We start from the raw sequence: 576,716 nt of genomic DNA, 5'->3' as shown, positions 1-576,716 counted from the left end.
AAAATGTATGCACTATACATATATATTTTTTTTAAAGCTCATGGCCAAATAATAAGTAATAATTGCAATTCCTTAAATTAAGACAAAGCCTGTTTCTGCAAATAAATCACAGCCTAGACAAAGTTACATGAAACAACACACATTCCAAATATCTTTGGAAATTATGCATTTATGATACCATCTGCAAGAGAAAGTCTAAACTGAATTAAATAAAACAAAAATGTGGGTAACTAGTTGCTGGGCAGGAAAACTAGGTAGAGCTTCAGGAAAAGCTTTATCCAGCATCCAGAACAATGCTCAGAACCTGGTTTCTCTGTTTCTATTTCCAGGTCAAGTTTTAGGTGTTGTCTTCAATCTCTGAGGCATTTCCCCTCACCCCTCTCATCACAAAACAGCTGCCATGTATACCCTGATTTATCTGCAATAAATCCATTTTCTAAATGAACAAGGTAGCTTTTTAAAATCTTCTCTTCTTCAACTGCAATGTGCAAGCAAAAGCAAGGAAAGGAAAGCAAACACCAAGAAGTTATGTGAAGACAGTTGGGATGTGAACCTACTCAAATGCCAGGGACGGAGGCAGAGAATAATTAGTGCTTGATATCTGAGACAGTTGCCTCCTATTAGAAATGGTACATGGCCTGAGTACAATGATAGAGGTAACAACCAAAGCATCATCAGGAATAGAAATGCCTGAGGGTGAATATGTGCTTTGCTGGAGAAGCTCTTTCCATTTCAACTAGATAAATGCTACCCTTCTTTCCAAGATCCACTGCAACATCACAACTTTGAGGTCGTGTTTTTAATAATGCATGTATTATGTGTCATGTTCTGATTATCTTCAAAACCTGACTCTCCCCCCACAGTGTTTCTCATTTTTACAATTATAGCATTATCTGTATAATTATTTAGGGTGTACCTTCCCATCTTGACTGAAAATTATTTCGAAGCAAAAAGCTAATTCTGCCTCATTCACATTTTTATTTCCAGTCTCCAGTGCTGGAGAAGGATAAATTAATTCTAGTGAGTGACTGACCTGATATCCAAGAAACATTTTAGGAGGATCAAGTGTCTGAGAACATTTGGCCTTATATTTTCCTTAACAATTTTGAAAAGATTGAAAGCTAAAACCCATGAAACCTTGGTCCCTAAATCATCTAAGAATTTATGTTTCCTAAAATACGCGGGAAAGCTGTGGATATTTTCTTCACATTCTTTTTCTTGAGAATGAATATTATCACGTCACTTCATAGGAAGTGTTACACAAGAGCAATTAAACTGATATTGGCTAGCTTTGAACTCTTGCACAGGACTCCAATGATTTTCATTCCGGGGCAGAAAATGAATCAGCCCATGAACTTCATTCTCTATTCAGTCATTTAATATTTTGTTTCCTAACACATAATGCTTTCATACTTTCTATGAAGTTATCTCAACTTTCTCATCTGTGCAAAGGGCTGAATGTAAAACTCCAAACATAGCGAAAATGCAGTATCATAATATGGATAAAAAGGTTTGCTCCAGCTCTGTGACACAGTAGCCATATTTCCTTACTATTTCTTTCTTTCATGACCTCCCTCTCATAATGCCCTCACCCCCATTCTCCAATCTTCCTATTGTCTCTTGCCTTTACTGTCATTTGCTACCTTATCTAAATCCATGTTCAGCTTTCTTTCAAAGTAGAAGGATCATAATCTAACCCAAAGGTCTCAAGTAAACAGGGTTCTGTTTTGGTGGGGAGGGGGTAACATTTATTTGCACATACTTTGGATCAGTTCATTAGATGCTCATGATAATTATTTAAAATATGTTCTATTTATTAGTCCCACATCTCTGATAAGAAATCTAAGATTTACAGAGTTAATTTTTTTTTCAATATTCATGGTTTATAAATGGTGAGCTTGGATTTCCAAGTCAGTGACACCTGACTTTGTCTGTGGCGACACTGCCTTTCCACTTGCTTCTCTTAAATCATGCTGCATTCAAATAGTGAAAGCTTTTCATTGAGCTGTTGCATGGTTAGATGCCGACTCTAGACAAACATTCTGCTATCACATGTGGCCAATGTGAAGCATTCAATTCACAAGGCTGCAGGATGTTATCTTCTGCCAAGGTGTTGTGACAGACACTGTAGCAGGTGGCTTTGACCTCTGATACTGTGGTTGAGAAACATTTGTGGTGACAACCAGGGAAAAATGGCATAAAGAAGGCTGTTTGAATAACAAACAGCCTGCAGGCATCAATCAACTTAGAAAAATATTCCTTATACTCAACTTCAACCACAGCCTCTTCAGAAAGTATGAAAAAGGTTTAAGAAAGCTAAAGACATTCCAGGTCACTTAAAGGCATTAGAATGTGTTACTATTTCTGTGCTTTTTAGATTCACTTGTGTGAAGATAATTAGATATAAAAATAGAAATGGTCATTGAAATATAGTTGGTATTGTCAGTTTAATAAAATCTGAAAATCCAGCGGAATTTACAAGAAAGCCTTACTGCCCAAGTGGCTAAGGCAAGTCCACCAGGAAAATACTGTTTCAGCAATAAAATGGATCCCAGACTAGAAGACTGACCTGAGACTCTGGAGGAAGCCAGGTGAGTTAGTGATCCAAAAGTAAGGGCTCCAAAGGCAAGAAGACTCAGTAAAACCAAAAGAGCTGCTGATCTCCTCAAAGGAATTCAATACAATGCAATGCAAGAGTTTGGTAATTAGAAGCCAAACCCCAACAGCCTTATAAAACGATAGGTGTGTGTGTGTGTGTGCATGTGTGTGTGTGTGATGGATCATCCTTTCAAAAATTGTCGAATGTAGCTGCACCAGACCTAAGGCACTCACTTTCCTTGGAATTAATGGTGTTCATACCAGTGGTTCAAGCCACCTGTCTTCTTAGAAACTGCTGTCTGAGTAGAACCTGGTGAAGTGTGAATGAACGAAAGCTCCTTCGTTATGAGAGAGCCTCCCAGCAGCCTAATCATCCCTCATTCTCAAGCAAGAACCTTTGTCAAGGGCTTATCCTAATTCAACCCTGTTTTGGGCCCTGGGCATATCTGCCTTCAAGGAGCTCATAAATTTAAAATAACAGACATAAATGCCAAAAAAAAAAAAAAACGTAAAATGGCATTTTAAAATCTTTGGATTAAAAGTTGTGTAGGATACACAGATGTCAACAAGGAGGAAGTGTTTAATTTTATGCAGAGGGTAATGGCTCTGGAAATTTTTTTGTAAAGGCAGTAAAAACATGAATCAAATCTAGAAGTAGGTATTGTATCTTTATTCCTAGGGGACAGGGAGAGATATTGAGCTTTGCTGTACAACCATGAACACTAAGTTCCATATTAGGGATGGTGACCCATCATCACAATTTTGGGGCCCTCATAAAACGCTCTATGGTAAGCAACCTTCCTGCAGACGCATCAGGGCCTTTCTCTCTAGTTAGCATAATCTAAACACATGTTATCGATAAGAAATTTTCAATCATTAATTATTTTTCTTTTTTCTCCTTTTTATTATTATACAATTATCATTTTATGAAACAGTTCCATAGACCTTGGACTTTCCCCTAACTCCTTCTCTAATATCCCCACTCCAAGTTCTCTTACATTGTTACAACAAAATATTTCCTCATAAAACAAAACTGATAACAAGCAAAAAACAAAACAAAAAAAAACAGAAATGCTATGAGGTTAAACAACATGTCACTGGATATGATAGTCTCCATTACACAGTTACAACATATCCCCTTAAATGAAAAACCACAAAACTAGATCGACAACAGGAGGAAAAAATAAAGTCAAAATGCCATGAAATTAAATAACATGTTACTGATTGACTAATGTGTTGCTGAAAAAATGAAAAAAGAAATTAAGAACCTTCTTGAAAATAATGCTACTCTATAATCTATGAGTCAGTGAAGAATTTAATGAGAGAAAAAGTGTTTTGAAGAAATGAAACTAAAAATAAAAACATCAAAATCCATGAGATATAGTTTCTGCTGACCTTTTTACTGGTGATATGTATCTACTGTAGGCAACGAATAGATGGGTTTTGTGTTTTTAATCCAGTCTACTAATCTATGACATTTACTTTCAGAGTTAATATAAATAGGTAGTAATTTGGTCCTGTCGTTTAGAAATGGGTTGTTCATTGATTTAGTCTTCCGTTGTTATTTTACTGGAATGTTCTTTACATTTGCTTTTGCTTTTGATGGGTGGTGTTCCTTTTTTTTATCAAGAGAACATCTTTAAGTATCATTTGTAAGGCAGGTTTGGAAGAGGTATATTATTTTAACTTTTCTTTATTGTAGAAGAATTTTATTTCATTATCAAAGACAAAGGAAAGCTTTGCTAGGTACATTACCCTAGGCTGACAATTTTTTACTTTTACAATCTGGAATATGATGTTCCATTCTCGTCTGGCCTGTAGAGTTTCCTGTGAGAAATTGGCTGCGATTGTAATTGCCATTCCTCTAAATGTCAACTGATTTTTTTTTTCACGTGTACATTTAAGGATCTTTTCCTTATGCTTGATTGATGTGAGCTTGATTATTATATGCTGTGCTGAAGATCACTTTTGGTCAACTCTGTTGGGAGTTCTGTGCCCCTCCTGAATGTCATCCATTAATTATTTTTAAAGGAATTACTACATAAAATCCTTGCAAAAAGTAAACTGGAACTTTTAATTAAATTCAGCACTAGACATTGTTTGTTGTGCATTTAATAATTTAATACTTTAAAAAGAATAGGTTATAATGGAAGCGAAAAGCATGAAGCAATGAGAAAAAAAAAACCAATATGGTAGATAACAGTAAATTTGGCAATGAAGAGGAGCAGTCTTATAAGTTTGGCAAAGTATCATTAGGAAAAGAAAGTTCTAGTAGCTAAAGTTGATTAAAAACGAACAGGCCAAGGCAGGGAGACATTAACCTCTTGCCTAGTATCACAAATCTAACATAGAGTTTATCTAGACAGGTGTCACTTCCAGGTATTCTCATTGCGAAGCTCATGCTGAAAATCTTCTGTTCTCAAAAACAACATCATCCAATCTGCTTGACAGAAGCCATAATTCAGTACTTTTAGTTAACTCGAATCCTGAAACACAGATCTCTAATTCTAAGTGTGTCTATGCTTCTGTGGAGCTGCATGTGGGGAACTGCAGCTGAGGCAAAGGCAGAGATGGTGACGTATCACCTACAGTCAGATGTGCTTCCACTGGAACCTGCGCTCAGGGATGAAGAAGAAGATTCCCAAAAATCAACACAACAAATCCTTCTACATAGCCAATGTTTAAAAAAGAAACTTAATAGAAATTACTAGAAATACCTCCCTCCCAACATCACCTCTACAACTCACAGAGCCTAGAATTTTCCATTTTACTTGTATCTCTACTGTATATTTAAACTTGCACTCTTCATATTAATTCTTCCAAAATGACATTTTATCACAGAGAGTACCTCTGCTTAGCTTCCCTGTTTCAATATTCACGATGGCATTTGCATGTTTATTAGGTTAAAAATTAGGTCCTGACAATCACACAGTCAATTCCAGGACCCACAAACTCATTCATCAGGGCTCCTCAATTGCTTTTTTAATTTCTTCTGTTGACATTCACCTTATGTGAGGTTATTTATAAAAATCTTTATAATACAATTTAAGACTTAATTTTAACAAGTATTAGATAGATGTTCTCAGTGAGTCCATGACCTGAGGTAATGAAGATTCCTATCAGATAGCATCAAGATTCATTAAAATTTCTTATTTTGTGGTTCCTGGTCTATTTTCCCAGCAACACAAGAGGTTAAATATAAATGAAATAAAAAGTGTCTTTCACATTTAACATTCTTTATTGATTCCTAGGAGCTGAAATGTAGATCTTTCTCTAGCAATCAGAGTGCTGCGAAAAAAAACCACCTTAAGGAAAACAAAGACCATGTTTATGGGTACCTACAACAATCAAACCATAATAAACATTTTTTCAGTGTATCCAACAAATATGTCCCACATGACAGCATTCAAGCCTATGTTTATACTTTGAAATTAAAAACAGAAATACACATTTTTTTTAAATGGAGAGATCTTTTGTTTGTTGAAGACTCTCAAATTTACCACCCACAATTAAGTACTGTTGGACATGTTTTAAATTCTTAAACAAGAGACTGTTGCAAAAAAAACATACATTTCAACTCTTTTCAAAAAGAGTTGGAAGATCTGGTGTCAGTGCAATTGCCTAGTAGCTAATGTCCTTGCCTTGCATGCTCCGGGATCCCATATGGGTGTTGGTTCTAATCCTGGTGGCCCCACTTCCCATCCAGCTCCCTGCTTGTAGCCTGGGAAAGCAGTCAAGGATGGCTGAAACCCTTAGGATTCTGCACCCATATGAGAGATCTGGAAGAGGCTCCAGGCTTCTGGCTTCAGATCAGCTCAGCTCCCGGCATTGTGGCTCCTTAGGCTGTGAATCAACAGAAGGAAGATCTCTGTCTCTCCTCCTCTCTATATATTTGACTTTGCAATAAAAATAAAATAGAGCTTTAAAACTAAATAAATAAATAAGTTGGAAGACCTGGCAACAATATACCATCTCTCCATGATGAAAATAGGAAGTTGTCTGCTGCAGGTGATCTGAATATTCTCCAAGAGTCTTAATCTTATCACCCAGTCTTGACTTACACCTGATCTCTTCTTCCTTCTCTCATGTTGCTTGCCTACAGGCTTTTGAGTAGGTAACCTGTTATCTAATCACCTCATCTTATAGATAAGAAAACAGAGATTTCAAGAAATTAAATAACATATTCACAGTTAGGACAAGTAGCAGGTTCCAAGCCATGCCACTTATTTCCCTAGCACAAAATCACTACCAACAACACTTCATGAACAATAAAACACATTTATTTAACACTTCATCGAATGTAATGAATAGGTAAATATTATTGAGCTTCTGTGCTTGCCAAAGAGAATTGAACAGTAATTATCTAATTTTTTGGATCCAAATAGAATGATTTACCACCTATAAATGTCACCAGAAATACTAGAATGAAGATTCTCCAGGCTGATAAGATACTATACCATGCTGCATTGGTTTCCATCATATGCCTACAGTAATGATTCTGCAATATTCCAAATACAAGTATTCTTTAGCCCAGGAAACTAAACATGATCTTATCAAAGATTGATACTAAAATGACTAACAAACCTCTTTGGTCCCAATGACCCATTTGTGAAATCCCTGGTGGATATTCATGTGCTTGAGTCATATGCTGCCCTTGACAACTCGTATCTAATAAAATAAGGCATAAATGATGGTAAGTCTTTTTCAACAATCTGATTATGAGAGATTGGTGGCTTCTATTCTGGCGATGTTCTCCCATGCTCTGAATGCTCACCAGTAACAAACTAATTGCCATTTTATCAAACAAGCTTGTGGAAAAACGCCATTTACTGAAAGATCAAAGTTTACAAATAACCACAAATAAGAGCTGGAAGTCGAAACCTTCCAAGCTCATACTCAGTGATGACATCACAACCTCAGCTCAACAGTCTGACTGCAATTCATGAGAAATCTTAAGTCAATCAAATCCACATAAGCTATTCTCAGATTCCTGACCCAGAAAAACTATGAAATAATAATTAGTTGTTGTTTTAAGTGATAAAGTTGCAGTTTGCTATACAGAAATAGTCAAATAATATTTGGACAATATTCACATAATACCCTTAAACATAGGCAGAGGTCAAGGTGCTTGTTCTCCACATATGGTGGAGCCACTTAAATTTTTATCATATCCTGCAAATTAATGTACACACATGAGATCTTTGAATATTTATGGAAATATGTTTTACGAAAAAACACCACATAGATTCTGAAGCATTTTATGCATCAAAATAAACATGTTTTAATTCTGTTCTCCATGAAGTTTTTAAAGTATCCTCACATATATCTGCATGCATACAAAGACATAGAAATATTACTATATATTTAGGTATATGTGGGCTTACATACTGATGAAAGATACAGACTTGTCAATAAATTTCTATTCAAATTCTGGCTCTGCCATTTATTAGCAGGATTACTTTGAGGAATACTCGATTTTCTTATCTGCAACTTGAGGTTATTTTTCTCACTGCACTTTACAAATTACTCCATTTGTATTATACTTAACCGTACTTCACCATAGGCACTAGTTGCAGCTGGTTCAAACCAGATCACTTCCACTAGGTTCAAAACAATACCAGCCAGCAAGTAACCCAATGCATTTGAAGATGCCTAAGTTCCCAGAGCCCACTGTCGACTACCTGTACCTTCTCCAAGATTAGCCAAAGCCACAACCACAACAGGCATTGGGTCATGGCTAGAGATGCTCAGGGTCTAGCAGCTAAGGGTGCAAATATTCTAACACTCTTTCCTCATGATCTCCATTTTCTTAGCTTCCACCATTTCCCAGCCTTCTTCAGAGAGTGCACTTTACTTTTACTGCCAGGTTAGCTAATTCAGTAGGTGTATAGCCTTCATTTGTAATGATTTTCTTCAAAACTATGAGCTTTCCTTCAATGTGCAAAGCATCATATTGACCCAGTATGTTGTCAATGTTCATAGACAACTCTTTTTTCTCTTTACTAGGTCTTTGATTACAGGATCTTAATACTCTACAAGATGAACAGAGCAGAATTGCTCTGATATTTTTTAGCCATTATGCAAGACTTGCAAACTGTCAACCAAAAATGACCGTTTTCCTCTGAATCTTCACAACATCTTTGTCTTATTCTCTCAAGAAGAAAGTTTTATACCACAGCTTGCTCAGGATTAGTTACGGATATAAAAGTATACCATCAAGGATCTTGAAAGCTTTTATGGAAGACTGTGCTTGTTTTTCTGCATTATAAGTTCCAATAGTACAACTAAGAAATTATTCACAATTTCATCAAAATTATTTAAAGCCTACCCAAGCTCATCCTGTTTATTAACATATCTTTATAGGACATACTTCTGAATGAGGTACCACTTTAAATACAAATGTGAATGACTCAACATACCTTCTGACATTATCATCCAGTGGGAGTGGCACACATTTAAACAAAATATGTTATTAGGGAAAAAAAGTTAAATATTTATTTTTAGTGCAAAGTCAGATTTACAGACAGGAGAGACAGAGAGAAAGGTCTCGGGTCTACTGATTGGTCACTCCCAAAGTGGCCGCAACAGCCAGAGCTGAGTTGATCCAAAGCAAGGAGCCTGGAGCTTCTTCCAGGTTTCCCATGCTGATACAGGGGCCCAAGACCTTGAGCCATCCTCCAGTGCTTTTCTAGGCCACAACCAATAAGCTGGAATGAAGGTGGGCCAGCCAGGACATGGAGAGGTGCCCCTTTGGGATCCCAGGGCATGCAGGGTGAGAGTTTGAAAAACTAGGCTACCATGCTGAGCCCAGAAAAATATTTTACAACCTAATATATCCTAAGAACAATGGTATTAAAGCCATGAAATAGATTCCTCCCAGAGAAACATAAAAAAAAAAAACTATTTTTGAAAAATATTTATTCATCTATAATTTGAAAGGCAGATTTACAGAGGAGAGAGAGAGAGATCTTCTGGCAGCTGGTTCACTCCTCAGATGGCCGCAATGGACAGAGCTAGGTCAGTGCAAAGCCAGGAGCCTGGAGCTTCCGGGATTCCCATCTGAGTGCAGAGGCCCTGCAACCTGAGCCATCTTTCACTGCTTTCTGAGGCACACTGTCAGGGAGTTAGATGGGAAGTAAAACAGCCTATACACAAACTGGTTTTCATATGCAATGGCAGCACCACAGCCAGTAGCCCAGCCAACTAATCCACAGCATTGGCCTCTTGGAAACAATTCGGAGAATTCCAGCTAAAGCCTTAAAAGACTGGCAGGAAGACAGTAATGGATGAAATAATGAAAATGCTGATAAACCTACAGATATAATGATAGAACAAAGGTAAGGAGATGCAGAAGGCAAGGTGTTTGAAAAGCAATGAATAAGCTCAAGGAGTAGAATTTAAGGGAATGAGGATTACACAGGGAGATGTGAATAAAATGGAAGATAAATCCAGATGAAGAAAAACATCAGGATGTGAAATAAGAACTGTCCAAACTATGGTAACAAAGTCAAAGGATTAAAAGTGGATTAGGGAACCCAAGCATTTCTTTCATAAGTCTATTAGCCATCTGGATTTGTTATTTTTTAAACATATCTGTTCATTTCCTTTGCCCATTTTTTTCACAGGGTTGTTTCTTTTGCTGTCGCTGGGTTTCTGAAGTTCTTTGTAAATCCTGGATATTATTCTCCTCTCAGTTATATGCAAAGATTTTCTCCCATTCTGTTGGTTGTTTCTTTACTGTTGATCATTTTCTTTGCTGCACAAAAGCTTCTTAGTTGGATGTAGTCCCATTTGTTCATTTTGGCTCTGACTGTATTTTGGGTGATTTTTCTAAGAATTCTTAACCAATTCCTATATGTTGCAAAGTGCTTCCAATATTTTCCTCTAATAGTTTGATGGTTTCTGGGTGCATATTTAGGTCCTTGAACCATTCATAGCTGATTTTTGTATAGTGAAAGCTGCATGTCTTGTTTTTTGTTTTTTGAAGGCTGCTATCCAATTGTCTCAAAAACATTTTTTGAAGTGACCAGGCTATTTTCCTGGATTTTTTTCAGGGTTTTTTTTTTTTGTCACCAATTAGTTGATCATACATGTGTGTGCTTCCTTCTGGGATTTCTATTCTGTTCCATTGATCTTCCTCTTTGTTTCTATACCAGTACCAGACTGTGTTGATGACCACTGCAATGGTCATCAAAAATTGCTCATCAAAAAGTGCTCAGGCTCCCTAGCTATCAGAGAAATGCAAATAAAAACCACATTGAGGTTTCATCTAACTCCAGTGAGATTGGTCTACATTCAGAACTCTACTTAATAACACCTGCTGCCATTGATGTGGGAAGAAAGGTACCTCCTTCACTGCTGGTGGGAGTGTAGTCCAGTACCAACACTATGGAAGTTAGAATAGAGAGTGCTAAGAGAACTGAAAATTATTTTGTCATATGCTCCAGCTATTCCAATTCTGGTAATACATCCAAAGGAAATGAAATCCACATATGATAAAGTGATTTGTATTGCTAAATTTACAACCACACAATCTCCAATAGTTAAGACATGGAAAGAAAACCCATATGCCCACTTAAAAGGAGTGGATAAAGAAACTGTGGTACATCTACTCCATGGAATACTACACAGCCATTAAAAATAGTGAAATTCTACCATTTGCAACAAAATGGTACCAACTAGAGACTCGGTGAAACAAGCAAATCCTAAAAGAACAACTATCACATTTTTTCTGTGATATAAGGCAACCTTCATCCAAAATATAATATTGATACATATATAGGTATGCATGTATATGCATATATTTATCTATAGGATGTGTATAATGCAGACAGGTATATAATGAAATGGAGATACACTGAATTATGCATCTCTGCTTTTGAATAGAAGGATTACTCCTGATGAAACTGTGAAATATGTCTTTAAGATGCTGGACTTTATACCATTCTATATACCTACAATGTCAGGATACATGTTAGTAGCAGAATGATAGATTTGTGATTATTGTTGAAGAACTAAACTATAGTTATAATATAAGGGAGAACAGTTTTGGGGGAGGGAATGAAGGACGCTGGAAGGGGAAAACCCTGTGCCTCAGGCATTGTATCACAAAAAACAATTTTTTTAAAAAATATATAGTTTTGCCATACCAAAAAATGAAAAACATTTATGGAAAAAAAAGAAAGATGTATTCCAAAATGTTTTTAAATGGATGAAAAAGATTGTTATGATTGAGGCAATGATTGGACATGCATGAGCTATTTCATTGGAAGACTTTTGTCTTTGAAGCAGAAAATAAAAGAATAAAACATGAAAATATAAAATCTACAGCTTTCCCAGGCTGCAAGCAGGGAACTGGAGGGGAAGTGGAGCAGCCAAGACACAAACCAGCACCCACATGGGATCCCAGCACATGCAAGGCAGGGCTTTAGCCACTAGGCTATTGCATCAGGTCCCCCTTTGCCTCCTAAACAAACACATTTGTTCATGCATGCATACATATATATAATTAAAGATGAGTCCTGAAAAAATCTACACTAACCCAGTCAATTAACCTAATTAATCTAAGGCAACTGCAACTTCCATATTTCCCTTACATCCACAACAATTCCTTTGGATGCTCTAATAACAACACTCTACTGTAGAAAAACAAATAGTCAAAGTTACTGGCTAAGTGATCAATAGTCGGAGATCCCAAAAATTAGAAAAAAAAAATAGGACCGAATCTGTAGGAGAAGCGGAGAAGCTGTTTTCCAAATATGCTGCATTGTTCCTGTGATAACTTGATTGTGGTGACAGGTCAGTCAGGCTATAATTGGTTCTAATTAGCCTTGTTACAGCTGTAACATTTTTTTTTTTTTTACCTACACGCACTCTGTCAGAGAGGCAGGAAGAATGCAAGAAGCAACTAAAAGGGACATGGATTCACTTTCCACCATTCTTGAAATGCCAAAGAAATTGTTTTCAACCTCTCTTTACAAGCAAATGACCCACTTTTCAGTATAAATGAGGGGAAATGTGTCACCATGACAGCTGTTACAAAGAAACAGCTGGCCCCTTCAGCAGTGGACAATAAATTCATTTCTGTCTTTTGTACAATGTACAGTTTTTGGAACCTCAAGGAAGAGAAAATCTCCTACCATTCTCCTCCAGGATGAAACATTAATGAAGCTGGGGGGAGGGTTCTCAGACAGCAACAAAGTTCATAGAAATCAACAAAATATATTAAATATGAAAACGTTTTGTACTGTTAGATGGATAGGCGCTGTCTACACGTCTATTAAATATTCCACAAAGCAAGGTTAGTAGGACAATTTCCAATTGGCTTTAAAATGACCAAAATGCATACTTTTTAATTTAATCTGAAACTTTTTTTATAATACAAGATTCTCCAGTAATATTGAGTCATTTTAAAAACTAGAGTGTCCAGGAAGACATTATTACTCATATCTGAGCCTAACTCAGAAGTTGCCTTGGAAGCCAAACACAATGAGCTATCTATCACTAAAATTTCTGCGTTTTGTGTTTTGTTTTGTTTTGTTTTGTTTTGTCTTATGATGAGGGCTCAATCAAGATCACCCCTGGCCCAGCAAATGACTTAGTGGCTAAATCCTTACTTTGCATGTGCCGGGATTCCATAAGTACGTCGGTTCGTGCCCCAGCTGCTCCCCTTCCACCCAGCTCCCTGCTTGTGACCTGGGAAAGAAGTAGAAGATGGTCCAATGCCTTGGGACCCTGTCCCTGCAAGGGAAACTTGTAAGAAGCTCCTGGCTCCTGTCTTCAGAGTGGCTGATTTCTGGCCGTTGTGGCCACTTGGGGAGTGAACCAAAATTTTAGAATCTTAGTAGCAACTGCTGGAATTAACATGAAAGCTCATGAAGATATTTGCCTCAATCACATACTACCATTCCACCATGACTAATACGTCACCCTTTGTCAAAGCAAACATGGGCTTGAATTATTACAAGCCAGGTAAGTGCATTACAATTTTTAAGTGATTTATAACTCTCACAGATTATTTTGATCCAGGGAACCTTGAAATTAATAAACTATGAAAAGTGTACTTTCAGTCCCTGTCAGATGAAATGAACATTAATATCCTGCTGATGAATCATTAACACATCTCCACAGTAAGAAATAAAACAATACTGTTGTCTTCACTAGGACAAACCCAATTAGCTTGATTGTGAAGGTCAGATTTGGGTTTGTAAGTACCTGCATACCTGAGAATCCTATTAAATAATATTTATATTGGTTATGGGAGACATTTTAAAAAGAAAAATCAAAATATAAAGTGGGAATGTGTAGGGTAGAGGGAGGAAAAATGGTCTCGAGAGTGACCTCAGACATGTCTGCCTTTTCTGAGCACACTGAAAGGTCCCAGCTCACTCAGGAGGCAGAGGAAGAAATGGAGAGAAATGTTAATTATACATTAGCTCATTTAGCTAAATCTGATGGGGTAAGATCACACAGACTGATGGAATAAACCATAAAATTTCACATTCCAGGCAACTCCTACAACTGGCTCTTAAGGAAGCAAGCCAGTTGCCAGTTTCCAAAAGTCATGCGCTGTAAGATGGGAATTACATCTCTGAACAGACAGGCAAAATGCACTCAGAAAGAGCTCAGATTCTGTTAGTGGGATCTGCAGACACGAGGGGCAAAGGTTAGCTCCAAAAGCAATGTCTAGGGCTGTTCTTTTTATAATACATAATTAGTACTGGAATAAAATGACTTAGATTACATCAAAACTTGTAATTCAATATTAGGAGACCAAAACATTAACCATAGAATTCATAGGCATTAAAACAATCATAGCCCTTTGTTATCAGCATAGCCCAATTTATTCATTCTATTGTTGATAGATATGTGGGTAATTTCCATTTAGAGATATTACAAGCAGTGCTGCAGTAATCTATCTTTTATATATCTCCTGGTGCACACAAAGAAGAGTTATTTTAAGATGTATTATGATTCTCACTACAATCACCTTGGGAATTTTTACCAGACACTGGTGTCCTAATCCCATCCCAGACCAACTGACACACTAGACAAATGTGGAGATAGAGGTGGAAAAAATGGGGGGAATGTGTTTCAAATATGAAATAGGAGTGGAATATCAAGGTTTTAATTTTTTTTTGCTTACAACATTTGATTTTAAATATTCAAATTAATCAATTATGACTACTGTATTTTATGAGGTTTTTTTTACAATTTTAAAAATTTAATTACTTATAAGGCAGAGTTACTCAGAAAGATCATGCATCCACTGATATTCACATCCCCAGTGTCCACAATGATGAGAGCAGGGTCAAGCCTGAGCCAGGATTCAGGAACTTTTTCCCAGGCCCCACATGGGAGGAGAATCCCAAGGATTTGAACCATCTCGCAGTGCTTTTCCAAGCACATTAGCAGGGAGCTGGATTTGAAGTGGAGCAAGTAGGACTCAAACTGGACTGCAGGCAGCAGTTTAACTTGCATCAGCCCCTTGAACTTTTGTTTGGTTAGTGTGTTGATTCTTTATTTTCTTTTTTTTTTTTTTTTTATTGTTCCTTACATTGTATTATGTAGTACAGTTTTATAGGCGCTGGGGATTCCCCCCACAACTCATACCCCCTCCCCCATGGTGGATTCTCCACCTGTTGCATAACCATAGTTCAAGTTCAGTTGAGATTCATTGCTTTCAAACACCTGCCTCAGCATAAAGTTCAGCGTCTTATTGTCCAGATAAGTTCTGTGGCCTCTTGGGGAGACCATCTATGGTCCTGAAGATAGGTCTAACAGAGTAAAGATCGGTCAGTTAAAAAGCCCCAACAAGGCCCTCAGTCTCAATATACACCATTCATGGATTAATTGACATTGTACATGGGTAGACAATATGTTAAAAATAATGCAAGTTCCATTCTTCGAAACATCTGGGTTGAGACGTATCAATTGACAGGTTCAAAAAATAACCAACAACCAAACAAAACATTACAGTGTTAAAATCAAGGCAAACATGTGGTATCTAATCTTTTGGGATTCACTCTTTCCCTTAGCATTATAGTATACCGTTGTGCCATTTAGCCACAAAGAAATGCATTAGGTTTTTTTTAATAGCTGAGTAGTATACCCATAGAGTAGATGAACCAAGCTTTCTTATCCAATCTTCTGCTGATGGGCATTTCGGTTGTTCCAAGTTTAGCAATTACTGATGTGCTGCAATGCACATAGGGATGCTGTTGGTTTGTCGTAAATCAGGTGTTTTGGATATATTCCTAGAGTGCGATTGCTGGGTCATATGGCAGCAGATTTTGAGTTGTTTGAGTGTTCTCCACGGACTGATTTCCATAAAGGTGTACAAATTTGCAGTCCACAGCAGTGGAGAGGGTTCCCTTTTCCCCGCATCCTCGCCAGCAAGCGTCGTTGGTGTTCTTGTTTATGTGGGCCAATCTTACTGGGTGTTAGGTGGTCCTCATCGATGATTTTAATTGGATTCCCTTATTGATAGGGAGCTGCAACATTTTTCATATGTTTGTTTGCAATTGGACTTCGTTCTTTGTGATATGTTTGCCATTTCTTGCCATTTCTTGAGTGGTTTGTTGTTTTGGTTTTTGTTGTTTTGAAGTTCTTAGTTATATCCTGGAAATTAGCCCCCTATCGCCTATATCGTGTGCAAAGATCTTCTCCCACTCTGTGGGTTGCTTTTTTACTTTGTTGATTGGTTTCCCATTGCTGTACAGAAGCTTCTTAGTATGATGAGGTCCCATTTGTTTATTCTGTTCTCAACTGCTCTTTGCTTTTGGTGTCCTTCTTAGAAAGTCGGACCTACTCCTAGGTCTTGCAGGGTATTTCTACATTTTCCTGCAAGAGTTTGAAGGAGTTCTGGATGTAGGTTTAGGTGTCTTTTATCCATGTAGAATGATCTTAGTGTATGGTGATAGATGAGGGTCTTTTTTTGTTTCTACAGGCTATCAGCCAGTTGTCCAAAAACATTTACTAACTAGAGGCCTTCCCACTTGCTGAGTTGTCATTCGTCTTTTTGACAAAGATTAATTTGGCTGTATTTTATGGGCTTCCCTTTTGGTGCCTTCTATTTTCTATACATTGATCTTCTTTCTTTCTTGTGCAGTACCACCGGACTGTTTTGATAAACCATGCCTCTAAAGTATGTCCAGAGTCCGGGATTGTGATTTCCCCTGCTAACTTCTTATTTTCAGGATGGTTCTAGCTATTCGTGTTTTTTTGTGTTCAGATGAATCTTGAATCATAGTATCCAGTTCGTGAAAGCAAAGTTATGGGCAATTTGATTGGAATTGCAGTTGAAAAAGTATATTGCTTGTGGTAGTATAGGACATTTTAATATATTGATTTTGCCTATCCAGGAGAAGGGATGTTATTCCATCTTATGAGTTTTGTTCAAATAATTTAAACCAAAAGAGTAGGGACTATTCGAGAAAACTACAAACTATTTAAAAAGGAATTGATTCTTTATTTTTACATGATGGACCCTGTTACAGACTATATGTTGCTTCTTCGTGTCATGTCTTCATCTAGAGGAGAAAGGCATCTTTTCTTTACGTCTTTTAAAAGATATGTTTTCTTTACTCGGAATTTTGACTTCTTACACCCCAGATCAGTTGTCTAATGGGTAGGCACATATTCAGCAATGTTTAATTTGAATGTTATTCATATGAATCATTTGTCCTCTGTACTCTTTATACACCAGGAGTTAAGTATGGAGGTTTGATCAAATTGAAACGAAACCTTTTAATAAAAAACATTTTTTAGATTTTCTATGAACTGTTGAGCGGGCAAATTTGTAGTACTTGGAGTTATTAAGAAAATAGAAGAATACACAATAAAACTGGATATTTTCCTTAATCATTCATTAAAAAAATGTATGCAGGTTGATTGCAGTGTGCTTTAAGCAATTACTCTGTTTTGGATCCATTATACCTCATTTTATTGAATCTGTATTGTAACTCGTGAGGTTGTTATTAATCTTAGAAGCTCAAATAAAGGAATCAAGTCTTGTAGAGGCTATGTCTTCAGTTAGGTACAAGTGAAATGCCAAAAGCTAAACTCCAATTCATGTGATTCCAAAGTTTCTTTTTGCTGGCTACAGAATCATTACACACTGAATGGTCAAATCAATCAGAGGGATATCACCTTGAATACAATGATGCTTTGAGAAACAGGCCCAAAACACAAAAATAACTGTGATTAAAACTGGCCAATTCTGTACCAAGAAGTCATCAAATTATTTCTAACATTCTCTTCGACAATCTTAGGAGTTAAGTACTAAAGTACCATTTTATAGATAGAAAAATCAAAAGTCAGAGAACTAAGAAACTAGCTAACTTACAATATAAACAATTATCTCATTCTAGATCCACTCACCTAGTCATTTTTAAACAACTTCCTATCCAAATACAAGTGGCAGTGAAGGACCCATTGCAATGGCTTAGTGGCTAAATCCTTATCTTGCATGTGCTGGGATCCCATATGGATGCTGGTTCTCATCCAGGCAACTCAAGTTCCTATCACCCTCCCAGATTGTGGGCTGGAGGGCACGTGGAGGATGGCCCAGGGCTTTTGGACGCTGTGTTGGAGACCAGGGGGAGGCTCCTGGCTCCCAGTTTTGGATAGGTTCAGCTGCCGCCACTGTAGCCACTTGGGGAGTAAACCGGTGGACAGATCTTTCTCTCTGTCCCTCCTTCTCTTTGTAAAATATGCCTTCCCAATAAAAAAATGAATTGATCTTTAGAAAAAGAAGCAACAGTAAAGTCAGAAAGCCCGAGCTAATAAAACCTTCTTCTTTAGCACTGAAAGTCAGTGTTACATTAGTGAAATAGAAGCTTGGGATCCAATCTAGCTAAATTCAGATTTCATCCACTCAGGCAGATTAAGGATAGGCAAAGTTTCTAACTTCTCAGGCCACCTCTCAGGCTCTCATGACACTTTTGTGACTTTGTACCTCACACGGAGCTGTCTGACCTTATCCAAGGGTACTTCAAAATGCTTGCAGGAAAAATGAAATTTAAAAGGGACTTTGTGGGGCCCAGCGCGGTGGCGCAGTGGTTAAGGTCCTCGCCTTGAACGCCTGGGATCCCATATGGGCGCCGGTTCTATCCCAGCAGCTCCACTTCCCTTCCAGCTCCCTGCCTGTGGCCCGGGAAAGCAGTCCAGGACAGCCCAAGGCTTTGGGCCCCTGCACCCGCGTGGGAGACCCGGAAGAGGCTCCTGGCTTTGGATCGGCATAGTATCGACCCGTTGCGCTCACTTGGGGAGTGAGTCATCAGATAGAAGATCTTCCTCTCTGTCTCTCCTCTCTGTATATCCGCCTTTCCAATAAAAATAAAATAAATCTTTAAAAAAATAAAATAAAAAAATAAAAGGCACTTTGTGGTACAGAAAAAAATACTGAAATCCACATGCAGATTTTTTTAACATAACATGCATTTTTCCTTGAACATTTCAAACAACTTTCATACGTATTCTTTAAGAACAGGAACGAGATTCGACATCTGTGGTATTGCCAGTTCATGGCACACTGGACTTAGCAGGCATTATACCAGCAGTCTCTGTGGGTTTGCTCTATTGTACTCAATTCTGAAGGCAGAGTTGTAATGTAAACATCTCAGTTTTCTGTTTTAACCCTAAAATCCTAATAGTTTTAATTTATTAAATTCTCACTGTATGCCAGGCACCTTAAAAGGTGCATCAAGTGGGAATTATGTCTCACTTTATAGTAAGAAAAAGTGCCATTTTACAGAACCTAAAGCTGCACATGTGACTAAATCAAGAATTTTGAGATGAGCAGTTATCCTGGATTAATTGGGCGGTGCCATATAATCATAAATTTTCTGTTAAAGGGGGAATCAGGGTGAGATTTGACTACAAAGAGATGGACCAAAGTGAGAAAAGTTGCAGCCAGCCATTGCTGGTCCCAGAAGATGGAGGCAGAGGCCACGGCTCAGGGAGCACAGGCAACCGAGAAAGGCACGGACACAGGGTCTTTTGTGGAGACTTCAAGGAAAGAAGACAGGCCTGCCTTCAACTTGACCCAGTAGGATTTCATCTTGACTTCTTACTCCCAGAATTTTACCATACACTTACATTATTTTAATCCACCGAATTTGCCGTGAATTGTCATGATAAAAAAATAATACATTGATAGTTTTAAATAATACATCACAGATACCAATCAAGTACTAAGTTTTCCTCTCTCCAGAGTTTTCTACCAGAAGCCTACTGACAAGTTTGTTATTAACCATAATAATACTTAATGCCTTCTTCCTTGGGGACATTGAAGCCTCTCCTTTGACAAGGTATTCTGTTGCTTTCAGACTTTTATATTTGCTGCCAAGAAATAGCTCTTGCACTAGTTTTGCATAGTAACGAATCTTATCTTAGTCCCTAGTAATGTTTCCGACCATCTTCCCTCTGGTTTCCTTCTGGTAATCTACAATTTCATTATGGACTATTTTACCTCATATAATCTGATTTGGATTTGTATATATTCCCTGAAGCTAAGAATTCATGTAATCCAAGTGACAAATCCACATCCACTATTTCTTCTTTTTTTAATTATCTCTTCCTCAAATTCCTATTAGATAGCTGTTGCATTTTCTTGTTTTCTTCCTTTTAGTAGTAGTTTCAGGAAAATGGAACCAAAGCAAGAAAAGCCCCCAAAATTCCAAAATACACTAAATTCCCAAACCTAGTCTCCAGGCTAGACGATAACAATAATCAGATATGACAGATAAGAATTCATGAATTTTAAAGATTTATTTTTATTATTTTTTATTGGAAAGGCGGATATACAGAGAGGAGAGACAGAGAGGAAGATCTTCCATCCGATGATTCACTCCCCAAGTGAGCCGCAACGGGCCGATACTATGCCGATCCGAAGCCAGGAGCCTCTTCCGGGTCTCCCACGCGGGTGCAGGGTCCCAAAGCCTCGGGCCGTCCTCAACTGCTTTCCCAGGCCACAGGCAGGGAGCTGGAAGGGAAGCGGGGCTGCCGGGATTAGAACCGGCGCCCATATGGGATCCCGGGCGTGCAAGGCGAGGACTTAACCACTTGCGCCACCGCGCCGGGCCCAAGAATTCATGAATTTTAATTAATCTATATTTGCCTGTAAGTCAAAAATATAATTTTCAAGACTTTTTAGTGATAGGGAATTATTTGAATCAACTTTATTGTGCAAAAATTAACATAGACAATATGTAAAATATATGTTGAACAATAAAAACATTTTTGAGCTAAGGTGTCCATAAGGTTTAAGAACACCTCGACTAGCTTTTACTGTGTTGCCTTGTCTAATATAATTCCTACAGAAATTCTAATTCATGGGCCCAGCACAGTAGCCTACAGCTAAAGTTCTTGCCTTGCACGCACCAAGACCCCATATAGACACAGGTTCTAATCCCCATAGCCCTGCTTCTCTTCCAGCTCCCTACTTGTGACCTAGAAAAGCAGTTGATGATGGCCCAAAGCCTTTGGCCCCTGTACCCGCATGGGAGACAGGAGAGAGCTCCTGGCTCCTGGATTCAGATCAGAGCAGCTCCGGTCATTGTGGCCACTTGGGTAGTAAGCAACAAATGGAAGATCTTCTCTGACTCTCTTCCTCTCTGTTTATATGAGTTTCCAATAAAAATAAAATAAATCTTAAAAAAAACAGAAATCTTAGCTCATATAACAGCAACATCAATTTTATGTTTATAATCTTTCACAAAGCATACATTTCCAACCTGTTTGTGCAATAAAATGAAACCATTCTGTTTCTTTCACAACTTGCTCACTGCATTTGCATTTGAGTTTCAGCCAGGTTCACGTGGTTGTAGTTCATTTATTATTCTGCTTTTACTGTTTGGTACTCAATGCACAAGTGTAGTACAACTTATTTATCCATGAAACAATTTATGAACTTTTAATAAATGTTTTTGTTTCACTTTTAGATTCTGAATAAGTGCAGAAGTTTCTTGAGACTTCATAATTGACTGTAATTGTTCATAAGAGTATAATTGTTAAAATACAGAATATTTGTAAAAAAAAAAATTAGTTCTTTATTTCTGCGTGACAATGTTACCATCGCTCAGCAACATTAAAAACTGCACATTTATTTTTTCACAATTTCTGACATTGCTGCTCAAATGGATCTCAGCTTCAGAATCCTTCTCAGGCCGCAGGCAAGGTGTTGGCCAAGGTTGGAGTCTCATGGAATTACTGAATTGCAAAAGCTGCTGCCAAGCTCATATGTGTTCTGATGGGATTCAGACTCTAACAGACCGCTGGATAGTCTCATTTCCTTGTTAATGTGTAGGGGCTTCTGTATAAGGTAGCCTACAATGTGGCAGCTTGCATGCTCTAAGCCAGCCAGGGAGGGTGTACTAAGCAACTGTCAAGTCAGAATTTCATGTAATCTGTTCACAGAAATCAGGTCCCATCAGTTTCACATATTCTGTTGGTTAAAAACTCATCATGGGTCTTGTCTACACTCAAAGGGAGGGAACTTTCAGAAGGGCGTGAATACCAGGAGGGAATTACTGGAAATCACCTCGTGAATGTTTCACATTCGTTGTAAACCACACAGTGGCCTCTAAAAGTGTGCTTTCCAAGTGATTGTTTTAATTTGCATCCATGCCTACAATAACTAAAAGCCCTTTGTCATTTACATCCTCTTCAATAAGTTTTATTTTAACACAATATATTGTTAACTGTAAGGTATGAAGTTTGTCTTCTAGCAGTGGATTTAGCTTACATTTCTCAGATTTCTCATCTAGCATCTTCTCACATGTTTAAGAGTTCCTGTTTGCCTTTCTGCAACTTTATACTTCCATTCCCCCATATTTCCTTTATTGTGTTATCTTTATATATTCATTTTTCATGTGGTTTTATTCCTTTTACTAATCTGTACTTTAATCCTTTGCCTTATTTTGAGTATTGAAATATTTCTCTCCATTTATGGCCTCTAGTTCAAATATGTTTTCAAAAGATTTTTAAATATTAATTTATATTCAAATTATCAATGTTTGTCTGAATACACTCTTGAATATTGCACATGACAATTTTCCTTATTTTGAACTATTAGCACATTATCCTATAATTTCTTGTAAAAAGCTCTGAAATGTTTCCACTTGTAACTTACCCTTAGTGTTGTAAAGAAACGTTGATTTTTTTTTTCCATATGAGAATCATTCATCCAAAGAACATCTATGGCATAATCTGTCCTTTCTATATAGTTTTCAATGCAACCTCTATCACACATAAAATCCCACCTAGGTACACATCTACCCATGTTTTAGAATATGTTCTAATATTTCATTGTTCTGTAGCTCTAAATTTATATTCATCAATAATAATACATACAAAGATGTATAAACAATTAACATCCATAGAAGAGAGAAACAGGAAATACAACCATGTAAAAGAATGAGTTAATTTGCAATGCAAGATACTATAGGAAACTGTAGCCCATATAGATTGATCCATCAAAATTGCCCTACCTTCCAGCAGGATAGCTGCACTGTATTCCCCCGTGTCAAACAGCCATTGCACGTAAGCTATCTGGGGGAAAATATGTGACCCGAGTTGTCTTTAGGTAACTGAGCCAGTCTCTGAAGTTGATGTTAGCTAAAGTTGTCCACTGACTGAACATGCACTGGCTATCCACTCACTAAGCCCTCGGCAGCCAGGGTTTCAAGGGCCCCCTAAAGGAAGGCTCTAGATGGTGCATGTTCATCAGAGTTGGTTTTGTGAAATACCTAATAAAACTTATAATTTCCACTGAACAACATTTATCCATAAGCAATAAAAATAAATAAAATCAAAAGTTACAGGAAAGAAAGCAGGCCAAAAGTACTAATAAAAAGGTGTCAAAGAGACTATCATGAACAAATTTATGCCTATGTATTTGAAAACTATCACCAAACCAAAAAGGACTTAAGAAGAAATAAAAATACTAATTAAAACATCTTCCCAGGCCTGGCATGGTAGAATAGCAACTAAAATCCTTGCTTGCAAGTACCAGGATCCCATATGGGCACTGGTTCTAAACCCAACACTCCCACTTCCCATCCAGTTCCTACTTGTGGTCTGAGAAAGTCAAGGACAGCCCAAAGCCTTGGGACTCTGGACCCACGTGGGAGCTCCTGGCTTCAGATCAGCTTGGCTGTATATCTGACTTTTGAATAAAAAAATGAATATATTTGCCCTCACAACAATCTTTATATCTAAAGTGAGTTTTATCAAGTAGTGAAATAATTATAAAGACAAAGAAACTTTAAGGACGAGAAAGAACATTATCCCTCAACACATTATACCCAATTATCACATTATATATTACATATAATAGTATATTGATATATATTTCCATAAGCAGTTTATATATTATGTATAATATATAATTATGTTCTATACTCAGACATATACTCATGCACAATGATATCAAAACATAGAATCCAAAAGTACATAAGTTGCCAATAATTGTCTAACAATGATGAAATGGATTGCCTTTACCATGCTTTCATTTCATACCATGCTATTTATTCCAAATTTCTAAAATGTATATGTACCATTTTAATCAAGGAAACTTATTGTTTTAAGGAAAACTGAAATACATGTGAATATCCCTCTCCAATTTTTTACTAGCAGATTAACTTAAAAACACATTAAAAAAATGTTGCTACCATTCTTGTTTTTTGAGGGAGATAATATAGCAGACACATAAAATATCCACTCACTTAGATTTTCCAAATTGTATTCCAAAGCGTTTGGGGCACGTAAACTCTGCCGTGTGAGAGGCAAGCAAGTGGGAGCGAGATCAAGGTTCCAGTCGCAGTTCTGGCACTAACCAGCTGTGTGATTTATACAAACCACTTACACTCCTTAATTTTCCATTTCCTCATCTATAAATGGGAGAAATTGGGTTACATAGCTTCGATGTTCTTTCCAGCTCCCAAATCCTGATATTTTCTAAATGTCTTCAGTCACTGGTCTTATAGCAAACCTGAATGCAATCCTTCTACCGGAACCGAGGCGCTGCATTCCTATAAACCAGGGTTGACGTGTATATACAATTAACCACTCAATGCCATGAGGTAATTTCAGGAAAAACAATTTCCCTGAATAAGAAATATAAAACCCAAACATGGGCAAGCTAACTATAAGTGATAAAAAATTTATTACCCACTAAATGCAAGATGACGGCATAAGAATAGTGAGAAAAATAATAAAGACAATATATTGCCTGCTCTTAAAAAATCATTTCAGTTTAGTAAATCTGGATAGAAATACAAATGTCCACAAATCAAGTTGCAAATCATAGAACAAAAAACATAGCATGCCCTTGACATTTGAGGATCTGCAGTTCAGTTTTTAGCTATATGCAAGCAAATCTGAAAGCCTGCATGGCATAGTTTGCCAAGATGTTTTTGACGGAGAATAATCCAGAACAGATATTGAACCTCTCTCACAGAACTACCTAAGCCAAACAAGCATTCTGGAAGCTTGTTTTTAACAAATGTCAGTTGCCAGTATAATACTGCACATGTTAGATCTTTAATAAGATGTAACTATCTGTAAATAAATCCATTTTATAAATGCATTATTTACATATTTTTAAATTATTCTGTGTGTAATAAAAGATTATATTTCAAATTTTTTTTATACCAGTATTAATTTCCTCTCACTTTTCGGGGACTCTCACATTAAGCTGTCTGTTTCACAGTTGACATCTTTGAGAGAATAAAAGAATTTACAGTGTATTTATAGCATCACAGAGCTAATAATAATTATGACTGACATTGATTGAATGATCATTATGATCCAGGCAATGTCAAACCAGAGGTTCAAGAGCCAGACTGACTTGGAATCAATCCTTTTCCACTTTTTGTAATTTTATTTCTCCCTAACCTTAACCAAGCATTAATAAATGAGTATTAAAGTAATGCCCACTTTGGATGAGCATTAAATATTAGATACAGGTATAGAGTCTGAAACAGTGCTTGCTTCATAGTAACATCTCAATAATGGTACACATCGTTGTTATTGTCACAGTTAATGCCCACAACCATCATGTGATGCAGTCTCTTTTATATTGCTCTGGAAGTAAAGAAGTCAACATTGCCACTAGGCTCTAGCGATAGTCAGTAGTGGATCAGAGTTTCACTATAGATAAATTAACTCTGCATCATTCTTATCCTACAACTGATAATTATTTGTTAAATGTAGAGCAGACTACAGACTTTGGTCTAAAGCTAAGTATTCAATAGAAATGGAATCATCCAGGTCTCTGCTCTACCAGCAGACAGAGCAGAAGGAGACAGAGGGCTGGCAAACAAGTAAATATATTGACAAGATAATTTTGGATATTTCGATTTCATCTAAAAAACTAATACTAAAATAGCGTACCATGAGAGTGACTGAACTGATGGGGGTTGTGAGCAGGAGAGGATTCAGGGAGAGTAATCAGGAAAGATTTCTTTTAAGAAGTGGCATTTCAGATCTGAGAGGTGAGAAGGATCTATATCATAAGACAATCCACAGGAAGAGCCCTCCTGGCAAATGCAAAAGCAAACACAGAGGCTTTGGGGAAGGAGCTAAAAGAAAGGCCAAGTTGGTGAACAGAGAAGAAGGGAGGGAGTAGTTGGAGAAGAAAGTTGACAAGAGGATAGAGAGATGAAAGATGGCTTTAAAAATTATTTCTGAAACACTTCCCAAAGGTCCACTTCCTGCCTGGCAATCTTATTAGAAATTAGAGTTAAGGGAGTTAAAGAATAAAGACAGGAATAGACAAAGTCCCTGCCGCTAACAGATCTTGCCTAATAGAGAAAACAATCAACAATCTTCCACAAAGCATCTGTAGGGCTAGAAAATAAACTGAAGTGTAAGCTTGACGTCATCGCCCATAGAACCTGGGTTGCCTGTGATGTGGGTGATCACTGGTACTCTAACAGCATAGTCCTTGGAGGATTTGGAGTGAGAAGCTGGACCTGAGGTGTTTGTGGCCATTGAGATCCCCTGGGTAGTACTGTGTTTCATGTGAACACCATGGAGAGCAACACCCCAGGCAAGAGCAGCATCCTCTGGAAGGTCCAATTCCACCCACATCTGAGTGTCCCATTTGTCTGTATCTTCCAGGCTCTGGTACACAGTCCCCTCTCTTGCCTCAGACCACAGAACTTTTCACCAATCTGCAACTCACTAAATCTGGTTACTGCTCAAACCTCCATCTTTCAGATGATGAACAAAGCAGCATTCCCACATTGATTCTTAGTACTAAGCCTGCACACCTTCTCAGATCCTACACACACACACACACACACACACACACACACACACACACACACACACACTGCCCAGTCTTCAGCCAGATGCAATGGTAGCAAAAATCTTCTAACTTTCAAGCAGTTAATCTGAAACTACATTTTAGAACAAAGCTGGAATATCAACTCACAGCTGACTGAACAATAAGTAGAGTTCTCAAGGTGATAACTCCTACTTCTGTCTTCCTGTTTTCTCCCCTTCTCCCATGTTGCCTGGAAGCACAGCAAAGGCTCACCATGGCAGCCTGCCCACATGCTTGATAGAATTGGCTGAAATGGAAAATAAATCCTCTGCTCCTGTAGTTGACAAGTTGGATGACTAATTGCAAAGAAGATCAGTAATTTATTGGAATAGAAATTGAGGTCATTTCAGCAGGATTTAAATACCTTTGTCCTTGCCAATTTTTCAAATTGACTTTAAGCAATGTTGCTCCGTGACAAGTTGAAGTGTATCAATATCTTGATCTGACTCCAACCATTCAGGTAGTCATGCTCTGCTCTGCCACTTCTTTATAATTTAATTGAATGTTTAGCATTTATTCTATACTTTACATAGTAATTTTGTTCTTATATTGATTTTGTGACATCCTGTTTAATAAAAAATCAACTTGATCAGAAGAACAGGACTCAAAGTCAAAAGTGATAAATTCTATCTTATCACATATTTGTTATTTAGGGAGGAAAATAGGGTGACATCTGCTCTATTCATCTCCCAAGAGTGTTATAAAGGTTACTTAAGATAGGATCATCATAGTCATGTGAGATATAGAGATTAAAAATGCTTCATTAGAATAAAAATTGTAGCATTAATGTTTTCTCTCCAAGAACTACAAATGAAGAATAAGCGGATACAATCAACAAGACGCTGGAAGACTTTCTTACTTCATCCGGGGTATGTACTCCACTCACTCACTTTCTGAGTGAGTGTACTCTGCTCACTTTCTTTTCCTTCTACTGAGGAAGCGGGCCCCTCTCTGAGTCTCAAAACTGGCAGAACATGGTAAACAACTAATTCCACCCCTGATGTCAGCTCTGAGATTCCAAGAACAAGGGAAGGAAGACATTGTTCAGTGGCATTTTCCACAGATGTGACATTCACCTTAGTTGTTAAAGAAGAGATGTTAGCAGGATGTGATAGAAGTGGGACATGGGAGAAGAGGCTACACCAACAATAAGGAGCACTACGGCAGAAAGGAGATTTGGGATATGGCAAAGGTGGCAGGCCAAGTGAAAGACTTGGAACTTTAACCTGACATCACTGAAAAGACCGTGTGCACAACCAGCAGAACCTTCTGGAGGTGTGATTAACCCTGCATCGACAGTACTGGCAATTCTGTTGCCTCACCACATTTCAAAGTCCTTAACCAGGTGCTGAGGTTTCTTCAAGATCAAGGACAACCTCAACGTTGGGATATTCCTCCCATTCCTCCCCTGCGTGCAATACTACACACAGCTCAGTGTAAATCACAGCGTAGTATCTGCCAGTCATGCCCTTGCAACTTGTTCTGATTCTGTCCCAGATAAAATTCAACCCACATTTTGTGACTTAGTTGCCAGGCCACCACCTCTAACATATTCTCCCAAGCACAGTGGTCCTCTCACAGCTCTGAACCTGCCTACAACCATGTACTCCAGCATGGCCAACCACACTCTGGTTATTTAGATATTTTCTGTCTCTGCCCTACATGATTCAACAGCTCTTTGAGCTCTTGTGTCATGTCTCACTCATCTTTGTGTCTCCTGTGCTTTGTCTACAATACAGGTGATCAAATACTAAAGAGCAAAACAAGAAAGAGAATTAACCTCCTCACTAAAGCCAGAATATTGCATTTTAGCCATTAACATGTAGACATTGATAGCATTTCTATAAACATAAAATGGTATCTGAAAAATCATGTTTTATTGCAGTTAGTTTTCAAAATATAATAGACCTAATAAGACTTTCACAGAGTTTTTTTGTAGAAGAGAGTTTTGGGTGAGTTATTATAGGAAACCTAATTATACAAATTACATAAAACCTATGCTTAAACAGTTGCTTGCCACCCTGCTACTGAAATTTTGAATGTTACTGTTTATTTTGGATTTTCACAAAAGTTAATCTTTCAAGTTATTGTGCATACTTATCAGAATTACACTTAAGATTTTTTAAAAGTCCCATTCATGGTTGCATATATTAGGAATGGCCATGTTTCAAATAATTGACAAACTTGAAACGCATTCCACAAACAAAACTCCAGTTTTAGACAGATACGTGAGCATCCAGAGCGTGCTGAAATAGACACTGAAGGGAAATAAACGCTTCAGACTTCTTGTGAAAGTCCTGTTTTTAATAAGATGGAAGATACTTTAAGATGTTTTAAGATAAGCAATTCAACTTGAAGTAAAAAAATACAAAGACTATATTATTACACATAGCTACGTTTTCAGAGGCATGTTCAGAAACAGCAAAACATAACAGCAAAGAGTACTTCAAGCTTATAAAATAATATTATCCTGGCACAGGAAATTCCAATAAGTATGAAGTGAGAAGCCTCTTTTCCATCCATGAATCCCTTCCAATTAGACCAAGACAGATAAGTTACTAGGAAATTAAGGACCAAAAAGGAGGATTATATGGCAGAACATGCTGTGGTGGAGAGGGAGAAGGGTGCATGACAGGATGGGCAGAAAAAAACAAACCCGTGTGTTCTAGTCGTGTGCAGTGAGAAGCTAGCCTCCTCATGGTTTAAATCATAAGTCCAGCCAACCCCTGTACAGCAGCAAACTTGTGTCAGGAAACCGGCTGCTTAGCACCACAATGATGACAGTTGGACATTCGATAATATGAACTGTCTCTTTTACTCCCCCCTCTGTTCTCACAGTGATGTTCATTCAGTGGCTAGCTTGTTTGTTCACTAACTTAACTTGAATGTGTAAATGCCAGACACTGCTCTTGGTTGGGAGATAATCAGATAAATAAGATGATGTTGCTGCCTTCATGGTGTTAAAAATATAGTGCAGTGGGCCCGGCACAGTAGGCTAGCAGCTAAAGTCCTCACCTTGCATGTGCTGGGATCCCAGCTGGATGCCGGTTTGTATCCCAGCTGTTCCACTCCCCATCCAGCTTCCTACTTGTAGCCTGGGAACGCAGTCAAGGATGGCTCAAAGCCTTGGTACCCGGCACCCATGAGGGAGACCCAGAAAAGTCTCCTGGCTTCGGGTTAACTCAGCTCTGGCCATTGTAGCCACTTGGGGAGTGAATCAGTGGACAAAAGATCTTCCTTTCTGTCTCTCCCTCTCTCTTTGTATATCTGGCTTTCCAATAAAAATAAATACATCGGAGAGGGAAGAGAAGATGGCCGACGTAGGAGGAAGGCTGTGAGGGAGTCTCCAGTGAAAGAGGGATAGAAAGTCACAGAAGCAGCAAAGAGGAACAGCGGATTCGGCAGGTGAGAGGTCCGTGAGGTCCCTGGGACAGTGTGGAGCCAAAAAGATCCACACACTCGGAAGACAGCGAGAACGGAGCAGGGCAAAGGTTAGAGAACGGACATTCCACTCAGAACGCTGAGTCACTTTTGAAAAACGGCATGACGGGAGACGCGGACAGCCACGGAGTGCGGGGGAAAGGGCGGATCGTCGCCGGCGGGAGGCCTTCGGAGCGGTGGAGGCAGACTGATGCGGCACGGGACGTTTTGGTGGCCGGGGGGGTTGAAGTGGGGCAGCCTCCGCTTTCCTAGACCCCTGCGAGGTTTTAGCCTATTGGAGAACGGGGGTGGCCAGACGGACTGAAACTGTTGGGTTTGTGCATTGGAACTGCGTGCAGTGGTGTTGGTGGATGAGGGAGGACACGGGGGTGCGCCTCGGGTGTTCCTCCACTGGGAGTGGCAGTCGGTTCTCGGTGCGCAGAGCGATGCTTGGCGAGGATCTGGTGTCCTCCAATCCTGCCTGGGGAAGGAGGATAAAACATCAGGAAGGACCCTGGTCGCAGCGCCGAGCGGATGCGCCGAGCGGACTAGGCGCCCGCCTGCTGGCTGAGCCCTCACAGAGCAGGTGTCAGGTGTCAGATGATGCACTGCCCAGCTATGGGAGTGTAGTGAGTGTGTTGTCCCGACACGCAGGTTACACTCCATTAGGGTGAATGTCACCTCTCGCTCCCACCTGCAGTCTGAGCGGGGTGACCACCAGGAAGAGCACTGAAAACTCCTGCTCCACATGAAACAGGTGCGAACTGCAGTTGAAAATTATAACAGGGCGCCTGGACCATCCTCGGCTAAGGGCCGGATGTGAGAGAGCACACAGATCAAGGGGGATCTGAACGCTGATATCCCCAACCACCACGAGAGGTGGATTCACTGCACAAGAGACACGCCTGGAAAGTGCCTCACCCACAGTCCGTGGGTGGGAGACGCAACAGGTGGGCTAGAAAAACTTGCAGTCCCAGACACGGAGAACGCAAGGAGAAAGCACATAAAACCTTCTAAGGCTGCGGATTCACGTGCAGAGTGAACCCCCCCCCCCAACCCCCAAGAGTGCCCTCCATCCCTCCACCGCCTGGGGTGTCACACCTGTTGTTAGAAGAGGTGCCCAGAGTGTGCCTGGGAATCAATGGGCCCCCAAGGTGGTGCTCTACAGCCCCGGGCCCTGAGAAAGCACAACGGTGACTTGAAAATTACCACGCTTCGACAACAACACGTTGCAGGCTCCAATTTAAGAGAAAGCAATCTGACGCACCTCAACACACGGGACATTTTTCCCCACCAGAATTCACCAAACGCATTGGGAAAAACCACAGAAAGAGCTGTGCTCCAGATGAAAGAGCCAGACCCACATACATGGGCCAAAGCCATTTTCAATATCGCAATGCGAGTGAGACATGGAAGTGGTTACAAGGCAAAGGAATTGATGAAATATGCTTAAAAATTCTCAGTGAAGTGGACACAAGCCGGAGACTACCAGAAACCCGCATAATACCGATCATTACAACAAATCAAAACCAAAACTGGATGCCAAGAGAATAAAAATGAAAGCCTCATCAACAGAATAAATGCGGCAGAGAAAGGATCTATGAAAACAGAAGGACACACAAAATGAAAGTGCACAGCGAATTAAACAGCTGGAGGACAAACCTCAGCAAAATATAAAATGATGCAAGAGATGAAAGATTACCTTAGAAAATGGACTTATTCGGATCATCGCTCTGAGGGAGTAGAAAGAGAATCTGGGGATGAAGCAGTGTTTGATGGAAATTATACAGGGACCTATCCAAAACACTTGGAACACGAAATCCACCCCGATACAGGTTGGACAGAGAACTCCCAAAAGACATGACCCAAAGAGGCTCTTCACCCAGACAACGGTGACTCAGGTTTCTAACTCCCAATGAAGACAAAGAAGGAAATCCTGAGCAAGTACGAAGTAGAGAAAAAGATCAATACAGGGGAAACCATTCAGAATCATGCTGACTTTCGAAGAGAACCTTACAACAAGGAGAGATGGACAGATCTTCCAAGTCCTGAACAAAACAACTGTCAACCAAAAAATAATCTACCAGCAAAGATCTCATTTGTATATGAGAACGAAATCAGATACTTCACAATAGCATAAGATAAACTAGAAGAAAATGTCTACACAAAAACAGCTCTGTAAAAGTCTCCTTAGAAAATGCGCTAGTCCCGGACAAAAAAAGGAGGCAAATCACAAACAAAGATGGCAAATAAGACGGTCTCAAACTAAAGCTGCACAAAAAGGACATCTCATAGGCACAACACACACACAAACACAATCAAATGGCAAGGCAAAATTGCAAATCTCAATTTAACTCTCAACACAATGTGTCTAAATAAACTCACCAACAAACGACAGAGATTAATAGCATGGATCATCAAACAAGACCCAACCATTGTTGCCTACAAAGAACGCATCTAACCAGAAGGATGCAAAGGAAACTGAAAGTGAAAGGGATTGAAAAAGATATTTCACGCTAATGGACAAGGAAAAAAAGATTTTTTGGGGTAGCTATACTAATTTTCAGACGAGATAGGATTTCATTCTAACTAACAACAAAAGAGACAGAGGAAGCCATTTTATATGTATGAAGGGAATGATCTCAAGAAGCAATCACCATCATTATTGTTTATGCACGAATCTTAATGCAACTAGTTTACGTAAAGCAATTACTTACAGACTTAAGGGAAGACATAGAATAGACACCCGGACAATTCCTTGTGGGCCGATCTCAAACAACCTCTAACAAACAATGGACCCGGTCTACGAAAACAAAAAACTCAACAAAGAAACAACAGATATACACAAAACAATAGAACAAAGGACTTAGTAGGACAATATAGATCTTTATATCCTAAGGCCACGACTATACATTCTTACTCAGCGGTAAATGGCACCTTCTCAGTAATCGACCAACCATGATAGGACATAAAGCGAATCTAAAAAACTTCAAAACTTTAGTATAATTCCATGTACCTCTCAGACCACCATGGGATTGAAACTGGAAAATCAACAACTCAAAACTCCAGGAAGTATAGGCACTCTTGGAAACTGCACAATTTGTACTATTAAACGAACATTGGGTAAGAGAAGAAATCAAAGATGAGAATCAACAACTTTATGGAGGAAACCAATGTAAACTCTGATTACAACACTCCAAAACTTGTGGGGACACGCCAAAGCAGTGCTACGAGGGTAGATTCATCGCAATCGGTAGCCCATGAGAAGGCCAAGAAGACGCCAAATACCAGGGAATAACCTCACACCTCCAGGATCTGGAAAAACAGCTGCAGAAGAGTACCCGCACAATAGGAAAAAGAATATCAAAAAAATGGAGGAGATAAAACACAATAGAAATCAAAAAAACTATACATATATTCTACAATCAAAACAGTTGGTTTTTTGAGAAATTAAACAACAATAGACACTCCACTGGCCCGATTTGACCAAAAAAAAAACAAGAGAAAGTGAGAATCATAGCATTAAAGATGAAAAAGGAAACCATAACAACAGAAACGCAATCATTAAGAAAATAATTAGAAAATTATACAAAGAACTGTACTCACAAAATTGAGGACCACCAAGAAATAGAAAAGTTCTTGGACTCCACCACTTACAAACTCAGTCAGAGGCAATGAGAATTTAAAAACATAAACGAGGTAGAGTAATTGTAACAGTCATAAAGGATCTCCCAAGAAAAAAAGCCCAGGCCAGACGGCTTCATACAGAATTCTACAAAAATTCGAACAGAACTAACCCCAATCTCTACAAGCTATTCAAAAAAATAGGTAGGAAGCAATCCCTCCAAACTCATTCTATGAGCCAAATCACTTAATCCCAAAAACGGACAGAGAACCATCAGAGAAGGAAAATACAGGACCTATCTCTCTGATGAACATTGATGCTACAAATTCTCACAAAATCCTAGCAATGAATTAAAAAATTCATAGACAGATAATTCATCCGGATCAAGTAGGACTTAATACTGGAATGCTGGGATGGTTCAAAATTCGGAAATCCATAAATGTTATAAACATATCCAAAAACTGCAAAACAAGAACACATAATGTTTCAATCGAGCAGACACAAAAAAAGCTCTTCGCAAAAAAACCAACACCTCTTCATGTACTAAAAACTCTAGCCAAAGTAGCATAGATGGGAAAAATCACAACATAATTAAAGCAATTTTTGAAAAACCCAACGCCAGTATCATACTGATTGGAGGAAAAGCTTAGAACCCTTACCACTGAGATCTGGGAACAGACAAAGGGTGCCCGCTATCACAACTGATATTCAACATAGTACTAGAGGTACTTGCAGAGGTCCATACGACAAGAAAGAAATCAAAGGCTTACGTATAGGAAACGAAGAAGGTCAAGCTTTAACTATATGCAGATGACACTAATATATACATAGAATACCAGGGAAGAATCAATTACAGAACACTGATCAGAAAACTTTATACGAGAGTTAGGCAGAGTGGCAGGGTACAAAATTTTAACGAACGAAAATCAACAGCCATGTTACGCAAATAACCCAAAGATTGAAGAGTTCTAACCAACAGGATACCATTCAAAAAACAACAGAGAGAAGTATGAAAGTATTTGGGAAAATCTAACCAAACGCGTAGGAGACCTCTTCGATGAAAAAACTACAAACTATTTAAAAAGGAAATGAACAAAACCTCAAAAGTTGGAATATAACATCCCCGTGCCCTGGATAGGCAAAATCAATATCATTTAAAAGTCTATACTACCACAAGCAATATACATTTTCAACGCAAATCCCATCAAATTGCCAAAAACATTCTTCACGGAACTGGATACATGATTCAAATAGTTCATCTGGAAACAAAAAAACCACGAATAGCTAGGAAAATCCTGAAAAGGAAAGAGGTTAAGCAGGGGATCACAATCCCAGACCTCTGGAATTATTTAGAGCAAGTGGCTATCAAAAACGCATGGTACTGGCACAAAGACAGAAAGGAAGATCAAATTGGAAATAGATAGAAGCACCAAAGGGAACCAACAAAAATACAGCCAATTAATATTTGACAAAAGACAATGATAGCTCAAGCAAGTAGGGGGAAAGGGGCCTCTTAGTAAAAGTTGTTGGGGATAACTGGCTGATAGACTGTAAAAACAAATGGATAGACCCAATTTCACCATACACTAAGATCAAATCATACATGCGATAAAAGACCTAAAACCTACATCCAGAATCCTTCAAACTATTACAAGAAAATGTAGGAAAAATAATCACTGCAAGACCTAGGAGTAGGTTACGACTTTCTTAAAGAGGACACAAAAATCAATAGCAGTTGAGAACTTCGAATAAACAAATGGTGACCTCATCAAACTAGAAGCTTCTGTACAGCAAGGGAGGTAACAATCAACAAAGTAAAAAAGTAACCACAGAGTGGTGAGATCTTTTGCCACACGATATAGCGATAGGGGGCTAATTTCCAGGATATAACAATGAACTTCAAAAAACCAAAACAAAACCAACAAGCACTCAAGATATGGGAAGGGAAATGGCAAACATTTCACAAAGGAACAAGTATCCAAATGGCAACAAAAACATATGAAAAAATGATTCCAGCTCCCTAGCAATAAGGGAAATAATTAAAAACATCGATGAGGTCCACCTAACACCAGTAAGATTGGCCACACTTAAACAAGAACACCAACGACGCTTGCTGGCGAGGATGAGGGGAAAGGGAACCCTACTCAACTGCTGGTGGAGTGCAAATTGTCAGCCTTTAGGAAATTCAGTCTGGAGAAACTCAAACACTCGGAAACTCTGCATGCCTTATGACCAGCAATAGCACTCTAGGGAATATATCCAAAAAACTTTTTTCACGACAAACCAACATGCAATCCCTATGTTCATTGCTGCCATCAGTAATTGCAAAACATGGAAGCAACGAAATGACATTCAGCTGAAGATTGGATAAGAAAGCTTTGTTCATCTACTCAGGTATATTACTCAGCTATTAAAAAAAAACAATTGCGTTCTTTGTGGCTAATGGGCACATCTGGAAAAAATATAATGCTAAGGGAAATGAGTTGACTCCCAAAAGATTAGATACAAATGGTTTGCCTTGATTGAACTGTAATTTTAGTTTGGTAAGTTTGTTATTTTTTGAACTGTCTTTGATACTGTCTAAAAACCAGATGTTTCGAAGAATGGAACTCGCATTATACTTAACTATTGTTTACCCATTACTATGCATAATTCCATAATGTTGTATATTGATACTGGGCCCTTGTTGGGGCTTTTAACTGACGGAATTTAATCTGTTAGACTATCTTCAGACCCATAGCACGGTATCACCTTGAGCGAAACTGAACATTTTGGACAATAAGTAGCTGAACTTTTATTGAGGATGTGTTTTCAAGCATGATCTCAACTGACTTGAACTATGTTATGCAACAAGGTGGAGGAATCCACCATGGGGGGAGGGGTATGGGGAGGGGTGGGGGGAATCCCCAGCGCCTATAAAACTGTACTACATAATACAGTGTAAGCAACAATAAAAAAAATAAATAAATAAATAAAAAAAATAAAAAATAAATAAATACATCATTTTAAAAAAAGAATATAGACTAGGGCAAGAATTTGATGCAATTATTTAAGACATCACCTGGGACAGTTGCAGCCTTTATCAGAGTGTCTAGGTTACAATTACAGCCCAACGTCCAATTACAGCTTTCTGGGAAGCAGTGAACAATGGTGAGGACATTGGGGCCTTGCCATCCATACGGGAAATCTGGATTGAGTTATGAGTTCATGGATTCAATCTGGCTAACTAGGAGCATCAGTGGAGTGAATCTATAAATGGACAAGTGATTCTCCCCCCCTCTCTGCTTTTCAATAATAAATAAGTATTCTAAAAAAAAAATACAAAGGTCCCCTTTATCCACCATTTATCATAATTTTGTTATCTTTAGTCAGCTGTGGTCCAAAATTATTTAATGGAAAATTCCAGAAATAAACAATTCAGTAGTTTCAAATAATTTAGCATATATTTCGATCATTTTATTTTTTGTTAACTGTTGTTAATCTCTCACTGAAACTGACTTACAAATTTAACTGTCATAAGTATGAACGCATAGGAAAAATAGTATACATAGAATCCCATTCTATTCATGGAGTCTGGCGTTCACAGACCATCTTGGTACACATTTCCTGTAAATAAGAGGAGACCAGCATGTTAGAAAATGCAAAGAAATAAGCACTTCATGCGTAATTGGCAACTACTATGATGCATAAATGATGGGGCACATTGAAAGACCAGAGAAGGGGGTTCTACTCCTGCTCTAGGTTTGGTTCAGCATTAAATCACTGAAAGAGACATCTCATCCAAAGCAGATGAGGCTAGTGTTATTCAGAAAAAGATGGAAGGAAAGGAGGAGTGATTCTGACTTTAGGAGATTCCACCTGTGCAAGGACATGAATACGAAATGCTCATGTAACTAGAAGTTCTGCATAATGAGGGCATGGGCAATAGGGCAGTAGAAGTTATATGCTGTAATTACAGGTGTTACCATAAGTTATTCTTTTCACAGGTTCTCACTGGCATGGCTCCCATTGTGCTCTGCATCATCTCACAGCATTGACTGCTGAACTGAATCCCTGGCAGTCACTCTTGTACTTTTTACTGACTTTCTTCTTTCTCCCTCCCTTGTCCCCATTTTCCTACCAGCTCTCCCTACATCACCTCCCACATGAACCGGAAGCACTCAAATTCTTCTCAGAGTCTGTTACTTCCTTACTAAAAGATGTGAGCTATGTCATGAGCACAGGTGCATCAGGCTATTTGACTACAAACTAAAGAAGGATGCTCCAGCTATATAAGCCAAAAAAATCAATCAACTTTGGAAAAGCACAGGGAAATTCATAAGAGTAAAGGACACAGTGGTATTCCGCCCTCATTGAAAATAGGAATGGGATAGGATCGGGACTCTCAGAAAACTTTTAGGGAACTGCCCACAGAACTGGGTTCTGATCACTCTCATTCTCCTTGAGATATTCACTTTCAGAGAAGAATCACTACTGCCCCACCTCCCTGGGTTCTGTCCATCATTTTGTTGATGTACACAGTGCAACAAGAGGAGGAGTTCATGAAGATCACATACAGTGCTGAAAGAAATCTTCCACATGAAAATGGACATTGCAAACAAAATAAGGAAACTCAAGATGCTGGCCAGACAGAAACAAATGAATGCAATGGGATAAAATTACATTTTACAAATATTATGCAGGCATAAGAAATGTCACACTAAAATCTAATATCTGTATATACATTTATTTGGAACCTAATGAAATATAAAAAGGTGGGAGTTAGGACAATTTTCATATAGCAGATAAGGTTCCTTGGCAGATATTTTATATGTATATTCTTTTAAGGGACACAATATATAAAAATAATAAAAATACATAAATCCATTTATGTTTGGATCTGTCAGCTTTGACAAATTATAATTATTAGTCCAGGAAAATTATAAGGATTGTTCCCTTCAGCTATTTTCCCTTGTTAATCAATAATAGTCCCCACAACTACTGTCTGAATTCTAACACAATACCTTTTACTTTGCCTGTTCTAAAATTTTATATGAATTAAACCAAAGAGAAGATCCTCTTCTGTGACTGATATCATTCACTCAGCATAATAATTCTGACATTAATCTATAAGTAACTGTTTCCTTTTATTAGTGGCAAGTCGTCTATCATATTAAAATATTCATTTATTTATGAAGTCTACCTGTTGATGCTTACTTGGGCAGTTTCAAGCTTAGAACTATTATGAATAAAGCTTCTATAAGCATCCTTTAAGTATTTTTGTACACATAGTCATTTCTCGTTGAGTAACCATGTGGAGAAGAACTATTGTCATACACTGAGTCATTTTTGAGAATCAATTGAGGACATACGATACAGGTTTACACATTAATTCAAGCACGTCTAAAGCTAAAATAGTTGTGCCAATCATCCCAGGCAACCATAACAAAACACTGTAGACCACATGGCTTAACAACAGAAGGTTTGTTTTCCCATGGTTCTGGAGGCTGGCAGTCTACAATTAGGGTGCCAACAGAATTAAGTTCTGTTGAGGACTTTTTTCTGGCCACCTTTTTACTATGCTCTCATGGAAAGGGATCTCTGGTATCCCATCTTCTTTCTACAAAAATAGCAACCCTACCAGATGAGGTCTGTGCCCTATGGCTTCATTTAACCTTAATTATCTCCTTAAAGATTTGATGTTCAATAGAGTAAGAGACTAAGTTTTCCAAACATGAACTGGAGGAGGTGTGAGGGTTTGGCTAAGTTCAGTCTCTAGTACTAGGAGATAATAAAGAGATGCAGGGAAAAGAAAGGAGAAATTCATGAATAGAGTTCATACATTTTAGATACACAAGGTCAGTGGCTGGTTGCTAAGTGCCAACTTCCCAGGGGAAAATGATAAGAGGCTATCAAACCCTGCCACTGGTGGCTTTGACTGGGGAATTATTCCTTGCGCCTCACTGGTTTTGGGTCTAGCCTGGGGAGCTACCAAGAAGCTGAGTGACTGTTTTGCTGCACAAATGAGAGGTACATTGCTTCCCTGCATTCCCCCCGACCCTCACCCTGCACCCTCACTGCCCAAACAAAGTGACAGACTCAATCTACTGAGGTGGAGCTGCTGCAGATTTCTGCCCTGACTCATAAAAGTGAGTAGCTTGGGCATAGCATTGAGGGCAGCATGCAGGGTAAAGAAAAAGCCCACCCTACACCCTGGGACTGTGAAAGTTCTGGGCATAGGCTGTGGAGATGGGTGCAGGTTATGGCTGAGTTCCTGTGTACCCACGTGTGCTCACTAAGCAAACTCCAGCTTTCTGCCTGCTAGGGATGGATTTCACAGAGGGCTCACGGGACACATCATGAAGTGCTTGTGAAGTCTAACTGTTGATGCTTACTTGGGCAGTTTCAAGCTTAGAACTGTTATGAATAAAGCTTCTATAAACATCCTTTAAGTATTTTTGTATACATAGTCATTTCTCATTGAGTAACCATGTGGAGAAGAACTGTAAGGTTTGCATGCCTAGGTGGGTGGGGTGTGCAGGCACCGTGAGCTCTACCTAGGTCAGAAGTCAATGGTTCACCTTGGCACAGAGAAGGGCCGGGACTGTGACCACACTAGCTGTTTCCAGCATCCCCTCCCTTCCTGATCATAGCCAGACATGCTACACCACACCCAACTTGGGTGTCAGGCTGGACTCTTGCCCCAGTGACAAAAGGCCAGATCTTCTGGCCTCACCCAGCACACGCCCTTGGAACTTCAGCATCTGTCTCAGACACTCCATTGAGCCACAGAGGCACATTACTAAGAATAAAGCCTTCAATTAAAAAAGAAAAATACTCTCATCCCCCAGAGGAGATAAAACATGATCCCTCACTTGTATAAAACACAACATAGAAACACAAGAAACATGAACAAGGAACAAAACATGGCTCACAAAAAGTAACACAATAATCAATTAATATTGGACCTGTGAAAAGGAGGAACTGATAAACTGCCTAAAAAGAATTCAAAATATTTATTGCAAGTTTACTCAAAAAAAATGAGAACCATTAAATTCAGAAATCTGTAAGCGGCATAGACAAGAAATTGTGCACAGCGAAACACTAAAGGAAAAAAACATAAATATTACAAATGAGATGTTCAACAAATGAGATGAAAAATACACAGGAAAGTCTTAATCACAGATTTGGCAAAGGCAGGAAGAGGAATACATGACCCAGAAGACAGTTGCTTTGAAATATCTCAAAAAAATAAAAATAAGAAATTAGAAAAGCTAAAAGTAGTGATCAGGACCATAGAATACCATCAAACAGTCAAGTACATGAGTAGGGAGTTTCTGAACATATGGGAAAAAATAATGGCTTAGAAAATTTACTCAGTGAAGTAACAGTAGAAATTTTCTCCAATTTATACAAAGGCATGGACATCTAAATACAAGAAGCACATAGAACTCCGAATGGTCATGATCAGAATCCCCATGACACATTACAGTCACACTTGCAGAAGTAAAATACAAGTCCTACACAGGGGCTGAGGGGACTAGTCCTCGACCCGGTGGTGTGGGCTTCCCTGTGGCTGCCAGTTTGTATCTCACTGCTCCACCTCCAATTCAGCTTTCTGCCTATGGCCTGGGAAATCAGTGAAGGCTCACTCAAGTCCTTAGAATCCTGCATCCACAGAGGAGACTCCGAGGAGTCTCCTGGCTCTTGGCTCCCAGCTACTGATCAGATGAGCTCTGGCCTTTGCAGCCATTTGGGGAGGGAACCAACAGATAGAAGACGTTTTCTCTCTGTCTCTCTGTATATCTCTGTAAAATCTTCCTTTCCAATAAAAATAAATAAATCTTTTTAAAAATAAGTAAAATATAAAGAGAAATGGCAGGTAACCTTTAAAGGGACTCCCATCAAATTAACAGCAAATTTTTCAATATAAAAGCAAAGCAGGACAACAGAGAATGAAAAAAGACAGTCAAAGTCTGAAATGTAAAAATTTTCCGGGCCTGGTGCAATAGCATAGTGGTTAAAGTCCTCGCCTTGAACACACCTGTATCCTAAATGGGCACTGGTTCTAACCCTGGCAACTCCACTTTCCATCCAGCTCCCTGCCTGTGGCCTGGGAAAGCAGTCGAGGACGGCCCAGATCCTTGGGACCCTGCACCCGTGTGGGAGACTTGGAAGAGATTCCTGGCTCCCGGCTTTGGATCAGGATAGCACCGGCCGTTGTGATCACTTGGGGAGTGAATCATCGGATGGAAGATCTTCCTCTCTGTCTCTCCTGCTTTCTGTATATCTGCCTTTCCAATAAAAATAAATGAATCTTTAAAAAAATTTTTCAACTCAGAAATGCTTTGAAGCTTTCATTCAGAAATGAATGTGAAATAAAGCTCTTATAAGCAAAAAATTAAAGAATGTGTGAGCACCTGGCCAGCAGCATAAATGATACTTCAGGATATACCACACTCAGAAACAGAGACAGATAAGCAGAATGATGAAAGAATGTGAACACAGAGAATCTCCTAGGAAAAGAACACAGAAGAAAATTAGAAATAATTACCGGCAAACGGAAGGGCCAAGTCATCACATATCAATAAAAACCTTGGGCTTAAATGTTAAAATAAAATTGACTGAATGAATTTAAAAAAATCCATCTATTTGCTGCCTAAAAGAAAAATATTTCATCAATAAAGGCACACACAGAGTGAAGAGAAAGAATGAGATAAGATATGTCATGCAAACAGAAATTTTAAAATGACAAACCAAATCTGTTAAAGGAAACAAAGGCTTTCATTAATGCGTAAAGGATCCATTCCACAAGAATTTATAACCATAGTAAAGGTGTATGTACCGAATGCTGTGCTGGCAGTTTCACACAGCAAATGTTACTGTATCTACAGAGAGAGGTAGAGGCCAATACAATAGTAATGCCAGAATTCAACACCTTACTTTCCTCAATGGAAAACACAACCAGAAAAAAGCAACAAAAAATAGAAGTAATCGAAACTATACAGCAAGTTTTCATGATAGAAATCCACCACGATAATTCATTCAAAGCCACAGAATACACATTCTTTTGATCAAAGCAAAGAACATTCTCAAGAACAGACTGTATTTGAGGCCATAAAACAAGTTTCCACAAATTCAAAAACTTGAAAGCATACCATGTATCATTTATGCGTACAATGAAATAAAGCTGGAAATTAACAAAAAAGAATCTCCAGAAACAAACTCATGCACTTGAACAAGAAGCTACTAAATGAATAGTGTAACATACAAAAAATCAAAGAGGATATCAAAAATTGCTTGAAACTAATGAACATAAAAACCTAACATACCAAAATGTCTGAGATACATCAAAAGCAATGCTAACAGCAAAATTCATAGCAATTAATGCCTGTATCTCAGGAATCTATAAAAGCAAACTGAACCCCTAATTAGTAGAAGAAATTAAAAATAAAACCTATGCAAGACATCAGTGAGATAGAAAAAAAATGATAAACCACTGGTTTAACTAAAACTAGAGATGGAAAAGGAAATACTACAACTGATACCACAGAAATAGAAAGAATCACCAGGAATTATTACAAACAGATATATGCCAACAACCTGGAAAATCTGGAGAAACAGATAGGACACATATAACTTACCAAAACTGAGGCATGAAGATAGAGAAAACCTGCCTAGGCCACTGAACAAGAGCCTCCCAACAAGGAAAGAAAGGAAACAACCTCCACCGGCAAATTTCATTGCTGAATGCTCTGAGATATTTGACTTAAAATCAATTCTGCTTCTTAAACTATTCAAAAACATTGTGAAGTATGGTATCCTTACAAATTCATTCTACAAGGTCAGCATTACCTTAATTCTAAAACCAGACAAACACAATAAAAAAAAATAAAACTATAGACCAATATTCCTGATGGAAACAACACGAAGATCTCCAACAAAATACTAGCAAATCAAATCCAATAAGATGTCAAAAATGTTATCCACCCAGAGCAAGTGGGATTTATCTCAAGGAGGCAGAGATGGTTTGACACGTACAAACCAATAAATATGAGAGATTACACCAACAAAGTGAAGGATAAATAATATTATCTGAATAGATGCAGAGAAAGCATTTAATAAAAAAGATAATTCATGATTTAAATTTATATTCCTTTAATTGCTGGATATAGAAGAAGGAACATACCTCCATGCAATCTAGGCAGCACAGTACAAATCAAAGCCAGCATCACTCTGAATGTGGAAAAATTGTAAGCATTTCCACTAAGACCCAGCACCAGACAAGGATGTCCATTTCCACTGCTATTTTTAAGTTATAGTTCTCAAAGTTTTAGCCAGTTATTTAGCAAGGAAAATAAATAAAATTGATACAAATTGGAAAAGAGGAAGTTAAATTACTCCCTTTTGCTGATACCACTATCCTTTATAAATCAAATAACTAAGAGACTATTAGAATTCATAGGATAATTCAGCAAAGTTTTAGGATATAAAAGCAATGCACACAAAAGAACGAAGCTTATCCTATACGCAGACAATGCTTGGATGAGAAAGAACTTACAGTAGATTTCCATTCACAGTAGCTACAGAAATATGTAAAGACCTTAGGATAAATGTGTGCCAGAATGTGAAATATCTCTACAATGAAGAGTGTAACACCCTAATGAAGAGACAGAAGACACACATGAAGATGGGGAAGTCCTCCATGAAAAATCCATGAATTAGAAGAATTGATATCATCAAAATGCCAATTCTATGCAAAAACAACTGTAGTTTCTACAAAACTACAAAATACCAAGAACACTCATCACATATCTAGAAAAATCAATCCTAAAAATCAAATGAAAACATAAAAGATTCTGAATAGCCAAAGTAATCTTAAGAAAAACAAAGCTGTAGATGGTAAAATAACAGATTTCAAGACATACTACAAGGCTGTTATAGACAAAACAGGCTGGAATTGGCAGAAAAAAAAGATATGTGGAACATTAGAACAAAACAGAAACTCCAGAAATTAATCTACACAACTATAACCAACTAATCTTTGACAAAAATAGCTAAAATCATTCCCTAGAGGAAACTGACAGTCTCTTCACAAATAGTTTTGGTAATTGAGTTATCACAGTTTGAAAGACCCCTACCTGATACCTTACAGAAAATCAGCTCCCAGTTGATTTAAGATCTAAACCTAACACATGAAACTATCAAACTGCAGGCCCAACATAATGGTTCAATTGGCTAATTCTACCCTTGCAAGCACTGGGATCCTATATGGGCACCAGTTTGTGTCCCAGTTATTCCACTTCCCATCCTTCCAGCTCCCTGTTTATACTCTGGAAAAGTAGAAAGGATAGCTCAAACCTTGGGACCCCACACCTGTGTTGGAGACCCAGAGGACACTCCTGACTTCAGATCGCCTCAGCTCCAGCCATTGTGGACACTTGGGGGGTGAATCAGCAGGTAAAGATCAATCTGTCTCTTCTCTCTATAAATCTGCCTTTCCAATAAAAATAATCTTAAAAAAAGAAAAAAAAATTATCTAATTACTAGAGGAAAACATGGAAGAAATATTTCTGAGCAATGACTTAGGCAAACACTTCTTGGATAAAACCCCAAAAGCACAAAAAATAAAGCAAAAATAGACATACGGAATTATACCCAGCTAAGAAGCTTCTACACAGCAAAGGAAGTAACCAACAAATAGGCAATCAATAGAACAAGAGAAAATGTTTGCAAACTGCATCCAACAAAAGCTTAACATCCGGAATGTATAAGAGTTAAAAAAAAAAAACACCTCAATAACAACAAATAATTCAGTTAATAAATGGGCAAGAGATATCCATAGGCATTTTTCAGAGAATAAAATGCAAACGGCCAAGAAAAAATGCTCAAAATCACTAGCCATCAAAGAAATGCGAATAAAAGTCACAATGACATTTCATCTCAACCCATTTAGAATTAATATACTGCTAAGAACATTGAGCAAAAGAGAACCAACTACACTGCAGTTGGGGATGTAAATTGGTGCAATTTACGCAGAGATTAAAAAGAAGGATGAAATGCTTAAGATTCCATATGAATTTTAGGATTTCTTTTCCATGTCTGCAAATATATCATTGAGATGTTGGTAAAGATTATATGAAATATATAGAAAACTGTAGGTAGTATGCACAGCCCAACTGCAATGTCTCCCAGTCCATGAGCACAGGTTATCTTTAGACTTATCTGCACCTTTCTTAATTTCTTTCAGTAACATTTTATACTTTTTAGTGTGTAAGTCTTTCACTTCTATCTAGCAATATCAAAGAATGTGACATAAGAAAATTTACTTGAAACAAAAATGAAAACATGGTTAACAATAACATAAGAAGAAAGTTGATATAAGAAAGGATATAACTCAAAGAAGATCAATATTTTACACAAATAGTGATATTTTAGTGATTTATTTTTGATATTTTGTTTTAGCACTTTTACACAAGACTGGGGATGCCAAGATGGACAAGACATGAAGTTCATTTTCTGAAGAGGAAAATTTGGAAAGGAACAGTTACAACGGACTTATAGTAGCAAAGCCTTTGAGGATGTAGGTTCGGAGTGCTAGGAAATATGGATTAAAGGTTGCATTTGGAGGCACTGGGGTTTGAAGAGCTTCCAGGAAGAGGAAACATCTGGGTAGAGACTTGATGCATGAATACAGCAAGCAGGAAAGTGCACTTCATGGGGAACACTCATCAACTTTACTATGTATTACAAGGTGAAAAGAAAGTAAAATATTTTCATGAATTTCATGTGAAAATTACCACTCATGATGTCTTTGTCCAATGAAGAGTTACAGAGGCACTAAAATGATGGTAATAATTACAATATTTGTTGAATTCTTTTATGGATTAAGCACCACACAGAATGCCTCACATGCTTTATTTCATTTAGTGATCATACAAATACTAGCAGGTAATATTATTCTCAGTTTGTGAATGAGAAAGTAAAGGCTCAGAGAGGTTAAGTAACCTAAGATTCGGTGGTTAATTTCTGGTAGAGCCAAGATTTAAGCCATCTTTTGACAGCAAATTGCACCTTTCCCCATGAGCAAGTCTACACACAAAAATGTACAGAGATGCCATGAATTTTTAATTGACTCCATTGTAGTCAAAGAACTGCTTCTGAAAATCAAAAGCTTACATGCAGAAAAAAAAACACATTCTACAAATTGAGCTTATTTATCAGGAATATTTGAATACTGACAATATTATTGATTTTAGTTCAAGTGGTTACTATTGAGAATCCTCCCTACTATTATTCCAATCTTTTCCACAAATAACCCACACTGTAATACTGCTGGCTCTACATCCTATGCAAATCTGCATACTTACACATAAACTAAAATCTAAGAACAGCAACTTACTTCCTTAATTACTGAACAAAGTACAACCGGTCACCAGGGGAAAATAAAATGCCTGCTTTTATTAACTAGACAACTACAACAGAAAAATTATGGCTTGTAAGTAATGTTTATCTTGCAGCTAACTCCTGAACAAATTTATTTCTACTAGACAGGAATGGATAATTATACTTGAGGTAAGATGAAAATATTAGAAAAGGATAAATTAAAAATACCAAGGATTAAACATTGCCTATAAAATGGAGCTCAGGCTAATTAGACACGGTAAACAATAAAAGAAATTCATATTAAATTGTCAGACTAGAGCTGTGATTTCTTTATGTAAGTTATACAATGTATTGTTTTCATTTAAGAAGTTTAGTCTATATGATTAACATTATCATAAATCTGCTTCTTTCTATTCTCCCTACAGTAGTAGACAGAACCTTAAAAACAAAACAAACAAAAAACCCTTCTTTTAACGTTATTTATGCTCCAGTAATTGCTGTTTGATGATTTCGGCAAATTAGAGTGTGTTATCGTGGGTAGAAGAGGGGAAACCAGGATTTCTTCAGATTGTACCAATTTCTAAATTCATCCACACACCCCATCCTCACATATACATGTCCGCAGTGTTTCAGAAACTGCGAAAAACTGGAGAAAATTAATTTAGAGCCTCAAATTGGAATAATGTCAGTTCAAAAGCAGTTTCTGCTTTCTCCTTCAAGTCTCATGGCCATTTATATTCCATACTGAAACTTAGAGACGGACACACGTGACATCACAAAGGCAGTCTGGTTTTTGTTCTCTCTGAAGCACGCTTCTTTCAGTTCCAAGCACGCAGGTAGAGGAGGCAATCAAAAATTAACCCACTGGGGCCCACAGACGCCTGCCCTGCAGAGGTTAACCATAGTTCAAATGCTTACATTAGCAGAGTTTGGCCGTATAAAAGCCACATTTTAAATGCTTGCATTAAACATAATTTTTTAATATAGGAAATGAAACACTTCCGTAGGCCTTGGATCCACATGCCTAATGAGATTTTGGAGAGCATCCATAATGATGGTGTTGAGAAAGAAGGAAAAAGAAATTTCATTGTGGATATGTGATTATAAGCATAAGCTCACAGGCACACTCAGATACTTGGGGAAAATGCTGTTTCTGATAAGATTGTATCTGTATTCCACCTTTTATTTGTCAAAAATAGCACAGAATTGTTCATACTTTCTTTAAAGGGATGGACATTATTTAAACATCCTGCTAATCAGAATTTCATGGTAAAGGACACAGCTATGTTAGAGAATCAAGCAAAATGTTAATATAGCATGCAGTGTTTCAGTGTATTTTGCCCCTAGATGGACTAAATAGTGGTGTCAGCAAGTGAAGGGAAAAGAAGGCAGAGACTAGGAATACATCATGTGGAAAAAATTGCATTAAGCCAAGGGAACAGTATTTCCCAAATCCTGCTGAGGCTGGAGTATTAAGAAACAAAATTTGAACAAGGAGAGAGAGAAAATGAACCTAGCTTCTACAGAAATCCTGTCCAGGAACTGTCAAATTTAGACATGTATCTAACACATCAAATATGAAAATACATACTGACTTGTATGTGTGATTATACATATTCAGTATGTACCTACATAGCAATATATATTTATGATTCATATATATATATATATATATATATATATATATATATATATATACAGAGAGCAAGACACATGGGAGTTAGTTTTCCCCAAGAAAGATGAAAATTTGCCCTTTCACAAAAGAAAATAACCATATCCTCAGTCCAATACCAGGTTAAATTATATTCATGCCATGTCCTTTGTGCAAAATAGCAGTGGTACATTAAAGTAGAATTGCTGGAATTAACCTTTCATTGCAGCTTTGGTTTGTAAGAGGGCAAGATCAAAGACTAGGTCCCATAAAATCCATTAAAATAAAACAGAAATTGCTAGGGGCCAGCAAGGAACTCCAAGGAAAATTACCTCCACCTTTTTAATACAAAGCACTGTCAGAAAGAATTTCCCTTATTTAGATTCTTTTTAATTCACTATCTTTAATTTAGTGAGAAAATAGGTTGATTAGATTTGTGGAGGGAAGAGTACATGAAGAAAATAAAAAGGAAAGACCCAGAGTTTTTAAATAGGCCTTCTGAGTTGACAGATAAACCTGTTCCGTGTATATGTGATATTTCCAAATCCTAGACCAACCCGGAGACCTGGCTTTCTTTGCTGAGATCCGTTGCGCTTATTTATTCTTGTGCATTATCCAGTAATGGCCCCTCAGAGATGATCGTCTTTCAGCACCATCTGCTACTAGGAAAAACAAGAACATGCACTACACCTGTTACAAGCTTCCTCGCATTCTAAGCCTTTTCTGGAGGCAGAATGGTGAAGAATGCAAGCAATAAACACAAATCCCCTGGAAGAGATGGATCCTGATTCCGGCACATTCTCCTCAAGCTCCTTACCAGTGTGTAAACTCAATGATTGTGCACCTCATGCAATCTATAGGATGCTCACTACCCAACACCAAAGCACGGCCATCTGGTATGCAAGCATCACCCTGGGCTTTGTATTCTGATGATGCAATTCATTCCAGATAGGTTAACAGTACTGGTTAAGTATACCCATCTTAATTCAACAACGCTTGACTCCTCCCTCCCCGACCCCCGGAGTTGCGCACCTCCAAGGCACTAAGGTCTATGGGCTTCTGTTCACAGAGGGCAGAGGGAATCACATCCTCCTCTCCACACTCAGCTTCCCAGCCTTTGCATCATCCGCCCCTTTTCTTTCATCAGTCTCTCCCTGCTGTGGACAGCTCAGAGGCAATGCTAATTTAAGCGAATTTTCTAAAAGCTTCTCAGATACAGATTCTTTGTTTTCTAAACACCTAAACACCCCAAAGGCTACTGCTGTACATGCATGCTTCATGCAAACTACACTGATGAGAAGTTTCCTCACTGGGGAAAGGTTGGTGGGGAAGTGGAACTCATCTTGCACAAACATAGTCTGCATTCTTTACAGAAAAGGCCTGTTGTTCTATCACACGCTATTGTATTATTTAACAGAGAACTGTGTATGTACATCAATGATAGTCCCAGCCTTGCATGAGAAGCTTTTGAAGAACTTTAAAGGTTTTAATATTTGATATCAGAAGCACCTGAAACTTTCAGAAATCTGTTATTTTCTAGGCCCTGTCAGATATGCCTCATCAGAGTTTGTCCTAGGTCCCTACTCTTTTCTGGAGCAGCAAAATTCACCTGACGCAGTCATAATTATAATCGCGAGTGATAATGTCAATGATCATGAATCCTAGTTGAACAAGGGAGGAGGGGGGTGGACTGGTCTAATTGAGCAGGGTTTGTGAAGCAGGTGGGACTTGTTCTGGCTTCAGAGGGCTAAAGGACTTCTAAAGCAAAAACAAGTCAGATATGCCACAAAGAAGTGATTTCAGCTGCTAAGAACAATGATGCAGGAACATCATTAAAAATCTACCATAAATCCCAGGAAAAAATCATCTACCCTTTTAAATTTGGATCAATAACATAGTGCAAGTGCATGTGTGGATGTGTAGGCATATAACACACATGCATATTATGACTTGGAATATATACCTGCATTTAAATACGTGTGAGTAGTAGAAATAGCACACAGACTATTGGATCCATTAATAATGCATTTTTATGTCTTTGTGGAGCAATATCATCCTAAATTGCCAAAAGTAATGCTTATACACATTATAAATATGAGCAAAATTCTCAGTCCACAATGAGAATTATGTAAAATGTGTTTCTCCCTTTTGCATAGACATCCTTAGAAACAGATGAATATCTTGTCTATTAATTAAATGTGTTAATCTTTCACATTCCTGCTTCAATAAAACTTTAGAGAGGAGACTGCAGAATTCTCTCATATGCTGATAAATCTAAATTAACAGTTACCTCACAGGAAACAGATGTAGGCATTGTTCGGTGCATTCCAATAAAGATATTTGCTGAATGCATGGCAGAGGCTAAAAAGTGAATAAATTACACTATATTAAGGAGTGAATAGCTAAATGAAAAAGGCCGTAAAGCTGCAACATAAGACAATGGGACATTCTCACTTATGTATAATACATTCAGCTCATGTTCCTTTTCCTCCAAAGATATATGCCTCTGGATGTAATAGGAAATGCTCCAATAGGAAAGTTCCAATGAAGGGCAATGGGATCACTGGAGGCCTGTCTGTGCAGCAAAATGAGGAAGGAGACCTCACAATGTGAGACCAAAGTAAGTGTTCCCATTTCCTCCAGGGAACAGAGAAGTCCAGAACTAGACTTCCCAGGTCTTTTGAGTTTGCCCCAACGCTTGCGGAACTACAATCACAAAGACATGAAATTATCCCTAAAAGAAAAACCAGGTAGAAACACCAGCAAAATGCACTTTCATTTCAGCCAATCAGGTGTCCCTTATTTAGTCAACCTATATTCAAGAACCCTGGAACCTCTCAGTGGGTACCTTAACAGGTCAGCTTAGCGGGAAAGGGGAAAAGGTCGCAGGGAGGCCACAACTTAAAGTGCCAAGGACATACTCAATTGTTTTCTCTCTGCTATGCTTCCTGATTGAAAAGGAAATGGAGCAAATAATCCAAAGCCTGTCTTAGCTTAACTGAAGCTCTGTATCTCACTAACACAGAACAATGGAAGGGAAACAACTCCGGACCCACATGGCCCAGGTTGAACACATGTCAGCTGTGTGGTTCAAAGTAAGTCATCTCACCTTCCTGTCTGAAAGTCTTCATCATTAAAATAAATCAGGTAGAAATGGACCCAGTCTATAAGATTGAGACTTAAATGCACATAAGCTGTGTATAGCCATGTTTGAAAGTATTGGCCATTGGTCATATAATTATTGCTCATGGTTGAAATGACACACTCTAGAGGTCTTGAGCATGGCTACCACTCTAAATTCCCCCCAAAAAAACAACACCATATTGCAGATGAAGAACCCAAGGCACAGTGGGATAAAATAATTGCTCCCAAGTCATTTAGCTAGTGACAGATCCTGGATATAAACTCAGGTTTTCTGGCTCCAGGATCGAAGCATACTCCATCACCACTTAAATTACTAGGTTCTCTTCCCACACCGTTTTTTAAAATGGTTGAAGGGGACAAGTGTTTATTCTAAAATAAAGATGTTTCTCATCAGAATATCTGGTTTGATGCCTGGTTCTACTGACTCCAAGTTCATGCTAGTATAGATCCTGGAGACAGCAGTGTTGGCTCAGGTAATGGGGTTCCCGCCCATCCAAGGGAGATCTTGTCTGAGGTCCTGAGGTCCTGGCCTCTGGCTTCCAACAAGCCCAGTCCTGTTTTTCACGGGTTCTTGAGAAGTGAACTAGCATAATCTCTCTCTCTTATTTTCTCTCACAACACAAGCAAATATTATTTGAAGGCTGAAGTTCCATTTGCTTTCCCTCTTTATCTTTTTGTTTCATTTGTTTTGTTTTGCTTTACTTTGTTGCTGAGTGGAGGAGGATATAGCTAATACCTGGAAATGGAAGCTCCTTAAAGGGCAAGACCCTTAGCTGCTTGATTGGCTACCATACGCCCCTATGCTTCACACAGAGCCAAGCACTTATCACCAGTTCTCTAAATGCATTGTTAAATGTAACTAGTGAATCCATGTAAACACACACATGTGTATAATACATGCAAACACTAACTTCTATGCAGGACAAAAAGGTGTTCCTGCTGGGAAAGTTGAAAATTTGAAAAGAGCTATTTTTGGAAGGTCTGAAAATTACTTTGGGTTATCAAGAACAGTCTTATCCAGAGAGAAGTTAGACAACAGAGAGATGAACTTCAAAGCCAACTATATGAATCGTGATAAATGTAGTTTTCTGGAAGCTCGCAGGAAGAAATGTAAATGAAAGTGATCTGCTCTGTATCAGATATTCAGTGTAAGTTACTTCAGAAATTGTTGAATTTAAACTAGGAATCCCAGAGGCTTTCCTGGCAGGCACAAGTGTAAGGCTTGGGAGGAACAGAAAGGAGCTGCACAGAGCCTCTGACAAAACTGTCAGGTGCAGCACATCTCCACAACGCTAGGAAACAGGAGAGGTTTGGGTAAGAGAGCCAGTTTACTCTCAAGCTGCGTGTCAACTTAGAATGAGATTGCAGACAGATTATAAACGAAGAGTCCTACAGATGTTTCTCCTTATCCCAAATATCCATTGTCTCTACTCTGGAAAAGCAAAGTTTTATCATAGGAAATAAATCTATGGGACAGACATAGCAGGTGGAGGGACATCTTGACAGCAATCAGTGGCCTCGGCCCCCAAGCAAAAGCTGAATGAAGAGCTTATGCTCCAAGCAGATAGGGAATCCTCCAGTCAAAAACAGTGTGTCACTGACATAAAGAAATATGCACCCCTCTCAGCAGCCTGCTGGGAAAACACAGAAAAATCATGACAGGTCTACTGAGGGAGTTTTTTAGGGATTGGTCTAACTCAACGGTTTACCCTATTGCCTGTTCTCCTAATCTCACTTGGACTTTCTTCCTTCTACGAAAGAGCATTTGGAAAAACAGGGAGAACCCAGAATTTACTGCAACTTTGCTACATATATTTCAACCCTATAAACAGATATGATTAAACTATTTTTGTAACTGAGAATGAAGAATTTAAAACTTGTCCACACGTTCAAACTCAGATATCACAAAACTGGATTCAAACACTGTTCATTGGCCCTCAAGTTTCTCTCCACTCTGTGATCTCCAAAGACAGAGTGGCAAGCTTAGATTGCCAACAAGTCTCACATCTGTAGCAGTCAGAGCTCCAAAGAGATAGGGCACTTATCATAGGATGACTTCAACTGGATCATTCACACAAAGAGGCTTTTGACAAAAGTGTAGACATGTGCGAACCAAGGCATAGTGCAATAACCTGGAACAATCTACAGCACGTGAGCTGTTTCTACTCCTGCGTCCAGCAGTAAGGAAGGGAGGAGGTAGCCACACTGCTCTTCAGAAGGAGGCGGTCAGCCATAGGGTTCACTCCTTCTGGAGAGACTGGGACCTTCAGTCTGAAGAGACCTTACAAAGGAGATAAAAAATAATCCAATCGTGCTGTCTTCCGTCCTTCCCACCTTGTCAGACCCATCCAGGGATGCAGATTGTGAAGTCCATAAACTGTGATAAGGCCCACAAATCATTTGCTCTGCCAAGGTAACTACCTACTAAACCCAATAAATCTAACAGAGGTTCATTTTTAATTTGATAATTTTGTACAGCCGTGAATGTTATAAATTTCCAAAAGGCCTTTGGCAGAAAAGAGATTCCCTACCCCTGCTAAACTATACAACTTGAAGCTAACAGGCCACAGAATTCAGTCTCCTGGCACACACAATGGGAAGCGGGGGATGGAAAATGAGTCAGGAGAAGCCAACAAAAATTATGAAATATATCCCCTACTGTCTTCCCTCTCTCCAGATTAACCCAATTCCTCAAGATCACTGGCTACAATCAACTGGTTTCCAATCAACCTGGAAATTCAGAGATACCTGAGGCACACAGGAGCTATGCAATGTAGTGAATGTCCTTGTGGCAAACAAGAGGAGACATTTAGGGCCAACTCCATAGTCTTCCATGTGATTACCAGTCACAATAACACAATCCAAGCACTGAAAAGGGGAACAATGCAGGGACATTTTGGTCACACTGGTAGTACAGGCTCACTGAGCCAGTCCTCTGGGTTGTGATCCAGTCCAGGAAACAGTCTTAAACACATGAGAAAAATGATGATCCTAGGCCAGGAAGAAGACAGCCCTGGGTCTGACACTAGGAAATATCAAAATAAACTCAAAATTATTGAACTTTTTACTCCTGCACTTTAAAGGAAATGTTTTTGTGAAGCTATTTAAATGCTGTTGACCTGCCTTCCTGAAGACACATTCTAAAACTTTACAATATCTGTACACAACAGCTGTTGCTGTTGTGATCTCAAATTGGAGGTCCTTCCCCAAGTGTCTCTTGTTCTTTCCTCCTGCACATGATGAAAGAAAGAAGACTGTATAACTCACAATTTGGCTCTTTTCAAACCTTTGTTATTCTTCTGTTCATCTCCTCATCCCCCAAGAACTGCATTTCTTCTTGCATTTCTTCCAGTATTTACCATTATCTGCTGGCATCCAGTGCTTTCCTGAGTGCCTTGCTGATTATTTCTCTGCTCCTCTAGCATGCCAGCTCCACAAGAGCAAGACTCAGCTCCTCTCGCTAGCTCTCTCCTGTATTGCATGGTTTAAAGCAAAAGTGGTCAAATTTGCTAACTGCATATTTACATAATTAAAAGTAAAACCTATCTAGCCTCTCTCCTTTAAGATCCTTCGATCATGAAACCATGTCAGTTTTGTTTACATCTATGCAATATAGACTATTCATGGAAGGAAGAAAAGTAGAAAAGAAGGGAGTACCTCATTTTATCTAGCCCTTAAATGAGAGCCTTGATAAGTCTTTTAGATAATTATCTCATTTGGATCTCAGTTGCCCGCAAATAGATAGGTTGTTCATAGTTTTACAAACAAGAAAATTTTGGCAGAAAGAGTATTAAAGCCTGAGTGCATCTCTCAGTGAGCAAATATGAAACAATGACTCCATAACCCAGGCCATACAACCTCCACACATATCATACTGCAGCAGGTCTCACTCAGACCTCATACTCCCAGGGAGGAAGGCCAGGAGATGAAATTACAGGAGGCTTTCATTTAATAGAAGAATTGAATTTCTTTTGCTAAGACTGTTTCAGGCTAGAGGGAGCCTGAAGGTAGGAAGGTAAACTGGAAGGTGAAGTTAGCACTCATAAAGTAGGTGGCCAGATGAGAAGATAAGAGGATCAGAAAAGTGGTGACACATGTGGGGAACAATATATATTCATAAGGAGGGCAATGGAAGAGACTTTTCATCAACAGAGAAGAAAAGTTTAAATATGAAAAGAGGCGAAATTTAGAATGAGTCCTGTGGCCTTCAGCATACCTCTGTGTGATTTTTAATTTCTAAACACCATTTTCTGCTTAAATGAAGCAGAGTTCTTAATACTACTGAGATATTTCTGTGCCTATGAAAGTGTTTCTCAATAAAGAGTAAAAAAAATTTTTTTAATTTCATTCTCTGTAAATACGCACAGGCCAGGTTGGTGCTTCTCAGGCTTGCAAGTGCATACAAATCTCACCTGGGGATCTTGTTAAACTACACAAATTCCATCAGTAGACCTAGGGCCAACTGAAGATTCCACGTTCCTCACCAGCTTCTAGATGAAGTGGATGCTGCTGGCCTACAGACCACATTCTGACCAACAAGGAATGAAACAGGCACACAGTTATTAATAAAAATCCAACTGCCATTCAGAGAGCATCAAATGTTGCCAGACACAGTACTAGGTGTATAACACACATAGTCTTCGGTCATCATCTGTGTTTGATGAGTGTAGTACACAAGGCACTAGGGATGACAGTCACTTTCCTGTGTGGCATAACAGGTAAAGCCACTGCCTGAGGCACTGGCATCCCATATAGGTACCAGTGTGTGCCCCAGCTGCTCCAAATCCCATCCAGTTTGAGCATATCCTGGGAAAAGCAGCAAACAGCCCAAGTACTTAGACTCTTGCCAACCACATGAGAGACAAGTAAGATCTGGCTCTCCCTAGCTTCTGCCTGGACCAATCCCTCAACCACCGCAACCATTTGGGGAGTGAAACAGCGGATGAAAAATATCTGTCTCTCCCCCTCTATGTGTAGCCCAGACTGTCAAAAATTAAATAAATTTTCATGAAGAAAGCAACTTTACAAAAAATCAAAGCACAGAGCATGGAGATTCGGATAGATTTCAGTTTTAGCTACTCTATGCAACATCGGCGAATTTCATACTACTGTGCTTTTCTTCTGCTAGATTACTATGAGAAATAAATGCAAGAGTGACTATAAATTACTTACTGAAGGACCTGTAGCATATACCAACTGTTACTGATGGGAGTCTATGTACCTGTCTCATCTTCTGGGTCATGAATGCTATATTCCATCAGATCTTCTTTAAGACACCTCCCTCTTAACAAGAGCTCATCTCATCCCAGAAGCAGATGTTTTATTGGATAGGTATCCAGATGATGTGTCTCCAGAGGGGGAAAAATTGCACATAGATTGACTGAGAGGAATAAAAGGGATCTTTCACTCTGTCCAGACCAGACAGATAGGTGATACTAGTGGTGAGAAAACTAGCCTGTTGAGGGCAAAGTGGTCCTGTTGCCAACAGAAACCAGCAGAGTACATTGCAAGGATGGACTTGGGATAGCCACTCACAAGAGTACCTCAAGGCAGAGCCTGAGGAGGTTAGCCTGTTTTTTTCTATAGGTGGCCCAGACAGACGTGTTGCAAGACAAATCTCTGCTTATTGAACAAATCCTCTTAAACTGTCTGAACATCAACAGACTGCAGCTTTTAAATCCAGATAACAAATCCTAACATTCAGCAGGAATATCCTGGATAACTGACTGAATGGGTTCATCAGCATGATTTTCTCCCATGAACAATTTGCTGTGTGACTAACATAGGGACAAGTCATCAAAAAGGAAAAGGCTACTTATCAAACACACGTGGCCAAGTTAAACTTCTCAACTTCTAGTGTCTTCAACTTCATTTGTTTCATTACCATCCTGTACATTTCACAATGGAAACCGTTTTCTTTCCAGGGCATCCACAGTGTCAGAGTAAAGCGATTCATGACCTACAGGAATGGATGTGTGGGAACCTTATTTATTGTTCTTTGCTGAAAACACTCACCATCCTGCTCATATTTCTTCAGGATTATTTAATTTCTGCTTTCATTCTCTTCACATTAAAAAATCTTACCATCACTTACTTAGATTTAAATTTTTATGTCAACAGTCATTTACGCATTGCATCTCTGCACCTGCTCTCCTTGGATGTAAATTGGCTGAACATTGATAGAAATATCATTCTTTGTTGCTCTAGTTCATTCTTCAGTGAACATACCCCCAAGAACACTTGCTCCTAAACTATTTCTGTTTGCCAACCATCAGCCAGCCAGCAACCCACCCACCCACCTGATGGTTGGGGAAAGATGACAGAAGGGAGAAGAAAAGAAACTAGAGAGGGAAGAGAGAGAATCCAATGACCAATATGCTGGCCCTGCTCCAACCTGGGTAATTAGAGTCTGCTTCTATTTCAAACATTGTTCCCATGTGCAGCATGTGTATGTGTGTGTATGTGTGTTATATAGGGGGAAGGGAACTCCATGAGAAAGGATTTTTTTCTTTTTCCTCTCGGTCACTTCTGCTTAGAAATAACATAAATAGTATAAATGTAGTCAGGAGGAGGCAAATATGTTTAGATTCCACCTCAAAAGTGTTCCAAGACAGAAAACCCCTCAATTTCTAAAGGGTTCTGACAGTTTTTCTAACCTCAGAAGGCATCCTTTAAAAGCACAGAAAAGGAAAGTTCAACAAAACATCCCCAGTGCTGGAAAACAATGCTAGAGGACAAGGAATAGACTCTTTCACCTGTTGGTGACGTTTGCCTGACTAACCCATGTTTTGTAGCAGGCTTTGTCCTCCAAACGCTGGCTCTCCTGATAACATCCAGGGCACAGATGGGTCTTGGGAGGATGGAAACACGAATTCTTGCAGCACAGCCAGCTCCCTCTCTTAGACAAATTGGGCTTCAGCCATTTAATAAAGATTGAGGATTTCATTCCAGTGGGAGGGAAGAATTAAATCTTAACACACAGACAAGCAGTTGGGAGAAATCCCTTTACCCAGTGCTTCTAGAAGGCATCTACACCTACAGGCAGAAAAGCACCAATGGCTGCCATCAAGATCTTTGGGGAGAACCCAAAATCATTTTCTACAAACTTTCTCTTTTAATCATAAAGGCTACAACAAAAATTATGTGGATTCCACATATGCACAAACATGCAAATCATTTAGTTGTAGAATGTAAAATTTTAAAGCACAAACTGAAAATAAATTGTCTACTTGTTGGCCTTTAGCCTTTCCTTTCCACAATTTGTGCTGTATTTTGTAAATGTTGTAGAGCCCAGATAGTTACAACGTCCTTCTTGGCAAAAGTCATCCCTTACCCAAGTCAGATGAACTCAATGTCCCTCACATTTCTCACATGCAAAGAGACAGAATGCAGGAGAATGAATGAACTTTCTCTCCACCTTCCTCATGCCTGCATACTCAAAAGTTTTGCAGGGAATCCAAGTACAGCTCAGAGCCAGAAATGAGCCTCTGAATGAATTATTTTTTAATTCAGAGCCAATGAAATAGTATTGAGAGCCAGAATTGTGGGAAAACAAAAAAGGGAAGAATTCTAGAAAGATAATGGCTTGAAAGACTCAGGAAATGGTTTGTAACATCAACTACAGAATAGAGAATCAATTATATTGTATCATCCTTTTTTCTTTCTTAGCAAAAGCCATTAAATTTCAGAAGTGATCTGTAAGTCTTCCAAATGGAGGCCTCTTTTTGATCCCACACGTACTCCAGTGTCAAATAGCCATACTAAAGTTGAAAAGCCAGTGTTCTGGCAAAGAAATAGTGAGGAGCTTCAGGTCTTTCCACATCGAACATTCCAAGACCCCAAAATAGGACAGGGCAGAGATGTCACAACAACACAGACAGACATCTTCCATATTCACCACAGTGTCTTGTTATGTAGCAGCAATGCTGCTGTGAGATTACAGAATTTTCTCACAGGAACTGATGAGACCCAGGGAAAGGAAAGGGAGCAGAAGAATTACATACTGAGGAACTATCACAGCTTTGGATAATCTGGTGACATTTTAACAAGCAAACTAAGGTTTAAGTAAATCAAGGATCCAATTAAGTGAGTAAGTGAGTGATATCACACTTTTACACTGTGGCACATTTTTAAAAGATTTGTTTATTTTTGTTGGAAAGTCAGATATACAGAGAGGAGGAGAGACAGAGAGGAAGATCTTCCGTCCGATGATTCACTCCCCAAGTGACTGCAACGGTTGGTGCTGCACCAATCCAAAGCCAGGAGCCAGGAACTTGCTCCAGGTCTCCCAAATGGGTGCAGGGTCCTTGACTGCTTTTCCAGGCCACAAGCAGGGAGCTGAATGGGAAGTGGAGCTGTCAGCATTAGAACCAGAGCCCATATGGGATCCCCGCACATTCAAGGCAAGGACTTAAGACGCAAGGCCACCACGCTGGGCCCCACTGTGGCACATTTTACCATGCCTAAAGTTTGACATCTTTTTAACACCAGATGCATGTTAACTGTGCTAAATGTACATCTTTATTGCTCTGTTATGATACCAGAGGATGTTTTCACTCTGCTTTTGGAAAGATTAAAATACAATAAGGAAAGTATTCTGGAATATTTCTACTCATATTCATGAATGTGAATGACTGATTGTTACTTTGGACATATTTAACCAAATATCTGCATTTCTTCCTAGGAAAGTTTTTTTTTTTTTCACAAATATCCATTAACTTAATAAACTTTCATTAATTATCTAGTATAACCTAAGCAAATGTTAGATTTAAGAACACTAAGCATATTGCTTATTATATTTGATACTCAATAATATTTATTAATTTCATAAAATATGGATAAAATATAGGATTGAGAAACTTGATAGTTTCTAGCATATATCAATGATCTTCATTGGTCACTCAGTGAACAAAATGTTCAAAATTTGGCGCTGGTGTCGTGTTATAGTAGATTAAACCTCCTGTGACACCAGCATCCCATACAGATGCTGGTTAGGATCCCAGCTGCTCCACTTTCAATCCAAATCCCTGCTAAGGTGCCTGAGAAAACAGAAGCAGGCCCAAGTCCTTGAGCCCCTGCATCCATGTGAGAGTCCTGGAAGAAACTCCTGGCAACTGGCTTCACACCAGCCCCACTCTGATCTTTGCAGCCATCTTTGCAGCCATTTGGGGAGTGAACCATAATGCTACACACAGCATCTCGATTAGGGTCTTCTTGGCACACACACCTGATGAGTAATAGGGTATGTCTATGTGGCCCAGGTTGACCATTCTTTCCATTGTACCCTGTTGCCTCCATGATAAAGACTTGATCTCAGCTTGCCAAAGAACCTTTTCCAATGTGTTACATCAAATGTTCCAATCTTAAAAAAACAAAAAGAATCAACATACAGTAATCTTTAGAGGATATGAAAGGCTTCAATTAGCTCAGGGATGCACATCTCACAAAGATTGTGATCACCTACTCTGTGCAATAGATGCCTTAAACATCATCAGGTTCCTGATGCCTGAAATTGTAGTCTGCAAACCGTTAGCAGCAGCAGCCCTGGGATCTTGCTGCAAGTACAGATTCAAAGTTCATACTTACCTCACCAGTATTGACATTTTTGCAAGATTTCCTATTGATTTGTGTGCACATTAAGATTTAAGGATTACAGCAAGCATTTGCAGGGCAGTTAATGACTATTTTGAATGTACTAAAATAATGTATCTAGGGCCCTGCAGCGTGGCCTAGTGGTTAAAGTCCTTGCCTTGAATGTGCCAGGATCCCATATGGGCGCCGGATCTAATCCCATCCAGCTCCCTGCTTGTGGCCTGGAAAAGCAGTCCAGGACGAACCAAAGCTTTGGGACTCTGCACCCCTGTGGGAGACCCGGAAGAGGTTCCTGGATCCTGGCTTTGGATCAGCATAGCATCGGCCATTGCACTCACTTGGGGAGTGAATCATCGGACGGAAGATCTTCCTCTCTGTCTCTCCTCTCTGTATATCTGACTTTCCAATAAATAATAAATAAATCTTTTTTTAAAAAAACTCATGAACAATTGAAATTGACAGTCTATTTTGATGTGAGAAACTACTGAAATCTAGGCTTATATATTGCTCATTTCCCATGAAATTGTTTGAAGGTTCCTTTCGTAATTTGAAGTACATGAGCATTATCCAAGTTCAGATTAAGACCAAAAGACAGGAAAGCAAACTATAATAAGATAAAATTAAAGGATGAGTACTCAAAGTTTGTTAAGTGTTTTTTCTATACTTCATAATACTGTTGACAGAAAGGAATAATGAACTGAGGTACATGCTGATACTGAAAATGTAATGGACACCAAGGATGCGAGTTTTCTTTAGCCAGTGACACTAGAGAATAAATCTGTTTTTTCCCGACAAGCATTCCTCAGGTTGCAAATGTGTTTATTAAACTAATGGCTGAGCAAGTTCTTTCATTATCACACTCCAGGCCAATATACACTATTGCTGTTCTTCCAATACAATTAATTTTTCTCATTTTTACATCATTGCAATTTGGTGTTCTTGATATCTGCAATTATATCCCTCTTGATCTTCCTTTGGCTCTCCTAATTTACAGGTCAGTTTCATGCAGAGATTCTCTTTGTCCACTCTTCAACTTCAACTTCAAAGCAGTTGAGCCCAAAAGCATGCACACATACTAGACATTAACTTTGTCCCACATTAGTTTTCACACAGCATTTGTCCCTGGCTAACATTTCTAACCATTTCCTATCTATATCAGGTCTGATTCCACCATTAGGTCATAAGTCCCATAAAGCCATGAACTTTATTTTTACTTGTTTTCTATTTCTTGCAATAGCAAAAATCCTCGGAATTTAGTATTACCAAATGTTTTGTCTAGTGAAAAAAATGAACGAAACATAATATATGAAATCATAATAATGGAAGACTGGTTACCACGCTTGTTAAACTTTATGTACCTGTAAAATGCAATGTAGAATGTGGTAGACAGGTGGTAAAACTGACACAAAAATGAGAATATGTCTGGGAAGATGAACAACTAGCGATGATAATCCCCAGGAAAACAAAAACAGTCATGAAGCCCCCCGAAGTGGCCTATACCTGCTAAGTTGGAACCCTACTGCTGGTCTCTGAAGCATCTCTGTTTTAGTATGCTGTTTCATTGTAAAAATTTTTTAATGATTTACTTATTAAGGAAAGGAAGATTTATACAGAAAAGGACAGAAAGAAAGATCTTCTATCCAGTGGTTCACCCCCCAACTGGCAACAATAGCCAGAGCTGAGCTGATCTGAAACCAGGAAGCAGAATCCTCCTGGTTTCCCACGTGGGTGCAGGGACCCAAGTCTTTGGGCCATCCTCTACTGCTTTCGCAGGCTATAAGCTTGGAGTTGGATGGGAAGTAGAGCAGCCGAGACACAAAACAGCCCCCATATAGTGGTTGCCAGGCAAGGATTTATCCACTGAGCCATTGCACCAGGACCTTCACTTATAAAATTTTAGTTCAAATAAGGAAATTACCTCATGATGAATCTCCATAAACATGTACAGATACCAGACACAAACAAGAAATTTTACTCAAACCAAGAAAAATACTGTTAACAATCTAAAATAAAGATCTATGCTCACCTCTTCGTAAAACTGAGTCAGATACTTCAAAGTTGTCAACAGGAGGAGCACTGCACATTTAGAAAACCCAAATGCCTGCTCTTTACTACCCTTCAGGCGGATATGCCAACTACCCTGCCTCAATTTCTTCAGCCTCATATGGACTCACTTGATCAATACCTGACCTTTCCTAAATTTTGTCCCTGCTTCCAATTTATGACCAAAAAATAAGATAGTACTCCCTAACCATGCCCTGTGTTTGAGTTCTCCTGAGTATGGGCAACAGTGGAGGATCCACTGCCATAGCAGGCTCTGATAAATAGACTTTGTTTACTCTCCTGTGGGCATGTTGTTTATGTAAGTGGGAAATTAAGCTCCAAGCAGCTAGAAGAATGACAGGCAACAACCGGTGTTCAATAAATGTTCTATGGACATGAGCAAGATGAAAGCTACAACAATATGAAAATAACTACCTCACAATATTGCTACAAGAATTAAATTAGATTGTCAATGTGAAAAAATTTTTGAAAACTATAATGCACTATGTAGTTATAAGGTATTATTAAGTTAAAACAAAGTATAATCAGAACCACACAGAACAGTAGTAGCAAAATGCTGTTTGTTTTGTGGGTTCTTAATAATGGGAGGTGCTCAGCATTATTCCCACAGTTTTGATTACATGAATTAAGTAGCCAAGCAAGAAAAAACTCCAAGTTACCTCAAAACACAGTTTTAACTATTAAGCTCACAGAGTAGAAATTCTGGAATTCTCAACTGTCACCAGATTTTGACTATACTTCCTAATTCTGCCTCTTCTTCTGGCTAAAATCATTTATTCCTTAATGTATCTGACTATAATGAAAGAGAAAACACAAAAGCTTGCAAAGAGCAAGTCAGGAGACAACAGGAGGGCAGGCATTTTTCCTAAGGGACTTCCTACACCCTGAATGGTCCTCAGCTAGATTTTTCTATACTTTCCTCATTTCCTGACTCATTTGAACTTGAATAGCCCCCTGCTACGGTGTGCGTGGCCTTGCTGCTCATTCCATTCCTAATAATTCGTGCTCACCACGGACAACCTACCATTGCCCGCTACAGCAATGTGTCTCAGCTAGTTTTCCAACTCAGGCTTCCATGAATAAGACTTTGTTGTTAGTGTGGACTAGATCCTTATGCAAAGATGTTTCAGGCTAAATTTTAGGGTTTCTGCAAACTTATATGTAGCATTTTCTGTTTGACATAACTACAAACTATAGTCTAGTTCTACATTCTGCAAGTTGAAAACTCAACATAATTCTCAGTTTAGGAAATAGAAGGAAGATTCCTTAACAATATGAGGGCCACTTGTGAAAAATCTACACTTAATAACACAATTTACATCTCAAAAATTAAAGTTTTCTTTCCAATGGATGGAAAAAGACAAGAATGCCCAATTATACCACTTTTATTCAAGATACTATCAGAACTAGTATCAAGAACAATCAGATAATAAGAGAAATTTAAATAAGAAAGGAAATATATAACTATCTCTAATTTCTGACTACATGATCCTAAATTTAGTTAGAAACCTACAAAGATTTTATAAAAATTCTATAAGAATAAGCAAGTTCAGTAAAGTTTCAACATGCAAAATTATCTACCATATGACCCACCTTTGCCACTCCTAGGGAATGCATCCAAAGGAAGTGAAATCTGCACATGAGAAATTACACACAAGAAAGTATGTGTAAAATGACCTGTAATCATGTATTTATGGCAGCACAATTTACAACACTGAAGACATGGAAATAACCCAGATGCCCATCAAAAGAGGAATGGATAAAGAATCCATGATACATCTACTCCATGGATTACTATTCAGCCATTAAAAAGAATGAAATCTACAATTTGCAACAAAATGGACCCAATTTGAGACCTTTATACTCAGTGAAATATGCCAATTCCCAAAGGACAGAATATTATCTGTTCTCTCTGAGATAAGGCAACTTTCATGCAAAGTACAAAACAAATATATACATATTTATATACATATATAAGAAATATATTTTATATACTTATATATAAACAAATATATATAAATATAAACATGAATATATGAATATCCTCATAGATGAATTGTATAATGGAGACTAGCATACCAGGAAGTAAAGATACATTGCTATATGCATATCTATGCCCAAATAAAAGGAGAACTCCCAATGGTAGTGTTAAAGTACCCTGACAATATGATACTACATTCTCTACCATTTTATATATCATCTACAATGCTATAACACACTTAACTAGTAGAATGTTGAACTTGTGACTCTTGCTGAAGGGACTATACTATCGTAATAACATGAGGAGAAATGTTGGGGAGATGGAAAATGGCAAGGAAAAAAGGGATGTGGGGGCGAATCCTTATACCTACAAAACTGTATCATGCAAAATAATAACAAAAAATGAAAAAAAAGCAACACTGGAAAATGTATAACATTTAGATATATAAAGAATGACCAAGGTTAAAAAGAAATCAAGAAACCAATTATATTTATTATAGCATTAAAAGACGGGATGAATCAACCTCTCCGTCACAACGCAGTCCCTGCAGGTGAGTGCAAGAACCAAAGCTGGGAGCAGCCCACAACCTTCCAATATATATGTGGCTCAAGTCTGGGGGAAGGCCAGGCTGGACCAGTTCATAGCACCCACTGGCAGACATGAGAACCAGGATAGGGTGCAAGACAGGCCAGGTTGTGTGACATCACAAGCCAGTTCATATTAGGGCCAGGACTGAGGGCTGTCCTGGAAGGCTTAGATGAAAGCATCCCAGAGCATGAGATGGAACTACAGGCAGACCAGGTGAAGCCAGGCTGCAATACTCACCAGTGAATGCTGAAGTGAGCTGGGCCATGCCAGACTGACTGCAGCACCCACCAACACACATAAGACCCAAGGTAGGAGGGAGGCAAGCCCAGTAAGTGGGCTGCAGGGGCTTCCCTGATCGGTGTGTGTGAGATCTGGGACTGGGGGCAGGTCAGGTTGGGCAGAGCTACCTAGTCCCTTGGCCTGCATTTGAACTGGGTTTGGAGGAGCCAGGCTGGGCCAAGCAACCAAATCCATTGGTACATGCTTAATCCAGAGTAAGTGCAGGCTGGCTGAGCTTTGCTGCAGCATCAGCTATCAGGTGCTGGAAGTGGGAGCAAGTCCTGTCAGGTTAAACCATAAAACCATCTGGAAAGTGGAAGATACAAGGCTGGAAGTGACCTGGTAAGGAAACTGTGGACACCCCTCTGATATGCTTCAGCGCCCACTGGTGAGCATGAGAACCAGTGCTGTGGGTAGACCTGGCTAGACAAGTGATGGCACCCTCTGGCTAGAGTGTGGGCTAGGCTGTACCACCCATTCATGTGTACAAGAGCCAAATTGTATGCAGGACAGACTGGACCAGTTTGTTTGTACATTCTAGGCATGCATAGGAACTGGGGCTGAGGGTGGGCCTGGTGGGGGGGTAACGGAATCAGTCCAACTAGGCTGTAGTTCCTGCTGGTGTGCGTGAGGGCTGAGTATGTGCTGGGCAGAACTAGGCTGGGCCACAGCATCCACCGGTTTGCATACGAGATGGCATAGGAACAGAACTAACTGGGCAACTGCAACCACCTCTGAGTGAATAGGCTGATATGTGTGATGGACTGAGCCAGACCCCCCACTGGCTGGCACACACAGGTGTCACCTCTGGTGAGGTTTCTTTGGAGACCTCCTCAACTGGACCACTAGATCCAGAACTCCAACCATAGTGAAAATCACAGGATCTGGGTTCTGACCATGGAATGCATACATAAGAACTGGATCTGCTTGGCTGCAGAAGCATGCCTAGATCCTCATGGAGCACATGACAACCAGTTCATTGAGGCCTGCAGAGGATATCTAGTACCAGGGAGGGCAGAACAAATTGGACAGCTCTCCTGGACAAACTGACAGTGAGTATCTGGATGAACTGACTCTGAGAGGTACTATGTCAGCCAATGGACCTTGGAAGGATTTCCTCAACCTTGGAGCAATGAGTTCAACAGTATCTTAAAAGTATCAGAACCACTTCAGCAGTACCCTCGGAACATGCTGAATATCAGTGACCCTTTGATGACTGTGGTTGTCCCCCATTCCTGAGTGTTGATGCAGTTGGGCTGCTGGGAGCGACCCTCTTCCCTTCCCTCCCCCTTTTCCCCAGATACAGGAGGAAGAAAAGGAGATTGGAGGCACTTGTCTCATCCACAAATATCATGTTTTCTCTGATATAAGACAGACTTGATTTTAAGTACAAAATAAATGGATATATAGGTAATCATGCACATATATTCTCATAGATAAACTGTATTATGGAAACTAGCATACTGGGAAGTGAAGGTACATTTCAGTACATGTGTCTACTCCTAAAGAAAAGAAGGACTGCCAATGACACAGTTAAACATACCTTGGCAGTATAGTGCTAAATTTCTACCATTGCCTATATCTACAGTGCCATAAAATTCGTAAGTAGCAGAAAATCATCTCATGCACATTTACATATAGATATGAGCAGAAATAAGTGATAACAAGTGCTGGAGAAGGTACAGAGAGTATCCTGTTGTTCGGAGTGTAGATTGATGCCACCATTAGGGAAAACAAGATGCAGACTTCTAAAGAAATTGAAAAAAAAAAAGAACTGTTGTGTGGCCCAGCAATCTGTGTTTTGGTTATATACCCAAAAGAAGCAGTTATCACCTAACTAACCTGTGACTTGTATATTGACTGCAGCACAATAACCTAAACATAGAAACAACCTTGATGTGGAAATTGCATGTGTCTGCCAAAAGACAAATGCATGAAAAAATATTTTGGAAGTAGATGACATAAAGACAGATTGATTAATACAACAACACAGTATTGAAACTAAAAGGTGAATTTTTGATATTTGTCGCAACATGGATGAATCAGAGGACATTATGTTAAGTAAGAAGATATAAATAGGAAAATACTGCATGAATTCAGTTATAAAGAGAATCTCAAAACTCAAATGTTCACGGGGAGAAAAAATAAAACAATGGATACCATAGGTATGGTGAGCAGAAAGAAATAGGGAAATTGCAATTCAGAGGATCTAAAAAACAGATTTAGATGATTTAGATGATGATTAAGTCTACAGATCCAGCACAGAAAATAAGGTTTGCAGTTAATAATAGTTATTTTTAGGATTTTTGGCCAATGAGCAGATTCTAGTTGTGTTTGCCAAAGTGGCAAAGAAAATGAAATTATAGATATGTTAATTTATTTGATTACAGTAGCCATTTTACTCTGAACACATCTTGTGCAAATCACCTTGTATTTTGAAGATGCTCAACAAATTTCTTTTTAAAAAATCAGAAGAAAAAAAATCAACTCAACAATCAGTCCAGTTCAAAATTACCTACCATTTATGAATAGCTTGCAACAAAAACACTCAAAAGAAAGTCATGTAGAATTTGCAATCTCAGCTGTTTATTTATTGAAGTAGATGCTGTGCTAAGATTTATGTAAACATGAATTCCTTCAATCTTCACAGAAACCACAAGAAAATGCAGTGATGCGTTATCCTCACATGTGGTGCAAAGAGATTACAGAACTTGCCCACAGCTACAAGCCTGGTGATTTCAGTTTGGGTGCTCATCTGCCTAAGTTCAAAATTCTTATTTTTTGGCCTTCATTTTCACTAAAAATATTTTTACGCAACTAAGCTTTCAACTTGTTTGAACAGCACATTTTATTCCTAAGAGAAAGCTACATGGGAAGCCAAATTTACAATTTAGAGTTCATTTACTAAGCTTTAAAATGGAACAGGAACAAAAAATGTCTAAATAACAGTGAGCTACTTGAAAGCAAAGACTGGGATTTTTAAAGCACCATATCTGTACATTGTTGTTCAATACTGACCAAATAAATGATGACATTTTTATCCAATGAATATGTCTGGTGTTGCAGACAAGGAAAACCCCTTTATCAAAGTTGTATTAGAAATTTGTTGGCAATATGTACATTAGGATGCCTTTCAAAGGCCTGATAAGGGTACTATTTTTAAAAACTGTGGTCAGAATTCAAGGAAAGTACGTGATTGGGGGACTGTGAACCATCAACCTTAAGAAACATGGGACGGAATGACCACTATAGCCACAAAGAAGAGGTGTAGAGAAAAGGGCATATTTCATCAAGGGCACAGGAATGTCAAGGAGAGAGCTAAGAAAGAAATATTCTCTAATCTCCTTTCCCTTCAGTCTTCGGCCAGGGTTCCACCCTGGAAGCCAAAATTCCAGTAGTTCAATAATGCAATCATACAATTCTGCTTCAAGGCGTAGAGGGGATTGGTATGGGAAGAGTAGATCAAACAGGAAATAACCCATACAGCTACTCATTCAATATCTATTTTCTGTGCTGCTTCTGCTTTTCAATAACTCCTGGTGACACAGTTTTGATCAATAACATCTAAGCAGAAGTCTGGTTAAAATTTTGGGGATATTTTTCCTATTCAAATTTAGGTACCTATCCTCTTATGAGTGAGCTTTCTCCCTTTTCTTTCCTGAATGTAGACAAGAGGTCAGAGGAAGAATAACAATGATATGAAAGGTTAACTGAGGTTGACATCCAAGCATGCCACAGCAGAAACATGAAACATTAAGATACTTTAATCACTGGTGGTTGAGCTCTAGAAAGTCCAACATCAAATACCTTCATATGAGGGGAAAAAAAAAGAGCTCTCCTCTGGGTTAACCCATTTGAGTTGGACTGTTGTTTTATAATGCTTTAATTAATCCTTAATTGATAAACCCTCTAAGCATCTGATAAGAGTAAGCCAGGTCAAGCTGTCCTCTTCCTTGGGTTGGCTCCATACATCAACAGTGCCTCTATAAACGTGTGTGTGTGTTCAACACTATGCATCACTCCTGTATCCCCACATTCTATGACATTTAGTCAGCTAGGCTATGAGCAGGTTTTGATAGCTTGGCAGTCATTTCCTTAGAGTGAATTATATGATTTTTCTCATGTGCCGTGCTTTCATTTCATTAATCAAACTCCCAAAGTTCCAGGAATGACTTCCTGTCACTGTCTATCATTAAGTCACTTACAGATCGACAATAACTACTGTCAAAATCATGACTAATATTTGTTGAACACTTACTATGTGGCAGGCACTATGACATAATTCATTCTTTTATTTCTGGCTTTGTTTTTAATGTCACTTTGTGAATCAGAAAACTGAGGCTTTGAAGAGATTATGTTTCTTGACCAACGCCACTCAGCAACAGTGATAGCCAGTATTCCAGACTTAGTGGTGGCTCTGGGTTGGATGATGCTTGATCCCCGGGGTTTCTGTTTTGGGAGATGGTGTGGAATCTGTAGTGGGAAATCCTTAAATCAGCTGGAGACATTCTCAATAAGGGATTAAATTGTTTTTGTTGGGTGCTGCCTAGTTCTTGTAAGAGCAAATTGTTCACCAAATGCTGAATCGAACCCTGCCTTTCCCTCGCTTTCCTGCTTAAACAAGTGATTGGTTCATCCAGCATTGTTCTCCTCCATTTAATCACAGGATCCATGCAAGAATCAAGAACATACATTTCGGGCCCGGCACGGTGGCGCAAGTGGTTAAAGTCCTCACCTTGCACGCTTGGGATCCCATATGGGCGCCGGTTCTAATCCCGGCAGCCCCGCTTCCCTTCCAGCTCCCTGCCTGTGGCCTGGGAAAGCAGTTGAGGACGGCCCAAAGCTTTGGGACCCTGCACCCACGTGGGAGACCCGGAAGAGGCTCCTGGCTTTGGATCGGCATAGTATCGGCCCGTTGCGCTCACTTGGGGAGGGAATCATGGGATGGAAGATCTTCCTTTCTGTCTCTCCTCTCTGTATATCCGCCTTTCCAATGAAAAAATAATAAAAATAAATCTTTAAAAAAAAAAGAACATACATTTCAATTTTTTAGCTTCAAAAACTGTGTTTGGAGTTGGCACCATAGAGTTGTAGGTGAAGCTCTGTCTTCAGCACCAGCATCTCATATGGGCATGAGTTCAAGTCCCAGTGGCTCCACTTTTAATCCACCTCTCTGCTGATGACCCCTTTACCCACCTAGGAAACCAGGAAGAAGCCCCTGGCTCCTAGCTTTGGACCAGCCCAGCTCTGGCCATTGCAGTCATTTGGGGAGTGAACCAGCATGGAAGATTCTCTTTCTCTTTTCTCTCTCTGTATGTGTGTGTGTGTGTGTGTGTGTGTGTGTGTGTGTGTGTGTGTGTTCCCGCTCCCTCTGTAACTCAAATAAATGAATTAAATAATCTATAATCCTAAAAAGAAGCTAGTTGCACTGTACTAATATCCTAAATGCCCTAGCACATTGTGGAAGACCTACCTTAAAAATAACGGGCTCATTTATTGGGTGGAGATTTAAAAAGAGCCAAACATTCAAGCTAACATGTGGATACTACTGACTACTTTTAGTCAAATTTATAGTGACACTCTGAAGTAAAAGGAAGTACAGCAAACTTCTTCAGAAAACTCACAGCCTGGCTCCAGATGAGTAAAAGAAAAAAGCATAGGCAGGTGTCAGACTGTGCTGGAGAGGTTAGCAGGGATAAAAAGCAGCCAAATGCTTTGCGTCAAGACAGTCTGAAAGACCTCAAGAGCACGTCTGAAATCTTCAAGGACATTCCTCCCACAGGCACAGAAATGTAAATTTTCTCCAAGGTCTCTGGCCAGGATGGCCTTGGGATTCTAAGTTGCTGGTAAAGGGCTCTAAGGATGCTGCATTAATGGTTTCAGCATGCCTACACATTCCCAGTGTTAGGAACAGACCTCAGCATTCACATTGTACTGAGCTTGTAGGTGCACAATGCAAGACTTACAAGGTCATAGTCACTTCAGAGAATATCCATGCAGAAGTCTGCCACAGGGTTAGGGATCCTGCAGAGATAACCCAATCAGACAATGCCCAGTGGCATCATGGGAGTGGCGCTGAGCAGAGGCCCGCCGAAGGAAGACCAAAAAGGGTCAAGCTGCCCAAGGCCTTGGGAATCCAGTCATTACCACAGTGTGTACAAGATGCCAGATGTGGTTGGGAGACTCTCCAGAGGCAACATGATGGATTTGGGAAAATTGATGAGAGACACCCATTGTGAGACTGGGAGGGAGAAGTGAGAGGAGCAGAGGGAGGTTGCTGGAGGGAAAAGAGAGACCCCAGTGCCAACTAAACCATATCAAAAATTATTTTTTAAGATGCCAGATTTGGATCTTCAAAAATGTAATGTCTGTTATATTAAATTTCATCTTAGTTTGGGCTGTTTGCCCACTTTGGAATAAAAATGTTTATTGCTTCTGTCCACCCTACGCCCTACTATTGTCGCTTGAAACTTTTTATTTTATAGGCTCGAACTGCATGAATTTTGTTCTCTGAATTTCAGATGATTCTCTGGACTCAGAACTGTTGAGTTAGTGCTGGAACAAGGTAAGAACTCTAGGAATGTTAGCAATACAGTTACTACAGTTTACATTGTGACAAAGATAAGGATCTAAGAGACCAGGGGCAGAACACCATGGAACATAATTTGAATGTCTTCCAAGGTTTCCTGTGTTGAAAAGTAGTCCTAACGGTGTGGTATTGAGAGCAGAAACTGTATCTAACTATACTGTCTAGAGGAGGAGTCATTGGAAAATAGTTATCACCAGATAAGGTCATCAGGCTGAAGCACCCATAATTGGGTCCAGGTGGCTTTATAAGAGAAAAAGAGGTCAAATACACACAGACATGCACAGTCCCTCTTCCTTGCCATGTGAAACACTCTGCCACCTCAGAACGCCACCAGCAAGACTATCACTAGATGCAAGTCCTTGAACCTCCACATTGGAAACTGTACAAACCTGCTCGTAAGTCTAGCTTGCCCCAGGCATTTCTTTGCAGTAATGCAAATAAACTGAAACAGTGGTCTGGTTTCAGAACCTGCATTCACACTTTCACAAAGTGCATTTTTTGAAGATAGGTGGCCTCATTAAAATGCAGCATGGCTTCTTAGAAGCAATGTATTGACAGGCAATGTGATTCACTACCCTATGCCTTGGTTTCCCCATCTGTGAAGTAGGAGAAATAATGCATTTTCTAAACATTAGATAAACCCATACACAAAAATAGAGCTGAGTCCAGCATCTGGCACAAAAGGTCCACTTGATCAATGCCAGCTCTTATTATTCCACTGTAAGAGCTACATTCTGGCTCTGCTCAGAGATGGTGCCAACACGCAATGATGACTGCACTGAGCTCCCTGACCTGAGCTATTCACTCACCATCCCTGGTCCTCACTTTTCACTTCTTCAAAATGAGAGTCCAAATCTGTAACTACTTCACAATGTTTTATGAGTATCAAGTTAAATAGCCTACGGAATAGATTCATAAACTGTAAAGCACTATATAAATCTGTCATTTGACTTCTTTCACACCTACCACCCCCATGAGTTCTGGGCAATGGCCAGAAGTAATGTCCCCTTGCATATAGTATGTGAGAATCACTTTTAATTGTCTATTGGAGCAACTGTTCAACATTACAAAGGGTTTTTTAGGCTACCATGCTCTCTCAGTTCCTGGGCTCAAAACATCTCTGATAAAAATATCAAGATCTTAACATTTCATTGATCTTTCACTTTGCTGTAGGTTCCTAACACAGATGTTACAAGGTGTGACCAATGTATTTATTGGACATTGTTTGTAGTCCAGACATTTACTCGTCACTGGAGACACAACAGCAATTGCTGCTTACAGATATACCATCAAGCCCTGGGGATAGCATGAAAACATAGCGTTGATCGAGTGTCTTGCCCTGGAGTTCTGCCTACATCTTCAAGCAGAGGTGACAGGAGCTCAGTTGTGAAGGACCTGCTGACGAGATATGGGAAAGGATGCCGGCAGCTACTAAAATCTACCTGCACTGACATGGCTCAAGTTCAGTCTATTTTAGGAAGTATAAGTCCCTTCTGTAGACTCCTAACTCATTAGTCTGGTCTGATGTAGGCAAATGAGGAGCTAGAGTGGGAAAAGGAAAAGAGAAACATGTTACTTAGACCAGGTTCTCTGCTCCTAACCTTGAAGAACTGTTTGCACATGCGTATGTGAGTGTATGTATGTGTGTGTGTGTGTGTAAGAGATAGAGACAACAAAAAAGAAGAAAACGGACTTGTCTTTAATAGTTAGGAAACATCTGCATTTTACTTAAAATTTTAAAGGGGAGAATATTCTATTTATTAAAAATATTTTTAACATGTTTGCCATGTTCATTTGTATACAAATATTATATCCAGGCATGCATGTCATTTTTCTTGAAAGCAAGGCTATTAGTATCTTGTAATATGGGATTCACAAGCAAAGATCATAAAATGAGAAAAGAGGATTGTAAGAGATATAAACAGGAGACAACATTTCTAAATGCCAATTTACCAAATAGTACAGGAACCACACATTTTTATATTATGTATAAAAAACTCTGCATATATAAATGTTATAAAATCCCCACCTTTTCTCTCATATAAATGTACACTTTCTTTTTCACATTTATGTATGTATCTATTTTCTCTTACATGAATATGTACATATATATTCATATATATGGGAGAAAACATGTGGGATTTGTCTTTCTCTGGCTTATTTCACTTAATATAATAAATCTCCAACTCCATTCAATTTGTTGTCAATGTCAAGGTTCTATTCTTTTTTTAGTTGAATAATATTCTATCAGGCATATATACTACATTTTCTTTATCCAGATTCCAATTGATGGATATCTAAGTTAATTTCCTATCTTCACTATAGTGAATTGGGCAGGCACCTCTCTCAAATACTGGTTTTATTTCCTCTGGATATATATTCCCAGAACGGCAATGGCCAGGTCACATGGGACATTTCATTTTTAGTTTTCTGAAGAATCTCCCTGCCATCTTCTATAATGGCTCTACTATTTTGCAGTCTCACCAACATTTTACTAGAATTTCCCTTTCTGCACAATCTTGTCAGCATTTTAATTTCATATTATTTTTACTTTTGGATCATAGGCATTCTACTTGGAGAGAGCTCAGACCTCATTGTAAATTTTGTCTGCATTTCTCTGATGACTCACGACACTGGACATTTTTTTTTTCTGCTTCTGATCTTTTGTTCCTTTCTTTCTTAAATGGATTGTTTGCTTTATGGCCTGTGAGCTTCTTGGGCTCCTTGTATATTTTAGATATTATTCCTTCATGAGATGCTTAGTTTTCAAAAAAAATTTTTAAGTATTTTAGTGTCATTTTGGAGGACTGTGAAAAATACTCACTCTTCCAGATGTTTTCCTTCCGTCCTACTCCAAGCTTGCATGTCAGTATTTGGTCTGAATTCTTCTGAATGTTTCTGTCTCCACCAAGTTTGTCACTGGGGAGGAATCTTTAGGAAGTAATCAGGCCCTAGGTAGAGCAGTCAGGAATGAAAATGCTCTTAAAGAACAGGACCAGAAAGCTGCCTTGTTTCTTTCACTCCATGAGGACACAGCTAGAAGGTTCTACTGATTAGAGGATAGCCCCCACCAAATCCTAAGTCTTCAGGCTCCCTGACTTAGAACTTCCAGTCACTAAAACTATGTGAAAGCTGCCCAGGTTACAATACCAGAATAACAGGTACGAAAGGAGGCTTATATGATCCAATCTAAGTTTCCCCAACTTTTCTCAAAAGCTTTTTTTTTAATATCTTTTAGGACTTGAAACAAACTTGTCCATGTATAATTGACAAGAAGATACTGTATTTTTTAGAGTAAAAGGAAAGCCCTCAAAATTTGTCACCAAATGCAATGAACATCAATAATCATGTATTTATTATTAGAATTGTAAATGTGAAATTCTAACATGAAAATATCTCTGCATAAATGCGTCTTTGGTCCAGCTTTGGGGAGCACTCACTCAGGTGAGGGAGTGGGTTTTATCTAAAGAGCAAGAAGGAAAAAAGAAATTCACAGTTTTTCAAAAATATTCACTGACTCATGAGCTGGGACTGGGCTAGAACCCACAATGCTGGACATGGACCCTGTGCTGGAATAGAACACTAACTAGCATCATGAGCAATCTGAGATTTCTGATCTATCCCTCCATCTGAAAACAATCTTGAATTCCTCACCCCTGCTGAAGTCCAAAGCCAGGGTTCCCAGCCACTCTCTCTAGATCAAAATTTAAAGTGCTGAATCTGAGAGATCACAGCAGATTCACTTTCATCATGTCACCCCATCTTACACCAAAGTCACAAGTCTGGGCAGCTCAGAAAAGACTCTTTCTTCCCCCAAGGGCCTTTTCCCAAAGTGTGGCTCTTGTGCAAAGTGTCTCTGAGCTTCCCTGATCCTCAGAGAACTAGCTTTCCTTGTCTGCCTCCCCACTTCTCTGGGCTGGTAAAATCAATCCTCTTCCACAAAACAGAGTCTGTCACCTACGTGTTATTTTTGCCTTTAAAATCTCCCTCCCTTTCAAACTTTAAAATTTATACTGCCCATTTCTAGCTATGTCGGCCCAACACAAAATAAAGTAAGTATCTGGAACTCCATTTATTTAAACTTTCTGAATGGCAAAACCAGATCCTATGAGGCAGAAAACCTACTCTGCAGCATCAGCTATCCCATTTGACCTTGTGATTGAAATTTATTAAATAACTCCAAAATGTTCACTGTATGAGATATAATGGAACTGATTATATGAGTGAGTGATTTCACTTGAGGCAAAGAGGAATTTTATTACAAATCATTTACATTTTTTAAATTCAGCACTTTGAGAACTATCATTTAGTTTTGGAAAATTATTTGCTTATCACATGATCAATGCTCCACATGTATCGGTGAAATAATGAGCAAATGAACGCTTAAGTGGAAGTTTGTGTCCTTAAATGCTAATGTCAAAATCACTATGGAAGTGGACATGTAGTTCCATAAAACTTGAGGCAGGAGAATGACATGATCAGGTTGGCATTTTAAAAGACTATGTTCATTTTATCCAACATGTAATACCTTCACAGATCTAATATAAAACAATAATCTACAGATCTATAATTTATGAAATAAGTCAAACAAGGAGCCATTCAGAGGAGGGCATGCGGCACAGGGATTAAGGCATCATTTGAGATGCCCACATTCTATATCATGAGTGCCTCAGTAAGAATCTTGATCTATTTTCTTTGTTTTTTTAAAAGATGTATTTATTTATCTATTTATTATTGGAAAGTCAGAAGTACAGAGAGAAGGAAAGATCCTCTCTCCACTGACTCACTGAGTCACTGTGGGAAGAGTCCTGGTTTGGGGCTGGCCCAGCCCTACCTGCTGCAGACATTTGGGGATTGAACAAAAAATAGAACATTCTTTCCCAATCTGTCTCAGACACTTTCTCCCTTTCCCCTCCCCTCCCCTGCATCCTCATTTTTGCTTTTCAAATAAAATGAAAATAAACAAATATGTTTTTTAAAAGGAGCCAAACAGCCTTTCAGAAAATTCCTTCTGTGGACTTCTGACTACTCGATATATACTTTTATCTTTTTCCAGGTAGAACAGATAACCCTATCTGCCTGATTCTTTTTTTTTTTAATCTTGCAGAAGGCTGAGTGCTAATTCAGGGCCCCGTAGCTAGTTGTTGATCGCACTAACCCATATAATACAAACAACTCTTGCCATATCCAGGCCTCCTCTGTCAATGTTCCTCATTCACTAGAGAAGAACAGTGGCCCTGCTCTGAGCAAGCGTCTTCTGCCTTGAAAATGCTTGATTCCTAACACAGTGATTCTCAGTGAGCCACTGTGTCTTGACATTGAAAGAACCTGGCAACGCATAGGAGCAAAGCAAGCCTCCACCTCCATATAACTGCCATGAAGGTCTCACGGATCCTCCCTTCCAGCAGTATTACAGGTAACCTCACGGGAGATGGAGTAGAACTTCTGAATCAGAACTTCAAAAACAGTCTTTCAGTTGGTTGCTTCTCTATTCATTCATGAATGATTTAACAACATTTCTGAATACTTCTTCCCTATTTGATGCAACTAAAAGTTAAGCATTTTTATGAAAGTATTTCACTTCAACATCTCTATATGAATATTTCCATGTTTTAATAAGATCTAATATATTCAGTTAATTAATAATGATTCAAAAATGTCTCAGCGCCTTCTCCTTGTAAATAATACAAACAATATAGGCAGTAAGAAGCCTTACTGAGCCCAAACTTCTCACTCACCCCCATGACAGGAAGAATTTCTGTCAGTTTGGTGGGTCCATTTTTAGATTTTTTTTTTCCTATCCAATTTCGCCTTGTACATATAATTTTTTTATTGTTCGTGAAAGATTTACCATTCTATCATTGACTTCTGTTCCCTAATATGTTAGAGTTCCCTCCAAAGTCCTTTTAACAAAGGTGTACTTCACTATTTCTAATGCCAGCATTCAGCAGTTGTCTTCACTACTCCCCATTTCATAGGCATCGGGTCACCTGGCTTATTCTTACTACCAAAAATAATACTGATCACATGAGCATGAGCATCCCTAGGCCTGCTGCTTTTGAAAAGACCCAAGGATGAAATCTCTGGATAGGAGAGTAAGTACATTTCAAACGCAGTGATAAAATGGTATTTGACAGCATTTGCAAAGGGCTGTCCCGAATGTGGACCCCTGAAAGCCACATGTGCATTCATCCATTTCCCCACAATTTCCAAGTTTTGCACTGTGGCAGTTGCAACTCTTCAACAACACAAAAATTTTGCTCATCAATTCCAAAGCCTCTAAATTTGTTTTCTATTAAAATCCTACCCACTACCTCTCTACCTTTCAAATACATAAAAAAATATTTTTAAAGCAGGGCCGGCGCAATAGCGTAGTGGTTAAAGTCCTCATCTTCCACGCACTGGGATCCCATATGGGCACAGGTTCTAACCCCTGCAGCCCCACTTTCAATCCAGCTCCCTGCTTGTAGACTGGGAAAGCAGTCAAGGATGGCCCAAAGATATGGATCCCTGCACTCACGTGGGAGACCGGAAGAGCTCCTGGCTCCAGGCTCCTGGCTTCGGATTGGCTCAACTCCAGCCGTTGCGGCCACTTGGGGAGTCAACCATCGGATGGAAGATCTTCCACTCTGTCTCTCCTCCTCTCTGTATATCTGCCTTTCCAATAAAAATAAATAAATCTTTTAAAATATATATTGTTAAAGCAAAAGAGATGCAAGCTCCAAAGTAATGTCGTCAAAATCACTGATGACTGCTTCCTGGTGGGAGGCGATTTTGTTTGCTTATTTGTTATACATGTTAACTTTCCCACGATTTCTCTAACAGGTAATATTTGTAGAGTGCTGTTTCCCAGGCACTGTTCTAAACACTTCTCAAGATTTATTTCATTTTATTCTCAAAACAAGCAAAAGCCGGAGGGCCTGCCATTATGCTTGTTATGCAGGTCACATACAGAGAGATGAAAAACCTTTCCCAAAACCTCACAGCTCTGCAGAATTTGAGCACCGGCAAGGTGATTCCAGAACGTAACTGTTGGCCTGCCTAAAATCATGGAGTGTTCTTAAAAGGTGCTTAAATGAATTAATATTTACTAATCACTGAAAGCCATATGCTAGCCAGAGAGCAACAGCATTGTGTGCTGTGAGCTCACGTATCCTCCTGTATTCTTAGGTATTACAACAGCAAGCTTGCCTTCCTAACCCTACCAAGCCTCGTGGGCCTCACATCTGCTCAATGATTCAGATATATACTCTAACAAACTCAAGGTTTCCTGGTCTCTCCATATTCCTAGAATTCATTTTTGCCAGCTTTTCTTTGCTTCCTGCGATGACATTGTGTTCTGTAAAATCACACGCTGAGTTTCATGACAGGTTTCCCTGTGTGATGAGTTTAGCCCACTCTGCTTATTTGGGGAAGCTCCTGAACTCCTATGCTTGAGCTGACAGTTTGGATTCTCTCACAGCAATTGGAATGATGGTACACCCAACACTGACACACAGAGCAAAGCCTCTGCGGGGAGGCTCCCAGCTCCTTAGCTGCAGTGGCGATGACCGAGAATCATCATCAGAGAGCATCAACAGATTGCATTACAATCTGTCAATCGTTCTCTAGAGAGAGGAATTGGCAATTTGTTATATTAAGGAACTGCAATCAAGCATCTGGAACATGGCAGCGCATGTTGATTTTAGCAGGGCTGATGAGCTTCAGCAATTTATTATCCTGCAATCTCACATCATCACAACCACGGCATCTCTGATACAATTTTGTGTCACAATTGTATCTCACAATTTTCATTTGTGCAGCACCTTGGTAAATACTCTCTATTCCAGGGATTTAGCTTTGCAGAACTACTTACTCTAAAGACGACATTACATACGTCTAATATATTACTTAAAATAATAACTGCCCTCTTTATTTGCCTCATGCATGAAAGTTAAGAATTCCTTCTTAATAAACTTTTTTTGTCAATTTCTACCCCATTAAGTAATAACCCACTCATTGCTTTCCTACACAGGAGAAGTTAGCAATTAGAACAGACAGGCTAAAAAAGCATGAAATTGTCAGCACACCATAATAGCAATAATACATTGAGTCTGCATCGTTTGCTCAGCATTGGGACAGTCTTATTTCACTGAATCTTCAGAGATGCCCTTAGCTATCAGCATTATCACCATTACATGTCACCAAAAAACCAGGTGGGGGATGAAGTAACCCTCAGAAGTTCCATGATTTTTACAGTGTTTTATAGCTTAGACTTAGAGGAGCTAGGGCTCTCTACCATTTGACTTTGTTGTATAACAAGATTCAAAACTTGGTGGTTAAGAACAACATTCACATATAAACTTCACAAACCTCCGGGTCAGAAACTTGAGCTGGAACTCTAAGGATCTCCTCTGGATCTCACTCAGATGTCTGTAGATGACTGCTGGGTCAGCTATAATGCAAGGGGTCAGGTACCTTGGTTCTCATCCACAAGGCTTCTCCCATCTAGAAAGCTAACTCAGGCTCATTTACCTCAAGACCCCACACACAGGGATAAACAGGAAGTCCCAATATGCAAATACTTTCTTTGATCCTCTGCTTGTACTGCATTTGCAAGTCTCCAGTTTGTGAAACCCATCCCCCAAACCAGACCAGATCCCAGCCCAACACAGCCAGAGATCATCTCTTGAGTGGCTAAGTAGTAGCCTACCAGAAATTTTACATTCATTTTGTCCATGCCAAAAGTGCACTACCCTGTGCTAATCCTGGATTTCTTGGCCTTTATTTCTCACACTCAATTTGTCCTTCTATTTATTACAGGGGCACTAATTCATGAGGCTGAGTTTCCCACACATCTATGTATAAAAAAATTTCTGGGACTGACAGTTTCAGAAATTCCAAAAACAGCCCATTTGCGTTAGCGATAAAGGAAACCCACCCTTCATGAGGCCCTTTTGATGTCCTATCTAGACAGCCCTCTTCTCAAAGAGCATAATTTTTTTTAGGAAGAGAAAAACAGAAAATACATCACCAATAAACAAACAAGATTATTGCAGAAGGTAACTGAATTTTTTTTAGCAAATAAAACAGTACTTCTTAAGGTTTAGCACCACCAGCAGTTGATATTCAAGCTCAAAAGGTGAGACCTGAGCAAGTACCTTTGTGCGTCTCCTCACACAAGGCGCAGAATAGCCAGGACACAGTCCAAGCACCACCCTCGCATGGCCTTGTGAGAACACAAGAGCACCCAGACAGACAGCCCAGGTATTATTAGACAGAAACGGAGAAACTAACCCCAATAAAACAAGTGGCTGAGGACTTGAACATCTTATTGCCATATTCACACAGAAACAAAGACCAACAATAATACTTTAAATTGAACCATACTATTTAGAAAATAGACATAATAGATATTTCCAGAAAATACTCATACAATAGTTACAGAATACTCATTTCTCTCAAAAGGACATGAAAATTTTTCACAAAGCAAATGTCAGTAAATTCTGAAACACTGAAATGATGCCATTTATCTTCTCAGACTGCAAAGAAATACAACTAGAAATCAACATGAAGAATAGAATTTTAGGAATTCATGAAAATCAAGCTACCTGATCCTCAATGTTCAATAAATATTTGAAAAAGGAACTCAAAACCTTCCTGAAATATAAAAATGGAAATATAATATATAAAATCTGTGTGCTATAGTAAAACTATGTCAAGAGAATAGCTTGTAACAGTAAGTAGAAACATTTAAAAATCGAAAAGACCTCAAATATACAATTTACAGCTGGATTCTTCAAAGCATTTAAAGAAGAACCAACACCAATATATCTCAAACTATTCCAAAACATTAAGAAGAGTGGAACTCTGCTAACTTCTTATGCAGTCAGCATTACTTTGATACCAAGTCCAAACAAAGACACAACACAAAAAGAAAACTATAGATCAATATTATTGATGAGTATAGATGTAAAAATCCGCTCTGTAATCTTGGCAAACTGAATTCAAAACCAGACCAAAATGATCCTACATGATAGCCTGGTATCTATTGCATGAACAAATGGAGAGCTGATGCTCACACCTCCAAAGCATAGCATAATGTCACAGAAGATGAAGTGTGGGTTACCCTGTTTGGATTAGCACAAATTCTCTATGTGTATCAAAAGCATATACCATAGCACATAAACATTTATAATCACTGCTGACAAATATTTTTTTAAATCTGATATCTCAAATTATCTAACTGATATTTGTAGAGTATTCCACACAACAGCACAATAAATGTTTCTCCCCCCAAAAATAGAGACCATTTACCGGACTATATCACATCTCAAGTCGTTTTTAAAAATTTAAGAATTTATAAATGCATCCTCTGATGACAATGGGATTTTCTTTAGAACTCAGTAAGATAACTATCTGTGAAAAATCCCTAAATATTTCAAATAAAAATAACATATTTATAGTAACTCATGGGAAAAGGTAGCAATAAAAAGGGAACTGAGACTATTATTTTATTACCTGTATCTACACAAGTGGGTTCTTTACTTACTGTTTAAATTCTTCATTTGGTAGAGAGTTAAGCAAGCTTGTGATTATACATAAAATTGAGAGTATGTCTTTGTGAAAATCAAAAAGAAAATTAAGGAAAAGGAGAGAAGAGAGGGAAAGAGGATTGAGTGGGAAGTATCATTGTGCTTTGAAAACTGTATATATGAGGAGCCTGACGTGGTAGCCTAGTGGCTAAGTCCTCATTTTGCATGCACCACAAGCCCGTGTCAGAAAATCTCAAATAGCATTGAAACACATGAAAATTAATGGAAAGAAATGGAAGGAAAACTTCCCATTCCTTCTTAAACCCTTACAAATCCATTCCAAAAAAGCAAGAAAACTATTTGGGATCGGAGAACAAATATGTTCACAGGATTGTCAACTGGAGTAAATATGAGTATGCCTACATAATCAGCTTTCAACGTTTTCGTCCAAGAAAGACATTTCTGAAGGAAGAACACTGCTTTCCATAATCTTTCCTGTATTTTTAAAACTATGATAATGCTTTCATATTCTCACTCTAAGTAACTGGTTGTAGAATGTAAGTTCACTAAAAAAGAAGCCACTTCACTCCCCGGCTCATGTATCCAGATTCATGTATCTTTAAATCCAAATAGCAAGATCTCTGCATCATTTTCCCATAGAATGGGAATGGAATCTTGACAAAGGCTTGTTCCTTGGCTCCACTAAGGAATTCTGCCATCATATAAAAGTACTCTGCAATTAATGGGTGTGATCCTAAGGAAATTAAGAGGAGCTCCTCCTGGTGGTTTCTGCTGATTGGACCGCAGTGTCCAGTCTCCCCTTCTGCTTCTTTGTGTAGCAGCTCCCCAACAAGACTCTGTGTGGGGTACAGTGCACCAACTGGCTAGTGCATTCTCTGGACTCATTTGCATTAAATATGGTGACTGAAAAAATGTAAACATAGACTTGGGCTGCTTTTACATCATTGCTTTAATGGGAATTAATTGCCTTTGCCTTTTACTTTTTTTGTGTATTCCCAGAGACTGGAGCACAGTTGTTATCATTAAATACCAGCACCAAAAATGCAAATGAGAGAGCTCCATGGTGCAGCAAATTAAGCTGCAGCCCATGGTGTCAGCATCCCACCTGGCATGAGTTCTAACTTTGGCTGCTCCATGTCTGATCTAGTTCTGGGAAACAACCAACTAGTTCAAGGCCCTGGGCTCCTGCTACACACACAGAAGACCCAGAAGATGCTGCTAGCTCTCAGCTTTGACCTGGCCAGTCCAATCACTATAGCCATTTGGGGGGTGAAGAAACAAATGGAAGGTTTATTTATCTCCCAGAAACTTCTCTCTTCATAACTCTGCCTTTCAAATAAATAAATCTTATAAAAGTGCAGCTGAAAACAACACCCTGGTCAATCGCAGGTAATCTGATAAAATGAATTGCATTCCTGAATAATATTCTATGAGAGAATCATCTCTTTTCTTTGACTACTCCTGCTATTTGGAATACTAAGTGAAAAAACTTCTGTTTCTCATTGAGGTTTCATGGCTTCAGACTGTTAACTTTGCCTCTTCTTCACAGCTGAAAACCCTTGCCCTCACCTACCTAAATTTGGTACAGGTCTTAAAATAAATAGAATATGAGATAACTACACATTGCACAGGGCATGGGGATGAGATAATAATAAAATTGAAGAGTCTTTATGATAAAACAAATTTCTAGCCAGAGATAAAGAAATGAAAGTAAGAGATGTGTGATAATCAAGGCAGAAGGCTTGGCTGAAGAAGAACTGGAAAAGAATGAATTTTGCATAACACTAAGTCTCATGATTTAAATTAAGAAGAATTATTAAAAAAAAAAGTCCCAGCCAAAAGCTCTTCATTTTCCTGCCATAATTTAAAGTCAATATGTGTTTCTGGCAATGCTGAGCTCTCTAATCATACGAACAAATGTGTTCATGAAACAAAGTGGCATCTTCAGCCATAAAGCAATGTCCTTGAGTGTACAAATATTACAAATAAATGTGAGTTCTCCAGCTTCTCGTGAAATAAGTTTCCCTCTAATTTTTCAATTCTACAACTATAAAGCAAATGTTGAGAGTCTGATACACATTTATCTTATGTACTATTTGTCCCTATTCAGTCTTCGCTGCATGGTTCAGGAAATGTGCTGTTTGATGACTTTTTGGCCTCTGTAAAATGAAAATAATTTAATTATTCCTACAATAAAATTATTCCTTATAAAACTGAAATGTGTTCCATGAGAACATCACTAGAAATCTAACATGAAAATATGGCATTTCCCTGACTTTAACAAATGACTACAGTGAAATTCTCAATTATTACAATTTCATTTCAAGAAAGCTTTGACAGGGCCTAGAGATAAGCAGTCATTTACAATACAAGCATCTCAAATTGTCTATTGAGTCTTGATTGTTCCACTTCTGATCCAGCTCCCTGATAATACACCAGGGGAAAGCAGAAGATAATGGACCAAGTACCTGGGGCCCTTCTGCCCACATAAAAGACACAAATGCAGCTCCAGGCTTCTAGCTCCAATCTGGCCCAGCCCAGATCATTGCAGCCATTTGGGGGGATGAACCAACATATAGAAGATGGATATCTCTCTCTCTCTCTCACTCAACCCCCTTATTTGTGTGTGTATGTGTGTGTGTGTATGTGTGTGTGAGAGAGAGAGAGAGAGAGAGAGAGACTCAGCCTTCCTAAGAAATGAATCCATAAAACAAACAAAAACAACTTCGCTACCATACCCTTTGTTCCCGGCTAATAACCCTTATAAGTTAATTAGTATTAGAATAGTGCTATATAACAATCATAGCAGGAGGCTACGTAGATTTACAGAGATCTCAGCTGAGTAATTTGCTTTCTACACTGGGCTCACCCACTTGTCTAAAAGTTTTCAGGGAGTCAAAATTTTCTGTAGCAAAGAATCATGCTCCAGTTATCCATTATCCTTCTTGTAAAAGCAGGTAACTGTGTACTTTCTGATGGCATCAGAGACAAAATAATGCATGCTCAATTACAGGCTGTGGTCAAGGCTTCAGTTATATCATGTTTGTTAACACGCCATGGACAAAAGTAACTCATGTGACTACACTCAAAACAAATTAACAAAAACATATCCTCTGCCCCTTGAGGATGGTAAAGTAATGTGGCAATGGGCACTGACACATGGAGAGTATGAATGCATTCTATGAAAAATTCACTATACAGACAGACACACAAGCTCATGAGTAGATACATCCGATATTCCCCATTGTCTCCTGCCGAGTTCAGTTGTAGCATCAGTGATGAAGTAAAAACAGAGACTAGGGATCATCCAACATATTTCAATTCTGGGTATGTCACTTGCCAACTACATAACCAATAAGAGCTTTAGAAATAATCCCATTTTCATAATCCTCAGTTCTGTGTTGAATCTTTCTTCCCATAATTCTCTCCAGCTTGCGAGAGTCATCAGATACTACATCCATCCACCTGCACAACAAGCATTAACTGGGTGTACTTTGTACATTAAGTCCCATATGCAGGGACTGGTTTTTATGCTCACCAGTGGGAGTGGCAACCCAAGAGGGAGGTGCCCCCTATTTCCCTCCTGGGCCCACGCCCACTCCCACTCCCGGATCTTGCACTCTCCAGGGTGTTCTGCAGTTTAACTTGACAGAATTATCCCCCAGTGCCAGCATCTGCCAGCCAGCTGATGTTGCAGCAAAGCCCAACCAACCCTCACCCACTCTGATTTATGCTTGCACCAGTAGGAACAGTCAGCCCAGCCTGGTTTTTCCCTGATGTAGTTTACATGAGGCTCACAGGTGTTGTAGCCCTGCCCAGTCTACTCTGCCCCCATCCTGACTCACGCTCTCCAGTGGGACTGGTAGTCCAGCAGGGAAGCCCTTTACACTCCCTCTATCGGCTTTGCCTCCTCCCTCCCAGGTTCTCACGTGTGCTGGCTGGGCACTGTGGCCCAGTCTGGCATGCCCCCTTGCCTCCACTTTTTCCAGTGGGTGCTATAGCATGGCCCAGCCCAGCCCATCCCCAATTCCAGCTGACGCTGGTGAGGGTTACAGCCTAGCTCAACCCAGTAAGCACCCAATCCCAGCCATAATGTGTACTGGAATGTATTGCAATCGAACCGGGCCCAACCCACACTCTGTCCTGGTACTTGGATTCACCAGCGAGTGATCTAATCTTCACCTCCTTAAACATGTCCTTTTCAAATAAATGCATCTATATGAGAAAGTTTCGTACAAACATTTAGAAAATGGTGCAAACATGATTATCTCAATAAATACGAGGAAAGCATTTCATAAAATACAACATCCATAGCAAACTGGGTATAGAAACAACATTCCTCAACACAATAAAGGAAGCATTTGGAAGTTGGAGGAGCTAAGACCTGGAACCAGGAAAGGGTTCTCACTCTCTCCACGCTGTTTAATGTCGTCCTGGAACTTTTAGCCAAAGCCATTCGGCAAGAAAAAGAAATAAACGGAACAGCAGTTAGAAGGAAGAAACTCAGGGTATCACTGCTTGTACACGGTCCTCTAGAGGGAAACCTAAAGACTCTACAAGAGAACACTGGAACTCACAAGAGAACCGGGCAAAGTTGCAGGCTATAAATTCAGCACACAAATATCACCAGCCTTTGTATGATCAAACAATTCTATAGTTGAGAAAGAATGTGTAATATCAATCCCATTCATAGCAACTACAAAAAATACATATATTGGAATAAATTTAACTAAGAATGTGCCCGATACTAATGACAAATATTACAAAACATTGAACAAAGAAATAAAAGAACACACCAAAAAGTGGGAAAAAATCGTCCATTTTCATGGCTTGGTGGAACTAACATCATCAAAATGCCTGAACTGCCAACAGCAATTTATAATTCAAAATGATCCAAAAATGCCTTCAGATTAAAAAAAGGTGCTAAATTTATATGGAACTATGAAAAGCCAAAGCAATCTTAATAAACAAATATCTTGGGTCTGGCGCAGTAGCCTAGTGGCTCAAGTCCTCATCTTACATGCGCCAGAATTCCATACGGGCACAGGTTCTAGTCCAGACTGCTCCACTTCCCTTCCAGCTCCGTGCTTGTGGCCTAAGAAAGCAGTCAAAGTTGGCTCAAAGCCTTGGGACCCTGCACCCATGTGGGAGACTTAGAAGAAACTCCTGTCTCCTTGCTTCTATTCAGCTCAGGTCCCTCCAGTCGCTGCAGACATTTGGAATTGAAGATGTGGATTGAAGATCTTTCTCACTCTCCCTTTCTCTGTAAATTTGACTTTCCAATAAAAAATAAATGAAATTTTTAAAACTTTCTTAAAAATAAAAAAATAAATAATAACAAATCTATAGACATCATAATATCATACTTCAAGATGTACTACAGGGCAGTTGTAATCAAAACAGCATGGTTCTGGCACAAAAACAGACATAAAGCTGAGTGGTACTGAATAGATATCCCAGAAATGGACCCAAACATCTGCAGCTAACTGATTTTTTCCAAGAGAACTGGAATCAATCCAGGGAGAGAGAACAGTCTCCTTAGCAAATGGTGCTGCTAAAATTGGATCAATGTATGAAGTACGAAACTTCTCCAAACAATGTATGGAGAAGTATGTACTTTACACATTTAAAAAATCAGCTCAAAATGGATCCACAGGGTCATATCTATGATCAGATACCATCAATAAATAAAAACCACCATGAAGTTTTTCACCTGACCCCGGTGAAAACAGCAATTGTCCAAGAGTTGAAGAACATTGAATGCTGGCAAGGATTTGGAGGGAAATGCACTCTATTCCACTGATCAGAGAATGTAAACTAGTACAACTATTATGAAAAACAGAATGGAGATTCCTTAGAGCTCTAAAAACAGATTTACCACGTGATCCAACCATCCGGCTCCTGGGAAGTTAACCAAATGAAATGCAATCAGTATAGAGAGAGCTGTTTGTACACCCATGCTTACTGCAGCTCAATTCACAATAGCCAAGATACTGAATCAACTGGGATGTCCATCAATGGATGACAGAATAAAAAAAACATAGTGTATGTGTACTATGGAATACTAGTCAACCATAAAAAGAATGAAATTCTGCCTATTGCAACAAAACTGATGCAACTGAAAACCATTATACTTAGTGAAATAAGCAAGTCACAAAAAGATGAGTATAATGCTTTCTTTGACCTGTGCTCTGTAATAGTATGCAAGTACAAAAAACACATAGTAACTTACATGAGCACAATTGATATTTTGAGATTTGAACTATTGTTTAAAGCCTTTGCTAATATCCTTGAGGAACAGTGTTTTTTTTTTCTAGTTGATATTTATTTAATTCCTTATCTCTGCAGTGTTAAGCCTGTGACTATAACTTAACTGAAGGTGTGTCATTTTATTAGTTTTTTTAAGAGAAAAGACAAAGGGAAGGAGGAAGGTGAGTGGAAAATGCAAGTAAAAGGAAGAGGAAAATATCACTGCGCTCCTGAATCACATGTATTCTGAATTTCATGTGTCCTGGGTACATGAAATGTGTTCACTTTATACAAATAAAATAATTTAAAATATTTTCAAAGAAAAAATACATGAATTTCAAAAATAAATTGTTTTAAATACAGTACATTCTAATTTTACTTTATAACATATTAGCCTGTGGTTGATTGTAAATACTAGCCCTTCATCACACACGGCTTAAGAAGTGCTGCCCAACAGGAACTGAGCTTTCTGTTTTCTCTTTGCATCCACATAAAACAATTCCTGCCCAGGACAGGGCGAGTCAAAGAGGAAGTGCCCTGGCTGAGCCAACGTGGATGTGGGACACTGTGCCTTCTCCTTTTCCCCTCAGTACAAATTGCTGGTACAAATGGTGTCAGTGTCAAAAGGAAAAACAGAACCACACAGTTATAGAAGTCTTGTTTTTAAATCATTATAGGAAAGTTGCCCAATGACCAAAAACATCTAAATTCTCTGCTTCAAGGGTTGAACTGTGCAACCTAAAGAAGATATTTTGAAGTATACAGTTCCTAGTACCTCAACAAATGAACAGCTTAATCAGGTAGAGCAGCTGCCATTCCCAAGAGGATCGATGTCCTTGTATAAAGAGGAAATTTGAACAGAGAGATACACACCTACGCAGAGGAAGATGTGGAGACACAGAGACAGCATGGCCACGTGCCTACAGTGATGTGTCTGCAGGCCAAGGGATGACAAGGTGAATACCAGATGCTAGAAAGGTCAATAAGGGTTGGACTCAAGGGCTATGAGAGGACACAGCCTTTCTGTTGCCTTGATCTCAGACTTCTAGCCCCCCAAAATATGAGTCCATAATTCAACAACTTTTGTTCTTGTTTTAGGCTAGAAGCTTTTCATTATCTGTTGCACAAATTTAAGGAAATTACTGATGTAAGAAATAAACTTTGTAGAATGCATGTTTAGTGTATCAGTGAAATTGGCACTTTGGAAGCTCATATGCCATGTTGATGTTCCTGGTTCAAGTCCCAGCTCCTCCCTATACCAGCTTCCTGTTAACACACATCCTGGGAGGCAGGGGATGATGACTCAAGTTCTTAGAACCCTGCCACACACATGGGGACTCCAACTCTGCCCCCAGCTCTTGAATTCCATTGGACCCAACTCTGATGTTGCAGGCATCTGGGGAGTGAGCCATAGGACAGAAGAACTCCTTTCTATCTCTTTTTAGGCAGAGGGAACAACATGTAAGACAGTCTGAAGACAAAAGATTCAACAGTGTACCTAGGAACAAGGAAAAGACCAGTACTCCCAGAGCACAGAAGCAGATGGGTAGACCGAGGTGAGAGGTTAGGCGTGAGTGAAAAGAGCCCAGGCCTATGGGACACACTAGGACTGTCAGAGAAGGCATCTGTCAGTAGCACTGCAGACAGTCCAGAAAAGGGATATCTATGGGATGATTCTTTTGCACATATAAAATCAGGATTGATTAAATCTTCCTGTATTAGTCATCTTTATATCACTATAATGAAATACAAACAGCACTGCATAGGCTTTGGCTCTGGCAAGGAGCCCTTGGGAGATGGCAGACTCCATGCATAGGAGGGATCATATGGTAAGTCAAGAAGAGTCAGCTCAAACTCAGGCTTTTACAGAAACCTTCTCCAGTGACATTGGTCTTTGGTGGCTATACAACATGCAAAACAATATGCAAACCAAGGCACTTTCCAGTCCTCAAGTCTGACGTGGCCCATGAGAGAGAAGAGAAGAGAGATGTTGCTGGGAATACAAAGCTACATCAGAGCAGCCCTCAGCAGTTAATGTTCTGAAGAGAACATTAAAGAGCAGCAAAGCCTATAGCTACAGACTGCATATCAAACAACTGCAGGAATTAAAACTGAGGACTCTCCAAATCAGTAGTAAAGGCTGTAGCACATTTCCATCACTGCCTGGTGTGCAGTGTGCACCAACAGAAACCAAAGACATGGATACCCCAGCCCAGGCCAGAGCAGAGCCCTGTCCTTTATGACACAATGATAAAGACTGTGTTAGTTCCTAATAAAAAAAGACAGAAAGCCAGTAGCTATCTTTTGGGGTTTTTTTTAATGTTTTAGTTATTTATTTATTTTTATAATCATACTTAGTTGATTAGAGTACAAAGGGTTAGGGGCTACAGGAAAGTGGCTAAGACCATTGTTTCCACACTAATATCATCATTTTTTTCCTTGTATCTAGGGGTGAGGGGAGAAACAAAGGGAGAAGACCCCAACCAGCCTCCCACCCATCCCAGGTTCCCGAAGTGAGGCATGCTCCAAGGGTCCTGCTCAAGCAGCCTTGGTAGTTCAACAATTCTGAATCAGCGCCAGTCTCACCATTCCAATTGCGATGAAATCTATTCAGAAAACACTGGCTGACATAATCTCGCCATGGTGTCTATCTTTTGTAATGAAATAAATATAATTATGCATAAGCTTTATTGCTTTATAAACTGAACCTATTTCCCATCTGCTGGTGTGTATTCAGTTATTCTCAGTTAACCCGTTAATTATCTTCATAAAATGTGTAAAGAAGCTCCTCATGTAGTAATAATTAAAGCAATAATAATAATAATAATAATATCTAGGTTGTGTTGACTCCACTGAGAGTTGCATTTTGTAACTTAAGGGGACTAAAACATAAATGCGATTATTCTTCACAAACCACTTCTTATAATGTTATAAAATGCTCTAAACTCTATTCCCACCTGTATATGCTGCATGTTATAGCAAATCTTCATACACATTCTCAGCAACTCTACTTTGTATCTTTTATTAATGTAATTGCATGTCTGTTTTTCCTGCATGAATGAGTTAAGTTTTTAAAAACAACATCCCAAAGGCCATCCATGATCTAAAAAATTAGTCATTATTTTCGTGCACAGAGTGCAAAGTTTGGTTTCCCCATCATTGTTGGCATAACACTTTCCCACACACACCCACCTCATAACATGCATGCCAAAAATGCTGATCTCTCAAGTGAGAGACATTTGCTATTATAAGTGAAACAAACTGAAGAGGTTATTGTGTTTTGAAATTTGGGAATCTGGACTTTTTAAATTCTGCCTTGAAAAACCAGCCAAGGATAAGGCAAGCTGTGTGTTTTAACTTTTTGAAAGAGGACCACCTGTTCCTTGCTGAACTCCAGCTAATTAATCTATTCCCCGGAAACTTCCTTAATTATGACTTCATGACATAGATAGACCTGGGGTACTTCACAAACGTTTGTGGAAGAAATGGAGTAAGAACAAAGGAAGGAGAGAAGGGAATAGAGGAGAAGGTGGGGAGAAGAGGCAAGAAGGGCAAGAAGGAGGCGGCAAATGAAAAAAAAAAGTACTAATACAAACAAAAGCCTGCTGAGCTTGAATCCTGCTACTGAATTGTGTTTCTGTTGACAGCAGATCATTTAAAGCATTAAAGCTGTGGCTTCAGAGAGGGTAGTCCACCAAAAAAAAGCAACAACTTTCTCTCCTTTTAACAGTATACTCTAAATATCCATGCACACAGTAGTCTTATTAAAGCAATTCATAATTCTTGGAATTATGATACCTAGACTGCTAGCCTTTTCTCTTCCTCCCCCTGGAAACATTTTCACTAAACCCTGACCCACCAATCTCCTTGGTACTTGGGATTCATATTGCTGTCCCTAACTGTGTCTCCCAAGGTCGTGTGCTGGGAGCCTAATCCCCAACACACTGCTGAGAGAGATAGGGACAGACGGGCATACTGATTGCTTCCTGAAGGCTCTGCCTCCTTGGATGCATTAGTGACCTTATCCAGAAGGTGGGCTCATAAAAGTTGCCACCTCAAGTTCCCTCAGCCTCTTTCAGACTCATTACCCCTCCTGATTTCCACGTGGGATGACACAGCAAGAAGTTACTTGGCACCACTCCCTTGGACTTTCCAACCTCCAGAATCATGAGGCAATTAAACTTCTATTGTTTATCAATTACGCAGTCTCAGTATTTGGCTACAGCAGCACAAAATGTAAGTGCAGATCAAACATAAACTTGATGAGAGCCCTCTTCAGTGCTAGGAAAACCAATAGTGCCCCTGCTTGAGTCTCATCAGACTTTTTATCGTCAATTATATTTCTATTTGCTTATTATTTCCACACTAGCAGAACGAAATTGTTGTAAGAATAGGGATTTTTCTCTTTTATTTTCTGTTGTACCCATAGTATCTAGAAATCTAAAAATACAGAATAGAATAAATGCTCATTTCACAAATGCAAATTCACTTTGCCTTTGAATAGGCATATAACCATGTCTGTAGCCTAGAACGTTGATTCTAAATTGGTTTCAGATGCACATTAGCACCAAAATGCTATATTCGATACCAAATCATGTCTCTTCCTTTCCACAGATCACTTACTCCTGTTCTATTCCAAAGGCTCAGCAGTACATTTACACATTAATTTAAACTGTTGATACAACTTTGTTTACTCTTTAAGTAAAGAATGTGTGTATATGTGCACCACTACTTTTGAAAAAACACATATGGGGGGAGCAGGAATTTGCCTAGTGGTTAACACATCTCTTAAGATGTTCACATAAATATGTACTTTGGAGTACCTGAGTGAAATGCCTGGTCCAGCTCCTGAAGTCATTGTCCTGACAATGCAGATCCTAGAAGGCAGTGGTAACAGCTCAAGTCACAGGATTCCTCCCACGAAGTCCTAGATGGAGTTCCCAACTCCCCACTATGACCTCGCCTAGGCCCAGTCAAGGCAGGCATTGAGAGGGCACACCGACCAAGGTGGCCCCCTGTCTATTTCCCTTTGTCTGTCTCTATGTGCACTCTCTCTCTCTATATATATATACATATATAGATAGATAGATAGATAGATAGATAGATAGATAGATAGATACTATCTATATATATATATAGTATCTTTTCTCTTGTGTCTCAGACTCCAAAATAAAAAAAAAAAAACTGGTTTTAAAAAAATACAAATAGGTTAACAATTTTAAGCCTTTAAACAGAATTTTTTGATATTTCAGACAGATTTTTCAGAATAATTTGGGCAACAGAAGTACTTTTGGCATATACAAACCAAAAAAATATGTTTACCAAATAGATAAATGCCGCATTGGGTAACAAGTTCCATGTATTATAAATTAGAACTGAAAATTCTCAGAAATCATGAATTACACAAATTTATGCGACTGTTTTTCCTATCATTCAATAGTTTCCATGGCAACATAGGCATTAGCTTGTGTATATGCTACCTTGAAGACACAAAGCCTCCTTCTCTAGAATCTATTTAAAAGTGAAGCACATGTTATTTCCTTTCATGATGCTCTATCTGTTTAGGACAAAAAAAATATATAATATATTGCCATCCTACTTGATGCCGTCAGTTTCATATTGCTCAAGTTTATGCAGATTCAAATCTTTTCTCTTGTTGAGAATTTTCCAGTTGTTAAAATTAGGTGAAACAATGATTAATTTAAGGCATTTTGATTTCTGGTAGCAAGAAAATTAACAAGAATGGGAAAAGTAATTAAAGAGAATGAGACACGTTAAGCTGTATTTTAAACATTGTAATGGAGATGCATTTGCACAAACAAAAGCCAAGTCAATCAGAGAAGAAGGTATTTTTTCTGAGACCAGGTTATATATGGTTTCTTTGTCTGATGCTGCTGATGCAGTTGGAAAATGATGTGTGCACATTTCCGAGTGTGTGTGATATTTTAATTCAAATAATAAAATGTAAGCCAATCTATTCCAAAAGTCATTGTATTTACAGCTAAAGGGCAGTCAAACCTTTCCTGTAAAGAACTCGAGGAAGCATTTTAGGTTTTATGAGATGCACAAAGTCTCCATCTCTACTTGTTTTTTTATTTATTATTTGGTCACGGTTAAAATGCCAAAGAATAATTCTAAATTTGAAGCTATGCAAGAACAGGCCTTGGATAGCATTTGAAATCAAGTGAACTTGGAATTATCAAAAGAATGAATATAGGTATATAGAAGGGAGAAGAGTAGCAACTCCTGCCAGCTTCAGAGACTCCTATAGTAAATTACACCTGTTCAACTTACTAAGAGTTTCGCTAGAACATTCCCTAGTATTGAGCCATTTAAAAATTTCTGTATTGTTTATGATGTTTCATTCCTTAAGGTGTTGCCAAGTTTTCTTTGCATTTAAAAATGTATTTAGGATTTTTCATCTTTGTTTGCATTTAAAAACTAGTAGTCTCCAAAATACTACACTTCCATTGTGAATTCAACATCCTTTGCCTCATTTAAAGACTTCAAATCTAAATATTTAATGTTGTAATTTCCCATTGTGATTACATTACTGTTTTTCCTTTTAATGGGAGAGTTAAGGCCATTTACAATGACTGATTAGCAAAAATGTATGGTTTCAGTTCTGTTGCCTTTGGGTACAGGATTGGGTAGACAGGCAGACAAAAGCTCTCACTATGCGGTCTCTTCTATTCATGGTTGTTTTCAGAGTTAGGAGGGCTTACACTTCGTTTCAATGCATATTCTTAGTGTTGGAACCCCAATACTACCTCCAGTTTTAATATTCATGAAAAAATACAGCACACAACACAGAACTGGACTCACAGCTACAACTTATTGCAGTGATTGATACAGAGTTAGTAAGAGGAGAAGGAACCTGGAGTAAACTGAATCCCTCGTTCTCAAGATTCCTCTTCCAGCATAATCACACAGGACATACCAATGCCTCCAGCAGCAAGTTGTAATAAGGTATGTGAAAATCTATCTACCAGGAAGCTCCCTTGCGACACTAGACCAAAGATTTTACTGGGGGTTTATCACACAAGGACCTTAGGCCTGGTAGGAAACAAAATTCCAGATTCCCAGAAAGAAAGCAGGTGTTCAGCACAAACCACAATGTTTTCACTGTCAGCTTAGACAAAATAGTATGTTTTTATTACTGAATGGTGGGAAGCCTTCTGAAATTCAAGTTCCCAGATGTCAGCAGGACTTTAAAAAGATAGTTGTCACAGATGTCTTCTCAACGGTCTCTGTACCCATGTTTATACACTGTCAGAGCATGTGGCACACTGACACCTTTATCTCAATGATTTTTGTCTTGAGAACCTGTGTAGAACAGTACACACATTCAGTTAACTGAGCTTAATGTTCACAATGCGCCTTGCTCAAGATTCAGTAGAGCCATCTTCCACTAGTGTAAGAAGCGCTCATGTGAGAAATATTCCCCAGTTTTTGCATATTTGAAGTATACACTTGAAAGACAACTTGGCTGGATACAAAATGTGTGAGTCAGACATTTTCCTGGAGCAATCCCCAGGTGTTCCCCCACTGTCGGTTGAAATTCCACATTGCTATGGGAAAGTCTGGTGATCTCCCACCTTTCTTTTCTGTACAGCAGATGCTCTGTCTGTTGGTAGATTATCTCTTTATCTTTACAACCTACTCTGCTACACCTTGGCAATGACCATTCTGAGTCATGTTTTCCATGGAAGATCTGCACTTCTTAAATGTATAACTTGAGATTTTTCTTTTTAGGAAGGTCTTTAGAACATGTTTTATGTAATTTTTATATTTCTTCAGGAATTTTCCTTTGGAAATGTCAATTGAACCTGTGACCAATCTGCCTTTTAGTTCTGCCCCTATGTTTTCTCACTAAGCAATGTAATGACTTATGTTTCATTTGCTAGTTTTCTCCTTCCAGATACAGATTTGTATGTATAAGGATTCCCCCTCCACTTTCTCTTTCACCATTCTCCTCTTCAACTATCTCCCCATATAATTCCAACGGTTAGTCCTTTAGCAACAGTCACAAGTCCAACATTCTTTTATTTAGCATATCATGGTATTGTAGGAATAGGTAATGGTAGAAGCTCCAGTATCCTATTCTTAAGGCATATTTAACACTTCCATTGCTGCAAAGGTAGAGTTTCATTCTGTTTAATGGCTGAGTAGTATTCCATGGAATAGATGTACCACAGATTCTTTGTTTCCTCTTTCAATGGGCATCTGGCTTGCTTCCGTGTCTTCATTATTGTGGATTTTGCTGTGAGAACCACATCTGGTTAAGAAGAGTTCTACCCTCATCTCCAAGTCTCCTTGAATTCTTCACTTTCCAGTCATACCAGAATGTACACTTCTTGCCTTCCAAAGCATTTGGTTAGAACATGGAGTTTCTAAGTCAATCACCTTTTTTATTTCTCCCAGTTGTGTTCTGCAACATCTTTACTCCTTCTCTAATGAATACACCTTTTTCTCAGTCCAGTTTGCAGAACTTTCCATTCAGAGAAGGCTTGCTCCTTCTCAAAGTCAATCTTTGCTTCTGATTTAAAGACATGATGTTGCTTCATACTTCATCCACCCCCATCATCTAAAGCCCCAACATTCCCATGCAACTAATGGCAATTTCTCATCTTGAACTACAGGAATATGCAACTTAAAGTTTGTGAATTCTATTTCCTAGCTTTGCCAAGACTAATTTGAGGATAGTTCTTTAAATCTTCCTCATGTATAACTTTCTACAACAAAAGTGGGGACATTTAAAATTAACCTGCCACCATACTCCTATCACATCCATTTTAATAATGAATTTATTTCTGCTGAAATTGTGGGTGCAGGAAAAATTGTCAGTCTTTCTGACAGTAAAACTTTTAGTCAGAAAGGAAGTTCCCCACTCTGTTATCTAATCTCACATTTCCAAAGTTTTTTAATGGTTTCTATGGGATGCCTTCTATACCGAGTATTTCTTAGTGACCTCTGATCTGAAGTGTTGGCTCTGTAAATGTTTTTATCTGAGCAATGTACAATGGAATTATACTATCATCTTTCATAAGAAGAATAATATATGGTACTAAATCCCAGCTAATAGTGTAATTCCCCCATTTAATTATCTCTTCTGACATAACCACCTACTTTCAATTATGACATACTCATCATAATTAAGTCATAGAGACACTGTCTCTGATTTTATGAATAGTAGAGTTTGAACAAAGGACATAGAGTCAGACTAAAACTTGGAATGACTTTCTCTCATACACACAGTGTGTATAAAGGCTTTCTACTTTATACATATTATTTTTCTTACAATGGCAAAGGGAAATTCCAAGGAAAGCTTCCCAGACCACGGTCTACAGGGGCTTAGAAAAGTTGTCCTATGAAGTAGTACCAGCCTGAGTTTCAATTTAATACCTTTGCTTATCATCCTCATGACTTCTCTAAGTTTCACTTTCTTCAAGAGTATCCAACTCTTAGGGCCAACTATATTACTCTGATTTACAAAGGATGCCACTCTGTTAGTATCCAACTTAGTACATGCCAAATCTTATCTTAGGAGAAACCCCTGTTCATAGCCTTCCTCTGCATTCCCTGTTTTTCTGTCCATAGCAAATGTCCTCTTGCCTGTTGCCAGAGAATATCATTAGACCATGAAAAGCACCTCCTCCCTGAAGGTGCTTGTCATGTGCACACACTGCATCCAGGCATTTGATTAAAATTTCCAAAACTATCTTTACTCTTGCCTCCTATGGGTATAAAATAAAGAGGAATTCCAGCACCAGTGATATAGTCAGTCCAATTGAGCTAACACATTTTGGTCAGTTCAACTATGGGAAAGCTTTCCCCTTTACTCATAAGCTTGCTGTTGTTGCTATTATTGCAATTATTGTTACTTCATAGTAAGGATTGAATAAGCATTTATGCAGATAAATGGGTGCATGAACAAAAGAGCAACTTTTTCCTAAAGCTGTGAAAACTGAAGAAACACAATGGAAATGGCTGGCACAAAGTATTAGGTTACCCAACAGCAGCTGTTTCCTGTCATGTCTGATATCAAATATTAAGTCCAATGACATCGCTAATACATGTTTCAAAACATGATTTTGGAAGCAACAAATCACTTTTTTCACTTTTGAAATAAAAGTTAATCTCTCAGTGTCAGTACCCACCGAGGTAAATGAAGGAATCAATTAAATTTTCTTTCACTGCAAGCATCCTTGAAACTGTAGCTTCCAAGTTCACAAAGCATTACTTAAACAATGAATCCACAGACCTTGCTTCATCAGTGTGAAATAATAAAACTGAGCATTCTTAGATCTTCTGATAAAAGGCTTGTTTGCATACTAGAGCATAAGGAAAAGAAGGCAAGAAGCAACATTTTGCCACAGCCAAGGACAAAGCAAAAAGCAAAAATTCTTTGAAATTTTATTTTGTCCCCTTTAATTGTATAGGCAACAAAGTGGAAATTCTTTGTCATGCTGTTTTTCATAGATTTTGGGATAATTATGAATTGCATCCATGTATCCTTAGAAAAATATTATACTCCTTTGCAAAAGGCTTCTTGAATAGTTTGTTTCATATTATTTTGTTGCAATTCTTTACCATAAATGGATGTGAATAAGTTTCTAATGACTTTAGCACCAGGTTTTCAAATGCAAAGTTTTCTTTATTATAGTCTTCAGGTCCCTAAACATCACTGGTTAGGATGACAACTCATAGACATGAACTAACTATGCATGGAATTAACGAATGCAATAACGCATTACTTGCATACCATTTTGATTAACAATGCTGCATAACTATAGCTAAATAATTCACAAGCCTACGTAAAAGTTATAGTAACTACCATTAAATAAGCATGATCTAGTACATGTGCTACTGAAACAAGCAGAAATAAGCATGATCTAGAATTGGGAATTAGTATGGAGGCACAAAAATTGGGAAAAACTGAAAGTTTTTAGAGTGCTGATTACAGGGAGAAAGAGAAAAATATAGCATGTCTCCACGTCCTTCTCCATAAGGCTCAGGTAAATATCAGTTTTGCAAATCCCCCCAGGAGGCTAGCCACACATCTCAGTTAATAGCAACTGACCACATAACCCTGAACCTCACGTTAGCAATTCCTACTTGTCTTGTAGGCACCACTGAAGTGCACAACACTCTCTCTAAGTAGACGAGGATTTCTCGGCAGAGAATGCATCTTTCCTCTCATTCAGCCCCTGAAAAGGTTCATCCTGAAGATGGGAAGGTGGCCAGCTGTTTTCCTGCCCCCCCCAAGTTGAACCACCTGGACAAGGCTCTGGACTGCAGAAGGCCTGAGACACTCAAGTGCCACATAAACCACTCCAAGACCAAGCAGTTCTGTGAAACCTTGGGGTTTCAGGATAATCACAGCAAGAGCCACAGTTCAAGGGCTGACTTTCTAGAATCACTACATCCTCTGAAACAATGAGTTAGGTGGCAGGAAGGCCAGGGAATTATGGAGCACATCAGTAGAAAGGCAGGATACTCTGCCAACACAGGGCCCTGAGAATTCAGAACTGCTGCACTGTGAAATACTAAGCGTTTTTGCCCTAATCAGTTATGTTTGAAAAGGAGTACTAAAAAGAACTTCAGACCTTATGCCGGGATTCTCACAAGACAGGAATTGAGTCATGGAAATGTTCACAGCATTGATAAGAACATTGACAGGTATGAGAAACAGGAAGCCAAATTATTTCACTTTTTAATAGCTGGAACATGCGAGAAGAGACAGAGGGAGAGTTTTTTTGTTTGCCAGCCCACTACACAGTCACAATAGCTGAGCTGTACCAGGCCAAGGCCAGAAGCCCAGAGTCCCTTTCCAGATGTGCCACATAGGTGCAGGGACCAGGCACACAGGTCATCTTCCTCCAGTGCATTAGGAGGGAGTTGGGTCTGAAGTTGAACAGCCAGGACTTGAATTAGTGCCCATATGGGATGCCAGATACTGCAGGTGGAAGCTTAACGTACTACACTACAGCACTGGCCCTAATTATTTTAACATAAACATTTAAATATTCTAGATCTTCAAATGCTCTTATGTGCATTTACATAATAACTCTACATTCTCTTTTTAAGAGTAATTTTTTAATTGGAAAAGCAGATTTACAGGGAGCATGAGAGAGATTTTCCACCCACTGGTTCACTTCCCAAATGGCTGCCAATGGCTGGAGCTGAGCTGATTCAAAGCCAGGAGCTACTTGCAGGTCTCCATGTGGGAGGAGACCATGATCCTCCATGCAGGGTCCCAAAGCTTGGGCCATCCCCACTGCTTTCCCAGGTCATAAGCAGGAAACTGGGTGGGAAGTGGAGCAACTGGGACATAAACCAGCACCCATATCAGATCTCGGCACTTGGATTTAGACAACTGAGCCATTGCACCAGATCCAATAATCCTGTATTATTTCACTGACTCTTGAAATACAACTTTCTAAAAATAAAACTCACAAAATCAAATATAAGTTGGAAGGAACTTCTGAAAGTCTGAGGGCCAACTTTTCCCCTACCCCAACCCAGACTCCCATATCTAACAGCCTAAACCACAAGAACACAGCAAGAAAATGTGCTCTTGAGTGGCAATGACAATCTGTGAGGAATTCTCCCATCTTCTAAGATTGCCTTTTAAGCACATGTGTTCTTTGAAGTAAATCAGGCTATTACAATGGGATCAAAAGGAATACAATCAAGTTGTGATTCAAACCTGTTACACAAACAAATCATCTGCTTTACCAGCTACTTTTGAGCAAAGCAAATGTGTGAACTGTGTGCTTCCAAATCTACTTCATAAAAGAAAAAGAGAAGTAAACCTTATATTCTTGTATTGACAAAGGGGAAGCTATGCAAGTCAGGTGGAAGGCTTATGAGATAGGTCTTCCTCTTAGTTTTACTGTGAACCCAAAATGCCCTAAAAATAAGCTATTCTAAAATCAGCATTTCCAAGATAACAGAACGTTTGAATCAGAAGGCCTACCAGCTAGCATTTCAGTCAAATACAGCCTCTATTAAAATTCAGGATTCAAGAATGAGCCATTTACTGTAACCCTGTTGTAATACAGAGTTTTTCCTTAGCTCCTACAACTTAATTTTTTCCATGAACTATAGCATAGTTTTAAGTCTACAATAAACATTTCTAGTGTGGTGGGCGATATGGTATTATGTAAATTTGGTTGTAAATCACTCATACATCTCAACAGAAAGTAAGAAGTGGGAGGGGTTGGTCATGAATACTTTGGCTTGTCTTCTGCTTTGCACTGGAGGGTAACATCTCAGTCAGGACTTGAAATTTTTGAAAGGACCTTTTAAGGACTCACATAGTGCTGGCCCTATTTCACACACAGAAAGGGGCACACAAGACATGCAGATGGCTTTTAATTATGCACTGCTCCTGATTACACCATTTCGGAATGGTGATTGGCCTTTTCTCTTCTTTCAGAAATGCCCAGCTCAGTGCAGATAGACCTTCAATGGTTTACATTTAAGGCAGTGCAAGTTTCAGGCAGCTAAGAATGTACTGTTAGGACAATATTGAAAAACTGAAGACTTTTCTGTTGCACAGAGCCTTTTAGCAGGTGTTCTCAGTAATGTCTAGATTGATTCTGTAACATTGTATTGGATTCTCTCATTTGGAAACTCAACTGGTTTTCCTCAAGACTATTCTCAATGGTCTTCCAAAACGTAAGCTTTTGTGCATGGCTTACAAAGAAGCACAAATGTTTCTTAAGGGGCAGGGACTTTGAGAATTTCATAACAAATGAGCACACATCTCAAGGTTTTGACAGGACTTTCGTAGGTTATTAGAACTCTGTTCAACACATAAAATAGTTTTCTCGCAGAATAAAAGTACAATTCTAAGTACATTTGGAAAAATATGCTCAATGATTTAAAGAACATTACGCCAATGTTCTCCTGTGACACTTCCCTTGTATTAACCTTTTATTTTTAACTCACCAGATAGAAAACAATAAATGAAGATGTAATGAGCTACAAAGTACAAACAAATTAATAGGATATATATTAAAAGTACTTTGAAATAATTCAATAATACCCTTTAGCATTTGTCAAAATGGTGGGAGAATGGAAGAAAAAAAACCAGAATTCTAAGTCTAAACAACTCTTCACCCATAGAGGTTATAGGAAGAAGTTAACTGACAGAAGAATATCAGAGAAAAGAAAAGATTTGAGATCATTTATAATGTGTATAGAGCATACGCAAACCAAATAGCTTGGAAGTATATGGAAAGGATTTATGTGGCATAAAGAATTACATGAATCATATTATTGGAAAAATGTAAATGTGCTCTCTATTGGAATTGCTATAGTTGCTTAGCTAGTCATTTTTCTCACACATTAACCCTCCAAAATGAATGTCAAATTTTCACTCTCCTTAGATCGCTTTCCCATGTATATCTAATGTAATCCCTGGAAAAGTCAAGTGAGCTGAGACTAACCTTTTCTGAAGAAGACTCAACATCAGGTGAGTGGTGTCTTATTTGGAACCATTAGATGCCACAGGAATCTAAAGGTAAAATCACTAAAGTAATTTGGTTTAATTTTTCAATAAATGTTACCTTCCTGAAACATAATCCTCCATTCTCCTTTATATTTTATACTAAATATATTAAAGATTTTACTCTCCTAACAAGCATAGCTTATGCCTTGCCAATCTGACAATTATTTGCTAGTCTAAATATTTGTTATAATTTATCTCAGATTTAAACCACTTACACCAATATTAGCACCATGCAAAAGCTACGATGTTAATGCTTATTTTTTGAAGAAAAAAATTTGTCTATCTACTCATTCGGAAGGTAGAATGACAGAGTGGCCAAGAGAAAAACAGAGCAAGAGACAGCTTCCATCTACTGTGTCACTTCCTAAATGGCCTCAAAAGCCAGGAATGGATGAAGGGGAAGTCAAGAACCATCAACCACCAAGGTCACATGGATGGCAAACACCAAAAGTACCTGAGCCATAACCCACTGATTCCTAGGACCAGAAATAGCACAGTCAAAACTTCAGCTAGCCCTCTAATGTGGAATACAGGCACCCCAAACCACACTAGAATCTGCCTGGCCACAGCACCCATCCCTCTTCACACTTAAGTCAATTTAAATACAAATTTTAAATAGACCAATAGCTGTCAGTAATTGTCTGAGTAATTTCTAACCTTGATTGGCCTAAATGACTCTAAGTCAGTCATGGTAAGATGGCTTCACATCTCTCAAATATAAAAAGGTATTCTTAAATGAAGTTAAGAAAGTTAGTTCTTCATGTTAGGCCATTAGAAAATCTCTAACTTAAGACTCTCTGTCTTAAACTAAGAAAATATTCAAAGAGTACATCAGAGCATAAAAAATTCTCATTTATACTTGTCATTCTGTCAAAATGAACTAAAAGATATTTTCTTTGATTCAGAACTATACTAGATGTGATTAAAAGAAAGCTTTTAAGTTAGCTTGTATTTAACTGCTCTGTGTGATGGATTTACATCCTGACGTTACGTGTGAATCTTTTCACTGTTTCTGTGCCTCCTAACTGATTTAGGTTAACAAGTTTATGCAAGTCAGAAAAATCCCATGTGTTCTGTTGCCTTTATTGACTTTAATTGCTTCAAAAATTTGAGCCTTAAAGAAGTCAATTTAAGTTGATTAAATCTAGTCCATAGTGTTACCTATGACTCCCAGGTCTCTCTTTTACATTGGCAAAGGTTTAAGCCTGATAACTTTTTCACATATAAGTTTTCGACACAGAGATTTCCAGCTTGGCCCTTGAAACTCCAGACTAGGAAATTATAACTGCCTTTTTTAAATTTTTTTTAAAGATTTATTTTATTTTTATTTCAAAATCATATATACAGAGAGGAGAAGAGACAGAGAGAAAGATCTTCCATCTGATGACTCGCTCCCCAAGTGATCACAACAGCTGGTGCTGAGCCAATCTGAAGCCAGGAGCCAGGAACCTTCTCTAGGTCTCCCACATGGGTGCAGGGTCCCAAGGCTGTGGGCCATCCTCGAATGCCCTCGCAGGCCAGAAGCAGAGAGCTGGATGGGAAGCAGGGCTGCCAGGACAAGAACCTCTGTTGCCTCTTGACACCCCTTTTCATCATGAAGCAGTGAGAGCAATATTCACCCCCTTATCCCTAACAACAGTTAGGGTCCACTCTTCTGGGGGGCATAATATGAGGAGTCAGATGGGCTAATAAGTACTTAGGGCCTGTGGTCCCAGTGAAAATATAAAATCTTGTTTCTCCCTCCCACCCCCCAATTTTCCCCTCCTTTGGAAAGAGGAATCCCTTCAGGTTCCAGGCTTTGCCATAAGAATAGCAACTGGGCTGTTAGGTAGAACCCCTCTAAGAATGTGAACTCTACCTCACTGAGTCCCAGTTTTACCATGAAACTTTAAAAGGGTCAAGAAGTCCCACTGATCTTCGATTTGATTAAACTGTCAACTTCCATCTCTTTGAATTTTTATCATAAGGAAGCAAAGAGGTGAGGCCCAGCTATTGAATTCTTTGCCTAATGGAGTGTTAAGCCTGAGTTGTGAACTCAACAGAAAATATAACATTGTAAGAAATGTTTAAAAAGAGAGAAACAGGGCCCGGCGTGGTGGCGCAAGTGGTTAAAGGTCCTCGCCTTGCACACCCGGGATCCCATATGGGCGCCGGTTCTAATCCCGGCAGCCCCGCTTCCCTTCCAGCTCCCTGCCTGTGGCCTGGGAAAGCAGTCGAGGACAGCCCAAAGCTTTGGGAACCTGCACCCGCGTGGGAGACCCGGAAGAGGCTCCTGGCTTCGGATCGGCATAGTATTGGCCCGTTGCGCTCATTTGGGGAGTGAATCATCGGACGGAAGATCTTCCTCTCTGTCTCTCCTCTTTGTATATCTGCCTTTCCAATGAAAAAATGATAAAAATAATCTTTAAAAAAAATAAAAATAAAAAAGAGAAACAGAGAGAGAGAAAGAGAGCGAGAGAGAATGAAAAGAAAAGGAAAGGAAAGAAAAGAAAGAAAAAGAGAGATGGTGAGGGGGAAGAAGGAAGAGAAGAAAGAAGGAAGGAAGAGAGGGAGGGAGGAACAGAGGGAAGGGAAGGGGAAGAAAAGGAAAAGGAAAAGGAAAAGGAAAAGGAAAAGGAAAGGAAAGGAAAGGAAAGGAAAGGAAAGGAAAGGAAAGGAAAGGAAAGGAAAGGAAAGGAAAGGAAAGGAAAGGAGGATGAGTGGGGAATACAGACAAGAGGGAGGGTAGGGTGGGAAATGTCACTAAGCTCCTAAATCTGCACTGTGAAATAAATGAGATTGATTCACTTATATTGACAAAATTTTTAAAAAATAAAAATAAGAAAACAACTACTGCAAATCAGTAATGTAAAGAGAACTCAGCTTGTAAGAAACAAAAACAGGACCCGGCACAGTGGCCTAACAGCTAAAGTCCTCAACTTGAACGTGCCAGGATCCCATATGGACACTGGTTCTAATCCCGGCTGCCCCACTTCCCATCCAGCTCCCTGCTTGTGGCTGGGAAAGCAGTTGAGGATGGCCCAAGACCTTGAGACTCTGCACCTACATGGGAGACCAGGTAGAGCTCCTGGCTTCGGATCGGCTCAGCTTCAGTCATCGAGGGCACTTGGGAGTCGATCATCAGACAAAAGATCTTATTCTCTCTCCTCTTCCTCTCTCTATATATCTGACTTTGTAATAAAAAAAAAAATAAATAAATCTTTAAAAAAAAGAATAAAAGTGGTATGATTTCCTCTATACGAAGTCCCAAACAGGCAAAATCAGAGTCATGGTTTCCTGTTCATGACAACTTCCCAGGTGAAAGAAATGCTCCATGCCTTCCTTTCTTTTCTGAGTGGCAGTTACATGAGTGCTTACCATTATAAAACTGATGGAGCTGAACATTTAGGATTTATGCACTTACTACATTTAAATTATATCTATAAAACATTTTTACTAATTCACTAGTCCTCTATAACAATCCTACACACATTTTTGCTCACAGAACATACAAAAATAGTGAGCGTCAACTTGGCAATTAGTTTCAAAATTCTCAAGAATGTCAAGAACCTTTAAACAAGTAGATAATTTATGCTTGCCAAATAATAAGCTATAATTCAATATGTAGAATTTATAATAATAAATTCTATTATTTGGAATTTATTTTAAGGAAACTATGAACATCTACATAAGCACATACATGAGGGAGTATTTCAAAAAGTTTTGGAAAATGAAAGTAAAAATAAATTTTTCATGTAGAAAATGTAGCAACATTCATAGTTGTTTCATAATTTTTGATGAAGACCCATATTTATAAAAAGGAGAGTGTCCTTATAAGGTCTAAGATCATATTCGGTGGAAGTCTGTATCAAAGTAAGTCTGAAAACATCTTCCAATGAGGATAAGCTTTTCAACAGAAAAGTTTAATTGCTAATGCTTTTACTTGGTGATAAAATAGTATAAATTATACCAAAGATATCTTAGATTTGATAAATCACAATAAATTATTGATAAGTATTTAGAAGAGAGTCTTACTTTATTCAAAAGGCAAAGATTGAGACAGAGATGGAGACAGGGGCAGACAGATGTTTGTTTACTCCCCAAATCCCTCCACAGCTAGGGCTGGGCTAGGCCATAGCTGGGAACCAGGAATTTAATCCAAATTTCCCACATGGGCGGTGCAGTTTCAGCTAATCAAGCCACCACCTGTTGTCCCCAAGGTTTGCATTAGCACGAAGGTGAAATCAGCAACAGAGCTGAGCCTTGAACCCAGGCACCCCAATCCAAGCTGTGGGCATCCCAGACACTGGCCTCACCACTATGGCAAACACTCACTTCAGTAATTATTTAATGCTTGTTTTATCTTGAATGGTTGGGATTATAAGCAGTACTTCCTTCACTCTTTTCTATTACCAACAAAATTAGATGAAGAATATAGATTTTTCAATGTTTCAGTGAGGTAGCTCCATATGCTAGGAAATCAAAGTAAAATAACAGAAATTTGCCCTATGTACATTTGTCCAAGTAGTAGAGAGCCAGGCACAACAAGAGTGTGGCTTGTTTCAGTCATAAAGATGGGAATGGGGGATTACAGAAAGGGACTAGGCTTTTATATGTCTTGGTTGTATAACGAATACAGCACCTCCATCTAAAAGCACAGCATTAAGATGACTAAAGAATATGAATGTATCGCCCTAATTAGCTATGTCTGAGTGAAGAACAGTCAAGCAAATCAATTCTTTTGCATGATAACTGTGAAGCTTAAACCAAAGCAGTCCCTTTTCCTGAATTTTAGTTTATATCAAAATTATTCATGCAATTTGACTAAAATTCCTATAATTATAACCTTTGGCTTTATGAGCTTCTTGTCCCCAGTGGTTGTCTTAGACTGGATAACTGATCTGAAACTCGGTTCATTTAACATACACTTTTAAAATCCTAAATTTCACTTGAATACCCAATTGCATCATTTTTACTTCTCTGTTATTACAACACCTCTCAACTTTATCTATCTTGATCTCCTCTCTAGTTAGTGGTAATCACACTAGGACATTCTTAATGCAACTGATTACAGATTAACACATTATTCTTCTACAACAAAGAAAAAAAACGCTTCAAGAAACAGAGTTAGCTACCAGATTCGCAAAATAAAATAATAGGGGCTTACAGAATAATTTAATATGCTTGATTATGCAGCAATAATACCCAATTCCTACTAAGAAATGAGTAGGTGATCATATGTTTTGTTTTGTTTTGCTTTGCTTTGTTTTGTATAAATCAAGAATGCCTTAGCACTGATATACATGAATGAGAGCAGCCATTCTGGGCAATGCTTTAAGGACTAATATAAACAATGAGAACAGAAGTTTGAATTATTTTATTTGCTCTCCCTCACAGTCAAGGGGCAGCCCAGAGATTGCACTCAAGTAGAACAATCACAGGGACAAAGCCTATTTTCTCAGACCCTCCAGTGCATTAGGCCAAATTGTACAATCTGAAAGTCAGGGTTAAAAATAGAAGCTGAAAGCAAACAATGCTAGCAGGTTTTCAATCCAAACGGACTATGTTAGTCAGCAGAAACAAACAACAACTGGAAAATAAGAAACCAAGAAGAGAGTGACCACGTCTAAAGTGGAAAGGGTCAGAACATAAGTTTCCGGAGATGCAGAAGCAAAATTTTGACTGCTTTGTATAGTAAACTGCTATACTTCTACAATAACTGAGAAGGTAGTATTAAGGTTCGATTTTCACATCCTCTCTTCCACTGAACTGCTCCTTGCCCATGATGCTTTTCTCCCTTTTAGTTGTAGACATGAACAAATGGTACATTTGACACTAGGTTCTTCATCCCTCGGTTTAGATTGATGGATCTATGCTCTGGCCAGCAAACCAGTAACGTGGACAGCACTAATTAACTCCTTAGCCCACAACAGATCTACAGCATGAGCACTTAACTGAAATATCAGAATTCCTCTGTCAAATTTGAAAAATAGAGTCCCTCATAACTGAGATACCCCTGAAATCCTGGAGCTGCCAATGGCATGGCAGAAGCTGTCTGACAAGGAAACCTACAAGAGCGAAGTAGAAACAGTCTTGCCAAAAGATAATACAACTCTCAGTTTTCCAGTTAAATGAACCAATACATTATATATACACATACAAATATATAGCATACATATGTTTATATCCTTGTTTTTTAAATAAGTGAGAGTATACCCTATGCACTGTTCTCCATACTGTTTTTGCATAATATATCTTGGAAATGCAGATTTTAGCACTTCCATATTCATTTTATTTTTAACAGCTTACAAATATGATTGTGTAAATGTGGCCCGGCATATTACAATAGTTTTTTGCTGAATATCATGTTAGTTATTTATGACCAGTTATTATTTTTTTTAAAGATTTATTTTTATTATTTTTTTATTGGAAAGGCAGATATACAGAGAGGAGAGACAGAGAGGAAGATCTTCCGTCCGATGATTCACTCCCCAAGTGAGCGCAACGGGCCAATACTATGCCGATCCGAAGCCAGGAGCCTCTTCCGGGTCTCCCACGCGGGTGCAGGTTCCCAAAGCTTTGGGCCGTCCTCGACTGCTTTCCCAGGCCACAGGCAGGGAGCTGGAAGGGAAGCGGGGCTGCCGGGATTAGAACCGGCGCCCATATGGGATCCCGGGCGTGCAAGGTGAGGACTTAACCACTTGCGCCACCACGCCAGGCCCCTATGACCAGTTATTATATCAGGTTAAATAATAATCAGTATCTTTCTGTGTATGTCTTTGCATTAATGTGCAATACATCTGTAAGCCTTTTGGGAAGCAATTAACTCTACAGCAAACATGGAAGTCAAAAGATCCAAAACAGTCAAACAACTTTAAAGAATGGTAGTGAGCACTCACATTATCTGATGTTAGGATTTACTCTTACGTTTCCAAAACTAAGACTCTGTAATTTTTGTATAAGCATTAAAAAAATAACCATAGAAAAAATAGATGAGAATAAATAGAAAGATCAGAAATAAGCCTGTACATTTGAAGTTAACTGATTTTTGCAAAGATATCAACTTATCAATGAGGAAAGAAAAGTATTCAATAATCATTTAGAAATAAGCTGTGGAAAGTAAGACACTCAACTTCTGCCTGATATTCATTTACGAAAATTAGTTTTCAATGATTTGTAAGCCTAGTTAATTTTTTCCATCAAAAAAACTTTAAAGAGTTTTGCAACTTCAGACAGATATTGTGACTAGGTACTTTATTGAAAAAGGTGTAAGAGTAAGAGCACGAAAATGTGAGCAGCAAAGAAAAAAAGGCAAATTTTACCTACAATTAAATATTACTTCACATTTAGCAAACTGGCTTAAATTTGAAAATCTGATGTGCAAAGGAATGGATCAACATATATTCAATTGATAGAAGTAAAAAATGTTAAAATCCCTTTGAAACACTGTTCACCACTTGATTGCAATATTAAACATATACCTAACCCATGACCCAATAATTATGCTCTTAAACAATCACCCATGAGAAATTAGACATACGACAACAAAAAGTCTCATACAAGAATTTTCCTGACAGGTCCATTCATGACAGTAAAAAATAAGAACAACAGAAGCAATAAGAAAATAAACAAATTTTGATATCCTCAAAAATTGAACTACTCCACAAGAAAGAAATAAAAGGGTAAAAATTATAGAGTGCTGATAAAGAAACCAGAATTGTTCTCATTAATATATTTGAATGACAGGATCCTGACACAAAAGGTCCCACACCACATTATTGTATGTATATGGAGCCCAAGATGAAGCTAAATGAACCTACATATAACTTACTCAGAGGATGACTGGACCAGCCAGGAAAGAACTTTCTAGGGAGGTAGAAATATTCCAGATTAGGAACTTGATATTTGGGCGCACACACTTCTCAAAACTTGTCAATTATATTCTAAGTACTTTTCTGCATACCAATGTTGTCTCAAAGAATAATCTTTGTTATTGTGATCATAATGAAATTTAGAGTAAATGAGATTAAATATAAATATTCAAACTTCCTCTTTACATGGAACTTGACTTGTTCCTAATATTTTTACCATGGTAACACTGCTATGAACAATCCTTTGAACAAATAATCAATAGATCGTTGATTGTTTCCAAAGAGGAGAAGCTTATTTATTTATAGATTTTGCTTAAAACTTTTGAGATACTAACATGAGATGCAGGCATCACAAACAACACAATATCTATGCTGCTTACCACCATTTGGCTTTTGTCAAATAAGTTGGCTCTATAAATGAGGGAAAGAAATATTTTAAAGTATTAATTAACAAAATGCTTACAGCAGTAAAAGAACTTTTAAGATATATATGTGGGCCTGGCACAGTAGTCTAGTGGCTAAAATCCTCGTTTTGAATGTGCCAGGATCCCATATGGGAGACAGCCCCTCTTCCCATCCAGCTCCCTGCTTGTGGCCTGAGAAACAGTTGAGGATGGCCCAAAGCCTTGGCACCCTGAGCAGTGTGGGAGATCTGGAAGAAGCTCCTGGCTCCCAGCTTTGGATCGGTGCAGCTCTGACTGTTGCAGCCACTTGGGGAGTGAATCATAGGATGGAAGATCTTTGTCTCTGTGTCTCCTCCTCTCTATATATTTGACTTTCCAATAAAAATAAATAATTCTTTAAAATAAATAAAGAAATCGTAAATAAAAATAAAAACTTAGATATGTAAAACAATCTTTTAATAATAATGATCTGATTTAAACTCTGATCTGTAAGGTATGGAAGCACTCATTTCCTCCACCTAACCAATATTAAATATTAGCAGCTAATAAACACTTGATGATAATATATATATTAATTAATCATAATAATTCCTAAGACTTGAACAGCATACCATATCTATTGTAATTGGCCCATACTGAAAGCTATTCAGCATGTAATATAACGTGCAAGTTAAGGATTACTGTGACTCTCATTTTGCAGATGAAGAAACAGAGGTAAAGCAAGATCATCACTTTCTGAAGTTTAGCCATTATTAAGTTTTAAAGTTTGGTCTTTAAACTCGGGAATCTTAGCCCTTAATTTCTTGCTCCTATTCACCCTAAGCTTATTTCTCATAGCTGTCTTGGCTGTTGAATAATCACATTACTGGAGTGACCGACCCGTTTGCCTACTCAGATCCCTCACTCCTTTTTCTAAGGGGGTATCTTTCATTTTTTTTTTCAAATATTGATTTATATGAATCAGTTTTGCCTACTGGAATGTTTTGCCAAGATTTTTTACCACCTAATTATTTATAGTTTTTTACTTTTATTCCAAATATTAACTATTACCTACAATGTCTTAACAGAACAAGAAAATATTGATGCATGCTATGAATACCTTGTCTTTAAAAGTTCTAAATTAAAATATTTCAAAAAATAAACTTGATATAGGAATATACAGATGAGGTACAGCAAGAACAGAGTTGATTCCATAATGGTGAGCATCTCTTTTTCAATTTTCCTTAATCTGAAGTTCAAATCCATTTCTGGACCATGATACTTATGTTGCTTTGTATTTATTTTGAAAGGCAGACGGACAGAGATCTTCCATCCACCAGTTCACTTTCCAAATACCCACAACATTTGGGACTAGCCTAGGCAAAAGTCAAGAGCCAGGTTCTCCATCCAGGTCTCCCACACGAGTCACAAAAATCCAAATGCTTAACGCATTGCCAGCTACTTTCCAGGGTGTGAGTTTTAACAGGAGCCAAGTCAGAGATTTCACCCAAGCACTCTGATACCAGATGTGGAAATTAAAACAACATCTTAGCTACTGAATCAAATGCCCAAACTGACTGATAATATTTTGATACAATGAAGAAATGAAAATGTACATTATGCTTCTCAAACAGAAGCAGTACCCATTGTGCAAACCCAAAGTGTATCTCATCCATGACTCCCTCTTTCCTCATCTTCAACATCGAAACCCCCAAGACCCTTCTCCATAATATCCATTTCTCTAAATCACCACCAATTCAACATAAGCCCTAGTCTCCCCACCACTTGCTCCCTAGTATCATTCCTCTCGCCTTCCTAACACTGATTTTGCATTCAATAGCCAGAGTGACTGGTTTGTGCCACACACAGTAAAGCTTTAGTCCCATGTTTTATATGCCATATTGCTTTCCAATGAAAGCTAACTCCTTTTGCATCTCACAATCACCAAGGTGATCTATCCCTTGCTTTGTTTTTCATTCTCACCTTTGTCTACTTTCTTCCTCACACAGTCATTGGGTAATGTACAGAAGTTTATTTAACTTGCAGTTTTAGCAGCTCAAAATGTAAGGTCAGGCAGCCCCATTTGTACATCCTCTGGTTAGGGATTCAAGGTGGATGTCATGATGACTGAAGAATGTGCAAGAGGAGACATCACACAGTAAGACCAGAAACCAGAGACAAGAGGGGCTAGTCCTGCTCTTGCATGATTCTCTTTCTCTATTTCTCTCACATCAGCATTAATTCCTTTTGAGAACAGTGCTTGCTTGAAATAAAAACCTCCCACTGGGCCCAATATTTTTAAGGTTTCACCACTCCTCACATGGCCACACCAGGAGCCAAGCTCAACACATGAACCCTTGAGATACAAATCATATCTGATAGCAAATACTAATTTCTAACCTGATTCAGAGGCCTCATTTACGTTCCTCTGTGGCAATGAATTTCATGAGGCCCTTAGGTATTTTATGTGGCTATTCCAATGGGTCATTGGTTCTTAATTTTTTTTTTTTTTTGCCAAGTCAGATATACAGAGAGGAGGAGAGACAGAGAGGAAGATCTTCCATCCTATGAGTCACTCCCCAAGTGACCACAACAGCCAATGCTGCACCTATCCAAAGCCAGGAGACAGGAGCCCCCTCCAGGTCTCCACACCACTCAGCATCCCAAGGCTTTGGGCCATCCTCAATTGCTTTCCCAGACCACAATTAGGGAGCTGGATGGGAAGAGGAGCTGCCAGGATTAGAACTGGTGCCCTTATGGGATCCTGGCATTATTCAAGGTGAGGACTTTAGCTGCTAGGCCCCCACGCCAGGCCCAGTTCCTAAATTTTCTAACAGTTCACAAGTTATCTTCTCAGGGAAGCCATCTCTTAGACATCCAGTCACTCTACATCGTGTCATTTTATTTAATTGTCTGTATGTTTTTTGTTTAGGAATTTCTGTTTATTACCATTAATTTACTTGCATGTTTTGGTGTATTCTCACTAAGTGTCAGTTTAATACTTACTCTAGTACTAATAACAGTGCCTATACAAAAAAACGTCCTTGCTAAATATTGATGAAGAGGAGGAATTTTGAGTAACGGGAAATTATTTGGCATTGCTGGATAAAAAGAAAAATTAGGATTTCCATTCGAGATACAAAAGATAACTTTTGGGAAATTGGAGCTACCCCAAAATAGAATTTCTCATCTCCAAGGATGGCATTCAAAAAGAGATTAGACAACCATCTGTATAAAAAGCTCAAGATCTGGGGCAGATGCAGTGGCTCAACTGACTAATTCTCCATCTGCAAGCACCAGCATCCCTAATGTGCAATCCCAGCTGTTCCATTTCTGATCCAGCTCCCACCTAATGCCCTGGTAAAGCAACAGAGGATGTCCCAAATCCTTGGGCCCCTGCACTCATGTGGGAGACTTAAAAGAAACTCCTAGCTCCCAGCTTCAGATCAGCTCAGCTCTGACTATTGAGGTCATTTGGGGCATGAACCAACACATGGAAGATTCTCTTTTTCTGCCTCTCTTTCTCTCTCTATTTCTCTATCTCTCTCTGTAAATCTCTTTCAAATTAAATAAACACTTAATAAAAAAGAAGAGGAAAGTTGAATATCTGAGGTAGGCATTTGACTTGTTATGGGGTGCAGCCAATGATAGCCAGCACCCATTGACAGTGGGCTAAGAAGTTGATTAGTGCTCGTTGAGCTGGGCAGGAACAGGAACTGGGTTTCTGGCTGAAAACACCTACACTAATTGGACTCATCTGTACCCAATATCCTGGCTAAATTAGGACATGGGGAGGAAGAGTATATAAGGAGAGGTGAAGAAGCAATAAAGCGAGACTTTGCAGAGACTTCTACTATCAATGGTCTCCTGTCGGTGCTTCATTCCCAGACCCTCTCCCTGTCCACATTACTGGCTCTAAGGGTCGGAGAAATCGTGATACCGCTACACTGCTTAGATGGGACAATGGATATAGAAATGTTGTTTCTGGTTTGTGTACTATCAGGAGTTCCAGGAGAGGTCAGGCCTAGCAGTGATGGAATGTGGGCAGAGAAGCCAGGGAGCGGTGAATGTCTGCAGCTTTGTCAGTGTGTCTAAGTTATTCGTTGCATGTCTCTTAGCATAACTTACATTGTTGGGGAAGCTGGGACATTGGTCTTCAGCTTAATGGATAGACTTAAGGGTAATGACCATTTGTTCCTTTTGGGATTACGTTTGGTTGGATTATGATTGGTTGGATTGCCGTATGGATTTGTGATTTACTATTTCTAGTATGCTATATTATCACCAAGCTTGGTTAATAAAGACTCCTTAATAAACCTTAAACATGTCTGGTGTGATCTTGCTCACACCCCGTAACAGGTTCAGTGAGTAAGACACTGGTTAAGATGCAAACACTCCACACCAGCATACCTGGGTTTAATACCCAGCTCTGCTTCTTCTGACTCCAGCTCCCTGCTAAGGCAGACACTGGGATGCATCTGTGATAGTGCAAGCTATTAGGTTCCTGCCAATCCTATGGGAGACCTGGGTTGAAATCCTGGTTACTGGCTCTGGTCCTGGCCCTGGCCCAGTCCTGGCCACTGCATTTGGAGGGAGCCCCATCTCCCACATGGATAACAGGTATCCCAGCAGCTGTAACTATGTTCCTCAAGCACCTCAGCAGAAAGCTGGGAGCATCCAGGACTCCAATGGGTGCTCCATGGTGGGAGGTGGTTGTGGCAAGTAGTGGCTTAGTCCACAGTATCACAAGTCTAACCCTGAAGGCAACAGAGCATAGCATTATACATTTGGACACTGAGCCAGCAAACAAGATCTCTTTCACATGGGATCAATCTCTCCATTTCCCCCATCTCTCTCTTATCATTGTCAATATTAACAATTCCCTCTAAGGGTAGCACCTGCTTGAACTAATTACCTCACAATAGGCCCAGCCTCAAAGGTTTCTCCACCTCTCACATGGACACACTCACATGACCAAACCCCATGCACAAGAACCCTTGAGAGGCATCAAATTCAAGTTCAACATATAGCATTCTCTCTCGCGTGCACACTCTCTCTCACTCTCTTTCTCTGTCAAATAAATAAAAGAAAATGAACAAATAAACTTTTTTTTAAAGTTCAATAACTTAGTTCTAGATAATATGATCAACTTCCAATCTCCCTCTTCAAGTTCGTCGAATTTATTACAGCAGTTGATCATTCTTCAAATCATGTCCTACTTAACTCCTCTTTTTAAAATTGTTTAGTTGTCAAATGAAGACTGCATATATCCAAAGTTCCAATGTGATGGTCTGATATAGATATACAGTGTGTGATGATTGCCAAAATTAAACTAATTAACACATCCTTCACCGCCCCACTCATCAGCATCCTTCATGCTCCTATTTTTGGCTCCCAACTCGTCTCAGTCCTTGCCTTGCTCTTTGAAATTGACCCTTTATAGATTAAGTTGGGGCTTTTCTGCCTTCTTGGAATCATTTTTGTATCCAAGAATCAACAAAATTTTCAGTCAGTAAAAACTACACACAACAAATCACATAAATTCTTTATTATCACCACTGACCACAACCTGTGTGTTCATTATCTGTCTCTGTCCCAGTCTCAGAATTCCTATTACTCACGAAAACATGGCTTTAATACTTTTATTCACACAAGAGAGAGCCTCAGTATTTAGCAAGACTGTTACAATATGTAGAACACACAATTTCTCCTGGAAAAATGGGGCCTTCTATAACAGCATAATTTCAGCTGATCCCCATTCTCAGAATTCCTATTACTCATAAAAACATGGTTTAGTACCTTTATCCATACAATTCAGAGCTTTGGTATTTATAAAAACTGTTCACAAGTGTCACTACAACATGTAGAACATATATTTCTCTTAGAAAAATGGGGTCTTTTATAAAAGCAAAATTTCAGTTGATCCACTCCAGCATAAAAAGATTCTATAGGACAGACACAAACATTTGTATCACTTGTAAGCAGTCAAAATATAAATATGAATGCCAATAGTTCAAAGGCTTTCTCTCCTTTTCACCTTATTCAAGGTCCCTTTATAAACTTGCATGCCATGCTTTTTAGACAACCAAAATAGTGCCATGTGTAACTATAGCAAACGTACAGTCCATTTACTTGATGACTGCATATCTGCTCTTTCAATCTAATAATTCGGCATTTCAAGCTCATGTGCAATGTACTATGTCACTCAGGAAGAGTTCTGAAGTGGGCTGTCCTCCAGCAGAGCACTAGATTTTGTACCTATTATGAGGGAAAATTATTGAGGTTTTTATGCTCCTCCCCATAACAGTTAATAAAGTCTGAAAAGGCTGAAGCCAATGTTTTTGAAAAATGACATCAATGAATACCTTAGTTTGATTTTTCAAATGTGAAGAATTCAGAGTTCTGTGTAAACACTTTAGTCTATTTCTGTTTGTTTCTGAACAAATATACACCAGCCAGTATATATGAAGTGATTTATTTGGATAAATTATTCACTAAACTTATATCTTTCTGCACTTGGAAAACAAGTTTCTTACTTGATTTGTTTGAAAGGCAGACACACACAGAAAAATAGCCAGAAAGAACTTCCACCCAGTGGTTCCCTCCCCAGATGCCCAGAACTGCCAGACATGGGTGTCTCAATCAGCAGGATCAATGTTTGCTCCCAAATGAGCAGGCACCTTGTTTACATTTAGCTGTAGTCCAATACATTAAAGATCCTATATACCAAATACATGAAGATACCCAAAACTCCTCAAATCTCATCAGGAAAATAAGGAAATAGATAAGTTCAAATCAGGGAAGACTGTCCAATCTTTCACTAAACCAGGAGCAGTGACTGGTAAAATCCACTCAAATCTAAATATTTCACTAGTGCTTGATATTAATGGTCTCCACTAAAGCTAATGGGCTTTGATTTAAAAAAAAAACTTAATGAGAATAATGCATCAGTGAATTATTTCACTGAACTACTAAATAAGATACTGGTTGTTTTTATGGGCCAACTCCATTTTAATCACCTTGTTCTCCCTGCACCAAGGGCTGCTCAGTTTGATCCGTCTGAACGTGACGACATCTAACTGCTGCCAGCTGTAGCCTGCTTCCTGCTTCAGCCCTCCTGTGTGCCATGCAGCTCACGCATACTCTGCTGCACTTACCCTGAAACACTTCAGCTGCGTTACTCAGACCTGCCCTCACTGAGGAATACTTCTTCCAAGCTCACTTTCCTCTCCTGTAGTCACTGGTCCCTATATACTTTTTCCTTCTTTACTTTCTCAGCCTCTGCATCATGTTCACCTGTCACTGCCTTTCTGTGAACTTCCTCTAAGAAGACCATCATATTTTCTATCTGAATATGTTTATACAACAACCACTGTCCACTTTGGTTTGGTATTTTACCAGCAATCAAAAGTAGCATTAACATGAGCAAGAGAGAGATTTCAGAAACATCTTAGTGGCAACCATCCTAATTCATGGAATTATAAAATCTAGATTTATTTATTATCTTGGTATTTGCTAAGCCATGGACTCAACTGAAAGGTTCCAAAAGTAACTAGAAATGTAATTCTTAAATAGCAATAATGTTGGTATCACAAGCTGAGGAAAAGGAGTTAAACAGATGCATGAAACATTCTAACCACTCCCACCGTATGGCTCAAAGCCCTCTTCCCCAGATAATCTCTTTTATATCATCCCATCAGATCCTACCTATTTTCAGATTCTAGTCATACAAATGACCTCAGTGCCTTTAAGAACCTTTAATCTTGGGTAAGTGAAATGGTGAAAAGGTTTAAGCCACCACCCACAATGCTGGTATCCCATACGTGTGTCCCAGCTGCGCTACTTCCAGTCAAGCTCCCTGTTGATGGCCTGGGAACAAGCGAAAGATATTACAAGTGTTTGGGTCCCAGTTTCCCATATGGAAGATCTTGATGAAGCTACTGGCTCCTAAATGATCCAGCCATGTGGGGAATGAATCAGCCGACGGAAGCACCCCTTTCTCTCCATCACTCCTTTCTCTCTGTAACTACATACTCTGTAACTCTAACTTACAAATAAATAAATAAATCTTTAAAAAGAACTTACCTTCCATATTAACAGGCCAGGGCTCAGGCATTTTAGGAAATGTTTTTGTGGCCACACCCAGCACCTGCAGGAACACCTGCCTTATATTCCCATTCTACTTCCTCCCATCCAGATCCACTAAATTAACAACTCAGTAGTTACACATTTGGCTCTCCACCTCAACCTTTGCCCCAGACCAACTCACAAACCTCCGTTGGCTCCCCACTGTCAGACTGGGCTTTTAGGAAACCCATCTGAAGACAATATCTCTAGGCCAAACTTAATTCTAGTTATCACAGATAACAAGACAAAAGGAAAACTTAGAATGCATGTTCTATGAGTATGAATTTGTGTCTATGACATAGGTTGACTAATTCCAGTCTCAGTCACTGCCACCATAAAAATGAAGCTCAAACACCACCCAGTTTTCCCCATGTTCAATGGCAATTCAGACTCATCCCTGTTTAGCCTTTTTCCACCTGGCCCCAGACTCTTCATTCTTAATCTTCAGATTTACAATCCTCCAACCCCTCAAGTTGGCACGCAAGGACACCCCTTAGGAGAGGAGACCTTTGGATTCTCTGACAAGTATTGCTTTTGCCCCATCCTTTATTCCCAAAATCCTGTGTCATCTCATTTGGCTCTTTCTGCTTTGGTCTTACTACTTGGAATATCTAAGGCAGAGAAAATTATTCTGAGTGATTTTTATTTCCTTGTTTTCTTTCTCTTTTTTTTCAAAATAATTATTGCATTGTGAGAGATCTGAACCACCTAGTGAATTTCAGCCTTCCTTGAAAGAAAGAATAATGGTAGGCAGAGATAAAATTTCACATATTTTGTATAGCACAACTTCAGAGAAGAACTTAAACCCAATAATATACACATATGAGTACCTTCTACAACATGGCACACAAAACTTATTCCCATTTAAAAATATATAAAACTTGTCCCAAAGCACTAAGAATTGTGTGCCAATTACACTCTGAGATAAAGATATTGATTACCTAGCTTCCAACTACAGTCATATCTACAATTTAAAGATTGTTATTTTTCACTGACTCTCAACCCCTTTCATTTTCTCCCATCATTTATTTTTGTATAGCAAGTAAAATTATGTTAACTTTCAAGTCAATGCAGAGGTCACCACTTGAAATCCAGCCAACAATTCTAACTTTGAACTTACATCTCATTAAAAAATATATATACCAATGTTGTTTGCTAGTTCCCTAGGTAACCAAAGTTCCACTTCAAAAATGGACTGGAAAGTCAGAAGAAAGCATAACATAGATACACTGAACAAACAAAAAGCAATTTTACTTCATCTACTAAAATAGATTTGACCAAGTGTTTTTCTATGGTGGCAGATGGTAAGTACATTAATATTTATGCTGGACATGGTAAAAGATGTTTGAAAGAAAAGGACTTACGATTAGAAATTCATCTTTGGAAATAGATAAAAATCAACTTTTGAGTATAGAATGACCACCATTGCCAAACCTGAGTCTGAACCCATTCTCTGAAAATGCACGGTTATCTTGTCTTGGTGTCTTAAAGCCTCTGCTTTCAGTTTCCTGAGTTAAGGCTAAATAGTAAGACTGTTATGGGATAAAATGAGATAATGCTGGCAGGTCATAATAGTGGCTCTAATGGGTCACGCATGTACAACATGATGAGCTAAGTATCAACATGCTCATTTTATAGACGGAGAAGATAATATTCTGAGATATTAAGTAACTTGTCAATGGCCTCATGGCCTCAGATATGAATTTCATGAGAAATCAGCACCCAGGAATATCGGAACCTGAGTCTCAGTGCTACAATGCAGGGACAAGATCACAGCAGGCATTCAACCATACATTTCTCTTATCAATTATTATCATAAATGAAAAAGATTACTCTGAGGGTTTCTAAACTGTAAAACTATAGTGAAGTCATCTACATCAAAGTCTACATGAATGGCAGGCACATCCTGGGAAGTTGTGTCACACATAGACAGTGCTTTCATAAGTCTGTAATCAAAATAGAAGAAATGAAAGTAGATTCAAAAGAAGATTTCTACTTGTAGCAAATCTAGGATATTTTGCTCTCCACCTCACCCCTATGTCTTCTCCCCTAAATAGTTTCTCACTTTTCTGAGGTAGAACTCAAAGAGAGGAAATTTGGCCATAATCATATGATTTTCAGTAATTTAACCAAACTATATTTAAACAATGTATCAAATATATATGACCCATATTTCATTTCAGAAAGAGAAATGTGGAACACTATACTGACCCTATCACTGTTATCTCATTCCTACGATTTTCACTTTCATTTCTGCCATTCCTTTAAAACACTTATATTTCAAACCATTTCTCCTAGCCTTATTTCTTACCCAAAGTAGCCTGACAATGTTTCCTGAAATAATGCTTGTTCCAGCTTTCAACATAGCAGTGTTTTTGGTCTATACTCACATGAGGAATTTGCTATAACAATGACACACAGAACATGCTAAATGAGGGCTAATTTTCAGTTGTTTTCTCTCCATACACTATTTTCTCTAATATAAATTACTGAGTAATGGGTACTGCCTTATGCCTCTGAGGGTATTCAGTAATGAATGCGGTGTTACACATCATCAAGCCTCACGTTTCTTGATTCTGAGGATGACACCATAGTGGTGGCAATGGCAAAGACAAGACACAGATAAAAGAGGTATCCATAGCCAACCAGGCCTGACGGTTGCATTTCCGTTGCAACTGCTCTGATAGAAGCTAAGCAACTGTCATCATTCTACTTTGCCCTTTTGCAGTATTTTTGTCTTCAGTGTCATCCTTCAGCTATCAGAATATTCTTTGTAACTTGAATTAGTTTTCTTCATTCAACTATCTCATTTTTTGTTTCATCAAAATTCTCAACTGGTACTTCCCAAGGGCTTTCAGTAATGTAAATTAATTCCTTGGGGTTCTGCATAACCAGGCAGTAATGGCAATAGTGAGAATAAGACCTGCCATGGGTATCAGGAGTCTCCCAGGTCAACCTAGTTGTAACCACTGTTTATACAGACACATCCTGCAGCAGAGTCTTAACTCCTACTCCACTAAAGGTCTTACTACCACCATAATTCTTAAGTCATTTAACATTAGAAAAATAGATTATCCATATTTTAGACGCATTTAAACTCTCCAAATAAATAAGTTGTCCTCCACGAGAACTACCAACTCCAGCTGATCGTTCCTGTCTGGCCTGAGCCTTGACCCTGGAGAATCCATGCATCCACCCACCACCCCTTTCATTCGAATGGCAGTGAAACTCCCCTTCTCACTCCTCTATGGTTCAGGCTCTTGCTCATAAAATGAAATTAGCTAATGACTAATCCTTGAGGAACATTAATCTCTTTATCTGCAATATGTAATATGAGGGCCACAGAACCTATTTCAGAGCTGTTCTCGGGGTAACTGAGATAAGGTATATAAAGCACCTGGCCTGATGCCTGGCCCAAACAAAGCTCAATGGAGAGTTCCTTTCACTTCTCTTCTTCCCCTTCCCTTTCTCCTGCAGTTCCTATGAGTCTCACCTTTCCCTGAACTCCTCCAATGCATAATTCCATTTCTTCTTCCACTCTTGATAAATTCTTTTATTTAATTTGATCATGTGATTATTTAATAAACATTGAATTTGTGAGAAAGTGTTCTGTGAAGTTGGGATACATGTAAAATATATACTTAAGGCTTCTCCCTAACAAATGCATAGTACAGTGAGAAGTGTATATAATTGAAATTCAACATAACAGCAATACAATACACTCTCTGCTATAAACAAGTAAAGTATAAAGGTCAGAGCGACAGATTCTGTCAGAGAGTATCAGTGAAAGATGTTTAAGTTGGCTTTTTGGCTAAGACTTTAAAAGTAACAATAATCAACAATAATGGAAACTTTCACAGTATATTTTAAGAAAAATGTAAAATTGAAGATTCTGATAACGAGCTGTAAAGAAAGATTTAAAGGAATATGCATAATAAAATGGCTGGAGATATATATATATATATATCCATTTTAACAGCAGTATGAGCTATTTATACCCAGGAAATGCTTTCATGCTTTAAAACATTTTAATTGTGTTTCAACTGAATTGATAAAAATCTATTTTTTATTTCCACTAAAAGCCACAAATCAGAACCACGATGCGGTTAAGCGTTAATTTCTACTGGGTCCTATGGACCCCCAACCTCTTCCCCCTCACCTTAAAAACTCAAGTTGGTCCCATCTGGAATGGCTGAAGGATTTTTGCCCTCAGAATATGGCATATTTAACATTCTCAGCACAGAACACTTAATTACTTAGAGTGTAAGAATTTTCAGTGGGAGTCGCCTCATTAAGAATTCATTTGTCTCCAATTTTGGCTTTTTTCAAGAAAATAAGATAAGCCAGGAAGATCTTAATGGAACATATGCTGTCTAAACGTGAGTGTGGTTGTCAGCATAACATGGCATCTGAAGGAAGAGTAAAGGAAAACCAAAGGTTAAGAAAAAGGGGGACAATGCTGACAGCAATTAATTAGATAATCCAAAATGCCTAGTGGAGAAGATTGTGCACGTCTCCATCACAAAGAAAGGATAAGTGTGTGAGATGATGGATGCACTAATTGCCTTAATCAGATCATTACACATCATATAAACGTACTAAAATATCAGCCTGTGCTCCCTAAGTACATACAATTATTATGTGACATCTAAAATATGAAAGCAAAATTAATATCCTAATATTTTCTTATTCTATTTCTTCTAAATATTTAAAATCAGGAATGCTATAACATTTTGTTAATATGATCAAGTTCTGAGTTTCATGTTAACAGGTTATTTCTGAATTTTACTTGTCCAACTCTTAAGAACAATACACATATTTTTACGAAAATATCAAAATAGCCAGACAAGATGGGAATATCACACACTCAATTGTAAGAAAACCAAATGAACTGATTTTATATTGTCTTTATCATCTTTAAAGTATAATAGTTATGCATATGTTATTCATTAAATTTCTAATAAATGTGTCAAGCTGTACTACCAATAATAAAATAAATGTCTCCTTTGCTATTCAGAATTTTACAAAATTGTGTTGAATACCATAGTTTCTCTTCCAGTGGAATTACTAGTTTTGAAAGGTCAAGCTATAAATATCCTTTCCGAATATCTCTAAGGCTGGGTAAATCTGAACCAGTGCCTAATGAGCACAGAGCTTGTCAGCTTCGCTTTGCTTTCTGTAGCTATAGGTGATCGGCGACGCAACATACATTTCCTAGAGGTTCTAGGAGGTTCTAGCCAGGATGAGGAACTAGCCAGGGAGGCAAAGAGGGCAGACAGAGAATTGTCTGAAACCATCCAAGGGCCTGGTGGATTAGCTAAGGGACAAGCCTCTGACATATCCATAAAGAAATTACGTTCAAGCAGCATACCACTGTTTATATGAGGTACTTTGCATGCCTCCCCTCCTCCTTATAGTGAATGCAGTAACCTCAGAGAGTCCAGGAGTATGGTAGGGCCATTCAGCTGCTATAGGCACCAGTAATAGCCTTTTTCCAGCACAAATCACAAGCTCTCCCAAGCACAGCATCATTTGTTCATCAGGCTCAAGATCAAGTGAAACTGTATTTGAGTTCCGTTTCTGGCACTTTCCAATCTTGAGCAATCTACTTAAGACCTGGTAACTCAGCTTGCTTTTCTGTAAAACAGGAGTCACAGGCCTCAGATTTCATTAGGTTGGTGTGAGGGTAAAATCATGTGTAAGAACCCTCATCCTCCTTGCAGCCTCGGGAACTGCCGATCAAGGACTCCAGGGGCAGCTATTCCTGTTCCTGAAGAAGGCAGCATGCTGACGTGGTGAGGGGTGTCTAGAGCTAAACAATATTTAAGTTCTAATATTAGTGCTAATCAAGTGGTTAACCTGCTCCTTGAGATAGTAACATCATTTACATCTTGGTTTGAGTCTCAGCTCTGCTTCACATCTACTTTCTTGTAAAATACATGCCTAGAATTGTCTAAATATTCAAGTCCCACAGGGTCAGGGGGAAGCCATGGGTTAGCCCTTGGGTGCCTCAGACCCCTTTCTCTGCAAAGCAAACACAGTGATCCTGACAGCTCCCCTTTTGCTATTGAAAGAACTGTGTCACATGCAAGAAATATTTAAATAGTATATAGTGTATGTAAAGCACCTAATCAATAGTAATGTTAAACTGTCGTCATTACCTCACCAACATTCAGCACCTGCCCCGCATCTTCTGATGCCAAATCACTATTAAAACAATTCAGCATCTCCTATGTATAAATTCTGACACTGCACAGGGGTGGTGGTGCCTTGCTTTGAGCAGGGGTACTACAGTCTACCTTACTATCTAGGGCATACACCTACAACTATTGACACAGTCATTGCATTGCTAACTGCCAACGAAGGCTCAAAACAAAAGGTGAGCCCAGGGTCCAGAGCAGGAAAACATTTTGAAAACATTTGTCTTCCTCCACATTTGTTCTTTTTATGGCTGGTCAAGAAAACACAGAAAAAAAAAAAAGCAAGTGAGATATGGTTCCAGGGCTCTGGAATGTTGTGGGTCATTATATGCAATGTTCAAAATGCTCTCTGAGACAATTTTATTCTGCCAGACTGAGACACTAAGAAAATTATCTGCTCTCCATTTTCACTGTAAGTAAAGATAGTGACATGTTAATGCTTAAACAAAAGTAAAAGGATAGGAACTCAGAACACGATCCACTACCAAAACAACAAATCTGTGATTGCATGTGTTTGTGGTATGTGTCTATGGGCGCGGCGTGTATGCATGGGTGTGTTTTGTATGGCTATGGAGTGTTTGTATATGTGCTCACTCTGCATGTCAAATACATAAGTAACATTGTTCCTTTGTTTCTGCTTTTCCTTCAGACTTAGGAAAACCTTATCAAAACCTTGACAGAGCAAATGCTGAGACCAACACTTGGCAATTAGCGGGGTAAAGTGCACTGCCGAGTGTAACAGGTGGCGACCAGATCTGCGCTGACAGAATCAAGCATAAAGTGTAATTAATCAGATCATTTTCATTAAAAAAAAAAAAGTTTGCTGGGCCTTAATTACTCCAATCGCTTCTTTCTTAACAAGTCTTTTCAAAACTATTCTTGTTTGTTGTGAGCGAAAACTTTTCTTTAAGTCTCAGCATGAGAATAACCCCAGCCCAGGGAAACATGAGCCATCATGGGTTAAAAATGAAAATTGTAAGCTGGACCAGTAAATGGAGATGAATTGTTACTGTTCCTAGAAAGAACAGCTCAGTTTTCCAGATTTCCTGAGGAAGGAGCTGCACAAAATGGCTTATTTGATTTTGCAGACGGAAGCAGGTAGCACGAATCAAGCAGGAAACAGAGCCCTTGAGGGAATGTTCGGGGAATGTTGCAGAGGAAGCATTTTAGAAATTTTTAAAAATAACTCCAACTCAACTAAGTTGGAGATACGACGTGCAGGAAGGTGCACAGACTTTGGATTCCTGCACCACCACTTAGTAACAGTCTCTTGAACAATGTCTGATGCCTCTGCAGGCCTTAGCTTTTCTTATCTATAAAACAGGGAGGGGAAATACACACTTCACAAGTTTGAAAATTTAGATAGAATCGCCAATTATGTATATAAACCAGCTGGCCAATATTCATTGTTCAAAATGGCCAGTCATTATAATTGGACTTAAAGGGGCTTATTTAAAGGATGAGACACTACAGTTATTTATTCATTCAGCAAACATGACCGCGTACTTGTACAGTCAGGTCCTCAAAGAACAGTGGCAGAATCAGGGAGCTCAGAACTGCTATGATATAGCTTAACTGAACACACAGCAAGCAGTGTGGCACAGTGGTGGGACCACGGACAGAGCAATGCCTACATGACAATTACACGCCTCCAGGAGGGTCCCAGGTAAAGCAGAGTGTTTGCATTGTGTAAGGTGCATAAGGCTACAGTCAGAGGGCTTAGGAATAGAACAGAACCCAGGCCAAAGGAATTAAGAATGCAGAAACACAGAAATACGAAACAAGGTTACAGCTGTTTGTATGATTACAGTTTCTAGAAACTACCAAGTTTTGAATTTATCATGAGGATGTAAAGAGGTCAGGCCATTTTATTCAATTAAGTAAAGCTCACAGCACAATACAGATAGCTTAAAAGCCACTGGCGATTTTCCCCCAACCACTGCTCAGCATTCCTGCTTGACAGAATTGAGAGGTTGGCCACAAGGTAGAATTTAAAGAGATTCCTCCTTCATCATTCTGATCTTTTCCAGCTCAGAGATGATGCATGTTTCATTGCATTAATCAGTCTATTTCCTATACATCTGATTTTGACTTTTTTTCTTTTTTCTCAACACTAACTAGCGTGATAACTTTTTACATTGTCTTTGCTTAACTCTGTGACAACAAATCTCAATTTTACAGCTAAATATCTGAGTCTCATTCATCATTTCATGAAGGGATTCATTGTGCTTGTACACTAGAATATAAATTGTCTCCTGCCACAAGAATGCACATATTTAGTGCATAGATTTCTGTCTGGCTGAAAGAGATGTAATCTGCTTTCCCCGATTCCCAATGCTGACTTCTCACTCAGTTCTTTGAAACTGTTACTGATATTTTGAAGAATTAAACCCCATTTTTAATTAGGGAAGCCTTCCTTTCTAAATCAAACTCTTGATTACAGTACTTCTCTTCAGATAGCAACCTTTGCTAATGAAAAAAAGAACACCAACCAAAGATAAATCCACTTGCCAAGTGCCCAAAAGCCCTCCGCACCTCTCACCAGGCTGCGGAGTTCACCTGAGGAGGATCAAGATAGAATCCCAGCTTAAGGACTGTGAAACTCTACAAAAGCACATTCCTCTCCTGGCTTGGGAAACTGCGGGCCTTGAAAGCTACCGCCGCGTCTCACTCACCCATGCAGTTATATCACGATTTAAAGCCAAACAGGCTTGAGTACAAAACTTTTTCACGGGACTGCAAAAGTCCAAAGGTTAGGCAGACTCCGAGGTGTGGCTACAAGAAGGAACTCAGGCAGTGTGAGCAGCCACTGCTAACTTTTTTTTTTCCTTATCTGACACCGTCTTCTGCTTTCATCCAAGACTCCACAAGAAGGTAAGCAGCTGCGGACTCACCTGCTGCCAACACTACACTCAAAGGAAAAGAAAACACACTTCCTAACCTCTCACCCCACCTCTGGGATACTTCCGCATGATACCTGTTAATCTTTGCCTCATCTGAAGTTATCACTGGGGGCAAACAATGGAAAAGTAATTGCCTTAAAACTGAGAGACAAGTGGCACGCCCGAAACTACAGGTGTAGTCCCATCTGGATCACACACGCAAAGGATGGAGAAAGTGTAGCTTCCTAGATGAAATGTAGGGATTATTGCTGGCAGAATGGAAGGAGATGCTGGAGAAGCAGAAATCTACTTTGCACTACTTTGCACCTACATCTGAGGCAAGCCACTGATTTAAGTTTCCGTTTCCTGATCTGTAACCAGGTAGTCACTTCACATGTTCCAGTTACAGCATGGGCAGATTTCAAGATTAGAAGAGAACCAAAGTTCTCTAAATAGGATTATAAAAAATGCTTGTTCAAGAGAAAATGTTTTTGAATATGCACACACACATACACATTTACATCCCTGGGGTATAAATGTGAGAACTTTTCAAAAATACTTGAAACTGTAAATGAACTAAATGAATCACTGAGACTTCCTAAGTCAAACAGCAAAATAAGTCACATAGCAAAATAAGAATAAGAGTTTATTCAGGCATACCCAGCATAGAGAATACATGAGACTTTAAATGGGAAAATTCTGAAGAACACGGCACTTCTTCACAAGAAAGCGGGTCTAATTCCAGGTGTTGCTCAGTTTAAAGTACTTGGGGAGACAGTAAATAGTCGTAAAAGACTGGAAAGTGATAACGAGCAACAGCCTAGCAAGGTCCTGTGCTGTGTGTCTTCTCTTTTGCTTCAAATCAGAACCTCCTCCCACTTCAGCAAAGCAAAAAGTGTTCACGAGCAACCACGGACCAAGGTCTCTTTCCAAAGATCCTTCTCACTTGCTCATTTTCTGCATTGCTTAGAATTGCTCAGTGCTGCGTGGGACTGGAAATAGCTAACACAACGCATAGATAACAGAGGAATTCTAACTGGTGCTGAAAGATTGCATTCTAACCCACTGAAGCTGCTCTACCCTGAGGGAAAGTCTTTCCTACCGAGAAGCAACTGGTCTGGTGCTGGATGTGTTTCCGCTTGAACTAGAAGGACAGTTTAAAAAGAAAACAGGGCCCGGCGCGGTGACGCAGTGGTTAAGGTCCTCGCCTTGCACGCCCGGGATCCCATATGGGCGCCGGTTCTAATCCCGGCAGCCCCGCTTCCCTTCCAGCTCCCTGCCTGTGGCCCAGGAAAGCAGTCGAGGACGGCCCAAAGCTTTGGGATCCTGCACCCGCGTGGGAGACCCGGAAGAGGCTCCTGGCTTTGGATTGGCTAAGCTCTGGCCCGTTGCGCTCACTTGGGGAGTGACTCATCGGATGGAAGATCTTCCTCTCTGTCTCTCCTCTCTGTATGTCTGCCTTTCCAATAAAAAAAAAATAATAAAAATAGATCTTAGGGCCCGGCGCGGTGGCGCAAGTGGTTAAAGGTCCTCGCCTTGCACGCCCGGGATCCCATATGGGCGCCGGTTCTAATCCCGGCAGCCCCGCTTCCCTTCCAGCTTCCTGCCTGTGGCCTAGGAAAGCAGTCGAGGACGGCCCAAAGCTTTGGGACCCTGCACCCGCGTGGGGGACCCGGAAGAGGCTCCTGGCTTCGGATCAGCATAGTATCGGCCCATTGCGCTCACTTGGGGAGTGAATCATCGGACGGAAGATCTTCCTCTCTGTCTCTCCTCTCTGTATATCTGCCTTTCCAATAAGAAAATAATAAAAATAAATCTTTACAAAAAAAATAGATCTTAAAAAATAATAATAATAAAAATAAATCTTTAAAAGAAAACAAATCTCAGACAAATCCCTATGGAGTTTAGCTCCCAGGCCCCCAGCCCCAGCTCCTACACTCAGCAGCAGGAGCTGTGGCCTAGCATGCGGGTTCCCAAAGTTCCTCTACCGCGTCAGCTCCCATCCCAGGATCTCACGCGTGCCAATGGATGCTACAGCCTTGCCTGGCGTGGTCCACCTCCAGTCCCAGTCCTCACCAGCCAGCCAGCGGGTGCTAGGCCAAGCCTAGCCCAGCCTAGCCCAGCCCAGCTGGGCTTGCCTCCGGACTCGGTCTCACAAGCCGGCTGCTTCCACAACTCGACCCAGCTGGGCTTTCTCCCAGTCCAGCACCTGTGGATGGAGCAATTCCGTGGCCTCACCTGGCCTTTAGTCCAGCAGGGGTGAGTCCACAAATTCCCTGCTGAATCTCCCCGAGCGCAGTCCTCCGTGGGCACTGCAGCCTAGCGGTCCAGCCCTGGCTCTACTTCGGAAGGTCAATGTGACGTAGCCCAGACCAGCTCCGCCCTGCGGGCAGGTGCTGCGCCTGACCCGGAGCTGACCTCCAGATTCCCGCCTCTCCAGCCGCTCGCCCGTCTCAGCTCCCCTGTTACCTGAGAGTGTAGCGGCCTGGTCCAAGGAAGTCCCTCGAAGTCATTCCACACCGCCAAACACGCTCTCAGGGGTCCCCACTGACAGGCGACAGACCCCCAGAAACCCCTCCCGAGGCCTTCTGCGCCGCCCCGCCCACCAGGTGGAGTGCGCCTGCGCAGTGGCCCGGCCCGCCCCAGCGGTCACTTTTTCTAGTTCTCTGTAGTGTCTCCCCATAATACCTAAGGCCGCTTCCCAGAATTCCATCTGCCTCTCGTGAGACCGCTGCTTGCAGTGTGAAGGGTCTCCCGTGTAAACAGAAGACACTACACTTCCCAAGGGTATGTTCGCGCAATTTTTGCACTTAGAGGCTAAAAGCCTGAATATAAAATCAGCTTCATAGCTTCCCACCCATTGCCCTAACCTCTGTGACAATGGAATAAAGCCAGTATAGGCCAGATCAGTATTCCAGCAGGTCAGCACCGTAGCTGGTAAGTGTAGTGGGCAGGACAGAGTCCTTCTGAAGGCATCAACTCATGCAGCAGCAGGGAACGGCTGCTGTCCTCAGGGGAGCAGCTCCCATCACCATGCAAGCCTGCTTCACTCCCAGCCGCACAGCATCCATCTCTAGTTTGTAGCCTGGCCATCCGCTCCATCACACAGCATCTGGGTTCTAGTCCCGTCCTTGCCCGCTTGCAGGGAAAACCACTTTGTATTTTCTGTATTACATTTCCCTCCCTTGCTAAATAAAGGTGTTTTCACCTGAAACTTTACCTTCAGTCTCGTAAATATCAAGTTAATATGAAAGTTGAAAGTTATTTATTTTAAAACAAGGAAACTTTATGAAATGACGTTAAACATTTTCACAATAACTCATTCATCAGATGTTTACTGTACATACGGCATTGTTTAAAACACTTTGTTTTTTTTACTTGTAAGTTAAAATTACAGAGAGGAAGGACAGAGGAGGGTCTTCCATCTGCTGGTTCACTTCCCAAATGGCTGCTACAGCCGGAGCTGGGCCAGTCTAAAGCTGCAAGACAAGAGCTTCTTCTGGGTCTCCCGCGTGGGTGCAGGGGCCCAAGGCTTTGGGCCATCTTCCCGCTGCTTTCCCGGGTCATTAGTAGGGAGCTGGATCCGAAGTGAAGCAGCCAGGACATGAACCAGAGCCCAAATGGGATGCCGGTGCCACAGGGGAGAATTAGCCTTAACGCCTCAGTATTAATGTTAAGCTCTCAATTTAATCATTATATTGCCCTAAGCAATTTCTAGTTTTATATATTTCATTTTCAGAAATCATATGAGATAAATAGCACTGTTTTCCCATTTCACAGTTCCAGAAAATGAGGCACAGAAATGTTAACTAACTTGCCCATGGCTGATGGGCATGAGATCTGAAAACCAGGAATCTGACTTCAGAGCCAGACACTACACTTACGATACTGAATTTTAAGCTTACACGTGTGTTAATACTATTAAGCCTGGAAGAGCCAATCTCCTATATTAATGCACAGTAAGAAATACTCACTAAATAATCCAGGAATTGTGCCTGGAAGTTACAATGAAAAGAATGGCTTACTTCCCTCAAAAACTTATCTCCGGTAGTAGTCACAGATGAGAAACACGGACATGCTCAAGGGTCCCATACTGGATAGACATTATAATTTTATTCTTACGATATCTTACTGAGAGATGGTCAATTATAGATCGTTATTATAATATGCTATACCATGAGAGTCATTATAGAAAGCTAAGTGATCTTGACAGGGTCTCATGGAGGACAAACTTGGGCCTGACATAGGGCAGCATTGGAGAAAACCCCCGAGCATGGCAGAGACAAGGTGCTGGGAGACACAGAGGCAGCACTGGAGAGAGTGGGGAAGCAAGGGGTGGCTGTTGGTGTGCAGGAGTTAGCAGAGATCCCTTCCCAAGCAGCTGTGTGCAGAAATGTATTCAAAGGCAGCTCTGAACCTCACTTCCAGGTCTCTTCTTCCAGGGCACCTTTCCAAGGCCCTGGAGGGGCCCTCGTGGGGCATTCACATTACCCCCACCATTTTTAAAATTTTAGAAAACAAAAGTACTGTTAAATAGCACTTTCCTTCAAACTTCCTCCAGAGTCAGTGGGAAAAGGACTGGGTATGAATTGTGAGGGGATCCAGCTTAAGGAAGTCATATTGGCTATACATTTAGTTTCAGTTCAGAGACTCTTTCCTTTTGCTCTTTTTAATAGAATGGCAGGTTTGATAAAAGTTGAGCTAAATGAGTTCCGTTGCCCTTTATGAAGACATTTCCTAAATCAGGTGGGAATTACAGACTCCTAATTCAGATTTATATGTATAGTGCCATCTTTATCACTTTTAAATTATCTTTAAATAGCTGGTAAATTATAGATTAAAATAATTAAATATGAAATGAAAGCAATAATGATAAGAAATGAAATCAACAAGAAATTATTCTGACATTGAAAAGCAAATTATAATAAAAAGCTTTCAGGTCATACCTTGTGAAATGATTAATTAAGAGGAAGAAAGAAATAAATTTTGAATAGAAGTAAGAGTAGACTCTTGGATATTTTATTAATCCAACTAATAAAGAGGAGTAAATGATGTGAACACTTTGGGAGAAGTCTAAAATCTCCTGAGAATTTGACATGAAATCCTGATATCAACAAAGATGACAGTTAACTCTTACTACCCTGCTAACAAAGGGAACATCAATGAAAAATTGCTTAATGCATGAAATTAATTCTCCAAGTGCTGAATTTTAAATCAATGAACAAAGAAATTTGACATACCCTGAAATCTTAGAGCTCATATATGGAATAAATTCAAAGAACTTTCCCCAAATTGACAACAGTCTCAAGTAGCATGGAACTATAAATCAATGAGTTGTGAAGCTAAAAATTTCTAAGAAAAGCTCAACCACCATAAAAATCAAAATTTGGCTACCGTGCAAAAGTATGAAAATATTGGATTATCAACTTAGATAATGTATTTTTTTTATTGGAAAGGTATATGAGAGAAAGATCTTCCATCACCGTATTCACTCCCCAAATGGCCACATTGATGGGAGCTGAGCCAGGAGCCAGGTCTCCAATGCAGGCTCATAGTTCCAAGGCTTTGGGTGGTCCCTCACTGCCCTCCCAGGCTGCAAGCAGGGAGCTGGATGGGAAGTAGAGCAGCCCGGACATGAACTGGAGCCCATAAGGGTTCCCTGCAATGCAAGGTGAAGATGTTAGCCACTAGTTTATCACACCAGGCCCTGGATTTAAAATATTTTTAAGCAGCTGTTCTCCACTAGCCATCATTTTGGATGCTCTATGACATTGTATCACTTAATCATATGCATTTCTAGAAGGCACAAAAACTTTCCCAAAATTCAAAAATAAATACTAGCTACAGTAATTCTTGCTTTCTACAAATGCTAGAGTTACTAGGTATCTTAGCAAGTCCTTCTTAAGTGTTTTGGCTAAAGATAGCATTTACTTCTGTAAGCGACACATTTGAAATCTGGACATAATACCCCAAAATGAAGCCACAGGTTGAAAATACCACTTTTTGGGTTCTTTGTACATAAACATAATTCCAGTTGCACTAGCAAATTGGTCACTTCACCCTAGATAATCACATGCTTGTAACTGCTTCTAACCCTCAGGGAATTTGGTTCATTCTGTATTCTGTACCTTACCCCGTCTAAATATATTCAGTCCCTTCTAGCTGATCTAGTGAGTTCTTAACATCCCCACCAAGAAAGACACTCTAATCTCCAGGGATTACGCAAGCACTGCCTTGGTCTTCAGCATTACATTGTTAATCCGTGAGGATTTACAAAAGTACATTTTGAAAAACAAGCATATAATTCCACTGCCTTAATTTAAGATGGTAAAATCATATCAATTAAGGCTGCCAACCTAAGATATAATTAACACAGCCATTGTGTGGAGGGTACTGCAGCACATATGGTATGATATGTAAAACCAAACAATGTTTTTTATAATGTGTGAATATAGATATTGCGAAGTTAAAGATCAAGTGGAAACCTCTTTACATTTTTCCCTGGGTTGTGTATTTAGCATGACCCTGAGTACCAAGTGTCAATTTCATATAAGATGATGAAATTGTCTGTTGAAATAGAAAGTTATAACTAGCGATTTTTACTATATATGTCAGGTTCTTAATAGTTTCCTAAATAACAAGAACACTCTTAGTCAGTTGGCATTTTCCAGTGTTTTAATTGCCTGCTGTGATATAATTATTGTGACATTTTGGGATGTTTTTAACATCCTGAATTAAATATTCTGACATCCCACAGAGCACTTCATGAAAACAGTCAAACTGTATTCAAGTCATTAGCAGTCTACAGCTGTCCTTTAATATTAAAATTATTTTCCAACACAAAACACAGATGAAAATTAAAGTATTTAACAACTTTGAGCTCTGATTAGATTTGAGTTCTACATTACCTTAATTTGTCAGGTAAGGAGATCACAGTGACTTTGAGATACTTCCATTAAACTTTATCTAAAGCACCAACTCAATTAGGGCCACCTCATGATAAAAGATAATGAACAAAATGGACTGGTTTCAGAAGTGCAATTAGCCCTGTACCACACAGCCACAATCTACACGAGGTATGATCATCAGATCACCACAGCTCTTTCTTATGCTGAAAATTATCTTGTTGAATTCCATTTGCTTACTTATTTATCTACCTGTTATTATCATTTGTTTTGTATGATGCATTCAAACACAATCTGGCATAATTTAAGTAATTGATGTATTTTTTTTTAAGATTTATTTTTATTATTTTTTTATTGGAAAGGCGGATATACGGAGAGGAGAGAGACAGAGAGGAAGATCTTCCGTCTGATGAGTCACTCCCCAAGTGAGCGCAACGGGCCGATACTATGCCAGTCCGAAGCCAGGAGCCTCCTCCGGGTCTCCCACGCGGGTGCAGGGTCCCAAAGCTTTGGGCCGTCCTCGACTGCTTTCCCAGGCCACAAGCAGGGAGCTGGAAGAGAAGCGGGGCTGCCGGGATTAGAACCGGCGTCCAAATGGGATCCCGGGCGTACAAGGTGAGAACCTTAACCACTTGCGCCACTGCGCCACTGTGTCACCGCGCAGGGCCCAGTAATTGATGTATTTTAAACAACAGAGCCTGTGCTGTACTCTGTGTGGTGAGATCCTAGTTAGCTTCCAAAGAAAAGGGTTAACTGACGAACTCTGTGATCTCAATGTGGACAACTCCCTATCACCACCTGGACGGGGTATCTCACATGTGACACACCTAAAACCAAACCTCCTCTTGGATTCTCTTTTCCTCCCAGAGTTTGCAGAGCCACCCTATTCTGCCAGTTGCTCAGGTTCACAAATTTGTCATTATTACTGATTCTTCTTCTTGCTCTCATATGCAGATCTAAGTCATCAGAAAATCTCATTGGCTCAACCTTCAAAATGTCTCCAAGAATCCAATCTCCTCTTCAATTCTAGCCATAATTTTAATTTTCAAAGTTGTGATAAACACACATAACATTTACCATTTATAACCATTTAATTTTATTGTTGTTGTTGTTACTCAAGAGGCAGAGGGACAAACAGATCATCTCCTATCCACTGGCTCATTCCCCAGATACTTGGGCCAGAGCAAACATGGGAACCACAAAGTGAGTCCTGGTGTCTCGCACAGGGGACAGGGACTTAGCCACTACAGTCATCACTACAGGATCTGAGTTCACAGGAAGGACTGAAGAGCTGGGTCAGGACTTGAACCCGGAACTTTGCTACAAGACACAGGCATCTCATCTGGTATTTTAACCAGCAGGCCAATATCTCCTTCTATCTTAAATGTGTTAAGGTGTACAACCCAGCAGTATTAAGAACATCCTCAATACCATCTGTTGGCAGAACTTTGTTATCATCCCAGCAAGAAACACGTCCTCCCACCTCCAACTACCAACCCCAGGTGATCACCACACCCCGCTAACTTCTATGTTTTCTCCTTAATGAATCTGGCTTTTCTGTTTGTTTGGTTTTTTTTAGCTGTTTTTTTTTTGTTTGTTTTTTTGGTTTTTTTTTTATTGTTGCTTACATTGTATTATGTAGTACAGTTTTATAGGCGCTGGGGATTCCCCCCACCCCTCCTATACCCCTCCCCCCATGGTGGATTCCTCCAGCTTGTTGCATAACCATAGTTCAAGTTCAGTTGAGATTCATTGCTTGCAAACACATGCCTAGCATAAAGTTCAGCGTCTGGAATCAGAATATTTTGTGTCTCATTTGTTTCACTTAGTATATTTTCAAAATCCATCTGTGCTGGATTTGGGGTCACAATTTCCTTTCTTTCTACTGTTCAATGATATTCTATTTTATCATTCTTATGTATCCATTCATCTGTGGACTTTATTTTTAGTTTATTTATTTTTATTCGAAACACAGATCTATAGAGAGAAGGAGAGACAGAAAGATCTCTATCTTCTCGTTCACTCCCCAAATGGCTGTAATGGTCAGAGCTGAGGAGATCCAAAGCCTGGAGCCAGGAATTTCTTCCAAGTTTCCCATGCATGTGCAAAGTCCCAATGCTTTGAGCCATCCTCTGCTGCTTTCCCGGCCCGTTAACAGGGAGCTGGACGGGAAGTGGAGCAGCCAAGACACGATCCGGTACCTGGAGATGGAGGATTAGCTAATTGAGCCATCACGCCAGGTCCCCATTCATCTATTGATGAGCACTTGGATTGTTTCCACCCATTGCCTCTTGCCAATAATCAGCTATAAGCATCGATGTACAAGGTCCTGAGTCCCTGCTTTCAATTATTTTGGTTATATGAGACTACTTCAAAAAGTTGAGAGAAAGTAGAATTAAAAGATTAATTTATTGGGGTGGAAAAATTTTTAAACCTGTTTCTATTTTTTCCTAATATGCATTTTCCCATAAATTTTATGTATCCTCCTTATAGCAGTAGTTTTCAGACATCTTTAGTTCCAGAATAAACTTATATTTTAATTTCACTTTCCACAAACATTCTGAATGTTTACCTAGAAGTGACATTACTGTTTATTTTTCCTCATAACAAAAGTAATACATGTTTCTTCCAGAATATGTAAGAAATCTAGATAAACGCAAGGAAGAAACTATAAATCACCCATAATACCTCACCCAAAGCTCATGATTTTTAGTGCCGTCATGTCTATCCTTCCGCCTTTGTTCTAATCAATAATTGTTTAATTGTGGGTTTAAATATCTATCTGGGTTTTTTTTTAAAGATTTATTTAATTTTTATTGGAAAGGCAGATATATAGAGAGGAGGAGAGACAGAGAGGAAGATCTTCCGACCGATGATTCACTCCCCAAGTGAGCGCAACGGGCCAATACTATGCCGGTCTGAAGCCAGGAGCCTCTTCCGGGTCTCCCACGCGGGTGCAGGGTCCCAAAACTTGGCCGTCCTCGACTGCTTTCCCAGGCCAGCGACCATAGGGGATCCAGGGCGTGTTCAAGGCGAGGACCTTAACCCCTGCGCCACCACGCCGGGCCCTTAAAGATCTATCTTTAAAGCCCATTCTTTTTTCCACCAAATATTACATATCACAAGCAGCTTGTTCATTAAATCTTCCTATAATAATTCCTGATACTCATGATGATTAAGTTAAAAAAGAAAACATTATGTTGAAGTACCATAATTTTACCCAGGATATTGGATACTTTAATGTCCAATTTTTCTGTCTTGTCAGTAAAGTGATAATCATTAAGTTAAACCTTGCTTGCTAAGAAACTATTCTAGTGTCATACCCCTAAAAGTGAAACTTGGGGACCAGCAGTTATGCAGAATTCCAAAGATTTTCCCCAGAATATGTCAACTTTGTTCTCTCAAGGAGGACAGGAAAGCACGTGTTTTAGTAATGGTGCCTAAGAATTGTTTTTGTCAACTATCAGGATCATTCAGGACAACCAGCCGTGCTCCCAGGAGAGAGCTACTACAGGATAGATGAGAAGGAGCATGGCTAAAGGAGCTTAGGTTAGAGGGAAAGGGCACACACATGGCACCTGGAGGATAAGAAGGGCACTAATAACAGACTTAACCTTTGCATTTTGGGGCCCTGAATTCGTGAACAGCGGCATTATAGGGAGAGAATATATATATCTCTTCTAAAAAAAAATTGCTTACAATATTGTTTTGCACTTAACAAGAGAATACTAATTTCAGTATGAGCAGTTTCAAAAATCTCGCTCAACACTTTATAACAAAAACTCAAAGATTTGCTACTGAGTTCAGTTTCTTTCAATGCATGGTTTGATGGATCTGTAGGTTTTTATAGCTAGAAAACCTAGTTCACGGAGACACAATATACACAATAGAAAATAAGTGAAGAAAATTCTGGAAACAATACTGGCAACAACAGTGGGTGAGATTTGTATTTTAAATTGCTGTAAATGTTTCAAGGGTTTGGCCAGTTCTGATATTGTCATGTGACTGCCACAGAACTTGTGTTAGAGGGAAGAGGGCTTCATTGTTTTTCTTTGTAGTTAAATTCCTAACATGCTCTTTGATGATGCAGTTTATTTACAGGAACATTTAAAAGAAGTCTGTCCATTTTTTAAAGGCTGATTTAGTAGAACTTGTGAAATTTTTTATTCACGCAAGTACTTCAAAATACTACATTTTACTAAAACAGTATGTTTTCCAGGACAGTAGCCCTTCTTACCCCCTACTGTGTGAAACTCCCATACTTTCTGCCACGGCACCACCAATGCTGCACATGAAAATTTGTTGCAGCAGGCCTAGCACAATAGCCTACTGGCTAAATCTTCACCTTGCACCCACCAGAGATGGGTGCCAGTTTGGATCCCAGCTGCTCCACTTGCCATCTAGCTCCCCGTTTGTGACCTGGGAAAGCAATAGACGATGACCCGAAGCCTAGGGACTCTGCGTGCATATAAAAAATCTTAGAAGAAACTCCTACTTCCTGGCTTTGGATCAGCCCAGCCCAGGCTGTTGCAGCCATTTGCGAAGTGAACCAGTGGACAGATCTTTCTCTCTGTCTCTCCTCTCTGTAATTCTTTCCAATGAAAATAAATAAATCTTTTAAAAAAAATTGCTGGACTAAGGAAGAGTGCCACTCTCAATTCATATATCCAAATTTTTTTTTTAAACTTTTCTTATTGATGGACTAAAAAAACATCTTTGGATTCTAATATTCCATCCAATAATCCATTTCTAAAGAAATAACTGATTATGCTTTCAAAAACTGAAATAATAACGTGGCATAGTGTGATGAATGGTTTTCACAGCGTTTTTAGTGTCTGCCAAGAGCTTCCAGTGCTCGCTGTCTTCACTTCTCCCATCTGCCAGTTTGCACCTCCTTCCAAACTCCTTTCCACCATACTAGTGAAGTTCTCCATTGATGAAAAAAGACATTGCTTAATCGACATTTGTCTCAAAGTCTCACTAGTTATCAGCATGATTACTATGCCTTCTTTGTTTTGCTTTTTACAGCTTACTGAGATATTACTTAATTACCACGAAATTTATTCCCTTTAAGTTTAAAACTGTTAGTAAATCCACAGAGCCATTCAATCACCACCAGAATCAAATTACAAAACATTTCCACCGTTTCCAAAATATCTTTGGGTTATTTTCTCCATTTCAAAATATCCATTTCAGAGATCTCATGCCTAAATTCATAAAAATTTCTTTTGTTTCGGTCCTGTGACTCCACATTCTTAATTTTCTTCTTTGTTATTTCCCATCCTCCTTGGTCTATTTTTCCTGGTCTATTTAATCTTTACATATTAGCACTCTATGCAGTGTGGTTCTAGGTTCTTTGTTCTTGCTGGCAGCTCTGCTTCTAAACCACCTTATCCATTTCATGATTTTAACAACCATCTCTTCTACTTTAATGTCTATTTTCCTTCTGACCTTTTTTCTGAACTTTTTTCCTTATGTAGTCACTTGTGGATCTTTTGACCTCATTTGAACATCTCACAGACACCTCGAAAAACTTATTTAAAACTGAACTTCATGCTGCCCATCATGCCTAAACCTTTTCTCCCTCAGTGTTTCTCAATAAAAATGTCACTAACTTATTCCAGTCAGTAGCTCATAGCAGAGAGCCTGGGCATCACCCTGTCCCATCCCTCTCCCTAACCTGCCACAGGCATCCCATCGCTTCTCTCCGTCTGAGACACTGTCCACATCCAAGGAAACAGCCCCTCTAATCTGGACAACCTAACTGATTTTCTTACATTTCTTCTGAACTCTTTCTAAATCAGTCTCTGTACAGCTATCAGGGTCAAATAAAATGGTACTTTAATTCAAATCTACTTGTAATGTTTCAATGGTTTCCATCACTTTGACAGTTTATGGGCCCTGCACAATCAAATCCCTAACGATCTCCCTTAGCATGTCAGCATCCTGCTCACTCTAACACACTGAAATACACACCAAACTGTTTCTCAACACAGGTTATTTCCTTTACGTGAAATGCTCCTGCCTGAGTTTCCTCCTCTCCTTCCCTGTCTCTGCAGTTTTTATCAATTCTCTCATAGTACTATCCCATAACAAAACAAACCAGAGCTGAAGAGTATTAAAGAAATAAAAACAGGGGCTGGCACTACAGCTCAACTGGCTAATCCTTGTAAGCACCAGCATCCCTTTTGGGTGCCAGATCATGTCACAGCTGCTCCACATACCATCCAGCTCCCTACTTATTGCCTGAGAAAGCAATGGGGGATGGCCCAAAGCCTTAGGACCCTGTGTTCACATGGGAGATCTGGAAGAGGCTCTTGGCTCCTGGCCCAGGTTAGCTCATCTCCAGCTGTTGCAGCCATTTGGGGAGTGAACCAAAGGATCAGAATGTCTCTCTCTGTCTCTTCTTTCTGCAAATTGGCCTTTACAGTAAAAGTTAAATGCATTTTTTAAAAAGGATAAAACAAAGAAAAGTTTCTTCAGGACAGTTGCAGTAAGGGAAAACAGACCTCGGTATAAAACTGGGTTTAATCCAAATATAGCACAGGCAAATGAAAATTTATAGCTTAGGAACAGGATTGGGGTTAATGGATGGAAAATCACTTGAGGAAATATCAATAGTTGGTTGAGGGGATTGTGAATAAACCAAAGAATCTCTTTTAATGGGATGCTTGCTTTAAGACTTGCCCGGGTGATGAGACATTACCTAAAGGCAAAAAAGGATGAGGAACCCAATTAGATATTAACAGTAATCGGATTTGGAGGAGTATTTTCACTAAATGGACTCAGAAGAGTTCTGACTGAAATCTAATTTTTAAACGAAGGTCTTAAGTGGGCATAGGAGAAGTTTCAGGAGAAGTTTTGCCAAGCAGAGACCTGGTCAACATTGCTGATGGCAATGCTGATAATAATTGTACATAAAGAGTAATCTGTGTTATTGAATGTATATATCCTTCCCTAGGCTCTAACCTCCGAGATAACAGGGACAGTGACAGTTTGTTCCACAGCTGTGCCCTTAAGCACTGGCTCAGTGCCTGATACCTAGAAGGTACTCAATCGGTATTTGTCCAGAAAATGCACTTGTTCCATTTGGCCCTTATACTACTCCTGCAGGATGAGCAAGATCACTTACATTGACTAAATAAAGAAACTAGGATTTAGAAAAAGTAGGTGACTTTCCCAAGACCAATCACAGAGGATTTTGACGGTATAAATAGAATAATGCATTTAGTAATTTGGAATGCCTATTTAATCAAAGCTGAGTAATGATTAATGATGCTCATTGTCATTAAATTTTTCAGCTTTTAAATAAGTCTTTCAGCCATGAAACAAGAGGAGCTAGTCACCTTAAAGAAACAGAGTTCCAAATAGCATTTAAACTCTCAAAAACAATGCTTGTGACATAGAAAACAACATACATTAAATTATTGCATTTCAGGAAGTCCTAACCCATGTACATGCCATATAAGAATGACTCATAGAAGAAATCCAAGCTTCTGCCATTCCTGTTTTTCATCGCTATATAAACTCCAGATAATCAAGGGGTCACTGCATGCTGGAAATTATGGTTGTTGTGGTTGTACCACACTTAATAATCATGTTCTAAATATCTGCTGATTGTGTAGAAATGTAAGCCAGGATTTGAACTACCAGCTCTCCAATTCAGATTCTACATATAATCTCTTACTCTTCACTGGATATGGTGCTTTGATGACGTTTCTATTTAATGGAAACATCCACCACACCAATCTGCCCCCATGATCATTAAAGGAAAGTCAACTAGTTCATTATTGGAGCACATGGGCCTGCTTTGCAAAAGCTAGATGCAAAGGGAAAGTTTGAATCTGCATAATAAGTTCTGCATACAGTAACCCTGAGTGAAAATGGAAACAACTGAATGCTCTTGAAAGAAACAGAATTTGCCTTGCTGAAAAAGTTTATTCCATGCCCCAACAAGAAAAATTACAATGGACACAATAGTACTAACCTAATTATATTCCTCAAACAAAAATTTCTCCATAGTCACGTCTACTCCCAGCTCCCCTCTGTCAACTTTCTAGCCAAAGCCAGGGATGAAAAGCATCTACACATTAAGGCATTGAATATATGAATAATAAGCATTTGTTTTGAACTCTATTTTAAATTAGAATAAGACTTTTACATTGAGAGTTCCAAGGCAGCCTGTGTGTATGAATAATGTTGATTAATCATTCAAGTACCCTGTGAATTTCTCAGACACCATATAGAATAAACATAGGACCACATTTTGCCCTTTGTATCTCTGTGTTATGTAGCTGTTAGCATTGCTTTGAGAGGACATTCTAAGGTAAAACATACAAAACAATAAAAAGATAAGCCAAAAATTTCAACAGATGGAGATATAAAAGGTTAAGGTTGACATTCATTCTTTGGCATCACCGTGATGGGGTGAGGGTAAAGAAATGTCAAACAGAAGGGAAAGAAAACAAATTAAATTCACCACCACAGCCGGTTTGTGTCAAAATTTCAGAGGTGATAAGAAAGACCTTTCAAGTCTAAATAAAGATGGGGAAAAATACCAATAACTATGCCTTCTATTTATCATCTTTCAGAAACTGGAGACATTTTACAAACTTTAGCTCATTAACCCTCACAACATGACTGTGAGTCCAGTGGATGACAACTGGCCTACCTTGTTTCATTGAAAAGTGATAAGACCCAAGAGATGAGCTGAGTGTCACAGTTACTCTACCAGCCCTATGGGGTAGCCAGGGAGGAAATTCAAGAGCGTCTAGCAATCCCCAAATCTGGACACTAAAGTCACAGAAACTCTGGTCCCCCAAACAAATCTGCTATTATAACACAATCTAAAAGTCTAACATTGTGAAGTCATTCTCTTCTAATGAGTTTCTAGAATCACATTTCTCTGGTCTATGCCATCTCAGTTGTAATGAAAATTTTTCATTTCCTGGGAAATTCTTTTTTTATTGATTACATTGTATTATGTGACACAGTTTTATAGGCACTGGGATTCCTCCCACCCCTCCCCAAACCCTCCCCTCATGGTGGATTCCTCCACCTTGTTGCATTACCACAGTTCAGATCCAGTTGAGACTCTTTCGCTGCAAGCATTTATCAAGCATAAAGTCCAGCATCTTATTGTCCAGATAAGTTCAACAGAATGAACATGTATCCCCAAATTACAAATGCTGAAATTCTTTTTGATTTGGAGGTAGGGCATTTGAGAGATGATTGTGGTTAGTTGAGATCATGATAGTTGGGCCCCATAAATGGATTAGTAACCTAAACTGTATCCAGCAGAAATTGAGGCAAAACCAAGTTACCGGACCCTCACTAGGGTCAACTAAACCATAAATAACCCCCTAACTAGAATCAGCTACAATATTATTAGGACTTTCACACAGGCAGACTCTCTGGCATCTAACTCTAACCTTAGCCACACACACACACACACACACACACACACACACACACACACACACACTTCCACAAGGCTTCTCTGATGGACAGTCATTTCAGAACACCAAATAGCTTCAAGAGTTTCCTGTCTTTGAATCTTTGTTTCACCAGGATTTGAAGTCCCAGGAGAAGCATCACAATTACAAAAGCTTAGGTTTCTGCCTAGCCCCTAGCAAAAGGAAAACATGTCACTGCTCTGTCTGCAAAGAAAAGAGCAAAAGGAAATCTGAAGAAAATCTTGATGCCCTGCCCAAAGCAATGCAGGTGGACCTTGTTCAGCAAATAACACGTCTGGACCACACCATGTCATCTAATTTTCTCATGAAGCTTTCTAAAATTTCCAAGCTCCTTGCCACTGAATGATGTGTCTGTGGTTTTTTTCAGACATTCTCTTAAAAGTCAGACAAGAGGGGTCAGTGTGGTGGCATAGCCAGCTAATCCTTCAACTGCAAGAACCAGCATCCCATATGGATACCAGTTCATTTCCTCAGCTGATCCACTTTCAATCCAGCTACCTGATTATGGCCTGAGAAAGCAGTGGAGGATGGCCCAGACCCCTGGAATTTACTCCCATGTGGAAGACACAGAAGAAGCTCCTGGCTGCAGCCACATGGCCATTTTGAGAGTGAACCATGTCTCTATCTCTCCCTCTGTTTACAAAATCTGCCTTTAAAGTAAAGAAAATATCTTTAAAACCAAGACAATAAAAATCAGCTAAGAACACTAATTTGCTTTACTGGGGTGGGAGGACAGACTTAAGGATGATTTCCTGACCTTTTAATCTGTACCAGAATTCTGTGCTAACAGTCATACATATAATCTCATTTCACTATCTCAGTATTTCGATATCCCACATGAGGACACTGAGGCTTAGAAAGACCCACTAATTTACCTAAGGTCACACAGCCAGTCGAGCTGAGTCTTAAACTCTGTTTTGTCAGATTAGAATTTTAATTTTCTTAATTTACAAGACATTATGATATGCTTGACTATATAAGGGTTGGAGTGGCTTATTTGATAATGGAAAAACATCTCTCAACATATGCAAAATAAATAATATGCAATCCATTTTATAATAAAAACTGAAAAATCAATTAAATCATAAATATGAAAATATCTTTAAAAGCACTACACAGATATAACATATTATGCCATAATTGGTACAAGGATATAAAAATAACATCAATTATCAAATATATTGAACCAGTAAATAACAAAAAAAGAATCACTGTTATAATAAAAGCATCCGAACCTTGAACTTTCTTTAGAATCACACATTTTAGGTGTTGACAGCTCTGTGATCTCCAGCTCAGGGAAGTAAAATGAGGGAAGCAATCTATAAAAGCCTTGAACGTTGATGATGCCTCCCAGCCTTCCTCAAGTCAACTGTGGTGGCTGTTCAATTTAACCCTCTATCTCCCCTGCACAGCAAAACATCAGTTCACTCAGAGTTTTTGCAGGCACTAACAGGTTTGTTACTTCCAATCATTTTTTCAAGAAGGGGAAGAGAATGCTAGAAAATGTGTTTTCTTCTTAAAATACAAGTGGAAAATAAAGAGACATAAATACATAAGTATGTAATTAGCCTCACAAAATCCACACACATCAGTCTATTTGTATTTGGAGGAAGTGAGTGCTGTGTCTCCATACATATAATCTATGCAACATGCAGGATAGATACACACAAGCCAGGACTTTTCACCACCAATAGAAACCACAGGCAATCCAGGATAAGCTATGAACTAATTCCATGACTCTGGGCAAGCCACTCGATTTCCCTTTGCCCTTTGGTCTACCTCCACAGCTGGGCACTACACAGAAATTCCTTAAAAAACAGATGTTACATCAAAGTCAATATTTCCTGGAGACCAGCCCTGTTAACTTCTTTGAAAAGCACTAAATTTAGAACTAGCGTGCAAATGACATTGCTGAGATTAAACGCGCTTATTAGTGGTCCAGATGATAATCAAAGGCAAACAGATGGTTGCCTAATGAATGGTATTGGAAGGAAGGCATCTTTAAATATAGGATTTGTGTGAAAAGTTTGCTTTTTCTTACAAGTTATTTTGATGATCGCATTAGAATGTTGTCATCTCTTTTCAGAATGAAGCTGCGGAACCTCCCTTTGGCATGTTAAAAAAGATCAAAGCTTTGGGGAGCCAATGAAAGGTTCCTCCAAGTCCAATCATCAAAACTATGCAGTTAAAATTGAGATCAAAAACCTTCACAGAAAGCATGTAGTTGTCAAGAGAGCAAGGGTGTATACCTTGAGCAATCAGAGATATCAAATATAGCTTCATTTTTTGGAAGCCTGGCGTGTTAGACTAAATCTACATCAGAGCTAAAATAGGGAATAGTCGTATGTATTATACATTTTTTAAAAAAAATCATAACTCTTCATGACACAAAGCACCCTAAGATGTTCGACAAGATTTTTAAAAAGGCATCCTTTCTGATTAGCAAAGATGCATCATTCCTTCCTATAGAGAGGACAGAATTACAAGCTATACTCTAAAATAGCCAGTGTAGTTTTCTACATTTCTACTCAAGATTCTGCCAACATTCTCTCATCTTACTGTTGTTAACTAATGTTATAATAATACCAGTAATATTAATGGACTATTTTAAAAATTCTAGGTACCAGTAAATTTTTACAAAAGACACTTGTCTAAAAACATTACAAATACATACCAAGTTTTTTTTTCTGGAACACAACTGAAGTTGGTAGATAACAACTCTGCAAGGTGATGGCCTCATTCAAGATCATAGAGCCCATACTATATTAGAAAAGGAATATAAGAATATAAATATTAGAAAAGGAATACAAAGATATTCTTGATGAGGTATAAAGTTGCTAATCAGGTAACTGAAGAATTGCAAAATAGAGTTCTAAGTAGTGATGGGCTGCTCAGAGTGTATCCCTGGCCATCTGGTTGGGTGGGCTGTAGCATTTGCCAATTTCCATGGTATTTATCCCCCCACTGCAGCTGATTCTAGTTGTCAATGTTCAATAGCTACTTGCAAAATGCCTGAAAATTTCACTGGAAAATTTAACACCTTTAGCACTAAGGAACAAAAGGAAGAATATAAAATTATTCAATTCTGGAAACCTGGGGAGTGGTCTAACAAGGGGAGGACTTAAAGCTCTGAGCAGGTTCTGTTCAGCTGGTGAGGAAATTTAACTGAAAGCAGTGCATGTCTCAGAAAAAAAAAAACACCTCGAAACTGGAAATGAGGGGCTGAGCAGTGACATATCACGCTAATCCTCCACCTGCAGTGCCAGATTCCCATATGGGTTCTGGTTCATTTACCGTCTGCTCCACTTTCTATCCAGTTCCCTGTTAATGATCTGGGAAAGCAGAGAAGGTTGACCCAAAGCCCTAGGACACTGCACCCATGTAGGAAACCTGATAGAAGTCCCTGGCTCCTGGCTTTGGATAGGCTCAGCTACAGCTGATGCAACCATTTGGGGAGTGAGCCAGCAAATGGAAGCTCTTTCTCTCTGTCTATCCTTCTTGTCATAAATCTGGGTGGCTAGGTCCTTGTACCCATGTGGGATACCAATAAAATCTTTTGGTTCCCAATTTTGGATCAACTCAATTCTGGCAGTCTGACCATTTGGGGAGTGAATCAGTGGATGGAAGAACCAACAGATGGAAGAGTTTTTCTCGCTTTCTATTCTTCTCTCTGTAAAATTTGCCTTTCAAATAAAAACAATTTTTTGTAATGAAACTTGATTGGTGCCAGTGAATCTGCAGTGAAGCACAATATTTGAAAGTGTGAGAGGATATGCAAACTGAATTAAATTCCTGCTTTCAGAAGAAACTGTCAATGGTGGGATGGAAAAGCACTGTTGAGGTGCAGCTTAGAGGCACAGGGAGGTCGGCAGCCAACAGGAAGCCGACAGGAGGGAGTGTCCCCCTTTCCTACACCACCGTTCTAGATCCTCTTGAGTACCCCCTCATGGGAGAGCAACAGGAAATTTCTGGAAAAGAGAAGTTCATTTCCCAAACTCTCAATACCAAGATTGTACAGTCAGATCTAGAAACAAGGATTTGGTAGTTGAAAGAGTATTTTAATAACTGGCACAGTTGTTAGAAGAATAATCCCTTACACTGTATAAGTCTTTAAAATTTGCCAAATTTTTGAAATTTCTTTTTGAAATAATAAGCGTCACTTACTAATGAGTATCTATAGTGTGCCAGAAATCGTGGCACATGCTGGACCTAACGAGCTAAATGTTAAACATAACAGAACTCATTCAATTTTGACAACAACCCTAGAAGAGGTATGACTGACCTAATTTTATGTTTGAAGAAGCACATACAAAACAATTAAGAGTCAGCAGAGATCACACAGGCAGATGGTGACTAAACAGGTTCTCAAAATGCTTTCCGAATTTATTTTACTATGCCTTTTCACCATAAAATATCATTCTTAGTTAAAACCAAACCAAAATATCAGCAACGCCTTCAATTAATGTCTACTTAGAAATGATTTCTGTGTATAACATAAACAGGGCATTGCAGAAAATCTTATTCTTTCTGACAATTCTTGCTCTTGGCTGATTTCTGGAAATTATGGTATTATTCGATAAATGCTCTAATTATTGGTTAAAGTCTGGATCTTTGGGAAATAATTACAAACCATAAAATAAAGTGAGCTAAATAATTCAGAAATAAGTGAGATATTCTCATGTAAAACAAGTCTACCATTTGCCATTGCAAGAACAATGTGCCAACTGTAATGCCCTCCAGGATCTTCTGCTCCATCAGTCATCCTTTGCAGGTGCATCCTGCTTCCTTGCCACTACATCGTAACAGGAGAGCTCCTTCAAATCAAATGTGGTAGCCATTGGCTGGTTCAGGTGGGAAACAGCAGCTAAGAGTGTTGTTAAAGTTTCCTCAGGAGGGCCCAGCACAGTAACCTAGCAGCTACACACTCTGGGATCCCACATGGGCCCCGGAACGAATCCTTCTTCCCATCGAGCTCCCCCCCGCTTGTTGCCTGAGGAAGCAGTCGAGGATGGCCCAAAGCCTTGGGATCCTGAACCTGCCTGGAGAGGCTCTGGGCTCCTGGCTTCAGATCAGCTTAGCTCGGGCCTTTGCAGCCGCTTGGGGAGTGGATCAATGGACTGAAGATCTCTGTCTCTCCTGCTCTTTGTATATCCAACTTTCCAATAAAAATAAAATATTTTTTTTTAAGAAAAGCGTTTCCTCAGGAAGTCCTCTCAAAAATTTCTGCTTACATCTCAGTGTTCAAAATTTTGTCACATGGTTATGGAGAGCGAGGCTGAGTGAGAAATGCCTTTTTTAGCTGAGCATGTTGCCACACAATAGAACAACAGTTCTATTAATTTTTTAAAAATAAGTACAGATACTGGCTGAGTAATTGTGCATGTCAATCCCAAATGATAAATAGGACTGATAGGCCAACAGCCTGCTTCCTCCCGTCCACTTGCTCGTCTATCCTTGCCTTTTCTGAATTCCTTTCTTTTCATTGTCCCTATGGCCCAGATTTCTCATAGCAATCCAGTTCACAGAGTTCTGTCCTTCTGGCCCTATAAACTCCTTCATTCTTGATAGTCCATATATCATGACTTGGGTTTGTAAATTACATTAGTGTCAATTGCTTGTTTGGTTTCTGGTATGTTCTTCAACAATTCTTCAGTTCCACTTAATTTTTTCTTTCTTTGTTTTTTTTTTTTTTTTTGGTCTTTTGTCACACTCTTGTCCTTATCAGTAATTAAATTTAATAGTTTGGAGAGCTTATAATCATTGTTGGACTATACTGAGTAGGATACATCAACTATGCATATATAACCTTGTGCAGCGTAAGCTTCCCCCTCACCAAAACAGCTACTCTCTTTTTCATCCAAGGCAATTGTGAATTTGAAGAATGAGGATTAGAAGCTCCTGAAAGTTTGATCTGACTGTCACTCTCCCCTTAACACTTGATCCACACACATAAATACCACCTTGGGCATTGAGTCAGTTTCAATAAGATGGAAACTACCTCAAATAGCTCCTCTTCTCTAATCTGCACTGGCTATGAGAAACACTAATCAAACCTTAGCTAACAAAACCTTACCCATAACATACCGGTGGCAAGAGGCAGGAACACGTCAGAGTTACTGTGGAAATCAGTACAATGGCTCACTTTGATAATCCTTCACCTGAAAATACTGGCATCTCATTTGGGTGCTGGTCCATAACCTAGTTATTCCACTTCCCATCCAGCTCCATGCTCTGACGTCTGGGAAAGCACAGGAGTATGTGCCAAGGCTTTGGGACCCTTCACCTGTGTGGGAAATGTGTTGGAGGCTCTTGGCTTCTTGCTTTGGATCAGCTTAATTCCAGTCATTGCAGGAACTTGGAGAATGAACAAACCCATAGGAAAGCTTTTTCTCTGTTTCTCCTTCTCTCTGCCAATGTCTTTCCAATAAAAAAAATTTTGAAATATTTAAAAGAAGGAATTACTATTCAATACCTTACCTCTCATTTCATGAGACTGTCAGAGGTATTAATCTGTGTGTGTATGTCTTTGTACACTTAATTCTACATACCTACACAACCCTAACAAGCCCTTATCTGTTTTTTCCAATTTTCTCCTATTTTTAGCATATTTTAAAGAAATGGCACATGGTCTCCCTTATATGTAGGAGCTAAAATTTAAAAAAGAAACAATTGTATCAAATTTGCTGTAAATAGTTAACTTTGTTTTACATTTTTATCAAATCAATAGTTAAACATGCTCTATCACTATCTAAAAAATAGTTTAAGCTTGAGGAAAACTTGAGCAAATAGTATAGACAACTACCACATGTGTGCCCCGCTACATATCTCCCCATATTATTTTTAACGATTTAAGGAATGAAGGGTCATGCTTCTCCTTTAAGGTCGACTGCCTTATTTGGGATTCTTTTGCATAAGAGATTTGTCTATCTTCTCTCATTTGTTTATCAAATAATTTCTCTATCAGTATGGGCTCATGTTTACCTGTTTTATATTCGGGGTTGCTATCCATACAATTTTACTTATCTTGTTTGTCAAATTGCACCAGAGGAGACTAGTGGCAGTTCTTTCTGCTGGCTCCTGTGCCCCTTTGACACAAGCATGTCCATGTAGGCTTGCATTTTGTTTTACAAGCTTTCTTACTCTTTGGTATCTCAAGATGCTGTGGGCTCGTTGTGTATTATTGCCTGCTCGAGTCAGTCATTTTTCCAATTATATTTTAATTCTTACTATCAATTGTAGTTCTTTCAACAATTCCTTATTCAAAAACAAGCATGGGGCCCAGTGCAGTAGCAGCTAAATTCCTCGCCTTGCACATGCTGGGATCCCATATGGGCGCCAGTTCTAATCCCGGCAGCTCTGCTCCCATCCAGCTCCCTGATTATGACCAAGAAAATGAACACAGGACAGCCCAAAGCCTTGGAACCCTGTGCTCATGTGGGAGACCTAGAAGAAGCTCCTGGCTCCTGGCTTCAGATCAGCTCAGCTCTGAACTACTTGGGGAATGAATCCACTTGGGGAATGAATCAACCACTTGGGGAATGAATCAACGAACGGAAGATTTTCTGCTCTGTCTCTCCTCCTCTCTGTATATCTGACTTTCCAATAAAAATAAAATAAATCTTTTAAAAAAGCATGAACTTCTAGTCTTTTGCTTCCAGCAATGAAGAGATAAAAGGCAGACACAATAGAAATAGCTGAAGAAATGGAGATTCCTAAAGGAGGAGGAAGGGGCTTCTCAAGTTGCTTTCTGTGCTGCTTCCCAGAAGGTGAGTCATACTTTCCAGCTTTCAGGGAAAAGTCCTTCTGCAAGAGGAAATCATGACCCAGCTTGCCTCTGAGAAGCCCTAGAGTGGGTCCTCTCCCTTCACAAGAACTGCTTCTTTCTCCTCTCTCCAGGGAAGGGACCTTGCATCTCATTTTGCAAACAAAAGATCACGGTCCAGCACATCTGCGTGCTGCAGAAATTATGCAAACTCTGGTGCCAACAAAGAGAAAGACAAAATGGGACCCGGGTGGTCTTTGATGAAGATTGAATTATTCCACTAAAGTCAGATGCTCTATAAGAGCTACCAATGTAGCCATTACAAATAGAAAGCTTTTTACTGCCATTTCCTAGGAGCACTGGACCTGGTGGACTCACCTTGCAGGGAAGGGGCTGAACAGTGTGGATGGAGGAAATAAGAGCCAGCAACACAGAAATAAACTCCGCTGCTGATAGTACTCAAATATTGCTTCTTTCAGAGGCCCTCCCTAGTCCATGGGTTAACCAGGATTATTATCTCCTGAGTACCTAAGGCTGTGAAAACACGCATGCACTTATCAGTAAATGCTTATCCATCTCCCATTATGAGTCAAACTTGAGTTATATGCAAGGGATAAAGAAATGAAGTATACTCTGAAGTCTCAATTTCACATGCCAGGGAACAAGGAAGGCAAGCGGGGACTCACAAACATGAACATTCAGTTATAATACCTGTGCCACACTGAGTGACAACAGGCAGGAGAGAAGAAGAAAAGACACACAGAGTACCACAGTGTGCCTGGAGGACAGCAAGCAGCCCAGTGAGCATGGAACACAGCAGTTGTTTGGGTGAGGGAAGGAGAAAGGGGGATGGAGAAGTAAGAAGACTGTAAGGAAGAAAGTCATCTGCATGCTGATGAAGCTTGCTAGAGAGTTTGGCCTTTATCCTGGAGGCAGTGAGAGGCAGACTTCCAACTCTGCTTTTGGCCATAGAGCAACTGTACTGTAAATTGATAAAGCACCATTGTATTTACTTGTCCATGAGCCAGACAAGGCAAACGTACATATCCCAATGGAGAGGTTCCTCGCCAGAATCATCAGTAATCGGGGCAGATGAGGGATGAGGTTTACACATCCCAAAATCAAGGAACCATGGCGCTCAACCCCACCCTCACCTTACATCACAACATGGCTGCACTTACAGTAGATTCTTAGCTAAAACAAAGAAATATATCCCAAAACATCCCCCCGCCCCCGGCCTGCTGCACATGCCAGTTCTGCACCATTTACATTGTTTTTAGAATCTCACATTTCAATATTTGGATATTCTGTCCCCATCTTCACTGATTCCCTTCATGATTTCATCCAAACGTATAACTTTAGAGGTCAGTTATGTATAGACAATTCCCAAATTTATATCTTTAACCCAATCCACCCCTACCCTTGAATTCCAGATTCTATGTTCCTTTGCCCTCTCGGTATTTCTACTCAAGAAGTCAGGCACTGGAAATTTATAAAGGGGTGAACCCAAACTTTAAGTCTCCTGAGCTAAACCTTCCCAGTAAATGCAAATTACATGCATGTTTTTTAAAGCATAAATCATGTCATCTTGTTTCTCGGCTCAGGTCAAAGGGCTCTTCATTTCATTCACAGTAAGGGCTAAGGTCCTTACGGTCTTCTGCAACCAATCGCTTTCCCTTTTATAACCCTGAAAGGTATTTCCTAACTTCATCTCCCTTGGTCACTGTATTCAGCCACACTGACTCGCTTGCTTCTCCTCTAACTTCAAGCACCCATTAGCCTCACACCTGGACCCTCATTGTTCCCTTGCTAACGCTGCTCTCTCCACAGGCAAACTCAACTCACATATCACATTCCCATGAAATTCTTCCCTCGCTTCTTTATTAAAAACATTAAACACCAGCAGCAATGCCCCTACTAGAACATGTCAGCTTTTCCCTGCTTCATTATACCCATGGCGCTAAACACTACCCAACATGCTGTATCTTTCACTGACTTTTTGCATTTCTGTCTACCCTGCAACTAGTATTAGAAGTCAATAGGGCATAAGGATGGTTTTCCTGAATTGTTCCCCATCGTATCCTTAGCACATAAAATATTTCTTAATGATGAATGAGTAAACCTGACAGGAAAGCTCTGGACAAAGGATTTTGAAGACCTAGCTTTGGGTCTAGCCTTCAGGATCTATTTCCTTTGCAACATTGGGCAAATAGTCTGCCTTCTTCTGCCTCAGCTTCCTCACTGGGAAACTGAAGATTATGATCTCTGTCTCACAGTATGCAGCAAAGACTAATTAGGGTTAGATATAAAGACACAATACACCGACCACTCAGCAAATACATATTCATTTACTTTATAAGTCTCTCTAGCAAAGCCAAGTATTCTGTTTTTCATGGAATGACTGCTTTATTCATTGTTAATAGTTTTAATAAAATATGAAATATAAAAACTGAGTTCGAAATATATAGCTACAGTTTACAAGATTATTATTTCCATATTCCAGATTAAATTCCAAAATTTTCAATAAGATAAGAGTCCACAAGTACAATTTTTAAGTAAAATGATAAGCTAAATTTACAGGTGGCTGTTTTTGCGTAAGATATTCATTCAAAAAATTATTTGTTTCAAAAACATTTTAAAGTGTCTATTATGTGCCAGGCATCGTCTAGACTCTGAATGGAGCAATGAATATGACATAATTCAGCTTTTGCAGTATACATATGACATAATAGGGGGAACATACTGAGAAATCTGTAAATCTGTTATGAAGAAAAAATACTGTATGAAAACAAAGAGTAACAATGAAAAGTAGAAGCCTGAGTGAAATCAGAGACTATATATAAGGCTTACCTAGGGAAATGGTATCCCAGCATCAGTTGGGAAAAGCCTCCGTGGCAGAAGCAAGTTTAATGTTTTCAATTAACACAAAAAGGAGTTCATCATGTCTCTTACCAAGGGAAGTAAAATACGTGAAATGAAATTAACTAAGGATCAAAGCATGTAAATGGCTATGGGTGCTAGTTTGACTTCTCACTATTTACTAAACCTCAAGAGATATCACGCATATATCAAGATACAAACAACATCTCAAGAGATCCAACTACACTGTTGCAATTTGATTAACATTTTGTTATAGTCCATCCAATTTTTTCCTATAATTCAATCCTGTTTTCTTTCATTCATTATTGTGAACATACTACAGATACAATTGTACAGTTATAGGTAATACATCATGCACATTTTGCATGGACTCAAGCATTCTGTGAATACATTTATATTCAAAAACCCTTTTAAATGCTCATGGAAAACTAATGTTACGGAAAAACTGTGCATGAATTTCAAAATTTGTGCTGAAATAATCTTTTATTGTTTTGTTTTATATTTAAAAGCAGAGAGAATAAAAAACAGAAAAGCAGAAACATACATTCACTTTCCAAATGCCCTACTCAGCCAGGATTGAGCCAGGTTAATGCCAGGAACCGGGATCTTAATTTGGATCTCTCACATGAATGGAGAGATGACTCAACAACTTGTGCCATCACCACAGCCTTCCAGGGTACACATCAGCATGAAGCTAGACTTGGAAGCAGAGCCAAGACTGAAACATAGGCACTTCAATATAATTTTTTAAGTATCTGAAACAGCTTCTGTACTAGGGCTCCTAACTCCAAAATAATCTGGTAGTTCAATTCTCCATGAGCTTCTTCAAGATCTGTCACATCTAATGGTATGATGTATCATTCTGTGGACATGCTACAATTTAACTAGTCATTTGTTTTTTTCTATCTTACTATTACAGACTCAGCTTAAGACAATTGACAAGGCTAACTGTTTTTATGTGACTTAACTCTCTTATTTGAAATTAGAGATGCACACTGCATTGTATCTTCATATCTGCATGTGACAGTCCCTACCAGTCTGACTCGGCATATTGAATTATTCCCACAAGGAAATTAGTACCAAGTTGGCATCCTATGGATTCAAACCAAAATACATCCAGGTGACCCTCAGATCTAAAGGCCAGCAAGTTCTAGCAAGACCAGCACCCAGTGATTTAGGACAGCTGGCATCTCCCTAATCCCAGGCATTGCTGAAGCTGGCAGTGGGAGAAAGGCTGTGCAGGCAAGGGTGGAGCCACAGCACAGAATCACAGGGGTTAGAGAGTAGTGAGCCTGAAGCTGGTGCCACAGAGACCATGACATAAGTCTGACATGAGAGCCAAGACCTGAAACTCACTGGAGGGAGAGGCACAAGTGTTTTCAAACAAATAACCGGGTACCAAACACAATCAATAAAATAGACCTGTAGACCAGTGGGCAACACGACTTAGAAACAAGCCCTAAGGAGACAAATCTGCTAACGAGAATAGCAATGACCAAGAGCAAAAGAAGAGACGGAGGCACAATGCATAGGACTGATACCTCCCACACAAAAGTGCAAAAACCTTTGTTAATCTCAGAAATAACTGATGAAGATATCAAGAAAATGGGGGATACAAATTTTAAAAACTTGTTGTAAAGATTCTTATCAGTAATGAGAAACACATACAGGAGTTTTAAGAATTTAAGGAATATATTATACAGGAAATACCAACAATGAAGCAAATGAAAGCTGATATGTTAAAATCAAGAATGCAATGGAGCAAAATAAAAATTCAGCGGAAAGCCTCAAAAATAGAAGTAGTGAGGCAAAAGAATGAACATCAGAATTGGAAGATATTTCTTGCCACAATGGAAAGACAACTAAAAAGCTGAAAATTGATCTAACTCAAGCCACAAAGAAAGTAGACAAGAATTAAGAGACACTATTAAAAGATCAACTATGAGTCATGGGAGTTCCAGAAGTTACAGAAAGAGAAGCTTATTTTAAAGATGTATTCAATGAAATACTAAATGAAAATTTCTCTAATATGAAGAAAGAATTAGGATTCAACGTAGAGAAGGGACACAGAACTGCCAAAAGCATTGGCCAAAAACAATCTTCACCATGACATGTTAGTCAAGCTCTCTTGAGTCAAACATAAGGAAAAAATTTCTTAAATGTGCACATGAAAAAATCAATTAACATTTGTAGGAGCACCAATTAGATCCATAGCTGACCTCTCACAGGAACTCTATAGGCCAGAAGAAAATGGAGTGACATATTTCGGATTTTAAAGGCAAAAAGTTGTCAGCCCAGAATAAAATACCCAGTTAGGCTTTCCTTTGTCTTTGAAAATGGAATAAAATTCTTCAACAGTAAATAAAAGCTCAAGTAATACATCTCTTCCAAACTGGTTCTACAAATGAGGCTTAGAGATGCTCTCTTGACAGAGAAAAGGAAAAATACCCACCGAAACCAAAGGCAAATTTGGGGAGCATCCTAGTAAAAGGAAAACAGATGACCAAATCAAACAATGAACAACCCATTGCTATAATTACAGGACCACATTACTACTTATCCATATTAACCCTGAATGTAAATGACTTAAGCTCATCAATCAAGCATCAGAAATTTGTACACTGGATCCAAAACCAAAACTCATCTATCTGTTGCTTACAGAAGACACATTTAACCAATAAAGATCAGCAGAAACTGAAATTGAAAGGATGGAAAAAAATAATCCAGGCTAATGGAAAGGAAAAACGAGTTGGCATAGCTATTCTTACATCATATAACAGACCTTGACATGAAAACATTAAGAGATTAAGAAGGATACCACATATGATCAGATGATTCATTCAGCAAGAAGAGATCACCATAGTAAATGTATACACAACAAATGCTAGGGCACCTAGTTATGTGAAAAAATGTTAATAGATTTAAGGAGAGAAATAGACTCCAATTCAATAATATTGGAGTACCTTACGACCCCTTTAATATCAATGGACAATTAACAGGACAGAAACTCAGCAAGAAAACAACAGAACTCACACAGACACTAGAGAAAATGAACTTAGTTGATATCTACCAAACCTTTTATCCTATAGACCAAGAATACACTTTTTTTCCATCAGTACAGGGAACATTTTGCAGGATTGACCGTGTTATAGGCCACAAAACAAGCTTCAGCAATTTTTTAAATGAAATTATACCATGTGTATTCTCAGATCATCATAGAGTGAAACTGGACACGAATGGTCAAAATATCCCCCAGGAAGACATGCAAATACTCGGAGACTGAATAATATGCTACTAAATGAACAATGGGTTACAGGGAAAATCAAAGGGAAAATAAAAAATTGTTCGCCACATCAACACATTGAAACTAAAACCATATGATCATCTCAATGGATGCAGAGAAGGCAAAAACCAACATCACTTCTGCTAAAAAGCTTAAGCAAGAAAGACAGGCATAGAAGGAACATCCTATACAAAACAAGCAATATACGAAAAACCTGATGCCAATCATTTTCTTAAAGAAAAGAAAAACCACCATCGAAAATTCTTTAGGCTGAAATAGTAAAAAATAATCTGAATCCACACAGAAATTAAAGCTCATTTGTAACACAAGAAGCAAATACTGACATTTTTGAAGATAGATACTGATGAGTCGTGGAAATTACTGCATAGCTTAATATTTTACTTTGAAACATAGAACCAGATACAAGATCAAGAGGAAAATGTAATACTTGATTCACAAATGCTATATGCTTTCCAGACCAAATAGAAATCTAAATACCACTGCACCAACACACCAGAGCATAGATACACATAGAACTCTTCAAGGCAAAACAAAATGAGTATCTCTTAAGTTTATCCTACTGAGACTCACAAAAATTCTTGGATGAATAAGTTACTGTGTTTTTTGATAATTTCAGGAAATTCTTAGCTATTATTCCTTTACTATAAGGTATAAAACAAGTTTCAATAAATTAAAAATTATTAAATCATAGGAAATATGTTTTATAACTATAATTAAATGAAACTAGAAATCAATAAATAAAGAAAAAGGGACATTTTAAATATATGGAAATTAAGCAACATATCCCTTAATATGTAACATCAAAGAAGAAACCACTAAGGATGTTGGAAAACTCCTTGAGACTGATGAAAATAAAAAGGCAAGCTCCAAGGAGAAGTTGATACATGTAAGTGGCTATATTTAATAAAAAAAAAAATCTCAAATTGATTTTCCACCTTTTAAACTTAAGAAGCTGGTAAGTCAACTAAACCAAAGCAGAGACTACGAAAAATTAATAAAGAGTACAACATGATAATAAATGATACAGAGAATAGAAAGACAATAGACAAATCTACAAAAGCAAAAAATAAACTTTTTAGGTAGGCATTATTAAGTCTCAACTTGAGATACCCACGTCCCATTTTAGAACATCTGGTCTTGATTCCCATTTGCCCTTATTGTCTATTTCCTGCTGAAGTGCCTGGGAATCAAACAGAAAATGGCTCACGTACCTGGGTTCTCGACACACTCGTAGAATTCCTGACTCCTAGCCCAGCCCTGATCACTGCAAACATCAAAGAAGTGACCACAGATGGAGATCTGTCCCCTGACCACCTCCCTCTGCTTGTGTGTGACTCTGGTTTCAAATAAATAAATAAAATTCTTTAAAATGATAATCTAAAACTTAGATTCTTTGAAAATTAACAAACCTTGAGCTAGACTGAACAAGAAAACACAAGTTAAAATGCTAAAATTAGAAATAAAGGAAGAAAACACTGTACCCACCTTAAGGAAACAAAAATGTGGGCCAGAATTGTAGCAAAGTGGGTAAAGACACCACCTATGATACCAGCATCCCATATGTGCACCTGTTCAGGTTTCTACTGCTCCACTTCCCATCTAACTCCCTTCTAATGATCTGGAGAAAGCAGCAAAAAGTAGACCCAAGTGTTTGGATCCCTGTCACCCATGTGGGAGATCTGATAAAGCTCCAAGTACCTGACCCAGCCTGATCCAGCCTGGTTTCACCCTGGTCCAGCCGCAGTCATTGAGGCCATCTGCAGAGTAAACCAGCAGGTGAAAGATATCACTCTCTCTGTGTATATATATATATGTGTGTATATATATCTCTGTGTATATATGTTATATATATAACATAAATAACATATAAAATATATGTGTGTGTAAATTATGTATATCATATATAATTTTTATGTTTTAACTTTTATAAATATATAGGATCTTTATTTTTATCTATATAGATATATGTATTGTATATGTATATACATATGTATCTCTTTCAAGCAAATACATACTTTTTTAAAGTAAATAAAAAGGGTTACAGAAGAATACTAAGATTTTTTTTCAGAGCAATTAGATAACCAAGACAAAATTAACAAATGCCTAATGCACAAACTCTTAAAAATAATTCAAAGAGAAGCAAAAAAATCCAAATAGACCCACAAGTAAATATTTAATCTACTAATCTAATAAACAGTAAATTTAGTAATCAAAAATCTTTCTTCTAAGAAAACCAATGCTCATGTGGCTTCACTAATGATTTCCACCAAATGTTTAAGAAACAATTAGCACAAATCCTTTACAAACTTTTCAAAATGTAGAAAAGAAGAAAAACCCAGCTGAATTGATAATTGCTAATTATCAAAGCAGACGACAGCAGAAGAAAACAGACTACAGACAGATATTCTCTTATGGTGGCATAATAGGAATTTTTTATTAAATTAAGTAGATTTTATCAGCTGTAGCCATATAAATGGATGTGAAATGTTAAATGTGTTAATGTGCTTCATTGTAGTAGCTGTTTTACCATCTACATGCACTCCATAATATGATGTGGTAAACCTGAAATATATGCAACGAAATCAAGCTTAAAAATCCTTGTAAAAGTAAGTGAGAAAATGTTCAACAAATCCCAGGCACATTAAAAAGAATTCTAGGCCATGACTAAGTAGATTTTATCCCAGAGACACATGTTTGTTTTAACACTGGAGCCACCAATCTACACAACATATTTATAGAGTAATGGACAAAAGCCACTTGATCCTGACAATTGAAAAACAACCTTGGAAAAAATCTAACAATCCAATACAAAACTCAACTAACTTCCTCAGTGAAAGATCTCTAGAAAAAAAAAAAGTCAACTTCAACACCATTTCTGGTGCTTTTCTCCAGGATATTTTTCTCATAAATCAAAATGTACCAAAGAAACCTCTGCTTCCCACTCGTGTCTAACATGTACATGAATTCTATCCAGGAAAACCAGGCAAGAAAAACAAGTAAAATTCATCTAGTTTAGAAAACAAGAAGTAAAACTGTCTCTGTCCACAGATATTACCTCGTATATACAAAGTCTCAGCACACACACACACACACACACACACACACACACAAACACACAAGAACTCATAAGTTCGGTCTGGTAGCAGAACACAAGAGCAGCACACAAAACCACTTACATCTCTATACATTTGCAATGAACAATCCAAAATGGAAAATAAGAAAATAATGTAATTTATGATAGCATCCAAACAAATAAGCCGTTAAGAATAAATTTAACAATTTTTTAAGGTTTATAGACTGAAAACTACAAAAATACTGTTTAAACCAATCAAAGAATATCCAAAGCAATTTAAAGACTTTCCATATTCATAGATTTCGAATTCTTATTATTGTTAATGTGACATCACTGCCCAAGTTGTTCTACAACTTCAGAGTAATCCCAAGCAAACTTCCAGATGGCTTTTTTATTTTTCAGAAATTAACAAGCGGATTCTGAAATTTATATACAAACACAAGGCGTTCAGAATAGCCAAATAAATCTTGAAGAACAAACTTGGGGGATTCAGAATTCAAAACAAAGCTGCAATAACCGAGACACTGGAGTACTGACATAAAGGTAGACATACAGATAAGTGAAATAGAATTCAGAGTCCAGAAATAAACTACATGCTTATGACAGTCATTTCAACAAAAGGTGTTGTGACAACTATATGTACATATGTCAAAGAAAATGAAGTTGTTTCCTTTACATCATATATAGAATTAAATACAAAATGGACAGATATAATTTAACTTCAATACATGGAATGAATAGCATAATGAACATGACTGAAAATAAACATAAGAGTAGGAAATTTAAGCCAAATAGTGCTTCTGAATATAGCAGAAAGGTGTAAAGAAGGAACATATAAAGAAACCTCAAGCAATATGTCAATGAGAATAAGAAATTCAAAGCATATTTAACAAAATTCCATTAATATGTATACAGAAGAAATAGTAAGTAAAAGAAGACCATTCTCAATATAAAGTAGGATGTGGATATTCCGATTTTTAAAGTATATGAGGCAACACAGTGCCACAAGCAGTTAAACCTCTACCTGAAATGCCAGCATCTCATATGTACAACAGTTCAAGCCACAGCCACTCCACTTCTGATCCAACTCCATAGGACCCACATTGGAGATACAGAGAGAATTCCAGGTTTTGAGCTTCAGCCCTGCTCAGCTTCAAGTTTTGCAGCCATTTATAGAGTGAGCCAGCGAAGAGAAAATCTCTCTCTCTGAGTGTGTGTATGCAACTGTCTCTCAAATGCATTAAATCTTTTTTTAAGGATTCCAGATACATGCAGTGAATTTTCAGAATTCCAAGAAATAAATTCTAGATGTTTCCAAAAGGGGGTTAAAAAATATTATACTGAGATTCTATTTTGCATAAGAATTTCGTCAAGATTTGTATTTTTATTTATTTTTCATTTTATTTGGAAGGCAAAGACAACAAGAAATGTAAAGAGCTAGTTCACCTATTTGGCTTACTCTCCAAATGCCTGCAACAGAAGGCTCCAGGCCAGGCAGAAGCTAAAAGCATGGAACTCCATCCAAGTCTCCTGCTTCGGTGCCAGGAACCCGAGCCCTCGAATCATCACCAGTGCCACAACAGCGCACGTTAGCAGTAAGATGAATCAGAAAAGGAGCAGGTTGGACTTGAGGGAGACAGCCTAAGGTGGCATGTGGGCACACCAAGGAGCATCTTGACCACTATTCTAAAGTTCTCAATTTTAGATGCCAGCACAAAGGAGCACTATTTTCAAGGGAAATCAACACAAATCTAACCCAACAAGCATCTGTATTATTCTAAAATATTCACATCTGCAAATTAACTGGATATTTATAGAATATCACAAATTTCTTAAAAGTATTAAACAGAATAAGACAATACAATGGGTTTTGTTTAAAAATTAAGGGATAGCTTTTCCATTTATTCAACATTTTTTTTAGCTCCTACTTATTCCAAGAAACATGAGCATCACCCATGGAACAAAAATGAACAAAATACTGTCAATCTCTATTATTATTAATTACAAATTCAACTGTTTTCTAAATTTAATTTGTAGCCCCCAAATCGATACTCATAGCATTTTTGCAGTAATTTGCAGGCATGCACAGATCTGGGAAAACCTTTAATTACATGTTCCTAGTTGCAGTTATAAAAGATGACAATCTGCCTACTTATTTCAGCTCCCATACTATAACCAACTGTCTTTTTCATAGTCTATTGAGTATCATATTTTTCTCATTTTTGTGCATGTTTTGATGACGATTTTGCTATTAAAATGGCTTGCAAACAGTGTGCAAGTGCGGTGCAGCATTTCTACATATAAGAAGGCAATCGTGAGTCTTATACAGAAGATGCACCTGTTGGATAGGCTTCATTCAGAGACAAGTGGCAAGACTGTTGGTTATGAGTTCAATGCTAAGTAGTAATATAAAAATGAAGTGACTTTGAACAGAAACACGTATTTCTAAAAGGATATGTTTTGATCAATTATTGAACATATCGTAAGCAGAGGCTCAGTGGAACCTAAGGTGATGTTCTTTCTTCAGTAACTCAATGTTGTCACTTACAATAAGAATCAACAGCCACAAAATACAATAATTGACTTTATTATTTGCCCACAGGTAGAGCACATTGTTTTGAAACAATACACAGTTTTGTATAAATAAAATATAATTTAAAACACCTAAAGGCCTGAAAACATAGTTTCAAATACGTTTTTTTAAACTCACCATCTGCTTTTCCCATTTTTTCAGTATCTAAAACATCCTACATATGAATAACCAATGCTAGCCAGCTTACATTCCTCAAAAGAAGAGATGGAATATTGACATTTTACATCAGCTGGGGTTTCTGAATATTAAACTGTACTTTTTTTTTCCTTTCCCTAAGAATCACTTGGAATTACTTTCTTGAACGTCTTTGGAGTCTTCTGTAGGAATCTCAGTACAACATCCCCTTCACAAGCAAAAATCTGTTTTCTAGCCTACAGGACAATCAACTCTAATCTTCCTTAGAATAAATTTCATTCTACAAATTTTCACCTTTTTAAGACTTATCTTTGCTTATAAATTTGCCAATAATTAATTGGTAAGAAAAATGATTGCACAAGCAAATTAAATTATGGAAAAGTACAAGAAAATGAAACAGTGAGTTTGATTTAAAAAAAAAAACCTGGGGAAGGACATGAAATACTAATTATACTCATTAATTCTTACAACACTCTCTGTATGAAATAAATATTTTTACTTTCCCTAAGTAAAAGGACACATTCTTTTTATAAAAATAACCTATTTTAGAGTTATCCTCCTTTATTTGCAGTTTTGTTAAACTTACTTCTGCCAGCCCTTTATCTACAAGTTCTGAGACATCTGAAAGAGCTAAAACACAGGGTTAAAGGAAACGTCACTCTAACAAACTGTCTTTGAACAAAAAAAGACCAGGATTGGAAGCCATTTTTGCTGAAACAGGGAGTTGAAGTTCAAGTGTTAGAGAATAGGAAGAAAATTCTAAAACTCTCTAAAAATTCTACAATTCTACAATTCTAAAACTGCTCTAAAATGTACATTTCTGAACCAGTTGTCTCCTAGTTGTCTCTGCTCTATTCAACAGAAAGACCAGGAATCCAAAATGCTGTAGCCGAACTGTCCAGGATTCCCCCAGCAAAACTGTTTTGATTAGTTTTGTAAGACTCATTGTGATTTTTAAATACAATTCTAAGAATATGTTATTTACTCTTTTGTGCTTTTTTTAAAAAAGCTTTTTTTAAAAAAGCTTTTGAGATAACATATTTTAAATTTACATCACGGCACAAAGGCCTAATACTTCACTAAATAAGAAGGCTAACAAGTCAAAAAAAAAAAGTCTTAGTTTAGGGGAAATATAGACAACAGCTATGAATAATATTTGAATGAAAAAATGACCATTTCACCCATACACAGTAAATTTTAAAGTAACTACAGATCATTAAAACTATAATAGTACAAACATTCTCAACCATTGGTTTGACAAAGGTATAAAACAAAGTTTTTTAAAAACTATTCACAGCAATAATGATAGACACATTTCTTCCTCTTTTTTTCTTTCTTTTTGTTTGTTTTTAAATGCTAGTTTCCACATAGAAGAGAGAAAATGCAGTATTTGTCTTTCTGGATCTGGTTTATTTCACTTAACATAATGTCCTCCAGTTGTAGCTATTGTGATGCAAATGGTACAACTTTATTCTTTTTTTATAGCTGAAGAACATTATACTTTGTGTGTGTATATCCTACATTTTCTTTATTCATTCATCTGATGATGAACATGTTGGTTGATTCCAAATTTTGGTTATTATGAACAGTGTTGCTATAAATACAGTGTTGCATATATCTTTCTGATTGATTACATTCAAGTCTTTTGAGTATATACCTAATAGTTGGATTGCTGGATGAGATGGCAAGCCCATTTCTAGTTTCAAGTTTTTAAAGAAATCCCCACACCATTTTCAACAGTGGATGCACAAATCGGTATTTACAAAGCATTCCCCTTTGACTACATCCTTTCCAGCGTTTGGATTTAAGCCATTCTGACAGGGAGGAGGTGAAATCCTATTGTGGTTTTGATTTACATTTCCCTGATGGCTACAGATGTTGAGCATTTTTTCATAAATTTCTCGGTCATTTCCAGTTCTTCTTTTGAGAACTATCTATGAAAGTCCAGATTGGCTGGGTTTTTGTTGTTGTTGCTGCGTTATCTAAGCGGTTGATAAATTTGGGATTTTAATTCCTTGTCAATAACAAAATGTTTCTCATTTCTGTTTGTATGGATCCTCATTCTCTCAGTCAATTCCTTTGTTGTGAAAAAAAAAAAAAATTCCCGAGTTTGATATAGTCCCACTTACTTAGTTTTGTTTCTGTTGCCTGTGCTTTGGGGGCCTTATCCAAGATGTCAGGTCCTACTCCAACGTCCTTAACTATTTCTCCTATATTTTCTTACAGTAATTTCCTAGTCACAGATCTTCAATTTAGGTTTTTGATCTTTTTCAGTTATTTTTTATATGATGAGATATGATTCTAATTTCATTCTTATATATAATATATGTTCTTATATGTATATGTGTGTTTGCGTGTATATAACACTGGATGTATACATTTGTATAGATTTTTGCTTATGAAAGGGCTTCTTTGTTGCGCCTCTTTGGAGCGACACTAAAATGAGCAGGGATCTGGAGGGCCTGGAAAAACAGGAACCACCACCACAACCGGCACACACACACACCAAACAAACACATGAACACACACACAAATGAACAAACGAACCAGCGAACGAAAAGCCAAACAAAAGGAGAGCAAACAAAAAAGGGGGGAAAGCCAACGAAAAGATTTATTGCCGAAAGCGGGCTGCTTATATACAGTTCTCCACCAATCACTTCTCCCCATGGGTCCACTGGGTGCTACCTGGTAGGCCAGTAGCAATGACATAATCCCAACGAGGGCATCAGCCTATCCCCATGACTTCCTGTTTGCCTACTGGCAGGACCAACCCCGCCTCCTGGCCCTCAGCCAGCTGCCATCTTGCGACTGCCTATCATACACGTGGGATCAGCCACACTTCTTTCTCGATTCTCTTTCTCCGAGATCATCATTGGCATACCAAAAAAAGGGCTATATGTTTATTTTGTAACCTACAAATTTACTAAATTGGTTTATCAATTCTAACAGCTGTCTGGTAGAATATTTACATTTTTCCATGTGTAGCATCATGTCCTCTATAAGCATGGACAGTCTGACCTCCTCTTTTCCAGTTTTGATACCCTTTATTTCTTTCTACTTCCTAATCACTCTTTCTAAGATTTCCAATATTATAATGAGTAAGAGTGGCGAGAGCCAACAGCATTCCTCATGGCACTTCCTTTCACAATCATAATGTCCTTGGGATCAGAGAATTGTGGAAAGGCAGATAGCAGAAAGGGGGCATCATAGTAATTTTTTCTATCCTAGTTTTCTCTCATGTAATCATCTTCTCCAGGATATGCCATTACTTTCTTCAGTCCCAAGATAACACAAATGTTTTTATACTCTAACTCAAAAGCTGCTTTAAAAAAAAATACAAAGGATTTTATCATTCCCATTCACCACTAGCAGAATAATTCTTCAGTTTACTCTGATGTAAAATTATAAGATAATGTGGGTTGTTTTATTTTCTAAATCATCTAACATTAAATATTCTAATGTTTCATACAATTTTTAAAGACAATTGCAAAACTAAAACTAAAAAAAAAAAAAAAAAACAGAACTTTTGCCTCCTGTCTCATCAACAGCTTGATCAAAAGGAAACTTTGGCCATCACTGTCAATGTGAGAATTGTAGCCTTTTGGATTTAAACTAAAAATAGGACTTTAGACCACAAAGAAACCACGAGTTTCCAAAGCAGTGACCAGCAGGAAGTTGTTGGCGGGGGAAAAAAGGGAAAGAGAGCTCTCTCTACATTATTTTTAATTGATTGACAACCACTTTAGTTAAAGTAGTTGGCAATTTTCCTTCCAGAGGATCAGAAAGTAAGGATTTCCTTTCCATGTTAATAATAACAGCAATAATAATACTCTACAAAGTGAGAAAAACACATTTTGTGTAATCACAAAAATGTGCATTTATTAGACTCTCAAATGAAATTACACTGTATTTGTCACAACTGCATTTCAACTGAACAGAGGAAAAATACTGAATACACATGTAAGAATGTATCTTTCAGTCTACGGTTCATTTTTATACACAGAACTTGGATTCATTAGCCTCTTACAAAATATAACCATTTTACAACTGTGAAGGCCAAAAATCTAGGAGAGCATGGCTTATAAAACAGGATACAGAAACTGCAAGCAATGAACTCTGCTTTTATTTCTAACTGTGCTTAGTTTTCTGAACTCAGCCCAAAGAACTTCTCCCTCAGTTTTCTTATCTGTCAAGTGGAAAAACTAGTACCTATCTCACCATATCTAACTGCTGTAAGAAACAAATGAGAAAATGGATATAAAAACAGTTGAAATTTAGAAAAGATTATACAAATTACTTGTTGCTGTATTTTTATGTTTGGCAACAAAATGGTTTTTAAGGAATTAGTTCTGCTGTGAGAGAGTCCTCAAAGAATAATGCGAAACCTTCACTATTTCAAATGAAAAAATTTTAACCTGAAAGCATGGTTAAACAGTACATCATAACACTCTCTTGGTACTTAGTAATATGCTACCTAAATTATGGATGAAAGTACATGACTTGTTTCCCACTCAGATCCCTAGGTCAGCAAGGACAAGCTTCTGTTTACCTCATCTTCACAGCCTTTCTAGAGTAGTGCACAGAGCTGAGAACACAGTCATTCTAAGACACAGACACAAAACAGAGAGCAGAGTGTCTTGGTTTCATATCTAGATTTGTCGACATCAAAGATTTTTCCATTCCCGAAGTTATCCCCAAACCATAAAACAGCCACTTACTTTGTGGAAGTGATCAAAACGCACTTAGCAGCAGTTTCTCCATTCGAATGGCCAGAGCTGAGCTGATCCAAAGCCAGGAGCCTGGAGCCCCCCTAGGGTCTCCGCACGTAGGTGCAGGGTCCCAAGACTTTGGGCCATCTTTGAGTGCTTTCCCAGGCCACAAGTGGACAGCTACATAGGAAACAGGGCTGCTGAACTATGAACCGGCACCCATATGGGATCCTAGCGCATCCAAGGCAAGGACTTTAGCTACCAGGCTACTGCACCAAGCCCAGAAAACAAGTGTTCTTGCTTAATATGTAGAAAGGTACAAATAAAAAACAAAGGGAATGGAAGACTAGGGTGGTATATTAAATGCCCAGCAGAACTGAATAATGCAGGTTTAAGGTGTGTGTATAATGCAGCCATCTTACCATGATTATTAATTGTAGTTGACTGGTAAAAATGATGGCCTCTGGAATCTTACACACATCAAATTTCTTTATATATACATATAAGACAAATAATACTATCTTTATATGATGGTGCACAGAATGCATCGAGTTATAGGCATCCAAATGAATGTTGACTGATATCACTGCATAACTTGTATTTTGCTTATCTATGTTTTTAAATTTACCAATGACAAGAGCTAAATTGTAGTTAGCTCTTCTTTTTGAAACCTCACAATCGTTTCTGCTCTTCCTTAAGCTAATCTCTTTTCTTACTGACTGTATCATAGAATTCCATTATCTTTCTACCTACTGCTGTCAATGCTATGTGGCTATTTTTCTTTTATTATCTCATTGTGAAGTAATCCAAAGATTAACCCCTGACTTTCTTTTTTCTCTCCATCCTGTCTCTCCCCAGAAAACTCATTTACTGTCACAACTGCCTTCATCACATCTAGGTAGATAACAACCAGATCTACCTTCCCTCCCTGCTGTTCGCATGTAGTCCTTGTGCTTATCTGCTGACACTGGACATTTCGTGTGACTCTCATATTATTTACTTTCATTCATCATGACAAAATGCCAGTCATTATTTACCCCACCACAGCTTCTTTATATTATCACCCACCTTTTCAAACAAAGGCAACAAACTTAAATTAGAAAAATAAACTAAATTGATTAGACAGCTGTGCAAACCAGCTTGCAGTATACACGTGAGGGTTGGAAAATTAACACGAAGAACAGGGAGACACCAAGGGAAACCACAATACAGCCACGGCTCCATTACAGACCCAAGCTCTTGAGCGGGCTGCCCTGTTATCACCACCACAGGCCCAAGCCCAAGCTATTGGACACTCGTCTGCACCACAAACAATAGGGTCTGGCCACCAACTGCCTCTTTCATCACTCTCTCAACAACAGTTCTAGAAAAACGCATCTAACGTCTGCAGTGGAGGTCACACTCCTTTACCTGAGCCACTGTGTTTGAGACCCTGCAGCGATAACCTTGCTATTGAATGCACATTTTGGCTCCCCTGACATGTGTAAGCCACAGTTCTCTTGCAAAACAGAGCCAAAAGGAGACATCAAACACACACACACACACACACACACACACACACACACACACACACACACACAATGAGTGGGGATTTTCACAATCTGCTATCTATAAGCTGGAAATTTACAAAACCAGTGGAATAGATTCTAGATTCCAGTTGAGTCTGAAGGCCTGAAGATTGGGAGCAGTGAAGATGTAAGCCGCAGAGAGAAAACGGGAAAAAGACTGACATCCCAGCTCATACCGCAAAGCAAAGAGCAAATTCTCCTTACATTGACCTTTTTTTCTATTAAGCCCTCCAAGGACTGAATAATACCCAATCACACTGGAAAGAACCATGGTCTTCTCAGCCCACTAATTCAAATATTAATGTCACCCAGAAATATCCGCACAGAGATACACAGAAATAATGCACAACCAAATATCTGGATATCTTTTTGACCCAGTGAGTCTAGGGCATAAAATTAACAACCATTGCAATAAGATCTGTCTTCCTATATTGGGATCCTTCTAACATGTGAAGAACGTTTCTGTGATGGGTAGCCAAAATTAAGAAATGTGTCCACAGTGTGTGAGAAAAAGTAGCTCCTCCTCCCCGTCACCTCACTTTTGCCGTCAGCCTCCAATCATAACTTCATTATCATCAATCAGCTTTAGGGGATTATCAAAAGCGCTTAGCATCCTTCACACTAATCTAATCTCTCATCACCTCATATGGAACTTTTTGAAATTATCTTCTCCCTGGCGGTCAGCCTCTAGAATTTTCCCCCTCATCCATCTGTTGTGGATGTCTGCTCATTTAGCAACAGTGCTCCAATTTTCTTTCAGATGTTTGTCACTTCTCCATTGTATCTGAGATTAACTAAAGTAATTTTCAACCCAAAGATGTAGATCCATGATCTAAAATAGGACATCACATGCTTCCTCATGAAATGCAAATATTGAGCAGATACACTGCAAAGAATGAAAATGATTTTATCTAATTTGTTTAGAGTGAGTATCATGACACCCTGTAGAGTACTCCCTTCAGTATAAACCCCTGGGGTGGACATGGTCCACTGAGAAGTTAAGCCTGACTCTCTCAGCTTCCCAAATCTGACTTCTCCCATATTCTCTCAGCCAGAACTACTTTTGACTGTCAGTTTTCAATCATAACTCTTTGATTGATAAAAGCACTATTCTAAAATTAATTTTCCTGAAATATCTCTTCAATCATATCACTGTCCTGTTCAAAACTTTTAAGGCATCCCATAGAACAAATAGGAAACCTTTCAAATCATTTTCTTTGTGACCCTAAGCTGTCTTCTCGATGGTGAATTGTAAGCCTTCAATGTGTAATTATTCACATGTTGAAGTCTATCCTTCAGTACTTAAGATTGTAAACTTTTCTGAAAACAGTTGCTACAAATGTAATCAATTAAAATGAAGTTTTCCAGAAGGGTGAGCCCTCAATTCAATGACACTCATCCTTATAAGAAGGACAAAAATGTAGACAAAAATGTAGACAAAAATATGCACAGGGATGGTGTTGGAAAGACACAGTCAGAATGCCACCTATGAACATGTGGTCCAACAGCTGGCTAGTGTGTAAATTGGTAATGGAACAAGGTGGACCTGGCAGGACTGAGCAAACCTTAGCCTACACACAAAACTAGAGACCAGGATGGAGCACAGGTCATGCCAAGCTAGGCTCTTCCACCTACTGGTCTGAGTGAGCCAAGAACACTATGCCACAGTGTCTAAGGCAGAGGTCGGGACAGGTGAGGGGCTGAACCAAGCTGAGTCAGAGCAACCACTGGCAAGCACGTGCTCTATGGCTGGGAATAGGCCCAGTTGGGGAGCTAAGGGCACAACCCTAGTTGGGTTGAGGTTCCCGCCAAGGGGCGCGTGGGCTGAAATGGGGGCTGTATCAGATCAGGAAACTGTTGTAGACTCCCTGGGCACAAGTGTGGACTGGGATTGGATGCACCAAGCCGGGCCAGACTCCAACACCCTCTGGTGTCCTGGAGGACCAGGGTAGATGTGGGATGGACTAGGCAAGGTCTCAACCCCTACTGAACCATGTGTGAGCCATATATTGGTATGGACAAGCGATGGCTGGGCTGAAACATCCAACAGAAAGAACCAGTTTGGGTTGAAGGCCAGTCAGGAAAAGCCACTGTTCCTGCTAAGACAGGAGGTGAACTGAGTAGGGCTGGCTCATGGACCCACTGGTATGCTCAAAATCTGGCACTGGGAGGGGTTCTGATGGAGAAGCCTAGGCAACTCCTCTGGCAAGACACAGACCCGGCAGGTAAGAGCAAGAAATGTGATAGGAAACAGCCCAGAACAGGCCATGGAAAGTTTGACACGAGTATACATTTGGCATGGTGCGGGGGCAGACCAGGCTGAATCTGTTCACGTCATCCACTGGCAAATTCGAGCACTAGAACAGCGTGGGTCGAGCCAGGTTCAGTCATAACAAAAAGAGTGCACAATACAGAATGCAAAGGTGAGGTTGCCTGTACCGGATGTGACCATAGTGCCCAACCAACATGCATGAGAACCAGGAACTGAGGGGGCAGAACCAGCAGGGGGAATATGAGCTGTCCCTTGCTGAACAGCTACTCCCACTGGAGAGTGTGAGCTGGGATGGGGGCAGACCAGACTAAGCAGGGCTACAACACCTGTGTGCCTCATGTAAATTAGATCAAGGAAAAGCCAGGCTGTGCTGATTCCTATCGGTGCAAACAAAATTAGAGTGGGCGAGGGTGGTTTGGGATTAGCCACAGCATTAGCTGGCAGAAGCTGGCACTGGGGTCTAATTCTGTCAAGTCAAACCACAGAACTACCTGAAGAGTGCATAATTTGGGAGACTTGGGAGGGAAGTAGTGGGCTCCTCCCTCTTGGGTTACCACTTCCACGGGAGAGCACGAAAACTAGGACAGCGGCTGAGGTGGCTAGACAGACATCCAGCAGCATCTGTGTGGGCTGCATAGTAGAGCTGGTTAGATGGAACAAAGCTTTAATACCCATTGGCATGAATAAGAGCCATATGGGGTGTGGGACAGACTGGACTACTGCTACACATACTGGCAAACCAGGGTAGAGGGTAGGCCTGGTGGGGGTTATTGTGGGTCGCTCCAACTAGGCTGCAGCTCCCACTGGTTTATGCGAGGGCCAAGTATGTGCTGGGCAGCACCAGGCTGGACTGCAACACCCATTGTTTCCAGTGGAAATCAGGGCTGAAAACAATGGAACCAACCCAGCGATTGCAACCACCAGCTGATCAGGGCGATGGACTGTGCCTGGCCATGTACTTGCTAGTATACAAGAATCTGGTCTGGGAACACCTCAGACAAAGTGTCTTTGAGATCTCCCCAATCGAAATGCTAGATTCAGAACCCTAACCAAGAAAAGAGAGAAGACAGAACAGGTCAATCAACCATCTCAGCTGTATGTTGGCTTTGAAATACGGGGCAAACAGAGACTCTGTGATGGACTATGTCAATCTGTGCATTCTTCAAAGACCTCATCATGCTTGGACTGACAAGATTGGCAGAGATTCATAACTGGTGAACTTTCAAAACCACTTGAGCAAGAACCTCCGAGCATGCCCTACATCCAGGACCTGGGGCGGGTGGGAAATTGGATGGACCTTCTCCCTTAATACCACCCTTTAAACATGAAGGAAACAATATGGAAATAAATGGAAATAATAGTCTTACCCACTTTCCTATAGCCCTTGAACCTTTTTACCCAAATTAACTATGTAAAGATTGTCAAAATAGATAATAAAAAATAGAATAAAAAAAAAGAATACCGGGCCCGGCGCGGTGGCGCAAGTGGTTAAAGGTCCTCGCCTTGCACGCCCGGGATCCCATATGGGCGCCGGTTCTAATCCCGGCAGCCCTGCTTCCCTTCCAGCTCCCTGCCTGTGGCCTGGGAAAGCAGTCGAGGACGGCCCAAAGCTTTGGGAACCTGCACCCGCGTGGGAGACCCAGAAGAGGCTCCTGGCTTCGGATCGGCATAGTATCATCCGTTGCGCTCACTTGGGGAGTGAATCATCGGACGGAAGATCTTCCTCTCTGTCTCTCCTCTCTGTATATCCGCCTTTCCAATAAAAAAAATAATAAAATCTTAAAAAAAAAAAAGAATACCACCTACAAGGAGTGACAGATTTCCAGGAAACCAGAAATTAGACAAAAAGCAAGGAATAGATTTTTCGTATAGCCCTCACAAGTGACCTGCCCTAACAACATCTTAATCTCAGACTTCTAGTCTCAAAACTATGCTTATGTTTCACTAGTATGTGCTATTTGGTTTTGGCAACTCTAGCAAATAAACAGAGTTATGTTTCTGTATTTAACCCACATCACTCTCTTAAAAAAATAATTTTCTCCACTAAACTTCTAAAGATAGCTTTGATACCCACCTCGTACCTGATATTGTAACATCTTGTTCCATCAGAGAACATTTGCCCCATTATTTCTTCACACTAAATCTTAACCAGTCTTCAAATTCAACTACTGTCCTATTCCCACTATTTTTGGCCTATATCTCTTTCCTGCCTCAACAAAGTTTCTTGAAGAACCTTTGTTTCTATACATTTCTGTATTTATACCTACAATGGTTTTTCACTTGTTAGCTTGCAGAGGCATGTTTTTTTGCATGACTATTCTACTGAAACTAACTTTTATTATGTGCTAAACATCTTGTAGCCAACTTTAATTTTTCTGAAACTCTTCACTGTATTTGAAAAATCTCACTAGGCCTTCCGTGAGGGTACTTCAAAAGTTCAGGGAGGATGGTATTAAAATATAAAGTTTTGGCACAAAAAGTTGAAATCTAAGAATTTTTTTTCATGATAAACATCTTCCATGAAGAATCCTCGTATGATAAACTAAATAAAATTTCCTTTCCAAATTCGCACGTTGAAACTTTAAGCCCCAGTGTGACCGAATTTGGAACCAGAGTCTCTCTACCTCTGTTCCTTCAACTCCACTCACTTTGTATTCTCTGAGAAAAGGCCATGTGAGGACACAGCCAAAGCCCTCCATCTGCAGGCCAGGGAGAGAGCCCTCACTAGAACACAGCTCTGCTAGAACCTTGATCTTGGCCTTCCAGACAATGAGAAAATAAACATCTATTGCCAAGGTCACCCAGCCTGTGGTGTTGTTTTGCAGTAGCCAGCGAAGACTGACACACCGTTGTTAAAATTTTCTTACTTCTTACCTTTCACGTGAATTACTCGCTTCTACTGTAACTACAACTCAGTTAATTATGCAGTCACCCCTACTTGCCTCACAGGTCTGTATCCAGCTACTATAGTCATTCCATTTCTAAACATAGTACTTCTTTTCATTACATCTCAACAGAATTTCTTAGTTTTATTGCTAATTACACCTTCCTGTTAACATTATTCTCACATTCATGTTTTCTTAGTTATTATTGCTGGGAATAAGGAAAATTATTGAATAATTTGTATATTTCTCTTGGCAGCTTTTTCTGAACTCTCTTATTTGGAATGTCACAATAAACATATTTTCAGTTTCAAGACTATTAATAAATGAATCTTCACCTACTACTGCAGTGATTTTGTTAGACTTTTTGTCATACACTTAATTTATTCTGCTTAGTCTGTGAGCTATCTGCACACTCTTTCAAAACTCCATACATTTTAAACCACAGATGAGTATAGTAAATTAAACACAGAACTTATTTGTTTGTTCATTTTTATTTATTTTAAATAATGGCAAACAGCTAGAGATCTTGCATCTGCTGGTTTACTCTTCAAATGCCTGTAAATGTCAGGACTGGGTCAGACCATAGTCAAGTGCTAGGAATTACATCCTGGGTCTTTTATGTAGGTGGAAGAGATCCATGTACCTGGGTCTTCATCCATGCATCAGCAAGGAGTTGGATCAAAAGTAGAGTAGTTGGGAGTAGATCCGAGCTTCCACTATAGGATGCTGGTATTGCAAGGAGTCCCCACAGTACAACACCACCCTTCTAGAACTTGTACTTTTAAATGAATAGGTATCTCATTCAAAATTGCCATCTTTAAAACCATGGTTAAATCAGCCAGGGGGAATGTGACATTTCCTCCAGTCTTTTTCTGAGTTGTTCTCTCAAACACATACTTGAAGGATTGGCCCTTTGTACTGGGTCAGCCCTGTTGACAAACCACAAGGAATATATCATGGAGAACCTGAGACAAGTATGTGCATTATTTGTAGATGCTGATCTGGTTTGCTGAGGGCTAGGATTCCACTTCTTGTCATTCATTTCCTCATCACATCCCCTTTGCCATGTGCAGAGAAAAGTAGGAAAAATTAATCAGGAAGAAGGTACACATGTACCCCATCCTGTTCTGTGCAGCATTTAAATTTGTGCTAGAATATCTAGTATAAGAAGATACTCAAAAAATTTGGGTTAAGGGGTCCACACAGTGGCTCAAAAGGTTAATCCTTCACTTTGTACTGCCAGCAGTTTAGTTCCTGCTACTCCATTTCCAATTCAGCTTCCCGTTTATGGCCTGGGAAGGCAATAGAGGATGGCTCAAATCCTTAGGCCCCCATACTTACGTAGAAGACATAGGCTCTTGATTGGCTCAGCTGTGGCTGTTGTAGCTATTTAGTGAGTGAGCCATTAGATGGACAATCTCTCTCTGTGTGTCTCATTCTCTCTGTAAATCTGCCTCTCCAATAAAAATGAATAAATCTTGAAAAACATTTATTGGCTAAGTGAGTGCATAAGTGCCATTTTCACTTCCAACAATACTACATTTTCATTCTTTACTACCCAAGCTGGCCACCATCACCTACTTCTAGACTCCAGGCCACTGTTAGAACTGCACAAAGATCCTAGGCCAAGGACGTGAGGGAGTTGACATGCCCACTTTGTCCTCTGCTGTGCTGTGATCCCTGGTATGTGTCCACCCAGAGGGAGAATCTTTCCAAACTCACCAAGCTTCTGTTCAGACCAGCATAAAGGCCCTTCTCTGGCTGGAGGCATTTCCACCCTGGAGTTCACCCCTTGTTAAATAGCACCACCCCCCAAAAAATGATGCTGTAGCTCTTGCCTCCAGCACCTCATATCTGTAACCATATATGGAAAGAGTCATTACATATATAACTAGTTAATGTAATGTGAGATCATATTGCATAGAGTAGACCTGGGCCATCACACAAGGTTTTCTTATGAGGCAAGCACTGTAGAAAAACAGAGATACAGGGAGAATGTCATCTAACAACACAGGCATAGAATAGAATTGTGCAACTACAAACTGAACATCTCCAGAGCCACCAAAACAGCAAAAGGTGTGTAACACAGAGGAAAGATTTGCTTACAGGTCTCAAGAGGGGTGGGTTCCTTTCCGTACCTTGATTTCTGACCTCTAACCTCCTTAAACATAGGATAATGTTTTTTTGTTGTTCTAAGCCACCTAGTTTGAAGTACTTCGTGATGGCAGCTCTAGGAAACTGATACACATGCCTCATATGTCCTCATTTTGTCAGGTAAAACTCACAAGGAAAAAAAAAAAAAGAGCACTCTGCCCAGTGAGAACTTAGCAATTACATCTTGCCCTCCGATCATCTTTTTTCCTTGGTTGAATAGCAGAATGCTGCTGCAAGACAGACATGGCAAGGATTTAAAGGAGCTGGAGGACCCTCTGTAGACAGTTGGTGATACCTAGCCAGTGGCACCTGATCACTCACAAAGAGAGTATTATGATTTTTTTTTTTACTCAGAAATTTGACTTTGTGAAAAATTCCCTGCATGCCTACTACACAAAACTATTCTTTCCAAATGAATCCAGAGATTAGACAATAATGATTGTCACCAACATACTTTGGCAAGTAATGAATAGCAAGGTTATGCCAGCAATCTAATCTCCTAAACCTGAAAAATGAAACACATACCTTCTTTGCTCATCTAGAAGATATTTACATTTCTCGATTTAAAGTGTTCTAGCAGAAAAACTAATAAAAAATGGTGATGGCCAAGACGTGAACCCACATCTGAAGGGCTTTCTCACTGACAGATAAAAGAAACTCTCTTAACAAAATAAACAGGAAAGCAAAGCCAAATCATTCATTTTCAAACAGACATGCCACTACTGCAGTATAAACCTGTATTCCATTAACTTGGCTGAGATTATTGAGTTACCAAATTCATCATTTTGTAATAAGGAAGCTTTAGAAAAGAAATCAATCAAACACAGTTGGCCTCATTCCATGAAAAGAATCCATGGTGCTAACTCAAATGCTTCTTTATTTTTGCATCTTAATCAGGAGCTTAATCAAAGAAGTTATTCTAATAAAATTTACTAGCTAATTGTAATTGCTTTACATTTTTTTTACAAAAGAAAATCACTGTGAGAACAGTTTCTAATTCTAGAAAGTTGACAAAACTGGGATTCAACTGAAGCCAGAAGATGTAGTCCAACAAGCATAGAAAAAGTCACCTTTGTGGTTGGATTTTGCCATGGATTTTAGGCCAATCTTTACTCTTTAAAGTGAAATACTAAAAAAAAAATATTTTTAAAAAGATTTATTCATCTTTATTGGAAAGGCAGATGTACAGAGGAGAGAAACACAGAAGAAGATCTTCTACCCGTTAATTCACTCCCCAAGTGGCTGCAATGGCTGGAGCTGAGCCAATCCACAGCCAGGAGCCCAGAGCCTCTTCCAGGTCTCCCACACGGGTGCAGGGTCCCAAAGCTTTGGGCTGTCCTTGACTGCTTTCCCAGGCCCAAGCAGGGAATTGGATGGAAAGCAGGGCCACGAGGATTAGAAGCAGCACCCATATGGGATCCCAGTGCATTCAAGGCGAGGACTTTAGCTGCTAGGCTACTGCGCCACATCCTGAAAAATTATTCTTACTGTTTTGACAATAAGAAATATTTTCATTTAAGTTGTAGAGCATCTGTATTGTAAAGTCTTAAATGTTTCAAACACATTATCTTACATAGTACCATATTTTGGTGAAACAAATAATTTTTAGATTAGTTTTCCAAGTACTTTAAAGTTAGAAATTGTAGATATTCACTGAACAACTCCAATTTTAAAATGAATATAGAGTACATAAGGTGTACTTTCAAGCAGGACCCTAAACTGTCTTGACTACTACAGAGAAGAGATATTTTGAAAATTTCCAAACCCTTCCAAGGGAAAGTTTTCTAAATTTATGTATGCATGCTTTTATTTATTTATTGAAATGCACAGTGACAGAAAGGACGAGATAAATAAAAAGATCGTCCATCCCAAGAGAGGAAGAAAATACTGGACTCTACGGAACTGTATCATGGGGAAAAATAAATTTTTACAAAGTTCCATTTATTTGTTCCCTCTGCAGAATGGTTCCAACTACTAGATGCGAGACAACCAAAACTCTGAGTTATTTGGGCTTCTGACACTCATGGCAAGGGGCTCAAGTATTGTGGCTCCTCATCCCCTCCCTTTCTCCCACGTGCATTAGCAGGAAGCTGGATTGGAAGCAGAGCAGTCAGGGCTTGAACGAGCATTTGGATATAGGAGATGCCTAAGCTACTATGCGACAACAGCAGTCCTGAAGCAAACTCTTTTTTAAAAGTAGTTTGTTTGCATTGACTCCGGCATTCATTTAAATATTCATTGTGTTTGCTTACATGAACACTATGAGACATTATTGCTTCTTTATTCTATAAAACAATTTTTATACAAAAAGTTTAATAATTCATACATAGCTTTTTTTATTGTATGAGTTTTTCAGAAACTTTCTGAAGACCCCTCTGTTGCCTAGAATTTACATTGCTTTGTACCCAGACTTAGCTTTTGATTCAATTTTCCATTAATTTCTGTAAGTCCACAGACACAGCAAAAACAGAAAAACAGATCACCTGGTTAATGTCTGAAAAGCAGTCAAAACCTATAAAGAGAGCTGCGACAGGATATCTCAGAAAGATGAATATGTAAGTATCTCTGAAAATAACAAGAAGATTCTGTTAGAATTCACAGGACAAGATTACTAAGCAATTAGAAACCTTAAGAAACTAAACAAAAAATTATAGTACTTAGCTATTCAGTGAACATCATCACAATCCTTTTGTTAAGGATTGTTAAGGTTACTTAACAACTTTTGTTAAGTGGCAACTGTGGGATCAATACACAAATAAATATAAATTTTATCAAGCCTGATAACAAAAGTATTCAGGATGAAACCCAGAAACCCAGAAGCTAAGAGACAGCTAATGAGAAGTTAAAAGCACTATCATTAAAATAATAAAAAGTGCAGCCTGTGGTTGATGAACCAAGCAATAAAAGTACTGTGTGTGATACACTTCAAAATTTCTAATTACTGTGTCAGTTTAGGACTGCTTAGGGGAATGACTTAAGAGATTTTTTTCTCATAGTTCTGATAGCAAACCTAAATTTCATCTAAGGCCTTTCTGCTTGGCTTTCTGACAACCTGCAGGCTCTCACCTATCAGGATAGTCTCAGACCACCTTTTCATTGTGGGTGCACATTCCTATCATTTCTTTGAGTGTTTATAGTTCCTCTTCTCATAAATACACCATTCATATTGTCTTAGAGCCTACCTAACTGCCTTAATTTGACTTGAGCACCTTTTTTAAAATCCTTCCTGCAGAGACAGTCATCCCTTAGTGCCCATGGGACACTCGTTCTAGGAACAACCTCATCGTAATAGATACCCAGATCCGATCATGCTCAACAACATTGAAAGCACAGTATTTGTGTCCAACTATACACTTCCCCTGAACACTTGACTGTATCTCTATATTAATTATAATGCCAGACACAACTTAAATACTAAACACATCATGGTAAAACTTCCTTGTTTAAGACAAGAAATGAAGCCTTCCCTCCGCCACCTAATATTTTATATCTGTGGTTGGTAGAATTATTGGAACCCATAGACAGGAAGGAGTGTCTCTATCATCACATTCCGAGAGTCTGGAGGTAATGTTCTCTAAAGGACACATTTCAGCCCATGATCATCAGGAATGTGTTTTAAAAGATGTAGTAAAATACTGACAGAACAATATTGAAAGGTAGTAGGGGAAATAGCTTGATGACATCTAAAATTTGAGTAAATGCATAGTGATAAACATACATTACTTCAAAATTATTCAGTACAGACTGCTCAGGATGAAATAGAATGTGGAGTTACTGATTGGGCAAACAATAACTATTAACATCAACAGTTGAAAAAATTGACTTGCTGTACAGAACAAGAGGAAGAGATAGATTATTATCATTTTCAATATAAAACAATCTCTACTAGTTAATTCTTAGAACACATTTATGTATTATCTTTACTAAATTCCAATTTAGCAAAATAAATGTTTTATGTTTTCTTATTTTCAGTCTTTTCCCCTGGCTCTATTGTTAAAGGTCTTTAAATACTTTATTTCTAATCTCCTCCAACTTATAGTACAACAATTCTAACGTTTTCTCTCTCTAATAAAAATATATACATGACATTCTTCTACCTAGCATATTCAGAGATCCATGAGGATGGAATCATGGTGCAGCAGATTGAGCTGAAAGCCAGCTGGAGTCCTGGCTTCTCCAGTTTTCAATCCTACATCCTGCAAATATGCCTGGGGAGGCAACACATTATGACCCAAGTGCCTCAGTCCTTGCTGCCTAAGTTGGAGATGCTGATGGAGCTCTGCCTTTCAATGCCAGTCTGGCTCAACCACAGCCATTACAATCATTTCTGTGAGTGAACCAGTGAATGTAAAATCACTCTCTCTCTCTCTCTCTCTCTCTCTCTCTCTCTCTCTCTCTCTCTCTCCCATACTGCATTTCAATTAAATCAGTACATACATATTTAGCAAAAACATTCAGAGAGCCTACCACCACTTTTGGTCATGTTCCTCAACCCAGAATTGAAATCTGTGATATGTTCCTTGCCTACCTTTTCAACTTCATTCTGACTATTGCATTATTCTCACTTTATGTCTCCCAAAATCTGAGATTTCCCTAGTGCATCATATTATGCTTGCCCTTAGCCTTTAATTATCTGGCTGAAATTTTATTACCTCCACTATACTCCTACATCCCTTCCTCCCAACCTAATTGCCTTCTGTTGGTTTGCTTTCCTCAATTACTAACTCAAGATTATTAGCTTTGCACTAGCTCATTTAAGACCTGGTTTCTTCTCTGGGGAGTTGCGTTTCTTGGTGCTAGGTGTGTCTTCAGACACGATGCACTTGTAAGATGGTGATAGCACAATCAGATGAAAGGAAGAAGGATCTCTTCTCAAATCTCGCTGTATCTTATTGGCCCTAACTAGGCAACATGCCCACCGTCCACACTTGCCAGTTCCAAGTCACTCACTGACTGAGGTCTATACTCAGGAGAAAAATTAAGGATAGGAGATCGTTTTCTGTGGGAAAATAAAGGTATTGTTTCCAACTGAAATATCTGTACCTGCTCAGCAACAAAAATTATAGACAGAATATGATCAGAACACATTGTCTCATTTCTGAAGATCCAGCACTATAATATCATTTTCAAATATAGGTGCCCAAAATGCCTGTTGAATTTGCATGTATGAGATACTGCTTTCTGACTAAATGTATATTTTATGACAATGTGTATATCTTAAAAATTGGCATTTTTATAATTAAGAAGCTCAATTTATTTTCAAATGTAAGTTTAATATATATATCTGCGAAAATAAACAGGATTTTTACAGCTGCATATATTCTAATCATATTAAATGAGCAAAATAAAATTCTGCCACATTTTAATTTATTCTGCAGTTTTCTTTGAACTGAGAAAATAATAAAAAAAATTGGAGGACTTTTCATTTTACTATAATTCTAAGTTGAGAACTTAGGAATGCTTGAAAACCAATGCTTTAAATGAAAATGCCTCTTTTGGCAGTAAGTTTTATACAATTCTCAAAGTGCCAAAATAAACTCTTGGATCAAGGGATTCACATTAGAAAAAATTCTGCTTTTAAAATGTACAAAAAGGCACATCTGAAGATTTATTCTCAAATGTGAGTATGCACAAACCAGACTTCTTTGAGGGATAAAGGTGTGCTAGAAAATATTCTTTCTTAGCATTTGATATTTCCCCAACAGCATGATGCAACTATTGCGTGAGCTGCCTGTGGACAACTTGATTCTTCTCACTCTATTCTTTGTGGAACCTATCTGGGCAGCTATTTAATGCTACCAAGCCAAATTCTTTCTTCACTTCTTTCTGCCAAGTAGTACCATAATTGTCATCAAGATGTGATCATCTGCTTCATACTGCTTTAATTCATGCTAAATGAAAGCACGAGTGTGATTTGCCACTTTATTTCAGCTCTTATTCCTGAAAAGTAGAAAATGCATGAACATTTCATTTAATTCTAGTTTGCAAATTAGAGGATTGTAAAGAAATTAACATTGTCAAAACTTGTGAGTAAAAAAATAACTGGAATGGACAAAGAAGATTCTTAATTTCTTTTCATTTTACATGGTAAATTTTTGTTGGTGTAGGGATTCCTGTCCCTCCTTCCTGCCCTTCCTCTTTCTCATTTTCCCTCCCACAATCCCCCCCCCATTATCACATTTGTATAGAAATGTACAGAGATGTTTAAGAAAGGACATTCATTGAGGAAGGAAGAAAAGGTTTCTATTCAACAGTATAAAAGCTTTTGCAGTTCAAAACTGTTCTGCCCAACATAATAGCCTCACTCCACTCTGACCATAAACTATGGCTGCTAATTTGAATTGAAATATGCTGTAAATGTGAAATACATGTGGAATTTCAAAGACTTAGATTTTTCAAAATCTCACTAATAACATATGTTGACTATATATTGAAATGAGGATGCATTAAGTATACTGGGTTAAATAAAATAAGGTCTCATTTTGTATTTTTTTATTGTTATTATTCCCCATAATATGTTTTTTGGAGGCCTAGGAATTCCTCTCCCACTTCTTTTCTCCCCCTAAATAAGTTCTTAATATTACTTTCAGTCCACTTAAAATAGTTCACTAACAATTTTTTTACTTCTACATGTGGATTACATTTGTATCTTATGTTATATTTCTACTGAAAATGGAACAAAGCTGATACACAATTTGTATCCCAAGAAGTTAGAATTCCAAAAATGAGAAGAAATATGAAGTCATATTTAACAATTCCAGTACTATTTTCTGTTTTGAGCAGCTTATTTGCAGAAAAACAGTCTTTAGCAGAGATTTGGGCAAAGTGGGTGTCTTATTTTGTCAGTAAAGTTCGTATTTATTTTTCCCCTCTGAGTATCTGTAGTTCTTTTTTGGTGTTAGTTGTGACCTCTGAAGAACTGCCTTACTCCCTGATTTTGACTCAATGTGGTTTGGATGAGAGCAACCATGATTCTAGAGTTGAATGTATAGCCAGGTCTAACTACTGAAAAGATCTCGCTCCCAGGACCACAATATTTGGCTGCAGAAATTGATCAAGGCTAACCAACTGATTCAGCTCTGGGATGAGTTCTTAATCCAACAGATTAAGTCCAATCTAATGGTCACTTTTCTAGAGCATGAGGAGATTTGACCTGCTACGGAAGTATCTAAGGTCAGAAACACAGAGAAACATGATTTTTGTGGACCTGGATCCATTCTGTGAGTAAAGCTAGAATCTGAAATTTTTCAGGGTTTTAGTCCTTCTTTGACTGAATTTAATTCCTATCCTCTAAAACTAAGAAATCTTGATTATTATACAGGAATTAATATATGATTAAATAATCAGCATTCACAAAAGTCAATAAACATTCTGAGTCAAGTTTAAAATTAAACATGAAGTTTCTGTTGATGTAAGTGTCCTGGTGCTGGTAGAGCAACAAAGTGCCAAGTTCATTATTATTCACGCATTCATTCACTCATCTTTTGGTGAGCACTCTGGGAGATCCTTCAGGCACCAGCTTCAGCACTAGAGAAAAAAAGGTTAAAATTTAAAACTATAGACATTAAGGTGCTTTTCATTTTTTTAAATTGCATGTGTGTCTATTGTTAATAATTCTTAATCTCATGCTCTTAAATTCACTCATATATTCTTCCAATTTTCAACTTTCCACTGATCCAGTCTGCTGTATAATTTCTGTTCCATCTTATTCTGGGAAATTCTTTCTTGGAGCCTTCCATCATCTCACTGATGTTTGGGCTTGATGCCTTCTGGTTTGCCATCAACAGTCATCTGTGGCACCTCTTCTTCAACTTAGGAATTTCTTATCCTTTTGCATCTCTTGGTTTCCCATTTCCTAGATCACTTAATCCCTGCTTGATAAGGAACTGTGTTCTTCAACAGTGTCTAAATCCACTGTGTGTTTCTATAGCAAAACATCCAGGTTACTTGTTTTATGAATTAAAGAGGCTTATTTGTCATATAGTTCTGGGGGCTGAAAGAAAGAAAAACAAAACAGTATGATCCCAATGTCCTGCTTTCTTGGTGGGATATAACATGGCAGAAAACAAAACAAAACAAAACAAAAACAGAAAGGGTGCTGGCTATTGCCAGAAGGAGCCAAGCACTTGTGGGTAACCTCACATTTTAACAATTTACTCTCCTGAGATCTAACTCACTCTGTTAGACCAGAATTTAATCCTTTCCAAGGGCAGTGTCTCCCACGACTTAGTATCTTCCACTATGCTTCCCGTCTTAAAGAGTCCACCACCTCCACACTACCTCTCTAGAGGCCAAGCTTCTGGAACTTTCATGGCATATACCCAAATCATATCAAAACCACAATAAGTAGTGTCCTGGAAAGTACACACGAGGAGTCAATGCTTTGACAGCTTGAAAGTTTTATTTCCACAATTACAACTTTTAGAACTCTGAGCAATCATTTTTTTTTTTTTAGTTTAATTTTGAAGATGTTGCTGCATTGTCATCTGTTGATGACAATGTCATTCTGATTCATTATCCTTTATACACTGTCTATATTTTTTTTGGAAGTTTTCACAATCTTCTTTTTTTCTAGGGTCCTGAAATCTCATAATTTATTTGTCAGAATGAAACTACTTAATCTAGAAAATCAATTCCCACTTTATGGGAACTTTTACTTATTTTACAATATCCTAATATCCTTCACTCTGTTTCTTTTCTGTGCTCTATGAAACTCATGTCAGTCAAATGTTGGGCATTCTGAATTGATCATTGCCTTAGCAGTATCAGTAGAAACCTGAGAAGAGAGAAAGGCATCTGCTGGACGCCAACACTAGCTCTTCCATTTCTCATGTTTTTTGTTTTTGCATCATTATGTTCCAATGTTTGTCTTAATAATGAAATATCTTTTAAGGATTATAGTTAATTAATGGTTTTCTTCTGTTCCCTTCAATGTCTGCTTTTTTCTGAATTCCTTTTATCTCTTGATTTTGGTCTCTGTCTTTCAAGTCAGAAGTTTCCCTCCAGTATTAATGCATTTTTATGACTTAAGCCCTAAAGTATGTATTGGTGGGTGGATTTTGAGGCCTAGTGGGATTTATTGGTACAGAAGCTGAGGCTTTCATTGGGGAGATATTCAAATGTCAGTATCTTAAAGTTTTTCTCAGAGACCTTTCAGTTCCTTTTGAGAAGAATTTCCAACTTCCTGCTGAAAGGTATAAATATGGTAACAACTATCTCGGGAACAAGATGGAAGAAATTCATCAAACTTTGACTTAATAATCTTGGTTCAGACTATATCAGCTCCATCTTCTATTATGCTTATGATGCCTATAATCCTTCTATCCAATTATTTTTCTAGACTTTTTTCTTGTTGAGCTATGTATAAAAACGCCTGATACACTTATAGTAGAGATGAAGTAGGAAATGAAGATGGAGTAGATTGTTCTCATAGATATTATATAATATTTCAACCAATCCTCTGGTTATCCATTCTGCCTTTAACCCCTATATTCTGTTTCTCAGTCTGTGTCTTATGAAGGAAAACAATGATATTCAAAGAAATTACAGAATTTTATATTAAGACTGATTGTTCTCTCAAGTTTCATGTTTAGGGCTTGATTTTTATTCTTTAGAAGAATAAAATTAGATGCTGCATATGCTAAATTTGCAAGCACGTCATGGACAATATTACACTATTCACCTTTCACTGTTGCATAAATTATTATTAATTATTAGTTAAGTCTTCCAAAATTATATGATTCTGATTTGTGCAGAAAGGTATTGAAGGCATTGAACTTTACCATTTCAGTCTTTCATATCTATTCTTTAAGTGAGTGAAACATGCTTCACCGTTTTCTATGTTTACTTCACATTTATTTTCTAGGTGATTGTTCCAAGGACCATTGTTGGGTTTACAGTTTGAATTACCTTTCTTATTAGTATGTGTTAAATTCTTCAATATGCTTTACTTTAAAACTTCATTGGTTGGCCTTTTTCATCAGGAAACATTGATGTTTTGGTCCTTTCATGACACAACAAATTTTTCTCTATGCTGAAACTGAGAGCCAAATATTGTTATTAACAACATGAAAAACTATTGTCATATTCACAAATTGCTTATGTTTCAGGCACTTTGTCATTTTAGTAAGTAAAATTATGTGCTTGGTTCATATAAGATGTTATGACTTCATTGGTATCAGAAATTTCAACATGCAGAATGGCCAAATGTTATTAATTTCTTGCTTTAAAATATAATGTGTTGGGACTGGCATTGAAGCACAGTGAGAAAAGCCACTGCCGGTAAAGCTGGCACCCTAAATCAAGTGTTTGGGCCCTGCTGTCTACATGGGAGATCCAGATGCAGCTGCTAGCTCCTGCCGAAGCCTGACAGGCTTGGCCATGGCCATTGTGGCCATGTGGAGTGAATCAGCAGATAGATCGCTCTCTCTCTCTGTCTCTCTCTTTTACTCTATTACTCTTTCAAGTAAATAAAGAAATAAATTTTTAGGAAGTAAAATAAAATACAATCTCTTTAACATGCATCTATGCCATCTCTTCTTTCACTTTATCAGAGATGAAAAACTTGGTTTTATCTGGCCTTGCAAGTGAGAGTGGGATGCAGCTGAAAGTTGTCCTGCATTTCCATACTGGTTTTTTTTTTTTAATAAGACCTAACTTCTTGTTATTTCAATTCAATTCAACAAAAGGCTCTTTGTTAACTATGTAAGTCTTGAACTCGGGCTTATGGAGATGGTGAATGTCTAGGCCTTGCTTTCACAACTAACAAAGTAGTAGACAGCAACAACGAGATAAGTCCATAGATTGTCACAATAAATGGAAAAATATGATAGACCCATAAGAAAAATTATAAACAGGGTATTTTAAGAAGATCAAAGATAATAATCATTCTTCGGTTGGGAAGTATTGGACAAGCTTTACTGAAGCAGAACAGCATGGAGTGTCAAATGGTGACAGCATAAACACAAGTGTACCTAAGTGACAGATTAAATACTGGTGGACTATACTGTTGTGTGTGTCACCCTTTACCCCCAAACCATGACAACAGCAGTCATGCCTTCTGTAAGCAAGATGAAGTCCAGGTTCCTCAACTTCTGAATTTTTACTAGCCAGCTTTATTACCTTCATTTCTGTTCCCCAATGAACAGAAATGGTTAAGTGTGGAAAGACAAATTCAGATTATATCCACCACTAACTGGGTGGGTAATGTTAAACAAGTTATATGACTTTTCTGAGAAAATTAATATTTTTTCTCTGACATACAGACAATAAAAGTACCTATTACATAAGGTTATGGTAAAGGTTAAATGAATTATTATTGCATGTAAGTGTAGAACAACTGAGAAATTCTGTTATAATAGAGTCAAGATGAGGAACCGACAAATGGAACTTTTGAGCATGTTACTTAAAAGCTGAGTGACCAACAAAAGTTATTGAGCCTCTGATTTCCAATTTTACTTTCTGCAAAATTAGGGTATTGATCTAGATCTGTAGTCTTTCTACACTGCAAAACGCATGTGCTATACATGACATTTTTATTTGACTTTGAATACTGTACCATGAAATTGGATCAAATTGCCATCACTAAACCTATAATTCATTGAAATCTTATTAAAAGACTGAAAATGAAACCCATTATGTTTGGGCAGTGATTTCAAGGGGACAGAGAAAGAGTAGTGATGGATCAAGTGTATTATCATGCCTGGATGCCAGAGAAAATGGATGGTAAGTGGCATTAAATTCAGGTGTCAAGCTCAAAGGTGTATGATTTTGTACAAAGAAATAAAGGAAACGACAAAGTGGAAAACATGCTTACCCTAATTTCAATGTTGGTTTTATTGACCAATATATTGAAAACTATGCCCAATTGTTACCTTTACTGTGCAGAATGCAACAGGGTCTAATGATAATGTTTAAAATATCCACTAGTATAAACAAAGAATATAAAGAACAAAACTCTGAGGTGGCACCCAGAGATGAAATGACGGAACTGAAGCTGATGTCGCACCCATTCTAAGACACACTAAAGATAGCGTGGGAATTAGAAACAGTTGGGCAGAATGTAAGAAATTAAGAGTATGGTATTGTTATAGCAGAAGAAAAGAGACTGTGTTACCATAATTATTTTATCTGTCCTACTCCTGTTTGAATGCGTCTATGTAAGCAGGACAAATATAAGAATAGAAGATCTATTGAGTTTTAATACAGGTGTCATCCAGAAACACTGGACTTGTTAATATTTTACTGAGTAATAATCCTAGAATGTCTCACTTGTGATACAAATGAATTTAACCCGTAGGAAAAGGGTAATCGACTCTAAACTGGTGAGTAGTAGGACGGATCACGGGAATTCTTGTTTCTACTCACCAATATACACCAGCCATCTTCCTTCTGACACAATAGTGTATAATCCTTCATGTATCAACCTGAAAAACAGACATGCCATATAATTCACTTTGCTCAATGACATGGAGCAGAATCGACTTGCATCACTTTAGGAAGTATTCATTTTCCTTCCTTCTACCAAACAAACAAGTGGAGAAGTTCCAGAGATTCAAGTTGGTTGGTGGGAACCACATAGAATAAACTTCCCCCTTGGAGATGGATCTGCGGATATCAGAACGTAGATTTCTGTTATTAAAACGATCAAGAATTTCAGATCTTTTCATTCTGCATCATAACGAGTTTCACAGAGATTACTACAAAAAGTATCAGGAAAGCGACAAAGATGGATCATCCTGGTAATCATGAGTGGAAATGATCCACTGATAATGCTGGGAGCACCTGCTCCCCAACTGTGACTGTTCCAGAAAGGTGTTTGTAAGATTTAAAACTACAAAAACAAACAAACAAACATCTTAAGGAAGATTTAAAATTACATCTTCACTGCTTGATGTAGTAAGTGATGAAATTCTTGGTTACGGGAGAAAGAAAAAGAATAAAGGAGCAGGAGGCTAAGAACAAGCCGGCAAAAAGGGAACTCTGGTACCGAACTCAGAATCTAAGTGTTTGTAAAGAATTAAAACATATTTCCCACAAATCTTATGCATGCATTTCTAGTGATACATAGTACTTCTCAGTAAAATGGGTTGGCTCCTGCAAATGGAAACAAACGTGCTGCTACTCCTTCCAGCCCATATTTAATCGAAAGATTCCTGCCTCAGAACAACTGATTTTTTTCTAGTACAGTGAATAGGATTTATCCCACGACATTTGGAGCGCCACATCTGCTGCCGCCCGCTGTTCTAGGGAAAGGCTGTCAGCGGATCGTTGCCTAGAGTTTACGTGCTTTGGGACATTAAAAAAAAAAGTTTCTGTTGCAGCTTTCAATCAGCTTCGTCCAACCCCCTATGACTAATTTTCAGTGAAAAACCCCGCGTCTTCCTCCTCCGCCCGCCGCTTAATTTGTTTCTTTTGCAAACATTCTCTTTCTGCAGTGTCTTCGCCTGGGAGAATGAAATCACTGGGACTTGTGGTAGGTACTGCAGATGCGGCTGGAGGACAGGCTTGCCTTTTCCGGGCGAGGGACCAGACGACCGCAACCCCCCAAAAGTTTCCAGCACTTAAAACACAAAGCGGAGGTGTCATTCGGGAGTGTTGCCACCGGCTTCCTATCGCCTAGCCTAAGTGAGGACGGCTGGGTGGAGCCTTGCAGAGCGCTCCCTGAGGGAGGCTAAGCCCCGCGGGCGTTAGTGACCCGGCGGAGGGAGTCTAAGGCGGGTCTCGAAGCTCCAGGGTGCCCGGAGGGCCGGTGAGTGCGCCTACCTGCTGGACTACAATCACCGGCATGCACCGCGCCGCGACAGCCGGCTCGGCGGCGGGACTTTGGCGCGATGGGCCTTGGGAACTGAAGTCTCCTGCCGCCGGAGACGGGCGCGAAGGCAGAAGGGAGGCGTTCCTTCGTCGGCTGCCGGAGCCCGCCGGTTGCTGGCGGGGCCGTGGGTCTCTCGCTCCCGCTCAGGGTTTCCGCGGACGGACGGACGGCGGGAGGAGAATGGCTCGCCCGAGTCAACTGCAGCGGGGGAGGGGGAGGGGAGGGGGCGGGGCCGGCGGAAGCGGCAGGTTGCTTCCTTCTCCTCACGCTCCCTCCCCGCCTCTCCCCGAGGGAGCGGCGGGAGGGGGGAGGGCCGGGCCGAGGGAAGGTAGTGACACGTGTCAATCAACCCCCCTCCGGGGGGCGCGCGCTCCGGGGCTCGCGCCGAGGGCTCGCGCCCCTGCCTCGTGCCTGCGCCGCTCGTATGTAAATGAGGGCGCGTGACGCGGGACGCAGATGGACAAGGGAAGAGAGAGAATGGCCGCTGCCGCCGCCGCTGCTGCCGCCGCCGCCGCCGCGGCCGCTCAGTGCCGGAGCCCCCGGTGCGCGGCGGAGAGGAGAGGATTCCGGCGGGAACTCGACTCCTGGCGCCACCGCCTCATGCACTGTGTAGGTAAGAGAGCGGCGGAGCGCGGGCCCGGGCTCGGCTGCCGCAGCCCGACGACTTTGGAGGCTGAGGGGGATCGAGTTGGAGCTCGCGTTCGGGTCAGTTCAATGGGGCGGGCGCGGCGGGGAGCGAGCCGAGGGAGCGGGCGGCGGCGGCGGCTCCGGCGCTCGCCTTTTGTCTCCGCGCCGGGGGCTCCCCGGGCACCGTGAGTTCGGGACCCCGCTCGCCGAGACGGGCCCCATCCCTGGAGGAGGAGGAGGAGGAAGCCGCCGTCTGCTCGCGCTCGGCAGCCCCCCGAGGGGGTCGGCGGCCGTCCGCCCCGGGCCGTGGGCACCCGGCGGCAGGGAAGGCGGGCCGGGCGGGCAGCGCGGCCGAGGCGGGCTGGTCCGCGCCCCCGCCGGGCGCACACACACACACACACACACACACCCTCGGCGCCGCACCCTGGCCCAGGACGGGCACCCCGGGGCCCCGCGGGGCGCGAGCGGGGCTGGGGGCGAGCGGGGGCGTTGCCCTTGGGGCGGGGGGCACCCAGCTCTGCCCTCTCGCGCTCGGCAGCGGCGGCGCGGCGGTGTGTACCTCTTTAAGAAGGAGCCGCTCGAGCGCTGACGGTTGGGATTTGAAGTTCTTCCTCCCACTTTGGAAGTCTGGACGGAGCGGGGGGAGGTGTTGTCAGGGCAACGGCACCCTCCCACCCCACCCCCCGGCCCCCGGTCCACGTCCCGCTTGGACGCCGGGACGACTCTGGTCCTTGTTTTCGTGTCATGTGATGGACTCTTGCCTACACACACACAGGCGCGTCGCGCTGCCCACCTCTCCTCCCGGTTCAGCTGTGGATTCCGTCTTGTCTTTTCGACGGGGTGTGCTGCTCCCTTGGGCTTCAAACTTCTTGTCTCTGGGGCTCGCTTTCTGTGGACCGTTGAGGGTGTCGGGGGGTGTCAGGACTCCCCATCTGGCTGCAGATCGCTTTTAAATTTCATTTCGTTCTTTTTTTTCCCATTTGCCGGAGTGAGCCGTTTTTTGTGGCTCTGTTATGCAGCAGGTTGGTTTAGTGGGCATGGGTACGGAGGAGCCAGCACGAGTTGTGGGCTGGGGCGTGTCGTGCGTGTTTGTTTTGGAGGCGGCTGTTGGGGAAGGTGTAGAAAGGAAGGTTGGGTCGTGTACGGGGTGGACGGCGGAGAGCAGCGCAGCTCTCTCCCGCCGGTAGACTGGGCGTTGAGTTGGGGCGCCACCTTCCCGGCTTAGGGGAGCCGCCCGGAGCCGGATTTCTGTCTGCCCCTGCACCGCCTCTTCTCTCAGGTTGGTGTGGTCAGCGCCTCAAGATCTCGGGTCTTCGCTAGTGAAAAGCAGCTGCTATTCGGTTGAAGCAGCACAACTTCAATTCTGAAATGTGCGCTGCAGAGTACCATGAATTCAGGAAAATGTGCAAGCAGAAGGAAAGGTTGCTCTGTCTGAGGCTGTTGGAGTGATGTTAAGCAGTTTACTGTTTTGCTTTATGCTTGTGCGGTGTAACTGGTCTTTTCAAAAGAAATCTTACAGGAAACAGCTCTAGGCAAGGATTTATTCAGCGTCTTGATAACGATAGGAAAGCTCTCACGGCAGTCTTTGCTTTGAATACATTTCTTCAAAAGCTGCAGCTGCCATTTGTGCTTCTTCAGTATGTTGTCTTATTTTTGCAATTGTGTTTGTGAATATCTTACTGGAAACGGATTTAAAAATACTTGGCTTCGTTCAGGTAGGCGCAGGATGAGAGAACTGCAACAGTTTCTGACTGTATTTCAAGTTTCTGAAGTCATACTATGATTTGAGGATTTCTTAAGTCAGTGTTTACATTTAGAATATTTGGAGTTTTTCTTTCTCATGGAGATGTGGTAAGCGTGGCTTGGTGTCACAAAGACAAGTGCTTTAGGGAAATAGTTAAGTTTTAGTCACAAGCAGAATTGGTTGATAGAAGAAAGAATTAGGATCTTCTCACTTACACTACTTGGACACTGAAGTAGTATTGGAGGACATCGAAAATTCAGTAGATGGCTGATCTCTGCGATACACTTAAAATGTTTTTAAAATTTTTACTTGAGGACCGGGTACAATAGCTTGGTGGCTTGCAAACACGGGGATGCCATATGAGTGCCAGCTCCTGTCCCGGCTGTGCCACTTCGCACCCAGCTTCCTGTTTGTGGCCTGGGAAAGCGGTAGAGGATGTCCCAAAGCTTTGGGACACCCTGCACCTGTGTGTGAGACTCCGAAGGAGATCCTGGCTCCTGGCTCCTGGCTCCTGGCTCCTGATGGGCTCAGCTCAGCCACAGGGAATCTTTCTGTCTTGATTTGCCTTTACAATCAAAGTGGTTAGATCTTTAAAAGAATATCTGTATGTATTTTATTTGAGCAGCAGAGAGACAGAATTCCTATTCAGTCGCTCACCACTTTTGCCTGCAGTGACCTGAAAGGGAACTGCACTCGGGTCTCCCATGTGAGTGTTGAAGGTTGAATTATTTGACCCATCACCATCACCCAGGGACTGCATTCATGAGAAGGTAGAGTCAGGAACCTGGGTTGGGAATGATACCCTGAAACTCTTATGTGGGATTCTGGTATCCTGCTCTGTATTACACTCTTAGTGCACTGTGAAAGAAAGTACATTTTTCTTTAGTTGTAACTGTTTTTCCTACAGTTTTGACCCTAGTCTGGGAACTTACTAAGACACATCTCATAACTTTTTGTCATTGTATTTTCAAACAAGTAGATTCCCTTTTTATACTTGCTGATTTAATCAGGCCCTCCCTCCCATACTGTTACATTTTGTGGTGTGTTAAATGTAGTTTGTGTAATTTTGTTACTTTTTGCAACTAACACACTTACATCTGTAACATTGTAATACATTTACAAAAAGCTATACTCTTTCTGTTTGTGGGCATGTAGGTATGTGAATATGCATTTACATGTTTATATATAAATATATTTGTGTTGAATATCCAGTGCTGTTATTACTAGAAATAATTTCTATAAAATAGTATCTTCCTTCTTGCCTTTGAAGAAAAAAACTATCTTTAAATGAAATCTGGAAATTGTAATTAACATTTCAGTTTGTATAGCAAATAACATTAAACCTGAGATGAAGTTTAGACTCTTGGTTTTTAGTCTAATGCTTTAAAGTAATTTCATATGTTTTATGGCTCCTATATATTGACGTTATAGAGAAGAAAGTTATTTTCGTTGTTAAATCTTATAGTTGGCTTAAAAGCTAAAATGTCCAACTTGGATGTGAAGAGATGTTTACATTCTTCTAATATGTGCCTCCTCTCTTTACTTTACAATTTTGATTACTCTCCTGAGTTGTCCCTTTTTGTGATTGGAGAGTTAGTCTTCAGGTTCCTTGGCCCAATTAATAGCTCTGAAAGTGTTGCTTTTGTTAATTTGCATGTCTTTCTATAATCATTCAATACTATTCCATAATTTTGAGTATGCTCATTTAGCCATTGTTTGAGTACTTATTGAATATATTCAGTAGTATCCTGCTTGGTGAGATATTGGGTGATGATAGATAAATCTTATGGAATCCCCATATATAATGAAGTTAGTATCTGATAAGTCATAAAATTAAAGACTGACTAAAGTCTGGATTAAAAGATGCAGTAGTACCTTTTTAAACTGTATCAAGACTACTGTGGTCTGTTAGGATATTTGATATGAGAAATGGGGCAATTTAACGATTTTTTTTCATTTTCTTTTTTTGAGAGAAAGTGAAGAGTACCAACGGAATTCCTTGTGTTTTTACGCATTTTTTCCAGTTGTTTTTCATTTTGTTATGTTTGCTTCACTATTCTGGTTCTCTATCCATCTCTCTGTATGTTCTGAGTAATTTGCGAGTAATTTAGAGATGTCGTCTTTCTTTACTCCTGAATTCTTCAGCATAGCAAGGATATTTTCTACTTAACTGTGGTACAGTTACTAAAGCCAGGAGGTCAGGCATTACCAAACTACTTTTATCTCATTTATGATCCATATTCAAGCTTTATGTATAATTCTCTCTAAAATGATTTTGCTGCTATTGTTGGAGTTCGGCATCTACTAATCCATGATTAGTTATTGCATTTGAGTGTCATGTCTTTTTATTCTCTTGTTATTTAGGAACCTCCTTTTAGTCCACTTTTGTATTGCTTGACCTTGACATTTTTGAAAAGTACAGGGCAGTTATTTTGCAGACTGTTCTTCAGTTCGAATTTGTCTGTTGTTTTCGTCGTGATTAGAATGGTTACGCATTCGACAGTAGTACCACTGAAGAGATGGTCTGTCTTCAGCACATTGTGTCTTGAGTAGCTCATGATGTTGATTTGCCCTAATGTTGGTGAGGCAAGCTCTGAAAATTTGGCAAAGGTTTTCCTTTGTGTTCCTCCCAAGTTATTAGTCTGCTTTTCTGTAATTAACATGCAATATGTATATTCTGTGTATTGTGATCAGGATGCAACATAATAAGTTAGTAAGCATGTGTATATGGATAACATTCATGACTGATGGATAAAAATTGCAACATCAAGGTCACACATACTAAATTTGGGAAATTCACCTATTAGAGCCTACATATATGAAATCAGTCAAGTAATCCTTCCAGTAGCTTTTATTAAAATGAATCTGTATAAGAGAAGGTGAATAGACCTAAACCGACCTACTGCTATCACTGGAAAACTAATTAACAAAATATGAGGAGTCCTCAGAAAGTTTGTAGAAAATGCATATTATGAAAAAGTAAATGTGGATTTCAAATTTTTTGCACCAAGACGAACTTCTCTTTTAATTTCAGTTTTCCATAAACATTTTGAAGTCCCCCCATAGTGTCATCTACATATTTGAAAAATAGCACTTTATTCTTAGATTAAATTTTTTCCAAAGATTTAATTATTTAAAATGCAAAAAGAGATGGAAAGATTAAATAAGTTTTTTGAGAATTTTTACGTTCTATGGACAACAAAACTTATAGTGAAGAATCACTTTCTGTATCTTAACATCTTCCTTTCATTTATTTTCTCATAATTGGCAGTTACTGTATTCTGCCTAGCTGTGTTTGCTTTTCAGTATTTTTCTTTCGTTGACCTGTTGTCAGGTTATTTTACTTCCTTTACCATATCTGATGGATTCGGTTTCTGATGCAATAAACACTTGGACAGATGAAGATAAGATTCTGGTTTATATCTGCAGTATCTGCGGTACTGGTTATACTGTCATGCAGTTTAACTTGTAACCTACAGTGAATCATTGTTTAAATTGGCTGCTTTGATTTACTGCTTTACGAAGCAAGTGCCATCCCCTTTCGTTTCTTCTGTTCATCAAGCGAAGCCCCTGACCACACTCAGTTTATTGGTCATGGTCAGCCTGGCTGCTTCTTCCCTGTTTGTCTGGTTTTTTTAGACAGTCTAGTCTTTTTCATTTTTTTCTTTTTATTTGTTTTCTCTATAGTCTTGAATCTATTCAGTTGTATCCTCCACATCTAAAGTTGCCAATGAAATTCAGTATTTCCTTGAATCTTCTAAAGCATCTAGAAACCTTTTTTTTTTTTTTTTTTTGCTTTAATTCAGATAGACCAGTTCTTTTCTGACAGAACCTGACTCAACTTTGCTCATTGGTCCTCGTATTTGCAGCTTTTTACTGGTGAGAGTCTTAAGTCTTGACAGATGGTAGAAAGGAGTATATGGAAGAACCCTGTTCTTTCCTAGAAGCCTGGGTCATTATAAACAAAGTCACAAGATATTTCACCTCCAAGAATGCTGTTTGTTTTAATGACAAGCGCTGTTTCCATAGTGGCTTCTAGAGTGAAGGCACAAATTACAGAATTAGCAGCATAGAAGTGATGTTTAAATCCAGGAAAATGATGAGATTACCACAGGGAAGGCTAGAAGTAGAGAATTTAGTAACACTCCTGAAGAAATTGTAGCCTTTGCTGGACAAAGAAGGAGGAATTTTAAAGTGAGGTCACTGAATTTTATCCTTAGAAATAAAGGCATTGGCTTAGCAGTAATACCAGTGGATGGTGAAACCACCAAATCCCCAAGGGGTAGATAATATTAAAATAAGAGGACATTGTTATCGGTGTTAAATACCTGTGATGAAATAAGTTTCTGTTTTTGAAAACATGGGGATTTTAGATGAGCTTGACTACGTAAGTTCAGCAGAGTAATGGAGCTAGCTGGCCAGAGTATAATAGGTCATAGAAGGTAATTAAGTTATGTGTAAAAAGAGGTTAATGTTTGCAGGACAGCGCTCATTTAAGAGTTACATTTTGAGGAATAAGTGGTGACTGAAGCAGTAAGTAGACACGTATCATGGGTCTAGGGATGTTTATGCTTCAGATAGAAGATATGTTTGTGATACTAAGTAAGATGGAACATATTTTTTGGAGTCAGTGCTGTTGATAATTTTTTATATGTTCAAGCTTAGATGTGATTTGACAGAATATTGAGATAGGTATGTTAAATAAAAAATAGAGTGGACTTGATTTGAATTACTAAGTGTAAACTCTTTTTGTCCTTCAAAAACATTTTCCTGATCAAGATCATCACTAAGATATATTACATATGACATTGGTGCATTGCACATTTTAATGGAGTAATTCATGTTCCAATTAACTTATGGTTGTAAGTCATCAGGTATCTTGAGTCCTATTGTATGACAGTTGATTAAGGTATAATTTTGTTTTTTTCATTTTAGGTTCTGAACTGTAAATAGACATGGGAATCAGGGTTAAAATATTAGCTTTTTAAAAGGTTTATTTATTTTTATTGGAGAGACAGATTTTGACAGAGAGAAGCAAAGACAAAGAGATCTTCATCCACTGGCCCACTTGCCAAATGGACACATTGGCCAGAACCATGCTGACCTGAAGCCAAGGGCCAGGAGGTCGGCTGCATCTCCCACATAGGTGCAGGGGCTCAAGACTTTAGCCATCTGCTGCTGGTTTCCCACATCATGAGTAGGGAACTGTTTTGGATGTGGAGCAGCTGGAACACAAGCTATTGCTCATGTAGGATGCTGTGTTTGTAGATAAAGAATTAGCCACACCGGCTCCCAAAATAATAGCTTTTTAAGTGTTTGTTTTCATCTGGTTTAAAGGCAAAGAACAGGAATATGGGGTGGCGCCATGGTGGTATGGTAGCCTCAGCCTTTTGTGCTAGCATCCTCTGTGGGCATTTGTGTGATTCCTGGCTGCTCCACTTCTGCTGTAGATCCCTGCTTAAGGCCTGTGAAAGCAGCTGATGATGCCTTAAATCTTTGTGTTCCTGCTGCCGTGTGGGAGACCCCAGGAAGCTCCTAGCTCCTGACTTCAGATTGGGTCAGCTGCATCCACTGCAGCCATTTGGGAAATGAACCAGCAGATGCAAGACCTCTCTCTTTCTGTAACTATGCCTTGCAAATAAAAACAAAACAAGACAAAATAAAATCTTTTAAAAACTAAAAAAGCGAGAATGCATGCCTGTATGAGACAGCTATTCCATCTTGTTCACTCCCCAGATGCCTGCAAAAGCCCAAGCTGGGCCAGGCTGAAGCCAGGAGCCAGGACCTCCATCTGAATCTTCCACATGGGTATGGCAAAGGATCAAACACATGTGCTACCACCAACCTCTCCCGGGTACATCATCAGGACACGAGATTGAAATTGCCTTTATCTGGGGTTCTAATCAGGCTGTCTGATATAGAATGCAGGTGTCCCAAGTAGCCACTTAACGTGCTATGCCACATGCTCATTGCAATATATATGCATATATATTTTGATGGTGAGGTTGTGGTTGAAGAAATTGGCATGGATTGGATGTCAAAATTAAATGCTGACTCTCTTACTCCCTGGGTTCTTGAATGGAACACTTTGTCAAAGGCAGTGCAAGCAGAAATTAGAGTCATACTCTACAAAACGGGGGAGTTCTGCTCCTAGGAGACAGAATGAACAAGAATATTGTCCATGAGGGAAAAACGGCTTTTAAAACATCCATCCATACCAGTAGGGACAACACTCAGCATGTGTCAGTATTCTTCCGTGGAGAGGACTGCCTAAAAGGATAAAGCGAGGGTCAGATGCTTCTTCCACCGTACTCCCCCCTGAGAATGTGAAGAGTTTTGTGCAAGTTCTACTTTGTGGGAAATGCAGGCAGGGTAAGATGGGTCAAAAAGCTTACTGTTCGCTCTAGGTATAAGACCCTGCTTTGAAAGAGCTCACTGTTAGGGATGTTCAGTATTTTAAGCTTAGTGCGACATAATGGAAAGAAGACAAAGATGACAAAATTCTTTTGACTCGAAGATTCTAAAATGAATGTGCTTCAAAAAGCTTAAGTGGAAACTTGGGTTGACCAACTTTTGCTTTAAAGAGCTTCAATACCAGCGTGCTTCCAAAATTTAATGGAATATGTGCATTCTGAACAAGTTGTGCATGTTTTTCAAAATTTTTTTGCGACAAAGTAGACACATCCTAATTCTGGTTTTCTAGGAACTTTTTGAGGTACCCTCAAGTTTGGGCACTGTTAGGTTGGAATTGTCAGATAGTATGTGTGGGCTGATGACTAGCTCTCCAAAGGTTACATTCTCTCTGGGTAGTTCACTGCCAAGGGCCATCTGGTATTATAACGTAAAAGCAATTCATAAATGAATATGCTGGCTGGGTTGTGTTCTCGTAAACATTTACAAAAACAGGTGATTTACCTGTAGGCCAGAATTTGCTGACCACTGAGTAAGAGTATTCTGCCGGAAATAGGGTGTAGGGAACTGGCTGAGTGAAAAATCTAAACAGTGATAAATTCTGGAACTTCTCAGTGTTGTAGTATGAGTGGGTAGCGTAGAGTAGGTGGAAGTATAAAGTAAGCCTGGAAGTATGAGCATAAATATGGCCTCTACGAAAAGAAAATGATGAGCCTTTGAAGTGTGTGTGTGTGTGTGTGTGTGTGTGTGTGTGTGTGGTATAATAATGAATCAGATAAGTCAGCTTATTTTCATTTAGAACATCTGTTGTTGGTTCAGGCTTGAAGGGGTTTTTTTGTTTGCAATGGTTTAGAGAAGCTCAAATTGAAGCAGATTAAGTCAAAACTGGAAAAATGAGCAACTTCGCTTCAGTGTATTAATTGAGACATTGCATTATATTGAAGTCTTTGCAAATGCTATCGTGCTGCCTCTACTCCAAACAACTTGAGAAATGTAACAAGAAAGACAGACATTGGTACTCATAAAGGGGCAGGTTAGAGGAATAATCAAATGGGCTGAGATAGGCCTACTTAACCATCCCAATCTTAGGTCTTTTGGAGATGTACAGCATAAACAAGCTCTCTGCAGGTGCATTTCCTCTCAGTTTCCACATCCTAAGGGTATGAAGAACAAAACTGAACCCTGTCTGCTCAGTTATTCCTTCCAAAAATCTATCAGGTAAATCCCATCACTTTTCCTGGAAGTGAAAAGGCTTGGATTGTGTTTAAGCATCCTTTCTCATAGAAACCAAGATTGTTAGATATGCCAAATAATCAGGACTAGTGAGGGAATTTTTTTTTTATAGTTGTGTCTAGAAATAATTGTACTGGAACCAATAGTATTGTTACTACACTGAGAACAAGTCCAACTTGCATCTTCCAGATATTGTAAAAAAAATTTTTTTAGTGTTTGGAATACCTGTATTTTAAAAATTCTCATAAATTAATATATTTCTTCTTTTTAAGTCACCTAGATTTTCATCAGTCATATGAATGTACTTAAAATAATTCATGTTTGGCTACAAAGGAAAGAGAAGGCTTCCTTCTGTACTATAAAGTTCAATTGACGTGTTCAGTTTAGAAGGAATTAGTACAGAAGAATAGAGCACTATTTCTTTTATAGAAAAGTAGGTATGTACAGCCAGTCTTCTTTAACTGTGGATTTCACAGTTGCAGATTCTGAAAATAAATAGAAAATATTTGAAAAAATCTATATTGACACTGTACATTTTAAAACAGCTTTTTACTGACACTTAATACTCTATTGGGTTTTGTAAGCAATCTGAATATGATTCAAAGTAATTGAGATAATGTGTTGGTTAATGTGCAGATACTGGCAGATTTTATATAAGGAACTTGAGTATCTACAAATCTTTCTATCTAAGGGTATTCCTGGGACCTGTCTTCAATGATATTGAGATGTTACTGTATTCTGACAGGCAGAGTATCATTTTAATTAGCATTGGTTGTAGGCGTTTTTCTAGTTTGCTCACTGGTATTTTTCAGGGTAATTTAGCACCAAAATCATGAAAAGGGACCAGATAAGGGAGAGTGTCTCCTCTGGGTGGCGTGTTTGGAAAGGCATAGTTATATTCTGTCAGAGGAGCAAGGAGTCAGAAGCTGATGGAAGGTGAGGATTGTCCACGTGGCTTGATGGAATTGTGAGCGTGAGGAGCTTGTGTGCATGGGAAGCATACCGGTGCACTGTGTGAGGCAAAAGTACAGAGTCTGTTCTCTCTGATGGAGAGTAGTCTGCTGTGGAGAGGGTCAGTTGGTGCCAACAATGGATGCTCAGATCAGATTAGACTTTGAGGCAGATGACATCTCCTTGGGCTTGTGTGGTCTTGTGTGAGTTCCCAGGGTCCCAGCAGGTAGCAAAATAATATTATAACTGTGTGGGATTGCAGCCTGACGTGAGTGTAGTAAAAGTTAAGTGGCAGGTGAGAAGGGAATATATGCACCAAGGAGTCTTTGAGTGCAAGAATCCGAGCCTGAGGATGAGCGGCGTCTCAGTGGGGGCTCAGGGTGGAATGACAGCTTACTTTGAGGTACCAAAGTCTAAACTGGCTATGAAGGATTTTCTGAGAAAATAGTTGCGAGGCCTGAGGAATAGGGGCCTGAACAGGGCAAGGACATCTTACACATGGGATAGGAGATGATGAGGGATGTTGGGACTGAGAAGGATGATGGAGTGTCGGTGTGTAGGGAAGACAAGTACAGTGGGAGCTGAGTCAAGTAAAGGGGGAATAATGAAACATTCATAATAACAACAGCTAGGGTTGTCATTATCTAGGTAGAGTTACAAATACAAAGAAAAATATTTTGTACTGTCTTTAGTGTTGGATTGGAAGTGAGGAATTGGTGTAAGCTTGTTGTGTTTCTAATGTGAATACATAGAGATACGGAGTTAAGTCTCTGTTTCTGCCCATTTATCACATGTGCCAAACTGGGTGCTGAGAAGGAGCTGAGGAACAATGACAGTTCCAAATAGCATAGAGCACAATGTGGCATTGCTTTACTGACTGTAGCAATAGATTCGCAAAAGTGTCTTTGTAAAATAAATAAGTAAATAAATAAATACTAATTTGAGATTTCAAGAGTGATTGAACTCATGCAAGTCATTTGCTCTCAAGTGCTTAGGAAAATGGGTGCTCTTAATATAATTCAATTTTTTTAGTTTAAGATTGTCATGCATAATAAATATCTAAAAGCATAATTAATATATATGTTATGGTATTGTGGATTATAATTGCTTTAACCCTTAAAACTAAACAATTAGTAATAAATAGTTTCATAGATTTTTTTCTCAGCATTGAGAATTCTTTGATATATTGATACCATGTTTGTGTATGAGTTTTTCATTGATACAATGAAACACGTGAGGCTGGATTCTTTTATTTGGAAAAGGGTTTATGTAGCTTATGGTTCTGGAGGGTTAAGAGTGTGCGTCTGTCATCCGTTTTAGTGAGGAGCTCCCCTTGAATGGCATCAAAACGGGCAGAAGGGGGAAGACAAGCAGGAGGCAGAGGTCCTGCATATCACAGATAGGAAGCCAGTGGGTCTGGAAAGCAGTTAGTCTTCTTCTCTTTGGTAACTACCTTCTCACAGGAACTAACTCTGGAATTCCATAAAAACCACCCCTCAAAGACTTGTGATGTCCTGTTAAGTCTCTCCTGTTACTATCATCAGCACAATGGGGCTCACACTTCCAGTGCACAAACCCAGAAAATAGAAGAATATTTGTTTCCACAGGTGTTAGATACTGTGCTAGAGTTATATGTGTGCCATGCACAATTTTCAAGTATGAGGTAGTAAGGGTTTTTTTTTTAAAGATTTATTTATTTTTATTGGAAAGGTGAATTTGCAGAGAAGAGGAGAGACGGAGAAGATTTTCCATCCAGTGGTTCACTCCCCAAGTGACTGCAGCAGTCAGTGCTGCGCCGATCTGAAGCTAGGAGCCAGGAGCTCTTCCAGGTCTCCCACATGGGTGCAGGGTCCCAAAGCTTTGGGCCATCCTCGACTACCTTCCCAGGCCACAAGCAGGGAGCTGGATGAGAAGCAGGGCCTCCGGGACCAGAACCATTGACCACATAGGATCCGGGCGCATCCAAGGCGAGGACCTTAACGACCATGCTATCACACCAGGCTCGATAGTAAGGTGTTTATCTTCATTTTCATATCTGAGAAAACTGAAGCTTAGATAGGTTTAGTGACTTACCCCAGCTTTCCATTAATAAATATGAAAGTAGAATTTGTGTTTGTAAAAATTATCATTGGTTGTTCACTGACCTTAAGCTACAGTCTTAATTTGTAATGTGGCTTAACAAGTCCAGTATAACTTGCTTTGTTTTTAATGCCTTGGCCTTTTTATTTGTCCTTCTACCTGGTCCGCCACCATGAGATAGCTGTAACAGCAGCAGCAGCAGTAGTAGTGGCAATAACGGCAACTAACATTTGTTGGCCCTCTGTTAATGCTTGTGCCAGCTAAGTGCTTTACACATGTGGTATCTTTTAATCCTCCCAGAAAATTTTGAGTAGAACTACTACCATCTTTGACGTTTTGCAGATGATACTGCGAACTCTTTTGGCTCCTCAAGCACTGTGCCCTTGTTTTCTATTTCTGTACTCTAATAGCTGCTTTCCCATTGTGAATTTGTGTGAAGATTTTTTTAGCAGCACATACAGAAAAGTCGATATTGTGAAGTTATACCTCAGTGACCAAGTGTTCAATGCTCTTATAATCACCATCAGATAAAGAATTGGACCCTCCAGAATTAGTCTCATGTCCTCTCCTAGTCCTGTCTCATTCCAGCTCCCCAGATACAATTTATTCTGATTTATTAATATAGTAGATTAGTTTTTTCTATTTGGGAAGCTTCATTTAAATGGAGTCCTATAGCATGGGTTATCTTGTGCTTAGCATCTTTAACACAGTGTTGTGTTTGTGTAGTTGATTCATGTGATTACCTCTGTGGTTTACTCATTTTCAGTGCACTATAATATTCTCAGATGTAAGTATGACATTTATCCATGCTCTTGAAGGGTATTGGATTGCTTCCAGTTTACATTAGTACAAACAATCTGGTGAACATTCTTGTCTGTTTTATTTTTTATTTAATTCTGGCAATGTTATTTTTTGGGTTTTTTCCTACCAGCTTATTTATTTTTTCTAGGTGTAATTTCTTTTTTTTTAAATTGTACTTCTTTTTATTATTATCATTTAACGATACAGTCCCATGGGCCCTGGGATTTCCTTATCCCCTCCCCAGTTCCCTCTTTCCTCACTGAGTTCCCCTATATAATTGCTATAGTAATGTGTTCTTCATACGCAGTCACATGTCCATCATTGCAGGCATGGGAAATGGCACAAAGTCCAGCATCCTATTGTCAAGACAGATTCAACAGTTTCAATGGGAGTCCATCATTGATCTGGAAGTAGAGATGCATACTGCGTTGTATCCTCACATTTTCATATGATATCTCAATTACACAGTTACTATACATCCCCTTAAATGAAAAACCACAAGACAACATCAACAACAGGAAGAAAAAAAGAAATTAACAACACCATGAAGTTAAATAACATGCTACTGAATGACTAATGTGTCTCTGAAGAAATGAAAAAATCAAGAACCTTTTTGAAGAAAGTGATGCTTCTGTATGATTTATGAGTCATTGAACAATTTAATCAGAGGAACATGTTTTGAAGAGATGAAACTAGCAAAAAGAAGATCAAAATGTAACACTTTCTGTTGATCTTTGTTGGTGAAATGTGTCTCCTGTAGGCAACAAAACAGGGTTGACCAAAAGCAATCTTCACCAAGACCCATGATAATCAAATTCTCTTCAATCAAACGTAAGGAAAAGATCCTTAAATGTGCATGTGAAAAAATCAACTGACATATAAAGGAATGCCAATTAAACTCACAGGAGACCTCTCACAAGAAACTCTACAGTCAAGAAGAGAAAGGAGTGACATATTCAGATTCTAAAAGAAAAAAAATTGTCAGCCTGGGATAATGTACCCAGCAAAACTTTATTTTGTCTTTGAAAATGAAATAAAATGCTTCCACAGTAAAGAAAGATTAGAAGAATATGCTTCTTCCAACCCTGTCCTACAAGTAATTCCTGGAATGTTTTTAAATTTGCAGGAATTCCTTCTTAACTTTTCCACTGTATGATTTGTCCCTTTCTGTGTGTGTATTCTCCCATCAAGTTCAGAGTATGTGTATGCACACTTACACAAACAAAACTCATGTTGTTTCTTTCCCTCATTTCCTGGCACCCACTTAGTACTTAATAATTGTTGGGTGAATGAGTTTCAGTGTATTAGCTCTTTCAGTATAAAACAAACATAAGAAAATTAAATAATAAACTTAATTACTCTCTGCCTTTCTTATTCTATTTTATCAGGTGTGCAGAGTTACCATAGAATGAATTATTAGCAGATTATGTCCAAAACTTTTTCAGGAAGAGAGACTTTACACTCATTGGTTCACCTTCCAAATGCCACAAGCCAAAAGCCAAAGAGGCCTAGGATTCCAGCTGGGTCACCCGTGTGTGCAGGGCACATGCACCAAGCCATGTTGTGCTACTTTCTGTGGTGCATTAGCAGAGAGCAAACCTGCTTTCATAGGAAATGCTGTGGATTCTTAACTCTGTGCTACTACACTGGCCCCCTTTGCTTTATTTATGGCATACTTAATGTTTATCTTTCCAGTTTAGTCTTGAGTTTGGAAATTGAGAAAAGATGTTGGAAACCAAGACTAGATCATGAATTGTATCAAAAGTGAAATAAAATTTCCGGGAACACAGAGTGTCATCTGTTAGCTCTGACTCACTTTACAGAATTAAGTCACTGAATTCAAATAGAGGTAAGCCACTGAAATAAGTGTCTTAAGCCGTTGAAACCAGTTAATCTTGTAAGTCAGTTGAACATTATTTCTCTAAATTGTACGAATGTTTTCCTCTTAGTTTTAGTGTGGTCGTTATTTTCGTAATTAAAAATTTCATCATTGTTTTAGCATTACCAACACTTCTTTCTGACCTCAAATAATAATAGTATATTTTCTTTCTTGTTTCTCTCGGTTTCTGTTAGGCTGTATTAACTTTTTTCTTGCTTAATGCAGACATTGCTTATGGATTTTGTCCATAAACGTATGCCTGTGTTTATGGATTTTGTCTGCTTTCTTCCCTACTACACTTTAAGTGTAAGACAGGTATTTATTAGGAACTCAATAAAAATGTATTTAAAAATGTGGAGATCTAGGACTGGCACAGTGGCTGAACAGGGTAATAATTCTGTTTCTGAAGGGACCAGCATCTTATATAGACTCTGGCTCGTGTCCTCTTCCAATCGGGCTTCCTGCTTAGGGCTTGGGCAAACTTTGGGGGATGACCCAGGTCTTTGGGCTCTTTTAACCACACGGGAAACCTGGAAGAGTTCCTGGCTTCAGATTAGCTCGACTCACCAGTGTAGCCATTTAGGGAGTAAACCAGCAGACAGAAGACTAATGATTTTTCCTTCTCTGTGAAATCTGCCTTTCAAATAAAAATTAAAAAATCTTTGAAAAAACGTGGTGTTTTTTTATTACCATTATAGGTGTTCTCTAAGCTTGTTATTTTTTTGTTTAAGCTTGTTATTTTTTGTTACCATTTTAAGTGTTCTCTAAGCTTGTTATTTGCCACAAATGCTGATTTTTACATTACTCATTTACTTAAATAAGAATTGTTTTATCTCTTGAAAATGTGTTGTATTTAAGTTTTGATGGTTTCCTTGTTTGTTCAACCAAATCCTTTATCAGCCCCAAATTCAATATTTATTCGATAAATCATGATGCCAGATCCTGAGGGTAATATATATAGGTATTGTTGCCCTTCTTGTAAAAGATCCAAACCCTGTGTCTCCCCAACCCCAAAATAAAAGTCTCAAATTGCAAATTAAATTAGAGTGTCAAGCTGCTTAGAGAATGTGGTAATGGGAAATTGAATTCTGACAAACAAGACTTGACAAGGCTTTGAGATATGGCTTAAGCAGTACTTGCATGTCAGGTCTTCATATTTTGCCTAAAAACAAACTGCTTACTATGGTTACATCATTGTTCAGCTAGTGATAAAACTGGGAAGCATTACCTTAGGTTAGTTTGGAAAACAGGACACTTGACAGGTTAACAAATACAGGCAGTGATTGCAGAAGCTCAAATGAGTAACAATGTAATGGGTCAGTTATGAGTGGCAAGTAATTATAACTGTAATATGAGATAGCAAAATAGGAGTTAGATAAAAAATTATATGTGTGCTAGTTTAGAATAAGTACTCTTGAGGCTTGTGTTACAAGGTTGAAATATATTGAGTTTTAGGCAAAATCATATAGTCTCAAATAAATAGTAGTAATTTATTAGAATAGTGATTCCAATATCCATTGTTAAAATCTTGGTGGTCAGATATTCCGATAATCCTTAAAATATTCTGTACTCCTGAGAATGTTACCCAGCAGAGGGGACTCCTTAATGTCATAGTATAGTTGAATAAGAGTTGGGTCCAAAATCAGGATGGCAGAATAGGGGGACATGTTCACACAGGTGGACAATCGTTAGCTAGGGTGAAGCAGAGAGGGCACAATCCGGGAATAAGAGCGGACAGGCTGATGGCAGAGGGGCACCTGGACACTGACAGACATGAGGAAGCAGCGGACACAATGGTGTGGTGTTGCAGTGACCAGATACCCAGCAGAAGTCAGCAAGTGGCAAACAGCTCCATTGGCGGCCAGAGCTCCACCAGCTGTCAGGTGGGAATGGGAGTTCACTGGGAGATCAGGCAAAGAGGCAAAGAGCTGCCTGTCCTGCTGATTTGCTTGATTTGACCAACATCACAGAGAGAGCAGAGGAAAAGATCCTTAAATGTACACATGAAAAAAAAAATTCTCATATGGAAGAATGGCAGTTAAATTCAGAGCTGACATCTCAGAGGAAACTATAGGCCAGAAGAGAATAGAGTAACATATTCTAATTCTAAAAGGAAAAAAATTGTCAGCCCAGAATAACATACCCAGTAAAACTTTCCTTTGTTTTTGAAAATGAAATAAAATCCTTCCACAGTAAAGCTCAAAGAATTTACCCCTTACAGACCTGCCCTACAAATGATACTGAAAGACTTTCTATTGACAGAGAAAGTAATAGCACCCACCAAAACCAAAGGCAAATGTGAAAGCATTCAGTAGCATGTTATTTAACTTCATCACATTATAAATTTTTATTTTTCTTCCTGTTGTTGATTTTATATTGTGGATTTACATTTAAGGGAATGTATAGTAACTGTGTAATGGAGAATATCATATGAAGATGTGAGGATACAATGCAATACAATCTCTACTTCCAGATCAACGATGGACTCCCAATGAAACTGTTGAATCTGTCTTGACAATAGGATGCTGGACTCTGTGCCGTTATCCATGCCTACAATATCAGGATACCCTTAAATAGCAGAATGATGGACTTATGATGGTTTATGAAGGACTATACTATTGTAATAATGGAGGGGAAATCAGTAAGAATGAGGGAATTTGGGGAGGAAGTAAGGGAAATCCCAGAGCCTATGGAACTGAATCCTAAAATTATTAAATAGAAAAAAAACCCTAAAAATTAAAAAAAAGAATTGTGTTCCCAGCTTACGCTAATGTTTTGTTTTGTTCTTAATATCTATTTTTTTTAGAAAGCAGTTTTACAGAGAGGAGAGAGACAAATATCTTTCATCCACTGGTTCACCTCACACATGGCTGCAAATGTGGCTGCAAATGCCACAGCTGAGCCAATCCAAAGCCAGGAGACAGGAGCTTCTTCCAACTCTCCCACATGAGTGTAGGTTCCCAAGGTTTTGGGCTGTCCTCATTGCTTTCCCAGGCCATCAGCAGGAAGACAGACAGAAAGTGGAGCACCTGGGACACCAACCAGTGCCCATATGGGAAGGTGGCACTAGCATGTGGATTTCCCAGTTGAGCCATTGCACTCGCCCCCATTTTTGGTTTCTTAAGGGTAGAAAGTAGTTGGACAAGGTTAAGTTTCCAGGGTGAGCCATAAGTTCAATTTGTGATGGTTTGGTAAGGAGGGGCGATGGTGATGAGAACGTACACCATCTGCTTTCTGGCCCACCATGTCATTCTCCTTTGGCATGCAGTATGCCATCCAACTGCCTCTTTAGATGCCAAATAAATAGGACTGCCCAATCTTTGTATACTTCCCAAACTGAGCTACAATAAGCTGTCTTCTTTCATAGATAGCTTCCTTTAGATGTTTTGTTTGTAGAAATGAAAAGCTAATATAAGTAGCAGTATTTGAAATTATGGAATGTTGTTTTTTTTCTGTTTGTGAATTATTTCTTCCCTTTGAAATTTCTAGGCAGTATTATGATTTCTACTCAAATATCCTCCATTCTAAGGAATTGAATATGACTGAGGAAATTCCCATTGATCAGTTGTCAGTTCTGTTTCCTTGACTTGATTCAGGAGGTGTATATATATATAATTATATATTTTTTTCTTTTCAACAGGTTCACTCCCTGATTGATGGCAATAGCTGGATTGGGGCAGTCTGAACCTGGAACTCCATCTGGGGCTCCCAGGTGGGTAGCAGTGGCCCAGCACTTGGGCCATTATTTGCTGCATTCCCAGATGCATTAGCAGGGAGCTGGATTGTAAGTAGAGGAGCTGGGATTCAAACCAGTACATGAGAGGCTGGCATTGGAAGCAGCGACCTAACATGCTATGCCACGGTCCCAGCCCCACAACTGTCATGAACTTTATAGGAGTATTTTGGGGCCCGGCACGATGGCCTAGTGGCTAAATCCTCTCTTTGCATTTGCTGGGATCCCATAGAGGTGCCAGTTGGTATCCCGGCTGCTTCACTTCCTATCTAGCTCCCAGCTTGTGGCTGAGAAAGCAGTGGAGGATTGCCCAAGTCCTTAGAGCTCTGTACCCACATGGGAGACACAGGAGAAGCTCCTGGCTGCTGGCTTTGGCTGTTGTGGCCACTTGGGGAGTGAACCGGTGGACAGAGGATCTGTCTGTCTCTCATTCTCTCTGTATATCTGCGTTTCCAATAAAAATAAACCTTAAAAAAAGAGAAAGATTTGAACCACCCCCATGGCATAGTGGATAGATCTGCTGCCTGAGGCACAAATCTGTGTCTTTAATGCTCCATTTCTGATCCAGCTTCGTGCTAATGCTGCCTGGGACAGAATTTGAGCCAAATGCTTGGGCCCCTGCCACTCATGTGGGAAATATGGAGGAAGCTCTTGGTTCCTGGCTCAAACTAGCCCAGCTCAGACCATTGCTGCTATTTAGCCAACAGGTCAAAGTTCATTCTCATTCTCATTCTCTCTCTCTCTCTCTCTTTCTCTTTCTCTCTCTCTCTCTCTCTTTCTTTCTCTGTAATTCTGTCTTTCAAACAAATAAATCTTATTTGAAAAGTAAAGAGAAACTAATAAAAGATAATGATGGAGGGAGGGAGACAAATATTTAAGATGGCACTCTCCTGGGTACTCCATATCATAGTATCTGAGTTCTTGTCCCAGCTCTGCCTTCAGTGTCGCTTGCTTGCTAATGTACCACCCTGAGAGAAAGTAGGTCAAGTACTCGACCCTGCAGCACATTTGAGAAATCTTTTGAGTTCCTGGCTCCTGGCTTTGACCAACACAACCCTAGCTGTGAGGGACATTTAGGGAGTTAAACAGCAGGTGAGATGTCTTTATCTCTACCATCCCATCCTTCTGCATTTCAAATAAATAAAAGTATGTAAAATGAAAATAACGGGAAATAGGCACATATCCTGGTTGGAATATGTCTCCTTAATCTGTGCCTGTGTACTCTGAAGTAAATTGAATTGTCTGTTCCTATATAATTACAGCTAGCATTTGCTGTTGGTTTGTATTTGACCTGGAAGTTCCATACAGGTTACCTTGATCTTGGAATATATGTATTTTACTAAATATTTTAGTAAGACAATTAAATAATATATATGAAATATTGATAATATCCTGTTATAGAAGATAAATTAGTGATTGAAAGAAATTATGTATTTTTCTAGGACCACATAAATGGTACTGTGGCAAATTTGTAACATATTTTGTATTTTATGAGAGGGCAGAAGAGACAGATATGAAAATTAGGAAATACTAATGTGAGAGTGAGGCCAGCTTTTCCCAACATGACCATGAGATAGAGTGAAATAATTATTCTGTTATCAAATCAGCTGTTTTTAATAAGAACAGATAACTTCAGCAAATTGCCATGTATATGTGCTTATTTCAAAGTAATTCTTTTAAACATTTTTTAGATGATGTTTACTTAATTGATCATAATGGGGGTGGATCAAGGGTCAGGGAAAAGTGGGTATGATCATTGTTTCCAAGTTTTCCATTTCTTTTTTCTGTATCTGGGGGAAAGGGGAAACCCGGGGAGAAGCCACACCCAGCCTCCCAATCGCCCCGTACCCAGTAATGGGGAATGACCACATGATATAGACCCTGATGTGGCATATGCTTTAAGAGTTCTGCCCAGATGATTTAGATAGCTCTGAAATGTTGTCTCTCACACCAATCCAAAGATGAGGGAATACTTTCAATGTCCATTGGCTGACATAGTTGGCTTCAGAGTCCCCATTCGCCCAGATATTTGCTGCTATATATAGTTGTCCCATCTGTTCTGTTCTCCTTCCTCTAACAAATGTCTTCTGAAGGCTCCAAATGGGTGCCATATCCTCTGTGTGGATCTGGGTCAGCCATCCACTATTCTGTCTTTTCCATTGAGGAGGACCAGTTCTTACAGGCAAGCCAAATGATCCAAGGCTGGCAACCTGGACAATACCCCAGGGCCTCATGGACCCAGCACCCACCACACAGGCAGACCTAAGGACCCTGGCCAGGCAACCTGGACCCTGCTAGACCCACCCCCCACTCTCATCCCAGGGACTCAGGGACCTTGCACCCATATCATGCACCCAGGCCTCACAGCCCCCTACTCCCACCCCAGAAGCTCATAGACCCACCACCAATTGCACATGTGGGCCCAAGGACCCAGACAGAGTGACCCAGACCCCCCCAGAACCTCCTCATCCTGGGGCTCACAGACCTGGCACCCACCACACTGGTGGGCCTAAGGATCTGGGCCATAAGTAATTATTTCACTAGTTTGGTTTCCATTTGTTGCTTCAGTACAAATCCAAGAAATAGGTACCTAATTATTCTTTTGATTTTATTATATTATCTGTTCAAACATGTTGACATATCTTTTAACACTATTTCTCAACATTAGAACATTAGGGCTGAATGATTCTTTGTTATAGATGTGATTTGTAATATTTAGTATCATCTTTGGCCTTTGTCCACAGGGTGCCAACAGTTTGTTCATGTATTCTAATTTGGGGGTAGATAGTCTTCAAGAGATTGGGGTAGAAAATGTCTTCATTAATGGATATTGGAATTTTAAAGTGACAGACTGAAAAGGACGGTAAAAACTGCTGAACAAAATAGGGAGTGGTCACATTGAAATGAAAGAAATAAAGAGCTGAACTACGAATTAGCAGTTACAAGGTAGGATGTAAATAAATGTGAATTTTACAAAGCTTGATGTAGAGAAAGGATTATTAGTTATGGGGAGTTTACATGTGGACCAGCAGCCCTAAAGTTGTTTTCAGAATGAGTGTGTTGGGTGTTAGAATACAATTTTTCTCTCAAAAATGTACTCAACAAATATGGCAGTACTTAACATGGCCTAAGCTTTAGGCCTAGCATAGTAAGCAAAATGATATGATTTCTACATCCTTGGAACTTACACATTTTTTGGAATTTTGTCAATTATCTGTGTGCTATTTTTTTCATACTCCTTTCCCCCTATTTTGTATTAAGGATACAGTTTTGACCTTTTCTTACTTATGTATCTCAGGTTTCTAGAATACCTGGTAAACATAGAAATACTTGTTAAATGTAAGGCAGAGACATTAAAATTAGATATGATTAGTTAGAATTATGGTCAGTGCTCCAAAGGGTAGAATATATACAGGCACACACACATACACATATGTATATATACACATATATGCACAAACATCTACGTAACATATGCAGCATGAGTCTAATGTAGTTTATTGCTAGATCAGATCAGATGAGACTTTACATTGGGGCAGTGATTCTTAAACCAGCATTTTAAGAATGAGGAGGAGGTGAAAAGGACAAATATCATATGTTCTCTCTGGCATAAGGCAACCTTCATTCAGAGTATAAGATCGATAGATATATAGCTAAACATGCATGTACATGTAGTCATTTAGAGGAACTGTGTAATAGAAACTCTCATATCGAGATGTGAAGATACAGTCAAGTATATGTCTCTACTTTCAAATCATGGCTGGACTCCCAGTGAAACTTTTAAATATATCTTGACAGTAGAATGCTGGACTCTGCCATTGTCCATACCTGTGATGTCAGAATCCACTTGATGGACTTCATTACTGTTTTTGCAGGACTATACTATTATAGTAACATAAGGGAAATCAGTGCGGGGAGAGGAAATATCAGAGCCTATGGAACTGTATCATTAAAAAAAGAGTAGGGTATTCAGGTATCCAGATATTTATGGGAATTTCATTGTTTTGCAGGTGAAGGAGCAGTTTATGCAAATAGCTTTAGTATATACACTATTACTTTTTTAAGGGTTTGCTTATTGATATCTCTGGAGGGTTGGGATTCATATGATGTGAGAGGGAATATTCCATTATGTTCTGAGATAGACTATGTTAAAACATGAAAATACAAAACTTCAAAATAGTGACTTTAAAATATCCGGATTCTGAACTGTTTCTCAAGTAAAGCAAATGTTTTTAGAGTTTAGAAGAAAACTTAATTTAAAAAAATCTCTATACATATGTACTGATGATCGCTACGTTCATGTTTCTGTCTCTGATATGTTTAATTTACACCCAGCTATTCACCCAAATTAATAGCTACTGTTTTTTATAGCTACTCTTCAAAAAAGCAAATAAATAACAAAAACTCCAGAATTTCTTCTCAATGGATATTTGTTCAAATATTTATTTATTTTTATTGGGAAGTCAGATATACAGAGAGGCTTAGGGAAAGAGGAAGATCTTCTGTCCATTGATTCACTCCCAGGCTGCCACAGTGGCTTTAGCTGAGCCGACCCGAAGCCAGGAGCCTGGAGCCTCTTCCCATGTGGGTGTAGGGGCGCAAGGCTGTGGGCTGTCTTCAACTGCTTTCCCAGGCCACAAGCAGAGAGCTAGATGGGAAGCAGAGCTGCTGGGATTAGAACCAGTGCACATATGGGATCCTGGCATGTGCAAGGCGAGGACTTTAGCTACTAGCCTACTGCACCAGGCACCAGAATTTCCTCTCTGGATATTTATCCACTCTACTTCTCAAGCCAGAAAAATTCTTTCCTCTCACTCCCACCTCAGAATAAAGAAGCTCCAGTCTTAAGTTGCTTTCCTTAGTTTTATCATGGCTGCTCAAAGCCCTTTGTGTTCTGCCAGGTATGCTTTTACTACCTGAATTTGTATTCTTGTTTTTTTTCTCTTAGGTAACTTTCTGCAAGCTTTTTGTCTTAATTCTTTCTCATTTCAGTGTAACTGTCGCTTGTTGTCTCTTGTCATGCTTAGTCCTTCCAGTCTAGTTCCCTAGGGCATAAGTTACTTGGGAAGTGAACATTTAGCCTAGAGTTTAAGATGCCTGCATTCCACACTGGAATATTGGGTTTTATTCCAGACGTTGGCTGCAAATGGGATACTTGGATTTCATTCCTATACTTCTTCTCATACTACTCAGCCACTGCAAGTAATGAAGTTCTGCCATTTGTAACCATATGGTCCCAACTATAGTACATTATGCTCAGTGGGACAAGTCAATCCCAAAAGGACAAATATTATATGTTCTCTCTAATATAAGGCAACCTTTATGTAAAATGTAAGATCAATAGTCCTTTCCTGTCAGTACAGGCACCAAGGACTACATCCCAACTGCCAAGGAGACCATGGGGAATTGGAGTGCCGAGAACTCTGAGGTCACCCATCCCCGTTTGGATCTACCACATGGGATGGAAGAATCCCAAATCCTTCCTCGCAGGATTCAAGGTCATCAGAAAAACAGCTAAGAGCCCTGAGTGGTCTGCAGAAACAGAACAGTAAACTTCCTTCAGGACTAGAGAGAGGAGCTTTCTCTGGTCCTTAGTTCCAACTTTGGATCCCCACCCTCTCTTGCAATGACCATTACGGTTGCTCTGGAGCCCGCCCTCCCAAAAAGAAAAGGAAAAAAAAAAGTTTAGAATAGATAGAGAACAACAAAGACAGCTTAGAGCCAGATAGGAAATGGTCAGCGTGGATGCACTTATATCTCACTAGGTGGGACACAGAGATTAGTTGCTCCTCACTGGGGTATTAAAGATTTCTCTACATACCCCTCCTAAAATTGTTCTGCACCTCTACTGTTGACATATGCTTGTTAGAGTTATAAGCCAGTTTAGACTATCCTAAAATCTTCCAGGTTCAGTAAAATTATGCTTCAACACTACAAACTGCTAAATACTAAAATGAAAATAGACACGAGACAGCTGAATAGTACCCTATAACCATTTTAAGGTGTATAGCAGCCAGTTCTGTGTATAAACTAAAATTAAAATGTCAATGAAGTAGTCACAGGATGTGGTTAAGAACTTGCATTTTCTAACGTATTAGTCACTCAATACCACTTCAGTTAACTCCATAATGTTTTAAATTGATGTTGATGTTGTGTTGGGGCTTTTAATTGATTGGAATGATACTCTGCCAGCTCTGCCTTCAGACCAGAGATGGTCTCGCCAAGAAACTGTTGAATTTATCTGGACAATAAGATGCTGGACTCTATGCTTGGTATATGTTTGCAAATAAAGAATCTTGACTGAACTTGAACTGTAATACTGCAACAAGGTGGAGGAATCCACCATGGGGGGAGGGTACGGGGAGAGGTTGGGGGAATCCCAGAGCCTATGCAACTGTGTCACATAATGCAACGTAATTAATTAAAAATAAATAAATAAAAATTAGTACTCACTGCAAGAAAAAAAGATCAATAGTCCTTTCAATACTGTTTTTGCTACATCTCAAGGAGATTGATATTTTTATTTTCATTCATTCAAAAAAGTTGTTTTTCTTATTAATTTACTCATTGATTCATAGGTCACACAATTGCATCATTTACTTCAGGAAGGTCGTTGATTTTCCTTTTTTTCTTCAGCATCATATTAAGTAGCATGTTATTTAACTTCATGGGATTGTAACTTTTCTATTTTCTCTGTTATGACCTTGTTTTATGGCTTTTCATTTAAGGGGATGTATAATAACTGTAGTAGAGACTATCACGTACAGATGTGAAGATACATGCAGTGTGCATCTCTACTTCCAAGTCAAAAATATACTCCCAATGAAATTGTTGAATCTATCTTGACAGTAGGATGCTGGACTCCCTGCTGTTGTCCATGCTTAAAGTGTCAGATTACACTTAAATAGCAGAATGATGGACTATGACTGATTGTGAAGAACTACACTATTGAAATGACTTGAGGGAAATTGGCAGGGGACAGGGGGAGAAAGAAATCCGAGAGTCTGGGAACTGTATCATGGAATAATAAATTAATTTTTAAATAAACAAATTAATTAAAATGGAAGAAGGGTTGTCATTGGGGTGCAACTGATAAAAGCAGTGCAGGCTATGACACTGGCATGCCATATGGCACTGGGTCATCATGTCCTAGTTGCTCCACTTCTGATCCACCCCATTTCTGTCGGAGGAGGAGTAAGGAAAAGCCCCACATGCCTGGGGCATTGCTACCCATGTAGGAAGCTTGGAAGAATCTCCTGGATCCTGGCTTTGTCCTGGCAAAGTGCTGGCAGTTGTGATGTTCTAGGAAGTAAATCATGGATGGATGATATTCTCTCTCTCTCTCTCACACACACACACACACATACACACACACACTTTCAAATAAATAAATCTTTATTTTAAAGCTTAAAAAATTAACGGCATGCCAAAATGTGGGCTAGGCCATTCTTAATCTATGTCCGCAAAACTTATCAGTCTTCTGTTACCCTTCATTTATCACATCCTTTACTCCAGTTTTTTCTAGTTTTTAGCATTAACGTTAAGATTTAAATTAGTTCTTCGGCTATAATATTGCATAGCACAGATTAAGAATAATTCTGTTATTCACCAGAAAATGCTATGTAGTAATGCTGTTCTTGGACATATCATGATCTCTTGTTTCCTGCATGTTTATAGCTGCTGCTCACCCTCACTAAATACTTTTTAATACTTGGAAATGCTTTCCTTCCATTACATCTTAGCTGGGCTTCATCATTTCATGGAACTCTTCCCTGACATCTTTTTATGTCTTTACCAACACCAGAGTCTAGGCTGCTGACTTTTGTATTAATGTCTGTTTAAATCAGACTTCCATGTTTAGTAGCAAAATTCTAACAGATACATAGTATTGAAATGCTGTATGTGGTTTTACCTACATTAGCGTGGTGCATGGATTTACAAATGTAAACAAAACACTTCAGTGGGTTTGTCACCTGAATTTTGAATGAATAAGCATGTCATTAAATGTTTGTAACCTTGGGAAACAGTAGAATTGTATTTGTTTACTAGTAGGTCAAATTTGTCTGATTTGCTATTTGAATCAATAGTAATTATTTTTATTTAAATAATTGTAAAAATGTAGCAGCTGTAGACTATAGACTCTAATGGTGAAGAGGTAAATTAACAGAAAAACATTGTATTATCTATTTATTTGCATTATGAAATTCTAACTTTATAACCACCATGTCAGACTTTCATAACTAGCATTATGATAAGCAGAATAAAAACTGCAGAATCAACAACATGCTTGCTACTCTCAATTATGTAGCATGTTTCGTTATCAGCAAGGTTTTCCTTTGCACCATTTCAGTAATCCAGTGTTCACTGTATCTCAATGTCAATTGATATGCCATAATCATAAATCCAGATACAACTTTTTGTTTGCTTGTGGAGATGAAGGGAAATTCTACTCTGCAAAATTTAGTGCAAAATTTAGAACTTCAGAATGATACTACGTAGCCAGAGGAAAATGCAGGATTTTACTCAGTGGTAGTGGCAGTGAGAAGTTTTTAAATTTTTGATCTTGTACCCTAGAGAAGAAATATGTGACAAATGATTCCTCTTAGCTATTTATGATATACTTAATGACTATTTTCCCAGCGAGAGATCTGGGTTTCTTGCCTAAAAAGTTTATTGTGGTTTTTATTTATTTGAATTTTCAGTTATGTCAAGGTTTGTAGAGGTTTTGAGGTTAGTTCATCCAACAGTGTGAAGCCATCATCAATAGGTTTGAATATCATGTCTTATTTGACTCGCCTTGAGAATGATATATTTTCAAGTATTTCTTATTTTAGACTCTTAAATTTGGAATATGTGAATGTCTTAAAACCAGTTTTCTAAATTCAGTTAATTTTAGTTATGCTTGGGATAACACATCAAATTTGAGATAGCCAAAAGAAAGACCGGTGAAAAGCAGAGGCAAGTATTAAATGGACAGGAGAAAGGAATGAGCATAGTTTGAGGAATGGAATTGCGATAGGATAGGCATACCTTTGGAACCGATGAGATGTTCTGAGCTAGACAATGTAGGGCCCACTTCTTTTCATTTTAAAAATTGAAGTCTTCTAAATTTTGTCATACTTCTGTTTAACATAAAATTTGATCCTTCCTATTAGAGGAAGGATTAGAATCTTCTGATATGTGTGTATTCATAGAATGTTATATTCAAATGAAACTAATAATTATACTTACAGAAAGCATTTCTTAGGTAGTTTTTCTACATGTACTCTGTACGCTTATGCTTCCACATTATTAATGCACTCATACAAAGGCAGCATTTTATTTTTGCATATGCTTAGATCTGAAACTATATTTAAAGCAGGGTTATCTTTCTACATTTACTGAGGACTTTAACACCATTTTCTAATATACATTTTAAAGCTAAACCCTAACATTATTTCTAGATTTCTTTGTTCTAACTTCACTCAGCAATTTAATGCTACTGTTCGTTTAATTTTCAGTAGTACCCTGTTGGCTGTGGATTGGCCTAACAGTTAGTATGTTAACTTTTATAATCCATGTCCACTACCTAATTTCAATCTCTGACTCAGCTCTTGATGCCAGCTTCTTGGTCTTAAGGACCCAATAGGCAGCTGAGACGATTCAAGGCTCCTCACATAGGAGACCTGTTTTGAATTGATGGCTCATGGTTTCTGTTCCCCCAGGCTGTTTGGGGCGTCACATTTAAGCCTACGTCTGCGATGCTGGCATTCCAAATGGGCACTAATTCAAGTCCAGGCTGCTCCATTTCCAATCCTATTTCCTGCTATTTTGCCTAGGAAAGCAGTGGAAGTTGCCCAAGTCTTTGGGCCTCTTAGCCCAAGTGGGAGACCAGAAGAGGCTCTAGCCCAGCTTTGGTTGTTGTGATCAATTGGGGAGACAACTGGTGGATGGAAGATTTCTCTGTGCCTTTCTTTCTCTCTAAAACCCTGCCTTTCAATTAAAATTGAATATTTTAAAAATATAATACATTTTAAAGGCTGTATTTTTTAAAGTTTGGGAAAGTGTGTTAAAATGTAATGGACCAGTATCCAGTACTTTGAGTGCTAATACACAGATTTGCACCATAATCACAAATGTTGAAATCTTGAAAAGTGAAAATTGTAAAAATATAATTCTTGGAAAAAAATTGAAATTTTTAAAGTAGGACATTTATTTGTATTTTTAAGTGGAATTTGAGAAACCAAAATGTGACAGAACACTTTAGAGTCCACTTGACACAGTAAAATAGGCAATAATTAGATACATATCTCTGCAGACATAAATGTATACTGATGGCAGTTTTACTGGCATAATAACAGGAACAGAAAATGTATTCATAAATAGGCCTTAAAATAAAATAAGTGCACATCATTATGGTTGATAATTACATGCACTGACCTTTGTAATTGAAGTCATCAGAAATGCTCTGATGGATGACCTAAATCTTTGAATGAGATCAATCATAAACCATGATGGGTCATCATTACATATGCATAAGATCTGGAAAATCTTATCTTTCGCGTATGCAAATGTGTGAAAACAAGCATCTCTTCATTTGCTGTGGAAATTTCAACATTTTTGCTTGCCTATGTAATGCTTACAGAGTCAATGTGGTTGTATACTTTTGTAGAGTCAAATTTGTAAAAAAGTGGGCAGTGAATTAGAAATCTCAAAAGTGTTTACACAGTTTATACCTTCAGTTTTGGAAATGATGGTAGGATGAAATGCACAGCATAGGAAATTGCAAGAAATACTATTGCCGACAATTTTAAAATGTGAGGGAGCATTGACAAAATTGGGTGTTTGCAAAAAGAACTAATGATAGCTTATGTGCAGTTGCACAGAAGTAATCTTAAGAGCTTTCATCATATGCTTGTTTGGAAGCATTGCATCGCAATTGATAGAGTTTTTTTTTTTCTTTCATTATGGCTGCTGTTGAATGTATTTGCTTTTTTTTTTTGAAACACAGTAGATATTCCATATCTAGTCCATTCAGATTCACACACTAGTCTTCTCTGGAAACACACTCCGCAAACATGTTTTTCCAGGTTTTTGATATTTTTATTGAACCTAAGAAGATGCAGCTGTCCTACATATGATCAAAAACACTGTAGTTTCTATTCCAGAATTCTCTTTTTTGCCTAAATGGGAATTGTCGTTTTTATGATTTCAGTTTATAATAGTTCAAAGTGGATGGATTTTAATTTTCCAGAATCTCAGCACGTGAGATTAAGTGTTTCAGAATTATGATCAGAATTGCTGACCCATTGGGCAATCAGCTCCTCAACAATGAAGACACCGAATGCTCCACTGTTCCCCTAGAGTCTGTGCACTACGGGAGCCATCTCCTCTCTGACATGAGGCATCGATGGTCATGGTTCTGCTATCTTTTTTTTTTTTAAAGATTTATTTTATTTTCATTGGAAAGGCAGATATACAGAGAGGAGAGACAGAGAGGAAGATCTTCCGTCCAATGATTCACTCCCCAAGTGAACGCAATGGCCAATGCTAGGCTGATCCAAAGCCAGGAGCCTCTTCCGGGCCTCCCACACAGGTGCAGGGTCCCAAAGCTTTGGGCCGTCCTTTACTGCTTTCCCGGGCCACAGGCAGGGAGGTGGATGGGAAGTGGAGCTGCCGGGATTAGAACCGGCGCCCATATGGGATTCCGGGTATGCAAGGCGAGGACCTTAACCACTGCGCCGCACCAGGCCCGGTTCTGCTATTTGAGGTGACACTTGCTTTTTCTATTATAATATAAATCGACTCATACAGTATGTATGAATCTATCTTCACTGAACAACTTGCATTTGAGATATACCCATGTTGATACATATGCCAGAAGTTTGTTCCTTTTTACCGCTGAGCAGTATTCCACTACAGTTTAACTATTTTGCAGTTGAAGGATATTGTTAGATAGTTATGAATGGAATTTTGTGAATACTGTACACAAATAATTTTTGTGTAAATGTAGATTTTATTTCTCTTGGGAATTTATTTCTCCTGGAACAATTCCCTAATCCCCAGGAGTGGGATTGTTGAATCCAACGGTACTCTGCATCTGGTTGTTAGAAATTTTCATGCTGTTGTCCTTTTTGCCTTTTTATCAACCATTAAAGTTGTCTATTATTTTCATCCACTTGAAACAGCAGCAGAGAAAGAGAGACAGACGGATCTTACTTACATCTGCTGCACTTTCCAAATGTCTGTAACAATCAGGGTTGGACCAGGCCAAAAGCAGGGGCTCAGAATTTCAACCAGTTCTTTGATATGGAAGGCAGAGATTCAAGCACTTGAGCCATCATTTGCTAAATCCCACGATGCAATACTGGGAAGCTGGATCAGAAGCAGAGGTACTGGGGGCTTGAACCAGGACTCCTTTATATGGAATGCACACATACTAAGCAGTAACTTAACACACTATGCCGTAATGTCTGCCCCTCTGCCATTTTAAAGTCCACTTGCTCTTTATGCTCACCGGTGTGTGCTATTTGCTGATGTCTTTAGCCATCCTAGTAGGTATACAGCATTATTTTATTATGATTTTTAACTTGCGTATCACTGGTTTAAAGATTGTTTGTCCCTGTTGAAACTCATGATGAAGTTTAGTCTTTATTACAAGGGGTATTAATAGGAATCAAATCTGAATGGGAGAGAGGGACTTTGAGTGATAATTATATGATTAGGATGGGGTCTCTGTGGTTGACTGCTGATGGCTTTATAAGAAAAGAAGGAGACCAGTGTTGTGACATAGCAGTTAATGCCGCCTCCTTCCATGCCAACATTCTGTATGGGTACTGGTTTGTGTACTAGCAGCTCCCTGCTTATGCCATGAGGAAAACAAAAGATTGCCCAAGTGTTTAGGCCCCTCCCTGCCTTTATTGGAGACCTAGATGTGGCTTCTGGCTTCACTCTGGCTATTGTGATTAGCTGGGGAATGAACCAGCTGGTGAAAGGGCTGTGTGGCTGCCATCAATCTGTAACTCTTTCAAAGTATGTAAATAAATCTTTAAGGAAGACAAAAGCAGATTTGCTCCCTGACTCTTATGTGATGTTCTGAGCCACCTTGAATATCATCTTTGATGGTCTAATTTGTGCATGTTTTCTTTTTTAACTCATAGATAAATGCGTATTTTTGAGATGCATGTGATCTTGATACATATATATTAAATAATTTTCATATCAAGGTAAACATCTGTGTGTTGATTTTTAACATTGAATTTTCAGAATTCTTTATAATATCAATTACAATTTGCAAAATTTGTATAAGCCATAAGATCAGATTGTTTTTACTTTATATATTTGGTTTTCTAGTGCAAAATTAAAAATAGGAGAATGGCCTTACAGTTTCCTTCATTCTGACTCTTTCTGGAATATTTGTTTCTTTCTATGGTGCTGTGTGGTGATAGATTTCTTCTGCCTGAGGAATTTGGCATTACTTGTAATTGGAGGTGTTCTGATAATGAACTCTTATTTGAAATGTCTTCATTTCACTATCTTTGAAACATGTTTGCTTTTTTCTTATAGTACTAGGTTGATAATTTGTTTCTTTTAGCAGGGTTTTAAATGTGAAATGGGCTATATTTGTTCTTGTATATGTAATGTGCAATCTTTTCCTTGCATTCTTGATTTTAAGTATGTTTCTTCTGCAGCCTCTGAGAGTCTTGGACCTGTGATTGGAAATCTTTCATTAGTTTTATAACATCCTCAATTATTTTAAAATATATTTCTCTGTTCATTCTCTTTTTCCTTGTGGGATCCCAGTTATGTTTGTGCTAGATAAATTGACACTGTCTTGTGGCGCTTGGGTACTTTTATTCTTCCTACTTTTTTTTTTTTAGATTTTATTTTATTAGAAAGGCATACTTATAGGCAGAAGGAGAGACAGAAAGATCTCTTCCCACTTTTTTTTCTTAAGCTTTGTTGTGCTCCAGTTAGAATATTTTCTGTTGATCTGTTTTACTGATTTATTGAGTATGTTAACACTAAAGGAGAACCTTTAGATAACTTTTTTTCAACTGTTACTGTGTTGTTTTCTAGAACTTCCATTTTCTTGTTGTTTCTGTCTGTTGAAATATTCTCAAGGTATATATTCCTGTTGCTTAGTTTTCCGCTGAAATTGTTAACATGTTAATCATGGTTAATGTTTAAGTCCCTTTCTGATATTTCATTTATGCAATACCTGAATATAGTTTTATTAATTTATTTTTTCCTAATGATTGGTCTTATTTTTGATTGATTGCCATTGTATTTCTTTTGGGGTTTGGCCTACTTCATTTAGCACGACAATCTCTGCTTCCATTTTGTTGCAGGTATCATGCAGGGTTTCATTCTTTTTTATGGCTCTGTAATACTTCATCATACTTATGTACCACATTGTCTTTTTCTAGTTATTAGCCAATGAAAACATACTTTAATTCCATATTGTAGTTATTATGATTTAGGTTACTGTAAACATTGGAATGCAGGTAACTCTCTCATATGCTGATTTCACTTCCTTTGCATGTATTCCCAGGAATAGATTAATTGGGTTATAAAAATTCATTTCTAGTGTTCTAAGGAATATCCATACTGTCATCTGTAATGGTTGTTCCAGTTTCCATTCCCACCAGCAGTGGTTTTCAGGTAACTTTTCTTTCTATCAAAACCAGCATTTGTAATTTTTAAATTTTGGGTACTAGCCATTCTGGGTCGGATGAGAGGAAACCTCATTTTGGTATTTGTATTTCCTCAATGTCTAGTGATCCTAAACATTTCTCATGAGTCTGTTAGCCATTTGTATTTCATCCTTTGAAAAAGTGCCTGTGCATATTCTTTGTCCATTTGTTACTTTGATTGTATATTTAGTTTGAGTGTCTTGAATTCCATATATTTTTCTGGATATTAATCTTATGTTGATTGCCTATTTAGCAAATTTTCTTTGATTCTGTCAGTTGCTTTTTTTCTTTGACTATTGTTTGACTTGCTTGTGCAGAAGCTTCTTGGATTAATATAATTTGATGCATCTAATTTTGCTTTTATTGCTTGTGTTTCTGGGGTTTTATGTAAAAGTCTTTGCCTAGGGCAGTGTCTTGCAATATTTCCCCTATGTTTTCCTCTTAATAATGTGATATTTTTCAGGTCTTAAAATTAGATCTTTGTTATACTGTGAGTTGATTATTGTATATAGTATAAGGTGTCTTGTTTCAGTCTTCTGCATGTGGAAGTCCAATTTTCCCAATACCATTTATTGAAGAGACTGCCATTTTTTAGCTTATTTGTTAAGGATTTGTAGTTTTTATATGTGTGGACTGATTTCTGGGGTTTCTGTTCTGTTCCATTGGTCTGCATGTCTAATTATGTGCCAGTACCAGGCTATTATGATTATAACATCCCTGTAGTATGTTTTAAAATCTGGTATTACTTTGTCTTGGCTTTGTTTTATATTGTCTAGGATTGCTTTGAGTGTTTGGGTTCTTTCATGTTACATATGAACATTAAAATTACTTTTTTTTTTAGTCTGTAAGGAATATTTGTTACTTTGGGATTGTATTGAATGTATAAATTGCTTTGGTTAATATGGACATTTTGTAATATTAACATTTCCAGTCCATAAACATGTAAAATTTTTCTGTGTGTATGTGTGGGTGTTTCTTCTTTTTCCTTCCTTAATGTTTTAGTTTTCATTGTAGAGATCATTCATATCCTGATACTTACTTTTTTTTGTTATTGTGAATGGGGCTGATATTTCAAATTCTTCTCAGCCATAGCATTGTTTGTGTATACATAAGCTGTTGATTTCATATTTTACTACTTTGTCGAATTATCTTCTGAGTTCCAGTCATCTCATATTAGGGCCTTTTGTTCCCTTAAGGGTCATGTCATCTGGAAATAATTGTGATTTGACCCCCTCTTGCTCATTTGCATTCTGTTGCTATCTTGTCTGATGGCTGTGGCTGAAACTCCCAGACTATAGTGAGTGATAGTGGTAAGAGGGTGCATGCTTGTCTAGTTCTGAATCTTAGTGGAAATGCTTCCGGCTTTTCTCCATTCAATGTGATGGTGGCTCTGTGTTTGTCATAGATTGCCTTTGTTGTATTGAGATATATTCCTTTCATAGCCAATTTTTCTGTTGTTGTTTGATAGACTTATGACTGCTTATGAAGAACTTTACTATTGTAACAATGTGGGGAAAATGCATCGGGGGTTGGAATTCAGGGAGGGGTATGCAAATCATAGACCCTATGGTATTGTACCATAAAATTCAAAATTAAAAAAAAAGAAAAAAGTATGCTGTGCTTTTAGCAAATGTTTTCTCCGCATTTATTGAAATATCCATATGGTTTTTATCCTTCGTCATGTATCACGTTTGCTGAATGGCATATGTTGAGCCCACTCACATGGGATAAACCCAACTTGGTCTGAATGGATGATCTTTTTTATGTGTTCATGGATATAATTTATTCATATTTTGTTAAGGATTTTGGAATCTGTGTTCATCAGAGATTGGTATATAATTCTCTTTTTTTTTTTGATTACATCTTTGGTTTGTAATTAAATGATTCTGGCATTTAAAAGAGTTTCATCTTTCAGTTTTTGAACAAGTCAAGACGAATTGGTCATAATTCTCCCTTTAAAGTTTGACAGTTCAGCAGTGAAGTCATCCAGACCTGGGCATTTCTTCATTGGAAGGCTGTTTATTACTGATTCGGTGTCAGTATTGGTTATTGGCCTATCTAGGTTTTCTGTTTTCTTGCCACACTTTGATAAATTGTATATTTTAGGCCGTTAAGAAATCTGAACAAACTAAAAACAGAAAAATCCTATCATATTATCTTTTCTGACCACATTGGAATGAAGCTAGAAATTTGATAAACAGAACAAATTCTTAAAAAAAAAATCCACAAAAGGAAACAGAATAATATGTGCCTGAATGAATCGCGTCATAGATGAAATCAAAAGGGAAATTTTTAAAAATTCCTTTGAAATAAATGAAAATGATAATATAGCATGTCAAAACTTATGGGAAGCAGTGAAAACAATATTAAGAGAAAAATTTATAGCAGTAAGGCCTACATTAAAACATTTTGAAAGGTATCAAGGTATCTAATGTTGTATCCCAGGATCTGAAAATTCAGGAACAAACCAAGAAATAACTAAAAGTAGAGTGGAAATAAGCACATTAGAATTTTTTTTAAAAGCTTTACTAAGTATCAGTGAGATGAAAAGAATGAAGAGCTTTTTTTTTTAAGTAAAACATTGATAAGCCATTGGCTCAACTATCCAACAACAATAAAAAAAGAGGTGAAGGGAGATTAATAAAATCAAAGATGAAAAGGTGTTGCAAATGATACCACAGAAACACAAAGAATCATTAGTTATTATAAATAGCTAATACCAGCAAATTAGAAAATCAGGGATAATGGTTAGATTTCTGTCACAAATACTTTTCTGGTTTCTCTTTAGCTTTTTGCACTTCTTCTTACAAAGGACTTTCTCAAAACTTTTACCTTTTCATTTTTGATGGATTGCTGAGGCATGCTACTCTCTGCTTGCTGTCCTGATGGAATCTTGGGGGATAAGAATTCCCTCCTTCTTCTTCTTCTTTCTTGTTTCTTCTTCTTCCTTCTTTTCTTCTTTTCTTCTTTCTTCTTTTCTTCTTTCTTCTCTTTCTTCTCCATGCATTAGGAGACTTAATCGTCTAGATCCAGAACTATATCTTCTTCCAATGGGGTAGATTTTTTTATTTATTTAAATCACAATGGGCCTTATTCACTTATGCTCTGTGAGCAACATGGTTTGTTCTTCTGTGCCAGGCAGCTTAAAGTTTTACTCCTCAAGGGAAAAAGGATCAGACAGGGTTTATGCTTTTCCCAAAAATATCCGTCTGTTCTAGGCCTGCATCACTGAAAGGTTTTCTTTCACCGTTTCTCATCTGCTGTTGCTAAGGTCCAAGAAGAAAAGCTTCTGTGTAGCTGTCTGCTGCATCCAGTGCTTCTGTACTGTTATGGTGCCCCGCACTCAACCTTAAGCAATTGGTTAACAACGTCAGATGCATTCTTGTTCGTTTGTATGGTGGCCTCCCATAATTTGAAAAATGAGTCAGTTTTCATGTTTGATCTTTCCTTTGGAAGCCTAGTCTTTTACATAAATTCCAAGGTCATTCATTATCCAATAACCTAAACTCTCCTATGGTATTAAGGAAAGTTATACTTTTATACATTATCCAATTATGCTTTTTATATATTGTTATACAATGGAAAGGACATTCTTTTCAGCCTTTTATATTCTAGATGAATCTGGATCACACTCTGGACAAATGCTCTCCAATGTGGTTTCCATTCAGTCTGTGGGATGAAGGAAGAAAATATCAAATGCCTTGAATTCTTGGCTTTTTTAAAAAACAAAATTATGATTATGCTTAATTGGTAATTTAATAGTGGCTCCTTTACAGAAGATCTCATCTCTGTAACTTCAGATATGGTGATTGATGGGAGATAACACATTCTTTCTTAGAATTACTGTCAAAATTGTGGCATTTAGAGCTCAGTCAAATGTATTTTGGTGTTTTGTCATCTAGTTTTAACTAAAGTATTGTTTATATAGAAAGCACAAATTAAAAGTATTGCCAAAATTTAAGCACTGGTGAACAAGAAGAAAATGTCAGCTGTTATGTTTTTCAGTCCTGGCATAATGTTTGTACCCCATTATGAGGTTAAAAGCAATGCAGATCTAATCATATTTGAAAATAGGAACCCAAATGAAAACATCAGTGGATATTCAAGTGAATTTATAACCATTGTCATTATAGTGAACTTCATAAGTATATTTGGTGTTATGGTGCGCAAAATTCTAAGATGGCCTTCAAGACCCTATATTCCACCCCTTGCCTTATAATTAATAAAAGTTCCTTTTAGGAATTAAGGGTGGCTCTTGACTGATGTCAAGGAAACAGCAACTTCTTTTGATGAGGTATTCCACATTCTTTGTTGGCTTAGATGAGCTGAATATCATGTCTTAAGTGTGCCTCTGGGTACTTTCTGTATTGCATGCATATCAGCAACAAAGGAGACCCAGTCCTAATATTTGCAGTGTAAGATTGGACAACGTATCTTGTGATTTTCTCTTGGCTGTAGTTGGAGCTGGGAAGGACTCCACAAAGCCTTGCCTGGGAAGTCCTCAGGCATGACTCTTGTGTACGCCAGCTAGTACAGGGTCAGGTTTGGTAAGTTGCCTGTTATAGCCCTTGCACACACAGGTAGATTCAGCTGCCTGGTCAGTTTTACCCCCACCTCCATCTTTCCTGTGGACTGGCAGGAGATCTGGCCTGACCCAGCTGCTCCTGTCGCAGGTCTGGTCCTCACACACATCAGTGAATCCTGTGGCCTAGTTGGGAAAATGCCTAAAAGCCTCCCCCAGGCCTGCCCCCAGTCCTGGCTTTTGTGCATGCTGGCAGGTGCTGTTGTCTACCCTAGTTTGTCCAACATTCTGTCTAACTCTGGTGCACCCATAAGTGCTGTGGCTTAGCTCAGCCTGACCTGCAAACAGACCCAGCCTACACACATGCTGATGGATGCTGCATCAGCATAGCCTGCCCCTAGCCCTGGCTCTTATGCTCACCAGCAAGAGCTGCAGCCTAGCAGTGAAGTCCTCAAAGCTCACCTAACAGGCCCTTTCATAGTTCTGCGCTTGGCAGTAGGTGCCGTTTCCCAGCCTGGCATGGCTCACCCCCATTCTTGGCACTCACAGGCAAGTGACACAGCCTGGCCTAGTCCAGCCTACCCCTGGCTTTCACTGGCAAGTGCTGCAGTGTAGTCTACCCAAAACCCTAGCTCTCATGTGAGCTGATGGATGCTGTGGCCAGTACAATTTTCTTTCAGACTTATTTATTTGAAAGGCAGAATAATCATTTGTGGGGATGAAGAAGTGAGAGCAAGCTTCTGACTACTGGTTTACTTTCAAATAGCCTCAGTGATGGGGGCTGATCCAGGACAGAGCCAGGAACCCAGAACTCTGTCTGTATCTCCCACATGGATATAAGGGGCCCAAACACTTGAGCCATCATTGCTTGCATGTTAACAAGGAAGCTGAATCAAAACCAGAGCAGCCAGGACTCAAACCACTGCTCCCATGTGGAGTGCTGGCATCAGTGGCTTAACCTGTTGTGTCATAATGTTACCCCTAATTTTTTTTTTCATAAAGTTGACATTTTTAGTAGTTTAAGTATAGCTAGCTAGCATAACTAGCTCACATACTTAGAGAAAATATTTGCAGATATTATCTGATAAGCAAATTGTAACAAAAAAGAAAAAAAAATTGATAGCTCAATAGTGAAAAGGCAGATAAATGCAAAAATGGACCAAGGAATTAAATAGAAAGCTCCAGACTCGTGCAACATGTATGAATTGCCAGTAAACACATAAAAAATGTTCAACTTTGTTAATCACTAGGGATATGTGATAGCACTTTGCATACTATAATGGCTGTCATTTAAAAAGGCCAAGTATTGGTAAGTGTAGAGAAATCTCTGAAATAAATGTGAAATGCTACAGCAACTTTGCAAGAGTTTGGCAGTTTCTCAAAACAATAAACAGAATTTCCATATGATGCGGCAGCTCCTGTGTAGAAACAGAGATATCACATTGAGAGACTTGGAAACACAGGTCCATCATGGAATTATAAATAATATCCAACAATGGGAGCTGACTCCAAGTTCCATCAGCTGGAAACTTGATAAACAAATGCAGTGTATCCAAACAATGAAATACCGTTTGACAGTGACAAGGACCTAAGCAGTAAAGCATGCTGCAGTGCAGATAGACCTCAGACACTGTGCTCAGTGAGAGGGGCCAGACACAAGAAAGCATAGCTGATACTCATTCTAGTAATATGTAGTGCCCGGAAAAGTAACTGTAGTGAGTTATATCAGAGTACATTGAACCTACACAATACTAATTATAAAAGGAAGAGTTCCAGATATATTAGCATTTTGTGATTAATGAAGGTGACCTTCTCATCTATCCAGATAGAATGTTGCTGGTATAAAACTGTTTTTCCATATTCTGTTCTTCATGAAAAATGAATTTTGGTGGATTAAAGAACTAAACTTGAAGCCAAAGGCACACACATGAAACAATTACCTTTGCACAAATCATAAAATCATAAAACAAGGTTCAAACAAAATGTTTTACAATGGTATATCATAACAAATATTTAAAAATTTTGTAAAAGCACTGATGTGAAAAGCCAAACTATAATTGAGGGATGTTAAAAAAATATGATTGACTTTTGAAAAGGGCTATTAAGTCCAGTTTAAAAGTGGTCAAAGGAAAAAAAAATCTGTAAATGGAATATTTGAAGCTATGTTAAGTCTCAGTAATAATTAAGGTTCTTCAAATTAAAATGGTAAATCATTCCTATTCATGTATTAAAATAATACAACATGTGATAACACTGAATGGTATAACCGTTTGGGAAAGCAGAGCTTAAGCATTGCTGGTAAGATTGCAAACTGATTCAATCTTATAATGTAATATTTAATAAAAAGTTCATACCCTAAGGCCAAGTAATTCCAAGATTTCTATCTAGGAAAAAGTACTAACTTGGGTAGGATGAGACAGTTAATGAATGTTTTCAGTGTTACAGTGTGAGTTTGAAACAGTGAAACCAGTGTTTCATCTTTCTCATGGTGCAAAAACTAGATGCATTCAGTAGAAACCACCCTTCAAATTTTGATATTTTGTTAAAAATTTGTTTTTATTTAAAAGGCAATGTTAGAGAAGGAAATAGAGATTTTCCATCCACTGGTTCACAAATTGCCACAATGTTTGGAGCTGACCCAGCCCAAAGCCAGGAGCCTGCAGCTTCTTCCGGTCTCCCATGTGCATTCAGACCATCATCTGCTGCTTTCCGAGGCCAAAAGCAGGGAGCTAGGTGGGAAGTGGAGCAATCAGGACTCCACCCAGAATTCATTTGGGATGTTGGCACTGCAGCCAAGGGATTAGCCTTTTATGCTGTAGCTCTGGTCTGTCAGCTTTTAAATTTTTACCATTTTCTGGGATAACAGTTGTGATATGACAGTTTTTTGTGAAGCTGGCAGTGGCAGTAAGCTGCAGGTCCCAATCAGTGACAAAATCAAAGGAGATAACAACCAGTGCTTTGTAGTGTACTTTATACTAAGCTGTGAGGTTCTGAGATTAGGAATATTGAATGTTTTTGACAATAGTATTTTCAGTTTTGATGGGTTTAATGGAATAACACCATGATAAATTGAACAAAAAATTTTGGTCTTTTGAAAAATAGTGCGAGTTTATCTAAATCAGCCCTTCTGAAAACGATAAAAAAAAAATGTTAGATTTAAAATCTGATGACTGAAAGCAGTGGAAAGCTGAAAAGACAGTTGTGACTGCCAAGCTAATTTTAAAGGTTAGTTGAAACTAAGAGGTAAATTAATATCTGAGCTTGAAATCAATTGTTAGTATTGTATATTTGTGCTTTCTTGTCTGATTATACAAGAGAGAGGATCACGGTTTGAACATAGCCTGTCCAAGGTATATATGTTACAGAAGATTGTCATTACATTAAGCTGGGACATCAAAGGGTCAGGACAGATAGATCTAAATCATCCTTTCCCAAAAGTCACAAAAATTTACATTAATCAATAATAAAGCAAGAAAATAAAAAAAAATAAGATGAAACTTTCCATGAATGAGCTCTCTAAAAGTCCCATAAGATTAGTTTGAAACATATATTGCTACTCTATTGTGACGATCACAAATACTTCATGTGAGTTTATTGGGTTGAAACAGCACAAATTTATGATCCGACAGATCTGGAAGCCAACAGTCTGAAATGGATCTTTCTGGGCTATTATCAAACCATAAGAACAGCTGTGTTGTTTTATAAAGGTTTAGGTGAGAATCTGTTTTCCTACAGTTCACAGCTTTTAGAGGCTGCCAGTGATCCAGAGCTTGTGGTTTTCCTTCTGTTCTCAAGTCCACCAATGGCCTTGCGAATCTGTCATAGCGCTCCCTCCCTCTGACCGTTCTGCTTCCTATTTCCAAATCAAGGATCCTGTGATACCTTTAGTACTTTGGATCTGCTGGAATAATCTTATTTGTAAGATGCTGATTAGTAAGCTTAATGCTTTCTGCAAACTTAATCCCCCTCGCCACATAACGTAATTCATTCACAAATACAAGGTCTTAGAACTCTCTGGAAGAGGTCACATCCATTTTGTTCCTTAGGGAATCTTTTGAAGGCAAAAGTCAGAAGATACTGAGTAAATAAACAAAGCAAGGTAAGCCAGAGCTTTTGAACAGTGGAAACAGACCCATATAACATAAGCTGTTGGAATGATCAAATGTTGCTGTAGAACTTTCTTAAAATACTGATGTTAAAAGTACTTTAAAGCTATTTCATATTTAAAGAAATAAATGTCAAACCCAAATGTCTATAGAAACTTTCATTAGTTTTATTAACTTCTAAAATATGGTACATACTTGGAGAAGAATAAATTATTTAAACAAAATCATAAAAATGAGATTAGGGCATGAATTTCCAATCCATGAGGGAGTAATTACTTTATCTTTTGCTATGGATGGCTAAGAAGCTAGACAATATATAGTTTTTTTGCAGAAATTAAGATACTGGGAAATGAATTACAGCACTGTGAGAAAATAAATTAATGATAATGGACGTTAAGATCATTCCCAATGTTTTGCCTATAGTTTCTAAGCTGCAGCACAGGCAGAGTGAACCTATATAAAGCTCAGAGGTTTCAGTAGCTTAAGAAAACAGAGATCTTTGTGCAAAGGTAGAATTTGTGAGGGGAATGTTCCAGAAAAGAGGAAATCACCTGGAGAAGGAGCTCAGAAAGTCACTGAGTTGCATATGAATCTTGTTGAAACCAGTCCATCTATTTGTAAGTGACTCTCCACTTACCCTGACACGGAGCAGCTTTGATAAAACATAATTTCTGGAGTTATGATGCAAGCAGTTTTTGGAGTTCACACAAGAATGAGGATCATACAATTTCCCACCACCTAGAATAAAAGCAGTTGCTGAGTACAAGGCAGCAATTAGTCACAATCCAAAAAGTTAAAGTTAATAATGGAAGGGCTTTTCTACTACTGTATTAGAACCCTGTTTTAAAAGCTTTGCAAGTGCTGTGGCATTGTGGGTTCTTGTGTTTCCTGTAGTGCTAGCATTCCACGGGTGCAGGTTCAAATCCCAGGTTTTCTGCTTCCCAGTTCAGCTCCATGCTAATGCTCCTGAGAAAGTAGCAGAGGATGGTCCAAATGTTAGGGCCCTTGCATCCACATGGAGTACCCAGGAGACATTCCTGGCCTCGTCCTCTGTGCTTGTTCTCATCCAGCCCCATCCAGCACTAGCCATTGCAGCTATTTGGGGAGTGAGCCAATGGATGGAAAACCTTTCTGTGTGTGCCTTTCTTCCTTTCAAATAAATAAAATATTTTTTTAAAATTCAAAGCATTAGAATGATTTTTAAGTTACCTAACTCCCAAATAAGCAAAATCTGATATTCTTTAAAGGAGAAAAAATATCCAGCACACAGACTTTCAAATCATAATATCTAGCACTCAGAAAAAATTAGTATACAGGCAAAAAAGAGGAAAAAATGAAATTCACAATCACAAGAAATTCCAATCAATAGAAGTAGAAGCAGAAACAATACATGTTAAAATTTGCAGAGAAGAATGTTAAAAGTGTTAAGTAAATTTGCTTGGTATACTCAAGAACTAAGATGATAATATGAAGCATAATGAAGAGAGAAATGGAACATGTCAAATAGAAACAAATGGTTCGGGCCCAGTGCAGTAGTGGCGCAGTGGTTAAGGTCCTCACCTTGCAAGTTCTGGGATCCCATATGGGCGCCGGTTCTAATCCCAGCGGCCCCACTTCCCATCCAGCTCCTTGCTTGTGGCCTGGGAAAGCGGTTGAGGACAGCCCAAAGCCTTGGGACCCTGCACCCACATGGGAGACCCGGAAGAACTCCTGATTCCTGGCTTTGGATTGGCTAAGCTCCGGCCATTGGCGGCTGCTTGGGGAGTGAATCATCGGACAAAAGATCTTCCTCTCTGTATATCCACTTGTCCAATAAAAATAAATAAATCTTTTTAAAAAATGGTTCAACAGATGGTGGTGGGTCAAATACATATCAGTGTCGTAATAAAATGGTATGTGATTTGCCTCCAACTGTTTACAAAACAATCCAAATAAGCTTGGGGCCTATATGTAGTGATTGAGAGAGAGAGGGAAGAAGGAGGAAAGAAGAAAAAAGAATATATTTTAAAAGTTTGTATAACTTCAGTAGTAAATTTTTGCCACTTTCAAGTGAAGAGTTTTTTAGAACACCACATAACTACTGTGCAGGATGAGTGAAGAGAGAAATTGATCTTAAAATTTTTTTTAATTGGAAAGACAGATTTACAGAGATAAGGAGAGACAGAGAGAAAGATCTTCTGTCTGCTGGTTTAGTCCTCAAATGGCCACATGACCAAAGCTAAACTGCTCTGAAGCCAGAAGCCAGGCGATTCTTACAAGTCCCCTGTGGGCATGGGTTCCAAGGCATTGGACTATCCTCTACTGCCTTCCCAGACCACAAGCAGGGAGCTGGACGGGAAATGGAGCATTCAGGACACGGATAGTGTCCATATAGGATCCTGGAGTCTATGAGGCAAGGACTTTGCTACAGAACCATCGCACTAGGCCTAATCTTTATCAAATTAACAGCTTCTTTTCTTTAGAAAACACTTTTACAAAAGCAATCAGGCAAATCATAGACCAAGAAGAGATGTTCACAACATCTGTAAAAGACAAACTGTAAGGCCCAGCAGCGTGGCCTAGTGGTTAAAGTCCTCGCCTTGAACGCACCGGGATCCCATATGGGCGCCGGTTCTAATCCCGGCAGCTCCACTTCCCATCCTGCTCCCTGCTTGTGGCCTGGGAAAGCAGTTGAGGACGGCCCAATGCTTTGGGACCCTGCACCCGTGTGGGAGACCCGGAAGAGGTTCCTGGCTCCTGGCTTCAGATCAGCGCAGTACCGGCCGTTGTGCTCACTTGGGGAGTGAATCATTGGATGGAAGATCTTCCTCTCCGTCTCTCCTCCTCTCTGTATATCTGACTTTGTAATAAAAATAAATACATCTTAAAAAAAAAAAGACAAACTGTATTCAGAACATATTGAAAGGAAAATTTAAAAGGCTGTTAGAATGCAATGATTGATGTCAGACAACCCAGTTACAAATTGTGCAAAAGGGGCCCGGCGTGGTGGCGCAGTGGTTAAGGTCCTCGCCTTGCACACCCGGGATCCCATATGGACGCCGGTTCTATCCCAGCAGCCCCGCTTCCCTTCCAGCTCCCTGCCTGTGGCCTGGGAAAGCAGTCGAGGATAGCCCAAAGCTTTGGGACCCTGCACCCGATTGGGAGACCCGGAAGAGGCTCCTGGCTTTGGACCGGCATAGTATCAGCCGTTGCGCTCACTTGGGGAGTGAATCATCGGATGGGAGATCTTCCTCTCTGTCTCTCCTCTCTGTATATCCACCTTTCCAATGAAAAAATAATAAAAATAAATCTTTAAAAAAAATTTAAAAAAAAATTGTGCAAAAGATTCCAGTTAGACGTATGTGAAAAGCATTAAGCATGTAAAAATATGGTCATTGGAGAGATGCAAATTATATATAACTACTATGGTGAGATAATGATTACGTAAGAATCATTTTTAAGATCTTACTATTAAAAAGAAAGGAAAAGAAGAAAAATGCACAGCTAACAATACCAACTAGTGATGGGGTAGGAGTAACTTTCGTGTATGAATAACAGGAACGTAAAATGACACAAGACCTCTTGGAAGCAATTTGGTCTCTTAAAAATGAAGCATAAATACCATTATAATCTTGCCACTTCATATTTACACAAGAAAAATAAAAACATATTTACCAACTTCTGACAAGATAAAAAAATTGTGCTCTAACCTTATATTGGGAAATACTGGGAAATAACAAATGTACTGATTACTAGCAACAATATAGATAAATGTCAGAATCATTCTTGTGAGTGTTAAGATTTTTTCCAGAAAAGAAAAAAGTGTTAAATGTAGGATTATGCACAATACAAACTGACTCCCATCCCAACCACTACTTGGTGTTATTCCTTGTGTATTTTTCTTTTATTATTCTTTAATTTTAAGTCTAATGCTGCAGAGACCAGAGACCTTTGATTGTTTGCCTAGAATCCTTGGGGTGGGGGATGCGGCAGGATGGGAACAGGAAGGAGGAAAGAATGAAAAATCTTCTGGGAATGTGGAAAGTGTTGCTTTGATTGTGGCAGTGGATTTATGGGCTTATGCATGTCTTCTAAACTGCAGTCAGGTATTACTTAATAACAGTAGCATGTTGAGAAATTTGCTAATTTCATTTTTGTGTGACTCTTATAAAATATACTGATAATATAAGTTCACATAATATAGCACTCAACACATACCTAGATTTTATGGTATATGCCATCATATATATAATTTATACATGGTCTGACCAAAATGTCATTATTTGATATATCACAGAATGTCAAACCTATAGTTGCTTGAATGTGAATCAGACACTGCCAAAGAAAAAAATAATGAATGTGAAAAATAACAAACTGGTCCCAATGAAGTACAGATATCAAAAGAGCTTAGGAAAAATATGACAGTGACTGGGGGACCTGTGAGACAGTGCGAATGGGTCAAACAAACACACAGTTGGAATCCAAGAATAATAGGGGAACTTAAGGAAAAGTACTTGGAAAAATAATGTCCAACCTCCATTCCCTAGCCAAAAATTGGTAAGAACTGTAGCTCTATAGATAAAGACAACTGAACTTGTTTCAGCCTTCAGAAAACCATAGCCAAACACGTAGTTAAGTTGCTACAAGTGGTTGGTAAAGAAGGGATGAGAGGGGTGGGGGCGGGAAACCTCTTAAAAGCACCTGGAGAAAAGTTAAATCATTTATGGAGGATAAAAGAGAGGAAGACTAGAATTTTTGACAGTCCAAACAGACAGTGGAAGTACATCTCTGATGTAACTGGACTTTAAAAAAAAAAATCTGAGCCTAGAATTTTATATCCAAAACAGTATGTTTTTTAAAAAGATTTCTTTATTTTCATTTGAAAAGCAGATTTGTAAAGAGAAAGCAAGATAGAGAAGGGGGTCATTCATCTGCTTGCTTCTTCCCCAAATGACCACAGTATCCAGAGGTGAGCCAGCAGTTCTCCTGGGTCTCCCACACAGGTTAAGGCTCCCAGGGCTTTGGACCATCTCCCGCTGCTTTCCCAGGCCACCAGCAGGGAACTGATTGGGAAATGGAGCAGCCCTGACACACACCAGGGCCCACAGGGATGCCATGCTGGAGGTAGAGGATTAACCAGTCGAGCCATTTTGCCTGCCCCCAAAATGTGTGTTTTTAAAATGGAGATGAATGATTGCTTTTTTCAGAATAACAATAGCTGAAAGAATTCACTACTAGCAAACTTGCAGTATAAGAAATACTGAAAGAATTTCTTTAGGCATACATCTACACAAAGGGAAAATGTGACAGATGATAAAAATGTGAGTAAATGTAGATGACTTTCTCATACTTTAGTGTTTCAAATTTTAAATTTTATTCATTTTTAATTTCAATTTTAAAGTAAAATAATGTGTTACTTGTAACAGATGAAGATGTATACTGTGTAAGCATTGCACATAGAATAAAGTAGAAGATAGATATTTACTGTTTATATATTGAACACCAGTATAATATTTTAAAGTAGAGTAAAAAGTTGAACTTTCTAAGCTGTAAGTCAGGCTCTAAGAAAAATTAAGCAGAAATATAGATAGCATGTAAATAGTGCCAAGAAAATGGAATACTGAAAATTCTTACCTCACAAAAAAGTTGGAAAACATAAAATGACTGAAAATAAATAAGATAATTAAAATGCAGTAATAAGATTAATAACATTAAATATTAAAGGTCTGAACACTGCAATTTAAAGAGAGTTTTAGGCAGTAAAATTGGAAGATTCAGCTGTATAGTTCATAAAAAACGTAATGCAAATATGAAAACTTACATAAGTTAAGAGTTAAAGGATGGAAAAAGATACACAAGGAAATGCTAATCAAAACTCAATTATAAGAACGTTAATGGCGTGATCAAACATCAGACATAGTAAACTTTACTACACAGTTAAGAAGAGGTGCTTATAATAATTATGTCAGTCCACAAAAGAGCCTTACAGTGTTTTTAAATTTGCATTTAGTAACAAAATAAACTAAAGCCAATAAATAATTTTTTAAAAAGCCAATAAATAGAAAATAAATATGTATTAGACTTAAAGCTAATTTTCAGGCTTCATTGTACACTTTGAATAACTGTGGTTACCTGTGTTCTTTTCACTTTGTGTAAGCTGTTCCCACTGTAGGGCATATGTTACTTGTATACCAAGTGTCAATAAATTTAAAATGATTGTAATGTTACAAAATGGTTTTTAGCTTAAGGAGTTTACTCAGAAGTCATTAACCAAGAAAGCCTTCTGAAAACTGACCAACTGTGCAAAATTAAACTATATGTTTTTATACAGTGTGTAAACCAAGAAGTGAAAAGGAATTAGTAAAGTTTTGAACCCAATGAAAATAGAGGCAATAAATATATTAATGTTTATAAGATAGAACTGAATAGAAGGAAATTTATTCAATTATTGCTTTTGTTTAAAAAAAGGTTTCAGGAATCTGAGCTTGAAAACTTAGAAAAATGAAAAAGAAAAAGGGTAATTGGAAGGATAGAAATAATAAAGATTAGGATAAAAGATCAATAAAATTGCCATTTTGGAGGGTGGTGATGAAACGGTTGACAAACAATGGTGAAAGAGTAGACAAAATAATTAAACCAGTGTCAGGAATGAAAGAGGGACATCATTATGGATTCTAAAGACGTTAAAATGGTAGTAAGATTTCTTGAAACACTTTTGCAAAGTGAGGGCTGTATCTTAATACATTGCCAAAACAGAATACAAAATATCTGAATATGAAGGTGCTTTGGAAAATATGACTTGAATTTAGGTTACTGCATAAGATTCAGAGCAAGCACATACCATGTTTTCATTCTATATGTGTAAAAGCATTGTGAGCACTTCATAGTTTTGACAGGTTAAAAACTATTCATAATGTAAGGTTTATCATTAAAACAAAGCCAACTGTGTTAAATATTTAATGTAAGCATATTACAATGTACAAACTCAGTTGAAACTAGATTACTTCATTATTTGCCTATAAGGATGTCATTATCCTGTTATCAAAACCTAGTAAAAGTATTTAGGGAAAAAATGCTCAAAATAATTCATCAACAGGAAATTGCATATTAAAAACATGGTAAAGCACATAGACACCCACTGACATGCTTTAGGTGGAGAAGATGAGCAGTCTACTGAATTGTTGATAGGGCTTTGTTTTGACTGGATCTCTAGTAAATTGTTGGTGGATTATAGCTCTTCTGCAAATCTGCTTAGTTTATCAGACACCCACAACAAACTAGAAGTGACACTGAACCCAGAAATAACACACTTAGATATTTATGAAAATAATAATAAATATTTCATATGAAAATATGCATATGAACGTTAAAATGGTTTTCTCAGCTTTTTTGAAGAACCCAAATATCAAAAAACTTGATGAATGAGAATTATTTTGTGGTAATCCATAGAAGAGAAATTATTTTAGCTATTAGAAGGAAAATCCTCTTTATACAAATAGCCACCTGGTTGAATCTCACAGATTGTTTGCTGAACAAAAGAATCCACAAACAAGAGTTGTTGTTTTATGATTCCATTTATTTGTAATCCTAAAAATGACAAACCCAACTTATAATAGTAGATTTTTTCTGGACTTTGGACCATTCTACTCAAATTGATGAAAGGGGCACAAAGATACCATTTGAGTTGGTAAAAACCTTCTGTCTTAATTTTGTTATGGGTTAAGTGAAAGTCTGCTCTTTCAAAATTACCAAGCCCTTTTTTCCTCAATTACCTTGTATTATTTGAAAATCGTATGTCAATAGAGTACAAAATCCTATTGTATTATTTGAAAATTGTATCTGAATAGAGTATAAAATACTGAGGGTGGGGCTGGTGCCATGGAGAAGAGGTTAAGCTTCTTCCTGCTGTACCAGCGTCTTTTATGGGTGTTGGTAAGAGCCCCATGTACTCCACTTTGGATCCTGCTCCCTGTTTAAGGGCTGCAAAAGCAGCAGAGGCTGGTCCAAGTCCTTGGGCTCCTGTGTTCATGTGACAGACCCAGAAGAAGCTCCTGGTTCCTGGCTCCTGGCTTTGTATTGGCTCAGCTCAGCCCTTTGCAGCTGTTTGGGAATGGACCAGCATATGGAAGATCTTTGTCTTAACTCTCTAACTCTTTTAAATAAAAATATTAATTGGGGCGCAGCAACGCAGTGGTTAAGCTCCTCGCCTTGCACACCTGGGATCCCATATGGGCGCCTGTTCTAATCCCAGCAGCCCCGCTTCCCTTCCAGCTCCCTGCCTGTAGCCCGGGAAGGCAGTCGAGGACAGCCTAAAGCTTTGGGACCCTGCACCCGATTGGGAGACCCGGAAGAGGCTCCTGGCTTCGGATGGGCATAGCTTCGGCCGTTGTGCTCATTTGGGGAGTGAATCATCAGATGGAAGATCTTCCTCTCTGTCTCTCCTCTCTGTATATCCGCCTTTCCAATAAAAAAATAATAAAAATAAATCTTAAAAAAATATATTGATTAATCATTTTTAAAAACCTGATGGAGTATTTATCTGCAGACTGCACAATAAAAAATTTTGTAAAATAGAGTGAATCTAGTAGAGAGAATTACTATACAATAAGGCAAGGTGAATGTAACATATAGAAGAGAGGCTGATATGAAGGATAGGAGACCCACTTAGCTCATTTTGATTATAGTCTTAGGAAATATGTTATCAGCAACAGATGCCCCCTGAAGGGGATATTAAAGATGAAGAAAAATAGCCCTAGGAGGTTGCTGTGAGAAAGTAACAATACATAGACATTGGTATGTATATGTACAAAAGTAAAAGAACAACATATTTAGTTAAAAACACAAATGCTAATATCAATAGGAAATGTAACTCATGAAAGGATGGGTGAAGATTGTAATTTAATCTTACGTACTAATTTCTAAATTAACCACACAAAGAATAGAAGTAAAAATCATAGTTCTCATTGTGTTTGAAGAAAAATGAAATGCAGTGATAAATGCTTACCTAATTCCAAAACACACGTATACACATGCAAACACACACGTGCGCACATGCATGGAAAGAGAGAAAATAGAGCTGTAGAACCTTGACATAAGCAGAAAAGTAGACAAGGATTTTAAATGGAAAATATATTGCTAGTTCTGTCAAAAGATCAGTTTTTAAATTCTGACAAAATGTCAGTTTTTTAAAAATTATACGTGCTGTTTTTAAACTTTTTTAGTATTATTTTACACACTTGAGAGGGATGTATATTCTTGTGGGCCTCTGGTTAGGATAGCGAGTTTCAGGTACAGAGGAGTGTGAGTGGGACAAATATTTGAGGGTTTTTTCCTTGGGTCCACAGCGGATGAGGGAGAAGAGGCCACTCCTTGCTGTCGAATTACATCAGTATCCAGGAATGGGGATCTGTCATTTGATGACACTTTGAGATCTGAGTGTGGAGAAGAGTGTTTTGAGCGTATTACTTGAGTGGTTTTGATAGTTCTGAGAAGTTGTTGGTTTCGTTTTTTTAGGGTTGAGAAAATCTTTCCAAAGTCCACCTTAGTGTATCCACAGACCCAGGGACATGCTGCAAAACTTGGTCAGGACATTGTCCAGCCTGCTCTGCTTTTCATCCTCTAATGAGGCCGTTGACATCCCCTACTGGCCCAAATGAGCTGGCTGTCATGTCCCCTATGTGCATCTGGACATGATGTGCATCACACAGGCATCAGCAACTGAGGGGGCCCGGTCCCAATGAATACAGTCTAAAGTTGGACCATTCATCCTCTGTTGTTTTTTTCCTGTGGGCAGTCTGGGTTCAGTGGTCTAGGTAGCAAGTACCCCAAGAAACCTCACCTGGAGTGAACTCATACTTAACTCTTTTGAGGGTCAGGTTTGGTCCATCATCTGTACCAGCCAACACACAGGTGGATGCAGCTGCCTGATCATTTCTGTCCCAACCCCATCTCTCACATTAACTGACAGGTCTTGCAGCATAGCACAGCCAGCCCACCATAGATCTGGTATTCAAACATACTAGAGGGTTGTGCAGCCTAGTTGGAACAGCTTCCAATAACCCCCCACCAAGCATGCCTTCTGTTTTTGTGCATGCCAGCCTCTGCTTTGGCTTAGCATGGCCCAGCCCTTACCCTGTCTGGCTCTCATGCACATCCACAAATGCTGCAGCTTAGCTCAGCCAAACCCACTCACAGAAGCAGCTCTCACATATGTCAATAGTAAATGTCTTATCCATGCTGACCCCTGCCCCATCCCTGATTCTTGTGCTCACCAGTGACAGATATAGCCTAGCAGGAGAGTGCCTACAGTTCTCCTACCAAACATGTTCCCAGACCTGTTTCTTGCACCTGCCAAGAAGGACTGCAGTCCAGCCCAATGTGACTCACACCAAGTCCTGGCATTTGCCAGCAGATGCTACTATGTAGTCCAGCTGGTCCACACCCATCTGGCTCTCGTGTGTGCCAGTGGGTACAGCAGCCTAACCCTGATTGGCCTGCCCCTAGTCCTAGCTCTCACACTCACCAACAGAAGTAGTCCATGAAGGAAGTTCTTTAATTCCCTACCAGGCCCACTGACTGCCTTGGGTTCTTGCATGTGCCAGCAAGTGCTATGGCCAAATCTTAGATGGCTTGCCCCAAATCTGCCTCTCACTGGCAAGTACATAAGTCTAGTCCAGCCTTGCCTATCCCCAGCCCACATGTGAATTGTTTGGTGTTGTGGTCCAACCCATCCTGGCCTGTACCCTGTGGCTCTCAATTGTGCCACTGTGTGCTGTGGATCGACCCTGCCTGATTTGTCCCAGACCAGCTCATGTTTATGCCAACAGGTGCTACAGACCCGCCTGCTCTAGCCTACTCCCTCCCCCTGCTCTTGTGCTTACCAGCGGAAGTTGCAGCCTAGCAGGGGAATTCCCAAAGTTTCCTACTAGGACTGCTCCCAGCAGTGGATCTTGTGTGTATCAGTGGGTGCTGTTACCCAGACTGTCATGGCTGCCCCCCAGCTCTCACCTGTTCCAGCTCTCATCAGTTGGTGCTACAGTCCAGCCCAACTTGGCCCACACCCAGACCCAGCTCTCATGTGATCCTATGGGTGCTACAATGTAGTCCGCCCTATCCCACACCATCCTGGCTCTTGCCAGAGCTGGCAGATCCTGGAGCCTAGCCTAGTCTAACCCTCCCCCAGACCCAGCCTGCACACAGGTTGTGTAGCTTTGCCCAGGTCAATCTGCCCACATCTCCAGCTCTTGCTTTCATTAGTGTGAGTTGCAGCCTAGCAGGGATATCTCCAGAATTCTCCTGCCAGGCCCATATCCAGCCCCAGGTTTTGCCTGTGCTGGCAGATGCTTTGACCCATTCTGGCCTGGGGGTGTTACAGACTATACTAGGCAGACATGGCCCACACCCTACCCTGGTTCTTCTGCTTGCCAGTGTGTGCTGAGACCTGACCCAGCCCAGCTTGGCCCCAGACTCAGTACACACAGATGCTAAAGAGTGCTGAAGACTTACCTGCCCCCAGCCCTAGCTCTTTTGCCCCCTAGTAGGAGCAGTGGTCTAATAAAGGAATTTGCCAAATTCCCCAACCAGGCCTGCTCCCAGCCATAGGCCCTGCTTGGCAGGGTCTGCCCTCAGTTCCAGCCCCTGTATATGCCAGTGGGTTCTGCATCCTAGACCCATTCAACCTCTTCCCTGCCCCAGCTCCCATAAGTATCAGTTGGGTTCCTGTCAGGTTCTGTGGTCTAGCCTAGCTTGACCTGTCACTGCCTCTAGCTCTCCATGTAAACTGGTGGATGCTACAGCCCCATGGGAGCGAGCCCACAATTCCCCTATAGAATTTTACCCCCACACCCAGATCCAGTTATCTTGGGTTCTTGTGGGTGCCGCAACCCAGTCTTCCATAGCCCATCTCATCAGTGGTTACTGTGGCCCAGCTCAGCCTAACCCCAGCTTCTATGTGCACCAGTGGGCAGTGGGTGATTCTATTTAGCCCAACCCATGTCTCACATAGGTGGGTGCCTTGGTTGACCCAGACATATTCTGTTCCACCCCCACCCCCAAACAACTGGTCTTAGCTCTGTTGCCTATCTGCAATTGCAGTGACCTGGTCTAGGGAAGACCCCAGAAGTAATTTTTCACTGTCAAACATGCCCTTCAGCTGCTAACACTGCATTACAACCCCACGACCCCTTCCCCATGCAATCTGCTGCCCCTCCTCCCCCAGGGGTCAGGATAGCATGTCCTGGCCTGGAGTTCCCAGCCTTCTCCACTTACCTTAAAAAGAAAAAGTAGAAAGATCCCTGTGTGGTGGCCTAGCCTAGTAGCTAAAGTCCTCACCTTGAATGCACCGGGATCCCATATGGACACCGGTTCTGTTCCCGGCAGCTCCACTTCCCATCCACCTCCCTGCTTGTGGCCAGGGAAAGCAGTTGAGGATGGCCCAAAGCCTTGGAACCCTGCACCCGTGTGGGAGACCCGGAAGAGGTTCCTGGCTCCTGGCTTCAGATCAGCGCAGCACCGGCCATTGTAATTATTTGGGGAGTGAATCATTGGACGGAAGATCTTGCTCTCTGTCTCTCCTCCTCTCTATTTTTTTTTAAAGATTTATTTTTATTATTTTTTTTATTGGAAAGGCGGATATACAGAGAGGAGAGACAGAGAGGAAGATCTTCCATCCGATGATTCACTCCCCAAGTGAGCACAATGGCTGATGCTATTCCGGTCCGAAGCCAGGAGCCTCTTCTGGGTCTTCCACGCGGGTGCAGGATCCCAAAGCTTTGGGCTGTACTCGACTGCTTTCCCGGGCTACAGGCAGGGAGTTGGAAGGGAAGCAGGGCTGCCGGGATAGACAGGCGCCCATATGGGATCCCAGGCGTGCAAGGCGAGGACCTTAACCACTGCACCGCTGCGCCAGGGCCCCCTCCTCTCTATATATCTGCCTTTCCAATAAAAATAAATCTTTAAAAAAAAAGTAGTAGAAAAATAAGCAACTAAGCTGGCATACTTGTTCAATTACTCTGTGATTAAATTAAAAGTCTGAAAAGAAAAGGTGGATTATCCTTATGTGTTTGGAAAATAAGAAATATACTTTTTCTAAAAAACATGTTTCCTGAAAGTATTCTTTTATGAAAATTTTAAAATATATTTATTTTGTTTTTCCCATAGGCTTCACAATTTCCTTTCCGCTCTCTCCAAATCTCCTCCCCCTACTGATTCCACCTACATGCTTACAGTAGTATAGTCCTTCTTAAACAGTCATAAGTCCATCATCTGCTATTTAAGTATGTCTTGACATTATAGGTATTTTCAATGGCAATATACTTTTAAAAACCATGAAAACATCATTTGTGATTTTGCTGAGAGTATATAGTTCTATGCAAACAAATTGAAAGTAAGTTCTCAAAAAATAAACAATACAAGAAATATACTACCTCAAATAGACCTTTGATGGTAATAGACATTTTGGTAGGATTGCCAATTGTCTCCTGGCTGGCCATATACTATTAAATACTCATTCAGTGCAACCTATATTCTGTTGTATTGTAGAGAGCAGAAAAAGAGGGCTCATTGGCATTTATAAGAGTAATATACAATTAATAAAATTTAGAAATGCAAAAAAAAATCAGTTTCAGTGGCTGACATAGATGATAAAAATTTTAAGAAAATATCAGCGTAAGAAACTCAGGAAATGTGTAAAAATGCTTCATGACAATAGAGTTCCTAAAAACAGAAGGCTAATAATAGCAATCAATCCATGTAGGTTACCTTGTCAATAGACTTTTTAAAGTAACATTATTTCAGTAGTCTCTAAATAAATTTGATAAAATTCAAGGTCTATGATAAAGAATGCCTCGTAAGCTAAAAGTAGAAGGGATTTCTGTCTTGTGATGAGTGCCATTATTTTAAAAGAATACAGATAATGCATTGAATGTTAACATTTTGGATGCTTTTCACTCGAATTAGGTGTAAAGCAAGGGTGACTGCTGTCACCAGTATTTATCGGTGTCTTTGTGCAAGTCTAGCAAGGCAGTAAGGCAAGAATAAGAAAAGGAAAGATGGGTTGGAAAGGAAAGAAAACCTGAAATATGATATGTAGCATGTATTTGTGTATAAAAAGAATCTTGAGAATCTGCAGATAAATTTAGAGTTTAACAGTATTGCTAGATACAAATATCACCAACACCATGTACTACAAATATCTAACAGGATATGTGAAAGGAATTTGTCTTCTCAACTGAGGAATTAAGAACAAAGGTATAAGCTTGTTTTTTCAGACTTAAATTCAGGAAATGAGCATTGTTTCATTTCAGTGGATCTATACTGGGAGAGAGTACACATTTTGTTTAGCAAACTAGAAAATGACACCCCGAAGTAGTAACTTAGAATGTTTTTGAAGCACATTGATCACAGCAAATGAAATTATAATATATTAATAGTAGAAGGAGAATTTGGGCTCATTTTTAGTCTTCACCCAGTGTAACTGTGTTTTCTATAGCATTCTTAAAAACTCTGGTAGTTTCATTCATTACCCAGAATTTCCATTTATGGGAAGCAGAACTAAGCCATTTCACAAAGATTTTGTTAAGCGCATATTTACTTAGTATCATAAGTATCTTACTTTGTCAAATCTGGGATACTGTCAGTGGTAAGATGTTTGATCAGTTCATGTTGTGTTAACTGAAAAAGAGATTTGGCTGTGATACACCTTTGATTTTAAGTCTTGATTTTGTAGACTTAAATGCTTTTTTAAAGCATAATTTATGAAATATCAGTGCTTGACATAGTTATGATGTTTTACAAGTCAGGATTATCACTGGTGGAGGCAACTTCTCTTTCATTTGTAAGATTTATTGTGTGGCTTTGGTTTTATTCTCCCTTATTTACACATACTTCCTTCAGTTCCCTTTCCTGGCTTCCCAACTGTTTTGCCATCCTGGGCATTCTTTTAAGGTGTGTTAAAGCTTATTAAACTCCTTAAAATCAAATATGACTTCAGAAACTTTGTAAAGTATTAAAATAATGTACCTAGAAATCAGAATATGTATGAAATGTATGAAGTATGATTTTGTTGGCAAGGTTTTCATTATTATTTACTTAACATTTAAGGCAATCCAAAATAATGAATGAATAAATAAGTAGATAAATAAATAATCTAAATTAAGCAAATAATTGCAGTTTAAGATAATTAACTTTTTTTAAACACTGGATTATAATACGTATATTGTAATTTCCTGCTTACAAAATAATTTAAAATCTGGGTGTGATTCTGTATTTTAACCTAGGAATATTTCTAAGATGACAGCTTTTTAAGGTTATGATTATATTTATTTGGAGGCAAATTTTCAGAGCAGGAGGGAGAGGGAAAAGGAGGAGTCAGAAAGAGAAGCAGAAAGAGTACATTCTCCATCACCGGTTCACTTTCCAAGTGGCTGCAGTACTAAAGCTGAGCCAGTCAGAAGCAAGGAGCCAGGAGCTTCTTCCAGGCCTTCACCATGGGTGCAGGTATCCTAGCTTCTTCCCATCTTCACTGGGACCATCCTCCACTGCTTTCTCAGTCCGCCAGCTGGGAGCTGGATCCGAAGTGGAGCAGTCAGGACTCAAACCCGTGTGGTTCATCAGGATGTGTGTGCTGCAGGCAGTGGGTTTACCCACTGCACCATGACATTGGCCTTGGAGATAGTTGTTTTTGTAATGAATATTTGTGTTTAAATATTTTCATTCTGTTAAAATCGTTTATAATCGTTTTGTGATTATTGTGTATTGCCTAGTTCAGCTTGTGTGTGATTAATAATTTACTGAGAGCAGGGTTTATTTTTAATTATTAGAAGATATATGACTTTTTCAAGAGTAACTATTTTTTTCTCTCTTTAAAAACAGGTTTTGAGAGTATTTTAGAAGGGCTTTATGGACCAAGGCTACGAAGAGACCTCAGTTTATTTGAAGGTAATTTAAAGGTTTTCACTCTAAATTTTTACCTTTTGACCCATTTAAGAAATGAAAACTAATTGTTTTACACTAGCTTTATGTTAAACGTGTATTTACCTTTCCATAAAAAAATATTTTAAAGGAATCAATATAATCAAGTATTCCCTTTTAAAAGCTGATGCACTTAATCAAAACACAAAAGTTTGTGGCTCAGTGATAAAATTTCATTTTTGTAAATTAAATGCCCTAACTCACTCTTAAATAGTCTTAAACAAATCAGCCAATCGTCAGTTAATTGAATCATTCATTGTATAACCTGTTTTAAATTACCAACTTACTAAATTACTCGATGTTGCATAAAAAGCTGGAAAGATATACTTTTCATTCGATTCTACCTGCTTTGATTTTCTTCTCCATTATTGTGTCTTAGAAGATATTTGAAATAATAGTTACAATTTAACATTACTGATTTGTTTTCAATCTGTGTCTTTAAACCATACCGAAATGCTTTTTTTCATGTTTCCTAAAAACTATGATTATTCTATCTGTATAAAAGACTTCTAAATGTTTTCTTGCTCAGGTTTTAAAATTTGAATAGTTTATTTTGGGCTTAGATTATATTCCCAAAGTAGTAAATCATGCTTTTTTTTCCTATATATAACTTATTCCAAAGAGTAAAGGTTTACAACTAAATTGAAAATAATTTTAATAATCTAATATATTTAAAGTATGCTTGAGAAAGAGGAATTTTAAACATATTGTTAAATATAATTTGGGACCCTTATGTATTAGTCTTATAACCTTTATAAAAGAAGCAGGTTATCAGTACCTTTAAAAAACTTTAGAAACTCGCTCTACCCCAACTACAAATACACAACCCTTTGTAATATTTTTACTTTCAGGCATTGCAGGAAAATTAAATAAATGTGCAAAAATAAATTCTATGTATAAGACTGTTCATTACAGTCCTTTTAATGTTTTAATTTTATCTTTTTATTTTAAAAACAAGTGTTTAATATATAATTTTACAGCTACAAATAGATGTATGAAGCCATTAAGTTATATACCCATGTAATGACAATGATTTTTCCAGTCCTATGTAGTTTGTGAAGTTATCTGTAAATTGATTGTGTTACCATCACATGTAAAGTATTTTAGATTCTTAACCTTGAGGTCAAAAGCATAGTGTTCAACTTTGTTTTCCTTCTGTGTAGTCAGTGTTCAACGAAAATTCTTGCTTAGTTCATTGAAGCCTTCTTATCCCAGACTACTACAACTCACAGTTTGCAGCACTTCCCTCCTGTTGCTCCTTGCAGAAGGAACCTAGAACACAGATGACCAGGCTGAGAAGTACTGCCTCAGAAATACTGATATCATGCTGTTTATTCAGTTTAGTTTCTTTTTCCGGGAGCTCTGATATGAATATTGGAGGCAAATTGTGATATATGACATATAATTTCTGTAATTCTGTGGAATAACTTTAATTGCTTGTTTGAAAACAGAGCACTCGGGAGAACATATTTATAGATGTATGCGACAGTTTATTAATGTGGTCCGTTTATAAAATGGGTGATGATCATACAGATTTTTCCCTTATCTGGTCTGCTTTATGTCTTACCTCTGTTGTTACCTTTCGTTATTTTCTATTACCTTCTGTTCTACTGAACCTGAAAGATTTTTACCAACATTCCATCTTTTCTGTATAGATGGATGTTTTACGTTGAGAGGTGGCAGTGGTGATAAAATAGTCAAGCTTTTTGCTCATTGTTATTGTTGAGCAGGACAATTCATATATGAGTCATAGAACTCAAAGTATCAATGAACAGTATCTGTCCAAACCAGCAGTGCAAAGTGATATGAATCATAGCCATGCACAACATGACTGCAACACATGCCCATCCCAGTGTTTTATTATTCCTAGAGAATTTTCATTAAATTTCTTAATTTTAATATTTTTAGTTTAGCACAATTTTGCACTAAGTTAAATATATATTTTAGGAATTTTTATTTTCATTGTATTTGAAAGGCAAAGAGACAGAGAGAAAGATACACAGAAACAAAGATAGATCTATATGCTGGCCTGCTTCCTCAGTGCCTGCAGCAGCAAGGCGGGGCCGGTCCGAAGCCAGGAGCCCAGAACTCCATCCAGGTCTTCCACATGGGTGGCAAGGACCCTGGTTCTGGGGTGTCACTTGCTACTTCCCAGAGTACATGCCAGGGGGATCCCAGGATGAGGAACAGAGTAACCAGGATTTCTACCGCACATATGAGATAGGTTCAGTACAAGTAGTATTTTTATTGTAAGGGCAGGTATACAAAGAAAAGGAAAGACACCCCAAGAGGCCACTGAACTTATCTGGACAATAAGACGCTGAACTTTATGCTAGGCATGTGTTTGCAAGGAATGAATCTCAACTGAACTTGAACTATGGTTATGCAACAAGGTGGAGGAATCCACCATGGGGGGAGGGGTATGGGAGGGGAGGGGGGAATCCCCAGCGCCTATAAAACTGTACTACATAATACAATGTAAGCAACAATTAAAAAAAAAAAAAAAAAAAAAAGGAAAGACAAGGATCTCTCCACTGGTCCACTGGTTCACTGGTAAAAGTCAGGAGCTTCTTCCCATCTCCTACACAGGTGCAGGGTCCCAGGGCTTTGGGCTGTCCTCACCTGCTTCCCCAGGCCACGAGCAGGGAGCTGAAAGGGAAGTGGAGCCACTGGGACATGAACTGGCACCCAAATGAGATCCCATTGCATTCAGTGGGAGGATTTTAGCCACTAGGCTTGCACTGGGCCCAAGAATCAGGAATTTAATCTCTGATACATTTTTAGCCTTCTTTGCTGTCCTTCTAGTTTTTGAAGTCAGTGTAGCTAGTCACCTTCTGGTAATTCAAGTTGCAGTATAAAGCTCTTGGCGTCTTGCTGCCCTCACTGTTGTTTATATAGTCATGCACATGGCCCACATAGATGTTGTTTGTTCCTTCAGAAATTCACGTATTATATGAAGGGCAGATGTTCTAAGGAAAATTTCCCTTTCTTTAATGGGAGCAGCAGAGGTGAGTGAAATAGATAGGGAGAAGTTCTGCCCTCTTAAGTTCACTCCCCAAATGCCTACCAAGGCTGTTGGTAGGCCAGGCCAGAGCTGGGAATCAGGATCTGTTAAAGTAAGCCACGTCCCTAATATGAAATACAGGTATCCTAACTGCCTGCCCTTATGTCTTTGTATGTAATAGTGTTAGGCGGGGCAGAGTAGAAGTGACTCAGTGCTAAATACTGTACCAGCCACCCTGCTGAAATTGCTGTCCTTATCTCAAGCCAATGCTCTCTCTGCTGAGCTGCCCTGTCAAAGCTACCATTGCTCCCATCTCCCTTGTGTAGAATGTATAAAATCCCTGAGCTGTACATCCTCCATGGCCATGCCCCTGAGGGAGGGTCTCAGGACATCTCCTTCTGGAGGGGCGATTTGTTAAGACTCTCCTTTGACAGTCAAACCCCTGTGCTTAGTGTAAGAGCCTGCCTCTCAGACATGTCTGAATGCCTCTAGCGTAACAAGTAGCACATGTTACTTTTATAAAATTAAAAAATACACATTAGACAGAAGAATTGCTCTAAATCCCACTACTCAGAGATAAATGTATAGAAGTAAAATAGATGTTGCATATATTTGTGATTTTGTTGAAATACCATTTACTGTATGTATATAGTATAAAATATATACATATATGCATTGTGTCCACTGTGCTGTTATGTTTGTCTTAGTACTATATTACATATACATATATATTAATGTATATTAATATGGCAATATAGTATACATACTATGTTATATTTGAGTATGTAAAGTTCTAGATCATCATATGTACAAGATTTTGTTTTGGAAATATTATTTTAATTGACTAGTTTAAGATCATATTTCTCTATGTCCCATTCTGTTTAACTCAAGCAGGTCTTGTACTTTTTGCTCTCTTTTGGATGTTTTTACGGTTATCATTTGGATCTTGGGGCTTTTTCCTATACATAAGTGAATATTTTCTACATGGCTCTTTATTTTTTTAAAGATTTATTCATTATCTTTTTGAAAACCAAAGTATCACAGAGAATAGGTGAGAGACATAGGTCTTCTATCTCTGGCTTACTGCCCTCAGTGCCTGCAATGGCCTGGTCTGGGCCAGGTCGAAACCAGGAGCCAGGAACTCTGTCCAGGTCTTTCTCATGTTGTCAGGGACCCAGGACCTTACATCGTCATTCCCTGCCTTTCCTTGCTCATTAACAGAGAGCTAGATCAAAAGTGAAAATCCAGGACTCAAGCCAGCACTCAAAACAAGATACCAGTGTCCAGATAGTAGCTTAACCAGCTGTGCCACAGTGCTGGTCCCATTTTTTTATTTGAAAGGCAAACATACAGACAGAAACAGATCTTGCACGCTGATTTATTCCCCAAATGCCTGCAGAAGTCATGGTTGGGTCAGGCCAAAGCTAGGAACCCAAGAATCAATCCAGCTCCCTTCTGTAGTTGGTAGGGACCAAGTAATAGAACCATCACCTTTTGTCTCCCAGGATGCGTGTTGGTGGAAAGCTGGAGTTTCAAATGGAGTGTGAAATCAAACCAAGGCAGTCTGATAGGGAATGCAGGTGCTCCACGTAGCATTTTAACCTGTACCTTGTTACCCTTTGAATCCCAAATACTGAGCCTCTTCTTTTTTCAGGTGAATTAGTTAAATTCTTCTTGCTTTTCTTTTTTCATTAAAAAAATTGAAATAAAGTTGATGAGTGAGTAGTATTAATTATAGTAAGGCATCTATATCTGTGCAAGGATAAAGACGTTATGAAGAAAAATAAAAACAGTGTTGTTAAATGGTAGGACATCTTGAAGGCTTAAATAGGCTCTTTCTCATCTTCTCCTAAGTAAGGCTGTTCATTTTGTTACCTTGATTTAATATGGTTTAGCAGACAGATGCTAAGGCTACAAATATTAATATTTCCATTCATATACATCTGGGCTCAGATAAGTGTATGTTTTTCAGATGAGTCACTAGAAATCTGAGCCTTCATTGTAATTTGTGACTCAGGGAAAAAAATAGATAGCAAAATATTCTTTTTTAAGATTTATTTATTTTTGGAAAGGCAGACTTATAGAGAGAAGGAGAGAGAGAGAGATCTTTTGTCCGCTGGTTCACTTCCCAAGTGGCCGCTACGGCCAGAACTGAGCTGATCCGAAGCTAGGAGCCAGGAGCTACTTCTAGACCTCCCACGTGGGTGCAGGGTCTCAAGGCTTTGGGCCATCCTATGCTGCTCTCCCAGGCCACAAGCAGGAAGCTTGATGAGAAATGGGGAAGCTAGCTAGCTGGGTCCATAATTGGTACCCATATGGGATCCTGACACACTTGCAAGGCTAGGACTTAGCCACTGAGCCATCATGCCAGGCTCAGCAAAACGTTGTTGCATATTACTTGGATTATTATAAATTAGCAAATGAAATGCATGATACTTGCATGTATTTAAGATAGATTTAGTTTGCAGAAATGCTATTTGTTAATACATTCTGAATTAATTCTACTACTTTAAAACTACTTCAGCATGTCCTGGGTTTTGAAGTTGCAGACTTCTAAAAATTTTGTTTTGCAATTACAATATTTTTAAATTTTTATTTTTACTAAGAGAATAGATTTCATATATTTCATAGATAAGAGTCTGAGGATATAGCACTTCCCTCCCTCCCTCCCTCAAAGGTGATGATCCTGGAATAATACATACTAATTTTTTGAGATATTTGCATTAAAATAATTCTTAATTTGACTAAAAACCACCTCCGAATCATTTTTGAAAGGCTTGTACTGCTGGTTTTTTCTCTGTGGCAAACAAAACCGGAAGTCTAGTTTCCCGGCTTCTTTGATTTATCTTATGACTCTGCTCTTCTGAGAAAAGCCGATTTTCCCTTCTTTGAAGTGATGTCCAAAGGGACTTTGAATTGAAGGTCGTGTCAAACGTTTTCATACTCCAAGGAAAGACCCCAGTATTTACGCCTGAAATATACGTCTAATGTCACAGGATTTTTAAAGCAAAAATTCATTCTTGTTTGCTCAGTTCGTTCGTTCTTGTGTTTTCTTAGGCCAGTTTGTTTCACAGAGTGGCAGTGTGTCATCTGATTTGCATGCTTTGACTAGGAATATTCATGAAAACTGGAACAGACTGGATATGCTGTGAACATTCATCAGTTAAATCTATGGAAACTGGCTGTTAGATGCTTGTACTTGTCTACATATTGAAAGAATTATCTGAATCAAAGATTTGCCAGCTGTATGTATGGGCAAATACAGCTTGTTGACTGTTTTTATTGACCAGTGAACTGAATGTTTTTTGCAATTTTAAGTGGAAACAAAATAAAATGGAGAGTAATACTATGACATGAAAATCTTACAAAGTTCCAAATTCATTTTCCGAGGACATAGTTCTGATTCGGTTGTTTTGTGTAACATTAGTAAAGCACTTGTGACTGAGACTGCATGATCTGCTTAATCTAAAACAATTATCAGTTGACCATTTCTGGGAAAGGAGTCTTGACTTCAGACATGCTACAACACTGACTGAACCTTAATGCATTTAGTTTAATATCTCTTTCCCCCCTCACACATGTTAACATTGCTTGATAAAGATATTAACACAATGTTTTTATTGGTTGATATTTTTTGAACATTTTTGTGTGTATTTTAAGCACTGATTAACATTTTTTTAAAAATTGTTAAGTAATTCATGGCCTGAAATAAACTCAAAAGTCAGTAATTTTCTAATTTGTAATGATTATATTATATTACTAAAACTGGAATATGGAAACTACTTGATTATTAACTGTCACATTAGTTTTTCACTTGCATAAGTAGGTAATACCTATTTTTCTGAGGTAATGACTTAGTGTATTCATCAGTGTTTATAATTCCTCTTGGAGAAACAGGCTAAATATGCAATATTTGCTTCCTACACATGTAAGATATGGGGGGGGGGGGGAACCTGGGATTAAAGACCAAGGTTCTCTGATTTCATTGTTACCTTTCCAGAATCGATTAGAGAAAAGGATTGAGACCAGACTCAACTACAGATGAATTGTGCATTCATAGTGGAATTGGCTTTTGTCATTCATTTACTATTCAGTTCTATTGTCATTGGCTTCTATTAATGAAGATATTTCTTATCAAATACCTAGTCTTAACTCTGAGCTTATATGCTGTTCCAATTTTATAGATAATTTGTGTTAGAATGAAATATTGGATTGTCAGATTTCGTTGGGTAGATAAAATGAATATATTTCATTGTAGCATGTAACTTTCAGTGACCTGAAAGAATAATAAAATTTGGTTTAGTATTGAATTTTCAACATTTTCTCATGTATAAAACTGTATCCCACCATCATATATTTAGACTTAAAATCAGAAGTTATTGTGTCATAATTGTTAAATATTTGTAAATAAAGGAATACTTTTTTAAATTTAGCAAAATATAATGGCTTTTCTGTATCAACTTGTTTACACAGGGCCATGTGTTTAGATATTATTTTAACTGACATTTCCTTAAGGAACTCTTACTATATCCTACATTCAAATTATTTTTTTACTGCTTAGCTATTGTCCTAATTTATCTAAAATTGTTCTCTGAAACTTTCTGAAAACATAACCATTTTTCAAAAATACCCCTTCTCTATGCTTGTGGAATATTTTCCAGAAATTTCAATGCCAGATTCCTTTGAGAGGTCCTGATTTTTAAAAAGCAATAATATTTCCTTGACCTATCAAAATTAAGTTGTACCATGGTATATGGGTCACATATTTGTTTCAGTATGGGAATTGTTGTCTCCACCATCTCCAGGTCCCAGACTGAAAGAAGCATAGTACCTGCAGCAGGATCTTCTCAGTTGGAATGGTGGAAACTGAAGGGGACTGGGGAAAATCTGCTGTGCCTTTAAAAATGTCAGTGTGGAGAGGCAGACTGGCCTCCTCTCCATTCATTCACTGGTCCGAGAGCTCAGTTCCCCTCTTCAGAGATGCAACATAATCCTGTATTCAAAAATGTGGGTGTATGATTCTGTTCTAAATTGTTTCTAGGATAAAAGCTTGAAAACCTGCAGCCACTCCGTTTGAAAAACTGCATAGCTACAGTTCTTATAGGAACTGAATCAGATTTTTAATTATGTAGATTACTTAAACTTTTGGTTTTGTTGGATTGCTAAAATAGGTGGCCAATTTTTTAGCATAATTCAGTTGAAACACTCTGCTTTATCAAATGTATGAGTGATGGTGAAGAATTTTAAAAATGATAAATAATAACTAAACTTTACTTGGTGTTTTATAGGCGATAAGATTCTCTCAGATTTTTCCATTTGTCTGACATGAGTTAGGTGTTATAATCTTTATGTAAAGGTAAGATTATTAAAGTAAAAAATCTTTATGGCTTGAAAAAAGTTAACAGCTAATAATTGTAATTCAGTCACAAAGACTTTAAATCTAGTCACCTTTTCATTACTTTATGCAAGATGTTATATTCCATTCTTTTGTTTTCAAAATTTATATAATATTCCTCATGTTAGGGGGTTAAAAGGTTTATAGAAAAGGAGAATTAAAGGGTAAAACTTAAAAATAGATATATTATTTCTCAAATAAGCTCCCTCAAGGCACTTTCGTAAGCGGTGATAACCAGGCATTTAAACCACCAGTAAAGAGTTGAAGACCATGAGAATGTAACCATTTCACTGTACCCTTTTTTACATTATTAACTGAAGAAACATAATTATACCTTCTAAAATAATTTCTAATACTGGGGAATAAAAGTGAATCAGAAGGAGCCTGTTCAGTGCTGGAAGGTAGGTACTCGGTTGTCTCTCAGTTGTAACTCTTGCCAAGTTTCCCCTTTGATGAGAGGAGTGAACAGGAATAGGCTTAGTGGAGGATGCCTCTTTGGTGAAGGTTTCTTGGACATTTTTCTGTGAAAGCTTTGTGTAACTTTCTCAAAGCACTCTCTTAATAAGTAGATGGAATTGTTCCTTGGCATTCATCTTGAACATTCCAGAGAATTATTGGTGTGACCCTTGCTCTTCATCACTCCACTTTTGCTTTAAGCAAATCACTTTGATCTTTTGGTAGCCATTGCTTTAACTATGCTTTGTCTAGGATTGTATTTTGCATTAACTATGCTTTGTCTAGGATTGTACTAATAAAGCCACGTTTCATTTCTTAGAATTCATAGAAGAATGATTGAGGATTTTGACCTCACTTGTTTAGAATGTCCATTGACCGTGTTAGCATTGTGAGCAGCTGATCCAGGCCTGCGTTTCGTTACCTGTCAAAGCCTCTTCCACTAACAAATTTTAGTCAAAATTGTGTGAGCTGAACAGGTTGATATTTTTGGTGTAGTTTTGGTATTGGCTACTGTATTTACTGTTAATCTTCAGACTACAATCAGACATGAGCAAGATTATTAAGAGCCTCATAAATTGGTGGGGTAGTCTGTCATTGCTGGCTTCATCTTCGAGATAGCCTTGTCCATTCTCACCGTCTGCGAACTGCCGATTTCTTTGTATGATTGTCCCCACAGCATCCGTGATCTCATTTTTCTTCCACCCAAAGTTCAACATGAATTTGATGCTTTTTATTTTTTGCTTCAATTTTAGCAGAAATCATGTTGCTTTGAGAAGGGCTGTTTTGACATGGTCTTGTCCTTCTTAGTGACTTAAGATTCTTTCCAGATATGTTATGCCAAATCAATATACATTTATCTTGGTGTAAAAATTGTTTGAAATGCATGGCTGGATTTTCCTAGTACATGTTTTCCATATTTTAAATACACCATCCCTTGTATTTGTATATCATTGGCCAAAAATGGACAAGCTGTTATATTGGTTTATACCTCCAAAAATAATTGTCTTCTGACCTGTGTATCTTGGCTGATGCAATATGGCTGGGGGAGCATGTTGAGTAATCCTAACTAGTAGTCATTCATCTTTGCTCCTAAAAAAGATAAGCTTTGTTTTCAGTGTTGCATTGCATCGATCGATATATGTATTCAGCTCTTTTGAATCTGTGACACATTTAGTGTTTTTTCCCCCATGGTCACAGTATAGCAAAGTCTTTTCAGCTGCAAGAGATAAATATGAAAATCACTGCCTATGCCTAGTTAAGGTAAAAATGTTCTTACACCTTTGTAAAACTTTTTTGATGGAAAATGTTTTTATTCTTCAAAAACTTACTATATATTATAACAGTTGGATTATAGTTAATATTTTTTGGAAAAAGAAACTATCTTTTGTATTGAATAATAGGCCTACCTGTTTACATAATTTTCACCCTGACTCTTCCAAACAAAGACCCTGAACAAGGAAATAAAAATGTAATCTGAGTTTTGAGCTATAGGTTTCTGTTTTCCATCTTAGACATCTTTTCATTATTTTGAACATGGAAATCTGTGCTTTCTTCTGTTTTTGTATTTTATATTACCTTTCATGCTAGGAAAATTCAAAATTCATTCCTTTCCCCTTAAATTTTTCTCATTCTGAGTTTTCTTATAGCAAGCAAATAAAATTAATGGTCGATGATGAATTGAGTTTTTCAGAAGATTAGACAATACTTAAAACCCTCTTGTGAAAGTTGTTCATTTACAGCCAGCTCCTCAGTCTTGCTCCACTGTCCCACAGTAGTGCAAAAGTATGCTCCCTATTTACAGTCTTCCTTGTTTATTGTTGATGTTATCACTTTAATCTTGAGGTTAGGCCTTCTCTCCTTACTATTAGCAGTTCTCTTTTTAACTTTTCATTTGTATTTTTTAACTGTGTGAGCCATTGTTGAGAGAGTGGTAATTTTATTTGTTTAAATAAAGTTAGTATATTTAATGAATATTTTTCCCTCTTTTAAAGACTGTGAACCAGAAGAGCTGACTGACTGGTCTATGGATGAAAAATGTTCATTTTGTAATCTACAGAGAGAAGCAGTCAGTGTAAGTTTTAGTGCTAAAAAGTTATTTTTAAATTAATGCACAAATGTAACAAAAATTTTTCCTAATTTGTTCTGGAAATTGTGACTCACAGTGGAAGTTTAAATACTTCATTTTGATAAACTAGGAGTCTCTAAAGTCTCATGTAGGAAGTCTAACCTTTAACTAGCAGGTGAAATCCTAGAAAACTCATCTTCTTTGCTTGTTTAATATTCCTTTCTTATTTTCCGCTTCCTCATAAAATTCAGTTTAGGTCTATTTTGTGTTCAGCTATGCAGAGGAGAGGTTGGAGGCCTGTTTTGGCCTGAGATTTCCCTACATCTAATTTTGTGTAACTAATTTGTAGCCTTTCACTTACCCCAGAATCTTCAAGGTATAATCATTGTTTTGTGTGAAATATGTAATACTTAAGTGTACATGTTGTAAATAGGGCATGAACTATGTAGCTAACAATTTCTTATATGGGAAATCCTGATTGCTTAGCTAAAATTCCCAGAAAGGCTGACAAGAAAAGAGAATATGAGAAACTGTAGCATTTTAATGAGCTTTTTGAGTAAACACAACAGCTTTGTGAGATTTTTGATGGAATTACATTATAGCATGTCATGTAGCAAATTTATTCACCATATGTTTTTAACTAATTCTCCCTTTTTGACTGTGAATTTTGGTATAGATCAAGGCTGTCTTGGCCCTTTTTTTAAACTTAATTTTTTTTTCTCATTCCTTTCTCAAAGTTTATGTTCCCTCAATAGAATTTAATGTAATTCTAAAAAGGTAGATAGTTAGAAAATTAGCATTTTTCCATTGATTAGTTGTATGAAGTAATTGTGTTGTCACCACAAAGTGATTTTGTATGTTTGCTGTTTTTTATACCTTTAGGATTGTATACCATCCCTTGATTCTTCACAGTCAACACCGACGGAGGAGCTATCATCTCAGGGCCAGTCCAACACTGATAAGATTGACTACCAAGCAGAAAATTACCTAAATGCACTCTTTCGAAAGAAAGGTAATACTGGTATGTTTTGTCATTTAAAGTTTGCTGCAGAAATCTAAAGTGTTTGCGCTTTCTTCCACAAGAATATCTTAGCCTCGACTTTATTCCTGCTATTTCATTATCCTTAATTTTTCTTCGTAGAGACTGTAGGATCCTCAATCACTCTCGCACTTGTCTTCTTTTGGTGTTCTTAATTGGCATTGTATTTTCAAATCTCTGTCGTTCATTTTCCTCCTCCACTTACAGGTATCTTTAAAAAGACTTGTGATTCTGATCTTTCTTATTTTTATTGCTATTTTCAAACCCCACAAAGTTGTTTGTTCAGTAAGTTTACATTAAATAGCATAGTGTAGCTTATGCCTGATAATACAGAAGTGTTGTCATCCAGCTTAGAGCCTACTCGCAGGCTTGCCATTTCAGAATACTCACTTAACATTTAAAGATCAGTTTCTTTGTTACTTCTCTCTCTATAATCTTGAATTCAGATGGATCTTTTTCCATTTGTTCCCTTGCTTGACACACTTGATTCAGACAAAAGTAGTTTTATATGTTAGGTAAGAAAAACATAGAATTATGGAACTTTCCACTTTTTTGCTCTTCACCATTCCTACATTAGTAGAATGCATTATTTTTACAGCATGAACTTTTAGAGGTTTTTTGGGGATTAACCTATCACTTTTAGGGATTGAGAACACATTATAATATTCTCATGAATGTGCCACCCCTGTTTTACTCCCTGAGGTATTATGTACTACCAGATATTTTCTCTTAAATTAATATTCAATGCTTTAATAATGATAAAGAATATTTCTCATCTTTGAGAAAAGGAATGTTTTCTTCATATTTTTCAAACATATCAATATGAGTGAATTTTGACAATATTTTACATACTCTCTTAAATAATCTAATACCATTAATTTTGAAAATGTAATCTTGCAGTAGATTTCCAGTTATAGGAAGGATTGTTTTCAGATTAATACTTCTGAAAGAGCTGTAGGAAGAAGATACACATATTACATGTGTGCGTACAGTTTGATTTGCGTTGGCACTCAGTACTCAGTCTCCTTTTCCTTTGGGTCATTTGTGATGGTGATAGCTATAATTATCAATAATAATAACATAATTTTTGATAGTATGGAGTTAGCCTTTGCTCCATTGCCCTGTTAAGAGTAATCAGTGAAAACTTGGTACTATTTCAGCTGATTCAAGCATCTGGGTCTCCAAGAGGTCTCCTACCAATGGTTGGGTGAGTGTTCTTGGCTATTTAGTGACGCTCTCCATGTGGGGATTTCTTGGTTTTCTTGAAGATCCATTGAAAGAATGAAGAGTTTTAAATGCAAGATCCTTACTGCTGTTTTGCTTTGTTTCAGGTCTTTGTTAATTCCTTTATTTATAGTCCTTCATCATTTTTTTTTCAAATTTAGTTAAGCCTAGGATATTTCTAGTTGTTACTCGTGGCAGTTTTTGTTGTTTATTTTAAATTTTTCTTTAAGTAGGATCAGTTTAGTGATTTTTCAGTACAGCCTAACAGGATGGACTAGAATTAATAGCAGTATTATAAATGATCATAACTCCAGTAATTTATTTGTTATCTTTTGAGTTCTGTTGTTAACTATACTTTGAAATAAAAGGCAATATATATTTTATATAATATCTATTTATAATTATCATAAATAATATATCATATATCATAAATTATCATATCAAATTATATGATATAAATTATAATATATGATAATTTTATATGTTATATACGCTATATATCATATTATAAATGCATAATATGTTGTATATAAATATATATTACATATATTAAATATATTTATATATTAAAAACAGAGGGAACACTTTATATCTTTGGAGTGGCAAACAAATGTTAATAAGGCAGCTTATTAGTGAAATTTCTGTTCCCTGAAAATTTATCAAACACAGTGATTTTTAGGATTTCTGTATATCGGTGGCATTAGTATTACCAATACTTTAAATCCATTGCCTTGTTTGAGGAGTGTATGAATGTGTTAATGATTATCTTGCCAAAACGAAGAATTTTTTAATATTCTTTTTGTCATTTGCTTATTTTTTTTCCCAACTTGTTAAGGATGGTGCCAGTAGTGATGTAAGCTGTTATTACTACGATAGGCTTTATGTCATTCAATTCCAAAACCATGTTAGGAGGTAGATACTGTTACTATCAGTGTAACAGTGACAAACTCACAGAAGTTAAATAAGGTGTCTTTTGGTTTTGACTTAGGAACATTTGAGCCCACAGAAAGAAATTAATGAGAAGGATGTTTTGTGTGGGAATTTTTCAAAGTATTCAATAACAAAAACTTTTATTCTCTCCAATTTAACACTGCAGAATTGGAATTAACATTATTTCAGATAGGAGAGCACAAAGAAACTGTAGGAATATGATGTATTTATCATAGATTTCTATTTTTCCTTTATACACACTATAAACTATTTTAGCAGTAGGATCCTGTACATTGTTTAATAGATGGTAAGAAAAGGAGTGACATTAGACCTTCTCAGAAGCTAGCAGAAATGAAACTTCAGGGTCAACTACATAGAATGGGGGAGAGTGTTCCAGCACAAAGGTGAACTTTTAACTATTTTTCCATAAACTTTACTTTAGAAATAGTTCAAAATTGACTTCCTGCTAGATGTTAACCCTGAAATTAACTGAAGTGCTGGAGTAGAATGATAACTCTGATAACAGTGACTTCATCTCTTTATTATGGAATTTTCAGTATCTAGAATGATACTTGTCACATTCCAGAACATCAGTAAATATTTCTTAAATGAATAATAATGAAGATAAATTGTATCTAGACATCTTTCAGTTTCTCTAAATATTTGATTAGATATTAATACTTAATGTGTCAAGTAAAGTGAATTATTTAGCATGTACAATGTACGTTACCTTTTTCTACTTGTTACTTAAATATAACTGCATGTAATTTGCATATAGTCCATTTTAGTGTGGATAAATATAGGAATGTAAATGTTAAAATGCATTGTTGAAATCCATCTCCATGAAATGTAAACTAAATTATTTGGGATTTTAGCATCTCAGATTTGAATTATTTGAAGTATGTTAAGTTACTAGATTAGGACTCTATCTAATATGAATCTTTCATGTGTAAATTAAAATAGGGTGCTGGGGGTGCTGATGCTACAGCTTAGTATCACACATGAGTTCGAGCAGTTGAGTCATCCTCTGCTCTCAGTTGTGATACAGGGCACTGGATTGGAAGTGCAGCAGCAAAGGATGTGAGATGCTGGCATAGCAGACAGTGGCTTAACCTGAGCCACAAATAGATCCCAGGTGTTTGATTTCCTAGAAACAGACTGTTTTTAAATTTATTTTTAAATATTACTTTTCTTTAAATATAGACTTCCTTGAAGGAATTTGTTATACAATTGAACCTTTATCTTGTCATTATGGTCATGTTTTGAATTTCTTCTGTGGGTTGTCCTTTTGAAACTATTAGAAACCATATGTTAATGCCATAAAATAGTTCATATACCATTATAATTTGTATTCCAAGGTATTATTGAAAATATTTTTCTTCTTAATTTACCATCTTTCTACAGGACATTAGATAGTAAGAAAACACTTAAACACTTCTCTTTTTTTTTGGTCATTAACTGCTTGTTTGGGATATTCTGTTCTTGAACTGTAAGCGTTTAAGAGCCGTCGTAGGTGTTAATCATCAGTCATACACCTACACTAACGTAATGGTTTCACTCAGTCCTTTGAATATAACTATCATGTGTGTGCTGACCCGGACCATTCTTCCGCCTCTATCTTCTTCTTCCTTAGTGCCTATTTGACATTCTTTGCTAGAATGTGTAAAGCTGAAGAGCCTCCAAATTGGGATTTGTTTCTACTTTTCTTACTTTTCTCCTATTTTTGTTTTTCTACACTGAAAATGATGTTTCCAAAGTCTAAACTAGATCATTATTCTGCTTCCCAAGAACTTGGAAGGCCTTCACGTATCACAATAAAATGTACCAAAGATTCTATGTGGTCTGGTTCCTTCTCTTCTTTTACTGCATCTTTTATTATTCATTCTCTTAAAGACTTAGTAAGACTTAACTGGGTTTGCCTTTTCTTGAATACGCTTACCTCATTTTTGGTCTCAGGACCTTCACCCTTGCTTACTGTTTCCACCAGTGATCATTGTTCAAGCCTTCACATCGTCAGGTGTTACCCCATCCTGACCATGTACTCTTTTCAACGCTATTATGATGACACTTCTCTTTTGCATTGGGATTATTCCCTTGAAAACCTCCTTGACCTATCTTTTAACTGTTTATCTGTCACTTCTAGAATATAATGTCCAATTTGGCAGGGATTTTTGTTTGTTCTGTCATGTTACTACCACCTAAACTAGTTCCTGGCATAGCAGAAATACAGTAAGTTAATTTAGTGCACCTAAGCTTAATAAAAATAATGTTTAAACATCAACAGCAGAGTGTGGCTAGCATCATTGTGATGCAACTGGTTAGCTACCACCTGCAATGCTAACATCCCATGTGTGCCTCGATGGTCTTCTGGCTGTTCCACTTCTGGTCCAGCTCCCTTCCAAGGAGTCTGGAAAAGCAGTGGAAGATGTCCCAAGTCATTCTGGAGATCAACCCCCAGCTCTGAAAATATAAATGATTCTAAATTCCTTTCAACAGTATGGAAGTTATTCAAAAACTTAAAAATAGGGCTAACGTATTTTTCAACAGTTGTACCACCGAGTGTAGATGTAAAGGAAAGGAAACCAGCTTGTTGAGAAATTATCTGTATGCCCATGTTTGTTGCAGAATTTTTCGTAAAAGCCAAGAAGCGCAAACAAGTTGCATGGGTGAAGAAGATATGCTACAAATTTTTTAGAAATACATTGTGAAATGAGCTACAGTGACCTGTGCTGATTTCATTTCATTTGGGTGAATCCCCAGGTGTGGATTTCTCAGTAATCTCCAGACTGTATTCCAAATGGCTGTACGAGTTTACATGCACATGAACAGTAGGTTATGGTACCTTGTCTCCCACTTCCTTGCCAGCATTTATTGTTTTATTTGTTTATTTTTATTTTTGGATGATAGGCACTTTAACCTGAGTGAGATGAAACCAGATTGTGTTGTTTATTTCAAGTTCCTTGATGGCTCATGAGTCTGACCATTGATCCATGTGTTTTATGGCTATTTGTATGTCATCCTTTGCGAAATGTCTGTCTTTTATCCATTTAGCTGGGTTGTTTGTTTTGTTGTTGTTTCACATCTTGAGCTCTTTATAGTTCCTAGATATTAATTTTTATCTGATTTTTAATTTGCAAATGTTTTCTTCCATTTAGATGGTTGCCTTGAACTCTTAAAACATCCCATATGTCTTGAAAATTATTTCTGTTTTTTTAAATTTTTTGTCTGAGATATTCCAAAGATTTGTCTTCTAATTCAGATAATCTTTCTTCTGCCTCATCAAATTTATTAAGGTTTTCTACTATATTTCTCATTTGACTCATTGAATTTTTTTAAGATTTATTTTCTTTTATTGGAAAGTCAGATATACTGAGATGAGGAGAAACAGAGAGGAAGATCTGTCTAATGATTCACTCCCCCAGTGACCACAGTGGCCGGAGCTGCACTGATCTGAAGTCAGGAGCCTGGGGCTTCTTCCAGGTCTCCCATGAAGACATAAGGTCCCAATGCTTTCCCAGGCCACAAAGAGGGAGCTGGGTGGGAAGCAGGGATGCCAGGACAGGAACTGGCACCCAGATGGAATCCCGGCACATGCAAAGCAAGGATTTTAGCCGCTAGGCCATCTCACCAGGCCCCAATTGAAGTCTTCGTTTTAAATACTTCAGTTTTAGTTTTTTTCAGTATAATTTATTTCATGTGGGTAAAGTAGGGATTTTTTAGTTTCATGTATTTGCTTCTCCTAGTGATATTTTCAGTCTTTTGAATTACTTTTCTGGCATTTCATCAGTATTTTTATTCCACACTCTAATATTGAAATGTGTTCGTTTTAGGGACTCTTGTTGACTTCCTTGTTCATGTTTTTTGCATTTCTATATTTACTTTAAAGCATTTGTAGAATCAGTGATTTTCTCCTGATAGCTTATACCTTTGAAGTATGCTTCTTCAATGTGCATTCAAAGGTGCGTGCTGGATGTGGCTAGGGAGCTCTCTTTTGCAGACTATTAATGACTTCTTTGCCATCTGAAGTGTGACTTTCTGACTTTCCCCAAAGCAAGCCTATTGTATCAGGCTTTATAAAACATGACCCACGTGAACAGCAGAAAGTTGGAGTCAAGGCTACACCTGATGGACTGTTTTACTACAAGACACAGAGCAGAAGGGTGGGAGAGGAGGAAAAGGCAAAGGGGAGGAGGGAAGCTCTATGCCTGCAAAACTGTAAAACAGAAAAGAAGAATTATATATCCCCAGCCTGGTAACTGGCTTATGAATTCAGCAAAGACCCACTAGCCTGTTATAGGCTAGTAACTCTTCCAGTTAACAAAAAAACAAAAACAACGAAAATTTCTGTCCTCAGGAACTTTTTATATTTTGGTGAACAGAAGAATATAAGTTGTACTAAGTTATATTTCTGATTGGATGTTTATAAACATATAAACATCATTGACACACGTTCAAGATACATGAAAGTAAGTGCTGTGAACCTTCTGCGTGTGGTGATTGTGAGCTTTCTCCTATATTCTCTGCAAAGACAGAGTTGGAGTAGGGGAAAACCAAAGTTATCTTTTCTCATTAAAGTAGGTTACTTTCCACTTTTACTAAGAAAAATAAAGAAGGTATAGACGGTGTGATTCCTGAGATGTAGTGTGAGTGCACTCAGGGTGATGTACAACATGATGTGTAAAAGCTTTCATCTCGTCATTTCACCTCACAATTTACATTTTCATTATCTGAACTCTGGAACTGGATAAATTTAGATAAGTTTTTATTGATAACAGTATAATCAATTTAGGTTCTGTAATATCTTGTGCTATCTCAACCTTTTTCTCAAACTGTGCCAACTCAAGAAACCAAATAAAGAGTGATAGTTACACTAACATGTGTTGCTTAAGGATAGAGATGTGCAGTCTTATATGACTTCATCCTGTGTAGATGTCATGGGGTGTACTGACACAAGGTAAGGTGCAAGGTATTGCTGACAGACTGTTGTCAACATAGTGCTATGTAGTGCAAAGCTGTGCTAGTTTAAGTCCCAGCATGATGGCCAGTGGCTTACTGTTGCCGTGCACATGCTGGGATCCCATTTCATGTCCAAGCTGCTCCACTTCCATCCAGCTCCCCACTTGTGGCCTGGGAAAGCAGTGGAAGATGGACCCTGCATCCGTATGGGAGACCTAGAAGACGCACCTAGTTCCTGGCGTGGTATTGGTTCAGCTCCGGCCATTGCAGCCACCCGAGGAATTAATCAGCAGATAGAAAATCTTTCTCTCCTTACCTCTGCCTTTCCAATTAAAATAATAATAATAACAACTCTTTGAAAAAAGAAAGTGAAAAAAAAAGCTGTGCTAGTGTGGTTGTAAGATCGCATGCTGTGGGGCAAAAACATTTAATTCAGAAGATAGGAAACTGGTGTTGCAAGCTTGCCGCAGCTTTGACTTGATCTGATTGGGTTTTTGTTTCTCTGTGAGATTGTGAGGTTAGATTTAATTATGTGTAAAATATGATAGACCCAGAATTTTAGTCTCCTGATAGAGAAAAACACCAAAGGTAATATTAATATCTCACAAGACTTAAACAATTGTATACTTACTTACAGTAAGATTGTAAGCCAGTCTTTATATTTAAATCTGATTCATACTATTTTTCATAAAATTTACTATCTCCAGCTGCTCACCTCTTGTTGGCATGTCCTCTAATTAAAATAGAATAAAATTTATATTAAATTATAAATTATAAATTGTGTTCTAAATTTTTAGTTATTTGGAATTCAAAGCAGTTTTTCATTTAAATATGACCAGTTATGATCCAACATTAAAAGACTGTAAGGATGATTAGTGATTTATTATACTTTATTTGTATTAATTTAGCATTTCTCTCATGGATGGTTTGTTTCTGATCATTAAATTCTAAATAGAGAAGTATTGACAAGAATACAATTTATCATTTTCTCCAAAGAAAACTGCTTTGGTCCTCTCTTTTTATTACCTTTCCCTACCGAAGTGACATTATGGAGTAATGGGATTTCATTAATGGGCGAATGGCATCAGTGTGAGATTACTTTTAAGGGGCCAGCACACTGGCCTATCAGGCTAATCCTTCACTTGCAGTACCAGCAACCCATGTGGGTACCACTTGTGTCCAGCTTTCTGCTTATGGCCTGACAGGGCAGTAGTTGATGACTCAAGTTCTTGGACCCCTACACTCATGTAGGAGACCCAGAGCAGCTTGCTGACTCCTGGCTTCAGATCTGCTCAGCTCCAGCTGCTGTGGCCATTTAAGAAGTGTGAACTGTGTAAGATTTTTCTCTCTCTGTCTCTGCCTCTCTTCCTCTCTCTGTAGTTGTGTGTGTCTCCATCTCCTTCTCTCTGTAAATCTGCCTTTTAAATAGAATTAAATAACTCTTTTTAGAAAGGTCAATTTAAGTGATCTAAACTAAGGAGATACAGAAAGAAGTTTTATGGAAATCAAGTCTACTTCATTGGTTCTCCATACAACTGCTTGTTTATTAGATCATTTGGAATTCTGATTGGTAGATGATTAGTTGCTTGCTGAGTAATTATTCTTTCACCTTTGTTTTAAGAAAAACACACCATATTCTATCCAAATCTAAAGAGAAAATAACTTTTAAAATACTTTGATGCCATGTTTAGTGAATGCCTTTCGGAAGTTCCTCAGACTTACTCACTGGTAGTCAGCAGAGCCAAATGATTGAGTCTGTAAAAATATGGCTTGAAAATTGGATTTCAAATAGCTTACCATAGCAGCTCTTTAATTTTTTTCATAATTTAAGCTAATTATTGTTCCATAGTTCTTTAGCTTTGTGTTTCTGTAGTTCCTACTTAGAGAATGATACAACTTGAAGCCTAATTGAATTGACTGTAACACATCTTTCCTGAATAAATAGGATCTAAAAGATATAAGCATTAAAACCAAGCATTGTAATATAGTGCATCTTATGATTTCTCATTTAATGTAAGGATCTCTGCTGCCATCTACTGAATTAATCAATCAGTCTGAATTAAAGATGGAAAAAGAGAGACACCAAAAGAAAAAGCTGCTCCTGTCTGCTGGTTTTACTCCCCCCATGTCTACAGTCCCCTGATTCTCATGGCAAAAACTCATCCAGGTCTCTTATGTGATGGCAGCAATCCAGCTACTTAACCAGCACCTGCTGCTTCCCAGGTGTGGGTTAGCAGAAAGCTGCAGTTGGGAACAGAGCCACAACTTGAACATAGGCCCTTCAGTGTAGGATGTAGATATCCCAGCTCATAAATTCAAGTTATGGTTGGCATTTAATCGGAGCTTTGGTTTTTGTTTTTTAAGTTGACAAACTCTGTCTTCTAGATCAGATTTAAATTCTTAGAAAAATAGAAAATACAAAAGTGTATCATGTTTCTTCTTTCACGTTAGTTACTGATGTTTTAATGGTATGTTTGTTTACAATTGATGAGTCAGTATTGAAACATCAACTCAATTCATAGTTTACATTAGAATTACTTTATGTGTGCTGTGCAGTTTTGTGTGTTTTGCCAAATGTACAAAGTCTTCTTCCACCGTGTCAGAAACAATACTATCACTATGGTTTTTTTTTAAACTCCCCTATATTTCCTTTGTTTGCCTCTCCCACTGCTACACCCCTCTTTACAGGCAAACTGATTTTTTTGTCGTCTCTATAATTTTGCCTTTCTGAAATGTCATATGTTTGTAGCCTTTTCAGACTGACTTCTTTCATGGAGCAGTATGCATTAACGTTTCCTGCATGGTTTTACATGGATTGATCACTTATTTGTTTTTAATGCTGAATACACAGAACTATGAGAATATTTATCAGTTTACTTCCTTGTTCACCTCTTGAAAAGTATGTAGGGCCAGTGTTGTGATCAGTGGTAAAGCTGTTGCTTGCTTTGCTGGCATCCAACGTGGGTGTCACTTTGAGTCTTTGCTGCTCCACTTCTTCCTGCTCCCTGGTAATGTGCCCTTGAAGGCAGTGAAATTTAGCCTGAGTGCTTGGGCCCCTTCACCCATGTAGGACACCCAAAAGAAACTCCTGGCTCTGACTTGCAACCCACCCAGGTCCAAGGGTCCTTTGGAGAACAAACAAGCAGATCAAAGATCTGTGTCTCTGTCTCTATGTAAACTCAGCCTTTCAAATAAGTAAGCCCATCTTTTATTTAAAAATGGTACTTAAAGAAAATATTTGTATTCGAAGAGGGAATCTTACATACTTATGTCTAACCATTGGCAGTGTATCATTGCATAAGAATGGACATTCACAATAATTTAGAAATCTAAAATTTATATTTAAAGTCATTTTGAATAGATAGAACTGACTGTATAACTATATAACCTTTCTAATAAAACATATACAAAGTAATCTCAAAATATTCTCAAACTTCTGAGGAATATAAGTTCAGTCTAAAAAATAAAGAAGTCATGAAATACACATGCAGATAATGCGATAATGTGGATGCAGGACCTTCTCCTGGGTCCCAAGGGCCATTCTCCACTGCCTTCCCACAACATAGATGAGAACTGGGTCATAATTGAAATATGAACTCTCCAATTAAGACACAAAACATCAAAATAAAAAGTCAAAATCATCTGTGTGTTCTTTATACAGGAATCCTTGAGAAGGTGAAAAGTTGGGAAGAAAGTAAACACTAAAAAAAGATCTTACAAATTTGTATAAACAATATATTAACTAACATTACTTGTAAAAGATAAATGTCTTAATAAAAATTTTTCATGATTAAAAAATGTCATCAGAAAACTGTGAAAATTCCTCGCGTGGCTTGGTTAAAACATAGTCTAAAAATATAGAATGTTGGGCCCGGTGCGGTGGCACAGTGGTTAAGGTCCTCGCCTTGCACGCCCGGGATCCCATATGGGCGCCGGTTCTAATCCCAGCAGCCCCGCTTCCCTTCCAGCTCCCTGCCTGTGGCCTGGGAAAGCAGTCGAGGACGGCCCAAAGCTTTGGGAACCTGCACCCGCGTGGGAGACCCGGAAGAGGCTCCTGGCTTCGGATTGGCATAGTATCAGCCCGTTGCGCTCACTTGGGGAGTGAATCATCGGACGGAAGATCTTCCTCTCTGTCTCTCCTCTCTGTATATCCGCCTTTCCAATGAAAAAATAATAAAAATAAAAATCTTTAAAAATATAGAATGTTAAAATTGCCAGATGCAGAACAAATGCAGGGAAAACTTAACATTATAATTGCCAGCTCTAACAGACCTTTAAAAAACAAAGCAAAACAAAACAAAACAAAAAATTTGGGTATGCTCTGGTAGCCTAGCAGCTAAAGTCCTTGCCTTGCATGCGCCAGGATCCCATATGGATGCCAGTTCTAATCCCAGCTGCCCTGCTTCCCATTCAGCTCCCTGCTTGTGGCCTGGGAAAGCAAATGAGGACAGCTCAAAGACTTGGAACCCTGTGCCTACATGGGAGACTTGGATGAACCTCCTGGCTCCTGGCTTCGGATCAGTGCATCTCTGGCCATGACAGACACTTGGGGAGTGAATCAGCGGACAGATCTTCTTCTCTGTATATTTGAGTTTCCAATAAAAATAAATCTTTCAAAAATATGTGAACAACAAAATTATTTTATCTTATAGACATCTAGATCAATCCCTAAATCTAACCATTATAGAACATACATTCTTTTCAAATATACTTGAAATTTTATACAAAATTGCTGTATTCTGACCCACTAAGAAATTATCAACACATAAGAACTACACTGTATTCCTTGACAACTCAGTTAAGATATTAATCAATAACAAAATACTGTTTTAAATAAGTGAATACAGAAATTTTACGGCATTTCTAAGCAGATAGTAGCATAAGGAGACTTCATAACTTAAACTATTTAGCAATAAATGATATTAAAACAAAGAAAGACTTCCCTGTCCTGTGTGTTGATGTCTGGCATTATTTCTCCAGCTCTGTTCTTGTTGTTTAAAAAGGCCTCAGTTACCTGGGATCTCATGTGATTCCATAGGAATGGAAGGGTCAAATTTGCCAGATCTGAAGAAAATGCTTTTGGTATTTTGATTGAGATTGCTCTGAATCTATAAATTATGAAGATAGTATGGACATTTCCTTCATGCTAAATCTTTCCGTGATCATGGAATATTTTTTCCTTTTCTTTCTTTTTTTTTTGGTGTCTTCTATTTGTTTCATTAATGTTTTATGATTTACATTATACAGATCTTTCACATGCTTGGTTAAGTTTATTACTAGGCTTTCCAAATTTTTGTATCCATTGTGAATGGGATTGATTTTTCAAATTCCTTCTCAGCCATGATACTGTGTATAGAAAGGCTGTTGGTTTTTCTATGTTGATTATATGTTCTTCAACTTTGCCAAACTCTCTCATGATCTCCAGTAGTCTCTTAGTGTAATAATCTCTTGGTTCCCTCACATTTAGGATTATATGCCTTACAAACAAGGATAATTTGCCTTCCTCATTTCCAGTTTGTATCCCTTTGTGGGTTTTTCTTTGCTTGCTTGCTTGTTTTTTTACATATAATGGCTCTAGCTACAACTTTCCTAACGTGGTTGAATGCTTATGGTGAGAGAGGCATGCTCCCAGCTTTTCCCCATTCCATAGGATTCAAGCTGTGGCTTTTTATATATTGTCTTGATTGTGTTGAGAAGTGGTTCTTCTAAACCCAGTTTGCTTAAGGTTTCTTTTTTAATCATGAAAGAATTTTGTATTTTATCAAATGCTTTCAATGATTTGTGAGACTCATGTTTTTCATTCTTCAGTATGTTAATATGATGTACCATGTTTATTTTTTAAAAAGATTTATTCTATTTTTATTGGAAAGGCAGATATACAGAGAGGAGAGAGACAGAGAGGAAAATCTTCTGTCCGATGATTCACTCCCCAAGTGAGCGCAATAGGCCGATGCTATGCCGATCCGAAGCCAGGAGCCTCTTCCGGGTCTCCCACACGGGTGCAGGGTCCCAAAGCTTTGGGCAGTCCTCGACTGCTTTCCCAGGCCACAAGCAGGGAGCTGGATGGGAAGCGGGGCCGCTGGGATTAGAACCGGCACCCATATGTGATCCTGGGCGTGCAAGGCGAGGACCTTAACCACTGTGCCACCGTGCCGGGCCCACCATGCTTATTAATGTGCATATCTTGACCATCCCTGCACGCCAGACTTAATCTCACTAAGTCAGTTGGATGATGTTTTTGATGTGATATTAGACTTAATTAACTAATACCTGGTTGAAGAGTATTGCTTCTGGGTTTATGAGCACTACTGAGCTATAGTTTTTTGTTGTATATTTCTCTCATAAAAGGAGTTCGGGAGATTCCTCCCTTTAATTTGTTTTGAATAGTTTAAGAATTGGAATCAATTCTTCGTTAAAATTTTGATAAAATTCAGCAGTAAGGACATCCAGCCCTGAGCTTTTCTTTGGTGGAAGGGACTTTATTACTAATGCAACCCCTGCCTTGGTTTTTCATCTATCTAGGTTTTATATTTCTTCATGATTTGATTGTGGTAGACGGTGTCCACAAATCATGGTCTCCTAGATTTTCGAATTTGTTGGTTTATAGCTGTTTGTACTAATTCCTGATGACTCATTTTATATTCATAGTATCCTTTATAACTCCTTTTTCATCTTTGATTTTATTAATTTGGGCCTTCTTTCCCTGCTATTTATTCATTTATTTATTTATTTATTTATTTATTTTGGTTACTTGACCAATGATATATCAATTTTTTTGCCCTTTAAAAAAAACTCTTTCAATTGAAATAGTTTTCTTTGATTCTTAATTTTGTTTATTCTTTAATTTTTATTATTTTTTTCCTTGTACTGATTTTGGAGTTGATTATTCTTGTTTTTATACATACTTGAGATGCATTTTTGGATTATTTATTTAATGCCTTCAGTTCCTTGATGTAAACACTAATTGATATACACTGTCGTTTCAACACTAATTTTGCTGTAGCCTGTAAATTTTGATCTGTTATCATATTCATTTGTGTTTTTTATTTTCTTTTTTATTTTTCCTGTAATCCACTGTTTATTCAGCAGAATGTTGTTCATATTTTATACCAGCATATGTTTGCAAATTATAAAACTTTTTAATTTGTTAACATCCAGCTTCATTCCATTGTGGTAAATCAAACGTTATATGATTTCCTCCTTTTTTTTTTTAATTTGTTGGGACTTGCTTTATTACCTAGCAGATGATCTAGTGTAGAGAATGGCCCATGCACTGATGTAAAGAATTTGTATTCTATAGTTGTGGGATGAAATAGTCTGTAGACAGCAGTTAATTCCATATGTCAGGTCCATTTGGTCCATAGGATAGAATACTTCTGTTGCTTCCTTGTTGATTTTCTGTCTTATTGATCTGTCCATTGATAAAATGAGGTGTTGATGTCTTTCATTTTCATGGTTTCACTTTATATTAGTTAACTTTTGTTTTAAATGGTAGGTAACCTGGCGTTGGGTGCATATACTAAGTAGTATAATCACATCTTCCTCTTGAATTGATCCATAATTTTTAATTAATGCTCTTCTTTGACTCTTATGATAGTTTTTTGTTGTTGTTAAGGTCTTTTTTCTGATATTATGATGGACACTGGTGCTCTTATTTTACTGTCCATCAGCATGAAACAGTTTTCCTTCCTTTCACTTTCAATCAGTGTATCTTTGTTGATGAGATTTGTTACTTGTAGGTAGCAAATAGTTGGATCTTATTTTTTCATCTATTCAGCTAGTCTATATATTTTGACTGCGGGGTTTATACCATTTGCATTCAGGGTTATTACTGATAGGTAATGACTTGGCCCTATGAATATTTTCCACTAATAATCCTATTTGTTTTAAATTTCCTTTGCACATTTGCCATGATATTTTTTGCCTTCACGTTCTTTCACGGTGCTGTCTTTCTCTGTTTCTGTGTATAATACATCCGTGCATGTTTTTAAGTTTGGATGAGTGGTGACAGATTCTTTCAACTTTGCTTGCTTTCAGAGGTCTTTATTTCACCTTTATTTATAATTGATAGTGCTGCAGGGTACCGTATCTGAGCTGACAGCTTTCTTTCTTTTAGGAAGTGGACTGTGTCTCTGCGTTCTCTCCTAGCCTGTAGGGTTTCTGATGAGAAAGCAGCTGTCAATTGAAAATACTTTGAAGGTAATCTATTGTTTCTCTTGGTGTACATGTTAGGATCTTTTCACAGAAACTGAGAGAAATCACCACCAGGCTAGTCTTATTTAAAAAAAAAAATGAAGGAGATGTGACATTAGAGGTAACCATCAGGAAAATACACGACAGTACCAACTAGGTACATACAGTCAATATTAGTCAGTGAGATGACAGGAATTCTTGACTGTCAGTACTGATAGTCTATGTGAGTGGACTAAATTTCTCTGTCAAAATATATAGATTGAATGTGCTTTTAAAAAAGAAAGAATCAGTTGTATACTATTTTAAAAATTGATTTCACAGGTAAACATATACATAGATTAAAAATGTGGGATTGGGGCCCAGCAGCATGGCCTAGCTGCTAAAGTCCTCACCTTGAACGAGCCAGGATCACATATGAGTGCCGATTTTAGTCCCAGCAGCTCCACTTCCCATCCAGCTCCCTGCTTGTGGCCTGGAAAAGCAGTGGAGAACGGCCCAAGGGCTTGGGACCCTGCATCCGTGTGGGAGACCTGGAGGAAGTTCCTGGCTGCTGGCTCCAGATCGGCACAGCACTGGCCGTTGCGCTCACTTGGGGAGTGAATCATTGGACGGAAGATCTTCTTCTCTGTCTCTCCTCCTCTCTATATAGCTGACTTTGTAATAAAAATAAAATAAATCTTTTTTTTAAAATGTGGGATTGGAAAAAATTTGGAAAACAAGAACAATGAGAAATTGCAGTGCTACACCCACATCAGGTAAATCAGACCTTAAAAAAACTAAGTACTTGTTTCAGAAGGAAGTTATAGCAGTCATGAATATGCATGCACCCAACAAGACCAGTCAGATGTATAAAGCAAATATCATTAGACCTAAAGGTCTAGTAAACTACAGTACGACAATAATGGCGAACTTCAGAAACCCTTTGTGATCGGTGGACAGACAATCTGGAAAGAAAATACAAAGAGATTTTCAGAGTTGGACCCTGGCAAAGTGGATGTAGTAGACATTTACCGAACATTTTACCCAAAGCTACATAATGCATTCTTCTGAACCTATGGAACATCCTTTGGGTTAGACTATGTAGACCCCAAATCAATCCTCAGGAGATTTTAAATAAAAATTATACCATGTATCCTCAGAACACAATGGAATAAAAGTAAAAATCAACCAAAGCAACACTGCAAAATTGACACATACTGGGGTTGCCATTGTGACATGGGTGCACAAAGACAACATTTGTGATACTGGCATCATCTGTAGGTACTGGCATCATATATAGGTGCTAGTTTGTGTCCTAGAGCAGCTTCATTCTCCATCCAGCTCTCTGTGGATCACTTGGAAAAAGAAACAGAAGATGGCACAGATACTTGGGCCCCACTGTCCCACATAGGAGACCTGATTGAAGCCCTGGGCTTGGTCAAACCCAGCCACTGCTGTTGGAGCCGTCTAGGAAGTGAGCCAGCAGGTAGAAGTGTGTGTGTGTGTGTGTGCGCGCGCAACTGAATTTCAAGTAGTCAAAACGTTTTTAGAAAGAACACTTGCAAATGTATGGAATTTCTTTTATTAATTTTGTTGCATTATGTGACACAGTTTCATAGGCCTTGGGATTCCCCCAACCCCTCCCCGTGCCCTCCTCCCATGATAGATTCCTCCACCTTGTTGCAGTATTACAGTTCAAATTCAGTCAAGATTCTTTCTTTGCAAACATATACCAAGCATAGAGTCCAGCATCTTCTTGTCCAGATGTATGGAATTTTAAGCAGGATGCTCCTGAATAGCCAGTAGTTCACTGAAGAAATTTTAAAAATTTGTGGCATATAGCAAAGTACAGTTAAGAAGGAATTTTACAGCAATAATTGTTTATCTTCACAAAATAAAGAGAGCAAATAAAAACGTAATGATATGAGTAAAGGATTTAAAGAAAGAACAAAACCAAAATGAGCGAGAGGTAATAAATGATAAAAGTCATAGAAGTATTACATAAAGTTGAAACTCAGAAAAATTGACAAAGGGAGAAAGTATGCTTTGAAATGTTAAACACGTTTATAAAGAAAAAACAGAAAAACTCAAATAAGTAAGTTTAAACTCAAAATTAGATGTGAAAAAAAGAGACATTACCAAAGATGCCACAGAAATGCAAGGATCTTAGGAAGTTACTAAGAACACCGGAATGCTAACAGTTAGTGAAAGCATAAATCATAAATGCAAAAATTTAAACAAAGTTAGCAAACTGATTCCAACACTGAGTGAAAAAGGTTAATCAAAGACTGCAGGGTTGGTTCAGTACTCACAGATCAAGGGAGTAAAAAACTTGCTTGTGATCGTGCTGATAATATCTACTTTCTTTTTTTAAAGATTTATTTTTATTGGAAAGTGAGATACAAAGAGAAACAGAGAGGAATATCTTCCATTAATTGATTCACTCTCCAAGTGACCACAATGGCCAGGCTGCGCCATTCCGAAGCCAGGAGCCTCTTCTGGGTCTCCTACATGAGGGTGCAGGGTCACAAGTCCTTGGGCCGTCCTTGATTGTTTTCCCAGGCAACAAGCAGGGAGCTGGATGGGAAGTAGGGCCGCCAGGATTAGAACTGGTGACCATATGGGATCCTGGTGCATATACAAGATGAGAACTTTAGCCACTAGGCTACTGCACCAGGCCTGGTGATGTCTACTTTCACCACTCATACTCAGTATAGTATTGAAAGTATTAGTGAAGGCAGTTAGGGAAGAAACAGAAAGGTGTCATGATTGGAAAAGAGGAAATCAAAACATTTATGTCTACAGATGAAATTATTTTAGGCAAAGCAAACATTACACGTGCCACCAAAAAACTTTTGGAACTGATAAATCAGTTCAGTCCATTTTTGAAAGGGTATTTTAAAATTACTTAAATTACAGAGAGAAAGCAAAGTAGAGAAGGAGGTGTTTCATCCACTGAGTTACTCCTCAAATGACCAAGAGGGCTGCAGCTGAGCCAACCCGATCTGAAGCAAGGACACTAGAGCTTCTTCCCGGTCTCCCATGTGGGTGCAGGGCTCAAGGACTTGAGCCATTATTTGCTGCATCCCCAGGCTGTAAACAGGGAACTGGATCAGAAGTGGAGCAATTAGGACACAAGCTGGTGCCCATAAGGAATGCCAGTGCTGCAGGCAGAGGCTTAGCCTACCACACGAGGGCGCTAGACCCCCCAGGTCAACAAAATGAAGCATACAGAATCAGTATATGAAAAGTGGTGTTTTTATAAGCCAGTAATGATCTTACTGAAAGCAAAATCAAGAAATTCCGTTTACCACATCTCCAAAAATTCTTAAATGTGTAGCAACAAGTTTAATCAAAGGAGTGAAAAATCTCTACTATGAAAATCCTAAAATATTGATGAAGGAAATCATTAGACTGAGAGAGAGGAGGGAAAATACTGTTTATAGGCTTAATGAATTAATATCATTAAATTTCAGTGCTACCTAAAGCAGTCCACAGATTCATTGCAACCTGTAATACCATTAACATGTCCATACCACTAATAGCAGCCTATAGCTTTGATGTAATCTGCATCAAAATACTGGTGACACTATGGAACTGCCTTCCGGATTCATGCAGAGCTACAAAAGAACCATAATGACAAAGGGTATGCTGAGGGGGGAGCAGGGAATCAGGCTCAAGGCATCAATGATACCTGATTTCCAAATATTCTGTGAACCTATGGCAACTAAAACAGCATGATTTGAGCGTAACAGCTGACACACAGAAGGAGCAGTATAGATATCTGTATAGATACCTAGGTATATATATACATATATATACATGTATATATATATATATATATATATAGAGAGAGAGAGAGAGAGAGAGAGAGAGAGAGATGGAGCACCAATTGATCTTTAACAAAGGGACCAAGAACAGCTTTTGACAAATGCTGCTTGGAAAACAGGAAATACATATTAGCATGATAAAGTTAAACCCCTAACAAAAGTCCATTCAAAATGTGTGCAAAATCTGAATAAAAGACCTGAAACTAAACTTACTAGCAGAAAACAGAAGAAATATGTCAAGACATTGATATAGGCAATTCTCACTGGGTTGGAAATTTGAAGTAGTGAAGTCTGGTCCAACACAGTAGTATAGCACATTAATCCTCAGCCTGTGGCACCGGCATCCCATTTGGGCTCCAATTGGAGTCCCTGCTGCTTCACTTCCAATCCAGCTGTGCTAATGTCCTGGAAAAGCAATGTGGGTTAACCCAACTCCTTGGGCCCTTGCACCCATGTGGAAGATCCGGAAGAAGTTCCTGGCTCCTGGTTTCTGATAGGCTCAGCTCCAGCCATTTTGACCATTTTGGGGGAGTGAACCAATGGGTGGAAAGTCCCTCTCTCTGTTTCTCCTTCTCTCTGTAATTCTGCCTTTCAAATAAAAATGAAAATAAATGCACGTGCAAAATAATGAAATAAGTGTTGTCACTGTTAGAAAACAGCATGGAGACCGCTTTGAAAACTGAAAGTAGAGCTGCCATATAACCCAGCAATTTCTCTTGTAGATTTATATCTAAAACACATGAAATCATTGAGTTAAAAGAGATACTTGTTGCACCAAATGTGTGGTTGCATTGTTTACAATAGTCAAGATACATGATCAGCCATAGTCTTCCTTGTCAGACAATGGAAGGAAAATGTGGCATATTTTCATGACAAAATATTAGCCATTAAAGAAATGAGTGAAACAGTATGGAGGGAGCTAGAACCAGCATGTGACGTAAAATAAGTCAGACACAGAGAAATATTACATGTTCACCTTTAGGTTTTGGAGCTTAAGAAAAATAGTATCAGCAGACTGATGGTTACTATGATGTGGGAGGGGTGGTGGGGGTAGAGAGACTTAAATAGAAGTTGGGTGTGGTTTTTAATAAATGTCCTACTATGATGTGAATAACTGGAGAAGGTTGAGTGTGCAGTATTTGAGAACTGTGATTAACTTCATAATTTCATTTTGTAAATTTCAACTGTGCTGAAAGAAAAGTTAGAAAGGCTTAAAGAAGGAATATATGAACAAAGGCTTTTTTTATCTGGACAAGTTATATTTCAGATATGAAAGTGATCAAAACATCAAACATGGAAGAATGCAGGAAGTCTTGGTTTTATGCACCTATTTGATTAGTTGGCAAATGTTTTCAGCTAACAGTTAAATAATAAGTAGTGTCGATATTGTAGGCAATGCAATCTCTGTTGTAGCTGGACATGGGTGCTGTTGAATTACACAAATATGCACAAATAGTTTATTAATAAGTGTGAGTGCTTTTCAGTAAAATATTATCCCCAAATAGTGATGGTAGACAGCAGCTTTCTATAGCTTGCTCACTCTTGCCCTAAAGGACATGTTTCATGTGATCAGTAGATGACAAAATAGTAACTATAGCTGACAGCCAAACAGCCTCCGGCAAATGCAAACGCCTGGGAATATAGCAATTGGGAAGGATAGGGAACTGAATGAGTTTGCTCAATCAGTTGTAAAGTGTGAGTCAAAGGTATCATTTGAAGCCTGAATATTAAACAGCTTCACCAAGCAGAAGAGGAACTAACAGTCCTCAAAGCAATTGGTAAGAAAAATTGCTAATCAATAAACTATTTTTTCTTTAAAAAAAAAGATTTATTTGAAGTTTTAAGTGGGGTTGGGAGGGAAGTAAGAATGAGACAGAGTCAGAATGAGAAGTTGATTAATTGATTCTCATTTGCTGGTTCGTTCTCCAAATGGCCAGAACAGACATGGCAGAGCCAGCTGAAGGCACAACCCAGAATTCCTTCCAGGTAGGTGGCAAGGGCCCAGGTACGTGAGCCACCACGTACTGCCTCCCAGGACTAACAGGAAGTGCAGTAACATACAGAGCAGCCGGGACTTGGATGCAGGCATCTGGAGGCATCTGAGGCAGTAGCCACGGTGCACCATAGTACAGGTGTCTTTGCTTATTTATTACAGTCAAAGCCCCACTTGTCAGTGCCAGTTTCCATTTTCATCCACTTTTATGCTACTGCAATAGCATCTGAAACTGAATGGGCTGCAAAGAATAGAAATTTAGTTTTGACAGCTCTGGAAAGTGCAGAAACTAAGACCGAGGTAGTAGCAGATTCTTAACCTTATAACTTAACGTCTTTCCCAGACCTTCACTTCAACTCTGTTGTAGTGGAATGAGTGTTTTGATGTGTAAATATAGAGAATACATTCCATCAGTTTCTGTTAAAACTGATCATATTTATATCTACCCCATCTTTTAAATATTTGACAGTGTTTAACAACATGAAGGACAGGCACAAAATTACTCATTGCCACATTTTTTTTAATAAAAACAAAGCATCACAAGTTACCTACATACATGCCCATTGATGTAGAAATACACATCAGAGTATTTTGGAACTAGAAAATGAAATAAAGAATATCTGTTTAAACTTAAAAATCACCCCCAGGGTCTGTCCTGGCTTCAGCCTGGCCCTGCCTCATTATTGCATCCAGTTGAGGAGTGAGTGTGCAAATGAAGATCTGTTTCTCTTTCCCCTGTCACTCTACTGTTTTACATAAAGTAAGCCGTTAGGAATCAATACATTAAATTTTTAAATTGAAAAATAAGATGTAAGATAAAATTGCTCAGTTATTTATACAGAAAGGATAAAATGGAAACTAATGAAATTTGTTACTTTGGGCATCGGTGAAAATATTGTTGCTTTTTTTCATTGTACAAGTTTAAGAACATGAGATTAGGTCAGTTTAGGTGGGAGAGGAATCCTTGTTACTGTCCTTGTGATTTAATGCAAATAAATGAACCTGAGTTAACAAAATTGTCCATAAAAAGCCTGTAAAACTTTCAAATAAAATACCTAGTAAGACTTACCTGAGGCATGATCTGACAGAGTTATTAATCTTAGCTGTCAGGTCAGTTTGACCCAGGTGACATGGACAAAGGATCTGTTGTTTTAGCCCATGTACAGCAACCTTAAATAATTTTGTTCATATATATAGTCCTTAACTACTTCTAGAAATATCTTTCTTAATAAGTATCCTTCTTTTCAGAAGCCTCATTTTAGAGATAATATCCTCCTTGTCTTGGAAAGCACTTATAAGCTATCAAATTCTGAAAGTGATCTCCAACAAAGAAGAAATCCGCCCCTCTTCCCAAGAGGCCTGACTTTCTGAGCCGAGCCATAGTGACAATGTGATATATAAATTCTGATTAGAATGCAGCCATCTCAGAACATTTTCCAAGACTCATTGGAAGTGTTTGGCCTTATTCTTGTGGGCCTATGTCATTCATATTCTGCCCTGTATGAACCTTGCATTCATTTTGTTTTATCTGGGGACAGTACAGTTTTTAAAAAGGTAATCCATATAATACTGCCTGTCAGTGTGGCTGTGTTTGGAAGAAGGGCTACATGTTGCATTGTACCCCCACATCTGGATATGATAGTCCCCAATACTCTATCGCAGATGTTTTGCTTTTGAAAAAAAATACTCATTTTTGTTGGAAAGGCAGATCTACAGAGAGAAGGAAAGACAGAGAGAAAGACCTTCCATCCTCTTTGTCACTCCAAGAATAGCCTTAATGGCTGGAGCTGAGCCAATCCAAAGCCAGGATCCAGGAGCCTCCTCTGGGTCTCCCATGTGGGTGCAGGTTCCCAAGGCTTCAGGTCATCCTCCCGCTTTATCAAGACACAATCAGAGAGCTGGCTGAGAAGTGGAGCAGCCGGGACACAAACCAGTGCTTGAAACGGGAAGATTGGCTAATTGAGCCACTGCCAATATTTTTGCTCTTTGAAACTTATTCCTCTCAGTATTTTATACTGTTACAAATGTGATTTGGTGCTAGTATAGATGTAAAATACATTCCTATATATTTATTTGATATATGTAATCTTTTGAACTTATTTTAAGATTTCTGGAGTATAGATTCCTTTGACAATTATAGAAGCAAGATTATGTCATCTACACAAGAAATTGTTTAACTGTTGCTTTGCTATCTGCGTATCTTGTTGGGAGAAATTTGGGGGATCTAATTGCTCATTACAATCCCCTAATTGCTATCCTGAATAAAAATGTCTATCTTTTTCCTTATATTAGGGGCAAAATCTTCGGTCTTTAACCAGTGTGCTGTTAACCATTAATTTTTATTCAGTGCTCTTGTTTAGATTGAGAAAGCTCTCTTCTGTTCCTAACTTGTTTATTGATTTTCCTATGAAAGAGCATTATATTTGGTCACATGTCTTTTGTACATTATGGAGATTATAAGTGTTTTGTTGTATTCCATGAATATTGCTATTTAATATTAATTTTTAATATTTAATCAATGTGGCATTCTTGGAATAAATTCCTCTTGGACATGGTATATCATACTTATATGTTTCTTAGCATTTTGTTCAGGTTTTTGTATCTATACCAATTTTTTTGTCTGAAAGTCAGAATTAACAGAGGACAAGAGACAGAAAACTATCTTCTATCTGTCTGCTCCCCAGCTGGCCACAGTGGCCGTGCTGGGCTCCAGGCTAAAGCCCAGAGCTTCATGCTAGTCTGCCCTGTGAGTGGCTGAGACCTAAACACTTGAGTCATCCTTTGCTACTTTGTCCACACCATTATAAGGGAGCTGGATGGGAAATGCCTTTTTTTGCTCATATTTATACCAGGCTTCCTAGAATGATTTTGAAGTGTCTCTTCCTGTGAAGAATTGGCATTATTTCTCAGATGTCCAGAAGAATCACCTTGGAAACCATCTGACTTGGGGTTTTGCTCTGTTGTCAGTTTTTTTGGTTATTAATTCAGTTTTTAGATTTATTCAGATTTTCTATTCTTGAGTCAGTTTGGTAGATATAGCTTCTAGAAATTTGCTCATATTACCTAGGCTATCTAAGCTAATGATGTATTTCTTAATAATATTTTCTGATAATCTTTTATGTTTCTTTAAGATTCGTTTGCACATTTTTAGCATAATTCATGGGCCATAGGAAATTAACAGTATAAAAGCCTGCTATAAACTTGCTGAATGTCGAGTTCTGTCTGCAGTTACATCAACAGAACCATACCAAACTATTTTACAAACCTTATAATGTCTGTGGTTTGAAGTTCCCTAGCTGTTTTTTTTTAATTTCCTTTTCATATTCCTTTTACTCAATCTTTAACACATTGAAGTTTGGGAGTGTATTTGTTTATTGTCACATTTGTGAATTTTTAAAATTTCCTCCTGAAGCTGACTTATGAATTGATTCTATTGATGTTGGAGAAAATACTGGGTATTCTTAGTTGTTCATTTTTAAAATAAAGATTGGTTTTATTTTTTGAAAAGGCAGATAGACAAAGAGAAAGAGAGACAGAGGAAGATCCTATGTCTGCTGATTTGCTCCCCAAGTGGCCACAAGAGCCAAAGCTGAGCCAATCGGAAGCCAGGAGCCCAGAGCCTCTTCTGGGTCTCCCATGTGGGTGCAGGGTCCTAAGGCTTTGGGCCGTTCTTGACTGCTTTCCTAGGTCACAAGCGGGGAGCTGGCTGGGAAGCAGGGCTGCCAGGATTAGAACCAATGCCCATATGGGATTTTGGCAAGGCAAAGACTTTAGCCACTAGGCTACCATGTTGCACCGGAGTTCGTTGATTTTATATGTATCTGAGAAAACTACATATTCTGTTGTTATTAGGCAAAATGTTTTATATACATATACACTTTAAATCTGTTTGCTTTAGAGGGATAATTCAAGTCTTGTATTTCCTTTTCACATTCTCTATGTTTTTCTATTATTACCAGTGGAGTGTTCAGGTCTGGCACCATGACATGCTGGGTAAGGCCACTGTCTGCAATGCCGGCATCTCCTCCCAGAGAGGTGCTGGTTCCACTACCAATAAAGCCGCCTACTAATGCACCTGGGAGAACAGTAGGGAATGGCCCTGTGTTTGGGCCCCTGCCATGCAAATGGGAGACCCAGAATGAGCCCCCATTCCCAGCTTCAGACCAGCTTGGCTCCAGCCATTGCATTCATTTGGGAAGTAAACCAGTGGAGGGAAGGTGTCAGACAAACAAACAAAATAAATAGGAAAGTATAGCATTCAAATTTCTAGCTATTCTTGCTAAATATTCTATTTCTCCAATTTTTATGTTTTCTTTAAATATGCTTGTGCTATGTTTTGTTAGATCAATGCTTATAAATAATTGTATCTTCTGCATGGATTGTACTTTTCTGTCCTTCAGTTTCTTACACCAGTTTTTGTCTTAGAGTATATTTCCATCCTGTTTATCGTTTTTCGTCTGCATAGTATGGCTTTTTCCCATCTTGGTTTCTTTCAACCTACTTGAAAGGGGAAAAAATCCTTTTTTTTTTTTTTAATCATTGGCTTAAAAAAATCCATTCTTCCCATTTCTGCTTCTTGATATCAATTTGTAATACATTTGCATTTAATGTAATTACTGATAAACAGGATTTTATATCTTTTTTTTCTGTTTGTTTTCAGTTTGTCTTATTTTGCTTTTTCTATTGATTTCTTTTGTGTTGTATAGATATTTTCTAGTGTGGCATTTAAGAATTTACTTATTTAGGCAGAATTAAAATGGCAGAATAAGGTAAGAACACATTTAAACAGAAGCAATAGCAAGAGTGAAGCAGAGAGGACACATTCCAGGAAATAGGAGAGGACAGACTGACAGCAGAGGGGCTCCTGGAGACTGAAGGACACAGGAAAACAGTGGAGTAATGGTGTGGTGTTGCGGTGGCCGGAGATCCCAGCAATATTCAGCAGCAGGGATCTGAACTACACCTTTGCCAGAACTCCACCAGCAACTAGATGGGAAGAGGAGTTCACTGGGAGCTCAAGAGCTAAACCCAAATACCTGCTGGTATATTTGATTTGACCGGGAACAGACAGAGCAGCAGATCCCAAACAGGCAGTGCGGGAACAGAGTGGATTTCACAGATGAGATGTGCCATATTGTGTAGGCAGAGAAAGGCTGTTGGATGGGACTGTATAAAGCTGGGAGTGAACTCATTTCGGGCCCAGTGAATTGCAACGACATGACAATCCTACTAGTTCCACCACAAATAGGTCCGGATAGCCCCCACATCTTAGAGCCATCTAAGAGCCAGCAGGTCAAGAACTCTATCAGTGGCACAACAGGTGCCATTTTGTACAGTGTGAGAAAGGGTTTGAGACTGCAGGGATAATAGTGAGCTGCTCACAGGCTGAGCTGGGAGCGAACTCACTGAGCTCAGTGCATTGCACTGGTCCCACAGGGAAAATAATACTGATCTTGGCATTTTACGACTCAAATGACCTAATGGTTATTTACAACTCAAATGACCTAATGGCCAGAAGGTTCTGGCAAGAACCAACAGCACTGCCAACAACCTAGCTATTTAGGACACCTGGTGTTTCCCTAATTCGGGGAACTATGCGAGCTGGACATGGGAGGAGTGTTGTACAGTCAGCGGTGCAGCAACAGCATGGGATCACAGGAGGTGAGTAAGAGTGGTGAGCCAGGAGCTGGAACCACAGAGACCATGATGAAGCATAATATAAGAGCCCAGATCTGAAACTCGCTGGAGGGAGTGGCACAGTTGGCTGCAAAGAATTATGTACTAAGCACAAGAAGTAAAATTGAATTATTGACCTGTGGGTGACACACTTGGATACCTGCCCCAAGGAAAAGAATCTGCTAACCAGAAGTACAATGACCAAGTGTAAAAGAAGAGACAAAGGCACAATGAATATTGCTGAAGACTCCCCTGCAAAGAGCAAAAGCCTTTACTAACCTCAGCATTAACTGAAGAATAGATGGAGAAAATGGGGGACACAAAATTCAAACACTTGTTACAAAATTTCTTAACAACAACCATAGGCACATAGCAACACTGAAACAAAATCAAGCCGAATTATTGGGAATGAAAGACTCAGTAGAGCAACTTAAACCTTCAGTGTAAAGTTATTAAGGGCCCAGCATAATAGCCTAGCAGTTAAAGTCCTTGCCTTGCATGTACCGGGATCCCATATGGGCACCAGTTCTAATCCAGCTCCCTGCTTGTGGCCTGGAAATGCAGTCAAGCACAGCCCAAAGCTTTGGGATCCTGCACCCACGTGGGAGACCCGGAAGAAGCTCCTGGCTCCTGGCTTTGGACTGGCTCAGCTCCAGCCGTTGTGGCCGCTTGAGGAGTGAGCCATCAGAAGGAAGATCTTCCTCTCTGTCTCTCCTCCTTTCTGTGTATCTGACTTTGCAATAAAAATAAATAAATCTTAAAAAAAAGAATATGCCTTGCACTAGAAATGATACTTAAAGATGTTCTCTTGAACGAGAAGAGTAATAGCACCCAACAAAACCAAAGACAAATGTGAAGAACATCCCAGCAAAATGACAACAGAAGACTAAATCAGTGAACAACCCATTGCTAAAATTATAGGACCAAATTGTCACCTATTTTTATTTACTGAGTGTAAATGACTTAACCTCATCAATCAAATATCAAAGATTAGTAGACTGGATTAAAAAGACAAAACCCATCTATTTATTTCCTACATGAGATAAATCTCATCAACAAAGATCAGCGGAAACTGTGTCTGTCTCATGGATTTTGATGATTTTGTTTTTATTTTTCAGTTCTTTATATCACTTTTTTTTCTCTGACTCATATACCATAGAGTAGCATTGTTTTCTTCAAAAAGCTTCTTGGTTTCCTTTTTTTAAATTTCTTCAACAACACATTAGTCATTCAATACCATGTTATTTAACTTCATGGCATTGTAAATTTTTTTTCTTCCTGTGACTGAGTTTGTTTTGTGACTTTCCATTTAAGGGGATGTATAGTAACTGTGTAATGGAGACCATCATAACCAGTGGCATGTTGTTTAACTTCATGGCATCGTAAATTTCTGTTTTTCTTCCTGTTGTTGATTTTGTATTGTGGCTTTTCATTTAAGGGGAAATCTATCGTAACTGTGCAGTGGAGACTGACATGTCCAGATGTGAGGTTACAGTGCGGTGTGCATCGAAGCTAGACTCCCAGTGGAACTGTAGGACGTGAACTGAGATTGGGTTGCTGGGCTCTGCTGTTGTCCATGCCTGCAGTGATGGACTTAGGACTGTTCATGAGGAACTATGTTTTGTTATGATATGGGAGAACTTCATGGGGGATGGGGAGGGACAGGGAATTCCCAGGAGCCTATGGAACCTTATCATAAAATGATGATAATAATAAACTGAATGATTCCAAGAAAAATAATTTATTCACTAGAGGGGTAGAGAGACAAATGGAGATTTTTTTTCCCATTTTTTTGGATCACCTTCAGAGCTGCCTGTGGTGACCCGGCAGAAGCTCCGGGAACCCCACGTGGTCCTCCCATGCAAGTGGCAAGGATTCAACCACTTGAGCTACTTATCACGTGTTCTCCCAGGGTGTGATTTAGCAGAAAACTGAAATTGAAAACAGAACCAGTAGTCAAACGCATGTGCTTTGATGTTCCATATAGTCATCCTTTTCGTTTTTTTAAGTTTCTAGACCTAAAGCATAACACTGCTTTCCCCAAATGTGCCATTTTAATTTGTTTCTTTCTCTATATTTTTCAGTTATTAGTACAAATTTCCTATTAAAATTGGCATTGATAGTCTAAGTAAAATTAATCTACATAGTTTATTACCAACTTGAGTAGTATAGTCTCAGTATGTAACTTGAGTAGGAAATAGTAACAATGTTTTAGTATATAAAACAACAAGCAGTATATAATTTCAGCATTATAAGGCAACTTTGTGTGTCTGCATACCTTCTTGCTCCTGTATGTTATGTTAGCTACACATTATGTGTCTACAAGACAAACTCATAACTATCGGTTTCTTCAATTATCTTCTGAATGAGGAAGGAAACGCTAAAAAATTTTTGGTAATTTGAGACTAAAAAGGGCATACTTTTATTTTAACAATGTGATTACCTTATTAGCAGTCTACTTCTTTATACTGATACAGATTACATTCTGCATTCTTTCCTGATAGTGACAGCTTTTCTGTTCACTGAGAACCTCATAATTCCTCCTATGCTTTAAAGTATGTTTGCTGAGTTTGGCATGTTTGGCTAGAAGCCTTTTTCTTACAGTACCTTGAATGTACCATTCTAAAGTGGGCTATTAATATTGAGACCTCAAATATTTGCTGTTTTTCTTGCTAATTTCATACTTTGTTTTTTGGCTTCTGATAGTTTGATTAGGATGCTTTAAGTGTTTAACTCTTTAGATTTATCCTGTTTGTCATTTCCATACTTGCTGGCTGTGTAGGTTAATGTTTGCCTTTATTTTGGAACATTGCCTCTGCTTCCATTTTTTTTTTTAAGTATTGCTGCGTTCCTTTGGGAGTGTTTTACCTTGATTGGTGTTCCATGGCATTTTGTTTGTTTTCCTTCCATGGTCCCTGCCTCTAACTGAATACTGGTACTTGGCCTTACTTTAAGATCAGTAATTCTGCCATGCTAAATCTGCTGTAGCTTCATTTGATGGATTTTTATTTTTTAAAAAAGATTTTATTTTTTAATTCAAAATCAGAGTTAGAGAGAGTGATAGAAAGATGTTCCATCTGCTAGCTTACACCGTCAAATGACAGCACGGTCAGAGCTGAGCCCGGCAACACTAGGAGCCAGGAACTCCTTCCAGGTGCCCCAAAGGGATCAGAGACTCAGCACCTTGGGCTGTCCTCTGCTGCTTTCCCTGGCCATGAACACAGAGCTGGATCAGAAGTGGAGTAGCCAGAACTAGAACTGATGCTCATATGATATGCCTCGGGTAGGATTAGCTTGAAAAGTCACTGTGCCTGAATTTTTCGTTTTAATTAATGCACTTTTAAACAATATTAACTGTGTATGACTGGTTCCTATAATTTCTTTCTTTTTTTTTTTTTTTTTTTGGATTTTTGACTTTGTGAGCTATATCACCCTGTACTTTCCTTTAGTACTTTAGACTGGGTTTCTTCTAGTTCTTTGAATTTATTTTAAATAGCTGGGTTAAATTTGGATCTATTAATTTCTGTCTCTGCTTTTCCTCAAAGATACTGTTTCTTGTCTTGATATTTCCATTTTTATCTGATGTAACTTCTGTGTGTCCTAATGATTTATTTAATATGAGATAATTGGGCTTGGTGTGATAGGTCAGTTGGCCTATCATCGCCTCGCAAGCATTGCTCCACTTCCCATCCTGTTCCCTGTTTGTGGTCTGGGAAAGCAGTGAAGCATGGCCCAAAACACTAGGACCCTGCACCCACGTGAGAGACCTGGCTTGGGTGAGCTCTGCTCTAGCCACTGTGGCCGTTTAGCGGGTGAACTAGTGAACGAAAGAGTTTTCTCTATGTCTCTTCTTTCTGTGGATTTGGCTTTCTAATAAAAGTAATAAATATGTAATTTAAAAAAAACTAGACACTTTAAAAAGATAACATGGCAAGAGGGAAAACAGGTCATTGTTAACTGTGTTATTGCTGTTTTTAGTGACTTTCTGAACTAATTCCTTGCAGTTCTTAATCAAGTTCTTACCAAGATGCAACTGTTGTCCTTGCCTAGACCCCCTCCTATGGCTCTAAGTCTGTGGTTGATCTGTAGGGTTCTTTGACTAGAGTGGAGTACCATTACCGCCACTAACCTCACTCTGAAATCCAAGTAAACAAAACCAATCGGTTTGCAGGAAATCCGCCAGGAACAGCATCAAATTTGAAGAAAAGCACCCTGCTTTCTGCAGGATGTTTTCCAGGCTGTTTCCCTGACTGGGTCTTTGCTCAGTAATCACCATTTGCTGTCTTTGTAGAATGAGAATTTTGAAAATAACCAGTACCTAAAATCTGAGGAGTATTTCCTTTAGCTTATCTGGGGTTTTTGTTTTGTTTTCTTTTGTTTTTTGCAGTTCTTTCTATAATCAACAACAGCAACAACACCAGGAAAAAGTGTTGTAATCTTTTTTTTTTAAAGATTTATTTTTATTATTTTTTTCATTGGAAAGGCAGATATACAGAGAGGAGAGACAGAGAGGAAGATCTTCCGTCCGATGATTCACTCCCCAAGTGAACGCAACGGCCGATACTATGCCGGTCCAAAGCCAGGAGCCTCTTCCGGGTCTCCCACGCGGGTGCAGGGTCCCAAAGCTTTAGGCTGTCCTCGACTGCTTTTCCCGGCCACAGGCAGGGAGCTGGAAGGGAAGCAGGGCTGCCGGGATAAACCGGCACCCATATGGGATCCTGGGCATGCAAGGCGAGGACCTTAACCACTTGCGCCACCGCGCTGGGCCCAAGTGTTGTAATCTTTAGCTTTGGATCCTCCTAGACAAATCACCCTCCTCGTTTAGCGGCCTTTTTATTTTCCTAGTTAATGCAGGCAACAGTCTTGACAAATTTTATGCCACTTCTTTCCTCCAGTTTCCAATAACATTTACCTGCTTTCTGCAGATCTCTAGTCTGCAGCCCCTAAGACTGAGTAGCTTCTTCACATTACTTTAGGCTTGCATTAATATTATCCTCAAAAGCCACTGCTTAGTCACAAGCTAGGACATGAGCAGTGTATGTTTTTATTGTAGCATCCTTCTATTAATATGTACAAACACCTTTATAATTTATCTGTCACTTTTTGTAGATATATATTTTTTTTATTTTGAATTTTGGATTATGTGTTACAATTTCGTATAGACTGGGATTTCCCCCCAAAGCTCCCACCCCCGATAGATTTTCCCCATTTTACTACAGTGGTATAATCGTTCATAAGGAATTACAATTCCATCAGACTCTTATTTAAGTGTACCCCAACATTGGTGGTACAAAGTCAGACATTCCAGCATCCTATTGTCTACACTTGTCCAAGAGTTTCATTGGGAATCCATCTTTTGTGTAGAAGCAGGGATGCATGTTGCATTATACCCCCACATCTGGATATGGCAGACCCCAGTACTCCATCATTATACATTTCCATAATGAAGAATTCTTGAAACAAGGTAAACAACTGGTATGAGTTAGAACAACAGCCTCAACAATAACAACAACAAATTACAGCTCCATGGAGGAGAAAATAGAAAACATAGTGTGGACGTACTGAGGTTTCACAGTATCCAAGCCGAGAAACTCATTCTTTTATCTCTGAAGTGGCATAGGATTCTCCAGGATGATCACACAGTGTAACACCACAATACAACATGGAGTGATATGCACATAAAATATCAGGAGATGCCTGAGTCATTTTGGACCAGTTAAAAGCCACAGAACTTGTTACACCTTTTGAATTCTTAAAATTAAGAGACAGGGCCCAGCATGGTAGCCTAGCGGCTAAAGTCCTCACCTTGAGCGCACAAGGATCCCAAATGAGCACCAGTTCTAATCCTGGTGGCCCCGCTTCCCATCCAGCTCCCTGCTTGTGGCCTGGGAAGGCAGTTGAGGACAGCTCAAAGCCTTGGGACCCTGCACCCGAGTTGAGACCCGGAAGAGGATCCAGGCTCCTAGTTTCAGATTGGCTCAGCTCTAGCCGTTGTGAACACTAGGACAGTGATTCATCAGATGGAAGATCATCTTCTCTATGTCTCCTCCTGTATATCTATCTGTCTCTTCTCCTGTATGTCTGACTTTGTAATAAAATAAATCTGAAAATAAAATTAAGAAACAGACAAAATATGTCTGTCTTTTGGGAACAATAAATCCCATTTGTTTGCATTTAATAACATTCTTCTTTCTAATCTGGTACATGGTCCTTCAATGCAAATGGGAGGTTGCTTCTGAGACCCCTGCAGATGCCCTAGCAGCATTTGCTCACATCTCTTAGATAAAAAGGTGTGGAAATGTGTGGAATCTGTATACAGCCTTACATATGTTTCAAAACATCTCTAGAGTACTTATTCCTATTATAAATGTTATACTGTATCAATTAGGGAATAATGACAAAAATTCTGTACATATTTAGTACAAATATAAGGTTTCAAGTATTTTTTCTTTGGCTTGATGGAATCTGTGAATATGCAACCACTGGGTACTTGAAACATCTCTTCTTATTACGTGCCCAGTCCTTGTAGCATTTTGAAGTTATGATCCTTGATCTGGGGCTTGAATTGTCATTTGCATTGTCATTCTAACAGTTTACATAGTTGCTCTAAAAGGCTCTCTTACAGAGCTTGATCTGACCAACACAGTTTTTGTCCCTGTTTTTTCTTTTTTGCTAAGTCCTTTGTGGTATGAAAATATAACAAACAAAAGTGAAAAGAAAAGTAAATCAACACTACATAACATGCTTTAAGTTAGGTCTGAACTCAACCTTAAACATACAGCCATAGTGACATGAGAGAACTCTAATTGTGCTTTCATTGCTGTTTCACAAATGTAATCATTTGCAGTGTGCAAGGTGATGATGATTTTAGTTGATAAATTATATGACAGTTAACCATCTCCTTTAGAAAAAGGTAGAAATATTTTTTTAATTTTAAAAAATTATTAATGATTTTTACTTTTGATTATTTTTACATAGTTGATTAGAACGATTAGGGTCAAGAGCTACAGGAAGGTGGGTGAGATCACCATTTCCACATTGAGAGAAATATTCTAAGAAACTTTCAGGTTCCTGAAGATAATAATCAAGAAGTAGTATATGATTGGAATTTTTACATGTAACATGGGAAGACGTTCATTTTGGCATTTCACTTTTGTTAACAATATCTAATCTGGATCAAAAAGTATCACCTGGACAGATTAGGTGTTTTAGATCTTCCCAGTTTTCATCCTACTTAATAATTGTTAATACTTATTTGCCATTTTGTAACTTAGAATGTAACTACTCAGTCTGCATCTTTTTCTTGCTTGCACTGTTATCTCTGATACTTGCTAGCACTCACTGAATTGTTAGTATGCCAGATACAGTGCTGAGTTTTGTTTACAATCAATTTCTATATCTTGTGAGCAAGTACTATTTTGATATCACAAGCTTTTTTGTTATTTTACTGAGTAGAGAAACTAATACAAGGAGAGGGTCCGTGATTGACTAGACTTTTTTTTCATTCGTATCAAGCTTTTTTTGCAATGGAAATTTTTAAATTTATTATTATCATTTTATGATACAGTTCCATAGGCTCCTGGGATTGCCCTTATCTGCTCCCCAAACCACCCCCCCCCCGAACCAGTTCCTCTATATCACTATTAAAGTATAGTTCTTCATACACAGCCATATGTCCATCATTGCGGGCATGGACAATGGCAACGAGTCCAGCATCTTATTGTCAAAATACAGTAAACTGTTTCATTGAAAGTCCATCTTTGCCTGGAAGTAGAGATACATACTACATTGTATACTCACATCTGGATGTGATAGTTTCCACTTCACAGTTACTGTACATCCCCTTAAATAAAAAATTACAATACAAAATCAACAGTAGGAAGAAAAATAGAAATTTACAATGCATGAAGTTAAATAGCATATTACTACATATGACAGTCTCCATTACACAGCTACTATATATCCCCTTAAATGAAAAGCCACAAAACAAAACAACAACAGAAAGAAAAAACAAACACCATCAAGTTAAATAACACGCTACTGAATGATTAATGTGTCGCTGAAGAAATGAAAAAGAAAATCAAGAACCTTCTTGCAGAAAATGATGCTACTGTATGATCTATGAGTCATTGAAGAACTTAATCACAAGAAGCTGCTTTGAAGAGATGAAACTAACCAAAACAAAAACATCAAAATCCATGAGATGTAGCTTCCACTAATTTTTGTTGGTAAAGTGTGTCTCGTCTAGACAACAAATGGATGTGTTTTATTTTTTAATCCAGTCTACTAATCTGTGACTAATCTATGAGCTTAAGCCAATTACATTCAGAGTTTATTATGTATGGGTGGTAATTTGGTCCTGTCATTTTAGGAACAGGTTTTTCATTGATTAAAGTCTTCTGTTTTCATTTTACTGGGATGTTCTTCACATTTGCTTTGTTTTTGTTGGGTGCTATTTCTTTTCTCTGTCAAGAGAACATCTTCAAGTATCGTTTGTAGGGCAGGTTTGGAAGAGGCAAATTCTTTTAACTTTACTGTGGAAGAATTTTATTTCATTTTCAAAGATAAAGGAAAGCTTTGCTGGGTACATTATCTTTGGCTGACAATTTTTTGCTTTTAGAATCTGGATTATGTCATTCCATTCTCTTCTTGACTGTAGAGTTTCCTGTGAGAGGTCAGTTGTAAGTTTAATCACCATTCCTCTATGTGTCACTTGATTTTTTTTCACATGCACATTTCAGGATCTTTTCCTTATGTTTGACTGAAGAGAGCTTGATGATCATGTGTCATGGTGAAGATCACTTTTGTTCAAACCTTTTGAAAAATCTGTGCCCCTCCTGTATTCCGGTTCCCAATTCTTTCTCCAGATTAGGGAAATTTTCCCTTATTATTTCGTTAAATATATCTGTAAAATCAGTTTCTCCTTCTGCACCTTCTGGGACTCCCATAACTTTTATATTGTCCTCCTAATCATGTCTTTCAATTCTTGAATACTTTTTTGGCCTGATCCAGCTCTGCTTCCAGCTTTTTGTTTGCTTCCCCCTGATAATAGGAAATATCTTCCAATTCTGAGATTCTTTCTTCTGCTTGCTTCATTCTGTTTTGGAGACTCTCCACTGTACTTTTTATTTGCTCTACTGTGTTCTTAATTTCTGATATATCATGCTTGATTTGCTTTATTGCTGTTATGTGTAAGATATTCCTTAAATTCTATGAACTCTTGTATGTGCTTCTCATTGTTGATCAGAAGCTTTGAAGTGAGTTTTCTGAATTCTCTGTCCCCCATTTTCTTGATATCTTCCTCAGTTAACTCTGAGGTTGGCATAGGGTTTTGTTCCTTTGTAGGGGCGTCTTGAGTAATATTCATTGTGCCTTTGTCTCTTCTTTTGCACTTGGTCATTGTACTTCTGGTTAGCAGTTTCTTCCCCTTGGGGCAGGTTTCTAAGCTGTGTCACCCACAGGTCTACAGTTCAGTTTTACTTATTGCAGTTGGTACACAGGTCTTTGCTTGCAGCCAGTTGTGCCACTTCCTCCAGCGAGTTCCAGGTCTGGGTTCTTATATTAGATTTCCACCATGGTCTCTGTAGCCCCAAATCATGGCTCACCACTCTCCACCTCTTGTGAGACCATGCTGAGTTTGCACTATTGTTTGTACAACCCTTCTCTCACTTCCATTTGGAGCTTGTCCCAGGATTAGGGAGATACCAGGTGTCCTATTTAGTTAGGTTGTTGGTGGTGCTGAGCTTGCTGGAACCTATTGGTTGTTAGGTCTGGTGCCACATGGATCTATTTTGACCCATACGATGCCTTAGTCGATACTATTTTCCCTGTTGGACCAGTGTAATCCACTGAACTCAGTGAGTTTTCACGAGCTCAGCACATGCTCAGTTCACTGTTCTCCCCTGCAGTCCTAAAACTTTTGCCACACTGTACAAAATGGTGCCTGATGTGCCACTACTAGAGTTCTTGATCTGTTGGCCATCAGGTCTGTGATAGGTAGAACCTATCTTGGGTAGAACCTATAGAATGCCATGTTGCTGCAGTTCACTGAGTCAGAAAATGAGTTCCCTTCCAGCTTAGTTTATGCTCAGTCCTTTCCCTTGCCTTTGCCTCCTTAGGCAGAATGGTGCCCAGTTCGGCTCTAGGGGGTTGACTGGGCTGTGAAATCCACCCTGTTCTCGCACTGCCTATCTGGGACCTGCTGTTCTCTCTGCCTCTGCTCCTAGTCAGATCAAACATTCCAGCAGGATGGACAGTTTTTTGTCCGGGTTCACCTCTCACCTCTCAAGCTCCCAGTGAAAGTTCTTTCCCACCTGGTTGCTGGTAGAATTCCGGCTGCTGGTGGAGTTCAGATGGCCGTTAGCTGAATGCACTGGAGAATCAGTCAGTGCAACACCACACCATTGTTTTTGCTGCTTCCTGTGTCTGACAGTCTCCAGGAACTCCTCTGCTGCTGTTCTGTCCTCTCCTGTTTCCTGGAATGTGCCCTCTCTGCTTCATCTTGATTAAATGTTTCTCCGTCCATTTAAACTTGCTCTTACCCTATTTTGCCATCTTGATTCTCGGCTGACTAAATTTAATAAAGAGGGCCAGGTTTCTCTCCTCCAGTGCTTCAACACACACACGCGCACACACACACACACACACACACACACACACACACACACGTACCTTTCCTTTGCCAGGTTCTAGATCATGAATAAAAATGATGGCTAAAAGGTTACATCTTCTTTCAGATGTTTGTCAGAATTCTGAATTACTTGTTTAGAAATAACCAGTAGTTAGCTCTTGTTGTCCAGTAGAACCACCAGGGAAGGATTAAATGAGAAAAAAAAAATGGATTTGAGTGTAATAGGAGTCATATGATTGGGTGTAGGTGTCAATATTCCCAAAGCTCTGCAGGGTGCTCTGGTGTGCAGCCGAAGTCAAGAATCAGTCAACTGTTTTTGAAATGTCAGGAAAATAGAATTAGAAAGATAGAGATAGAATTAGAAAGGGTGGGATCATTTATACCTGCAGTTTCTAAATTGATTATTCAGTGTATACTTGCTATGTTTTATTTATGAGTCATCTTTTTGTAAGATGAAAATTCCCTTCATTTCCTTTCTATGCCACTACATCTCTGCCACTGAAGAATTGAATTTTTCTGTGGTCGGATTTAGGATGACACTGTGAAAACTGAATTAAGAGATCACCCACTTAATTATTCATTTTTTAAGAACTTTAAAACTATTTTGGTTGTGGTTTTAAAGTACTGACAAATAGGGCCCTGCATGGTAGCCTAGCAGCAAAAGTACTTGCATGCACCAGGATCCCATATGAATGTTGGTTCGTATCCTGGTGACCCCACTTACCATCCAGCTCCCTTTCTTGTGGCCTAGGAATACAGCCAAGGATGGCCCAAAGTCTTAGGACGCTGCACCCATGTGGGAGACCTGGAAGAAGCTCTGGGCTCCTGGCTTTGGATTGGCTCAGCTATGGCTGTTGCGACCACTTGGATAGTGAATCAGCAGACGGAAGATCTTCCTCTCTGTCTCTCCTCCTGCCTATATATCTGACTTTCCAATAAAAACAAAATAAAAATCTTAAAACAAAATACTGTCAGGGCCCAACGCGATGGCCCAATGGCTAAAGTCTTCACTTTGCATGCCCAAGGTCTCATATGGCTGCTAGTTTTAGTCCTGGCAGCTCCAATTCCCATCCAGCTCCCTGCTTGTGGCCTGGGAAGGCAGTGGAGGATGGCCCAAGGCCTTGGGACCCTGCACCCACGTGGGAGACCTGGAGGAATTTCCTGGTTACTGGCTCCAGATCAGCAAAGTACCGGCCATTGCGGTCACTTGGGGAGTGAATCATTAGTCAAAAGGTCTCCCTCTCTGTCCCTCCTCCCCTCTGTATCTCTGATGTTGTAATAAAAAACAAATAAATCTTTAAAAAGTTACTGACAAATATACTTGTACATTTTGGTTAATATCCAAAATGTTGTAAAATAACACTTTTTTAATACATTATTTCCTTTATGAGTCTGATTCTCTCTTAAGCCTATTTAAAATAAGTTTTTCTGAGTCAAAAAAGAATTAAGTAGTATAATGCTCATTTCGTAGTATCTCTGGTAGGTGTGAGACAGCACCCTCTTGTCAAATATGTTGACAATTCTGCAGGACTGTTCAAAGATTTATGACAGCTTCAGCCATGTTTTCCTGCCACGCAGGATGGCTTTTGCGCAGGGCTGGCCTCCACTTTCATTTAAGTGATGTTGTCAGACAGTTCCTGCATGAGATCGCTGAAAGAAGTTTGTGAATAATACTAAACCTGCAGCGAGAGCTACCCTATCAGTGTCAGAAGGTGACAGGTCAGGATAGGCCTCGTCACTTAAAACTGTTCTGTCTGGATAAAAACTTAGACGTTTCAGGCACAGAAAACCAGTATGTGTAAGAGTGGGCCAGTGTCCATGAGGAAAAGTGGGGAGCCCATCCAGGTGTGCCTTTCCATCCTTCCTAACTTACAGTCACCCAACCTCTGAAAGGACAGGTGCAAATGGGTGGAACAAGTCAGAAACCCCGAGAGCAGCTCTCCCAGCTCCCGCGGCAAAGCGATCTGTTACACAGTGTGTGTACACGTCATCTAGTCTGATTCCACACCTCTTGCTGTAAAATTCTTCAGTTGTTTTTGTTGCACCAAGTTTCTCACAAACAGCTTGTCATTGTTGAACGTCATTGTAATTGTAGCTAACCAACATGTTTCAGGATTGAGGGTTGTTTAAGATATTCAAAAAGAGATTGTCGTTTTATATGCTAATCTTAGATCTTCATGCTGGAATATCAGAAGTATCATAATTCCATAGTTTACTTTCAGTGGTTCCAAAGAGTAATAAGAACAGAAGCTGAAAAATAGTAGCAGTTCTTAAACCTTGGTCAAGATTACTAGTTTTATTGTTCTGTTTCTTATGGGGTTTTTTTACATTATTTTTTCTATATAAAAAGTTGAAAGAAAAAAGTTCTTCATGATGATATTCACTTGGCAAAGTTCAATTTGATTGATACATAATTATAAAGGTTAACTATTTTCTAAAATACTTAATTCCTATACTTATTTATCTATATTAAGTTTAAAATTGAGTATTCTGATGTATAATTTATGTTCACACATTACCTAATAGAACATATTTGAATGAATATTAAATAACTCTGAAAGTAAATTGTTCTTTCTTAATGTCTAATTAGTTATACCTCAGTTTGGTGGAGAGTGTATATTTCTGCAAATATTTTATCATAAAACTAATTGAACCTAATTGAAGAACATCATATTGCTAAGTCTCAGAAACCTTTGGTAACTGTGGGCTCGTGCTGAAGATTTCTGAGATGACTAATTTGTAATAAAAATAATTTAAATACCGGTAAATTACATTTCCTTTTTTAAATGATAACTATATTTATTTCTTCCTAGATCTCCCTCAGAACTGTGATCCTAACATTCCCCTAGTTGCTCAGGAATTAATGAAAAAGATGATACGTCAGTTTGCAATTGAGTACATTTCAAAAAGTGGTAAAATTCAAGAGAATAGAAATGGTTCAATTGGACCAAGTGTCGTATGTAAAAGTATCCACATCAATCAAGCAGAGAACTCCCTTCAGGAAGAACAGGAAGGCCCCTTAGACCTCACTGTGAATCGAATGCAGGAACAAAATACTCAGCAAGGTAAGTGGGTTCTTGTTTTTTTGGTATGTATAATATGTAATTGTATGTTTTCTTATCAGAGATGTATGTACAGATTTATATTTTTAGGCAGATTTATTTGAGATACAGCAGCACTTTTAATGTATTTATATAATATGAACTGGGGAGATTATGATGAGGAAGAGAATCACCATGAGAATGATGAAAGCTATAATGGACTTGCCTAATAGATTATTCATTTTAATTGAAGAGGAACCATCAATTCACATAGAAAAGGCAGAAACTTTTTAAACTTGATGATGCCAAATACATGCTTGTCTAGAAAGGAGAGAATAAGTGGGGTTTCTTAGGAGTTAGGAATGGTATTGTCAGTCTTCAAAACCAGCTTGAAGACAACTTAGTTTGATCCCTAAGGATTGTGTTTAGAATTTTTAAAGGGAGTGTACTAGTCAGTGTGTAAAGAAAATAATGATATGTGTGTAAGACAGACTAAAATTGAGACGGACGAAATGAAGGGAGAGTTCTTGTTTTTGTTACCTAATTTTGGGCTCCATGAGTTTATATGAAACTGTTAAGATAGTTCTGTTACAAGCCAAAACTGTGTCTAATACTACAATATAAGACTTAAGGGGAAAATTTATTAGTATGTAGAATTCTGAGAATGAGAAAGTGTGCTTTCAGGAAAAAAATTTTGTCTGCTTTTTCATGGTTGTGTCCTGCATTTATGTCTTCATTGGGACAGTCACTTTAGAATATGGAGGAGACTCTCACACCGACTGATATGTGACAGACTTGTAGTTGAAATTCTACTGCTTAAGTTCAGTTTACCTTTCCGAGCCGTAATTCCCTCAGTTGCTGTTTGACCATAATGATGATAATGAACTTTCTGGAAGCACATAACAACAGTGCGGCTGGTGTTTAGTACTGAAGGTTGAACTGTGCTTGGGCCACCTGCATCCTGTATTGGGGTACCTGTTCAAGTCCTGCATCCTCCTCTTCCAGTCCAGCTTTTTCTGCTAATGCATCCTGGGAGGCAAACATGATTGCTCAAGAGGTTGGCCTCCTGCTCCCCACTTGAAAGTCTCTGATAGAGTACAAATTCTTGGCTTTGGCTTGGCCCCTCCCCCGCCATTGTGGACATTTGAGGAGTGAACCAGCAGATGGAAAAGCTGTCTTTTTTCTGTCTCTGTCTTTCTATGGCATTGTGCCTTTCAAGCAAAATAAATACATAGACATTTAAAAATACATGTAAAGGACCCGGTGGCGTGGCCTAGCGGCTAAAAGTCCTCGCCTTGAACGAGCCAGGATCCCATATGGGCGCCGGTTTTAATCCCGGCAGCTCCACTTCCCATCCAGCTCCCTGCTTATGACCTGGGAAAGCAGTCGAGGACGGCCCAATGCCTTGGTTCCCTGCACCCATGCGGGAAATCTGAAAGAGGTTCCCAGTTCGGATCGGCACAGTACCGGCCATTGCACTCACTTGGGGAGTGAATCATTGGATGGAAGATCTTCCTCTCTGTCTCTCCTCCTCTCTGTATATCTGACTTTGTAATGAAAATGAAATAAATCTTTAAAAAAAATACACGTAAAGCGGCAGATGCATAAAATGTAGATACTCAAACTAACCTGTTCACATTTTCCATCTTTTCTTCCTTACCACCACAGAAGAGAAGACTTAAAAATAATTTGGTAGTGAGTTATGAATATTTGTATAGTATTAAACTGAAGTAGAACTGGGCTGTCTCTGAGTAAGTCAATGAGAGAATTGGGATCCCTAATTAGAAGTAACAGAAAAACAGATTTCAGATCTGTATAAGAAAGGATATTTCTAAGGGTCAGACATTTCTTAAAAGGGCAGTGGGAAAGAATTCCCTGATCACCTCCTCATTGGAGATATTTAAAAGGATTAGAATAGATGATATTTTTTTAAAGATTTTTTGAAAGAATTACAAAGAGAGAAGATAAAAAAAGAGATGTGCCAACTTCTGGTTCGTTCCCCAAATTTGCAATGGCCAGGACTGAGTGAGGCCAAAGCCAGGAGTCAGGAGTTCCATCCAGGTCATTTCCCACGTTGGTATCAGGGGTGCAAGTGCTGCATCCATCTTCCACTGCTTTCCCAGTAGTACTGGCAGGGAGCTGGATTGGAAGTGGAGCAGCCATGACTCAAACCAGCACCCTTTGGGGTGCTGGCATTGCAGATGACAGCATAACTTGCTATGTCACAAGATCATCCCCAGAATAGATAATGTCTTAAAAATAAGTATACAATTTCTAGATAATGTATTTCTGTGAGCCTAACTGCTAAGATAGAAACACAGTTGTATAGAAAAACAGTAATGCAAAACATTCAAATGATTATAATCTACGGTACATAAATATGTGAGCATCCTTGGGTTGGGAAGAATATAAATCTATTACTTTTTTTATAATTTTAACTTTGGATGATGTTTTGTCAGATTATTTCAGTATTCTTCAGGTAAGAATTACTTAAAATGGGTCATAGTATAGAAAGCAAGAGGGGGAGAATGGTCACAAAGCTAAATAAAGAAATAAATGTGGAAACCATAAAATATTATGTATTTTTAATTCTCTTTGGGCTTTAGAAATTTGCTAGACTGTTTTGAGCCATGTGTTCAACAATCAGACTTCTGTTACAAACCATTCTGTTGAGGTATGAATTGGTAATTCCTCAGATGTCCTACTTAAGTACCAAATCACCAAAAATAATGGGACACACCCACCTTGCATTTGTGTGTGTGAGCATGGATGTATGTGTGTTTCTTTCTGTACCCACAAATGTTTATACTTATTAATCCTTCTAGAAATTAACATTTTTAAGGTTGGAGTAAACATGTCAAACAATTTTTATTTGTCCTACTAATCATGATGTCAATATCATATAATATAAAACATCTTTTGGGAGATTTTCATTAGTAATGATATAGGAAGATTTTAAGGAAATTTGGCATGATTTTGCTGTTACAAGAATAGTAGCTGTTTGTTGTTTTACTTATTATTCTCAAATATGTCTTAGTGCTTAAGCTAGGTGTTCATTTTAGGAATTACTTTATTCAAGTTAAATAATTCGTAATGTGAATATGTCTTGTTCCATTTTGTGCTGCCATAATAGAAGCCATGACAATGGATACTTTTTATAAAAAACAGATGTTATTTCTTAGAATTTTAGAAGCCAGGAAGTACAGGGCTGAAAGGCGTGCATCTGGTGAGGGCGCATTCATTACCATCTCTTAAAGATCCTGCCCCTCAGCATTGTCGAACTTAAGGTTAGGGTTCCAGCACGTTCCAACCCAGGAAACCATAAAAAGCTAAGCATAACTAAGGAGTGTCTAACCCCAGTATTTATGAAATTCTGAATTCAAAATTGTTTTCCACATAACCCTCCGTAACTTTAAGGCAACAAATAATTCTTATATAGACTAACTCAATGAATAGAGAAGAGAGAAATCTTAGTATAATCTAGATAACCAAAAGCAGACAAAGCTAGCAAAAGAATGAAACATTGCAAGTTAGAAATCTGCATGTGGTAATCCTGAATGACTTTCAGCAAGCTGAATACAGTCAACTTTAAAAACATAATAATTACTAGAGAAACATGAGTGATTATAATTTTAAAAATATATTTTTATGAATTTTTGTGTTTAAAAAAAAAAAGACTGTCATCCTTACAGATAATAGAAGTAAGCTGTGTCATCCATTTTAAACTGTTAATGAGAGTTCTTTACTCAACCACCCAGTTAGAAAATCAAATCATATAACAGCGGTAAACACTTCTAGGAATGTATCCAAAACACCCATTACACGAGAAACCAACATGCACCCCTAGGTTCATAGCAGCACAATCAATAATTGCAAAAACTTGGAAGCAACTGAAATGCCCATCAACAGAAGACTGGATCAGAAAGCTGCGGTTCATCTACTCCATGGAATACTACTCAGCTATTAAAAAAAAAAATGAAATGCAGTTCTTTGTGACCAAATGGGCCCAACTGGAAGCCATTATGCTAAGGGAAATGAGCCAATCCCAAAAGGTTAGATACCATATGTTTGCCTTACTGAGATGAAATGATGTCAGTCTGAAAAATAGCACCTGTGAATTGTAGTATTATTTCAACCTCAAACACTGTATCACATGCAATAAGATTTGTGATGTAACCAGTGAACCAGCAAACAATGTGAGTCAGACTGCTTATGACCTGCACCAAAGAATTGTAAAACCTAATTATATATATGTATGTATGTATAACTTACATTAGCAAGAATAGCAAGAAAAACATGAAAGCTCATAGCATTGAAACTCATGAACTGAATAAGACCTAGGAAACACATTATGAAACTTTAATAAATGTGTCAGTGTGGTGATTCAGGAGGGTAAGTGTCTGCCTGCGGCACCAGCATCCCGTATAAGCATCAGTTCTGGTCCTGGCTGCTCCACTTCTGAGGCAGCTCCCTACGTATGTCCTGGGAAAGCAGTGGAGGTGGTCCCGAGTGCTTGAGCCTCTGCATCCTGGCACTGGGTCAACTCAACTCTGGCTATTGCAGCCATTTAGGGAGTGAGCTAGCAGATGAAAGACTTTGAGTCTCTCATTCTCCCTCTGTAAAGGCTGCGTTTCAAATAAAACAAGTAAATATTTTTAAAAGAAAAACTTTGATGAAAGTCATAGAAGGCTCCCAAACTGAATGATTACACTAAATGAAAGGGAAGACTGGAAGATGAAATTTTATATTCTTCTCTGTTCATTGCAATTCCAGTCAAACTTCTGTTACAGTTTACTTAAATATGATATGATGACCTTAAAATTTTCAAGCAAGAGACTTACAGAGCCAGGAAAAACTAAGTCTAGTTATAGGAGAGACTTGCAGTAAATCATAGCATATTCAGAGCTAGTAAGTGCAATAATTACAAGAGCTGTTTACCAGTATACAAGTCAGTGGATCAACGGAGGGCGTGCAGAAATTCCCCCAAAGGTAGTTTTGGTAGAAGACACATACTAATTTAAATAACTGAAAAGGGTGTCATATTCAGTAAATGATTGCAGGGTGATCCCACCTCATGCCAGTCAATTCCAACAGGTGAGGACTAAAGTGTGAGAAGGAGAAAATATAGGCCACTGTATTAATGAACTCTTAGTAGGAGAGAAGTTCTTAACTTTCAGGAGTCACAATCCATTCAACAGTTTCGTATTTGTGCCAAAATATAAAACTATAAAACTTACTGTTAAACTTTGTGTAAATTGAGTAACATTCTTATTACCAGCTAGCATTCAGCTAAAAAAAAAAATCATAAACATGATGTAGGTCTTGGCAAGAGTAGATAAAAGACTTTTCTCAAAAGATAACACCAGGATAGCCAAATGAAGAAAAAGATGCTTAAAAGAATAATTCCTAGTCTTTCCCCCAGTATATTATCCTTATGTTCTTGGGTTTGAGAAGTGTTGACGTAATCTCTAATTGACCCTGTGTACTTGCAGAAAATCTGTGACAGCTCCAATAGTTATCTCCAGTCTTTGAAACATGTTTTTAACTGTTTTGTGCCCTTTTTCCCATCTATGACTATATTTACTTGATAGTACTCTATTTGTAGAAATTTTTACGTCTATGACTTCTCTTTTGTATGCTAATCTCCAGAGCAGATGTCAGAATATCTGTTGTGGGCGTACTCTATCGTGAAATCAAGAGAAAGCAAACAGTGATTATAACTAAAGAGAGAACTGGTGAATTATAAGGTGCTTTTGAATAAGTAAGAAAGGTATAAAACAAGAGATAGTTCATATGAAAAAGAAAGATGATATGGAGGGAAGAATAACATGATCCAGGGTACAGGCAGGACCCAGTAAATTGATAGAAGGCTAACTTTTAAGTTGATAGTTTTATATGACCTGTGAATGATGTTACAAATATTCAAATAGCCCATGGGAGGAAAAATCGTTCCCTTGAATCCAAAAACATTCTGACCTTGGAACGCTGACATGTGCCAATTCCTCTCTGCAGAACTACCATCTGCTGTAACCGTTGTATCCTAAATAAATGTTACTCGTTTTTCCTGATCTTAGTTTAAATATTACTTCCTTAGGAAGATCTTCTACATGCCCCTTGGATTGGATGCACACCAGTACACACACTCTGCATTCTTATTAAACTCTCATCAGTATTTAATTGATTTTTAAAAATATTTTTCCATGTCCTGTATCCTTTTTTTAACATTTGTCTTCCTAGTAATTTGGTTCGGCCATCTTACTATGTGTTTTCTATTTGTGCTATCTCTTATTCTTATTTTTTTTCTTTTGTGTTGTGTTTTCCCCTTTAACTTTTTCTTTCCTTAGTTTAAAATTATGCTCTTTATCGTTATTTTCAATTATCTTACAAATTTTTTTCAAGTGTGATTAAGAGTTAATACAAGAATTGTAAAGTATTTTAATAGTCATCTGTTCCATACCTCAGGTATTTTATATGTTTATATGTATGGAATATTTCATTTTGTGAACACACAATAGAAACATATTATTTTATAAATACACCATCAATTTTTGTTTAGAATTACATACTTGACTACCTTTTGCTTATCATTTCCATTTTGCATCAGATTTTCTTTTGATATCTGCAATTCCCTTAATAAGGGTCTTTTGGTAGTAAATTCTCAGTATGCTTTATTTTCTTTTTTTTAAATATTTGTTCTTAGAAGGTTCATTTTATCTTTGTTATTTTTCTGGCAACAAAAGGCTTTGGTGACAATTTTTTTCCGAGAATGCTAGCATGAGAGTGCCGTAGATACCTTTGCTGTTGCAACTGCTTGACGAACTGTTTTGTAAGTACTCTCCAGTCTAGGATTTCTCTTGCTATCTCTGTTGATTGTCTCAGATATGATTAAGGGGATTTCTTCTATTTATTTTTTAAAAATTTATTTATTTTTATTAGAAAGGCAGATATACAGAGAGGAGAGACAGAGAGGAAGATCTTCCGTCTGATGATTCACTCCCCAAGTGATCACAACGGCCAGTGTTGAGCCAATCCAAAGCCAGGAGCCCGAAGCCTCTTCTGGGTCTCCCGTGTGAATGCAGGGTCCCAAGGCCTTGGATCATCCTTGACTGCTTTCCCAGGTCACAAGTAAGTAGCCGGATGGCAAGCAAGGCAGCCGGGACACGAACCAGTGCCCATATGGGATCCTGGCTCATGCAAGGCAAGGACTATAGTCACTAGGCTACCATGCCAGACCCAAGTGGATTTATTTTGTTCTGTTTGAGAATCATATGGCTCCTAGAAATGTGGATATATGTCTTACTTCCGTTATGGAAATTATTCAGCCATTATCTTGAGACTCTCGCTTTTACCTTTGTCAGAATTAAGTCAGGCATGTTGCGGGTCATCTTAGTCCATCTTCCATTTGCTGTATCATTGTTTGGTATTTACTACCTCCACGTTAGTTCTTTTCAGAAGCATCTGCTAATTTACAGGTTCTCTCCTAATCTGTAATAAGTGCCTAGTGATCAGCCTGTCTGCAATTCCAAGTGATTTGTTGATTTTTTTCAGATAGGCTTGGCAGTATGTCCCTAGTTTTACAAAAGAATCAAGAGCAACTGGGAGAGTTGTTTTACGTAAACTGGACAGGAAGTGAATTCAAGCCGAAACTTGAATGGTGAGAGGATGTCCTCAGTAGGAAAGGGCACTTAATGCAGAGGAGGTATCAAGCATGAAGACAAAATATCAGTGCAGAAATGGCAGGAATTGGTCATGAGGACGGTCACTTCAAAATGAAGAGAATATTCAAAACTTGTCCCATAAAGTCTGATTATGTGATGTCAAGAAATATATTTGTTACAGTATTCAAACCTGAATATTTTATTTTGTAAAGAATTTTATTACAAACAAAAATTGATGTACTTTAAATTTAAAAACTCATAAGAATTGCCAAATAAAACATCACCTGCCTTACTTTAGCTACTTAAAGCAAATAAGAAGAGATAGCTTTAAAAGGAAAGGCATTTTGGCTTGTGAGTGAGAGAGCTGGTTAGAACAATCCTGTTTCCTATCCGAGATCCAGGGTTAGATCCCCAGCTCTGACTCCTGAGTGCGGGTTCCTGCCCCTCACGGCCCCCGAGGCAGCGGCTGGGACTCGGGCCCTCTGCACGGCTGCCGCTGCTGGCCACTGAACCAGCCACATAGCTTATTAGCTTGAGGGCTAACCCAGTGAATGCAAGCTCGTTATCTGTTGCTCTGCCTCTCAGTTAAATAAGTAAATAAGTTTATCAACAATTTATTTTAAAGGAAAATAAAATTTTTTGTAGCCTTCGACTTAATTTTTTTAAATAGAAATCGGTTATGGTTTTATAGTCTGGCCAAATATATCATGGGTTTCCAAATGGCAATTCTGTTTTTTAATTATCTTATTTCCTTTTAATCTCTGCATTTTCCCAAAGAGATAGTTTTCATAATATTTATCTTAGTATAACCTAGAAGTTGTCAATATGCTAAAATGATATTCTCATGGGTGACTGAATAAAGCTCACCAGCTGATGTGGTAGCATAGCGGGCTGATCCTCCTCCTATGGCACCAGCAAATCTTTAAAAAAAAAAAAAATCACACCCTAATCAACTATGACTATTTTAAAAAATGTTTAAAAATCACATTCTGTATTTCAGATCTTCCTGTATATTAACAGTAAAGTTTAATGTCCTTTGCTTGACTTATCAGGCTGCCCCAAGACCCTACCCTGGCCTGCCACTCTGGATGTGTTGCTCCGTATTGCTCCTTGGCTTAGTTGGTGCAAGTCACACTGTTTATTTCGGATACTTATCACTCACTCTGCTTGTGGAATTTTGCTCTTGCCAGTCCTTTGGCGGGAGTCACTCTGTCTTCACATAGTCATATTTTGAGGCCTGTCGCCATTATCTTTCTGTCTCTGCTAGAATATTACCTTGATGATAAGATAAATAAGTGTGTGTGATGCAGAAGAAAGAATCAGTGGGAGAATTGAAAGGCAGTGAATGAGAGTCTGTGAAAAGATATCTGTTCTTCTAAAAAACCAATAATGTACTTAGATGAATTTCGAAGATTGAAAAGTACAGAATCAACAACTTGTTATAATTACAAACATAATTATATTGTCCATTCACAGAAGAAATTTATAAAGCTCTTAAACATAGGAAATTTATATTCTGCCATATTCATGAGCTTAATACTTACCACACTGGTAAGAATTCAAGTTTGATAATGCATCTTATTGAAGTTATTAAAAAAACATTCTTACACATTATTAGTATGAATATAAACTGTATGGTCTTATGACTGGAAATTAACAAAATCAAACTACATATACATTTATCCAGTGATTTGATAATTCTGTTTTGAAGAATCGAGATTATCTGTATACCTGTAGACTCTAGAAAATGACTGCCTGAATTTGACTCTACTTTCTCTACTTACACTGTGACCTTGACAAGTTAATTAGCCTCTCAGTAGAATACGCTGTAGCAAAATAGTTTTGTATATGCAAATTACATACTCATTTTCTGGCAATCAACTGAATGTATGTGATTAATAATTGAAACCATAGGAAAATTCTGGAGAATGGGTAAGAAAAGGCTAGTCAAATGCTGACTGAACCAATACATTGAATGGCTATACTATTCAGCTAAGGGAATAGATTTAAAGTGGTCAGAGAGGTAAGCTAGAAGAAGCATTAAAGTATTTGATATTAACATATGCTCATGAACAGTATTAAATGTTAAGCAGTGATTGCAGTTTCAGTAGTGATTAATTTAGCATTTCATGGCATTTGACTTACTTTCCCCTTATCCAGACAACATATTCAGTTGCCTTCTTGTCCTGAATCTTCATGACATTCATGTATTTGATATATATGTATATTTTTTTATAAAGTGACTTCAGAGTTCTTCCAGTTCAGTGACATGGCTAAGTTTGGACTAAGATTGATGATTTCACTTGTGTAACAGCTGGAGATCAATAGTATTATGAGGAGTTAACTTGAGGTAATAAGCTAAGCAAGTTCTAATAATATTGCCATAAATACAGTATAGGAGAGTATATGTGAGAACATACAAGAAGGCCATAAAGTAATTGGAAAGTTTCTTTGAAGGGATGATAATGAAAATGCTTATACTGTGACAAAGTAACTTTGAAGCGTGGACAAGGCCAGATAAGAGAAAAAAAAAAAAAAAAGAGTAGCATCCTTGGAAGGATATAAAGCAATTTTGTATTATAAGGATTTCAGTTGTCCTCTTTAAATAGGTTTCTTTTAAATCAGAAATTTGCATGGAAATTTAAAATTTAATTTTTAAAGATTTATTTATTTGAAAGTATAAGTTACAGAGAGAAGGAGAGCCATGGATCTTGTATCCATTGGTTTACTCCCTAGACGGCTGCAGCAGAAGCCAGGGGTTTTATTCTGGTTTGCCTCATCTGTGCCAGTGGGCCTAACATTTGGGCCATCTTCCACTGCTTTTCCCAAGTCATTAGCAAGAACCCTGTGGGAAGTGGAGCAATGGGGACACAAGCTGGCACCTGTATCGGAAGCTGGCATTGCAGGCAGCAACTTGACATGCTGCACCATAATGCCAGCCCAGAAATCAGTTTTGAAAGAACTTTTAATAAAGTGTTGTCCCAGTTTGATAATGTTCTAACCAATTTTTCAAAGGTCAGTCTATTTTTGCATTGATTGCTGGTAGTACTATATAAATTACTAGACCAGGCTGAAAGATTACATTGGCCTATCTTTAATTTTGTACATTTTGTAGTTGATCAGAGAAAAATAAATTATGATGTTACAACCAGAAAATGAAAATATGCAGATTTTCAGACAAGTTGTAAAATACATAGGAAAACGCAGCGTAGTAAGGTACTTGTTACCAGAGTATTGATTATTTATTGTGATGTAATAAATGAGTTATTTAATCATGCTTGCTTCCTTACTTATCAAAAATTAAAATTTCAGCAATATCAAGTGTTGTCAAGGACATGAAAGATTTTTGTTAATATCTGTTAAACTTGGATATGTATATGCTCTGTTGTTTAGTAATTCCAGGTGTGCATCTTAGAGTAATTCTTGTGCATAAGCACAAGCAGGCATCTAGAAAATGTTTAGCCTTGTTCCTAGCAGTGAATAACAAAATAACCCAAGTACTTACCAGAAAATATACCACAATACAGTAAGATAGAATGCTGAGAGTGCATTGTTCAAAAAGTGTTCCCCTCTTCTACTTAGTCCGTATCACCCTATAACAGTGTAATCAATGCCTCTTTTTTATCTCCAGAGCTAATAGTTAATACCTTAGAAACAAACAGAAAATAATGTTCTTACACATGGAAATGCTAGTTACGATCACCATTTAGCTAGCTACAGGCCTGTAGAAGCAAGCAAGAAGATGTCTTTCATCCAAATTCATGATTGTTTTTCTCCATCCATTTCTGACTCTCTCACTCATTCTCTTAGTGATTTTTCTTCTTTTCAAATTAATTGTTTGAAAGGTGGAACAACAGAGAAATGGAGAGAAGGAAGTGGCTCTTCCATCTACTTGTAACTTTCCAACTGGACTTAATGGCCAGGACTGGACCAGGCCAAAGTCAGGAGCCAGAAACTTCATCTGGGTTGCTCATATGAGTGGCTGAAACCCGAGTACTTAGGCCTTTTTCCATACCTTTCCAGGATATTAGCAGAAAGCTGGGTCAGAAGCAGAGCAGCCAAGACTCGAAAGGGTGTACCGATATGGGTTGCCAACATCTTACATGATATTTTAAGTCACTGTGCCATAGTCTTGGCCAATACTTTTACCTTTACTAGTTCAGAGGACTAACTCTTTGATTTTTTTTTCACAGTACCCTTTATGATAGAAAAAAAAAATCATATTTGCTAAATATTTTAACATGTGATGATATTAACAAAATGTGATATTTTCTTTTTACTATGTAAATGTTAATTTCCAAGAAGCTTTAATTTAATGTGACAGAAATATGCTGAAGAAACTGCATGGTCCAGTAGATGCAGACCATAATATGTTGTTTTAGTTTAATCAGTACTTTTAGAACAATGTTTTAAATAAACAATCCAGATTTGGGCTCTGGAAAAAAGATAAACTTTGTCATTGTTTACACTTTGTAAATGGAAAACAGAAGTATACACCTCATGGGGTGGGAGAGCTAGTTATGACATACAGCTTATGACTAGCTTATCCAGACTAAATTAGACTAAATTAGCTGTGACAAGGGATGTGTGTGGTAGTGGTTAAAAAAGACAAATCATTATGCCTACAGGTTATTGAGAGGTGGGTCTAGTTTACAAAATTAATGTAAAGAAGAAACAAATAGAAGGGGGTCTCTGTGTCTCTTTTTTTTTTTAAGAATAACTAATTTTAAATTATATTAACTTTTAAGTTACCAGAAATATAGAAGAGTCTAAAACTGGAAAAAAAAATTCGTTAATTCTTTTTCTGAGACTTTAAGAATAATAGACCTAGAGGAATGTGGGGTGTTCTTTTTTTTAAGATTAATTTCATTTTTATTTCAAAGACTAGAGTTAGAGACAGAGAGCTCTTCCATCCACTGGTTCACTCACTAAAAGGCTGCAATAGCTGAAGTTGAACTCATCTAAAACCAGGACCAGAGCTGTCCTCCTCTGCTCTCCTAGTCCACAAGCAGGGAGCTGGATTGCAAGTGAAGTAGCTGGGACATGAACTGATGCCTATATGGGATGCCAGTGCTGCTGGCAGAGGCTTAGCATGTTACACCACAGTGCTGGCCCTGAAAATTGAGTATTATTAACTACATGTATAATATCAGAATAAAGTCACATTAGTACAATGCTAAACTTGAATAGAGGGAAAGCAGTAATTTCTTGAAGATGGTCTCATAAGTTCTTGGAATAAAAAAAAAATGATTGCTGAAGAACAGAAGTAAGTTAAGACATTTATTGTTGTTATTAGTAGTAGTATTATTGGTATATTCTGCCCATGTATTAATGTTTAAGGAAGTACAAATGGAACAAATGCGTGCTTCAAGATTCCTGACACTGAGGAATTCAAATTAATGGTAGACAAAGATATGCAAATCAGTGATCACATTATAGTGTTGCAGGTGATGTGAGATTTTTTTGATACAAGAAGGCCTTGAGCAGTTTGTGGAGTATTTACATCATGAAGGATAAGTGAGATTGGTGAGTTGACTAGGTGGAAAGAGCCCTCCATACAGAGGGAGCAGTGTGTACTGCTTCTGTTTGATTGGATTCAAGCTTTTAGGCTCCAGAGTTAAGAAACTAAGCATAGAATTGGGCTACAGAAAGAACCTGGGGCAAGGTGCTTCCTTTAACAAAGTTTAAAGTGTGGAAGTAGTTTGACTCTTCTCTTTGCTCTTCTACAGTAGGTATTGTAACACCTAGGCATATTGAGTTCATTTCAATTCCTTCCATAATCTACTAGGGAAATATTTATTAATCACCTAGTGTAAACTAGTTATTGTTTCTGGCAGTGAGAACACATTGATGTATAAAATAGACATCAACACTGGTTTTATAAATAGTCCACAACTAACACTGCTAACTGTATGAGCAGCTAGAACACCGCCTGTTCAAAGCTAAATAATATAGATAACTTGCAAATTTGGTAATCTAAAAGAATGATGATATCAGTAAAATATGAACTGCTCAAATTGAATGATAAATAAAATGTAGTGAGAACTATGATGAATTTGAGTGCAGAAGTTTGGGGAGAATAAGATCCTTTTACCTTTTATGCCAAGAAAATCAACTGAGAGTATGGATGCTCAGAGATGAGAAATAGTATGGCACTTTGGCACAGGGTCTCTTGCTTCATGCTTAACTCCTTCTGGCCATTTTCCCACAACTGACTGATTATTTTAAAACCCCAGTTAATCTCATGTCTTCTGCTGCTTCCTCTAGTGGCTTCCTGTTTCTTCTTACCATAGCCCAGATGGTATTTTGCGACTTTTTCTAAAATATCATGCAATCAAATCTCACTCACCTTGGTTGACCCTACTCCAGACCTACTGGCCTCTATGCCTAAAGCATTCCAAACATGCTCCACTTCACAGACTCTGGGCACACTGCTCTTTCTAGCCACACTCTCATAAATCTGATTGGTTGGTGTCCTTACCTTGTAAGACTCAGTTCAAGTCAAGAAGTCTGTACAGTTTGTAACCAGTTGCCACCTCAGCCCTTCCCTCACTTTCCATCAGCCGCCTCTGTGTCACACTCTGCAGTTGCACTGTCATGATTCCTTCTTTATAAAGATTTATTTATTTTTATTGAAAATGCTAATATACAGAGAGGAGGAAAGACACCATCATGGTTCTTGTAGGGGGTGCTTGTGATTTACAACTTGTTCTCACGAGATCCTGAGCACTTTGTATGAACCGTTAACTCCTGCTGCACAGTCCATGTACACGGGAAGCTCTCAGTTATGATTGAATTCTACACAGGAGTTATGGATAGGGTGTTCTATTCTGTTTTTTCATCTTTGTTTCTCTTTAGATACTGATTTGTGGTAACACTAAAACCAAATCAATTTTTAGTATATGCTTATCTATATTTTTTCTTATAATACCTCCTTTCTTATACCTTAAAACTTCATTTTTGAGCCAATATTAATTATATAAATTCACACTATTTATTGCCAGATCTTAATTATATAGCTTATTCTTACCATCTTTATGTAAATTTCGTATCATTGTCATGAAAGTAACTTCATTTTAGTAATACCTAGGCACTTGTTTTAAAGCAGGTTACATTGCTCTATCATCATTCAGTGGTAGAGATAACAATGTACAGACAATAAATGATTCAACAGCTACATATTTCTATCATTTAAATTAGTAGAATTTTATACTTTGTGTTCAAACAAAGACATTTATTATACATGGAGACACAGTTTACCTACAGAGTGTGTGCCACATGTTGCTAGTCCTATGAAGTATTAGTTATTTAGTTCTCTTACTCACCGTCACATTTTGTGTTCTTTCTGATTTGTACTACACATAGTATTCCTAACTTCCCAAGATATCATCTGAGATTTACCTTAAATGAAAAACAGTCATGGATGAGCAATCCTGTGGTTACTCACTACAGAACGATAGGAGAGTGAGCAGGAGTTGATGGAGAGTGAGCAGGAGTTGATGGAGAGGAGGAGGAGAGTGAGCAGGAGTTGATGGAGAGCAGGAGAGTGTGCAGGAGTTGATGGAGAGGAGAGTGAGCAGGAGTTGATGGAGAGCAGGAGGAGAGTGAGCAGGAGTTGATGGAGAGCAGGAGGAGAGTGAGCAGGAGTTGATGGAGAGGAGGAGGAGAGTGAGCAGGAGTTGATGGAGAGGAGGAGAGTGAGCAGGAGTTGATGGAGAGGAGGAGAGTGAGCAGGAGTTGATGGAGAGGAGGAGGAGAGTGAGCAGGAGTTGATGGAGAGCAGGAGGAGAGTGAGCAGGAGTTGATGGAGAGCAGGAGGAGAGTGAGCAGGAGTTGATGGAGAGGAGGAGGAGAGTGAGCAGGAGTTGATGGAGAGCAGGAGAGTGAGCAGGAGTTGATGGAGAGCAGGAGAATGAGCAGGAGTTGATGGAGAGGAGGAGGAGAGTGAGCAGGAGTTGATGGAGAGCAGGAGTTGATGGAGAGGAGGAGGAGAGTGAGCAGGAGTTGATGGAGAGGAGGAGAGTGAGCAGGAGTTGATGGAGAGGAGGAGAGTGAGCAGGAGTTGATGGAGAGCAGGAGAGTGAGCAGGAGTTGATGGAGAGCAGGAGAGTGAGCAGGAGTTGATGGAGAGGAGGAGAGTGAGCAGGAGTTGATGGAGAGCAGGAGGAGAGTGAGCAGGAGTTGATGGAGAGGAGGAGAGAGCAGGAGTTGATGGAGAGCAGGAGAGTGAGCAGGAGTTGATGGAGAGGAGGAGAGTGAGCAGGAGTTGATGGAGAGCAGGGATTGGTGTTGTTGTGCAGTAGGTTGAGTCGTCGCTTGTGAGAGAAGCATCCCGTTGTGGACTGTCTATTTGAGACCTTGCTGCCATGCTTCGGTCCAGATTCTTGCCAGTGCGCCTACAAAGGCAAAGAAAGTTGGCGTAAGTTCATGGTCTCACGTTGCCCATGTGTGAGACCTGAGTTGGACCCTTTGCAGCCTGCCCATTGCAGCCACTGGGAGAGCAAAACAATGAATGGAAGATCTCTTTGTCTCTCCCTTTCTGATGTGTGTCATTGAAATAAATCGTCGATTTTTTTATCACATAATCAGTTTCCTATTATCTGAAAATACTAGCTCCTCTTCTGTTATGATTTTTTAAATACTTCTCCATTGATGTCTTTTTGCTAAAACTGTTTAAGATGATTAAAAATGAATGTAGACCTAAAACAGGTGTTAGTTTTTAGGTCTGGAATTAGCATATCAGCAAAATATGAAATGTTAAAATGTGAGGCTTGCCTGCTGCAAATATAAAGTTTTTTCTCTTGCAAAAATTATAGGGGATGGAGTGTTAGATCTCTCTACAAAGAAAACCAGCATAAAATCTGAAGAGTCATCCATATGTGATCCTTCTGAAAATTCAATGGCTGGGTAAGCAATATGTAGGAAATATAACTTAATATTGATGTAACATTATCTCTGCTGAGAATTCTTAATAGTATTCTGAACACTATTGACACAGTTACTTCCTCCAGAATCTTTGTTACTCATTGTGTCTCATATGTTTCATTTGTCCTTTCTCTTTCTTTTTACTCTTTCTGTTAAAGAAAAGTTATCAGAACAATCACCAAACTTTAGTTCATGTTACCAAAATGAACTACCAACCTAATCATAGAATGCAAACTAAGAAGCAGGACAAATATGAGAATTTTAAATATTTAGGTGGCAATTTTAAGGAAAAATAATGTAATTTTAACATTAAAATTTTAAAACAACAAATTCTAAAAGTACTTACTAATTCTTAAAGCTAGTTTATGATGTTTGCAGTTTTTTATTTTAAATGTGGTGGCAAAAACTTTAATATATCTCATAATCACCACAAACTATCTTTCATGTTTTTGCAAGCTGTCAGTAATTCAAACAAATAGTAGTAAAATGCTGTTCTGTTGGATTTTTGGATTTTTTTTTTGTAATTTTTGCATCTTCTCATTAACTAACTACATAGGAAGGTTTTTTTTTGTCACATTTAAATCTCAGATTTACAATATGTTTTGCTTCAACCAAGACTGCAGTAGCATTTGAGTCATAAGGAATAGTGAACTTTCTCTCTGAGAAACTGAAAATTATGTTAGAGTCAAAAGAGAGACAACAGTCATAATATCTAAAATTAAAGTATTTTATTCAACCATAACTTACCTACTATTCAAATATAACTTATCTACTGATTCCAGTTTTTAAACTTTGGTTGAGAAAAATTAGGCATTAGTCTTGTGGAAGTATAGGGTGTTTGTATGTGGAAATTTTCCTGCTGCTACAAATTTCCTTTAAAGGGGTTGACTCTTTTATTACTTGTTTAGCGGTAACGTCACGTATCTACTAACAAAAACTCCTTTAGGGTTTGGGTATTTTTTTTATAGTGGAACACTAATTGTACAAGTAAAAATTGTAAGTGTTGCTCTGCAAGCATCTTACAGGGGAATAGCAACATCATGAGAATATTTTTACAAATACTGAGATAGGATTTTATGTTCTTGGAAGGTTTGCCCCTTGAGGCCACCGTATCATTGACACATTGTCCTACCAGGACGGTAGCATTTGCTTTGATAAGGAATAACTACTACGTCTCACAGACTTAAAAGTGTCATAAGCAGTGATGTTACCTAAGCAAGGAGTGTAATAAAGGAGTGGACCCTTCCCTTCCATAGCTGTGTGAGAGTCTCTCATGCATCAGTTTACCATCGTTTCATTCCATCCATCCAGGAGACTACACAGAAACAGAGAGGACTATGTGGAAAGAAGTGCTGAGTTTGCAGATGGTTTGCTCTCAAAAGCTTTGAAAGACATTCAGTCTGGAGCACTGGACATAAGTAAAGCAGGCATACTTTATGGCATACCTCAAAAAACTTTACTTCTCCACTTAGAAGCCTTACCAGCAGGGAAGCCTGCATCTTTTAAAAACAAAACTCGAGATTTCAATGATAGTTACTCATATAAAGACAGTAAAGAAACTTGTGCAGTGCTGCAAAAAGTAGCCCTGTGGGCAAGAGCTCAAGCAGAGCGCACAGAAAACAGTAAACTCAATCTACTTGAAACCTCAGAATTAAAATTCCCAACAGCTTCCAGTTACCTCCATCAGTTAACTCTACAGAAAATGATTACTCAGTTTAAAGAAAAAAATGAAAGCCTTCAATATGAAACGTCAAATCCTACTGTACAGTTAAAAATCCCTCAGCTCCGAGTAAGTTCTGTCTCAAAACCACAGCCTGATGGTTCTGGTCTGCTGGATGTTATGTATCAAGTTTCCAAAACCTCTTCAGTCCTAGAAGGATCAGCTCTCCAAAAACTGAAAAACATACTCCCTAAACAGAACAAAGTAGAATGTTCTGGGTCTGTAACTCACTCAAGTGTTGACTCTTACTTTCTACATGGGGACCTCTCTCCTTTGTGTCTTAATTCCAAAAATGGAACAGTTGATGGAACCTCTGAAAATACTGAAGATGGACTGGATCGAAAAGATAATAAGCAGCCCAGGAAGAAACGTGGCCGCTATCGGCAGTATGATCATGAGATAATGGAAGAGGCTATTGCAATGGTAATGAGTGGAAAAATGAGTGTTTCCAAAGCACAAGGAATTTATGGGGTACCTCACAGCACTTTAGAATACAAGGTAAAAGAAAGATCTGGAACACTGAAGACTCCTCCGAAGAAGAAACTACGATTACCAGACACTGGCTTATATAATATGACAGATTCAGGGACTGGCAGCTGCAAAAATAGCAGCAAGCCTGTGTAGATTTCTTGTTAGGAAAATGTGTGTGAGTGTGTGTGTGTGTGTGTATTTGTGTGTGTGTATGTGCACAGGTGTGTATTTGTGTGTCTATATACACACATGTGGGAATTACAAATGCTCACTCTGACAGGAGACATGAAATTTTACAGTTCAGAAACCACTTACATGCCTTTTGAAAAAAGTTTTATTCAGGGTTTTCACTGTGGACAGAATTATATAGTTGCTTACTTAATTCTGATAGTTTGTATTTAATCCTTGTATAAATAGGTGAGAAAGATTCAGGTTTTCTTTAGTAGTCAATAGCATAAAGCGTTGTTGGAAAACAAGTAATTGTCAAGTGAAAAGTTTTTATTGGTGAAGGACAGACCATTCCAGCCATTCAGCTGAACCATCTTATAATGGAAATAGGACATTAACAGTTTGTAAACATTTTTTGCATAACATATTTACAGCTATTGTAAGTATGCCAAACAGAAATCAAAGCTGAAATAAACAGCTAATCCCATATTAAGAAAAGTTAATATATACAGTATTAGTACACTACAGTGCATTCTATAAAATACAGATGCACCCGAGTGCGTCCCCAGGAATAGAGAAGAAAACCTTAAAGGATATGTATAATGAAATTTAATATTTATCATTTACTAGTTGATTTAGCAGGAAGTTGGGGTTTATAAAGGATATACTTTTAAAAGAAAAAAGCTGACACATAGTTTACCCCAGCAGCCATAGAATCTTTTAATATAAGATGGAATACTAAGAACAAGAAGTAATTTAAATTTAATTATTAAAATAATTTAATTTTGCTTTTCATTTGAGAAAATAAGCTAATGTGTAAGGTTAGAGAAGAAAGTTGGAATGCAGCTTAGAGCATGTTTATAATGTGCACAGAAGCAGCGTGAGAATGATAATTTTGGTTTAAATGTGCTGGTTAGTTGATGTTATGACTACTTTAAATTTTAAGGATTGTGACACACTCCTATTGAAAAACCTCAATGTAACTTTAATATATTTGCTGCTGTGACATTTCAAAACATTTTCAGTTTATCAAAATGAATTGCAGATTTCATTTTGATGGGCGATACATTATCATTTTGCTAATAACCAAATTTGCAGTTTGTTCAGGGTCTTGAATAGATTTACAGATATTTAACACTGAAGCTGTTTTGAACTTTCAGTAATGTAAACTCTGTACTAACTGGGTAGTTAGAAGCTGGGCAGTGCATTTTTAACTTTTACTAGACTCCTAAGAGAGACCAGTGATTTTTATATAGCGGTTTTAAAGGTATGAGTCAAAGTATCCATGTTGGATTTATGGAGTATGCAGTTTCAGTTGTAAAATATTATAAAGCATGTGCCTCCATATCAAAAATGAGGATTTGCTTTATATTTTCACGAATTTTGAGTGCCCCTTTTCTCTGTTAAAATTCAGGTTCTGATCATTTTTCTAAGCCAGTTTTCCTGAATCCAAAAGGAATAATTATAGCTGAATTTAAAAAATAAGTGCACCTTGTCAAATACTTGTGTTTCTACACTTGTGTTTGTGTGTGTTTAATAATCACATATACATATAATACTAAAGAGATTTTCAGCTATTAAACTTTAAAAAATGCTTATGTATGGTTAAAGAAACTAAAGAGTGAGAAACTATACCACTGAGTAGTTATTTGGTCTCTGAGATCTGTACTGAACCCTCTTCAGCCATTAATGTTACATGCATACTCGGGTATGAATCCTCTGACTCTCCCCACCCACCCACCCAAGAAAATATTCATAATGGATTACAAAGCAGCAGGTGTCAGGGTCATCTTCCTTTTTAAAGAATTAAGCCATATTTTGTGAGGGCCAGAACTTGGATTATTTAATATATTTCCCCTTTCCCCCATTGAAAAACAATGGTAAAGGTAAAGTAAAGGTTTCAAATGATTTATTGACCTCTTTATACAGAATTTTACTTGTAAAACTTTGGGGGCTTGACTGCATTACATAATATTTATATTGTATTTTTTATTCCTCACACTATATTTACATTAAGAAATTGATTGAGAAGTTTATAGTAAAGGGAAACTTACAGAACACTTTTATATCATTTAAAAGATGACCTGACCAAAAAACTTTACAGGATTCATAAATCAGGGATCATTTTGCTATTGACTTCACAATGATCAGTAGTTTTATAGGTAATATTATAGTTAATTTACAGCATTTTAGTACTTGTATTATTTATTTTTTGGTCAGAAATAGTAAATTAAAATATTTTTTGATAGTTTATAGGTAATGATCAACCCATAACTTTTAACAGAAACAAACAAAATGTTCCTATGATTGAGTCAACTTTTTGATTACACAAACTAGGAAAGGCAGGGAAATTTATGGGTTCCCCTTCTACCCCTTCTACCCAGTGATTCTATTAAGATGTTCTTTATGTTAAAATTTCAAAGTACTTTATAAATTTAGTTACCAGTTACTCCTTGTTAATTGACAATTTTCTGAAAAATCCAGTTTCAGCAGTCTTTAATGAAGGTGAAAGCAACCCTTATATGCTTTCTACTTATTTGAATGTTCCTCAAGTATTTTATATTTAAAATAAAAAAGAAGGAAAAGAAGAAAAACAGTGCCTCTGTTTTTAGAAAACTACTGCTCAGTAAAGTTGTTTAAACCATTTCTGGTAGCTAATGACAATTTTATATTAAATTGTATACTAACTTTAGTGAGACTGATTTTTTTTAGTTGTTTACAGTACAAATACTTGTATTTGTTTTTTAATTGCAGTATTTCCATTGTCGCAGTAATTTAGTAAAACTCTGTGGCTGCCTTGATTTTGACAGATTTTGTTAATATAAACTGATTGTTAGGCAATTAGTTATTTATGCATAAATCAATTGCACTATAATTCATGAATTATTTATTACAATATTTTCTAATGAATTCATGTATCTGTCTTGTGTTGTAAATGTACTGTAATTCTGTTCCTACTTTGTGTTGTTATATATCTAAATCTGTATGAATTTTAATTGTTCAGTTAATGTGTTTCTAGGTTGTAATTTGTAGTAAAGCACTTCAATGCTTTTGCACTTAAATTTACAGCACTGTTGGTGTGTGATTGATTTATTCATTCAGTAAAAGGAAAACGAAAGAAAACAAAACAAAACAAAACCCTGACTACACTGAATTCTTTCATTCTTTCTAGGAAGCAGTTATATTCAAAATAGTATTAGAAATTGACTCTTTCGACATATTTCAGGAACAAGCTTCTAATGATGGGAAAGATGGTTAGCAAGGAACAAAAAGGCAGGATGTTTTGGTTTTAAGTAAGTCAGGAAAAATTAATTTTACCATTAGAAATAAGGGAAAATATGAAATAAGGAAATATATGAAAATATAAAACTTTTACATAATCACTTGAGAATAAATTTTAGATTGGAAACTTACATGTATTATTTATTTATTTAAGGTGGTTTTTCTTTGAGATTCTAACATGCAAGAAATATACAAAAAACCCATAGCCAAATAAGCCTATTGACTTTCTATTATGTGATCTATACAATGTAAACTCGGATCTCAATATTTAGATAAGTTGATTAAGCTATTTTTGTAGCATTGAATACTGGCCACTGTAGTATTTTTGAAATTCCACTCATTAAAACAATAAACTGAATCAGAAAATTTCTAAAGATATAACCTTCCTTGGAATATTAGAACTGGGACATAAAACCAAGTGTTTTTATAATCATTTTAGTAAGACTTAAATTGAAACTTTTTTTAGATTATTTATCACCAGTAATTATTATTTTTACTTTCTAATATGAACTTACTAACAGAAACTTTTGAGCATTTCAATAACTTACAATACTAATCTTTACAGTGTAGTAAAACATTTTTTCTGGGGAACGTGTCAACTCTGTTTTTATTACTAAATATATTTTACAGGCCATAATATCACTGTCAGACTGGTGAAATACAGTTATTAGAATACCTGGGTTTTTTGGCTTATATGAAAATTATGATTTGCTGGAAAATTGTTACTTTGCTCTCATGTTTTTTTAACTCTAACATTGAATCCTGGGAGTTACATAACAATGATAAAACTTGCCAACTATATAGATAGGTGGATGTGTGTGTACACATGTATATACACATCTGTACATCTGTGTGTATATGCTTGTACACACACACGCATGTATTTACTTTCCAAAAGGCAAAGATACTTGGGTGATGACCTATCTACATCTGTCTATAGGCACCAGTGGACATAATTTTGTTTTAATTATGTATCTCTTCTTACTTTGATAGCTTCGTAATGTCACATGATTTACTAGTTTTAGTGCAGCATAGATTGGATCTAGTAAATTAAATTTTTTCTGGAAATTTTTTATCAGACACTCAAACTTTGCTTTTGTATTTTTGCTACTCAACATAATTCTTACTAGTTTAAACAAAAACTGCATACTTCTGTCTGTGGACCAGTTATGCTAGTTCTGGAGAACAAAATTAAAATATAAATTCCATGTTTTATTTTAAATGAAACATTCCTGAGTCTTTTTGTGAGATTAATATTTTATTGTAACAACAAATTTTTTGCAGTAGCAGTTTATGTTCAGCCTATCCCAATTCCAACTCCCAATTTCTACAAATCAGGAGCTATAAACAATAAACTTAAAAAATCACAAGTCAATGGTTGTTTTCATGTACAGAGTTTGGTGATATGTTTAATTAAAATAGATACTTTTCTGAAACAGAATTCTTTAATAGATTTTATTCTTCTTGCTACTGGTATTGGATTAAAAATTTTTTTGTATGCTTCTGTAATTGGTTGGTAAGCAGTCATGGGTCTTAGTTAAATTAGATGTATATTAGTTTCTGCAGAGGGGCATTTTTCAGCATTTGAAATTTAATAATTAGGTAAGTAATTCCTTTAGTTTCATGTAAATGTTTTAGTATTTAAAATCAATTAAAAATAGATTTCATTTTTAAACAACTTCCATTTTTATATTTTCTTATTAGGTTAAAATGCCTGCAGCTTAATCTTAGGAAACATATTCTGTTATTTATATTAAATCAAAATCCCTTAATTTTTCTTGTGACTATGCAGAGCTCTCTTTCATTTAATTTTTACTGCTTTTAAAAAAATCTATTCAAAATAGAGCTAAGATTTTACTTCTACATATTTTTCCCATATTTGCACTGATATGAACTGATAGTTATCAAAATAACTTTCAAACACTTACCTTATAAAAATGTAACTCCTGAAGCACTTTTCATAAAATATTTTAAATATATCAAGACAATAAATGATATTAATAAATAGATATAATCATGTGTAATCATCAGCTTTTATATTGCTGCAAAATTAGGACTTTAGGAATTCTTAAACTCTGTTACAAGAAATTCTCATCAGTGCTTCATTACATTTTTGCTAAATAATAATGAGGATGTAATTGTTGGAGCTTTATAGGAGTCAGGAGTCTGGCAGTACCAAAATATCTTTTGTTCAACTCTGTTAAAATTATGACTCCTTTTAATGTTTTTTTTTTTTTTTGCTGTAATTCATTTTTTTGTTTGATTTTTATTTTTAGTTCAACTGTTGATGCAAAATCAGAGGAAGCTACTAAAATGGAAAGAGGAAAATCAGCATTAAGCAAAGTTTTGGAATCTTTGTGCATACATCACCAGCAACAAGTTTTGGCTATGTTGAAATGTCTAGTCCAAGAGCAGAATGCTGCTTCTCTTTTTTGCTGTAATGCATCATGTGCTGTGTCTTCAGAATCTCAAAAGCCCCTAATTGGAGATGACTTACATAGTCTGCTTTGTAGTTGTGAATATAGACTGGCAGAAAGAGGGTGTTTACAAAATGAAAGACAAAGTCCTGGTTTAGGGCCTCTGCCAGTCTGTATTAAAGATTTACATTGTTTATCTTGCCAAACTGTAACTGTTGAACACATTAAGAAAGTAGTGAATAGAGAAATTGCAAATGGTTATAATTCTCACAGGTGCTGTTCTGGACCACAACAAAACATTCACTCTACAAATTCCACCTTTCATAGTCCTGTTTTGGCGAGGGAAGCGTGTGATCTTTCAGTAACTCTTAAAGGTGTTTGTAGATCTCGAAGTCCCTCACCTCCACCATTATCACCTGTACACACTGAAGGAATTGAAATATTAAAGGATGTCATCTCAGAGCTTTCAAGCTTAGAAAATAACAAACTTGAAACAAATATTAACCAGCCTCCATCTCTCACACCGGCAGAAATAAGCAGCAACAAGGGTGACCATGAAAGTAAAACATACAAAACTAAAAAATTAAGTAACTGTGATTTTTCACTCTTGGATGATAGCAATAATTGTACCATAAATCATGAAAAAGGTGAAACTGCTGTAATTTTTCAAGATTTAATGGATCGCATTAATGAAAAATTAAAGTCAATAGAAACCACAGATACAGCAAACCTTATAAAATTATCTAACAGTGATTGTAGTACAGATTATGATTTGAAATTGGGAGATTTAATAACTTCTCTCTTGCACAATGCAAAGGCCAGTGATTACAGTTTTATGGAATTACTGAGTCAACACGATAAAAACACAGAAAATAAAACTATTCAGACAAGATTTCGAAAGCGTCAAGAAACCTTACTTGCGATGCACAGGTCTCCTAACTCACCCGTATTGAGAAGGCAGTCTGTACAGATGAAAAGGCAACTTGCCAGTCTTGATGAAAGTTTTGTAAGAAAGAAATACACTGAAAAAAATTCAAGGAAGTTGATGCACAGTGACAAGATATTTTCATTGAACAAAGAAGAGTTCTGTCATTACCAAGGGCCTTTCTTACAAAATTCTAAAAGCTCTGAAGTTAAAAATCATGCAGAAACATCGTTTTCATCAAATTATGCATTTCAGTCTTTACAACTACCTCTTCACAGTGTAGAAACTAATTCGACTTTTGATGCATTTTCAGAAAGCTTTAAAACAACTTCACTTGAGAAAATGAACATAAGAAAATTACAGGAGAAATCTGCAGCTGGAAAAATGATTGTTCAGAATCATCAGGAGAATCCAAAATTAGAACATACTCCAATTCCTTTAAGAAGTGATGTGCCTGGACTTCTGAACAGAACTAAACGGAATATTGTGCCTCCAGGGTGGTACTCTATATATGTAACAAATAATTATGTTTTCAAAAAGTCACCTAAGACTAAAAAAGTGTCCGAATCCACAAGAAGAAAAGAACTAGTGAAAAACATTCAAATCGAAAGCTCACACAATATAGACCTAAACAAAATTGCAATGACTTCTAATTTACAAGTTGTTGTGGAACGTTTGGAAGATACAATAACCATGGCCAAAAAATCTTGGGATAATCAGCCATTATCAGAGGGATATAAAGCATCTAAGAAGTTGATAGAAGTTGATGGTAAAGACCCCAAAGCTGTGCGAAATATAAGTCTTACTCTAAGTAGAATGGCTTGCAAAGAGCAGAGTGTTTCGAAGCCTGTGGTCACATCTGACAGTATTGTCAAAAGTCATTCTGTGCCTACAATGGATTTGAATAACAAAAGACTTGATAATCTGAAAAAGACTTCCACTTTAGATATGGGTACATTTGTTTCCAATTTTGAAAATTTACCAAAAAAATATGAAGGTGTTGAAAGCTCTTTTCCTAACTATTCTAGTCCTGTCAAACTCATGTTTTTATCTGAGGTTAAAAGCAATGAAGGAGTCAAATATACTTTAACTTCAGTTGGTACTTCTCAGTCAAGTACTAGTGTTCCTCCTGAAAAACTTATGACCCATCGTGTAACCGCGAAAAAAAGAGAAGCAAATGAGGATATCCCAAATGCTAGCTTTGAAAATTTAAGTTCTAATCATTACAATGAGGACATACTTCAAAGGGAACTAAGTGAATTTAATTGCACAAAAGAAGCTCCAGAATCTTCTGAAATGTTTATTAATGATGTGAATAGTGATAAGCCACAAGAAGGATCTAAGGAAAATTCAAGTGGTATTATTGATTCATCTTTTAAAAGAAAACCAGGTAGACCTAAAAAAATAGGACCCCAAGTTGTGAAACAGGTTAAGAGACCAATTGGAAGACCACCAAAACCTAAAATGGATCAAACAAACATCACCATTTGCCAAAATGAGTCCTTTAATGCTGGAAGGAGAAGCTCAGAATCTCTCATATCAGAAGTAAAAGACGGTATTTACAAAAAGAGTATTACAGTAACTGTGATTTATGGCAGGTCAAGAAGAACTAGAAGGCATGTTTCTGAAGGAAATGTAACCAGAAGCAATACTAGATCTTCAAATAATAATGCTGCTGATTTTCCAACTGAATATGATAGTCTCAGAAACATTAGAGAACATGAAATTGACTTAAATGAAAGAGTAAGTGCAGTGTCAAGCTTGACCGCTGAAAGTGAGATCTTGCAGTCAGGCTTTGAGTATGTTAGACCTATCAAAAACAAGTCTGTGGTACCTCAGCCTTCCAAGAACATTATTCGGCCCAATCAGAAGCCTTTGACAGTCATAAGGAAGCCTGGTAGGCCTGCAAAAGTGAAAATCTCTGGCATATCTGTGACTATTAATAGAATTTCACCTCAGGAAAGAGAAGTAAGTATTAGCAGCTGCCTGCCTCCTCTAGATCAGGAGAATGCATTAGAAAAATCTCTGCCTGAAGACAAGTTTGATCAAACATGCAATAAAATGGGTAACTTGAAGCACACTGCCGTTGACATATGTGAAAATGGATCCCAAAGTATGGTTAGTACTATACCTTTGAGACAGTCTGTTAGGGATAGAAAACCATCTCTGCATTTCTTACATTCATTAGCATCTTCTGGCTCACTTATTTATAGAAATTCTGTGCTTCATAAGTCATACAAGCTCCATTTGCAGAAAGGTAAAAATCAGAAGGAAAAACATCAACAGCCAGGGTTAAAAATAACTTCCAAAGATACCCCAAGAACTAGATGTTCAAGGAATGCAAAAAAGTGTTTGGACAGTAACAAATCTGTACCCACTAAAGAAGTCGCCTTGGACCCAATAATCTCATCCAACCCTCTGCTCAGGTGGTGGGCCACTTCTACTTCAAATGATTCCCTATTACAGGAGTTGAACAACAGATTTGAGCAAATAACAAATGCCTGGGTGCAAGTGAGTGGCGATGAAGCTGAAAATTGCATTCATAAAAAAAAACAACATGTTGAAAATGATAATTTCAAAGTAGCAAAACCTTTAGAAACTTGTCTTTTAGAACTTGAAGTTTCACCTGTAAAGATGCTTTTTCAGAAAAAGTATGATTTGAATGAACTCTCCACCTGGTTTATGCAAACAACAGAAACACAGTCTCTTTCACTGGTTAGGAAAGCAAATGCTCGAAACCCTTTGGAGGTAATAAACACTAGAGGAATTAAATTAGGTACAAAATATTCTGATTTTAACAGCCCCTTTAGAAAACACTTTAAAAAATTTGCACTCTCTTCTCCCTCAAAGTCAGCAGGAAAGCTACACATACTGCATAAAATGGTCAGCTCTCCACTTTTAAATATTAAGAGTAATTTAACACTAGCTAGATTGAAAAGGACTGAGTTGAAGAGGTTACATCATGAAAGGTGGAGAAGAGAGGGTAAGCTGCAGAAACACGGAGCCGTTGATTGGAACTCTCAAAGGAGGAACTTAAGGTTTTACTGCCAAAATCAGTTTTTAGGTAAGATTGGGGGGAGGACAAGTACCGACACCCCACTCCACGGCAAGCGACCCCTGGCTAAGCAGTGTATTGTGCCGTATGAGATGAGAGAGGATTTTTCGCAGCAACAGGTGGCAGTTTCTCACTTGAAAGCACATAGTAATCTAGAGAGTAAATTTAAGTCAGAAGCAAAGGAGAATGGGACAAAATGCAGCCAAAAAGATTTTGAAAAGGGATCAAGACTAGGAACTGTGTGCTCAAATAATTGGAGGTCAAAAACGTTAAAAGATTGTAGAATATTTTTGAGAAAGATCAATTATCTTGAACACAGAAATACTTTTAAACTAAATACAATAATTTACTCTCCTGAATCTGTTGACAATGGAAGTAATCTTCAGACTCATTTAGAAGAATCAAAGCGCTTTACTTTAAGGTCCCATTCTGCTAGGCAAAATTCCTTTAAAACTAAAGAGATAGAAAATGATAAAGCTAACAGTCCTTCAAATGATAAATTTGCCGACCAGCTTGACAATAATAAATTAAGCAAATTGGCTAACTTTGACAAGAACTCTCCTGACACTTCTGAAGTTCTTAGCAAATTGAACAAAAGAAAAAGACCACCATGGAAGACCACAGAAATATCAACAAAAAGACATAAGCGACAGTCTTGCAACAGTGGACAAATGGCAAACTATTTTTCAAAATCCCAACTAGGTAAGTTGTTCTCTACTTAATTTTACAGTTTCATTGTAGGTGCCTTGAGTAAAGTACAAGTTAATAGGTAGAAAAGAAGCAGCTGGTTTGGTTTTATTTCTTAAATATTTAAAACAACCTAATTTCTTGGCACCTAGTTTGAAACTCATGTAATTAGGTGTTATCAAATGTGCTACTGCACTTCCCCACCTCTTAATGTATCCAGACTTTCAATCACATACAAACATGTTTAATATAGAGACATAGTTTCTTTAAAATTTATCATTAATGTAAAAGTTACTTTTTCTTCTTTTGCATTTGATAAGTTAATTAAAAATCAGAAAAAAATGTTTTATTAAAAAAGACCAAGTAAATATCTAAAATCATTAGAGGCCAATGTATGTATTTATTGATAATAATGTCTCAGATATATAGAAAAAATAAAAACTGCTTTATTGCTAAAATAATGTAACATAATCCTTGACTGTCAGACTCACGTCCCACGATCGAATTCGTACAACACCTGGTACCTCTTTGAAATTCACCTTATTTAAATAAATGACAAATAAATAAGACTTGCCTTGTTTTGAAGAATGATACAGTATTTGTTTTCACTAAATTAGCAATTTATTGAAAGAAATAGAACTTATAAGGAGAATTCTTATCCACTGATAAGCTATATTGAGTTATAGGCAAGTTATTGCTATATAATACTAATTTTAGAATAGCAAGTAATTATGTGCTTTGCTAAGTTAATAAAAAACTGACATTGATGCCTAAGGGAGACTTTCTAACTTACCAAAATGTGAAACTATCACTGACAACACAGCAGTTTCCAACTCCGTGCTGTCCGTGACATGAGAGACATGCAGCAGTTGCTGGAGTGGTTATGGGTCACTTGCTCAAGTGAGAGAGCGCTGGGTCACATTTGTCACTTGATTGCATCGTTACATACATCTTACGGTTTTGGAGTGATTGGGAAGTTTGGTGTCTATTTTTGTTACCTTGAAAACAAATAACATCAGGTTTTATGTTAAAAAGCAGTCATTAAGTTCTAGAATTTTAATAAATGATTTTATGTCCCCATTTAAATTATTTAACTGAATAACTTTACCTATTTCAGCAATACTTAGTAATTAATGATTAAAAGCTAATTCAGAAATTAAAATTTTAAAGGTAGTCAAAGGAGTCTGTTATGGAAGTTGAATCAGAACTGAAAATAATGACCTTTCTTATCCTTAGCAACACTAAAATCACTATAGCCAATTAGAATAAAAACCCAGTGGTAATTTAAAAAAAAAAAAAACCTTATAGTTTCCCTGACAATAATACACTAATACACACATTTTTTAAAGATCATCATGAGTAGAGAATAAAATATGAAGTTTCATTTTTAATTCTTTATATCATCCTCATTTCATGCTTTGACTGTTTACCAACAATAATTTGTATTTACACATTTTACAACAGAACCGTATTTTGTCCTTCAATATTCTGAACCATTCTTCTCAGAAATAACCACAAAATGTGTTTTTAAATTAACATTGCATGAAACATGAAATCATCCTATACAAGTATAAAGGAAGATGCCTAATTATTACATTAATTTCAAATTTATTTTGGGATATTCACAAAATTTTTAGTGTAATGAACTGTTTTTCATCTTTCTCATTTTAAAAATTGCTAGTACTATTCCTTGTTCTGCTTAAAGTTTTATTTATCTTTTGCTGATAACTTTCCTTCTTTATTTTTAACATTCTTTTTTAATCAACAAGGATATTATTTTTATAAACTTGTATTTATAGCAGTATTTGTTATATTTATGTGTATGTTTTTTTGAAGTATGTTTTTTTCATTCTTGGTATTCCATTACAACTTTTTGCCGTTTTGGAAATAATGTTAAATCTCATTATTAGTTTATATATGTATTTTGCTTCATCAAATAATTAGTGACTGGAGATTTAACTATGGCACTTTCTAGAAAAACTAGGGAGATGTGTATAACAAATTTTGGTATATTTCCTGCTGATGAAAAGTTTTGTTTCTACCATAAATATGCTGTTTTTGTACATTTCAAGATTAACTGTCTGGACACATTTAGTACAATGGAATTTTAAAGTTTATACTCCATATTTGTACTACTGTATATTAATGTGTAAGCCTTAAAAAAAATCATCCTATTGTTAGTTCCACAAATATTCAATGAATGTCTGCAAAATGCTCTTAGTCATCTTGGATGCTTCAGAGGTTACAATTCTTTGTAAGTTAAAAGATAAGACCTATATCATTTATTTATTCAATAAGTAGACTATATTGTATGTCTTCAAAGATGTCTTAAGGAGCATAATGATTACAATTGTGGCCTTGTTCCAACGATGGCTACCATTTCTTGGGGAACAGAAAAATGGATGTGCAGTTGCTCCAGAAGGGTGAGTGCTGTAATCGGAGAGGGTGAATTACAGGAGCACACAGAAAGCAAGCTGAACCAAGTTTTCTGCCCATCACATCTAGGCAGATGCTTGAAGTGTGCCTAAGTATTATTATAAGTTGGAGGACAAGTGGTTCAGGCAAAGCAAACTACATAAAGAAAAATTAAGTGATGAAAGGAAGCTCAATTGAAACCCCAGTTGGTCATAGCGAAGGCATATAGTAGCAATCATGGATTGGGCAGGTGTGGAAAAGTTCAGCACCACATACGAAAAATTCCTACCTCAAGGTCCAAGTCTTCCAAGATAAAGCTGCTGAAAACACATAGTCTGTGAGGTTCTTATCAGTTAATGGGAAAAGTGTGGAACCCTAATAATGGCAGCAATTAAAAATAGATTTGAGAGAGAGTTGTAAAGGAAAGTCAGCACTTCAGGAAAGGAATAAAGGGTAATTTCAAGGTGTTTTCTTTGAACATCTGGGGAGATGTTTGTAAGTTGCTCTGAAATATACGAGGATGCTCTGTATTCAGTTTTAGACAAAAGGAAATTGAGGAATCTAGTGGGAAACCAAGAAATGATAGTTAAGAAACTGTTTGATAATGTAAATCTTACCCAGGAAAGAGGCCTAAGATGAACATTTGGAAGTGAGCAAATAATTTAAGCCATGAAAGTCAAAAAGTTTAGGATCTCAGGAAAAGATGTGTGCAAAAGGAAACTGATGAGAATACTTTAAGAGGAAATTGTTGATAAGAAGTAAGTTAAGGTAAGACTCTGTAAGCTCCCTGCCCCCCGACCCAGCGTAGCCACAATGGTAAGCTGGATGATTTGAGAGAGAGCAGCTTTTGAGAACTCAGGGAAGCAGGTGTCATATTCAGTGCTACATGAAGTAAATGTAGAAAAGCAAAGGAATAAAATATAGCACTGAAATCTAGAAAGGACTGTGGGAGAGGAGATAGAGGTATTACCTAGGTAAGCAAGGGTTGGGGGCGGGGGAAGAGATTAAAGCCAGGTTTGTTAAAAAAAAAAAATGTGTATGCACCAGTGGGAAGGAAAATATTGGTAAGTACAATGTTGAAGACACAAAGGTGAAATAGAAGTGGGAAGGTGGAGATCTCCTGGATTCATCATAGGGTATAGGATCTACAGTCGTGATAGAAGAGTAGGCTTTGGCCAGAAGGGTCACTAAAAGACAGTAGGAACAGCTTGTGGGGATGCAAGTCTTGGTGATTTTGGGGGGCAGATATTGGGATACTATGATCCATTGTAAGTGAATCAAAAGATAATGTAAGAGTGATCTGGTTGCACTGGGTATTGGATAATGTGTGTAAGACTTAAAGCCGTTGTTCCAAGAACTCAGAATTGAGCAGCTCTGTGGATTATCGCTGCTGCCAGTGTGTAAGCTTAGAATAGACCATTAGATTGAATAGTGCTCAGACTCACCAATTTGGTGTTAGGGAAAGACAAAGAGTTACAGCCAAAAGTGACTATCCTGTGAGTATGAGATCTGTGATCAGAGCTGAGTTCTAGATGACCTTTGCTAATATTTTCCCTTAATGTATGTTAGGGGAAGGAGAGGCACAGGAGCTGTGGAGTGTGAAGAGCCTGTTGCAGGATTGAGATGATAACATCCTGAAGACTGAGCGTGACTACTGCAGTCTCTTTTCAGTACTCAAAGCAAATTTACAACTTTTAATTGGGAAATACCTGGAAGTTAATAAGCTAACTTTGGATACCCTTAGAAAATTTTTAAGAATAAAGTACTAGTTTAATTTTCCCCCTGAAATTCAGAAATCAGTTGACACTTTGACTTAGATTGTGAAATTACTTTTTTAAAAATTCAGTTAATTTCTCTTGTGTTTTCATCTGTCTTTAAAATGACAATATATATATATTTTTCCATTTGCAACTCTGGTTTTTACATAGATTGTGATGGTAATGCTAATAGACTCCTACAGCTACTTAGTATGGACACTTGCCACGCAGCCTCTGATCTTGCCTATGAATGTCTACCATATTTTTAACATTGAACTCAAGAAGTTTGAAATTCACACTTATTATTGTCAAATATTCTTAGGCATTATGATACAAAATTAGAGTTTATTCATATATTGTTAATATCATGATTATCAGTGGGAAAACCATGAAGCATATGTGTATGATTTTCTAAATTTAACTGTGATAGAGAAAGACTTTCAGGTGACTTAGTCACCATTGGCATCGCAGGCATTCCAAGCATGGGTTTCGAGTTATGCTGGACACCCAAGTTCCTGTGTGCGAAGGGTTCGTTGGCCAAATGCTAGGTCTCTTTCCAGTTCCTGGTGCTTTAAAGTGTCCCAGCAGCATGTGAAATTACATTGCTCCAACCTTTTTTTTTTTCTATGTTGCAACTTTTGTGTATCACACAAATATAGGTTAGGGAATGTAACTGGAGACCCTGCTCTATGTACTTTCCTGCTTCAGTTAGGCTGTGTTTCGTTGTGATATTCCAATAAAGAATATAGTAACTAAAAATAGATGTTCATTTATATGCTAGGTTTGTTCTGGTTGTATATAAGGTCATGAAAAATAAGTTGTAAGTGCTTTGTTAGCATTCATCATTGAAAGAACACCGTGGCAAACACCTGTCAGCCCGAGATGATCTCAGTCTGGTATGTGTATTAGATTTCGTCAAGAAGGAAGAGCTGTGGTAGAGGTCAGCTCAGAATGATTTACCCTCTGATTACAAACCATGAGAAAATATTTTTGCTATGAATTTAAGCAAGCATGTTAGATTAGTGCCTCCTCAAGGGTTAATATGTGCTCTTAGTTTGGTTAGAACTGAATGAAAGAAAGATGGATATAACTTAATGTGAGAATTAACACATGAATATACTCTTCTCTTGTATGGAGTTCTTGATGCCTCTTTGCAAATTGCCAGTGCCATAGGAAACACTATTAAAACTCTGTGGAAGTACTTTAGTGAAACCAGAGATTTTAAAACTGAAAATCACTGTTTTAATTTGAGGGTTATTTCCTCTGTCCCATCATTTTCTTAGGAATTGGGTAAAGAGGTAAATTTCTAACCTTCCCCATAATACTCTACAAGACAACTAACTTGATCATCTCTATCTTGATGTTTTTTTCCTTGGTTATATCTCCTTGCTTTCTCAACCATTATTGATATTCATAATACCATGTTTAGCTGACTGTCCCATCTTATTTCATCAAAAGCAATGCAGTTTATTCAACAGACTTTGGATACTTTTTTCCTTTGGTGTACCAGGCATGAAGTTAAGATATTAAAGTCACAAAGGAGTTCGTATTTCAAGGGCTTCCCCCTGCCTCCCTTGGGGTATGAAACTAATATAACTTGAAGATAACATGGTAGGTTCACGATTTTAGTGTTGCAGAATTACAAAATATTTTCGAACTTAAAATAATTCTCTACATCATGAAATCTGGCCCATAGCCTGTTTAGCAAATAAAATTGCGTTGGAATACTGCCATGCTCATTTGCTTTGGCCAACTGCTTTTGTGCTACAAAAGCTGAATTACCAGAGACCATAAAGCCCACAGAGTTCATTGTGGAAGAAGTTTGCTAACCCTGTTTATATCACTACAGTTTTGATGTGGAGTAGCTAGAAAATAAGTTAATGGCTTTTGAAAAATGGGAAATGTCAGCCTGTCATATTCACCTCCGGCAACCCATGCACTCGCTCCTCCAGCATATACCAATGCATTTCACATGCTGGTTGTGTTTTACTCCTGTGGGACGATTCTGTATGTCTTTAGCCAGCAGAGTGGTGCTGTTGTAGACAACTATTGTCTCCCTGCACCCTCCAGACCTGCCTTCTAAATCCGAGGTAAGTGCAAGGGCCACCCTTCTCCCTCAACCAGCTGTTACCACCCATTTCAAGGATTTTGAGTCCAGTACTTCACTTCATCATAAATTCCTTAATCAAGGTCCAAGTCTTCTCCTTGTTTTGCTGCCTTCAATGTTTTCTGTCAAAATTCAAAAGCTTTAGTTAAACTCTGCTGGCTACTATTTTTCCCGAGCAGAAAATAGCCTTCTTTGTCATAGAGCTAAACATTCTCTGATTATCATTATGTTAAGATTAATGACCTCACCTTAAGTTTAATTTTTTTAAGTGCAGGATAGATCTCAGAATAATATCATCTTGTCACTTACTGTCACCCCCTACCCCCTATGTTTTAAACAGAATCTTGGCTTCTTTTCTTTCCTCTAGTTACAAGCAACCTGGAAAACTCCTTTGTTAGCTGTTTTGTTTCTCTTAAACAAACCTAAAGGTTTTAAAAGGCCTGTATTTTATACTGTTAATTTATTCATTCAAAAAGTTGTCTCCTGGGGTGAGAAGTATGCTAGATACAGGTGAAATAATGGGGTGCAAAACCGGATAGGTTTTTTTTTTGTAGCCCTCATTCACATTTTATTAAAAGGGCAGGTATGGAGTAAATAATTATATAAATACAGCAAGTTCTCTGTTACTCTGTGGTGCTCTGAGTTCATCAGAGGGGAGGTTTGGTCAAGCCAAAGAAGTGAGGGAATACTTCTCTAAGGAAATGGCCATTGACCTAAGTTGTAAAGGAAGAATAGGAATTAATCAATCCTTGTAGCAAAGAAATTAGGAAAAGGGAAATAGTGCATGTGGGCATTGCCAGGGGAACTTAGTTGTGGGTGTCTTAGCAGGTTTAGAAGGAATGGCTAGTGTGTCAAGAGTCAATAGAGAAAAGGAAAGCATGTATTTGTGAAAAGGAACACAGTGCTGCTTCAGAGAGGCTTGGGGCTTCCAGTACAATGAGATTTTGAAACATGCGCATAGCTGTTGTTTTATAATACACTTTTTCAAGACCCTTTGGAGGGCCTGGCGTGGTGGCGCAAGTGGTTAAAGGTCCTCGCCTTGCATGGCCAGGATCCCATATGGGCGCCGGTTCTAATCCCGGCAGCCCCGCTTCTCATCCAGCTCCCTGCCTGTGGCCTGGGAAAGCAGTCGAGGACGGCCCAAACCCTTGGGACCCTGCACCCGCGTGGGAGACCCAGAAGAGGCTCCTGGCTTCGGATCGGCATAGTATCGGCCCGTTGTGGCTCACTTGGGGAGTGAATCATCGGACGGAAGATCTTCCTCTCTGTCTCTCCTCTCTGTACATCCGCCTTTCCAATGAAAAAATAATAAAAATAAATCTAAAAAAAAAAAAAGACCCTTTGGAGACCATACAGTTTCTCACAACCCACACTAAGAAGTTAATATGCTTTTAGTGGGTTCCCACGAAGAGATTAAAAATAGAGTTGAATGGTGGGAAGATTATCATCAATTTCTGATCTGTACATTTCTGTTACTGCATTGTGAAGAATAGAGGGTATAAAACGCAAGTGAAAGCATGGATCATTTTGATAGCCCAGATGAAAACTAATTGTTCTACTTTAGCGTAGTGGCTTGGCTACTCTAGCAGTCACAATAGGAGCTTGCTTTAGAAGCAGGTTGGTGAATTCCACCCAAAGAGTTTTAATCAGTAGATAGGCAGAGTCCAAGTGAGGCTTACGTTTCTGGTCCCAAGACATCTTGAGAACTGCTGCTTAGTATAGAAATTTAGTTCATCTCCCTAAATAAGTGAGTTTTAACAAATCTTTGTTTTCATGTCATTAAATTCTACGTATTTTCTAATTTCTCTTATGATTTATCATTTTATCTATGGGTTTTTGGGAAATATTAGGGCTGGATAATAAATGTTGGAAGATTTTCCAGATACCTTTCTGTTAGCAACTTTGAATTCTGTTCTAGTTGTAGAATATATTTATGTATTTAGTTTCTTAATTTATTGACATTTATGGTGAAAATTCTAGCCCGAACTATTTTGTGTATTTTTCCCTGTGTATTTGGCAAAGTTAATATACAGTATGCTGCTGTTGGGTGGTTCTGTCAGTTCAGCAACTTGGTGCCTTTACTGTCCCTATGGAGGTTCAGTGGATTTGGACCTATATATTCTTCAGTAAAAGGTGTCAAAATATACACTTGTGATTGTGAATTTTTCTATTGATTTTTCAGTTCTATTATGTTTTGATTCATATATTTTGAAACTGTAGTTAGATGTACATATAGTTAGCTATTTCCAATAAATTGACTTCTTCATCTTTGGAAATGCCCTTGCTTTATCTAATAACACTACAGTCATTCCAGCTTTCCCTTCACCAGTGTTATGGTATATATGTCCTCTTATTTTATTTTAAGCTATTTGTGTTTGTGTTGTATTTCTTACAGGAACTTGTGAATACTTCAGAAAGTTTGCAGAAAATAAAATTCAAAGGACAAGTTTATTTTAGTGCAAAACATTTTGAGAATGATGCATTTATTATGATACATATTTTGTATGAAATTTTAAGACTCCTCACACTTATGTCTTGGTGTTTTATCCAATCGAGTCATTTATGCCTTTTATCAGAAAACTTGCACTGAATTGGTTATTAACGATTAACTTTAAGTAAGTCTGCTATTTTCTGCTTGTGCCATCTATTTTGTCACAATTTTCCTGCCATTTTCTGGATCAGCAGAGCGTATTTCATTCTATTTAAATTCTTACTTTGCATTTTAAAGAATGGTTGCTGTAGATTCTACCTTTAAATAATTCTTTACTACATCAATCCTCCAAGCTTTGTTTCTATTGTCAAACATTTCATTTTTACAACCGCTACAGCCCTATAGTACTTTGTTATGTTTTATACAGTAACCTTTGCAGGAGATTTTAAAAATAGGAAAGTTTTTCTCGCAGTCTATCATTTTGCTTAATCCTCTTGTTACAGGTCCATATTTCCATCTGATATCATTTGCTTCTGCCTAAATAAAATTTCCTTTAGCAATTTCTATCCTGATGAGTTCTTTCAGTGTTTACTAAATATTGCCTAAAAAGGGCTTTATTTCACTTTGGGGTTTGAGAGCTATCTTTCCTGAATGTGGTGTTTGAGTTTGTTTCTCTCAGTACTCAACATTCTTCTGACAGCATGAGCCATTTCTAAGATGAGTTGGCTGTCATTCTTGCATTTGCTCCTCAATATGTAATGTCTTCCCTTCTGGATACTTAAAAGATTTTGTTTACCTTTGTTAATCAGCACTTTGGTTCTGAAAGGGCTTGGCATATTTCTCTTCATATTTTCTCTGCTTAGGATTTGTTGAGTACTTTGTATGAATCTATAGGTTTCATCATATCTGAATAATTTTTAGCCATTATTTCTTCAACTAAAGACATGTCATTATCCCTTTCCATTTTCTCCTCCTGCAGTTTAGATCAAATTTGTTGCAGCATTCATCAGGCATGCTTCTCATTCATGTTCAGGATTTTTTCTCTGTTTCACTTGGAGTAGTACTTTTATGTTTTTTTTAAGTTCACCATTTCTTGCTTTGACATTGTAATACAATTAGGGTATTTTTCATGTCATATTTATCACTTCCGTAAGTTCAAACTTACGCTTCCTGCGTGCCCAGTCATGCTCATCTTCCTTTGCATTAGTGCTTTCTTTAACTTCTTGAAGTTACAGGTTATACCTAAAATGCCTACACTGGAGTGCTAGGCCTAGAGACTAAGATGCCAATTGGGACACATGAGTCCCACATCCAAATCTTGGGGTCTGATCCCCAACTCTAGCTCCAGATTCCAAGTTTCTACTAATGTGAACTCTTGGAGGCAGCAATGATGACCCAAGTAATTGGGTCCCTGCCACCCATCAGGACACCTGGTTTGGTGGCAGAGCTTGGAAGGAATCCGGGGCATGAGCCAGCAGGTGGAGGTCATGTGTCTGTAGGGATGTGTGCAGCAGCATGAATGTACCTCTGTTTCTCAAAATAGTTAAGGTAATTTTAAAAACACTTGCAAAGCATTTTTTTAGATATTTTAATGTGTTACTTATCTGTTCCTAGTAGTGGCTTCTTTTCTCCCTCTGTATGGATGCTGATTTCCTATCTTTTGATTCAAGTAAAGTTAGATAGGATGCCAGATATTGTAAATTTGTTGTTTTGTGCTGAATGTGTTTTAGGGCTTTGTTCTAGGACTTTTACTAAGAAACATTTGGATTATTTCAAGTATTGCTATTGAGTGTTCCTATATAAAGTCAACCCAGCATTTTTAGTCCAAGGCAATAGTAAGGATGATTTATGATTATAAAGATACTCGTATATTTACTGTGTTTGAATGCTCAGATTTAAGACACTACCTTAGAGAACAGTTGTGTTGTACTAACTTAATATCCAAGTTTATTAAGAAAGTCATGGAACAGGAATGTGGCCCACATCCCATATTGGAGTGAGTTTTTACCCCTGTTCTAGTTCTTAATTGCAGCTTCTTGCTCTTGCAGCTCCTGGGAGCTGAAGGTTCAAGGAGCTGGGTCCCTGCAATCCACACGAAGCCTGCATTAAAGTGCCACCTTCCATGGTGGGCATTTACAGCATAAGCTAAGGGAAGACAGTTTATCCTGTTTGCCTCTTAAGTAATTAGGTATTTTATATGTATCATAATATTCATTATGGTTATCATGTCCATGTTTACAAAAAAGTCAAACTTTTTTTTTAAGTGCAGGAATTTTGTTTTAAATTTATTTTTATTTGAAAGGCAGAGTTACAGAGAAGGATAGACAGGTCTTCCATCAGCTGGTTCACTCCCCAAACTTCTGCCGTGGCCATAGCTGAGCCAAAGCAAAGCCAGAAGCCAGGAGCCTTAGAGGTCTCCAATGTCGGTGCAGGGTTGCAAGGACTCACCATCTCTGCTGCTCTCCCAGGATATAAGTAGGAAGCTGGAACAGAAGTGGAGTAGCCAGGACTCAAACTGGTGCCCATATGTGATGTTATTGCCATAGGTAGTAACTTAGTCTATTGCTCCACAGCATCAGCACCAAGAAGTTTGTTGTTGTTCCTAGGTGGCCAAGGATCCTTTGTAAATTGTATAGCTGCACTGTATTCATTTAATTATAAAGACAATTGGGTTTGTGGCCTTTATCTGAATTTAACTTCTATGCAACCAAAAACATAGGTAGATGCCCTTTTTCTTAGTAAACCGGTCTTTCCATCCGTGTTTATCCTAAGTTGCTGACAGCCACGGTTTGCTGTGGTGCTCAGAGGACTGCATCGACTAAGCACATAGTGTGCCTCAGTGTGCCAATCGTTGTGTCATCTATTTTTAGAAACTTCAATATAAACTAATTGTCATAAAATTATACTGAATCACAAAACTGCAGTATAACCCAGGATTATTGATCAGGCGTGCTATGATCTTGCTGGTTTTCTAGGTAATGATAAACAAAGGGGTAATAAAACCTTCCACTTAATCTTTAAATTTATCAGTATCCTACAAAAGGAAGGACCTATCCTTGAGATAAATTAAGTCTTGAAAACAAAGCAAAAAACTATAATCTAACCCTTACAGAGTTTATGGACCAAGAGAAAGGATTTCCTCAAAGTTTATACCTTGTGGTCACACTGGGATGCTCTTCCCTTGCCACATCCTCTAACTCTTTAGATCTGACTCCTGACATTCAAAACTAAACTCTTAGACTCTGCTTATTATCAATCTACAAAAAAAAAAAAAAAAACCACCCCAGCATAATACGGTAACATGGCAGAAAAAATCATATGCAAAGCTGCTGTATTTGATCCACAATGAAAAGTGCTTTTTATCTTACGTTCGTTAATAGTGGAAGTATTAACTCACCCTGTGATTTACCATGTGTCCAGTCAGGGAGCCCGGCTTTGTTCATACATTTTATTCTGTGTGCCAGGTTCTTCACAGAACTCAATTAATGGTCATATTATCCTCAAGAGATAGTGACTTTGATTATCTTCAATCTCCAGGTACATAGGAGCTTATGAAGATGGAGCATGCACTTAGCTGGCCAATGACTGGAGACAGTCAGAACCCTGGCTCTGTAACAGTCTCAATGTTGCTCACGTTTACTAATGTTCTCAACCCTGGTGACGAAATTTGGAAGGTTTCCTCCCCTGAAGTCTCCTCACGGCTTTCCTTCTCTATAAATGCCTAGTCCTTCTCCTTTTTATTGCCTACAATATATTTTTGATAATTTATTAATATTTTTCTCTCCCAATTTCCTTACCCTTGTAAACAGACACCCCCCACCACCACTCCTAATACATTTACTCAAGGATCCGAGTGACTTGTGCCTGTATACACCACCTGAATCTGCTCATGACCCCATGTTGGCTCCTGACAAAACTCGGCCGTTTGGCTTAGTGGCCGGCCGTTTGGACCCAAGCGTCCCCAGAAGCCAGCAGACCAGTCATCACTGTTTGTAACTTCTAACTGCATCACAAGCAAGGGAATACATTTGTCTGCTCCAGGAAGGTTCTCAACTAATTTCATGCACTGAACAAGACTTCCGTCTAAGCCACTGCACAAACACAGACTCTACGAACTTCCACCCGAGGGTCCCAAAGCTGATGATTTTACCAAAGTAGTCATGGTCCAGATGTCTAGTCAGTTCAGGTTCCCCTGGCCTCACACCTTACCTGCTATTTAGCTTCCTAGTATGATTTTAAAAAAATAGAAAAGGCTTATCTCTTCTCTCACTTCTTGCCACCCAAGTATAATGTTTTTATATCTGAATACGGTCTTCCATTTTTTAAGCTTGCGAATGTGCTCTTTGGACCCTTACAACTAAGCAGGGAAGAGTTGTTGTTTTTGTTTTTTCCTGTTATAAAGAAAATGAGGTCGAAGGATGCTCAAGATACTTGCCCCAAGGTGGACTGCTTTTCGTGAACATTTTCAGAAACTGAATGCAAGTTTTTTCATTCTTCTCTCTTTCCTCATAAATACCCTATGTGCACCAATGATGAGCCTCATCAGAATCCACAATACACTGGAGTACTTAAAAAAGAAGCTGGAAAATAGAATGAGTTCCTGAAATCCATGTGTAGGGTTTCATAACATGTTTCCCATCAACTCTTTGAGGGCTTCCCCATATGCATGAGTTTCAACATTTCTGTACTGAAATAAATTGATCTTCTAAAGCCATTTTCCATAAACATTTTGAAAAACCCCAACATACCAAAGGCCACTTTTCAGATGACTTACATTTTGATGAGTATTCATATCAACAAGGATGTCAACTAAAGGACACAGAAAAGCACATTGAAATGTCACACTACTTACGCTCTCAGACTATAAGCAATCTGTTTTTTCTACTTGTTAGAATGTGAAGGAAAGTCATTTTCACACATGGCTAGAGTAAAACGTGGTCTCTGAAGGACGTTATGGTAATAGTTCCTCATTCTGCAGCTAGTCATTGTCAGCAGCAGTTCTGTAATATTAAATGGAAAATTACAGAAATGAAGAATTTGGTTTAAATTGTGTCCATTTCTTAGTGGTGACAAAGTCAGGTTGTGAATGAATTACCCCCTTTTTCTCACCTATACAAGCTGTATGTACTGTCCACCCACTAGTCATGTAGCAGCCAACTCAGGAGATCAACTGTTGGAGTGACAATGTATTCACAATTTACTATGCTAGTTACTATTCTAGCTACTGCTGACCCCTTAATTGTACCTGGTTAACAAACTACACTTTATCACAGTTATACTTGAACTATACAGAAATGCAGTACATACTGGGTTTGGTACTAGCTATGCTTTAAGGCATACACTAAGTTGGAGAAGGAGGAGCACAGGGTCGAGGGGAGGGGAGGATCTTGTGTGGATAAAGGCAATCACTGTAATCAATACCTTGAAAGCACCCAGGACTCAACTCTTCTGCTCTTCAACAACTTGTGAGATGAACTTGCTCACATTCCTAAAGACACGAAACTACGCAATGAATCCATTCACTTGAGGACCGAAGCAAAATAAATACATGAACCATCCAAAATAGGTTTCAAAAGCAAGACATCTAATAATATATAGAATTTTGAGGCGCAAAAGTAATTTATTAAACAAAGTGGTAAATATTCTAGTGTGAAAAGGCTGCAAAACTTACACAACAGAGTGGTAATATTCACCCCAAAACAGAACTAGGAGCACGGATAGTACTTTCTGTTGTCCAGCAGTATGTACTCATTATGTTTCACAAATGTATTAGCTATTTGTAAACATGCAAAAGAAAAATTGTCTGAAAAAATTACCTCAAGAAAAGTTGAACATAATTCTTCACATAATACAAATGTATATAGCAATACCACAGACTCCCACAATTAAACCTAGTCAAAATCTTAGTTTCCAAACAAAGGAATATTGATTAAAAAAAAAAATCCTGTAGATTTGCAACCTCTTTGGAAGTAACCATCCCATTATATTTATATCCTAAAATTACTATCTAAGTTGTACTCAATAAGCTAAATACTTTCATTGATGTGGTATTAAAAATAGAATTTAAAATGCTGTGAAGAGAGTCAGGTTGATGTTAGTCCACAAACCTCCAGGCTTAGGACACCTTGAAAAAATGTTTAGTTTTCCCTTTGCTGAAAAAAAATTTGCCTCTAATATCCTGATATCTCTGGTTCCAGGACCCCAGGTGATGGTGTGTATTCTACGGATCAGAGTGTCTACATTTTTCATGCTATCAGTTTACCAATTAAAGTTCTGAACTAGGGATGTGAATCTATATATTCCTATGTATTCCTAAATATTAACATTATTTTCAAAACTTTCCTTTAAGTGTGTAACTTTGTGCACCCCTGGGGTCTCTGTGTCAGAATGTATGTATATCACTCTAGAAAACTACATCTTAGTAAAAATGTCTTAAGTACTGAAGACAACAATGTAAAATAATTACATTTTTGTCAAATAGCAAAAAAAATGTCTTCACGATCATGATAGGTTACTTTAGATATTTCATTTCTTCGAGCTTTATGCTTGATATACATAATCATAAAGCCATCGTTAATGATCTATTGTATTTCTGTAGCATGCCTTAGATTTTCTCAAAAAGATGCATATCAAACACTTGCTTTGAAAATACAAATAATCAAAATATGAAAATGGCAGTTCTGGAGATTGGAAAAAAAAATCTTTAAGCCATTCAGATCTGTAATCCAACTATAGTAATAATCCATATAAATTTTTCAAGCATTAATTAAAATTTCTGGTATGGGTGGAAATAAATTTTAGGTCTTTTACATCACATCAAATGATTTAAGTAAATCCTTATTAATCCCATCTGTTTCGGTTTTATATATATGATAAATCATTTTTGATGAGTAATAATAATGTTGAAGATATCTGATCAACCTAATATAAATCCAGTCAAGCTGTCCCAGTAATACAAAAAGTTTCTTTCAAATAAATGCAAAATATGTAACCTGTGGATACCACGTGGGTTCCTCTGATAAGCTGGGAACCATATGCGATGAACAAACTTGTTTTTCCACCATCAGAGCTAGACTAATTTTTCTATTTTACATGACCTGAGAGGACGGTCTGTAATGAAAAGGGCAAGGGCTGCATTCCGACTTGAAGCACTGTGACTTCACATATTTTTATACTTAACTACTGGATAATTCATTTAGGTATACCAACTTTGGTTGGTGTGAAATTCAAATCACTCAACATGTGTGAGCGCCTGAAACATGGTAGACTCATATCAATACCTTCTTTTCTCAAAGTGGTTCTGACTTTATCCATTGAGACACAAGTTAAAAGTGTGGAATTCTGCTGGATTCAGTAAGCTAAATAAGGTCCTGACTATAATTATGTAATCTACAAATGCGGTGAGTTGTTTCCAATGATCTCCCAAGTTTCCTAATTTACACGTTTTCCACTGTAATCAAGAATGTGAATGAGAAGACTTATACTTGCAGGAAAATGATTAAATATTAAGATGTCCAAACATAGTAGTGAATTTTCTAAGGTTGATTAATTTCTTTGAAATTAAGGTAAAACTAAAATACCTTACACTTTTTTTTTCCAGCCTGCTACAAATGAAAACTGATGAGAAACTGAATTTGTCTGATGGGACTCCAGCAAGTTGCCCTTTGAGCCCCATTAAGATGTGCCTTAATCGTCCCATTGAATGGAATCTGAATTTGACAGCAACATCTCTCACAAGCTGTGCAGTTCATAACCAAAATCTCAAAAGTGAAGACAAATAGATTGCAGTTCTTGCACTATCCTAATTTTGTAGATGAATATTTCTGCTGACAATAAGCATTTATCAATTGATCTTAAAATATTTCTAGTCCCGTGACTTGTCTTTATATAAAGTCATTAGCATTAATCATTTTGATTATATTCTTTGTATATTTTTTTACATGTTTTACACCAAATCATTGTGGAATTTTGCAGTACAGATTTTGCTGTTTCTCTTTTTAATGGTATTTTGTGATTTTTTAAGCCCTAAGTTTAATTACATAATTATCTAAGTTTTATTTCTGTGCATAAAGTTTTAATATATAACATAACTACGTAATTTAGAAATCTAGCATTGTAAAGATTTGTGATGATGATCTGAACTATGAACAGTTCTGTAACAGGTGGATACCAACTACCTCGAAGCAAATTGGTTTAAAAAAAAAGCAAGGTATTTCTTGGAAGTATATCACTTTCAAAGTTATATATGTATAGAAAAATAGTTGATCATACTTTGTCTTTCAATAGCATGTTCCCATTTATAGGAGAATTTGAGCTGATCAGTTCTCTCTCTGTATTTTAAACCTAGTCTGTGGGCTGTATACTATGGCACAATTGCATGTTTACCCTTCTGCAAATCTGTGCCTAATGGTAGACAAAAATACTGTTTGGTTTCTGTATATTATCAGTTTTGAATGAAAAATGGCAAATGAATCTACATCTGGTTTTATTGTATTTTAGCCATTTATTTAAAGTGGAAAAAAAAGAAAAGGTCTTTTAAAAGCAGGGTAGTATTCCTTCTTACCTTTATGATGTGAAACATAGCTTCAGCAATGGCTGCATGATTGTCTGAAATAAGAACAAAATGCTAAAGGTTTGGTGCTTAAATATATTTTTCCCATGCCAGAGAAAACAACCTTCAGTATGGTACGGTGGCGGATGTAAGAACATGGTTCCTTTCCCTTGTGTCCTGTGTCAGTGCTACTCTTTGAGTTTACTACTGTGTTTCTAAAGACTTTTCCTTGCATCACACTTCATGTACTACTTCAGTCCTTTCTTCCACCCTACCCGATTATTAAGTGACAAGGACTTTAAGACTGTAGAAATTTTGAAGCACAGAAAAGGAGCTAACAGAATGAAGAACAATCATTCACTTTTCATTGATATCTTTAACATAATCTACGTTTTCTTTCTGCTTAATAAGCATTCTGTTAATTTTGAGTTTTTGCCTTCTGTTGAACACCTTATGTAATATAGCAATTTGGTTCTAAAATCCAGCGATATTACTTTAACTCAAAGCATCACCTTTAGCAAATGGCCTCTGGTAAGTAAACCTTAAAAAGCACAATTATCATCAAAACCAATTCATGTTAAGACATTTTTATTATGAATAATAAAAAGATAATATCAGAGGATTAAGTCAAAGGTGTTTTGTTGGGTGCTGCAGAAAGACCAATTTCATACTGTGCAAATTACATAAGTAAGATAAGTGCTAACTTCAAAAGATTGATAAATTAGTATATAAAGACCACCTCTGGTCAGTTTTTGTCAACAGTATTATTACTATCCACAGTAAATACAATATTTTTGTTATTGCCCAAAAGACAAATGGCTTCATGATTAATATATATGTGAACATCTCCTTACCCCAAGAGACATTCTCAAATCAGAATTCTCGGACTTTAGGTGAATTACCCACTTGAGGCAGCATCATCTCCCTCAAAGTTTCTTTCAATGTAGAAATCACAAAGCGGTAACTGTAAAATCTGGCTCATTGTGTGGGTCCTCCTCATTGGGAGTCATTTCATCCTACCAGTTTCTGGCACTTCATTTGCCCTTGAAATGTCAGTTTATGATAGATGTCCTGAAGCACTGTCATCGGTACTGGATCTGTTCCATCTGAGACATAAGCTTCTCAATGCAAGCTCCTAACTAGTTACACTTGGAAAATTTCCTTAATCATGAGCCTTTACCCTTAACAGTTGGTAAGAATCCCCTGGGAACATGTACAAAGCCAATCCCGAGAGCGCAGAGTCTGCCCCTCTAACTACTACCACCTCCGTCCCACACGCAAAGTCCTCATGCTTTATTACAAGCCAAAGTAGTCTGTGATTGTACAAACAGGAAGTGACATGGTTGGTATACAGTGCAGTCTTCCGAAACACGTCAGATTTTCTTTTTCACACAAGGATAATTTTATTAAAGCAAAGGACTAAACAGAAATTTAAACAACTCCATCCTTATGTCTCCTAACTTAAATCTTTGTTGAGAAACTATGCAAGGATAAGTTCACTTTCTGTAGTGCTGCTGTTTTGGCTCGTCTTGGTAATCTCCTCTTCATTTCTGATTCTGGTTCTGGAACTTCATGATCACTAAACAAATGTGGAAAATACACCAAATTAGCTAAAAAGCTTTAAAACTAATTTACAAATAAGGCATTTTTTGTTTGTGATGACATTCTATCACTATGTAATTGATAGCTGGATTCCATTATCTAAACTTCTCACTAAAAAAAAAAAAAAACTCAAAACAATAATTAAAAAAATAATGACTGGCTATACAACAAAATCAGTCACAGGAAACCTTACCTATTTGCTGTAGACTATATAGAACCCAGTCTCGTTGAGGGAAACAAACTCCAAATTTCTTTAATGAATCTAGCAATTAAATAGGGACCTAAACAGATTTCCCAGTTTTTTCTGGAACTTGAGAAGTAGAAAAAACTTATTTTGACTTAAACAATAAATTTCAAAAAATACTATAAACGAGTTTGCCAGAAAGACACTAAATTTAATTAAGACCTAATCTAATGACACGTAGTCAAAATATATGTAATAAGGTTTTACTAATCAATAGGTAAATGCAAGATGCTAAAACTTTTTAGTTCCAACAGTGAAATAATTGACAGAAATCAAAATAAACATTCTGTCATCCCACCATTATATCCAAATTATGGGTAGAATTATTTTATCATTGTAAATGTAGAGACTCCAAATGCCATATAATCAAGACTGCTAATTCAATCAAGCAGGAATCAGATTGAAAGAATATATTAAAGTTGATTACCTAGTATTAAGGCTATACACTAGTAGGCAAAAACACACAAGCCATCAAAAGTCAAATGCTGCTGATGAAATCTTAAACTATATTTGGTACTCTTTAAAATTTGCAGAGAAAAGCAGAGAAGATCATTTCCTAGCACCAAAATAAACTTTTGAAGTCCATGCATGACTTTTTCATAATACATATTTCCCCAGAACTTTATGCAGACCCCTTTATATATCCAAGGCATGCCTATTTCTAGTTTTGACTATCGTGTTATATATTTTCTTAGAACATTACAACTTTATTTCTACTTCTAGACATTAAAGAACAGAAAAACAAAAATATCCATCCTAGACATGCAAGGCTTACCTTTCACATTCAGCCTCACCAGTCTGACATCTGTTCATCCTTGCCGAAGCTGTCCCTTTTCTCCGTCCTTAAAGACAACATATGTCATTATCAAAATAGATTATCAGTTACATATGGGTTTCAATAGTTTCAGATTATGCAGATGCTTTATTTTCTCAATCATATCAATAATCATCTTCAATATATTGCCTACTTGTTCTCAGCCACCTGAATACTAAACCAACAACACTACAGAGAAAGGAACCCAATATTACTTTTCTTTTGTAAGCAAAAACAATAGCCAAGGGAAATATAGAAGTTACAAACAAGTTATATAAAGAGTCATTTAAATTCAAAGTTTGCGTCACATTTTACTTCAAACAGCAGCATCTAAATAACATGGTTAATAATACTGCTGCAATACTATACAAGAAAGACTTATGAAAACTAAAGTGAGATCAACAATAGAACCTAAAAACAAAAATTGAATCACTAGTGACTTCCTGCAAAAAACATGCACAGTTCAATTATGTGTGTTCTATACTACACTTCAACATGGAAACTAGAAACCTGTATACTGAAGGTTACAACACTTCTATTTGCATGGCCTGTGGTATTCCTCATTTAAGAGAAAAAAACATGTATACATGAACACTGGACTATTAAAAGGATGAAATCCTCATGGTACACTGTGTAACTAGGTCTCAAAATCAAATCATTTGGTATGACAATTTGAAAATTACAGTTCATTCATATTACACTTTTTTTTTTAAGATTTACTTATTTTTATTGGAAAGTCAGATATACAGAGAAGAGGAGAGACAGAGAGGAAGATCTTTCATCCCAAGATTCACTCCCCAAGCAGCTGCAATGGCTGGAAATGAGCCAATCAGGAGCTTCTTCTGGGACTCCCACAGAGGTGCAGGGTCCCAAGGCTTTGGGCCGTCCTCGACTGCTTTCCCAGGCCACAAGCAGGGAGCTAGAAGGGAAATAGGGCTGGCGGGATTAGAACCAGCACCCATGTGGGATCCCAGGCGTGCAAGGCGAGGACCTTAACCACTACGCTAATGCGCCAGGCCCTGCTTTTTCTATATATTACATACATGTTTGCTTTTATTAATGCATTTATGCTAAAGGGAAAAAAAAATCCAACAATATAGTACTATTGTGAAATAGTATCTAGTAGTTGTTGTTTAAATAGTCCGTTATACAAAAATATGGTCAAATTATAGCTTAGAAAAATATTAATCTCCAAAGAACAAGGCTGTTACAATATTTTTCAGATTTAAATCATGATTGCAATAATAGTGTGCTTTAAAAAATTTTAAAGTTTCTTTGTAATAGTTTTTGTTTTTGATTCTTCTGTAATAAGCATGCAGTGCTTTTATAAAAACAAATAAAATGTAAAAGCCTTTGAATTACAAATTATTTTTTGACTGAGTCAAAAAAATGCTGACTCCCAGGAGTCCCCCAAAATACTACATAAATTAAACAACAAAAACTGCTTAGCTATATATACTACAAAAGATAATAACTGACAATATAAAACCATCATTTAACCAAATCTTCATTCAACCCAAATGGTCATTAATCAGAAGATTTGGAACACTAATACCAACTAAAAAAACTGAAAAAGCTACCTAAGATTTTGAAAACACTTTATCCCAAAGGAAACAGGATTGCAGAATAAGAATTTTCCATTAGGAGACAAACTGAAAACAGTTGCATTGCAGAGCTAGTCAGTCAGTACACTACCTCTCTTAGACTTCTGCTGAGTAGACTTTGAAACACAGGTTGATTTTTCATCTTTGAGTGGAGTCACATATGCTTCCTTATTACTTTCTATTAAAGGAAACAATGTAGAAATATCAATAATAAAACCTTATGAAATATTTTAAATATTGACATTTTCAAATAAGTTCATACAACAGACGTGCGAATAGACATGACAGTCTCATTAGCAGCCTACTGAGAGGTTATCAAAAAAAGTTCCAGAAAATGTGAATACCGAAAACTAAAAATACGGTTATAGGATGAAAAATGTATGCCTTCATACTTGAAATATATACTGTTTATACTTGAAAAGTAGAATAAACACCATTACTATGATTAACACTATATTCCAAGGGAATTACATAGAAAATTCTTTTGTTATACCCAACGAAATACATTAGAAAATTTAAAAAAAAAAATCTCAGTAAAGATGAAAAGGATATATTCTTATAAATATTCTGGTCATTACCATGGTCAATTTCAAGTATGGTTGTAGTGGTACTAGATTCCTGTGCTGTCCCAGTTTGGTCATCAAATTCTTTATTTTCTTTTCCTAACTGAACCTTGATTTTCTCCAAAGCTTTCAGACATGTTCTGTCTTTTACTTCCTATAAAAGAAAACATGAATACTTATGAAACACATATATTCTATTCTTCCTTCTAAAAAAATTGCTATACCAATATTATTTATCTAATAATATTCTAGGGGTAGGCATTTAGTCTAACAGCAAGACTGGTTAAGACATAGCTCATATGGGAGTACATGAATTTGATACTCCTCTCCAATTCCCTGCTAATACTACACACTGGCAAGTGAAGGCTCTAGTAACAGGATTCCTGCTACCACAGAGCCGACCTGGAATGAGTTACTATCTCCTGGCTTTGTGTGGCTATTCAAATCACTTAGGAAGCGGACCAGTAGACGGAGTTCACTGTTTTTCTGCCTCAAGTGATTTTTAAAGTAATTGAATTAAACTAAATTTAAATGACTAAAATGCATATGAAAGATACAGAAGGAGCTAATTCAAATAAGCAAAGTCATAATATGCTAACATATAACTTGATACATCCCTATGAATTCTCCTTTCATAAGTATCAAAATACACTAAGCACTCAATAAGAGTAATTTGAAAACATTTTACCTCCAGAATCTCATCCAAGAGAACCAGAAGATCTTTTGCAACATTGTTACTTAGTTCTAAAGAATTCAAGGCTTTTGTATAAATTCGCACCTCTGGTGAGCATGGATTTGTTAAGATCTCATTGCAAATTTTTATAGCCAAATTGTCATGTACTGTAAGGGCCTACAAAAATAAGAGAAAATTCATTAATAAAAATAACTACAACCCAGCTAGCAAACATTTCCAACTAATTATCTTCCTATAATTTCAAATACAAAATAGCTAAAACTAAATTAAAAATCTACCTCTTGCTTCAAGTTGAGTTCCTTTGCTACCTTTTCGCAGTAGAGCTGTGGATACACACTGAGGATCAAAGCGCTCCATTCCCCAAACTGCTGCACCTTTGGAAACTCCATTCCAGGGAGCGCAGGATCCCAGTCTTGAACTCCTTTAGTGAGTAGCAATTCCTGTTTGTCTGGTAGGTCAACTTAGCCCTATGGCCCCCCTCCCCATCACACTACAAGACAAGGCCCTCTGCACTTGTCACTGTGGGAACTTAGGAGTGTTCTTGGATTCCTCCATCTCCACTGCCTCTGGAATGCTTGCATTTAGATTCTTGTAACATTATTATTCCTTTTTTATTATGTCACTTTCTCTTCTTTCCAATTCATACTATCACTTTCAACTATTTTTCTATAAGCTTTCATGTCCTAATTATCAATTTTTAACTCTTAATACCTTACCTCAGTTTGTCCCATAAGTTGAACTCACATAACTATCACTGATGATAAAATTAATATTTTTATTAAGCAGCTACCATCTTTTCAACATAAGCCCTGCATGTTTACTTATTACAAATACAGCCAACTTGAAATTCTCCACTTTAGCCCTTGAGCAATCTATAATTTACTCCCAATATTGTGTTTTCATCAGGATTCTTAGCCAGAATGATTCTGCAGTAGATTCTCAATATTAGTGAAATCTACATTTACCACCCTTATTAAAGCATCTTTCTTTTCTATGAAAATCCAGAAATGCCTAAGTGAATTTCAGTTGTTTATAACTGTCAATGCTATACTCTTCATGCCTTTTAGATAAATTTTGCCCTTCCCTGAATGCCTTAAATCATTTACTAATTCCAGATTTTGCATAGTATCTTTTTTTTCTTTCCAATAACATTTATGATTTGAGCAAAGTATATAGTCACTAAATAAAGAACAGCTCAATCATTTTCAGTTTGAGTTTTGATATCTGAAATCCTTAATAACTCATTTAATTCTGAAGTGGTAATAAGACTGACAAAATACCATAAAACGGATCTTAAAACCCAACATTTTGCTGAAACAATAGCAGTCTGCATACAGTTGTCATACTAGGCTACTATATTCACCTGGTAATCCTCAGAGTTCTTGGCTTGAGGATTTAGTCCGCTTGGTCTTGTCAAATCTACAAGTAACTCTGCAACATTTGCAACATCTACTTCAGCCAAAGGAGACGACGCAGGAGCATTGGTCAGTGTCTGCAAAGTTGGAAGAAAGGCTTCCTCAAAGCATTCCTGATTTGTCCTTTTAGAGAACAATTAGAAAATGTTAGCAGAGCATGCTTTAAAGACAAAATAATTCAAAATGGATCACATATAAAATCCACCCTTTAAAGGACATTTTCACCCAAGAAGGAGCTAAATGGTTCAGACAAATAAGACCTATATAAGATCCTCACATTTAACTAATTTATCCACCGAAGAAAGTATACAAAAAACAAAATAACATTATAGATATAAGACATTAGGGGCCGGAACTAGACTTCAAGCCAGACTTCAGTGAATCAGCAGGACTCAATACCTGCTTGCATAAGCAAACATGGGGAAGAACACGCCAAGGCAGTGCCGGAGCCGGAAGTCCTCTTCAGTCACAGGGTTGTACCATAACAACACGAGACGAGAGAGAATCCTACTGCTGACCAAAAGCCCAGAGAACATAAGCTTGGCCAGACCTTCTGCAGCTCCTGTCCGAAGTTCAGACACCTAAGGATTTCAAATAAGATTGATAAAGTGAAAAAAAGTCTAAAATCACAAATAAAAGTAAAAATATTCTGACATTACAGAAATAAAAAGCATAACAGAAAACCAACAAATACTGGAAATTAAATGGATAATTTTCTGAAAATGCATAATTACTAAAATCAATTCAAAAAGAAATAGAAAATTTGAACAGATTTGTAACAAATTAAATTAAATGTTTAAGCAACCAATCTCCCCAAAATAATGTAGTCTGGGACCAAATGACTAACAAATTCTACCATACATTTAAAGAATAAACAATTCCAAACTCAGATTTTAAAATCAGTTATTACCCTAATACCAAAGCCAGAGAACAGCAATATTACAAGAAAACTATAAACCACAATCTCACAATGCAAAAGCTTTACCATGCTAGCAAAGCAAATCCTAGAGCATATTTAAAAATATCCATACCATTGGCAAGTGAGATTTATCCCACAAGAGCAACATAGCCATTAAACAAACAAACCCCAAGCAATGTAACACATCACATCAAAACAAAGAAAAATGCCAAGAAAATATCAAACGTTGTATAAAAGCCATTTAACAAAAATTCAACACTTTCCTAATTTAAAATAAAAGCACTTAAAGGCTATGAAAAGCAATTTATATCTATATCCTACTCAATGGTAATAAAAAAGACTTTTAAGATTCCTTTTCCCTCAAGATGAAGAAAAAGGCAAGAATATCCACTTTAATCACTATAATTCAACACTGTATTTCATGTTCTAGACTTAGCAGTTAGATAAGAAACAAACGGCATCCATATTGGAAATGAAAAATACTGCATCTATTCACATGACATGTCTCTATATGTTCCCAAAGGATGTTTCTAGATAGATAGATAGATTTAAAAAAAAAAAGAAAAAAAACAACACACACACACAAAAAACTGGGCCAGCACATTGGCATAGCACATGAAGCCATGCATGGGACAACAGTATACCATATAAGCAGTAGTCTGAGTTTCAACTGTTCCATTTCCAATCTAGTTCCTTGCTAATGGACCAAAAGAAAGCAATAAGAGATGGTTTAAGCACCACACAGATGTGGACACTCGTGGCCTCGGCCTGGCCCACTTGCAGAGTGGACCAGTGAATAGAACATTTCCAGCCATCATTCTCCTATTTTGTCCCTGCCCTTTCTCATTCTGTAACTGTGCCATAACAAATTAAAAAATATATTTAAAAACAAAGCCTACTAGAACTACCAAATTAATTCAGTGAAGTTTCAGGGCAAAAATAAAATCAGCACCCACATAGTAGAGCTTTTATGCATCAACCCTGAACAATCCACACAAAAAATTAAGAAACACATTTACTATAGTATGAAAAAGAACAAATAAAAATGCTTTATAGTAATCAATTTAACCAAGAAGTTAAGGCTTGTTAATATTTCAATGAAACTAGAAAACGCTGCCAAAAGAAATTAAAGACAACAGTAAATGAAAAGATTTCCCATGTTCATGGATTGCACATTAACAGTGTTCAAAAGTTAATATAAAAGCAAATCCTCAAATTAACACAGAACTGCAAAGGGAAACTCAGCATCCAAAACAATATTGAAAGTTGGAACAAAACTGAAAAACTCATATTTCTTAATTTGAAAACTTGCCAAGTTACAACTACTCAAAATTGCAGAACTGACATATAGATATACAGAGCTATACAGCAAAGGATAGAATCGGAGTCAAGAAATACACCATAATATCTACAGCAAATAATTCTTAGCAGCAGAGCTAAAACTGTCAACTAAGGAAGTATAAGCAACTGCACATCAACAGGAGGAATAATGAGTATACTTCTAACTCAAACTGTATCAAATACTATCGAAAAAATACATCCACAGGCCAAATATAAATGCTAAAACCACAAAAGGAACCACTTAAAAAGGATAATCATCTTCATGGCCATGGATCCTTAGGTATAACACCAAGAGCATAATTAACCAACGGAAAGACAGCTGTATTCAAAATTAAGAACTTTTATACACCCAAGGACATTATCAAGAAAATAAAAACACAATATGAAATATGAGGTAGAAGAAAATATTCACAAATTATATATCTGATATAGATGCACTACTGAATACATAAAAAACTCCATAAATACCCACCCTTTTAAAAAACCTTAAGCAGAAATTTCTCAAAAAGAGGTATAAAAATGGCCAAGAAGCACATGAAAAGATACTCAACATCATTTGTCATAGGGACATGAAAATCAAAAGCATAATGAGGCACCTCTTTACATATACTATGATGATTATACTTTTTAACAATTGGGAAATCAACTGTTGCTAGAGATGTGGGAAACTGGCAACCTTGTATGTAGAGGGTAGGGATGTAATACAATTTGGCTGCAGTGAAAAGTTTGTTTCTCCAAAAGTTGAATCCTGAATCACCATGTGCTCCAGCAACCAGATTCCTAGACACATACTATAAAAACAAAACAAAACAAAAACCTGAAAAAAATGATTTCAATACATGCAAGTAGTTTACAGGAGCACTATTTAGGACAGCCAACAGTTGAAAAGAGCTCAAATGTCTGTCATGTGTAAACTCTGGTAATACCTAAAACAAAATAGCAATGTTATATTCAGCAACCAAAAGAAAATAGTACAAGTTACAAGGTAGAGAAATCTCAAAACAGTATGCTAAATAACTGGCACACACACAAGGTCACACACAATGTGACTTAATTTCTGTGAATATTGAGAATGAACACTCAGAGGCTGTTTGCATTGTGCTATCAGGGTTAAGAATGAGAAGTCACTGTTTCTTTTGGGAAACAGTTTTCCTCTGGGATAAAGAACATTTTTGAAAATTACATGGCAATGCTACTGCTCTATATTGAATGTAATAAAATGCTAATACACTGCAGGCTTTATTCTCTTTGTTAATGTTACCTTAATGAAAAACTGCATCAATATAAACATTTTTTGAACACTTAAATATTTATGTATGCTATAAAATATAGCTCAAGAATAATTTAAAGATCAATTCAATCTGCCTTTGGATCTTCTGTCTACCTATTGTAAAACTGCATAGTGAAAGATAAAAAAAATCAGTAACAATCACCTATTATAGTCATTTGATTTTGTTTATGCTTTGATTATTTGCACATCCAGCTTGACAGAAATTAGGAAAAGCAGCAGGAATAGTTTGAATTTCATTAAGATACATACAAAAAAAAAAAACCAAAGTAATACTGAATTAAAAATTCACACAAAAAAATTCTTAGAAAAACAAAAATCCATGCTGAAAATCACATTTCATAATCATGAGGCTAAGATTATTTCTTACCTCACTATCTAAGAAATCAGAAAGCAGTTTGAGAACATTCTTCACTGTAGCAGTCTCTTCAACATCTTTTGACTCTTGTTCAGCATCACTGTTTATTTCTACATCTTCAGATTGAAGATCCTTGATATTTTTTGCTTTAAATGGTTCAATCCCAAAAGTCATCAGTTGGTCAAAAATTGCCTTTAAAGCACTTATTTTTATGGTGACATCATCAATTTGCAATACCTAAATTGGGACATTCCCCCACAAAAGAATTCAGTAACCTGGTTTGTTTTCCTTGAATAGTTAATACATTCTTTTTTTGGTCAAAAAAAAAAAAAGAGCTATTTGTCAATAAACAGTTATCTTCACAATCCTAACAATTTGTGTATAAAAGGCAGACTGAAATTTTTTATTTAAAAAACAATGAATAATATCTTCAATTAAGGTTTTATCACACGAATCCAGAGGAACTATTCAATCATATAGATATTAGCCTGTCAACTTACTGGTTGAGCTTAATCTTTTTTAGAAAATGGTGAGCCATATTGTCATGAGTTATTTTCAAGATGGGCACAAAAAGTTCTCCTCTGTTATAGTGGTTCTGTCTCCTCTAAAGATCCTGCTTAGGACCCCAGTAATCACAACCCTGACCCAAGCTATCACCCTCTTTTCTGAATTGTTAAATATCCTTCTCATCAGTGTTCCTGCATCCATACCTGTAGCCTTCATACTACATACTGGCAGATTATGCACCACATGCAAAACCAGACACGACTGTTTTTGTTAACAGGCTGCATATCTGGGATAGTTTTTTGCATTTTTGAACAATTATATGAAACTCAAAGTCCACCGTACCCTAACTTTATTGAACTATATATAGCCTTGCTCATTTATATAACCATTAAGTTATTTTTGCACTGTAACAGAAGTTACATAGTTGAGACAATCAAATGCTTACAAAGTCTAGTACTTTACAGAAAAGAGTTGCCAACATCTTCTTAGTCTACACCAATATTATAATCCAATCACATTAATCCTCTGCTTAAATCCTTCCAATTCCTTCCCATCTCATTCACAGTGAGAGCTGCTAACCTCTACATTGTGTAAGTTTTTAGAAGACAGACATCCTGCAAGTTTTTTCCTATTATTTTATGCTTTGTTTCAGGTTCTTATTCACATATTATTCACATTTCTTCCTTTTTCCAATAACATTTTAATAAGTAAAAAAGATAAAAATTGGGGGCCAGCGCCATGGTGTAGAAGGCTGAGCCTCCACCTACAGTGCCAACATCCCATATGTAATTCCACTTCATGTCCTGGTTAATCCCCTTCCCATCCAGTTTCCTGCTTGTGGCCTTGGAACGCAGTAGAGGATGGTCCCAGCCTTGGGACCCTGCACCCACACGGGAGACCCAGAAGTTGTTCCTGGCTCCTGGATTCTGATTAGCCCTGCTCTGGCCATTGTAGCCATTTGACAAATAAACCAGTGGATGTAAGATCTTACTCTGTCTCCTCTCTGTTAGCATTTTCATAAAAAATGAAACATTACCCATCATTATCATCTTTAGAATAAATTCAGGGTATGAGAATTTTCATTCATGTGCAGTAATTTAAAAAGAGTCAAAATTTTTGCCATAAAATAAATCCTACCTGCAATAGTAGTACAAAGTGTTTACTTGCAAAGTCCTGATTCTGAAGTCCACAGCATCCTAAGCATAAAACAGCCAGATTTCTTACTACAGGATGAATACTTATTATTCCAGGAAGAATCTAAAATGAATCAGAAAATAAAATTATTTTGACCAGGGCAAAGAAGTTAAAACACTATATGGTATAACTCTGATTTTGTAGATCTAGTAAATTCTATACAGTTTATTAAAGAAGTAATTTTTCAGCACAGAAAGAGAAGATAAATATTAAATGACTAAAGCATAATAACCAGTGGTTTTCCAGAATAGTCTCATGAAGCACTTCACTTCTACCTAATAACACAATACAACTTCCGAGAACAAAACAGAACATCCTAAAATGACATAATACTATTCCTCAATGTTTAATCTACCCCAGTCACATCTGCTATGTTTGCTCAAGTAGTCTAGCTCCAATTCACTGTTATCTTAAACAGAAGCACGCTGTAGGCAACAAATGAAAATCATGTAATTTAAAATTTTCCAGTAAATATGGACTGGCATATGTGAACCAGTGCATGGAAGATCGTTCCGTCTCTCCTTTTCTCTGTAAATCTGACTTTCCAATAAAAATAAATAACTCTAAAATAAATCAACAAGTAAAATAAAATTTTCTAATAGTCACATTAGAGTAAAAGCAGGTGAAACTAACTCAACTTTATTATTATTTATATATTCCTTTGAATTAATTGCTTCATTAACGTTACAATTTTCAATGGAAAACAATGAAACTCAACCATTGAAAGAAAATTAGCCTGGGTATAGTTACAATCTCCAATAGAGGTTGGCCGTTCAAGACTTGGAAATAACATAAGGTTTATTTATATTGAGCTATAAAGGAAGATGAGGGGAAAGCAGAAAAAAAGGGGGGTTAGGGGAAGCAGTGGGGATCACAGTAATAATCCCATGAGGTAAGTAACATTCTATTGTTTGTACTGTCTTCAAAGCCTGCTGCTTTTACCCTATAGCACATATCACTTAGACTAGGTTTTTAGTTAAAAAAAGAAAAATATTATTTATTTGAAAGGCACAGTGACCAAGAAAGAACCTCCTGTTGCTTCACTTGCCAAACAGCCACAAAGCCAGGACTGGGACAGGCAAAAGCTAAGAACTCCATTTTGGTTTGCACACATGTGAAGAGTGGGCCCAGCACTACTTTAGGCTGCCTTCCCAAACGCTTCAGCAGAAGGCTAGATCAGAGGCAGAGAGACTGGGCCATGAAGCAGCACTCTGAAAACAAGATGCAGATGTCCCCAGCAGATCAACCTGCCACACCACAGGCTCACCCCTGGCTGCTGTTATGAACCAAGATATGGTTAGTACCCACTTTCTTGAACTTCTCCTATCTCCTGCTTTCTTTTACAGTTAATGTCTATTTAAATATCTGATCACAGTTGCCTTCTACAAATAGGTTAAAAACTGCTACTTAAAATCACATAGAACCATATTCTTCTTCTTAACAAGCAAAAATGGTATCAACTACTCTGCATTTATTTATTTGATGTTCCCTTGACTTGACCAAGAGATTCATGTCAGTCTATATATATATCTATTTTGCAAACCATATATTTTAATTGCAGTATGTATGATAGATTTAATATATGCTAAGTGATGGATTTAGGACATTTAAGGCACAAAAAATTCATAAAATTATACATCTTTTATTCAAACACCTTGTTGACATTCCTGAGAGCTTCAATTTTAGCCATGAATTGTTTTTATATTTTTCAGGTCATTATGACCAATCTTGTATATTTTCTTTACTTATGCTGTATTATTTCCTACCTATCTTTAGTCTCTGTAGTTACTACTTCAATCTTTGGTATACCACAATTTATCATTTTTTTTCTTTATAAGATATTTATTTATATGAAAGGAAGAGTCACAGAGAGGGAGACAGTTCTTCCATCCCCAAAATGGCCACAGGGTCAGGGTTGGGTCATACAGAAGCCAGGAGCTACATCCAGATCTCCCACATAGGTCCAGGGGCCCAAGCATTGGAGCAAGCTCCACTGGCCTCCCAGGTCAAAAATAAAACAGCCAGGATGAAAACCAATGCTCTTAAGGGATGCCAGCATCATAGGCATCAGCTTAACATGCACTGCCACCTGTGAAGCCAGTAACCATATGAGCAACAGTTCAAGTTCCACTTGCTTCACTTTCAATCCAGCTCCCTGTGAAAGTTTCTGGAAAAAGCAGTGGAAGATGGCCCAAATGCCTGAGCCCATTACCAAAGTGGGAGAACCAGATGAAGTTACTGGCTCCCGGCTCCAGCCTGGCTCAGTCTTGGCTAATGTGACCACTTGGGAAGTTCAGTAGAAGATGGACAATCTATCTGTCCCTCTCTTTCTGTAAATGTGACTTTCAAATAAATAAATGTTTAACCCACTATGCCACAAATTCAGTCCCCATCATTTTCCTATAAGCAAACTAGACAAAATATTCATATAGAATTAAGATATCGTTCTCTAAAAATTAAATTATAATTATTAGTTAGAATCTAATATTCAATCAGAAGCTCTTGACTGCTACAAACTGGCTTTCTTTATTACCTATAGAAACACAGAAACCCTAAGAAATTAACTTCCTGGGCCCATATGATGGATTGGTGGGTAAATCCTTGCCTTGCATGCTGCAGGATCCCATATGGGCACCAGTTTGAATCCACTTCCCAATCAGCTCCCTGCTCGTGGCCTAGAAAAGCAGTAGAGGATTTCCCAGACTTGGGATGCCGCACCCACATGGAAGACCCAGAAGAAGCTACTGTCTCCTGGGTTCTGATCAGCTCAGCTCCAGCTGTTGTGGCCACTTGGGACAGTGAACCAGTGGATGAAAGATATTTCTGTCTCTCTTCTCTACCCATCTGCCTTTCCAATAAAAATAAATAAATTTTAGGAAAAAAAAAAAAGAAAGAAAGAAATGAGCTGGCTAATACATTCCCTGGCAATTTCTCACTAATTCCAGGTGAAAATTTTAGAATTCAGTAAGAACTTGGGTACAACCAAATACCAGTCCATGCAGAAGCTATGGCTTGGGGCTTGTCCTGCAAATGTAGCTCCAACAGCTGGTTAAAGTGTCAACTGGTAATAGAACAGAGTAGATCAGGCAGGACTGAGCAAACCTTAGCCCACAAGCAAAACTACAAAACAGGAGGGAGCACAGGTCATGCCGAGCTAGGCTCTTGTACCTACCGGTCCATATGAGCCAGGGACACTAAGCCACAGTGTCTAAGGCAGAGGTCAGGACAGGTGAGGGGCTGTGCCAAGCTGAGTCAGAGCATCCACTGCAATGTGAGTGATCTATGGCTGGGAACAGGCATGGCTGGGGAGCTAAGGGGACAACCCTAGCTGCGTTGAGGTTCCCGCCAAGGGGTGTGTGACCTGGAATGGGAGCTGCATTCTGATCTGGAACAGTTGTAGTCTCCCTTGGCACAAGTGTGGACTAGGAATGGATGCACCGAACTGGGCCAGACCCCAACACCCCCTGGTGTCCTGGAGGACCAGGGCAGATGTGCGATGGGTCTCAAAGCCCTTCTGAGCCATGTGTGAGCCATATGTGGGTATGGACAAACCATGGCTGGGCTGAAACATCCAACAGCAAGAAACAGATTGGGTTGAAGGCCAGTCAGGAAAAGCCACAGTTCCTGTTATGACAGGTGGACTGAGTAGGGCTGGCTCATGGACCCACTGGTAAGCGTGAAACCTGGCACTGTGAGAGGTTCTGATGGAGGAGCCTGGGCAACTCCTCTGGCAGGACACCTACCCGGCAGGTAAGCGCAAGAAACATGATAGGAAACAACCCAGAACAGGCCATGGAAAGTTACCCACTGGCATACAATTGGCAGGAGTTGGGGGAAGACCAGGCTGAATCTGTCCACGTCATCCACTGGTAAATCCAAGCACCAGTGTGGGTCGAGCCAGGTTCGGTTGCAACAATGACTAGTGCACAATATGGAATGCCAAGGTGAGGTTGCCTGTACCGGAAGGGACCGCAGTGCCCAACCAGCGTGAGAACAAGGAAGGAAGGAGGCAGAGCTGGCAGGGGAATAAGGGAGGGCTCCTTTGCTGGACAGCTACTCCCGCAGGAGAGCATAGGCTGGGATTGGGGCAGACCAGACTAGGCAGGGCTACCACACCTGTGCGCCTCATGTGGCCTAGATCAGGGAAAAGCCAGGCTGGGCTGATTATTCCTACTGGTGGGCAAGGGTTGTTTGGACTTAGCCACAGCATCAGCTGGAATCTGGGAGTGGGAGAGGCCTGGGAGGGAAAGAGTGGGCTCATCCCTCTTGGGTTACCACTTCCACAGGAGGACATAAATCTTAAGACAGCAGCTGAGGTGGAATGTGGTGTGGGACAGACTGGATTACTGCTACACAAACTGGCAAACCAGGGTAGGGGGCGGGCCTGCTGGGGGTTATTCCAGGTCGCTCTAACTAGGATGCAGCTCCCACTGGTTTATGTGAGGGCCGAGTATGTGCTGGGTAGAACCAGGCTGGACTGCAACACCCATTGGTTCCAGTGGAAGTCGGGAGTGAAAACAGAACCAACCCAGCCATTACAACCACCAGCTGATCAGGGCGATGGACTGTGCCGGGCCCTGTACTTGCTAGCACATACAAGAAGTTTCTTTGGAGATCTTCCTAATCTAAATGCTGGACTCAGAACCCTAACGAAGAAAAGAGAGAAGACAGAACAGGTCAACCAACCATCTCAGCTATAACGGACTATGTCAATCAGTTGATTTTTCAAAGACCTCATAGTGCTTGGAGTGGCAAGATTGGCAGCGATTCATAACTGTTGAAATATCAAAACCACTTGAGCAAGAACCTCAGAGCATGCCCTACATCCGGGACCTGGGGAGGATGGGAAATTGGGTGGGCCTTCTCCCTTAATATCCCCCTTAAAATGTGAAGGAAACAATATGGAAAAAATATTAGTCTTATCCACTTTCTTGTAGCCCTTGAACCTTTCTACCCCATTTAACTATGTAAAGATTGTCAAAATTAATAAATTAAAAAAAAAAACTTGGGTACACTCAGAATTATTCTGGATGAATAGCACCATTAAAAAACAAAGAGCAAAACAGGGCATTGTGCCACAAATGGTTCAACTATTGCTTGGAATACCTCCATCACATATCTAAGTGCCTAGTTCCAGTCCAGACAACAGGTTCAAATTAAGCTTCCTGCTAATATGTATCCCAGAAGGAAGCAGATAATGGCTTAGACACATGAGTCACTGCCACCCAGATGGGAGACACAGCTGGAATTCTAGGTCCCTAGATTCAGCCTGGCCTACTTATGGGTGTTGCAGCATCTGAGAAATCAAACAACAGGTGTAAGATGCATCTTGTCATCACTCTTTCTGTCACTATGCTTTGAAATAAAGAAAAACAACTACGTAATCTTTTAAAAGGTACTCTGCCTCAATATTGTTGATACTAGACACAGCTGGTTGCTCAACACTTGAAATGTGGTTAGTCCCAACTCAGATTTGTTCTAAATACTCAACATGAAAAACAAATAAAATATCCCAGTGGCTTTAATAAGGAGTAAGTTATAATATTTTGGGTATATTTAAACTAAAATGTAATCTGTATATGTATTTAATATAATTAATTTCTCTATTTATCCTCATCTTTTCAAGCTTCTAGAAATTTAATGTTGCACATGGCTTATCTTGAATTCTTAATCGAAAGTGCTTTTTTACAGTTTTGCAGTACCCATGTCACTATGGTCAATTCAATGGGAAATACTCTAAAAGTACTTTGATCAAAAATTCCTTTCACAGAACTCACAATGTAACTTTCTGAAGGTCTTGACCACGGGATTCCAATAGTTCAAATATTCCTAGTATGTTTCAGTAACTCCTCTATTTAAAGAATGAAGACATTCTGCATCTCTTTGTAACATAAAACTTTTTCAAATGTTTTAAAAGAATTATGACATATGTATCAGGTTCTTTACATGCATTACCTTGTTTAATCTTCACAATAAAGCAGCCACTAGATACAGATCATTTTGCCATCTGCATTTATTTAATGCTTAAAATAGTAATATTTTTATTCTCTTAAATGCTACTAAATGGCTAACTTCTTAAACAAGAAAGAAAACAGGTACAATAAAGCCTCAAACCCATCAACATACCAAAGATTCAATGATGCCATTCATGGTTGCACCAATACCTGTTGAAATGGACATCTGTTTCAACAGTTCATAGCACAAAATAAGACACTTCTGTAGAGTTTCAGCATCATTCTAAAATAAAACACATCATATTCAGCATTAGTAAAAAATATTTTTTCTTATCCCTTAATTTGTGTTATCAGGGCTTGGTCAGTCATTATGTCCTGAATGAGCTCACCCAGTCACACAGCTTAGTCTATCATCTATGAGCTATCATCCACTGCAGCTATAGTCTAACTTTCAGATCAACATATATGTAATTGCTTCATCTCCTACTGGATATTCCACAGACTCCTCTGACTCAACTCACTGGTATCCACATCCTTGTCCTCTTGCTCTGTCTACATGCCATTGCCACCATGCACAAGTTGTCGAAACCAAATGACATAGGATATATTCTTGATTCTTTATATATTCTTCCCATTACCACTTCCCAAATCCCTCCCAAACCCATTGTTTTTTCATATACATTGTCAGTTAGGCCTGTATTATAATAAGAGTCTCTCATCTATTATACCTATCTACATTTTTACTACTCTTTGAAACATTTTTGAATGAGCTGCCACCAAGAATAGGAGACTAACCCCACCCTTTAAAACATTACTAGTTCATCATAAATTCTTGAGCAGTACAAAAATTATTCAATGTTATTTATATAAGGCCACCTTACACACTTATCTTTTACCTTTCCTCCTCAATTAGTAATATAAATAAAAGGTTTTGAAACAATCAGACCATTCAACTTTCTGGATTGTCACACACATGTCCACCAATAACTGCTGCCTTACATTACTTTTATTCAAATCTTGGTTTTTCCTCTGGGAAAGGCAAGGACATTCTATGTGGATTAGGAACCCCTCATAAAACCGTCATTCTTCCTTGATCACATCTATTACTCTACGCTGAAGGGGAGTATGCTACAGGTATAAGCCTTCTAACAAAACAAAGGGACATAGAAAAGGTCAAAGTAAGTCAAGTTACAACTTCGATGTTAAGCTTTGCTAATATTTTCCTAATTCAAATCTGTAGTTTGTCATTTTTGAGATAATAATTTTCAGATTTTACATTATATTTGCTTCTCAAATAATCTATATACCTTGTCAAATAAAAGGAATAGGCTACTAGTTGTGAAAATAAAATACACTAATTAGAAAGTTCAGATGTTTGAGTGGGGATGTCTGTGTTTAAAAAGTCAAAGATGCAACTTACAAGTTTCTCCTATAAACTCTTTTCTAATCAGTCTTTTAACAAGAATCTGCTAATCACTTCTAAAATCAATAGTACAATATACAATAAATATTTATTAGGAAAGTTAAGTACTAAAAGATAGGAGTTAAAGTTAGTAACAAATGTATTAACTGACACCTTTCTGGAGTATATTAAAATAAATTCACAAGAAGAATCTATTTAAGATAAATTTAACAAGTAAAAATTTTTTTAAAAGACTGATGAAAAATTATCTTTAAATGTTTGAATCTTTAAAGTCTGTGTTTTTCTTAAAAGATTTGTTTATTTTTATTAGAAAGTCAGATATACGGAGAGGAGGAGAGACAGAGAGAAAGATCTTCCATCTGATGATTCACCCCCCAAGTGGATGCAATGGCCGGAGATGTGTCAATTCAAAGCCAGGAGCCAGGAGCTCTTCCGCGTCTCCCATATGGGTGCAGGGTCCCAAGGCTTCGGACTGTTCTCGACTGCTTTCCCAGGCTACAAGCAAAAAACTAGCTAGGAAGCAGGGCTGCTGGGATTAGAACCAGTGCACATATGGGACCCCAGAGCGTTCAAGGTGAGGACTTGAACTACTAGGCTACCATGCTAAGTCCTCAATTTCAGTGTTTTATTAAAAATAACAAAGATGTCTAGCTTTTACTAGAAACATAAAACTTACTAAGCTTTAGTATGGTAACAACAGAAATCCTTTTCCTAGCAGAATGTCATTATTTTTCACAAGGATGGGAAATATGAATGCATTTACCTTCCTAAACCATTTAAAACTAAGAAAACACACACACAAACACCCCTAAAGATACCAGGGATTAGAACAATGAAGCCGCCCAAAGTTATACCCTAGTGGCTAATTCTCACCTTGTATGTGTCAAAATCCCATATGGGTGCTGGATCCTGTCCTGGCTGCTCTACTTCCCATCTAGCTCCCTGCTTATGGCCTAGGAAAGCAGCAGAGGATTTCCCAAAGCCATGGGAGCCTGTACTGCATGGAAGACCAGGAAGAAGCTCCTGGTTCCTGGCATTGGAACAGCTCAGCTTTGGGCACTCTGGCCACTTGGAGAGTAAACCAGTGGATGGAAGGTCTTTCTCTGTATCTCATTCTCTCTGTATATCCTGCCTCTCCAATAATAAAAGAACAAAAGAAAGATTTTCTCATTCTATTTCATGCAGTAGTTAGTTATCCATCCCAAAGACAATATATTCTGACAATTTTACTGATTATTAACAGATGAGCTGTAGCATGTAAAATATATACCTTCTCTATGTGGACTTCTTTAATTTCAAGTTGCTCTGTCTCTTTCAATAGCTTTATTTTGGCATCTTCTAATGCTTTTATTTCTTCCTTTAATTTTGATGCCTGTTCAAAATCTTGCAAGGTAACACAATTTTCCAAAGCTTCTTTTGCTTCAATAAGTTTAACTTTTATTTCAGCCACCTAATAAAAGACATTTGTTTCAACACTAAAGTGAAATTAACATGAAAATCTATAGCAAACTCAAGAGTATTATCTCCAATAATCCAGAATTCCAGCAATCTAGCACATACAAATTTATAATCTTCAATCTAGCACATACAAATTTATAATCTTCCTGAAATTGTATTCAGCAAATTTTTGAAAATAATGTAATCTGGTCACAGGTTAAGATACTTTAAGTTCAATGATCAATAACTTGACTTTGTCAGAACAATTTCAAAACCAAAACAAGGGGAAATAAGATTTGCACAACTACACGATGCTCAATATATGTTTTTTTTATTTGAAGACTAACCTTGACTTCTTTTTTTCTTGCTTCACCTGGGTCGTTAACACCAACGGTAACAATTGGTGCTCGAATCTCCGAAATAATTTCTGTAACCTGATAAGTTACAATTCAGAGTATATGCTTAAAAATGTACTTAAATCAGCAAACGATACCAAAACATTATTTAAAACACCAAGCAATACCTACCATTTATTGAAAAACAGGGCAAAGTATACATATAAACAGAGCATACATATTCCTAGACAATTTGAAGCCAAATAGTAATATATCTGACTAAAATCTGAAATTGATGAGAAAAATGAAAGCATATAGACATTAAAGATAAGGCACACCTCATTTAACGTTTATTTTTTATTTTAAATTTGGAATTTTACAGTACTTTTCTTTATTTTAAATCTTGAATTTTATGATACCCTCATTTAATGTTTAAAAGTCAAAAAATGGATTATGGTGCCTAAAACTAGTTAGATTTTATTGATTAATGTTGATCATTTTCTCCCTAATAAAATTTTCCAACTCTCAGTTCTGCAGTTACATACAGAAACATGGCATATTCTTTTTTCTTCCTTCCCACATGTACAACAAAGAAAAAATTTCCTTTCAGAGGTTTCTGCAGAGTGGAATTGGTTGTTTCAGCAAAAGAGACCTTTTCCCAAATAAAAATGTGTAAGTACTTGCTGAACAACTAATACCAGGGAAGCTGTAGAGAGATGTACATCAAATGTGAATACATCAGAAAGGACTGGAAGAGACAACCAGCCTCTGAATTAACTTGCATTTTATGAAAGAAAAAAATTCATTAGGTCTGCCTTTCTGGATTCTCTGAATCAATAACTTTAGAAAACAGGATAGCAGATAAGATTTATATAATGCTTGATAAACACACAAAGGAATATTATTTAACTATACAAGGGAACAATAAAAAGTAGGTTTTAGTGTTAATCTTATTTTGCAGATTAGTAGAGGCTGAATAACTTGTCCAAAATCTCAAAGCCAAGAGGGATTTGAACTCAAATTATGTCTGAACTAAACCAGCTCTCAAACACGCGAATGCCAACTGTTCAAAAGATAAAGCCTTATCTCACTTGTCACCTCCTCTTGAAACTTGCTCCTTTAAATTCACCCAATATAGCAACAGGCACACTAAACAGGAAAAGATTTACGTTGTTTAAACATGTGTAAAGGAAATTGGGAGCACAAAGAAATTTGATTTTTAAAAACTGAGAATTACACAAAACTAGAACGAAGCAAAAACAAAACTAAAAGCTCTGAAAACAAGACCAATTTCCATGTTTGTTACCAAAACATTTTATCTTCATTAGCAAGGAAATACTTACAATTTGTGTCCTCTTATTATCATCTATGACGATGTGGAGTAGTCTCTCAACAAGAAAAGAAATGAGGGATATTGGGGTAGTGGGTAAACTAAGAATCTCCTGTAAAATAGTCAGCAGTCGTTTCCTGCAATCCAAGAGAATTAAGAATCACTAACAGGCATGCCACAGTTTATCTCAATTCACATACAATGAAGACTTGCTTATCACTATAGGTACAAAAATCTGTATTACCGATTCTAAGTCCAAAGTTCCATTACAAACAAAAGTTTAATTTATCATAAATAAAAAATTGCAAAATACCAGAAGTAAATACAAAGTTCTCTCTGTAATAAATACAAATAGATTTTTAATAAAATCCTAACATTTTATTGATTTACTCCAAAGAAAATGAATGGTACATATATATGTACACACACAAACACATATATACATATTTATACACCCAAATTAAAACATTTTGGTCAAGGTCAGATCATATATATGAATATGGTTCCATAAAATAATGTAATGAAGCTAAGGAGTTCCAATAACCCTAGTGACATGTTAGCATAGCCACAGTAATATTGTAGCTCAATATATTACTTTGTGGTGTTAGCAGTATAAACAAACTAAACTATCAGATTAAAACACAGAGTTTACTATAATGGACAGTATGTAACACTTGATAATAGTTAAATGACTATGCTACTGGCTTAAGTATTTACTATATTTATGTCATCATTTTAGGTTAAGCTTCTTCTACTCATAAAAACATCACTGTCAAACAGTTACATGCTCTTTGCCTGACAGCAGCCTTAATATATGTAACATCTGTTGTGTTTCCCGATTGTACTGAGCTCACGGCTAATGTCTGGCCTATACCCACACATTCATGAAATTACATTCCCACAATGTTCCCAAAGCCAATGAAATTGTCAAAACCCAAATCTCTCAAACATACCTCAATGAAGTAATAAAAGTGAATATACGTACGAGCACTCCTATATGTGGAAATACACAAAACAAAAAACAAAAAAAAACTTCACAGCAGTTTAGTATACTTAGCCATAACATAACATGACAATATTCCAGTGCAAGAAATAAGAACAAATTAGAATAGGTGTTAACATTTAGAAATACCTTCCTCCTTCTTCACTGGTATCTAAAGACTTAATAATTAGAATTAACTGTTGTCCTATGAACTCTTTTGTCATCAAATTTCCAATGTAGGTAAAATCACCTCTCTGTTCTTCAACGACAACTGGAATGCTCTTGATGTAACTAAAGCAAGCAGAATTAAACAGAATCTGTTAGGAAACATAGAAGAAGTGTAGATTCCCATCATTGGGTGAGAAATTTCAGTTACTATTATTCAAAACACATGTTTATAAAACTAATTTGGCCTATAGACTAAAGTTTGTTATTATAATGAACTTTTGCCAATAAACTTACTGACTAGTCAAAACATTTTGGAAACACAAAGTTTTCAAAAGGTACCTATTTATGTTTCTTGAATTTATAACATTTCATGAGCATTCTCCCACTATAAAGGTTTTAAGTCTCTTGCCCAAAAATCCAGTTGGTCACAAAGAGCTATTCATTGAGCATCATTTTTTCCTTTAAAATAACAGTAAAAACTGAGCCTGGCCCAGTAGCCTAGTGGCTAAAGTCTAGCCTTGCATGCATCAAGATCCCACATGGGTGGGTACCAGTTTGTATCCCAGCTGCCCCACTTCCCATCCAGCTCCCTGCTTGTGGCATGGGAAAGCAGTATGGGATGGCCCATAGCCATGGGACCTTCTACCCGCATGGGAGACCAGTAAGAAGTTCTGACAGCTTCACTTTTGGCTACGTGGGGTCTGAACCAGTGGACAGAAGATCTTCCTGTCTCTCTCTCTCTCTGTAAATCTGATTTTCCAATAAAAACAAAATAACAGTGAGTATACAAGTAATTCTTGAATATTATTTTTTTTAATAAGAAAATACAGACAACTGTGCAAATGCGTATTATTCTTTCTAAAGGGCTCTAGTAATTTCTATATTGTTGTTTTAGTGCAAATATTATTAAACAAGTACCATCTTTTACTTTATTCTTGCTATCAATGCATAAATTAAAAGCTTTATAAACCTTACTGAGATAATGTTCAGTGGCCTACCACACAGGCCTCCTTTTTCCTATGGAACAAAAAACAAGCTTTAAAAGTAGGAGTTATAATCTTTGACACCTAGTTATCTTCATATTACAACATGAAAAACAGCATCATGAAAAATATCTCATTTTAAAAATGTCAACAAAAATCAAATTATAGATACTGCATAATAATTTTTGATGTATATGCAGACCACATCTATTAAAAATGTTAGCTAAAAATAAATAAAAACTCACAAATCACTGGCACAGAGATTAAGACTTTCAATAAATCAGCCACACTTTGGGTACTAGCCAAGACCTGAAGAAAAACTATCAAAAATCAATATATCAGTTGTTTCTAAGAGACTAAAAACCTTGGCCTTTGGATCCCTCCCTACTTTACCTGAGCTTCAGCATAATACATACCATCATAACTGAGAATATTTCATTTTAATTCAAATAGCTGTCTCATTAAGATTCAAATTCAACTAAACAATTTACACTGATACACCAATTATAATTACCATCACATCTCCTCTTTAATCATCTTTTTAAAAAGACACTAATTTTATTGAAGAAACTACTACTAAAGTCACAGGTATTCTTCAAGGATTTATATATAGTTAATACAAATTTTATTGTTGCCCTTTTTAATTTGATAAGCCTAACTTGATATCACTCAATCAGTATCTCTTTATATAATAAGCATTTTAGTAAAAGCTTTTATATAGTGGTTTTTAGCTACCTCCCGCCTGACATACATAAAACGTCTGAAAACACATTCCTAAAGCAAGTTTTCTATTTAATTTTACTCCTGCATCTTAGTAAACTAGAAAAATAGCACACGATGGCCTAGATTCCTTGGCCCCAGCAACAAATGTGGGAAAAGAAATGGAGTTTCAGGTTCCTGACTTAGAACTAACCCAACCTGGACGTTGTGAGTAATCTCGGGGAGTAGATCAGCAGATAAAGCATCTCTTTTCCAAAATAAATAAAACTTTACAAATCTATATAAGAATCCATCAAAATATATATAAAAATTCATTTTGATAAATATATATATATATATTAACCAGCAATCCTACTTCTGGGAATTAACCCTAACAACCCAAATTTACAAAATGATAATATTAGTTTGGAAACAATGGTATTACCCACTTTCACCCTGTAGCCCTTGACCCTTTGTACCCTAATCAACTAAGTGAGACTATTAAAAAATAATTTTAAAAAATATTTTTAAAAAAACCCAAATTTACAACTTTGTCTTCTCAGTTAAAAAACTGTAAACACTCAAAATGACTATTAGCAGGGGAACAAATTGTTACTACTACTATGAAATCATACACTATTAAGACTATAACATTTTATGTACCAATATGTAATAATGCCAGCTATCAATAGTTTGAAGAACAAGAACAGAAAAGCAGTAAATATGCTACATTTTAATAAGCTTCTGCATGTGTTTTTTAAAATTTATGTAAAAGCAAAGAAGGAGACTTGAAATTTATTAATCTCCTCCCTACCCCCCGCTTGAAAATATGTACATACTCCAAATTCATTGCTCATTCTAAGATGAAAATGAACTGGAGAAGCTGGAAATAAAGGGGAAAGTTCCTCACCAGATGTCATTCAGGTATATTTCTATCTTTGACTCTGATAATACATGTTTTACATCTATAATTTTCAAGTACATTTGTAGAAATGACAATAAATTCACACAAAAATGTGTATTTTGAAAAAAGTCAAATAAAACTGGTGATAAAACATATATCCTATGAGTCGGAAACCTATAACCCATGCAGTAAATTGGGTGTATTATTACCTGTCTATTACAATCCTCAGCAATTTTTATTTTTAATGGCTATAAAAATTGTATAACATTATTACCCATGCAAATTACATTAAATTTGAATTTAGTTTTCATAAAGTGCAAAAAAAAATCCATAAAATTTACAAAATAATAATAATATAAAACAGCCACACTCATTTATTTACAAACTGTCTTCAGCTGTTTTGGCAATATCTCCTCAGCATGCTGAGTCACTGATAAAAATGAAAATCACTCATGGGACCTAAAATATTATCTGGCACTTAAAAAAACTTTGTCCATCACTTCAAGAACTACCACATCGGGGACTGCATTGTCTCACATTGGGGTCTAAGCCTCTACCTGCAATGTTGCCATCCCATATGGGTTTTAGTTCTAGACCAGGCTGCTCTGTTTCCAATCCAGTTCCCTGCTAATGAGCCTGGGAAAGCAGAGGAATACAGCCCACGGAAAAGTCCTGCTTCGCTCCCTGCATCCAGTGGGAGCCTCAGAAGAAGCTCCTAGTTTCAAACTGGCCACTGCAGCTATCTGGGGAGTAAACCATGAGATGGAGAAGTCTTTCTCTCCAACTTCCTCTGAAACTGAGCCCTTCAAATAAATAATAACTTTAAAAAAAAGCAATATATCATTTTTTACACTATGGAATTAACATTCATATCACATCTCAATAATTTTGAGAAAATGATCCTAAATATACTTTGTGCTTTCAGTATACCAACCAATACAAGACATAGTTTAGAAAGACCCACAATGCACATACCCATTTATTCCTGTATGTTCAAAACGAAGTCTAAATTTATTTCTGACCAAACATAACTTTAAGAAAGGAAGTTAAAAAGTCAATATATTCAGCAACATAAACACAGTAAAATAATAATAATAGTAATAATAATCTACCTCAGTAAATACTCTGCATATACTGCAGGCTCTGGCAAAATCTGCTCCAAAAATTCTTCACCTTCATCTCCTTTTGATTTCAAATATTCACATAGGGCACGCCAATACAAAGCATTTTCAGGAGTTAAGGTTTCAACTGGAATCAGTTTCCTTCATTTAAAAGAAAAAAACAGAGTTTATATCCAGGTCAAATAACTGAACTGATTATAAAAGTAGGAATAGCAGATTATATATATATATATATATATATATATATATATACTATTCTTTTAGTTATAAAATAATTTATACATATAAAAATGAATCAAGAGCCTTAAAAAAAGAAGCAAGCATACTGTAGGCGATCTACATTTTCAGCTTATTTCAATGTACACTTTTGTAGTTTCTCATGGCAAGTTAATACATAAATCACAGTAATAAAATAAAGCAGGGAAATACAGCTCAAGTAGATAGTCTCTGATAAATAAGTTATTCTACCAGGAGGGGAAAAAAGCATCAGAATAAAGAACAGTTAAAAAGATATGAAACTATAAGCAGAAACTATTTCAATCATAGAAATTCATCAGTGTTATATTTCAAATAATGAATGCTTTATTTACCCGCCATCGTTGTTTTTACAGACTGCAACAAGTTCACTGAGAGGAGTTACTGAAAATAAGGCACTGAGGACAGAGACTGCCACTTCGGATGAATTTTCCACATCCAGGCGATGAAGCAATTCTAAGATGTTTCCATTAGTGAAACGCAACCACCCTTGGAGAAGACACTTCTTCACTGCCTGTTTGACTGCATCTGTGAAGTCATTTGAAAAACAGGTGAACAAAGCTCCCTCTAGCTTCTGCTTCCTATAATCAGTCTGCTTCCAAGAAAAATTTTTATTAGAGCAATGTTAACATACATAAACTTAATATTTATGACACAAATAGGTAGAGCTTAAGAGAATACTAAAGGGAGAAGGTACAATATTGCCAAAGTCACTGTGATGCTCACTTCCAAATAAAAATGGAAAAGGTTCAGCACTAAGTGCCAATCACTACCCCAGCCTATAAACAAGATGTGGCATTCCACCGCTGAATTAATGGACTGCAGCTGTTAACCAGAATATATAACACCTGTCATTTTACTTGTTGCCTGACTTCATGTATTGCACATCATTATTTGCAATAATAAAACATACACCACTGAACAAACCTTACTTTTAGCTTTAACTTTTTTTATTTGCGAGACAGAAAAATAGAGTATTCCCATCCCCTGAGTTACTCCCCAAATGTCTGCAACAGTCCCCATCTGAAGCTAGAGCCAGAAATTCAACTGAAGTGGCAAAACACAATTACTTGAGCCATCATTGCTGTCTCAAAGAGTTTGCTCTAGCAGACAGCTACAGTCAGGAAAAAAAGCAAAAAATCACATTTAGGGGCCCTGATATTAGATATTAACCACTAGGTTAAATACAGGCCCTTCTACTTCACTTTTAAGATCTTTCTAGTCATTAGTCCCCCTGAGAATGCTTTCAAAGTTAAGTTGTTTTCTTACTATAGAAAAAAGACATACTGACTTTCTCATGTGACTTTAAAAATTCTGAAAATACTGCTATAAGCATATTCTCTAGTTTAACAGGAAGGGTAGGAGAAAAAACTAGGAAAACTGTACTGTTCTAACTATACTAAATTCTTGTTCTGAGACTCAGAACACATCTGGGTATAAACAGAAAATAGAACTTTCTAAGGGAAAGGGTGGACAATAAAAGATTCTGTCTCAGTTCATAAGAACTACACAGACTGAAGTCTAGCTCTCTTCATCTGTAAAACACACAAAGGTTAACAAAAATAAGTTACAGTAATTAGTCCTAGGAAATATTTTATATGTAATAAACAAATGCGATGTTTCACTAAGTTTATAGGAAGGATAGACTTACTCAATCTTATTTATAACAATTGTTTCCAAATCCTTATTAAGCCTGACCTCAAAATTTATTGAAGTTTTCTATATAAAATGTGTCTCTTACCTGATCTGTCATTAAGACCTTGTTGAAGAAGCATGACTCTCTGAGCAATGGACATAGCTCTCATATGAACCTTTTCCGCTAAAACCTTGAAAACATGTGGCTGTTATTAAACTCAACGCAAATTATACATTTCATAGCTAGTAATACCACCTTCATCTTAGATCACCCAGAATCTCAAAACAATTACTGTATGGTAATATACTTAATATGTAAGATTCTACCTTAAATGACCTTTTTATTCTATAAAAAAATTTCTTTTTACTTATTTGAAAGGCAGAGTGAGGGAGATTCTGTCCACCGTCTCATTCCTCAAGGATGGAACTAATCTGGGTCTTCCCCACGAGTAGCAGAGACGCAGCCACCCACGCGTGCCTGAGCAGGAGCAGAGCCACGGTTTGCACCCAGGCTCCCTGATATACAACATGCAGTATCATATTGCTCTGCCAGATGCCCAACCCATACACAACTCTAACTGGAGAAATCATTATTGTGCGTTAAGTACATTTCAAAAGTACTTCAAGAAAATTGACTTTTTCAAGAATATACCTACAAAAATATCTCAGATATATTTACCTGATAAGCCAGCTTTCTGACAGCTTCTTTCACATCCTTGGTACGTCCCACAATTTTTGGCAAAGTCTTTGCTGATGGTGCAATACATGACAACACTGCCCGCCTCACTTCTGGGTTTGAATCATTTTCAATCAAAGTAGTATATGCTAAAAATCAAACAATACACCTTGGTATTACAGAAATTATTTAACAGTCACAAAATAATGCACATCTTGATATTTTTAAAATGTCTTTAAGATGATAAAAATGACATTTTCTTTTCTTACATTTAATTTTAGTAAAAAAAAAAAATTTTTTTCCACTAACCTCTCTTCTAAGAATAGAATTGAGAAATTTATTCAATGGATTAAGCAAGAAGGCAAAACCTAAGAGTAAATAGCCTAAAAAGCCATCGGAGAGCTATCTGATGTTTTTCTCATCCTCAATATCTAGGAAAAAGTTTAGCAGAGTAGATATTATGTTAAACTGATAAGTAAAAGCTAAAAATATAAATTACAAAGCAGAGATTAGGCTTTAAAAAATTTGTTAAAAGATAACCCAAACTGAATCACTAGAAACAAGAGGAAATCTAAGTTAGATAAGAATATCTTCAGAATATAAAGACATCTAATAAATTTTTTTTTAAAAAACTAACTGAAGTTAAAAGCCCAACAGGAAAATGCATAAAACATGACAGGCACTGCAGAAAAATCCTGCCACAAAACAGCAAATAATATTTCATCCAAGGATGAACTACATACAAGACAGCAGTTGCAAGATTAAAAAGGGGCTCCAAACCACTTCTCCCTAATGATACTGTAGCCGTCCCAACATCACGGCACAAGAGATCTGTGTATTTGTGGTGATGCTGGCTTAAGGTTACTGTGTTATGAGTCACACAATACTATTCTTAGAGTGATAGACAGCATGTACAGTTAGGTACAGTACATGAAACTGTAATAATGATAAATGATTGTTACTGGTTTATATGTTTACTTTTATAGTTCGGGTAGACTTTATATTTCATAAAGATAGGAACCAACAGCCTACCACTTAGGACAGTGCTGAGGGCAGCCACATCGCATCAGAATGTGGTTGTCTGTCCTGGCTCTGCCTGCTTCCTGCTGGGACACCCCTGGAAGCAGGTGACTGTTGAAGTCCCTGTTCCCTGCTAGCCACCCATGAGACATGGGTTCCTGACCACTCCCTCTCAGCTTTAGCTGGAATGGGCATTCAGGCGATAAAAGGACAAGAGCTCCATCACTCTTTCAGATAATACAAATTTTAAGTTTATTGTGCATTAGTATGCCACGGTATTCAGCAGCAGTTTCATAATCTCATCTCTTCATCAACAGGCCTCACTGATGACTTTTCACCATGTATGTCTGAATAAGTAATTTCAATTTTCATGCAATGAAATTGCCTAACAACCCATTTCTCACAACATATCCTGAACTGGCTACTAAATATATGAAATACAGTAAAAAATTAATAATGTACTGACTTGAATGGCTGCCATTCAAGTTACAACTTCACAATCTTACAACTATAATTACAATCAGTTTTGACAGAAAAATACAGTATGGTCAATATAAAATGATAAGTAAAAGTTAACATTTAGATATATGCGATTAAGCTATATAATACATTTTTTAAAATACTTTTTTTTAGGAGCTGGCATCACAGTGTAGTAGGTTAAGCCTCTACCTTTGGTGCTACATCCCATATGGGCACCAGTTTGGATCCAGGAGCTATATGTCCAATCTAGCTCCATAGACTGAAAGGGATGAATATGATAAAATAAGAGTAAAAGTAGGATTGAAAGGGATTGATATAGATGAAAAAAAAAGTGGACCTAAATAATTTTTAAAGATTTATTCATTTTTATTGGAAAGACAGATAGTCCACAAGCAGGGAGCTAGAAAGGAAGTGGAGCAGCTGGGACACAAACCGGCACCAGTGTGGGATCCCAGTGCATGCAATGTGAGGATTTTGCCACTGAGCCATCGTGCTAGCCCACCCTAAAATATTACTATTATCTGGAGCCATAAAAAAGTAACTCCAGCCATTAAGGCCAATTCGGGGGTGAACCAACAGATGGCAGATATCTGTCTTTCCCTCTCTCAGCTAATCGGCCTTTGAAAAAAAGTGAATGAATCTTTAAAATAAGCATTTTTTGAAGTATATTAGTCCAAAATGAGGGATAACAGTTCCTTTGGGGGAAAGGAGCACAGCTGGACAGAGATGATGCAAGGCAGGCTTCAAGACACTGATGGCATTCTATCATTTTAAGATGAATGAGTTCTTAATTTTAAATTTTACTTCTTTCATATCTTACTTTTAATTTCATATTGTTTACATTTTCCTATTTACAAATGGTATTCTACATATATTTTATACTTTATTATTTAAATCATGTATTCATTATGCACGTCTTCCAGACACATATACATGCACGTGTATTTCATAATAACAACATTCAGTTACTAAAGCTGAAAACATTTCAGAAGCTAAACATACCGTCAATCACTGGGCATTCATCATCCTTGGGGTCCTGAAGTCGTGAGAGAGCCAAAACTGCCTGTATTCTCACGTTTGGAATCTTATCCTTTATTCTGACAAGCATGGTTTCGTTAATTTTATCAAACAAACAATCATCAATCTGGGCATTTTCTGGCATATTCCCCAAAAGCTTGTTTATGAGCTGGCACACTCTAAATCTTACTGCATTGCTATTTGCTTCATGAGACTAAAACGGAAAAAAAAAACAAAAATATATTTAAGTCACAGACCATCCCTAAATAATACAGATAATTTGAATTTTCTATCTTAAAATTTTAGAATTTACAACAGTAGCTCATTCTTTGCAGAAACTGCTTATTGGTAAAATGCTAGTAAATATGCTTTCTAAAACAGTCTCAAGCAGTCTGTAATATCTCCTGCAAGAAAAATACTGCTTTTGTAGGAACTCTAATTTCTAATATAAAAACCTCATTGAAAACAAACATGTGAAAACGGTTGGAGAGGTCTTGAAAACCCAATGCTTAAATAATTTTTTAAAAAGTCATGTTTTAGGGCCCGGCGCGGTGGCGCAAGTGGTTAAGGTCCTCGCCTTGCATGCCCAGGATCCCATATGGACACAAGTTCTATCCCGGCAGCCCAGCTTCCCTTCCAGCTCCCTGCCTGTGGCCTGGGAAAGCAGTCGAGGACGGCCCAAAGCTTTGGGACCCTGCACCCGCGTGGGAGACCCGGAAGAGGCTCCTGGCTTTGGACCGGCATAGCACCGGCAGTTGCGCTCACTTGGGGAGTGAATCATCGGATGGAAGATCTTCCTCTCTGTCTCTCCTCTCTGAATATCCGCCTTTCCAATAAAAAAATAATAAAAATAAATTTTTTTAAAAAGTCATGTTTTAAGCTTAATGAGTCATAACATTTCTTACAAAAGATACCCTGATGTTTTCTCAATCACTTGATGGATACATTTCACTTTCTGCTCATTGCATGTTTGTATTATATACTGCATCCAAACTTCACAGCAAAACTTTCCATAGCACTTTTCCAAGGGGCTGGTTTCCAACATACCTCTAGGAGAAAAGTAAATAAATGCTTTAAAATGCCACGGTCGTCCTCTTCCTCATCATCTTCCACATGGTCGTCCTCTTCCTCATCATCTTCCACATCGGATTGGTGAAAAGAAGTAACAAACTTTGCAGCAAAGTCTATTATTCTCTCCACAGCTGGCTCGCGTTTATAGATTATCATGGCATATTTAAGGTACTGGATGAACTCCTTATGGAAAACGGTTTTATCGCTCATCTGGAGGAAGAACGAAGGCTTTCAGGAAGCGCGCCTTCCTCCCAGCGCGCCGCTCACCCACGGGACGCCACCTGCACCCTCCGAGCCCGGGACCGCCCGCCTCGGGCTGCCAGATCCTGTCCTCCACACCTCCACGCTCCCACTCCCGCCGCCCCGGGGCCAGTGGGCTCCGACGGCTGCACGCAGCCTGGCAGGACCCCGCAGGACCCCGGCAGGGCGGCGGAGGGCGCGGGCCAGCGCCCACCCCCGGCCCCGAGCGGGGCTGACGACGGGCTGAGGATCGGGCTGAGAACGGGCTGAGGATGGACTGAGGACCGGGCTGAGGAAAGGGTGAGGACGGGCTGAGGACGGGCTGAGGACCGGGCTGAGGACGGGCTGAGGACAGGGTGAGGACAGGGTGAGGACGGGCTGACGACAGGCTGAGGACAGGGTGAGGACGGGCTGAGGACAGGGTGAGGAAAGGGTGAGGACAGGCTGAGGACGGGCTGAGGATCGGGTGAGGACAGGCTGAGGACAGGGTGAGGACCACGCTGAGGACAGGCTGAGGACCGGGCTGAGGAAAGGCTGAGGACAGGGTGAGGACGGGCTGAGGACAGGGTGAGGACAGGGTGAGGACAGGGTGAGGACGGGCTGAGGACAGGGTGAGGACAGGCTGAGGACAGGGTGAGGACAGGCTGAGGACGGGCTGAGGACAGGCTGAGGACAGGGTGAGGACAGGCTGAGGACGGGCTGAGGACAGGGTGAGGACGGGCTGAGGACAGGGTGAGGACGGGCTGAGGACAGGGTGAGGACCACGCTGAGGACAGGCTGAGGACCGGGCTGAGGAAAGGCTGAGGACAGGGTGAGGACGGGCTGAGGACAGGGTGAGGACAGGGTGAGGACAGGCTGAGGACGGGCTGAGGACAGGGTGAGGACAGGCTGAGGACAGGGTGAGGACAGGCTGAGGACGGGCTGAGGACAGGCTGAGGACAGGGTGAGGACAGGCTGAGGACGGGCTGAGGACAGGGTGAGGACGGGCTGAGGACAGGGTGAGGACGGGCTGAGGACAGGGTGAGGACAGGCTGAGGACAGGGTGAGGACAGGGTGAGGACAGGCTGAGGACAGGGTGAGGACAGGGTGAAGACGGGCTGAGGACCGGGCTGAGGACGGGCTGAGGACGGGCTGACGACGGGCTGAGGACAGGGTGAGGACAGGGTGAAGACGGGCTGAGGACCGGGCTGAGGACGGGCTGAGGACGGGCTGAGGACGGGCTGAGGACAGGGTGAGGACCGAGCTGAGGACTGGGCTGAGGACGGGCTGAGGACAGGGTGGTCACGCTCCCGCAGGCGGAAGGGGCGGATGGCGGGGCGCCAAGCCCCGAGGACGGCGGCCCAGGCCCGCGCTCACCGTGCTGTAGGTGCGGCTCAGCGCCACCACCAGCTTCGCCTGGTTCTGGTGCGGCTGCTGGGCCAGCTGGAAGGCCTCCTTGACCGTCAGCAACCTCTTTTCCGCGCCCATGATGAGGAGACGCCACAGCCGACGATACCGAACGTTCAGGATCCTCTTCCACAACAACCAGGCGGAGGGGCGTGGCTACCCGCCAGAATGTTCAAATAACTCTCGCGAGAGGAGGAGATACCGCGAGACCTCCGCGCGCGCGCGGTGCGGGAAGGGTCCCGCCTCCCCTCAGAGCCACTCCCCCGCGCCCCACGCTCCGGCAGGGCGCATGCGCGCGGGGTGTTTCCCGGTGGAAAGTGGCGTCTCTGTGGCCAGGGGGTCGTCGACTCGGCCGGAAGTGGTCTCGTCGGGGAAGAGGTAGCGGAGCGGCCGGGTGCCTTCCGGGGACCGGGCTGGGGGCGCCGGGCCTGGCGGGGTCGCGCGTGCGGCCGTGAGGCGAAGGCTCCGCCACGGGTGAGAACAGGGAATTTGCTGAGAACCGTCTCGGGTTCCGGGAGGGGAAGGGAGACGGGGCGTCGGGAAGGGCAGGACGGCCGCAGGCTGCTCCGAGGGGAGACTCCCGGGTGAGCTGAGAGGGGCGCGCCAAGGGGGCGACGGATGAGACCGAGTCCTGTTCAGGGGCCACAGGACAAAACTACCCCCCAAAACATGACAGCAGGAGACGAGACCGTGCCTCCCCAGAACTCACTGCTTGGGCCTGTTTTAACCTGTTGAAGAAACTGCAAACACTGGGGGAGCTCCGCCACGCTGGCTTCTTGTAAAAGAGGCTGCATCTGTAAAGGAAATTTAGGTTCGTGAACTTTGTCTAGAAGAGCACGTCTTCCAGGCGCCTTTTCGGTTGTCTGCTAGACCTTGCCTGTGTTGCCCCTCTGCTGACCTGCGGCAACAGCTTCCTCCGTACCCCAGAAACCCACAGTTACTTTTTTTCCCCCATTTTGTTCTATTTTACGTAGACTGGGCCGTTAGCCCCGCCGTTTCTCCCCCTCCTGCAGCTCACTGCAGAGCCACCGCCCCCCGAACTGAACCTTGCAAAGCCGCCTGTGCCCCTTGCTCCTCCCGAGGACCCTTCCCTCTCCAAAAGCAGCAGAGTTTCAGATTTTGCCGCTTTATGTGTTAAGAGAGCGCTTTATGTATGAAGGACATATGGGTAAATTAATGAATGAACGTTTGAGTCAGGTGTGCTTTAGCTATTGTGTAACTCTTGGATAAGTAAGCGTATTTTGCATGGATTTTTCCAATCAGTACTAGTTTTAAGGTTTGTTCATTCTGTGAACCATAGTAACTTCCCTCCCTTGAGAGTTATCATGTGGCAGAATAAGCACATTATTTAATCCTTTCAAATAACTCCAATAAAGAAACAGCAGTCAGGAGCCAGTGTTGTGGCATGGCGGTTAAGCCACCACCTGCCTGCATCGCTGGCTGGAATCTGCTACAGGCTGTGGTTTGAGACCCAGCTTTTTTCCCCTCTCTCCAGCTCTCTGCTGCTGTGCCTTGAAAGCAGAGGCAGCTGGCCCACGGGCTTGAGCCTCAGCACCCTGGCTGATGCCTGGCACAGCCACCGCCCTTGTGGCTATTCGGTGAGTGAACCAGCAGCTGGAACCTTCTCCTCCCACCCCACCTCTCTCCCATTCTGTATTTTCCTTTGCAACTCTTCTTTTCAAAAAAAGTTTTAAAATAAATGTTAATAATCTTTTTAAGCAGAACTGAGGTGCAGGCAGGTTGCTATTGTATTTGGTTGTACATTATTTGCTCACCCACTTTCCTGCTTCTTTATAGCCCCAGTTTTTGAAACTTTGTAGGAATTTAAATTTAAAGTCATGAATATGGTAGCATTTGGGTTGCCTATAATTTTGAAATTATTGAGATGTCTTCGTTTCTGAAAGGACGTGGTGCGTATTTCAGGTTAATCAGAGCAAAACCATAGAGGCTAAAAAATGCAGGGACTACAGTGGTAACCCTCATGGTCTTACCTGCACTGAGTTGTAGACAGCCAGGAAGCCATGGTGAAACAGAAACCTAGAAAGCGTATTCATGTGTAAGTACATATGTCCAGACTGCTGTATCCACAGGTAATAAGAATTCTCTAAGTGGCAGAAAGAGAAATCAAGATTGAGGTCACATCCACTGGTTCACTTCCCAGGGGCCCATGATGCCCAGGGCTGACCTGAGCTGGGCTGGGAGCAAGTCCTAGCATGTGTCGGCGGGACAGGAGCCCAGCGGCTCAGTCCCTCGGCCTTCCAGCGTCTGTGTTAGCTTTGCAGCTGAAGTCAAGAACTGGAGTTGAGAATTGAAGTCCAGGTTTGGGAGGTACTCATCTGCACCATGAGGTTAAGTGCCTACTCCCACTAATATGAGTGACTAGTAGGATAACTTTCATTCTTGTTTATCTTACTGAGCCTAAGAAATTGGATATTATTTAAGGCCAGCCCATGCCAAGGACTACTCACGCTTGTGGCTATTACATTGGGCAGCATAGAACTATTCTGTCATTTGCTCTTAATATAAGGGCAATTAGGAAACTAAAAATTAGAACAAATTAATACTCAGTAACAATTGTCTTACTTTGATGCACTTAATTTCGCAGGTTTGGCTGCCTGCCACCTTTGTTTGCAGGCTCATATTCCTTTACTGTATTTTGTTGACTATCTCATCCACCAGTGAGTTTATACTGTTCTGTCAGTTACTGGCCACTAGAGGTCAGTCCAACCATATTTGACTAAGTTTTCAGTTTGATTTTTAAAACTTGGTATCTGGAAATTGAAGGTATAACAATGATAGACTTGATGTTATATCTGTGGGATTTACATGTGTCTTCAAATGGACTTTGTCTAACAGCTATTTAAAAAGTAGAGTGAACCTTTTTGAAAATGTTCAGAATAGCATACTAACTGAAATATCAGTTATTCTTGTAGGTGTAATCTGGTTGAAAAGGAAACAACTAGAAAATAAGTGGACAGAGTAAAATATAGACAGAATAATTAAAGTGAAAGCTTCTCATCAGAGTTAGTAATACTTTTGTGCTTCTGTTTCTACTTGGAAGATGAAGTTAAACTCAAACATTAGGGAAAATATATGAAAATTGCTCAAAAACCTAAAATAAAACTGCCAATCCACTACTAGATACATAGTTGTCAGATGTCTGTACTCCCATGTTTATTGCAGCACAATTCACAATTGCCAAGGTATGAAAACAACCTGAGTGTTGACCCACTGATGAATGGATACAGAAGTCTAATGGAGTGCCATTTAGCCATTAAGAAGCTGTGAAACCTGGTCATTCACAGCAGCATGTGTGGGACTGTGGAGTCTCAAAAAATAGTAATAATAAGTAAAAACAAACCCCAAAAAAGTGATCTCATAGAAGCTAAAATGATAATAGTGTTTACCAGAGACTGGATAGGGAAGCAGGAAGAAAGGGTTGTGGAAAGGATAAGTAACAAAAACTAAGTTATAGCTACATGGAAGTAATAAGTTTTACAGGATCTACTAGGTAATGTTAACACATTGTGTATTTTGCTACTCTGAAAAGCTAGAAGATGGAATTTTGGATGTTTTCACAATAAGAAAATGTTGGATATTTGAAGATAGAGCTACTAGACATTGCTGTTATTTGGCAATGCACATATGTGGCAAACTTCAAATGGTACTTCACAAATATGCTTAATTTTTACGTGGTAAAAACATTTGTTGAAAATTTTCAAGAATACAGAATACCCCTAAGTGGACACAAACCATTTTAAAATTTTTTTGTTTTTCTCAAGGATATGTTACCTTGACTGACAAAAGCTGAGAAGATTCTAGAGCACATATTTTTGTCTAAATGAAGATTAAAATGGGAAGTGACATAGTGATACAGTAGGTTAAGCCATTGGCTGCCATGCTGGTGTTCCATATGGGTGGCAGTTTAAGTCCCTGATGCTCTCTTTCAGTCCACCCTGTTTGTGTGTCCAGGGAAGCAGCAGAGGATGAGCCTTTGCTACCCACATGGTAGACCTGAATGGAATTCAGGGTCCTGGCTTTGTCCTGGCACAGTCCCAGCTGCTACGGCAATTTGGGGCGTGAACTAGCAGATGGAAGATCGCTGTTTCTGTACATCTCTCCCCCTCTGTAACTCTGCCTTCCAAATAAATAAGATAAATCTTTTTCAAAACATTAAAAAGAATGAAGAGTTTTCATTCTGCTTACATTGATTTAACAGTCTGCATTTTTTATAGAAAGGTGTGTAAAAAATTTACTTAAATGGGCTTCTAATTGGTTCTACCACATTTGACATATTCATTTTTCCAGTGATAGAAATGTAGAATGTTTCTAAGAACTCCTTATCCCAGAGGACAGTTCAGAGGTTACCCTCATACATGTTCATGTCACACAGAATCTCTTTGCTCCATACATCCAGGCTAGATTGCTGGCTCATGAGTTCATGAAATGCACGAATTACCAGTCTGGCTAAGTAGTATGTTCAGATTGCTCTTCAGAATAATGTCGCTAGTATCTAATTCCATTTCACCCACAGTGCCAGTACCTGAAGAGAGCACATGGACAGTTATCAGTATCCAGCTTTGTAGTTTGGTGGCATAACAATCACACTGTTAATGCCTTTGCATTTTTCTCTTGTACCACTTGAGGATGTTTTTCCATTGCCCATTTAAGGAAAACAAAAATGATTGCTAGTAGTTCACTTTTGTTTGGTATTATATAGATGCTTTCAAAGTATGGGTCTCCTTCTGTAATAGGTTAACAAGGGAATAATAAACAAAGGAATCACACACAGTTTGAAACTCGGGGGAAGCACAAGACAGTAGGAGCCCATAGAGAAGGAGCTGAGATGGGAGCTTAGACTTCTGGTGGCTGCAGAGGGATGGAACACAGGCTAGGGGAAGTTGATGGCAGAGTCCACCAGGCTTGTCTTGCTGTGCAGATCCTGTACCAAGGTAACCGCTGTCAAGGCTAGTGCCAAACCCATAATCCCTTTCTTAGGCAGAAAGGGAAATATCAGATGGAAAATCCTGCTCTTGTAAATCAATCCATCAATAAATAAATTTCTTTTTACATAAGAACAGATTTTCAGAGCTATTCCGTATCTTCAGAGGTCTGAAAACCAAACTCTAAATTTGCAAAAAATGTTTGGGTCGTGATATTTTAGAGATATATTTGGGTGGGATATCTTTAGTTCAACCCAAAAATGGTCAATTTTGAGTTTTGATGGGATTGAATTTATATGTGTGTGTGTTTTCTACTTTTTTTATTTAATAAGTCTTTCTCTGATCTCAAGTCAGATATTCTGTATCATATTCAGTCAACTTTATAGTCTTATTATTCCCATTTAGATCTTTATCCCAGTATGGACCGTTCTTTATAAGAAGCCTTATGAAAGTAGAGTTTTGTCTTCATATAATGAATCAGTTGTACCCACGTTATCTCTAAATGCATCCATTTTCCATTGGCTTATGTCACACCTTTATTTCATCTACCATTTTCTCAAATAGTAGATGCCTCTCTTTCTGAACTGTGTGCTATTCTGGACTATGTGGTTGAAGCTAGAAGCTTAGAACTCTGTTGGCAGATGCCCAGGTGCTTTGGCCATCATCCACTGCTTTCCCAGGCACATTAGCAGGAAGAAGGGTTGAAAAAGGAGCAGCCCAGATTCAAGAGCCACTCCAGTATAAGATGCTAGCATTGCAAGCAGAAGCTTAACCTGGTGGGTGACATCAGCATCTGTACTCATTGGTTCTTAATTCCTAAATAGATTTGATGTGTTTATATTTCTGCTGTGAAGTGTAGCTATGTGTTGAGGAAAACAAAAGTACATACTGTGTCAGATTATTAGGAGAATTTTAAATATTAACATTTGCTCAGTTCCTAGATTACTAACCAAAAAATAGCATGTACTACGCAAGTATCTGCATTATGATGAATGAAATTCATAGGTTAATATCAGATCCAGGCACCTTGTTGAGCTCTTTTGTTAACTCCAATAGTTTATGTTTGTGTTTTTAACTAGATGGACATATCATCTACACATTAATAGTTTTTTTTTCTTCCAGTTCTTTTTTTAAGATTTATTTATTTTTATTACAAAGTCATATATACAGAGAGGAGGAGAGACAGAGAGGAAGATCTTCCATCTGATGGTTCACTCCCCAAGTGGCCACAACAGCCGGTGCTGTGCCGATCTGGAGCCAGGAGCCAGGAGCCAGGAGCCAGGAACTTCCTCCAAGTCTCCCCCATGGGTGCAGGGTCCCAGGGCTCTGGGCCGTCCTCAACTGCTTTCCCAGGCCACAAGCAGGGAGCTGGATGGGAAGTGGAGCTACTGGGATTAGAACTGGAGCCCATATGGATCCCGGCATGTTTAAGGCAAGGACTTTAGCCACTAGGCCACGCTGCCAGGCCCTCTTCCAGTTCTTAAATCTGTCTTTTTTTTTTTTTTTTTGAGTAAGACTTTCAGTCCTCTTTCACTATCAGTCATCATACTCATCCTTACCTGATCTAACTTTTAAAAAATTTTTTAGGGAAATTTTTTATTTAAAGATTTATTTTTTTTTTCCTTTGGAAAAACAGTTATACAAAGAGGAGGAGAGACAAACAGGAAGATCTTCCATCTGCTAATTCAATCCCTAAGTGGCCGCAACAGTCAGAGCTGAGCTGATCCAAAACCAGGATCCAGAGGCCTCTTCCAGGTCTCTCACACAGGTACAGGGTCCCAAGACTTTGGACCACCCTTGACTCCCTCCCAGGCCACAATTAGGGAGCTGGATGGGAAGCAGGGCCAACGGGACATGAACCTGCGCCCATGTGAGATCCTAACTTGTGCAAGGCAAGAACTAGCCACTAGTCTACTGTACCAGACCCACCCAATTTCACTTTTAAAAGAAAAATTTTCACTTAGGCTAATATTTGCGTAAAACTTGGGGGAGATAACTTTTACCAAAATGTAAAGTACTCTTTCTAGTTTGCAAAGATTTTTTTAAGATGCAGTTATTTACTTGAAAGAGTTACAGAGTAAGAGACAGAGAGAGGTCTTCTATCTCCTGGTTCACTCCCCAAATAGCCACAAAGGCTGGAACTAGGCTTGTCCAGAGGCAGGAGCTCCTTCCACCTTAGTACAGGCTTTGCTGCTTCCCAAGAACGTTAGTAGGGAACTGAGCCAAATGGAACTGCCAGGATTAGAACCAGTGCCCACATAAAATGCTAGCACCTCAGGCAGTAGCTTCACTGGCTAAACCATAGCACTGATCTCCTGAATGTTTTGTTTTTTTAAGCCTAAGAAAGTATTGATCAAGAACTAATAAATATCCACAGTTAATAAAACTATCTCTTTTTCTTTAGTTTTGATAATTTTATATTCTAAAGTTGACCTGTTCTTGCTCTCCTGGGATAATCTACTTCATTATAATGGTCTTTGTTTTTGTTAGAATCCATTAATATTTAGAATTCTTCTAAGTGAGATGCACCTCTGCTTACCCAATTCGTCTCTGGATTCAGAATTAATTTTTTTTTATTTTCCTTGTAAAAGGAGTTGATTGGTTTCCTTGTTGTTTGTTTCTTTCAAATAGCTTATGTAAATGGTTCACATGATCACAAACTAGGGAGCCCAGCAGGAATGTTAGCATGTAGCAGCCCTGCCATCTGGCAGGCCCCGAACCCAACCAGCCAACACACCTGAAAGTTACAGAAAAGGAATTCCTTTTATAGCTCTTGGGAGCTTGTGAGCATAAGAGGTCTACCTACATTTGCAGAAGTAAATTTTGGGCTAAAACTGCACATTTAAAACACATTGTCGGGCCCGGCGGCATGGCCTAGTGGCTAAAGTCCTCACCTTGAGCACGCTGGGATCCATATGGGCTCCAGTTCTAATCCCAGTAGCTCCACTTCCCATCCAGCTCCCTGCTTGTGGCCTGGGAAAGCAGTTGAGGACAGCCCAGAGCCCTGGGACCCTGCACCCATGGGGGAGACTTGGAGGAAGTTCCTGGCTCCTGGCTCCTGGCTCCTGGCTCCAGATCGGCACAGCACCGGCTGTTGTGGCCACTTGGGGAGTGAACCATCAGATGGAAGATCTTCCTCTCTGTCTCTCCTCCTCTCTGTATATCTGACTTTGTAATAAAAATAAATAAATCTTAAAAAAAAAACACATTATCCCAGTTATATAAAACAAATTATAAAAATGGCTCCCAAACTTTGCCTCCCAATTTTATGAGTATTCCTTACAGGAACATCGGTCTTCACTGATGAGAAAGGGGGAATGTTTGAAGGCTTCAGGGTCACCATCCATGCTTTTAGGTAGCGTGCAGTTAGGTGGACAGTTACATTACCCAGTGTTTTCAGGCTTTAATATCGTATCTCTAGTCTTCTCATTCACAGGTTAAGGCCACCCTTCCAGATAGCCCATCCACTTAACTCATCCATTCCCAAGGATGTGTGCGTCACCTATTGAAAACATTGGATCTTTGCACACCAGATATCCCTGACAGCTCATCTCATCACCCCTGCAGCCAAGTTTCTTTACCAGCGGACAACCAAGGCAACTATCAAGCTTGCTCTTCACGACCAAGTGTGTAGACTGTCCCTGCCAACAAAAACAGTACACAGAGCTTCCCTTCACATTACCACTGATCATTCAGATGGCACTAAGAAAATCAGCTTGTCTAAATGTGAGCCCTTCCCTTGTTGGGTAGCAAGGATTTGAAGGAGATAACTCTGGAATCTGTGTCACTGGTAAATGACTGGCACTTTTACACACTACACTGGTCTTGAGGACTGAGATGTCCGGCTTTGTAAGTGAAGATTATACAACATAACCTTGAAGAACAACACAGTAGTGTGGGCCAGTGGCAGACTTGTGTGTGTAATGGACTGAGAGACAAATTGCTCTTGGTGAAAAGATTTTCTGTCTGTTTTTTATTTGCCAGTGTTTGTGTTTGCTGGCTTAGGTTGTTGCCTTTCCTGGTTCCTTGCTCTGTTTTGTTGTAATGGGTCCCAGAAATCCATCTCCTGACCCCTTATCAGAATCAGAAAGTGAGGAAGAAGAAAACTTTGGCTATTTCGATGAGAATTCTGGGGAAGAATGGGACTCCTCTGAAGAAGAGGACCCTGTAGTTCCCAACCTAACGCCTCTTGAGAGCCTTGCCTGGCAAGTCAAGTGCCTTTTAAAATATTCTACAACTTGGAAACCTTTAAATCCCAATTCCTGGTTATATCACGCTAAACTCTTGGATCCAAGCACACCAGTCCATATACTTCGAGAGATAGGTCTAAGACTCTCTCATTGTTCCCATTGTGTTCCCAAACTGGAACCAATTCCTGAGTGGCCCCCTCTGGCCTCTTGTGGAGTGCCACCTTTTCAAAAGCCCCTTTCAAGTCCCAGCCGGCTCTCACGAGATCATGCCACTCTCAATGGAGCACTGCAGTTTGCCACCAAACAGTTAAGCCGAACATTGAGTAGAGCCACTCCCATCCCCGAGTACCTAAAACAGATCCCCAACTCCTGTGTTTCTGGTTGTTGTTGTGGCTGGCTAACTAAAACAGTGAAAGAAACAACCCGTACTGAACCCATCAACACTACGTACTCCTACACTGACTTCCAAAAGGCAGTTAACAAACTTTTAACAGCATCACTCTGAAGATCTACCATTGGATCATCTCTCTTTGATATAGCTAAGAAAGAAGTGGGTGAGAATGTTAATCATTAGGCAGCCCACAGTTGAAAAGCTAATGTTTTCTCAACTGACCTATGCCATGCTATAGCTTACCCAGGTACTGCTGTATATTGAATGTGCCCGAGATCCTGTAATTCACCTGTATAAAATATGCGTTGTGAGCATACTGTGAAAGATCCTATGGATGAAATGAGAATTTTGATGGAGAATTACTCGAAAAAGATTTTATAACAGATGACTATTCTTTATTGTCAATATTTACCTTCTCCCCAGTTTACTGTGTCTATATGAATGGACTTTAAGTAGATACCTAATTTATTAACAAGAAGGAAAACAAACTTCCTTTTTGTTTCCCATCAGTCATAACTGCCATTGTGGAAAGCAAGAAGTTAACAACACCTAGCAAAATCTTTGGAAACATAGTCCTCTGCGAAACTGATTTCTAGGGAGGTGAATAATGAGGCAAATGATGGGAATACAGATCTCTCCTGGCTTTTCAATAAGTATGCTGACATAATACCATTTAAGGGTTTCTATTTTTGAGGGTGTGCAGTTTCAAACCTAGATACACTACTCCAGATGTGATTATGATACCTACTATTGCACTGATCATTCAGAATTAGAGTCCCACTACGTTTTTTTTTTTTCAGTCCACTATGTATTTAGCTAAGTGGCCTGAAACAACATCCCTTGGAGTTGAACAGAAACCTGTTCTGTAGGAAGTGGTTCCTAAATCTTGGCTTGTAGATATTCAAGTATAAATAAACTACATTGCCCAGGATGAATAGGAAAAGAGTAGGAGAACATTTATGCTTTCGCTATCAGCCATTAATAGATTAAAGTATTTTATCTGTAGAACATTTCCTGGAGTCATTTATGCACTTTCTACATCCATTGCAACATTTTCAGGAATCAAAACTCTGAGGAAAAATAGCTCATACATCCTGAAGTAAAGAGTTATAGCAGCTTTGTTTTCCTAAGTAGATTAGCTTTAGCTTTTCTTCTGGCTAAAGGTACTCTTGTCAGTGAGTCTTAGGAGTATGAGCAGTACATGAGGCCGTTAAGTCAATGAGACATTCTCCAGTGAAAACCTGTGTGTGGTGCCTCTTGACTGGACATCTAATGAGAATCAAACAGTTACAGCAGAGCAGTGGACACAGGCCATGTTGTAAAAGGAGAATATGGCAGCTCATTTGATGCCGATGTAAAAGAAGAACAGAACAAACTAGACAACTACCCCAGTCAAATGGTGACAGCAAAAAATCTCAGTGAATGGAGACTTGAGACTTACTGTATCAGCCAATAGACATTAGGATGGTGACATCATCCTTGGATTGGTGAAATCAACAGCAATCCTGAACTATCCAAACCACTTGGGCAGAACCCTTGGAATATGCACACATTGGGAGCCTAGGTTGACACTGATTGTAAAGCTAGGTTGCAATAGTTCCTTATGCTTGGGTACTGGGATGTTTGGAAAGTCATGGGTGACTTTACCCTTTATCTTTTCCCCTTTCCCCCAAAACAAGAAGAAATAGCAAAATTGGAAACAGTTTTCTCTAAACCTCGATCCTTCCCACCCTGATCAACCATGTAATCATTATAAAAAATAAAATGAATTAAAAACAGATTGTTAAAAGTATATAATATATCCCTTTATTTTATTTTTGCTTTTTCCTGTTTTCCCTAATTAACTGCTATTTGCAAAGTGGTATTAAAAAGTTTAAGCATTGATGGGATCACAAGTTCTTTAAGTGTGTAACAGTTTTAAGGAGAGAAGAATGTTTATAACCTGATGCATATTCCTGCTCTGCCTTAGTTTTTCTGTCTTAAGGAAAAAGAAGGGTGTTAAGTAGAAACATATATATATATATATACACACACACACACACATATATATATATATGTTAGTGGAAATCATTGACCTGAAGCTATATCATGTTGTTAGTCTAACTGAATGTAATGAATTTAATATGAAAGTGTTGCGTGAAGTTGGTTTTGGTTTTTAAAATGTCACAAGAACCTGTCTTTGTTTTTGCCGGGGGTAGGGGTTATGATGGGAGGAGATAGAGGAGTAATTTGAAAATTAAAATATATTGATGTTTATGTACTATGATAATCCTTTTCCTCTGTGTGCATATAAAAGTGCCTTGCTTATGAATGAATGCATTTTCTATTCACTCCAAAAAGAAGGCTTCCTCCAGAGCAGCAGCTGAATAAACAGCAGCTTTCTATATGCTGAATGAGTATTGTCATTTGTTTTTAACAGATGAAACAGCCTACGATGCTTGCAGCATGTTGAACACTCACATAGCACTGAATAAATAACTAAGGCACCTATGTAGTATCTGATAAGTGATTTGACATCTTCAGAAAAGAAATACACTTGAAATGTTTCATATGACCAAGAGCTAAAGTTCTTTCGATAATGCCGTGTTGCACAAAATGATAGATACCTGAATAATTCTTACCACATGTGAGTGCAGGGTCCTGAGGCTTTGGGCCATCCTCGACTGCTTTCCCAGGCCACAAGCAGAGAGCTGGATGAGAAGCGGGGCCACCGGGACACAAACCCATGCCCAAATGGGATCCCAGCATGAGCAAGGAAAGAACTTCAGCCGCTAGGCTACCATGCAAGGTCCTACCTGAATAATTCTTAAGCTACTTTCTGTGTATCACACATGTCAGTGATTAACTACTTTCACAGTCTTCCTGTATAGGTCACTGAAATGCAGACACCATAATTAGCATAGAAAAGTGAATTTGCTTTCTGATGATAGAAATCGTTGTCAAAGGAGTGAGGAAATAATTCCCAGACTAGTGATCATTAATATTACCTAAAGGTGTTTTCTTTTATCTTGGTATGGACAGGCAGCCTTTTTATTGAAGCAGCCTGGATAGCTGATGGTATGTGTTTTAGTCCCTTCTGCTTCTTAAGAAAAAGAAAAAATCCATGCTAGGAGGATGGTAAATGGTGAGGCCCATATAGTTAGTTTTCCTACTGGAGTTCCTGTTACACCTATACATCTTTAAAAGTATGAGGAAAACAATGCTTTGCTATTAAATTATTAAAGCAGATAACTGATGTCACATAGAGGGTTGCATAAGTTGTCTTGCATAAATGGCTTTCTACATTTGGCTCCAGCGTTTTGAGAACTCATGTCTTTTGAAATCACCCATTAATTTTTAAATATCTCTTGATATAAATGTAGTCATTCATCCAACAGTGTGGAGAACTGCTAACTATAGGCCAGACCCTGGGACTGCAAAACAATATATAACACATAGGCAATTTTTTAAAGATTTATTTTATTTGAAAGGCAGAATTACAGAGAGGTAAAGGTCTTCCGTCTATTGCTTTGTTCCCCAAATGGCATAACAACCAGGGCTCTGCTAAACCAAAGCCTGGAGCGTCTTCTGAGTCTCCCACGTGGTACAGGGGCCTGAGCACTTGGGCCTTCTTCTGATGCTTTCCCCAAATCATTAACAGTGAGCTTGACCGGAAGTAGAGTAGCCAGTAATCAAACTGATGCCCATATGCGATGTCAGCACTGCAGCTGGTGCTTAACGAGTTATACCACCTCACCAGCCCCTGCAATTTCATTTTAAACATATGAACCAATTTTCATGACTCCCAAGCCATTTCTGCTCTCTAGAGTCACTTTATATGTATCAAATTCAAGATGATAAAAGCTGGAGGTGTATTTACTCAGATGGCTAGTGTTCATAGGAAGGCCCAGAAGGTTTGAATAATTTCTCAGACTTAGTGAAACAACTTTGTTCACGCTGCTGGCATATTAGTCCATCAGTGAAACCGTATCTACTATTTGGCTGGAGATGGAGCTACACTGGCATCAGCCACTAGATAGTTTGTGCTACCTTGCATTGTCAAAAGGAAAATCTGATGTCTATATTAGACTACTCTAAGCACAATTTAGTGGCTACATATTTGGAATCTGATCATTGATTGCATTCTCCCAACTTTTCAATTGGTGGCAGCAGTGAGATTAAAGTTGGGAATGAAATTAAGAATAATAATATGCTGACCTGACTTTCACTACCCACTTCCTGTGAGCTGGAAGAGCTATAACTAGGTCTTCTGAAAGACATAACTGATTAAAAAAAAAAAATAGTAGGAAGACCACATCAAGATTGTTGCTTCTAATGTGGAGTCCAGTTCATATTAGCAAGTTAGGATTGGATCATAGTACTTTAATTTGGAACTTGGGCAGTTTATTTGAGAGATGACTGGCATATGATATGAAAACTACTCAGATCATTTGTGGAATAAAATGCTGTGTAACCAGTAATCATCTGGAAAGAGACTCAGAACCTTGTCAGTCTAACAGATATAAACTGAGTCCGTAGTACCTACACAAGCTAAGCTAATGAGCTATCAGCCTAGACTGCCATAGAAACAGGATGAAGCAATGTTTAAATGAGTATTGCAATTAGTAAATGGAGGAGCTGGTAGTTATCTGCTTTTTTCAGAGAAAATGATTATGTTCGGGTTAATTGTTAAGCCCATTCCTAGTAGTACCCTTTCATCTATGTTATCAGCTGTGACAAGCCGACATATCGAGTGATGTTTTTCCAGCAGTCCATTCAGAGCAGCTTCATTGGGGGATACCTCCAGATTGGAGTACTCTAGGGTTGCAGCCATCTTCCTTCAGAAAAGATCCTGGATTGGTTCTGAGTGTACTTTGAGTAATCAGAATGGCTTAACAGAGTAGAAAAACTGATGACACATTTGAGGGCTCACTTAGAGAACCCGTATGCATTGAAAGCCAGCTAGCTTAACATTGACTGCAACCAGTCAATTCTGTGAGGAATTTTCACAAAGTGTGTTCTGTTGTGTAGGCCCTTGGATCCTCCCCTGGCACTGAAGTAGACTTGTCCATGCTTTTGTTCAAAGTCCAGTTCTTTGCTTTGAACCCAGGTTTATAATTTTTTTCCCGCATTCTACTTAGAACAGTTTTCTTTAAACATGATGGAATACCAGATTTAGCAAATTAAAATACACAACACTCAGATAAATTTGAATTTTAGATAATGAAACGAAACATATACCCCCGAAGTTATCATTGATCAGAAATTCAAATTTAATTGGCTCCAAACCTGCAGTTGTGTTTGCAGCATTAATTAAGCTTGGTTTGAAGTCAGATAGATGTTTCTGTGAAACATTCTGCTGCTACATTATGTGTCCTTACCTCTAAATCCTTGAGTGGGAGAGTGGGAGGCTCACATATAATTGGCCCAAGGTTAAAACTATTGCTGAGTGGTAAAGGAAGAGCTCAATGGTAGACAATGAATCTTTCATGCCAACTCCACAACCATTATATTTCCATACATAAATCTAAAATGATATCTCTGGTGGGTAGTATGAATTTATCTCTCTGTGTTTTTTTAGGCAGTTACTTTTCCTTTGCTACAAAGAGGAACATTAAGAGTATTGCTCTTTTTTAAAAAAATACCTGCCAGGTCGCATAGTTCTGGCAGCCATGCTTCACTGAAGAAAAGGTCCATAAATTGAGAACACCTATCTATGCCTTTCAGAACTCCGAAAAGACTAAAGAATTTGGAGACTCAAGATCACCTGGAAGGTGGGCAATAAGAGCATATTGAAAACAAATGAATTATTTGAAAATTTGTTTTTGCCCTCTGTTTCCTGAATCTGTAGCAAATACTAAGCAGTTATTCTCTGGAGTCCAGCACGGTAACCTAGTGGCTAAAATCCTCACCTTGCGTGCACCAGGGTCTCATAGGCACTAGTTGGTGTCCTAACTGCTGCACTTCCCACCCAACTCCCTGCTTGTGGCCTGGGAAAGCAGTAGAGGATATCCTAAAGCCTTGGTACCCTGCACTCACCTGGGAGACCTGGAAGAAACTCCTGGCTCCTGGCTTTGGATCACCTCAACTCCAGCTGTTATGGCCACTTGGAAAGTCATCTTTGTCTCTCCTTCTGTCTGTAAATCTGACTTTCCAATAAAAATGAATCTTAAAGAGTTAGCCTCTTGAGAAATCCAGCCAAACAACTGGGGAGCTGGGGAAGTGTTAAGTGATGGTGTTAAGTGATGTGCTACATAGAAGTGGATGACTGAGAATCATCAGTATGTCAGCATTCTGAACATTGTGGGCCTCCAGTATATAGGCTGCAGAATGTAGCCAACTGAGCTAGAGCCTCAGCCTACCTTTCTCCCCCTACCCAAGACAAAAATGAACAATGAAATAAACATCTTGATGTGTATTTGTTAGAGTAAAACCTAGAGTCCACAAAACCTGTTCATTCACAGATTTCAGTCACTTGAAATCACTATATTGTGATAACCAAGAATGATTTGAGAATAGTTCCAACATGAAAGATGAACATGAAATGTTCCAGGGAAATTATGGTGGTCTCAAAAATAGAATATGGGGCCTGTAGTGTTGGTATCCCATGTGGGTGCGGGTGAGTTTCCAGGCTACTCTGTTTCCAGTGCAGTTCCCTGCTAGTATCCTCGGAAGAGCAGTGGAGGGTAACAGGGTAACCAGGCCCCTGGTAACTGGAACCCTGCCATTTTCGTAGGGGACCTGGACAAAGCTCCTGGCTCCTGGCTCTAGCTTGGCCAAGCATTGACTGCTGCAGCCATCTAGACAGTGAGCCAATGGATGATTGATATCTCTTGTCTTTCTCTAACTCTTTCAAATAAATGAACTATAAGAAATTAAATATATACATGCATGAAATAAGTACATAATGCTATTTTTTTAAATAACCTAATGGGAAAACAGGGAACAATATTTCAGAAAAGATTAAAAAGGCTGAGATGAAGCAAAAAAAAAAAAAAAAAAACCAAGAAAGCAAAATATGCATTATTGGGCCCGGCGCGGTGGCGCAAGTGGTTAAGGTCCTTGCCTTGCACGCCCGGGATCCCATATGGGCGCCGGTTCTAATCCCGGCAGCCCCGCTTCCCTTCCAGCTCCCTGCCTGTGGCCTGGGAAAGCAGTCGAGGACGGCCCAAAGCTTTGGGAACCTGCACCCGCGTGGGAGACCCAGAAGAGGCTCCTGGCTTTGGATCGGCAATAGTATCGGCCCGTTGCGCTCACTTGGGGAGTGAATCATCGGACGGAAGATCTTCCTCTCTGTCTCTCCTCTCTGTATATCCGCCTTTCCAATGAAAAAATAATAAAATCTTTTAAAAAAAATATGTATTATTTATTGTTAAGAGCTCCAAAATGATGGAACAAATAGCAAAATGTGATAAGCATTTTTCTGAAAATGTAGTACATAAGTTTCTTAAAATGGTCAACCAAGTGCTTAGCACAATGAATTTTCAGAAGTAAAAGCACATCAACATTATGTTTCAGAATGACAAGATTAATGACAAGTCTTTCAAAGTTGTAGAAGGCAGGAAACAGTTTACATAAAAAGGATATTTCAGAACAGTATTTAGATTTAGAGGCAACAGTACTGGAAGCTGGAAAACTATGAAAGCAAGGCCTTTCATTTAAGAGGAAAACAATTTTTCAACCTACAGTTCAGTATCTGGACAATCTAAGGGTAGGACAAAACTAAAGGCATCTTTCCTTGCATGGTCTCAGAATTTTATCTCACTATCTATCCTTCTTAGGAAGCTATTGGAGATGCTTTGCCAAAACAAGGGTTTATTTTAAGAAGTCATGGGATCCTGGAGCCATAGGAGCTCACAAAGGAGATGTGAGAATGAAGCAAGTCCCAGGACGACCACTGTGCCAAGTAAGTAGGCTGATGGTTCCAGAAGTATTCCTCCAGGAAACACAGTGCTTGGGGACATGGAGACCAGAACACTGCCACTAGGGGAAGGCGAGAGAATGACACGTTTTTGGCAAAGTAGGTTAGTAAATCAGATGAAGCAAGTAGAAATGCACCAAATACACATTTTGGCTGAGTGTCACTGTGTCACAAGGGTGAATCTGAGGTTTTATTTCTTAAGAAGTAGTTAGTTAGTAATGGAATAAGTTTGACATTTGAGACATAGTAAAATTGCAGCATTGTGAATTATTAGGTTAGTCTTCAGAGTATCATATTATACAGTTGCAGTAAATGCTCACCTTTAATAAGACGGACACTGCAGAAGATGTTTTCATAAAATTTAAAGGGTTTCAATGATCGTTCTATATAAGAAACTTTGACCCTTGCTTAGGAAAATTTTATGAAATGTTTTGAAACCCAGAAGGTGAAAGATCTTTTCCTTTATGTCTCTCCTTCTTGCTTGGTAATGCTACCTTTCAAAGAAATAACTTTTAAAAAATTATATTAAGATGTATCTACTCATCAATCTAAAAAATTTCTGAATCTCCAATGTCATTTCCCAAGCTATGTCTTTCAAAGAAAAGCTACTCTTCTTATAAGAGCTGGTTTTCTTGTTCTCAACCTGTGTGTGAAGGGATCATATAGTAAACACTGTTTATTTTTAAGATCTATTTAGTTATATTGGAAAGTCCGATATACAGAGAGGAGGAGAGGTAGAGAGAAAGATCTTCCGTCCGATGATTCACTCCTCATGTGGCCCCAATGGCCAGATCTACTCTGATCCGAAGCCAGGAGCCAGCAGCCTCCTCCTGGTCTCCTATGTGGGTGCAGGGTCTCAACGCTTTAGGCCATCCTAAACTGTCCTCCCAGGCCACAAACAGGGAACTGGATGGGAAGTGGGGCCACCAGGATTAGAACCAGCGCCCATATAGGATCTTGGTGCGTTCAAGGCAAGGAGTTTTAGCTGCTAGGCTACCATGTCAGGCCCAGTAGATGATGTTTTATGCCTGTTTTCTTTTGTCAATGTACTGATTCCTTTCCTTATTAGTGCTATAAAAATTTCTCTTTTGTGGATACATTGATTTATCCTTTCAACTACTGCTGGCATTTGAGTTCATTTGCATTTTTGGCTATTATTAGCAAAGCCACAAGAAATATTCTGTGACTTCTGTGACTTCTGTGAACATCTACAGGCATTCTTTTTGGGTTTACACTTTGGAGTCAAGTTGTAGTGTCATAAGGTAGTTCTATTATAATTTTACTATCACTTTCCAAAGTGATTGTTTAGGGCCAGTGTTCTGGTTTAGCAAGTTAAGCCACCATCTGCAGTGCCAGCATCACATAAAGGTGCCGATTTGAATCCCGGCTGCTGCACTTCTTCCTTCTGATGAGCCTGGAAGGGCAGCAGAAGAAAGTCCAAATGCATGAGTCCCCACACCCACACGGGAGACCCTGATGGGCTTCCAGGCTCCTGGCTTTGGCCTGGCCCAGACCCTGCCTTTGCTGCCATTTGAGGAGTGAACCAACAAATGGAGGATCTCCGTCTTTCTCTGTCTCCTTCTTTTTGTAACTTTGCCTTTCAAAAACACAAGTTAACCTTTTTATTTAAAAAAAGAGTATAATTGTTCAGTACGTGCCCACTTAGAATTTAGGTGATCTTTTTTCCCTACTTATTTGAGGCACAAAAAGAGATGGACTAAAGAAAAGAATTATGATCTGCTGGTTCATTCTCCAAATGCTCCCAACTGAACTGAAGCCAGAATCTAGGAACACATTTCACATTTGCCAAGTGGGTGGCAGGAACTCAATGTGGCCCCCTCTGCTCTGCAAGTGTAGTAACTGGAGGCAGGAGCCAGAGCAGGTACTGAGCCCTGGCATTCCAGTATGGGATGTGGGCATCTTAACTGGATAGGCCCAACATCTGCCCAGGAATTCTTTGTATACACTGTGTCTTGTATGTTGGTTATAAATATGTGTTACAAATATTTTCTGCTGTTGCATGCCTTGTCTTTTTACTTTCTTCCTGATACATTTTCATAAGCAAATTTTCATTTGGACAAGATCCAGTTTATCAGATATTTTTCTAGTATTGTCACTGCTTTAACTAATCTTTGATAATGTAAAAATTATGAACTTATGATATTATTTTCAGAAGCTTTATAGCTTTCATATTTGAATCACATTCTCAATTTTGATTACTGAAAACAGGCTATGTTAGATATCTCATTTTCTTCCAGTACTTTCTACTTTTCTTAATACTCTTTATATTCTTTACCCAGATTACATATAATCTAAACAAAATAATCAGTTATGATCTTATGATTTCTTGATTACCATCATTGTTCTTTGGAAGAAATATAACGTGCAAATTCAGATACATCCAAGTCTATTCTATTTGCTGACTTTATAAAATTGGGTACCTAATCTGTCCTGGCTTGATATTCCTAGTCTGTAGAGTGACAATAACAAGTGTTTACAGGAGGTGAGAACATGTACAAAGGGCTTATATAGTACCAAAACGCGCTGCTAACTCAATACATGTCCTTGCACCCCCATCTTTGACACAGAACTTGATTCTTTTCTGCCATCTACTTCATTTCTGATAGTGTCAAGGAACGTGTTCTCACAATGCTGGAAAATCCTAGGAGTTAGTGAGGACTCTTCCAATACAGGCTGGCTCATGGTAGCTTGAGTGCAGTGGTTATATTCCAACAAGCTGGAAAGGGAAGCTGCTTTCCCACTGTCTCTTTTACAAAGTTGAAAGTAAAATGTATCCTATCGGAAACTTACCCAGACCTAATAAAACCCTGTTTGCAGAACTAAAACGTCTGGGTAGCTTGCAGTTATACTGAACTTCAGTGTGTACGAGAAGAGACTGTTAGATATCTCATTTTAAAGCTTAATGCTAAACCTAGTCAACATCACCATTTTTATAATATCCATGTTGCTATCTTGAAATCCATAGAGAATATACTTTACTTGCACATGTTTTTAATAATCAGCTTAATTTCTTAGCAGTAATGTAAGAGGGGAATTAAGGGGAAATCATTATAATTAAATACTACACATTTCAATATGCAAATGCTCTGGTGTAATGAACTTTATGTCTGTCAGTGGCCTCACTGTATCATTGGACTCACTGTATCAGCGGCAGTTATAAGTCTGCTATAGTGACAGTCAAATGCTACGAGCCAGGCCCAGCATTGTGCCTAATGGCTTAAGTCCTTGCTTTGCATGTGCTGGGATCCCATGTGGGTGCTGGTTTCTGTGTTCCGGCTGCTCCACGTCCCTTCCAGCTCCCTGCTTGTGGCCTGGGAAAGCAGGACGCAAGGCCTTGGGACCTTGCATCTGCGTGGGAGACCTGGAAGAATCTCCTAATTCCTGACTTCAGCTCAGCTCAGCTCACTTGGGGAGAGAACCAACCGATGAAAGATCTTTCCTCTGTGTCTCTTCTCTTTATAAACCTCACCTTCCAATAAAAAACAAATAAACCCTTTTTTAAAATGCCATGAGCCCCTTGCTACTGGCAATTTGTGAAATAAATGGATCAACCAAACTGCTTATTACGATGACACTATTACTCATAGCTTAAAATATTATCAGGGTTTGATCCCTTTAAAGGCCACTGTTTGAAAACAGAAAAAAATCTGGCCCTTTACTTTCTCCCCACGCACCTTAAGACACCGCCAGCTAAAATCGAAACACTTAACAGGATTCAGATTTCTACAGCCCAGCCAGACCACTTGTTGTATAGGTAGGGCAGGTCACTTCACTGACTTAGTTCATTTATGCTATAAGTTCTCTCAGTTAAGTTATGCTGTAAGTTCCTCCTTCTGGACACCTGCCATCCTGTTTTCTACCTCTGATGACTTTCTCCGTATTCTTGCCGCTGCTCACGCCTTCCCGTCCCCGATTTTGGCCACCTACCCTACTGTGACCCCTTTGTTGGCGGACCTCAGAATTCCCACCCTCAGTCCAGTAAGCTCCAGCGCTTACAGACCCTGCTCCCTGGACCCAGCCAACTCCTCTGTTGCAGCAGCTCCCGCCTCTGCCTTCAGTGCCACGCTCGGAGGCTCGCTTCCTGGCCAGCGGTCCCCATTTCCCCCTGCATACCGCCAAGGGCCCCTCCCTTGGCCGCCCTGGCTGCCCTTCATCTTCTGCCTGGGGTGCCCACTTCGGACAACCCGGGGCCTTGCAACACGCACGTCTACAAGAGAAGGCTGCATCGGGGCCAGCACCTCCCCCGCCCCCTGCGAAGTGTGGCTAGGAAGCCAGTAAGATCTTCCCTTGCAGCCGAAACCCGCACCAGTCCGGGAGCTGTGCCCGGAGATCGCGATCCACACGTGCATGGAGCGGACGACTCGCTGCAGGGTGCAGGTGCCTGCAGAGCCAGCTGGCAAAAGAGCTAGAGAAGGGAGGGTGCGCCCAGGAGGCATACGCCTCCGGCGAGCAGAACCACGCGGCAGTGCTGGCGGTGGGACTGCAGTGCCACCTTCTCCCGAGAAAGCCCACACGCGCACACGCCCACGCACGCACGTGCCCACGGCAGGCAGGAAGAAAGAATACAAGCGAGAGAGCCTCTGGGTGCAGAGGGCGTCTTACTGATGGCTTCTGTCCTCAACAACAAAATTCACCCTCCTGGGACTTGCCCGAGTTCCACAGCCGACGCTCGTGGTGGCGCCGCCTGGAGAATGGACTGCGATCCCGAGATGCACGTGAAAATGTGCAAAAAGATCGCCCAGCTCACCAAGGTAAGGCCGGGCACTGCGGACCGGCGAGCGTGCCTGGGCTGGGGGAGCGAGTGCAGACGCGCCTCCCTAGGGAGGTTGGGGCCGAATCTCGACAAACTTTGTCAACCCTGAAAGGAAGTGGTCCGAAATCCGAGCGTCTTGACCTTCCAGAGGACCCATGCTAAAGCGGCAGAGGCGGGGGCTCCCTGCCACGGATACTCCCGCAGCCTGCCTGCTCTGGTCTCTGCTTTTCCCTAGGCAAGGATGTGATTCATGTGTGTGCGTGCCTGTGTTTGTGAGTGTGTTTGTGTGTGTGTATGCCCGCGTGTGTGTAGTTTTCCTTCACTAGCTCTGCCCTTGTGATCGTGCCTGGAATGTTGTGATTTCATTCAGCACAGGACTTCACAGCTGGGGAGGTCATGTGCGCCCTAATGAAACACTGGATTCATTTATGCCTCCACTCGACAAATGTTTGAGTCATTTGTTGAGTGCCAGCAGTTTGTGTGACAGGGTACCCAACCTGGAAGGCAGCCCAAGGGACTCACTATCCAGACGCTTGTAGGAGCATGGGTGAGGAAGAGCCCGATTCGCCCTGTAATTATAGGAGTAGGAAGGACGTTAGGAGGTCAGCCAGCCCTGTGCCCTCCCTCCTCCTAGGGCTCTGCCTACAACTGCCAGGCTGTGGCTCTCTCCTAAACTCTAGCAGGAAGATGCAGTAGTGCTCTTAGCCTCTGCAGCTAGCTAGCTGCTTGTCATGGTTCCCTCTTGTGTCTGTGTCGTGCCTGCAGAAAGGGACCATCCTCCAAGTCTTCTGTGCCTAAGGTTTCAAGTGGGGGGATTCAACCATTTCCATGGGTTTCCTATCTCACAGCCATCCTGTCAGCTGGAGGTCAGGTTCAGGTGTATGGAACATGTCTCCCTGTCACTTCTCATGCCCACTGTGTGTGTGTGTGTGTGTGTGTGTGTGTAGTAACAGGTGTTCCTGCCTCCCCTTGTCTCAACTGTTTTCCAGAAAGAATTAAACCCACAGTTTGTAATCAAACACTAATAGCTACCTTCTTGTGCCCCTCCCATGGACTCCACATTCCTTGCACATGAAGTGTCCCCAAACCATGCTCTGTTTAAGCCAGGGACTGAAAAAAGGAAATGAAGATAGCCCTTTGAGTGGACCCTTGGCATGGACGATTGGCACTATTGACCTGACTTACATTGGTCTAAGTAATAAAAATCAACCCTCCCCCCTCAAAAAACAATTAAAAGCATTTGGCACAGTACAGTAAGACATTTTGTTCTGAAAGAATCTGAAATATTTTTGGGGAAACAAGGCTTCAAACATGGAGAGAAAGTAGATGACATTACAATATCATCAATTGCTAAATTAGCTCCGTCCAATAATGCATGCTGTAGAAGCAGAAACAAATAGGCAGGAGCAGTTTGTGGAAGACATTGTGAAAGCAAAGACTCCTGAATTCACCAAGAGATTATGAAGTGTCTGCTATGTACCAGGCAAGGTGCTGAGTATCAGTAGCATAGCAATGATTAACATGTGACACTTAGCCTCAGTGTGACAAAAAATGAACAGATGATTTCATAGAAAATGGTGACCATTCCACGCATTAATATTCATAGAGCACCTATTAGGTGCCAAGCAGTGAAGATAAAGAAATGCAGAGCCAGACATTCATAGACACATGGTTGACCATGTTTCTTAAAGCATATTCTACATTAGAAATCAGGGTTGATTCTTATCATATCGTAATTCTACTTACTATTTTTTGTGTTTATTGCTGAAATTAGAAATGTTAATATTGATATGCCACCTTTCTTGGCTATTTCCATGTCACACTCCATTTTTAATTTATGAATTTTATTTGTATCCTATACTTTGGAATTTAATCTGTGTGCATTTATTGTCATTACTGATATATTTGGGGTTATCATCCCATTGTATTGTATGTTTTGCCTACTCTTCTTTCTCCTTTCTTCTTTTTGCTCTGTTCTTGTCTTCTGTTGGATTAGTCATCTGTATTTAACTGCCTCAGGCTTTCTTTCTGCCGAAGAAGGTGGCTTGCTTTGCCCATTCCCAAGCTTGTCAGTATTCCCTAGAGTTTTTACAGTGTTGGTATATAAAATAGCTTTTATATAAAACTTAATTAAATTCACTGACGCAGGTCTCTCTGATCACCTTTTTCCTAGAATGTAAAGTATTCTGTTGCATTCATTTTTCTTGTGCAAAAATGCTGTCCTATGGTATTCTTTTCTGTAAGGTTCTTAGTGAGGAAGGTAATTTGTTGTGTGTTGGAAAATGTCTATTTGGCTATGACTGTTGAATCATACTTTGGGTATAAAATTCTATGAGTAGTTACTTTCCCACAGTTCACTTTTGGGAACTCCCTCATCATGGGCTACTTGTTGTTACTGGTTGAATATTCTGCTGCCTGTTTAATTTTCATTCCTTTACAAATTACCCATCTTTGCTCTTCAATAGCATTTGAGTGTCTGCTTATTTTTGCCGTTTAACAGTTTTAACAGCAGGTCTTGGTGTTAATTTAGCTTTATCCTCTGCAAAACCAGGAGAGTGCTTTCTACTAAGGAAGACTTGTGTGTTTTCCTTAATTCTAGATAATTATCAGTGACTTTTATCTTTAGTGATGTTTCCTGACCACTGCCTCAATGCTCTTTGTTGAAACTGCCACTAGGTGAATTGGGGAATCTGTCCCTTTTATATCTTAAAATTTAAAACAAAAAAGTTTGAATGTTGGAGTTTACTGAATTTCTTGTCTTCCATTTTGTCAATCCTTCACAGGATTGTAAATTGCAGGATTTACAGGATATACAGAGAGGAAGATCTTCCATCCCATGATTCACTCCCCAAGTGACCGCAACAGCTGGTGCCGGGAGCCTCTTCCAGGTATCCCACATGGGTGCAGGGTCCCAAGGCTTTGGGCCGTCCTCTACTGCTTTCCCAGGCCACAAGCAAGGAGCTATATGGGAAGTGGAGCTGCTGAGATTAGAACCAGTATCCATATGGGATCCCAGTGCATGCAAGGCGAGGACTTTAGTAGGTAGGCCACTGCGCCAGGCCCAAGTAGTCAGTCCTTGTTGTAGCTCAGCTAAACACAACATTTAATCTACTTTTTATAAATATCTAAATATATTCATTTAAGATGGAGGAAAGGTGAGCAAGAGCTCCCATCCTCTGATTGGTTCACTTCCCAAATTCCTGCAGTGGCTCTTGGCTGGGACAGAAGCCAGCAGGCTAGAAACTCAATCCAGGAATCCCACATGGATAACAGGAACCCAGTCACTTAATTTGTCACTACTGCCTTTCAAAGTGAGCAGTCAAGGAAGCTGGAGTCAGGAGTGGAGCCGGGCATCAGAGCCAGGTACTCTGATACAGGTATCCCTGCACCTGTCCAACTCTGTTTTTGCATCCTCTAGAAAAGCTCCATCTGATTTTTCATTTTATAGCTCTCTGCACTACCTCATCCTCAGGATAGGTGGAATCGATCTTATCCAGGGATTTCCCAATGCCAACATTGAAAGAAGGATGGTCGGGCTGGTGCTGTTGGACTAATCCTTCATCCTGTGTTGCCGGCATCTCATATGGGTGCCAGTTCATGTCCCAGCTGTCCCACTTCCAATGAAACTGTCTGCTGGCCTGGGAAGGCAGCAAAGGATGGCCTAAAGCCTTGGGACTTTATACCCATGTAGGATACCCAGAGGATGCTTCTGTCTCCCAGCTTAGAATCTGCTCAGCAATCTGTTGCGGCCATTGGGGAATGAGCCAGCAGTTGGAAGACCGTTTCTCTGTCTCTTCTTTCCTCTGTGGATCTACCTTTCAAATAAAAGTGAATAAATGTTAAGAAAGACAGAAAGAGGGAGGGAGGAAGGAAGGAAGGAAGGTGTTGCCCAAATGCACCTTTTATTTAAAAGAGGAAAAGCAGTCAGAGTGAGTATTCTTCACGAACCATCTCTTGAAGTGTGGGCTTACTCTCAAGCACCAGACCATAAGTGAAGAGATGTGGACCCACGGCACCATCTCTCATCTGGAGTAGTTAGAGGAAATGGACCTAGGAGGATGCCAGCAGGCTTCTTAATGTCAGGAGCCATCAAGGAGTGAAATACCTCCCCTCCCCCCCCCGGGATCCTCTTCATCACTCTTGTTTCAGATCTGTCAGTTTGTTAAATACCTTTCAAGAGCAAAGCTGAATCAAGTGGCTACAACTTCTGCATGTTAGTAAGGTCTTATTTTACACACGCTTTGGAACCTTTTACGTATTTACCTTTTGTGTGCACAGCAGTTCTACCTGGGGTCAAGGGAGGCACCAACCATAATGCAGAAATAGAGGATCTGAGATACAGATGCAGGAAGAGTGAACATTCCTTCATGCATCAATTTCATATATAGATATGGATATATGTATGTACACACACACAGATACACACAGACACAAACACACACAGACACAGAGCTAGGATATCCAGAACCCAGAAGTCACTTCCGTATGCATTAAGACAGGTAGGACACTTAGTTCCCACATTTCACTTCCGTATCTATTAGCAAGCTGAGCAGGGACATCCAGAATACAGCATGGGAGGCTAATGTATGGGAGAAGGAAGCTGTATTTCTTTCTTGGTTCAACAGCTAAATCTTCACCTTGCAAGCACTGGGATCTCAAATGGATGCCAGTTTATGTCCAGGCTGCTTCAGTTTCTATCCAGCTCCCTGCTTGTGGCTGGCAAAGCAGTGAAGGATGGCAGAAAGCCTTGGAACCCTGTACCCATGTGGGAGATCTGGAAGAAGTTCCTGGCTCCTGGCTTCCCTCAGCTCTGTGGCCATTTGGGGAGTGAACCAGCAGATGGAAGGTCTGTCTGTCTGTTTCTCTTTCTCTCCAGAAATCTTATATGCCTTTCCAATAAAAATAAATCTGTAATAAAAAAAATATGAACAACAACTGCATCCGATGGCTTCAGCCCAAGCTGAATGCTGCCTTGCCTGCAGATCGCCCTAACATAGTTTGTTCCCCAAACACAAGGTTCCAACCTGAGGTAGCTTTTGCTTTTTCATGTCCTAAGCCCCCATGGTTAGGAATAAGACTTCTTTGAGAAACCAAAAGCAAATGTCCTGTCCCTGAGAGACTCGCTGGTGTGCTTTAGATTTTACTGGATGACCAAGCTGTGAGAAAAGCACTTCTTTCTCTGATCCCCTTGGGCAACCTGGGAGCATTTTCCAGGTATATCATCTTACTGTGGAGGCTCAGAATATAGTGAGTAATTTCAAAGAGGCTACTAAATAGTCAGAATGTGAACTGACAGCCTGGTCTGTGAAGGTGTCAGCAGTGTTTGAGAGCAGTCACACCATTGTCTCTAACAGAGTGTGTGAGCAGAGCTGCTGCAGAATCGTCTCAGTGTTCATACTGTGGGAGAAGAAAGCTGAAATACATGCCTTTCTGAATGTCAACCATTGTAATTAACCTCAGTGCTTCCTATTTGACTAGCTGCTAAATATTTCTCTCTCCTTGGCTTTTTTCTAACCACAGCACACATGGGTGTGCACAAGAACCAAATGAGACATGGGCTGGACTGTGCTCAGATGAAGCAGAGGCTGGTACATCCAAAAACCAGGGCTGGGGGCAGGGGGCTACTGTGGGTTATGGAGAGTTGTCCTGACTAGGATGTGGCAACTGCAGGTATATGTGAGGACCAGGTCTGAGGTGGGCTGGCTGGGCTGGGCTGCAGCACCAGTTGGTTTGCATGAGATACGAGGCTAGGGTAGAACTGACCAGCCAGCTGCATCCAGCAGTATACGCATTGGCTGGTGAAGCTGACAGACTGCACCTGAACCTGCATTGGCTGGCACACAGGGAATCAGATCTGAGGTCATCCCAGATGAGGTTTCTTTGGGGACTCCCTGACAGATTTCACAGATAAGGCTTGTTAAGATAGATCTGCAGTTTTCAAATCAAGAATCCTAAAGCAATCTGGAAAGGAGCTTCTTAGATGTCCCCGAACTAGCTAATTCAAGCAGGAGGGCGTTTTCCGAGAAGTGTATGGAGTCAGTAAGTGTAACGAAACTTCCATACCTTTAAGCCTTGGCAACGTAAGGCTCAAGTGACAACTTACTGTTGAGGACTGCCCTGGCACAGGCATCCTCCCTGTGCCGTGCAGCACTGTGTGGACTCTCAGTCCCGCAGAAGAGCTAGCTTTATTCCAAGCTACTGGTATGATGGCTTAACAGCAATCCTTGATCCTTTGTGTGGCTCCTCCCACTCAGGAAGGGAACTGCAATGAACATCTGTCAATCTTCGTATCAGCCCAGCACTGGTTACACCCAACATTTCAGTGGATTTCCTCACAACATATCCCAAGGAGGAAATTTCTCCAATTACAGATGAGAAATTTGACCTCTTTTAACTGGGAGTTAAAAAGCCCTCTTTGAATGAACAGGTTAGTTGATACTAGCCATAGAGGAACTAAGAAAAAAAATTACAAGTTTAGTCCCAAATGGTTCAATGGCTTTCCAGTTGTGTTCACTTTTATTCTTCCTGAATTTTAATTTATATTCATTCATATGAAAAGGGTGAGGGCTCAGTGTGGTAGTCTAGTAGCTAAAGTCCTCACCTTGCACTTGCTGGGATCCCATATGGATGCCGGTTCTAATTCCGGTGACCCTGCTTCCCATCCAGCTCCTTGCCTGTGGCCTGGGAAAGCAGTTCAGAACAGCCCAAAGCCTTGGGACCCTGTACCTGCATGGGAGACTCTGAAGAGGCTCCAGGCTCCTGGCTTTGGATTGGCTCAGCTCCGGCCGTTGCGCTCACTTTGGGGAGTGAATCTTTGGACAGAAGATCTTTCTTTCTGTATATCTGACGTTCCAATAAAAATAAATAAATCTTAAAAAAAGAATGAGAAACATCCCTTGGAAAGCAAGTCAACTTTGTTTTAAAGATAACTTCATGTAGACAGTATATTTTTCCTCAAGATTTCTGATTTTATATGAAAGGATTGCTCTTCATTACATTCCCACCTAAGTGGCCGACCTTACATTCTACTCCGTATCCAACAGCATTGTCTCTGATAATGTGTGTTACGTGAGTAGGTTTCTGGGATACAGGAAGACATGGTCTCTGGTGTCTGGTTGTGCTACTCTGCGTGAAGTGGTAACTTTGATCGCCAGAACTTTTCCAAGCATACCCAAAAAAATACACTACACTGCCATTCAGAAGTTCCGCATTCTCAGGTTAAGCTGCTTTGCCCAATGAAGGAATTTGTGCTATAAATACTTTTTTTTAAGATTTTATTTATTTATTGGAAAGTCAGCTACACAAAGAGGAGGAGAGACAGAGAGGAAGATCTTCCATCCGATGATTCACTCCCCAAGTGAGCGCAACAGCCGATGCTATGCCGATCCTAAGCCAGGAGCCAGGAACTTCTTCCAGGTATCCCACATGGGTGCAAAGGTCCCAAAGCTTTAGGCCGTCCTTGACTGCGTTCCCAGGCCACAAGCAGGGAGCTGGATGGGAAGTGGAACTACTGGGATTAGAACCGGTGCCCATATGGGTCCCGGCATGTTTAAGGCAAGGACTTTAGCTGCTAGGCCACGTCACCGGGCCCTATGCTATAAATACTTTAACAGTTCCCCACAAGTAGTTTCAGCCTAGGATCTCTGCAGTTGGATTTTTAGAGAGCCCACTAATTGAAATTCTCCTTCCCCACTGAAATCATCAGGTGAACAGCTGTTTGGGGACAGACTTTATTTTTTTAAAAAAGGATTTATCACCTTATTTTATAAAAAATATTTATTTGTTATTTATTTGAAAGGCAGAATGAAAGAGGAGAGAGGGGGAAAGAAGAAACAAGGGATGGACCCAGTGCCATGGCTCAGTAGCTAGATCTTTCATGCACTGGGATCCCATATGGAATGCCAGCTCATGTCCTGGCTGCTCCACTTCCCTTCCAGGTCCCTGTTGAGGCCTGGGAAAGCAGTAGAGGATTGCTCAAAGCCTTGGGACCCTGCACCTATGTGGGAGACTGGAAGAAGCGTCTGACTCCTGACTTTGAATTGGCTCAATTCCAGCTATTGTGGTCACTTGAGGACTGAACCAGTGGACAGAAGACCCTTCTTTCTGTCTCTCCTTCTTTCTGTAAATCTGCCTTTCCAATAAAAATAAGTAAGTCTTTAAAAAGGAATAAAATGGAGGAAGGGGCCTGTTGGGTGGGGAATGTAGAAAGAGAAAGAGGCAGAGGGAGGCAAAGAGAGATGGTATGGAAGATTTTCCATTTGCTGGTTCATTCCCCAAATGGCTAAAACAGCAAGGTATGGGCTAGACGTAATCCAGGAGCCAGGAACTCCACCTAGGTCTCCTGCGTAGTGTCAGGGACCAAATCTGGCAGGCCACCATGTACTGAATTCTCAGGTTCAATGGTAGGAAACTAGAATGCAAGTGCAGGTGCTAGACTTGACATTCTGGTATTGGATGCGGGAATCACAAGTAGTGATTTAATATGCAGTGCCGTGATTCTGGCCTTCCAAAATGTCACCCTAACAGGTTAATATTTGAAATTGGGGGCCTGGTGGTGTGGCCTAGCAGCTAAAGTCCTCACCTTGAATGCGCTGGGATCCCATATGGACGCTGGTTCTAGTCCCAGCAGCTCCACTTCCCACATAACTCCCTGCTTGTGGCCTGGGAAAGCAGTTGAGGACAGCCCAAAGCCTTGAGACCCTATGCCCACATGGGAGACCTGGAGGAGGTTCCTGGCTCCTGGCTTCAGATCAACGCAGCACCGGCCAAGGATCTCATCTGGTAATTCAGATTTTCAGTACCTCTCATAATGCCACAAGGTGCCAGTAGTATGTACACTAGCAAAACTCCCATGTGTCCACAGTACTGAACCATCACTGGAAGCAAGCATGTCACTGTAAGTGCCAGCAGGTGCAAACCCAGAAGAACCCCCATAAAGGGGAGAAGGCATGAGCTTCAATAGACCTGCCAGTTAGAGGTGCAGCTCACAGGGCCTCCCTAAGAGATGAGAGATGACCAGTGCACTGCTCTGGCAGTAGGCACATCCAATCAGCTGCAGGCTTTGATTCAAAGACTGAATCTGAAGGTTGGAGGCCTGAGCTGTTATTGTTCCAGGCAGTCAAAGAAAGATTAGTGAATCTCCCAGCAGTTCTCCTCCATCTCTCCTCATGTTGTGTTTCGTCTCTGTAGGCATTGACCTATTTGGAAGAGTCAGGCGTAAGCCTGCTTGGTTCACTCACCTCTGTGCTCTGGCTTTGCACTCTGCTGATAATTTTGTTGTGATTAGAATGACAGAAACATTTGTAGTTGATGGCGGAGTATGCAACACATAGATAGGAGTTGGGGGAGCAGCAGCAGCAGCAGCAGCAGCAGATTTGATGTCTTCATATGTGGAAAGCAAAGTTTGGCTAGGTTAATAAACGCAAACCAGCTCCAAGGAAATGAAAAAGACCCTATGTTCTAGTTTTTGTTCAATTTCCTGCAGGGGAGTCTGCCCTTGAAAAAGCATGTCCTGCCAACATCTGCTATTCCCTGCACTTGTAACCTCATTAATAGCATTTTCTCTAAGACCCAGAAATAGCAAAGTCCATTAAAAGGCTTATCATTAAACACAATACAGCTCTTTATGTGGGAGAAGGATGGCCTCTGAGTAAGAGTCCATTAGGGCTGTGGGCTGGAAAAATGGGTCAGCTTTCTTTTAAAGGAGAAATTAATACAGCAGGCAAGAGCCAGCAGTACGCCAACATTCATCTTGCAAAGCTTTTCCTCTTTGTGCTGCCAGAATATGTCTGTCCAGACTTACTATTTCTGTCTTTAGGTCCCTGGAACAGGGCCCATTTGTCCTGAAGAAGACTATGAAATTATCTGGCAACAACCTTAATAAATGTAAGAGAAGGGACTAGAACCGAGTATAAGCTGTGTGGGTCAGTGAAAGAGACAGATGCAGGGGCTCAATGTAATCTAAGACAGGCCTCAGGAAAGCAAAGCTGATCAGCAACACATTCTCTGACCCCCCCCCCCCTTTGGGGTTCACAAAGTCAATTCCATGAGATGTGACTGATTGCCGAGGCTATAAGGTGTTGATCCCAGGAAGAGTGAGGCAGAGAACGTTGTTTCCAGTGGTAGAGATCAGAGTGCAAAGGGACTATTCAGTATCCAGTCTTCTCTCATCACAGTAGGCAAGCTGAAACAGCAGGCATGGAAGGACCTTGGTAACTGGGGTTTACAGGCAGTGGACAAATTAGCACTGAATAAAATGGAAGGTGGGACATGAACTTTCCTTTGAGAGTAGGTAGGGCTGCAACATCTACAAGGCATGTAAAATAAGAATCAGGCACATGTCTACAGTGGAAGAGCTGGAGGGGTTTCAGAGCGGGGAGTGACTCCGAAGTTAGAGGAATTGCTCTGTCCAAATCCCCTGCTGGTAGGATAGAGACAAGAAGACTGAATTCTTTCTTCAGAAGGAGGAGCTGAATGGATGACTGATTCTTAGAAAAAAAAAAAACAGAAAATTTGAGGATATCATGAGACAGTCAAAGAGACATCTGTAGACAATTTGACACCTAGTTGTTCCAGTTTGAATATTTGCATGTCCAGTGAATACAGAATTACTCCTTTCTCCCTTTCCAATCTCAAAAACAAAATGACTTGCTCATCCTCTTCATGTTGGGCCACTCTTTGAAACTTGCTTTGAACCTGTGAAACGCGCAGATGGGAGCACAGGCAGAGCTTCAAGCGAGCTTGAAGAGTTTGATGATTGCCATAGAAACAATATGCTGCATGGTCGCTGCCCTGTAGCCTGACCCTGGTGGAGCCAGACACCAGTGCAGCTCAGCACCCAAAGCCAAGCTCAGATGATATGAAGGAAGAATAGGAAAGTTGCACACAGCCAAGCCGGTCTAGAGCAGCTCAGCTGCCTCTTCCTGTAAGTGATTCTGTTTGGGAGGTTTTTGTTATGCGACCATATTTGTTGACTACTAGAGTAGATCTGGAACTCAGAAAAGACTGGAAACTTGACTTTGGGAAATACCATCTCAAGGAGAACAGCGTGTTTATTTGTTTATAGACATTCATTTCACAAACATCTCATGCAAACTCTATACTGGTTGTTTCCATTCATTGATATAAAGACTATCCAAGATTCTTGTGGAAATAGGTCTCTTGGAAGCTTTCTTAGAGAAACTGTTGATTAGGAAGAAAAGATCATCAAAAGTGGGCCCAGCACAGTAGCCCAGCAGCCAAAGTCCTCACCTTTCACGTGCCGATATCCCATATGGGTGCCAGTTCTAATCCCAGTGGCCCTGCTTCTCATCCATCTCCCTGCTTGTGACTTGGGAAAGCAGTCAAGGATGGCCCAAAGCCTTGGGATCCTGTATCTGCTTGGGAGACCCAAAGAGGCTCCAGGCTCCTGGCTGCGGGTCAGCGCTTGGGGAGTGAATCAACAGACAGAAGATCTTCCTCTCTGTCTCTCCTCCTCTCTGTATATCTGACTTTCCAATAAAAATAAGTCTTAAAAAATAATCAAAAGCATAGCCTAGCGGATTGTTAACCCCTTCGAGAAGAGCTCAAGAAGGGGCCTGCAGAGTGTTGATAGGGGTTTGATGAAGTCGGCATTTCAGAGGGGGACATTGTTGATTGGTGACGGTGCAGAGAGGCATAGTGCACTTGTATTGGTGACCCTGGTGTCTGCAGTGATGGGCCAGGATTGGCAAGTGGGTTGCTGAGAGCCAGAGGTTGGCTTCTGTTTCAGTCTTCTCAGGATGCCTTAGCAGAATACCACATACTGCAAGGTTCAACAACAGACACCTATATTTACTGTTCTGCAGGCTGAAACTCCAAGATTAAGATGTCTGCAGGGTTGATCTCTGGTGCCAGGAGTGTCTCTTCCTGACTTGCAAGGAGTTGATTTCTTGCTGTGTCCTCATCTGGCCTTTCCTCTAAGCACACAGTGGAGACATAGAGTCCTCTGGTTTCTCTCTAAAGGACTGGAGCCCAAACTTTACAACCTTATTTAGTTGTAACTAACCTCCCTAATGGCCCTATCTCCAAATGTGGTTGCATGGAGGTTAGGCCTTCAATGTATGAATTTGGGGAGAGAACACAATGACATTGTGGCAGCATCACAGAGTTACTTCCAGTGACTAGAGAGCCCCCGGGTGGTCCTCGGAACCCTTGTTCTCATCTAATAGGCAGAGTGCCTACCTGGCCTCCTTGTCTTGTAGATGCTACATGGAGAAAAAGAAATAAAAATTCTTAGATCTGTAGAGCACACCAGGAGGGCAGTTAAGGTTTACTTTATCGATTGCAAAAGGGGTCCTCATTAATCTCTGCCACCACACTCCTTGCTCCCTGTCCCTGCTAGTGCTGGTGCAGCAGCTGCTTCTGTCCTTGTGTTTCGTGCCTCCTCACTGCTACTGCTGGGTCCCTTTTCCCTGTGTCTTCTTGGGACAAGGGCCTCCAGTGCTCACCCCTGCCTATTACTGCTGATGTTCCTGCTATTCTAGCTCAGCAATCCATTCTCCTGGTCAAAGCCATAGGGGCAATTTCAAGCTTTCGGTTTCCTTAGTGTCTGAGGTTTTACAGAGGCTGATTCAGACAACACACAAGGGCTGCAAGCCCAAGCTCCCCTTGCTCCCCTGACAGTGCGCCAGGACTGCAGATGGCTTAGGGAAGGCTTTCTCAACCTGGGCACAGCTGATGTTTTCAGCTGAATAATTCTGTCTTCGTTGAGGGATCTGTGCTGTGCATTGTAGAAAGTTTAACCGTATCCTGACCTTGAACCTCCACATAGCAGTAGCCCTTTCCCAGTTATACCACAGACTATAAAGTTTCCCCTAGCAAAAGGGAGTTGGAAGCAAATAAACTCTTCAGAACCAACCATTTTAGGGTGATGTCTTTGTTCAGGGCTGAAGTGACCTTTGGCACTACCTTTGATGAGACTTCAGTGGCAGTCTCTCCTGGAAGTCCTAGGGTCCTCAAGACAGAGGGAATTTCTTCCAGGAACTTTGACTGGTCCGTAGGCAGATTTGCAGCACTGTGGTGGCTCTTGCTGGTGAGTCAGTTTCGTGAGGGAAATCCAGATATTAGGGCCCCCATTTTCCCAGTTATCCTTCAGGATTCTACATCCTCTGAACATTAGAAAGGGTAATTTACACATAACCAGCAATACCTAATAGTGTTCCATCACCTGCACTGTGCCCAGGAGATTTGTTTGTTTATTTTAAGAGAAAGAGTAAGAGAGACACACACATATACAGAAAGTAGGCAAGGCAGAGACCTCAAGGCAGCCTGAATGGCTTGGAACCTCAAGACCCCAGTTGGAGTGATTGGTTCATCTTGAGCTTTGTCAAGAGCATCAGTTCTTCATCTAAAATGAATTAATTCATTGATTTAGTAAAGGATGTATTCATTTTCTTTTTATTATTATTATTATTATTATTTTATTGGAAAGGCGGATATACAGAGAGGAGAGACAGAGAGGAAGATCTTCTGTCCGATGATTCACTCCCTAAGTGAGCGCAACGGCCGATGCTATGCCGATCCAAAGCCAGGAGCCTCTTCCGGGTCTCCCACGCGGGTGCAGGGTCCCAAAGCTTTGGGCCGTCCTCAGCTGCTTTCCCGGGCCACAGGCAGGGAGCTGGAAGGGAAGCCGGGTCGCCAGGATAGAACTGGCACCCATATGGGATCCCGGGCGTGCAAGGCGAGGACCTTAACCACTTGCGCCACCGCGCCGGGCCCCTTTTTCATATTCTCCAGAGGGTTGTGATTTAATGAGCTTCTGTATAAGAATTCTGAGCGTGAGTGAACATTTACCCAGCAGTTTGGACACTGTTCAGGACCCCTGCATCCCATGTCAGAGTTTCCAGTTTGAAGTCCTGATTCTGCTCCCATTTCCAGCTTCCTGATAATGCGCACCTTGGAAGGCAGTAGATGATGACTCAAGTAGTTAAGTTCCTGCCACCCGTCAACATGGGAGGTCCAGATGGAGTTCCTGGCTCCTGGCTTCTGCCTGGCCCAAACCAGCTGCTGTAGGCCTTTAGGGGAATAAAAGAGTAGATGGCAGCACTCTTGCATGCATATTCTCTTTGTGTTTCTCAAATAACTAAAATAAATAATAGGAAACAAATTTTAAACGAGAATTCCATGCAAAATGACTGTCGTGGAATGTGCAGATTTGGGGAGCAATGAAGAGTGATACAGGAAAAATAAACCAGCTGTGCTATCAGTCAGGTGTGAGTCACATTGGGCTCCAGCACAGTCTATCTGCAGCATCTGAAAATTATCAAGCCCTGACAGATGTTGGAGGCAGTACTCCCCTTGGACTCACCTTGGCCTACTGAGATGCAAGGTAAATGACAAAGCAAGTGGATGAAAAACACTGTGGAGATTGGCTGGAAAAAATTTCTTGAATGACCTTTAAGAACTCAGATGTTCATTGTGCACCTTAGACTGTTTGCAGGGATATGACGCTTTATATTGTAATACTCCCATTCCACAGGTGAGTATACTGCTCTGCAGCCTGTACAGGTAGGCCTTGGATAGTGGAGGAATCTAGGCAAGGTTTAACATGGGACAGTGTTCACAGAAGCCAGACAAAAAGGAAATCCCTAACAAGAGAAGCACAATTGTGGTGTAGGAGGCACAGGAAGGAACTGAAGGCAACCCTCTGAATATCTGAAAGGCAGATGGTGTTGAGGTTCCTACCCCGCATTTCAGAGTTGCAAAGTCATATTTTCTTTGAATCTTTTCAAAAAGTTTTATCTATTTCTTTGAAGGGCACATTTACCAAAAGAAATCCTCCATCCACTGGTTCACTCCCCCAAATGGCTCCTCAAAAGCCAGGGCTGGGCCACACTGAAGTCAATTTATTCCTGGAATGTAATCCTTGTCTTTCATGAGGGGACAAAGGCTCAAGTGCCTGGGCCATTTTCTTCTGCTTTCCCAGCAGATTAGCAGGGAGCTGGGAGGAAGTGGAGCAACTGGGCCTGTAACCAGTACCCACAAAGGATGCTGGTATCATGCAACCCACCATGCTGCAATGCTGGGCCCTCTTTTGAATCTTAAAGGATAGGATAATAAAACTGACCTCAGATTTATACTGTCTCTGTGATAAGATAAGCTGAAATTAAAGCTAGAATTATTGTCATGCCTGAGCTAAGTTCTAAACTGTCTCTCTTCTCCCAACCATCCTTTATGTTAATTTCTATTAAGCTTCCTTGATTTTCTTACCGCCCTAAATCAGGTCAGTAATCTGAGCAAAGAGAGATGAAGTCAAACTCACTATCACTGTGCCAGTGCTCGTCCCAGTAGATTGCCATGGAAAGAAGAAATGTGTTGTTGTGGTTCCTGAGCAGTGTGCAACTGTCACTCAGGCCCTTCCCCGACTATGTACCATTTAACAGCCTCCAAGATCCAGATTTATCACCCTTTTACCTCACTGTGGGAGCACCCTCACTTATGCAATAAAAATGACAAATCAGCCTTCCTCAGATGCTTCAGTGAGTACCAGAGGTCAAACCATCTCTTCCTCTTGCCTTGGAAAAATTGCACCTGTCACATTTCTAAAACAGATACAGAAGTTGGAGCTGGGAAAAGGCAGCCATCTAAATTATCTTCACAGCAGACAGCTCCCTGGCTGCTGCTACAGGAGCCAGCGATGTGTTATGTCACAGCCTGTACTAGGTTACACAGACCCAAGCTGAGAACAATTAGAGATCATTTGAACTTTTCACCATTATTGAACAAATGATCACTGATGACTAAGTTGATGCTAAAAACATGTGGAGGTCCTCTTCTCCGCTATCGCAGCACTCTGACCAACTCCGTTCTTCACCACCTCTTCTCTTAATAAGTTCAGGATGAAGAAATTCCTGGCCCCCCAAAAAAATCAGATATAACTCCAATGTTTGCTTAAAAATGTTAAGGAAGGGAATTTTCCATTTACGTTACCAGCAACACACATGAATGAACTTACAAACTTGCAATACACAGGAGTTAGATCTACAGCATAATACTTTACCTATAGTTTTGTGATGAGAAAGATCCTAAAGATTGAAGAATTATATTCATTCTCTCTCTCTCTCTGTCACACATACACACACACACCCCTCCACAAACACACAAACACATACATTCTTAAAAATACATTATTTTCAATGATCACATCATTGTTGGTGGTACTGTTACTACTATTCATGCTGGGGTCCTTGCAGTGGATGTGGAGGACACGAAGGTGTGTGGAGAACTGTTCCACTGCAGGCAGGGCCGCAAGGAATTTCCCACTGCATGGCAGGGCCCAGTGGATGTCTTTCTTTACAACCACCTGAATGCAGCTCCACCCCGCAAAATTCTGTAATCCATTCAGGCATTGTGTACTGCGGCATCGATGGTTTTTACTATGTTACCTTATCTAACAAAAAGCTGCAGAGAGTTTCCCAATGGCTCTTGGGTGTCCTGCATCCCAAGGGTGTCATAAATATAACATGATCTCCATGTTTTTGCCCCTCAGTTGCTGGTGGTTTCTCCCGTCAGGGTTACATTTCCAAGCAACACATTGAGATAGGACAATATCTGTTAAGCACTGTTATCTTTTTCACTAGTCCTTCAAGCAACTGTCTCTTCGGGTGCCACTGTCCAAGATGAGGTGCAATGTCTAAGATGAAACCAATCACCAATAAGGAGAATAGGAGTGCCAAGCCAGCACAGAATAGCTATAATTAGATACAATTTATCTCTGTTAGTCCCTAGGAGGGGGAATAGCTGAGCAAAATTGGGGTCCTATTGGCAAGGAAGACAATAAAAGAGTTTTGCGTAAGCATGATCAGGTTGAAGAAACTAAAGAATGTAAATTTAACATTGGTATGAAGTGGAAACTATATGTTTTCCATTACAACAATGATTTGCTGTCAGGGCCCACTTTTCTCCAAAAAAGGTTTGACAACATCTAGAAAAATTTTTGGTTGCCACAAATTGGGTGGAAACTGTTGGTGTCCAGTGTACTGAGGCCAGGGTTGCTATTAACCCTGCTGCAACATATAAGGCCACATCTAAGAATCTGGGGGCTAAAATGTCAACAGTGTTGATGTCGAAATGCTATATTAAAATATGAGAATATGAAACACAATAAGTTGGGAGAATGAAACTACTCTTATTAACATTTATTAAATGTTTTATCCCAGATTTTGTATATTTGTCACACCAGTTTACCAGCATCTGTCGGAATTTAGGTGGTTTGTTAGAATAAAAGAGGGTAAGGGAAATTAAATCAATAATTTTTGCACATGATAAAGATTAAAGAAGAATAATATACAAGAGTGATGTGTGTATGGCAGAGCAGGTGCTACCTCGGCTGGTGCTGAGTTAAAATGGTACAACCATTTAGCCATTTTCAAAAGTGGTTCGACATTATGTTTGGTTGATCTGAAAAATACTCATTTTCTCTCATCCTCAAATTCTAATTGTAAGAATATCTCCTAAGGGAGAAATCAAGACTGTGATAAAAGTTTTAATGCAAGCATTCATTCTAAGCACCATTATTCACATTGAAAATAACAGAAACATCCAGCAACAGAACAGTACAAAGCAACAAAATATGATTGAATTTTATATTGGAATTAAGCAAGGCATTCATAAAGAAATAAGAGACATGTAAAAATGAGGGAAAAATGAACATGTATCATGGTCATAAATATGAAGATACTTTCTTTTAAAAATATTTTATTTATTTATTTATTTGGAAGATAAAGTTACAGAGAGAGAGATTTTTCTGTCCCATGGTTCATTCCCTTAAGTGGCTAGAGCTGGGTTGCTCCGAAGCCAGGAACCAGAAGCTTCTTTCAGGTTTCCCACTTGGGTGCCAGGGCCGAAGCACTTGGACCATCCTCCACTGCCCTCTGAGGCTCGTTAACAGGAACCTGGATCCAGAGTAGAGCAACTGGGACTCAAACTGCTGGTCATATAGCATGTTGAAGCTACAGGTAGCAGCTTTACCTGCCTACTGCAGCACCAGTCCTAATAAGTATTTCAAATATTTATATCCGAAAGCAAGCAGATTGGGCTGGCCCTGTGGTATAGCAGATGAAACTGCCAGTTGGAATGCCTGCATCCTAGATCAGAGCGACTATTGGAGTCCCAGCTACTCTGCTTCCCATCCAGCTTCCTGCTTATGTGCCAGTAAGGCAGCAGATGATGAGTCAAACAGACCTGGCTTTGAGACAATAACGTCTCAGGCTCTCTCTCTCCCTTTCTCTCCCTCACCTTGCCCCCTCCCATTGCTCTTCCACTCAAATATATCCCATACATACATACATATATATATACATTCTTTTTTTTTTTTTATTGTTGCTTACACTGTTATATACATTCTTTTTTTAACTTCTATTATTTCTTTATTTCTTTGGAAAGTCAGATATACAGAGAGGAGGAGAGACAGAGAGGAAGATCTTTCGTCCATCTGATGGTTCACTCTCCAAGTGAGCGCAAAGGCCAATGCTATGCCAATCTAAAGCCAGGATCCAAGAACTTCTTCCAGATATCCTACATGGGTGCAGGGTCCCAAGGCTTTGGGCCATCTTCGACTGCTTTCCCAGGCCACAAGCAGGGAGGTGGATGGGAAGTGCAGTTGCCAGGATTAGAACCTGCGCCCATATGGGTTCCCGGAGCATTCAAGGCGAGGACTTTAGCCGCTAGGCCACACCGCTGGGCCCAACAGACCTTTTGTAAAAAAGATTTTATTTATGGTTTTATTGGAAAGTCAGATTCATATTTAGAGAAGGATCTTGATTCCCTGGTTCACTCCTCAAGTGACCACAATGGCCAGAGCTGAGCTGATCCAAAGCCAGCAGCCAGGAGCCAGGAACTTCCCCCAGTGGACCTACCGTTTTAGACTATCCACTGCTGCTTTGCCAGGCACACTGAACGTACTGCTGGCCACATGCAAATCAAGTTGCATCTCTGTAAATGGGACTATCTCAGCTACTTCATGTAAGTGGAGTCATGCAGTATTTGTTTCCCCGTGGTTGGTTCCTGTCACTTACCACAAGGCCTCTAGGTTCATCCATGTATCTTGGACTTTGCACTTGAACCTTGGCCAGGAATGCTTGTCCTTCGGGTACCTCACTGTCCTTTTTTTTTTTTTTAAGATTTATTTTATTTTTATTACAAAGTCAGATATACAGAGAGGAGGAGAGAGAGAAGAAGTGGAGCTGCCGGGATTAGACCCGGTGACCATATGGGATCCTGGTGCATTCAAGACGAGGCCCTTAGCCACTAGGCCATGCCACCAGGCCCCTCACCATTCATTTTTATCAGATCTTCACTTGACTGTTTCCTTTTTGATGAAACCTTCATTGACCTCCCTATGTGAAACTGTAGCTCTATCCCACAACATGTTTATTCCTTGCTTTGTTACTACTTTGCTTTAGCACTTATGACTACCTAAAAATAGCTAATCTTACTTCTTTAACATATTTATTATTTGAACTTCCCACTACAAAGTTGGCTTCATGTACACAAGGACACAAGTCTGCTCTCAGCCAACTGTATCCTTCAAACCTGAGAACAGTGTCTGCTGTGTAGCCGGAACAAAATAAATCTCTGCTAAATGATAAAATGAAAGGGAAATGTATGCATAGAGAGAGAGATCACATTGCCCAAGGGAAAACTCTTCCTCCCTACAAAGAGAGTGGTAATGTATTTTTAAGAAAAAATAGTAAGCTTGCTCTTTATTCCTACTCGCTATGAAAATTCAGGACAATAGATAATAATGTTTTGCAAGTTGATTTGCATGTGGGGCCAGCAGTAAGGAATACATGATATGAAACAAATCTCCTGTGAGGTTTTATGATACAAAGCGCCTGAAGGCCTGGAAATTGGCTCCTGATGGCAGATATCACTTATAAATATGAGATAAATACAATTGCAAAACCACTCGCTCCTCTCTCCCGGGCAGCTTCCAACAGGGAAGCGCCACTCTTGCTTGTCTGTTGTAACGCAAACAAACAAGGAGAGCAGCAGGGCGGTAGCCCTCTTCCAAAGGAAAGCTTATGCATTTACATTCAAGAAGAAGGTAAGCAACAGTGAGGCTGGTTTTTAAGGCTGCAAGGAAATATCTCTAACCACTTTGCAAATATGCTGTGAGCTACAAATATCTACATGTTCTATATATGTATGCATAATATATACCTTATGGTATGAGGCAGTTAACACCTGCCCATTTGTTTATAGTGCAGCAGACAGTTTAAATGAGCACCTGCTTTGTGCTAAATAGTGCATAGGGTACAGAAAATGCAAAAGTGAGATGTAGAAACCTTTCTTTGCCTGGGACTGGGTTTAGCTACACTTAACAGAAAATCACAACATATTAACACTTTACCAAGGTAGAAGGTTATTCCTCCTTTTCATAAGAGAGATCCAGAGATGGACAGAGGTTGGAATGGAATATGCATGTTTTATGGAGTCAAACTCCTGTCTTTCTTCTTTGCCATGATGCCCTGGCTAGGACTCAGATGTCTGCCTGGCAACATCCAGGATGTTGCCTAGACGTCACAGATGTCAATCTTCTGTATTGAAGTGGGGAGCCATAGGAGGGCTTGATATCCACCCTCGAGACAGGATATGAGATTTCCTCTGCCTGGAAGGAGTGCTCATGGTCAGTGGGGAAAGGAGGTCTGACAGGAATGAGCACATAGAATCTTCCAGAATCAAATCCAGTTGGGAGTACAGGAATCAAATAATGTGAATACTTGGATCCTAGCCCTATATAGAAAAGTCAAGCCACTTGCCTAAATTCAGGAGACAGTGCCCTGTGGGCACAGGACCATACATTGCAGTAGAAAGAGCTAAGCTTTTCGAGTCAGACAAATTTGGATTCATGTCCTCTTTGTGTCTCTGTTTCACTTCTATAACAAAAGGAAACAATTATAAATACACCGTTATATAGACTCCACTGCTGGCATAAAGCAATCATTAAAAGGTTTTGATGATGATGATGATGATGTAAGGGTCTTTGTATTTATAGCTGCATGGCAGGTCTCTTTAACTTTCCCCCTTATATCTGCACTGATTTGCCTGGGTCTTTCTTTCCCACCAATAACAAAATTTTTCCGTGTGATGGAGAATAAGTCCAGGATCACTGAATTCACACCCTTCCAAGTCTCAGAGTCAACAAGCAGGAGGGAATTGTTACCCCCCTCCCACCCGGCCCACCTCAGAAAGTGAACCCCTAGGAAGAAGTGTGCTTGTCTGGCTTGGTCCCACCCACACCCATCCCATGCCACTCATTTCAGAGGAGTGAGTCCTGCTGACAGCCAAGCCCAGTGTACCTAATCAGTCCTGTGGCCAACACTCATGATCGCTGCAGATGGTCCTGTGGCCAGTGCTCGTGACCACTGCAGATGGTCCTGTGGCCAGTGCTCGTGACCACTGCAGATGGTGTAGAGCCAATGCTCGTGACCACTGCAGATGATCCTGTGGCCAGTGTTCACGATCACTGCAGATGGTCCTGTGGCCAATGCTCATGGGGACACCTATTGTCACTGTAGTGCCTGTGTTGTTCAAAGAGAAGGGGTCTGCAAGTCCCTAGCTATCCTAGCTTTTGTTCTCTGTGCCCTTGCCACTCTAACTATAGGGCTCCTGGTCCAGCACTTCCACCTAAAAATGTGGTGTGCAGGGTAATAATTGATTTTACAGATGTTCCTTGATATGCAGTGGGTGCCAATAAACACATCACCAGTGAAAAATGCATTTAATACACATCATCTGCTCACAACCCATGCTTAGTAATTCCTTCCACTGAGGAATTATTTCCCTTTATGGTCACAGGGTTGACCAAGAATTGCCTGGGAGCTGACTCGCTGCCACTACCAAGCCTGAAAGGAGGTGATCAAAAAGTATACAAGCAGCCTGGGAAAGGACCCAAATTCAAAACCCCAGTTTCAGTCAGAAACAAGAACCCTACCTTTTATCTAATGCAAAATCAACTCTATGTGGATCAAGGATCTGAATCTACGATGTGGTACCATCAAATTACTATAGGAAAACACTGGGGAAAACTCTCTAAGACATTGGTATAGACACAGATTTCTTGGAAAATACTCCAGAAGTAAGGCAACAAAAGCAAAAGAGAGCTGTTGTTGTGGCATAGTGGGTACACTGCCATCCCATGTGGACACTGATTTCCTCAGCTGTTTCCCTCCAGTTTCCTGATAGTACACCTGGGCAAGCAGTGGAAGGTGGCCCAAGTTCCTAGACCACTGCGCCCATGTGGGAGACCCAGAAGAAGCTCTTGGCTCCTAGCTTTGGTCTGGCCTAGTCCAAGTTCCTCTCAGCCATTTGGGGGAATAAATGGCTCTCTTTCTCTCTGTCAAAATTTTTCTGTCTAGGTAAACCTGCCATTCAAATAAATTTTAAAAACTATTTTATTTTTTTAAAGACAAGAGTAGACTAATGAGATTATACCCAGAGAAGAAGCTTTTGCACTGCAAAAGAAACATCAGAGTAAAAAGGAGACTGACAGAATAGGAGAAGATATTTGCAAACTGTGTAAGTGATAAAGGATTAATATCCAGGTTCTATAAAGAAATCAAAAAGCTCAACAACAGCAAAGCAATCCAATTAAAGAATAAGCAAAAGGACATGAAATAGCATTTTTTAAAGGATGAAATTCAAATTGACAGCAGACACATGAAGAGATGCCCAGGATTCTATCCATCAGGGAAATGCAAATAAAAACCAAATGAGGCTTTATCTCACCCAAATTAGAATGGCTATCATCCAAAAGTTTAAAAACTTTGATTTTTGAGCATTTGTGAGGATAGGGGGAAGAGGTATCCTCATACACTGTCGGGGGGGAATGTATATTATTATGAAAGACACCCTGGATATTTGAAATCTGAATATAGATTTAAACCGAGAGATCTCACTTCTGGGAATTTACCTCAACAAAATTAAATGAAAGAACTATCTATACTTTTGTTCTTTATTGCAGCCCAATTCCAATAGCTAAGATATGGAACCATTCCAGATATCCCTTCTCGGCCTTTTGGCTAAGATCAAGTGTGGAATCAGTCCAGATATCCATCAACTGATGTCTGGATAAACAAAGTGTGACTTATAAATTCCATAAAAATTCTACTCAACCATAAAAAAGAAAGAAATCTTGTCTTTTGCAACAAAGCAAATGCGACTATAAGCCATTGTGCTCAGTGAAACGCCAATCCCAAAAAGACAACTATCATGGGTTTTCTCTGATAAGCAGCAGTTAGTTTTGAATTTAAAATTGCAGGGAGAATCAAGATGGAGGAATAGGGTAAGGGCGCACTTATACACATGATGAATCATTAGCCAGGGTGCAGCAGAGAGAGCACGTTTTAGGAACTAGAGGACAGGATGATGGCAGACGTGCACTTGGGGACTGGTGGACACAGGAAAGCAACAGAGACAAAAGTGTGGTGATGAAGCAACCAGATACCCTAGTGGCAGTCAGCAAGCAGCAATCTGAGCTCCACCAGCGGCCAGAACTCCACCAGTGACTGTAGATCCACCAGCAGCCAAATGAGAAGGGGAGTTCACTGGGAGCGCAGGAGGTAAGGCAAAGAACTGCCCATCCTGCTGATCTGTTTGATTCGACCAGGAGCAGAGACAGAGTAGTATACCCCAAACAGGTGGCACAGGAACAAGGTGGAGCCCAGATCCTCAACAGAGCCAAATCTGGTGCCATTTTGTGTGGGAGGCAAAATCTGTGGGATGGGACTGTGTGTGTACTAAGCTGGGGGAAAACTCATTTCTGGCTTCAGTGCATTGTGCCGATGTGGCAGCCTACAGGTTCCACCCAAATTAAGTCCAGGTAGCCCCAAGAACTAATAGCAAACAGATCCAGAATTCCACTAGCGGCACATCAAGGCGCCATTTTGTACAGTATGGCAAAAGCTGTTAGACTGGAGGGACAACAATGAGCTGCAGATGTACTGAGTTGGAAGCAAACTCACTTCCAGGTCAGAGCATTGCACCGGTTCCACAAGGAAAATAATACGGACTTTGGCATCATGTGGATCAAAATAGGTCTGGGTGGCCCTCAGATTTAATGGCCAGTAGGTTCCAGCAAGATCAGCACCAACAACAACCTAGCTATTTAGGACACCTGGTGTCTCCTTAATCGTAGGAACTGCTTGAACCTGAAGTAGGAGAAAGGTTGTACAGACAACAGTGCAGCACAGCACAGGATCACAGGAGGTGGGAATTCGTGAGCCAAATGCTGGGGCTGCAGAGACTAGGGTTAGGGTTCTAACACAAGAATACAGACCTGGAACTCGCTGGAGGGAGTGGCACAAATGACTGCAAACAAAAAATACTATTAACTGGGTACCAAATGCAGTAAGTAAAATCAATCTGTAGACTTCTGGGTGACACAGCTTAGAAACCAGCACTAAGAAAAAGAAGCTGCTAACCAGAAGTATAAAGATTAACAGCAAAAGAAGAGACAGAGGCACAGTGAATATTACTGAAGACTCCCCCTGCAAAGGAGCAGAAGCCTTTGCCAACCTGAGTTAACTGAAGGATGCATTTGCTGGAGACCAGCTCCAGCTGACTTCAGAGCTTGCAAAGGATGTGTTGATCAGTGAGAAGACAAGAAGAGACATGGACCGCTATGATTAGCTCGTAAGGGACAACTCAGAAAAGTTGCCTGCATTTTTTTATGATTTATTTTATTTTTATTGGAAATTCAGATATACAGAGAGGAGGAGAAGCAGAAAGGAAAATCTTCTGTCCACTGATTCACTCGCCAGGTGACCGCAACGTCCAGAGATGCGCCAATCCAAGGCCAGGTCCCAGCAGCTTCTTCTGGGTCTTGTACGTGGGTACAGGGTCCCAAGGCTTTTGGCTGTCCTAGACTGCTGTCCCATGCAAGCCACAAGTTGGAAACTGGATTGGAAGCAGGGCCTCCGGGATTAGAACTGGTGCCTATATGGGATCCTGCTGCGTTCAAGGACTTTGGCTGCTAGGTTATCGTACTGGGCCAGGTAGAAAAATGTTTTAAATCTAAAACTGGAATCACTGTATGATCCAGTAATCTCTCTACTTGGATGTATATACAAAGGAAAGAATATCAAGCCATCTGCACATTCAAACATGTTACAGAACTGTTCACAATTGCCAAGATACAGAATCAAACTAAGTATCTTATTGACAGATGAATGAATGGAAAAATGCAGTTTATACACACAATGGAATAATATTTAGCCATAAGGAATAAACTCTTGTCATTTGTGGCAATACATGTGAGTTAGAAGAAATCATGTTTAGTGAAACAAATCAACCACAGATAAACATATATATGGAATATTCTCACTCCTATATGGAAGCTAGATGATGATCTCATGGAGCAAAGTGTGGATTACCGGAGAGAAGGCTACAAAAGGTAGGGAGAAGGGAAGAGTTAAGTACAATCATATAGGATGAATAAGTTGTAGTGCTTTGAGGTGTTGTAGGGTGCCTAGTTAACACTGTATTATATATTTTAAAATGGCTTGAAGAGGGGTCTGGCACAGTACCCTAGTAGCTAAAGTCCTTTCCTCGTACACACTGGGATCCCATAAGGGCACCATTTCTAATCCCGGCAGTCCTTCCCATCCAGTTCCCTGCTTGTGGCCTGGGAAAACAGTAGAGGACAGCCCAAAGACTTGGGTCCCTGTACCTGTATGGGAGATGTGGAAGGGGCTCCTGGATCCTGGCTTCAGATCAGCTCGTCTCCGGCCATTGCGGCCATTTAGAGAGTGAATCAACAGATGGAAGATCTTCCTCTTTGTCCCTCTTCCTCTTTATATATCTTCCTTTCCAATAAAAATAAGTAAACCTTATTTTTAAAAAGGGCTTGAAGAGTAGATTTTCAGTGTTCTTACCACAAGGAAATGATGTTTAAGGTGATGCATATTCCAATTATTCTTATTTGCTCATTGTGCCTTGACACATGAATTGAAATAACACTCTGAATTCCATCAGTATGTTCAATTATTGCATGTTGATTATACTTAAATTTACTTTAAAATTCTAGTTTCTACTGAATAAATGTTATTATAAAGTTGAAAACATGGAAAGTCCAGCCAGTTTCCCTTGGGGAATCATCTGTTCAATGAAGAGAAGGCCTCAATGGCCAGGTGCTTGGGTCACGGCAGTTAGACCCAAACTCTTCCTGAGCTGACTTGACCACAGACTCCCTGTATCACACCCATTCCTCTTGGGAAATGCCACTTTCACTTCATTTTCTCATTTATCAAGAGGTGAAACTTCATTTTCTCAGAGACTAAGGGACTTGCCCTTGGTCACACTGCTTGAGAACTGAGCTTTGAAATTCGGGTCTCTTGTCTGATCTACCTTATCTTAAATTGACCAACCAATAGAGTAATTTAGCACAACCGCCTGATAACTGCAGTTGAGACCACATGAAGTCAGAGCATGGAAATTGAACCACAGCTAGAAAGATAATTTCCAAAGGTAACTTAGAAGACAATGGAAATGGATGTTTGGTTTTTAATTAAAGTATTGTTTGAAAATTTAGTTTGAAGCATCCTGCTTGTCTGAGGATTTTCTTTGGAGGTACAATAAATGGATCTGAAAATGTTTAAAAGGTTTTTCCCCAACCTCCCTGACCAGGAATGGTAGAGAAAAGAAAATTTCATTTAGAATGAGCATTCGCACGATCTATGGAACTGTATCATAAAATGATAATAATAAGAATAAATTTAAAAAGATTTTTTTAAAAAGGAATGAACATTCAACATTTATATTTACTATGCCATGAGGTGTACCAAATAATGCTATTTTTTGAACTGGAAAACACTTGTAAAAACAACATTAGCACTTAGTATGTCATTTATATGAAAAACTGAACATGCTTGTCCGTATAGATATGCATACAAAGCCTACTTTCAATAGCACAGTTGTAATCTGTACAGGTGAGCTTGAAAAACTGCCCTGTGTGCTTCTGGGGGTCACACACTTGCACATGTTTGTAGGTGTTGATGATCCTGCTTAGATTACTGATCAGCCAAAACATTTCCTGAGAGAGGCATTAGGATTTCTTTGTATTGTTATCAAGCATTAAAAAAAAAAAAAATTGATTCACATGTTTGTGTATCTGTTGACTGGGACGGCCAAGCAAAGGAGCTTTGCAATAAAGCTCTACACAGGTCGCCTGAGGTCTGAAATGGGCAAGTCGGACCCTTTCCAGGTCCCATATCTCACGTAGTTGGTGAAGTCGGCTGTGAGGAAGGCCAGCTTGTGTCCCTGTGTGAGTGCTGGGTTGGGCTGCTAGAGGAGGGAGCACTAATTAAGAGCCTGCCTTCACCTTCCAGCTACATTTGTCTAAATTGGTCTGAGACACAGTTGGATTTCAATTACAAGAAGGCTTATTTCTCACTGTTCAATGCCATGTGCAGCTAGGTGCCTAGCAACAGCTCTCTGATGGGTAGTGATGAGGTTTTAATTAGTGTTTGGGATTTATCTGGAAGCCCATTTCAAGCCTCTTTGCCTGAAGAAGCCCAGCTTTGTTTGGGAGCTGTTCCAGCCTGTTTCCACAAGAGAAGGTTCAGTAACTGCCTGGCTCACGCACTTTCTGAGCATTATTGCACCCAAATTCAGGCCTTTATCTGGAAATCTGGCTAGCTCCCTTTGCTGACTTGAGGCCAGGAAAATTACAGCCCTTTCTGTGGGCAGGCATGGATTAAGAGCAGCAGTGTGGGCCTGTAATGTTCCAGGGTCCTGGGATGGTGTGCTTCCCTCTGGGCTGCCATGGCCATCCCCACACTTAGTTAGCACCAAGAACATTCTGGACTCTTGCCCTATTCTCCACTGTCCTGCCATTCTTCCTCAACAGTTCTGACACCCAAGTCTCTTCTCTTTGCTGTACTCCCAGTCTTTGCTCCCTACTGCCTCCACTTTCCACCCTCCTCATATCCAGATTTAGTTCCAAAATGAATGAAACGGAATGTTTTAGTCCCACTAATTCCCAAGAGACCTGATCTTGTGAGAAAAACTTCCTTCATGGAGCTGTAGTTCTCCAAATTTGCACTTATCTGTCTTTTCTAGTTTGCAGTCCCTTGTAACTGTTAAAAATGTTCTGAAACTGTCCACAGATATACTGCATTAGGGGTGAAGTGTGGTGTCTGCCTGACCCCTACCTGCTACATGAACAGGAAACAACTTAAACCCCTTAACTTGGATGCCAGATTTATGAGTGCCTGACCCATGTCCAACTCTGTGTCATGCTCTCTTGTCAGAGTTCTTGCCACGAGGATTGTCCCCATATCTGGATGCTACTACCACTTTGACCTGTTTTTGCTCCCCTCCCTGTTCAGTTGTCTGACATTTGCTTATTTTCCAAAGCCAGTTCAATTGTCCTCTGCTAGAGTGGAGAGATAACTGTCATCATTCAACAAATGAAGAACTTGTTCTGAACTATACTAGTGAACTATGTAGACAAAGAAGTCCCACCTGTAAGTTAAGACATCTGAATTCCATGAAGTACTGGATTGAACAACTGTCTCTGGTCCTTTACTCAAACTTCCTACTAACTGTCCCTGAGGGACAGCTGGTGATAGCTCAAGTAGTTGAGACTTCCTGCCATCCACATGGGAGACCTAAAGTTAGTGCATAGCATCTGGCTTTGTCCCAGTCACGACCTCTGTGGGCATTTGGGAGTGAACCAATCTCTCTCTCTCTCTCTCTCTCTCTCTCTCTCTCTCTCTCTCTCTTCTCCTCCATCTTTTCCTCCCTCCTTCTCAAGTAATACTTTTAAAAATTTTTGAGAATTCACATCCTAAGGCCAGTGTTTACAGGACATTGGTCCAGCTGCCTCTTATAACACTAGCATGCTGTGTAGGCTCTTGTGGAAACCCTGGCTACTCCACCGCTAATCCAGCTCACTGCTAGTGCACCTGGGAAAGCAGCAGAGGATGGCTTAGTTACTTGGGACCCTGCCATTCATATGGGGAGCTGGACAGAGTTCTGGCCTACGGACTTCAGCCCTGGCCATTGCTGCCATTTGGGGAGTGAACGAGCAGATGGAAGAGAGTCAGTCTCTCTCTCTTTTGCTCTCTCTCTTTCTCTGTGCAAATCCATCTTTTCTTAGTCCATATTTATTTTCATTTGCTTTTTCTTTTTAGTATTTTTTAACTAGCTGAGAGATAGGAACACCTGTGTGGATATCTGATTAGGGTAGGAGGTTCAGGCATGGAGGAAGGTAGATGGGAGATATGTTTCAAATGTTTTTTCTCCTATCTGCTGGGAAGGAGTGGGAGGGGGCCACTCCTTGCTGTCAAAGCACATCAGCACGTGGGGATTGGGGACAGTCATTTGGTGACACCTTAGAGACCCTGATGTAAAAAGGAGTGTTCTAAGGATGTGACTTGAGTGGTCTGGATAGTTCTGAGAGTTGTTGGTTTTGTTGCTCCAAGGCTGAGCTGAACTTTCCAAGGTCTATAGGTTGACAGAGTTCACCTTAGCACTTCCACAGACCCAGAAACATGCTGCAAAGCTTGGCCAGAATTGTCCAACCTGTTCTTCTTCCCATCCTCTGATGAGGCAGTTGACATTCCCTACTGGCCTAGATGAGCTAGTCATGTCCCCTGGGTACATCTGGACATACTATCCATCACACAGATATCAGCAACTGAGGAGGCCCAGTCCAGACACACACACTCTGAGGTCTGACTACACATCCTGTGAGTTTCAGGCCAAGGTCTGAATCCAGTGGTCTAGTCAGGGAGTCCCCAAAGAAACCTCACCTGGGATGACCTCAGATCTGATTCCCTGTGTGCCAGCCAATGCAGGTGCAGGTGCAGTCTGTCAGCTTCACCAGCCAATGCGTATACTGCTGGATGCAGCTGGCTGGTCAGTTCTACCCCAGCCTCATATCTTTCACATGAACTGACTAGAATAGTCCAGCCAGCCTGCCACTGACCCAGTCCTCACATATACCAGAGGGTGTCATGTCCTAATCAGGACAACTCTCCAAAACCAGGTCCACAACTCTCTCACCAGGTCCAATACTTGTGTGTGCCAGCCTCTGCAGATCCTAGCCTAGCCCAGCCACATTCCATTCAGCACACCTGTGGGTACTGCAGCTTGGTTCAGCCCAACCCTCCCCCAAATCCAGCCCTCATATATGCAGATAGGTCCTGCTACCTTGTGCAACCTGGCCCATACCCTGCTCTGTTTCTTGTGCTCACTTGTGATTAGTACAGCCTATCAGGGGAATACCCATAGTTCTGCTGCCAGGTCCCAAATCTTGTGCCTTCCAGAATGTACTGTGGCACAGCTTGGCAGGCCTACACCCATTCTGGCTCTTACGTGTGCCAGTTGATTCAGCAGCCTAGCCCTGCCTGGCTTGCCCCCAGACCACCCTTCCCCTAGTCCCAGCTCTCATGGTCACCAGCAGAAGCAGCAGCCCTACAAGGTAGTCCCTGATTTTCCCCTGCTAGGCCTATTCGCAGAGCTGGATCTTGCATGTGCCAACAGGTACAGTGGCCCAATCTGAGACGAACCACCCCCAGAGTTGGCATTCACCAACAAATGGTTCAGCCTGTCTTAGCCCAGCCCGCCCCTGGTCCCAGCTCTTGCTGGTGGCAACTCTGCCTTTCTAGTAAATAAAGAAATCTTGGGGGAAAATATTCCCCATTTTCACATCAGTTATAGTCTAGAGGGATCATATGGCAATTCTGTGTGATTTGTTTGAGTGATGACTGAACTGTTTTCCAAGTTATTGCACCATTTTACATGCCTTCCCCAACTCCTGCCTGCCTGCAAAGCTCAAACGCTCTGATTTTGCTGCATCCTGAACAATATTTATTTTCTCTGATTCTGATGATGACCATATTAATGGGTTTTGGTTTTGATTTCATTTCCCTAATCTTTAGATAGGCATGTTGATCAGTTCCAAAATTTTGACCTATATATTAAAAGGAAGGGAGTTGCTATGAAATAAGATGGGGATAATTATGAGAAGAACAGACTTTGAAGGAAAAATCCAAAACTAATTTACAGACACATGTTTGATTTCTTAGTGAAGGTACTGGGGAGCAACAGGATCTATGATTCAGGCGACAGGGCAAGCCTAGTCATAATAATTTTGAAGTCATTAATAAATAGACAATGTAACAACACACACACACAAACAAAAAAAATAGACAATGTGTAAAATCATGAGATTGAGTGATACTCCGAGAAACTGTGTCTAGAGAAGAGATGCAGTCGGAAGACTAAGCTCTTGAGCTCATTTACCTGATGGATGAGAGATGCAGAGGAATTAACAAGGGAAAGAGTTGAGAGAGTGAAGGACAGCTGTTGCACCCTGAAAGCCAAGTGCAGACACTGTATCTAGAAGAAGGGAATGATGTATTGGCTCAATGTGGCCGGAAGCTGAGGAGGCAAGAATGTGGATTGTTAACACTGAGTGTGTTAGTACTTCTGTACATGCTTTCTATTTCTCCTTGTGTCTTGATCAAACTTCCCTGTAGTAATGCAGAGTAACAAACAACTCTAAAATTACAGCGGCTACAACAGTGGTTTACTTATGCCCAGGTTGGCTGTTGCTCTCAGCTGAACGCAACTGAGCAGGCTAATTTCAGACTTTGAACATGTCTCTTTCTGGAGGCAGTGGCTGTTTTGCACGTACTTTTCTCATGACAAATGCTAGAATTACAAGATGGAAACCCAAAACACGCATGTATTTTCTAAGCCTCTGCTTGTAACAGATGCACTCACAAGCCGCTGGCCAAAGCAAACTGCAGTCAAGCCCCACGTCATAGGCCACCACCCTCAGGAATTTTGACTCTTCATCACTTACTATCATTCCTAGGGTTTCAATTTCTGGATTCATGAGGTCATTCCCGTTCTCGTACAGACCTGCCCTAGACTCTAATCAAACAAATGGCAGTGACTCATTCCAGATCTCCTTACCATCCAGTGCAAGCTCCCTGCTCTGGGCTCCAGTGATGTACTTATGTCTCAGATTTTTACACCAACCTTATTATCCAGTATTTTGGGAGATCTGCATTTCAAAGTGTTCCTTTTAAGCAAACCTCTTCTCTGGATTCCCACTGAGTTCCAGAGGTCTCTCATAGGATTCCACCAAGGCACCCTCTTTGGGCCCTTCATTTGGATGCCACTGCTTCTCTATTCCACTAGATTCCTCTCTTCCTGTTTTCTCCAGGAAACAGTTTCTTTTTTAAACATTCATTTGCAAGGCAGAGTTGGGTGGGGGAGATGTACATGTCTAGAGATTTTTCACATCCACTGTTTCACTCCCTTTGCATCCACCGTGGCCAGGGCAGAGCCAGGCAGGAGCCAGGAACCGGGAGCTTCCTTCTGGTCCTCCCACATAGACGTGGGCCATCTGCCAGTGGTTTCTCAGCATTAGGGAAGAGCCGGATCAGAAGTGGAGCAGCCAGAGTTAGAACCAGTAACCATACAGGATGGCATCATTGCAAGCCAGACCCCCAGAAAATAGTTTCTGATAAGCTACTCCCACCCCTCATACTTCCCTCAGATGCTGACTAACCTTGGTCACCAGAGAGGAGGTAGAACATCTCTGTTCCCACCTGCATCTCTCACCATCACTTGGATCTGCTGGCTTTCCTATAGGTGATTTATGCCCTGAACACCCGTCAGGATGAGGCTGAGGCCAGCATGGAAGCCCTGCGCGAAGCCCACCAGGAGGAACTCCAGGACGCGGTGGCCAAAGCCAAGGCCAAGCTCCTGCAGGAAAAGGGCTGCAATGAAGACCAGGAGACACTCCTCCAGCGCATCCAGACCCTGGAGAGTGCCCTCGAGCTACAGAAGAGGCTGACACAGGAGGCGCTGGCTGAGTCGGCCACATGCAGACTGGAGACCAAAGAGAGGGAACTGCGGGTGGAGGCAGAGCACGCCGAGCGGGTGCTGACGCTCTCCAAGGAAATGCTAGAGCTCAAGGCCGACTACGAGAAGAGGCTGCGGCACCTGAGCAGCCATGAAGTGCCCCAGTGGGGCCGGCTTTCCCAGGAGAGCCCAGATGCCAAGGCAGAGCCAGGCCAGGGCCCTGAAATGCAGGACGTGCTGCTGGAGGTGGAGCGGCTGCGGGTGGAGAACCAGCAGCTAAGCCAGGACTATGCCCGCAAGGCAGAGGAGCTCCAGGCCACCTACGAACGGGAGAACGAGGCCATCCGACAGGCCATGCAGCAGTCCGTGAGCGAGGCCCTATGGCAGTGGCAGGAGAAGGAGACCGATCTCCGCAAGAACTTCCAGGTCCAGGAGTCAGCCCTGCAGTCCCAGGTCAGGAAGCTGGAGGGCGACCTGGAGCACCGAGGCCGCAAGATCAGTGACCTGAAGAAATATGCGCAGAGGCTGAAAGAGAGGATTCAGGTAAGGTGTGGTGAACATAGCTGCTCTTTTGAACCCCTTTAACTGCTAGGCATGATACTAAGCTAAGCCTTGCCTCCACTAGGGAATGAATGACATTCATTCAGTAAATACTTAGGGTATACCTACCATGTGCCAAGTCTGGTGCTAGCAGCAAGACCACATGATGAGCTACACTTGGTCCCTAACTTGAGAACACAGTCTTAGGATTTGCAGGTGAGAAGACAAGACTGAAATTGAAAGGCCAAGGACTGGCCCAGCTGGGCACATGGTGAATATGTTTCTGACCTAGAGCCCCTGCTCACTTCATAACAATCTCTCCATCCTAGAATCCTAGTACTCTTGTGATCAAAGATGGTATGACCGTTTGTGAGTCCGTTACATGAGCCCTACAAAGATACAGGGTTCCATCTATAAAAGTACCTGCCACTAATAGTCCTACTATGCCTGAGCATTTCTTCTTGTACCAGATACTGTATCTCATTGAATCCTCTCCCAATAATTTCCCCACATCCACACAGCCAATCAGAGTCAGATGAACAGGCGTTTGATGAGGCCTGAACCACTAATTCCAGAAAGCAGTAATTCTGCTGTACACTCACCCACCTTTCAGAGTTGACACTTGTTCTGTATATCAAGTATGTTATACCCAGAACTGTAACCATACATCTGAGATCTCCTGTCTGTTTAGGACCTGGATGTGCAGCTCAAGGAGGCTCGGCGAGAGAACACGGAGTTGAAAAGTACTGCAAAAAAGCTTGGGGAGAAGCTGGCAGTAGCCAAAGACAGACTGATGTTGCAGGAGTGTCATGTGGCACAGAAAGCTGGTGAGATGGCCCTGGATGATTTCTCTTTTTATTTAAACATACATATTTATTTATATTTGTGAAAGGCCAAATGACACAGAGAGAGAAAGAGGACAAACAGAGAGAGGTCTTCCATTTGGTGGTTCACTCCCCAAATGGCCCTAAGCCCTCAGGGCTTGGCCAAGCTAAACCCAGAAATTGCTTTTCTGCTGCCTTCCTAGGCATACTAGCAGGATGCTGGGTTGGAAGCAGAGCAGCCAGGAGCCAAAATGGTATTCTGATATTGGAGGCCCCATCACACAGTTGAATGATTAATGATAAAAGTTTGCCTGTAAGACTGGCCTGTTTCTCCTGGCCGCCATGAGACTCCTTAGGGAGCAGAGAAAAGGGGCAGGACTGTTTGGCTCACCTGGTATTTGAGTCCAATTTCTGCTGAACACAGGTGAGCTGAAACCTAGAGCTGCCAGGCCAGACAGCCAAACGACGGGATGCAGAAGGACCACAGCTTCCACATTTCACCACCAGTCCCACCACAAAGTTCACATTCTCAGCCCTGGCTTTCCACCATCCCCTCCACCAGGCTCAGCCAAGGCTTTGTTGGGTGTTTAACATCATCTCACACACTCACATTACTGGATCTTCCCAGTAATTTTGTGTAGTGGATGTTGTCAATCTCCTGTGTTACAGGAGACTGGAACTGTTTATCTGCTAGGATAAAGCAAAGAGACTGAATGAGGATGAGTCACTGGCTCAAGTTCAGTCAATTTATTGGTGATAGTACTGCTGTTTGCACTTGGAACATGTGTACTCCAAATACTTTCCACCAGGCTCCCTCCATATGAAGTTCTTGAATACCTACAGTGTGATTGGCCTAATGCTGGAAGATACGAAAAAGGTACTAAACATGACCTGTACTTTCCAGGCGCCAACGAGTCTGTTACACTGTAGACCATGGCATTCTTTATTGCCAGGAACATGGCCCAGGCATGTTATGGGAAAAAAAAAAGATGGGCTGGGAAGATGAGAAGAGGTTTACATTCAAACTAGAAAGGTTTTGTATGAGTTAGTATGCCCAGAGTTAGTATGGTAGTTTCAAATCAAGGCATAGGAACCCTTCAGGAAATAAAAAGTGAAAAACCAACAATTCAAAGGATATTTGTTAGCCATCTGATCCCTAGATCTCTATTTCAACCGAATATAAAATGTAATTTGTAGGAAGTACAATTTAAAAAAAAGTACAATAAAAAAATCACTAGTTTAAGAAGAAACAGATTATAACAATATTTAAGCTTAGAATGGTGTTTCATGAATTTATCTGGACAATAAAATGCTGGATGCTATGCTCTATTGCTCTTGCAATGAAAGAATCTTGACTGAATTTGAAATGTAATACAGCAATAAGGTGGAGGAATCCACCATGGGGGGAGGGTATAGGGAGGGGTTGGGGGATTCCCAGAGCCTATGAAACTGTGTCATGTAATGCAATGTAATTAATAAATATATATATTTTTAAAAAGATGCTGTTTCAGCAAGGATGAGAATCACTACACCTTGACAATGAAGTCAGCAGACCTTGTGCCATTGATTACTTGTGCCGGGGTGTGTGGTGGGATGGATGTTGACTAGCTGAATGGGAAGCCAACTGCAGAAAACCTTGGATATGAGGGCATGGCCAAGAGCATTTCAAATGATGTTGAAACTCATGCTTGCAGATGACATGAAGACTGAGCGAGTTCCAGAGAATGAAGTCCTGGTGGAAGCGAATGACTCAGAAGCCTGCAGTCTTCATTCTCAGCAGGACCAAAGCTCTCTCAAGGAGTGTTCATGCGCCAAAGTTGGCACAGACACACAGGTAGTGTCTAGCATGGCCCTGCAGCTGAATGGCTCATAATAGACTTGGCTGGCGTGAGCTTTGGACAGGGACCACAGCCCAATCTCCTTAGATCTACTTGAACTCAGCAGTTACCATGGTTTTAGGAACAAATGAAGCCAGAGTGGCATCCTAGCCAACTTCCTGCCAACCTGTTGTTGTTGGAAACTAGAAGATTGAGAGTGTAACAGAATCATCCCAGTTCGTCAGCAACACCTCTTGGGTGGGTGGAAATCTTAGGGTCCCAATATATGTTACTAATCCAAATAACAAAACACTTTTCAGAAACAGCTGTAGTATCCGGCTGGAATGGCTGCTGCTGCTGCTGCTACAATAGCTACAGCATTCCAAAGAGCCTCTTCCTACTGATAGAGCAAGTTAAACCTTGTATAAAAGTCTAACATTGAGACTTACAAAATGTGCTGCACCTTGCGAAACATGTGGCTAAATCAGTCTACCAACATCCTAAAAGTTGTCTGACAGGAAAATGGTGCCTCCCTGCTCCCCACCCCTCCCTGGTAATTTAACAAGTCTTCTTTTTTCTTTTCATAGACCAAAAGAGATGCAAGCATTGAGGCAGAATATATGAAGCAACGATTTGAAGAAGACCTTCGTAAAATCAAACACCAGACGGACGAGGAGAAGAAGCGCCTAAAAGAGCAGCTGGTAAAGCGCCTGGAAGACTTGGTGAAAAAGCACACCCTGGAAATCAAATCAGTTCGCTCAGCTGTCGAAGCTGAAAGAAAGAAGCTGCAGAAGGTAAGGACCCTAGCCTTCTAGCCTTGAGATTGTTCATCTTCGTCCTCCTCTCTCTCCACCAACTTCCTCCCCACAAACATTTCCTGAGCTCCTGCTGGCCATAAACCCAAGCTGGGACTCTGCCTGCTTAGTGACGAATGTGGTCTCTGACTGCAGGCAGTTCCAGAACATTCCTAAGACCGTGAGACATTAGAAACATGAGTTGTTGACATGGAATAGAATTGTGTCATCTGAGCATTTGATGTAGGGATATTCAACTTCACTATGCAGAAACATAGGTGAAAATACCATGAGCCAAAATGTCAGGCCTGGAGGACTTCCTGGATCTAAGTCTCTACTCTGCTACTACAAAGCAAGTTGTGTTACTGGAATTTTCCCAGGGAGCCTCAGACTCCTCATTTGTGAAATGATTGATGATAATAATAGCATATCCTTGAATAACTGTGAGGCCTTACTGAGGGATCAGTGTGAGGAAGCAAAGCTTGCCCTAGTACCTGGACGATGGTGTCATTAGTCAGTGGCATTCTGTGTGCAGGGAGAGTCCCATTATCTGTGCCTTGTTTACACCTCCCACCTGAGAGGGGCAGCTCACTGCCAGCAAGGCTTGCAAAGCCTCTAGTCCCCATTCTGTTGGGAAAAGCAGATCATACATGTTGAGATTAAAGAAAAAGAACCAAGGATAAACTTGCCGTCATTGTGAACATACATGTGATGCTTTATTTGATAAGAAAGGGTTTTTTCTGTAATCCAAGAGACTGCATTGCCAGCATTGAGTGTCCACTGATAGATAATCATATATCCTAGGGGATGCAGTGTTGTGTGGTGACGGAGAATGCTAAGTACTCAAGTTAGCATGGAGATCCATACTTGTTCCAGAGCCTGAGTCTAGACTATTCTGCCAGCTGTGTGACTAGGAACAGGTCATTTAGCCTCTCTGAAGCCTAATTCTTAAAACAGGAGAAAACTGTTGGAGGATTTGTTAGTCCACATGAAATGTGGTAGTCTATCAATCCTTAGTTCAGTACATAGCATGTAGTACTATTCTTAATTATCATGTACCTTGGATGACATAATATAAGATACTATTATTACCTAGTCCCCATTATGCCTTGTATTCAGGAATGCATTTAAGGGTCCAGCACAGTTGCCTAGTGGGTAAAGTCCTGGCCTAGGATTACCGGGAGCCCATATGGGTGCCGGTTCTAATCCCGGCAGCTCCACTTTCCATCCAGCTCCCTGCTTGTGGCCTGGGAAAGCAGTTGAAGATGGCCCAAGACTTTAGGACTCTGCACCCGCGAGGGAGACCAAGAAGAGGCTCCTGGCTCCTGACTTCAGATGGGCTTAGTTCTGGCAATTGCAGCCACTTAAGGAGTGAACCAGCAGATGGAAGATCTTTCTCCTTGTATCTCTTTTTCTCTGTAAATCTGACTTTCCAATAAAAAATAAAACTTAAAAAAAGAATGCATTTAATCTTTCCACAATGTTACAAAACAAGTGTTCATATCCCCATTTTTAGAGCTGTGGAAACTGAACTCAAAGATGTGGTCTACCGACTCATGTAGATAGTGGATGGTGGCGGGACAATTTCATGCTGACAGCCTGCTCCCAGAGCCCACGGGCCTGGCACTCCCATGCGGGTGAGCGGCTCTAGTGGAAGCACGTTTCTCCCCATGAGCTGTGGCTGGCTGCATGAATCCCATCTTCAGGTGAAGAGCTGAATGCCTTTTCCATCCTGAACTCGATCAGGAGCAGGGACAGCAGTTCTCCCAAGCTGCAAGTTGCCTGTCAAGCAGACCTGACTCTGGCTGTATAAATTCCCTTCCAGATTCAATAAATGAGTAGGAGTCCATTTAAGAAATGAATTGTAGACATAGAAATGCTGTTCACTTCCCAGTTGTTGCTCTTGGTTTATTTTTTTTTTTTTTATCGTGTCCAGAACCTGCAAATGTACCATAAATAATTATGCCAGGCAAATTATAGGAAAGTAAAACCTTGAAAAGACCTTCAATCTAGGATTTATGCACTAAAAACAGATACCATTTCCCCCTGTGGAACGGGTGGGCTCTATCTCCTTTGATCCCCTGTGTGGATACATTGTCTTTCCTGAATACCATCCTAACCTAAAGAACATGGCACCTAATGCCATCCTAACTAACACCATCCTAATCTAAAGAACATGGCACCTAATACCGTCCTAACTAACACCATCCTAATCTAAAGAACATGGCACCTAATACCATCCTAACCTAAAGAACATGGCACCTCAGGAAGGCTCACGTTAGCCCAGAAGAGCTGTTACCTTCCTTGGAGCCTGGTGCCCTCTTCCAGGTTTGGGAAGCGATACTTTACGTATCTGAAAGCATTTGTCCCCTGTTTTCTTGGATGTTTGATCTGGAGGCTTTCTCTCCTCGTGATCTGAGTTAGAACAACGTTAAGCTTCCCACTCAAGTCCTAGCACTGTGGCTGAGCTGGACACGGGCACGCTCCTCTCTGAGGTGTGTTCTCCAGATTACAGATGACTGCTTGTCGTGGCAGAGACCTGCATTCCTCTGCATCTGAAATGAAACATACTGTTGTCAAAAATTACTGCTGAAATCAGTTCTTTCCCTCTGTGAGGGAAATTTGCTTTTTCGCTCTAGGTTCATTTGTCAAGGCAACAGCTAAAGCTCTGATTGATGACATGTTCCCTAGGAAAGCAATCTTGTAAAATTAGAAATAGTTTCCCTTTGTGCCAGAAATCACTATGGCGGGGGATGTTCCCTGTGCAGTTAGCGTGAACATGCTTTGGCAGAATTACTGTCTGTACCAGCACGCAAGTGAAACAAAACTTTTGTCCAATAAAAGTTTCTGAGGATAAGAAACTAACTAATGAAGTAGAAAAAAGAAATCGGGGGATTGGATGATTGTTTGAATTTTCTGAGCTTATTTGAAACTAATCCCCTAATTAACTGTGTAAAGATTGTCAAAATATAATAATAATAAAAAAGAAACTAATCGAGAATGTGTATATTGTCTTTAGGAAGTGAACAAACCGCTTAAGCCCTGAGACTATTTTTTTTTTAGATTTATTTTCTTTTTATTGCAAAGTCAGATATGCAGAGAGGAGGAAAGACAGAGGAAGATCTTCTATCTGCTGATTCACTCCCCAAGTAGCTGCAACAGCAGGAGTTGAGCCTATCTGAAGCCAGGAACCAGGAGCCTCTTCCAGGTCTCCCATGCAGATGCGGGGTCTCAAGCTTTTGGACTGCACTCGACTGATTTTCCAGGCCACGAGCAGAGAGCTAGATCCCAGGGAAGTGGGACCTCTGGGATTAGAATGGGCACCCATATGGGCTCCCAGCCCATGCAAGGCAAGGACTTTAACCACTAGGCTACCACACCGGGCCCAGCCCTGTGACTCTTACAGTCCAATTACATCTCCCTTCTCTTCGGAATGTTTGTCTATGCGGCAGTGCTCAGGACTGTCCCAGGATCAATGGCCTCAGGAAGTATGGAGGCGCCACCCTGGAGGGCAGAAGCAGCGTCTTAGATGCTCAAGTCAGAAACCCAGCAGCCTTCTGTCATGCCTCCAAGGATTACTTCTGCATCTTTTGTGACCCTGGAATACCTCCATTTCCTCCCATCCTCAGTGGTACCACACTAATCCAGTCAATCACCCTTTCTTAGACCATGTGAAGAACCCCCTGCCTCTCGTCTCCCCTCTCCATCTGATCTGGTCTCCTTTCCAGCAGGATTTTATAAAGACCCACCTTAGTTTCCCCAACCATTGCCTATCATCTCACATTTAGATCAGGTCCCTTGATGCAGTTTCCAAGCTCTGACAGGCAGTTTGCCTGTTTGCCTCCACTGCTTCATCCAGCACCTCTTCTCCAATCCTACCCTCTAGTCTTTTAGCTCAGCATTCATTCCATGCGGTTTCCTATCTGAGCCTTTAACCATAGCTTTCCCTTGGTAGAGAATATTACTTTGTTCCCCAGCTCTCAAATTCATGCATCTTACTCTTAGTGACCCTACTGGTCTAAACCTAGGTCTTCCCACAAATCCACCCTCCTATGTTGGTGGTGCTGAGTCTGACAGCTCTTACTGTTAGCATTGTAATTAGTTATCACCCTGTTTTCCCATCTGGACTGCCCTGCTTATGATCACATCCGGTTTTTGCTGGATCATGAAAGGCAGTTGTCATATCTCTTCCCAACTCCATGTTCAGTGACATTGTTATACCAACATTGACATTGGCCATGGGAGGAATGCTTTACCATGAAAATTACAAGTACTACAAATCAATTCATTTTCAATTTTTACCTTTTATAGAAAGACTAAATCCCTAACCCTTATCATGATGTTTGGAAAATGGGAGAGGTTCAGTGAATGTTCATTGGCTGAATTAATATAGGACAGGCTTCCATTTGACCCCTAGATGGGGCCCAGTTACCCAGACCTTTGCCCCATATGTTCCAGTATGTCAGCAGCTCAAGTACCTCTCCCCACTTCAGAGTAGGGATTCAGTTTGTGCAACGTGACCACCTTGCTTACGGAAGTATCTGGGACTTGCCACAGGGAACACCCCAATGTCTCTGTAGCAGAGGTAGCAAGACCTTGAAGATGGTATTTTCCTGTGTTGGACATCACATTTTCCAGCAGAGCACAGGAGAGAAGTACAGGCAAGCCATCAGCCTTTGCTGAATTCAGATTGTGACCTTTCCAGGGCCAGCATTGTAGTGCATGAGGTTAAGCCTCAGCTGTGACTCTGGCATCCCATGTGAATACTGGTTTGAGTTCTGGCTGTTGCATTTCAACCAAGCTCCCTGCTAATGCACCTAGGTAAGCAGCAGGTAAAGGGACAAGTATGTAGGCCCTTTCATCTTCCTTGTCTCAGTGAATGGTGGCTTCTGTTTTCAGCAAAGCCTGTTATCCCACATCACAAATATATCCAGAGACCTACCATGCTTCACCTCCCGCTCTGCGGCTAGGCATCTGACTCTTTTCCAGCCAACTCCTCATTGTCCACTGGCTGCCATTCTTACCTCCTTGCACCTGCTTCAGCCCAGCCTCAAGACAAAAATTAGTGGAGATTTTGTTAAAATACTATCATGTGGGGTCTGGCATGATGGGTCAGTGGCTAAATTCTTGCCTTGCATGCACTGGGATCCCATATGGGCACTGAATTATGTCCCAGCTGCTCCATCTCTCATCCAGCTCCCTTCTAGCTTGTGGCCTAAGAAAGCAGTAGAGGATGGCCCAAGGCCTTAGAACCCTACACCCATGTGAGAAACCCAGAAGAAGCCTCTGGCTCCTGGCTCCTGGCTTTAGATCAATATAGCTCTGGCCACTGTAGCCACTTGGGGAGTGAACCAACGGACAGATCTTTCTTTATCCCCTTCTCCCTGTAAATCTACCTTTCCTATAAAAATAAATAGATAGTTTTTTAAATCATCATCTGAATCATATCACTTCTCGGACCAATCATTCAGCAGCCTTCATTTTACTCTAAGTCTTGACATGGTATATTAGGACTAACATGCTGTCCCTCCAACCCCATCTCCCACCACTACCTTTCTTAATTCTAGTCCTACCATGTGCCCTTAGAACATGCCAGGGCCTTTTCCTGTCCTAGAAAGTTCACACTGGAATATCCCCATGGCCAGCTCTTTCCTCAATACAGGCATTTTGCTAAGAGTCACTTTCTACAAAGAAATTCCTCCATTGACATTCCCTGCTGCACTGTGTCTGCATCCACCCCAGTATTTACTGTGTTGTACCGACTGGCTCTGGTTGCTCCTGTATTCAAGCATCATCTCCTAGTATGCAAAATTTCTTTTGTGTCCCCAGCTCTGGAGCAGTGCCTGCCACTTGGTACTTTTGGAATGTTCTTTTGGATATTTGCATGATCTCCCCCAGGAGTTCAGCTGAATCAGAAAAGCTGGGCCTCTAGAAGAATAAGTGTAGAGGACTTATTCACTAAGCCTTTACTATATAGCAGGAACAGTAGTAAGTCTGAAACGGTTGCAGAGAGGTTAGGAAATAGGCTTACAATCTCACAGTGGAAGATGGTTGAACACTCACATGGTCTCTATAACACTGCTTCCTATGAGCTGGTTTTGCCTTGGGCCTTGCAGGCTGGGGTGAGGGGCCACAGATCAGCCTTGATAGCTTCATCTTCCTAGTACAGGGTTGATATGGAAAGCAAACATTTGTTCTGCTCTGTTTGTTTCTCTCAAATCTGTGAATGCAGTTGGTTTTGTGATATATGGGAAACTGAGAATTTTGTCAATAGTGAATATTTTCTTTACTTATTTGATGCTAGAAAACTTAAAGAGCTGGGTCTCTCCCAGCCCAGCCCACTCCCATATATATAACATTTTACGGTCTGAATTTGACCCTCATTTACTTTTGATCTTTGTGTGTATTTCTCGTTTATGTTTTCTTATAGTCTGTATGATTCTGGTAAGTTCCTTTGATCCCTTTGGGGAATCAGGCAGGTGTGTGACTTTTATGCCTTGGGTGGCTGATTCTTCTGATCCTCATTTAGGAAGTAGAAGCCCGGTTGGAGGAAGTGAAGAAGAAATCAGAACAGGACATACAGCAGCTGGAAGAAGAGAAAGCAACCCTCAGCGTGAAGCTCCAGAGCTGCCTGCTTGAGGTCAGCCCAGAATCACTGCCACAGCCATGCTTGCGAGTGGGGGTGGGGATGGTTCTGGCCCCTGGGTGATTCTGCCTGGCTGAGGTGCCAAGAAGCCCAGGAGATGCTCAGCCCCTTACATCCCAGGGAGAAGGAAAAGGGCATTCAGCCAGGCAGGAAGGCTCTGTCATGGCACACAACACTGAGCAGCCGGTAACAGAGAGCCGGGTTTATAGAGTCTTAAACAAAGAGGCCTTTAGTGTATAACCTAGAAGGACACGAGAGGCTGCTGCTATTGTCTCTGCTGCCAAAAGACTGTAGGAGCGGGGAGTCTTTCCTGACCCCTCACTGCATGGAAATCTTTCCTGACCCCTTGCTATCAGTTTTGGAGCCTAAAGTACTTTCACCTTCCTGGGCCTCTGTTTTATTAAAAAAAAAACTATTCTTAAAAATGAAATGATAAATATTTTCATTCAAAAAACAAGCCATCCCTTACAGTTGTTATAACAGGTCTAGGGTGGGGGTGGCATTTGATGAAAATCTCAGCTAAGATGGAACAGCACAGCCAAGATGCCCATCCCTGCCCCTCCTCCCTCCCTAGTGACCCCTGCTGCTGGCCTCCAGCCTTCCTATTGGACCTGGACCACTCTGCTATGTAACACTTTAGGGTAGCTAGTGTATTTGCATGACATCAGCCCAGTAATCCTGCTGGTGGGAGATGTGCAGGTCACCTCCTGGAAATGAGTTTCTGTAACTGCTCTTTATGAACCCCTCTTCAAAATCGCAGTGGCTACCCTTGATGAACACCCTTTCTGGGCAAGATACTGTGTAAGCAGCTTACATGGACTGATTCTTATAACCCTCATAAGCACCTTATAACATTAATGTTCTTATTATCTCCAATTTAGAAATCAGAAAACTGAGCCACAGAGAAGGTGTGTAATACCTCTCAGAGCTGCACAGCTAACAAGTGACTATCCTGGGATTTAAACCCAGATAATATGGTTCCAAAGGCCCCACTCTTAACTGCTAAGTTGACAGTATCTAGCACAATATGTTACTTCACCAACAACTAAGAGCCATTCAAAACCTGATTGTCTACATTAGCCAGAAGCTGACCATGGACAAAGCACCGTAGTCTCACTCTATCCTTGATTCCTCCTACCATCTTAATGGCACTGCTATCCATCACCCCATTTACTGGAAGTGGAAGAATCTTCTTTGACCACATGCTTCATTCTCAACTGCCTGTCTTCACCCAGCACCTACTCTGCCCCATCACCCCGTCCACTCACTTATCAAGTCCTGTGGGTCCTATAGCTCCAACACTACTGTCCCCTCCCCTCTCTCCTTCCCAGTACCTAGATAGGACCCTCAGAATAGTTCATCTGGACTTTTTTTTCCTGCTTATAAATGTTACATAAACAATTACATGTGACTCCTTTGAATATGTCATAAGCCTGAGAGGATGTGGTGCAGAAAGAGTTTCATAACCTTCAAATATTGCTTCTCCAAATACTCTTTGTGTAAAGCTGTGAGAACATTCTGGCAGCTTTGTCATTCCTCTGTGAGGTTGCCTGGAGTCTTGCAAGCGTTGTCATGAATCCCCGCCTCTGCCTTCTCCCCTAAGCAGCTAATTCTAGAACTCATATTCTAAAACTCCATGTTTATGTTCTCAAGGCCCCGTTCTTCCTTTCCCAGAATCTTGAATTTGAATGTTTTTCATAATTTGTGTCCAATCTGATTCACTGCCCCACCGCTCCGCCCAGGATTGCCTGGTTCATTTACGCCATGCTGTCCCCTGCCTCGATGGGACCATTCTTCAGACTTCATGTCCTTCAAACCAACATTCTATTTCACTTTCTGGTCTTGCTGCCTGAGAAGCGTGTTCCTATCCTTTCTACCTGCAGACTCCTGTTCATCCGTCATGCCCTTGACTTTGTCTGGACCCAGGGCAGAGTCTGTAAATTCTGTGCAGCAGTATCCACCTCATGGTAGTTGTCAGGATAGAAAGAGTTAATGCTGTGAAATCCTTCTATCTGTGACCGGCAGAGTACATTCACCCTCTATGGAGCCACTGCTACCTTGTCTGCATCCTCACTGAATGTGTCTGTCCCTCCTGCCGTGAAATGACAGCTCCATGTTTCATTATCTTTTTGTAAAAGATTTTTTGATTATCTTGCTATCTTGCGTTCACTCTGTCTCTTCCCCTTCGCTCATTATACTTGACACAGAATCTGGCAAGTATTCAGTAGTTTTCTTCAAAGACCTGCTAGCAAATTTTGAGCTTCCTGTATGGATATTGGCATCATTTTTCTCAAAGAAAAAAAATCTCATAATAACCAGTTGGTTAATAATGCTCATCGTAACTAAGACTCCAGATACTCTTACCTCGACTTATCCGTATGATTCTTCACTACTGCTCGTTTTCTTCATCAACTGACTTTTTTCCCCCAAAGAAAGTGAAAGGCTTTCTGGGAATGGCATCCAAGTGACTCTACAGATACAGAATCGATACACGATGTCAACAATTAGAAGGAAAACATGGAGTACAATAAACCTGTCAGGCTCTTCATATTCTACAAGGACTATGCAAGCAGCTAATTCATAATGGCCATTGCACAAGCCTGTTTGGAATGTGTCCAATGGGACCCGCTACCCAGATTGGCCCGGGAGAGTTGTTGGCCAGATTAGCCACTGTATCCAGGAGGTAGGACTTCATTTCACTGCCTTCTGTTTTCTCTCTTCTATTTTAGGTCTTAAGGCTGGAAGAATTTATCCAACAAAATAAAGTCTGTTCCCAAAGAGCTGAGGAAAAGTCCCAGGAATTAGACTGCCAATGCCATAGCATTTTGGAGACCCAGGTAATCCCCAGCTTTTTCTGCTGTAATTAAAGACCTCTCCCCTCTCCATTTCAGCATCTGGTGTCCCCATTGACATGTGCTGATGTTAACTGGCTTCTTTATGTCCCCGTTCAGCACTTCCAAAAAGCCTGGGAAGGAGGAATCAACACACACACACACACACCCCACCAGAAATCACGAAGGAAGCAGAGTTCTGAGTGACTCTCCTTGTGGTTTGAAAAGAATGTGGCTGGTCACCTTAATCATTGGTCCCTCCCTGTGAGCAGCCAGCTTGGCTGATAAAGGTAGCCTTGCTGTTCTGATTATGTCCAACAAGAGCTGAGCTGTCATAATCATGACCTCCAGCCATGTCCCTCTAGCTGTGTGATCCTGTTTATTCTCCTGATAGCCCTTCTTGTCTCTTCCAGGAGTACTTCCCCAGGGTGGAGACTGGCTCCTGTCTGGGTCTCTGATGGGCTTCTGAACATAATGTCTTTCCACAACCTTGCACTGGGTAGCTTAAACAACATAAATTTATTCACTCGTGATCCTGGTATTCAAGTCATGGTAGGCTGATAGAGGTAGGGTGAACCTGCTGCTGCCTGCCTCTCCCTCAGCTGTTGGTGCTACTGTGTGTCTTCAGCATCCCTTGGCTTTTGGACACATCACTTGATACTTTCCCCTGCAATCACAGGGCCTCTTTCCTTGTGAACTTGTGTCTCTGTGTGTCTTCATGGGGCCTTTTTATAAGAAAATCTGTCATTCTAATATGACTTCATTGTAACTAATCACATCTGCAAAAACCCTCTTCCCAAATAGTCACGTTCATGATTACCGAAGCATTAGGACTTCAACATATTTTCTTGGTGGAATAGGTACTTCATTGAAATTCCTTGCATGATGCCAGAAGTATAAATAATTTCCATGAAGCTGGTATTTGAGTTCCCTGGCTAGAAGAGCCCTTGTGAGTTCTCATCTTCGTTTTTGACCTTGGTAGCTGTCAAAAACCCAGTGGGCTTTTACTTTTTTATTGCTGCTCTAAGTGTTCTATCCACTTTAGACTCCAGATAGGAAAACACTGGATAGCTGAGTCTGACTCTCACATCAGCCTCATTTCCATTTATTGATTTTTTTCTGCTGTACCTGAGCATCCTCAGGAAAGGCAGCTTCCCTCTGTTGACCCCAGTCCTCCAGGTCTTTGATCCTGTTAGCTATCCTTGCATCAGACCTCACTGGAATGACCCACATATTCATCATGGTGGAAAATTAGCCAAAATGGTGAAGAATATGAATTCGGATAATAATGAACATCTATCTAATAACAATCCTGTCTTTCACTTCATTGGCGTTTTTATGGCAATGCTGGAATATGTCTCTTTTGTAGAGGAGGAAACTGAAGATCAAATCAGTTAGGTGACTTGTCTGCCGTTATAGGTAGGTAGACAGCCAAGCCAGGATGGGACCAGCAGTGCTGTAGCTCTCATCCCCTACTTTTGCTCTAAGAACGTCCCACACCCTGGATGCCTTCCACGTAAAATAGGCTGCAAGCATCCTGAGGTCGAGGAGAGTGACCAGGACTCTTGGGATTTCCCCTTTTGATGTCTGCCTTGCCCCTGCACAGCATGGGGAAACCTAAATTAGAAGAGGCACCTTCATCAGCCCAGCTGGCACCTCTCTGGTCAGAGACAGTCCCCATCCTTTCTAAAGACTTTTGAGAAGTCTGCAGGTACTTCTGTTTGCCCTCCATGTCCCCAGGGGCAGCCTTATGAAGCAGGTCTCAGGGGAACTCCTGTCTCCAAAAGCAGCTGAGGGTTTCATGGCCCTGGGAGGTTTCCTTGAAAGGTTGTTCCCCACATGTCCTATCATTTCTCAGTTTCCCAAAGTGAGTGTGACAGGAAACAAAGTTGGCTAGGGTTCTCACTGGTGAGATCCAGCTTAACATAAGGTGTTGGGAACAAAATGAAAATGTTCAGAAAGATTGTCCAGTGGGCTGTATTTTTCAGGAATGGGCTGTCTGTGTCAGGATTGATGAACAAGAGTCTGATGAAGGACGGTGCCCCAAAGATGTATTCGCTTGGGTGGGGGCCATGAAATTTAAGTTTGTTTAAAACACTAGAGTTTCCATTTAAGCACACAATTGTTCTGCCAAAGCACATCTGTGAGTGGAGCTGGATAAAAACAAACATGCCAGTCGAGGGCAGACTTTTTGCTCCACTCCCAGAGCAAGCAGAGGAAAGGTTGCCAAGCCTGGGTGTGGCTGTGTCCTCACCAAACTTAGCTGGGACCTCACTGAACCTTTTATCCTGGATGCTTATGCCCAGTCTTGATTCTAACAGATTCTTAGTTTCATTCATTGGCTTGAAAAAAAAAAAAAACAAGCTGCTCCAGTCTTGGTAATTTTGAAGGAAAGTTTCTTTTCTCTTTTTTCTGTAAGATTTCTTTAGTGCCTTGCCCACACTGAACTGGGGGCAAATATAGATGTTTTCATAGATGCTCCTCCTGCCTACGCCTCCTCTGGAAAGAAAAGGAGGATCTTTGTGGTGACCACTATTCCAATGACTTTTGTCTGCAAAGTGCGTACTGTCCTTGCGTAGCCTTGTGGCTGGGTGCCCCTATGAATGAAGTTCATTTTTGATCCTCAAAGGGATAAAATGGGAGCAACAAATACTTGCTTAAATAATGTCCTGGTGTAATGAGAGCTGTAATAATAGCAGCAAGGTTCCTGGCAGCCCACATGGCAAAGGGAGTTTTCTGCCTGAGATAGTCTGGGAAGCCTTCTGGTGGAATGACATGAACCTGATCCTGACATTTGAAATTGATTTCACCAGGAAAAGGCATATAGGGGCAGAGAGTGGTGCAAAGCCGAAATCCTGAGGCCGATGGAGAGGGACATGGGGCGCTCTAGGTCTGCTCCCTCAAGGCCCTGGGAGGTTTGCTGGGCAGCCGACACCCTCTGTGTCCCTAGAGAGCCATATGACTCTAAATCAACCATCCAGGCAGTCGGCCAGCCAATAATCATGAAGGTTTCAATCAAGGTGGCGTTAGAAGCTCACACTCATGCTCTGGTGTAAGCAGACTGCTCAATACTCTGCGGTGAGATTCCAACAGCAATGCCCTAAGCTTCTCTGGACCCTGGGAAGACAGAATAGGGCAGGACAGCAGTTCCTGTCTGAGGGTTAGGACAGGGATTCTGCCCCAATTCTACCTTAAATCTACCCGGAGACCTCAGGCATGTCCAGAAAAGCCCAGAAGTCAAGTTTCTCATTACTCATAATTTCAAAAACACAGCTAAGGCCCCGATTGTGTAACAAGTGTATAGTGAATACAAGTCCCTGGGGGCAAACTTGTTTAACAAATAAGGGAAACTGAGGCCCAAAGAGTAGCCTGGGGTGTATGCTCGAAGTCATGATGCAGTATGCTACTTCCCATCAACAAATGACAGTAACAATGCCTGCCCTCCCTACTGCAGAAATGTGGCGACAAAGAGAGGAAAGCATAAGATGGCATTTTGCAGAGCTATTAAAGACTCTGCAAATGGAAGGTGAGTTTATTGGATCTGTTACAGTCCTTGTACTCATTTCAGTGAAACCCCAGTACATTAGGTGTTCTATTTTGAAGATATACATAATTAATGCCACCTTTGAGAGATTGTCCACTTAACCCGAGAATGACTTTGAACATTCCCTCCCAGGAGATTTCCTGAGTGTGGGTGTTTCCTCAAGACAGAAATAATTCAGAAGCGGTTAAGTGACTGGAAGATGAAAGGTGATGACCTTATGTGAGCATAGGTTTAAAATAGCCAGGCATGCTTGGGAGGAGTTGAGAGGAGGCTTTTGTGGTCAATGGGTTGGTGGAGGACTAGAACTATTTATTTTTTCTGTGCATACTATTTATACCCAGGCCTCCTGAGCTCTGGAGAGCGTACTCAGCTGAGCCTGCACAAAATACCTGATGGGGACCGCAGAGGGTCAATTGGGGTAGATAACTCAGGATACACTGTGAGAGGCTCAGGGTTTTTTCTTACTTTTCTCAAGGAAAATAATCAAAGAAAGAGGGCAGTGCTGCTGCTGTGGCCACCACCTGCAGTACCAGTATCCTGTATGGACCCTGATTCAAGTCCTGGCTGCTCTGCTTCCCACCCAGCTCCCTGCTAACCCACCTAGGCAAGCAGCACAAGGGGGCCCAAATACTTGGGTCCCTGCACCCAAGACCTGGAAGAAACTACAGGCTTCTGACTTTGACCTGGCACAACTCCTGGTCATTCCAACCATTTGGAGAGTAAATCAACATATGGAATATCTCTGTTTCTCCTTCTCTCTGTTTGTAGCCTGCCTTTCAAATAAATAAATAAAATATTTCAAATAAATAAACACTCTTTTGGGATGAAAAAGGGACAGGCAGCTGAAAGAGTCTGTTTAGAGTCCACAGAAGCAGACAATTGAGCACAAGACTCTTGAGCTTGAAGGCTCATTCAGCCAACCATCATTGATGCTTATGGTCGTTTATCTGTGATATATTCAAGTAGCACCCCACCACCTTTTGAAGTATTTATCTTGGCCTGAAACGATAAGTGTGTATGGTCAGGAAAAGAGAGGAAAGTAATTAAGTTTTTCCCCCGTTTAGGTGATCTATTAGTTGGCAGACCATGAGTTTTTCCACACTGCCAAACCCTGGATTTGTTGAAGTCAGCAACTCTTATCTCATCACTCTTCATCCTTTCAGTACCTAAAATGTCTGTGTGTACCAGATGTTTAACATTTATCCCAGATGAAGAAGCATTGAAGTTTTCAGTGCTTCTTCATCTGTCACTACACATTTTTTCCATATTTTTTTAATTGGAAGTAAATATTATAGGGAAAAGGAGAAACAGATATTCCACCCCCTGGTTCACTGTTCAGGAGACTGCAATGGCCTGAGCTGATCCAAAGCCAGGAGCATCTTCTAGGTCTCCCACATGGGTGCTGGGTTCCAAGGCTTTGCACCATCCTCTATTTCTTTCCCAGACCACAAGCAGGGAGCTGGAAGGGAAGTGAAGCAGCCAGGATACAAGCTGGCACATCCCAGGTGAGGACTTTAGCCACTAGTCTACCACACTGGGCCCATTTCCATATCTTTCAGAAAAATTATTTTCACGTTATTTGAAAGACATTGTAACAGATAGAAACACAGATCTTCTTTGTTGGCTCACTCCTAAATGCCTACCGCATCCAAGGCTGGGCCTGGCAGAAGCTAACTCCTGGAGCTCACTCATCTGGGTCTCCCATTTGGGTGACAAAGCCCAAGTACTTGAGCCATTCATCTGTTTGCTGGATTGTGCATTAACAAGAATGCTTGAGTGCATGCACAGCTGGAGTCCCATCCCACAAATTACATCTGCTCATGCGTGTGTCTTTTTTAAAATGATGTATTTAATACTTGCTTGAAAGGCAGATTTTATAGAAAGAAAAAGATAGAAAAAGAAGGCATACCATCTTCTGATTCATTCCTCACACCGCCACAAGGCCAATGCTGAGCCAATCTGAAGGTGAAAGCCAGGAGCTTCTGGGTCTTGCACATGGTTGCAGGGGCACAAGGATTTGGGCCATCTCCTACAACTTTTCCAGGCCATAGCAGGGAGCTGGATCAGAAGTGGAGCAGGTAGGACTTGAACCAGCACCCTTCTGGGGAGCTGGCACCATGTGGTAGAGGATTAGCCTACAGCACCACCATGCTAAGCCCCATATGTGTATCTTTTTAAAAAATTTTTTCCCTACCACCATTACAGTAAAATACTCTATCCAGTCTCCAAGACTGCCCTTTCATGGGAAAATCCCTCATCAACAAGCCGCGTCTGATTCCAAGGCCTCTGCCCATTCTTCCGCTCACAGAAAGAAGCAAGCAGCTGTAGTTTTGTGTGGCCCTGTGCAGAGCCAAGGGGGAGGTGCGAGCCCAGGCTCCCACTCCACTCTTCTGCAGGCAGCTAAACTCTGATAAAACTGTCAGAGCTTCACCACTGGCCAGTATCCTGAGGATCCCACTCTGAAAAGTTGAGCTACTGACATGGAAAGCTCCCTGTTCATATGATGCTTCTTCAGGGGGCAGAAGCAGTTAGTATCTCCAGTAAGACCCCCACATTTCCCAACAGCCTTTGGTGAGTCTGGTTTCAAATTCTCCTGAGGTGCAGGAGTCTTACTGGTTTGTGATCTCTCAACTGGGGATCTGTATATGACTTGTTTCTGAATCAGTGTGCCCATAGGAGCATGGTATATCCCGGGCATCCTTCCACCATGTCACTCCTAGGAGTTGATTTTAAGTACGTGTTTTGTAGGACCTCTCAGCAGAATGTTCACTCAACACTAATTGAATTCACATCCCATTAGTGATATCTGAAGCTGGTGATCTTGTCCCTAGAGGGCATAGTTGAGTGTCAGTACAGTGAGATGGAATGGAACAAATGGGAGTTAAACAATACAGGCCTCTGTTCCCTGTGCCACCCACTATTGGGACTGTGTCCTGCAACAAATTATTGGATTGCTCCAATCTTAGAGTTGTGACTGAACATCAAGCATGAAAGTGCCTTTCTGACCGCTTCCTAGCATCACTGGCAACCGTGAGTTCTAACCTGTGGAAACAGACAGATGTGTGGCTGAGAGCCAGTGTTGTTACACAGGCATGCCAAACCTGGGAACACCTTCAGTCCCCTTTCACACCTAGTTCCCTGGCTAGGATTCCTTCATGTGCAGTAGTGGCCAATTAAGTGGCCCAGAGATTACAACCAGAAAATTCACTTCCACAGTCTTCATAGTGACTCGGGGTACATTTGGGATGTTTGTTGTTTACTCTGTCAAAACTTTCATTAGAGCTTCATCCATTGTTCCATTTGCTTTAAGTTCCTTCTCTTTTCATTTACCAGGCTTGCCAGAAATTTGATATGTCGTCTCAAAAATCCAGCTTTCAGATGCATTAGATTGACTTTTTCTTTTTGTTTATTTTATATATTTTTTGTTCTACTAGCTTTGGGTTTATTCTGTTATTTTTCTTTTTGTAATATCTATTTATTTATTTATTTATTTATTTATTTATTTATTTATTTATTTGAAAGGCAGAATTTAGAGAGAGAGAGAGAGAGCAAGAGCGAAAGAGAGAAAGATCTTCCATCTACTGGTCCACTCCCAGATGGCTACAGTGACCAAAGCTGGGCAATCCAAAGCCAGGAACGTCTCCCGGGTCTCCCACATGGGTGCAGAGACTCAAGGACTTGGGACGTCCTCTGCTGCTCTCCCAGGCACGTTAGCTGGGTCCCCACAGCAGATTATTAGGGTTCTTTTCCTCTGCTATGGATTTTGGATAAGCCACAGGTTGAACTTGAAAACTGTACTTAGTCTCTTCTTACAATTATTTTTGCCTTAGGATCTGTGCTTGCAACTGAAGGAACCTTCCAAGATGCCACCCAGAGGAGAGGGTCAGGACCAGCTGGCCACCAAAGAGGGAAGCAGCAGCGACGACGAGGAAAGGTACAGGAGGGGGTAATGACCTTCCAGCATTCCAGTGAACAAGGACTCAGTTATGGAAGGATCCATGCATTCCTTGTGCCCTCAGGTACCTTCAACTTAGTACAGGTACAACTCTTTTAAAAATGTTTGTGATGCACAGTTGTTTGAATCCAAGGATGCAGAGCCTGTTTATATGTAAGACCAACCTCATCTGACTGCATTAGCCCAAAGGTCGGGGGTGAGGTGAACTTAATAGGATTATGAGGTTGTAAGTGACTTATATCTCAGGGGAAGAGATATAATATTAACTCTAAACAGATTGTAGTAGGTTAAACATGCAAACTGGAAGAGCTACAAATACAATAAAGGGAATAGGAAGGCATAATACTAAAAACGGTTTAGCTCAGGCAGGATATTGAAACGGAAAGAGGATCAATGTGATTTACAATGCAGTATATCTAAATACTAGATATGACCATTCTGCCTATCTATTTTTTAAGGGGAAAAAAAAGAAACACTAAAAATCAAAAAAGCAAGCCACCGATAGAACATATTTTATCACTATCCAGAACTCATTTTTTAAAACTCTTATAAATCAATCATTTAAAAACTGAATTTAAAGATGAAGAAAATACTTGAACAGACACTATTGAAAAAATGTGAGTGGCCGAGAAGTACACGAACCTGTGATTATCATCAGTGGTCATCAGGGAAATGCAACACTGAGATGCTGGACCACCGCCCTGAAGTGAGTCACCGTGTGAAGACTGGTAGCACTAGCTGGTCACATCAGTGTGGAGCAACTACAGCTCTCCTGTGGTACCGGCAGGGGTATATAGTGTACAGCCACCTTGGAAATATATTGATGTTCTCTTGGAAAATTTAGCACAAACCTACCAAAATCACCACTCCTAGATATTTAAGAAAAAAAAAAGAAAAACAGAGAAGGAAAGAAAGACAAATAAAGACAGACAAACAGAAAGAAAGAAAGAAAGAAAGAAAGAAAGAAAGAAAGAAAGAAAGAAAGAAAGAAAGAAAGAAAGAAAGAAAGAAAAGAAAGAAAGAAAAGAAAGGAAAAGTAAGAATAGAAAAGGAAAACGCATAGAGCCACAGAGACACTGACAGGAGAATATTTATATTTATTTCCAGCATATTTATTCTTAAGAACCCAGAAGTATATAAACAAAATATAGAAAATGGTTGAACAAAGTATGATTTATTCACGCAATGGAATACTGCTGCTTAGCAACAGAAAGTGTGAACTAAAGACATGCACAATAATATGGTTGGCTCAGAAAGACATGGTCAGTGGGTGTTGCAGTCCAGCCTGGTAATACCCAGCACATACTCGGCCCTCGCATAAACAAGTGGGAGCTGCAGCCTAGCTGGAGCGACCCACAATAACCCCTACCAGGCCCGCCCCCTACCCTAGTTAGCCAATATGTGTAGCAGTAGTCCAGTCTGTCCCACACCCCATTCCACCCTAGCCCCTGTACTAGTTTTCGTGCCCTCCGGTGGAAGTGGTAACCCAAGAGGGAGGAGCCCACTAGTTCCCTGCCAGGACTCTCCCACTCCCAGATTATGCTCTCTCCACATAGTTCTGTGGTTTGACTTGACAGAACTAGGTCCCAGTGCCAGCTTCTGCCAGCTGATGCTGTGGCTAAGCCCAAACAACCCTCACCCACTCTAATTTTGTTTGCACCAGAGTGGAAGTTGGGGCTGAAAACAGAACCAACCCAGCAATTGCAACCACCAGCTGATCAGGGCGATGGACTGTGCCAGGCCCTGTACTTGCTAGTACATACAAGAATCTGGTCTGAGAACACCTCAGACAAAGTTTCTTTGGGGTTCTCCCCAATCGAAATGCTGGACTCAGAACCCTAAGACAGAACAGGTCAATCAACCATTTCAGCTATATGTTGGCAACGAAATACGGGGCAGAGACTCTATGATGGACTATGTCAATCAGTGGATTCTTCAAAGACCTCATAGTGCTTGGAGTGGCAAGATTGGCAGCGATTCATAACTGGTGAACTATCAAAACCACTTGAGCAAGAATCTCAGAGCATACCCTACATGCGGGACCTGGGGAGGGTGAGAAATTGGGTGGGCCTTCTCCCTTAATACCCCCCTTTAAACATGAAGGAAACAATATGGAAACAATAGTCTTACCCACTTTCCTATAGCCCTTGAACCTTTTTACCCTAATTAACTATGTAAAGATTGTCAAAACTATAATAAAAAAAATTCTTAAACAAAGAAAGACATGGCAAGAAATAAAGGATTACCATCTTCACCCATTTTCTGTGGCCATAATGAAATGCCACAGACCGGGTAAAAGTGTGTTTAGCTCTTTTCTCTGGCCAAGAGTTCAGTGCCAGAATCCCAGGAGGCCTTCCCACCGTGTCCTAAGAGTGGAGGGCAGCACCTGGTGAGACAGCAAGCCTGCCACAGAGAACTCGCTTTCCAAGCAAAGCCACTGCCTGGGGAGCCTCATTAATTAGTCACTTATCAAACATACGATGTTGGGGATTAATCTGCCAACACCTGAATTTGGTAGACAACACTCAAATCACAAGTATCTATCTCTTGATGCTTATGACCAGGCAAATGTAACGGTGATGACAATCAAAGCACTGGCTGCCTGTAGATGGATGAATTGACAGGAGAAAAGCATCATCTGGGATAATGAAATGTTGTATATTTGACATGTTGGTATTCTGGTTGTGTGTACTTATAAAAGTGTCCTAATGCACTGAATTTTGCACCTAAGATCCTTGCATTTCATTGTATGTAAATTTTATGTCAGTAAAACTCTTTAAGTAAGCCCTTCTGCTTGGAGGAAATGCAGCTTCCTCCCAAGGCCTCACCAGGAAAGCTGGCCTGTCCCACTCAGCCAGCAGGAGGTGCTGCCTGTCACTCTTCCAGGCTGGCCTCCCTAGCCTCTCTGGCCTTCTGCTAACTCTCAGGCTTTGTTCATATTCATAGTCCAGACACAAGTATCCCCATTTAGCACTCTTCAATAACACCTTCCAAAAGCTAGAAGAACCTAGGAGGATTAAGAATGGCAGGAAAGGGCCCGGCGCGGTGGCGCAAGTGGTTAAAGGTCCTCGCCTCGCACGCCCGGGGTCCCATATGGGCACCGGTTCTATCCCGGCAGCCCCGCTTCCCTTCCAGCTCCCTGCCTGTGCCCCGGGAAAGCAGTCGAGGACGGACCAAAGCTTTGGGACCCTGCACCCGCGTGGGAGACCCGGAAGAGGCTCCTGGCTTCAGATCGGCATAGCATGGACCGTTGCGCTCACTTGGGGAGTGAATCATCGGACGGAAGATCTTCCTCTCTGTCTCTCCTCTTTGTATATCCACCTTTCCAATGAAAAAATAATAAAAATAAATCTTTAAAAAAAAAAAGAATGGCAGGAAAGAAAACTTCTCCTTGTGAAATGCTTAGTTAACTCAACGTGGTTCTCATTGTGTCTCAGACACACTTTTTAGCACTTTAATGATGTTGACTAATAATCCTTGTATCTCCTGTGTAAAAATACTCCTGCCACAGAGAACAAAGCTCAGGCCCAGACCCTGTGAAGATCTGACCCATGTCAGCAGGGTGCTGGAGCAGCAGAGGTGGAATTGAAACCTGTGCAGTCTGGCTGTTGCATCCCTGCTCTTAGTCATGTGGCTGTGCTGCTGCCAGCATTCTTTTCATGTTTTTCTCGTTAACCCCTCAACCTGAGCCCATGCAGCTGGGCCTCCTCACTGCTGTCGTGCAGAGTGCAGTCCAGAAACCTAACCCCATAACTTCTGGTTCTCTAACCTAATGTTCTTGCCAGGGGAAGCAAAATGCCATCATGTCCTTCTGGCACGGTTGACATCAAATCAATTGTATCTTAATATCTCAGCTAGCTCAAAAGTTCAAGTTGGGGAACTGACATTTGTCAATAAATATGTTACCTGGAATGTAGAAATTACTTCAGCTTTAAACCAGTGTTCTGGTTTAAATATGTGTGTGTGTATGTGTGTGTGTGTGTGTGTGTGTATAGAGAGAGACTGAGAGAAAGAGAGAGAGAAAGAGGAGAGAGAGGCCTATTTCTAATCCTCCTGCTTATCCTTACGGCTCCCAGTAAAAATTATGAGCTTGCCCATGTGTGTAAAACACTGTGCTAAAACAATTTTTGTTTCATTCACTTTTGTAGGCAGGATGAGTTATAAAGTTAGTCCTTAAAGATCACTTTTTCAGAGACCTTAACGGTCCTTCCTAAGTTCTCAGTCATTATGACCATTGGTCATAACTTACTAAGCACCCACTAGTTAATCTAGCAGTCAGGCAGACTGCTGACTCCTGTGCAGGAACACTGACAACGTATATGCCAAGTCACTTTTGAAAAGCTGGGAGAAGAATCAAGATGGCGGAATAGGGTAAGGATACGTTTAAACAGACGGAGAAATAGTAGCCAGTGTGAAGCAGAGAGGGCACATTCCGGGAAATAGGAGAGGACAGAACAGCAACAGAGGAGTACCTGGAGACTGACAGACACAGGAAAACAGCAGACACAACAGTGCCCTGTTGCAGTGACTGATACCCCAGCAGCATTCAGCAAACGGGGATCTGAACTCCACCAGCAAACAGGTGGGAAGGGACGTTTACTGGGAGCTCCAGAGGTGAACCCAGACAAAGAACTGCCCGTCCTGCTGGTCTGTTTGATTTGACCAGGAGCAGAGACAAAGCGGCAGGTCCCAGACAGGAGATGTGGAAACAGGGTAGATTTCATAGCCCAGTCCGCCTCCTAGAATTGGATTAAGCACCATTTTGTTTAAGGAGGCAAGGGCTACGGGGCAGGACTGCTCACGCGCTGAGCTGGGAGTGAACTCATTTCTGACTCAGTGAACTGCAGCAATGTGGCATCCTACAGGTTCCACCCAAGACAGGTTGGGTAGCCCTCAGACTTGATGGCCAGCAGATCAAGAACTCTAGTAGTGGTACATCAGGTGCCATTTTGTACAGTGTGAAAGGACTTTGAGACTGTGGGGATAGCACTGAGCTGTGCATGTGCTGAGCTGGGAGCAAAGTCACTAAGCTTAGCGCATTGCACTGGTCCCACAGGAAAATAATACCAACTATGGCATCATATGGGTCAAAATATGTCCATGTAGCCCTCAGACCTACCAGTCTATAACCACCAACAATCTAGCTATATAGGACACCTAGTGTCTTCCTAATCCTGGGACCTGCTCCAACCAGAAGTAGGAGAAAGGTTGTACAGACAATGGTGTAGCCTCAGCACAGTATCATAGGAGGTAGAGACTGGTGAGCCAAGAGCTGGGGCTACGGAGACCATGGTGAAAATCTAACATAAGAACCCAGACCTGGAACTCGCTGGAGGGAGTGGCACAAGTGACTGCAAACAAAGAGCTGTGTACCAATTGCAATAAGTAAAATCGAACTGTAGACCTGTGGGTGACACAGCTTAGAAACCTGCCCCAAGGAGAAGAATCTGCTAACCAGAAGTACAATGAGCAAGAGCAAAAGAAGAGACAAAGGCACAATGAATATTACTGAAGACTCCCCTATAAAGGAACAAAACCCTTTGCCAACTTGAGTTAACTGAGGAAGACATCAAGAAAATGGGAGATACAGAATTCAAAACACTTGTTATAAAGCTTATTGTCAACAATGAGAAGCATGTAAAGCACACATTCAAGAAATTCAAGGAATTTGTCGCACTGGAAATGAATCAAATGAAAGCTGCTATATCCGAAATGAAGAATAGTGTGGAGCAAATTAAAAGTATAGTGGAGAATCTCCAGTATAGAATGAAGGAGGCAGAAGAAAGAATCTCAGAATTAGAAGATACTTCCTGTCACCAGGGGGAAACAAAAGGCTGGAAGCAGAGCTGGATCAGACTTTAAAAAGTATTCAAGAGTTGAAAGAAACTATTAGAAGGCCAAATATAAGAGTTATGGGAATCCTGGGCCCAGTGCCGTGGCCTAGCTGCTAAAGTCCTCGCCTTGAACGCGCCAGGATCCCATATGGATGCCAGTTCTAATCCCAGCAGCTCCACTTCCCATCCAGCTCCCTGCTTGTGGCCTGGGAAAGCAGTCAAGGACAGCCCAAAGCTTTGGGACCCTGCACCCGGTGGGATACCCGGAAGAAGTTCCTGGCTCCTGGCTTAGGATTGGTGCAGCACCACGGACATTGCGCTCACTTGGGGAGTGAATCATCGGACAAAAGATTTTCCTCTCTGTCTTTGCTCCTCTCTGTATATCTGGCTTTGTAATAAAAAATAAATAAATCTTTTTTTAAAAAAAGAGAAGATGCAGAAGGAGAAGCTCGGTTTAAAAATGTATTTAATGAAATAATAAGGAAATATAAGGAAATAATAAGGAATAATAAGGAAAATTTCCTAATTTGGAGAAAGAATTGGGAAACAACATCCAGGAGGGGCACAGAACTCCCAACAGGCTTGATCAAAAGCGATCTTCACCACGACACATGATCATTAGCTCTGTTCAATTGAGCATAAGGAAAAGATCCTTAAATGTGCATGTGAACAAATCAACTGACATATAAAGGAATACAAATTTATCTCACAGGAAACTCTACAGGCCAGAGGAGAAAGGAGTGACATATTCCAGATTCTAAAAGCAAAAAAAATGTGTCAGCCCAGGATAATGTACACAGCAGAACTTTGCTTTGTCTTTAAAAATGAAATAAAATTCTTCAACAATAAAGAAAAGTTGAAAGAATATGCCTCTTTCAAACCTGCCCTACAAATCATATTTAAAGATGTTCTCTTGACAGAGAAAAATAGCACCCACCAAAACCAAAGGCAAATGCAAAGAACATCCCAGTAAAATAACAACAGAAGACTAAATCAATGAACAACCCATTGCTAAAATGACAGGACCAAATTACCACCTATTTGTATTGACCCTGAATGTAAATGGCTTAAACTCATCAATCAAACATCATAGATTAGTAGACATCTTTGTTGTCTATAAGAGACACATTTTACCAACAAAAATCAGCAGAAGCTGTATCTCATGGATTTTGATGTTTTTGTTTTGGTTGGTTTCATCTCTTTAAAACACTTTCTTATTAAATTCTTCAGTGACTCATAGATCATACAGTAGCATCATTTTCTTCAAGCAAGTTCTTGATTTTCTTTTTCATTTTTCCAGTCATTCAGTTACATGTTATTTAATGTTATGGTGTTGTTAATTTCTTTTTTTTTTTCCTTCCTGTTGTTATGTATTGTGGCTTTTCATTTAAGGGGATGTATAGTAACTTTATAATGGAGATTATCATATCAAGTAGCATGTTGTTTAACTTCATGCCATTGTAAATTTCTATTTTTCTTCCTGCTATTGATTTTGTATTGTATTCATTTAAGGGGATGTATAGTAACTATGTAATAGTGACTATCATATCCAGAGATAAGGATGCAATGCAGTATGCATCTCTACTTCCAAAGATGGACTCCCAATGAAACTGTTTAGTATATCTTGACAATAGGATGCTGGACTCTCTGTCATTGTCCATGCCCACAATGATGGATATATGACTGTGTATGAAGAACTATAATATAGCAATGATATACGGGAACTCGGTGAGGGGGGAGGGATTTGGGGAGGGGATAAGGGAAATCCCACAATCTATGGAATTGTATTGTAAAATGACAACAATAAAAAGAAGTAAAAAAAAAAAAATGGTGAACAAGATGGTTCTCCAGGACCTGCAACTGAGCCGGCACTCCCTCCTCCTCCTCCACCTGAGACTTCTGGAGGTATCAGGTTGCTAGTCGTATTCCCCATTCTAGCATCTTTTGTGACTGTGGCCTTTCTATCTTCAAAGGATCAAAGTGTCCCTCAAGGAAGGAAGTGACCTACAACCCTCAGAGGATTCTTTGTGGAAGAAGGAGGCCCCCAAAATCCAGCATCTGCAGGGGGACTGGCAGAGCCAGAAGATAAAATTGCAAGCACAGGTAGAAGGGCAACTCTGGGGGTGGGAGAGCGGGAAGCACCTTCATCCTGAGTGACATCCTGCTTCTCCCTCCCCACCCTCCTCCCACCCCTCCCTACAGACAACCTTGGGAATGCATGCAGGGCCTGATTCCCATCCCAGCTGGGAAGGGAATTGTGGGCGGAGTGCAGTATGGGGTTCTGGGCTTTATTTATTCATTCATGCAAAACCAACTATGCTCCTAAAGACCTCCTGTGAAGCACAGATGATGCAGCAATGTAACGAAAGTCAGAGAAATCTCACCAAATTGTGTATGTCATGAATATATATGTATATTAGCCATGACAGTGAGAACAGTTAGTATATTTTATATTTTGGCAGAGAAGTGGGAACAGACAATAAATACTAGACCTAATAAATATATAATTCAAATAGAAGGGGATGGGAGCTTCAGAAAGAAGAAAAACAAAACCAGGCAGATGGAAAAGAAGGTCATCTGATGATGGGGTTTGGGTTATAGCACCAACTTGCTGGGGTTGTCAAGATAAAGGAGGCTGCTGATGGCTCTCTAGAGAACATTCTAGACCCTTTCATTTTTTTGTAACCCTTTCTCTTTCTTTTGGAAGGTCTATGTCACATGCTGTGGTCATTTGTCTTTTGGTATTCATGGCAGTAACTGGGGCATATTCTGAGGGACCTGATATCCCATTCTATTAGTCCGTCATCATTACTTTAACTAAAAGGCCTGGGAGGAGCTTTTAGGAAGGAAGATGGTTTCTCTTTGCTCACAGCTTAGGAGGTTGACTGACCAAGAAACCAGGTGGCTCCGTTAGTCTGGCATCTGATGATAGAACATATGTGGAGGGAAGATTACACAGAAGCCATGATGCCCAGAGACCAAGGGCAGGATCCTTCTCCATGTCCCTGTGTCCCTTCCCCCAGCCACCCCACCCAATCCATTCACTTCCTGTAGGCCACACCGTCAGATGCAGCAGTTGGACCAGGGCGCCACCTTGATGCATCCATCATCAACTCCCAGCAAGGCCTTGGGGTGTAGATGTCCGCATAAGTCTGGACACCCATTTCTGTTCAGATCATAACATCCAGACTCTTAAAGCCTGCATTTCTCACATGCTTCCCATTGATGAAGAGGCTCATCTAGGTTATATCAATGTTCAGGAAGCTTTAAAAAAAAATTTACTTATTTTTATTGGAAAGGCAGATGAGATTTACAGAGAGGAGAGACAGAAAGAATGATCTTCCATCTGCTGTTTCACTCCTCAAGTGGCCACAGTGGCCGGAGCTGAGCCGATCTGAAGCCAGGAGCCAGGATCTTCTTATGAGTCTATGATGTGGGTGCAGGGTCCCAAAGCTTTGGGCCATCCTCTGCTGCTTTCCCAGGCCACAAGCAGGGAGCTGGATGGGAAACGGAGCAGCTGGGACATAAAATAGCATCTATATGGGATTTCACTGAGTTATCACACAATGTTCAGAAAGTTTTAAAACTAGTAACAGTAATCCCAGGAAGGGATTATAGGCTAAGGGCAGCCCCGCACAAGTCTTACACATGCAGCAGACTGCACTGTACAAGAGCTCAAGTCACTGCAAGGAGAGAGGCTCTGCAGCACGGGCTCCAGGAGAACGCCCAGCTGCCAAGTCCTGACAGCCCAGCTCAAGGCTGCCCACCAGCAAGCTCTACACACGCCCAAGAAGGCCAAAGACAAGGACCTCAAGGTATGGGATGGTTATGAGCAAGACTGTTTACTGCACTCCTGCCACGTGAGTGCCTGCTGTACACTGTCCAGTGCATCCGGCTCTTTCCCTCCAATACCTGTAGTGATTATACAAGGTTATTACCCTGTTCCCTTGCATCACGTGAGGAAAGAGGCTCCGGGACATTCAGTAACTCACTCAGGGTCATGCAGCCACTAAGTTGTGAAGCACGGATGCACACTCAGGCAGGTTTGGCTCCTTGTAGTGCTTTTCCTTGTCTGCACATGATCCTTCTAATGGAAGAACAACTGGTGTTTGTGCCTTGGTGATGCAGTGCATAATGCATGCCGGGGAGTCAGGCTGAGCCTGAGCAAAAAGGAAGAGGGCAAGACAAGATTGAGCAAAGAGCAGCACAGCAGCAAAGACCTTCCCAAGGGTGTGGAAAAGAGGGTGTGAAGTCAAGCCCACCATGGCGCCGGCCTGGCAGTGTGATTCCAGCACTGCTTATCTGGTGCCTTCTCCCTCTGTCATGGCTTCATTACCTCCTGATCTGGAAGGATTCCTCCTTGCTCACCTTGGAGGTTCCTTGAAGAAATGGGCCTCAAAGACAGAAGGAAACAATGGTGGAGAGAATACAAGGCAGCAAGAAGCCAGGGAATTCCGTTCAGGAGCGGGAAGGAAGGCTTTCGGAAGCCAGAGAAGCTCCAGGCGTGCTGGTAGAGACGTCTCCAGGGAGAAAGCAGGCTGACGTGCTAATGAATTTGACCATATGGAAAATTGTTTCAGAGATGTTTTACGAGGAGTTAGAAGCTGTTAGGAGATTCAGGCAAATAGCCAGAGAACTAAGCAAAATGAAGAAAGTTATACAAAATAGAACTTTAAGCAGAATAATTTACTTAGCAGTGAATATTTCTGCCGGAGTCCAGCTCCAGCCAAGTTCGGAACTCAGGAAGGGTGCGTGGAGTCAGCGATAAAGAAAGACACAGACACAGGACACTTGGTGCGTTCTCACACCAGCTCAAGAAAAAGCCGTCCTTTTATTTACTCAAAAACCTTCTCAAGCTTCTACACAAGCAACTAATTGTTCTATTTTTTACTTTAAGACTAGAGGGGCATGTACAGACATTTGGTCATTCTGTCTGCACTTCAGGGCTAAGCAAGTGCCCCTAAAGATAATTCTGCAAAATACTATATTCATATTCTTCAAAGCAAGCCATTATTCATTCTTCAACAATAGCCATGGAGCAACAGCCAGGACTCCAAGGCCAAGGCACATGAGATTACCTACTAATCAGTAGTACATTCCTACCACATTTCTATTTCTACAATTTACCCATTATTTAATGGGAAAATAGGTCGCAAGGGGAAAACATAAAATCTAAAACAAAAACTTCAAATGTTAAATCCCCCTACAACTATAGACCCCTACAACCCCGTAAACAATAAAGCAATAATCAAAAGCATTTTTCTTTAATAAAAGCATCCTTAATTCCTCTAGCTAAAAATTATAAAAGCAGCTAAAACAATCACATTTTCTAGGCTCCAAAAAATTGCAAAGGCAGGCTAGCCTTTGAGATAACAATAACTATATTTATTGCCATAGCAGTTTCAGCTCTCACTCCCATCACTTGCATTCGTATTCAAGACATATATATCAAGCCCCTTCCCAGAGGGTGTGCTGTGTGTCTGGGCTAGGTTCTGAGGCAATAGTTAGCACACAATAAGGTGTCCAAAAATGGCATGGGCTTAATTGTGCTCCTGTGTGTAAATTGTCAAAGGCCCACTCACCAAGACATTATCAGTGACATTAACTCTCAAGCTCACATCAGTTGCAAAATCCTGCAAAAACTGTCTCACAGGAGCAAACAACAATGCCTCAATAGAATATAAAATTCTTAGTGGGGTGCTTGAGTGTCCATGCAGCCAGGGGGTGAAACAGCGTCAGGGTGGTCAGAGAGAAATCCACCAGGCCCTGCCTAATAGCTGGAAACTCCCCTGGGCCTTGCCGCACAGGGGAGCTGTTCTCTTCACACCCTCGTGTCATCCACACCCACTGCACGGACCCCAGCATATTTCCATATAATGAAAATATGGAGTTTATTTCAATGTAGTCAAGAAGCAATGCAGCTGTGGGAAGTGGATGGGTGAAGTATATATAATCTGAAATCCTCATCTACATAACATTAGGTAAGCCATAACCTCACAAACCGTCAAGATAGAATGGAGCCATCATCATATATATTATATAGGTATACACACATACACATATAATTTACTTGGCAGGCAGAGGGAATGATTGAGAGCTAGAGACAGACAGAATCTTCCATTTGTGGGTTCATGCCCCAGATACTTCCAATAGCAGAGCTGGGTCAGGCCGAAGCCAAGAACCCAGAAGCCACATCTGTGGCAGAGACCCAACTGTTGGAACTATCGCTTGCTTCACCCCACCGTGTGCATCAGCAGGAATTTGCATTGGCAACTGAGCTAGAAGTTGAGCCACAAATGCTGATAGTGCACGTGGGGACCCCAAGTAGCATCTTAGCCACTGCACCACATATTACCCCAGGTCCTCTCTTGTTAGTGGTGGCAGACACCAAAAGAAACAACCAGAAGGCCTGACGCTGGTGTCCTCAAGAAAAAAGAATGCAAAGGAAGGGGGAAACAGGATGGGAGGCTGCTGCATGGTTTTTATTTAAAACAACTTAGCTCTTTTCATATATTGTCCTGGTCAAAATATAGAATAAGCTTTAAAAATAGAGATGAGATTATTCACGTAGGCTGCCTGGCACTTATTAGGTCTAACCCTCAAAAATGTCATTTCCCTTACTTCTTTTATTCCTTTAAGTCTTTTTCCAGCCTGGCATGCAATGCAAGAGCTGGGGTAGATGGGTGCTCCAAGGTAATTAGCCAGGGCAATGCTTGTGCTTATGTTCACCTAAACTTTACTCTTCTGGGGCCCAGCCCCTGGCAACCCACAGGCTTTTCTCACAGGGAGCAGTTCTGGTGCCTCCCCAGGGTGGACCAGAGTGCCCGAGACCTGCCATGAGGTACAGAAGAAGGCCAGGAAACCCGGGAATGGGACTCAGGAGATCTTTCCCCAAGTCCGCATGGGATAGTTCCAAAGTAAGACCCAAGAAGCCAAGTCCAAGTTGTGATTGCAAGGCAAGGTGAAGTGTGCAGATTCCTAGTCCAGGAGTAAGAATGGGCTGCCTGGGCTCCAGTGCTGGGTCTGCCCCTCACAACAGTATGGGAATCGATGCAGGTCACGCAGCTTTTCATGCCTCTGCTTCCTCGTTTAGAAGATGACAGGCGATAGTATCTCAGGGGAGACTGAGAAGGTCAAAGAGGTAATTCAGGGTGGCTGGGGCAGTGTTTGGCCGGACAGTGAAGCTGCTGGCTGGGATGTGCACATCGCATTGGGCTGACTGTGTTCACCTCTCACCTCTGGCTCCTCGTGCCTGCCTGGGTGCAAACTGGGAGCTAGACTGAGCTTCCAGCTCATGGCTTTAGTCTCCCAGCCCTTTCCCTTTGAGGAATGAAACAGCAGATGGACAAATCTCTGTCTCCCTCTCTCTCCCTCTCTCTCTCCCTCTCTCTCTCCCTCTTCATTTCTCTCCCCCTCTATTCCTCCTTTCCTCTCCCCCCGCCCATAATGAATAGATTAAAAATAAACAAATAAAAAGCCACCCTCACTGTGCGCTCAGACAGTCCCAGATGGTTAGTACCCTCTGTCCTTCTGGGGCTCAGCTCCAGGGCTGTACTCCCGCTGCATCCTTTCTGTGACTATGGAAAAGCAAATTCATCCCAGCAGCCTCAGCCTCCTCATCTGAACATTACAGCGGTGTTCCAACTAGAACTCTCTTAGTTCTACAACAACCACCACCAGAAATGATATTAGTATCCTATTGCTGTTGCAAGAAATGATCATCTGCCAGTTGTTAGGGCTGTCCCCCTGGTAAAGCTTCCAAGGGACAGTGTGCTTTACCCATATTTAAGCTAGAGGTTGCCCAGATCCCCTGACTCCTGGCCTTCCCACGTCATCAAAACCAAAAACAGAGCATCTCTCTCTTCCTTCCTACCCCATTCCCTGCCCTCGACTCATACTTCTACCCTCAAGTCTCCTGCCTAGCCTTCCTCCTTGCTTCTCCTTCCAAGGACCCTGTGCTGACTTTGGGCCCACCCAGACAATCCAGGGCACATCTCTGAGTTGATCACATCCAGGAAGTCCCTTTGATGTGTAAGTTAACAGATCCTGGGCATTCAGGTATAGACTACCCAGATGTGGAGTTGAGCCAGTATAGAGGGACAGTTTGCACATTTGCTTTGGCAACTTGACATATAATAGGCTTTTAACAAATGGAAGAAATGGCAGAATCAAAGGATGAACAGATAAAGGAACTGCAAGAGAGGGACACAGCCAGTGTTCAGCTTCCATTCTAGACTGAAAAGCCCCAGAAACTCCCCCGTCCTTCTCCACTGCCTGTCATTTCTGCTCTCCTTTGCTCATCAGCCCTGGCCCTTCATCAGACAGCCAATTGCCCTGCTGGTGGTCCTGAATGTGTTCAACTTGGAGCCACATAGATAATGACTCTGTTTCTTCCCTGTCTACATACCACCAAATTGGTCCCACTTGAAACAGATGTCCACTCTGGTCTGGTCAGCTGTGGATGAGGGTGGGTTCATATGGTCCAAAATGGCTGCTGTGGCCAGGCCATTGCTGGAGCATTCACTGTAGTCTTATACATCATACTCTGCTGGGTCTTGGTGGGAGCTTGTCAGAGGGGAGGGGCCTTCTGCCTATGGGCTCACTTCATGCTTGTTTCTTCCCATGTGTGACCTCAGGCCACAGAGGAGCACCCCAAGAAGGAATCCAGCCACAGCCTCCAGATCCAACAGCAAGCACACCAGACCCTGGAGGAGAAGGCAAGGCAAGAGAAGATGCAGACACAGCACGGCCTGCTGCTAGGTACGCAGCCCACCGTCATGCAGGGCAGTCAACCGTGCATAGTGACCAGTTGGAAGCTGAGGGACAGGGTGGGGCCCAGGGGCAGGAGGCCAGGGTGATGATGAGCCTGGCTCTGCCACCAACTGGGTCAGTGTGAACCTCATTTTCCTTTTCCATAATACAGTTAAAATTGCCCCACCTCCTCCATTGCCCTATGTGCCCTAAATGAGAGACTAGAAACAGTGTCTGCAGTGAGAGCCTTTCAGAGGGGCTTTCTGCGGTTGCTTCAACCTCTCATTGCTTCTCAGAGGATTAAAGTGGGAAACTCAGATCTCTATGCTCCCGCAGGTCCCTGCCTACTCTGCCCATTCCCTCCTTATCCCGGCAGGAAACAGCCCCTCTTCAGCTTCCACATCAACAACCACACCCAAAATATTCTAATGGAGGCAGAGATGTTTTGGGGGTTCAAACCTGCTGGGTTGGTTTGAAGCCAGTGCCCAACACCCAGGGGCCGTGTGACCTTGGGCAAGTTACTTAACTGCCCTGCAAATGAGGTTAAGAGCCACCTTCACACGGGGCAGAGGTGAAGATCCGTGAGCAGATGCGTGCAAAGGGCCTGGAAGAGAGCCTGGCAGGGGGAGGGTACAAGCTATGCCTGCCCCCAGTTTTCTCTATTCCTACATGTGACACAGCACAACTGTAGCCTAGGTCAGTGTGTGAGAGGAAAGGAGGGGCGTGTGCACTCGAGCGCCTGGTATTTGGCGCTTGGGAACCAACACAGGCAGATGGGAGGATGGGGGGTGGTGGGTGATTGGATGGGTGAATCCTCGTGTTGAATACAGTTTAAACAATACAGATTCATGTGTTTGTCAATGGGAAGGAGACCACTGCCTGCTTGAGACCCTCACCTCCTTGGTCACTTGCTAATTCCTTGGCCTCCCGCTGCGGTGCTCAGGCTAAGTGTTGTCTCAGGCCATCTCACTCTAACCTGCCACTCAGCAGTGGCCCAGAGGGTCGAGAATGAAGACTTAAAGCCTTGCTTCACCATTTCATAGCTGTGCGGCCCTAGGAAACTTCGTACTCTGATACTGGCTCCCTTCATAAAACAGAGCTGGTGGCATGCTGCAGCATGTGGGGATGTGTTGGCACTTGGATGGGAATGATTTTGCAGAATTTGGCATATTCAGGGCTATTGTACATGGGGCTGTGGTTACTGTGACTGGGACCCAAAACCTGCAGCAGCTGCCCATTGTGCCTCCTTCCTAGACTTTCTTCCCTGCCTTCCAGACTCCAGCCTTGACTGTCGCCTCTCCTCCCGCTGTTCCTTCTGCAGAGTCCGTCGGGCAGGAGCTGTTAGGGCCACAGGCGGCCGGCTCTGAGCACCAGCAGGATCTGGAGGAGCTGCGGGTCCAGCTGAAGACACTGGGCAGCTTGGGCGGAGGGCAGGCTGTGACCCAGTATCTGGGCGACAGGGAGGACCACACCCTCAGCACAGAGGTCAGTACCCCAGCCCAGGCCACACCCCTCCCTTTGGAGCAGCTCCTGGAGGGCAGGAGAAGCTGGTCAAGGCCCAGCCTCTTGGGCCCGGCAGCATGGCCTAGTGGCTAAAGTCCTCACCTTGAACGCCCCAGGATCCCATATGGGCACCGGTTCTTCCCATCCACCTCCCTGCTTGTGGCCTGGGAAAGCAGTCAAGGACAGCCCAAAGCCTTGGGACCCTGCACCCGTGTGGGATACCTGGAAGAAGTTCCTGGATCCTGGCTTCGGATCGGCATAGCATCGGCCGTTGCGCTCATTTGGGGAGTGAATCATTGGACGGAAGATCTTCCTCTCTGTCTCTCCTCCTCTCTGTATATCTGACTTTGTAATAAAAATAAATAAATCTTAAAAAAAAAGATCCAGCCCCTCAGCCAGCATGGGGTATTCAGGCGACCCGCCAGCAACTGTCCTTGCTCTTCCTTTCAGCCCCTTCCCTATAAGTCCACAATTCCTAACCAAGCTGGGGAGCAGCAGCCCCTCACATCCAGCCTCTAGTATGGCTCAGGCTGGCATCCAATAGCCTCTGCCACTGGCTGAACTCTGTGCCTGCAGCCACAACCCCCTGGGTAGGTGTCCTGCCTCTGTCCCCTGCCTGGGTCACCTCCTCTGTCCCTTCCCATCATGCAGCTTGTCCCTCCTTGCGGGGGTCCTTCCCACCACCCTACCCCTACCCCGCTCCTGTGCACCAAGCCCTCTCCACCTGCTGAGCGCCCGGAGTACTGTGGTGACAACCTGGGTCTGCCTGTCATGTAGGGATGCTTTTTTTTTTTTTTTGAGATGTATTTACTTTTATTGGAAAGGTAGCGTTTCAGAGAGAAAGAGAGACAAAAAGAAAGATCTTCCATCCGATGACTGAGCTGATCTGAAGGCAGGAGCCAGGAGCTTCTTCTGGGTCTCCCATGCTGATGCAGGGCCTAAGGCTTTGGGCCATTCTTGACTGCTTTCCCAGGCCACAAGCAGGAGCAGGATGGAAGCAGGACTGCAAAGATTAGAACCAGTGCCCGTATGGGATCCCAGGGCGTGTGCAAGGCAAGGGCTTTAGCCACTAGGTTATTATGCTGGGCCCACAGGAATGCTCTTGTTTTCTGACATGGGCTGGGAGTTTTCAGAGAACAAACCCTATGTGCCCCGCCCCCTCTTGTGCTCACTGCCACCCCCAGTGCAAAGCAGACAGCAGGGTGTGCATCAGTGGGTGTGGACTGATGACAGGTTGGGATCATACATGCCATGTTTTGCTGGTACTGAGTGCTGAACAACAATTTCTGTGTTTGGGGAGAAATAATAGAACGTGAGGATTTACAGAGTGTTTAGCCCAGTGGGTTAACAGGTGTTGTCTAGGTCAGTGGGAGCCTCCACTGCCGATGGAAGAGGACAGAGGACACGCAGGACGAGGACAGCTGGGGACCAGAGTACCAGGAATCAGTGCTCGCCAGAGGGTCCCATAGGGGAAGCCAGGGAGCTCTGGGTTTGTGCCAGCCTCTCATCTTCATATCACATGGGGGAGGCCTTGAGCCTTCTAGGAGGAATGGTGTGGCCTCAGGGAAAAACAGAGCTGAGAGGGGCACCAACAGTGAGGAACAGCCCAGGCAGCACGAGTGGACTGGGGATGGCTCGGGACCACAGCAGGAGGAGTCATCCCACTCAAGCCACTCGGATCACTGGTGTTCCATCCTACAGGGACCTTCCCTAGAGCCCTGTGAAATAACACTCAGGTGTGGCACACCTGGGGACATGAATGGAACATTGGCCACGGACATGAAGGGCCCATTGGCCCCTGCCTCCTTATGGGTCAGGAGAGGGCTGCCTCCCTGCTCCGGCTCTTGCTGTGCACCTGCCGTGCCAATGGGTGCACATGAGCCTTTCACCCCACTCAAACCCAAGGGCAGGAAGCAGGCCCTCCCGGTGCAGAGCTGGTCAGTTCCCATGGGTAGTCAGCCGAACACTCAGCTCTCAGAAACCCAGGCATCTTCCAGTGAGCCTGGACATGCCAGCCTTCACCAGGCTGGAGTGACATCTGATCTCATTTAACGCTGAACACAAACCCCTGACATTCTGGCATCATGTCACTTAGCAAGCACCTATGCGGGACCTACTGCATACCAGCCACTGTGCAAGGAGTGAGGGACAGGGAAGACAGACGGCCCAGGTGGTTGCACCCGGCGTGTAGTCGTGGACTTCGTTCAATGTCACCCTACACACCGGGACCCCTGCTGAACAGAGAGGGTGCTCCAAGCAGAGGCCAGGGCATGCAACTCCTGAGCAGGGCGCTGCTTGCCTGGCCCTGGCCAACCCAGGGTAGGAAATCATTGAGGCCCTATAGCTCTGGGCAGGAAGAGAAGGAGCCATGCGGGTCTCCACCACCTCCGCAGCACAGCCCTGGTTCTTGCATCTCCTGAAAACACCCCTCTCGTGGCTGCCTTCTTCATCCTCAGGGGGCTGGCCACCCGGGCCAGGTCAGTTCCCTGCCCGGTGTGGGCGAGCAGGGGCTGAGCCCCCGGTGCCGGCTGCGGGAGGAGAACGCGCAGCTCCAGGACACAGTGCGGCGGCTGCGGGCCGAGGTGGAGCAGCACCAGCAGGAGGCGCTGCAGCTCCGCGGGCAGCACAGGTGAGTAAGGGAGCTTCCCACCTGCCCCTGCTTAAGGTCTATAAAGTGGAGTCACCTCCCATCCTAACTGGGCGGGGCCCGAGGCTCTTCTGAGAGGCAGCCCACCGGAGCCCACTTGGTCGGGGGTAGGGGAATGAGAACCCCTTAAGCTCAGCGAACGGCTGGCCAACATGACCCTAGGCAAGGTCCCAGAGCACAGAGGTTGGACGAGGATAGGGACTCCAAACTACTTTGGGTCACAGCCTATTCGAGGTAAGGAAAGGCTTTAGGATGAGGTCGCACAAAAATGGGCACACGCTCTATGAAGACAGCACATCACTGGGTTCATCCGTGGTCCCCCTAGTGCCCGCTTGTAGCTTAAACAAAGTGGTAGCAAAAAACTGAACAACCTCACTGCCGCTTGAGTGGTGTGAACACTCCTGCTCCTTGCAGTAACCACTTACGGTGAGCGCCTGCTGTCACCTGCACTTAACAGAGAGCGGGAGCAGTGTGCCCGGGGTGGCCACGAAGCGACGATGACAGCTGGCCTGATAGGCTGCTCTCCCGGCCAGTCCAGCTGCCTTTCCACTGCGGCTGCGCTCTCCTGGCTCCCAGGGTGCAGCCCTTCGAGGCCGCCCCAGCTGTCCGCAGTGTGGGGAGCTCTGCTTGGCGCCTGGGCAAGTCTGTGCTTCTCTCCGCCGCAGGCTGCTGGAGGAGCAGCAGCAAGCCCAGCGGGCCAGGGAGGTGGAGTCGTTGCGCCAGGAGCACCGGAAGGAGATGCAGGCCATGGTGGCGGAGTTCAGCGGTGCCCAGGCCCGGCTGCAGGCCCGGCTGGCTGCCCTGGAAGCTGAGTAAGTGCAGCCTTGGGCCCATGTTCGGGGCAACTAGCATGTGTACCACTTTGCATCCCAGTGTCCCTGGGCTGCCCCCGTTTTTAATCTGCGAGTCCTGCGTTCTGGGAGCCCCTGAGGCGCACACAAACCAGGTTGGTGGATCACCCGTCATTTTATGAGGCTGCGATGCCCCTGAGAATGAGCATGCTCGTGGGGTGGCTTAACCCCATCCTGGGAAGAACTCGTGACCTGGGCTACTTTAGCGTGAGCATTTGCCCTGCTGTGCAGGTGTCATTCATCTCCTGGTCTTCACAGCCGTCCTTCAGTCCTCTCAGGAGGAAGCTGGCATTCCCACAGGCAGAGAAGGCAGGCGAGGGGCCCTCAGGCATGCACACGTGCAGCTAATCACTCAGCAAGTATGTGGTATACCTACTACGAGTCCCTGCATTGTTTTAGGTTCTGGAGTCAGCAGAGAGCAAAACAGAGACTACAGTCTCAGACTGATGAGAAATTATAGATGAAAAGACAGGATAAGGGTTTAAGAAGTGTCCAGGGTGGAAATGAGGGTCTGTCCAAGGAGAGAGTGTGTAAGTTCTTGTCGGTTTTGTGGTTGTTTTTGCAGGAGGTGGGGCGGGGGACTGCTGTTGTAAGGCAGTATGTTAAGCCACTGCTTGCAACACTGCTGGCATCAAACATCAGAGTGCCAGGTTGGCTCCCGGCTGCTCTTCTCTGATCCAGCTTCTTGATAATGTGCCTGGGAAGCAGAGAATGAAGGCCCAAGGACCTGGCCCCCTGACACCCATGTGGGAGACCGTGGCACAATTCCTGGCTCCTGGCTTTGACCTGCCATTGGGGCTATTTGAGGAATGAACCAGAAAATGGAAAGATGGAAAATCAATCTCTCTTTCTCTGCCTTTAAACTAAAAAGCAAAAACCAAAAAAACTTTCTAAAAACAAATAATAAAAGGAGGTAAGGGAAATTATGAACCACTTAGAGATGGCACACCACTTGCCAAGGCCGCAGGGCCTGCTGCCTGTGGCTGAGAGCAGCGGGAGGCTGAGGCTGAGAAGGAGCAGCAGGTGGGTGTGCTCCGAGTGCCCTGGGAGCCCCTGCAAAGCTTGAGCACGAGTGCCAAGGCCTGGCTGACCTTTACACAAGGCTGCTTCCAGCAGGGGAGCTCGGGGACTGGGGGAAGCAATCAGACGTGATGGCAGCTTCCCAGGGTCAGATAGATGAGGCCACCAGCCCATGACTGTGTTGCACTAAACAAACCTCAGTGCACTCTGTCCCTTAGCCTCTTGAAGACGGTTCTCCACCATCTTCAATACAAAAGAAATTATGCAAGACCTGTAGTGAAAGCTGTTGCCAGGTACCATCTAATGGACACTTGCTATGTGCCAGAATCCATTACGTCACTAAACCCTCCTAACCACTCAGCTTCACGCACATGTAAAAGAGCACACATAAACTCCCAGGTGAAGTGCCGTACCCTCCTGCTGGCTGCAGGAGGAGTCACGGTCATGGGGGGCGGGCGGGGAAGGACATCCTCCTGTCCAGGGTTCTAGCCCCCGCAGCACACTCCGCTGTCAAAGCTGGCTGTGTGAGAATATAGGTGCACAAAGGAGCCGTGGTCCTGGAGGGAACGGGCAAGTCAGACCGGGAGTCAGGGTCCTGGATAATTGTTGCCTGGGCTTGGGCTGGCCATGCTAAACATACAACAGCATTCCCATGGGGTCTGCTTGTCTCCTGGCTCATGGTTGAGGAACTGTTCTCAGTGGAACTCACTGCACGTTGACTTGGAACAGACTGAAAGATTCCGGAGAGAAGCCGGGAAAGGGGCCATCCAGGCCTGAGGACCTGCAGCTGATAGGCCGCCTGCAGACGCGCTTGAAGGAGAGAGAGGACACCATCAAGCAACTCATGGTGAGGCACCCCGCGCTGAGGTCTCACGGTTCGCCCGGCCTGGGCACTGCAGGGTCCCCAGGGACGCCCTCTGCCCCTGGCATTTCCTAGGTGCCTAAGATTTTGCCTTACAAAGAATCCTTTGTCTTTTTCTGGCATTTAAAAAATGCACTAAAACTTAATATAGGAAGCAGAAGGTATTTCTCCCAAATCCAACAGCAAACACATGCCGCATGTTGATACTGGCTCAACGTTTTAAAGCTATAGAATTTGAGAATATCTAGAATGATTTGCCTTATTGTTGAATCTTAGTGCACTCAAACAACTTTTAAAAATTGTTGTTGTTGCTTCTCCTTTGGTAAGGGAGAAAGAAAACCCATTCCTGGCACCTGATTTTGCATCCAGCAGCCGCCGAGGCCTGATGCTCATGTCTTTGAAATGACTGCCTCTCCACCGTCTTCCCCCTTCCCTGCCTGCTCACACCTTTCCCTTCAACTGAATGCTGTTAGGGTGCTAGGCAATTAGGTGGCAATACTAGGGAATCATCATTTGTTTGCTAAGTGTGGAAAAGTTAATTTTAAGGGGAAAAGTATGGGTTTTTGTACAGAAAACACACAAATTTGTTTACAAAGGAGTATGTTGGGCACTGGGGGGTACTATGGTGCATCAGATTAAGCCACAGACTCCTGCATCTCATGTGAGGGCCCTGGTTCAAGTCCCGGCTACTCTACTTCTGCTCAGCTCCCCACTAATGCAGCCTTGCAGGCAGCAGGCGATGGCTCAGATGTGCAGGCTGGAAGTTAAATGAGCAGTTGGAAGACCTTTCTCTCTCTGTCCTTCATTGACTTCCAAGTAAGCAGAAATACGTAAGCATTCTTAAAAATAACATTTCGGGAGGGGAAGGAAGTGTACAATGACACACATAAACAGGACTGTCCATATAGTTGAGATTTTGTTTGCATGTTGTAAGAGGTCTCTGATTCAAATGTAAAACAGGGAGCAAAGGATTTTCCTTTGCTATAATTATTAACTTTCTGCCATAAGTTCTTGCCATCGGATGCCAAGAATCCTTGGAGTCTCACTTTCCAATGCATACACTTCCCTTTCCTTTTCAGGAGGGGCTGGGGGACACGAGGCCCTCAGGGCTAAAGGTGCTTGTTCAAAGTCCCCGGGCTGTGTCTGGATCCTCCAACTTCTCCGTCCCTGGACTTCTCATCTCCACATTGTACCCCCACAGCCATTTTCCTTCAAACCAAGCCCTGTGCTGTGTAGTTCGGCTCATGTAGCCCCCGTTGTATTGCTTTCCAGGAAGAGAGAAGATTGCAGTGTGCAGCTTTCCCCAGCCCAGTGTCCCATCGGAACCGGTCCTTTTCTTTCAATCCTCATCCAGGATATTTGACCCCTTCCATGAAGGTAAGTTGGTTCTGTTGCTTTTAATGAATTACTCAGTTCCGATCTTTTTGTTTCCTTAAAGATAACCCCCAGCTTACTAATGGGCTAAAGTTATGTTCAGAGGGATATTCACTGGAAAGACCCAGAAGAATTAGTCCAGAGTATCCACAGTGTTTCTATCTGACTGGACAGATTCTATGTGGGTTTTGCAATGAGCTTTTGTAATTTCCAGATCTTTTACAGTAACTGTCTCTATGCTAATAGCTCTATCTGGTGATGAGAAGGAGAGACACTTTTTTTTAATTTGTAACAATGAGCATATTAACATGCAAGTCTCTTGTCTGTTATCACAAAACCCTAAAAGTTAAAAGAAATTGGTATTTTTTTAAATTGTTCACAGGACTGCACTGATGTGATTTCATTTATTACTTTTATGTATGCCTCCTTGTGTGATAAAATATAAACATACATAAAAAATTGTGGGAAAATGGAATTAAAAGTTCATTTTGAACCCCACATTTCAGAATCTATCATTTTTTCATTGCCATGTTCTTCATGAATTTTTCGAAGACTCCTTTATATAATCAGATTGCAAAGTTTTTGCATCAAAATACATTTTTCTTTTAATTCCATTTTCCATGAGATTTCTGTACTGCCCTTATGTAAGTTTCACCCCAGAATTATTGATTCATTCGAGGACAGGCTGGGCCCAGGTGTTGTAAAGAATGTCACATTGCCTTCTGAAGTCTAAGGAAAATCTGAATTACAAAGTATGTCCATCGCAGAGGTTTTGGGTAAGAAAGTCATCCAAAATGTAACACATAGCTATGTAAAGAAAATTGCTGCTGCTTCTCCCAGGTCACTCTGTCTGGGTGGGCCTTCGTTTCGCAGCAACATGTTTTGGGGGAAACACTAACTGACCTTCCTTTCACACAAACAGAAGAAGAGGATGGAGGAAGTGCCCAGCCGAGTGGTCAGCGTGCCAAACCTCGCCTCTTATGCTAAGAACTTTCTAAGTGGAGATCTGAGTTCCAGAATCAATGCCCCCCCAATAACTAAGTCACCCAGCTTGGACCCAAGCCCCAGCTGTGGCCGGCCTTATAAGCTCACCCAGCCTCCAGATGTGAAAACTGCCATAAGGTGGGTGGTGAGCCATTGCCCCTTCCCCCAGGGAAATGAGGGTCCTCTCTGTCACCTGCCTAGACACTTGGCATTTGGGCAGATGCAAACACCAGCACAACAAGCCTGCCTTGGAGAAATGACAACAGAGCTACAAGGGGAATTGAATCATTCTTTGAGAAAGGTACCATAAGTGCAAATTCCACAGGGTCTCATTTCATACATGGATAGAAAAGGGACACTGGCTCACCTGACTGTGAATGTCTGGGTTAGACAGAAGGCATATCCTCCATCTGCCAGGGGTATCTGGATACGAATCCCTTCCTCTTTGACAGCCCACTTGTACTCTCCAGGGTATCCTCCTCACTTCTAAAATGCTGGTAACATGCACCTGCCTCATCAGACTAAAGTTATCAATGCACAGGACTTGCTTAACATGAGGTCCAGGCATGGAATGTTCCCTGTAATTCAGGAGTATCATTAAGGTGAACCTGTTGCATGGTCCTAGTGTTGCTGAGGCCTTGTGATATGCACATTGGATTGATCATGCACAATGGCTTCATATACAACTTTTACTTTTCCTTGCAGCAGCTCTTCCTGAAACTTGTTATTTTTCATTTGCTCACTAATTTACCCTCCCAATCAGTACCCCATGCAGACACAATATTTTAAGTTCTGCGCCTTGAGGTTTGCATTTGAAAAGGCCTCTTCTGAAATGTTCCTGTACCAGGGTCCCTGCCTGCCCTCCTCCTGGCTCCCCTCCCTCAGGTGCTCCTGAGTCCTGGGCTGGAATCACCCTCTTGCAGTGACTACGTCTAGTCCCTTCACAGGAGTGGAAACTGTGACACAGAAAGGCAAGCACACGCCTGAGTGAACTACCAAAGCCAGTTCCAGACTCCAGCAATGGCGTCCTTCCATTATGATGTGCCTCTGTGTAAGGCCATTTACTCATGGTGCTGTATGAAGCTTTGTGAAGGCTGTTTTAGTTAGAACAATGTAAAACATCATTGAAAACAAAGCTTCAGATTTTTGGTGCACTTTGAATTTCTGGGTTACAGATGCTCGGTGAATAAAATGTATATAAATATTCCAAAATCTCAAAACAGTGAAACCTGAAAAACTTCTGGTCTCTGGCATTTCAGATAACAGATGCTCGACCTATGCCCTGTTGCCCACTGTTTCAGGGGTTAATTTCATAGCCTCGCTGAGACCTTAGAACTTGAAACAGGTAAACATCTTACAGAAGCTATCTGAAATAAAGCTGTGTTGATAAAACCTTTCTTTCTTCTACCTTTTAAAATGGGGTTGTCTAGTTAGCGCCTAAAATATGTAATAAATGTTGCAAAATGTGCCTCATTACTATAGTAACCACTCAATCTTAAACGAAACCATGCTGCCATTCTCTGTCACTTGTTCCCAGTTACTGGGGTCTGTTGCTCCCTATATCCAGCCCTAGACGTCAGCGAGGGGTCTTACATGGATAAAGCAGCTACCATTCCCTAAAAACATGAGAGGGTATTAAACTGCTCATTGAACATTTCAAAACCATACCTCTTCTTTTTTTTAGGACACAAGATGGTGAAACAGCCGAACCCAAAGAGGCACAGAAGCCAGGCTCTGCCCACCAGGAGTGGTTCACTAAATACTTCTCCTTCTAAACTGGTTTTTAGGACACATGACAAACAGGATTTAGGGAAATTTCTCTTAAAATGTCTGATTGGAGGAATGAAAAAAACAGATGACATGCCTGTAATCTGGTTTCTTTATGATAGCCGAAACAAATTTTGACATTAATGTTTTATACCATTTCATAGTGACCTCAATTCATTAAAAAAAAAAAAAAGCCTTGATGTTAGATCAAACCAATCAGTGTTAGTGAAAAAGCAGGAATAGGAAAATGTCATGAATGCCACTGTGACCTACACATTGTGTTTCTGGTGACTCTGACATTGTATTCCAATTTGATGCGTATGAAACTTTGTGATTCCCATGGTCTGCTTTACAAGTGGTTTCATTTTTTCCTTAGGATGCCAGCCAGCCATCACTCTTGGAAGTTATTTCTATTTAAAATTATGTAATTCCAAAATGCACATCTGACCTCAAAAGGATGAAAGTAAAACAAAGCTCAAAATAAATACAAAAGTGAATTAGAAAAGAGCAACCATAACACATGAACTAGGAATGTCCTATGGCCTGCTTGGAGTTAGCACTCTGACTGCCTAGGTCTAGGAAAGCAGCTGATTACAGAGGACGTAACACCTACCTCAAAAGGAGCTTTGCAAGGATGGATTAAGCAAGACAATATGGTAGATATCAACCTTCTTGGAATGATCAAACCCTGCCCCAACAGGCATCTGAATTTCTGTGACTGTGGCATCAACTTGGTTACTTGTGGAGGTTTCTAGACTGTTATTTGAAGTGGAAGATCCATGAACCTCCACTCACTGGGACTGGGTCCTTTGCATGGTGGTGCGGTGCTTTCCCACTGCACATGGCCTCAGAAGAGGGAACGAGGAAAGGCTGTTCACGGTGCTGACCTTGCCCTTGGTCCACTCCCTGGCTTGATACCAACAACTTGTGGTGAGCAAAATGTTTTCTCAGACCTTTGGTGCTGGCCCAACAGTTGGCCCATAAGCAGATGTTCATTCTATGCTCTTTGAATAAAACTAAACAACTGGACAAGAAAGATGGCTCAGACTGCTATTACCTTCCCATGTAGAAAGGCCAAACAGATGAAGACAGAACTTGTTTGTATTAATCTCAACTAGATCATCCTTAAAGGAAAACTAGCTAATTACATGCTTAGGTAATTTTGAAACACACAATTCAAATTCAAACTCACAAATTAAAAGGTAAATTTACTATCTAATTGAACAAGAAACAAGGGGCCAGCACTGTGGTACAGGTTAAGCTGTGGCCTGACATGCTGGCATCTCATGAGTTTTGGTCTGGGTCCCCACTGCTTCACTTCCAATCCAGCCTCCTGATAGTGTGCCTGGAAAGGCAGTGGAAGATGGCACAAATACTTGGGTCCCTGCACCTAAATGAAAGGTCCAGATGGAGTTCCAGGCTCCTGGCCTAGCTCTAGCCATTGCAGTCAATTGGGAAGTAAGCCAGTGGATCAATGTATTTTTTTTCTTCTCTCTCCCTTACTCCCTCCCTTTTGTAACTGCCTTTGAAATAACCAAATGCATTTTTTTTTGCTTCAAAAATATGAAAACCAGGGTATCCTACTGCACTTGGAATACTTCAACAAAATATCTAAGACTGAGTAATTTACAAACAAAATTTTACATGCGTGCATGTCATTTTTTTATTGTATTTTTATTTTGTTACTGGAAAGGCAGAAGACAGAGGTACTTCTCATCCACCCAGTAGTTTACTCCCAAATGCCAGCAACAGCTAAAGGTAGGTCAGGCTGAAGCCAGGAGCCAGGAACTCAATCTGGGTTTCCTATGTGGTTGGCAGAGACTAAACCACTTTAGCAATCACTGATACCTCCTGGGGTGCACATGAGCAGGAAGCTAGAAACAGAAGTTGAGCTGGAACTTAAGCCCTGACACCCCAATGTGGGTTGCAGATGTCCAAGGGGGCCCCTTAACATAAGGGCAAATCCCTGCCATACAACAGAGGACAGGAAGGGACTTTGGACTGATACAGGTATGACAGCTGGGAAAGGCAAACCAAGGAAAACTGAGGAGGGTCAGACGGCAAGAGAACTCTGAGGTCTCAGCTCCAGTGCAACTGTCCATGACGAGTCCACGCAGACAGCGAGGAAGTGGCCTGGCCCAAGCACACCCCTGGCCTCCATGAGTGCAGCAGAAGCAGAGAGGAGCTGGAAGCTGAATAGGGGCTGGGAAATAAGCAGCCCACGATCGAAGGAAATGAGATGAAAGGACAAGGATCGGTGTGAGCTACGAGGAAGTCTAGTGGACTGACAAGGGGGAGGAATCTCCTGAAGGAGACAGGCGCTAGGGAAGGCAAGTGGCAGGAAACCCAGCACACAGGTAGGATTTATATGGGGTAAGTACTTTACAAAAGGACAGGAAAGGAAAAGCTGCTGTGAATAGGCTTATCCAATGTACTGGGAAGGTAACAGATTCCAGAGGATGCCAGTAAAACAATTTCTTTTATTTATTTATTTATTGAAAGGGAACGGGAATGGGAGTTAGCTCATCCCTGTGTTCACTCCCCAAAAGCCTGCATCAGAAACAACCAGGCCATAAGCGGAGGCTCAACCCGGGGGCCCCACGTGGGTAGCAGGGACCTATCCACACAGGGCATCACCCACTGCCTCCCAGAGCAGAAAGCAGAAATTAAGAGAAAGCTGGACTCAGAAGCAGAGCCAGGACTTGAACTTGAGACAATTCAACACAGGATGCAAGCATTCCAAGCCATGTCCTAAAAGCTTTAGCAAACATCTTGTTGACAAAAGCTTGAGATGGTTCCTTTGTCTAACAAGCAGAATGCTGTTAGAAAGAAAAATATATTGACAAACCAACAACACTGAAAAATTGATATTTACTTAAAACTTTTCAATATAACAAAGAAATGGCAATAACAGGTACAAATATTTCAATAAAATAAAGAAATGGCAGTAATTGGTACATATGGCAACTAAAAACATTTTCAGTAAGCACCAAGTAGCATCGTCCTCAATCTTTTCACTGAGCACCTTTCTTACTAAAGAACCAAAACTTAAAATTTATAACTGTTTAGCACTTCTAATTAGCTTTGCTAATTAGCCTGAGACAACCAAGTTAATCCCCCTCCCCATTCAGAAGGAGCAAAAACAACTTGTTTAGGCTTTAACTCAGTGATCTGCTGGCTTCCAGCTGGGTGTCAGGACCAGGTGACAAACAGCACACACACAAGCAAACATGAGCAACGATAAATAATACACAGTCTCGCCTTAATCAAGGAACCAACTGGCATACAGAGTGACTCACAGAGCCTGAATCCCTAACCTTTAGGGTGAGCCAGATGGGGAGAGGGGAGAGGCCTGTGTCCTTGGCTGCAGGGGGAAGGGCACCAGTAGGCGAGAACATCAATGAGCATTCATGGCCAAGGAAAACAGAACAGCTAAGATTCAGAGCCACACAAGGTGTGGAAGGCAGTGAAATGCACACTCAGGCAGAAGGGACGTAATTCATAAAACCATGGGTGCAACAGGAGAGGGAGAACCTCACCCACCAAGAGGCTGCACGCCCCACCAGCACTGGGTTGCACAGCTCCTGGGGCAGCCCGAGGCCCAGCCCTGGGTCCAAAGCCACAGCCCTGCACAATCAACTCCAGCATCTCAGCTCCAAATGAACGAAATACAAACAAGCAATACTGCAGCCTGGAGGCCACCAGAGTAAGCTTAAACTGCTGCTCCCCTGCCCAGCTACCGCACCATCGACAGCACCATCAGCCCTTTTCCTACCATGGGTTCACTTCTGCAGCGCTTGCTCCTCCCACCTCCTCCCCCAGTGAAAGCAAGCACCACACAAAACACACCCAAACAAAAGCAGTGTCAGCTAGGGACCTCTGCAGCACTGCAATCCTGACCCAGAATATTTTGTATCTCCTTCTGCCCTATTTACAAAACACCCACTTCTGGAATGCCTTGGAGGCACTGCAGATGTGGTCACATTAGATTCCTCCTCTTGAGGTAGTTCAAAGTCTAAACATAATTTAGTTTTTACTTTTAGATTGCCTGAAGGGTAATTACCCAAAAACCCTAAGCCAAAATTCTTTCCCCAGGTTCCCAGGCTATTTTCATTCACAGATGACATAAACTAACTGGAAAAACAAAGTCATACAGACAAAACAAACTGTCAATATTTTCAGTCTCACCTTTGCACAACACACAAAAAACTATTCTGTTAAAAGCTACACCCACTTTATAAAGTATGAAAGAAATGAATAATTTATAAAAATGGGGTGAATTTTAGTTGGCAGGCTAGAACTAAAATCACCCTATTGTGTAGCAAAGAATTTCCCCAAATCATCTTGTTAAGGAGCAAAGAGTTTCCCCAAATCATCCCATCATGTAGCAAAGAGTTCTTCCAAGGCCCCAGGGGAGGTTGTGAGGCAGAAGCGTGCCCAGATGGCCTCAGGTGGGCTTCAGAGGGGCAGGGATATTGGCAGACGCCTGCTCCAGGTAGGCCAACGAGCCCTGCGGCATCTCAGCTGGCTTCTTGTGCTGCACGTTGATGTCCTCCAGCACCTGCTGCCAATGCCTCAGCTTGGTCAGGTGCTTCTGCACCAGCGCGTCCTTCCGCTGCAGCTCATTCCTCAGCTCTGAGACATCCTAGACACAGAGACAACGGGATGAATCAGAGAAAACTCGGCAGAAATGAATGCAGCTCCCAGCATAAGAAGGAAATCCAAAACCAAGAGAATCTGTTAAACAATATTAAGCCCATCACTCTGCTCGGCTCCAGCTCTGAATTAACTCATGGAAGACACCTGCCCAACTCTGACAGTTTTTTTAAGGACTCTTCTTTCAGTAAGCAGTAACACGAGTCACAGAACACAAAAGGCACCAGTGGTCAGCCAACAAGTCCTCAGTTACCTTCCCACCCCTGCCCCACCAGCCAGAGCCTCTGTTCAAAGGCTACTACCGCTGAAAATCTCAAACACTGAGAAGTAGCCAACTGTTCCTAGGGATCCACATCCCCCTTAATGGCTGTGACCTGGCTCCAGCATGTCTGCACTGCTGTTCAAGGGTTCACCTCAGAAAATGACAGACTGCAGAAAGATCATCTTCTTTCCAATCACCTTTCAACATCAGGTATCATGAATAAAATGCACCCCTTTGATGACCTGATCAGCTTGTGGGAACAGCCATTTCAAGAACAGTGCAAAATCCACGGTCTGAATACAATGTTTCTGAGCACCCAGTGGCCTTTTGGGTAGGACAGGTCTTCACTCTTCCATCCTCAGAGGCAGACTCCGCTCTGAGCCACTCAGTGCCACTGGAGCTTCTGATTCTTCATGGCAGCCCTGTCCACTCCCAAGAGCCCCAGTTCTGGGCAACTGAGATGAATGTCATCCTGAGTTTCAAGGAGTCTGGGTCTAAGAAATCTACTTTCCCATTCCTTGAACAAAATCAAGTGACTCCTTTCTCGTGGGCAAAGCAACTGGGGACCCAGGTCACAGGTTTCAGTTCTAAATGAGTTAGCCACCTACATTAGTACCTTTTAGTAGGACTTTCTCTTTAAGAAAAATCCTCCATGGAAACCGGCACATGCCACAAATAAGCAGATCTGCCTCTTACTGCCCTCTGCCTGGCTCTACGCCAGTCCAGGCGGGCACAGATACTGACAGCCACCATGCTACACTCATCTTAAAAGTGCCGCTTGAACACAGAATAGCTCATCTCACTTCAGCGTAAGTGGAATCCTAGGCTTGCTCTTTCTGAAGTGAAGGAGAACAGTGCATTTATACCTCTTTGATAACTTGCTCCGGCTTCTGCACAGACAACTGCAATCTTTTTTGCAGGAAGAAGCATTCTGTCTGTCTTGCAATATCTAGAAATTTCTGGATACACTGATCAACACCTTAAAAAAAAAAAAAGGACCAAAATATTAAGAAAAACATTAAACACACATAACGTCTCTCATAAAAGTTCTAAATACTAACAGAGATGCCTTCTCAATGTGATCTGTGGTTTTAGCATAGTCACAGCTCTACCGACTCCTATTCCCTCGCGGGCAACCACTACTAAACACCAGATAACTGAAGCGTTTATCAGCTGAAAATGAGACTTTCATATATGAAAACCACAGATTTTCTGAAGAAAGACAAATCCAGACTCATCTATTTTAAATGAAACATCTAAATATCTCGGAGGACAGACCTCAGGGGCAAAAGAGGATGCGCAGCAGACTCAGCAGACTCCTACTGTTTTTGACACTTATGTAAACAGATACAAGCTTGTGTGTGCATGTGTGTGCACACGAGCATGCTGCTGAAGCACCACACACACTACTAGCCCTCTTCATCTAGTACCAGCAAGAAAATCTAGTAAGTGACAAAGACGTTAATAAACTAAACAAGGAGTTGGCAGTTTACAGAGGTGACTTGTACAGATTTTGTTCTCAGGAATCAAGCAGAACGGAGACAGACCAAGTACAAGTTCAGCCCTGAGAAATCCTGCTAACAGCAAGACAACTGACAAAGAGAACTCTTACCAGTTCGAATTTCTTCCTGATCAGTGCCATTGACGTAGTCCTGGCTCACCAGAGAGGCAAAGCAAGCCTGTGTGATGCAAGCAGTGCATGAATAATGATTAATAACAATGCAATAACGATTAAGGAGAAGTCATTTATATACCAAAACCCTTACCTCAGAGTAAGAAATACCTTCTCTAGGAGAAGTCATGTGTTGACAGTCTTTTCTAGCAAGACATTTGTTACCTGGGCCAAAGAGGGAGAACCTGGCAAACAGGCCAGTGACTTCTGCCAGTGCCACGGCCGGTCTCTCATACCACCCCCTGCTCCATGAGCTCACTGAACCTCAGCCCCACCTGCGCACACTTACAGGCCTCAGGATGACCATCCCCTCCTTAGAGGCTGTCCTTGCACCCACTTTCCACAAGGCCCCTTCCCCTGCTCAAGTGCCACCCTCCAGCCCAGCTTTAGTGTTGTGCACACAATCAGCTGCTTTCCTCATGGGTTCTTTCCACCTTGGCCAGTGCTGGGCATTCTGCCTGTGCTGACACCTACAGTCCTCATGCCTGTAACGTTAATGAACACAGACGTCTAACAAACACCTGTAAAGGGACATTCTAAGAGCACAAGGTTGGCATCACACGGACAACCAGGTGTCAAGGAAGGACTCTTTCTAGACAGTGATTGGTCAAAGAGTCCAACCCAGGGCAGCTTGCAGCGCGCGCCCGTGCCCACAGACACACACACACTCACGCACAGAAAATGAGGTGATGGCTGTGGAGCTGAAACTGCAAAGCCCTCAAACCTCCGACAGCAGGAAGCAAATTATATGTGGCTTGACACAGGAGACCTGGGCTCACACTTAGGTCATCACCTGGAAGCCAGGGCCCTTTGGCAAGCCACAAATTCTCCGGTGTGCAGCTTCCCCAGCCGGTTTACAGAGGAGACCACGAGAACCCCTGTCACAGCTCGAAGTAGAAAAGCAGGATACTATACGTGTTACTTCAAAAGGAAAGAATAAATCTTCATAAAACCTCTGGTTAATGGAAAACATCCCAGGCAGAAAGCCAAGGAGCCACCAACTGCTCCCTCAGAGCTGGCTGAGCCACCAGAAGGGTGAGGCAAAATCTGACTTCAGGAACTCGCGTCCCCTCTCCCCTCTTACACGTGTGCGCGTGTGATCACCAGATCTCAACAGACACTCGGTCAGTCCCACGGGGAAGGAAACGCACGGTCGACAAAAAAGGGTTTTGGAGACATTTCTAGGGCAGACAACCTTCACCTGGAAAGTCAGGAGGAACTATTCGTCCTCGTTTCCATAAACCCTGTATCTGGCTTCTGCCCCTCCAAACCTCAGTGTCCCCATGCTCAAAGGGAGCGGATGGGCCCAGAGGGCCGCCAGGGTTCCCTTCCGCATCAAGAATGCCGACCTCAACTCCTTCCATCAAACAGCGCGAACAACTCCATGCCGCAGAGCCGTCCAAGGCCACACCGAAAACAAGCGGGCCAACAGGAACAGGGAAGACCTGCGACTTTCGGGGTGAACCTGTGCTGGTCGGGAGATGCCCCCACTCCACCCGCGGGGACACGGCAAGGCTCCCCGGTCGCCACGGTGAGCGCAGAGCTACAGAAACCTCGGATGCGCACGCCTCCGCCTCCACTCAACGTGCAGCCCGCCGCCACACACTTCCGTCCTCTAAGCCTTGGTCTCCCCAGCTGTGGGGGGCACCGGCAGCGAAGCTGAGCTCGTGGGGGAGAGACTCCCAAGTCTCATTTTACCTCGAATGATGATTCCAACTCGTCCACCAAGGTACTGTTAGAACTTCTCGGAGCGCCTGGCGCTGCCTGAAGAAGCGAAGCCTGGCCCGGGAGCCCAGAACCCGGTGGCGGGGGACCCGGCGGCTGCCCGGAGAACATACCACCCAGCGGGGCAGCCATGTTTGAAATGGCGCGCGGAAAACCCACTGCGCCTGCGCGAGATCCAGATCGCGGGTCACGTGACAAGGGCGCGCCGCTGTCACGTGATAAAACGAACCCTGCGAGGCGCGGCTGGATGCCGAGTATCAGATTTAGGATTCTTCCGGTTCCTCCCCCTGCTCAGCGCGCAGACTTCGCCGAGTCAGCTTTTGTCTCCCGGCTCAGCTTACCTGTTAGTAAATTCCTCACTTACTGAGTGATTGCTGCATACCAAATGTTCGTTCTCGCAGGAACAGGACAGGTCAAATTCCTTAATTTGGGTGTGGCGATGAGTGAAGTCGCTTTGTGGCTAAAGTGAAAGTTAAATGGAGGCTCCTGCTGGGAGCATTTAAGAAATCTGGAAGAGGCCTGTGGGGCTAGAGCAGAGAGCCTGGGTAACGGTTCCCGGAGAAGCGCAGCAGCGACCTTGCAGCAATGGGCTCGGCTCTGAAAGGTCATTCTCCCCGCCTCCCCGCCCCCGCCTACGTTCAACCGTCCATCTCAGCCACTTAAGCTTGCTTGATTTTCCCCACTGCACATTAAGATCTGCAGTTACCTTGCACGTATTTTGTTGTTCCTGGCTGAGTCTGTCATTCGGTCAGAGCTTACAAGTCTCACCAGTATTCCAGACATCCAGAACTCCCTGGCCTTGATAGGCAAGTCAGTACACGCTGAGGGAAGGTAGCGGAAGAGAATTCCAGCAGGGAATTAAACTTTTTAGGTCTCAGGACCCATTTACACTACCGGTAACTAATGAGCACTCCAAATTTTTGTTGACATGGGTTATATCCAATATTAATTGAAGCTGAGAAATTTTATTCATTAAAAATAATAAATTGGTACGTTAATATTTTTTTTATTAAAATTGTACTGAGAGCTGGTGTTCTGGCACAGTGGGTTAAGTCAAGGTCTGGCTGCTTCATTTTTTTTTAAGATTTATTTTATTTTTATTGGAAAGTTAGATGTACGGAGAGCAGGACAGAGAAGATATTCTGTCCAGTGATTCACTCCCCAAGTGGTTGCATCTGCCAAAGCTGTGCCAATCCAAAGCCAAGAGCCAGGAGCTCTTGCAGGTCTCCCATGTGGGTGCAGGGTCCCAAGGCTTTCATCCATTTGTTTAATCAAGACTGACATCCAACAGTGATTTGTCATATACTGTGAATAAGTAGAAATTCAGAAATAAAAGCAGGAGGCATAGTACAGGCTTCACTGCACACTTGGAATGTGCACCTTCTCCCCAAATCCAGGGTGCACAAATTGCATTATATTCAGTGCTCAAGGCCATGCGTGTGTTGTGTTGAGGCGGAGGTGCTGGACTTAATATTGTTGGTGTGTCGCTGTCCTGCAGCGATGGACTTGACGCAGAGCTGACTGATGGTTGAAAGCGAAGTTTATTAGTGGCCTCAGACTTCATCTACTGGGGGTCTTATGGGATAAGGGAGGAGGTATTGAGCTTATCAACAGAACCCATCAATTGTTTCTATACTCTTGTAGCTTTTTGTTTTCTATATTTCATCAGTGTTCTCATTCAAATGTAATCCACTCAGTTTTCCTCATTCAAATAACCATCAATTATACCAAAGGTATCCATTTGGTTGTTCTCATACAAAGGATATCCAATCAGCCACACAAATGGCATCCATCTAGTTGTTCTCTTACAAATGTTATCCAATCCATTGTAATCCTGTGCTCGCTGACCTTCTAGGGTCACAAAGTCTTTCTATACCCGTCCTACTTTCAAGTTCATAAACTGTCTCCCTTCTCTTCCTATCAGGGTGGCAATGCACCTAGCTCGTCTACTTTCTCCTATCCCTTGTTGCAGCCTCAGCTTACACTGGTACGGCACATGTGGGACCTAAGTGAAAAATCCTTCAAACATACTCATTTAAGAGTAAACTGCATTTGCCCTGCACCTTTTGTTTGGATTTGTTGCTCTCCTTACTCCTACCTAGTCGTAGCTGGTACAGATGGGATACAAAGTGTAGTTCTGAGGACCACAGAGGTTTGTAAACTACCTACTGGGTAGATGCATATACAGCAAACACTTGGTTTCATCTCAACTAGATTAGTTAAAAAACATGAAGTCAGGACCTATGCTTTCCTTTTTGTACTCTACGTTCTAGTCTATACCAGAATTCTATTATCCTTAAAAAACCTCTGCCAGAAAGCCTGGTGTGACTACCATCCTGGGCATTCAGAATCACTTAGGTGTTTTATTCTGGTGTTCTGAGTCCACCTGCATGTGGATACCCAGAGGAACTTGTTTACCTACTACGCTTGATTTTTCTTAATTCTAATGTCATGAATACGTAAGTCTATTGCCATAATCTCTCCATAAGCCAGTTTAGGTACATAGTATCCTTTTTGGTGTCGAACCTTTTAAATGTTACAAATAACTACAATAGTCTTTCCTGTCAAATGCCTTAAGTCATCAAAACAAACAAAAAAACCCCAGGGTTGCTCCTATTCATAATTTGATTCATCTGATGTAAATAGGGGTTAAGCTGTTGCTTTGATGCCAGCACCCCATGTCAGAGTACCCATTTAACCCTTACTTTTCTGCTTCCAATCCAATTGCCTGTTACTCCTCCTGGGAAGGCCGTAGGACACGGTCCAACTGCCTGGGCCCCTGCCACTGATGGCGGACAAATGAAGTCCCTGGCTCGTGGCTTTGGTGTGGCCCAGACATAGCTGGTGCTATCTGCAAGTGAATCAAAGACCTCCGTCTCTGACATTCTTGTAAATAAATCATTAAACCAAAACAGTAAATGAGAGCGTCTGTGTTCCAAATCTGCACAAGCGGGATTCTGCCGACTGGCTGTCGCCTCAGGAGGACAGCGGGTTATCCACTGACAGGACCCTCTTCTAGTCTCGCATCTTCAGTACTCCAAATTCCTCCTCCACCCTCGTCTGCACTGGAGGCAAGGCTTACACTGTACCAGCTACACACTGGCAGCTCTGGCAGTCACCTTCATTTTCCACTTACTTGCTCATAGGGCATCACTTCCACGCCATTAGCCCTCTCTCGTGCCTCGTTTTCCTCATCAGTCAAATGGAATATTAACTGTACCTACTCTGTAATTTATGGGAATTCACTAACACCATAGAAAAGAGCTCCCTGAACAATGCCTGGCAGCTGGGTAGGTTCACAATAGTTAAAATTATGATTTCACAATGGGCTCAGTTTAAAAACCATGTGCCAGGCTGCTGTTACTGTAAGCTCAGTCCCTTCCTGACTACCCCAAAGTGATGAGCACTCACAGAGTCTTTACAATCATTGCACCCCAGTTTACTTAGCTCAAGCCACAGGTCCCAAAGCAACATGTGACAGCAGAGTTACTAGGTCTGTAGTAACACGTCAGTAAACAACAGGACACAAAAAGTCGTATTTATTATTTTGACAGTTGCATAGTCAACTTTCAGTCTGTTCATGTTCCTAGAATCACAAATGCAAAAAATTAATTTTTCGTCAATTAAAAGCAGCTTCATACAGTGGTTTAGAATTTTTTTTTAAAGGATCTGTAAAAAATTTTTTGCAAAGAAAGATATTACCTTTACTTTATAAACCTTTGCATGAAAGAAATCAAACCATATAATTTCATTTTCTTCTTTATGTTTTATACAGCATCTTTTGTTGCCTTTAAAAGATTTTCCTGGGCTGGTACTGTGGTGTAGTGGGCTAAGTCTCTGCCTGTGGCACCGACATCTGGATCCCATCGGCCCACTTTCTGTCCTGTGGACAAGCCCATGTAAGATCTCCCCCTGTCTGTCCTCTTCTCTATACTTCTGTCTTTCAAATTAAATCAATAAGTGGGGGAAAAAGATTTTCATGCATTAATTCAAAAATATTCTGAAGTTCAATTGTCCAATTTTTTAACAAAATGAGAGACTTTTTGAGTATGTGCACTAATCATTGTTTTGAGTGAAGCGAAGTAAGAACTCTATCAGAGTCCTTGTGGGCCTCCCGGTCATGCCCTTACGCAGATAAGGGACCTCGTCTTTGTTGGTCATGACACCTGCTATGTCCAAGTGTGCCCACTTGGGGTGAGTTACAAATTCTTTCAGGAATGCAGCAGCTGTGCATGCACCTGCAGATCTGCAGAGAAAGACAGAAAACATTATTTAACCCTAAGTAAAGGTAATGTGTCCTGATAATTTCATGAAGATAACAACAATTTTGCAAGATAGGTTCTATGACCAGATAGCAGAAGCGAAGCTTATAGGCCCTATTGAAAAGTTAACCCAGGGGGGGCCTGGCAGCATGGCCTAGTGGCTAAAGTCCTAGCCTTGAACGCTCCAGGATCCCATATGGGTGCTGGTTCTAATCCCGACAGGTCCACTTCCCATCCAGCTCCCTGCTTGTGGCCTGGGAAAGCAGTCGAGGACAGCCCAAAGCTTTGGGACCCTGCACCCGTGTGGGATACATGGAAGAAGTTCCTGGATCCTGGCTTCAGATTGGCAATAGCATCGGCTGTTGCCGTTGCGCTCATTTGGGGAGTGAATCATTGGACGGAAGATCTTCTCTGTCTCTCCTCCTCTCTATATATCTGACTTTCCAATAAATAAATCTTAAAAAAAAAAAAGCTAACCCAGGGAACTGGGTTATGTTCGAGTTAAGCTGCTGCTTGCACCCCTGGCCTCCCATATCATGTGCTGGTTCTCAGCTGTTCCACTTACGATTCAGCTTCCTGCTAACGTGCCTAGATGGCAGCAGTGTTGGCGCAGGTACCTGAGTCTGCCACTCACACAGGAGGCCTGGATGGAGTTTCAGGCTTTTGGCATTAGCCTGGCCTAGCCCTAGCTGGTGCAGGCACTTAGGCAGTTAAGTCAGGTGATGGGAGTTTTCTTTCTCACTTACCCCCTCCGTTCCTCCCTTCCTCAAAAATCCTGCTACCTTTCAAGTAACTTTTAAAAAGTCTTTGGGGCTGGTATTAGGCAGTGCAGTTAGCCAGCACTTGCATTGCCAGCATGCCCATCAGAGTGTCATTCAGGTCTTAGTTTTTCTGCCACTCCAGCTTCCCGCTAATGTGTTTGTGAAGATGGCCCAAGTGGTCGGATGCCTGTGCTTAGGAGTGTGATCAGGATGGCTCCTGGTTTCAGCCAGGCTCAGACCCAACTGTTGCAGCCATGAGGAGTAGAACTGGCAGATGGAAAAGCTCTCTCCTTCTTTTTCTCTATTGCCCTCATTCTTAAAAAGGGCCTGGTGCAACAGCCTAGCAGCTAAAGTCCTCACCTTGAACATGCCCCGGGATCCCATATCGGTGCTGGTTCTAATCCTGGCAGCCCCACTTCCCTTCCAGCTCCCTGCCTGTGGCCCGGGAAAGCAGTCAAGGACGGCCCAAAGCCTTGGGACCCTGCACCCACGTGGGAGACTCAGAAGAAGTTCCAGGCTCCCTGTCAAACTGGTTCAGCTCCAGCTGCTGCGGCCACTTGGGGGAGTGAATTATCAGATGGAAGATCTTCCTCTCTGTCTCTCCTCCTCTCTGTATATCCGCCTTTCCAATAAAAATAAATAAACCTCTAAAAAAATAGTTAACGCAGAAATCACTTTCAGTATAGTTACTTTCAGACGTAGTTTTAAGCAATCAAAATACATGTGATTCCCTTTTCCTGTGGTAATAAATGTCTTCTTCCCTTATCATGTGCTTAAAATGATCTTTAGACCTGAAAATTTGCAAAAATAAGAAGCCCGTGAAAATTCAAGGCAGTAGGATGTTTACAAATACTAATTCCAAAGGCAACTAGATAATGAAATATTTTCTAGAGTTATTTCTGACAATCAAAAAGATTATAAAAAAATTAGGCTTATTTTACAAACCTGTATTTTCCTATGTTATTAACATCAGCAAGCTGGCAGTCGATGACCTGTCTTGTATAATGTTCAAAGAGGGGCATTCTCCAGACACGATCCCCTGTTTCCACGCTGGCCTGAAGAAAGAAACACAACAGTTGGGAAACTCGGCAAAGTGCATTCAGGAAAGAGCTGTTCTGCCATCTAAGACATGAAAAATACAAAATTGGTTTCAGAATTGTTTAATTCAGAGTTCCTAGTTCCTGCCTCCTGGTCTTGGTCAGGCCCAGCACTGGCGATAAGGTCACTTGGGGAATAAACCAGCAAATGCAAGATCTCTGTGTCTTTCAAGTAAATAAAAGTTTAGAAATAGATAAAAGATTTATGTAAGAATTACAAAAGAGGGCCCGGTGCGGTGGCGCAAGTGGTTAAATCCTCGCCTTGCACGCCCGGGATCCCATATGGGTGCCGGTTTTAATCCCGGCAGCCCCGCTTCCCTTCCAGCTCCCTGCCTGTGGCCTGGGAAAGCAGTCGAGGACGGCCCAAAGCTTTGGGAACCTGCACCAGCGTGGGAGACCCGGATAAGGCTCCTGGCTTCGGATCGGCACAGTATCGGCCCGTTGCGGCTCACTTGGGGAGTGAATCATCGGACGGAAGATCTTCCTCTCTGTCTCTCCTCTCTGTATATCCGCCTTTCCAATAAAAAATAATAAAAATAAATCTTTTTAAAAAAAATTTAAAAAAAAGAATTACAAAAGAAACCAGGACTATATTGGAGCAAGTCTACCATCTATACGCATTTGCTAAAATCATCAGAGTAAAATTATGCATCTCGGTTACAGTGAACAAGAACCCTGGCGCACGGCGTTGGTGAGTGGCATTGCAAGCTTGAGGCGGGTCATTCAGGGTGTCGGCTGCATCCCTGAAGGGCAGACCCTGAGAGATGACTTCATTCATTCCTTTATCAGTGATCAACTCACTCGTTCCTTCTTTTGTTTACCAAACTTGTTTGGGCACTCTCAGGTATGTTAAAATTCTGTCATCTGAGACAGGACCGCCTGTACGTAAACTGACTGTTCAACTCCCAAGGCAAGAAGTCAAGGCAGCACCACAGTGAAAAGTCAATACGCAGCAATCTAGGCTGTCATTTTAGAACATGAATGGATTCCACATGTCCCAGGTAAGGGCTAAAGGGGCTGCTCGGGGAAAACAGACTGCACACTGCTGATTGCTGGTTTCAGTAAAGCTTGTTCATCTAGAACTCTGCCATTTTTATTGAAGAATTTCACAACAGTGTTGTGGGTGCTATGAAATGGAGGGACAATGGGCACTGGGTGTGTGGGAAGCCACAGGAATTCTCGGCTGGCACAGCAGGTGGTGTGATGCCTAGGAGGCTGGGCCAAGATGCCAGATACCCAGGGAAGCAGTGCAGGTGAAACACAGGCTCCGCCCTGAGAGCCAGGCTCAGCAAGGTCTGCAGCGACACTGTCAGCCACTGGTGCACTGCAAGTTCCCACTGACACTGCCTGGGAGAGTCAGTGAGCTGCCAAGGAGAGCAGGAGGGGAGACGAGCAGAGGTGCAGGTTGAAATCACAGGAATAGCTGGGTAGTTGGGTGTCCCGTGGAGGACTCGAGAGGGTAAGAGCATGTGGTCCCAGCCAGAGGGGCAGACAACAGAGAGGCAAGACTGCAGCAGAGGAGTGAGAGAAGAGAACCGGTGAGAGAAGGTCAGAGCAGAACACAGCCCGATGCCACCAACTGATCAGAGTGACATGCTGTGAGGTGCGAGCCAACTGCAGTAAACAAGGGACTGGCCTTGACATGAGGGAGACACGGAGCGTGACAGTCGGAAGATGCAGCTTAGGAGCCAGGGCCAGCTCTCACAGCATTGCCCAACCATCTCACTCACACATACCAGGTGGCCCTTCTGCACAACACCACCCTCCCACCCTCCTCCACCTCAGGGACCTCACACCATGGCTAGATTGTTTGGCAGCCACTTCCAAATTATCCCGAGATAACTGGAGGAGAGAAGGTGTGTCATACCCACACTTCAGGAACCTTTGTAGAAACCCAAAGCATTAAATGCATCCCTAGGGGTCATTTTCGAAAGGCAAACCCACAACATATTAGCACAGGAGCAGAATAAATATATCATTTTAAAAATTGCAATTCATCATCTCTGTAACTGAGGTCTATGTAAACCATTCCTACCTCAAATAGCTTGTTCCACAGCCAGGATGAATTAGTGAAGACACCAGTGGCACCTGACCCCAGGGCTACGTCTATGGCACCTGTAAGACAAAAGTCTTCAAGGTCAATTTCAGCCCGTGAAGGCAAAACGGGTTCCCCTCTGCTGCGCTGACCCAAACTGTGGCCTTGAACCCTATACTGCAAAAAGTTCACGGGAAAAGAGAACTAAAGGATGGTTTCTTTTGGTGTAAAAATATTTAGAACACATTCTTTGGTTTTCTCATGCTACACCCTTCCATGAACTTTCTGCAAGGCCCCCTGCAGAAGGCCTAGCACGCTGCCTGGTACAGTGCAGCTCACTTAGTTACTGAAGAAGCCAATATCACTTTTTGGAGAATATTAGTGGAATGCCAGGAAGAGACAACCCAGAAGCAAGGCCACATGCTGCACTTCTAAGGAGTATATCCAGAGTGGGAAAATGACTTGCAAGTCATAAAATTTAGTGCCTCGTCAATACCAAGTGGGGGTGCCGCCACTGACCACCTCCAGCCTTGCCCTGATATTACTTACAGCATCAGGTATATAAGGGACTCAGGGGTGATAAAGGTGATGCAATGGGTTAAGCTACAGCATCCAATTACCAGTGTGTATGCTTCGAGTCCCAGCTCTGACCTAGCTTCCTACTGATGCCCGGAGGAGATGGCCCAAGTTCTTGGGTTCCTGGCACCCATGTGGGAGACCCAAAGGGAGTTCTTGGTGCTTGGCTTTGGCCTAGCATATCCCTAGAAGCTACAGGCATTTGAGAGATGAACCAGCAGTTGGAAGATCTCTGTCTCTCCCCTTCTCTGCAACTCTGCCTTTCAAATAAATAATAAAAATAAATCTTACAAAACAGAAAATTCAAATGCTACAGGTATGTGAAATGGACAGCTGAAACAAATGGAAAGCTGCTGATTTGGGAATTTATCACTAATATTTCAAATGTGTACCAACTGGTAATTCTATTATTTTTTCAAAAGATCTATTTTTACTGGAAAGCCAGACTTTTAGAGAAGGAAAGACAGAGAAAGATCTTCCATCCACTAGTTCACCCCCCAAGTGGCCGCAACAGCCAGAGCTGAGCTGCACTGAAATTAGGAGCCTCCTCTGGGCCTCCCACGTGGGTGCAGGGCTTTGGACTGTCTTCTGCTGCTTTCCCAGGCCATAAGGAGGAGCTGGATGGGAAGTGGAGTAGCTGGGACACAAACTGGTGCCCATTTGGGATCCTACCTTCGAGGGGGAGGATTAGCCAACTGAGCCACTGCACTAGGCCTTGCAAATGGTAATTTTAACAAACGTCTCTTCCTATCATTTTCAATGTCACTCCAGGCAGGCTGGTCTGACCAGTGGTCATTTGTTTTTTACTTTAAAGATCTGATTTATGTCAAAGGCAGAGTTACAAAGAGAGAGGGAGAAATACAGATCTTCCATCTGCTGCTTCACTCCCCAAATGGCTGCAATGGCCAGAGCAGGACCAGCCTGAAGCCAGAAACTAGGAGCCAGGAGCTTCTTCTGAGTCTCCCACCTGTATGAAGGGGTGCAAGGACTTGGGTCATCTTGATTCCTTCCCGGGCACATCAGCGGGTTGCTGGATAGGAACCAGAGTGGCTGGATTTCAAACCAATGTCCACAAGGGACACTGATGCTACAGACAATGGCTTCACCCACTACGTCATCGCACTGGCCTCTGGCCCAACATACCTGTCAGTGCTTTTTGTAATGTTTGCGTACAACGAGCCTAGGATGTTTGGAAATAACAAGCCTAATATTCAAATTGGACTGCAACTGCAAAAAAATTCCTTTCTTGAGAGATCTTAGAATGCAAATAAGGTGAGCCAAACTGCAGCAACATGTTGTCTTGTTGCACTGCCTGCAAGATCAGGCCTCCTGAAGTGTGTGGTCTGACCTGTAAGGGTGGCTGCATTGATGATGAGTTTCGGGTTAAAGGTGTGTGCGTAGCAGAGGGCGTCAGCCAGGATGAGTCTGCCCTCGGCATCGGTGTTATCAACCTGCAGAAGGGAGAGTTGACAAAACAAAGGGTGACAAATGCACAAGGGTGAGAGAACAGGGACACATGGGAACTAGGTGTAGGGAAGGGCCAGTCACATGTATCATGGAGTTTCAAAACGTACTTCCCTCACACTTGGAATCTGTCTACCATGGAGAGCTAACAGTGTGAAGGCTGATGATTGGCAGTGGAAATAAACAGAAGCCTCTGGTTGGTTTTACCAGCAAGCGTATAACAAGAAGGAGGAGAGATGTCTGAAAATAAACGGGTTGAAGAGTCAGCTCACCCGAGGGGCGGCCCAGCTCCCCAGTCCATGAGTGGAGGCTCGGCCACTGTGGGCAGTGAGGGCCTGCGTGTGCACCTGGAGGACCACACCGCCACATCCCGCAGACAGAGCCCATGAGAATGTGACAAAGCTCCTTACGAGCTGGCACATCCAGCCAAGGGTAACGCTTGCCCTGCTTCCTCACGCACTGCAGGCCTAGCTGCAAATTCTCAGGAATTCATTTCTATAGCACACAGGCAGAGAGGAACAGTAAGGCAGGGAAAACTTTCTTAAAATCCCTTCAGGAAATAGTTTTAATGCTGTGTGAAAAGCGACCCAGCACTACCGGTGACACCCTCCCCTGACACGAAGCTGTGGCTCGGCCGCTGTGGGATTCCCGGGAGAATGCCAGCTGGGGCGAGGCTCGGCCACCACTCACGAACCTGGATGGTCTTCCCGTTCTTGGCTCGGACCACATCCCCCGGCTTGTTGGCCTTGCCGCTGGGCATGTTTTCACAAAGGGGGGCCAATCCTACAGGAAAGAGAACAAGAAGGAACACAGGCCATGTGGGGCAGAGACCATGCACTCACACACAGGGGCCCCGGAAGCCACCACACAACACTCCAGTCTCCACAATTAGCATCTCCAATGACACAACTGACACGACACACTGGCAACAGCAGGTGAGCATTTTACACTGCACACACAGCCATAGCACCAGAGGAATCAGCCTCGATTCCAAATCAAGAAGAAACAAACCTTACTGGCAGAACGCCATAAGACCCACCTGGGTCCTTTGAAGCTGTCATTTTTTTTTTTTTAATAATTTCGACTGGAAAATAAGGTGGGAATGTCCACCCTGCAGGCCACATAAAGCCTGTGAAATCAGTTGGCCCCACCAAAGCAACTGAAGGAGGAACCTGACATTCAGCAACACTAGATCAGGCCAAGTTTTTAAAAGACTGATTTATCTGAAAGCATTAGAGAGAGGGGGGATGACACTGAGATCTTTCATCCACTAGTTCAGTACTGAGATGACCGCAACAGCCAGGGCTGAGCCTAGCCAAGACCAGGAACTAACAGCTTTCCTGGGTCTCCCACATGGGTGGCAGGAGCCACAGCACTTGGGCTACTTTCTGCTGCCTCTGCAGGAGCATTAGCAAAGCTGACCTGGAGGTGGAGTAGCCGGGACATGAACTGGCAGCTCCCAGGGATGCAGCTATTGCACGCAGTGGTTTTATCTGCTTTTTCAAGTTGACAATTTTGTATGGCGCACGAATGATATAATATACAAAAAGACTCTTGGTAGAATAAAGGTTCCCCATTCTTGTTACAGATCAGGGAAAACTAAAGGGACATGGCAGGCAAATGCAATGTGTGATCCTTGATTTAATCCTGGATTTAGACTAAATGTAAGGGTCAGTGATGCAATGCCAGATAGCAGAGTGCTGGTTCTACACTTCCCTGTGAACACATCTGGGAAGACAGCACAGGACCCACATACTCGAACTCCTGCCACCCAGGCAAGAGAGCAGGCTGGGCTCGTGACTAGCTGTGGTATGCGTGGCCCGTCCGTAGCTGCTGTGGATATCAGGGGAGTGAACTGATGGATGGAAGATCTCTGTCCCTTTCTCACTCTACTCTTCAAATAAATAAGTCTAAAAGGAAAAAACTAACATGACTTAAAAAAGATATTTTTTAGGCTACTGAGAAATTTAAATTGCATTACAGAACTTATCCCTAGAAAAGAAAATAGTGTAAGTGCATACAGTACCCTTGTTCTGAGGAAGCAGGCTAAGTATGCAGGGGTGACAAGCTGTGTCTACAACTTAGCTTTCAAATGGCTCAGCAAAAAAATTTAAAAAGGCCTAAGATATTAAGGAGGAAATAGTGCATGTGGAAGTGATCTGAATTAGCAATGGCTGTGACTGGCAAGCTATTTAACCAACTCCTCGACTCCTTCTCCCCATCCTGTCATGAACTCCCAGCAGTCCGGGAGTCCACACCCTGTAACACTGGGGTTTTCCAGGTATTGAGTACTTTGCCTGTCTCGGGCCCTTCAGCCAGCCACAATCCCATGAGGCACTCAGTGAATGAGCCAGCAAGCCCTCCCACCTTCAGCAACCTTATTGATGGGACTAAAGCACACTTGACAATGCCTGCCTCCAAACACTAAGCACTTTTTGCAGAAGCAAAACAAATTGATTCTATTGACAGCCCCCTGGCCACAAAACACACTGAACTCAATCAGCTACAGCAATAAAACACTTAGCTCAACAGCTCCTGCTTGATGAAAAGCTATTTAAAAGCCACCTGTTGATCAGAGATGTTGAGGAAGCAGTGCCCGTGGACTTGGAGCTGCCATTTGACTGGATCCCAAGGGCTGTGCAAGACAGAGCTGCGTGGTCCCCTTACCTATGATGTTAATGGGCAGGTTGAGCTTCGCAGCAGACACGATGGCAGAGCACACGGTGGCAGCTCCTCCCATGTCGGCCCTCATGATGTCCATGTTTGCAGAGGCCTTGATGGAGATGCCGCCGCTGTGGGGGACAGGGCCAACGTGTGCGATTAATGTGGAAGAAGGTGGTCTGAATCATGTTCTTAGAAAAGAGCATGGAAGCTGAGGGTTACCCCCCCACACAAGCACCCCAACTTTAAACCAGAGTTACTTCATTTTAGAAGACAATACTACAGTCGACATAAATGACGCTCATTTTATTCGGATTTGAGACAGGAAAGTTCAGCTGCTGGAAATGTGACCATCTGCACAGCATCGGGGCTGCACCAATCCCGCCTCTGTGTGACCTCACTAACTCCACCCACAAAGACACTCTTCTCATGGACAGCAGGTCATGAACTGCCAAGGAAGTCCAGGAGCTCCTGGATGACGGGAACACTCCCTTCACACTCGCAGGAAGCTGCCATGCTGGTGACAGAATCCGACCTTCAGGAGGCACAGGCCCAAATCACTTACCCAAAGCCTCCTACACAGCGCTAAGCCCTGAGTTCCAAGAATGTTTTCATTAGCAATGAACAAGAGCAACTACTTTAATGGGCTTGTCATTGATGAGTGAGTGACCTTCCTGCTGCCAGGGTCTCAAAGCATCCAGAAGCATCATGCTTCCCTGGCTGGGCACAGAGGGGGCTCTGTCCCCTATTGGAGAGCTAGCACTCACTTGAAGCACTGCTCTGGAAGCTGCTACTCCCTGTTCCGAGGTCGACCGGGACTACCAATGTAGTCGAGACCAGCAGTCTCCAGCCCAAGGTTTGTTTTTTTCTTGAACCCACCTCTCTCCTGGCTGCTAAACCCACCCTAGCTGGCACTACCAGCCTCCATTGTTTTGGATGTCTGCCAAGAGCCTTGCCAGCTCTGTTTCTGCCTTCCCTTTCTACTTCATTACCCACAGACATCAAATTCTGATTCCCTTCCTCCCAAATTTGCTCAAAATCTCAGCAGGCTTTCATTATGTAAAATAAACTCTAAAGAAAATGCAGGGCCCGGCACAGTGGCCTAGCCATTAAAGTCCTAGCCTTGAACAAGCCAGGATCCCATATGGGTACCGGTTCTAATCCCGGCAGCTCTACTTCCCATCCAGCTCCCTGCTTGTGGTCTGGGAAAGCAGTCGAGGACGGCCCAAGACCTTGGGATCCTGCACCCGCGTGGGAGACCTGGAACAGTCTCCTGTCTCCTGGCTTTGGACTGGTACAGCAACGGCCGATGCCCTCACTTGGGGAGTGAATCAATGGACAGAAGATCTTCCTGTCTCTCCTCCTCTCTGTATATCTAACTTTGCAATAAAAATAAATAAACCTTAAAAAAAAAAAGAAAGAAAATGCAAAGGATCCATCAAGCTCATTCTGCAAAGAGCAGAGCAAGAGGATGTTTAGATTTTGAGACTTTCTCAAAGCTATTGCAATCATGATCCTAGGTCACGGGGTACCGGCGACAGGATGGAGTCCAGGAAGAGGCAGACTAAAGTGCAGAGGTAGTCAGCAGTTACAGGACAGCCTTCCCAACAGCGATGGAACAAGTGGATATCCACACAGAATAATCAACAGGGTCTCAGACATGTTCACGCTGTACACAAAATCACAGCCTTCAAGGCTGAAACTGGAGAGGTCGCTGCAGTACGGGAGCGAAGCCGCAGCCTGGGGTGCTTGATGTCTGGCTCAGGTCCCTGACTCTGCTTCCAGTTCAGCTTCCCGCTCATGTGTGCCCCGGAAGCAGCAGGGGGAGGCTCAAGAAACTGGATTTCCACCACTCACATGAAAGAATCAGACCGTGTGCCAGGGTCCTGGCGTGGCCTGGTCCAACCCCGCATACTGCAAAGTGAACCAGCAGGTGGAAGTTTTTTCTCTCTTTTCCCCTTATTTCTCTGTCACTCTGTCATTTAATTTTTTTTTTTAATTTTAATTTTAACTTATAAACAAAATTCTAAACCTTTAACTTAAAATCCAAAAAAACTTATAGATGAAAACAAAGACCACAGCACAATGTTTTCTTAGGACAGAAAAACACACTGTGCTGGACAGCTGTGCTGCTAAGACTTCAGCCCGCCCCTTCCCACCCTACACCTCTCACCACGCTTCCCTGCTTGCAGCATTTGCCCCTGGCCCCTGCTGAACTAAAATTGACTCCTGCAGGGAAGCCTTCTCCAAGCCCAAAGACTGGGGCCGGCCACCTTGTTAAATATCCTCAGCAGAATATGCAGACATTTGAATTTACAATACACTTCAATCTGAGCTTTAAATATCTGCATTCAGTAACAGCCCATGACATGAAAGTCATCACAATTGGAAGGACATTGGAAAATAGGTGAGCTGTCACTCTCTGATGGTTAAGTGACTAATGGTTTGGAAAACACTTTAGTACAGCATTTTATTCAGACAACTTAGGAATTTTGGAATAGCATCCTCCTGGAATCTCCTGCTAATGGGCAACATAGTCCACATCATTAGAGGACCAATGCTTTAAAGGGGAAAATGTGACCAGGGGGTGGACGACACAAGCAGTGCCAACAGCCAGTCCAAGCGGATTACAGCCAGGGCTGCATTCCGTTCCTGTTCCAGGTGATTCCAGGAGGGTGCACAAAGTGTGAGAGAGTGGCAACACGTAAGGTTTCCCAGTAGCACTGCCAAAGCAGAAGCCATGGAAAATGACTGCCAGGGATCACAAGTCCTCACAAGGAAATCACAGGAAAAAAAGGACTTGGCTGTACCCTGCAACGTCCTATGAACAGAAACAGATGCTCATGGCCTCGTTAGCTCCTGCTGCCTTGACTGCAGCATCTCTGAAACCAGCAGCCAAATGCTCTTCAGACAGGTCACCGAAACATGAGATAACCATTGTGGGCAGAAACAAGTTATTTTCCTAAAATATGTGGAAAGTACCTTCTATGAAAAGATGGGTATGATTTTCAGAAATCTTTGGCACCAAAATAAACTATTACTTTTAATATTTCCACAAATCTTTTAAAGTCTGTTGGCACTGAATTACATCTTTTCACACTTGAACTAATGAGAGGCAGTTTCCAATTCTAAGGCATTCTCACACTTGCAGTTACCAGGGGGAGCAAGATTTCAGCAGTCAGAAGGAGGGCAGCAGCATGCAGACACCTGCGGGCCTCCCTCAGTGCAGGCTGGCTCACAGCTGCGGAGTACCAGCTGCAGAGACTGCAGGACATGTCAAAGACAGGCCTGATTCGCACGTCCAGATCTACCTATTAACTATGAGACCAGAACCAAACTTCAACCCGTCTATGATGTCCATGCCAGCAGAGTGTCCACAGTGCCCACCGCCCACGAGCGAGACCAGGGTGAACAGATGCAAATGGCCTGATGGTCTCTCTCAGGCATTTGAAAAGTGGCAGCTTAACACACTGATCATGTTACATGGTTCCACTAGAGACCATGCTTCTGCATCAAACTATGTCACCAAATAATGCAGGTGTGAGCCAAGTGTCCACGTGAGCACTACAGGAACCCCCAGCAGTACCTGTCAAAGGTGATTCCCTTCCCCACGAACACCACGGGCGGGTCACTGGCTTTGGGGCTGCCCCGGTAGTGGATTTCCAAGAAGACTGGAGGCTCATCAGATCCTTTTGCCACACTCAGGAATGATCCCATTTCTTGTTCCTCGATCCAAGACTTGGGTCTACAGGGCAGGAGAAACAGCACATGCAGCATTACCTTTATTTCAAAACACCTTAGCAAAACAAAAACAAACAAACAAAAGAAAAAACTCACGAAAGTGTAAATATGCCTGGGTGTAATACAACAATCTCTTACAACAGCTACACATGTTAAAGCCTCAAGGATCATAGCCTGCTGCTTGTTTTCTGTGGATTCTTGATTGTAAGTCTATGTAATCTGTAAAATGGGCTCAGTGATTTCTCCATGAAGAGAGGCATGCAGAGTATCTAACCCAAGGCCAAGGGATAGCGCAGAGGTAAAGCAAGAGTGAGTTCCGGCTGCTGTTTCCAGCCCCTGGGAAGGTGGTGGGAGACCCCTCAGGTGCCACTCGGGAAGACCAGGCCAGAAGCCCTGACTCGTGGCTTCTGGTAAGTCCTCCCTGGCTCTCAGGGCATCTGGGCAGAGAAGATCTGCTTCTTGACACTGACTTTCAAATACATTTTTTTTCCTTTAATTATCAAATATGTTTTGTTCTAACCTGATATGTCTAAAATTTTATTCAAAGATGAATTAGTAAGGGTCTGAGACCTTAAAAAGTACTTAAAGCTGGCTAAGGGATCACTGTTTTATTTTGGCATTTCTGAGACAAGGACAAAAAAATAACCAACCAAGCTATATTCCACTGACGGGAATAAAACCTCCTGGTCCCTACTCTGTTTAGAACTTTAGCAATTCCTTTCCCGATTCTCACACTTTCTTAACAGGTCCAATCATGCAGGAAAACACCTGACTGAAGCAGGAAAAGAAGTTAGTTGTCACGTGATAACTCCAGGCGAAATCAGGGCACCAGAACGGAAGCCGGCCTGACTGCAAATGAGAGAACAACCCGCAGCCCTCAACTCCTGGGCTGGGCTGGGCTGCTAAGCTTTGAACTCACTTCCCCGTACCGTAACGAGGCCCGGAGGGAAATCCCATACTCCCACACAGCCTGGCAGCCGCAGCCAGGTGCACCTCACTCCCGCAGCACTCGCCTGTCCGTGCATTAATGAACAGTCTTGCATCATGGTGGGATTGCCAACAAACATCAAAGGGAAAACAATATAAAAATGAAAGCAGCAACAATAAAAAGAATCATTTTAAAAGAAACGAGGCTACACAACGCGGGCTTTGATGACTGCGTCTTTAGGACCTGTGGTTTTATTAAGGAGCTGCCCTTCTGGAAGAGCTGTCTGTATCTTTCTGATGTGCGCCCTCCTACAGTGCAGAGTTTGCTGCAGCTAGTCTCAGCTGGACAAGCCACCCCGCCCACATGTCCTGTCCACTCCCTGCCTTAACTCCTTCCTCTGCTGGGCCACGGACCTTTCAGTTTGCCAAGGGGGACAGCAGGAGCCCCCAGAGCAGCCCATGTCCCTGCCTATTCCTTCCTATAAGGGCCTCCCTCCTGTGGGGATGAGGCCCATGCTGGTGCATGCATCTCGTAAATTTCCAGCCATGTCAGGTGCTGCCAAGCAGCCCAGTGTCTGCTGACACCAAGCTGCTCTAATTGTCTCCTCAAGACAAGAAGAAAGCCTCTGAATCCACAGGATGCTACGGACGAGGCTGCACCAACTATCCAAAAGTTCTATCGATTTCCAAGTACGGAGCTCAAGACGGTCTTCCAGTCCATCATGCCTGTCCTGAAAAAACGTGAACGCTAATCACAATTAGGCAATAAGACTTGGTTTAAATATAAGTTCCTTGGACCAACTAACCTGCCACTGAAGAATCTGCTGCTTTAATTGCACAGCCCCAGGTGCTCGGATGTGGGTTTGCTAGAATGGCTGTGGGGAGATCCCAGGGAGGGCAGCAGAATCTGAAGCAGCCTTTCAGGTCCAACACCCCGGCCACTGACCACAGACAGCAGAGAAATCCCCACTCCACGCCAGATGCGCCCATGCGTTCCTCACCACCTCCCAGAGTGCCTCAAGAGCAAAAATCCACTGAGGCAAACTGAACATTCCTCAACAAGACAGAGTGAACTAACATCCGGTCCAGCAGGTCAACTCCTGCTGATACACATGAGAACTGAAGGTATGTCTACACAAATGCCACAGTCTCCAAAGCGGAGAAGTGTAGGTTGGGGAATAGGAAACAGGGTGATGCCATGGTCATGACACGCGACTGAGTAGCACACTTTACCCGGGTGAACTGCTTGGCCGTGAATGGCGTGTTCAAACAGGGTGCAGTGGAAAGCCATGGCACTCAAGCAAGCAGGCAGAGCCTCAGACAGAGCCTCAGACAGAGCCTTGCCCAGTCTGCATGCGGCTTCCAGGGTTCTCATGTCACTCACCTGAGCAACAAGGGAGCTGGATTGTAGGAGGCTGAAGGGTCGTGGCTGGCTACAACATAATACCCGTCACGGACATGACTCTCCGAATTACCTGATGTGTACCTCTGTTTTAGCGCTGGCACCTCTGAGCTTCTTCTCAATTATTTCAGCAAATCTGGTCGGTGTCATCTCATTGGCTGGAGTCTCCATCAGCTGGCGGGCCAGGTTCTGCCCAGCAGCGAAGAGCACTCCTTTCTGCCAGGCCTCCTGGCCCTCGCTGGGGAAGAAGGCAGGAGGTGATGTCACATCTCCAGCACCTGGCCATTTCATGGCAACAGGCTGTTGGCTCACACACGGCAAGAGGGGCAATTTCAAGACAACAGACACTGGGGAACTGGATTCACTCCTGTGCAATCTGACCCGAGCAACACAGGGCATGGGGCGAAGAGCCAGAAAATGGGCCCCACCAAGCAGCACCTGGGGGCTCCCGGCTGTGCAGCTGCCTTGAGATTCCCCCACTGCACAAGAGAGGTGCTGGATTGATGGGCCCGGGAGCTCTGCTTCTCCCACACAAACAGAGGAGGTTCCCACACACAGAAAGGCCTGTTTTGGTCTCCATCAGCCCCCAGTGCTGTGACACAAGCCAGCAATACCCATTCTGAAGTGGCACTGAAAGCTCTGCCCCTTCTCATGACTGGATCCCATACTGTTATTCCAATCCGCTGGAGGTTAAGAATGAGCTCTGGAGAAGAGTGGACTGGGAGCTTCCATGCTCCTGGCTCCCCCCTGCCTGCCCTGCCTAATCTTAACGCCCCAGTCAGGAGCTCAGAGCACTTACAGTGCACCACACACCTGCTGGGCTGTCTGGGTCTCCAGAACCCCTAAGGAAGCGACCTTACAGCTCTGCTGACACATGACACACAGTGAGGTCCCCATGTAAGCAGGGAAGCCATGACTCCAGACCAGGCTGCTTGGCCACAGTGCCCTCATTCCCATGCCAGCTGCCAACCCCAAGCAGCACGCAGGGACAGCACTGCGCTCCCAGTCAGTTCCCCCTACTGATGTCCTCGGCCTGTCTGTTCCTGACACATAGACCTGGAACAGGGCTGGCATGTTAAAAGGTGCTTCAAATGAGTCCCCCTGCAGACCAAGAGGTCTGGGCTGCGCCCCCATCCATGTAGCTCTGGTGCTTGGCACAAGGCATGGAGTGGCAAGAGGATGGGAATTGCCTGGGAAGAAACCTAATGGGGCATGTGGGCTGTGTCTGTCCCTGCCCAGGGTGATAGCCACCTAGGCAGGCAGGTATAGAGGGCTGGGGAATCCCAAGGGTCACACACACACAAGGGCAGCCTAGAGCACTGCTTGAGACACTTAGCACTAAGATGGCTGAAGCGACAAGGGAGGTTACAGCCTAGTCGGGGCAGGCAGCTTCCATTCCCAAGGCCACGCTGCCCGAAGGCCAGGGAGGGCCACCCACACCCTGGTCTCCATCACCTTCCGTGCAGCTTCGCGGTCACCACCGTCTTCTTCTTCTGCTTCAGCTCGTCATACTCATACAGGCCGAGCACGGCACCTTCCGCAGCAGCCTGGGCATCGCCGCAAGGGTCCACCTCCACGCAAGACAGCTCCAGCTCCTGCAGCTGCCGGCACCCCGCTTCCCAGGGGCCAGAGGAAAACCACAGTCAAGGGCGAGTCAAACAGCAGCAGGCAGCCAGAACTGCGGACGCAGACCCAGCCCTGCCACCTGACTGGTCTGCACCCCATTTCCTCTTCTGTGAAATGAGGGCCTGGGAGGTGTGGACTTACTCCTAAGAGCGCATGCAGGGAGGCCCTGAGGAAGCGGCAGCAGCTTCGACTGGCGCTGGTGCCGAAATGCCAGCCACTACTGAGGACACCCCTCTGTCACTGTGAGCTTCCCAGATGACAAACGGCCAATAAAAGGCTAACTTTGACGTTACATCCAAGGAACTCAGCCAAACCCACCATTCACACAGGCGAGGTCAACAAAAACTCCTTTACACGAGTTGCAAAATTACCACCTCATGTGACCTTTGTGACAGCAAACTTCCCAAGCATTTATAAAACACACAGGGCCAAAGGCTCAACAAATCCTGCCCTGAATGCTTCTGAAGTGAAGGCACCTTAGAACCCCAGCAGGTACACAGGGGAGGCTCCCCCGAGTCACTGGCACCACCAACCTCCACACTCTCAAACCTCTGCCAGGACCACCTGGGCTGGACAGAGCTCTGTCTGCTGGCGAGAGACAAGCACCCACCCTGCCTGCCCTATCTCCGACTTGTGAACATGAGTTCTCCCTTCCCGAGCGACTTAAAGTCTGGGCACCAGCAGTGTCACCCAAAGAAGGAAATCCATACCCCACACCTTAACACAGATACGGTGGCCATGGTGAACAACAGGAAAACTCCCAAGAAAGAAATATGGACATAGACAGAAATAGCAAAATTAAAAATCCCAGCAGCCAATCGCAGGTACCAACTGCATGGCCAAACATGATCACCAGTGGGAACTGGGTTTTGTAAAGCTGAGTGAGTGTGCCAAGGGCAGTGGTGACGACTGAGAGGGCAGGAGAAGTGGGAGACAAGCTTGGAAAAAGGGAGACACAAGTGGATGCTGAGGGACACGGGGCTGTCACCAACATTACACGGGAAGGGAAAGAACCTGCGACGGCGGTGCGGATGTTTTCCTTCCCTTCGTGCCAGTTCTCCAGCTCGTGGACTCCGGCTGTCTTCTTGCCAAGGCCAACGACCACCACACTGGGGAAGTCCTGTTCCACAGAGTTACCAAGTCAGCCCTCTACTCCTTCAGGTGCTCACTGCCACCAGCGAAGGGCACATGTGGACTCACTGTAAGTCTGGCTACGAGGGGCTTTTTTGTTTGTTTTTGAATGTTTGTTTATTTTTCCATCTACTTGTAAGGCAGAGTGACAGGGAGTGGGCAAGAGGTCTTCCTTCTACTGACTCTCTCTAAATGCCTGCCACAGCCAGCTGAGTCAGGTTAAAGCCAAGCGCCTGAAACTCCGTCTGGGTCTCCCATCTGGTGCAGGGATGCAGTGGCTTACGGAGTCACAGCACTCACACTTGGCAGTGTGCTGGTTGTGGTCTGTTTGTTTTTAAGTTTTGTGTCTTGGCAAAAATTCCTAACCTGTGCACATGTAAGAGGACAATAATCCTGCAAGTCATTTTAGGTGATACAATGCCAAAACCTGCGCAAAATCTTCCGGCTGGGGAACACAGAATGAGCATTACTTTTTTAGTCATAAGAACTCTTCTCAATCTTATATAATTTTATACTTGAATAAACCCAAAGTCTTAGCACAACCAGGTAGCCATGGTACCCGACACACAGTAGTACTCCCCGGGGGGGGTTCCCATGCCAACATCATCTTTGTCTCATACCTGATGCAGACCATAAAAGGTTCGGGTTTTGCCTGCTTTCAGAGGTGGTCCAGATCTAAAACAAGGAGAAATCCATGTTTTCAAAATCACAGTTTGCATTACATTTTGTATACATATACACTGCAACAGCATACTGTACCTGATAAGTATGTATAGATATCATGTGCCATTAAAAATAAAATGCATTTTACAGGTTACAGGTGGTTCTGTCTGCCTGTAAAGTGACACACAGATGCCTTCAGCATCACCACAGTATCCCGACACCTGCTCTTGTAGATTTGCTTCATTTACAATTTTCCCCAAACTCAGGCCAGACTTCCTGGTTGTAAAAATTATAACTCAGACACTGTGCAGCCAACTTGCGGATGAGATTTAATGGAACCACATATTTCCAGTGATGGAAAGCAATGCTCTGGGTGGGTCCTGTACCACTGCACAGAGAACTGGACCATGGCAACAAGGAAGGAGTCTTAAGTTTTCCAGTAAGAACCACTGCTGACTGGATGGTGCTAGGATTGTGCTAGAGGTGCCCCGGGACACTGGGCAATTTCCAGTCCAATAGATACAAGATTACAGCCAGACCTGGAGCACAGATGTGGTGGTGCTGCAAGCCCCATCACTGTGGGGAGGACCAGGGTGATCTACACTGACAGGCTGGCTTTTGATGAACCAACTCAACAGAGCAGGTGAAGGGCTCACAGCTGATAGGAACTCAACTTCTGTGGAGATAATCAGTAGACGGCACCTTTTACATTCTGATAGGTTATCTATAACGCAGGTAATTAAGTGTGCCCTCAATGATTTATGTTGGTACTTCTGTTCTGCCACAGGTGGCCTGTGGGTGCAATGTTCCTCCACTTGCCCTGGACCCTGGCTGAGGGGGACTTACAGAATCAGCTCTGCATTCGAAGCACAACCCAGCTGACTGACTTGAGAACCCTAACCCTTGTCTGCTTTTCACCTGCCCTAGGGGCCCCCGGTTCCCTAAGCAAAGGGGAGCTAAAGGAGGTAGCCACCACAGAAAGGTCAGAAGGGAGAATGGGGGCAGGCAAAGTAAAGGGAGGAGGAAAGGATGAGAAAATTCAGTACTTTCCAGATCCTTCTAGATCGGTCCTTCACAGATTTTTGATTGGGTTGGAAATCATTTCGAATTCCCAGAAATTTGACCTACCCACAAAGACACAATGCCAGAGACAGAGTTTCAATTTCATGGCAACTTCCTAGCCAGGGTAATTTCATTTTATCTACTAACAGTTAAGCCTAAGAAGATTCTCTTTCAATTTGGAACAACACACGCCAGGTAACACTTACAAGTTCACAATTTCTCTCAGCTTTCCAGCCACCAATTTATCAAACTTCTCCCCTGCACTTGTGAACTGGGGCACGTCATCTTCTTTGTCTTTGGAATAGATCCCTAAAACAAGGCCCTGAGAACAACCAAGAAAGATGAATTCCATTAGAGGGGATCCCTTTCAGGGGCTCAGGGATAACCATTCCAGCAGACAGAGCCCCAGGGGCAGAAAGGTGAAGCTAAACATGGCAGGTGCCAGGCAGTCAGCTACACTGGCTCACTGGCTACAGGTCCCAGATCTGTGCCAAGCACGAGTGGAATCACTGCCCATGCTGGTCCTGTCCTGGACCTTTTAGGTCAATCCCAGGGAAAGACCTCACTTGCAAGCAGAGCAGAACTCGTATTTTGCTTCAGCCTCCATTTGTCCCCAACTCAGGCCCCAAGGCGGCTGAGAACCTTCCTCCCTGTCCGGCTCTCGTACAGAGAAAGCTGCACACCTGGAAAGAACACACAGAGCAAGGGTTCTCCGACCTCTTTCAACCTTCTCCTTTCCACCTACCAGCAGATCCCAGTTTCCTAACAGAAAGGTGCCCTCCCTGGGTGAGAAAGGGAACATTCTTATCACCAGAGCCTGGGAGGTGACACCAAAATGAACCTGTAAAGCAAAGGTATTAAAATAACCCTTCCCTCCCATTAGTTCCTCTCATTCATTTCCCACTCACTGCCCCACAATTTACTGTCTATAAGCCAGGTTCCTTACCTTGTCTTAATGAATGGCAACAATGTATTGGTTTTTTGTTCTAAAGATACACAAAGCTTCTAGAGATACAGACAGAATTATCTTCCATCTGCTACTTCACTCTCCAAGTGTCCTCAATGGCCGGGGCCACAGCTAAGCAGATCCAAAGCCAGGAGCCAGGACCTTCTTCTGGGTCTCCCACAAACGCATGGGGCCCTAGGACTTGGGCCGTCCTTGACTGTTTTCCCAGGCCACAAGCAGGAAGCTGGATGGGAAGTGAAGTAGCCGGGACACAAACCAGCACCCATATGGGATTCCAGTGCACAGGAAGCAAGGCCACTGAGCCACTGCAACTAGCCCAATCTGTGTGATTTTCTGGTTCTAGTATGTCAGGGTACAAGGACAAGATGTTCCTACCCCTGCAGCCTTGCGGATCACCTGGCCAACTCAGGCAGAAAGACAGAAAAAAAGGCAGGGGGCCCTCCAGTCACAGCTTCTGCTTCTAAAGACTCAACCTTTTGCAAGTCAAAATTATTCAAGGAAAAACATACAGCTTTTTCCGTAATTGTATTGTAATCTAGAGATGATTTCAACTGGACTGGAGCATGTATGCAGATGAGCTGCAACCAGCACACACACAGGGCTCTGAGCAGCTGTAGAAATTTGCTACCTGCAGCTTCCTGCAACTGGGCTCCCAGAAACTGGGGTTCCACTGAGTGCACCTCAGACGGCGTGTGGAAGCTCACCCCTGCACCTCTCTCACAAGCCCCAGCCCCAGTCACCTCAAGCACAGAAGCAACCCCGGACTATTTGCTTCTGCACCACCACGGAGGACTTTCAGAACGCTGTGGGTGGTGGGAATAAGAATGGGCAGTCCTCTGCCCGCCTGACAGGTCAGGAAATGAACCCTGCTGTGACCCACTGGCCTCGGTGGGTGGAACTGAGCCAGAATTCAGAAGCGTTCCCCTACCCAGTTCTAGATCCTTGCCACGAAACTACACGGGCAGCTCGGCCACACCGCATCGCTTTTCCATCCAGTAAAACAAGTCTCGCCTGGGGACTCCTGGGGACACTGCCACCTGTGCAGACGTGGCGGCGCAGCAAGGAGAGAAGCACCGGGTAGGATGGCGGAAAAGTCCCCAGGGGATGCGAGCCTCAGCGTTCCTCCCCGGTACGCTTCCTTCCTTCCTTCCTTCCTTCCTTCCTTCCTTCCTTCCTTCCTTCAGGCCCCCAAGCCTGCGCTCTTCCCCTTGAGCCACCGCTCCTGAACGGCGCCCCTCACAAGGGCTCCGAACTCCAGGAGTCGGGTGGGCTGGGGGCCGCTTTCGGCTGGAAAGGGCTGGTCTCTCCCAGAACAGAGGAGGCCAAGGCCTCGCGACCTTTCACCCGAGGGGAGGGTCTCGGGCAGGGCCACTCTCCTTGGGACCTTAGAAGCCATTCGTCCCGCCACTTTTGGGCGTCCTCCAAGCTCCGCGGGGACAACACAGTCCCTGCTCTCCCGGGCGAAGGTGAGGGGTGAGCAGGTCCCCGCGGGAGCAGGAAGCCCGACTGCTCGGAAAGAGCCGGCAGGGGAGCCGGGGGCGGGGAGTGGAGCAGACTCCTGCCCGGGGAGAGGAAGGACTCGGCGGTTGGAGGCCCCGGGCACACGGCCTCCCCCACCCTGCAGCCCGGGGCTGGCGGGCAGCTCCCACCTCCGAGCGCGCCGCCGCCGCCTCTCACCTTTGTCATGTCTGCGGTGGCGAGACCCCGGCCCCACAGTCGCCTCGCTCGCAGACGCCGGACGGCGATTCTGCCGGCAGCCGGAAGAGGCAGCCAGAACATCTTCCCAGCTCGGCCCCCTGCACCGCCCTCGGGAGAGCACGTGGCGCCCGCTCGGCCGGCGCGCGCGCGCACTGACAGGCGGAACCGGGGCGGTGCGCGCACTCCCGGCGCGACAGGTGTCCGGGGGCGGGGCTTGGCGTGAGACGACCCTCGGGGGTCGGGGCTGGGCCCCCGGCGAGTGCCCGGCGAGCTCCTGAAGCTGCGGTCAGGGATGCTGAAATGTCCAGGCCGGGTGGGGGAAAGCCCTCCCACTGAGTGAATTTTATTCCCGTCCTCACTTCTGAACTTTCTCGTGGTCCAAGGGTACAACGCTGATCAGGATAACCAGCCCAAATACTGCGTCTGAACATCAGCTTTGCTACTAGAACGCGGTGTTTTAACACACTTTCATGTTTATAAGCATGTACGCCTGAAAGCAACTCGGAGAACGTAGAAGGCCCACGGAGGGATACGGAAATCAACAAGTTGTTAATTGCTAATGTCTGTCCAAGTCTCGGGTTGTCAACTTGGCGTTTAATTATTAGCTGGGGAGCACCAGGTAAGAGGTGGGCAGTGGGAGGTTTCCTCCTCGGGGACATGTCCCTGTCGCAGGAGGCTGGACGGAATGGAGCTGGCAGCTCAGCTCTGTCTCCCACGTTTTCCAGGTAATTCGAGCTGAGATGCATAATGAACTCAGCAAAATCACCAAAATTCATACCATATGCGCCCCAAACAGAGGCACCCTCCCTTGCACTTTGTAACTTCCCCCGACACAGCGTGGTGGTGGATCAGGCTGCGTGTGGGCCCTGAGCGCTGTGGCCCTGAGCTGTGGGTGATGCTGTCTGCCAGCCCACCAGCCCCCCGGCCCGCCAGCCCATCAGCCCACAGCCCCCAGGCCCGGCAGCCGGGCCACGCTCTCTCTTTCATTGCTTTGCTGCCCCAGCCACAGACTCTGAACAAGCGTTTATTTCCTTCTCTTGTTACTTCGAGATCACGTGTTACATTTTCCAACAGCTTATGGTGTGAGGGAGAGACGTTTCACAGCCTGTTCCTGAGGACTCCAGAGTACAGGGTTTAATCTCAGTGAAACCTGTTTGCAAGATGCTCAGCACACGTTTTAAAGGTTTTATTTCTTTATGTATTTTAAAGATGGAGGCAGAGATCTTCAGTCCCCTGGTTCATTCCCTGAATGGGCCCAACAGCCAGATCCGAGCCAGGATCAAAGCAGCAGCTGACACTGCATCCTGATCACACGTGTGGATGGCAGGGGCCCGAACAGTCGGACTGTCCTGGCTGCACTTCCAGGTACATTACCAGACATTAACAGGACGCCGAATCCTAAGCAGAGCACCCCAAACTGTGAACATACACTCGGAGGTGGAACGCTGGTGTCATAGGCAGCGGGTTAAGGTGCTGCACCACAACAGCATCTCCTAATGGACTTTATTGTTGTTGTTGTTGTCGTAGCTGATTGAAAGATGTATGTTTTATTTGAAGTCAGATATACAGAGAGAAGGAGATAGAGAGCAAGAGAGCTTTCATCCGCTGGTTCACTCTCCAAGTGGCCACAAAGACCAGAACTGAGCTAAGCTCATCCAAAGCCAGGAGCCAGAAGCTTCTTAAGGGTCTCCAACATGGGTGCAGGGTCCCAAGGCCTTGGACTGACCTCAGCTGTTTTCCCAGGCCACAAGCAGGGAGCTGGATGGGAAGTGGAGCAGCTGGGATACGAACTGGCACCTATATGGGATCCTGGTGGCAGGTGCAAGGCAAGGATTTAGCCACTAGGCTACTGCGCCAGGCCCTGTTGTTGCTGCTTTAAGATTTAATTTTTATTGGTTTGAAAGGCACAGTTACAGAAAGGGAAATACAGAGAAAAAGATCCTCCATTTATTGGTTTTGCTCCCCCAAATGACCAGGGCTGGGCCAGGCCAAAGCCAGGAGCCCAGAGCCTCCTCCAGGTCTCCTACATGCATGCAGGCACTCAATCATTAGGCCTGAGGATGAAGTTAACATAAAACAAATCAGCAGTAGAAAAATGTGTAAACTTTATTTAATGTTTCCTCAACAGGAAAACACAAACCTCCAAGGTAGTTAGGCCTGAATGCTTATGTAGTAGGTTGAGCAAAGAGTAGTAGTTATGAAAAAGTAGATAAAATAAATGAGGCAGCGTTAGCATCTTGGGGTCGGGGAGTACAGGTTTCTCTAGCCTTGACTCTGTGAGGATAATAACTATTTCCTCCTGGCACACACAGCACATCTTTTATGTGGAAGTTTTCCTTCCTTCAGGAAGAAAAGGGGAATCCAGAACTTTAGCTCAAAGTAATCTGCATGGAAGTGGCATGTCTGGCCATGCCTCATTAGCGGGGAGACACAGAGATGCCGTGCGGGCGGCCCGGGGTGCCGTGCACGTGGGGTGCATGTGGGGTGCATGTCCCCTGTGTCGGGCCCCGAGTCCAGTCCCAGCCGCTCCATTTCCCGTCCAGCTCCCTGCTGGTGTGCACCGGGGAGGCAGGACATGCTGGCTCTAGTGTCCCTGCCAGCCATGTGGGAGCCCTGATTGAGGCTGCAGGCTCCTGGTTTCAGCCTGACCCCATTCCAGCTATCGTGGGCATTTGTGGAACAACCCAACATGTAGAAGACTTCTCTGTTTTTTTTTTTTTCTCTCTCTCTCCTTAAAATGAAAATAAACATAAATTTTAGAAAGATGTTAAGATAAAAAAAAAACCATGTTTTTTATTATTATTTTATGATACAGTTCCATAGGCCCTGGGATTTCCCCTATTCTGTCTTCAAGTGTCCTCCTCCATCACGTTCCCCCATATCATTGCAGCAGTGTAGTTCCCCATAAACAGTCATTGCAGGCATGGACAATGGCAGAGTCCAGGTCCCATTTGACAGTGCAAAATATGGGTTTTTTTTAAGAATGTATTTCATACAATTAAATATGCATGTGCTCAAATTTGCTGTACCCCCTTCTTGGCTTGACCAAAGCCATTTCCTCCAGGAAACGCTCACTGGCCTTCCATGTCTCAGTCTTGTGCCTCTGTCCGTTCCCAAAGCAGCCTGCCTAGTGCAGCTAATCCTGTGTCCTCGACATCTGGTTCTCTGTGGGCACATGAGGGGCAAGGGCTGGCTTTCATCTTTGAAAACTCTAAATAAATGGACTATGCCTTATACTACGCAAAAATTCTCATGAATTATTTGAATGTGCAATCAAGGTCTAGTGGAGGTAGCAAAGATGATTAAGCAATGGGATAACTGCCACCTGTGGCTTTCGCATAATTAATACAAACCTCAGCAGAATGAGAGGACAGAGTTAATTAAGGAGAAAGGACCTCATGACCCCAGAAGAGTGTGTAGGAAGGGTTGGGTTGGCGTGGCTTGGGGTGGAGGGAACAGGCCTGTTTGGAATGCTTTTTAAAGGGGGGTGGGAATGGTTATATGCAGAGAGCGATACTGGATCAAAGGGGATCTTGAAAGGCAGAAAGCTTACTGTGGAGGTGGGTGTCAGTAAGGAACCACTGCTGGTCTTTGTAGCAGCCTGGGAGAGTGGGAGGTTAAAGATATGTTATTGCGACTGACAGACACTGGCGTCAGGGGCAGAGAGACTGAGCATTCAGCAGTCTGTGCTTCTGTGGGAAGCTGGGCGTTGTTCAGGACTCTGGGAAAGACTCCTCCAGGCTCCTGTGGAGTCCACACACATTCTCTCCTGTCCAGTAGGAGTTTAACTGGCAGCCCTCCCTCCTCTGAGGAAAAGCTGGTGTTGTCTCCATTTCTACACTTATTTCAACAGAAATCTGTTGTTAGAATTCTCTTTTGAACAAAATAACTAATCTGATTTCTTCATGAACTAAATAAAAATCTTCTTTTGAATACACTCAGCACCTGTGTCAGTGAGCATTTTTTGTAAAGATTCATTTACTTTTATTAGAAAGGCAGATTTGTAGAGAGTGCCGTGTCCTGCAGCGATGGACTTGGTGCACGGAGCCGATAATAACACACGTGGACCCTGACTGATGGTCAAAGCCGAAATTTATTAGTGGCATCAGACTTTATGCACTGAGGGTTATGTAGGATAACGGAGGAAGTATTGAGCTCATCAACAAAATCCTGTAAGTTTCTATGCTTTTGTTTGGAACTCCTTTTGTCTTGTGTATTCCACCAAGTGTTCTCACACACATACTGTCCATTCAACTGTTCTTATACAAATGATATGCAATCAGGTATACAAAAGGTGGCCATTCGGTTGTTCTCATGCAAATATTAGCCAATCAACTGTAATCCTGTGCTCGCTGACCTTCTAGGGTCACAATGTCCTCCTACAGAGAGCAAAGACAAAGACCTATCCACCAGCTCACTCACCAAGTGGGTGCAACAGCCAGAGCTGAGCTAATCTGAAGCCATGAGCCAGCAGCCTCCTCTGGGTCTCTCCCAAGGGTGCAGGGTCCCAAGGTTTTGGGCCATCCTCTGCTGCTTTCCCAGGCCACAAGCAGGGAGCCGGATGGGAAGTGACGCAACCAGGACATGAACCGGCATCCAAGAGAGAAGCCAGTGCTTGTACACTGAGGAATTGAGCCATTGTGCCAGGTCCTAAAGAAAATCCTTAACGCGTGTTCCTCTTTATATTTAAATGAGAGAAATTTAGTAGCAACCCATCTTCTTAATAATGTTTCCAGTCTGAGCTATTTTGTTACAGCAACACAAAATGGACTTGGGACGGTCACCAACCCCATGGGGGTGGTGAATCATTTCTGGGCTGCTAACACCTGACCACTGCTTATAAAAACTTGCTAGACTGCTGTTATTTTGATCTTTGTTTCACAGGTGTACTTGAATTCCAACTAATGTGTACAGGTAACATTGCAAAGCTTTGCTCAAAATATGCCTTTAATTCCTCTCCCTCCTTGGTTTCAAGCTAGTGAAAATTCCTCCTAATTCTCATTTGCACTTTGGGTCTTTTCTTCTCCTCTTTGGATCTCCTCCAACCCTCCTTCCCCGCCCCCTTCCCTTTTTGAATGTGGACACACATTGTTGTGAACCACTTGACATGAAGCACTTGTAAAACAAGTCACTGTGACTCAGCGTTTTTTGGCTTCTCCCTGTCGGTAACTGCAGTCCGGTGATTCCTCCAACCACCTGTTCTCAAGGCAGGAAGCTGCTCCCAACAGCTAGCACGTTTGGGGGCAGATGTTTGGGGCAGTGGTTAAGACTCTGTTTGAGACAGCTACATCCCATGTCAGAGCACCTGGTTCAAGTCCCAGTTCCAGCTTCCTACTGATAAATACCCTGGAGGCAGCAGGGGATGGCTCGTATAGCCTGGCCCAGTTCCTGGGAGTGAGCCACTGGGTGGAACGGGCCTCACTGTCTGTCTCTGCTTTTTACATAGAAATGATAGCTAGCTAGCTAGATGGATAGACAGATAATGTTTTAAACCCTTGCACATTTGTATTGGAAAATAAACAAACCCAGGGTTCAGTCAGCCTTGTGAGTGTCTGGTTTGCATGAAGAGCATCAGACATATATTTTCATCCAAACCAGACACACTCACACGAGAGTCACAGTGAAGGCGAATCGGGGTCATCAGTGTTATGGTCCTGATTTGGTCCACCGTAGTCCCCCTGCCTATATTCCAAGACTTCCCAGTGGATGCTTGAGAGTAATTGCAAAATCCTGTACATAACCTATGATAACATCTAATCTATACACTGAGCACAGTAAGAGATTAGCAGCAGTAATACTAAAATAAAATAACTAATAAATAATAAAAGCTATTTGAAACATTGTTTATTTCTGGAAATTTCAATTTAGTATTTTCAGGCTGCAGGTAGCTGAAAATATAGAGAATGGAATCACAGCATATTTGGATTTTTTAAGGATTTATATCAGATTTACAGAGGGAAGAAGAGACAGAGAGAAAGTTCTTCCATCTACTGTTCACTCCACATATGGTCATGATGGCCAGAGACTAGCCAATCTGAAGCCAGGAACCATGAGCTTCTTAAGGGGATCCAACATGGGTACAGGATCCAAGGCATTGGGCATTCCTTTACTGCTTTCCCAGGCCTCAAGCAGGAAGCTGAATGGGAAGTGGAGCTGCTGGGATTAGAACCAGTGCATGTGGGATCCTGGTGCTTGCAAGACAAGGATTTAGCCATTAGGCTATTGTGCTGAGCCCAGTACTTCTGGATCTCTTACCACTTTCAGCTACATCATCTTCAGAATCCAGAGCAGAATGAAAATGCTAGCCCCCTCCCAACCCAGTCCAAAATTAAGAATTTCAAGATGGCGACAGCGAGGCATTATCCCGTGTTGGGGTTGCTTCTAAGTGTGGGGAGTTTGGGCACTACACAGAAGTCAGCCTTGCCCTTTCTCCTGTGAGCAGGTGTGCTGCATGGAGGGGCTGGACAAGCCCTCCATCCAATGAGGGCACTGGACTTGGGGAAGCTCACGGTGGAACATTACCCAACCTAAAGAGAAGGAACTTGACAAATGATTGAGTGCTCAAGGCTTTGCAGCATTCTCCAGATGCCAAGTACAAGGACCGAGAACTCTGTGCTATCCTGCATTCACGTCTCCATGACGACACCCAGCACTCCCAGCTTTTCATTTTGCTCTGTTTAAGTCAGAAACACTTTGAGCCAAAGGCAGCAGATATTTGATTAACAGAGGCATGAACAAATAGCTGTTTGTTTCTTGAATGCTACAGCCAGTTCAGAGGTGCTAGTGCAGCTGCTTAGGGCTGTATCTGTGGTTCCCCTCTGCTTGGCCTATTCTCCATGGTTGAAAGGCCTAGGCATCCTAACCACGGTTATTGGCGCAGGAAGAAGAGACAGCATCGCTACGAGCATCCTCGGCCTGAGAAACAAGGTGCCCCAGTAGCTTTCCACTGATTCCCGCCTGACCATAGCAGTTTCTCAAGACAAGGGAGGAGTGTCCATGTTTCTCAGCTTCTGTAGCAGAAGCAGGCAAGAGGGGTAGATGCTGCAAGTACTAACCGCTGGTCTTCAGGGTCATCCTGCTGATAAGAATTTGTACCTCTGAGGGAATAAATTATGTGTGCTTTTATATGTTTGTTTATAGATAGCTGCATGTGTGTGCTTGCATGAATATAATTTTTGTTTTGCATCTCTAGTACTGAGGACATGTTGGACTTTGGCTTATTGACTGTAACATGTTGGGAGGTGAGATCTGCCAAAAAAAGAAGATATTGGGAAGAAAACACTGAATATGGTCCTATGTGAACAGTAGACACCACCACCATGGCTGATCGGCAGAGGATTTATTAAAAGGGTGAATGAGAGCCTGAGAATCTTCCAGAAGCAATGACTGGCATGCCTCAAGCCTGATGTGATAAGAAAATGCTTCACTTACTCCTGTTTTTTTTTTTAATTTTATTTTTTATTGTACAGTTAAATATACAGAGAGGAGGAGAGACAGATAGGAAGATCTTCCATCTGTTGATTAACTTCCCAAGTTGCCACAATGGCCAGAAATGAGCCATTCTGAAGCCAGGAACCAGAGGCCTCTTCAGGGTCACCCACATGGGTGCAGGGTCCCAAACCTTTGGGCCGTCCTCAGCTGTTTTCCCGGGCTACAAGCAGGGAGCTGGGACACGAACTGGTGCCCATAGGGGATCCTGGTGCATGTAAAGCGAAGACTTTAGCCACTAGGACACTGTGCACTCGGTCCCGCTTTAGGCTCTTACCTCCGCAGTTGCCACCTTGGGCAATTCTGTGCTGTGATTTCCATCCCCATTATTTGCCTCTCTTAACCATGGCAGTCGCCTTCTGCTGGTTGCTGCCCTCTAAACTGATATCTTTAGAGGGTGCCACTGATCCCCAGAGCTAGGCCTTGTGCCTGCCCCCATCTGCAGAAAATCAGTTCCCCAACTCTTGTTAGGGAGACAGGACTCCCTAAACTGTGAGGGGGTCACACAGGAGATGAGCCAACACGAGAGACTTCTGCCTGAGTCCTGTGCTTCTGGAGGACTTGGACAGTCACACAAGGGGACAATGAGGAACACGGCTGAAAGCAGCCCAGGGCGCTGATGCTGCTGACGGTCGGAGTATCTGTAAGATGTGCCGTTTCATACACCCGGAGAATGATAACGCCTATGCTGCTCAAGAGACGTAAACATGTCAGACTAGAGACGACTCATCCGATGGAAGTTGCCGCTCTGCTGCCTCCTCGTGCGGTTCGAGCCTTGCTTAAGGACTTCATGTTGCCTGTGGATTTGCGTGAGTTTCTTCCCGTGTTATTTCATGTGTGTCAGATCATTTTGTGAGACTCCAGTGCTGTGTGAGTCCATCACAACTTACTTATCATTCTCCTACCAATGGACATGCGGATGCTTATAGTTTGTATTACAAGTAATGAGAATGGGAAAAAAAAAAATGTACTGAACTGCGTTTTTTTTTTTTTTTTTTTTTTTTTTTTTTTTTTTCCCCAGCAGTGTAAGAGTTCTCTTTTGACCACATTCTTATTGTCCCTAGATTTTGCTGGAGTCTTTTTCTGACAGGCCTGTTGGTGGCTGTTCAGTATCTGATGGTGATTTTAGTTGCCAGGAAGGCCTGGGTAGGTTTCACCTCTCAATAAAGAAGTGTTGTAAATCTAAGCCCCTTTTTTATGTGATCATGAATAAGGTTGAGAGATGAGGATTCAAGAGACTTCACTCAGGAGTCTGCTTTCCCCAGCACCCCATTTCTGTCCCTTGCTTGGAAAAGGGGCGGGCATTGGCACTTTGGTTAAGACATCAGTCGGGATACCGCATCCCACAGCATGTTGCCTGGTTCAAGTCCTGTGTCTACTTCCTAGACAGCTCTCTTTTAGTTAGCATCTGAGACGCTAATTGTACGTGTGTGTGTGTGTGTGTGAATGTAATGGTGTTAGCTGTTACCTCTTTCTATGGCAACCTAGAAGTAGTCCAGCTCAACCCCAAGGATCTGCAATGATCTCAGATGGATACTCCTTCTTCCAGGACTTTTGAAATCTTCATAGTACCCTTAGATATAATCCACGGCCATGTCAATTGCATAATCACACAATCACTATTTACACCACTATTCTACTTGAATAGTTTTCTTACTGACATATCTTGAAATATTGGAGAGTACAAAATCCACCAACACTCTTTTTTTTTGGTTAAATTTGCTTTGTAACAGAGTTTGTACTTGTACAGAATTTTCTCTGCCTTTTAAAGAAAATGCTCTCTTGAGCTGTGTCGTTTCCACATGGGTGCGTGAGTTCATGTTCTCAGCTGTGGATGGCAGAGACTCAAGTTCAAGGCACACACTCCAAGGAGGCGTCTTCCTTGGCTGCAGTTCAATAGGCAAATTCCTCCAAGTTCTTCTCTGGCCAGGCAAGGTTTCACAGGCACTGCTTGTACAATGGGGCACTGCCAAAGTGTGCATGCTGTCTCCGGGCTCTGCTGACTAATCCACCTTCAGTCACTGGGAGGTGGCCTGGGGTGTGGGCACCAAGAGAGCATTAAGAAGCAGAACTGTATTTCTCAGAGTGCGGCTGTGGTTCCTGTGCCTGGGAACCAGTCAGCTGGGGTTCTTGTTAAAATGCCAACTTCCAGGTCTCATTCCAAGCCTTCTACATCAGAATCTCAGGGAGGGTGAATTGAAAGCTTTTTTTTTTTTTTTTTTAAGAGTTAGAGAAAGAAATCATTCATTCTCTGGTTCACTCCCCAAACGAACACAATGGCCAGAGCTGGACTGATCCTGGTCCAAAGGCAGGAGCCAGGAACCTCTTCCAGGTCTCCCTCATGGATGTAGGGGCCAAAGGCCTTCGATCATCCTCCATTGCTTTCCCAGGACACACTCAAGGAGCTGGATTGGAAGTGGAGCTTCGGAGATTAGAACTGGCATCCATATAAGTTGCTGGCAATGCAGGCAGAGTATTGGCCTACTCTGTCATCCCCTCCCAAAAGCTTGCATGTTTAATATTTCTAGAGTTCTATTTGAGAACTATAGAAAAAATGTGTTCCTGGATTCCTTGGCATCTGACTCTTTGGTTAGAAAACCACTACTCAGGATTCTTTGTGAGAGGCACACCAGCTGACTGTATGCCAGGATTGCACTGGAGGACCAGAGCCACAGTAGCTTGCGGGTAAGTACCTGGGCCCAGTGAGCACTCACCTGTTGTTGCTGAGCTAGGTATCTGTGCCTTACCTCTGAAAAGTGAGCTACTCAGTACAAACATTTATTGAGCTTTTATCCATCGACCAGTCAATAAGAGTATAACTCCACAGTGTGTAAGATTTTCTTATCTCTGGAGTGATCTATGAACCTGTAGATTCAGAAAATTCTACTCCGATAGCCTAATCCACTGCATGGTGGTCAGCCTAAGTTTGGGAAGTAGTAACGCTGCCTTGGTTGTCCCTGCAGTGTCTCACACATGGCTGTCATCTCCTCTGAGCACACTTAGCCTCAGGTGCAAAAGATGACCTGCAGAGCTTGTAAAAACTTCATTCCTGGATCAGCAGGATTGGGGTGGCACCTGAGAGTGCATGCTCCTGGCAAGTTGCCTGGCAGGGCTGGCAGTTCATATTGTTGAGTAGAGATGTTTGTTTTTAAGCAGCACTGTCCTGTTTCTGGCCTCCTTCTTCCTCCTTAGAGCATTTTCTGGGCCTCCGTGAACCTGACTAAGCACTGAGCTGGGCTGTTGGTAGAGCTGGTCGAAGACTGCAGCTAGGTTACTGTACCCAGCTGGAATCTGCTCTCGGCTACTCCCTGTTGCCTGCTTTGGCTCCTAGGATGTCTTAAAGAGCCTCTATTTTTCATTCCTGATTCAGATCACAACTATGACCTCAGGCAGCTTGTGGTTTCTCTGGGAATGTCAAGGTGGACACCTGACCAGCCTACCCCGCACGTGCCCTAGACGGTAACAACGACTGTGAGCAGCGAGTCCCTCTTCTCTCTTCCAAATCTTCCATGGTTTGGGGTGCTCCAACAGCTCCCTGCTTTGTTGTGCTTTCCAGTTTGTTCCCCAATCTTTAGCCCTGGTGAAATTCCTTGTCTTCAGAGTCTCACTCCTTCCTCCTCCATTGCAACACATCCGGTGGGGTCGCTGGTGAGAACAGAATGCCAAGGGGACCATGCTTGAGTGGTGACCACACACCTTTAGGAAAACTGTTCGTTCTTCTGCTTCCCTGAGCCAAACACAAAGAACAAAACCGTCCTCTCCTTGTCTCACCTCCTCAGTCGCAGGTCTTTGTTCACTGATTTTCAGACGTGATCTTGCAGAATGATGTGCTTCCCCTGCTGCATGGGTGACTGACTTAGAAATGCTGTAAGGGACTTTTTAAGGGATGCTTTTTAACTGTAAAAAAAATTTTTTTTTCTAAACAAGAACTCTCATTTCCTTGCTTAGCAAATTGCTCACTCATATATACTCCCAGAGACAAGCTGTTCTCAGAAACTGAGGATCAAAATAAATCCCTTTCTCAATGAGTGATCACAGAGTTAAAAAAGACAACCTGTACCAAACAGGTGTCAGGTGCACGCAGGCACACTTTTTTTTCACATCATATAGTCTGCCTTTTCTTTCTTTCTTTCTTTCTTTCTTTCTTTCTTTCTTTCTTTCTTTCTTTCTTTCTTTCTTTCTTTCTTTCTTTCTTTCTCTCTCTCTCTCTCTCTCTCTCTGTCTCTCTCCCTCCCTCCCTCCCTCCCTCCCTTCCTTCCTTCCTTCCTTTTTCCTTCCTTTCTTCTTTCCTTCTTTCCTCTCTTTCTCTCCTTTTTTGTAAAGTAAAGTACTTCAGTTCCAATTTGGTCTCCACGAATTGGGTTACATTTAAATTTTAACACTCCAACACTGTGTAACTGGGCACCAATTACATACTTGGGTATATCAGTGGTTCTCAAATGCCAAGTTAAAATGAACTGAGGAAACTACACAACACACACACACACACACACACACACTCACTCACACACACTCACCTTCCTTCTGTCCTTGGTAGATTCTGATTTAGTGTCTTTTTTTAAAGATTTATTTTATTTTTATTGGAAAGGCGGATATACAGAGAGGAGAGACAGAGAGGAAGATCTTCCGAAGATTCACTCCCCAAGTGAGTGCAACGGACCCATGCTATGTCATCCGAAGCCAGGAGCTCTTCTGGGTCTCCCACGCGGGTGCAGGGTCCCAAAGCTTTGGGCTGTCCTCAACTGCTTTCCCAGGCCACAGGCAGGGAGCTGGATGGGAAGCGGGGTTGCCGGGATTAGAACCAGCGCCCATATGGGATCGCAGGCGTGCAAGGTGAGGACCTTAACCACTTGCGCCACCGCGCCACCGCGCCACCGCGCCACCGCGCCACCGCGCCACCGCGCCACCGCGCCACCGCCACTGCGCTGGGCCTCTGATTTAGTTTCAAAAAGGATCACCAAGTACTTCTGACTGTCAGTCAGGTTTGGAAACTCCTGACATTCTTCTTTGTTTATCTATTAACCTAGCTGCCATCTACCCATCTGTCTATCTGCTTACCTGTGTGCCAGTTGGTTCATCTGTCTACCCAACTAGCCTCTTCATTTTCTTCTTCCAGAGAAGTTTTAAAGCACTGTGCTGTTTAAATATAATCACTTAGGAAGCAAACCATTTAAGAAAGTAATTGTTGGGACCCAGTGCGATAGCCTAGCACCTAAAGTCCTCACCTTGCATGTGCTGGGAACCCCTATGGGCGCTAGTTCTAATTATGGCAGTCCCGCTTCCCATCCAGCTCCCTGCCTGTGGCCTGGGAAGCAGTGGAGGACGGCCCAAAGCCTTGGGAACCTGTACCCACATGGGAGACGTGGAAGAAGTTCCTGAATCCTGGCTTAGGATTGGCGCAGCTCCAGCCTTGGTGGTCACTTGGGGAGTGAATAATCAGAATGAAGACCATTCTGTCTGTCTCTCCTCTCTGTATATCTGCGTTTCCAGTAAAATTCAAATAAAAACTATTAAAAAAAAAAATCTCTGCCTCTCTCTAACTTTAAAAAAAAAAACGAATAAAAATATCAGGCATGCTTTAATCTCTATTTCTCATAATTTCACATTTTGCACATTTTCCTGACATGTGTTATAATAACAACTTTCAAATAGAGTTAGCCTTCTAACTAAAAACAGCGACCAGACACTTGTCTGCTTTCAGGCAAATGTGCTATTGGGTGCTTGATGAGTTAGCAGACAACCAAATATTTTGATTTTTAGGGTCCATCGTTGGTCAGAGGAACAGAAAGGGGAACTTTTATGGTTATGATTTTGCAGGTTACTGATACCAGGAGAGACTTAAAAAATTCTCATCGTTTTTGCCTGCTAGATCTTGACATGAAAAATCGTCCCCTGTACATTTAGCAATGTTATTTATAGTACAAAAAAATGCTTTCTTGATTCAATTGGAGTGGGCATTACATTGAAACATGTTAGAATCAGAAAATGACTGTGAGTGGAAGAAATATTTCAAAATCCTATGTTTTAACCGGCAGCCTTGCAAGCCATGGGACACAATGAATTTTTGTTAGTAGATTGTCTCCACCTAGTGGTAGGTGGTCACCAAACGGCTTCGATTTTTAATCTTAGAATCAGTTTATAAATGATTTATACTGTGAATGTTTTGACTCTGGTTATTAAATAAATGTAATTGTGATTGTGACATTATCATAGAACTCCAATAATAAAAAAACATTAACTAATGCTTTTGACAATCCAAAGAAAAAATCAAAGCCAGTCAGCCCTCATTACTTCTCTAATTTTTTCTGAATCACTAATTGTTTCAAATGAAACAATTTATCTCTGATTTGCAGCAGTCTTACAGTCAAGAAATATGATTTGCAACATTCTTACAATTAAGAAATCTTAACTGTTTATTTGTTATAAATTGTCCCATTCACACTGGAAGGCACATTTTAGCCTGTGTGATTAAGCCTTCAGAAATGAATTGCTCCTTGTCTCCAGTAATAAACAGAACAAAGGTTTGTGCACATTTTAATACCTGAACCAAGATATTTCAGCGAATCAGGCCTAGAGGAATGTTTGCTATTTTGAGACAAAACACTTTTTAAAGGTTTATTTTTATTTCAAAGTCAGATATACAGAGAGGAGGAGAGACACAGAGGAAGATCTTGCGTAGGTTGATTCACTCCCCAAGTGACTGCAATGGCCAGAGATGAGTCAATCCGAAGCCAGGAGCCAGGAGCCTCCTCCAGGTCTCCAGGTGGGTGCAGGGTCCCAAGGCTTTTGCTTTCCCAGGCCACAAGCAGAGAACTGGATGGGAAGCAGGGCCTCCGGGATTAGAACCGGTGCCCATATGGCATCCTGGCTCATTCAAGACAATGACTTTAGCCACTAGGACACCGTGCTCGGCCCCAAAACATTTTTTAGAAGCATTAATATATTTATTTGAAAGGCAGAGTCACACAAAGAGGGACAAATGGAAATCTTCACGTACTAGTTCACTCCCCAGATGGTTGCAATGGCTGGCACGGGGCCAGGCCAAAGCCAATTGCATGGAATTTCATTTGTGCCTCCCACCGGGCCAACCACTGCATCTTCTGTTGCTTTCCCATGTGTATCAGCAGGGAGCTGGATTGGAAATGGAGCAGCTGGGACTTCAGTGTCATCGGCAAAGGCTTTACCCACTGCACTAGGAGGCAAACATGGACTTAAGGGCCTCAACTGAGCTCCAACTTAGATATCATCATTTGATATCCAGAAAATCTTATTTAATGATAATTTTCTAAAATTTTGCTTTTATGTGGTTTTCACAAATACTGCTTTTTTTTCACTTGATGTCCCAGCTGCCGTCTGAGGTGGACAGCGAGGCCGTTGTTTGTAGTGTGGAGGCTGAGGGGGCTCACACAGCAAAGCAGTCACAGATTTTCTCACAGTGCAAATATGCTGCAGATTCTTAATAGGCACGGCTTGCTGAATCTTGGCTCTGAGTTGCCTGGGTCCATCACAGCAGCGTTGCCTCCCACCCAGCCATGAGACAGGCCAATGGGCAGATCCCTGGTTTCTCCACCTACCTCTCTGCTTTTCCTGACTCCCATGTACACCCTGTGTGATGACACAGTGTCCATTTCCTCTGACTTCTGAAAGGAAGAACATCAGAAGGGGGGCCTCAGGCAGTTCTCGAGCCCCACGTCAAGGTGTCCGTTGGACTGGTTTCTGCTGAGGACCCTCTCACCAACGTGCAGGTGTCCGACTTCTCTTTGCATCTCCACATGGGCTTCTTGCTCTCCCCCATCTTTGCATCTTGTCTTCTGAGGACACCACTCACATGGGACAAGGGTCCGTTCTGAGGACCTCACTTCAACTGTGGCATCTCTCCAAAGGCCCCTTTCTAATCCATCCCATTCCAGTGTTGAGGCAATCAGGAGTTGAACTAAGACTAGGGGAAGAGGCCTGGGCCAACCCAGCACACTTCAGCCCCGTGACCCTCCTGGGTTGAGTGCAGGCTGACTCTCCCTGCCCTCTGCTCTGCTGGGTCCCTTCTATGACTCCCTGGCCACGGTGCTGGTGACATGAGAACACCCCTTGCTCCTAACCTTGGTGATGCTCATGGACAAAGACAGCCCTCTGGGATCAGTCCCTGCCTTTTTCGCCTGTCCTGGTTAGGTCCATCTGTGTGACCTGCTATCTGTTCTACTTCTCCCTGCCTTTACATTAACTGTGATTGCCTACTGGAACATCGGGCCTCACCTGGCTGCCTCTTCCTGAACTCTTCAAGCGGGGGAGCCAAGGGGAGGCATTCATGGTCCCTTCAGGCACCCAGACCAGAGTGACCTGCATGCATGAGGGGGCCTCTGGGCAGCTCATGCTAAGTGGCACAACCTGTTCGGGAGATGATGAGCTGCGTGGGGGACATGAAGAATGCGTTTCTCCGATGAGCTCTGAAGTGGGGAAGCTGCTTCAGTATTTGTTCCCATTGGTGGCTGACAGCTCTCAATGGACGTGTACATTTACACACATTCCAACCTAGATCCCTGCCTAATTCTTGCGGGTGTTAACTGATGGTTCTTCTTCCTTTCCCCGACACCAAGCTGTTGCTAGTTGGTTGTAGCTCTGCTCAGCAGAGCTTAAAGCAGAGGGAGGATCACCATGACTTTGCAGAACTCTGGGCCTGCTTTCTCTTTTTTGCTTTTTTTTTTCCCCCCTCCCCGGTATTTAGTTACTTGTTTATTTATTGAAGTGGTGTGACAGAGACAGAAGGAGAGATCCATCTTCTATCAGCTGCTTCGCTTCCTGAATGGCTGCAATGATGGAGGATGGTCCTGGCCAAAGCTAGGTGCCTGGAGAGCCAGTCAGGCCTTCCACACGGGGTGGCAGGAACCCAAGTGCGCGGACCACCTTCTGCTGCCTTCCCACTCGCAGTAGGGAGCCGGACTAGAAGCAGAGCCACAGACTTGAACTGGTGAGCCTTTGGGATGCCAGCCCTGAAAGCCATGTCAGCTTGATGTGCCACAGCACCGGCCCCAAACTGGGCTTTCTAGGTTATCATTCATGCCCAGTACACATGAGCAGGGTTCAAGAAGAGAATTAGGGGCCTAGTTTTCCCATTTCAGCCAACTTCAACCCTGTTATGGTGGCTACTTTAGCCCTATTTAATCTTTAGAATGACATCATGTATGCATTCTCATGCTACAACGCTTACTGGAAACACTCTGCTCTCAGCTTACAATTTCCATTCGTGATTATGTCAGTGTCACCTCCTCTCCACCCCTCCCCGACCACTGACCTCCGAGTGAGGCTGTGTCAGGTGCCAGCCTGAGCCTTCCCCCAGACTCATGTCATAATCAAATGGGGATGTTTCTGTTTCTGGCAGCAAACAATGTCACATTCAGATGTGTGTCCCCAGGATCCAGCTTCATGCTGGGTGTGCACTAATGCTGCCAAAATATCTGTTGAAAACAAAGTTAAAATAATCGTATGTGTGGGAGGACAGGGCAGGAGTGAGCAAGTAAACCTTTGCATGTATGAGCTTTTGGTTTAAGGGAAATGAGGGCGCTGAGGTGCCTGGAAACCAAGCAGGGCCAGGCTGGATCGTAAGAACTGCATTGTTGATGGGATGTCCTCCAGTCAGAGCTAAAAGCCAAACAGACCCATCTGTGTGGAGTGTAAGTGGGTGTGACAAACAAGTGCCAGTGTGACAATGAAGCAGGTGGGGGAGCTTGTTTGCTCTGTGTTTGCTCACAGTGGCCGCTTGTCAACAGCAGAGCCAGTGACTCCCTTTCTCCCCAGATGGGGATGTCAGCCCCTGGGGTGATGTCACAGCTTCCTCAGGATAAAACCATCATTTAGCTGCAAGAGGGACAACTGAGTAGTAAACTGATTACTGTGGCATGTCATCCTGTTTTTTTGTAAACAGATTAATCTTTGATGATAGTGTGAATAGGAGATTACAAGAATTGAATGGCCTGGTCTGAAATGACAATGTTGGAAATTTCCACTGTAGAGGGACGCCAGGGCATTCACTGTGGAGAGAACCATTAAAGGATGGCAGGCCAGGCAGGACATAGAAATAGAATAGGAAGTTTGAAATGTGTATGCAACAAAAGCAGGACAGAAGTACAATGGGTAAGTACAGAAAATCAGGACACGAAGGGATTGCAGGTACAGACCTATGGTCGAACCTTGAAAACATCAACCAAGTGAAAGGGTCCAGAAGGAGAAGACCATACAAGGCCACTCCATTGCTGAAAGGCTCCAAACATGGACATCTGCAGACAGAAAGTAGAATAGTGATGACCGTGGGGAGAAGATGAGACAGTGACACGTAATGAGCTTGGGACTCTTCGGGAATAACAATTGTTCTGAAATTGTGATGATGTCACATGATTAAATATACAAAAAATACTAAGTCGTATTTCTGAAAGTTTATTTATTTTACTTGCAAGTCAAAATACAGAGAGAGGGAGAGATGGAGTGAGAGATTTTCCATCCACTGGTTCACTCCCCAAATATCCACTATGGCCAGAGCTGGCCAGTACACTGGAGTTTCTTTCAGGTCTTCCATGTGGGCACAGGGGTCCAAGCATTTGGAACATCCTCAGCTGCTTTCCCAGCATGTTAGCAGGGAGCTGGATCAGAAGTGGCACAGCCAGGGCACCAACTGGCACCCATATGGGAGGCTGGTTCCATAGGTGGAGGATTAGCCCGTTATGCCACTGTGCTGGCTTCTGAGTAGCAAGTTTTTTTTTTTTTTTTTTTAAAGATTTGTTTATTTTTTATTGGAAAGGCAGATTTTTACGGAGAGCAGTAGTCACATAGAGAGAAAGATCTTCCGCCTGTTGGTTTATTCCCTAAATGGCTGCAATGGCCAGAGCTGAGCTGATCCAAAGCCAGGAGCAATGAGCTTTCCCAAGGTCTTCCACGAGGGTGCAAGATCCCAAGACTTTGGAACATCCTCCACTGCTCGCTCATGCCACAAGCAGGGAGCTGGATGGGAAGCAGAGCAGCTAGAACACAAATGAGTGCCCATGAGGATTCTGGCACTTTTTGGGGGGGGGGAATTAGCCAGTTGAGCCATTGTGCTGGGTCCCCTGCTTAGTAAGTTTTAAATGGCTGACTTTTTGATGTAGATATTAAATCCTAAACAACTGTTAAAAATGTTGGTGCTTGGCATTGAGGTACAGCAGGCTGAGCTGCAGCCAGAATTCCATATCAGAGTGCTAGTTTGAGTCCTGACTACTCTGTTTCTCCAGCTGCTTGCTAATACACTGGGAGAAAGCGGCAAACCACGGCCACTGCCACCCACATAGGGGAATCAGGAGAAGCTTCTAGATCCTACTTGCAGCAGCCATTTGAGACAATGAATAGCAAAGGGAAAATCACTTGCACTCTGCCCCTCAAATACATAGATAAATAAATCTTTAAAACAATGTCATGTATTGGGATGACAGAATTTTTTCCTTGAAATTGTCTTACAACTTCACAAGATAACTTTTTCACATATTTTTAGTAAGTGGTATAAAATATGTCACTCTGAATGCTTAAGAAACCAGATGGTGTGTTTTTGATAAAACTAAAAAGTGAAAGACTCTCAACTCTAGGTAGTCAGGTTTTTGACTGAACATTTGCAAAGCAAAGACCTCCAGTGCACTATGGTTTTCTTGTGGGTGCCTCTGCAATCTATTCATGCCAACTTTCTCTTTTTCTTCTGTTGCTTTTTCAAGGATGAGGCTACATCCTTGAACTCTCACGCTGATCACACCTTCAGGGTGGCTAAGCCAATGGTCCCTCATCCCAAGTATGAATTAAAGTGGTCTCAAATCCCAAGAGCCCAGTTCTTAGAATGTTCCCCTACACTTTTGTCTATCACTAAGTTATTGGGTTTCCTTCTCTCTTCCATTAGCATAGCCTACTTCTTCAGCTACTTCAAAACATTGCCATGATGATTCAAAGGCTGGGGCAGGGAAGGTACTAAAAGAACAAGAATCTTCTAGCATCTTGCAGTGCTACAAACATGTCCAAATGAATAGGAGCTAGCCAGAAGGAGCTCTCACTGATCAAACTTGGGACAAATTGAGAATCAAAAGAAATAATGATAGTTAAGGTTAACCATAGAATAAAATAGATATCCCTGAGTCCACACTGATAGAAATATATAAATAAATGAGGGAAAGCTCTTCTTTGCAGTTGAATGTCAACTCAGAAAAGCAGAAGAAATGTGGGCTGGCATCGTGGGGTGTTGGGTAAAGCTGCTGCCTCTGATGTTGACTTCCTATGTGCGGGCTGGTTTGAGTCCCACCTGCTCCGTTTGTGATACTCCTGGCTAATGTTCTGGGAAATGCAGCAGAAGATGCCCCATCAGCCATGTGGGAAACCCAGATGAGCTCTCTGGCTCCTGGTGTTGACTTGGCCCTGGGCTAGGTGTTGTGGTCTTTTGGGGAGTGGACCAGTGGATGGAAGAGCTCTCTCTCTCCATCTCTCTCTCTCTCTCTCTGTCACTAGAATTTTCAAACAAATAAAGTAGAAGAAATAATGGAATTGGAAAATCAATCATCTAGCAATCATTTTAGACAAGTATTACCAACAGAGGCAAAACTAATAGATGAGATTCTGGCAGGAAAAAATACATATTTACACAGTATCCAAGTGTTTCTCAAGAAGACACTGATTAATTGAAACGCATCTACTGTAGAAAAAGCTGGCGGTGCCACTTCCTAAATGACTGAAGTTGACACTACATATTGTAGGATAAGAAGAGAGTTGGTGCTTTCTGCTGGGATGTGCTGAGGCAGGCACATCATGTCCAGGTACACCTGCCAAAAACGCACACTTGAATCTAACCGGGGGGAAGTATTAGACACATCCAAAGCGGCATACATCTTGTTAACAATCTGTCTTTCAAAAATATAAAGTTATTTTCTTTCAAGCTCAGTGGGACCATGGTGGCGTTGGTCTTATACTGATGGGATCAAATCCTTTCTCTATCACTTATTAGCCATGGGTGGGGAAAGTTACATGAATTCTTGGAAACTTAAATTGCCCACATGTAATGTAAACTCAATAATACTTGTCTTTAATAATTTTCAGAATGAACAAGAAGGTATTTACAGTGCCTGGTGCCCACTGGACAAAGGTCGTTTCGTGTGGTGTGTCCTTCATCTTAAAGGGGGAGTGCAGGCCTAGAAAGGGTTGGCTGTACCTGAGGCCCCTTGGCACACTTTCCCTGTTGACCTTCATATAATCGCAGAGGTGGCCTTGAAACATTAGGTAGCAAATGAGATTGGTGATTTTTTCCCCCCCCAGATGTGGCAAAAATATAGCAATTCTACTGTGTTCCAAGTCTGAGATTTCCTTTTCACATTACTTCTATACTTACAGCCTACATTTGTAACTTTGGAAATCAGAGGCTTCATTTTTTTAAAATGTAGTAGATTTCATGTATAGACCATTTTATGTTGAAAGCAAGGAATGCTTCAAGTGTAGAAATATCAGCCCACAGGCTACCCTGGTTGCTTTGTGAGAGGGACTGGAGAGGGTCCCCGGCCCCACAAGGCAGGATGCTGCTTTAGGGCCAGGTGATCCCCTAGGCAGTAGATGAGACCCCATATCAGAGCTGGGGTAGGCCATGTGCAGGGGAGCTGGAGAGAGGACTCGGTGGTCACTCAGGGGTTTGCAGCCTGTTGGATTCTGAATAAGGTCAACTCTTTCTGGCAGTGACCATAACTGACTAAGTCAGAGAACATTTCATAAATCATTCCAACTTCAGATTTTCCTGGAAGGCTGGCAGGCTTGCAGCAACCAGGTGAGCAGGATTCAGCCAGCAAGGCCCCTGGGAGCAGCAGGAAGTCACAGATCCTTTCTGGGAACTGAAGATGTGTGCTAGTCTCCCTCGCCCATCCCCCTGGTTCAACTTCAGGAGGAGACAGGAGGCTGACGAGAGCATCTGAGGAACCAGCTGGTTTATTCCGGAAAGCCTGAACACCCCCAGATGAATGGTCTAAACAATCAGGCTGAGTAAAACGGAGACTGGATGAGATGCAGTTGTTTATTTATTTGCTTATCAATACAATGACAAAATTAATTGTAGTCAAAATAAAGCAAGCACTGTGTTGTATATATGTGTGTGATACTTGTGCATGTGTGTATATGCATGCATGGTGATGTGCACACGCATATGTGTGTATATATGTGTGTGTGCATGGATTGTGTGTATGTGTGTATGCATATTATAATTGTGTGTTTACATATGCTTACTTATACACAGTTGTTCCTTTTTGTGTGCAGGCTCTGCATCCAGGGAGTTAGTCAACTGAAGATCAAAAATGTGGTTAAGACTGTGATGGTTGAGCCCGGCACGGTGGTGCAGTGGTTAAGGTCCTCGCCTTGCATGCCCTGGGATCCCATATGGGTGCCGGTTCTAATCCCGGCAGCCCTGCTTCCCATCCAGCTCCCTGCCTGTGGCCCAGGAAAGCAGTTGAGGACGGCCCAAGGCTTTGAGACCCTGCACCCACACGGGAGACCCAGAAGAGGCTCCTGGCTTCAGACTGGCATAGCATTGGTTTGGTCGTTGCGCTCACTTGGGGAGTGAATCATCGGACGGAAGATCTTCCTCTCTGTCTCTCCTCTCTGTATATCTGCCTTTCCAATAAAAATAAAATAAATCTTAAAAAAAAACTGTGATGTTTATATTTGTACTGAATAAGTACAGATTTTTTTCCCTCTTTATTATTCCATAAACAATACAGTATGACAAGGCATTTTCAGTAATATAGAGGTGGTTTTAGGTATTCAGAAAGGTGTGCATAGATTTATATGTAAGTATGTTACCATTTTCTATAATGCACTTGAACACCCACAGGTGTGGGTATCTACAAGGAGTTCTGAATAGAATGTCTGGGAGATTCTGAGCATCAATGATCTAGATGTAGATACAGATAGGTGTACATATGGATATGATATGAGCAAGGATATGGATATAGGGAGATATAGATGCAGATATAGAACGGTTAGACACAGACATGTCTGGTTTGGGTATAGGTATGAATACAGAAAGTTACAGATACAGTTACATAGAGATGTGGATAAAGATGTGGACATGTGTTTGAGCATGGATGTAGATAAAGGCTTAGGTGTAGGTAGAGAAGGAGACAGATACAGCTAGATTTATTTCAGGTATTGGCTCACTTGGTTATAAGGTTGGAAAGCCCATAATTTGCAGGGCAGATCAACAGGCTGGGGATTCAGGAAAGAGCTGCTGAGTGAACCTGACATTTATCTGTTGTCAGAATCACTTATCTTTCAGGAAGGGGCAATTTCTTTCCCATTTAGGCCTTGAAATGATGAGATGAGGCCCACACATTAAGAGCAGTTATTCAATGTCTATGGATTTTAACGTGAATTTCATTAAGATATGATACATTCACTTAGGATAGGATTTGACCAAATGGTTGGATGTAGAGCCCAGCAAGGTTGATGCGTGAAGTGAGGCTCCTTGGTAGTGCTCAGGAAAATAAGCCCAAAGGGCAGGGTTTCTCCAACAGGCTGATTGCAGCGACATTCTCATCTCTCAGTAGATTCACATGGGCTTCGGTCCTGTTTGTAATTTTATGCCCTGTTCCTACCCAGCTTCCTCTCCCTGGAATGCCCTTTTCCAACCTTGCTCTCTTACAGCTGGAAAAAGTCCACTCATCTTTCAAAGTTCAGATCAAGTGTTAACCGTGTGGCACTTTAATAGCACATCCTGTCCCAAAGATCTAGTGCCTTTCTCAGTGCTGTACACCTGCCCCACTGAAGGCTTTGTCGTGTTACGTCTTACTGTGTGTGCATCAAGGAACACATCAGCAGAGTGACTCCAGACTTTACAGACTTAGTTCCTGAGCTCAGCAAGTTAACCACCCTCTCTGTGCTTTGGTCTCTTCATCTGCAAAATGAGGCTAGCATGGGGATTTCCATGTGACTTTATAGTGGGAACCTATTGAGTTATTTCATGTAAAATCCTTCAGAAAGTGTCCAGCATAGTTGGTACTTGCTTTCCTACCTAGTGTTACTATTGCCATTTAATTCCTGTGTCAGGTGGATGGAGTGGATATTTCTGAAAATTGGAGAGCTAATTCTATGCCTCTTTGCATTTCTCTCCAAAAGACTACATGAGGTAGGTCAGGAGTCCACGGCCATTTACAGGATAACCCTTGGCCACCTACGTCCATGTGACCCACATCCTTGGAAATAGAAAATGGGAATATTTGAAAAAAAATATATCCATACCAAACATATTCAAACTCTTTTCCCTTATTGATTCCTAAATAATATAGCACAACAGCCATTTATATGGCATAATGTCATGTAATACTTAATCTAGAGATGGTTTAAAGGATACAGGAAGGTCTGCTTCAGTTGCATATAAACATAAGTATTATGCTATCTGATATTAAGGATCAGAGCTGCTAGGATTTCGGCATCCTTGATGGGGTCTGGAATCAATTGCCCCGGGGTACCCATGACCAGCTCATTTAGAACCTCTATTTCTCTTCAGAATGCAAAGGCTGGCAATGTCATCACCCATTTAAACCTCATGACAATCCCATCTGACAGATGAGGAAGCTGAGCAGCAGGCATTCAGGGAATGGCCCCATGTCACACTGAGCTAGCAAGTGGCAGCTCTCAACTCCCAAGTCCTCGGACAAGTATAGAGATGCCAGGGATCCCAGGAAAGTTTTTCCCTTCTGTTCCAGTCCCTGTGCCCCTGCCCCAGTTCCTTCATATTTTTCATCTTCCTGCCAAGAACAGGAACATCATGGGGTAGAAGGTCTCCATCCCACCACAGTGCTGACTTAAGAAATAAGGCGGGCAGAAGAAGGCTGTTAATATAAGATGTCCTCGGCCGTGACTGTGGCCTCTTCAATTTTGGTCGTGATCTTAGGGAGGGGAATTTGACTGATGGCCACCACGACCAGGTTTGCAGCGTGGGCTGAAGCACTAGCCACGCAGATCCAAAAGGACTCTTCGTACTGTTCCTCCACCACCACGAACTGAAAGAGCCGCTCCTGAAAGTTGGCGATTCGCTCCGTCAGGTCGTGAAATTTCACCTCGGCCATGAAGCTGACGATGGCCAAGGCCACGACTCCACCTGAAACCCAGAAAGGGCATGCTCATTTCTGGCTCCGTTTTGTAGGTGGTAATGACTCAAGGCTACTTGCACAGCATGTACAACAAACTTGAGATAGTTTTCAGAAATAACTAAAGGGACACAAATTTCAATTTGTGTTTAACGGCTGCAGGTTAACCCATGCAGCGTGAGGGGCAAGAGGCAATGAAATAAATTTTGAATCAGATCCGTTTATAATATGGCTCCTTCTCCCTTTGTTCTCTGTCCCTGTTCCATTGTGTCTGAGGGGTGCCCCTTTGCAGAAGGACAGCTTATAAGGGTGTGGTTGTCATGTAGAATGTGAAAGCTGTGTAGGGAGCTAGAGGAAAACAATAATGTGTTTTTGCAGGCTGGGTTTGACTCCTGGGTGTGGCTGGGTGTTCCTCTCTCTCTTTTAAGGATGGCAAAGGGAGGTAGAGGAAACTTGGAAGGTTGTGGAAACTCACGGATTTCCTGTCTGCTGCTTAACATGTTGATGTGCTGTGTTCTCTCACATTTTACAGAACACATTTGCTGGGCTTTCTTATACTGCACTTTTTTGAATAAAAGTTGGATGCCAGTGAAAATCATAAACATGAAAAGTCGAAGTTCGCTCTAACAGCTAGGCATAAACATTGAACATTTTAGTATATTTCTTTCCAGCCAGCCACTAGGAGGATTCATGCTGAAATACACACGATATCGGAAGTCTGAGGGATGTCAGGCCATGCAAGTAAATAGTTCTGCAGAGCAACTGCTGTTTGCAAACCTAGGCAACTACATAAAACTGACTTCCTCATTATATTACCTTACAATTCATGCTTACATAACACTACTTATTCCTTAAAGCCATTTTGTATAAGGCAAAGAATTTATTATCATGGTGGGTACCATTCTAAATCTTTTCTGAGACAACCTTCATTTTATTCATTTCATTTTTTGCTCATTATTTTTGGCACAAATATTATTTAACCAACTATGACATCAATATACTCCCAGTGAGCATACACATAAACTTACACATTCTCTCTCTCTCTCTCTCTCTCTCTCTCACACACACACACACACACACACATCTTTGTTTCAGGTTTTGGCTTAAAAACATAGGTGACAATGATAAGCAGTGACACTGTGGATTAATGAAAGAACAAGGGCTTAGACTCAGTATTCTTGGGCTAGAATCCCATCCTTGCCACTCATGCTGATGTGATCTTTGAACTTCTGCCAGCCTCAGGCTCTTAGTTTGTGAACATGGGTCTAAAATATCTGCTGCCAGAAAGTCATGAGGTGTGGGTGAAACACCACCCAGTCTCCAGGTCTTGCCTGGCAGGAGCAGGTGCTTAGGAAGCAGCAGGTGGTAGAAGGGTGAGGTCCAGGGGAGGTGTCTGGGCAGGTGAGGAAGGGGGGGAGTCATGTCGTTGTACCTATCTGCGGCTGGATGGCACACATCCTCAGAGCTGGCACACAGATGGCTCCCTGCCTCCTGCTGCCTTCTCTTCTGTTACAGTGGAGGTCCTGTCTGGCTGCAGTAGCAGCTCCAAGTCCTCACCCACTCTCGTGATGCCCACCTCTCTGTACCCAAGCTCTCTGTCCTGTCTCCTTCGATCCTGAGACTTAAAGTTTCCTGAGGCTTAAAGTTCTCAGCCAATCATGTACTCTATGGTCTTCTGTGGTGACACTTCGCAGTTTTTGGTACCCAGGTCATCAATGCCCGGCTTGGACCTGGGAAGTGAAGGCCCAGGCAGGGCATTTTTGTTTCTTCCCAACTTCTTTCCACCTGCACACAGCCCAGCTTGGTGATGGCATGACTTGACTTTTTTTCCCCAGAGAGCTTCCTTACCTGCCAGGACGTTCCACAGGCAGATGCCCCCTGGGCCATTCACTGCCCGGTAGGGGACCTGAATCATGTTCAGAATGGCAAAGCCCATGCTGACCAGAGCCAGAGCCAAGGCCAGGAAGAGCAGCAGCAGAATCGTCACGTGGAGGCCCGTGTTGAGTTCTTTCACCAGGTGTGGGAAGACTGGGGAGAGAAGACAGGAAGTACTTCAGCCTCAGAACTTGGCCAACTCTCCCAAAGCTCACACTTGTTCTCTTGGAGGCTCTGGCAAAACGTGCCTGAGGGCTAGGCAGCAGGAAATGGGTTTTCGAAAACCAGAAGATATCTTGAGATGAATACATGGCCCCCAGGGCTGCCACATGTCAGCTGGTCAAAGATATTCTCTTCCTTGGAGTAGACACAGAATTTGCATGTAGTGTCCCTGACCTCACAGCTCTGAGGTCTAATGTACAGTGACAAAACGTATGCATGCACACTTACTTCTCCGATCGCATAACACTTCTTTAAAAAATGTTCATTTACCAGGCCCAGTGCGATAGTCCAGTGGCTAAATTTCACCTTGCACACACTGGGATCCCATATGGGAACTGGTTTGTATCCCAGTTGCCCCACTTCCCATCCAGCTCTCTGCTTGTGGCCTGGGAAAGCAGTCAAGGACAGCTCAAAGCCTTAGGACCCTGAACCTGGGTGGAAGAGCTCAAAGAAGCTCCTGGCTAATGACTTCTGATTGGCGTAGCTCCAGCTGTTGCAGTCACTTGGGGAGTGAAGCAGCGGACAGATTGTCTTTGACTCTCATTCTCTCTGTATATCTGCCTTTCCATAAATAAAGAAATCTTTTAAAAATGTTTGACTATTTAAGAGGCTGGGGAGGAGAGAGCACCTTGCTGGTTCACCCAACAAACACTGCCATGGCTGGGCTGGGCTGGGGCTGAACCTGGGAGCTGGGAACTCATTCCAAGAACCCAACCACCTGAGCCATCACTGCTGCTTCCTAAGGTATGCAGTAGCAGGAAGTTGGAGTCAAAAGCTAAAACTAGAAGTTTACTAGTAACTCCAATGTGGGAATCAAACTTCTTACTGACCAGGTTAAGTGTCCACTCCAAAACTTTAAAATAATGATATGCCATATGAATGTGGCAGAGTTCTCCAATGCCATGCTAATTTGTATTTTTCTGTATTTGCCACCAGTTGTGAGTGTGAACATGATAAAATATTTCAGGTATTGCCTAGGCAATTACTTCTTGGAAACGGTGGCCACAGTTGCTGCTATTACTATTTTTCTCTGTGACCTGTCAAATTCATGTAACCTCTAAGACCCTCAGATTCTTCATCAGTACAAGAATATCTGTGAATGAATTAAAAGAGATAAGCTTTTACTGCCTACCATCTGAATATTGCTCATGTCAAGGACTGTATATTTTATGAAGTATATTGTATTAATTCCTTTCACCGTCAAGGCTGGAGACATCAAGCTTCTTATCTTGGGTAAGGCAACTTTAAAAGTAATCTTATTTACTGTCTGGTATATAATTTCAGGTCAGTATTTTCAATGGATAAGAATAGAGAATTTTAAATGGTGGAAATTGAAGAACTCCTGAGAATAGCATACCTATTCTTCTTAGGTGAATCTGCTAGATGCCTCATGGTTAAGTAAAGTCTGTCTTTTGAGTACCATCCTGTCTGCTACGTCATTTGATACAGATGACTCGCCCTGTGTTTGCCTTTTCTTTGGGCCAGGTTTTACTTTGCAGATTCTACTCTCACTCTCCTAACTCCTTCCCCTCTAGTCCAGTTGCTGGCTCTCTGTGCCTCCGCCTCCCTTTATTCACCAAGCATCATATCTCCAAGCCCAAGAAGGAATTTTGACTTTCTTGCTGTTAAGGTATCTTCAGTCCATACTTATGTTGCCTTTCTTTCCACTGCTGTGTTTCCACTTGTTTTGTCTCCAGAAGGTTATCTCATCAGCCTGGGAAACTTGACCCTGGAAGGCGAGCTCCTTTCCCAGGAGTTCATCTCCCTGTGTGCATTCTTCCCTTGCTTCCATCCCACCCCCTTGACCCTTAGATCCTTCCCCCACTCACTTCCCTTTTCATACACTCAGCCCTTTTTGTTCCAGACATGGTAATTTATGCCTGGTTACCTAATTGTTTCAAACTTTTCCTTTTTTAATTTAAAGATTTATCTATTTGAAAGGCAGAGTTACAGAGAGAGAGGATCAGAGAGATCTTCTATCACCCAATGGTCCCCAAATGGCTGCGATTATAAGGGCCAGGCTGGACAAACCTAGGAGCGTCATCCAGGTCTCCCATCTGGGTGGTGGGGGCTACTTTGTCAGCTACATTAATACAGAGCTGGATGAAGTGAAGTGGCTGGGACTCAAACTGGTACCCATGTTGGATGCCAGCATCGCAGGTGGAGGCTTACCTCTACATACCTCAACACAGGTCCCCATCATCTCTTCCTTGATCAGGCACTTCTTAGGACAACTACCTTAGTAATCCTCACCAAATTTTTCAAATAATCACCTGCATATGGGATTGGCAAAGGTCAAAATATCTGTGAATATACCACATAGATGACAACATAGGGATGAGGCACTTCAAGTCTTGTTCATGCCTCCAGCCTTATTGGTAATATCTATAATAGCAACCTTATTTCTAGGAATTTACATGCAGTTTTTCATGTGCTCCAAACCGTGTATATTGGTTACTCCTTACAACACAGTAGAGTTGGGGAAAACCTACATAGGAGGTTGACTTAATAAAGATACAACCATACAACGTGACTATTAAAAAGAACTGATTTTACCCACATTTTGATATGAACCCATATCCAGATCTGAAAATTAACAAATTATCATATTGAAGGGAGGAATTTAGGGTACATGGTGAGATGTGGAAAGGGACAATGATGAATACCCCATTTTCAGCTTCTGAAACAGGACTGAATTAATTGTATTAAAAACAAGAAAACAAAACCCTTTATTGTCAAAGGCTGTATCTCATGCAGCTACCACATTCATGTGCCATATCTGAGGCCTGAGGGTCTTCCGGTGGACCGAAATCTCATTCTTTACCTGCTTGTAAGTTACTTCATGAAGATTCAACTCTTTCCTTGGGACACTGAATGCATCACTCCTTTCCACTTGGTTTTTTGGAAGGTCACTTGACACTAGTCCTGTCCCATGGTGCTGCCCCCGGAAAGCTGTTGCCCATTGTCTTTCATATTTGTACCCAATTCTAGAAGCTTTTGTGTCTCCAATGTAACAATTAGGCTTAAGTTTTAAGCTTGAAATCCACAACCAGAAGAACATACGGTCTATAGTGATAAACAACACATTCTTCCGTCTTCTGGTGTCCAACCCTTCTCCGTTGCTGCTTGGAGAAGGCTGTGGCTTTGCTAAGGTTCCACAACCAGGAGTCCTGTCTTAACTGCTTTACTAATTAGAGAAATCTGAAAAACTGGAGAAGCAGAGGTTTAAAGATCTGATCACACAGTAGTGTGAATTCCAGAGATCTTATTTTGAGTTTGGATCTCTTTTGAGAGTCAGAGACATCTTCCATCTCTTTTTTGATCCATTGCTCAAGTCCTGGGACAGCCAAACCTGGTCTGAGACTGAACTTAGCAGATAGGACCTCAATCCAGGTGTCCCAAGAAAGTGGCAGAAACCTAATTATTATAAATTATTTGGCCATGTAGGGTTTTCATTAGCAGGAAGCTGGAGTCATAAACAGACGCAGGCATTAAATCCAGAGACTCAAAATTGGTGTCCCTGTGGGCCATTAACTGCTAGGTCAAATGCCTGCACCAAATGGGAATATTTTTTTGGTAGGTATTAGGATTATGTCACTTAAATACCAGGACTACTTATTATTCAGTCAGCACTAAAGCCAATTAGATAATTTGCTTCTGATCCCAGAGAAGGCTGGAGTTCTCTTTGCCTCAGCAAGGCTCATCAGGAGAACATGACATTGAAGTAAGGGTCCCAGGCCCTGGGGGATATCTATGGGATAGAAGTAGGGAGGGAACTAGAGAATTAAAAGCTGTGATGCCCCAACTGTGCTGCATGCTTTTACAGAAAATAGTTCCTGTAGTGATTTCTCAGATCTTCAATGTTCTCATCAGTGAAGTGAGCTTTGTAAGATCCTAACAGATCACTCGTAAGTGGCCACGTGGGTACATCCTGACTCCAAGCTGGAGTGAAGGGACCAGAAGGGCAGTGGGGATGTTGTAATACCCTGGGGGTCCCCAACCCTCTGCAGTGGAAAGGCAGGAGAGCCAGCAGAGCCTGGGCTTGGGCAGTCTGTGAAAGCTTTCAAAGACAACAAAGTCCAGGGTTCTGTGAATAAAAGTTTCTAACGTTTTTCAAGGGACAGCCCCAGAGCCTCAGGCAACAAAACTTTCTCAAATACTGTTCTACTCCACAGCTGTTACTCAAACACTCTGGATGCTTCTCAGATCATACAGTGCTTCAGAGACCCGACTCTGCAGGGTGAATCAGACGGATGCTGTGTCTAATGAGTTCCTCCAAATAGTACTTGGGACATGGCTGACCGACTCTCAGCTGTCCACATGGAGGAAGGCGGGTAAGTCTCTGAACACAGCATGAGTAGACCTTGATTCAGGACTTCCCTTTAAACATCACACCCCCTTTTAAGTCTTACCATTGGGTCCACAGGCATCACTTAAAACTAAGAGATCCAGGTTGGAAAAAAGTATTACCTTCAGTGGTTGGTTACACTTCCTTTAGTTTTATTTCCTTAATTATATGTGTGCGTTTTTTGCTCTTATTTTTTTGATAGGGTTATTTTTCCAATAGTCAGAGTCCAGGTTAATTGCTGCATAAATATAAAGATGCCCCAAGACTTTTTTCTTGAATAGACACAACAAATACATATTTTCTTCATGTTTATGCATGATGATCATTTGCATTATATTTATCAACAGCTCCAGCTTTCTCTCTTCGTTTGCTTAGTAAGATGTTTACCTTGGCCAGGTTTCTAAAAACTATTGAAATTCTGAGATATCGAATCCAAGAAATGAATGCAACACCTTGTCCCTTCGTATTAGTGTAGAGTTGATGCATTACGGCTTCGGAGAACACTGTCTTCACTGGGGATCTAATTGTGGCATTCTAAAGACTTGTAGAATATTGCCCTGTCTTTAACCTAAGCCCGCCTTGGATTTCTGCCTCTCTGGCAGGAGCGTGCATCCTGAGCAGCTCTGAGGGGAGACTGAGTGTGGGCCAAGGTCTGTGCTACTCAAGTTCCCAAAGCGCTGGCAAGTGCCCGGCCTGAGTCTCCCGCCAGCAAACAGCAAAGCTGGGCTCCAAAGCGTTTGATTCCAGAATCCAGGAGCATGGCCCCTTTGCTTCTTCTTAGAAAGCTTGTATGTCACATTTCTTTCCGTAAAAGCAATTGCTATGCTTCTAGAAGGATCTTCTCTGCACCTGCATATGGCTGTGGCTGAGAAGATGTGAGTCACGTGGCCTGGGCCTGGAGTCCAACCCTGTTGTTTCCTGCCTGGGTGACCTCAGGCACATTAAGTGAACTCTCTGAACTTCAGTCTATTTTTCTGCAAAACTGATAATTCCTCCTCCATCAGTTTACTGTGCAGCCTACAAGACAGAAGCCATGTGAAGGGCAGTGGCACTGGGGAATATTTCATAATTATTATTAGTAGAGGTGAACTACAAAGATAGGGAATATCCTATTTCTATTGTTTCTACACACCTCTTTAGGAAAAGAGAGGCTACAGGAAGGGAGGCAGGCAGGTCGGCTAGTTTGGGTGTAGAATAAGAAGCCCAGCTTACTGTGGGCTTGAACAGGCTGCCTCACACCGAGGCAGCAGCCACATTCCACCTTCAGACATAAGCGCCCTGGCACTGCAAAGAGCATCTGAACCAGGTTTCTCGGCCCCATGATACTCACTGGTGAACTGGGACTGGCGTCCCCCGAGCCCGCACTGCCGCACCTTACACCCTCGGAAGAGCCCGTAGTAAATGTCTCCAATGAATTTAACCAGCTCTGGATCTGTGGCGTTGACCAGGTCCACTCCAGTCTGACAAAGGATCTTCCCACTCAGCCAGTGGGGCACGGCCAGGGCCACGATGATCAGGAGGAAGGAGGAGCAGCTGAGCACAGATGCCAGCCCATACCACGCCTTTTTGAACCATCCAGGCATGCTAGTGGGCGCGGGTCATCTCCAAGGTGTCCGAGCAACAGCGGGAGTCATGGGCATCTTCTGGGCTCTCCCAAAGGTACATCAGGATCTCAAGTTCATCCCTCGTCCTTTCTCAGCGTATGCATCTTGCATCTACTCCAGCCACATCCAGACGCCTACCTGAGACTTTGTGTTCACCTGCCGCTGCTCAGCCGAGTGTATTACGAGAGGAAGTAACCCTATAGCTCCCACTCGCCTCATGTTTCTGCGCAGGCATTAATTGTTCCCCTTTGCAAATAAATAAAATAAGCCCGCTATGGCCCTCATCCCCACAAGGGAGTCAGCGAACAGGCAAAGCCAGGCTGACCTGACCATAAAGGTGTGCTAAAATGATCTCAAACAAAAACAAAAGCAAAAACACTCCAAACAAGTAGAAGGCAAGCAAATGCGGAATGATTATCACCAACAATGTGCAGTGTCAAATATCGATCTCGGCGGTGCGTGCCCTGGCATTTCTCTCTCTAAAATGTCACTGCCATCAGCATTCTCAGAGCTGTTAGGGATCCCGTGAGATGCCCGCTGGCTCTTACAGCTTTAATTGGATCATGTAAACAACACTGGGTGAATCTGCTGAGGGTAAAATTGCAATGTGAGTCAGTCTGTCTGCTGAAGCTGTCTGGACCCTAACACGCCTCCTCCTGTCACCACCTCTCAGGTCCTCTGAAACAGAACAGAAATGTGCTTTCCTACCGTTGTTAGCCACCAGTGGTCAGGCTGCTGGGGTACTTGTCTAAAAGCTAAGAGGGGGTAGGTGTTGTGGTGTAGCCGGTTAAGCTGCCACCTGGGACTCCAGAATCCCGCGTGAGTGCCAGTTTGAGTCCTAGATGCTCTACTTCTGGTCCAGTTCTCTGCTAATGCTCCTTGGAAAGCAGCGGAGTGTGGCTCACGAACTCAGCCCCTTGTAAGAGACCCAGATGAAGCTCCTGGCTCCTGGTTTTGGTCTGGGTCAGCCCTGGCTCTTGTGGCCATTTGTGGAATAAACCAACAGATGGGACGACCTCTCTGTCTCTCCCTCTTTCTGTCTTCCTGTAAACTTGGCCTTTAAAAAGTAAACAAATAAACTGTGTTTTTAAAATAACAGTTTGGTTTACTCTATTGCAGAATGTCTTCTGTTGTGTGAGACCGGCAGCACTCCCTCTGGCAGAGGTAGCACAGGTGCTTTCTTGGCTGGCTGTAGAAGCCTGAGGGTTTCAGGAGCTTGCCCTGCCTACAGCTAGGAGTCCCAGGGTGTCCACTGGGCAGTGTTAACGGACAGGTCAGTTTCCTTCCTTACAATCGGAGTTTGCTTTAGGGCCTCCTCTGGAGTGAACGGAAGGAAGAGGCCTCTGGAACTTGGTGGGGCTTTGGCACACACAAAGAGCCTGTGCCACTTACAGGCACAGGGTGAGGGTGCAGCCACCTTAGGTAGTGGGCAGCGATGGGACGGTTCCACCTGCCTCTGCCATGGGAAAACTGCATATCTGGGCTGGAATTCAGTTTTTTCTTAATTTATAACATCTCAACTTCATGACTGTGACCTTGAAGTAGCCAATGTTTTCCTGATAACAAATGACTTAATACATACAAATGTAAAGGCTTATGAGACACACATTTGTAAGTGATTGATACTGTTATAACATTAAGCATATATTTATAAGGCAGTACTGTGTAATGCCTTTGGGGTCATATTTCTGCTGTACATGATGGCCTTATGTTGACTTCTGGTATTTTAAGGTATAAGCAGGTTTTTAAAGAAAGACACTATGGTAAACACACAGTTTCCAACTTCTTGCCATGCTGAATTGGAGGTGTGTTAAGCACACCTCCAACTCCAGCTATGGAAGACCTGGCTTCCAATTCCTCTTCTGGGAAAGTATCTGTGACCCTCACATGCTCTTTTTCTGTTATAAAATTACTGTCAAATGAGCTAGCCCTGCAGCATGGAACACCAAAGAAATGATGCATCCTGTCGAGGCAGTCTTCAGCTCTCTGATTTTTCCATAATGAAGTTTCTGAAAATAAATCTCATTGCTGGCGGTAGCCTGTTCTCTAAACACACATTTCTGCCTGTCTTACCTTGTGCAAATCTGTGGAACAAACATCTGTGTGTCGGCTGGTGACAAGGCACTGCATGTGGAGCGAGGGGGCAATGCGATGCTGCTTAATGTGACCCCTGGAAGGTCAAGACCTAGAGGGTCAACGAGATGGCCAAAGTGACAGGGCACAGGGCCCCAACCAACAGGGACTTTACTCCCCAGGGACACTTACCAAGACTTTGAGACATCTTTTATTGTGGTGACTGAGGCGGCAGTGGCCTACTAGCTGGCTTCTAATGGGAGGAGCAGAAATGCCAGGTTGTATGGTTGGGTATGAGTGGCACCATTTGGTGAGCCTTACATGTAGGCCATTGGTATTCTTGTCAAAAAAAGTTCTCCCACAACCACAGGCCCAAGGAGAGGAATCTGCAACATTAAATTTGTGCCCTTGCCAGACAAAGGGCCGGTTGGGCTGACACAGCTAAGAGGAAGCTAGCTAGGTTAGGTTAGTCTCAGGCAGACAGCTTGTTGCAGCAAGCCACAGGGTGTAGAAGGGGGCTTAAAAGGGGAAAATCTGAAAACTGTGAATTAGCAAGATAAGGGAGGAGGTCCTGTGATGATTATAAGCTGATGAGCCCATGCCATGAACAGCAAAAAAAGACTGGCTCGGCCACAGTCAGCATGCAGGGACTGGAGTGCACCAAACGGCAGTGCAGCTATGAAGGCAGGATGCAGTATTCAGTAATAACAACATGTTGGCAAAGGTATAAAACCCCCAGGTCACTTTCTTTCAACCACTTAGAAACAAGATTTATTCATTTATTTGAAAGGCAGAGTCACAGAGTCACTGGGATCATCCACCCACTAGCTCACCCCCCAGATGGCTGCAACTACTGGGGCTGGGCCAGGCAAAGCCAGGAGCCAGAGCTTCATCTGGGTCTCCTACGTGGGTGGCAGGGGCCCAGGGACCTGGGCATCTTCCACTGCTGCTCTAGACTCATTAGCAGAGTACTGGATCAGAAGTAGAACAGCTAGGACTGGAACCAGCACCCACAAGGGATCCCTGAGCAGTGGCTTAACTAGCTGTGTTACGGCGTTGGCCCCAACAGCTTTTTCTTTCTGAGAAAAGGGCCCTCACAGATGCTCTCCAGGAGTCCTCTCCCTGCTCCTTTCTCTAACGCCTTCTTCAGTCCTCTTCCTCCCTGCCTTTATGAGACATCCAGCCCAACACAGTCTTTGAAACGCTCTGTAACCGAGGTGGTGGTTAAAACGGTTTAATATTGTTCAACTGGCACTTTTTTTTTTTTTTTTTTACAATCCTACCCATGTTCTATCACTATGACCATTATGATTCCCATTTTACTGGCGAGAAAAACTGAGGTAGGAAGTAGTTAAGGAAGCTGCTCAGGCCACACAACTGTTGGATATGGGCACCAGGCAGTGGGACTTCCGAACCCTCACTTTTATGCAGAGGAAAACATACATACTTTGTCTTAGCTGGCCCCTCTTTTCTCCACAAGGGGCTGTGTTGGAGCGCAGAAACCACGGGCACCGGCGTGCATCGCGTCTCGCCCAGTCTCCGCCCTGCACCTGCCGGTCGCCGGGTGGCCGTGCGCTAGGCGGCAGCAGCGGGCGCGGCGCGGGGTGCGGCCGCCGCGCGGTCGCTCTTGGCGGGTTGGACGGGCCGGGGCGGGCCGGGGCGGGGCGCGGCGCCCGGGCTCCGGGCAGTCAGAGTCGGGATCCCGGCGAGCAGACCAGGATGGCGGCGGCCGCGGCTTCGGGCGAGGCGCGCCGGGTGCTGGTGTACGGCGGCAGGGGCGCCCTGGGCTCACGATGCGTGCAGACCTTCCGGGCCCGGGACTGGGTAACGCTGTTAGGGCTGCGGGGGTGTGAGCCGGTGGGGCGTGCACAGAGGTGACTGCGAGGTCCGGGGTCTCCCAGAGCAACCTGCAAGGGCAGGGAGACGCTGGGACCCCCGTGTGCTGCTGGTGCGCGCACAGGACCCTGCATCCCTTTGGTTTCTGAGAGCGGACAGGAAAAAAAAAAAAAAAAAAAAAAAAAAAGGTTTCCCAGCCTCTCGGATGCTGCTCGCTGCTTTGCTTTGCAAAGTCTGTTTCAGCTGCGTGCACGGTCAGGTTCTCATTCCCAGAACGCCGTGAGCGCGAGCAGAGCTGACAGGTGGTCAGGGAGTCCTGGGCCCAGCTGCAGCAGCAGTCAGGGCGTGAGTCGTCTTTGCTGTCGCGTGGTGAACGTCTGCACTGAGTTCTGAGCACCTTCTTGGGATGGTGGGTTTGGGACTGTCCCCAGGGCGTGGGCCAGGGGTAGACTTCCCCCAACATCTGGTCCAGGAACACACTTCTGAATGAGTCCTTGCACTGTGCAGCCTCCCTGGCCTCCACCTGCTGGGGCCGGCAGAGGACGGCGGCTTCCCAGGCCTAAGGAGTGTTCCCCGGGCAGGCAGTGGTGCTGCTGAGACCCGCGCACCCTTCACTGCCATGAGCCTCCCAGTCACTTGGCCTGGAGGGAAGGCCTGCTCCTGGGCTGTGACTTGGCTGAGCCTCTGACTCCTCTCCTACCCCTGGCTTCCTGGTGCCTTTGTCTTCATATTCCCTGTGGCCCCTGGCATGGCAGTTAATGACTGGATGCGGTGCTCACAGCTGAAGGAAGGTATGTTTACCTTTGGGGGCCTTCTGACCCAGGGACCAAGTGTCCCCTATGCTAGGAGCTGCAGCATGCTCATGAAAGCCTTGCACTCATCCTGTGAATCACTGATTTGAGGGTCTTCTCCCCCATTGTAAGGGTGAGGACCCTGCTGCCAAGCCTGAGCGTGAGGAAGTAGTGCCAGGATTCAAACCTGCTGTGTGTGCATCCTGAATTCAAAGTGTGCCCCTCTCTTTTGCAGGGCTGGGTTCCTCCGGGAGCCAGATCTGGTCAGCCACCTGTTTTTGTACAGCCTAAAGGGCGAGGGCGGTTTTACATGTTCAGTGGTTGGCAACAAAGTCCAAAGAAGGGACAAATAGAAGTTGCCTGTGGTTTGTATTTCAGCATCTAAAAGATACTGTGGAGTGGTGCCAAGCTCATCTCTTGCCCCCTTGCCAGGTACCACATGGCCAGCGAAGCCTGAAGTCGTTACTTCTGCTGACCCATGATGTGTGCGGGTCCAGAGTTAGGCTTTTAGATGCAGCCTTGTGGGGGGAGGTAGGCGTTTGAAGGCAGGATGGGCAGGGATGGGGTGCAGCATGGCTCCAGTAGGCTTGCCGAACCCAGTGTACCTGTAAGGAGGGTGGCGGGTTAGTTGCCAGTTCCTTTGCTTAGTGAAACTTCTCATTTCCGAACCTTTTCATTTATAGATTCAGACAAATGCTCAACCCCCAAATCCCAAATTTGAAAATCTACACTGTCTACAACTTTCTGGTAGATGGATGCTACAAGTGGGAAATTCTACACCATGGGACTTATGTGCACAGTTATTAAAAATCCTATGTAAAATTGCCTTCAGAAGGTTGTGTTATGCGGCGTATTTGAAACAAATTAATTTGATGTTTAGACTCAGGTTCCACCCAGGGTATCTTGTCATGTATGGGGATGTTCCCAAGTCTGAGGAAATCAAACTCTTCAACGCTTCTAGTCACAAGCACTTGGGATGCAGGATGCTCAGTCTTCGACAGGTCTTCTCTCACCTGCTTCTGGGCACCGCTCTTTGAAGACACAGCAGCCCATTGTCTTTTATCTGAGCCGCTTTCTTCCCTTTGCTCCAGTGGGTGGCCAGCATCGACGTGGTGGAGAATGAAGAAGCCAGTGCCAGCGTTGTCGTCAAAATGACAGATTCGTTCACTGAGCAGGCGGACCAGGTAACCTTGCGAGACCTTGTGGGAGGCAAGCTCCCGGAAGGGATTCCCACCCAGCCATTTCCCTTTTTCTTTTCAATGATTGTTTCTCAGGTTCTGAGAGCTCCCGTGCAGTTGGGCATTTAACCTTGCAGGGAAGCCCGGGTTGAGATGCCCACGTGTGGTATCTGAGAGCCAGGGCCCTGTGCCTGCCTCCAGCTCCCGCTAAGGCAGACTCTGGAAGGCACCATCAGTGGCACAATGACGTGGGCTCCTGCTGCTCACGGGAGACACCTGGCTTACTGCCCCATCTCCTGGGATCACCCTGGCCCAGTCCCACCTCTAGGGGCCTTTGCGGGGCAAAGTAATGGTTGGATGGATATCTCAGATGACTATCTCAGTGCTCTGGAGCGGGTCTGCCTTCCAAAGGAGGAGTTGTTTATCGGTTTTCGTGCCAGTGTTCCGGCCTATGCTCCCCGGGAAGTCTCCTGTGGTTCTCTGTGGGATGTATACCCACGAGGTGGCGGGGCCTGCTAATAGCGTGAACGCTGGGTTTCAGACACTGAGTGACATGGCCAGGGAGCTGGTTAGTGGTGAAGTAACAGCATGGGCAAACATTAATGAGTTCAGGTACCACTTGATTTATGACTGGCTCTACTTTGTTTTCTTCTTTAAAATTTTTTTTTTTCATTTTATTGGAAAGACAGAAAGATGAGATTGTCCGTTGGTTCAATTTCCAAATGCCCATGGAAGACACAGCAGGGTCAAGATAAAGCCAGGAGCCAGGAACTCATTCCAGGCTGTTGAGGTGTGTTGCAGGGACTCACGTGCTTGGACCGTCACCTGGTGCCTCCCACGTGCACATCAGCAGGGAGGCAGGAGTGGAGCAGGACTAGAACATAGGCTCTGGCTGTGGTCAGACCAAGCGGGTTCCAGTGCCCAGCTCGTCGGCTGTAAGCTATGATCTCCCTTCTTCCACCTGGGTCTTGACATCGTTTGATGTTTTATGATCCTTAGATATGTTTCATGATGAATTTAAAATATTTTAAGGGTATCTCCTCTCAGCCTTTTGGTGAAGATCACATGTAAAATATTTTAAAGGTAATGAATATGTGATGTGGGAAAAGACAAGCAAAACATAGAGGGGAAAATGGTGTATCTCTCCACCATAGTCAGTGTTTTTGGTGTTTTTCGTGTTTGCTTTTCATTTAACTCTCCAGATACACTTGTAAGGATCTAGAAGTTTCAGGAATAAAACCCTGGGCGTAACTCTACTGCTCGTGGACTTTTTCCATGGGGTCGACTTGACATGCGTCAGACTATAAAAGTCAAATGGTTTCTTCCAGATAGATCATGCACAGTCGGCCCTTGACATCTTTGGGGAATTGATTCCAAGACCTGTCTGAATACCAACGTCTATTTGTGCTCAAGTTCTTTGCATACAAAGATATGGTATTAAGCGTGTTCAGAAAATTCACGGAACATGATTGCTATAAAAAATATAAAGGACTTTAAAAAAAAACTCTTTAAAATAGATTTGATTTGTTTGAATGGCAATAACAGGTCTCTCAGATGCTGGTTCAACTCTCAGATGGCTGCACCAGCTGGAGTTGAGCTTGACTCAAGTGAGGAGCTGGGAGCCAGGAATTCTATCCTGCTTTCCCATGTGGATAACAGGGCCCAAGTGCTTAGATCTGTCTGTTGTCTTCGCTGGTGCGTTAACAGGGGACTGGATCAGGAACAGAGCAGCTGGAACTCAAAGCAGGTGTTCACAAAGGGAATGGTGAGTGGCATCAGAAGTGTTGGCTTCGCCCGATGTACCACTAAGCCAGCCCCTCAAAGTATTGGCACTAGAATTTCTGTCTGAAATCAGCTCATAGATAGAATTGGCTTTATTTTTGTTGTTAAAACTTAATAGCTTGCTAATGTTTGCTACATTGAATTGACACAGATTGGCTCTGGTGAGTTTAATTGTAAAATCTGACAGGTAAATAGTAAAATTAGTTGCCAGGCACCAGTCTCAGTGCTTTGTTCACATGAGCACGTTCCTCAAATGGCCATAAAGGTTGGAGCTGAGCTGAACCAAAGCCAGGAGCCAGGAGCTTCTTCCAGGTCTCCCATGTGGGTGCAGGGTCCCAAGCACTTGAGCCGTCCTCTGCTGCTTTCCCAGGCCATGCAGGAAGCTGGGTTGGAAGTGGAGCAGGTGGGATATGAACTGGCACCCTTATGGGATGCGGAGGCGTAGCCTTACTACTCCAGCGAGCTGTCCCCTTGAAGGTGGATCATAACGCAATTGAGGTATTATTACCTTACCCATTCTAGAGAAACCAGCAACATGATTACAGTTGATAGTAATTGTTTCTTTAAATAAATTATAACAAGGGGTATACTTAAACCTTGATTGCCTTAAAATTCCCAGCAAACATGGAGGGAGAGAGAGTGTTAGCTTGAAACACCCAACTGCCACCATTTACTCAGGATCTGCCAATGTTTTGTGATTGACTATTTTTTTTTTCTTTCTGGATTTTCTTAAGGGTTTCCAAGCCATTTCCTTTGAGTGACGGGGATGTTTGGAGACGTGGTCGTCTTGGATTATAATTGTGTGATTTGCAGAGTGAAAGGCAGTACACCTGAATGTTAGCTCTGGGCTGAGGAGCTCTACGTGGCTATTAAACAAAGCCATTTCCTGCTGTATTAATTGTCTTATTTTCAGGGGTGCTGATGTCCCCACCTTTTGGGCCGTTTGTAAGGAGCTCTGAATTGCTGTATAAACATAATGAAATATGGTTGAATTTCGTTATTCAAAATGCTCATCAGAGATTAATCTTCCATTTGATTTTCAAAGTATTATGGCCAGTGTCAAAACTAGCTTTAAAAGAAGAAAAAACAGAGATGGAGGTGGACTGTGCAGATAGCGGCTTGCTGGAGTCCTTCCGTTTTATCAGCTGGATGTTTCCTGTGTTCAAGGTGACTGCCGAGGTGGGAAAGCTCCTGGGAGAAGAGAAGGTGGATGCGATTCTCTGTGTGGCTGGAGGATGGGCCGGAGGCAATGCCAAGTCCAAGTGTGAGTCCTTTCCTGAGTTAATCATTCATCTAGGATTGATTGTGGCCCTGGTGCCAGGCCAGCTGTTGCTCTGTGTCTTCCAGAACATTCACAGTCAACGCTCCCATTCTTCACATGAGGAAGAAATGGCCCACGCAGGGGGACGCTCAATCTTGTCTTCCCAGCAGTGGGAGAGTGAAGTCAGCATTGTTTCCGCCCCAGCCTCACAGGGCTCATTACCGTTCAGGAGTTGCAGGGTGTGTGTTAGCGGGAGGGCGCATCTGCGGGTTGAACAGAGTCAACACCGAACTTTTACTGAAGGCGATTCAATTTTCAACTCTTCCGTATAAACATTTTCAAACGTGCGGAGAAGTTGAACAGTCCCTTAGGCCCTCCATGTCAATTCCATACACATGAGATCTAGGGTCGAGTGTCCATAACTTGAGAAGTCGAACTTCAAAACTTTCTGAGCACCAACTGGACCTTCCCCCACCTCCAACCAGGTGGGCAATTTATGCCTGGCCTCATGTGGTCAGTCCCTGTCAACACATACCCATATTAAAGATACTGTGTAAGAGAACCTTCAGGCTATAAGTAGATAACATACTTGTATATAAAAGAAATACAGTTTATGTTTAGACTTGGTTATACCTCATTATATATGTAGAAATATTCCAGAGTCAGAACAAAAGAATGTGAAAGGAAACTCCGAAATTGGAGATACTTCTAGCCCCACGAAAGTCAGATGAAGTACAGTCCATTTGTCATGGTTAGCATTTGTCCTTGCACCATCCTAGGCTCTCCCTGCTTTGTTGTGTGTGTGCATTCTGTGATTTATCAGCTGTTTGAAAGCAAGACGACAAATCGTATTTCAGTACATGCCTCCAACAAGTCGATCTGTGTAAACTGGCAGTAATATTGACAGACTACTATCCAATCTAGATTCACATTTATTCTATGGCTTTGACTGACTTATTCCATTCAAGGTTTTTGTACTGTATGGTGTCATTTTTAGTTTTCTTAACTTAGAAATTATTTTCTCGCAGTAAGACTTTGTCATTAATCCAAGACTGTTTTCATAGGGAATGCCCCATATTTCAATTTGACCATGTCTTCAAGGTGCCATTGGATTTTCTCTGCTATTCCTGGCATTTCCTGTGAAATGGAGGTTAGGTCTAGAGTTTCTGGTTAAACATTTTCGAGGCAAGAGCTCTTCCTACTGATGCGGTAGTCTTCATTTTACATCATGTGGGAAGCTCAGCATGTCAGATTTCCCCACCTGTGGGGGATGCCAAAGTTGACGGCTGGTTGAGGTGATAACTACCAGCTCTTCTTTGTGAAGGTGCCGTTTCCTCTTTGCTGTGAGGAAGTGAGGTGTGGGATCCTACTTTGGAACGGTGAGAATGTCCTGCTCCCCAAATACGCGTCACTGCAAACATCCTTCAGCAGTCCCTGATTCAGGCTCTTACACTGGATGCTGGCAGTTGGTCATTTTGGCTTTTGTATTGCTATGAAAATGCCCTAAGCTGGGAACTTTACGAAGAAAAGGTTCAAAGAGTATGGCCGTGGAATCTTCTTGGCTTTTCGTGAGGTTGTGACTGCATCAGGCATAACAGGGAAGAGCAAGAGCAATTTGGCAGTACAGAGGGAAGAAGGGGGAGTTGACCTGCTCTACAGCAACTCCGCCATGGCAGCGCATCGCATCCCATTCCCGTGAGACCTAACCAGGTCTTGAGAGAACCAACCCTGTGCTTGGAGAAGGACATAAATCCAGGGTAAAGGTTTTGTCCTTGTGATCTAATGACTTCTTAAGTCTTCCCCCACCTCTCAATACTGTTACATCAGTGACCCAGCTTCTGGCATCTTTGGGAGGCCACTCCTGTCGTAGCAATGGCAAATTTGTGGTTATGTCAGAGGGACCATGTTGTGGAACAGGACTGGGGGCTTTCTTGAGCGTCGGGCTATACAAGTTGAATTTGCACTTTTGTTTTCTTCCCTGCGAGTACTAAAGCCACTTTCCCCCCTTCCCAGCTCTCTTTAAAAACTGTGACCTCATGTGGAAGCAGAGCATGTGGACGTCCACCATCTCCAGCCACCTGGCCACCAAGCACCTCAAGGATGGAGGCCTCTTGACGTTGGCTGGAGCCAAGGCAGCCTTGGAAGGGACTCCTGGTAAAGCCTTTTGCCTTTATCTGTGAAATGGAAATATTTACCTTGCTTGCTGGGGCTACTGGACGCTTCTGTGGGACAAGGATTAGTAAGGGCCTTGAGCCGCTGAGGGACTTTGATGTGTTGGATGAATTCAGCTTCCTTCTAGTTCAGCATCTTTTTAGGGGAGGGATCCTAGCAGCCTCATAAATGAAGAGTGATTTGTTTATCTCTGATCCAGTTAGGAGAGAGTGGTGTTACAGGTACTAATTAGTTAATAACACATGTTACTATAGCCCCATGGTGTCCATGGGTCCCAGGAAAGCAGCTCAGAGCTTACAAATCACCAGGGCCTTAGAATGAGAGAAATTAGGGGTTGGGGGTCTTCTTCATCCCAGTCTCTCTCACCAAATTTCTGCTCATGAAACAGTCACAGTAATATCCAACTTGAAAAGAAGCAAGAAAGCTGTAGAGGTGGTACTGGGTACAAAGTGCCCAGGGACATAGAAGGCATCGGTCAGGGGTCGCTGTTTCTGTGTTCCCAGGTACCCTGGGTCTTCCTGTATTGACAGCAAGTGCTGCTTTTATGTGCAAGGTAAATGGTAGGCCTTGTACTCACAGTTAGAGAATAAGTCTTAATGTAATCATGCTTTGCGTTTCACACCTAAGCTCATTTAATCCTGCAGTAGGCATCAGTTTTATCTGTTCTAATTTATGGGCTAGGAAACAAAAACTTAGAGTTAAGTAACTTGTATGAGTTTCTGCAGTAACTTACACACTGCTTTGGACCCAAACTCTGACCATGCATTTTCCATTACAGTGTGGAGACTGATTTAGCCTTGGTGTTTTGGCTGCTTGTGTTAGAGTCCTGGGCCTGCCACGGGTCGGGGGCCTGAGACTGTAGGGATGTGGACGCTAGAAGCCTGAGCCCAGGCTGTGGCGGGTCGGTGCCTCCTGTGGCCTCTCCCCTTGGCGTGTGGATCTGACTCTCCACCCGTGCCCTCACGAGGTCCTCACGTGGTCCTCATGTGGCCCTCCCTGCATGAGTCTGTGCTTACATCTTCTTTTCCTCAAGATTGATTTATTTGATAGGCAGTGTTACTGAGACAGTAGGGTGGGAGGAGAGAGATCTTATTTGTTGGTTCACTCCCTAAATGACCACAGCCACAACAGTCAGCTAGACCAGTCTGAAGCCAGGAGTCAGGAGCCCAGAGCTTCTTCTGGGTCTCCCACATGGATGCAGGGACCAGAGTATGTGTACCATCTTCCACTGCTTTCCCAAACACATAAGCAGAGAGCTGGATCAGAAGCGGGGCAGCCAGGACTTGAACTGGTACCCATATGGGAAGTGAGCATGGCAGGCAGTGGGTGTACTCACTAGACCACAGAGCAGCCTTGCGTGTCTATATCTCCATTTCTTCTTGTAAGGACACTGGTGATATTGGGCTAGGGTTCACCCTAGTGATCTTGTTTTAACTTCCTTACTCTTTAAAGATCTTGTCTCCAAATACAGTCGCATGCTGTGATATTGGGGCTGGGATTTTATGTCTGGTCCTCCCATTGGGAAGGGATGTAAGACCCCACATGGGAAGCAGAGAGAGGCAGGGCTGTCTCCTCCGCACCTTTTTAAACTGCGCTTAAGAGGGGAGGGATTGGAGAGGGTTTTTTTTGACCTGGTCAGCAAGGGGCTTCACATACCTCCTCAGTTTTCACAGAACTTCCTCCACTGGGAGGCTTTGACTGATTAGCAGTACCCTACCCCCCATTTCCTACATTCCTGAGAGCATTTGCTCTTGGGCCTGTGGCTGCTGCAATAATTAAAGCTGTGTAAATGTTAGATGTGCGTTTGATTGAGATCTGAATTTTATTAAAAGGGACACAGCAGAGAAGCACTGGAAACGAAATGGAAAGATGAGTGAAGGCCTGACATTTAGAAGGCAGAACCCCAGGGCGGAAAGACTCATTGGGCTGAAGGCCAGGAGCCCGCTTCCCCTAGGACTGCGAGTGCAAGACGGGTCGTTCTGGCTGGCAGTGACGTTTGATGAGTTTCAGACTTCACCGTGCTGAGAAATAGTGTAGCTTTCAACTTTTTGCTTTCAGGACACTGTAGAAAATTATCTGAGCTAGCCACTGCTTTGTTATAAAGGAGGCTTTCTGTTGGGTGATTTTGCCCAACTGTAGACTGACAGTAAGTGTTCTGCACATATTTAAAAACATTTATTTTTATTGGAAAGTGAGATATCCAGAGAGGAAGAGAGACAGAGAGGAAGATCTTCCATCTGATGATTCACTCCCCAAGTGGCTGCATCGGTCGGAGCTGAGCCGATCCGAAGCCAGGAGCCCGGAGTCTCTTCTAGGTCTCCTATGTTCATGCAGGGTCCCAAGGCTTTGGCCATCCTCGACTGCTTTCCCAGGCCACAAGCATGGAGCTGGATGGGAAGTAGGGCTGCAGGGATTAGAGCTGGTGCCCATATGGGATCCAGTATATTTAAGGCAAGGACTTTAGCTGCTAGGCTATCACACCGGGCCTCTGCACATGTTGTAATATAAATATGAAATGTAAAACTATAAATGATTATTTGAAAAGTAGAAAGGGAGGGAGAGATTAAAGATCTTCCATTTGCTGGTTCAGTCCCCACACGTCTGTAACAGCTGGCACTGGCCTGGTTAAAACTAGGAGCTTGGGCCTTACTCTATGTGCTGTGGTGTGGTTGGCAGGGACCCAAGCACCTGAGCCATCGCCTGCTGCCTCCCGGAGTCCAGGGAGCCGGGATGTGAACCAAGACATCCAGCTGCCCGATGTTTACCACTGTAAACACCCGCCCCAGGGATATACCCAAAGGAGCGTGCTGGGATCCCTTTCGCTTACCATTTAAGGATCTGTGCTGGGATTAGACATCCGGTTTTGGAGACCACATTGATCCTTTTATACTTTGGTAAAAGGCAATCCTTTTTTTAGTGAGATACATTATTTTTTCCATTTCTTGCAAGTGATCTGCTGGCCCGCTGTATCCCAGGGGAGAAGTGTTGTGCACGAAGGCCTGGGTGGCAGGCTGGCTGCTGGCCTCTGTCGGAGTCCCTGCTCTTGGGTGGTGAGAGCGGGGTGAGGTGTGAGCCTGGAGGCTGCCTCGCGGGACGTTCATGTCCTGGTGTGTTCACCATGGACGAGTTCGTGACATTTATACTGCCACGTGCCTCCCGCCTCCTGGAAGGCAGAGAAGCGGAAGTTGGTGGGATGTTCTTCATGGCGCCCGGGGGAGTCAGGCGGTCTCGCGGTTGGGTCCCCAGCTGGTCGGTGATGCCTCTTCTATGCTTTGTTTTCATTTTATTTGAAAGGTAGAGAGAGGAATAGCAATAGAGAAGGATCTTTTTTTTTTTTTTTAGATTTATCCTTCCCCCCTTTTATTTATTTTTTCTCATTGGAGAAGTACACCTACAGAGAAAAAAATCCTGCATCCACTGCTTCACTCTGCAAATGGCTGCAATGCCCAGAGCTGAGCCTATCTGAAGCCAGGAGCCAGGAGCTGTCTCTTCTCCTCTTGGGTCTCCCATGTGGTGCAGGGTCCCAAGGCCCTGGGCCATCCTCTGCTGCTTTCCCAGGCCACAAGCAGGGAGCTGGATGGGAAGTGGGGTATCCTTGATATGAACTTGTACTCACATAGAATCCCAGTACCTGAAGAGGAAGGACAAGCCAATAGTGCCGTTGTGCTGGGCCCAAGGGAGATGTTTCGTCTTCTGATTCTTTCTCCAAATGCCTGTAATAGTCAGTGCTGGGCTGGGCCAAAGCCAGGAGCCCAGAACTCACTCTGGATCTCCTGTGTACATGGCAGTAGGTTCCAGGTCCTTTTTACTTCTTCTTTTTAAAAGATTTATGTATTTTTATTGCAAAGTCAGATACACAGAGATGAGGAGAGACAGAGAGAAAGATCTTCCATCTGATGATTCACTCCCCACATGGCCGCAATAGCCGGTGCTACCCTGATCCGAAGCCAGGAGCCAGGAACTTCCTCCAGGTCTCCCACATGGGTGCAGGGTCCCAAGGCTTTGGGCCATCCTCGACTGCTTTCCCAGGCCACAAGCAGGGCTAGATGGGAATAGGGGCTGCTGGGATTAGAACCGGCACACATATGGGATCCCGGCACGTTCAAGGCAAGGGCTTTAGCCACTAGGCCACCTCTGCGCTGGGCCTTTTTACTTCTTTTTAAAGGAATTTATTCCCTTACTTTTTTTTTTTTTAAGATTTAACTTATTTGAAAGAGCTGTGTGGAGGAGAGGTTTTCCATTCACTGGTTCACTCTCCAGATGTTCACAACAGCCAGGGCGAGGCCAGGGGGAAACGGGAGCCGGGAGCCTTCTCACATGAGAGGCAGGGCCCAACCACTTGGGTCACCTCCCACTGCTTTCCTGGGTGAGTTAGCAGGGAGCTGGATCAGAAGTAGAGCAGCCGGAACGCGAACTGGCCTCCACCTGAGATGCTGGTGTCACAGGAAGTGGCTGTGTGTGCTGTGCCAGCCCTCAGATCCTGAGCCGTCAGCTGCTGCCTTCCAGGTGTGCGTGAGCAGGAGGCTGGATTGCAAGCAAAGGCACGTGACTGGAGTCAGGCTCGTTGAGATGGGATGTGAGTATCCTAAGCAGGGTCTTTAGGCCTGTGCCAGATGCTCATGCCTGCCGTTAGCTGGTGCGGGCTTCTCAAGGATGCTCTACCTTTTCATTCTGTTTTTCCAAGAACTTTTTGAGGTGCCCTGATTTGTCAAAGTTTGCTCAAATGGGTGCCATACCAGCATTGCAGTTCTGTTATCCTTCAGGTAAGTTTGCATTAGACACAGATAGCATTACGTTGAGGTGCTGGGCTCGGACCGAAGCCCTCCCTCCACTGCACCTGTCTGCATTTGCTTTCAGTGTGGGGTAACTACTGACCCTTGACTACAAATTAAAAAGCATTAACAACAACACCAATGTGCAGTGATTTTAGCTGACTTTGTGAAGATCACCTGGCTCCCAAGTGGGCAGCGGGAGCAGACTGGCCAAATGAGGAAGTGGAGGCCTGAGCCGTTATCTGAGTACCTGCTTGGCTGGCAGGGAACCTGCTGTGTGTGACTCTGCCCTGGGAAGGTGTGAGAATGGAGCTGATCCCTTAGGGAGCAGGGTCTTGCCTGGCTGCCGGCTGTCGGCCTGGCTCTTCTAGAGCATTTGAATCAGCAAACGGGAGCTTGCTCGCTCACTCGCTCTCTCTGCTTTTCAGATGATTCAGCCTATCCTTCCCTTCATGGAATTTATCTCATTTTGAGAGCAAGTTGCTTCTGTGCCTGGTTTTGGGCCTTGGGCATCAGTGTGACACTGGGCAGATGCTGAGAGAGCTGCTGCCCCCTGTCCGAGGCACAGTGAAGACGACTGGCATCTCCTCCTGGCCCTGGCCTTCGGGTCCTTCCTACAGCCAAGGAGCCACCTTGCCTTTCTTGCTGTTTCTAACACCGAGCATGGGGACTCTTAGGGAGAAGAGGCTGGAAGACTTGTGATGAATGAGGTGGGGTTTGGATGCCTGGAGCAGGCACACCCTGGCAGCCCCTTTTTTCCCAGGCGCTGGCTCTGACGTCAGAGTGAGGCAGGTGTGTGTAATGCTAATCAGAAAATGCAGCATCAAGGCCAAACTGCAATGACGCCAGTTGTGTCCAAGGAGCACAGTCTGTCCTCCCCACCCCTGAGAAGAAAGTGGCCTTAATGACCAACAGACTTGTGCTTGACAGAGTGGACGGGTGCGTTATCTCCAGGACAGACTCAGTGACCATGAGCTGGTGGGAGGGTGTGACATCGGCTTCCCTTGCTGCCCCCAGCCCCGGGGAGAGCATCTCCCAGGCCAGGGGCTTAGCCTCGGCCCGTGCAGTCGGTGCATCCCACACCTGTGGGTTCCCTTGGTGCGTGTGCTCCACCATGTGCACAGCTTAGGTCTCTGCTTTCTCTCCTGTGTCCAGAAGGAGGAACGGCTCAAGTCTGGCTTGGGAGAGCAGGCTTCTTGAGCTCCAGGTCTGGGAGCCTGGCCGCTACTCCTCATGGCCAACTGAGAATAGAACATCGGTGACCCTGCAGTGGCCCCGGGGAGCCTACGTTCTTGGAAGCTGGCCAGAGCCACATGCTCAGCACTGTCCCCTTTCTCTTGGCTCACTGTGCTCCCTGTCTGAAGGTGGCAGCCAGGTGCAGCTGCGGGTCGAGATCTCAGGAAAGAGTTGCTCACAAGAAGCCTGTGTCTCCCCATGGTCACTCTAGCGGCCTCTGTAACTGAGCTGTTTTCTCTCTTTCCCAGGGATGATCGGCTATGGCATGGCCAAGGGCGCCGTCCACCAGCTCTGCCAGAGCCTGGCCGGGAGGAACAGCGGCATGCCGCCTGGGGCCGCTGCCATTGCTGTGCTGCCGTACGTTCAGGCTGCCCATGGCTGAGTGTCCGTTGTAGTCGGGGGTGTGGGTCTCTTTCCCCCAGGGATTTGTGAGTGTTAGCAACCCGGGTCCTAAAGCCAAAAGAGGCTCCGAGATATTTGTCCTACTGTCCCTGACGCTGAGTCATTTGTAGACCACAAACTTATTGCTTACCATTCCAGAGGCCAGGAAGTTCAAGCTCACGGCACTAGCCGGTTGATATCTGGTGAGCTCCCTGGTCCTCGTGGATGGAGCCACTGATGTCTCGTCCCATGCTGGGAGGGCAGGGGGCTCCCTCCAGCCTCTGGAATACAGACCTCACTCCCACTCAGGGCCTGTGTGAGCTGATGGCACCCACAGGGGTGTGTGAGAGAGAGAGAAAAACTGGCAGGATGTTTCATTTGTGTCCCTGGAAGGATGCCTGCTCCAGCCAGCCTGGCTCTTGCCTCTGGGCTTGTACAGAGGACCCGGGGGTTGCTCGGGGTTACACTGGCTGAGCCTCGCAGTTCCCTGTTGGCTGTAAGGTTCTGTGATGCTGTGAGCTGGCGTCACCACTGTCTCGAATGGTGCCTGAGGCTGACTGTGCTTGGCAGAGTCATACACACAAGAATTCTTTATTCTCTAGCTCAGTGTCTTAAAGTTTCATGGGAAATGGCTATCTCTTAAAAAAAAATGTGGCTTTTCAGTGTGCCCCTGTTTAAGTGAGCGTTGTTGCACTTAAATCTTCCTTAGAAGTGACTCTACTCTGTCTTAGGGAATGAATGAAGACCTGACAATAAAAAATGTTTATTTCAATAGAGAGGAGAGAGAGAGAGAGGGAGAGAGAGAGAGAGAGAGAGAGAGAGAGAGAGAGAGAGGGAGAGAGGGAGAGAGATGTCTTTCATCTGCTAGTTCATTCCCCAGATGGCCACAATGGCTGGAGCTGAGTGTATCTGAAGCCAGGAGTCAGGAGCTTCTTCCAGGTCTCCCCCATGGGTACAGGGGCCTAAGGGCTTAAATTGTCCTCCGCTGCTTTTGCAGTTCATAAGCAGGGAGCTGGATTGGAAGTGCCGCACTAGGGACATGAACCAACTCCCTGGTGTGAATTCAGTGCTGCAGATGGAGGCTTAGCCTGCTAACCCTCTTTGCTGGCCCCTTAATATTTTTTCTGCCTATTTTATTTTTAATTTTATGATACAACCCCAAAGGCTCTGGGATTTCCCTTACAAAATTAATTGTTTTTTTTTAAAAGCAGGCTAAATGTGGGCCCTTACTGTTTTATCCTTGTCTGCCTAAAGGCTCGGCCACGAAGTGCTTTACTCTGATGTGAGCCGCTGGACGTGGGCAGCTGCCTGGTCTCTGCTGTCCCCCCCGGCACACTGTGCAGATGTCAGCCTCGGTGCCAGAGGCTGTGTGGGTGGAACTGCTGACCAAAAGGACTGGCCGCCTGCTCACATCAAGGTGATTGACAATGACACGCTTATCTCTCCGCTTTGCAGGGTTACCCTGGATACGCAGATGAACAGGAAATCAATGCCAGACGCCGACTTCAGCTCCTGGACACCCTTAGATTTCCTGGTTGAGTGAGTATTCTGCTAGCATCTATGGCCAAGGAGATGTCAGCCACCTTTCTCTGCCTTTTCTTTTTTTTAATCTTTTGTTTTTCCTTCCTCTGCCTTTTGTGGATCAGAGGACAAGCCTGTGTCCTTGTGGATTGTCAACATGGGGTTCTTGGAGGGGACCAGGCTCTAGGGGTTTGGCACACTAGGGCCTGGTTCTGGGGACAGGTGGTAGATGGTGCCAGTCTGGGACCTGTGACAGACTGAGCATGTCACTTACCTGCCATGGGCCTCCATTTCTGCATCTAGGCGTGAGGTACACGGTCATGATGGGAAGTGTTGATGTGGCCACGTGTGCTGCCTGGTAGCAGGTACCCAGCTAAACTCAGCACCTGTTGACAAGCCAGTGAATGAGAAGGGGACACCGAGCCAGAGGGTGTGGAATTGTGTGTTGAGCTCAGTGCTGGGCCACTGAGCTTCATTTTTGCTTTGCTTTGTACAAATTGAGCATTAGGCACTATTCGCAGTCTAGGCCGAAACAAGTGTCGCATCCTGGTTAACACTGTGGGGACTGGAGCCACAGTGCCCGGTCACTTCCTGGCTGTCACATCACCTTTCTACTCCCTTCCCATAGTTAGAATGGCCTTGCTTATCCTGTCCAAGCTGAGGATACACCGGCCCCTACACGTCAGGACACGTGACTGGTCTCCTAGGGAACGGTCCTCTGGCCCAGCCCTGCTCTGCTCCCAGGGATGTGGCCATGAAACATGCCTAGTGCTCCAGGGAGCCTGTGTGGCACGTGGCCTTGCCATGTGCATTCTGATGGCTTGGCAGCCTGGCAGTGGGAGCTGCAATGGATTGGCTGTTTTCCATCACATCCAGCCCAGAAGGTTATGGCCTGACACCAGGAGTGCCCCAGACGAGAAGGCCTAAGGCAATTACGTGAATTGCCCAAGTGAGTGAAAATGCTCTGTTTCCAAAAGGCGTCAGTGACTTGTCAGTGCTGTGACTTTGGTTCCCTTTTCAGCCATGCTCCTCCCTGGGGGGTCCAGCGTTAATGCCCCCTGCACTGCTGCTGATAGTTTATTGCCATAATCTGGTTTTTACAGTTTTTTCTCTGTGCTTAGCCTGGGATGCTCCATAGACAGTCACTAGCACAAACAAAAACATTCATTTCCTCTTTCTCCTCTATTTGTGAGAAAGTTGTGTAGCCAAGTTTAAGGTATTAGGGATGTGTCACTAGGAAGTAATGAATTAATAATCAGTATTAAGCACTTAAAACTAATGTGTTATGAAGAATTCCAAGAGTGCAGAAAAATACAAACATGCAAAGTTGAAATGACACTCAGTCCTGCCCTTCCTGCATTTGAATGAGTTAAGTTCTGGACTTCCGGGGCACCCGGGTGTAGGGCCCTGTGGCTCGGTGGCTTTGGTGTGGCCGCTCTTGTCTCCTCCGCCCTCACAATTATTGATGTGATTATAACCACAAAATACAGGATCTTCACTTTGAAAATATAAAGCATCTTTTCTTTGTTCTAGCACTTTCCATGACTGGATCACAGGGAAAAACCGACCGAGCTCAGGAAGCCTGATGCAGGTGGTCACCTCGGAGGGAAGGACGGAGCTCACGCCAGCGTACTTCTGAACTTCTGTCGTCCTGTCCGTGGTTCGGGAGAGCGGGTCCTGTCTCCCTCTCACCTGACGTTTTCCTGTTCCCCCAGGATGGTGTACTGTGTTCATGTAAAATAAAACTGTGTGTGTGCAAGCCAGCCTGTGTGTGTGTGTGCGCCAGCCTGTGTGTGTGTGCAAGCCAGCCTCTGTGTGTGTGTGTGCAAGCCAGCCTGTGTGCGTGTGCAAGCCAGCCTCTGTGTGTGCGTGTGCAAGCCAGCCTGTGTGTGTGTGTGTGTGTGCAAGCCAGCCTGTGTGTATGTGTGTGTGTGTGCAAGCCAGCCTGTGAATTGCATTCGTCCGACTGTGGTGGATGTAAGTGGCGGGGGGGCACTGTCTGTCATTGACCGTGTGTTGGCTCTCTTTGGAGGTCACACTTGACATGTCCTTGACGGCACCTGCCACCTTGGCTGTTAGAGCGAGCTCCCGGGACCGGGGCATGTCGAGGGCCCCGGTACCTCCGAGTGTCACCTATGTGTTGTAGACCGTTGTTGCAGCCTTGAGTGAGACTGCCTTACAAACCCTTGGCATCTGCCGAGTCCTGTGCACAGTGTCACGTGCCCTGCCCGG

General features: G+C 40.9%; 8 protein-coding genes and 1 pseudogene across 25 annotated transcripts; 5 read left to right on the top strand and 4 right to left on the bottom strand.

Moving 5' to 3' along the window:
• Nucleotides 1-193,837: 193,837 nt before the first annotated feature.
• LCORL (ligand dependent nuclear receptor corepressor like) lies at nucleotides 193,838-351,763 on the top strand. Of its 13 annotated transcripts, none has more exons than XM_040965807.1 (8): nucleotides 193,838-194,118; nucleotides 252,116-252,181; nucleotides 263,061-263,140; nucleotides 264,017-264,146; nucleotides 304,398-304,649; nucleotides 321,100-321,190; nucleotides 329,260-329,286; nucleotides 350,244-351,743. In XM_040965807.1, exons 1-8 carry the CDS (start codon nucleotides 193,962-193,964, stop codon nucleotides 350,422-350,424), a joined length of 984 nt encoding a protein of 327 aa, XP_040821741.1. In that variant the 5' UTR covers nucleotides 193,838-193,961; the 3' UTR covers nucleotides 350,425-351,743. The 13 variants fall into 13 exon arrangements, with proteins under 13 accessions (XP_040821741.1, XP_040821740.1, XP_040821734.1 ...); XM_040965799.1 differs by having other exon boundaries at nucleotides 193,962-194,118; nucleotides 264,017-264,155; nucleotides 329,126-333,948; nucleotides 350,244-351,763; XM_040965806.1 differs by lacking the exon at nucleotides 329,260-329,286 and having other exon boundaries at nucleotides 350,244-351,742.
• A 2-nt stretch (nucleotides 351,764-351,765) lies between these two features.
• On the bottom strand, nucleotides 351,766-386,990 carry NCAPG (non-SMC condensin I complex subunit G). The gene is made up of 21 exons (XM_040965812.1): nucleotides 386,824-386,990; nucleotides 385,204-385,437; nucleotides 384,142-384,370; nucleotides 381,643-381,788; nucleotides 381,070-381,154; nucleotides 379,664-379,856; nucleotides 379,065-379,214; nucleotides 375,349-375,489; nucleotides 374,230-374,353; nucleotides 372,899-372,985; nucleotides 372,385-372,564; nucleotides 369,864-369,974; nucleotides 363,681-363,800; nucleotides 362,049-362,273; nucleotides 358,530-358,711; nucleotides 358,079-358,253; nucleotides 356,710-356,871; nucleotides 356,037-356,175; nucleotides 355,550-355,636; nucleotides 353,816-353,882; nucleotides 351,766-352,773 (listed from the first exon to the last, which is right to left on the bottom strand). Exons 1-21 carry the CDS (start codon nucleotides 386,932-386,934, stop codon nucleotides 352,656-352,658), a joined length of 3,066 nt encoding a protein of 1,021 aa, XP_040821746.1. The 5' UTR covers nucleotides 386,935-386,990; the 3' UTR covers nucleotides 351,766-352,655.
• A 53-nt stretch (nucleotides 386,991-387,043) lies between these two features.
• DCAF16 (DDB1 and CUL4 associated factor 16) lies at nucleotides 387,044-397,864 on the top strand. 2 transcript variants are annotated; one of them, XM_040965813.1, is made up of 2 exons: nucleotides 387,044-387,231; nucleotides 395,233-397,864. In XM_040965813.1, the coding sequence occupies exon 2, from the start codon at nucleotides 395,841-395,843 to the stop codon at nucleotides 396,489-396,491; it is 651 nt and encodes a 216-aa protein (XP_040821747.1). In that variant the 5' UTR covers nucleotides 387,044-387,231; nucleotides 395,233-395,840; the 3' UTR covers nucleotides 396,492-397,864. The 2 variants fall into 2 exon arrangements, with proteins under 2 accessions (XP_040821747.1, XP_040821748.1); XM_040965814.1 differs by having other exon boundaries at nucleotides 387,044-387,327.
• An 11,038-nt stretch (nucleotides 397,865-408,902) lies between these two features.
• Nucleotides 408,903-489,478, top strand: FAM184B (family with sequence similarity 184 member B). The gene is made up of 18 exons (XM_040966323.1): nucleotides 408,903-409,049; nucleotides 441,686-442,441; nucleotides 443,130-443,265; nucleotides 444,957-445,096; nucleotides 445,667-445,873; nucleotides 452,403-452,513; nucleotides 455,249-455,356; nucleotides 462,725-462,828; nucleotides 470,657-470,814; nucleotides 472,338-472,498; nucleotides 477,320-477,443; nucleotides 478,756-478,919; nucleotides 481,394-481,566; nucleotides 482,250-482,396; nucleotides 484,185-484,302; nucleotides 485,590-485,694; nucleotides 486,614-486,813; nucleotides 488,360-489,478. The coding sequence occupies exons 1-18, from the start codon at nucleotides 408,903-408,905 to the stop codon at nucleotides 488,448-488,450; spliced, it is 3,150 nt and encodes a 1,049-aa protein (XP_040822257.1). The 3' UTR covers nucleotides 488,451-489,478.
• LOC121146937 lies at nucleotides 432,074-432,191 on the top strand (annotated as a pseudogene).
• Nucleotides 489,479-490,980: 1,502 nt separating the features above from the next.
• MED28 (mediator complex subunit 28) lies at nucleotides 490,981-496,918 on the bottom strand. The gene is made up of 4 exons (XM_040966001.1): nucleotides 496,731-496,918; nucleotides 494,973-495,039; nucleotides 494,227-494,339; nucleotides 490,981-493,087 (listed from the first exon to the last, which is right to left on the bottom strand). The coding sequence occupies exons 1-4, from the start codon at nucleotides 496,887-496,889 to the stop codon at nucleotides 492,890-492,892; spliced, it is 537 nt and encodes a 178-aa protein (XP_040821935.1). The 5' UTR covers nucleotides 496,890-496,918; the 3' UTR covers nucleotides 490,981-492,889.
• Nucleotides 496,919-500,281: 3,363 nt separating this feature from the next.
• On the bottom strand, nucleotides 500,282-522,924 carry LAP3 (leucine aminopeptidase 3). Its single transcript, XM_040966002.1, has 13 exons — nucleotides 522,810-522,924; nucleotides 520,372-520,487; nucleotides 519,061-519,115; nucleotides 518,324-518,429; nucleotides 517,139-517,298; nucleotides 515,757-515,921; nucleotides 513,200-513,358; nucleotides 509,620-509,744; nucleotides 507,647-507,735; nucleotides 506,837-506,939; nucleotides 504,913-504,992; nucleotides 502,726-502,835; nucleotides 500,282-501,003 (listed from the first exon to the last, which is right to left on the bottom strand). The coding sequence occupies exons 1-13, from the start codon at nucleotides 522,909-522,911 to the stop codon at nucleotides 500,814-500,816; spliced, it is 1,560 nt and encodes a 519-aa protein (XP_040821936.1). The 5' UTR covers nucleotides 522,912-522,924; the 3' UTR covers nucleotides 500,282-500,813.
• Nucleotides 522,925-547,164: 24,240 nt separating this feature from the next.
• CLRN2 (clarin 2) lies at nucleotides 547,165-555,517 on the bottom strand. Its single transcript, XM_040966077.1, has 3 exons — nucleotides 555,208-555,517; nucleotides 549,281-549,460; nucleotides 547,165-547,443 (listed from the first exon to the last, which is right to left on the bottom strand). Exons 1-3 carry the CDS (start codon nucleotides 555,458-555,460, stop codon nucleotides 547,178-547,180), a joined length of 699 nt encoding a protein of 232 aa, XP_040822011.1. The 5' UTR covers nucleotides 555,461-555,517; the 3' UTR covers nucleotides 547,165-547,177.
• On the top strand, nucleotides 548,764-576,245 carry QDPR (quinoid dihydropteridine reductase). Of its 5 annotated transcripts, XM_040966074.1 has the most exons (8): nucleotides 548,764-548,776; nucleotides 559,273-559,378; nucleotides 561,273-561,365; nucleotides 564,309-564,405; nucleotides 566,416-566,556; nucleotides 572,831-572,939; nucleotides 574,419-574,502; nucleotides 576,018-576,245. In XM_040966074.1, the coding sequence occupies exons 2-8, from the start codon at nucleotides 559,274-559,276 to the stop codon at nucleotides 576,121-576,123; spliced, it is 735 nt and encodes a 244-aa protein (XP_040822008.1). In that variant the 5' UTR covers nucleotides 548,764-548,776; nucleotide 559,273; the 3' UTR covers nucleotides 576,124-576,245. The 5 variants fall into 5 exon arrangements, with proteins under 5 accessions (XP_040822008.1, XP_040822010.1, XP_040822007.1 ...); XM_040966076.1 differs by lacking the exon at nucleotides 561,273-561,365; XM_040966073.1 differs by lacking the exon at nucleotides 548,764-548,776 and having other exon boundaries at nucleotides 559,119-559,378.
• The last annotated feature ends 471 nt before the right edge of the window (nucleotides 576,246-576,716 follow it).

The sequence above is a fragment of the Ochotona curzoniae genome, unplaced genomic scaffold (assembly GCF_017591425.1).
Source record: "Ochotona curzoniae isolate NIBS_2020 unplaced genomic scaffold, NIBS_Ocur_1.0 scaffold_4505, whole genome shotgun sequence".
In the NCBI taxonomy this organism is placed as follows: domain Eukaryota; kingdom Metazoa; phylum Chordata; class Mammalia; order Lagomorpha; family Ochotonidae; genus Ochotona; species Ochotona curzoniae.
Note: the sequence above shows the minus strand (reverse complement) of the source record. Positions and strands in the feature narration are given on the sequence as shown.

Bases quoted from the DNA above. Each gene is read 5' to 3' on its own strand.
- LCORL (XM_040965798.1), top strand. From the start codon at position 193,962: ATGGACAAGGGAAGAGAGAGAATGGCCGCTGCCGCCGCCGCTGCTGCC. The intron at 194,119-252,115 runs GTAAGAGAGCGG...CTTTAAAAACAG, and splicing joins CCGCCTCATGCACTGTGTAG to GTTTTGAGAGTATTTTAGAA. The intron at 252,182-263,060 runs GTAATTTAAAGG...CCTCTTTTAAAG, and splicing joins AGACCTCAGTTTATTTGAAG to ACTGTGAACCAGAAGAGCTG.
- NCAPG (XM_040965812.1), bottom strand. From the start codon at position 386,934: ATGGGCGCGGAAAAGAGGTTGCTGACGGTCAAGGAGGCCTTCCAGCTG. The intron at 384,371-385,203 runs GTATGTTGGAAA...TTTCCGTTTTAG, and splicing joins TATTTACTTTTCTCCTAGAG to TCTCATGAAGCAAATAGCAA. The intron at 352,774-353,815 runs GTAAGCCTTGCA...ACATTTGTTTAG, and splicing joins GGTGAGGCTGAATGTGAAAG to TGATCATGAAGTTCCAGAAC.
- DCAF16 (XM_040965813.1), top strand. From the start codon at position 395,841: ATGGGTCCCAGAAATCCATCTCCTGACCCCTTATCAGAATCAGAAAGT.
- FAM184B (XM_040966323.1), top strand. From the start codon at position 408,903: ATGGCTTCTGTCCTCAACAACAAAATTCACCCTCCTGGGACTTGCCCG. The intron at 409,050-441,685 runs GTAAGGCCGGGC...GCTTTCCTATAG, and splicing joins AGATCGCCCAGCTCACCAAG to GTGATTTATGCCCTGAACAC. The intron at 470,815-472,337 runs GCGGGAAGCACC...TTACACATGCAG, and splicing joins GCAACTCTGGGGGTGGGAGA to CAGACTGCACTGTACAAGAG.
- MED28 (XM_040966001.1), bottom strand. From the start codon at position 496,889: ATGGCTGCCCCGCTGGGTGGTATGTTCTCCGGGCAGCCGCCGGGTCCC. The intron at 494,340-494,972 runs GTAAGAGTTCTC...TTTTTTTTTAAG, and splicing joins TCAGGAAGAAATTCGAACTG to GTGTTGATCAGTGTATCCAG. The intron at 493,088-494,226 runs GTATAAATGCAC...CTCTGTGTCTAG, and splicing joins CGGAGCAAGTTATCAAAGAG to GATGTCTCAGAGCTGAGGAA.
- LAP3 (XM_040966002.1), bottom strand. From the start codon at position 522,911: ATGTTCTGGCTGCCTCTTCCGGCTGCCGGCAGAATCGCCGTCCGGCGT. The intron at 513,359-515,756 runs GTAATTCGGAGA...CCTGCCCTGTAG, and splicing joins AAAACAGAGGTACACATCAG to ACCCAAGTCTTGGATCGAGG. The intron at 502,836-504,912 runs GTAGGAATGGTT...TTCTTTCTTCAG, and splicing joins TGTGGAACAAGCTATTTGAG to GCCAGCGTGGAAACAGGGGA.
- CLRN2 (XM_040966077.1), bottom strand. From the start codon at position 555,460: ATGCCTGGATGGTTCAAAAAGGCGTGGTATGGGCTGGCATCTGTGCTC. The intron at 549,461-555,207 runs GTGAGTATCATG...TTCTCTCCCCAG, and splicing joins ACGCCAGTCCCAGTTCACCA to TCTTCCCACACCTGGTGAAA. The intron at 547,444-549,280 runs GTAAGGAAGCTC...TCTGGGTTTCAG, and splicing joins CCTGTGGAACGTCCTGGCAG to GTGGAGTCGTGGCCTTGGCC.
- QDPR (XM_040966072.1), top strand. From the start codon at position 564,063: ATGTCCCCACCTTTTGGGCCGTTTGTAAGGAGCTCTGAATTGCTGTAT. The intron at 564,406-566,415 runs GTGAGTCCTTTC...CCCCCTTCCCAG, and splicing joins AGGCAATGCCAAGTCCAAGT to CTCTCTTTAAAAACTGTGAC. The intron at 566,557-572,830 runs GTAAAGCCTTTT...TCTCTTTCCCAG, and splicing joins AGCCTTGGAAGGGACTCCTG to GGATGATCGGCTATGGCATG.